The following is a 547055-nucleotide window of genomic DNA, read 5'->3' on the forward strand; positions in this document are numbered from 1 at the left end:
TAGTCTTTGTTAAATTTCTAATACAAACTTATTAGTTACATAAACATATTCAGTATACGCTTTACTAAATAAATAATAATAGAAATAACAAGATAAAACTATTTCTACATCGAAAAGTACTAGAAATAAGTCGTCTTCAATATGTCTAACACATTGCCACTAATCCAATTTAAGTCGAGTACAATTGGAATTATCCTCAAATCATAACTACATTATATCGCTAAAAACATTTAACAATAAAGGAAAAAGTCCCGAATACAATTCAGTCCGCTACCGCAGTAAAAGTACTAACTCACGGACCTTTATTACGACGTCTTGAAGCGCAGAACTCTGTACAAAATTGTTTCATTAAACGCAAAGAAAGGGATTTCAATTCTGAACAAACATCTCGGGATATTTTTGAACTTGTCATAAAATAAACAGAAAGTTTCAAGCTATTTTCGTTTTACGAACAATGGATATCAATTTGATTACTTAATTCAGTGAGTTGTTGCAATCAACATTTTTTTCAGATCGTTCATAAGATCATGTTTTATAATACCAACAAGATAAAAAGTAAAACAACTAAAACCCAACTACGACAAAAAACGACGCTGAAAAAGTATAAAACAAAAGTTAAATTGATGAACTAATAAAGAAGCTATGAACGAAAAGATGTGAATTATATGCAATCAGCCCATGAATACAGGTAAAGTCACAAGCAAATGCTAGTAATATATATATGTATATTCAAAATGTGCAAGTAAAAAGCTTTCAAATGATACCAAACACGGCATATTTATCTTAACTTTATTTTTTTACTCTGTATGTTTTGTCCGCTAGAGGGCGCCACATTAGATTTTGTGAAACCCCATATAGCCTATAACCAGCGGACAATTAAGACGCTTCTAATGATATGTCATTTGTCGAATTCTGATAAGTAGTTTAGAAGTTACGAGGGAACAGATGAACATACATACATACATACATACATACATACATACATACATACATACATAGCCTGTCAAAATCATAACCCTCCTTTTGCTTTGCCGTAGTCGGGTAAAAATAGAAGCAAAATTCAAGTCTTATGTAATAACTTAACTAACTTAAAATAAACTAAAATAGCTAAATGAAATAATGACTAAACTATTACTATTATTATTCGTACTTGGCATCCTCTTTACGCATTATATAACATAGATCCTAATGGACATGGCTTATCATAACACAACCTAAAGCGTGCCCATTTAAAAACTTTGATTCGTTATTATCTCTAGATGCGAACCCGGATTTACCCCTCATATCTATTCCGAAAAGTTTCACCACCTAATCGTTGATACGCATAAATAATTCATAAGGCGACCGTTATAAAACATAACAAGAACTGAAAGCCTTTAGCGGAGAGGGCCAATGTGAAAACATGAAAGTTGCTTGCGTGTTACCATAGTATAAAGAGAACAAGTAGACGACTCCCGGCGTTTATGAGCACACGGTACCTAAACTCGCGAGGCGCAGGTTTGATTTTTTTAATAATTGTATAAACAAACACCGACCGCACAAAGCAATTTCGCGGCCCTCACGAGACCGGTCCATAAGAAAGAACCGAGCGGCGTTGTGTGCGTGCGTCAAGTTTGCGTACGTACATGAACGGAACGTGGCAAAGCGCTCCGCATACAAACGTCATCGTACATCGCGGTACCTTTGTTCGAAGATAACTTACTTATTCTCTCTATACTATGGTGTTACAGTGTACAAGGAAACTTGGCTTATGAAAGTTAGTACGTGAACAAATATCGTGTAAGCTTTTAAATGAAAATTCATGGACTATTGTTATATTTTAGGACATAATGTTGCATAATGACCTGAATGCTAAACTTTTGCTGTTTCAGCTATAATTACTGGGAATTTTGCAACGCAAATAATATGTAAATTATTATGAAGATATATGTATGAGTGAAAAAAGGGAAATACATTTTCGTACGCATTATTTGACTGATACTAATAACCGAAAGCTGCAAATTGTCACAGTACCTAATAATTATCATGCCAATAATCACAAAAATCTACAACCACACAACACCTTAACTAATAACTTGAAAAAATGGGACTATAAACCCAATATCCGATAAATATGATTTAAATTCAAATGACGCCGGCTCCAATAGTAGGTATATTTTCCGCGGCATATTTCCCAATAAACGAATTTCTTTGAGAGGAAATCGAGGGACCTTTGGCCTCACGTTCTTCATTTACGGACCCTGATAAAATGGTGGAAACAAAGATATATCAAAGGGATTGGTTATTTAGTTGATATTATTGGATACTGGTTATGGAAGATTTATCGTTTCACTTCTGACCACAGATTCAAAGGCATTGAATATAGATTCTAATATTGGCATTTGATCAGGATTAACTAGAGTGGACTTAATAGGACTCTTTTGTGAGAGATTTTATTAACGACTAGCATTCCACCCGCAGCTTCGCCCGTTTTGTCTTAAATGTAATACCTAAATTATATACTAAAACCTTCCTCGAAAATCACTCTATCTATTAAAAAACTGCATCAAAATCCGTCGCGTAGTTTTAAAGATTTAAGCTTACATAGGGACATAGGGACAGAGAAAGCGACTTTGTTTTATAGTATGTAGTGATACCAACTATGTTATTATTGGTTTATTAATATGCAAAGAATATAATTGTAGTAGTTTTAATATATATGTATCTGCATGAGATAATACACACTACAATCGGCATAGTATAGACATACATCACAAAGTAAATATATGTATACCTGTTAATAATATTTTGATAAAAATAGATAAATTGATGAAACAGTTATATTATGACAATTTATTATAATAACGGCAAGTAGGTTTTCACCTCATATTTCTTTGCAGTTATTATATTTAAAAAAATTTATGACGTCTGCCGTGAGTTCAGTATGAGAAGCAATACACTATTTAATTTTTATGTTTTGTTCTAGCAATGACTTGGCTCCTATTTTATGCTCCGAACGAAAATTCAATAAATATACTGAGTGGCTTACTAAGTATAGTAAGAACTTACTTCTGCCAAACATTGATTCGCTGTTGGCGCCGGAACAAATTTCAATTTTATTTAATTTGTCTTCAGCACAGTATGAAATGGTTCAAAAAAGGAGTTTCTCTACCAATTACTTTCCTTTATTTTGAGCTCAATCATACTGATAATATTATAAATGTGTATAATATATTGTAATTTACGTAATTGCCAAAAAACACCTACAAGTATACAACCCTTTATTCCTTACTAGCTGTGCCCCGCGGTTTCACCCGCATTGCTCCGCTCCTGTTGGTCTTAGCGTGATGATATATAGCCTATAGCCTTCCTCGATAAAGGGGCTATTCAACACCGAAAGAATTTTACAAATCAGACCAGTAGTTCTTGAGATTAGCGCGAACAAACAAACGAACAAACAGACTCTTCAGCTTTATAATATTAGTATAGATTGTGGTATAGATGTACAATGTGTCCACATGTAAACTAATTAAAATATTGTAATTATATGCAAAGACCTATTAAATCCAATGAATTCTCATAACATTGAGGATATTGATTGAGTCGTGTTTACAGAAGGTGATGTATCGTTTACGTCTCTCGTAAACGAGGAAATTTTTACACTCTGCAAATATTTGTTGAACACCCTGCTGCGTACGGAAATATTTCATTTTAACCATTATTTATTGGACTTTTTAATTTAAACGGGTTATGTTTATCTTGTTATATATTTTGTTTTAAGATCTTCACGATACAGTGATCGTAGATCATTTAAACAGATCGGTATTGCGCCGAATATTTTTTTTTATCTGGTAATTTACTCGGTATGTACCAATATATGCCACCGAAGTCAATAATAACGTCGCTCACTATCTGAAATGTAGGTAGTGTAAAAAATATGACCATAATAAGCCATCGATAAAAATATTTCATTCATTTATAAATGAGAATAATAGAGAAACTTAACGTCAAAGACACATTAAACGCAGTAAAATGTAGAGCCCACTTAAACTGTTTGAAACAACCTTAATAATACTGGACATTAATAAAGAAAATAATGGATTATTATAAACCTCCCGCTCTCGCGGCTAAGTGTAATGCAGTGCAATTATTTCTCAAAGTAATCTAAGTTGTGTTGAATTGCAGCAAATCCTCTAGCGTCTACAAAGTTTACTTCTAAGTACAATCTAGTGTATCGACACCTGCGCCCAAGAGAGAGATAGCTATATTAATTAAGGAACGTCTCACTCGTGTGCGTGTGGAAGGGTCTAAAAATTATTAGTAGGTGTAGTTTACGCATTTACACAACAAGAAAACATATTTTTCAGGTTTTGTTTGGCTCCGAGTGAGGTATGTATAAAATGAAATTAAATTTAGTAATAAGTTAATTATTATATTGAGAAAATCGAATATAACACATTCAAATAAAAGTTTATTATTGATTTCAATTAATCTATACTAATATTATAAAGAGGAAAGGTTTGTAATTATGTATGTATGTATGGTTTTCACGCATAAACTACTGGACCGATTTCAAAATTTCTTTCACCATTAGAAAGCTGCATCTTCACTGAGCAACATAGGCTATAAAACATGTAGGTACCACGGGCGAAGCCGGGGCGGACCGCTAGTTTGTTATAGGTAAGGTATAAGATACTAGTGCATACTTTTTTAGTTTTCACACTATGTCAATTGTATCCAATTTTGACTCTATAATCTGTCATAATAAATATTTTGGTGAAGTTTTTAAATTTATTCAGTAGTGTTTACAATCGAAAAGTAGTTGTAAAATTATGAGTTTTGATGTTTCAACTATAATACTGCCTTCTATTAACTTCACTCAAGTTGTTTTAATTCTGTTTCTCTTATCACCCGTACTGGATATTGTGACTATAGCGAAAAACATAAAGCTATTAGAAGATAATTTTAAAAGTAACATTTTTACTATTTCCCTAGCAGTGTTGTATGTAACAACTATCATATCAGCAGGAATTATTGCACCAACAAAAACTTTGAGTCAGTTAAAATCAAAAGCAATCAAACAAGAGGAATCAGCTGATACTGAATTAAAAAACGTAATAGCAGCTACAAATGCAGTAAGAGACAATATCCTGGGTGCCTTTTCATTATTCTTCTTACTTATAACATTACGCTTATGTGACTTCCTAAAATTCTCAGCCAAGTTAGTTGAATTCGCAAATTTGATGGCAAATTATGATCTCATAGACATAGCGTATGTTGAAAGCAAAATCGACTTATCAATTAGTAATATAGATACGGAAGACGAACAAGATTCAATTCATTGGCCATCAATAGCTGATTTCAGCAAAAGTGAACATTGCAAAATTCAGAAATTCTTCAAGTTTACACCCAAAAAAGCTTTATACACAGAATCTGATAAAAGACGAGAAACCAGAATCATTAACGTAATCTCTGACGACACAAATACCACAAATACTCCAGAAATCAGTAAAGAAACATTTATTTTGGAGAAACCAAAGTTAGATTGAGCGTTGCAAAGAGAAGCAACATGCAAATATCGATCTTCTCATCATCAATTTAAAGTACACATTAATTTGGCAGAAGATTACATTTAAACGAGAAATGATAAATATTTTTAGTGCTCTATCAGGATCGTTAATAATTGCACAATTAATACTCATACTCCTGTTATTAAGGCCCATAAAGGAACCAAATGTGATAAGAGATACTTGGTTTCATTTACAGCAATATAATAACTCTCCTCCTAATATTATTTTCTTACTTTCAACATGTCTATTCTTGAATGTTCTTTTGGAAACTGTATGGGAGAGATTTTACTATTCAAAGCTGCTACAAAATGTTGAAGATAAAGAATTAATATGGCAATTTTATTTCAGCAAGTTTTCGCTTGGATTCACATGTTTCTTTGTCGCAATAAGTTTAATGATATTATTGGGGAAACTTATACATTTTACGATAACTATGGCGCAGCTACTCGACTTTGAACTCATGTGCAGACACGCAATATTGACGAAAAGTGATAAAACTAAGTTCTCAAATGCATCCTATGTAGTATCTGCGCTGAGTAAATTGAAAATTATTAGAACAAAGACATGAAGGAATTTAGTATCAAATATTTTTATTCAATCTTTCGAAAAAATATATTTGACGAAGTAAATATTTGACTTTTATTTAAAGACAACAGAACGATTTCGTTCCACTCTGATTAAGCAATAAAGTTAATAATTACATTCATAGAATTGATTTTTTTATACATATTGCTACGCCATCATCCTTTTTCAATGATATTACATATAAACCTCTAATTATTTATCTGTTACTTTTTCGTAAGAACTATTTATTATATAATATTTATATTTAATAATCGTTTATTAAAGGCTTGTGTTTAAACACCACCCAAAAAAGTACCTATTTTACTACCAAAAAAATTCTAAACGGTTACCAGAAATAAAGGTATACAATTGTAATTTTAGTCTTACATTAAAGAAGTTTGGGGTCAAATAATGTATTTTGGACGACGACTTTCTATTTTGGAGTAAGATTTTTGGTAGTAATATTAATCTTTGAGTTGGATAGAATTTGGTGACCGTTAATCCATTTTGGGAACCAAAAATAATATTTGTGCGAGGTTTGCGATTTTTCTGATGTTATTTTATTTATTTTGGATCATAATATATATACTTTAGGGCCCTTTTAATAAAGGCATTTTATTTTTTTTGGAGTTGTTTATTTTTTTTTTTTTGGTACCTCAGCTTAGAGTCCAAAAAATATTTTTGGTGATCGTCTAAATTATACCCTTTATTAAATGTTGATTTACCAAATAAATAAGTAAACTAGGGACGCTTAATATTTATGGCTTATTTATGGTATAAAAAGTGGTATCTGCGCTGCTGACGTTCAAAAATTAAAAGACTATATTTTGTCACTAGATTGTCATTCCATACAAATCATGGTGCCAGATACGTTAAAAATCAAATAAACAGATCTAGTTTGAAATCCATATTACAACAATATGCCTTAATTTTACATGAACCATAACCAGATCCGGTAATACAGAAGAAATGGACGTGAGCTGCATTATACTCGGTTGCTTTTTACTTTTCCAAATGGCAGTCATACTGACAATGCTCAATCCAATGTATGATATTCGAAAACTCCTCGTGTATTTCAATAGAGCGATGAAATCCTGCAAAACGTACTACAGCTTAATCGCCCTCTATTTCTTCGTCATTATATACTACGGTATGTTTATCCCATTGCTGAACATATCAAAACTAATATCAAACAAGATTCCGAACGAATACGAAAAGTTGGTGCTATTGAGCCGAATCGAGAGAAACTATTTAATCGCGGGGTTCTCTCTTTTCCTGTTTATCGTACTGTACGGAGTCCGAACGTTAGTTTCCTACGCCGCAAGCCTGCTTCATATATCGATGCTCCCAAGCGAAACCTTGATATCGCGGAAAAAGGGATTTCCTTCAGAAAATATCTTGCCCAATTTGTTGCGAGTGAAGAGGTCAGTGTCCTACGAGAGTATTCTATTCGCAAACGAAGAGTTGAGGATGATACTGAAAAGAGTCGACTTCCCACGCAATAGTGCTCCGTCTATCTTGGAATAACCAATATAAACAAATCCTAAATAAAAGTTTCGAATAAATTCGACGCCATATTTCGTATCTCAGTTATATTTTGTATTGCGAAACCATCGGATATCGTCTTGCACGTAAAGAATACTGCCAAGAATTCGGGAATTCCTTGGAATTACAACGGGGCGAGAGGCGACGGGAAATATTCGAAAAGACAAGGCCGTAAAAATAAAATGCTACACTGCAAAGGGAAAGAAATGTCAAGTTGGAATGTAGGGTGAGCAAGGAGGATGGAAAATCCAGTTACATAAGTGTTCCACTAGAATATATAGGCGATAGGGTGAAATGTGTGAGCAACTTCTGGCAGTCACATAAATTATACGTCCTATTTTTTCCCTTATTCTTATTCCTTATTAGCTACAATTTTGAATGGTTGTGGAAATATTCAATAACTCGTAGATAGATCACATCAATATAAAAAATTGAGGAAGTCATCGCTTATGTATTTATTGAACCATACTATTACTCAGTAATTCATCGGTAAAATGTCATATTAATAAAATATAAACCATATAACGAATGTTTATTATTTTATTTTTCATGCAATTAATGAAAAGCTTGTTATAATTTGTCAAATACTGTACTGAGCTATTAAAGTGCAAGTCCAATACTGTCCAATAATTAGCAATCATCTCATTAATTAGGCTTGATTGCTTGTTATCACGAGTATTAGATAAGCAGATATATACTACAGAAATTATTTAATATTAGAGATGATATCTATCCTAATATAAAGCTGAAGAGTTTGTTTGTTTGAACGCACTAATCACAGGAACAACTGGTACGATTTGTAAAATTCTTTCGGTTAGATAGCCCATGTATCGAGGAAGGTTATATATTATCACGCTAAAACCAACAGGAGCGGAGCAATGCGGGTGAAACCGCGGAGCACAGCTAGTAGATAATATGGATATTGATTGCAGCCAGAAAACTATTAATATGAATCGTTACTCGCCTTAATCGATTTTTCCATAAACATTCAAGCAATTCGCTTAGAAGTTTAAACGACCCCTCAACTAAGAAAACTTCTGATTCAATTTTTTCGTACACAAAGTCCTCATAAAGTATTACTTTACGAATTCATTTCATTGGCTCTGCTCAGCCGTGCGGAAAAGTTGGGAAACAAAAGAAAGCTAAGCCCTGACTAGCGAAGTGCTTACCAACCGTAATTATGTCAGAAAAAACTATCGAATCGGTATTTGCTTTAAGATTTATTTCATCCCAGAAAATCCTCATTTAGTTACTGGAAAGTGGACGGAACGACGGTTGTGTGTGGTACAATAATTTATAAACTACACACTTTTAATTGATTATTTTTTGCTATTGATCAATGTTGGTATGAATTAAAAAAAATCTTGTAACATGCGCAAATAAAAATAATGAAAATGAAACCTTTATTTATGAATTCTCTGCGAATAAAATTTATTTAATAAGTAAAATACCAACCTAAGGTCCATATCGTACATTTAGCTTGAGCGCTTTAGTATAAAAACAGTTAGACATCTCTTCATCCGTTATATAATATTCAAAAATACAAATACCTACCATTTATCAAGTCTAAACATATATTATATACTCAAAAAGTATCATTTTTTCCCAAATAGTCTTAAATACGTGCCATATCATTCGCTTGTGGTTTAAACCACACAGCAGTAACGTACACTTAAATAAAACTTCCATAGCTCCTTTTTACCGAAATCCTTTGATCTGACCAACTTTTTCGATTATTCGACCGTGTCGTGATGTTATCAATGATACATTTTATTGGCTTAATGGACTTTTTGTATCTTATTTATAACTTTTGTCTTTGATCAACCACTGGATATTATGGGCGATAATCCGATCTGAGATTTTCGTTTACAAAACATGTTTGAAGTTTAGTGTTATTAGATTTTCGCTTGGTTTATATATTTATACTTCTTCTTATATTTTGATGTATTATTAATAGAATATTGGTAAATATCTTTGATATACATACAGCAGTATCATTACTCTTTAGTCTAGTAAATAATCCATACTAATATTATAAATGCGAAAGTAACTCTGTCTGTCTGTCTGTTACTCAATCACGCCTAAACTACTGAACCAATTTGCATGAAATTTGGTATGGAGATATTTTGATACCCGAGAAAGGACATAGGCTACCTTTTATTGCGAAATATGTACCACGGGCGAAGCCGGGGCGGGCCACTAGTTATATTATATAAATTAAATATTTATTGAGTTCTTAAAAAGATGGTAATTGAATTTCATAAGTGTTGCTATACTTCATTACACTAAGTTTTTAAAGTAGAAAACCGAGAGCCAAAGTAATCTAAAGTCCAATACGTAATTCCAACTATCAATGGCATTGCAAGGACCATTTTCCCAAGTACAATAACAACATTTCACTTTACAATTTCGAGATCGCTTCCTTGGTACAGTGGTTGACGCGTGAGCGTAGCACCGAGGGGTCCTGGGTTCGATTCCCGGTGGAAACGAAGAAAAAAAATGTCTCGGTCTGGTAGGACACAGAAGGCAGATCACCTACTTGTCTCTAAAGAAAATTGATCAGTGAAACATATGTATAATGCATCTACCCCTTACCCCACTAGGGGACATGGGACTTCACTTCACTATACAATTTTTGTTATAACTCCAATATCTAAAAATCATTTTCTTAAATCCACATATCCTCGATGCATGCTCTCCACGCATTTGACCCAATTTCCTTCATGCGAGATTCACAAATCTTTATATTATACGCATATAAATCTCAAGGAAAATCCAACCAGAAAACCGCTTCAGCCAAACACTCCTTTTATTTTTAAATTCTTCGCACGCTGTCAGCATAAACAAGACTCAAGTATGCTCTGAAAATGCTTTCAACTGAACAAAACTAAGTAAATGTTCGCATAATGTCAGTTTAACCATAAAAATTGTCAAAACATATTCTTAACATATGAATCACATATGCATGCTAAGGAAGAGTTTTGACATTTTTTATAGTATTTGACACAATGTTCCTATAAGCATGTTCCTAGCTAGATCAAAATGCGATCTGCTACATCTCAATGCTGGTCCAAATTAAGCTTCCTAATTAACTCTGTGCTCTAAAACACGTTTCTACATATTATCCTGAATAAGCCAGCGCAAATCGGTCAAGCTCTTCAGGAAATAAAAAAAATACACATCATATCAATGGAAAAGTAAGTAAAAGTTCCTTTTAGATTAGATAGAAATTAGTTTCATCTTTAAGGCTCATTTCTATGAGTTTGATATGGAAAACACATTGAAATTTATCGAAGGTAACTTTTATGCAGATTAAGCTGACCTACTATCTGTTGAAATCTTGCTTCCAGATTTGGTACTTTACCGAAATATTTTGACCTATAAATCTCATCAGAAATTTCGTATTTCTGATAACTCAATGTTTTTATTATTTCTGCGCAATCTGGATGCTATTTCCATCAAAAACAATCTGAAGATATTGAATTTTTAAATAGTAATCTAATTAGGTACATAATAAATTAATTTATACTAATATAATAGAGCTGAAGAGTTTGCTTGTTTATTTGAACGCGCTAATCTCAGGTCCAATTTGAAAAATTATTTCGGTGTTAGATAGCCCATTTATCGAGGAAGGCTATAGGCTATAGGTATATCACGCTAAGATCAACAGGAGCTGAGCAATGCGGGTGAATCCGCGGGGAACAGCTAGTTTGTTATAATTTTTCATACATTACTAACATGAGTATTGAGTAGGAAGGTAAACTTATGGACCTCATTCAGTCTAAGTATATTCCATTTTATTAATTTCAAAGTATCATTTGATGTTAATATAAGCTTTAACACCAGTCTTCTCTAAGGGTGTGGTACCGCGACCCAATTTATTTCAAAACCTCAACTTAAAACGTCCTACACTTTTCGTACGTAGATTCAATAGATAGCTGAATGCAATGGGCGAACATTAACCCAAAACGAAGTTTTTAAATTGGCGCAAACCTAGTCTTTATTAACACATTTACCAAAGTTTAGAGTTCAAGTATTTTAACCCGCGAATAATAGGGTGAGAGAATCTGTCAGGGATAGCATAATAGAGATTGCCTCAGCTAGAAAGAGATGGATATAGCCGTGCTAATGGCCCCAGGCAAGTTGGGTAAAGGCTCTCATAAATAAATGAGGGAGTGTGTACAGTTTTTTCCGTTTTTAGGGATCCGTAAAGGACAATGGTCGAATAAAATGAAACGGTTCAGGTTTTGTTGATGCAAATTATTATTTCATTATGAACGAAAATTATGTCGAAGAATACATTACGTTTCGAGAAACCGTGGTTAAAGCTACTGATTTTTTAGTCCATTACATGTTTATCAAAAATGAATGCGTACAATTCAATATTCATACACACAAAGGTTGTACATGAGAATAAGGTCACGAAAGTAATTGCATAAACAAATAACAAGTAGAAATAATCAATTGATCTACAATATGCAGTGATGAAAACTAATCAATTTTATTTGTTTTCTAAATCTCTTGAAAACGTTCCATTATTTACACAAGCTGGTTCATCAAACTAGATTTTAATTAAATCGGTGAATCAATGGTAGTAAATCTCTTCGTAATAAAAAAAAAGTACATATAACATAAACAATGCATTTCATTGTTTTTGAACTTAGTAAATTAGATACAATATTTCATCATAAACTTAAATAGAGAACTAACAAATAACATAATATTATGTACGTAGCTAGCTTTCCGCCCGCGGCTTCGCCCACGTTTTCAAAGAAAAACCCGCATAGTTCCCGTTCCCGTGGGATTTCCGGGATAAAACCTATCCTATGTGTTAATCCAAGTTACCCTCTATATGTGTGCTAAATTTCATTGTAATCGGTTCAGTAGTATTTGCGTGAAAGAGTAACAAACATCCATACATCCATACTTACAAACTTTCGCCTTTATAATAGTAATAGGATAGCTCAGTCTTATTTTAAACAATCAACAAATATCGTAAAATAAAATCGGGGATACGGAAACCTTCACATTTTAACCATTAACTTTGTAAATAAAAATAAAGAAATTAAAAAGAGATGTGTTACGCGGAACAAATAATAAAGGCAGTTGATATCTAGGAACGCAAACAAAAACAGGTTCTAAATCAATTTTTGACTAAACGAATCTTTTCTGCAAAATATTTTGTAAAAAAACATAAAGTGAATTATATAATAGCTCAGTCTAAAATGTTTATTTTGTTTTGCTCAACATAATATTTTCCTTTCTCCCCGTGGTTCCCTGGGAGAGATCACTGAACCATTGTGCCATTGTGCTTTAATTTTATGAGTTTTTGTTACCTTTATGTACATTTTTTTGCCTATTATAATTAGTAAAAGTATAAATAAATAAATAAAATAAATAAATAGTTGATATCAGCTTACTCACGCTTGACTTTCTTTCAAGTCATGAACCATTAGAGTTTTATGAAACTAGGTTAGATGTTTAGTATGTATGCTTAGTTAGTGTTTTGAATATGATACAATAATTATGTGAGTACTAGCTGCGCTTCGCGGTTTCACCCGCCTGGCTCCGCTCCAGTTGGCCTTAGCGTAATGATATATAGCCTATAGCCTTCCTCGATAAACGGGCTATCTAACACCGAAATAATTTTTCAAATCAGACCAGTAGTTCCTGAGATTAGTGCGTTCAAACAAACAAACTGTTCAGCTTTATAATATTAGTAGAGATTTAGTGAAACCCCGTGATCAAAGTAATTTGGACTTCATGAACCTTTTCACTATTCACTGATCAAATTTTTTGGCCTGTTAACACAGAGTATGTTTATAGACTATTTAACTAAGTCATAACTGATAAGCACACATATATAATTATATGTAAACGTTTTTTACAAATTATTTAAAACGCGAATATGAAAAATAATACATGCAGACTAATAAAATAATATATAATTTTTATTAAACATCCTGTCACTGAGATACTAACAACATAATTTTTCATCACACATTAATTTTCCAACCTCATTTTTACCTCAAACGCGATTACGTTACAAACATTCATTTACACTGCAAAACATTTTTAAAAACAAAATTGTTATAAATAGTTAAAATTAATTAAAATACCAAGTGAAACCGGGGCTTAATAGCGAGCCTACTAACATTCAGAAGCACGGTTCATTACGCAACTTGGTTAAAACAAAAGAAAGTCACAAAATATCCTCCTTCCGTTTTATTGAGGACTTTCAAAAGCTAGGGCGGGGTACGGATGGTACAAGTTAGGAGCGATTTGATGAATGTTTTAAATTTTTTTGTTGTATGAAAAATTATGAAGACCCGTGCATAGGTTATAATTTTTTAAGAAAATGTTTAAAAGGGATGTACATGAAAAAACATTTTTATCTTTATTCGACAAATTTTCATCGTACAAAAGTCTAATGAATATACCATGTAAAATGATAGCAAAAATATTTTTTTTTCAAACTAAAAGAGTAATATCATACAGTTATAACTGTACAGTTATAACTGTATAATATAGATACATCATTTCTCTCTTTACGTATTTGCGTATCGAGATGTTTCTACAGATCTATCACAATTATATCTTATGATTTTTGGATTAACTTTCGATTAAAACTCACGCATATAACGTGAAACTATCTGCTAAAAGTAATATAGGTAATTATTAAATTCATATTTTTTATATTACAGGTACCTACCCATCTTGTTCAGATGACGATGAAAATTACAATATACCTATATTTAATAATACAATAAATTCAAAAGCCGACTGTCTCCTGTATCTAATAATATTCATTAAAATTTCAAAATTCAATAGCGGATACTAAAAACGCAATTGTTCATTTATTGGCATCAAGGGCGGGGCCGTGTGGTCCAATTTAGAAGCGAACGTCACGCGCCGCGTAATGAAGAAACTTCCTTGAATAATGCGACGTGACTAATGAAATAACTTATTTCTTGGAACACTTAAAATGATGTTCGTTCAAAAATCATGGGCGCAAAAGAATGGCGTCACTTGCGTACTTTTTAAGAAGGGACAGTTTTATTACTTTTTACCTTTATGTATCTATAGAGTATAGACATGTAATAATGATATTTTATTACATTTCAATAATAATAATGATAGCTTTCATAGATGTTTATCATAAACTTTACAATTTAATAATTGGTCTTTTATAGCTTGCTTTCAGATGAAACGAAAATCAATTTCAAGTACTCAAGAGATCATCATTATAATACTTGCATAGAAAACAAGATAGATTGCAAAATAAACAAGACGTGTGGCACTCGGGGACTGCCGCGGTAAAGCTATTGCATGCTATGCCTTCAAGCCACACCTCCGCGCCCGTAGGAGTGGGGAGCGTGAGGTTTTTCGTTACTAAATTTCTGGATTCGGTCCCCGCGCTCAAGGCCCGCGACAGAAGCTATGCAATAGCTTAATAAATTCTGCAACTTATATTTCTGGACTAATGATCAAACTTACAATCATTTAGAATCAATTATATTATGCTGTTCTAGCAGCGACATTGAAAGTCATCCGCTTCAAAATGTGATTAAACATTAAAATGACACGACTAAGAAGGCAATGACGTCACGTCTCGTGGATAATGATGGGAACTTGACAAACGCAAAGTGAATATTGGAGGGAACCTTCTTTGCGATGTGAATTTTAATTCCTCCGTTTAAATGTTTGGGCCAATTCTTGTTGGAAATGAATTATTGGTGGTTGGATGGTTCGTGGGAAGTATTAAGAGGGTAGAATGTAGGTTTGGTGGGAAATATTAGGGGGAAGGCTATGTGGGTTTAAGTTTGGTGAAATGTGTGGATTTTTGTAGTAAGCGCATTGTCTTTCATTTATTTTTACATGTAGGTATTTAAAATGTAACTTTGAAAAGCTTTCAAGTAAATTCATTTTATTATGTTATTAATATTATTTTGATTATAAAAAGAAATGTTTGATGAAAAATGTTTTATCCGTTGTTAAATTTAAGCTTCGTTTAGTTAAAACTAGTTGGTGATGTTTAACTACCCTAAAATATTAATATTATTACTCCTATTGTGAGCAATATATAAAACATCTTTTAGCTATATAATAATCTTATATATAAAAATGAATCGCAAAATGTGTTGGTAAGCGCATAACTCGAGAACGGCTGAACCGATTTCGATAATTCTTTTTTTATTATATTTCTTGAAGTACGAGGATTGTTCTTATGTAGAGAAAACGTAATTATGTACCACGGGCGAAGCCGGGGCGGACCGCTAGTTACTCATAATTTTAAATAGCAATATTCATCTAAAAAGGAATAGGTAACCATATCAACGTACACGTACAACGTACATAAAATTTAAAATCAAAGCAAACAAATACGTAGCGATATCACAACAGCCAATATCGAATTACTTGCACCACTCGTTAATCCAAATGCGTTCAAAGATCAAACACAGCGCAGATACCAACGTCTGGTATAACCTTAAATATTAACGTTTATTTCTGTTTTCGAGACACCCTCGACGGGATTTGTAAACAACCTCACTACTTTGTTTTTGATAGCGCTGAGTTCGTTCGCTTATTTTTCGCTTGTTTGCACGTGAATTATTGAATTTATTCATTTCGCCGATATTATTCCTGAAATAGATATCGATTTTTTGTTGAATGTTACTTTGTTGGTCCGTTGGAATAAATTAAAAGTCAATATTGTGCTCCCAGAGGCGTATCAAAAGGAGCATTAAATAAAGTTGCTTTGTCTTTCAATGTATTATATAAATGATGTATTATATATTAATACCCGTAAGGAATACGGGAATTAAGCCTCTGTTTATTTAGTGGTTGTTCTAATAGAAATATTCTTAATAACATATTGAAATAATATTATTAAGGAGGTGGCATTTCAGTGACCGGAAAATTTTTATTTTATAGAGTCGATTTTTAAAGAATTGGCTTCAATCCCGATTATGAAAAAAGTGATTTTTTGTAGAACATTGATCTCTAAGTATCTCCAATCCATAACCACTATTCTTACCAGAAAAGCCACTATCAAGCCCTAACTATATTCCCTTAATTTCTTCCACATTAATAAAGCATCACGACAATGTGTCTGAAGGGCATTGTGTTCACAAAGCACTGACAAATGAATGATTCGGACGGGCTTTGTAACACCAATTGTGACTAAGGGTGTGGATTGCCCTTTCGACTTTTGTGTATGATATATTTAGGTATTATGGCCGGTTTCTGAATTGAGTATTTGACGTTAAGAACTTCACAAACCATACTTAAATGCTGCTTAAATATTTTTATGCAATTGCATGGCTTTTATCTCAGACTTTGAGCGCGGCGACAAAAAAAAATCCGTAACGAAAAAACCTAACACCCCCACACCAACCTGCACAGCAATGCGAGTTCCATGTTTTTTGAGAAAAATTATATATAAAGTAATTGAACCGTAATTTCAAAGACGTTTAATATAGAAGTACTTCTCGTAAAATTTACTTCAAGAAGAGCCATTTGACGTAGTTTTTATGTCAAACTATTTTAATAGTACTCCTGCAAGAACTTTATAAAAATATTTCAATTGAAAAATAGTTCCAGAACTTTTAACTGTTCTGTATTACGTTCATACTTGTTTTTATTATGGTGGTTAATTTTAAGAGCATCATATTTATTACTTAAAAAAAGAAATACAACAAAAATATTGTAATTACAGAAACACATGTAGAGTTCCTAGTTACTTCCGCTTTGAAAACAACAAAACATTAGTTTATCAATATAATATAAAAAAAACGAATTCATTTACAGGTACCTAAAATATCTTCGTCATTACAATTGCCTCCACACACCCGAGGTCATCGTCCCCAAATCACTAAAAAACACCTGAACCAAGCAAACAAACTCGAAAAATATCCACTAGATCGTAAAACTAGCTACGTTATCGCATTAGACCTTTCAATTCCCTTCCACAAAGCATCCCCATATAATGATATTAGTCGCCAAGCGTCGATATAATTTGTACGTACCTTTGTGAAGAGTGTTCGCCGTCCGTTATTCGGCCTCTTTTCAAAGCCGATTTGCTACACTTAAATAAATACGCACATGAATTAAGACGCCAAATTCGATATACAGGCTGGGTATTAAGTGGTTGTGTTTATTTTTAGGGATTTATTTTACACGTGCGCTGTAAAATATTTTAACAACACGAGCATTAAACATGAATAATATTATATAGCTACTAGATTTCCGCCCGCGGCTTCGCCCGCATTTTCAAAGGAAAACCCGCATAGTTCCCGTTCCCGTGGGATTTCCGGGATAAAACCTATCCTATGTGTTAATCCAAGTTACCCTCTATATGTGTGCTAAATTTCATTGTAATCGGTTCAGCAGTTTTTACGTGAAAGAGTAACAAACATCCATACATCCATACAAACTTTCGCCTTTATAATAGTATTTGATTTTAGCTAGATAAATATACATAACTCTTATCTTAATTCGCTTATATCTACGTGTCGGAACGAACTATTTGTTCACGTAATGACGTGTTTTTTGTTACATATTTATTTATACATAGCTTTTTATTACAGATTCCTTCAATCCAGGCAGGAAGGTTTGAATGAAGACTGTTTCTGTGCGAGGAAGCGTGGTACAACTTTGCACAAGATAAAAGACGATCTGACGGTGTCGAAGAGCAGAAGATAATTGACCAATACCACGATCTCAGATCTTTTTCTTCTAGTGGCAAGATAGTTAATAAAAATATAATTAATATGTAAAACGTGGAATTTTTATTTTCATCCCCTAAATGAATAGATAGGTACTAGCCACTATGATGTACTCAAAATATTTTATATCAACTGCATAGTTGTATTTTATGCTAATTTTATGAAGTAAAAACACTAATGAACAAGTTTTTGAAGGCTAGAAAAATAATTAGAACTACATAATTAGACGCTGACTAAAAGTGCCTTGATTACCATTTTTAAAAGTGATAGAGTTATGTTTATAGAAGTTTAACACTTTTTAACGAACTCTTAACGTTTCTATTTTTTAAATTAGTCTATTAGGAGGCATTATTTGAAATTCATTTTTACCATAAGACATTTATATCTTAACAGAGTTACATGGGCTATATTTTTTACGCCGTGTTGACTCCGGTATAACATGCTAGTCCATACTAATATTATAAATGCGAAAGTAACTCTGTCTGTCTGTCTGTAACTCAATCACGCCTAAACTACTGAACCAATTTGCATGAAATTTGGTATGGAGATATTTTGATACCCGATAAAGGACATAGGCTACCTTTTATTGCAAAATATGTACCACGGGCGAAGCCGGGGCGGACCTCTAGTTATTAATAACTTGCAATATTGATACTTCCTAGAAGCCCACTTAATTTAAACGTTTAAACACAAACTATTATTTACAAGACTGCAGTATAATCGCCGGTTTCCATATTCCCAGAAAGGATTTAATCTAATTTTAAACGTGTTTTGTACAAGAGTTCGTAGACACAACTTACAAACCTCATGAATAAAACAAAGTCTATTTGATAGTTCACAAAATAATATTTTATTATGAAACTTAGAGTACACTGTGTTCGAGAACTTTCGACCGTTTCAAGTTAGTTTAGGTAAAAATAGTTGCGTAATAACACTAGATGCTGATAGGATTATTTATTGATACAAACAATGTAAGATAATATTCGTGTTAACAACTTGGATAGCGTATGATGATAAAACATAAGATTTGATAAAAATATTTTATACGATGAATAAAATCTTTTTGAAAAATATTCATTTGGTAAATACCTCGGTACTTTTTTATTGAACACTAGACGCTTGCCTTCTTACAGTCAGAGAAGACATAAATTTTTCAGTTTTTTTATTTTATGTAAATAAAACAAATTTTCTAAGTTATAGGAGTGTCTAACTTGTCCTTATATCCATAGATAAAATAGATTAAATAAACATTTCAATTCAATTATTATTAGTTTTTGGTAGAGAAGGTTGATTACAAATTTTTATCACTACTAATAAAGCTGTTTATGTAAAAAGTTCTTATATTTTAAAACATTAAGTGAGTTATTATATAAATGTAAGCAAGATGTTGCCTAAACGGAATGCTTAAGTTACTAAAAGTTTCCACGAATTTGATCTCGATCGAAATACATTTATTATTGTATAAGGATAGTTGAAAGTCGATTTAATTGAAGTGTTTGCGCCTTTTAGTAAATAATTACTGTTACTTACATATTATTTATTCTGGTATTACATTCTTCATTTAAATATATTTTTAACGGTTATAAATAATTTATTGCTGTACAAAGAAAATATTGAAATCATTTTATAGATTACTATCGAATAATTTGCCTATAGTATTGTGACAATGGTGACAATATTCTAGAGCTAAAGTTAGAAAATTTAAAAAATACACTTCTATAGCCTACATTATCGTCGTCCCAAGTGCATATTATGAATTACAAATATAATATTATGTAGTTAATGACGATACGTACTCAACTCCATACAATTTCAAATATATACCATAGTACCTACTCCAATGCTGTCTCCCAAAGCGCAAACCCTTCACTGGAAAATCGATTCCAATAATCGAATCACGATTCGTCTAATCGATTCGCTGAAGATAGGCGATACTTCCGCTCTTGGCTTTACGATTTCCGCAGCGGAACCGAGATTTCCTATACAGGTAATCACTTATCCGCCCTTTGAATAGTGTATATCAGGGGATTGACTGGATTAATGAATTGAATATATTATGGTAATGATGTAATGAAAAATGTACGTAAAGGTTCTTCTCGTGTACACTAGAGTAACTCACAAATGACTTCTAAATAGAATGTACTGTATTTCGTAAAATGTTATACCTAGTAGTGAATTTGGATAAAGGATAATATAAAGTAGGTATAATATATTGACGGTTGAAAAAGGTGTTTTAAATGTGTAATTTTTTTCTATGAGAAATAAGAAACAACGGCGTTTTTAGAAACTGAAAAAAAAACCGGCCAAGTGCGAGTCGGGCTCGCGCACAAAGGGTTCCGTAGCAGCAAATATAATAAATTACAGTTAAATCAACCTATCTCAAAAACTATAAGAGATACTTTGATCAAACCAAAAATCGTTGAAAGAGTTAATTAGCATGCATCACCTCTATTTTTTTTAGAATTTTATACCCCGTAGTTATAAAAATAGAGGGGGGGGGGACATACTTTTTACGACTTTGAGAGCTGATATCTCAAAAACCGTTCACTTTAAGAAAAATGTTTTTTAGAAAACTTTATATCATTTTAAAAGACCTTTCCATTGATACCCCACACGGGTATGTACATCGAAAAAAAAAATTTCATCCCTCAGTTACATGTATGGGGGGCCCCACCCCCAATTCTTTTTTTTACTATTTAGTGTCATATTTTTGTAGCGGTTCATACAACACATATTCCCATCAAATTTCATCACTGTAGTACTTATAGTTTCCGAGTAAATCGGCTGTGACAGACGGACAGACGGACAGACGGACAGACGGACATGACGAAACTATAAGGGTTCCGTTTTTGCCATTTTGGCTACGGAACCCTAAAAAAGAGGTTTATATTTTATCAACATTTCCTATTGTTACTGGTTTTGTACAGAGACGCGATCCGTCCAAAAAATATCGAGAGGTAAAATATATTATCAAGTTATACCTTCAAGTTCTATTCATTTTATTCATATTTTCTCATGCATTGTATTTCTGGCCATTATCATATCCGCAATAATAAAAAGCACCCAAATTATCACTCCCGTCCTTATACAGCGTGTTTTATAGCTACGATTTATATAATATTTCCTGTTATTGCTGCAGAGAAGCACTCGCTACAAAATAAATAACATTTAATAGTAGAACAATTAAATTTATGTCTTCCATTAAGGACATTCTGCAAAGGAAACTAAAAGGGTTAAGCGTTTAATTGTCTAACGCAGAAATAATTGCTGACTTTATTAATTTAACTTTCAGTAAATTGTTGCTCTTTCAATGAAGTCACTGGGAAATGAATATAAAGTCGGTATGGACTTTTATTTAGTACTGGCGAGTTGGCGACTCGGGCCTTGCGGCGGCTGCAGTCGAAAAACGTGCCAGGGCATAATGATATTACCATTTATTTCGTATTATCAATTACTCCTAGATTTGTTTTATTTACCTAGTAGATAGATATTAAATGTATTCATTGGAGACAGCTTATCGATAGGCATAAAATTTTACCATCTCACATAATAGAGTCTCGTATTACAGTGACTAATTACTGCGAGTACGTAGGCTAGGACACAATGATTTTGGGGTACGACCTTGAAATATATCATAATTTTAATATTTCGGTTATAAAATATCTATCAAAGAGGTACCTAGTTAATACTCAATTTACCGAAAACATGTTATGAAGATTATTGAAATATAGGTATCTCTACAACAGTCGTATTGATATTCCTTTTCAGTAAAAATGGTTCTATCAAATAACGGATTACTTAACAAGCTATTATTTAGTTTTATTCAAATTATAATATTATTCAAATGCTTTTGATAAATTAGGAATTCGATTACGCCTCGTAATTGAATTTATTTATTTTATTTATTTATTTATGACATTGTACATGTAAGAGAAATTAAAAAATAAATGAATACATAAAATTGAAAAGTGTACAATAGGCGGTCTTATTGCTTAAAAGCAATCTCTTCCAGGCAACCATAAATGTTCTATTCTTAAAAAAATCTTAAACAAGCTTTTCAAGAAATGAGTAAATAGTACACGAAAAGCCGCACAATTCTAGTATACCAAAAGTATCCAATACTAAGCAAGAATTAATAAAAAAAGCAAATGATGTGACAATAGCGAGGGACACAGAAATGTTTCGGACAGGGGGTACTTTAATAAATATTCAAACGGAGGTTCGGTGCAAACGACGGGGGTGGTCTACCCTCGCGATTTATCTTTGTTGAATTAAAAGTAAACGCAGCTAAATATACGTATAAGATTTTACTCATATTTGTGATTTTAAGGGCTACAATGTTTGTTTTTATAACCTACTTTTGTTTGTTTTTGGTTGGGAAATTTGTATTGATTTTTCTGTAGGTACGCGTTTTAGTATGGTATGTTCGTCAATAAATATTATGATTTGCTTGTTATATTATGTTTATAATCTTGTTGCATTTTATTAAACTCCTATGTAATATTAAAAAAGTTTCATTAAATAGCCTGCGAAAAATTCCGTGTAAAATATCCTCTGATATAATAATTATTATAAGATGTGATATCTTCTCACCTCAATGATAACTTATTGCATCAATGTCAAAATGTTAAATTTAGATATATGTAATAAAGTTTAGTTCCTTGCAAAGACAGAAACACCCATTATTTTAATTCGTACCGTGCAATCTCACATAGATAACAGTCCATTTGACTTGCATATTCCACGGAATATCAAAGCGACAGTCCCGGAACATTCTGGATACAATAAACCTTGGTTCCTGCTGACTCAACAATATAACCGATAAGTTGAAGAAATTCTCATATTTGATGCTTTGGAACAGCTGTCGGCCTGCTGATGTTAGATAAATTCTGAGGAAAATTATTTGTACGTACTTTTGGGTGGTTAATATTTTCTAGGTTTAAATTGGTAGGTTAATTTTCTATCGTTTGGTATTGAACTTTAGAATAATTTTGTCAGAATAATAGAATTTCCAAGAATACAGTGAAAATAGGATGAAAATAATCTCTACATTGTACGTATAACAGTGCATAAAAATATTAATTTATATTTTAAGATGTAAGGGCAATTATTCCCTACATCTTGCATATAAAATCCCAATAGAAATGTAAAATAACATTATTCTCTCAACTTAAAAAAATATCTAAAATGCAATATTAAAACAACAACAACACTTTCCGTATACTACAACTTTATAATATGACAATATCTACTAAAGTTTACAAAAACGTGTCAAAGACGAGTACTTACAGTGACGAGTGAAAGCCCGTATAGGGATCAAAGGTACTTATGACTGACGTACATGTAAAATTTCATATTTGTTTTATTACAAACTCTGAACATTGGATTATAAAGTTTAGGAATCCCGGTGTTAAAGCAGTTTAATCTCCGAAATATGGTAGCCTATTATGAGTATGTTTCGTTTCGTTTCGCGTCTTATAAAATAATTTGTATAGAATTGGAAAATAGTTATTTTTTTATTTGGTATTAGTTGAAAATTGTATAGTAGAGTTTATATGAAACTGAGAAATAATATGTGGTAGAGGCCTTTAAGGGACCATTTTAAAACTGATGTTTTTGATATTCTGTATTTAATTTCATATTGTAACATTTTATAAGTTCATTAGAATAATCTTGAGGTATAGGTAAAATTGTTTCAGTATTTGATTTATCGAACAAAAAGCCAATGTCTATTCATATTCATTTGTATTAAAAACTAGCTTTCCGCCTGCGGCTTCGCCCGCGTTTTCAAAGAAAAACCCGCATAGTTCCCGTTCCCGTGGGATTTCCGGGATAAAACCTAGCCTATGTTACTCATGGATAATGTAGCTTTCGAATGGTGAAAGAATTTTTAAAATCGGTCCAGTAGTTTATGAGCCTATTCATTACAATCAAACAAACAAACAAAGTTTTCCTCTTTATAATATTAGTGTAGATATAAGATGCTATTATTCGTTAACTGTTACTTAAATATTGTAAACTCGAACCCAAAACCCTCAAAATTCCCATTAAGTAGCCATTCCCCTATAAATTCATTTCCATAATACCTCAAAAATTATGCAAAGTGGCTTTTTTAAGCCGTTATTTTATACATTGAAAATTTTATTATTTTCTCCGAAAAAATAACTTTAGAGCAAGAAATGGCTATTTTTATTTTAGTTAAATTACTACTAGAACACAAGTATTAAAATTCACACTGACCTATCCTCTAATTTTGTTACTTTACGGTACTTATGAAATAAAGTGTAGTTAATTAACAAAAATATTCGCTACGTAGTTTTCAACGCAATTAACGTATGCAGCTGAATTCAGAAGAGGTACAACCTAGATACAACAATACATGATTTTTTCAAGTTTTAGATCACACAGATGTTGTATTGATATACCTACTAAAAAGTAAAATCCATACTAATATTATAAATGCGAAAGTAACTCTGTCTGTCTGTCTGTTACTCAATCACACCTAAACTACTGAACCAATTTGCATGAAATTTGGAATGGAGATATTTTGATACCCGAGAAAGGACATAGGCTACTTTTTATTGCGAAATATGTACCTACCACGGGCGAAGCCGGGGCGGACCGCTAGTATAATTATAAATTAATAGCTAAATGTTTATAAGTACATTTGTGACTAAGGCATTAGTTTGGAAAATGTAGCTTGCGAATTGTGAAACTTCAGCTGATAAAACAACTCTTAGAAATTGTAGAGATAATCAAATTAAAAATTGTATGATTTGGATGTATAAACAGTGATGTGTTCAAATTCCATTTCTCTAAAAAAACCAAGCAAATAAATAAGCAGCTAAAATATATATGCATGTATTATCGAACAACAGAATGTCGGAAACGCACATGAGGAGGATTATAATAATATGATTACGCCTTGAATTATTTGAAATGAGAATTATTAAAATATTTTAATTAATTGCCAAACAAGTAAGAATACATTGCACCACTAACAATAACCTTAACTAAATATAAAGCAATACGATCAAAATTCAGCAATGAAACATGTTATTAAAGTTTAAAAATAACCGTTTCATTAATATTTAAAAATATTTTCTTCTTTTTTTAATCACAATAGTTATTTTAAGACCCATTTTATTCAGTATGAATGGCCGAAACACACTTTTAATCGTAGAACAAAACCGGTGTATTGCTGAATTCAATAAAACTGGCTCTTACATCCGAGTTATTGATTTCAAACTGTGATTGGCTGTTGATTTGATTTGCCAATTGCATAGCCACTTATCGGCTTAGATCAGAAATTCAAGGGTAAATTTAATTTTTCTTGAGCTCCGGCGAAATGGAGAATTATAGGTTTTGCCTTCGCTTTTAAATTAAACATTTCAACTTTAAAGTTTTATAGATATAAAAACACGTTTAAATATCGGTTTAAAGACATATTGATAAGATATATTGTTTGAGTAACAATGGTATAAATTCGCGTAAAGCAAAGACAGGCAAATAAAGGAAGTAAATAATTAATTCTCATATAAAAAGGTACAATAATTATGGAAAGTCAACAATGGAGGAAGGTTATTTACTTCATGTTCAGTTATTTGTTTTCTAAGAGCTTTTATTTGTTTGTTTGTATAAATTAAGCAGCTAACCGTTGGGTTTTGAGATGGATTGTTTCAATATTATTTATTTGTTTTGTGAAGACGATGATTAGGCGGTTATTTATATACAAAATTATCAATTAAAAATTATCTTCTAGGGCATAAAATTGCGTTACTCTTGTTTTCACTTAAACAGTTAATAAAGTTCATACGACCAATGATTTAACACACGAAATATGTAAAACTTTACAGTTTAAAAACCAATTCTAATTAAAGTTTTTGATCAATGTGAAATGACTATATTTTGTTACAAGCTAAATAATATAAAACTTAAATTATTTTCATAACTTCAATGCAGTTTTTAAGCGAATATCGCCTAAATGATAATTTTTATTCAAGAGTCAATTTATAATTATTTGTATAGAAAGTACCTAACCTAAAAATGAATATTTAGGTTACTATTTGTGTATTATCGAACCAGCGCGAAATTTAACCGCCCAAAAGGATATGCTTTTTCATCAATTACTTTTTACGTAATTATTACACAGTATACCAAATATGTAGTGTTTATCTTATGTTTGGTGTCTAAGGTAATAATTGCCTTTTGCATTGACAAATTGGAAGTACCTAATAAGTTTTTTTATATTTGTTTAAACAACTATTTTTTATGTTATTGAAAAAGCATAAAAATTACAAACTCTTACATTACAATTTGTGAACGTGATTTTTTTTAATAGTGTATTTGAGATTTTATATCTTTTTGAGACTTAATCGTATTTAATTATTACTTTTAATATTATATCTTATCAATGAACGTATTTTTAATGTATGATATAAATATGTCTTACATGTAATAACGGTTATAGTAATAAAGTCGCCCACGATGAATGAAGGCGTGAATAAAACGTGTTTATCGTTATATTTTGAGACGCCTAGTCATAATTATAGTATTATAACACATTTTTAACATTAAGTATGGTAATTACTGTACTAATAACACATTATTAAACATAATTTTAACGTTTGAACTAATTGTGTTACCCTATAAAAATGTAGAAAGGCCTCTATCAAAAATTTCACGTCTTTCATTGATTTTTCGCTCGTGTCAGCATAAAGTACGATTTGCCCGGTTTCACGTTGCAGTACCCTTTTAAAAATTCACAGAGTTCTATGTGGATAGAAATTAGGACACGTGAAGTATTATGTTGAGCGGGCGAGCGTTACCTATTTAAGAGTTGATGGTTTTTGAGGTTAAAAGACAAATCGTACTTACAATGGAGCGCGAGGGGGCCACATAGCCGAGAGCGTACGAGATCGCACCCGCCGCTCGGCTGCGCCTCCTTGCTACCGCATCACGCAAACCCAAATAAGCCGCGCGTGCTACAGCCGCGCGCGATACAACCGCCAGCTTCCGCGCGTCGCCGCCGCGTGCAGTCCACGTATCGCAACCCCCAACAGTCCGACTGCCAACAATTCACAAACAATCACTATCCATTCGTAAATAAGCAGCCGTGCCGCCGGAGCTGAGCCGGCACGCGCTCGCACGCTGTCGCATTGCAGGAGACGTCCTAACGTCTCGCATGAATATTACATTTTACATTCTGGCGGATCGATGATACTCACATTAGCATGCCAGCGTAGCGTGTGTTAACTAATGTAAACAAGAACGATCATTGTCGTCACATGGGCCGGCCCGGCGAGCGTTGGCCGGGCCGCAAGCTGCCACCGCGGCGAGCGGCGTCGCAGGTGAAATGAGCGGCTTCGGTGCGGGGCGCGAGCGTCGGAGGCGACACGCGCGTTTGGCACTGCAGGCCGCCACTGAGGAGGGGCGGCCCGGGCGCGATCCCCGCGCGGACCCCCGCGCCGCCCTACCGCCATGTGCCCGGAGATCGGCTGCTTAGGGCTGCCCCTACTACATTACACTTATCTAACCTTATCCTGAAAATATCTCACCTCTATTCCCATAGTATAAAACTGAATATATTGTCTTAGTTATCATTCACACGTATGTTTTAAAGCTCTAAACATAAGGCATAATATTTCAGTTCTAGAAAACATTACTACAGAGCATCTAATCATCGATTGAAATCACCTAATGTTTTTTTTTTCAAAAGCTTTGCTCTATATCACAAATATTTATAAAAGTAGAGCCTTAAATTTGTAACCGCAGCCCTAAAACATGAGTGGTGCGTTCGTAGCAAGCGAAGTATCCCGAAGCGAGCCGAACGGCGCGACTACGGGTGCGCCCGAACGCGCTCGACTGACGCCGCCCAGTCGATAAGGCCGTCTCCTCTCACTGAACAAAGACAGTAACCTATAATAATTACATTTAATTAAGGATAACCGTACTATTTCGTCGAAAAGTATATCGCAGTGCAGGTTTAATACACAATTGAGCGAGTTTTAATTGAAAAATCGTAGCCACGTGCGCGCGCTCGTAGCGTCTCATAGTTACGCTACGGTAAGCACATGGCCGTGTTTAAATATTTTGCCCTGATATGAATTGCTGATAGTTTCGTCAAATTAAACGCTGTAATTAAAATTTTATAATAACACGTTTATTGTGTTCGTTGTGTTAAATTTTCGTCAGATTTTATATATTCGTTATTCATGTTTATATTTACGACACTTAACTTGTATATCAATGAGATAAATTAAATTAAGCTCCTTTTTATTAGGTAAAATTCCATAGACGAATTTTTATGTAAATAAATTTAAATAATCAATATTTTACCACTGTATATTGATGTTTCTCATCTCAAAAGTTCGTATTCGTGAAATTTAATACAGAGTTATAATAACAGCTTTGAGAAGAAAAACCATGAGTGCTACGCCGTAGCACTACTTCGTAACACTCATGTAACTTCGATAATATTAAAACATGTCATTTCGATAATATTTATAAAATACTAGCGGTCCGCCCCGGCTTCGCCCGTGGTAAATGTTTACGTTTTCTCTACATAAGAACCATCCTCGTACTTCAAGGAATATAATAAAAAAAGAATTATCGAAATTGGTTCAGCCGTTCTCGAGTTATGCGCTTACCAACACATTTTGCGATTCATTTTTATATATAAAGAAGATTTTTATATATAAGATAAACTGACTTTATTTAACGCGTAATGAAGCAACATTTCCTATCAGATGATTCTTTTAACATTCAATTATCTACGCCCTTATTATTTTAACATGAAATTATCTATGGAGTATCATAATGAAAGAGACTATTTTAACTATACCGAGCTCTAATCTAGAAAATGCGGTTCCTGTTGCTAATGGGATGGCCACTTCACATGCTCTGTAATCTTATATATAAAATTCTCGTGTCACAATGTTAGTCTGCATACTCCTCCGAAACGAATGGACCGATTCTCATGAAATTTTCTGTGCATATCGGGTAAGTCTGAGAATCGGCCAACATCTATTTTTCATATGTACCACGGGCGAAGCCGGGGCGGACCGCTAGTAATAATATAATAATAGGTTTAAAATGTATGAAACATTTTACCTATGTAAGAACTGTTTGTTTCTACCATATATTCTCTTAAAATATAGCAGATCGAACTATTTCATTTATTGAAGATATTAAGAATAATTATTATTTGTTATTAGAGTTTTAAGATGATTACCTAATTAGTAGACTATCGAGATATTTACATCTAGAAAATGCCTGTATATTTAAAACTTTTGTATTATATTTAAATTTAAAATAGAGATACTGTTTTACCGCCCAGAAAGTGGGCACGGATCATCTAGTAAATTCCTGAAAAATTCGAGAGATAAGTATGGGGTAAATAAAATTTTTGCATTCAAAATCATCCTCAATCGATTAAAATTAAGTTATTACAAGCATTGGCACCTAAATTATTTTACATTATCCAAGTGTATGCAATTTTTTATCTAGGTACTATACTAAAAGCTTATACTAGTTCTATGTTTTTCTTAAGTTCATATATTACTTGTTACTGGAGCCTCTTGTTAAGTAAATAATGTCTGTGTTAGGAAACACCACTCCTTCAAACGAGAATAATTTGGTTTACAGTTACATACTAAATCTAGGTTTTGCGTAGGTGTGTATTTTTGTGTATGCCCGTTTTTTTGTGCTTGTATGTGTATTTTATATATGTATAAGCTTAAAAAATAAACAATTAGTATAAATTTAATTAAAACATTAGAAAATTAACGTATGGTTGTTCTTTTAAATTCTATTTAATGTAAAAAAAGGTTAAAATCTCATTAATCCGAATTGTGCTGCAAGAAAATCGATAAAATATAACAATATCAATGCTCCTTGATTTTGTGGGTGTCTAGGTAAAGTTCATTCAATACTAGTCGTTCTGTTGTTCGATGCCAAGTGGAGTTTGTCACTGCTTTACTGAAGAACATGCAAAATTAAAATAATAACAAAATGTTACTAGTTTAAATTCTGTATATTTGTACTCAAGTCAAATCCATTTCCTTCATTAGGCTGTTAACACTTTTAAAGTCTTTAAATGTACCAATGAATCCTTAATAGACGTTTTTGGTGTAAAAATTTTTGGGTATTTTTTTTTCATTATCACGAACATATTTCTCAGTGTTTATTTTATTTTTAATTTCTCTGTGAATTTTTTCAAATAAAACAGTTCAGTAGAAACTATTTAAACAATAAACAATAAACATATTATTCAAGAGTATTTCAAGATAATATACGTACAAAATAATCAAAGTGAATTAAAGCCAAAGCAAATAATAAAGCCAACAAATTTTCCACACACTCCAAATCAATCCTGTCAAATAAAAATCTCTAATGCCAGATTTAATTATTTTCCACGCACTTCTAACCGAAATGGGGCGTGCAAAAAACGGAAAATCCTCTATGATTTATCCTTTTATGCAGCACTGAAAATCTGTCGGAACCTAATATATTCCATAAAATTTTAATATAACTCGAATTTCGCTGGTCGTTGTCGTTGAAAATCATATCGGCTTACGAAGATTTAAATATCACCCTCGCATGGGATTCATTTCACCGCAAAACATCGAACGACATTTTTCCAAAAAATCCTGATTCAATTTTACGATCGTTAAATTTATAACTGCAAATATTCGCGTTAGTATTTTTTATTTATATTGTTTATGTTTTTAAATTTATCGATAGTGGAATGGTGGATGTTTTTTGAGCTTTAATGTTATTTTTCAGTTGGACAACTTGCATTGATTTAGGTATGTATTATATTATATTTATAATTACTTATTAACAAATCAATTAATTAAATAGAAACCGTATTTTTTCACTAAACAAAAGCTTGAAATCAATCTTTCAATGTTATACTTAAATAACTCGAGTTACAAATAAATATTTTCAATTATATTTAAATCTAATAAAAGATCGTTGAGTATTTACAGTTACTACAAATTACAGTTACTTACAAATTCAATGAATGAATACAATCAACTTTGGTTGGTTTTTAGTCGCCCCGTATAGTAGGGCTAAATAGTAGTGAACTCTAGGTAGAGCTATTTCACATATTTAGCGCATTTTATGATAGAAAATGCCATAATCCCATCTAACATAACTGTATACCCCAAATCCTGTTTTACCGCGTTCACAAGAAAACCCTCAAAAAAATTAACCCATCCATCAAGTTTTGATAGTCACCCTATCAATAGTGGCATACTCGTAGTGACCACACGTTCCTGGGTCGAATGGTCGATGATAAATGTCAAATTGATTACGTTCCATTGACGCGGTCATATTAGCCATGTCATTTGTAATAGCATTGTTTGTAAATACTCGATTTTAGATGTTGAAATTAGCTGGATTGTTGTTTGAACGAATTCTAGGCTTTGTGGTCATTCGGATAACTGAGTTTGAAGGGAATTGGACAAATAATCGTATGAAATAGTTGTTATAAAACATAATACAATTTTGGTCATATTTTCATAATAATTAAAAAAATAAGCTTATGTCATTTACTGGGTTCCATCTATGTCGAATGATTGAAACATAAAACGGCCTGAAATACAAGTCAACGGTAAATTGCATTTAAAATTACTATCTTTACCACTATCTCCACAATGCCTCACCATAATTTATTCTCGAATATTCAACTAAAACATGATATCAGCTAACCAAAATCCTTATTAACTAAGAACTAGCGCCAGTAACAGGAGCCAATGTACTGCCTGATTGGATTCTGTCATCGCAGGCTTTTAGTTTTGGTCGAGTATGTTATGAACTTTGACACGTGATGGGCTGAAGTGCAATTTTATTTTGGAAACTACGTCGTTGCAATTTGAACTTACGTATATTGAGTTAGAGTTTAAAATGGTTATTGATTGCGGAGTGGTAGTCAATTTTGCTTGTAGGTCACGTATTAGATACAATGGATGAATTACAAGTCTATACATATTATTTAGGTATATAATGAAAATAGGCATAAAGGTTGTGAATTTGATTATGTATTTTTTACGATTGAAAGACCCGTAGCAAGTCTTAGTTCAAAATAATTTATTTCACAATTAATGTGTAACGAGTTTAACAGAAATATAATTTTCTAAATTTTTAATGCATACGTACAAAAAATCTTCAGAATTAAGCTACTAATACATTAATCATTTTATACAGGCTCTGCTATTACATATTAGGTAAGTGTGAATGTAAGACGCTAATAGTATTTGGCTTATCATGGTGACGCATTATCCGTTATTCTGCTTCCACAAAAAATAGAGATCCCATTCCAAATGAAAAAGTTTTTATTCTATAATCTTTAGTTAAAAGTTAGGCCATTTTTTCATTTCTTGGAAGCTATAACTATTAATGGAAAACTATGTGTCAGTTATTCACGTGATTACTATAAATTTTCATGGTAAATGGTTTATGGCTTATTGGACTTTAATCAAATTTGAAACAACTCTACCTACAACCTTGACTTGTTTCTTACAAGGTAATTGTACAAAAGTTTGGTTAGTTAATTTTAAATCAACTAATACAAATAAAAATCGGATAGCTACACAAAAGCTAAGTTAAGAGTCAACTACCGCGTCAGGGTTGCTACATAATAAATATTCATTTCCAACAATGTAAGCGTTCTTAGGGGTGTCACTTTAAGCTGGCAACACTCACTCTCGGTTACGTTTTATTGGGTCTAATAAACTGGTTTAGGGTTTAAGCTTATCATTCCTGTGCCGAAATAAAACTTAATCAGTTATTTTATGAAGAGGTATTATTTTTTCTTTTGAGTTTGCGGTTCTATTGTACCCATTTTTATTTATAATTCTTGTATATAAACATTGTGAAACAGTAATGTATTGCTCATAAATAAATCTCATTTCAGACGGTTTAATACCAATTGGTTCCATATTCAGTTTGTTATATTATTTTACTTAATGTGCAAATATTTATTTATAACTAGGCATAAATAATAGCTCTCTATCTATATGTAGCTTAAATGCAAACTCCCTACAATACTAGTAGTACCACAATTGAAACATACATGGCAACTTAAGATAAATCTTGAAACTTCTTCTTAATAATTATAAGGAAGAACACGACAAAACTGCAAAGTATGCAAATTCGTGGCTTCATCTCATTAATCGTTAAGTCTTAACAAGGACAATCTTTCTCTTGTGGTTGTAAGTTTTCACCGAAATAAAAGAAAACCTTACAAAAGATATAAAAACTGAAAATTATATAATTAAGCCTCTTCAACGGGAATTTGAAGACCTAGAGTAGCTAACTTTCGGTCATACAAAGGCACAAAAATTACGCGCTCACAAAAATTGCCTTCTTTTAAAAAAAAGGTAACATTAGTGTCGCGTTTTTCGAGGAGAAAATTTTTAAATGTAAATAGTGTTTTTGTAGAAATGTAAATACAGTAGCACCTCTATAAGTCGAATATCAAGGGAGACACCAAAAAATTCGAGTTATAGAGTTTTCAACTTATGGAGGATTTCGACTTAGGCGGATTTTGATTCGACATAAAGAGTTTGAGGTTTATTCTTATCAATTTTGAGTTACAGAGGTAAAATAAATTAAAATTCAACTTGCAGAGGTCACAAACATGTTTTTATTTATCATAAATCAACATTATTTCAAATCATTTTAAAATAAAAAATATGGCATTAAAAAAGTCAGTATTTTTTTTGCTTTAGATAATTTGGTTGTTCTCTAGCATTTTATAATCTATAAAGAGCAGAAAATTCTTCTTTTTCAAAGATACTGGTTTGCTTTATAAAATTTCGTAAGGTATTCAATACGGTTCTTGCCTCTTTGATGGAAACCCATGGAGCGCATGTACTATTCACGTCTTCTATGTCATCTTAATCATTAGTATCGGTTTTCTGAGCTACTGAATCGATAATTTCGTCATCAGATACTTAACGCAAACACGTGTTTCGTGAGTCATAAATTAATTATCGTATACTCCTAAAATGTTTTCTAAGAAACAATATTAGTGTACTGGTTGTAAAATAAAACGTTGCTATGTTCGAGATACAGAGGTCAAATTTGATTTTTCGAGTTATAGAGTGAAAATATGTACCAAAATGGCTTGGAGGGACTCGGTGATTATTTCGACTAACAGAGGGACAAAATTTCAAGTAATAGAGGTTTTCGGGTTTGAAGGGAAGGGAACAAGACATTTTTTCGAGATTTGGAGGTTTTTGACTTATCGAGGTTCGACTTAACGAGGTGCTACTGTATTTGTAATAAATGTTAAATAAACATTCTATTTTCTATATACTATACGCTGGAATACGGTGTTAACCTTGAGCTGTACTAAAATTCTGTGATTTATTTTTTAAGTATAGGTATAAAGTGACCTGCCAATTATGCCAATAAACACCACGTTCAAAATACAAGAACACTCAATTCACGTAAATAATATATCAATCGAAAATGAACATATAATAATATTAACAACTATATTCTTAAAATTTGCCAACATTACAACCGAATCAAGTTACACGACACGTCCTAAGTAACGGTTATGCGCTTCACCAAGTTATTAAGTTTCATAACTTAGTTTAAAAGCGCCGCAACATACGACGTCATATAAAATAATGTTCTGTAGGTGTTAAGTTAAGACTTCAAAACGTTGGACGTAAAAACCTAGGTCGTCTGACAGGGCTAGAACAAATTCCGAGTGCATTTGGACTTTTCACGGAACTTAAAATAAACTGGACATAGCGAAAGGTCTTTTATAAACTGTCCAAATAGACAAAATGTGTATTGAATTTAATCTTTAAGCTGCATTTTATGATTACTGATATTATTGAGTAATAACTCTGTTACTCTATTTTGTAATAATTGTCTTTCACTTTGAATCAATAGGGTAGAATTTGAAATTTAATTATTCGATGGATCTAATCGATAAAGACGCTTCTTTTTGATATGAAACCAAACTTAACATCAATCAGGGGGATGTCAATTGGTTTGAGTAACGTCTTGTGTCTTTATTGTTACGTCAGCGTTAACATTACTCAATTACTATATTAATATAATAATAGTATTATTTAAACGCATTAAGGGCCGATTTTTCAATGCTTGGATAAAACTTATCCGTCCAATAAAGTATTACACGATAATATTAAAATGTCACGTAAACTGTCAAATACGGGCAATTAGGATACGTTTTTAAAATGGTAGTTTTATATATTATTCGACGAATAAGTTTTAACCAAGGATTGAAAAATCAGCCCTTAAACGAGAATGTGTATTTCTTATCATTTTTCGTTTCTTCGCCTTTCTTTCACGTGAAAACGATATTATTGAAGATGAATATAATATTTATAAAAAACTAAAATTACTACACGCTAACTTTCTCAGATACTGTAAAAAGTTGTAAAATATTACAATTAAAAATTTCGAGACAATAAAATCTTAAAATAGTATTTTATTAAATGTAATGAATCGATAAAACCAAAACGAAGGATATGGAGTTTCTTGCCGGTTCTTCTCCGTAGATACTGCTTTCCGAATCGGTGGTAAATTTTAAAATATGTATAATGACGTTTCAAAAGTGCTTCTATAAGAAGTCTAATTGAATAAATAAATGTTTGAGTTTGAGTTTGAAGTTCAACTACCAATTAATAAAAATCAACATCAATCCCCTAGCGCGTAGGTATACGATCAAAAAATGAATACAACGAATCAATTTAAGCGCTCCGTTAAATTATTGTATTCCGAATCAAAATACTAAGGACCTTGTACTTAGCCCCAGGCCATACCAAAACCTCGTTACCCTTTTGAGGTTTAATCTCAAAGCCCAATTGCATGTTACCCAAGGGATATAATATACATAATAATTTAGTATCGGTAATATTTCGTATCCTTGAGCCTTCGGAATATTTTTGTATATATAGAAGTTACGCTTTCACCATTACGGGATGGTAATATTGTATAAAAATAAAGGGTGCAGATTCTTTTCTCGGCTATTTTTCGGATTTTCATATGTGTTTTGTTTCCATATCCAATTTGTTATATGGATAAACTAATTGTGTTTGATGGGTGACGTTAATTGTTACTATAATTAGCATATCTAATCCGTATAACGTAGAATACATAATAATGTAGCATATAGAGCACCGCAATAATAAACTGCAAGTTGTAAATTGAATTTTATTATAAGTCTCAATTAGCCATTCAGTTATTTTTTTCGTTCTAAAAAGTTGTGTCAAATTTCACAGCTCAATTGCTGATTGCTGATTGATTAGAATAGATTCTATTCATGCAAAACTTACATATTGAAAGCGATTAAATGTCTTAATCGCTTTCAATATGTAAGTTTAATCTTATATGTTAACAAAAATCTCAACAAAAAGTAATTTTAATCACACAATACTTCATACTATATTTGATAAAAATATAAATGTTCTCAGGAAAACCTAATATTATTTCATTTGATTCACCAAAACATAGTCGTGCAGACAGGAAAACTATAATTATTATGATAAAATAATATTCGATTGGATATAACAGTCTCTATCACGGCTATCGCGACAAACTTCAGACAGGGTTTAATATTGGATGGAATAAAATCCGGATTGCCTTTCATTTCGTCGGATATCCATTATATTTATTACTTTTTAGAGAATTGCCCTCTGGGCTGTAATATTGAGGGAAGAATTACAAGTCGGGTAATGCATTTGTGAAATTGTTTTAGATATGTCGAACGTATATTGCTTGTTTTTATGAGATCCTGGTACTCGTGGATTTATTAAATGTATAATAAACTGAAAAAAAACATTAAACATAAAAAGCAAGGTTGAGGAATGAAAATCATTTGTATTTGTTTTATTTTTTATTCATTTTTCAAGTTGCAACTAATACACATTTTACACAGATAGAACCTTCAAAAGTAAAAGTTAGCAACATTTTCGTGTACATGTAATTAATTTACAAACATATTTTATCATGATTTTATTTTAAACTAGCGGTCCGCCCCGGCTTCGCCCGTGGTACATGTTTATGTTTTCTCTACATAAGAACCATCCTCGTACTTCCAGGAATATAATAAAAAAAGAATTATCGAAATCGGTTCAGCCGTTCTCGAGTTATGCGCTTACCAACACATTTTGCGATTCATTTTTATATATAAGAAAGATACAAAATCATAACATAATTTAACTCTACATTATCGTGTTATTAAAACAATTACAACAACAAGATTAAAACAAGACTATTGTGCCAACCTATATTATTTAAATTAAAAAAAAAACACAGTAACCTACAACTAACAGGCAATGGCAGATGATAAATTGAATCTATCAATACATTATCACCATAAATAGGAAGTGATGTGCATTGATGGGCTTGTCAGTTGTTATTTACTTAATGATTATGAGAATATTATGTTAACATTATTTCCTGGATGCTTTAGTATATGTTGGACCAGCTCGTATCGGGGAAGACACACTACCACAGCAGCACGGCCTGAAAAAATGAAAAAATACTTTTTATCAAATATTACATAATTGATAGTAGTACAAGGGTTTAAAACGTATTTTATAAAAAAACCTAAATTATATCTATACTAATATTATAAGGCTGAAGAGTTTGTTTGTTTTTTTGAACGCGCTTATCTCTGTAACTACTGGTCCGATTTGAAAAATTCTTTCGGTGTTAGATAGCCCATTTATCGAGGAAAGCTATAGGATATATTATATCATCACGCTAAGACCAACAGGAGCGGAGCAATGATTATGCATGTGAAACCCCGGAGCACAGCTAGTTATTACTAAGTTTACAGAACTAGTGAAGACGAGTCACCTGGTGGTAAGTGATCATCGGCGCTAGACCTTTGGTTTTTTTAGAAATTATAAAAACCTATAGGTACGTTAGCCAAAAATATGTTTTTCATTATACCAAAACCAATATAACGTATCAATATTGAAATACGACAGAATGATATGCATGAAATATTATTTTTACAATTAAAACAAATATGAATTATGTCTTGATATAAAAATTCCATCAAGCAGAAATTGCTTCGCGATTAAAAATATTTCATTTTATTGATACATGCGTATTGGTTTTCAGGTTTTTATTTTCTGGTTCCAATTATTTATTTGTAACCTTAAATATTATTGTTATTTCATACAATATATAGTTTTTATTAATAAATTTTGAACGTCTTGAAATACGGAGTATTCAACTAAATGGTTTTTTTTCGTTTCTTTGCCTTTCTTTCACGTGAAAACGATATTATTGAAGATGATTGAATATAATATTTATAAAAAACTAAAATTACCACACGCTAACTTTCTCAGATACTGTAAAAAGTTGTAAAATATTACAATTAAAAATTTCGAGACAATAAAAGCTTAAAATAGTATTTTATTAAATGTAATGAATCAATAAAACCAAAACGAAGGATATGGTGTTTCTTGCCCGTTCTTCTCCGTAGATACTGCTTTCCGAATCGGTGGTAAATTTTAAAATATGTAATGACGTTTCAAAAGTGCTTCTATAAGAAGTCTAATTGAATAAATAAATGTTTGAGTTTGAGTTTGAAGTTCAACTACCAATTAATAAAAATCAACATCAATCCCCTAGCGCGTAGGTATACGATCAAAAAATGAATACAACGAATCAATTTAAGCGCTCCGTTAAATTATTGTATTCCGAATCAAAATACTAAGGACCTTGTACTTAGCCCCAGGCCATACCAAAACCTCGTTACCCTTTTGAGGTTTAATCTCAAAGCCCAATTGCATGTTACCCAAGGGATATAATATACATAATAATTTAGTATCGGTAATATTTCGTATCCTTGAGCCTTCGGAATATTTTTGTATATATAGAAGTTACGCTTTCACCATTACGGGATGGTAATATTGTATAAAAATAAAGGGTGCAGATTCTTTTCTCGGCTATTTTTCGGATTTTCATATGTGTTTTGTTTCCATATCCAATTTGTTATATGGATAAACTAATTGTGTTTGATGGGTGACGTTAATTGTTACTATAATTAGCATATCTAATCCGTATAACGTAGAATACATAATAATGTAGCATATAGAGCACCGCAATAATAAACTGCAAGTTGTAAATTGAATTTTATTATAAGTCTCAATTAGCCATTCAGTTATTTTTTTCGTTCTAAAAAGTTGTGTCAAATTTCACAGCTCAATTGCTGATTGCTGATTGATTAGAATAGATTCTATTCATGCAAAACTTACATATTGAAAGCGATTAAATGTCTTAATCGCTTTCAATATGTAAGTTTAATCTTATATGTTAACAAAAATCTCAACAAAAAGTAATTTTAATCACACAATACTTCATACTATATTTGATAAAAATATAAATGTTCTCAGGAAAACCTAATATTATTTCATTTGATTCACCAAAACATAGTCGTGCAGACAGGAAAACTATAATTATTATGATAAAATAATATTCGATTGGATATAACAGTCTCTATCACGGCTATCGCGACAAACTTCAGACAGGGTTTAATATTGGATGGAATAAAATCCGGATTGCCTTTCATTTCGTCGGATATCCATTATATTTATTACTTTTTAGAGAATTGCCCTCTGGGCTGTAATATTGAGGGAAGAATTACAAGTCGGGTAATGCATTTGTGAAATTGTTTTAGATATGTCGAACGTATATTGCTTGTTTTTATGAGATCCTGGTACTCGTGGATTTATTAAATGTATAATAAACTGAAAAAAAACATTAAACATAAAAAGCAAGGTTGAGGAATGAAAATCATTTGTATTTGTTTTATTTTTTATTCATTTTTCAAGTTGCAACTAATACACATTTTACACAGATAGAACCTTCAAAAGTAAAAGTTAGCAACATTTTCGTGTACATGTAATTAATTTACAAACATATTTTATCATGATTTTATTTTAAACTAGCGGTCCGCCCCGGCTTCGCCCGTGGTACATGTTTATGTTTTCTCTACATAAGAACCATCCTCGTACTTCCAGGAATATAATAAAAAAAGAATTATCGAAATCGGTTCAGCCGTTCTCGAGTTATGCGCTTACCAACACATTTTGCGATTCATTTTTATATATAAGAAAGATACAAAATCATAACATAATTTAACTCTACATTATCGTGTTATTAAAACAATTACAACAACAAGATTAAAACAAGACTATTGTGCCAACCTATATTATTTAAATTAAAAAAAAAACACAGTAACCTACAACTAACAGGCAATGGCAGATGATAAATTGAATCTATCAATACATTATCACCATAAATAGGAAGTGATGTGCATTGATGGGCTTGTCAGTTGTTATTTACTTAATGATTATGAGAATATTATGTTAACATTATTTCCTGGATGCTTTAGTATATGTTGGATCAGCTCGTATCGGGGAAGACACACTACCACAGCAGCACGGCCTGAAAAAATGAAAAAATACTTTTTATCAAATATTACATAATTGATAGTAGTACAAGGGTTTAAAACGTATTTTATAAAAAAACCTAAATTATATCTATACTAATATTATAAGGCTGAAGAGTTTGTTTGTTTTTTTGAACGCGCTTATCTCTGTAACTACTGGTCCGATTTGAAAAATTCTTTCGGTGTTAGATAGCCCATTTATCGAGGAAAGCTATAGGATATATTATATCATCACGCTAAGACCAACAGGAGCGGAGCAATGATTATGCATGTGAAACCCCGGAGCACAGCTAGTTATTACTAAGTTTACAGAACTAGTGAAGACGAGTCACCTGGTGGTAAGTGATCATCGGCGCTAGACCTTTGGTTTTTTTAGAAATTATAAAAACCTATAGGTACGTTAGCCAAAAATATGTTTTTCATTATACCAAAACCAATATAACGTATCAATATTGAAATACGACAGAATGATATGCATGAAATATTATTTTTACAATTAAAACAAATATGAATTATGTCTTGATATAAAAATTCCATCAAGCAGAAATTGCTTCGCGATTAAAAATATTTCATTTTATTGATACATGCGTATTGGTTTTCAGGTTTTTATTTTCTGGTTCCAATTATTTATTTGTAACCTTAAATATTATTGTTATTTCATACAATATATAGTTTTTATTAATAAATTTTGAACGTCTTGAAATACGGAGGCAAGGAGGATCTTTGATTGTATTTTTATCATTTTTTCGTCTCTTAGTTAAAAGATAGAAATACTAAAATCCATATAACAATGTATACAATCAAATCTTTGGAAACACTATTTCATCAAAATTATGGCTAAGCAATCAGTTCATACTATGTATATCAAATAATTTTTAGCTAATAAAAATAAAAGCATTCACAAATGTATCTACCAAGATAAATTCGCGTATTTATTCAGATCGCATTTGATATTTTCATCGGATTAAATTTGAACTCTATAGTTACTGCAACACAGTAACTGCTGTATGATTAATTGTACAGAATAAAAACGTTTTCAGAATAGGAAGTCCCGTTGAGGTACAAACCCTGGCTGATTGCCAGTGCAATTACCTAATTATGTAACGACTTATCCGAAAGTTCAGTAACGGGAAAGTCAATTCTTATTCGCTGAAATAGATGTGAATGTTGAATAGCAGGGATTTGGATTATAGGCTCTTATGGGTGTTAAGAAGGAACATAGTCGGGTGTCTTTGCCAATGTTCGATAGTAATGCGGGTAAGTCCATGTAGTTACTGACGGTTAGATTGAGTACTCGTATTCAACTAAATGGTTTTATTTAATTTCATCCCAACTAGCACATTTGTTAGTGTTGGAGTTAACCCGATCACAATTTTTCTTAGCAAGCTCCATTGGATCTGTTTGCTTTGATTTAACAATTTATTTTGAAAAAAATAGCTTTTATTTCAATGTTAAGTAAAATTTTATGATTTACCCAGCTTGTTGTGGATTTTAATATTAATTATATCTACATTAAACCTATTAATTGCTTGCAGATATAATATAAAGACGTTGTTTACCTATACATATAAAAATGTTACCTATTATAGAGGAAAGTAACCAAATATGGAATACCATTTTGTTTTTGGGATATAAAAATAAAATTTTACATAAATTAAATCAGTTTATTGTTTTTTCTGGTCAGTCATACATCTATAAGTAGTAATTAACAGCCTTTAATGAAATATATCAGTAATCAAATTAAAATCTTACACAAAAAACAAAATCCCAAATGAGTAACCAAATATGGAATAGGTACCCATATATGGAATATAAGCATAAATCAACATAACAATAACAAAAATGTAATGAATATCTTTGAGATCAATTAAATGAATGTTACATATTGTGATAAATGAAAGAAGTTACGTAATTACTTGCAAAAGTCACAAATCCAGATCCATCTGGACCAGCACATCATAATGTGTTCAGAGCCCATACATCAAGCATTTAATTCAACTTTCTCCACTTTCATCCATGGAAAAAAGTCTTGAACAGAACCTCCTGACTCTGCTGATGCATGTATGTTACATTCTGCATCTGCAGAGTCAAAAGGCACTTGGTCCATCAACTCATCATGTCCACTACCTTCATCAAACTGGATAACGTCTAGTTCCTCAGAGTCTTTCTTCTTCACTATCATCCTTATTTTTCTTCGATTGTTTATTTCTCTTAATACAGATAATAACGTTGAAAGAAGAAATAGAAATATAATGATGAAATAAAGTTGTCCTAGGGACTTGGAAATCCTGTGCCGCTTTCAAATACCCCATTTTCTTTTCCCGCACGAATTTTATAGATTGTGCCGTTTTTTCTTCATCCCAGATTTTTCGTTAGGTTGATTGTGAACCGGACATTCTAAAAACAAACATTACATACAGTTTTTAAAAAAATAATAGCAAGTTTATAGTATTCCATAATTAGACACCGACGACTGTCCATATTTGGATTTTTATACTCATTCAAACTCTTCTAAATATTTTTTCAATTCACAATATTTTAAAGACAAAAGATCACAAAATTGTGAAATAAACATAATATCGATATACTAAATAGTATAACACTTATGTAAACAAACATAATAGCCGGTAAATACTCATTTATTACTTACCTTAAAAAATTTCTGCATGGCAACAAAACAAAACACGCCTGCCATACGTAAACCGTTCACGCAACTAACTCGATGGTGTTAGTGCGATAATTAGTACACCAAATGAAACAGAAGATGGTCGAATGTTGCGATTCATACTTATAGTCTTAGAGAAATGAAGGGATTCCATATTAGGATACTATTCCATATTTGGTGACTTTCCTCTAGTCTATACTACCTACTTCTAGATTCTAGATTTTGAGATTTTATCGTTTTCCTTTAAATTCATAACAACTTCAATTGTGAGGGCAAAATTTTCACGACGACTTTACATATAAAATGTGTTTATATTGATGCATATATTACATATAATTTGTCAAACACAATTGGCTAATGTTGTACATTATTACACGTTTAATAATTCAATGTTTAAAAAAATCTTCTTGCATTCATATATTTAAGGCCACGTTCCACACTTCGCTTTATCTTAAAACAAACTACAAAATGACTGGAAAAATGTAGCCGTTCGATATTATTTTATATCAGCTACATCTTCAAAGTGAACTGGAAGTACGATATGACGTCACGAGGTCGTGAGCAAAGCGCAAAGTTCCGATAAACTGTTTAGCGACGAAGGAATGTTCGCAAAATTGTGTTAGACTAGGAAAGGCTTCGAAACTGATCAACTATTACCGTAACTTCTTAGTTCATTTATTTGCTTATACTTGGGAATTTTAATATGAATTCTGCTGTCGTGTTGGAACTTGGTGCATTTTGACACGTAGTTAATGTTAGCATGAATAAGTCGCTTTCCGCTGTGTGTCTTTATGTTTAGATGTATAAAACTACGCAACGGGTTTTGATTCGCTTTTTAAACAGATATAGAGTATAGAGTTAATAGAGTGATTTTCGACGGACGTTTAATAATATAATTTATTAGGTTTCAGACAAAGCGAGCGGATCCGCGGCCGGAAAGCTAGTCAAACATAACTTAAAAATATTTTATAACCTAACAAAACAGACTGATTCTAATTACCATGACATGTTTTAATGATGAAATTTTGTATAAAATAAAAGTTAAGAGAGTTAAACATACTTCATCTAAAATTAGGTCACGCATCCTTGCAAAGGATCATAGCAAAAAAATGTAACGTAAAAACATGTATATTGGATATATTTAAAATGCGTTTGATCTTCGAATACATTTTTAATTAATGTTAGCGTAATTCTTACACATATTAATTACCTAATTAACTTTGGCCTTTGCAGACATTATTACCTTATAAAATTTCATTTTAATTGATTTTGTGTTATATTTTCATTAGGGATGAAACGATACATGATTTTGCCGATACGATACCGATACCGATATTTGTAATAAAATATCGGCGATACCGATACCGATACCGATATCGATGGCTTGGTAGAAAAATAAATAGTGAATTATGCATAAAAGTTACCAACATTTAACAGAGACTCAACTGTAAATCGTATTCTTTTAAATAACAATTCCAAATCATAAAACAAGAAAACCATTTATTTTAGTAGATATTATTATTTTGCAAAGTCAGTTAAACTTTAAGTTATACACATACAATCAGTTCCTAATAAAAGTTTACTATTGGTAGAGTTTTTTGAAAAAACAAAGTGCGCACGCGCGGGCGGCCTCCCGCATCGTTCATTGAGTGCGGTTTTTTGAATTGTTTGATATCGGTATCGGTTGTTTTATAATCGGCGATACCGATATATCGGCTTGCCGATTATATCGGCCGATATATCGGTATCGGTATCGGTATCGTTACATCCCTAATTTTCATTATCCATATGTACATATTTTGCAACTATGTGTAATAAAAATGACAATGATTATTATTCTTTTTAATACATAGATACATATTAACGTGAAAATCTTTTATATTTTATTACTTTTCTACATTAGATTTTACTTTGTATTTTACCAAAACATTTTACCAAAAAATAAACTCAATAATCTTCTATTTATTTTCACAATATTATATTTAATAATCTATATTCCTATACATATACGTATTTCGCGTCTTGTATGTGATATTCCGCACTTATTCTTAGGTGTAACCCGTCTCAAGGGTTCTCGGGCCACTCTAAGCAAAGATGGCAGTTAGGTGAAAATTTCTTTTGTATCTCAAGTATCGATTTAATGCTTTCCATCTTCGATAAATAACAAAGTGTCATATACAGGGCCGTGGCGAATTGATTCGGGTTTGTTTGAGCATTTATGTATGTAGATAAAGGGTTTGTTTAGTATGATTTTTTTAAGGGCGACTTGGATTATTACTTTAATTTTGATATATTGTAAGCTTTGTTACTGCAGTAGAATCGTAGATCATAGCAACAAGACATACCTATTAACCATTAGTAATGTAAATATGTACCTCATCTATACATATAATAAAATCGTAGGAAAGTCAAAACTGTACATTGAATATTTTTTTAAAAGAATACATAATCCATGATCTATAATCGATATAGAAGCCAAAAACATAGTTTTTAGAATTTTTGTCTGTTTGTCTGTTTGTCTGTTTGTCTGTTTGTCTGTTTGTCTGTTTGTCTGTATGTTTGTCCAGGCTAATCTCGAAAAGTACTGCATAGATTGACTTCAAATTTTGCATGAATATTACTAACAGGTCGGGTGAGGCTTTTTTAAACATATTATCATGCTATCACCTCCGGGGGAGGAGCTGTGAACCTTTTTTTTTCTTACGTATTCCGTGTATTACGACAGCGTATAATCTAAAGACTCATGTTTAAATGTTGGTTTCGGGTAAGCCATGCTATTATCTAGCTTTACACAATAAAAACTATGTCATTTACGTAATTTGGGCAGAGAATCAGTTTAATGAATTTATTAGTATACAAATTTGAAACAGCGCCATCTATGAGATTTCGTAAAAATCAAATCAATTTACATGTTAACACTACTGAACACAATGTTAAAAATTAATAATTTAAATATAATTATGTTATTTATTTATTTAACTCTTTAACCCATATCTTCCCTTCCCTATAAGGTGCGCTTATAATTCGTGTGAATATACTACATTTTTAAAAGTGAGGGTAGATGTTTATTATTTTAAGTCAAACTAGACACCATTTCAGTTAATCTAATATTGATTGTGTTCATTGGTTACATTTTTAAAAATCTTCGTGTTTTAAAAATTCGATAACGAGGCGGGACTCGAACCAGCATTCTTTAGTGGTCGAATTTTATCTATTCTTTATAATACAAAAAGGTTAGTTCGTTGATAATTATTATTCCTTCATCATTTACATGTTGTAAGTAAAAATATACTTTGACTGTTAATACTTTTGTTCAGTATTTACCTGTATGATTATTGCTTGGTAATTAATATAATATTTTCATGTCGTATACCTAATTATAAACATAAGTTTGATGTGAAACTAGCTGGATTTATTTTTACACACTCACAGTCTTATATTTTGTGTTAATGTTAAAATAGTATTAATAGTGTAAATCATAATATTTTTTCACAATTAAAAATATTTCCTTTTTTTTGATGGTGTTGGCATCGAATTAAACCGCGCTGTCGTTTCGTTCACAAAAAGTGAAGTTATGAGGACCGAATATGTAGCCGCCTCAACTTACGGAAACGAGAGTAACCTGCGTTGTCTGTTAGTTATTGTATAGTCGAATTTAACGTTACATGGAAATTGGAATCTAATAATATGTATACTTACAGTGGTGGACGTTTAATTAGAAACAGGTAACACGATGAAGTAGTCATCAAGTTTATTTAACATTTGTGTATTAAAGTATTAGAGATTAAGCATTATTTCATATGTAATAGAACACCCGTTTATCTAGTTTTATAATAAATTGCTTAATTTTAATCAAACGTTAGCTTAAATTAATAAAATCAAACAACTTTAGGTGAAGTCTGATTTCCGCGTATTTTCAGTCTGGACAACAAATTAGAAACAGCATGTTTCGAGTGTTCTAAAGTCAAAACCTATTAAAATGCCGTCAATATTTTTTTCATCTATAAATATTTGCACCGTTTTTTAAACATTCTATCTAAAAGTTTCTGAAAATTAATTTACTTTGCAGCAAAAATGGGTAAAAGTAAGATTCGTGACCCATCAACAAGAAAAATAATTTTAAGTTTACAATTTGACAAAAGCTGGAGTTACAGGAAAATTGCAAATCATTTAGAGTGTTCGATAAAAAGATATTCAATGTTACAGTCTATTTCAATAAGCATGGTAGTTCTGATCAAGTGTCTAGAAAAGCTGGACCATGAAAAATCACTGCTCGCGAGGATAGGCAAATGATTCTTTTCGCAAAGATATATCCATTTAAAGGTTCCAATTCTATTAGGAAATATGTTTTTGCAAACGTGTGAAAATCTCTTACAATCTGAGCCACGACGTTGTAAAGCCGTTGTTGTCTATAAAGATTATAACAATCTAAAAACAACCCCATACTATAATGTTTCCTCCGCCTTGCTTAACTGTTTTTAATTTATTATTTAAGGTATGGTTAACTGGACGATGCGCGTATCTTTTGCCATCAGAATTGATTAAATTAATTTGTTTCGTCCCAAAATAAAACTTTTTCACTGGCGGACTGTTCTCAAACAATATTTCTTAGTAAATGCAAATCGTCGTTCCCTGCCTAATAAGAAGCTGTACTTTCCTGGCGTCTCTCACAAACAATTTTGCCTCGACTTACCACCCGAAAACCGATCTCAACGACACATGGCGTGGTTCATCTTCGGGAAAAACTAATTTTATAATAGAATTTGAGCTTTTAAATGGATCCATTTTTGCCAAAAGAATCATTTGCCTATCCTCGCGAGCAGTGATTTTTCATGGTCCAGCTTTTCTAGACACTTGATCAGAACTACCATGCTTATTGAAATAGACTGTAACATTGAATATCTTTTTATCGAACACTCTAAATGATTTGCAATTTTCCTGTAACTCCAGCTTTTGTCAAATTGTAAACTTAAAATTATTTTTCTTGTTGATGGGTCACGAATCTTACTTTTACCCATTTTTGCTGCAAAGTAAATTAATTTTCAGAAACTTTTAGATAGAATGTTTAAAAAACGGTGCAAATATTTATAGATGAAAAAAATATTGACGGCATTTTAATAGGTTTTGACTTTAGAACACTCGAAACATGCTGTTTCTAATTTGTTGTCCAGACTGAAAATACGCGGAAATCAGACTTCACCTAAAGTTGTTTGATTTTATTAATTTAAGCTAACGTTTGATTAAAATTAAGCAATTTGTTATAAAACTAGATAAACGGGTGTTCTATTACATATGAAATAATGCTTAATCTCTAATACTTTAATACACAAATGTTAAATAAACTTGATGACTACTTCATCGTGTTACCTGTTTCTAATTAAACGTCCACCACTGTATATACTTATATTAAATCTGTAGAGGTCAATTCTGTACATGAAATATATTTCCTAAATAACTATCACGAGGTGATTAGGGATCGACACTGACGCCAAAGTTCGAGTAGGAGTTCAAAGCTTTCTGATTATATTTGTCTACTAGCTGTGCCCGCGACTTCGTCCGCGTGGAATAGTGACTATGGGACCTATGACCATGGGCTCAGGGTGGGGCAACAATAATTGTTTTTATTTTCATGCTTCCACTCCCACGCCCACTCCCAGGCCCACGCCAACGCCCACGCCCACTCAGCCCCACCGTGGCTACGCCCATGCTGAATTACTACTTAACATACAATTATTGAGTAAATACGTACTACCATAAATAATTAAAAGAATTGTTATTAAAATTTCTTACTAAACTGAGCTAAAAAACTTACGTACCAACTTATTAAAGAAAATCAAGAAATGAAATGCCTAACCTATACCAAATAGTTACTACATAATATTGTAATTAAAAATTATGATTAGTATATAATATCGAAAATCAAAAAAGAAATGCCTAACTAATTCTACGTAAAATTTCTTTTAAATTATGTCATATTATTTTTTAGGAACCAGGGGGGGAGAGGAGCAAATTCTATTTCCTTCCTTTCTTAAATGGATGTTTTTAATAATGTATGGTGTACCCACTGATCAGCTTAATCGATACTCAATTTTTATCAAATCCAGGAACAAATCCAAATTAGATGTTTCCTGTCTCACGCACGTAACTAAAGGCTGAAGAGAGAGAGAGGGAGCACGTAACTAAACCGTTTAGACGAAGAAAAGTGTATAGAAAAAGGAATAAATAATTTCATAAACTTCCCGACGATCTTTAAAAATAAATTATTATATCATTTTTTTCATTCCCACTTTTACCCCTATGTAGGTATAATAAGTGGATGAACCGATTTTGATACAATTTATCTAAGAACCAGCGTCGGAAAATATGCTGCCTAACAAAAAAAAGCCGCATCTAATTCGGTTTACCTGTTAGCCAGCTACGGTGCCATAGACAGACACACACACACACACATAAATACATAGCAGTCAAACACATAACACCCGTCTTTTTGCGTCGGGGGTTAAAAATATAATACGACATAATTTAAAGGACATTTTATGTGGAAAATTTACCTATTAGAAGTAACCATAATGTTAATTTGACCCCCCCCCCCCTCCTACTACCTCAGCTTACCCCCAAACCCTTGGGGAATTTTGATATGATCATCTGGACATGTAAAGGAATAACTGTAGCGTATAACAGATAAATTGCGTTTTATCGTACACTGTACACTGTACAGTGTACAATAGAATGCCTTAGCAAATGTTCGCCGTGATTACTTATAAATTGTCATAACTTTTTTATTTATGAACCGATTGACATGAATTAAACACTAAATGTTAAATGAAGATTACCACAATACATTAGTGAAAATCGCATCTAAATCGGATAAGCCGTTTCTGAGATTAGCGTGCACAAACATACAGACAAACAGACAAAAAAAATTTTAACTACAGTTTTGGGTTCAAGATCGATTTAATAATAACACCTGCTAATTTTTTTCTACATACATTGTACAGACATCGCTTTTCCACAATTTTATTATATGTATTTAATGATGATGATGATTGATGATTATAACACTCTCAGTCCGTTTTAACTTAATTTTTATTCACTCGCATCAGTGCCACCTAAAAAATCTTTATATCGAAATTCGAGCAAAGCTAAGAAAATGAGAAATAAGAGTTCTCAAGGATCGTTAGAGGTAAGAGGCTTACTATTGACCGAAAACAACATGTGTTATGCCGAGAACCTGAAACCGCTTCACAACGAGAATTGCGGCTCACAGCTGACCGCGAACGGCATGTACTATCCTGTGAGACCGAAACCTTCACTGAGAGGGTATAACGTCTCACAGCTGATCGCAAATGGCATATTTTATCTCGATAATCTGAAACTTTTACTCAATATGAAGACCGTTTGACAAATGATAGGGTGCAGCATAATATTATTCGATCTCTTGAAGATGAACATGAGCATAAGCAATGACTAGAGTAGGGACGCGAATATTACCATTATTTGAGACAAGATTATTTGAGACAAGTACGATTAATAAGTTTGTTTAATGAAAGATTAAGAATTAAAACTATATTTTGGTCTCTTGAAACGGACGAATAGCGAGAGGCCCGTCTTACTGTAGACAGATTTCGACAGTCTTAATGACTTAGAGGTAAACATAGAAGATCAATCTACGAGTTCGGTGGTGTGGTCCGACAAATATAAAAGTGGGTTTGCTTATAACCTCACAATTGATTACAGATCATCTTCTGTATAGGCGATATTAACGTAGTATGTTCTTTTTGTAATGCTTTAAAGAGGAGTAAGGAGTCGGCTTTCGTTTGAAGATACACCAGAACCTTTGAAATCACTACTTTTAGAGGAACATGTGCAATCTAAACAGTTCTTAGACAATATTCGCTCTTATAGTAGTGCGTTATAAATGATCCTTTGGTGCTCAACAATTATCAGAGGATCCTTTCATGCTTACTTTTAAGATACAAGGTCAAGTTTATAATTTGATAGGATCCCTTTTGCCTGAAGGCCAACCTAAGTTTCTTCAAATATATTTTGTATTCGACTACAACGAATAGTCGAATACAAGAAATCAATATTTCTCGAATTTAAAATATTACAATTTTTCCTACAGTAGGGCGACGAATGTATTTTCGCATAGTAACGGAGGGGAACTCACGGGGGGTCGAGTGACGCGGGCCACGTACCACAAACATGCTTAGTTTGTTGTACCGAGCGCGAAAGAAAGTCATCGTGTTTTTAGTAAAATTACTATGTAAACTAACGTAATTTAATACTTAGGTACATATTATATAATGATGCGCTCAAACTGTTAATCTACATTTAATTTAGATTATTATTTGAATTACTAAGTAATGTAGAATTTAAATCAAATTCACTCATGTTTTCCTCAGATTTTCGATGTCCTCCGATTTTAAGATTTTCTTATCAGAGTATTCAATTTTAATGTAGTTAATTTTTATAAGAGACAATTAAGAACATTCAAAAATAAAGTGTCACGTATTTTTTTTAAACGACGAATGACGAAAAACGACGTAATCGCGGACGAAGTCGCGGGCAACAGCTAGTAATGTATACAATTAAATATTCAAATAACTAAATCAATAGAAGAATTAAGTTTGTATTAACTATGATAATTTGCGTCTTAAAAATGAAAATGTTCCATTGATTCCTTTAATTCTTTTGAATAGGAATATTCACAATTACTGAGAATCTCTCTAATATATAGGCCAAAAACTTGGCTAGGAATTTCCCCAACAAAAATCTTACCAAACCTCGATTTCCACAAATAATTTTAATCTCCAATAAAATACACAATAACAATCCCACAAAGAGCAGATATTTAAAACATCCAACTTTCACAAACTTCTCAGAAATTATATACTTTGAAGGGCAAATAAAAACAGAATTCTCTCTTGTTTCCGAGCAATAGCATGATTTGTCCCGTGGACACAGCTGTGCGAATTCCGAGTAGGTACATCTAAAAGAAATTTTGCATTGACGACGTAATTCGTAACTTTTTCCTCCCAATTCAATGATACGACTCGTCTAACTCTCTGGTGCCCTGGTAGAATTGTGGAAGCGTGAATTTATTAAAGGGCAAAGGGTCTTTGCTACTAAGTGGGCTTATTTGTTGACTGTTTCTTTTGTCCGTGGTTAAATGAAAAAGGACAAAGAAGATAATACTAAAACAATAATTAATAGACAAGTTGATATTTTGTTACCATACAAGTGTGTATGGAAAGTGAAAAGATACTGGTTCAAGCCGTTATTATTTTCTGTAATCCAAATTCAAAATTTATGAATAACACATTGATAGATTTGATTGGTAAAATTCAAATTCTATCAAAAATACGATATCAATAAACCTGTTTTCGCGAATCCATGGAATAAAAAAATAGATTTTGCGTTTCAAATAAACTACCCAAAGCGATCCCACCGGAGTCGTCTATCTTTTCAAGCAAAATAGCTTCATTTCTACGTTACAGGATGACAAACAAACAGTACCAACTCTTTAAATATCAATTTGTTTATGTATTTACGTATAGGAATCGTAAATTGAAACTAACGAAATAAAATTATTATAATATGTAATCTCTACATTTAACGTAGAATAAACAAAGACTAAAATGATCTTGTCATACCTAAATGAAGCCTGAACTATTATTGATCACACAATATGTATAATGTACTTGAAATAAACATGTACCATTATTTTAAAATTAATTTTCAATTCAAATTAAATCCAACACACATATCAATAACATCAGCGAAACACCGTAAAATTCCTAAAGCAAATTGGTTGAAAGCAAATCGAAATACCTCGTTAGTAAAAGCGAGTTAACAGGTTCGAGGCGATTTTATTTTCATTCTTTTTGACTGCAGCTGCAGAAGAAATAGCAATTATTCGTTCGATCCCTCAGTATACACCGGAATGGCCAAGCTACGATTTTAAATTGAATCCCCGAGTATCACGCCAACGATTTTCGAATTTACTTGGGACATACGGTATTATATTTCTGTGGCGATCGTGGCGGTTTTTTCGAGTGAAAATATATTGAAAAAAAAATATGTTTCAGGTTCATAAAATTGAGCTTATGCTTTGTTGTTTGTGATTAATTAACATTAATAATTGAACGTATAGGTGAAAAGCTTATAATATTTTACTATTTGGCAATATTTAATTATTGTGTTAAAATCTGATTTGGGCAGTTAATAAATTTACTTTGGGTGATATTTTATTGTTCCAAAGCGACCATGTCAAATGTTTATCCACGCAAAAAAAGTCGTGTGTCAAATATTTTAAAATTCACTAATACCTGAAACTGTAAACTGCAAGTTACTTGCAATGTACAACGCAAATAGATACCTGATGATGAAATGAGAATTTCATCTTATCATTTATTTTGAGAATATTTAAACAGTTGCTTCTTTAAAGTGAATAAATAAATATAATATAGTTCTCTTAAATATATTCATAAATTACAACCAATATAGAGATACAAAAGGTAACTACGAAAGCTATCAATACTTCTTACAATATATTATAGGGGACGATTGGTAGAGTTATTGAACTTATTGAAGCGTTACCGTACACAATTCAGTGCCGTATGTTTCACCTTACAACACCAATTTCGGTCCGCGAGCGACGTGAGAAATTACTCGACAAGTGATTGGGAGGTTTGTTTAGAAAAATGGCCCGTTACATAACAGTAGTGTAGTTTGATTGATTTAACTGCAATATAATGTTAGCGTGAGCTTTATATTTTTATATTATGGCACTGAGAGATTGAGTAATAATGCAGTATTTTTTTATACGTATTTGAACAGGATGAATTTACTTTGATATTAATGCACTAGCTGTTGCCCGCGACTTCGTCCGCGATTACGTCGTTTTTCGTCATTCGTCGTTTAAAAAAAATACGTGACACTTTATTTTTGAATGTTCTTAATTGTCTCTTATAAAAATTAACTACATTAAAATTGAATACTCTGATAAGAAAATCTTAAAATCGGAGGACATCGAAAATCTGAGGAAAACATGAGTGAATTTGATTTAAATTCTACATTACTTAGTAATTCAAATAATAATCTAAATTAAATGTAGATTAACAGTTTGAGCGCATCATTATATAATATGTACCTAAGTATTAAATTACGTTAGTTTACATAGTAATTTTACTAAAAACACGATGACTTTCTTTCGCGCTCGGTACAACAAACTAAGCATGTTTGTGGTACGTGGCCCGCGTCACTCGACCCCCCGTGAGTTCCCCTCCGTTACTATGCGAAAATACATTCGTCGCCCTACTGTAGGAAAAATTGTAATATTTTAAATTCGAGAAATATTGATTTCTTGTATTCGACTATTCGTTGTAGTCGAATACAAAATATATTTGAAGAAACTTAGGTTGGCCTTCAGGCAAAAGGGATCCTATCAAATTATAAACTTGACCTTGTATCTTAAAAGTAAGCATGAAAGGATCCTCTGATAATTGTTGAGCACCAAAGGATCATTTATAACGCACTACTATAAGAGCGAATATTGTCTAAGAACTGTTTAGATTGCACATGTTCCTCTAAAAGTAGTGATTTCAAAGGTTCTGGTGTATCTTCAAACGAAAGCCGACTCCTTACTCCTCTTTAAAGCATTACAAAAAGAACATACTACGTTAATATCGCCTATACAGAAGATGATCTGTAATCAATTGTGAGGTTATAAGCAAACCCACTTTTATATTTGTCGGACCACACCACCGAACTCGTAGATTGATCTTCTATGTTTACCTCTAAGTCATTAAGACTGTCGAAATCTGTCTACAGTAAGACGGGCCTCTCGCTATTCGTCCGTTTCAAGAGACCAAAATATAGTTTTAATTCTTAATCTTTCATTAAACAAACTTATTAATCGTACTTGTCTCAAATAATCTTGTCTCAAATAATGGTAATATTCGCGTCCCTACTCTAGTCATTGCTTATGCTCATGTTCATCTTCAAGAGATCGAATAATATTATGCTGCACCCTATCATTTGTCAAACGGTCTTCATATTGAGTAAAAGTTTCAGATTATCGAGATAAAATATGCCATTTGCGATCAGCTGTGAGACGTTATACCCTCTCAGTGAAGGTTTCGGTCTCACAGGATAGTACATGCCGTTCGCGGTCAGCTGTGAGCCGCAATTCTCGTTGTGAAGCGGTTTCAGGTTCTCGGCATAACACATGTTGTTTTCGGTCAATAGTAAGCCTCTTACCTCTAACGATCCTTGAGAACTCTTATTTCTCATTTTCTTAGCTTTGCTCGAATTTCGATATAAAGATTTTTTAGGTGGCACTGATGCGAGTGAATAAAAATTAAGTTAAAACGGACTGAGAGTGTTATAATCATCAATCATCATCATCATTAAATACATATAATAAAATTGTGGAAAAGCGATGTCTGTACAATGTATGTAGAAAAAAATTAGCAGGTGTTATTATTAAATCGATCTTGAACCCAAAACTGTAGTTAAAAATTTTTTTGTCTGTTTGTCTGTATGTTTGTGCACGCTAATCTCAGAAACGGCTTATCCGATTTAGATGCGATTTTCACTAATGTATTGTGGTAATCTTCATTTAACATTTAGTGTTTAATTCATGTCAATCGGTTCATAAATAAAAAAGTTATGACAATTTATAAGTAATCACGGCGAACATTTGCTAAGGCATTCTATTGTACACTGTACAGTGTACAGTGTACGATAAAACGCAATTTATCTGTTATACGCTACAGTTATTCCTTTACATGTCCAGATGATCATATCAAAATTCCCCAAGGGTTTGGGGGTAAGCTGAGGTAGTAGGAGGGGGGGGGGGGGTCAAATTAACATTATGGTTACTTCTAATAGGTAAATTTTCCACATAAAATGTCCTTTAAATTATGTCGTATTATATTTTTAACCCCCGACGCAAAAAGACGGGTGTTATGTGTTTGACTGCTATGTATTTATGTGTGTGTGTGTGTGTCTGTCTATGGCACCGTAGCTGGCTAACAGGTAAACCGAATTAGATGCGGCTTTTTTTTGTTAGGCAGCATATTTTCCGACGCTGGTTCTTAGATAAATTGTATCAAAATCGGTTCATCCACTTATTATACCTACATAGGGGTAAAAGTGGGAATGAAAAAAATGATATAATAATTTATTTTTAAAGATCGTCGGGAAGTTTATGAAATTATTTATTCCTTTTTCTATACACTTTTCTTCGTCTAAACGGTTTAGTTACGTGCTCCCTCTCTCTCTCTTCAGCCTTTAGTTACGTGCGTGAGACAGGAAACATCTAATTTGGATTTGTTCCTGGATTTGATAAAAATTGAGTATCGATTAAGCTGATCAGTGGGTACACCATACATTATTAAAAACATCCATTTAAGAAAGGAAGGAAATAGAATTTGCTCCTCTCCCCCCCTGGTTCCTAAAAAATAATATGACATAATTTAAAAGAAATTTTACGTAGAATTAGTTAGGCATTTCTTTTTTGATTTTCGATATTATATACTAATCATAATTTTTAATTACAATATTATGTAGTAACTATTTGGTATAGGTTAGGCATTTCATTTCTTGATTTTCTTTAATAAGTTGGTACGTAAGTTTTTTAGCTCAGTTTAGTAAGAAATTTTAATAACAATTCTTTTAATTATTTATGGTAGTACGTATTTACTCAATAATTGTATGTTAAGTAGTAATTCAGCATGGGCGTAGCCACGGTGGGGCTGAGTGGGCGTGGGCGTTGGCGTGGGCCTGGGAGTGGGCGTGGGAGTGGAAGCATGAAAATAAAAACAATTATTGTTGCCCCACCCTGAGCCCATGGTCATAGGTCCCATAGTCACTATTCCACGCGGACGAAGTCGCGGGCACAGCTAGTAGACAAATATAATCAGAAAGCTTTGAACTCCTACTCGAACTTTGGCGTCAGTGTCGATCCCTAATCACCTCGTGATAGTTATTTAGGAAATATATTTCATGTACAGAATTGACCTCTACAGATTTAATATAAGTATATAAGTATACATATTATTAGATTCCAATTTCCATGTAACGTTAAATTCGACTATACAATAACTAACAGACAACGCAGGTTACTCTCGTTTCCGTAAGTTGAGGCGGCTACATATTCGGTCCTCATAACTTCACTTTTTGTGAACGAAACGACAGCGCGGTTTAATTCGATGCCAACACCATCAAAAAAAAGGAAATATTTTTAATTGTGAAAAAATATTATGATTTACACTATTAATACTATTTTAACATTAACACAAAATATAAGACTGTGAGTGTGTAAAAATAAATCCAGCTAGTTTCACATCAAACTTATGTTTATAATTAGGTATACGACATGAAAATATTATATTAATTACCAAGCAATAATCATACAGGTAAATACTGAACAAAAGTATTAACAGTCAAAGTATATTTTTACTTACAACATGTAAATGATGAAGGAATAATAATTATCAACGAACTAACCTTTTTGTATTATAAAGAATAGATAAAATTCGACCACTAAAGAATGCTGGTTCGAGTCCCGCCTCGTTATCGAATTTTTAAAACACGAAGATTTTTAAAAATGTAACCAATGAACACAATCAATATTAGATTAACTGAAATGGTGTCTAGTTTGACTTAAAATAATAAACATCTACCCTCACTTTTAAAAATGTAGTATATTCACACGAATTATAAGCGCACCTTATAGGGAAGGGAAGATATGGGTTAAAGAGTTAAATAAATAAATAACATAATTATATTTAAATTATTAATTTTTAACATTGTGTTCAGTAGTGTTAACATGTAAATTGATTTGATTTTTACGAAATCTCATAGATGGCGCTGTTTCAAATTTGTATACTAATAAATTCATTAAACTGATTCTCTGCCCAAATTACGTAAATGACATAGTTTTTATTGTGTAAAGCTAGATAATAGCATGGCTTACCCGAAACCAACATTTAAACATGAGTCTTTAGATTATACGCTGTCGTAATACACGGAATACGTAAGAAAAAAAAAGGTTCACAGCTCCTCCCCCGGAGGTGATAGCATGATAATATGTTTAAAAAAGCCTCACCCGACCTGTTAGTAATATTCATGCAAAATTTGAAGTCAATCTATGCAGTACTTTTCGAGATTAGCCTGGACAAACATACAGACAAACAGACAAACAGACAAACAGACAAACAGACAAACAGACAAACAGACAAAAATTCTAAAAACTATGTTTTTGGCTTCTATATCGATTATAGATCATGGATTATGTATTCTTTTAAAAAAATATTCAATGTACAGTTTTGACTTTCCTACGATTTTATTATATGTATAGATAATATACAATTTATATTTTGATAATCACTTCAAGTTTAGTACTGTACCTGCACCTTCCCTTGTTTTTTTAACGTAATTGTCGAAGGGTAAGGGCGCTTGTGCACTACAAGGAATTTTACTGTCCGGCATTCCGATTTTTTACGGTCCGGTGTGGCATGAAAAAACCGATGAATTGCTTGTGCACCTGTCCGTCTTTACTCGGATCAGTGCGGTACAGTTCAAGGAAGTATGGCGGTATAATGCTATCATAAATGATTGTTTTCGCATTTTACAAGAAACGAGTAAAAATATAGAAGGTGAAATATTATATTACTTCGTTATAATAAAAAGTAAAGTTCCGTAAGAGATTTAAAATGCGTGTTTCACTTATTTATTTTAATCGGTGACGAGGAGCTAAATCTATTCCCACTTGAGCTTTAACTTACCAACACTTACTTAGATAATAATTATAGGTCAATGCTTGGTCAATGTATATAAAATAACAATACCGACTTCTCAAATCTCATTGCCAGCTAAAAGAAAGTAAAACAAGAGCTTGCTTTCAATTGGCATATGCAATAAAAAGAGTAAAATCCAAGCAAGTGGGCACTCGAAAACAATTATACCTACAGCGGCTCGTAAACTCAAAAAACCATCCGGAATAGGGAAAAGTAAAATGTCGGACGGTAAAATTACGTATAGTGCACAAGCTAGTATTTAGATTAATTGCGTGCCATACCGGACCGTAAAAAATCGGAATGCCGGACCGTAAAATTCCTTGTAGTGGACAAACGCCCTAAACGTTGTTTTGTAAGAATAAAACTAATTTTCACATTCTTTTCTCTAAGTGATCCTCGGTAATTTTGTGTGAGTTCCATTTTCTGTACAAAATATATGCCACAATATTTCGAATATAATAGTCATAGACAACACAACGTCCGTTACATCGAAACATAAAACATTTGAATATAAAAATAAAATAGAAAATAGCAAAAAAAGAACGCTTACATCGTTACAAAACAATTCCACATTAAAAAGTTTAAGCTATTTTGTGATAAGTTTCCAGTTTTGCTCAGTAACGTGAGTTTTCAGAAATAAAGAATACTTCTCTTTGTTGGAGATTTTCAGTTTTCATTTCCTTGCGTCCGAAATAGTTGGAGTAAGCGTGGGAAACGTGTCTAAATACGAGTTAGTAATTATACGCTTCTGGAGGAATATTTTAAACTTATGTACTGCGAATTCTTTTACGTGTAAGCGGATTGTAACATTGGATTTTAGTAGTTTTATTTTTCAAAAAGATAAACAAGTTTTTTTAAAAGGTTTCCTGTGTATTTTTAAATCTACATGCAACTAACTACGTTAGTGATTTCAAAATCGATTTATTATTATTATTAATACTATCAGTAAATGTTAGTAGGTAATTATTTTTAAATGTCGTTATTGCGGTATCAATTCATTATCAGGTAATTAAAATTATAACCTTCAATAACTTTGAAAAAAACAAAAAAAATAAGGGTTTTTAACTCGGCTAGCTTTCACGATATCTTATAATTTGCATCTTATGATATTGACTGTGATTTATTTATTCCTGATATATCCGTCCATTGTATCTGCAAAATTCATTTCATTCATTCATTCATTCAAAATGTTCATAGGACGTCTTACCAGCTCCCCTGCCGGTTATATACGAAGACAGGACCTACAATTTATGTTATATTATACCTAGGTCATCTATACTAATATTATAAAGCTGAAGAGTTTGTTTGTTTGAACGCGCTAATCTCAACTCGAATTACTGGTTCGATTTGAAAAATTCTTTCAGTGTTAGATAGCCCATTCATCGAGGAAGGCTAGGCTATACATCACGCTAAGACCAACAGGAGTGAAACCACGCGGGTGAAACCGCGGAGCGCTAGTAATGTACATAAAAGTAAAAAAAAACCATACTGACAATTCAATATTTCATGAAAATTAATAAAATGCCGCAACCGATGTAGAAATTATTGTCACTGATTATTAGTGTGGCTACGATCCGGACAATTGCCAAAATCGCTATGGTAAATGTTTCATAATTATAATATTTAAGGCCGTGTACGCCGCGCCGTCCGTGCGCTGTTTGGCTCAAATATGTGATTTTTCAAACCAGATTGTCCATCAACCACTTATCTTACACACATATGAATTACTAATAATTTTAGGAAATTTTATTGTCTATGTAGTTAGTTAAGAGTTTTTTTCAATTAATACAGTATTTGTGAATACCATCAAGATAACTGAGCCGATGATTACTTGATTTCACTTTTAGTGTCAATTTCGAAGCTTAAAATATCTGAAATTGCTGACAGATCTAACACACAATTATTTTTAACTAACTGCAAAAATCCTTATTAAAATAGTTAGTTAAAAGATTTTTTTATTTTGGACTCCTAACTTACGTAATTAAAATCCGAACAATGTGAATTTTTTTAGAAATTATAGTCGACAAAATGATTATTTTCACCAAGATATTTGACTTTATTGAATATAATTTATACATATTGCAATAAAAGAATGTCTTACTTATAAGATAAAATTTAAAAAATCAACTAAGGTACCTCTATTATTTTTCTACAAATTTTTTTAAAGTACTATAAAACACTGCGCGCGACCCGATTAAAATAAGTCGGCAGCGAGCCTTTCCAGAGAGAGGACATGTTGCTCGGCGCTCTCCTGTGGACCTATGCTGTTCATAGTAAAAGATACGTAGTATATTATTATTAGTCTGTGGTAAAAGGATAGCGCAAGCCGCGATCTATCGTAATAGATCGCGGAGATTTTGACTTGCGTTAAATTGAATATGCGCTCTTAATACAATTTAATAATACCAAATTAGTTGTTTGTAATATATTATAAGAATATAAATACGGTGATGTAAATGAGCTAATACAATATTCGAAAAAAAAAAGTTTTTTTTTAATTATTCAAATATTGGATAATTAAAGTTTCCATGACTTTTAGTAGATTTGACGTAATTCAGTAACAAACACATATATGCACTTATCCAAATAATCCACCCATAAATGCAATAATTTCTACATTCTTTCGTTCGCAAAAATAACCCCAAAACATGTGATGACAAATGAAAGGGAATCACACAGCGTCATCAATTATACTCTAACAATAAGTTTGAACCGGCAAAAAGTCGCAACGTATCGTTTCCCGTATTTCAAACGTTATATTAAGAGCCGATTTTTCAATTCTTGGATAAAATGTATTCGTCAAATAATGTATAAAACTGCCATTTTAAAAACGTATTCTAATTGCCCGTATTTGACAGTTTACGTGACATTTTAATATTATCGTGTAATACTTTATTGGACGGATAAGTTTTATCCAAGCATTGAAAAATCGGCCCTAAGACTATTAACTAACTGGATGAAGAACTATGTATAGTTTATGACGCTTATAAATTAGGAAGTTTTTACTACAATAAATCGGATTTTGTGCAGTGTGCACTTATGTGAGTTAACTCATAGTTTACTACTTCTAATGCACTAATGTTATAACAATTGTGAAAGTTTAAATAACTCAAAAAATATCAAAAGGGCTTGTATAGCATATTTGAATTTGAGCTTTTGAAACGGAAAATATGAAGCTCTACAAAATTCAATGTGGTCCTCTACATTCATATTTTTGTCAGTATCAATATGCCATATTTACAACAGAACAAACAATTTGAGTGCGGACATTGAATTTATGAAATATCCAAAATCAAAGTCTTATTCGATCTTCATTGCAGAATTAGTTTCAAAATGCAACCATAAAGTTCATCCTAGAAAAACGTAGCTATAATCTTATCTCAAATACATCGTAGCATAGCTTCCTTATTAGCAGTTAGTGTGACAACAGCATAAAGGTTCAAATGAAAAAGTTCCCGCGATAAATTCTGCGAGAGTAGCAAAACTCCTACGACACGTTAAATTTTATTACCGCTCGAAGCCTCCGTTGTACGTGCCTATTAAACTTTGGATATTATTAAAATGATCTCTGGCAAAGGCTATTGGGAATTCGGGGGAAGCGAACGTACCTATGTTCTTTGGAATTATCCTGATCAGATGGGCGATGATATCCTTAGTAACTAAAAAACTTACTGAAGCAATTTTATTTATCGAATTAGTTGGTAATTAATTATTTATTTTATTAGTCAATTGCGTCGGTGTGCGTTTTTTATTTTATGTATGTGTATTTATATATGTATGTGTATTTTCATATTGTAATATATATCTGTGGTATTTGGTACGTACCACTTAAGTGCAAAATGGTGATTTTTGAGTATGAGCGTTTGAAAGTTTTCACGGTTGCTACCCTGTTGCTACAGATCGGAATAAACTCTTGAGTAAAACAAATTTATGATATTTAAATGTCTATTATGTTCAAGTTTTGAACACTTACAAAAAAAATAAAAAAAACGTTCTAGTTCAAGAGTAATTGTTACTTAACATGTTTGTACCAAAAGAAAAAAATGTGAAAATGATGTGAAAATGTCTAAAACGTGTGTACTTAAGTGGATTAGAGCATATTTATTTGTACTCTTAATTAGTATTTATTCCTATTTTTACCCTAAAGGAAAGGATTTTTCATTTTTTTTCGACGGAGACATAAACAGACATTAAAAAACAAATATTATGGGGAAACGTCTTCCATACAAATAGATTTAACCATATATAAAAACAAAAACGAATAGGAGTGTGATTTGCCACAAATAAGTACTCATTAAAAAGCCAGGAAATATTGTGATTTTCGTGCAATATGCAATTCTCTGATACTTTCTCTACAAAGTAAAATCCTTAAAGTAGTGTGTGTGTGTGTGTGTGTGGTTCAGAAGTCACGGTAGTTCGCTTGCCTGCCGTGCTAGATGCTGCGGGATCGATCCCATCAACCGACATCTACGAATGTGTCTTTTTCGGATGCATAAGTAGATTCTCTAATAACCAGAGATACATCTTTTATAACAAGAAAACATCATCATTTCTAATAACAGGAAAACATCGAGATGGCAACCGGGATTTTCGTCTGAAATCACCAACCAGCAGTGAGCAAGCGTGGTGATTACTGCTCATGCCTTCTCCTTGTGAGAAGATGCCCTTACCCTGCAAATAGTTACGAGCTGGATCAAGTCAAATAAAATTTGTTTGTAAAACGTACCACTACAACATTCATTCATAGTCCTCATCACTGTCACTGAAAGTCACAAGATTGTTTCTAGTCGGACCATGAGACAATGATTTGAAATAATCATCATAAATTGGATCGCTTATTGGCAGGAGATCTAAGAGATCTTTGAATTTCAGAGCATCGATATTGATAGGCTCATTAGAGGCCAATGGCAAAGCCACTTCGGAGACTTCTCTCTTTTCTCAGTTCTCTTAAACCAGAAATACAGCAACTCTTCATTTTCACTCAAAGAGTATTTAAAATCTACGTCATTAGACTTTTCATACATCAACCAGAAAATACAGTTCTAACCAAATGTAGTTTTGTCTGTTGCAGTATTTCTTTTGATAAAATGAGTAGGCAGTCAATAGTTTAGAAAATGGAAGATCAGATTCATTCGTTAATTTTACATCATGGCGATTGCTGGTCATTTTCATTTATCTCGGGGAACGGAGATGGTGCTGTTTCTTTTTTGAAAATGAATCTTTCATTATCTGCTTAACAGGCAAGATATTATACCGATTTTGACCTGGACAACACTGAATATAAAATAAGCTACTCTATTTCTTCTGCCAAACCGTTAATAAAATGCCATAAGCATGATGCGATTTCATCCGCACCTCTTTGAGCTATTCCTTCATACATAACATAATGGAATGTTCGTTTAGTAATAACTTTGCGGATTTTTAAATTAAAAGTCCAAAGTTTCTTTTATAAAACGTTATATGTAAGGGAGAAGACCTGTTAAGTTCACAAATAATTTTATTTGATTTGGTACAAATAAGTTAAGTGATGATAATAATTATTCAAGTTTGGTCTAATTATGTTAAGTGCTCTTACGTTGTAAATGGCCGTTCGTTGATTGAGTATTCGTTTTACAAGTCTATGTTAAGTTATATTAATATATTTGTATCAAATAAAAATATTTTTTTTTTGTACTTAAGGGGTTTTGATACAACCTATTTAAGGTATTTCTACTATCAGTAGGCTTATGTGACATAGACCAAACGAAAGAGGACGTTTTTATCAGTATAGATGGCCAGAAAACAAAAAATGGCCATTTTTGCACTTACGAGGTATATACCAAACACCACAGATATGTATGTATATGTGTATCTATGTTTTTGTATATTTGTATGCTTATATTAATATCTATATATAAATATATTATATATATTTTAGTAGTATTTTTTCTGTTTTTAGTGCACTTGCCCTGTTTATTTTATTACTTTTGCACTGCGTCTCCTTGTCCACCAGGTTGTCTGGAAGAGATCGCTGTCTGAGCGATAAGACCGCCTGTTGTGCTCTTTTATTAACAATGTATTGTGTCCTTACTTGTACTTTTCTCTGTGGTGCACAATAAAGTATTTTTGTTTGTTTGTTTGTTTGTTTAACTCGCAGGTATAGTTGTAATGTATTGGTGAAGATCAAAACATCGTGTTTGTTAAGGCTGCAGTCTAGCAAAATTGCGTTTTCAACAAGTTATTTGACAATTTTTTCCCGGCTAATGAAATGATGAACTGAACTTTTTTTTCTTGTTTATCAATTAGTGTTATATACGCAATGCGCGTGAATTTTTTCACATTTATAAAGTTACTTTATGTTACCTTAATCAGGCCTTCAAGATAAGTCTCTTTCCCCCAAAGACATTTCGAGCTAAGTTTGTGCACTCACTACGTTGCAACCGATTACAATTTACACAATCTGATCAGCGCATAAATATCCTTATATAGTCGTTATTAAAAACTGCTGAATACAATTGCCGAAAAACTTATGATTTTCTTAATTAGAACGTTATAAATTCACTAAATTTCCCATTTTTTGCCTTACAAAATCTATTGATAAATACTGCTAAAAGTTATTTTTTCCATTAATTTATTCGAGTTGGTTGAAGACCAATGAGTATTAATCCTTTAAAAAAATTTTTTTTTGAATTTTGATAATTCTTTAAATATTAAAAAAATATTTAAAATAATTACGAAAAATCCTAGCGAATTTCTTTAGTCGCGCTCCTTGGGCCGGAGCGTTCTGACGTGTGCTCTACGCTCGATTTTCCTTCATACCGAAGTGAAAGTTGCTCTACTTCATTAAATTTAATATTTTTGTTAATTGATTATTTTTATCTTAGTTTTGTGCAAATATTCGTATTTTTAAACATTTGATTTCGATATGGAAAATAAACGAAAAAAATACGCGTGTAACTACTAGAAAAAAAATTATCTTCGAACATAAAGTTAATGAAACCAAATAGATTGCAAAGGTGATTGGCAACAATTTCTTTATTTTACGGGGTGTCAGTAAAGGGATGTATATTTCTTTAAAACTAAAGTAAGCTAATAAATTTTCTTATAATATATTTTTTTTTGAAGTTCCAAAAATGTTTATTTTTCGTTTGAGAAATACGAAATATAATATAAACTTGTATTGAGAACTTGAACTTCCCAAGTTCATCCGGGGAAATCCCCATACGGGGAAAATGATTTGTTTACTCCAAAATTATATGCCGAGGTGTTTAAATTTTTTCTTCTAGTCATTTTCAACGTAGCGGCATGTTGTTTGATTATTAATTTTGTAACTTAAATACAGGATGTTGGTTTTATATTCGGATCTTACAGACGCGCTGACAAATTTAGTCCGCCATTTCTAGTTTAGTCCACCAACTCTAAGTACCAATATTAAAACGAATGGATTATCATCACATCATCAAAACTCAGATGTAATGGAAGATCACAATAACATAGAAAATTCAGTGGGTGTTGAGAACTAAACAAACACAAGTAACAGAGACGCGAAGAATAAAAAAAGAGGACGAAAACGATAATTCGTTGATGCTTTCCCTTTTCGACGTATTGTTAGGGTACATCACCAATCTGCAAAAAACAAAACTGATGACTCCCAATTGCTGATTAAAAATGAAAAACAAATAATCGACAACAGTGGTGAAAATTAGCTGATCACAATGAAACATCCTTCAGTGGTAGCAGATTTACTCATTTAAAATGTATCGGTGAACAGCGTAAAGGAGAGGAGGACAGGAAAACATTATGAATGTGGATGGTGGATTGTATACAGGGTTGTAATCGTTAAGTATGTGCAGGCGATTATGACGTTATTATTGCAGGTATCAAAAAACTTAAAACTGATATCGAAATTACTTAACCTAATGAGCAAAATGACAATAATAACTTTTTAAAAGTGTAACGAGAAATATCTAAAAAATTTACTTTATACACTCCCATATCAAAAAGGGAAAATGGGACTAGTAAAAGTTAAATGTCTAATTCCGGCAAAAGACATGAATGCGGAAGATGCGGTAAAAATAAAAAAAATAATATTTGAAATACAATGCAAAAAATAACACTTTTGAAATACAAATAAGCAGACTTCTGCTTCTGCAACTAAACGTTGCAGAAGCAGAAGTCTGCTTATTTGCTGTTTGGACTGGAGTGAATAATTCGTTAAAAATAGAATATATAAAAAAGTATGTAACGTTTAGGCAAAATAAAATGATGGACCATTATCAAGATTTTACATAAATTGCCTACTGTCAGAATTGATTGATTCGAGAATTCAGCATTCGATGCCCATCAAGAACCCATCCTATATCATTCAAGCGATTGAAAAAAAAGAGATAAATCCAGTGCAACCGATAAAGCATCAGAATGCTAGCAAAAGATTTATTAGGTTTATCAATATAAATCTATATATTACACATAATATAATAAATCTGTAGAAGACGCGAAGACTGACATCCGCGCGGACGGAGTCGCGGGCGGAAGCTAGTCAGAAATAATTATCTTTTGTTTTCATTTGCGTATTTTTCTATTTTATAATTTTTTAACACAAACATTACATTTTTTTTATTATATACAAAATTTGTTTATCCGTTTTATTAGTTAAACTGAACAACTTTCACTAAGAAAAAAATGTATAGAGTTATGCATTTTGTATGGAAAGCTTATTTTTTTTATATTTCGTCCAAATTTCTTTGTAAAAGTTGATCAGTTATATAAACATGAAGTTGAAGATATCAATAGAAAGTATTCGCAAATTTTGTGTACTGATAAAAAAAAAATCACCCGGTGTAATTTTCACGAAAATTGTTTCAAATTGTCATTTTTGGTACTTATTACGAATATTAAATTATGCATACGAATGATTTAATTTTTAAAAATTAAGTGGAGCAACTTTCCCTTAGTACATTTGTATTATTTACATATAGGATGACAGGATGCATTTGTTTGCACTACTAGACCAAGCCCTTAAGGTTAGTCTTATAGATGCGGAATATGTTATTAAGTGATATGCTTGTGAAGCTCAAAGATTTAAACGACATGATGATAAAGCAGAAACCACTTAGAAACATTTTAATCGAGCTTCTTATTTATAAGGGTTAATTAGCTCACTTAATAAAAGATTGATTTTCTTTCATTCACATTTTTCTAGAGAATTTTCACATTTACAAGTGAAATATTTCCTATACCTAGAACGTTTAACTTTTCAATTTGAGTCTTATTATATTAAAATATCAAATTAACGTTTATGAATAATGATATTATTATAATATCCTGTTCAAATAAATTGAAAATAAATATATTATCATACTTACCGTAAACTGAAATAAATTTCATAAAAAGTATTATTAAAAACTACGAGCGCAGTTTCTCAGTGAAGCATCTCTGAATAAAATCATATCTAATACATTTAGTTAACTTTTAAACACTATTTGAATTTCCCGCGATCGCAATAGGGTAAAAGTGGGATAGATGCCGCACTAGGATAGATGCCCCATTTTCAAAAAACCTCACTTCCCAGAGTCCTGACTACGAATTAATGATTTAAATAGGAGCTCCTATCACCCCGCACCTCGTGTACGCATGAGCTGTTGTTTGGTGAAGACGTGTTTCGCTAGTGCGTGTTATAATATCGGCGGCGAACTTCACGAACACGTTAAAATTTAAAAAGGTTGATATTTGCCTTTGCATAACTTTATAAGTATTAATAAATTTCACTATATTTCTTATTATGTCTATACACTGGTTCATTAAGTACAAATCTAAGTGAAAATAGTGGCTCTTTTGTTTTTATTTAATAAAAAAACTACTGGGGCAGCTATCCTTATCAAAAAGGATAGTTGCCCCTTTTTTTTCGAGGGATAGATGCCCTTAGGGGCCTCTAAGGGCATCTATCCCTCAATACATATGTACATGTTAGTATCGATAATCACAGGTACTGTTTATATTTTTACCCGATTGCGTCAGAGGTTTTCTCTATGTTAACCGATTACTCGTTTAATTTGCTTTTTTTTTGTTATGTTTACTTACTTATTAATGATCTGCCCTGATTGTAGGAGAACCACGCCACGAAAATACAAAAGAAAAGAAGGAGTGCGAGCGCAAGTGGGTCATTGTCAAATTTTGCGCAGGTAAACTTGTCCCTCAAAACTTTTTTACTTCTATACCATTAAAAAGTTAACTGTCACTCAAAACTTTCAGCAAATACAAACTTAATCGCATTACTAATAATATAGGGTCAACCGGGGCAAATGCAACTAAAAAATAACAAGTTTCAAGTTTGATCGGTTGCAGTTATCTCCTTTTATATTTGGTCATTTATTTGACCCATTTAGTGGTTTTTGTATTTATTCAAGATTATTTTCAACCAATCAAGCAATACAGTAGTCTTATAAATAACTGGTAGTGAGAATATTTCCTAAAATTGGTAGAAAAAGTTACATTAACCCCTAGTCGGGGGTAAATGCAACTAACTGCCATAGCTCTTCTTCTATTTCATATAAAACAACGAATATAGAATATATTTATGAGATTTCATGTTATTCATAGGATTTTGAACTGGATTACCGTGTAGCAAGGACGAGTTTTCAGGAAAAATCTTATTTTTCTGATTGTGGGGCAAATGCAACTATTTGTTAGAGAATTAGTGTGGGGAATGCAAAAAACTTATTCATCGATATATTTTTATTATTCTATATATATATACAATAACGTTATCTATACAATAACGTTGCGATCGTAGATGGCGCCGCATTATTTAGAGGAAAAACTCATGTACCTACTTTGATTTACCACTTTAAATCGCAAAAAAAAATAACAGTGTATTACCTACTAAGTCAATTTTAATTTTTGGGCAGAACAAATAATATTCTTTGTGTTAAATATCGTTTTTAGTTACTTATATTCTTTAACCACGCTTTATCTAATTTGAATTTTACTTATGAACCCGTCTCTGGGTATAATATCGAAGAAATAATCGATGGTTCTTCTTTAATTAATCATAAAGAAAGTATATTTTGACTACCAAGAAGGATACATAATAAAAATATCGACACTGTCACATCACTAGTGTTTTTAGTTTCATACAAAAATATAAGGGGCTATTGTAACTAACCTCACAGTTGCAATAACCCCACAGTGAAATTTTCATGAGGCAATTGTAACTGCATCAATAACACAAAATAGAGTCAACTAACGCACTAAAAATATAAATGAAATAAGCTTAACGGCTTGTGATAATTGTGTCCAATCAAAAACACCTGCAAAAAATCACTCCTAAACAATATTTTTGTCTGCAAAACTCGACACCTGTTTTTACGCACACCAACTTCAAAATAGCGGTTTGACACAATGGCCTATCAATCAAATAGTTTTCATCGTAGGGGCACCATCTATTACTTGTAAGATTTATTAGTCGTTGAGTTATTGAATCATAGGTGGCGATTTATTACAACAACTCTAATAAATTAGTTATGATAACTAGTTGCAATAGCCCCATAGTTGCATTTGCCCCGGTTGACCCTATTAATAAAAGAAAGGCCTATTTTTAATTTTTAATTTTATTTTTTAAAGTAACATTGTGGTTTTTTCTGGTAACAGAAGGGTTTTCCATACAAATTTGACCTGTCCCAAGTAGCACTTCGTTACAGAAAATGTAAAATAACTACAATTTCCAATATACCAACCCACATCAATTAAAATATTACTATAAACAGAATATTGTAAATATTTCTAAGAGTAGATTTTAAAACCGATCAGTGCTAAAATTTATTTTATAAAAAATTTTTTAACTTTGTCCCACGTAGTGTTTAGAATCGTGTGCTCTACTATGTTACTAAATAAATAATTACTCAAAATAGAGGTGGCGCTGTTTTCGACTTTCTATTAGCTTGAGCAAGGTTTCTGCAGCCATTGTGGTCGTTCGTTAGGTCGGGGGGAGGGGTACATTGAATTTCAGTCGACCGCATGGCGTTGAACGTGCCGCGTGTTTTTATTCCGCGTCAACATTGTTACCTCCCTATTAACGTAAGTAAAACCGTTTTTTTCTATTATTTTACGTTCAATTTGTTGTTTAAGGGGTAATTATGCTCAATTTGAAATAAAAAAAATAACTAAATGCATTATTCTATGATTTATGTCTTTTAGAATGTAAAATTTACAACTCTGTTATCATCATTCTGTTACTTAGCTCATGGTAACAGAGTTGAGTAAGCATGTATTCTTTAACTTTTGTTTGAAATTTTATATTGGTAATTTTTTTTTTTTCTTAATAATCGGTTTCCTAAAGTAATTTTGAGTTGTTATATGTAAATAAACCATATATAATTAAATGTAACCTTGAAGATATTGTTACAGGATATTCTGCCGTTATTAACGCCCTTAAAATGCTTCTCACGCTAGCTGAGCAGCAAGCAAGTTAAGAGAAACATGTCGCAGTTATTTACAGATTATATAAAATTGAAGTAACAATTACAAACAGTTAACAAGAGATACGAGACGTATTAAAAACAATGCAACAGAGAAAAACGAAAAAAGTCTAAAAAATAAGGACGGCAATCCAATAAATCCAGTAAAAACTATTAAAAAACGCCATGAAAAAGTTAAGAATCGGAAGGAAAAGTATGCTATTGATAAAATATTTGACAAGAAGGCCGTTAAATTCTCTAGGCAGGAAATACAAATTATAAAAGAGTGTCTTGCTGTGGATCAAAGTTTCATATGAAAAAAATCAGCCCACATGTAAGAAAAATGTTTTAAAAACCAAAATCAATCTTTTCGAACGTGAAAACATATCAAGAGTATGCAATTTATTCACATAAAGTACAAAAAGAACAACTAAGTTACTGTGTTACAACTCTGTTATTTTCGTGTCCCGAAGATTAAAGAACATATTTACGAAATTTAGGAAAAGCTATTCAATATAATACTGTTAAATTACAATAGGTTAATTTGCCAGTTAATGAAGCGGTTATATGTTGTAATTAGCTGTTAATTTATAGATATTTCATGGAGTTGTGTAGAATTTAAGGTTTGTTATTATTCATAAAGTAACAGAGTTGACTAAAACTTTAAATGAATTACTGTAAAACTTAAAAAAAGCTTGTACTTCTAATGGTGATTATAAGATATAAGACTGTAATTAATATAAAAGCCAAAATATGTGCGACTGGCTTATTTAATTTTATGATAAAAGGTAAAGTATAATGATAACAGAGTTGTATTTTTTCACCACCCTGACGCACTAAATCTGAAATAAATCTTAAATTATTAGCTAAACATCGCGGCCAACTTAAATAAACCCTACTTCAGTTGTTTTAACAGGCACAGGCATAAAGAAAAGTTCAATTTTAAAATATTTTCTTTTACACATTTTTGAAATCTGCAGTTACGTTTACCTGCGCAAAATTTGACAATGACCCAAGTATATTCTTGGACAACAGAACAACTATGTGAACTTGACATTTGCTGGTTTATCATATTAATTTTATTAGATTTCGCGTTTATAGAGTATGTCAGGCATCTATCCCACTCTGCAGGCATCTATCCTCCTTAGTATTTTCATGGTGGGGCAACTATCCAACTAGGTAGGCATCTATCCTCAAAAAAGGTGTTCTACAAAAATATTTATTACACATTATCTATAAATGATAGGATTAAAAATATATATAGTAATTCAAAACAGATAATTAACCTAGCTATATTCATACAAAGTGTTCGTATAAGATTCATGTTTTTTAAATTATGAGGCTATTTCAAAAAGTGGGGCATCTATCCCACTTTTACCCTACTCATAACAGTTTATGCGCCATTTTGAAAATATTATTTCTGGTCCGACTAATGTTTAACCAATTCCTTGGAATTTCTTAAACTGTAGAGGTAGATTTATTTTCTCTGGTAATATTTTTATTTTATTTTGTTTAAGAATAATATATTAAATTATATAATATTAGATACGTGTAAATCATCGAAGTACGTTCAAAATAATTCTATTAAAATGGCATGCTTAATTGTATAAGGTACGAGATATTTTTAGAATTCCACTGAATTTACCTTGTGTGTTAAAATTTGCGCTTAATATTATTTATTCCTAAAATCCTGGAAATTATAATAATTTCAATATTCATTGTACAATGAAAATTGAATTTAAATTGCAAAATTTTCGATTACCAGAAAAAATTATGTGGTTAATAGATAATTCGGTATTTCTCTGAAATATATTTCATACCAAATAATCCCATAATAAAATAACCAGAATACATTATTATAATTTTTATTTGAATTCATTGATCCTAATTTCCTGCTGTTCACACTCATACAACGATCGTATCGTATTATAAATATGAATACTATTTCTTCATAAATCCCAGCTGAAGTTGATAATACATACGCACCTAATTTCACATACTTTAAATTCTCCTCGCAAGATAAAAGCGAAATTATACGTCACGTGAAAACACACATTTAACATTACCAACAGAAAAATCCCAAACACGCGACATTCAAATGTTCATATTGTATGAAACATGAAATTCTTAAATACGAGATCAAGGAATTGCTAACATGGGCTTAAATAAATCATGAAAAAGCAGAACATTTAATTCCATTCACGGGAGATTGTAATTTCAAAGGGAAATTCTTCAAAGTATTTCCCGGCTCCGACGCCTATATCAGGTGGATATTCGATGCAAAAGAACCCTGTTGCCAGACAGACTAACTGAATTACCTTAACGGTACCACACTAGGTGATTCTTAATAGACTTAGGTAGTTGCTATTCGTATTAAATACCTAGATTTTTTATTTTGCAAAGACAATGAAAATATTATTAAAACGTTTCCTAATAACATGTTGAAAATCTTTTGTTTTTCTTCTCCTTTAACTTCTTGTCTTGTTTATTATTACCATTAACTTTGGTAGAAAGATAATGATGAAAATAGATGAGTAAGTAGTTGTGTAATTTTCTGTCAGAGTGGACAAACTTATAGCACCTTAAAAATTTGTAGGTACTTGTTGGAAATATATCGGATCCTGAAAAGATTGCCGAATTAAAAAAAAACCCAGATAGAGTAGTAGAATTGGGGCCTTCACGTGAAATCTGGTAATTAATAATTAATGATTGAATACAAAAAGTGTTTTATTTTTCTTTCCTCTTCCCATAGTTTAAATGCTTGCGACGAAATCTGTCGCTGTTTTAAACTATTTTGCATATTTCAACAAACACGATGCGCTATTCATTCACATACTTCCAAAAAAAGGACTTCGATTTATACCAAGAGAAAAATATTTGAACGCTAATAGAATGACCTAATGTGACCGCACTGCAGAACCAAGGCGTAAGTTGTTCAATATCAACGTATTTCCGATACCCGGGGTACAGTTTAAGTGACTTTAATAGCTACTCCTGGAAATGGAATTCAAAAAATATATAAAAGTACCTAATAAATTTATGTTATTTGATCTAAGAATTCTAAGAGTTCAATGATCTTTCTGCGTATAGTTGTACTAAGATGAAAGATGACTAGAAGTGAGAGAAATAAATACACCATTTTATCGTAGTAGGTACATATTATGTCTTTATGTTTTCAATGCTATAAAATCAGCTTTATTCTTCATACCAAAACATCGTCACAGAAACATCGAAAAACCTATACTTACCATTCAGAATAAAACATTTTAAATCGTATAGTACATAATACTCTGGAAGACGTCTGTATTATCTTAACTTTAGTGATAACATCTTATTCACTGATTAATTTCAATTCGTAACAAATACGTTTTACAATTTACACGTATGATAATGCTGCGCTGCTTTGCAATGTTCAGCTTCAGGTATACCAGCTGCATACATTTCAAGTTATATAAAACATATTTCCACTAATAATATTATGATAAATGGTAAAGTTTGTCTGTCACCGACCCACTGAGGAATTGACGAATTTTCATATGTAGATCGACTTAGAAAAAGTCGAAGGCATTTTTGTCGCGTCAACAAATCTTGAAGGGTTGAAAGAAGTATGGAAATTTTTAAGGCTCTGTGTCCCGATAACGCGAGTAAAGCCTTGAATACAAAGTTAGCTTTGGCTTAATCATTTTATTCAGTTATTGATTGTTTAACCCTACATAAAACATAGATGTAGTTTCAAATACCTGCAGCTGCCTGACCAACCGGTCAGTGCCTTCTAAGTCAGAGGTCGTGGGTTCGATTCCCACCCAGGGCAAATATTTGTGTGAAGAACATCGATGTTTGCTCTGTATCTGGTCGTTGATTATCTATATAAATATTTATTTAACATTATATATGTATTATTATTATCATCAATTTGATTTCCATAACACAAGCGAAAGCTAAGTATGAGATCAGATCGTGCCGTGTGTGAAAAAGTCCTGAAATAAAATTTAATATTATAACAATAAGACTTAAAATCCAGTCTCGGAGGAAGTTTTATTTAATTTTAGCAGATTATCTTTTTAGCACTCAAAGCCGTCTTTTTAAATGTCTCGTACAAGGGTTAGCCAGTGTCTTTGTGAGAGAATTTCTATTAAACACGTATAGTTATATAAATGTTATATAGTACATTAAAATGGAAAGAGATTGCGTTGCTCAAGATCTTAGATTGTGTCGTAGACAGGCTCTGTGAATGGAGGGTTTTGTCTAAAAGATGAATTATCTGGAATGTACTGTGGATTTAAAATATTTCGTCTTTTAAGTATTATTTGTCTGAAATCTACGTAATGCTATATAAATTTTATAATATTCATGTTATATATAGACTTAGTATACTGATTGTTGAATGTAGGTAATCTTTTGGCTTTTTAGCCTCATGTTAAAAATAATAATGTAATGACATGTGATGTTTTTTAAATAAAATAAATAAATAAAATAATGTCTTACATTAAAAATGCAGATAATATGTAGCTACGTCAAAATTGCATATGTGTATTTGTCATCCTTATGTAAAAAGTAGTAAACTTATAGTAGTAGTGAATGTAGTACGTCGTATAATATATTAAATACTTATAGACGCAGGGAAGAACACAAAGATTTAGTCATAAATTAACCTGTAAGCAAAATCAATCTTTCAAATGCATCCAACCCAACCTGACTCGAAAGTCCAAACTAACACAATAATCTTCCAATCTGCTAATACTTTAAATTATAAAACAAACATTCTACAATATTCTATGCAGGTCCCAAAAGGGCTTTTTATCATAACTTCTGACGTTATAGTATTTCTATCAAACAAGGTATTATTGGGTTCACATCGCATCTTTTATGTATGAAGGTTGTACGGGTACGAAAGCTGGGTTAAATTTAATGTGACAATGCGATTTGGTTCCTTCGAGATTACGTGGGTTGTTGAGATTCGGAAATTAATCTGTACTTTACCTTTGTGCGTTTTTAAGTAACGTTGAAAAGCGTGTCTGGATCTCTTCTGTTGTTTAAATAAATAAATAAATATTTCAGGACAATTTTCACACACGGCACGATCTGATCCCATACTAAGCTTTAGCTTGTGTTATGGAAAATAATTTTAAATAAATACTTATATAGATAAATAACACCCAGACACAGAGCAAACATCTATGTTCATCACACAAATATTTGCCCGGTTGGGAATCGAACCCACGACCTCGATTCACGATTTCTTTATACGGTTTAATTTCTAGTGGAGTAGTAGTTTAACATAACGTTTATGCAACTATTCTTATGACGAGGAATTTACAAATACATAAAAGTAAAGTAAAATAATCAACTATTTAATTTAAAGCATATTATCTAGAAGAAATTATGATTTATTTTTTCTACGTAGAATACAAGCAATTATATTATTGCGAATATTTTTGTAAAATTTGTGAGTTTTTTTTAGTGCGTTGAGAGTAAAGCTGAGGTTGCGTCATGACAATTCTGTCAAATCATGGAGTAAAGGGACCATTTTGGTATCTTTGAATCTTGCGAAAGAAGTTTCACTTTTGACACGTGTACTCAGTACATAGCCCTTAACTAGAGTCGTGGGTCCAATGGACCCAGGTTGAGTTTTTAAAGTCTCGTTTACTCCACGGCACTTACCGCAGAACCTCCCACTGCTCAGTACCTTCCTATAGTACGCCGGAGCGTATCCTGTGAGACAGACGTGTTCGGCTCGGTACTCCTTAGGTAGGTACTGACCTTTACAGGGGTCCACTGGACCCACGACTATAGATACGTATCTTTTTTATTTTCGTTATTAAATTTATTATTGTATTTTTATTTAGTTTATCGCTATGTAGAATCCCAGAAGTATATGTGTTGATAACGAAGAGATGTTAGAACAATGGTTAAATGAAGAATTGTTAAGAAATGATGAAGACTCCGATGAAAACTCAACACCTACCCGTATTGCAGAAACTAAATCAGATAATGAGTTTTCCGATGATGATGTAGATTTTGTTGTTAGATAGAAATAAAAGGAAGCGATGCTCATTCTGTTTGCCTGGCAAAAGAGCAAAAACTGTACATTTATGCACTAAATGCAGGGAGCCCATATGCATGACTTGAGCAAATATAATTTGTAAATCTTGCACGTAATTAGGGATTGCTATTTTTTTATATATAAGAGTTTTTAGTTTGTTTTTGTTTTTTCTAGGAAGCAACATACTTTTTTTAGTTAGATAAAAAAAATTGATTTAAAAAAAATAAAAATTTCGTTGAGATTTTTAATTTTTGTAAGACGCCTTTTTGTTGTATAAGAAAACAACGACTGATTTTATAAGTGAAATTATGTTAAGTAAATAAAAGTTCTAATTGTTGATTTTTATAATATATATTCTTCATAAACTAAAATATCATATTTTATTTAAATTTACATAAATAAATGCATAAATAAGTAATTATGACCATTTAAAAATACATGGGTCTAATGGACCCACGACTATACACACGTAACAATTGTTCACGACTCTAGTTAAGGGATAGGCTCTATTTTTTATTTTTGTTAACTTAGAAACATGAATTGTTTCAATAATACTTGTATAATAAAAAAAAAACATTTCTTCTAATTTACAACCAAAAGAATTAAAAAGCTGGGAGATTCTTCAGGAAATTATGTGATTATAGAATAAGCAAACGAAAGGGGTTTAAGCGAAATTGAGGGCACACGTGGAGAATTTTCCACTGTATGAAAGACATAGACTGTAGCTATTTTTAAGCGTTATGCCAATTTTTCTGTGAAACAACTTTTTTTGCAATGAATCTAGAACATTCATTTTTATCTATTTTAGTAAGTCCTCAAGGTGTAAAAACTCAGGGTGCTTAATTTCACCAATAATGTGCAAGGATGTGTAAGTGAGGATTGTGTTAAAAAGCACCTATTACAATAAATCTTTGAATTAGTAACTATAATAAAGCCTGAAGAGTGAAGAGTATGTTAATTTGCTTGAACGCGCTAATCTCACGAACCATGGGTCCGATTAGAAAAACTATTTACTGTTAGGTAGTCAATTTATCTAGTAACTCTATAGGATATGAATTATCACGCTAAGACCAATAACAGAGGAGACGGGTAAACGGGTACAGCTCATTTAGTTATAAACTCGATACAAAACAAGATATTTTAACCCAACGAAGTAACAAAATCGAAACATAAAATCAACAAATCTGTCATACTTCATGTACTCGAATGTTCGTTTATTTTTAGCGGAACATAAACAGTGAATTTCTGCTCTAAATACGTGGAACAATAAATTCTAAGGACCTTAGCATAAATCAGCTTCGCACATATAAGTATAGTTTAAATACGCATTGCGGTTCTCTTGGTATCAACAATGTTTTGTCTCGAGTAAGGATGTTAAAATTTGAATTGGATTTGAGGGCGTGGAAAGAAGGGATGATTTTCATACATTCTATATAATATAGATTGGCGTAACAGAGTGTTGAGGTACTAGATAGAGATTTTCTTTTATACAGGGTGTAATCGTTAAGTGTGCACAGGCGATTTTTCCGTAAGTTTTACAGATAACAAAAAACTTTAAACTGATATCGAAAGTACTTAAGCTAATGAGTAAAATGGCGGTAATAAATTTTTAAAAATAAATCGAGAAATATCAAAAAAATTATCTTTAAACCCTCCCATACATTAAGTATGAAATATGAATATCCCATATACATTTAATATGAAAGATTTTAGCTTTCTTTTTCTTTTTTGGTTTTCTGCTTTAATTACTTCGCAAATTTGAATTGGCATTATCCACGCTTTTTCCGGACATTTTCACGCATTTTCCAGATATTTTCCGGGGATTTTCCGAGCATTTTCCGGGCATTTTCCACGCTATTTTCCAGGCATTACCCAGGCATATTCCAGGGATTTTCCAGGCATTTTCCACGCTTTTTCCGGACATTTCCACGCATTTTCCGGATATTTTCCAGACATTTCCCTGGCATTTTCCGGTAATTTCCCAAGCATTTTCCGGGAATTTCCCAGGCATTTTCCGGGGATTTTCCGAGCATTTCCCGGGGATTTTCCGGATGTTTTCCAGACATTTTCCGGACATTTTCCTGGCATTTTCCGGGGATTTTCCACGCATTTCCCAGACATTTTCCGGACATTTCTCAGGCATTTTCCGGGGATTTTCCAGGCATTTTCGGATATTTTCCGGACATTTTCACGCATTTTCCGGATATTTTCCAGGCATTTTCGGATATTTTCCGGACATTTTCACGCATTTTCCGGATATTTTCCAGACATTTTCCGAGCATTACCAAGGTATTTTCCGGTTATTTTCCGGGAATTTTCCAGGCATTTTCCGGGCATGTCCCAACATTTTCCGGACATTTCTCAGGCATTTTTCGGGGATTTTCCAGGCATTTTCCACGCTTCTCCCGGACATTTTCACGCATTTTCCGGATATTAACCGGACATTTTCACGCATTTTCCGGATATTGTGTGATGTGTTGCTAAATGCCTATATTGTGTAAAATCTCATGCTCTGGTGTATTTGTGTTATGTTGACAATAAACGTTTATTTATTTATTTATTTATTTATATTTTCCAGGCATTTTCCAGACATTTTCCACGGGTTTTCCGGAAATTTCCACGCATTTTCCGGATATTTTCCAGACAGTTTCCGGACATTTCCCTGACATAGCCTGTAAATGTCTCGAAAATGTCTTGAAATTCCCTGGAAAATGCCCGGAAAATGCTCGGAAAATCCCCGGAAAATATCTGGAAAATGCGTGAAAATGTCCGGAAAAAGCGTGGAAAATGCCACTTCAAATTTGCGAAGTAATTAAAGCAGAAAACCAAAAAAGAAAAAGAAAGCTAAAATCTTTCATATTAAATGTATATGGGATATTCATATTTCATACTTAATGTATGGGAGGGTTTAAAGATAATTTTTTTGATATTTCTCGATTTATTTTTAAAAATTTATTACCGCCATTTTACTCATTAGGTTAAGTACTTTCGATATCAGTTTAAAGTTTTTTGTTATCTGTAATACTTACGGAAAAATCGCCTGTGCACACTTAACGATTACACCCTGTATATGTCGGCGCAACGACGATAAACGACTACCCTCAAACTACTAAATAATTATAACTAGCTAAAGTTTACTTTGATCTTTTTAAATAAGTGGTTGATTCATTAATCAACCACTAATGAAATAATTAAATTAACGAAATAATTAATCTTTGTTAAAAATGATAAAAATTCATTGTAATAATTCGAGTGGCAACACTCAAACTAATTCTTGTGAGTCATGGTTTGCTTTAAATGCGATCGCCCGACGGCACAGAACACATTCACACGCCAGCCGTCGGAGCGTTCGGAGCTCTCTCTATAAATTCGACGTAGATTAAAAAGGCAATAAAATACCTACAGGCGTTCTACATCGAGTGTGAGCGCCTGCTCTGATGATGGTGACGTCAGAATTGCTGACGTCACTCTTTTTAAAATAGCCTTTGGGCCCCTTCTTCCGTCATCAGAAGTGGGATAGAATTCAAGCTCACTCTTTTTAAATGTTAAACGTTTACGTAATTTTGTAACGGCATACTGGCGTTTGTGTTTTGTCGTGCGTTGTGTAAAGTAAAAGTTTGTTACGTGGATTATTGTAACGGGAGTGTAGTTCATTGAAGGAATTGTGTGTGTTATCTGAGCTGCGCCTCTCTTTGTGATAAGCATAAATCTACGAGAACCTCCGATAAATCTACGAGAACCTCCGAGAAATCTACGAGAACCTTCGAGAATCTGCCTATATCACAAATGAGTAGGTGTTGATCACATGATACGCGAACGGACTGTCTCTGTCATGTGGAGTGTTCAGTATTCTGAAAGGTCAGTGTGGCCGAGGCAGTGTGTTTTTGAAATCCCGAGATGAACTACCGTAGTGTTGTAATACGAGAAAAGGCGTACGAGGACGTACGATTGTCAGTATGGCCGTGTTAGACTTAAAATCTACGAGAACCTTCGAGAACCTCCGAGAAACTACGAGACCCTCCGAGAAATCTACGAGAACCTTCGAGACTCTCCGAGAACCGACACAAAATACGCCGAGAATCTTTCTCTTCTTCTTTGTCGATTCACTCTTGGCAGAGTGGTCGTGGTCACGTTGAGACATCCACATTGGTAGTGGAGGCGGACACAGCTTTCCGCACGATCTCCCACCATGTCTTCCTGTTACTAGACTGTCTGGTGCAGTCTGATACACAAATTCCTATAGCAGATTTCACTTGGTCAGTCCAGCGCATTAGTGACCTGCTTTTACAACGAGACATTTACAACGAGGCTGGTGCAGAGCGCGCACCGCCTGTCAGTATGGCCGTGTCGGCGCAACGACGATAAACGACTACCCTCAAACTACTAAATAATTATAACTAGCTAAAGTTTACTTTGATCTTTTTAAATAAGTGGTTGATTCATTAATCAACCACTAATGAAATAATTAAATTAACGAAATAATTAATCTTTGTTAATAAAATAAAATAAAATAAAATAAAAAGCCTTTTATTTTCTACTTAAGCATTTTTACAAGTTTCAATTATTTAAAACAGTTTTTTTTTTTATCTATAATATACCTAGTTACATTTAATTCATAAATTTATACATTTAAAAAAGTAAGTTCTGTTGTATTATATTATGTAGTAAGTATAGCCGTTCATTTGTTGTTTAAATACAATTTTTACTGTATGTTATATATTAATTATGTACATATTTATACACTTATATTTTCATTATACATTGTTTGTAGAAACCCCATATTGGGTAAAGGCCTCCTCCAAAGATGCCCAACTTTCTCTGTCTTGTGCAATCATTTTCCAGTTTGGACCGGCAGTCCGTATGATCTCGTCTTCCCAACGAGTCACTGGTCTTCCTCTATTCCTTTTGCCTATCGGGCCTTTCCAAAAAGTTACTTTCGTGGTCCATCTCTCGTCCTCAAGCCTCGCAACATGTCCAGCCCATTTCCACTTGAGTTTTTGTGCATAGTTTAAGGCGTTGGTGGCTTTGGTTATTGACCTTATTTTTGTATGTCGTACTTTGTCTATTTTCTTTATATTAAGCATGCTTCGTTCTAGTCCTCGTTGACATGTTGTGACTTTCTTTTTTAGGTTCGAGGTGAACTTCCAGGTCTGGCATCCGTACGTCAAACATGGTAGAAGGCTTGAGTTCATAACTTTCGTTTTTAAGAATGTAGGAAGGTTACTTTTAAAAATTTCTTTCATGCTCCAATATTTATTCCAAGTCTGTTGTACTCTTCTCTCAACTTCCGATTCGTTGTTTTTCCTATCAAAACTTATTCTCTTCCCTAGGTATATGTATTTATCGGTATAGTCCAGTGGCATTTCATTTATTGTTATTGGTCTTCTCCTGCTGTTTGTCATTATCATGGTCTTGGTAAGATTCATCTCCAATCCCACTTTATTACTAGCTAGATGCAATGATTCTATCATGCGCTGTAGCTGAGAGCCAGTTTCGGAAAACAATACTATGTCGTCTGCAAATCTTAAGTGATTCAGATAGTCACCCTTTATGTACAATCCCGACCTGCTCCAGTCTAACTTGCTGATGATCTCTTCCAGGATGGCTATAAATATTTTTGGAGATAGCGGGTCGCCCTGTCTGACGCCTCTCTTTATAGGAAAGCTAGGTCCGAGGGTTTCTAGCTTTGTTAAAAATGATAAAAATTCATTGTAATAATTCGAGTGGCAACACTCAAACTAATTCTTGTGAGTCATGGTTTGCTTTAAATGCGATCGCCCGACGGCACAGGTCTGAACACATTCACACGCCAGCCGTCGGAGCGTTCGGAGCTCTCTCTATAAATTCGACGTAGATTAAAAAGGCAATAAAATACCTACAGGCGTTCTACATCGAGTGTGAGCGCCTGCTCTGATGATGGTGACGTCAGAATTGCTGACGTCACTCTTTTTAAAATAGCCTTTGGGCCCCTTCTTCCGTCATATACATTACTTATATTTCTATTCTTTATTTTATATTACTTATAGTTAATTTGAATAATTAGAAATGGATTTATAAACACTAAAGAAGGTTTACAAAGTTCAATGACGAAGAAATTATTTCTTATAAAAATCCACTCTTTAACATACCTCTTGTTTAATAAACTTAAGTTGATTTTCATTGTATACTACTGAAATCTAATAGTAACATTTTAAGTGTAGTAAATTGTGACGTTGCAAAAAATAAATTTATATATAATATACTTAATTAAAATTAAAATAACCAATACCTGCTCTTTTTCAATGCAAATAAATTTAATTTACGATAATGTACGGAAACATAAGGTTAAATAATATTTCGCCTGCTAATGATACATCGTTTCATGTTTTGCCTCGAGGCTTAGTTAATTGGCCTTGTCTTGGCATATTGGCGGTAAAATTTTAGTTTGATGTGAATGGATTTAATTTAAGTCTCTGGAAATCAAATTATTAAACGAATTTTGATAAACCTTATGAAAATAATTCGTTATTATTATGAAAATGCAAATATGAGTTTTTACAAAAACAAATCTGATTACAAATCTAAAGTAAATTTGCCGTAAACAGATGGCTCCTAAATGATAACTGTATATAAAACTGAAAATAAATACAAAACATGAAAAACCAGGCAAGGATAAGTTTCTTGTAAGTTATTCCTTTAGAAACTGCCTTCGGAATGCAAAGTGCCTTTGAATACCCTTGTAACTAGTTAACAAGCTTATCAAAGAACATTTTCGTTTCCAGGCATTAAATGTTTACACTCTTAAGGGTGCTTTTCCACAATAATGTGCGAGGATGTGTAGCGAGGAATTTGTTTGTAATTAACCAATAGTATCGCTTCAAACGCTAAACGCTTCAAACTTCAAATTAAATGAAGCGATATGATTGGTTATTTACAAACACATATCTCGCCACACATCCTCGCATATTATTGGTGGAAACGCACCCTTATGCTCTACTTAGTTTTTAAACAGCTATCCTATGAAAAGACTAAGGACCGACAAATCCCATCGTTTCACCCCATATTTATTCGATCAGCGTTTAACTCAAAAACAAATCTGAACCCTTCAGTGATCGATACGTTCTTTCATGCATAAAACAAGATCCAAAAACTAATAAGAGCTGCTGTAGCGGCAGCGGCGTGATATTATGATAAATGACCAACCCTCGTCAGGAGACCAGGGGTGATGGAATACTGTGAATTGTATGTAATTACGTGCCCACTGTCTGCTAGGTGCTCCAGTCTTCTTGAGTGAACCACTTCATTTGTCATATGATCCTAGTCCTAATAATATGAACGTGAGAGTGATATGGATAGATGGTTCTTAAATCAGGTCTGTTTTACATTTGATATTATTTTTCAAAAGCAGATCGGATCTGTATACAATTTGATATCTATATGGATCTGTAAAAGATATAGTACTAACCTATATTATATACTAGCTTCCGCCCACGACTTTGTTCGTGCATCCCCGTTTTTCCCAGTTCCCGCAAGAATTTCGGGAAATCCTTTCTTAGCGGATGCCTACGTCCTTACATCTACCTGCATGCCAAATTTCAGCCCGATACGTCCAGTGGTTTGGCCTGTGCGTTGATAGATCACTATATCAGTCACCTTTGAGTTTTATATATATATATATATATATATATATATATATATATATATATATATATATATATATATATATATATATATATATATATATAGATTACGCCTGGATTAGTATGTAGGCATCATTCAGATATACATACTTTTTGCTCTGATTGTTTACGCAATAATATTGAAGAAAGCTTGTTTTTCATATAAAAATAAAGTCTTCTCAAAATATTTTCTTCCCAGTCGATCCATCCCAGAATGACGATTAAAATCAGTACAGAATAATTTTTGTACCTGATTAGATAAGATTAGATTGATAGCCCGACGCTAATGCGCCTGGCTAATTTATGACATTAAGGCTGCAGTCTAGCAAAATTGCGTTTTCAACAAGTTATTTGACAATTTTTTCCCGGCTAATGAAATGATGAACTGAACTTTTTTTTCTTGTTTATCAATTAGTGTTATATACGCAATGCGCGTGAATTTTTTCACATTTATAAAGTTACTTTATGTTACCTTAATCAGGCCTTCAAGATAAGTCTCTTTCCCCCAAAGACATTTCGAGCTAAGTTTGTGCACTCACTACGTTGCAACCGATTACAATTTACACAATCTGATCAGCGCATAAATATCCTTATATAGTCGTTATTAAAAACTGCTGAATACAATTGCCGAAAAACTTATGATTTTCTTAATTAGAACGTTATAAATTCACTAAATTTCCCATTTTTTGCCTTACAAAATCTATTGATAAATACTGCTAAAAGTTATTTTTTCCATTAATTTATTCGAGTTGGTTGAAGACCAATGAGTATTAATCCTTTAAAAAAATTTTTTTTTGAATTTTGATAATTCTTTAAATATTAAAAAAATATTTAAAATAATTACGAAAAATCCTAGCGAATTTCTTTAGTCGCGCTCCTTGGGCCGGAGCGTTCTGACGTGTGCTCTACGCTCGATTTTCCTTCATACCGAAGTGAAAGTTGCTCTACTTCATTAAATTTAATATTTTTGTTAATTGATTATTTTTATCTTAGTTTTGTGCAAATATTCGTATTTTTAAACATTTGATTTCGATATGGAAAATAAACGAAAAAAATACGCGTGTAACTACTAGAAAAAAAATTATCTTCGAACATAAAGTTAATGAAACCAAATAGATTGCAAAGGTGATTGGCAACAATTTCTTTATTTTACGGGGTGTCAGTAAAGGGATGTATATTTCTTTAAAACTAAAGTAAGCTAATAAATTTTCTTATAATATATTTTTTTTTGAAGTTCCAAAAATGTTTATTTTTCGTTTGAGAAATACGAAATATAATATAAACTTGTATTGAGAACTTGAACTTCCCAAGTTCATCCGGGGAAATCCCCATACGGGGAAAATGATTTGTTTACTCCAAAATTATATGCCGAGGTGTTTAAATTTTTTCTTCTAGTCATTTTCAACGTAGCGGCATGTTGTTTGATTATTAATTTTGTAACTTAAATACAGGATGTTGGTTTTATATTCGGATCTTACAGACGCGCTGACAAATTTAGTCCGCCATTTCTAGTTTAGTCCACCAACTCTAAGTACCAATATTAAAACGAATGGATTATCATCACATCATCAAAACTCAGATGTAATGGAAGATCACAATAACATAGAAAATTCAGTGGGTGTTGAGAACTAAACAAACACAAGTAACAGAGACGCGAAGAATAAAAAAAGAGGACGAAAACGATAATTCGTTGATGCTTTCCCTTTTCGACGTATTGTTAGGGTACATCACCAATCTGCAAAAAACAAAACTGATGACTCCCAATTGCTGATTAAAAATGAAAAACAAATAATCGACAACAGTGGTGAAAATTAGCTGATCACAATGAAACATCCTTCAGTGGTAGCAGATTTACTCATTTAAAATGTATCGGTGAACAGCGTAAAGGAGAGGAGGACAGGAAAACATTATGAATGTGGATGGTGGATTGTATACAGGGTTGTAATCGTTAAGTATGTGCAGGCGATTATGACGTTATTATTGCAGGTATCAAAAAACTTAAAACTGATATCGAAATTACTTAACCTAATGAGCAAAATGACAATAATAACTTTTTAAAAGTGTAACGAGAAATATCTAAAAAATTTACTTTATACACTCCCATATCAAAAAGGGAAAATGGGACTAGTAAAAGTTAAATGTCTAATTCCGGCAAAAGACATGAATGCGGAAGATGCGGTAAAAATAAAAAAAATAATATTTGAAATACAATGCAAAAAATAACACTTTTGAAATACAAATAAGCAGACTTCTGCTTCTGCAACTAAACGTTGCAGAAGCAGAAGTCTGCTTATTTGCTGTTTGGACTGGAGTGAATAATTCGTTAAAAATAGAATATATAAAAAAGTATGTAACGTTTAGGCAAAATAAAATGATGGACCATTATCAAGATTTTACATAAATTGCCTACTGTCAGAATTGATTGATTCGAGAATTCAGCATTCGATGCCCATCAAGAACCCATCCTATATCATTCAAGCGATTGAAAAAAAAGAGATAAATCCAGTGCAACCGATAAAGCATCAGAATGCTAGCAAAAGATTTATTAGGTTTATCAATATAAATCTATATATTACACATAATATAATAAATCTGTAGAAGACGCGAAGACTGACATCCGCGCGGACGGAGTCGCGGGCGGAAGCTAGTCAGAAATAATTATCTTTTGTTTTCATTTGCGTATTTTTCTATTTTATAATTTTTTAACACAAACATTACATTTTTTTTATTATATACAAAATTTGTTTATCCGTTTTATTAGTTAAACTGAACAACTTTCACTAAGAAAAAAATGTATAGAGTTATGCATTTTGTATGGAAAGCTTATTTTTTTTATATTTCGTCCAAATTTCTTTGTAAAAGTTGATCAGTTATATAAACATGAAGTTGAAGATATCAATAGAAAGTATTCGCAAATTTTGTGTACTGATAAAAAAAAAATCACCCGGTGTAATTTTCACGAAAATTGTTTCAAATTGTCATTTTTGGTACTTATTACGAATATTAAATTATGCATACGAATGATTTAATTTTTAAAAATTAAGTGGAGCAACTTTCCCTTAGTACATTTGTATTATTTACATATAGGATGACAGGATGCATTTGTTTGCACTACTAGACCAAGCCCTTAAAAAATTGTGCGCATAATATTTTAGTAAGTTTAGTCAGTTTTTTTTAGTTATAATTATGTGTAAATCCTTTATCGTGAATATTTTGCAACCTTTCCTCACAATTCACACATACAGCCACCAAATTCTGTGAAATATTATATTGAAAAAGCAACAACCATTCGAAACACAGTGCTCACTCGTTCGGAAGTCAGGAGAACGTTTTATTGTAATTTTATGTCAAACATACCTTTAGTTTAGTCACAAAATATAGACAATTTGTACCAAGGTAAATTCTGTTAAACAAACTCAAATCGTTCTTTAGTAACAATAACATTGGTTTTAAAATTGTGAAATCTGGGGGCACGGCAGTGCCCCCGCCAAGTCGAGCAAAAAAAAAGCGGCACGGCCGTACCATCCTTTTCTCGAAGCAATTCGGGCCTTTTTCGACCCCCTATAATTCGGTTGTGGATAAAGCAAGAAACCTGAATCTTCAGTAACTAATCCGGCATTGTATAAACACGGAATATTTAAAATTTCAGTCAATTTGAACCAGTAGTTTAAGAATGACAACTTGTTAAAGTTTCTAAATTTTGTCACTCACTGACTCACCGATCATCAAAAGTCCAAGGCACTTCTAGCAGACTTAGAAGCTTCATATTTGGAATACATATAGAGTTTAGTGTCTTAATCATGGGAAAACTTAAATATTTTGTAATTTCGGTCCAGTTTTCCAAATACACCAACTTATATGGGATTACAAAGTTATTTATGCAGTTGGTGGTTCCCAATAACTTCCCAATAACTTTGTAATCCCATATATTTATATGGGATTACAAAGTTATTTATGCAGTTGGTGGTTGGTGGTGGTATCAAAAAGAAAGGCTCTACAAAAAGAAGTGAGATCCCATCAAAAACATCCTGTAAAAAACCCAAGTCTCGCAGCTCAGTCTTTCTACCGTCAAAAGTTGTGAGATCCATGTAATACCAAGTCGGTTAATCTATTTAGTGTCTACTTGAAGGACCTTCTGTCTTAAGTTATTACATAAGTTATTATCATGCCAATATTAAAAATATTTAACGTTTTAAACAAATAGATCGACTTGGACATCGCATGAAAACAAAATGAATATTACAATATTATATTAGATTCTTTAGTCTCTCGCGCCTCACGCGATTGAAACTCTCGTTCCTGTTGGTCGCTGGCCCGTCGTGCTGTGTAGTGTGATACATACTAATAATCAAATCAAGCGATGTCCAAGTCGATCTATTTGTTTAAAACGTTAAATATTTTTAATATTGGCATGATAATAACTTATGTAATAACTTAAGACAGAAGGTCCTTCAAGTAGACACTAAATAGATTAACCGACTTGGTATTACATGGATCTCACAACTTTTGACGGTAGAAAGACTGAGCTGCGAGACTTGGGTTTTTTACAGGATGTTTTTGATGGGATATAATATAGATTTAGTAGGTGAACATTTCTAAATAAGTTGTTTTATTGTAATTTCTTAATTCTATTCCGTAAATGAAATCCTATTAAATATAAACTTTAAAACTGCCTTTATCCTACCTATACAGTATACATGTAGTAAATGTAGCTAAAACTAAAAGTTTCCAAAGTATTAAAAATGACCTGAAATAATAGGAAACAAATACTTCATGTTTTATATTAAGTTCCTAAATAAATGATTTCACTCATTCGTCTAGTGACACAACTCCTAAATTGTTCAAATCAAGTGTTTGAATTGTTGAAGTCGTACTTGATTTGTTGATTGTTCAGGAACCTCCGTTTCCGTTTCCGTTGAGAGGTATAACACCCTCCATTCTACATACATACATACAATTGCACCTATTATTATTTAAAAAACCTTATCATCTATATATTTTCCAATTTGTTTTAAAACATTGAATGTATTTCATCATGTACCCTTATTTTTTCAATAAAACAAAGAAAGGACAAATTTGTTCCTTATTACTCTGCATTTTATATTAAGAACAGTCTACAAATCGTAAATTTTAATATAATGCAAGAGAAAGCCAGAATATTCAATTTAAACCGAAGAAATATGACGGTAGTTTATTCTAAACACAACTAATATTTCGTATTCCTCGTTTCCTTATGTCTCCGGCTTTCCCTGGGGACTATGATCTAAGATATACCGCATCTTTTCTATGTCAACTTCACATTCTTAAGTAACACTTGAGAAATAACTTGCATTACACTAAGAGGTATAAAGAAACCGCGATGTGAACAGAAGTGTACTTTATCACCGAAAATATAGAGTTCTTTTTTGTCTGCTTCAATCTGCTCTCACGATCCTTAAATGTATAAAAAGTGAGGTGATGATAGCTTTGTGTATGACACCTGGTTGAAACTTGTATCGCTGAGTTGATTATAATATTTTAAAATGTAAGATTTTTGTTTCTTGGTTCACACATTTGGAAATACAATTAAAATGAAAATAAACTATTTTAATACACTGTAAGTTGATAAAAGTACATGCATAAAGTTTAAAAAGTGTAGGGTTTTGACACCTCGCTTTGTGCCAACTTTTTTATAAAAAGACGAACCCTGGCAGTTCAATTTTGTTATACCTTACATATATTATTTTTTAGCTAGGTTCATATTTTAGTTACCTCTATCAAATCTCCACCATCATTTTCATTTGAACTTATCTACCGAAAATAAATGCTGTATGTTCTCTTATTTTTTAGCCATATATTATTTCATTCAGAATTTTCTATTCTTATGAGTCTTATGATATAAACAATAACGTCTTAATTGTATATTTGTGTTTATGATAAATAAATTCAATTATATTAAAAAATAAAGATTATTTTTTCCCATAATGTGTGATTAGTTTTTATTGCAAAACAAACCCGGGTGCCCCGTGACAAGCAGATTCTCAAGCTAAATTTAGGTATAAGTTGGCGTACTAAAAAAGCTATCAAATTAAATATAGACGGATTTAAGGGTGCACTCACACACATCAGTCACCGTCAAGTCACCGATGACTGATCGGTGACGGTTCGTGTACGTATCCACAAACACCAGTCACCGTCATGTTGTCCGTCAGTCACGTCGCCGGTTTGACTGAATCATTGAACACATACATCAGGTTAGTCAGTGATTAGACGTGTGTCACGCTAGAGAACATGTAGCAATTGACGGTAGCACGACGCTGACTGAACTGAGACGTGACGGCACCGGGTGAGTGGGGATAAAAGTATGATACATGTATGGAAAGATTATTTGACGTGCCTGACCGGTGACGTCACTGATAGATTTCGTGCCGGCGACTGTCGTGTGGGAACAGAGTCATACTAGAACTATTGATACATATTTTTTTTTAATCCTGTCCGGTGACGTGCCGTGACGGTGACTGATGTGTGTGAGTGCACCCTAAATGTTCCCATTTAAATCGCCCTCAATATCTCCTTAGTTATAACCAAGTTTGTAATGCCCTTTCCTTGTATAGGTACTCTACAAACACTATCATATTTTACAACAGCAATATTCATTTCTGCACCTGAAACATACAATATATTCCAACAAACATACAATAAATCAATCATCACAATACATCAAAGAATTGAACCGTTGAAAATTTTATTCCAAGAAAATACATTATATAGCGGGACATGCTTGTAATTTGATTTATACCCGTCCACGTTACGTGAGCTTTCTACTCTTCTATTATTCACAGTTTAATATCCGCTCGCTGAAATCTAAATAAGATATTGGACCAAGTACAATCACTACTCGACCGCCTCCACCATAGTTACTTCGTGAACGTAGGACCGAAGAGTCCAGATTTCAGATTGCAGGAGTTAAAAATATCTAGTTTAATTATTTGTTGTTAAAGTAGCAAAATACAATTGATCATCTCTGAAAATACAATCTTACTATCACGGTTCATGACATACAGACCAGACAGATAGACGGACAATGAAATCTCAGAAATAAAGTCCTGTTACCCTTTTGGTACGGCACCCAGAAAAACAATGTATTTCTGCCATAACACAAAAGCCGATCACCTACTTATTCGTAAATGAAATTGATCAATGAAATATATGTCTAATGCATCTGCCCCATACCCCACAAGGACACGAGGCACAATCACTATTTGCAGTTTTCCCAGCCATATTGAAAATTGCCGGGAATTCGGGTGAGCCCAAGTTACTCTATAAACTTTAAACTTAATATCTTCAACATACATGGTTACGGTGCGTCTAATTAATACTTTGGATTAGTTAAGTTGATACGAGATATTAGATGGCTTAATGTTTTAGGTTAATGTTAGGTTTAAGTTACGTAAAATACAGCTTTTGATCGTTAACAAAAGACTGTCTATATAAGGAGATAATATACAGTAACTCGTAATTATAAGTTATCGTTAGTTGCTTGGGGAACTTCGTGAATTTTCATGTAGTTGTATAGTCGTATTTAATAATGAACAATAAAACAAACATTGAAAATATATTTCGCTTATATATAAGCCTGGAAGACATCGCTTCTTAGCGATAAGGCCGCCTATTTTGTACCGCTCTAAATTACTTTGTTTGTATTTTTTGTTTGATTTTGTTTTGTTTGTGTGTGCAATAAAGTGTTTATTATTATAAATATTTGAGTAAATATTTATATTTACTCATAAGATAAAATATGTATATATGTATAAAAGATGTGCCGCTATAAATACGTTTACATAAATAAATAGATTGTAGTTAGTAGGTAGAATATTTTTCTTAATACATCGATTGATTCCTTTTTAAAATCTACCTGGTTAGATACAAAAATATTTATGTAAATAGTCCTTTAGTTTTTGAAACACATAATTTAGTCGGTAAATAATATCACTCAGAAAATCCTGTTAACTGCACAATGCATTTTATCTCACATCCTGAAAAATGAGATAACCCCCAGCCTCTTAATTAATGCACGTCTCAGATAACGGCCATTTTGAATGAAGGACAATTCTTTAAGCCAAATTCTTATCTATTCTTCATAAAGCCCTTGATTTCACGCTTGATACACACGAACCAGAACGGTTTGTAAGACAATAGGATTATTTTTAATTAGAAAAATAAATGGGGAACGGAAACAAAAGCTTTGGCGGTTTTAGAGTCCCAATTTCTTGCACCTCTCGTGAAATAAGTTTACGAACGGAGCCTGAAATGTTTTCAGCGTAGGAATCCGTGGCTTAATTAGAAAAGGCGGTATAATTTCTACACGCTCTAAACCGTACTGTTAAATCCATCACTGGTATACGCAAATAATTAATTAAGACGTGCCCTTGACTTATAACATTTACATTTGTAAGCGCTTTTGAGTTTTCTATTTCTGGATAAACAATACATTTATTTTTAACGTACTTATACAATATGCATTCAAGTAATTTCTTCTTAACTTTTCATGGCATCAAAAACTACGAGTTAGGAACGATACAACATTTATTTTTGACTAGCGGTCCGCCCCGGCTTCGCCCGTGGTACATATTTCGCAATAAAAGTTAGCCTATGTTCTTTCTCAGGGTCTAAAGATTATCTGTGCCAAATTTCATCAAAATCGGTCCAGTAGTTTATGCGTGAAAACCATACATACATACATACATACAAACCTTTCCTCTTTATAATATTAGTATAGATTAAAGTTTTAAATTTCTATCAAACATTTTGTAGGACATAAATATGCGATTCAACCTTACAATCTAATTTCTAATAAGACAAACTTCTTGAAAACTAAACTTCTTAGAGCATAAGCAATTTGCACAGATCATACCATACATAACGATATTCAAACACGTTCTAACTTTATTCCAGTACGCACAACAAAGTTAGTGTTGCTAGTATATTAATAAACGTGAATTTAAGCCTAAGAAGAATACATTTGGCAAATGCCGTTCATTAAGCAAACAAGAGTTTCTTGTGGGACAGCAATGGACTGAATGCAACAAAACTCATTTCTCTGCATTTACAGAATAAACTTTTGTGTTCAGTTGTACCCTCCCTGTTATGATATAGGCCGAGAGATAGCTGTGTATTGTTGTTGTTTTTCTTAATTTGAACCTGTTTAATTTACATTGTTTTGTATGGGATAATATAGGTAAAATAATTTTATTAAAGTGGTTTAGTTAAAGATGAAACATGCACCTTATCATAAAATGAATTAACCATTCATATAAATCCTAATACACATCTTAAATTTAACGTAATATCCTTGTTTTTCCAGAACAAAATATAACCGAATTAGAACCAACACAAACAAAGAATAAATGAAACCTTTAAATGTCACAGAACATGAATCACAGAGCAACTGCGAGTAAAATAGTACAAACTTGTAAGGTTGAAATGATTTCTCGAATGAAATGTGTTTAAAATGAAATCTCAAATAGTGTACGTAAAACTCGGTCGAGGAACTTTACGAGCATTTTAATAAATCGTGAAAATTCTCGAAGCGACTTTAAAGTACTTTAGAAGTCCTTAAATGTGTCAAAATATAAAATTATTACATTGTAAGAAAGTACCTATAAACAGCTTAACTTGCTTTCCCTTTCGGGCATATTTATTGCGAAAAAATTTTACTTTTGTATCATTAGACTATACTGTGGCTATACTTTGAAACTAAATCATTATTAACTTAAATCATTATCTAATCGCACACTGAGACACATAGTCAAACATAATAGCTTTAGCATTTATTACATGAGTACGAATAAGCCAAAATCTCATTTTAAGATGAACATTCCCCTAGCTGTACAGCGTGGTTTCACTCGCGGACGAACCGACGAGCAAATGGAATCCCCCTAATATTCGAAAAATTTCACGTTTACATTAGTACTATAGTAGAATAAGATATGAAGTAGGATAAGTGTACAAATAAACAAAGACCGAAATAATCATCCAGCTCCTACGCTAATATGACATTCCAGTTTCATACATAATTCAAAAAGCGTTGTTACATCGCACTGCATTGCAGTAAGGATACCTAGGATACAAGACATTTTCCCAAACGACTGTTAATTGCGGAATCAAATTGAGATAAACTACCGTTAACTGCGAACTCGTAGTGATTATCTTTTAATGAAGTAAGTACGGGCTAGAAGCTAAAACGGGTTTAAAGTGCAACGGGCACCGTTTGCTGCTTTTAATGTATGTATTATTTGTATTTCGTTTTATTTTAGTATTGTATGATTTTGCTGTTATGTTTTAATCAATAGCTTTTTGCATGTGACTTCCTAATCGCGAAATTAACATACTTTTGGGTGGAAGTTTGATAGCCAAATATACTTTTTAGTGTACTAGGTACTTACACTATAGAAATATTCATGGAGCAAAATTTCGATGTTGATTCCGTTTCTTTTCGCTACGTATAGGTACTTTATTTTACAATTAGAACAAAGAGCTCCAGATACAAATGAAAGTGCTTATAACACTAAAAACTTAATCGTCCGAAGTGACAAGAAGTCAATAACAAGATTCACGGGGCTGAGGACAAAACCCGACAATTCCGAGATTTGAAAAATGCGAAAACTTTTTCATAAAAGTCGGAGCCCGCGTTTTATGTCCGCATTATCGTCAAACCTTTCGAGATCTGATCCGAACGTAACAAAATCCGAGACGTTTATGTGAAACTATAAAATTTTTAATTTTAAACACGCTTGCCTTTGCAGAATTTGTGGGTACTTCGGTACTTGACAAAGTATTCCCTCAAGAACTGCATGCTCGGTCAAAAGCTGCACTCAATTTAATAGTTCATCAATGAGTCATGTAACTTTGTCGTTCGTTGGTATGCTTTTGAAATACAATTTGGGACCAGTTGATGGAATACAGCTGTATGATAGATAATTCCTATAATAGTTTATGAATAGGAATAATATTATATGTTTATAAAAATATTTCAGTTACCTTTCAAAGATAAAATGTTAATGTATCGTAATGGTATCGTAATTAATTAATAACTTGACCTTTTTAAAATAATTTTAATTTTATATGTTTTCGTTGCAAAATGCAGTGCTACCATCCTGCAATTTACTTATTAATAGACAAACCGTAATTAACGAAATAATTACTGTCACATAACTACACATTTGTTATTCAAATGGCCACAGTCTATTTGCGTATGCTAAACTAGCTAAGCTTCTAATGCCAAAATTAATTGTCCAATACGCCAAACGCCATCTATTATCAACTATGAGAAACACGACACGCACTTAAATTTCGAAATGAATACCATCGCGCCTGCGTATTAGGCATCGATCCGGGATACAAACATAAATAATGTATTCGACTACAAAAATATTATGTCTGCTATTTTGACGGTTTTCGAAATTTAATTAAACAAACTTTCGCGCGGTAAATTAGCGTTTTCCCGCCAAACTTACATGATAGTGACATAATATCTGTCATGTAATTAAATATTCATGTTTCGAATTTTTTACGAATTAAAAAAAAAATTGAATATATTACATATAATAAATGAATTGTTTTTTATTTTTTTATAACGTTGTTTTATACATCTACTTCACACATTTAAAAAAATCTGGGCTAAATATTCTATTAATAAATAACTTACATACAAATATAATTGTACCCACGAATATCAAAATAATAATAAAATTATTTTCATCTATATTCTGTGCCCAGTGCCCACTTCAAATCCTCGGAGTCGGCGCGCGCAATGCAACAAATTTTGGTTCTAAAAACTTCCAGTAGAGGCGCTGACGTCGCGCACGCTTCGCGGGTGGAGCTGTCAATTTTCACAAAAAATAATCGTATTTCGCATTTTTACCACAATATTAACATAAGATATAGTTAATAGATTTATGTATTATTTAATAATGTTGTAACAGTGAACATTAAACATGAAGTTCGTGTTAATAACATTGTTTTCGTTCATTGCTGGTGATGTTTTTGGAAATCCAGATGCCAAAAGACTGTATGACGATTTGCTCAGTAATTACAATAGACTGATACGACCCGTTGATAAAAACAACAACACAGTGTTGGTGAAACTTGGTTTGCGGCTTTCGCAACTGATTGATTTGGTAAGTTTTTAAATTACATATAGGTATATTTACTTATTACAACGTCGAACTATTGAATAGAGCAACATAATAATATGAAGTGCATTATTATTGATTCTAAATTTGAATTTGTTACGTAGCTTTATTTTTTCTTCATTCAAAATTTGCACGATACGCACCAATAAATTGTTAGTTATGATTATTATGAATAGTTTATCATTATTGTTATATTAAGTTAATTTAAAATAAGGAATAATAAGTACGAAGAATAATAAGATTGTTACAAGTAGCTTTCGATGTTCTTATACCTAAAAACTATATAAAACTCTATAAAAACTAGCTGACCCGACGGAAAGGCAAACACATATTTAAAGAGCCATTAATTTTTCATTATTTCTGGCGCAATTTTCTTTAGTTCCTCCTTCATTAGATATAGGTATTCATATTCTACTGATAATATCAAAAACAACAAAAGTATAATTACCAATATCAGCCCAGCTGTTCACGCGTGATGCCGTGAGTCGTGACCGTAGAAAACAGGGGTTCATTTTCATTAATCTATAAAAAGATTTTACAAGGTAAGATCACATCGTTGCATATTCTTCGAATAGATATGTATAAATATTGATGTATTATAATAATTAAACTATAACTGTATCCGGTGACAGTGGCGTTGAACACGATTATTCATCACTAACCATGATTTTCATATTTTTATATTCCTATTTTTTTCTTGTTCCTACTTTAATCGTTGTGCCTATCTTAATATATATAAATCTCGTGTCACAATGTTTGTCCTCAATGGACTCCTAAACCACTTAACCGATTATAATAAAATCCGCACACCATGTGCAGTTCGATCCAACTTGAGAGATAGGATAGTTTAAACATGTAGGTAGGTACCACGGGCGAAGCCGGGGCGGACCACTAGTAAATTATAAAACTTACTGTAATTGTATAATGAGAAAGATACATACTTATAAGTAACAATTATTATTATTGATAACCTTCTAAATCTATCTATATATCTTCTTATATATAAAAATGAATCGCAAAATGTGTTGGTAAGCGCATAACTCGAGAACGGCTGAACCGATTTCGATAATTCTTTTTTTATTATATTCCTTGAAGTACGAGGATGGTTCTTATGTAGAGAAAACGTAAATATTATGTACCACGGGCGAAGCCGGGGCGGACTGCTAGTAATATATAAAACTCAAAGGTGACTGATATAGTGATCTATCAACGCCCAAACCACTGGACGTATCGGGCTGAAATTTGGCATGCAGGTAGATGTTAGGACGTAGGCATCCGCTAAGAAAGGATTTCCCAAAATTCTTGCGGGAAGGGGAAAAACGGGGATGCACGTACAAAGTCGTGGGCGGAAGCTAGTACATAATATAATAATTCTAGATAGACCTTCGTAAATACATAAATAGGTATATATCCGAGTAAAAATACCTCATTAACGCTTAACTGTCGATATTTCGCAACCATAGACTAAAAAAGCATAACCAACCAGTTGACAATTCCCATACGAAATTCACTTTCGCATCTCCACGGCACAAAATGTACATGCTCTTTAATATGTATGACGCATACACTGAAATAAACCGTCACTTTGAAAGGGTCTCTTTATGCCATAGTTAACATTCTTCGTGTTAACTTAACATTCCGAGTACCTGTAACTGTGACGTTGTTTGAATGTAAATATTTCTCTTATGACAGCGATGTTAGTGTTTTTCCTGTGAATGTTTTGCTATTATTTATAAGAGGCGATGTGACGTCGCAATAGACGCGCTTTGGTTCCATGAAATGTTTGGGGTCATAGGACGGAAAAGTAGTGCAGGTCAAATGTTTTGCAATACCGTTTGTATAAAGAGGATCATACATTTTCTACTTCTAGCTAGAAAGCTTCATTAACATTCCCCAACATCCTTATAAAAACTGAGAACGAAGTTTTGACAGTCTGTACGATATCTAGTATGACGATATTTAATTACTGAAGAAGACCCATACCTACCTATCCGAATTTTATCAACCTATAAAATTTCATCGAAATTCTTTCAGGCCTAAATAGGTATATCACAAAGTTACAACATACTTTTGCGTTTGCGATAGTAAAATGCTTTCTTTAATATTTTAAAATCATATAACTTATTTTATGTTTTTATTATTAAAAATAAAAAGATAAGGTGGAAGCATGAATCCTGGCAATTATAAAAAACTCAATGTTGTAATAATTTGGCCACCTACGATCTATAAAGATAAAGAATTAAAACCTTAGGGACGAAGGTCCAATTTTTATTCAAATACATCCGCAAAACAAAACAATTAAGGGACTGAAGATCAAGTCAAGATGTTCAATGGTACTCTACTGATTGAAGTTGGCTTAATTGTTTGTTTGGTAACGAGGTGGCTCTTATTCTGAGTGTGTTTGGAGCTGATTGTATCGGTTAACCGGTTGAGTGCGTTGACTTTGACATTTATTATAGACTAACAGCTAGTCGTAACTTCGCTTGGTTTTAATCAAGTTTTAATAGAAGCTATAGAAGCTTTGATAGAAATATGTCAAGTCGAAGCCGATAATTGTAACTTGGAATCGCAAGACTCGCGAATATTTTGTAGTCTCTAACGGTTACGTCAACGCTTTTATGCTGTATTTTTTGTTTCACTTCATTTATACCTGTTGGTATAAATAAAGTCAGTTGTGTATTTCTATTATTTAGTAGAAACTACTAGCCGTTCAAATTTCCTCGAATCTACCAGACATTCAAGGTAATGTCTGGTGCATGATACAAATGCCTTTACAAAGTACATCATTCGATTTCATACTCTAAAAAGGGCATTAGGAATCTGTTGAAAAACATAGTTAGGTAAATTTAATAAAAAATCCATAAATGGGAAAAAGCATTCACAAAGCATTAACCACAATCAAGCGCACTAATTATTGAAACCACAACCAACCGCAACAAATAAGGATATGTTATTAGGTGACGATTTACGTACAGAGTTGAAACACGTTGTGAAATGCTGACACAACATTAATATATTTCTATGACGTTCACATGTCAAAGAAAACAAACCTATAATGAGGCCGAGAGAACATAAACGTCCTAAGTGACATTAAAAAATAGTTAGTGAGCCAACGTCATCAAATATCTATTTTATAGGGTTTGGAGTTGGTACAAAATTTCACGTGCCTAGCCACAATGTAAGGCATCCTTTAACTCAATGTTAGGTCATTTTGCTGCTCTTAAAACATATTGGATCACTCTAATCCTACATAATTTTTTCTTCTTCTTATTTATTCTCTCTAATCTCTTGGCCAAAAATTACATGTGTCCAATAACCACGATCGAATCGTAAAATTACAAAAACTTGTACAAGCAATTCCTTTGATACATCCGCATTCCGCAGTGTATAAAAAAGCTGTAAAATTATGAGACGTAAAAATTTATAGTGTACATGAGTGTGCTATGAATTCTTTATTGATTTCTAATGCAGTATTCTCCTTTTCTCCTCCTATCATGCGGATCATGCGGGTTATTAATAATAACTGAGAAAAGACTGGTCGATCTTATTAGAGACTAATAAAAAAGTCAAATTCTCACGCAGCATATAAAGCTTATCATCACCGATAAATAAAGCAGGATTATTTATGTATCTGCTGTTATAGAAAAATGTGCCCGCCTTTTCAAAGAAAAACCCGCATAGTTCCCGTTGATAAAAAAGTATCTTATGTCTTATTCTGGGTCTTCAGCTACCTACAATCCAAATTTAATTTTAATCGGTTCAAAACATTAACAAACATCCATCCTCACAAGTGTTTGTTAATCAATAAGACGAGCATAATCCTAATTTATTAAGTTCTTTCAATTTTATACCAGCGCTTTTTAATTTCCGCTCAGGCATTATCACGGAAATATATACGTACATTGAGTAACGTGATTTCCCTCAAAACGCTTACTTAACAACCTGACAAGCGGCCATCTGGTGCTCGTTGCAGCCACCATTAATATTGTAGGTCAAAATGTATCACTGTCGGCCCCTGGATGTATGGACGTTGTAAAATTTTATATTCTTTCTTGCTTCTAAAATTGCCTTTCACGGAGCTCATTTGGTTAATAATTCGAAATTAGCTCGGGGAAATTGGATTTGAAATTTTCTGATAGAGTTTAGTGGCGTTACTGAGAATTATGGATAGGATTTAAAATAAAATTAGGGCGGGTCCACACTGACCGAGTTGTTTCGTACAGAAATTGCCTCGCGCGGCTGCTCGCTCTATGTGGATTAGTTAAGTACTTATTACAATTCTATTTTTCAGTTTATCTATTATAAGCCATTGAAATTTCTTTTGACAATAAATAAATTAAAATTAAAATTATCACAAACATCTAAATTCTAAATACAAAATTTACAAACAGCTTGTAAAGAAAGTTTTGCTCCAGTAAAGTACGTTTTTGAAGGGTTGAACACACTATTTCTAAATAAAAAATACAGATGGGAAAATAAATAGATATTTCCAATGAATAGATATTCAATGTACAATTAAGAGGAAAGTTCCATGAAGTCTACAAGTACTGGACAAGTTAAAAGTACGGACTATTCGAATAACATCAGACTTTCGGTTGTTTGTCTCGCTTTATTTAGGACATCAGACAACCTGTATTTTTAATTCGTTATGACGTGTATATGTTTTACCATTGGTTCTGTTTTCTTTTCAAGCCTTTTTTTGTTACGACGAAATTTTATTTTTAGGTGACGTTCCTATCAACGAAGGAAGTTCTTAATTTGTAACAGGATTACTTTTTAGTAAATCTGACTATAGATAATTCTGACGCTATATATGGAAGTATGCACTAGGGTAATTAGCATGTTTACTTCGAGACGTATCTCGTCGAATGCCCTTTTGCTGTCTACATTTTATTCAAATACTTAGCCAAATTCAAAATTTCAACGTTATAGTGTGTCTAGCAATTTCTTCAGTCCCTCCATAGCGTTTCCTCTTATCTCATTACATTAATCCCTATCCAGTGGGTAATCCGTTATTTAGCTATGTTTATATTAATTTTGATGGCCCGGGGGATATTTGGCCCGAGCCCAAGAATTGGGATCGATTGCTCTATAGCAGGGAAGTAGAATGCCATAAATGCGACCGAGTTAAGTAACCTACTTTTGTAGCGTTGTTAAATTTTATCGGGCCAGTTTTTCTACGAATTTTTTCGTATCACTGCGTTATGTTTGGGCAGGGAGCGGAGGTCATGAGCTGTTAACAGAATTAATATTATATTCTTATACAATATCTGTCTGTATGTATCCGTCCGTATTAAAAAAAATTGTCATTACCTTACGCTGGTGGACATTAATTCAGTTTGGTTCGAAAGTTCGACGTTATATGACATCCACCAACCCGCACTTGGCCAGCGTAGTGGATTATGGCCTGCACTCTTATAGGAGGCTAGTGTCCCAGCTCTGGGAACATATTATACGGGCTGTTGATGGTACAGATTATCTTTACTAAAGGCTATTTTAAATTCAAGTTTTCAATAAAGTATTCCAAATTCTGTAAGCATAATTTGCTATGTGATAATAACGATAGTTTTTTTTTCTATTTGTTACAGAACCTTAAAGATCAGATTTTGACAACGAACGTTTGGCTGGAACATGTAAGTTTTGATTATATCCATACTAATATTATAAATGCGAAAGTAACTCTGTCTGTCTGTCTGTTACTCAATCACGCCTAAACTACTGAACCAATTTTCATGAAATTTGGTATTGAGATATTTTGATACCCAAGAAAGGACATAGGCTACTTTTTATCCCGGGAAAATAACGCAATCCCGGAAATCCCACGGGAACGGGAACTATGCGGGTTTTTCTTTGACTGCGCGGGCGAAGCCGCGGGCGGAAACCTAGTATGTATATAAGTAGATACTTATATTTATGTTAAATATTATCTTTAATTTTGTGTAATTGAATTCTGTATAATCAATCAAAAATTTACTTTTACCCTTGTGTTTTAGTCATACAAAATATCGAATTCAAATTACAAGGCATTTCCCATTTCATTTAAACATGTTAGTCACATCGCATCTCATAATCAATAGATACCTAAACCGTATCATAACAATAACCATTAACACTTATAGCTAAAAATTCCGTTTGCGTAGATACTGGCCGTTTAATGAGGGTACAATAATTGTTGCAGGAATGGGAAGATCACAAATTCAAATGGGACCCGCTGGAGTACGGCGGGCAGAAGGAGCTTTATGTGCCGTCGGAACACATTTGGCTGCCAGATATAGTGCTGTATAATAAGTGAGTGTGATGCCTGTTCTGGAGTTGTGTTGCGTAATTTTGTTTGCAAATTCTGTTGTACATTCTGTATACAGGGTGTCCCACTATTGGTATACTAAGCGCGAAGGGACTTGTAGTTTTGCATACACTGATCACGTAAAAAATACTTAAACAACAAAATTACGTCAAAAAATTTTTGCAAAATTTTTCCTGAAAATCCATGTTTTCTTCTCTAGCTTAGCGCAGCCGGCATATACCGCTTTGCTAATGTGAGCATTTTGACTATGAAAACATAATCTTAAACGATAGCTCACGTGCGGGTGGCAAAGTTGGGCGGGTTGCTTGTTATGGGTGTACACATAGAGTTTTAAGAATTCATCTATTTGAATAAAAAAATGCGTCTGGAATTTTTTAAGTATTTTTTACTTACTCAGCGTATGCAAAACTATAACCTCCTTTGAGCTTAGTATACCAACAGTGGGACACCCTGTATAGAGTACGTGGTTTTAATGAAACATCCTGTAATACAAATAATACAATTTAAGTTTTAATTTTAAATTTGATCCAATATGTCTATGAAAATCCAAACATGTACATAAAAATCGGAAACAATAGGTAGAAGAATGAGAGAAAGTTTGAATGAAAAAGTAGTTAGAAAAAAAAACAAATGATATTGAAACTATATCTACGTTTTAAATTTAACTTTTAAGGGATGTAATACTTTGTTGAAATTAACTTGTAACGAATCATTCTAATAGAGGATACCCTAAATAATAATCATTACTGCAAATGAATGATTATAACGACATACGTTCTTCTTGTATCATGATATTAATTTTAAATCGCGGACATCTCACAGCATCACGCTCGGCTCGCATAATATAAAATTTACAACGTGACTGTGCTCTCCCTGCTAATATATTGCATACCACATCTAAGTACTTTTGCACTTCATCAAGTATACACCAATATTGCGAGTTGGACGGCACAATGCAATTTAGAACAGGCTAATGTCATAATGAATGTTCGCCAGAAGTTCAACGCTGTTATAAACCAATTAGTTGCTAACTCCGGCGGATGCATTGGGCCTGTTTATAGGAATTGCTTATTAATTTATGCACTGTGTTTCTGGCTTGTAAGATCTGTTGGTTTGCCTTGGGACATGGAATTAAATGTTGATTATCTTGACTGTCAAGTTTGGTCAGTGGAAGTCGTATTCTAGTAATTTCAATTGGAGTAATTCCATTTTTGTGTTGAATTTATTATAGCAGGTTCTAGTCAATGAATGAAATAATACTTCCTTAATTTTAATCTATAATTATAAACAACAGACCTAATTTCAATTATTAGAATTTATGAGAAAAATGATATTATTCATGTAGGTAGAAAACCAACCTTTCATCATTGAAAATAAGTAACAATACTACTTTAAAGTATTAATGTGACACTACAACTGCTAATTTAATAAAACACAGCTCACATCACACATACGATAACAAAGTAACCACAAAATATCATGTTCAACAACTGTAAAATAATCTACCAAATGATCCGGCTAGCAAAGCGCGGCAAAGCACAACACTCGTCCATTCATAAATTCTAAATGGTGTGACGTCAGCGTGACGTCACAGAGTACGCAATGCAGCACGGTTACGCTCAGGAAATATTAAATGTATTGACTCAGAGGTTTGAAGGTGTCATAAGGTCATCTGAGGTTACGTTTACATTCATAATTCATTCACTTTATTTGAGGCATTTGTATGATTATGTAGAATGGAATTTGAGGTAATGAAGACCATATGAATTTTGATACAATTCGATGATTATTACTCAGTCAGTAATATAATGAAACTTTGTTTTGCTTATTCCTGGGTGTATATATTTTAAAATAGAACCCTATAAGCAATGGTAAATGAGTTTTCACAACTAGTCTTGGTTGCTATGGACTCCCATCATACTAAACTTTAGCATCAAGGAGTTGAGTTCTAATTGAACTTTACTTATTTCAAACTTTCGTTTCGTAAAGAATAGATAATTATTAACCTGAAATTGTAAAGATTTTGTAATTCTATGAAATGAATTATAATCGAATGTAAATAGATCAATATTAAACAGACCAAGCTTTATTATACACTAGCTCGGCTCCGCTCCTGTTGGTCTTAGCGTGATGATAATTATATAGCCTATAGCCTTTCTCGTTGAATGGGCTATCTAACACCGAAAGAATTTTTCAAATCGGACCAGTAGTGGTAAGATTGTAAGTACATAAATTGTTAATTTTAATATTGCCTACCTGCTAATAAAAAGTTTATTATTATTTATTATTATTAGTTCCTGAGATTAGCGCGTTCAAACAAACAAACTCTTCAGCTTTATAATATTAGTATAGATATATCGCGTCTTTAAAAAAGCAGCCTAATTTGGAAATGGCGCACAAAATCCATTAAAAACGCGGGAAGTACGTAGTGCGGATATTTCGCTGTATCCGCATCCGACAAATGATATACGGAGAGCGACACGCGCTGAATTATGTGAGCTTAGCGTTTATTGCCCATTGACACTATCATTATCTGTGAGATTGCTCTTTTGAATAGCAGCGAAGCATGGTGATCGGGAATGTAGGATAGGTGGAGTAAACCTGTCAATTTAAGTTGTATAGATCAGCCACACGACAATAATTAGGCTAGAAAGGTCGGAATCGTTTTTTCCCACGATCTAAGTACAACTATAATAATTAAATTTCTAAGTACAGTACAGTAGAATTAGAATGACTTACGTAATATTGTATTGTCTTATCGTACATGTTTCTAACAACAATTATTTGTTATGTTTTTTTTTTTAATTTTATACTCTATGGAAAAAAAAGGTGGGCTTAACAGAGAAAAGGATGATACACAGAAACTCTATAGGTAACAATAGTGACAGTAACATATATTGATCTCGTAATAGGTCCTGCTTGCGGCACTGCACATGATATTTTGCACATATTATTACATAATATCATTTTTGCATATGCGTTTGCAAAACTCAGCCAAATTTCTTACTCTAAAATATTGAAACTGATTGCTATCTTAATAAGCTTACCAAACTGAAATGAATGAAATCCTATATTGTCATGTAAACATAAAACATAATATCAATAAAAGTAAATTTAAATCCCCAATAGCTATCCGGTTGATTCGGGTCATGCTTACACGAGAAAATAGGAAAAATTCCGATGTAAATATTTAGAAGGAGAATTCCTGAAGATATAAATCTTTTCGTTATTTCCCCCGACCTCATCTTTGGGCTACTTGCATTTTATAGGCACCGAATTTATATCTTAGCTTGATATAATACGCTAGTCTAGCTTAGTACGTTTGGCTTGAATTGTAGGTCTGTTACAGTGCTTAAATTTTTCTTGGTGTATACTTTGCTCTCTGATCTTTTTTTATATAAGTCATGATTTTTATATAAAGTGTTATATGAGCCTTCGTTTCTATTATTTGCGAGTTTGGTCGCAGCAGTTTATATAATATGATTTTCACCGTTATAAATTAGCAATCCATGATATTTTTTTTCAAATTCTAATCCTACTCTCCTAGTTTAGCGCTAACTCATGTCACTTATTTTTTAACAATTCAACAACACTCAACCAACAATTACAAATATCGCTTCCACGACCAAGAATCATCAATATCTCTTCCCTTTTAATTTCCTTCAGGATACGAATAATCGTTATTTAACGTGGCCCATGACCCTTACAATACATTATAGTGAGGTTCCTGCCACAATGGCTATATACCTGTGAGACGGTAGGTCGCACGTATGGTAAACGTGGACGAATGAAACGTGGAATATCAAGCAATAAGAAGTAGCGGGTTAAAGAGTAAAAATGTAGAAGGATATTAGATTTGTAATATTGCAACAGCATATTGAGCGCATAAGCGCAGACAACTTGTGATGTGAAATGTAACGCTTCCAGTGCGAATTTAGAATCTACCATTAAATTGAACTTTTTGATATCTACCACTAATTGATTAAATAGGTTTCTTCACCTGATTCTCCTTTATCCGTTGCTCATGTATCACAAAATATCCCGCATTGCTAACTGTTTATAGCATCCGTCTCATAACTGCTATGAGACAAATGTTAAAGGACAACTACTATTACACTATTTAATTTCTACGATCTAAATTCAAACCTACGCCCACACACACAAAGTTGATATTCCTTCGCACACCTCTTCCATCTAAGAATTAGGCGGCAAACACATGAAGCGTAAGATTGGTCGCACATGCGTCTTCTAACCCATTCTACGCTATGATTAATCGGCCACCGGTCGGTTCTGACATAACATGATGTATCATTCGCCGACGTTTCTTGTCGATATTATCAATTAACTTTACGTGTTACGGCTTTTACGTTACACCTTAAATGGTTTCGAGGTGGGCGTGAGGTTGGATTGATTTGTTTCTACGTTAATATATTGAAGGTATATGGTTGTATGTAGGCAGATTTTACTCGGTTTTGCAGATTTGTGAAGTTGTGCCATAATCTTAATCTGGTACAACATTGATTGGATGTTATTATTTTATATCTTTTGCTTTAGCATAGGCTAGACTGAATCGCTACATATTGTCCAAAAATAAAATTGACCGCCTGGGCCTTAATAAATGATTTTTTTATTTTTTATTTAACAGTTTTCCTGTAAATTTAGCTTAATTATAAAAAGCAACTGGATTTTACTAATATCACAACACTACATTTTAATTTCCTACCAAACTATGCATTGTATATTTAATATTTATTCCACTAGTGCTGATGGCGAATACGTGGTGACAACTATGACGAAAGCAGTACTCCACCACACAGGCAAGGTGCTTTGGACCCCACCAGCTATATTCAAGTCATCTTGTGAGATCGATGTGCGCTATTTCCCCTTTGACCAGCAAACTTGCTTCTTGAAGTTTGGCTCTTGGAGCTATGATGGTGATCAGGTATTGTGTAGTTTTAATTGACAATATAATAATTGTTTAAATTGACTATAAAAATGTCGTTGTGCTTTCAAGGAGAAGAAGATAAAGTAGAATATATATTGTTCAGATATGAGACAGTTAAAGACGCAAAATTCTAATTCTAATTCAAATTGCTTTATTTGCAGAATGTAGAATTACAAAGATGTTTGTAGGTACAGATAGTATAGATCCTTAAACATTATTAGATGATAAGAAATGGTCTCATTTATTATGAAGCCTTTTTAACAATTTCATGTTCATGATTTTCCAACAACTCCACCATAAACCAAACACAAAAATAGTCTTCAAAGATGTGAAAGATTCCATCATTTTGTGTATCCTTTCCAAACTTCCATCAAAATATATTTTTTATCGCCGTTTCTTCGATCCTTTATTTACTTTTCCTGTACATTACTCCTTGCCTTTACCTTTATTTCCAATGAAAAGACTTATTCCAGAGCCACCAAGCAATGTAATACAAACAAAATATACTATGGGTATTCGTATGCTAGCTATATTGGAAGTTCCGAATTTAGCAGCAAGTTGTCGACCGACCCGGCTTAAGTCATTACTTTATGGTAATGTAATTTGACCTCTTGATATTGCACTCTATAATATCTGTGACTATTAAATAGACAATATAATAGTGAAATGGTTTAACATAACATTTTCTCCTGCAATATTCATTCTGATTTAATCGAATGGGGTGTTGGAATTTCATGATCATATTATTTAACTGGTGTTCATATAATATTTGGCATAGGAATCTAACCACTTCATAGAAGTACACACCACTTCAGTCAGTGGGTAAAATAGTCTTATTAGGCTGATTTTATTCAGATTACTTTACGTAGGTGTTTAATCAAAATTTAAATCTCTTAACTTTAAATCAAATAACTTCAAGCCGAAGAATTCATTTGTGGATGTAATTTTATTTTGATTTCTTTTTATACATTGCGGTATCAAGTGACATTCTTCTTTTTCTTTTCGCTTTCAAGTAAGATCTCGTCTCATGTTTGACAAAACAGTTTTCTTGCAAAATCTTTAAAGGAACCTTGTTCCTTCGACATTAACCAAGCACATCAAAACAAATGCTCCCGCGGCAACAGTATCAAATTTGTTCCAGATCGATTTAAAGCACATCAACCAAAAGAAAGGTGATATGGTGGAAGTCGGTATCGATTTGCGTGAATACTATCCCTCTGTGGAGTGGGACATCCTTGGAGTGCCGGCTGAGAGACACGAGAGGTATTACCCGTGCTGCCAAGAGCCATATCCAGGTAATGTATATTAAATAAAATGAATCTATAGTTTTCGAACTATGACCGAATGACTCCATTGAAGAAGAATGAAATAAAAGCCAAAGAAGTGTCACGGCAGTTTTTTAAATGCAATGGAGTATGTCTATGCAACGGCTCGCAGTATAACCATGTACCATAACTTTATTTACTGCTATTTTAATGTCTTCACATTAAAATATCATCAATATTTTTTTACTACAGTAAATGATCGAAAAGCTACTTCTGTATTCGAATATTTTGTCACTGAGCCATGATAATTTTATCTGATGTTGTCGCGTCGCAGCTTTACAAGACTCATCAGATTGCTAGAGACAAACTGCATTATTGTCAGAAAAGTTATGCAGAAAAATAATATGACGTAATATCTCGAAAATTAAACACTGTACGATGTAACACTCTAGGGGCAAACATTTCATGGTTTATTCATAGATCTTCACATATCCAACAACCGCTGAACAAAATTCACATTCCAAACTTTCAATACACCAACACCTAACCGCATCTCCAATTCCGAAACTGTAGCTTATTTATCGTTTCCTTTAAGCTCAAACAACTGACATTAATCAGTGGCCCTATCAGTATTCACGCGGCGTTCGCCTAAGTGCTCTTTGTGGATATTAGCAAAACAAGCGTTACCTGCTCGAGGTACCCTGGAACGGTTATTTAGGAGATAAGAGTTGTCGACGCAATTTACACCCCGAGATTAGACTTAGCTGGTCTGGTGTTTCTTTGCTTTCGAATTGCGGAATTAATTAGTTTAGATGTGGTTTTACGTTTAGGTTTCATTTTACGTGGTCGTTAATTTAGTTTTTGACAGGAACGGGAAATGTTTAGGTTGCATTTTATCATGATTTTATGTGATCAATTTTATTATTAATTCAATATCAAAGTTTTGGTAACTTATATTAATCAATTTATAAACTTCAGTAATATGTACGTGTATTTTGTAAAAGTTCATTGACCAAAAAGCATCAATAAGTTGATCAAAAAGTAACACAAAATTTTTCACAGTCAACCCATAAACGAGGTTAAGTCAATTAATAAAAAATCGTCACTCTTAAAATAAATTTCGCTTTTAAATTAACGAAAAAAGTTCCCCAGTCCTCGGAGAGTCGTTCCCGAAATGAAAGGACACACAAAATGCGTGATTATGGAGTCTGAAACGCTTTTATCTGGCGAGGATTTTTTGAATGTCGGAAAATTAGGTGAATTATATTGTTGGAAGAATGAAATGCTGTTTTATTTATGCCATTTGTACGTTTATCTTCCTGCTGAACAAAGTTGAATAGATAACTTATATGTTTTACATAAAACCAAGATATATTTGCGATAGTAAAATTTGAAGTATTTGCTGAATTTAGGGTTAAGTATATTAAAAAAAATGTTGTGTGGTTTTATGAAACCACGGTAAAAGTGAAACTGTTCGAACGGTTCCGAACACTGCTTTGTGTAGCGCTTGTCGCGTGACGGTCGGTCGCCGCCAAGAAGCTTATATCTAATACACTGGAGATTGCACTATGACCATTAACTTGTCACAAGAAAATATAACCTTGAATGACGTCAGTGTTGTTTTTTGTCTCTTTCTGTGGGTGACCACACTGGTTTGTATATTCAGGATTTTTCGAAATAGAAAAAACTAAAAATCATGGTCTATAAATAATAACGACATATACTTTTAACAGTATTTTTATTATAATTACTGGTCAACTTACAAGAATTATCACCTCTATCAAATTATTTATCAAAACCTTCTGTCATTCCACTAGGCACTAGGTACTCAAGTGATTAACGACAAACAACAACAATGATTGAAACACAACCAGCCTCACCACCTCGACTTTTCTCTGACTAGCCATACGACATACAATTTTAATTGGTAGAGAATGATAGTTTTAAATAACGCTTGATAACTTTTGGCTACAAAGCTTGGATATTAACCGATATACATCATTAACATCCTTTGTAAATAGAGGAAAGTTGTGTTTTGCATCAGATGCTGTTTACCAAATTGTAAGGTACTCAGATCTTCTTTTTAAACGCGTTGCTTCAACGGGTCAACTTCAAGCCAAAAACATCAAATTAAAACTGTTTATGGCAGTATTTTTTTCTGGGTCGTAATCCTCAGTAATTTTACCCTTGATAGGCACATATATTTCTTTTTACTTCATTTTTTGGAAAGCTGAAATACGTAAAACAAAAAAAATATTAGGTTAAAAAGTATAAATTTCAATGTAAAAAAGAACAAACCACAATATGTGAGTGCAATACCGATGTCGTGTGTTGTTTCATTACTAGTATCATCTAGTATAAAATTTTTTTAAATGGTGTTCTAAATGTTCATCATAATATTGTTTAGCAATATATTATCGTCGCTATCCGTAAAAACCCATCATCATGGTTACCTTACTTGTTAAATTTGTTTGTTGAAAACTTGTTGAAAAATGATGAAAGTATTAGGAAAAGAACTTATTTAACATGATTGCTTAGTAAAATGATGATAAATTTGACGATTTTTGCCATTAAAATGATTCTTAACAGGTAAATGCATGAGTATTGAGGAATATTGTAAATAACGTAAATATACACTTGCCTGTGAAATTATAGGCCAGAATTTGGTGTCCAAAAACTTCTGCAATTTTTCACAATGCAATACATTATTAATATTCGGAAAATATTTATTAAATACGCAACAATATTAACTTAAATATTCGAAGCGACGCAATTTTTTTGACACTTATGCCATATTGTCAAAGTGAGAGTTGCTACAATTTTATTATGGTAACTACCCATAATCAGGGAGTATCGCTTTTTAATAATTGGTTCAGATACTTATTTTATTTAGCATAAATAATAATTGTCTCATCCAACAATGCTTCTGAATGACGTTGTTGGCAATTTATCAACAAACTCATGTACAAAAACTAACCTTTTGCACAGAATATTACAGCATACATAGTAGCCTTGGGAAAACTTCGTATTAACAGTCTCAATACCAAGTTAGGTGTGAAAGTGATAGAACACAACAATTTTCTTGTTACACGTCAAATGTTCATACCGAAATCTCCAGTGTATTAGATATAAGCTTCTTGGTCGCCGCGATACACGCGACATGCGCTACACAGACCAAAAAGTTTGAGACGATGTAATAAAAGTTAGTCTGTAAGGTATAATATGTTATCGATTTATGGATTTAATTTACTGAAAGATGAAATGAATTAAATAATCTTATTTCTGCAACAATGGGAAAGATTTTTTAATTCTACAGTAGCTATTTTATCATAACTTTAAGTACTATTTTAATTAAAATAACATTTTGTTACAGATATATTCTTCAACATAACACTGCGAAGGAAAACCTTATTCTACACAGTAAACTTGATCGTACCATGTGTAGGCATTTCATACCTTTCCGTTCTTGTTTTCTATCTACCCGCCGATTCCGGAGAAAAGATAGCCCTTAGTATTTCCATCCTGCTCTCACAAACTATGTTCTTCCTGCTCATATCTGAGATCATACCGTCGACGTCACTAGCCCTGCCTTTGTTGGGAAAATATCTCTTGTTTACGATGTTACTAGTTGGCTTATCTGTAGTTATAACTATAATAATACTGAATGTCCACTATCGCAAGCCGAGTACGCATGAAATGGCGCCTTGGGTTCGGACATTCTTTATAACGATGCTTCCAAAGTTGTTGCTAATGCGAGTGCCAAAAGATTTGTTGAGAGATTTAGCGGCTCAAAAGATTATTGGGCGTGGAAAGAAGAAGAATAAGTTTAAGGATGCGTTGGCGGCGGTTGAACGGACCAATTCAAACGCATCCAGCCCTGATTCTTTGAGACATCACTTGCCTGGAGGTTGCAATGGATTGCATTCTACTACTGCTACGAATAGGTATGCACTAGTTTAAGTTTTGCATGATATGGAAAAGAAAACATCTGATTGCATTGCGCTTTGGTAAGATATTAATATTGAAAGTACACTCCTATACACAACTCACACATATTGTATTAGACAAAAGAAATTTTATTTATAATGACTTTAATCTACAGAAAAATAATGCATTAAATTATAGGCAGTATGTTACGGATGTTACATAACATACTGCCGCCTCCTTGGTACAGTGGTTAGCGCTTGAGCGTAGAACCGAGGGGTCCTGGGTTCGATTCCCGGTGGAGACGAAGAAAAAAAAAATGTCTCGGTCTGGCAGGACACAGAAGGCTGATAACCTACTTGTCCCTAAAGAAAATCGATCAGTGAAACAGATGTATGAATAATGCATCTGCCCCTTACCCCACTACGGGGACACGGGACTTCACTTCACTTCTTTATGTTATGGATGTTACAATTTACAAGTTCACAAGATAGATTATAATCTAACGCTATTTACAAATTTCCGTGATCCCACCAGGTTTAGTGGTCTGGTTGGTGCGTTAGGAAGTCTGGGTGCTGGATACAACGGTCTCCCGTCTGTTATGTCTGGTCTGGACGACTCGCTCAGTGACATCACGCCGCGCAAGAAGTATCCGTTTGAATTGGAGAAGGCGATACATAATGTTATGTTCATACAGCATCACATGCAGCGACAGGATGAGTTTAATGCGGTGGGTATTTGTCGGTATATGTGGTCTGGTTGGAATTTGGATGATAATTGCAGATTCTAAATAATATTAATATGAACATGGCAAGTTGTTTGAATTATTAAAAAAATAATCGAAACAAATAAAGTTGTTATGCCAATATTTTATTACATGACTTAAAATTAACAGTACCTCGACATTTTGATATAGCATATTTCCAGAATTATTTTCTTTTAGTGTAAATGAACAGAGCCTATTTCAAGTGATGATCATGCCTCTATGCCCCAATAATATGTCATAACAATATTTAGGAAACAAATATACCATAACATGATACACATTTTCTCCTACAGGAAGATCAAGACTGGGGTTTCGTAGCCATGGTTCTCGACAGACTGTTTCTATGGATATTCACCATCGCGTCCATAGTTGGAACATTCGCTATTCTGTGTGAAGCACCATCTCTATATGACGATACTAAACCAATAGATATGGTGCTGTCTTCTGTAGCCCAACAGCAGTTCTTACCTGTTGATAGTGGGGATTCTTAATTATATAAAGAATACCCTAATAAAGAAAGAACTTAAAAAATATGCTAATATCTTGCTAGTTAGAACTAAAGGATAACCAATCATTATGTTATATTTGCGTAAATATTCAATTAAGGTTGTTCTTTATAAGTACAAAGGGTTTTCTATGCCAAAGATCCTGTAAGCGAGGAAGAACTTCAAATATGTCTACGCTTTTTCCACTAAGAAACTGTACTAGTAAGTTATTAATTTAAATGAAATACAGCTTAAATAAATAAATTAAAGGATTTGTTCTCGTATAGTGTTTCCATTGTGTTTAAAACCGTATTTTTAACATAATCTCAAAATTATAAGGCTGACAAGCACATTGATGTTCAATTTTTTTACATAAATAGGTTATTTGCTTTTGAAATTTGTTTTGAATAATGTATTCATCCAAGCCAAAAGGGGCTGTGAGTTTTATAAACTTCTTTATAAGCTTAGAGTTATGTCTTTGTAGGAATAACGTTAGATGTAATTACGGTTATATCTTTTACCGTTCTTATTAGTCGTCTAATAAATCACAACTAATTATGCAGTACGTTATTTCTTAAACTTTATCTTTGTATTAAAATTGAAAACAAATTTGAAATAGATTAACTCATAACAGTAAAAATACGTGTGGCACTCGAGGACTGCCGCGGTAAAGCTATTGCATAGCATCGCATCTCTGTGCCGGTTGGAGTGGGGGGGTGTTAGGTTTTTTCGTTACGGAATTTTCACATTCGGTTGCCGCGCTCAAAGTCTGAGATAAAAGCTATGCAATAGCTTAATAAATAATAATGTACTTATAAGGTAATAACGAACCTATATTAAAGTTTCTAAATAAACGTTTTGAGATTTTGATTCAATTAATGTCTATATTACATTACACCTTGAGAAAATTAATCAAACAATTTTTGTTGAACTTCATTCAGACGGCGTATTGTTATCTTAACTTAATTCTTCATAGAACATTAATAATCCCGAACTAAGACATCATTAATTACAAAAAAGGTAAGGTTGAAGGAATCTTTTGTGAATCTTTTACGCTAAGCTCTTAGGGAGTCCCTTTAACCTACTGCTAAAAGACAGTATTAATTAGTATGTATTTTCGTTATTCGTGAATCTTTTTCAATTTGTCTTCACATTAAAGTATGACAATGATTTATTGTGGTTTATTAGCATATTTTAAACGTGTTTCGCGTAAATTATTATTAATAGTAATATTTTGGCTGTGTTAGCTGTTGTAAGAGTAGGTAAGTTTCAGTACACGTATCAACTTGATGTTAATTTAAGGAATGTTCTAGAATCTAGATAGAATAACCTGTTTTTATTTAATCTTGCAGAAATACTTAATTACATAGTAGTTTAAAAAGATTTGCTTGTATTTCAACACATCACGGTTCTTTAAAATTATGCCAAAATAAAATGTGGCAATCAAAAATCATGTTAAATAAAGTCTTCCTATCCCCATTGTGTATGTATTATAAAATTAGACGTAATATGTAATCGATTTTACCTTAATAATTACTTTAGAATAAACATTGTCTCACTTTATTGTCTCGTTTTATTTAATAAAAACCTTTACCTATATTGTATATTATTTCAATTACTAACTACTTCATACAAACAGAAAAAAATATTTAGACTTAGCTACATGGAAAAAATTAAAATCTCTATCTTGTGATAAAGGGGAAAAAAGTAATATATATTGAACTGTAATAAGGAAAATACACATTATTTTTATTAAGCTTCCCGAGAAATTACATTAATTATTTTTCTTTACGTTTTATTATATCAACTAGCTGTGCCCCGCGGTTTTATCCGCATAAGCATGATGATATTAGGTATATAGCCTTCCTCGATAAATGGGCTATCTAACACCGAAATTATTTCTCAAACCAGTTAGTTCCAGAGTTTAGCGCGTTCAAACAAACAAACTCTTCGGCTTTATAGATTAACACAAAAATAAAATAAACATATTTAATATGCTCAAACTAGTAACTTCAGTGGCAGTGGCAACATGGCTCTAATCAAATCGCTCGACTATCTTGAAGTAACAACTCCAAACATTATGTATTATTCAAGGTCCAAGCAAACAGAGCCCTTTACGTTTTATATTGAGTTTGTGCAAGTCGAACATTTCGTTTAATACATTATTTATGTTACCTTTATATTAAATAACGGCTAAAGAGTATTGGAAAACAAAAAGGATTGCCGAGTGTAGGATATTTTCGGGCAGTATTGTGCCTGAGTTCAAACATAATAAAACATGTATGAAACATACTCAATTGTACTAGGTAAAATTATTCGACTATAATTTACTTTACTAATATACTAATATTATCCACTCCATATATATATACTAATATAATTATATTAAGTAAAGTACTTGGCGATAACGTATTTATAAACATATTATAAACACAGCAGTAAACACACAAAGTATAGGACTATCAACACATACATCTCAACAAATGAACATACATCACACATCACAAACAGACGAACCAGTCAATCGATTACAGCCACATCAAATATCTACAGACGAACAAATAATAAATATAACACCAGATTCAATTTCGACAGTTCATGCACCAAGGAATCAAGAACAGAACAAAAGGCGTAGAAGAAGGTTGAACGAATAGTACTATATACCTTTCTTACATTTTATGACACAACTACCTTTACAAAAACATGATAATAACGATTTAATTAAGGGAATTGTAAATACTTTTATTCTCGTGGGATACGAGACGGAGTATTTAAAGGTACCGACAACATGTCGTGAAAGTGGGCATCCACAAAACTTACTAATATTATCCATAGGTACTTTACTAATATTATCACCTCATAGTCCATTGAATAAAAAGTTCTAGAGTGCGTGAGTTAGTAACGTAAGATGTTTTTTCGGAAACATGTCAAGAGTCCCTAGGTAATAAACATACTAAAACCCCGGGACACTAGGAGGAGCCCCGGAGTGGGGGGAGGGGGGAAATGGGACCATTTTTTCATTTTTCGCTTAAATCTCAAAAACGGTACATGTTAGAGAAAAACTTTCAAGGAAAAGTTGAAAGGCCATAAAATTATCTACAAGTTGTACCTCAATCATTTTTTCCTATATCCTACCGTTTCTGAGTTATACGCAGTAAAAAATGATTTTGGCTCAAACAATTTCCCCATACTACACATCAATCGATCAAAAAATATTTCTTTCTTCCAAAAAACTCAAATGTGTAACTTGTGACCGGTACTGATAGATTGCTCTTAATTAGGTCTATAATTGGTAAAATAAACACATTCCTCCATGGAAGTCTTTAGGAGGAATCGATTGTCAAAATATTATATTAGGGTAGTTTGAGTTACTGAACTTGATCTTTTTATTTTTTTCTTCCAAAAAACTCAAAAGTGCAACTTGTGACCAGTACAGATAGATTGCCCATAATTAGGTCTATCATTGATAAAAATACCAGATTCCACGACGGAGGCGTTTACGGGGAATTGAAGTTTGATTAGGGTAGTTACTGAACTTGATCTTTTAATTTTTTTCTTCCAAAAAACTCAAAAGTACAACTTGTGACCGGTACTGATAGATTACTCTTAATTAGGTCTATAATTGGTAAAATAAACACATTCCTCCATGGAAGCCTTTAGGAGGAATCGATTGTTAAAATATTATATTAGGGTAGTTTGAGTTACTGAACTTGATCTTTTTATTTTTTTCTTCCAAAAAACTCAAAAGTGCAACTTGTGACCGGTACTGATAGATTGCTCTTAATTAGGTCTATAATTGGTAAAATAAACACATTCCTCCATGGAAGCCTTTAGGAGGAATCGATTGTCAAAATATTATATTAGGGCAGTTTGAGTTACTGAACTTGATCTTTTTATTTTTTTCTTCCAAAAAACTCAAAAGTGCAACTTGTGACCGTTACAGATAGATTGCCCATAATTAGGTCTATCATTGATAAAAATACTAGATTCCACCACGGAGGCGTTTACGGGGAATTGAATTTTATTAGGGTAGTTACGATACTTGAACTTTTTATTTTTTTTCTTCCAAAAAACTCAAAAGTGCAACTTGTGACCAGTACCGATAGATTGCTCATAATTAGGTCTATCATTGATAAAAAAACCAGATTCCACCATGGAGGCGTTTACGGGGAATTGAATTTTATTAGTGTAGTTAGTTAAAAAGTTCAAGTATCGTAACTACCCTAATAAAATTCAATACCTCCTAAACGCCTCCATGGTGGAATCTGGTTTTTTTATCAATGATAGACTTAATTATGAGCAATCTATCGGTGTCGGTCACAAGTTGCACTTTTGAGTTTTTTCGAAGAAAAAAAATAAAAAGTTCAAGTATCGTAACTACCCTAATAAAATTCAATTCCCCGTAAACGCCTCCGTGGTGGAATCTAGTAATTTTATCAATGATAGACCTAATTATGAGCAATTTATCTGTACCGGTCACAAGTTGCACTTTTGAGTTTTTTGGAAGAAAAAAATAAAAAGATCAAGTTCAGTAACTCAAACTACCCTAATATAATATTTTGACAATCGATTCCTCCTAAAGGCTTCCATGGAGGAATGTGTTTATTTTACCGATTATAGACCTAATTATGAGCAATCTATCAGTACCGGTCACAAGTTGCACATTTGAGTTTTTTGGAAGAAATAAATATTTTTTGATCGATTGATGTGTAGTATGGGGAAATTGTTTGAGCCAAAATCATCTTTTACTGCGTATAACTCAGAAACGGTAGGATATAGGAAAAAATGATTGAGGTACAACTTGTAGATAATTTTATGGCCTTTCAACTTTTCCTTGAAAGTTTTTCTCTAACATGTACCGTTTTTGAGATTTAAGCGAAAAATGAAAAAATGGTCCCATTTCCCCCCTCCCCCCACTCCGGGGCTCCTCCTAGTGTCCCGGGGTTTTAGTATGTTTATTACCTAGGGACTCTTGACATGTTTCCGAAGAAACATCTTACGTTACTAACTCACGCACTCTAGACCCCCCTTGGAGGGACTCATTCGATGGACTATCAACAATTTGCGTATTTGGTTGATCGTTGATGGGGGATCGCTTGTCTCACGAACTTACTGGTTCAAATTCCGAAAATTAATAAACTGGCCCAATTCATGTCGAAATTCATTTCTAATATTTATTATTGTTATATATTGGCGGAATAAAACACTATATAAAAGCTTTCATTCTAGTTTAAAATATCTAAAATAAATTACATAGGTATTCCAGTAAATCACGAATTTCATGTGTAGGTAATTGGTTTCGTTGAAATGATAAGAATAATGACAATTATGGCAATCATAATTGAAGGGATAATATAAATTAACATTTAATAAGCGGATGGTAACCGAAACCTAAAATTAGACCAATGATTCAAGTTATTAAAATTGTATGTGTTCCACTATTAAATATCCTATTCGTCTCAGTTTTCCGGTGACAAATATACAGTATGTGCCTAGCATCAATATTGGTAGGTATCTTATTTTAATGATGAAATATTTTTACTACTGTTACTCAGTACTTTGCGCTGAAAGTAAACTTCATGCAGTTATGTATTCAACTAGTGTTGTATTATGTAAAACTAGAATTATTTTTGAAACCGGGTTTGAATCGTCATTATAAATACATAATATAACGTATTTACCACCAGTTCGAAAAGCAGTTTCTATTCAGAAGAAGCAAGAAAACTGCAGTTGACTCCAAAAAACGTTTCTCACACGTCAAAAACATCGATGAAATTAAAACTATATGACTAAAATCTAGAATAGTAACCAAAGCAAATGACTTGGATCCAAGCCAGTGTCATGTACAAGGACCAGAGATTTTTTAATACTTACCCTGTTTGTGACGTCTGATTGAGTGCCTAAAATATCATATGACTTTCGTTTATGTTACGTGAACCAAAATATTCACGTAGTTTCTATTTAGTTATCTGTGATATTTCATAGAATTTATTTGTGGTACTTTTCAAACTAATATTAATTAATAATCTAAAGTGAGATTATCCGATTATCTTACACTGTTTCTAGTCCTTAGCAAATTGCCTGTTTGTAAAAAAAAATGGAAATTTTAGCAAAGTAAAGGCTTAAAATATAGTTAATTAAAAAGTAGATACTCCTTATCTCTATAACATCCTTTGAGTCCATCCATCATTGTCATCCTATCCTTGTCACTTTCATACTAAATTGGGACAATTAATTATTTAATAACTTAGGGTTTAAAATGGCGTATGTTTGTAGAGAGGAAGCGATGAAACCTGAAATGGTTTCAAAATTTATGTAACAGATTCATGTAATTTGCATAAAAAATCTATTCCCCTGTTTACATACTGCATTACGCAAACCAAAACATACTGAAAATGAAAATGAAAATAAAAGTTATTTATTTCAGCAAAAACACAGTAGCTAATAAAACAAGTTAACAATATGAGAATTTGCTGTTGCTTATTATACATTATAATTATTAACTACTAGCGGTCCGCCCCGGCTTCGCCCGCGGTACATGTTTACGTTTTCTCTACATAAGAACCATCCTCGTACTTCAAGGAATATAATAAAAAAAGAATTATCGAAATCGGTTCAGCCGTTCTCGAGTTATGCGCTTACCAACACATTTTGCGATTCATTTTTATATATAAGACTAGCGGTCCGCCCCGGCTTCGCCCGTGGTACATGTTTACGTTTTCTCTACATAAGAACCATCCTCGTACTTCAAGGAATATAATAAAAAAAGAATTATCTAAATCGGTTCAGCCGTTCTCGAGTTATGCGCTTACCAACACATTTTGCGATTCATTTTTATATATAAGATAGCTCCCACACTAAGAGAACTTGTGTCGTGGGAGCTGGATACTAAATTCACCAACATTCATTACTCCTCACACTATATTATTTAACTTGCACTTAAAACGTTTTAGTACCTAAAAGAATAACCGCTTGCAATTTCAAGTATTTTAAAACTCCCAAGATCCGGACCTTTTTATTCAGACCACGTTCTGTGAAGATATTACTAATGGTCTTCTGTTTGAACTCTCGAATGCTTCTGAATACGTTTACTTTCGCTTTACATTGAACGCCTCGTTACGACGCCAATTTGATGCTTCTATTGACAGTGTGTAATGGAATGAACTATTTGATCATTCTTATTCTCTTCATTATAATAGAAGCAAAATAAAGCGTGTAAACACACATTTCAATGTAATTGTATTGCGATTATATTTCGGATGAAATGTTATGAGGGTTTTTTTTTTTTAAACACAAACTACTTATTTCAGTTATAAATAAGAAAGACCATATTTTTCAACCCTTGGTTAAAACGTACCCGTCCTATAAAGTATTACACGATAATATTAAAATTTCACCTATAGACTGTGAAATGGTAAATTAATACGTTATTCGACGGATAAGTTTTAACCGAGAATTGAAAAATCAGTTCTTAAAGTAAAAAATAGAGACATAATATGTATACAAATAACTTAACATAACACATTATTATGACGCTAACATCCACAAGAACAAGATATACAAACCTACATAACAGGTCGTGAATTAAGCGCAATATTCTTCATGACATCGTTATTAAATTTGTCCGTCAGTGGACGAATTAAGAGGACAAGTTGACGCTAATCAAAGAACGGTTAACATCGCCGCGTGGTTTGTTTTAATGGTTAGGGAGCCAGGTGCAAATTTGGTTAACTATTTCCTCTCAAGAGATAATTCGTCAGACGCATGAGAGTATAGTATTATAAAGCCTCGTGAACGTCAGCTGGCGCTCGATTGGGGGGGTGCCTCCCACGCACATAGGAAAAAAAATACATTCATTCATTCATTTCCTCTCAGCTAAAAATTTGTCAAATTGTAGCTAACCCAATATCTCAACGAAAAAAAATAGTCAGCTGGTTACAACATGGTGTATTATACGTCAGCTGGTGTCTCGAACATGAAAGTTAAATTTAAAGAAAAATTTATTTTCCGTTATTTCCTCTCAAACAAAAATTTACCTGATGATACCTTATATGTAACTGTGGATAAATATATATGTCAGCTGGCTGTATCTTGGTGGAAAAACCGTCAGCTGATACGGGAGGCTACAACCGCTCTTCCCCCCAACCGAGCTCCAGCTGACGTTCACGAGGCTTCATAATACTATACTTTGATGCATTTTACTAATTACCGCTTGAGAGGAACTTGGTCATAAAATCTGCTGCTGGCTCCCGGACCATAAATGGCCGGTTTAATAAATGGCTTTTATTTTGTACTTATATAAAGAATTATATTTTGTAAATTTAAAGTGTGAGATAATATAGCAGTTTGATGTTAAAATACTTGTTTTTAGCTGCCATTTAAACAGGAATATTGTGTAAAGCGTAAGTATAAGACAGAGGTTAAAATTTGTAATAAAAACAATTTATTAACAGGTTAAAATCTGATATAATTATAAAAATATTAAAATCTTAACTGTTAGGAAAATAGTACCTACCCTTTATCTGAATTTAATGAATAAATATCACAAAAATTTTTCAAAATGCCTGATAGATTAAAATTTAACAGGCGTTTTGAAAAAGCCTACATTCAATAATTAATATTAGAAACCTCATATAAAATTCGAAACTACAGCCTTTAAATTCGTACTCATATTTTTCAATCTGTTTGTCTATTGGGAGACAAGTTCGTGATTCTCCGCAGGGCTGTCACTTCGTAGTTTATCTGAGTTGCCGATAATGGACTATTGTCATCTCGTTCCCTCGACAGTTGGACCAATTATGGGTAGCTTATGATGTTTGTACGTATTCTGGTGATGTTTTTGTTTTGATAGGTTATAATTAAAATTCAGCTGCCGTCATTTATCGTCATTTTTTCTTAGGCCGTTATGTACCCAACGACAATGTTTTTAATACAAACATTTAAACAAAGACTTATTAGATCAGTCTTATCTACACGCAGTTCCATTTATTTCATATCAATTTCAGACTAAACTTCTAAAGAATCTAAATTCCACAAGCGACGTTGATTAAAAAACTAACAATGCACTCGATCGTCTCCGCAATTCAATTCTAACTTAAATTGTTCTCAACTCCCGACATGAAATATTTGAAAGCTCTTATGAAATAGTCATAAACTATAACAGGACGGTTTTATTAAACCACTGCACCGTTTCAGACCATAAATTATATTAGTAATACGGTTAGTACATATTATATTACATGCATCTGTAGTTAACGATGCACAAATTAATTGAGGATTTACAAGACATAAGCCATAGGATGTAAGACGGATTGATAGCGCGTATTTTCAGTAGCCTCTGAAAATATTGCATTATGTAGAGAGGTGGTTGTGATAAAATTTGATTCGTAGATTTATCTTTTTGATTATTATCAAATTCGTACAGGCTAAAAACAAATTATTGAGGCTCGTCTCGTAGGTGTTCAATGGGATGCCCACATAACTTTGTTGATAACTCAATATTATTCAAAACGATCATAATTTCATTTTTTTAAATAATCAATAAATATACAAACAATTTACATCTTACAAGGTAAGTTTTATTTCAATCATCGTTTTTCTCATAATACTACTTTTCCATCGCTAAATCAAGTTGCGCACATTTTCATCGTTTCGTTTCATACAAATTACTTCAAATAAACAAATACAATGTGAAACGCAACTAGGCGCTAAGCGCCATACAAGACATAAAACGCGAACTCGGGCATATTCATATCGAATTGTATTTATTGCTTCAACCATAAATTAGCGAGAAGTTTGAAAGCAATTAATTTCTCTGATGTATACAACTTCCTATGAAATGAAGATGACGTCAATTGTACCATGGTGTAATTCGACTCTTCCTCATTACGCAGTGTTTACATTAAAATAACTTGTATGGGATTCAATTAAATGTAGCAATGTATTGATTACTAGCTTCCGCCCGCGACTCCGTCCGCGCGGAAAAATTAAGATTTTTTTTCTACGAATTTTTCCGGGATAATAAGTATCCTATTTTATTTATTTATTTATTTATTTATTTATATTTGGGAAACAAACAATACAATATATCATATAAACAAGAGATAACAAACCATACACATATCAGTAAAGTTTCCACTAAAAATTTAAATTCTTAAAAACAAATACACATTCAGTCACAAACAGTCTACTTGTGGATACAAATAATTATAGAAATAACAAGCATGAATACAATTCAAATATCTCAGTTAGTTACTATTGCATTTATTTCGAACTTTGGTTTTGTACGATTTGAATTTTTCGTTAAATAAATCAAGGTCACTAAAATTATTATTATAATTATGACAAACACGGTATAAATATGTATTTCTAGCAAATTTGGATTTAAATTTAGGTAATGCAAATAGGGCTTTGTCACGAGAGCATAAACGGGGACATCGTAAAAGTAAATTGTTCAAAAGAAAGGAAGAATCTACGTCATTATTAAATATCTTGTATAAGTATACCTGATCTCGTTCATGTCGACGGTTTATTAAAGGGATAATCTCGGGAGTGGGACCTGTCTGATTAGCACTTTTATAATTTAAATGTTTGATAAATTTATTTTGGACATATTCAATATTATTTATATAGATATTGTATTGCGGATTCCAGACTGTAGATGCATACTCCAATATAGACCGAACGAACGAATTATACAGAAGAATCAAAGTTGAACACTTTTTAAATTCCCCACCAATTCTTAAAACAAAACCAAGCATTTGATATGCTTTGGCTGTAATGTAATTAATATGGGCAGCAAAAGTTAATTTGTGATCCAAAAAGACACCCAAATCTCTGACTTCATTCAATCTAGTCAACGAAGTTCCGTTCAGAGAGTAATTAAATAATATTGGCTTAATTTTCCTAGTAAATGATATGACGTTACATTTATTCACGTTTAAGTGCAAGGAGTTCATAGCACAGTAACGACACAAGTTTTGAAGATCCTCCTGTAGGAAGGAGCAATCACGTTGATCTTTGATTACTCTAAATATTTTCATGTCATCTGCATAAAGTAGGAAATTACAGTGACTAAAATGACCAATAACGTCATTTATAAAGATATTGAACAGCAGTGGTCCAAGGTGAGAACCCTGCGGCACTCCAGAGGTAACTGGAATAAAGGAAGAGCAATGACCTTTTATATTAACAGCTTGGCTACGTTCTCTGAGGTATGATTCCAGCCACCGTAAGAGATCACCATGTATACCGGCTACCCGTAATTTGTGAATTAACAACTGATGGGAGATTTTATCAAACGCCTTAGAGAAGTCGGTGTAAACCACATCCAACTGTCCACCACAGTCCATAGCACAAGCCACATTATGAAGAAACTCACACAGATTAGACTCTGTCGATCGCCGATCAATAAAGCCATGCTGCTGTTCTATAATTAAAGGTCGGATATGAGGAAAAATAGCATCATAGACGATTTTCTCGAATAACTTTGCAATGGTATTTAATTTTGAAATAGGTCGATAATTTTTGATATTATGTTTGTTTCCGGATTTATGGATAGGGATGACATGGGACTGCTTCCATATTTTTGGCATTGTGCCTGTATTTAGAGATAACTGAAATAAATGACAAATGGGCGACGCTAGATTGTGATAGCAGGACTTATAAAACACGGGAGGAATTCCATCAGGTCCACACCCTTTGCTAATATCCAACTTCTTTAGGTAATTAGCTACTTTTTTCTCACAAACTTGAACTGATCCTAAACCCAAAAAGTGACCATTAGCGAAACCATCCACAGGACCAGAAACGAACGAGAAATTACCATCGTTTGGCTCGTAAACAGATTGAAAATAATGGTTAAAAGAATTACATATATCACGACCATTACTTACAGATTTACTATCCAGAAACATTGTGGCAGGTAATTCGGGACAAGCTTTTTTAGATTTAACAAACGTCCAAAAATACTGACTATTCAATCTCAACTTAGTTTCAGCATTACTTATATACCGATTATAACAAATCTGATAAGTGTGTTTTTCGCGGCCACGTAAAATTTTAAAAGTATTGTAATCGCTTATCCTTCCGTATATTTTCCACTTTTTATGAAATTTTAACTTTTCTTTGTTTATTTTTATTAATGATTTTGAGAACCAGGTTGGATATTTTGTCTCAGTCACTCGTCGCTTTGGAACATATTTTTCAATAATATCATATAAGTAATCGTAGAAACCATTCAAAGCAATGTCAATGTTCTCCGAATTAAGCATACTAGACCAATCACAGCGAGAAAGCTCTAGGTTAATATCATCATAATTAGCAGCGCGAAAGATGCGAACAAAACGCGGGATCGGTCGAAGATAATTCATGTTCAATACAACCACTTTAACGGTTAAAGCAGGATGATGAAGATCTTCCACGATAAGAGGTTCTTTACAGTGCTGAACAGTGCATTCGAATCCTGCGATGACGAGGTCCAGTTGCTTATTGCTTTTGTTAGGAATTCTGTTGTATTGACTAAAATTTGTAAAGTTTAAAAAACAATGCATAGCTCTGATCAAAACGTCTTGATCATTAGCATTGATTATATTTGGGTATTCATGAGGATCACCCCACAGAGCTGATGATATGTTAAAATCCCCGAGGATTAAATATTCATCGGTTGGGTTATTTGTGTAAGAAGTAGAAATAGTTTCTAAAAACTCAGTCATAACATCAAACTGCAAACGGCAATGTGGAAAATAACAGCAATAAATTCGGTATACTTTAGGGTGGGAAGGAGTTCCTAGCGTAAACGATACCTCTATTATATCTGCAGCAGCACCTGTAACATCGATGCAATTTGAGGATCGAATTAATAATTCACGTTTTAAAGCAATTAAAACACCGCCACCTAACGTATCTCCTCTCAGTTTATAGTCTCTATCACATCGGTAAACATTATAACGGTGATCAAACAATTCAGCATCAAATATTCCTGGTAAGAGCCAAGTTTCGCATAAGCAAATCACATCGTAATCAGAGCATAAAATATTTTGGAGAAAGGTATTTGTTTTGGTTCTTAGCCCACGCACATTCTGATAGTAAAATAAAAGTTCAGGGGATGCCATTGTTAAATAAATTTATAAAATCACCCAGGACCCTTACCCTTATGCCCAGGATAATAAGGTATAATTATACCAAGTTTCATCGAAATCGAACCGTTAGTTTTCACGTGATGCCTTCACATACAGACAGACAGACAGACAAAAATTTTTTTTATCACATATTTGGGTTTGGTGTCGATCCAGTAACACCCCCTACTATTTATTTTTTCAATATTTTCAATGTACAGAATTGACCCTTCTACAGATTTATTATATGTATAGATATTGTGTCCCAAATTTTCCCTGGGAATCTTTCTTTTTAAACATTTCAAAGACACACAGTTTGATGTTGAAGGAAGTTGTGAAATAAAGACATTATTAGACATATTATTTAGGTACTTGAAACGTAGCTACATTTTACAATAAATTTAAAATAGTAATATATTGACTGACCGGTTGGCTTGGTTTGTAGTTACCCTGCATTTCAAGCCAGAGATCGTGGGTTCGATTCCCACCCAGGGCAAATATTTGTTTGATGAACACAATGTTTGCTCTATGTCTGCGTGTTAATTATCTATATATGTATTTAGTTCAATATATAATGTGTATATTTATCAGCCATTTATTTATTGAGTAGGTAATCCTTAGCAAAACTTTAATTCTTCTATCATCCTCACATCGTCATAACACTTCAAGTCACACCCAAAGAATATTCAAAGTCCATTACGCTTAATGAGAACCATCAAGTGAGACCAGGAAAATTACAAAGCAATGTCACAAGGATCCATATAAACGGGCCCAAATCCCAAACTAATAAATATGCCAATGATTCGCCATCCAATTCGGGTTACTTCAGAATCTTTCCGAAGGGAATCTGGCATTAGCATATGACACGGCGGGACCGTTTACTTTTGTACGTTATTTTAATCTTTGGTTATGGAAATTGTGTTTGTTTTTATGTATCTATCAATAATCACATAAAAATTTCAGCAATTTAAGGATGACATATCCTAAGATAAGCATGAGAATAATATGACAAACTCAATGTAAAAACACAACTATAAGGACAAAAAAGTGTCTTCTTTCTCAGCAACTAAACAAAAACACTTCAATCACAACCACTAAAATTATTCCATCCAAACAAAAGCAAACCATCGTTGAAAATAACCCGATAATTAAGTTCCGCTAATTGCGATGCGATAGGATAAATAATTCAAAAACGCACGGATCCCGCTAGTTATAAGTTCTCTTTCAGACCTTAAGTCATCTTTGAACGCCAACCTTGTTAAACAAACTACGCGGTCGGAAGTTTGTTCGGGGCCTTAATTTATACGTACCGTCTTTAATTTCGTTCTGAGATTTCAATGAGGGGATTTGATTAAAAATCCGGAGACAATGCAACGCTCCATCGCCGAGATGTCTTTGTAAACCTTATATTCGATTGCTTTGAAAGCTGATTAATAAAATTCGATTGTAGAATGCTCCGTTTCTTGGATTTAACTGTAACTGTTTTGTGCGAATTCGTAATGTGTTTTGTTTAAGGTTAGCCGCGCTTTTACGTTTTCGCTGAGTTTCATTTGTTTTAGGTTTAATTTAATTATAAATATCGTAATCTTTTCTCAAGGTATGATCAAAGACGCTTCATTTTTTTTAATAAATTTAGAAATAAGCATTCTTAAGCATTAGAAAGATAAACAAATGAATAATCACTGTCATGATCGTAATTATTTATTATGATTAAGTGTTAAGCATAATTGTTGATTTATCTATTGTTTTTCACATGTGAATTTGTAGATTCTGCCGGTGAGCGAACCCATGCATATTATTGCCCACCTCTGGAGGGAAGGAGTGCTCTATTTTTAACTATTGCATTAATTTTATTTACATTTAAACAGACTGCTTTCCCAATAATTAAAAATAACATAATAACATTTATGCTATTTTTAAAAAGCAACTCACAATGAAATAACTCTTAACTTAACCCTCTAAAAGTTAGGGCACATTACCAAGCGTTAGTACTTATCAGGCATGTACCAAGATATGAATATATTATCCCAAATACCGAGGTAAGAATGTCTTGCGATTATAGTAAGGCGACCGTTTAGAACAATATCTCAAAAGCGAGCCAAGTCTCTGAAGTGAGGAACCAAGAATTTTCCACATACACCGAATTTCAACGGGAACAATTCTGACATAGTTCCCTTAACTTATCCAACAGAGGTTTCGTGAGATAATTTTCAGGTTATAAACTATTTGCTATTGGGTGCTGTAGTCTTGGTGATGCGTGAAGACAAGTTTACTTCTTATATTTTAGAACATAGATAAAACAGTAGATGGTAAAAAAGTAAAAGCTAAGCATATAGTATCAGGAAAAAAATAATCTGATAATATTATTAAATTCTCTCCAATCAACTCACAATATTGAATGAACGAAAAATAGAAGAGACAACAAGAGACACCAAGTAAGAAGTACCACCTACGACAATCGTGTCTCCTATATTTCATTCATTCCTATTAATCTCGTAATATCGCCGCAAAAAACTCCCGATCTTTTTACGCAATTCGTCTATTGTCTTAGCGAAAACATTTCATATAATAAATGAAGCATATAAAGTATGGAGGCGAAATGAGATCCGATCAAGGTATGTGCCTGAGGCACTCGCAGGTTTATCATGAGGCTAATGAACTTGGTAGGGGAGTGACGATGATTTTTATTATTGATACTCTGAGATGTATCCTGGAAAAGGAAAAACGTAATATAATTATGATATAAAAAAATTGGAAGTATAAAATATGGAAGGATTCTTTAATAAAGAGAGATGGTTAAAATTAAGATAATGATCAACAATAAGGATTTTAAGATATACTGTTATATCTTGATCTATTGAAGTATATACTAAAAACATTTATTTTATCCTTGTAAATTCATTTTGGTTGGTATCAGGCAATTTTGACACTAATATTGTAGGATTAATTATTATTTAATTATTTTAGCGATATTTACAGCGTTTATCTTTTTATTGACAGCTAACAATTGTTACTAATACTGAACACCATTATTTTACGTCTTAGCAAGCAAAGGTTCAAGTAAGTACCTACTTCGTTCACCATGCGCATAATTTCGAAACAAACAACGAATCATTTTCTACCACAAAATATTTACAACCATTTATCTCTCCTCCCCAACGGATCAGAACCTTATAAAATTCCCTGCACGAATCGAAAGACTGAAACGAGTTGCGCTATGCGGTACTAAGATCAGCAATTTATAACCAAACTTGACGGAATCGGGTCCATGGCAAGTTAATGAAGGGACCCAAATTATTCCTCGAACTGATTCCGAACAATGGCCGCAAGTCGTTAATTTACCAAGTTTCTGTACAATAGGAGTGACGGCCTACAAGTGTATAAGATTGATGTTTGACCCTAAACTTAATATTCATATAACATACGATGTGTTACCGAGTACTTGCCATACGTAGAAAACATTGTCGCTGATTATCCCAATTAATTTGATATTATTAGAGGCATATTTATAATCTATACTAATAATATTATAAAGCTGAAGAGTTTGTTTGTTTGTTTGAACGCGCTAATCTCCAAAACTACTGGTTCGATTTCATAAATTATTTTGGTGTTAGATAGCCGAGGAAGGAGACGCGGAGATACGCGGGTGATGCCGCGGAGCTAGTAGACTATATCTAGACAAGCCAAAGGCTAAAAGATCCCAGAATATGATTTGTTAATCCATATTATTTTTATCTACTAGTTTTAACGTATTAAGAACCGGATAGATATAATATATTTCAAAAATATTTTAAACGAAATAGACGTTAAATTTCAGTTAAATTTAAGCTTTTCCTCTTGTTGTTTTCTTTGTGTTGCTCAATTAAGCAAACCAATAATAATTTATAATTTCTCATTTTGATCATTTTATTTAAAAATCTAACTAAAAAATATTTTCCTTAATTAGATCGAAAAGCATTCAAAGCTTTCGAAACGGTTTGAGTGCACAAACGCATGACAAAGCATTTTGGCAAAATATTTGAGATTTAGGGAACGAATAGTGACCATACAAGGCATTGATATCCCGTTCAAATGTAATTTACGTCTATTACAACAACAACAACTAATATAGAAAGCAGGATAAAATAAAAACAAAAGTAGATTCATTATTTAAATCTTAATAATTATGAGATCATTAGAATTACGATTCAATAAATTATTAATTGCATTTCCAAGAGTTAAAAACATCTTTTACAATAATATATTATAGTATGTTATACCATTTATAGTTTCGTATTTTTCAAATATCATTTTTTTCTTAAAGAAACGTCTAATGTTCGCTAATCGTATAGATTATGAATAAAAACTTTGCTACGAGTTAGAACTTTCCCGAAGTCATTACGTCTGAAGTTTTCTTGTTAGGACTGACAACACTTCGAACTTTTAACAGGACCCCTCGCGATTATGTACGCCTAGTACTTTCGATTTATCATGCTATTTGTTAATGAAGAAATATTTTTTTTTTATTATGTATGCGTATTGGATGCGTATATTATTTAAAAATGAAATTATAACAAAATAAAGTACATATTTAGTGGTATTTATTTATTTTTATTGGATATTTTAGATTATTATTCAAAGAATTATGAAAAATAAACGCTTTCGAATGAAATTCGTACTGAATGAATTTTGCTTAAAGAATAAAATAATAATAGATTAACAAATATCTACATAAAACCATTGTTAAGTTAAATTCGATCAATATAATAGGCATTATTACATTTTGACATAATGTTATGGTAATGGAAGAATAAAAATATTAAATCGAAAAATTTTAAGATCTTACCTACTCGGTAAAATAGTGTATGGTCATTTAGGTTATCTGACGCACTCGAAATGACGTTTCAAATACAATTATAGTAGAGCCATTATAATAGGCAACATTTGACAGTTCAACAAAATACAAAAACGTAACCTAGTAACGACGACATAGAATAGGTAACATGATATTTCGTTTTGTTAGAACTGCGCATTTGCTAAACTTTTTTCAATTACGATTATATATTTATAATAATAATGACCGATACAAGTAATTTTAAGATTTCATTTTACTGATAAACCATTCTAAACATAATAAACAATTTCTGAATTGAAGAACTGACATCGTTACAATTTGGTGTCAATAAACTTTTTTTCTTTTTAAATACCAGAGACGTTACTCTAAAAATCGAAATCTGAAATCTAGAATCGAATGCATTGATTACTTGTGAATAAAAATCATCATAAATTAATAAATTCGATTGACAAATGTTTCAAATCCGTATCGATTAATTCACTTTAATCGATATTTTTAAGCAGGTTACCTCTCTTCGAAGATAAAATTGATAGACGTCAAATGTTGCCTATTAAATTGGCTCGACTATAGAATTGGTATAATGTGACGCGATATTGCGCGTGTGATGCTAGAGCCAGGAGAATGGAATGCAGTGACGCGCCACCTTGTATTTTCAGCGGGAAATTTTGTTACCTAATAGTGTTTACCAAAGATGGTAATAAGGAAGTTTTCGTTATATTTGTTCTGTGCTTTTTTTAATTATGAAGAAGTGAAATTTCATATACCTAAGTATATCAATAGGTAAATATTAATAAATAAATGTAGACATTTAGTCATCTAGGAGAAATACTAGCGAAGCCGCGTCTGGAATGCTAGTACTACATAACCAAAATAATGGTATTTCCCATATGAAACAGCATAATACTGTGAAAGAATCAATTGCATTTGTTAATAAATAATACCTATAGTGCAATTGAAACCTGTGGTAAATGCTATTTGGGAAATCCTAACTGTACTAGTAACATAGGTAGGTATATCGCCGTCATAAAATTGTGACAATACAATTTATTGCAAAGATCCTTATAGCCAACATTATAAAAGACTAGATTTCCGCCCGCGGCTTCGCCCGCGTTTTCAAAGGAAAACCCGCATAGTTCCCGTTCCCGTGGGATTTCCGGGATGAAACCTATCCTATGTGTTAATCCAAGTTACCCTCTCTATGTGTGCTAAATTTCATTGTAATCGGTTCAGTAGTTTGTACGTGAAAGAGTAACAAACATCCATACATCCATACATCCTTACAAACTTTCGCCTTTATACTTAATAGTATTAAGATTAAGATTTTACATTAACATCAATTTAAATCTTTTTAAAAATGATTCTAGCAAAAATTTTTTAGACACTGGAGAGAAATTTTTTCTGAAAAATATAGAGCGTAAGTTCGGAAAAAATATTGCGTCATGTTGTATAGAGTTAACGCGGTTTATTTGACATAAATAAAAAATAAAAATACTTTAAAGGATTATTATTTATTTAAATATTTATCAGCATACCATGTACCAACTAAACGAGCTAGAGCTAAGAGCTAATCCGAAATATTAAGTCTATGTTTAGAATTTTGTTCCCTCGTAAATTTAAGAGACAAGAATGTTCACAAAGTCGTCTTCTCATAATCGTGGCCAGGAATTTTGCCGTTAATATCTTAAACCCAAGTAGCTTCGGGCACTGAGATGTACGAAAATATAGGATTAGGTATTATGTACGGAAACTGGAAAAGTCTTGCATGAAAGAGCTTTTTTTGGACAGGCTGTTTCGTTGAAGACTTTTTTTGGAAAAGTAACATAGTCTTGAACCAATTGGGATACATAGGTATATGTAGGTTTAATTGATGGACGCTCTTGTTTTTATATCACAGATTAGTAAATAGCTACTGTTGATAAGTTATGTTAATACTTTTTAAGAATGTGTATGATATCTTCTTGAAACAATATTTGACAAGTACACAAAGACTTTAAATACAAACTTAGTAATACTTTAGAATTTGCAAACAACCTTATAAAGCTTTTCTATTTCCACACAACACTTACAAACATTTTAATCGCACTTTATAAATAGATGCCACATCCATCCATCCATACATGAATGTCCGAAAACCACTTTACTTGATGCAATAGTTTCGAGTTATCCTACACTGTTACAGTTTCTCCCCATTTCGCTCTATTAGGCAAGAAACAGTCTTAACCATCCACTATCTGGATGTCATTTAAAATTCTTCTTATAATATAGCCTTAAGTTAGCTTTAAATCTAGTATCTAGAAATCAAATGGTATAATTTTATATAACTGAATAAATTATTTGTTTGAGCGCGCTAATCTCAGGAACTACTGAACTGAACCATTTTCATCTATAAAAAGTAGAGTCATACTTCTTAACTAAATTCGAAAGTTACTCTACCTAGGTGTTTTTACACAGTCACTGCAATGCAAACTTTGAAACAGATATAGGTACCAAAACTTGTAAGGAAATCAAAACATGATACGAATGAAACGGGGGGTCAATGTATGTATCTCTAATAGCTGTGGATGGAAAACTAGCAATTTATACATGTGCTAAAACAAATTGTACGAAAATACGTATCTATTTCTGTGTAAGAATATATCGTATCCAATGCCCACTTTTTGAAAATATTGCGTTATTTTATTTTGCAGGACTAGAAAAAATATACAATGAGTATGTTATGTACTAACAAAATAAAAAAGTGGCAAAGATGAGCAGATACTTAAAAATAGCATATCGTCGGGAAACGATTAGATTTCGTAATCTTGATACTTAAAAAAATATAGGAAAATTGCATTTAAATAAAAAGATATAATAATGGCATTTTAGAGGATGCAACTTTTTATCAAAATTGTCACTAGAGAAAAGTAGTCGATACACAAGTAGCTACGTAATAAATACCTACTCAAAATTACATCTTTTATCCTTATAAGTGAAGTCCCGTGTCCCCGTAGTGGGGTAAGGGGCAGATGCATTATTCATACATCTGTTTCACTGATCGATTTTCTTTAGGGACAAGTAGGTGATCAGCCTTCTGTGTCCTGCCAGACCGAGACATTTTTTTTTTCTTCGTCTCCACCGGGAATCGAACCCAGGACCCCTCGGTTCTACGCTCAAGCCCCAACCACTGTCCCAAGGAGGCTTTTATCCTTATAGCGTATTATAATTTCGGCTACCTTTTAAGGTCAATGACAGACGTATATTAAAAGCCGAACCAAATCATATAGTCATTAAGGGACAGTGCTCCGTTACGATCGTGTTTAATATTGATATACTTAATATATTATAAATAATTACAATAATACAAAACTTAGTGGCAATGTTCTACAGTGAAAAAGCAATGTTATTTAGAACTATATTTATCGGATTCATATTGTTATTATGTGCATCTGGTTAGTATTTTTATATGATAAATACTTTTGATATTATATTGATAACCTCTTCATCGTGACAGTTATAATACGTATAATGTAATAAATCATACGAAAATAGATGATTTAAATAATTGAACATTTGAGATTTTTGTACTCTTTTATAAAAAAAAGACGGGTTGCACTGGGGGAGTGCCGGCAGAAGGGAAAACTTGATTATTAACGTTGAGCATGTTTGATATCCATCCGTCTTACGCTTTTTCGATCAGGTCACGTGTCCTGACGCGAGTTTAAGATTTTATACCCATTACAGAAAAAGTGCTCAACGCCGCTAAAGAAGTTTTCACTTCAAAAAAGTATAAACAATGGTCCTCCAATACTATTGTTTAAAAACATTATCCCGCATCAAGCCATAATAAAATTAAATAGAAAGATTTGTCACTTCTTATTCTATAACATGTAAAAATAAAATTCACAGTTTCAATAGAAATAGACGTTTCATGAAATAACATCTTATTATAACTACTTCATGAAGTAAGACGAATTAGCCTAGTCTCTCAATCTTGTATTTGTGTTTCTCAAAACAGACATTATAATAATTAAATAAATTACTTAATTTTAGGAATGAAACTCGATAATTTATTTATTCAACTTCTTTTAGAAGATTAGATAATTTAACCAGATATTCAGTAAGATAAGCAGTAACATAAACAAAATTATAAACACTAACATTGATTCTTATTATAATTTTAATCTTTCAGATTCGAAAAGTATATTAAATAAAAACAATTCACTCTTTCGTATAAAATATTCAAAGATAACTTCAAGCGACTCTTCCGAAAGGGAAAAAATTATCTTTCGTGATAATCAGATCCAGTATGAAACGACTGAAGGAGCACAGGCAATGAGAATGCACGAGGATCCGTGTGCAAAAGTTGTATTACCAAAACCACGTATGACAGGCGGAAGAATTAGTGAGCGTAGTGAGTAAAAACTTTATTTCATCAAAACTTAACATATACAATACTAGATTTTCGCCCCAGGTTTCGCCCGCGATTTCAAAGAAAAACCTCGCATAGTTCCCGTTCCTGTGGGATTTCTAGCTACCTACATACCAAATGTCATTCTAATCTGTTCAGAAGTATTTGCGTGAAAGAGTAATAGACTACAGGCCCGTGTTGAAAAAATTATGGGTCATTTGACCCACCACCTGACCTATCTAGAATGATATAAGAGCTTAAAATAATAAGATTCAGCACTATGACGTCACTTGTAAGCTGTCCACCTGAGTGCAGATGAGAATTCGAAGGTTCAGGTAGAGATTTTCTCCCCTTGTCTCCATGATTTTTGTACGGCGTTGCGGAATAATTGATTAAAAGTAGTATAGAAATAGTATGACACAGATGCCGTACAAAATCAAATGACCAAATTTACCCCGGCTACTGTCGAAAAATAAAAATAAATTCCGACTTTGTGAACCACCATTTTTGTACGGCATCTGTGTCATACTATTTCTATACCTACTGATTTTAAGCCATTATTCCGCAACGCCGTACAAAAATCATGGAGACAAGGGGAGAAAATCTCTACCTGAACTTTCGGATTCTCATCTGCACTCAGGTGGACAGCTTACGAGTGACGTCATAGTGCTGAATCTTATTATTTTATGCTCTTATATCATTCTAGATAGGTCAGGTGGTGGGTCAAATGACCCATAATTTTTTCAACATGGGCCTGTAGTCTATAACAAACATCCCTCCATGCTCACTATTTTAAGCATATATAATATTTGTTGGATTAGTAGGATAGATAATTTGAATGCTGAAATTTGGTCGGGCATAAATAGAATATCTATATTATCTGTATCATATATTATATCATACACATAATAAGCGATTTTATTTACTTAATTATTTGATGCATATTGTTACTAATTAATTTTATATCTATTAACGTTTCAGAATGCGCTCAATATTTGTCAGAAATGTTAAACCGAGACACATTAAGCGATAGAGAAGAAAGATGTAAGTAATAAAAAGTTTATAGAAACTATTAATAAACCTTCAAAATAAGAAGTAAAACACTGTCAACAATTAAGTTTGTGTTTAAAAATACTTCATATCCTTTAGCTTTATATTGAAAGATTATTCGTAATTAATTAAAATCTCAATTTAAAATTGATGCAAAATATTAAAATTATTTTATATTTTAAAATAATACTAGCGGTCCGCCCCGGCTTCGCCCGTGGTACATGTTTACGTTTTCTCTACATACGAACCATCCTCGTACTTCAAGGAATATATTAAAAAAAGAATTATCGAAATCGGTTCAGCCGTTCTCGAGTTATGCGCTTACCAACACATTTTGCGATTCATTTTTATATATAAGATTATATATAAGATTATCGTTTCAGGTCTCATGAAACAAGGCAAAGTATCAAACCACAGATCATTCACAATAATTAGTAACCATGCGACGAAACCAGGCCAGTTTCCACACATGGTATGTATGAACATATTATGGTATGAACTCACTATTGACTTTCAGTGCTGAAAAATAAACTTAAGACTTTACAAAACTCTGTAATAAGGGTATTGACAAAATTGCTGTAAAAAATTATGTATTAATAGTATGTTTACGCGGAGTATGATGGTTCTGTTACCATCTCTGTACAATTTCTCAAATTTTTCCTTTCCATTTAATTCAGAACAATCGAATCCATATAATTTTTATTTGTGAGAGATTTTTTAGATAACACTTAAGCAATTTTAAATGCATTTAATCTAATCTTGTCGTTAATTACAACAGGAATTGAAATAACAGTAATTTAATTTTGTTTTGTGCTTTCCGGTATAAAAAAATCTAAGCATAATATCCAAAAACACTTGTATTTTAATATGTGTTTGTTTGTCCATATTTAAGCAGTGTTTTCTATACTTTCAGGCTGCGTTAGGATGGCGCAGAAAACGAGGAAACAAGCTTCTGTTCCTATGTGGAGGTTCCTTGATCAGCCCCAACTTCGTGCTGACAGCTGCTCATTGCACTTCTATAGCGACCAAAGACCTGGTCACTGCAGATCCGGAAATCGTTCGTCTTGGAACTAGAGTTATTAAGGTATATAAATTGCAAAGCTATTAGAGCTCAAGTTTTTAAAGGAAATTAAACAAAATATTTTTGATCTAAAAATTAAATATAAATACATGAACCCAATTGTATCAACAATCATAATATTATATTTCATAATTTCTAAGTAATCACACAACAACAACTGTTTTAGTTAAGTATTTAGTCTCTTATACCTAATTAACAAAATTCGCTTTTACAGCGGAAAAAATACGAAACTCCCGTCGACGTTAACATAAAGAGAATCATCCGGCATCCATACTGGGACTCGCCTAAGAAATACTACGACATTGCGTTGTTAGAACTGGAGACACAAGTGCAGTTCACCAAGCTGATACAGCCAGCTTGTTTGCCGCTAAAATTCTATAAAGCTGTCAATGCCACGGTCACTGGATGGGGAGCTACAGATGGTAAGATATATTGTTTATGATAGATTGTATTTATTAAATAAAGAATAGAAAAAATCGATCACGAGGCGGGACTCGAACCCGCATTACGCCAATCCAGGGCGGATGCTTGACCAACTCAGCTACTCAACCATTCATTATATTAATTTATTGTTTTTCTTTTTATATGTAATTTGTAATTTGATTTAATTTAATTTTATTTTTGTAATATAATTTATGTAATTTTTTATAATTAATGTAATTGGTGCAATACCGTTTTAATTATAATAATAAATAATAAATAATACTCGTGACCTGCCAGAGCAATCGAACTTATTCTATTCTTTCAGTTTTACGTATTTATAGCTAAGCCACGTAATTGAACTAAGGTAAAGAGGTCCTACATCGGTTGGCTCTACATAAAAACTGACAACTTTTTCAGAATGCAATGTAGTACAAGCCCTACAATGTCTAAAGCCTAAAATTTTTTGGTTGGACATGGTAAACAGCATTGTAGCTTCAATTTTAAAATCTTCAAACTCAAACTCAAACTCAAATATTTATTTATTCAATTAGACTTCTTCTTTTGAAACGTCATTAGGTACATATTTTTAACATTTACCACCGATTCGGAAAGCAGTATCTACGGAGAAGAATCATCTTCATCCCCCTATCCAATTAATTCGGTCAGTTATTAATATGGTGCATGTACAATGATAAAAATTAATGGTATTACCACAAACAATTTAAACACAGTACTTATACCCTTAAACCAGGGATCTGTCACTTTAATCGTTGTCTAATGTCTATGTGAAATACGACAAAACCAGATTAAATAGAACCCGCGCTCAAAGATAAGCCCTGATTAAAGTTTTTTTTTTTTGTGGTAAGACACTAATGGCACAATATACAGATACAGAGTTTACTATGCAATAAACTGTTTAAATAATATATGTTAACATGTTTAATTCTGATGATTTTGTATCCAATTGTATCCTTTGTTTTCAGCTCGGCTAGCATCACAAGCGTCAACGTTGCAACTAGGGCGTGTGGACATCATAGACACGAAACTGTGCGACCAACTCGGCTTCATCTACCGGGATAGAAACTGGTGGGGCCTCAAGGAGCACCAGATGTGCGCTGGCAAGATACAGGGAGGGGTGGATACTTGTCATGTAAGTCTGTTTATCATTACCATACACAAACATACATACAGACATTGACTATCACTTTTCGCGTTCATTTCAACAAACTCTATTTATTTTCAATTTATTTAACAGGAATTTTTACTCAAAATTATACCAATAAATAAGGTATTTTCACCTTTCAATAATAACGTCTACACATATTAAGGTTAAATCTTAACTGTACATAATCAGCCGATATTCTCCCAATGCATAATATCTTATATTGATTTACATCATTTTCGTGTAAAAATTTTCGTATTTTTTACTACTAATATAAATTCCAATAATATTCGGATAGCCCTTTGTGATAAATAAATCGCAGTATCATTTCAAACGTAATATTCATGGTGTCATATAATATTTTGTTTACAGGGTGATTCAGGAGGACCACTTCAAGTGGAACTCAAGAAAACGCAGCACGAGGGAACTATGCACATGGTCATTGGAATAACGTCATTTGGATTCCAACGGAACAAATGTGGTCAGAAAGAACAACCTGGTATTTATACTAAAGTGGCCAGCTTTGTTGACTGGATAGAGGGTGTTGTTTGGGCTGGCCAATAAAATAATAAGTAATATGGCATAAGACAATATGACGGTCATGAATCATGATATATGTATTACGCTGAGCTTTCGGAAAGTTGTATCACCCTGTATATTTTCATTTAATTTTATTAACTTCTCTTCTGCTTGTCAGAGCATCTTGTACGATTCTAATTGTTGGACTAAAATTTTGATGATTGAATAAGTGAAATTTTATTCTTAGGTATTTCTTGTAATTATCATTATTAGCAATATTAACAAAAGTACCTATTTATTAGCTAGGTTCTATAGAACAGTAAGTTTAGAAAATTGATAATAAAAGTCTCAATATTCTGAATTTGAGTAAATTTACTTAGGTAATTATTTTTCCTAAAAATTATGTTTTGCTATGAATGTTTTACGTTTAATATTTTTGTATCCATTAAATATAATATTTTAATACCTGTTTAAAATGTTTAAAATACTTAAAAAGAACTAAAATTAAAATAACAATAATTTATTTATTCGTAGATATTATTAGATCATTTCCATACTATCAATTGATTAACAGTAACAGTAACTTTATTTAGTGTGTAATATAAATTATGTAGTATTTAAGTTCAATGTGATATTTTTTATTAAATAACATTTTGCTCAACTTAATATCTAAGTATTTATTGTTATTTATTGTAGGGTTGATATTTCAATGTCCTTATCTAAAGCATGACTTCGTTAGAAAACAAAAGAAAGAGATAATTGTAAAAATCATCCCATAGTTTTTGTAAATCATACGGGTATATTAATAAGTTAAAAATAAATATACTTACCTTTATTTGTATTTGAAAAATTGTGAATGTTTCTCGTAGTAAGTAATGAAGAAATGTTAAGAATGAAGAATTTTAACTTTTCGAATTTTCTACGACTGGTAATTACTATGTAGGTATGTTTAAAAGCGAGTTTAGAATAAATTTAGAAATGTATTATATTTTAAATTAACTTAGAATGGGTAATAGAAAATTTCTAACTATAAAATGTCTCGTTTAATTTTAAAAGCGTAATTTTTATGAGATTAAATAAAATGATCTTTCATATACGTCGTCTTCTATATAAAAATAAGTCGGGTTTTCCTTCCTGACGCTATAACTCCAGAATGCACGAACCGATTTCCACGGTTTTGCATTCGTTGGAAAGGTCTCGAGCTCCGCGAGGTTTATAGCAAAGAAAAGGTGTCTCTGGTGGCGAAACGGAGTTCGCCCGGTTTGCTAGTCGTTTATAATTAATTGAATATGCATAAAGAAATTGTATTGCTTAGAAAAAATGCATGTTTTTTCTAATCCACTCATCTTTTTGAAGTGAAACTTCTTTATCGGGGTTGGACAAAAATTTAGTGTAACATTTTTGCGTTACGCCGAACGCGTGACATTTTTGCGTTACGCCGTACGCGTGACATTTTTGCGTTACGCCGTACGCGTGACATTTTTGCGTTACGCCGTACGCGTGACATTTTTAAGGTCATAAAGAAGTTTCACTTCTTACGTGTGTACTCTAGTACACGCATACATTTTTTTCTATTAGGTACTGAGCTAAAAAAAAATATTAATGTAAAAGTATTAATGTTTATACATATATTATGTTTATTAATTTGTATATCTAGTAATCTCTATAATAATAATTATGTAGATTACGAACAATTTGATATTTCTGCATTAGTTTATTAAAAATGTACATAAACATTTATTCTTATAAAATTAATTTTAGAATTATACGTATCGTCTGAAATATAAGTTGATTCAATAAACTTTGTGTTTTATTTTATTTACCTCTATTACATAATTATACTTATAAGAAAAATGTACATTAAAAACAATTCATTCCACACGTATCCCTTATCTTAATATATATAAATCTCGTGTCACAATGTTTATCCTCAATGGACTCCTAAACCACTTAACCGATTATAATAAAATTTGCACACCATGTGCAGTTCGATCCAACTTGAGAGATAGGATAGTTTAAACATATAGGTACCACGGGCGAAGCCGGGGCGGACTACTAGTACCTACCTAATAAATAGCTACTTTTCGTAGAGGATATCGTAATATATTATTATATCAAGTTAAACTCTAAATATTTATTAATAAGGTTCTTAAACATATCATGGTCCATGGCTATATTAATACAAATTATCAAAAATACCGTTTACAGTACTTCTATCGATAATTTTATGGCCCATAAATTATTTTCCATATTATAACTTTGATAAAAAATGACTTATAGACTAACATATTTTTTAGTTAAGCAGAACTTTTAATTTAGGAGCGTTCAAAACCTAGCTAAACATAAAACATTGTAATATTAAAAGGATAAAATACTAATTTGTATCCAAAAAAAGCAATTGAAAAAATATATTAGGCCTTTCACATTTTATCAATTTTATATTTACTAAATAATATAATAAACATTTTTTAAGTTCTGAACCATTATTTTTTTAATTACTCTGCGAGAGGCAGGAAAGCGTATCTGGCCTTTACTGTATTCAATAAATCTATACCAATATTATAAAGCTGAAGAGTTTGTTTGTTTGTTTGAACTCGCTAATCTCGGGAACTACGGGTCCGATTTGAAAAATTATTTCGGTGTTAGATAGCCCATTTATCGAAGAAGGCTATAGGTATATATCATCTCGCTAGCACGGCTAGTATATTATAAAAAGACTAGGTTTCCGCCCGCGGCTTCGCCCGCGCAGTCAAAGAAAAACCCGCATAGTTACCGTTCCCGTGGGATTTCCGGGATTGCGTCATTTTCCCGGGATAAAAAGTAGCCTATGTCCTTTCTCGGGTATCAAAATATCTCCATACCAAATTTCATGAAAATTGGTTCAGTAGTTTAGGCGTGATTGAGTAACAGACAGACAGACAGAGTTACTTTCGCATTTATAATATTAGTATGGATTAGTGACTCTATCTAATTGTTTATATTATATTGAGTTGAATGATGCTGAGTATTCGGATACTACCTATAATTATATTTTTAATTTTATTTGGTAAATACTTGATAATTAATACAATAGCTGAAAAAGTTTAGTTTCGGATATTCCGATATTTAAATTTACGTTTTGTTCTTAGTATTTCAATTAATAATCAATTTGTTTTGAACATAATTGTCTGGTTTTGTCTGCAGTCTGACATAAAAGGCCATGAAGTACTATTGTATTTTATAGCAAAACAGGATAAAATTTGACACAAATAGCTGGAACTTGGCGTCAGCTTAATAATTTATCCTAAGGATAATATTATGTGTATAGCGTTTACAAATAAATTCTTATAAATAATAATTTATCCTAAGGATAATATTATGTGTATAGCGTTTACAAATAAATTCTTATAAAATAACTAGCTAACCGGGCAACTGTTTTTCTGCCAGGAAACCCTTGATACTAACGGGTAAATATAAACTATAGTTTACGATCTATTCTGAAACCTACTAAATATACACAAAAAATATAAGTTCATATAATTAAATATATTATGCTCTGTAGAATCTCAAACCTTCAGACATATATTAGTAAATAGTTATTCTTCAGCCCCTTAATTGAAATCAGTCACCTTTGCAAGAAGCCACTACTATAACCAATGCTCTCAAAAAATATCAGAACATATGAATATACAAACCTACTTATAAAAAATAGAACACGATATAAACAAAAACGAGTTTGAACTCTATACCCGTTTTGAAAGGTGCCATATCACACTAGCGGATTGCGAGCGGTTTCAAAGCGGAGCGGGTGCGCAACGAATACGTTGCGGGCGCGCAACGAACACGCCGCGGTTGCGCAGCGAATTCGTTGCGGACGCGTCATTTTGTATACTCTCGCACAAAAGCCAGCCCTTCCGCCTTGCCTAACTTCCATTCAATATTTCCATCGTTTCTGTAGCACTCAATTTTTTAACCGTACTGTGGAAATGCACTTACTTAACAGTTAACTAAAGATGTAATAACAACTGGAGTTGTTAAAAAAAGGTGCTATAAAATTGAATTACTAGGACTTTTAGAATGTACCATACATTCCAAAAGTATGTAACGACTGACCAGTATAATCTCTCCCATAGCAACGTATGTTATAAAGAGATTTTGTGAACCTAATTATGAGCAAAGTGATAGTGAGTTGCTGGTTGCTTGATAAAATTTTCTATTCACTGCTATTTATCTAATAATAAGATAGCCCTGTTTTAGTTAAGGAGCTTTAACATTTATTTCACTAATGAACTTTCTTAATGAGCAATTAAGTTATCTGATTGCATTTCGACCAAGATTTAATAGATAAAACAATACCCTAAACATTAACATGTTATGAAACTCGTAAAAAATAATGATCTCATAATTATTATACTATCACAAGTTATAAGTAACAACCAGCACGGATTCCATTTTGTTAATGAGTGTACATGACTGCGACGTAAACGTTGCGCATCTGCCACGCGTCCGCAACGAATTCGCTGCGCAACCGCAACGTATTCGTTGCGCACCCGCTCCGCTTTGAAACCGCTCGCAATCCGCTAGTGTGATATGTCACTTAGATAGCTCATTTATCGAGGAAGGCTATAGGCTATATACCATCACGCTACGACCAACAGGAGAGGAGCCACGGGGGTGAAACCGCGCGGAGCGGCTAGTTAATATAATATAAAGAATGTCTAACGTCATAAGACCTGTTAATATAATGCGAAATCACATGGGATTTCCTTAAACGAGTTGTAGCAGACATGGCGACCTGCAGTTTATAATAATTTAATATTATTTATTTCTGTGATAATGTATTTACTAGTTTGTTTGTTTGTGGCATTCATCTGTTCTAATGCAGGTAATATTTTTGTGTTAAGGTCCTTTGTATTAAGATTACTTTTATGTTTTTTTTTAATTGCATTACACGCTTGTTCATGTTATCTAATGTTGATACTTTATGGATATTAAATGGCGTAGGTAATTCTGATATTCTTTAGTCATACACATAGGTACATTCATCGTTTCATTTCAATTAGTATATCTTAACCAGAACTATTTATATCGAGCTTTTAATTTTCGACACGATTATTTCAAAATTTAAAAAATGAACAATTACATGTTACATAAATATAATATAGCTCGTTGCTTTAAAACAATTTGGATATTAAATTATTTTAATTTTCGATGTCATGAAAAAGCTATCAAAGAAAATAATTGACTGATTTGTACATAAACGTATGCGTAAAATTACTCACACGTATTTGTAGGCGTTGCTATGGTTACCACACTACGTCAGTTACCAATTATAGTAATAAGAGTACAATAGGTACATATGATTACAATATAATATGTTTTCCTATTTATATCTGTAACAACAAGCTCACCACAGCCCCGCTAGAATAGACGCTGTTTATTCGTATGTTTTTCAAAAACTTATTTTGCTGATCCAGGCAGAGAAAAATCCAATATATCTAAAATAATTCAAATCTTATCAATAAAACAGTGTGGTTTTAAATCATCAATCGTAATCACAAAATAATGAGTATTGAAAAAACATTGAAACTATTGAAGTATCAAAATTTAAAAATTATATTACTATATCCATACTTTAATATTATAAATGCGAAAGTAACTCTGTCTGTCTGTCTGTTACTCAATCACGCCTAAACTACTGAACCAATTTTCATGAAATTTGGTATGGAGATATTTTGATACCCGAGAAAGGACATAGGCTACCTTTTATTGCGAAATATGTACCACGGGCGAAGCCGGGGTGGACCTCTAGTACATAATAAAGTATATCCTTTATTCTCGAAGTCATAAGGATAATACAGTCAAGGAATTATTGTTAAGATATGACTATTATGTTAGGCATAATAAGGTAGAACCGAATGCATTTATGTCTGTTTGTCTGATAAATAAAATATTATATTCTACTAGCGGCCCGCCCCGGCTTCGCCCGTGGTACATATGAAAAATAGATGTTGGCCGATTCTCAGAAAATTTCATGAGAATCGGTCCACCCGTTTCGGAGGAGTATGCAGACTAACATTGTGACACGAGAATTTTATATATAAGAAGATTCTATAATTTAATATGAGCAATTTCTACCTGACTCTATAGTTGATTTGAAACTCGGAAAGGCGCACAATGTACATTCCTGGGCATATACGGAAATATATCGAAAGCAATTTGCATCCTTGTGTTTACATATTTCTGCTTTTTTTTTCAGAAAGACTAACAACGGATTTTTCTAATGATGATATCGAAGCATTTATCCTAAACGCACTGAAGGTATTTAAATTGGACTTTATACTAGTATAACAAATTAAACCACCAAATAAAAATCAGAAATAATCCTAATCTCGATTAATTGATTTTAACCAATACCGCCAACGATCATTTAAAAAAGTAACTAACTCTTGTTTAACCATGCATATCTTAATATTCTATTCGGTAAATAAATTCCTATTTAAAAAATGAACAAACAAACACATGTAGGCATATAATTTTACCTTTTAACATGAATTTCATAGTTTTCATAAACAATTTGCAGAACAATGAAACAGAAGCATACGACTTCAGTAATGCGACAGACGAAATTTGTAACCCGGTAATGGCTACTAAGCCAGATTTTAATGTTCCTGGAAGAAGGATAAGCGAAGCGAGTAAGTTATTACGAACTATGTACTACAAATCTTATTTTTATTTATTACATTAAGATATAATATAAATCTAAATTAATTAACTAAACCGACAAATGCGGCTGGTTTTTCATATAAATAATATACTATAAAAATGAATCGCCAAATATGTTGCGTGAAAACTCGAGAATGGCTCTACCAATTCGGCAAATTTTACGTTTTTTTACGGCAGAACTATGGTTCTTATGGAGAGAAAACAAGAAAAGGGTGCAGGGGGGCAGAGCAAAATCTGTCGGGGCAGTTAGTACTTAATATAAATAAATGATGAATGAACTGATCAATAATGCCAGATTATTCCAAAGCGTTGAATTCAATACCACTTTGGCATAAACCAAGTTTTCCTATAGCCAAAATAATGTATGTGATTTTGCTAACAAAATATTCAAATACCCGCATACAGTGACTGCAGATAAGCCAACCTGCATTAAGTACAAACTAGTGGTTTAGTTAAACGTAGCGCAATGACAATCGAGTTCCAACTCATTCAATTGTTTAACATAAAGTGACGGTTTGTAAGCAACTAACCGTTTCGTAAAATAACTCATTCGGCAATGTATTCGTGACATTTTAATGTCGTCGCTTTTTCGTCGCAATTTACGAGAGTAGATAGTTTTAAACATGTCTTTCGAGACATAATACTTATTCCTTAAGGGCTGATTTTTCAATCCTTGGTTATCCTTATTCGTCGAATAACGTATTAAACTACCATTTATGAAAGGTATTCTGATTGCCCGTATTTGACAGTTTATAGGTGACATTTTAATATTATCGTGTAATACTTTATTGGACGGGTAAGTTTTATCCAAGGATTGAAAAATCGGCCCTAAATGGTTTTAAATATTGAAGTGTACCCAATAAATTGGTCTGCGAAAAATTAATGCTAAATTCTTATTTGGTTGCTCTAACAGTCAGTCTTTCCCAACGTGGGCGATAACGCCCCCTTGTGGGCGCTGCAGGCCTAAAGGGGGGCGGTAAGAGACCCAGAAAAAAAAGGGGGCGTTGTGTAGGGCTTTGGGGTCGATTTATAATTTCATCTACCTAGCTAGGAAGACTCTTAGAAACCGACTGAGTTCTCGACTTCGAGAGTCGACATCTTGTGAACATCAACTAATATTAATTAAGATATAGCTCAAAATCGGTTCGATATAATAGACCGCGGGCAATCATGTTTTAACAAGTTTTTGTTAAATAATCCGATTTGTACATTCCTGTATCAATCGGCTGGTTCTATAATACTTGTTCTTGCTTGTCGAGTACGATTGGGCGTCGAATGAGATAAACGAGTTTATGCACGTTTGATGTCTTATTCCTGTTGGTGCGTGCTGCTTATGCAATCCTATATAAACGACGTAAATTTATTTTATTTTCATTTGCGGTTTCGCGCATAATAGATAAGCAGTACTTGATTTCAACACTTACGTATTTCTCAAAACAAAACAATGTCGGAAGTAAAAAAGAAGAGACGGCAATACTCTGCGGAATATTTTAAATTCGGATTTATTGAAAATCCCACAAACCCGTCGTCGCCTTTGTGTCTTCTATGTCTAAAAACATTTTCGAACGAAGCAATGAAGCCTTCAAGACTGCAAGATCATTTGAATAAAATGCATCCAGATAAGAAAGACAAGAATGTAGCATTTTTTCAAGACCTAGAGAAGAAGCATAATACTCAGCCAAGTGTATCAAAACTATTTTCGGCGGCTGCTAAGCAAGATGACGACGGACTTCGAGCTTCGTACAATATCTCTTTGTTAATTGCTCAAAAAGGCAAACCACACAACATCGGAGAAGAGTTAATTTTGCCAGCAATAAAGGAAGTAATAACTACTGTGCTTCATAAACCGGCCGCAGATATTATCCGAAAAATTCCTTTGAGTAATAATTCTGTGCAAAGACGAATTGATGAAATGGCTGAAAACATTGAAGAATCATTGTGCAATCATCTGAGGACTAGTCAATTCTCAATTCAGCTCGATGAGTCCACTTTACCAACTAATGAAGCGTTGTTGCTATCTTACGGGAGGTTTATTAAAGATGAGAAAATACGTGAAGAACTATTGTTTGCCAGAAATTTGGAGACAGATACAAAAGGCGAAACCATATTCAATACATTGGAAAAGTTTTGTGAAGAGAAAGAGATTCCTTTGAAAAATATTATATCAGTTGCTACGGATGGCGCTCCGGCTATGACAGGGCGCCATAAAGGCTTCATAGCGTACTTAAAGAATAAAATTCCAGCTATGTCCTTGCTATACATTGCGTTATTCATAGACAACATTTGGTTGCTAGAAACTTAAGTGAACGACTATTTCAATCACTGCAATATGTCATCAAAGCAGTCAATAAAATCCGTAGCAGCTCTTTGAATGATAGATTATTTCATCAGCTTTGTGCTACTAATGACGAAGATTTCAACCGTTTGTTGCTTCATACTGAAGTTCGTTGGCTGTCAAGAGGCAATTGTCTGATTCGATTTTACAACCTGTTTGACTCTGTGATAGAGTTCTTGTAAACTAAAGATACAGAACTGCGCAACAATCTCATAACATCAAAGAATGATATAGCTTACATGACAGACCTGTATAAACTGTTCAACGACATGAACCTCCAACTGCAAGGCGATGAACTAAATTTAATTAAAACAAAAAATGTCGTTGCTGCTTTCGCAGCCAAACTGCTTCTGCACAAAAAGAATATGGGCAGACGTGAGTTTCACAATTTTCCGAATTTATCAGTATTTTGCAGTAACGACGACTTGTTTGCCTACTGCCAACATTTGGAAAACCTCCACATTGACTTCACCGAACGATACCAGGACATTTTAAACTTGGAAATACCAGACTGGGTGTTGGATCCGTTTTCAAATGTCAACACAGCAATGTCACCTCAGCTGGAAGAAGAACTTATAGAATTGACAACAAACGAAGAAACAAAAATCAAGTTTAAAAATGGATATCAAGAATTTTGGCTACAAAAACCGATCCCACAATTGTACCCTGGATTGTGGTCAATTGTTCAACGATTCTTGATAGCATTCCCATCGTCATATTTGTGTGAACGTGGATTTAGTGCTGTGGCAACGCTGCTTACTAAAAAGAGAAATCGTTTGCGTGTTACCGAACGTGGCGACTTGCGGCTGTTTTTGAGTAAATTGGAACCTGATATCAACAAACTTATTGAACAGCATCAGATTCAACCTTCACATTAGTTTTTATATAAGAATTGATTATGTTTGTTTTATTTTCAATAAAAGATACTCTTCTATAAAGTTGCGTTTCAATAATCAGTTATAAGTACTTAGCGTTTTTTAAGTATGTTTAAAAAGGGGGGCGTTAAAAAATAATTTATTCTTAAAGTGGGCAGTAGACAAAAAAAGGTTGGGAACCCCTGCTCTAACTCAACAACAGTTGGGCCGATTTAGTTAATTTTGTTATTGAAATGTTTGTCGTAGCTGGGAAGGTTTTAACAGTCAGAAACAAAGTAACGGGTGGTAGGAAGTTTACCAGGTGATAAGTATGTTATAAATATATTTTTTCATTTCAGAATGTTTAGAATATATATGGGAAGTGAAAAATATTGAAGACCAAATAGAAGCAGATGATAAATGTAAGTCATTTATAATCTCTATAAAACGGAGAGCTTTTTTCCCGGGGATAACATAGAAACATAATGTAGATAGATTTATTAATTATGTATAATATACAGGTGTCCCACTCCCGTCACATTACATCACGACAGAATACTTTGTATATATTAAGTACCTGTGATATATTTTTAGGTCGCATATATCTCATATCACAAATCAAACGGGGAGTTATTCCAGAGGTGTTCTTATTCATACCACCGACCGTTATCTTTGGAGGACGTCCAGCGGAACCAGCTGAGTTTCCTCACATGGTAAGCTACTGCTGTTTTTCGTTCATCTTTTTTGTATTAAATGTTGGTTGGTTGGTTGCTTTGAACTGGGTTGTCACGGGAAAAGGAAATAAGAGTTGATAACGATGCAGCTAACTATGAAGGAAACATAATATAATAACATAACATAAGTATATAATGATTTCAACTACCGTTAATAATTTGTATGAATTTTAAAAAATACAACCACAAATTCGCAGGTAGAGATTCAATCAATATTAATAACCACATTTTTTATTCAGGGTGCGATAGGCTGGCGAGGCAATGGACAATCCAAATGGGTATTCAAATGCGGCGGTTCGCTGATTAGTGAAAAATATGTTCTAACAGCTGCACACTGTACTTGGCTCTCCTTGGTGTATCACCAAGATGTGGTCAGTAATACTCCTGAGGTAGTCCGGCTTGGCGTGGAGAATATAGAAGAAGATGAAGTAAGGATTACTCATTTGTTTGGAAATTAATAATTTTGATGTAGATAAACATATTTTTGACACATTCAATATAAGGATTCAGTTAAGCATAATGTTAATTTTGCTAAATAAAAAGCTTTCATTGAACCCAGAAAACTACAAGACAATAAAAGTAACTTGAAGATATCCATTTTTATTAAATATCTGTCATTAACCTGGTATTTTTTTTTTTTTTGGCTGAAAATTCTTAAAAACCATTATCAATTTAAACTAGAACCAATTCAATACCACATTTTCTGGCTAAACCAATCAATGTTATTTTTACCAGTTTCGTATCAACGGTGACCCAGTTGACATGACAATCAAGAGAATCATAACCCATCCTCGCTACAAGCCTCCCAAGAAGTACTATGACATAGCTCTCATCGAGCTTATGGATAAAGTCAAGTTCGCTCACAATATCCACCCAGCTTGCTTGTGGTCCAAACCACCGAGTCAGTATCTAGGCCAAGAAGGAATACTATCTGGATGGGGTGTCACTGAAAACGGTTCGTTGTTACATCTATTTTTTTTATTATAATAATCGGAAGAAACATTAGTATCGATAACATGAAGGGTTATTTATATGTACTATCCTTGACCACAAGTTCGCGATTTTATACCTTATTAAGGCTGATTAAATTTAATCACAGTTAATTTTTCATTTGCAGTTGAAAAAATCGTAAATAAAATAATTTGTTTAGAATTTGAGCCGTATTAATTCCTTTCTCGTCCTAAATTAAATCAATTATTTTGACTTTTTCTTATTAATCTAAATTAACCTTTATTTAGGGAAACAAGCCACAGTCCTTCAAACGGCAACTGTAGACATGTTGAAGTACAGCGAGTGCAGTCCCGTACTCCGTAATTCCTGGAACAGGAATTGGCACGGCTTCGCGAAGCACCAGCTATGCGCGGGAAAACTCTCTGGCAAGGTTGATTCGTGTCAGGTAATTAGCCTCTTTCAATTTTATATTAATTTTGTCTTTCACAAACAAGATATTAGGAAATTTATGTTTAAGCATTTTACTATTTCATTTGTTTTCGATTTATCCTCATATTATATTGAAATTTGTATAGATAGATCTTTGATAAAGTCTCTTAATATAGACAAAGGTATCAAAACCATAACATTGAAGATCAAGACACCTATATTGTCCTTAATAGTAGGTAGTGGCAGATAGATATTACGTTTCTCCCAAAAATAATGAACATCATACATTTCCTTTCCCATCAAGTTGCCTGGTAGAGATTGTTGCTTAGCAATAAGGCCGTCTCTTGTACAAACGTTGCCTTTCTTTTTGTATTAATGTTATTTTTGTCATAATTTATAAATAAATAAATGATAATTATTTTTTTTTATATCAAATATATTTGTTTCTTACAGGGAGACTCCGGAGGCCCCTTGCAAATAAAGATAGATACGGGAACCAATTCTTCTATGAACTCAGTTGTTGGAATAACATCCTTCGGAATTAAATGTGGTCAAAAAGATAAACCAGGAATATACACTAAAGTATCAAGTTTTTTAAATTGGATCGAGAAAACTGTATGGGGTACTGAAGAAAAGGAGGAAGTTATTAAATTACTATTTAAAAACAAAAACATAACTAACTTTTCATAGAAGAACTTGAAACTCGAATAAATTAACGAAATAAAATTATAAAATCATAAAGGCGTAAAAGGAAAAAATATGCATCCACGAATTATTAAACCCCAGTATTTTATTATCTGTGAACAAAATGATACCATTTCCAGAAAGACTAACAAATATTTTGTGTGCACTTCGATATTCAAAATTACGAAACAAATAAAAACAACAATCCGTTATATTTATGTTTTATTTCAATCACAATCCTCGCCACACCACATGCTCGCTGGGCAGATTTGCCCTTGCGTAGCCCATGCCAAACAAAGTGACTTCAATGATAAACTATGTAGTAAGAAATAAAACGCCATTTTTTAATTTTTGGTTTATATTTCAATCACAATCCTCGCCACACGACATCCTCAATCCAATCAACGAAGCTGGACACTCTAGTGTACACGCCGGGCAGGTTTGCCCTCGCGCAGCCCATGCCAAAGGAAGTAACGCCAATAATAAAGTGCATGGCACTTTGCGTTGTCACGGGCAAAGGTATTTTTGCCTGCAGTGGCCCTCCTGAGTCACCCTGAAATAAATTCACTGGGTTTTCAAACATCAAATGGTAAAAGTAAACATTATTGTCATTTCAGACACGAAAACGTTTCAATTTTAATAAATTTTAATAATATTGTCGTTTCATCGGTTCAATTCTAATCCTACGTCTATTCAAAATCTATACATGAAACACATGTGAAATATTAAGTATCTCTATGTAATAGAATCAAAACAATTTGATATTAAAATTAAATCTGTGGTTTTGATTCTAAAACGGAACCGCACTCAATACATAATTGTAGTTCGTTTTAAACATAAGTCGTTCTTCAATGTTAAAGAAGATGAATGTTAATCTATAAAATACACAAAAGACGTCCACTAAAACAATACCTGACATGTGTCAACTCCTCCTTCTAATTTCCCCGCACACACCTGATGAGACTGCAAGCCGCACCACAATCTGTTACAAGACGTATGAAGTAATTCACTGCAATGATTTGAATCTATAATATCTACAGTTGCCGCTTGTAATTCAGGTGATGTAGTTTTTCCAGCTGCAAAAATTAAAAGTGAATGTTATTTAAACAATATTATTGTACAATATAATTACGTACGTAAGTACAATATAATTTTTCGTATTTCATTATTAGAATAACTTTTATTTTGTCGTAACATGTTTTTCTGTAAAAGAAAAATGTAAATAATTATTTTTAAAAAGAAATTATTGAAATATATTGTAACTACATAGTTCTCAAATAAAAATGAGATATCACGTATACCTACATTACCTAAAGTTGAGTTTTTCACAGAGCTATATTTAAGGCTTAATTAATTAACTTTTGGCTTGCGGTCAAACTGCATGTCACATAGGCGAGAGTGATCTAAAGTGCTTAGTTTGGAAATACTCTACCTAAAATATGTGCAATGTTTCATGGTGTGATTGTGCTTTCCGAGTCAATAATTTAAAATAACTGACAGATACTTCAATATTTTACCTGTTTCAATGACTCCCCATCCAGTGACTGTAGCTTCTTTTGCAAATTTACTTGTATCGTAACTATTCCATAAACACGCAGGCTGAATCAAATTCGAAAACGTTATTTCTCTTTCAGTAACAATGATAGCAATGTCGAAGTATTTCTTTGGAGACACAAAATTCGGATGATTTATAATTTTTTCGATTGGCACGTCATAAGGAAATCTGCCGTTGGTAAACTGCAAAAAATATTCCAAAATTTTCATAGACTCTTTCTCTTATCTTTTGAGCATATTAAGAGCATATACCTTGACTAGTTATTATATAGTGGATATGTAGACTTTCGAAATTTAAAGATTCCAACCAAATTCAACACTAACCACATCAACTATATTTTTATCCCCAAGCCGTACTATTTTGGGTACTGGATCTGCCAATGATGTGTCACGTTTCGATGCCCTGGAGCAATGCGCAGCTGTCAATAAATGCTTTGTACTGATTAAAGTACTGCCACATTTGAAAATCCATGTGCCAATCGCTGCTTTCCAACCAATAGCACCCTGAAAACATCGGCAAAATATACACAAGCAATAACTTGCGCAGAGTTTGTGATATTTTCCTCTATTCGTTTATCGTTAATTATTTATTCATGGCCTATCAATTATAGTTGTGTGGTTTGCAATGATAAAAGATTTGTTTTTGTTAGGATTTACCTCAAAGACTACTTGAATTATTTCAAAATATTGGGCTCAAATTATTAGTAGTATAGTCTTAAGTTTGTTATCTAACTCCAGTTATATCTGCATCGAAATCTCATAATTATTTAATAAAGTTTGGGAAACACAATATTGCTAACTTGTTCTTCATAAAACTGATTTTTTATATTATTTCACTTCAATATCTTTTTTCAATTAATTAATGTAAATCTTATTTACTAATCTACATATATTATAACTTACCATATGCGGGTATTCCCCAGGTTTTGTGATGTGTCCATGTATTATAGCCGGTACATTATCCCATCCGTATCTATCACCTTTAAAAAAGAATTAGTCATAAATCATTCAATAAAATGAAGAGATGATTCAATCAACTAGAATCCATTATTTTATGTTACATATTTCATTTTTAAAGATTACTTACATATATCTTCTTTTAATTCCTTATCCGCACGTTGTTTTAATTCCCAAATGTACTCAAAGCATTCTGAAATTATTATAATAACGTTATGTATTATAAAGCTTAAAATATAAATCTCTCACGTATTCGGGATTTTTTTTTCTATTGTATTGGTTTATGAAAATAATTCAGTTAATTTTTATTTTTTAACAGAATCTTTAAAAAAAATACGAATAAAAAATATCACAGAAATATGTCTCATATGTGTGTAAATTACTTTTTAAAACTTAAAACTCATTTATATTTATCCCACACAACACGTTATGGCATATTCACAAAGATAAAAAGTTCCTGTAGAATTGTAGATTAATAAAAATAACCTACTCGCTTCACTAATCCTTCGGCCAGGTGCAGCGAAGTCAGGTTTAGGAGGTGTTGGAGTCTCACAAAATGTATAGTTCATTGGCACCTGAAAACGAATAGAATTAACCTTTATCAATAACCTAGATATACCTTTTATTTTATATTAACTATATTTTTATATTAATCACATAATAGGTATACACCATCTCAAAATCGATACATTTTTACATACTTTACAGAGAAACTATCAAAATTTTTAATTTGGGCTTTGAAATAGTAATTATATTCATGTCAAGATGTGTTACCAATCATAAAAATATTAATTTATCCACATGAAAAACAGAAACTTTTACAATAGCATAAGAATAATACACAAACTTTCATAAAGCACCGCTCTTTGCTAGTTTAGTCACGATAAGCCCGCCTGATTGTGATCGTTAAAGTTATTATCAATAATATGTTATATGTGGAAAGGATAGTAGCAACAGTACCCACATTGTAATATTGTCTCACTCGGCGACTTCCTAATCCAGCATCCGCAAAATTAACACACAGCACTGTAAGTATTACAATCACATAAGTCCATGTTCAAATTATAGAAATAAATATCATTTAATAAAATAATTACCATTAACGATAACCAAGAGCACTATAAAACACGTCATGTTTCTATACAGCGCCTAGAGTAACTTCAGCCACAATTCATATTATTATTTGTAATAAGCAAGGGCATCAAAAAAACCATTTATAGTATTGTTTATAGACCTCGCTCAATCGATACAACGTGATGTCTTAAAGCTTAAATAACACTGGTAATTACCCAGCTGTTTGGGAAGTTCTGCAAACCAGTTTCTGTTTTTAATTACCTACTGGTAGCTAGGGTTGGCACAGCATTAATTGACCTTTACATTTATAACGCGACATAATATCGTCATATAAATAAACCATTTGTATTTTATCAAAACTTTTTGAATGTGTAAGTGTAGGATTTTAAATATATTAAATATAATACTTTTGTATGCTAATCTAAATTTATAAAATTCATGAAGAACAACCAAACATCTAGGAAAAAATGTCCATCTAAGAAAAAAACACGTTTGATGTGAAGTTTCCTTATAAAGTATTAGAAATTTACAAATTACTTTGTGTATGGAATTTAATTAATTCACCGCGGAACTTATTGGTTTTTTTAAGTTTTTCTCAATTATTATTATTAGCGACAACCTTAGTTCTAACACATTTAGGATTAAATAATTGTGTATTTTCTTAACTATTATCATAAGATTTCTGAGAATCCATTACATATTATGTATACAAAAATTATATAGCAACATCAACAAAAAAGAGATCTATTAATTTTGTATATGTTTACATCATTATATTTTATAATCACTTATTGAGGTGAAACAAATTACTGGATTCAGTTTAATAATATTTGAATCAATCTACTCGTTGAATAAGATAATTGAAATCCGATTTATGAACACCAGATGTGATAACATGCACTATTGAGATTAGACTCATATAAACTATTCTATTTTGTAGAAGAAAATCACGCGTGTACTTAGGTAGATTGCGTGGTTCAAGTGTTCATTGTTAGAACTTTCTGGAAAAGTTCATTCATGTTATATAAATACTAAGAAATAAAAGACAAGTTAAACATATATATATTTATTTCTATCACAATCCTCGCCACACGACATCCTCGATCCAATCAATGAAGCTGGACACTCTAGTGTACACGCCGGGCAAATTTTCTCTCGCGCAGCCAATGCCAAACGAAGTGACGCCAATTACATAATGCATCGAACCTTGGTCTGTTACGGGCAACGGTATTTTCACTTGAAGTGGACCGCCAGAGTCACCCTGAAACAAACGATTATTTACTTTACATATAAAAGAAAGGGCAGATTGTTGTTGGTCATAATTACATAAATTTTGTAGTCGATGCCGTTAATAGGACAAAAAGGTGAACCAACTATAAGCTAGAACAGTAAAGAACCTTCATAATTCTGACTTTATTTTTTAATATATTCAAATCTTACTAATATTATAAATGCGAAAGGTAGCGAAAGTTTGTGAAGATGGATGGATGTTTGTTACTCTTTCACGCAAATACTACCAAACCGATTACAATGAAATTCGGTATATAGGTATGTGAAGACCCAGAATAAGACCACTAGGCCACTTTTTATTCCAGATATTCCACAGAAACGAGAACTAAGTTTTTCTATGAAAACGCGGGCGAAGCCGCGGACGGAAGTTTAATAATAAAATAAATTTACCTGACACGCATCCACTCCCCCTTTTAATTTCCCTGCACACAACTGATGCGGTTCCAAGCCGCACCACAGCCTATTGCAGTACTGATGGAGTAAATCATTACAATATTCTGAATCTATAACATCAACATGCGCTGCTTGCAGTTCAGGAGACGTAGTTCTTCCAGCTGTAAGAATGAACTGACTATTTTAATTGTCTTTTGAGTAATTTGTTCTTTAAATTCTCCTCTGCAATTTTAGTCCTGGCTTGGTCCAAGATATTATTCTATATTGTATGTATGTATATCAATCGCATCGGGAGCCGCGATTTCTTTTTTCTCATGTCAACCCTGTTATTACTCATTCTTTTCAGAGCATTATAAATTTATGAAAATGACCTATTCTATCATCTTCCTAGATGATGGGCATACATAATACCTTTGTGTATGGGATGGGTGTTATCTTGGACCAAGCCAATCGTACCTATAATTACAATTTTAAAATTTACAGGTAAGTTCGTTTACTGTACAACTATCCTGACCTGTTTCAATAACTCCCCATCCAGTTAGAGTAGCTTCATAACCAAGTTGGCGAGTATCGTGTCTAGTCCATAAACAAGCTGGTTGAATCAACTTTGAGAAATACACTTCAGTCTTTATTTCTATAATAGCGATGTCAAAGTATTTTTTGGGAGGTACGAAATATGGGTGGGTTACAATTCTTTTGATCTCGACGTCAAATGGATATCGATTATTAGCGTACTGAAAAATAAAAACAATAAATTAATACAACTTTCTTTTCAGTGATTAGTTTAATTTCTGAGGGAGACGAGAAGGAAGACTTGTTTTATTTTAAATGTGGTAGGTGATATATACATACACACATAAACTTTTAAAATAAGGACATAATGGACTCAATTCTTTACGCTTATATGTTAACAAAACTATAAGCAACAGTCATGGGTTACCATTATTTTTTGTTATATTAAAAGATATCAAATTAAAGTATTAAATATTAGCAATCAACCAATTTAAACTTCATATACCAATTAGATTTAATTAATACAGAAAATTGTACAACATGCAACAAAATGCTTACCACATCAACGATATTTTTATCCCCAAGTCTCACAATTTTGGGGACGGGATCAGCCAATGACGTGTCTCGGGACGAAGCCCTCGAGCAGTGCGCAGCTGTCAGTAAATACTTCGAACTAATAAGAGTACTGCCACATTTGAAAACCCATGTACCAATCGCTGCTTTCCAACCAACGGCTCCCTTGACCGATACCAAATACGTTAGATATAAAATAATACATTTAAGGATGTAGAGGATTGAAAATATTTGCACACCTACACAAATTTTTTAACTCTTAAAATGCAAACTGTTCTGATGGAATATAAAGATTTACATAGATTTCTATGATTACTTCATATTATGTGTTTTTATAAGAGTCACAGTTGTAAGAATAATATGAAAGAATAATAACTTTAAATATTAATAATCTCACCATATGTGGGTATTCCCCGGGAAGCGTAATATGTCCACCAATAGCGAAATAGGGACGGTTTGGACCTGGATGTCTTTGTTTCCATTGCAAACCTACATAATTAAAAATAATTCAAAATAATAGCGAAATAAATCATATAAGTACATATGCGAATTATTAACATAAATACTATAGGTATTTTACAAAAAAAATACCAACTTCTGAAGTAAATAAATAATGAATAGGTATTGTATGTCATAACTTTGCAAAAACGGAAAAATCGGTGAACATGCATATAAATAAAAATATATACAACAATATAGTGGAGCATATAAACCAAAAACGTTAAGATTCGCTATAAAATAAGTTAAATCAAAAAATTTATTCGTTGATTTATATATTATAAAATATAATACATATACGATTTTGTAAAAGTTTTATATCGATTTTATTATAAAGATCATATATGTAGGTACTTACATTCACTAGCTCTAACGCCCTCATCGATGCGTTTTTTTATTTCCCAAATGTACTCAAAACATTCTGAAAATAAATAAATCTAAACATATTATTAAAGTACAAAATTCTTATATTTTTTAATTGTTATACAATACTAGTGGTCCGCCCCGGCTTCGCCCGTGGTACATATTTCGCAATAAAAGGTAGCCTATGTTCTTTCTCAGGGTCTAAAGATTATCTGTGCCAAATTTCATCAAAATCGGTCCAGTAGTTTATACGTGAAAACCATACATACATACAAACCTTTCCTCTTTATAAAATTAGTATAGACAAGCGGACACAAGGTTAAACACCTACCTAATCAATATACAAAAAAAGTCATAAAAAATTATAAAGCTGTTTTGGAAAAATATGGTTCCAAACACTATAATTTATTTTTTGAGACGTTAAACGCGCTTATATTCCATTAAATATATATATATATATATTACTCTATCATCAATGGTAGAGAAATATAAATAAAAGATGTGATCTAAATTGGAAAAAAACTTCCTTTTGACGTATGATAAAGTTGATAAATCCGATAATGTTACATTGCATTTACATAAAACGAATATAGAGCTAGAGCTAGAGCAAGAGCATTCTTTCGTGATCTTTTTGTGTAAACGAAAACTCATTTTCAGTGTTGTTCAGTAGTAGAACATTGCATAGAATCGCAACAATCGAATAGAATCACTAAGAACAACGAAAGAATGCTCTACGCCTGTTTACACTAAAATATTTTACATAATAGAATGAGCATTCACTCGTTTGATGTAAATGCACCGTTATAGGAGTCTCTCTTTGAAATATTATTAGTATAGATAGTCTATACTAACAATATTTAAAAGCTGAAGAGTTTGTTTGATTTTTCTCAGGAACTACGGATCCAATTTGAAAAATTATTTCGGTGTTAGAAAGCCCATTTATATATCTATAGGCTATATATTATAATCACGCAAAGACCAACAGGAGCGGAGCAATGCGGGTAAAACCGCGGGATACAGCTAATAGTTAATAAAAACTAAATGAAAACTTACTTATTTCGCTTATTCTTCTACCAGGCGCGGAGAAGTCAGGTGTTGGTGGCGGCGTAACGAAACATGGATTAAAATCTTCCGTATCATTGGCTGCCTAAAACAATATCTTTATTAGTTCCCTTCATACACAGTATACGTTATGATGATTCATCTATTTGTTCATTAACAATAGTACAATAAATATTTCTCACGTAGTTAACCTGTTCACTAAGCAAACGTATTTTTTAGCAACTCGTTTATCGTTATTTTAAATGTATAAATTGTTTTTCTATAAAAAATTCATATTATAACTAACTGATAAGTTATCCAGTTTGTAAAATATATATATATTACCTCCATACCTGAGTGATCTAACCTAATCAAATCCTAGCAGGTTTTTATGCGATCATAATATAAATTTCTTCAATTTTAACATGTGAATAATTTGATTTGATTTAATAGGTATCAGCACAAACAATATTTAATTTATCAAAAAAATTAAAAAATTGATTAAATCTGTACTTATATTATAAAGTTGAACAGTTCGTTTGCTTGTTTGTTTGTTTGAACGCGCTAATCTCAGGAACTACTGCCTCCCTAGTCAAATGGCTTTCTGTTAGCGTAGCGTTCAATAGAATAGACTACGAATGTATGAGATTGACGTAGGCTGTAGATAAACGTATCTACAGGTTACGTCAATCTCATACATTCGTAGTCTATTCTATTGAACGCTACGCTAACAGAAAGCCACTTGACTAGGGGGGCGTCCGATTTAAAATTCTTTCGGTGTTACATAGCCCATTCATCGAGGAAGGCTTAAAGGCTCTCATCACGCTAAGACCAATAGGAGCGGAGCCACGCGGGTGAAACCGCGAAGCGCAGCTAGTCAGTTATAAGAGCATATTATTATGTTTATGTGTATAATACTTAGAGCAATAACTATTATCGATTCAATGATAAGATGAGCAGGACCTTGAACTTATAATGTATTCAGTGTCGTGTGGCGGGAAAGCCCCTGATACCTAGCTAATAACAATAATATGATTAGGTATATGACACTTGTTTTATAAACAAGTTCCTTATTCTTTACATAAAAAGATACAAATACATTTAGGTTTTTTGTTTATACCTAAATAGTAAATACCTAAAATATTAAATAAAAAATACGCACACTTCCCCATTGTCGTCCGCCATCTCTTGGAAAATCTTCAGAATTCACACATAACACTGTAATAATAATTACAAATTAATATGAATTGTTGAAACATTAAACAATTAAGAACACTATATTAATTAATTACCATTCCAAACTACTAACAACACTATTAAACTCGTCATGTTGGCAACACTTTGCTTAAATGAAATCAATTCACATTTTCAACGCCTTTCACATTGAGAAAAATACACAATAATATACACAATTACACAATTCCCTCTAATATAATTACACAAACTATATTTAATTAATATTCAATTGTATATCGAAACTGTCGACGCGATGATAATCAAGCTCTCAATAGCAAAGGAGGTAAATAGCCAATCTTGAGGCAAAACATACGCGCAAACCAGTTTCGTAAATTATTATTGACCCTAACCATAGGGTTGCCACAACATTATAATTAAAAAAAATATTATAGTATATAGTAAAGAAGCGCGACTTTTCAATAGTCCCTAAGTGGTCATTTAAAAATTTAATTTTATAGAGTGGGTTCTTTTATACTTGTAATTTGAGAATTTTATCCACAACAAAATTGTCCTAATACAAAATATTAAACATTGACATCGATTCGAATATAAAAAAAAATATGGTCTATGTTAATAAATATATTAAATCAATTCTCTGTAAAAGCTAAAGCGTGTACGTTAATGATTGATTAAGTACTGATGTGTTCGCATTTTTGCAAATTTGTCGAATTATTTTCATATATTTTTACTTTTAGCTTTTAAGTGTAGATAATATTTATTAACCAACTTTGGCTTTAGTTGCATTTTATTTATGTAACTTGAATTAAATCGTTAAATTAACATATTTTACTAAGGTGGAATAGAATTTTAGCAAAACATGAATTATAAGTGTTCAGCAATAAAGTAGTCCTTTTTGTTGTATTTTTTATGAATAGGTATTATGTCATTTTTTGTACAATATATTATATCTAAATCAATAAAATGCTCATAGTCATAGTCTTGTAGAACACCCGTGACATGTTGCCTTAAAGGTGTGTTTTACATCCATAACAAGCTATTACTTATAATATCACAAATCGAGGGAGATCCCTATAACAAGGAACTAACGCGGAAAATACACAAGATACAGACGTATTTTAAATGATACCACAAATAGATGAATCAACTACTAAAACAATGGAATCGTTAAACACAGTTGACTTCACAATATCGATATTCGACACAATTGTACATAACTCAGCAATAAACAAAGTTTACGTTTGCAGTTGTAGTTCACTCACGAACTCGTCGTAAAATGAAAACTACAAATAATAAAAACGGCCTTACCTTTGCAAGATATCTGAGGATGTAGGCTTTCGCGGCCGCTCATCACACAGACTTGAAAACTTCATCAAATGCGTAAGAAAATAACATTAGAACAGTTTAAATATTGCTCTAAAAGTGAGTGACTTCATTTAAGTTAACTGTGAACCTTTTAAAAGCTTAGTAGGTATGTATCACATAAAAAGGACAAATAAGTATAAAATAACTACTTATTCCTATCATTCTTACCAGTTATTTATTTATTTATTTAATCATTTATTGTACCACACCATTTAATATTACAATGTACAGTATAATATATATCTGTTTGAATGCGAAGTACAAAAGGTGACCTTATCGCTTAAAAGCGATTTCTTCCAGGCCACCTAAGGTAGAGGATAGATATATAATACATATAATTAATGGAATTATTTAAATAACTCCGATTATATTATCTGTGAGAACATAATTGCGACTCAAATCAAGCCTAATCTAGCTCGTCTAATGTTACTTTGATATTAGATTAAAAGAAGAATAATTCACTTATTATTATATTCTATGCTCAATGCTCATTCTGTAATTTAACATAGAACATGTCTGCTAAAACTTTCTAGAGCATTCCGTAAAAAACGGAAGCACGATACACAATCTACAAAAAGAAAAGCAGAAGCTGCACACACGATATATATAAACCGCAGACATATTTCATTTACCCACAAAACGATCCCTTTAAAAACCAAAGAAGTAGTATATAATTGAGTTCATTTGTCACTTTCAACGCAGCGTATAAAGAGCGGCCATTTGAAACCACGACAGTTTAAATTGTTGTAAATAAATTAAGAGAAGTCGCTACGAGCACTCAGCTACGTGACTTGGGAGATGATGTGTTACGTACTCGTGTTTGAACTTCCCGCCGTTTTTATTAAAAAAAAGTAATGGAACGTGGCAAGCGATGTCACACACTGTTTGTGGTATAGAATAAGACAGACTAAAAAAATACCGGATATTAAAAATAATAGAATTAAAATTTTTGCAGTTATGTTTTGCGATTGTGTTTTGGTATTGTTATTATAAACATTTTAATGCAAGACATATTCGATAGTAATTATTACTTGAATTAGATTTGGATTAATTATAGCCCAGATTAATATATTCCTAATAACTCTATTTTCTTTGTTTAAATAAAGACCTAGGCTACGTAACTAGCATGTCTTTATTCCATATTCTTATATCATTGACAGATTCTGGTGATACACATAGATTAAATACCCAAAAATTGTTTTATATAATCGCAGATAATAAATATAACAATACTAGATATAATATTTCAACAACAATTATAACCAAGTGTACAAACGTTTCGTTGTAACAGACGGCCAGGTTTACGGTAATCTTCTATTTGAAGGAGCTATTTGTCTGGAGACGAATGGCAGGCGCCGCTTGATCCGACCTCTTCGAGACCATGCAATTACTACAAAATACTTTCTTATAGTTTGGACACTTTAAAAATAAAAAATCACGCGAAAATGTGTAAAAGTTACAGGTGTTTTATTTATTACTTCGATTCTACAAAAGTACCGCGGTATCATCAAAATATATACAACCTACTATGCGGGCTTTAAAAAAAACATAATCATTGCTATCTTTTTTAAATATTATTACTATAGTTAATACCATTTATTCTAATATAATCTTGTATCTTTCAGTAACACTTTTAACAACAGTAACAACAATTTTTCAAATGTAGGGATTTTTGTCGTAACTTAACAATTATATGATGGAAGATTATTTAGTATATAAATACATTCAAATTGGCCTACCACTAATATATATATATAAAACTCAAAGGTGACTGATATAGTGATCTATCAACGCACAGCCCAAACCACTGTAGATGTTAGGACGTAGGCATCCACTAAGAAAGGATTTCCCGAAATTCATGCGGGAACGGGGAAAAACGGGGCCATGCACGTACAAAGTCGTGGGCGGAAGCTAGTATCATATAAACTATCATATAGAAATAATCACCTAAACCCATAATTTACACGTAATTATTATTTTATTACACGTAAGTATTTTATACGTAATTTAAGACGAATATTTCACAAATATTCGAACGAAATTGCTTTATTAATATATTATACGGTAAATATGTTAGTTACCAAAATTAAACATTTGTGATAAATATTTAATTACTAATCAAAGTTAATAAATAAAGTTTTAGTCATAGTAATTTAGCGGCGTCTAGCGTATAATTTCACCTCAAAAATATTCTACGTTCGTTTACATAAAGTAAACAGCATTATTTATATTTAAATTTACTTGACAAAAACTCCCAATGTAAAGTTAGTATGTAAATTTAGTCATCAACATGCGTTTCGTTGAAAAAATGCAAATCAAAGGAAATTTTAGCTCACTCTTTCGTGTTTGAACTTGATTTTAGACGGTAATGGGAATATTTAAAACAGTATCTTGAAAAGCCTTAATTTGAATTTAATGTTTCGCCTGGAAATTGTACGTTTAATATATTTGGTACTAGCTTTCCGCCCGCGGCTTCGCCCGCGTTTTCAAAGAATAACCCGTTCCCGTAGGATTTCCGGGATAAAACCTATCCTATGTCCTTTCTCGGGTATCAAAATATCTCTATACCAAATTTCATGCAAATTGGTTCAGTAGTTAAGGCGTGATTGAGTAACAGACAGACAGCTGTCTGTCAGTTACTTTCGCATTTATAATATTAGTATGGATTTTAGACTGAAGTTTCGTTCACGTTTATCCGTAAAAAACATAATTGTATAATATAGAGAATGCTCTATGATAGTTTTTTATTAATCTTTAAGTACAAAAGGTAGCGTAAACAGTTCAGTTTTTAGTGGGAAAGATCAACAAATAGTATTACAATTACAACAAATAGTATTACAAAGTGCTTGCGGCCAAGTTTTTACTGACAACCTAGTCGATATATATTCTCCTAATTATAAATATAGGTACATAAAAGTTTAGTTTTAGCACAGACTAATAATAATATACTACGTGTTTTAGCAAAAAAACTGTGAACGCACTAATCCTGCGGTGCGGTGAGATCTTAGACTATGACGAGCAAACGAGGTTAGGAATTACAGCTACAATCACTACACAATTCAATTAACAACATAACCTATAAAATCGCGTTATTAAAACGTCTTTACCACATATTTTCCAGTTAAAAGCGTATATAAATAAAGGCGGGCATAAACCACAGGGCACGTACATTGCCGCGTTTTTCCATTTTGGCGGCAAATTGCACGATACGTGACCCAAGCACACGGAGGAGAAACAACATTCTTTTACTCTCACGAATTACTTTATGGGGTAGTAAAATAAAATAACCAACTTTGTTTGCTGGCACGGCATGGACAGTTTTGTGGTTATCCTACACTTTAGACATTAGAATTTTGGACTTTGGAAGTAGCATGGACCAATATGATTATATTGGTCCATGGAAGTAGGTAATCGCAAGAGGTGTCGTAAGTTAATAAATAAACAAAATGCAAAAAATATGAACCAATATGTTCTTACATTAGTGGTGAAAGTCGAAAGATTCTTGGGGTGTGTTATAATGATCGATAGGTTAAATTGATTAAAAGCATTATGTATATTTTCTTAAAAAACTCTTGATTATCTGAAAAAGAAGTTAAAGGAATCAAACAGAACATTAATTAGAAGTTTACTTACAAAATATAATTAGTCCATCAGTCCCCGGAATCACAGACACAATAGATAATCTATTGTGTCGCGCCCCGATCGGGGCGCTCGGTGGTCAATGGGTTAAAGTCGAAAAATTACCCTGAAATTTGCAATTCCTTGCATTATTCATACCCATATCTACATAAGGGAATTAAGTCGTATGATAATATTATAATGTTAACGAATGCGTGTGTAAATTTCTAAGTAGCGCTGCAAATATTTTTGTTTAAGATCTTGCTAAGTTCCAAGTGATGAAATCCGTTTAGAGCTCAACTTGGAAGGCGTGACTTAAGGGATGCTTATTGCCTTGTACTTTCAAATTGGATGTCTTTTACACCGTGGCGAATATTGTTTTAACCTATAAGTTTATTACGTTAACATGGTATAACTTATTTAACTTCAGAGATTGAAATATCTAGTAGACTATATATGTGCCTTCCGAGAAGTCTTAACTATCTGTAGATTCTTTGTAAATCGTATGAATTAACGCTAACTATGGAATGAGTTATAAATTATCATTGACAAACTGCTAACTCTGCAAAATATAAGCTCCAAATTACTATACATTTAAAATAAAAACAAAAATTTAATACAATTATCTAATTTTGTTTTGGATTTGTAAATACTTATACTTACTCTACCTCTAGATAGTCTTAATTAAGTAGTATATAAACTTGATCTTTGATATAAGATAAACCAAATAACATCGACGCACCAATTCGGTGTAACAGCCAGCCATTCACAGTACTCAAGCCCGTGACTTCGCATTCATTACGCCCTCCGCCAGTCGCAAGGAAGTTGGATTAAATATTAACCCCGCTTAACTTTAATAAGCTTGCGTGGATATTGTTTGTTCGTTTGTCCCTTACGGTGTAACAGCGGACAGGTTTTATAAAACCAATTTGGGTCTAGCATTCCCTTCGATTGATATTCGAAGCCTGTATTATTTTTCTACGAGGGCACAAAATATCTGTTGGCTTCGCGTTGCTATTTACTTAATTTTATTGTTTCCATTTCCAATTTCTTGTTACATATTTTTGATCCTCCAGTCTTTCATTTTTTGTCTGTTGATAGGAATGATGAAAGTGATCATTTTTGTATTTACTCGTAAAACTTTTTCTCCTACTTTAAACCTACATCAGTGGAAATTCAACTTAGAAATTAAAGACTTTTTGATTTATTCATTATATTATATTCCCGACGTTTCGAACACTTTACAGCGAGCGTAAAGTGGAAAAAATATAATGAATAAATCGCGTTTAAAATCCGTTAAAAAGTATTTAATTGAACTTAACTAAACTTAGCCTAATCGTTAATTTTATGTGTTCATATTTTACCTATTCAAACTTTATGACTTGATTTACATATGTGGTAGGTAGTGGGTAGGTATAAGAATTTGCTCGTATGTCACACGATCTCAAACACGTCATCCACATATCCATAAAGAAACTCGATTTGTTATTCACTTCCATTTCACTTCTGTCAGCCAGGTGACAACCAATCTACGAGTAGACATAGCAAAGGTATGACGAGAACTATTTCAGTTGTATAACAACTGCTTTTGTGGCAATTGCCACATTGCATCTTTATTCTTTACATATATTTCTTTAGATTCTCCTGTTATTTTAGGGTTGTAACGATAGTTATTTTTTACATGCATGGATAAGGATAGTTTATGAAATCTGGATGTTATTTAAGAGAAATAGGATAAGGTCTAGGTTCGTTTTTTCACACATCTTTTGGCTTCTTTTTCACATAGGATACCTACCATGTAAGTGAAATTCCGAGCAGTGGAGCTAGTATGCCATAATAGAGTGAATAAAATATTCTTGATAACAGAACTAAATAGATTGAATAGCTTAATTATTAAATTCAATATGGCCTTCTTGAAATGATTATCGTTTATTGAGCCATATTTCAATTCATTGAAATGAGATTCGATTCAATATTATTATCATCATTGAAACATAAAATATTTTGAATTTTTTTTACAATAAATGGATATTCTTTTCATTCTTTGATTATTAAAAGAAAAATTCAGATATTTATTGACAAAAAAACAAGCCATTAGTTAGTAAGTAGATCTATCAGAGACTCGTAAAATGTTTCCCCTTTCTTTACGATCGAACGATCTTAATGGGGAAATCATTAAACAAACTGTTTCCTATATAAATCTTTAGATATTATCACAGTTAGAAATGTTTTATTACGGTACGTAGTGAGGACATTTTATTGGATACAAGTAGCTTTTTTATTGAAACTCTATGTTAGGGTTACAACCTGTAGGTCCCTTATATGCTCGGGTTAATCTCCGTGAAAGTCATAAAAATTCGTTTCAAAGGGCAGAGAAAACTTAGTATATTTTTATTTGAGAAGTAAATTTGATAATCGTTCTCGATTCATCGATAAAATCGAAAGTTTGAATTCCACATCATAGAACTAATACGCTCGATTGGTTAAAAATATTTTTATTTAATTCAACTTCAATATTTGATCCTAATCGCTAAGTTCTCGGAGTCTTGTTATCATAATATAGGCACATAGCATACATTATATCATATTGTCTGCTGTTAAAATCACCAACCACCGCCGTTAATACTCTACCATGTACCACGTACCTTCAACACTTATTGGTACTACCACCAATCGAGTGACATCAATGTCACTACACAACACTAACCCATATTCACAAGTCCCCTAAATAAAAAGCAAACATTCCCCAGTGAAATTAAATCCTGGTGCAACGTCTACAGCTGTGCTCCACCGCAGTTTAATATAAACCTTGAGCATTGCGTGGTGCAGACAGCTTGATTTAAATCCCTCTTGGACAAAGAAAACGTACCGGTTTTATGGCGCATTAAAGGATTGTTTGTTGTCGGTAATACTAAGTTATAGTTCGCTACATTTTGTAAAGATATTTGTGAGGTGTTTTCAAGAGAACAATGTTGCGTTTTCGAGGGTTAAATTAAATTCTAACCAGATGGGAATTCGTGCTTGTATCGTTGTTTTAATGCGAATAAACAATCGAGACTTCTGTTTGTGCGAAATAGAACATAGTTTCATTTGTTATCGCGACGTTTTTCGTGTTTCTGGGAAATAAGTCGAAAGTACTTTACAATATTTTCTTCTTTTATTTTGATCGTTAACTTCTGCACCTATTAGTCGTACTTTAGTAAATATAATATCTTGTAATATGCACCACTATCTTGATATGTATAAAGAAACATTATCAGAAAATATTCAGACTTTCTTAATTATATCAAGAAAGTCGACAAATCTCTTATAAGTAAATGAAATAAAAGAAAAAAAATAGTTTGTAAAATTTCAAGGTTCTTGAGTAGTTTGGGGGTTGCGTAGGTTCCTCATCTCATCTTCAAGAAGACTACTCTTCTTGAAGTCAGGTCACATACCGCAAAACTGTGATTTAGAAAGAAAAAGTCACTTTTCCGTTTAAAAGTTAACTTAAACTTTTCACAATTTAAGGCTCGATGTAATAACACAAAACAAGTTAAAACATATAGTTTTAACTTGACAATTTAATCTTAACATCTTTTAAAATTTCATAATCTACAGTGTTCATACTATAAACCTCTTTATACTCAAGAAACAACGCTTCTTCCTTATTCAATTTTCCAAGAACTACCTTCTACATATTATTTCCCTTAATACTAGCAAAATTAATACCAGAAAATTCTACTCATAATATAGAAGAATATATTAACAGGCGAGATTATTTAAAACGGTACGTGTATCATAGAGTTTATTAGGTATTATACGAGCATGTAATGTAGACTGTCGTTGGCAGATACCAAGTTGTGGGAATTTGTCTTTGTGTAAGTTTGAATTGAACTGTTAATCACATACTAACTCCGAATTCCGACGTTCGTGATTCATGTTCTATTGCTCGATTTAAATTTAATACAGACTTATTCGGAATTTGAAACCGAAATATAGGTAATAACTTGTATATATATATATATAAATATAATAAAATATTGTTATATATATATTATATCATAATATTTTAACAGCATTTCGATGAAATAAGTATTGTTCACTGATATCAGCAATACTTACACATAAATATTTTAAATTATCTTTAGTTCTTCCATCTTACCGTATGATTGTTTTTCGAGAAACTATTGATAAAAGCGTACCTTCTGAGAATTCTACAATAGAGATATCAATTCGACTTTACTTGAAATAAAACTAAAACATTAATCAAACAAAAAAACTGTAGCATAATATTATGAGATATATAGATAAGTCTACCACTAAACAAAATACGTTTCTATTATATTATTTTAAAGCATGTCACAATAAACAAAATGATAAAATATGCAAAAATTGATATGCAAAGTCTGCGTCCGCAAAACTTTGTCAGCGAAGATTCGAGTTAGTCCGGGATACATCGCCCATTTTTGCAAGTGATTACTATCAAGCTAATTTTTCGTGAGTAGCTTTATTTTGATGAGATGCCCAATAATTTCATGTACGAAACTCTCGATTGTGGTAGCTTACAGAGGTAACAAGGATAAAAATTTTTGAATTGACGGTTCTCAAATATTTATTACGCAATTTGTAGGACAATATGTCTGTTGAATTATATAAGTATTAAATAAGTGAAAATAAAAAAATCAGCTGGTTAGTAATCATTTATGATGACTTCGTTATCGATACACATTGGAAAGGGGGACTCTTTGATCAAACCATAGATTTTGTAGGACAAATATTTTTTCGAATAATTTAGATAATTATCTTGAGATTGAACAAAAAAAAAACATTCAGTTAGTAATTAATATTTGAGAACCATCAAATCAAAATATTTTATCCTTGTTTCCTCTGGTAGCTACCACAGTCCACAATCGAGAGTTTCGTACATGAAATTATTGGGCATGTCATCAAAATAAAGCTACTCACGAAAAATTAGCTTGATAGTAATCACTTGCAAAAATGGGCGATGTATCCCGGACTAAGTCTTTTGTGTAACTTGTACAGAGAAGTTAACTCGCTAGTTAATAGGACTGATTGCTGTAAACATGGCTGCAGTGAGACTGATGAAGTTATGCCAATTTGGTGCATTATACTTGAGCAATACAGACCACTTTTCCTAGAGCTGGAGATTATGTAAGACTTCTGGGTACGGGAATAGTATTAGATAACCTATAATTGTTGAATAACGATATGTTTAGTGGAATTAGAGACACATAGATTTATATTAAATGTGTAATTTACCTTTCATATAAAATTTCTAGAAAGGTCTTCTTGACGATTTTCTGATTAGTCTGAATCCACTGTTATGAATAATACAACAATATCAACCAAAATAAAAGACGTGTGGCACTCGGGGACTGCCGCGGTAAAGCTATTGCATGCTATGCCTTCAAGCCACTCCTCCGTGCCCGTCGGAGTGGGGAGCGTGAGGTTTTTCGTTACTAAATTTCTGGATTCGGTCCCCGCGCTCAAGGCCCGCGATAGAAGCTATGCAATAGCTTAACTTTTTGTTTAGTTTATAGATTAGAAGCACATAGCTTTATATAAAACCTGTATTTAGAAGCGTTTTTTCGCGAATTTTAATTTAATTTAATTTCTAATTTCATCTGGGTACCAATTAGCAGATCAGATCAGGAATAGACCAAAAGAAACAGATACAAACACATACCACGTTTAAGCCATATAATCTTATTTCTAAGCAATAGAAACACAGGTTAAGGGTGACAAATCAACATCGAGCTATGCTGTGCTGTACTGCGCTGTGCTGTGTTTGGTCAACTCGCTCGTCTAATATTTTAATGAGGATACAAACAAACCATGCTGCGCTGCGCTGTGTGAGGCTACGCTCTGTTTAAAAACGCAGCAGTCTCGAGCGAGGCGCGCTACCCGCCGTGCTGAGCCGCGCTGTGCCGAACTGTGCTATGTTTTTATGGAGCTCTGCCATGCTGCGCTGTGTCGAGCTTATCACTACATAGTATAAAATAAAGTCGCTTTCTCTGTCCCTATGTCCCTATATCCCTTTGTACGCTTAAATCTTTGAAACTACGCAACGGATTTTGATGCAGTTTTTTTTAATAGATAGAGTGATTCAAGAGGAAGGTTTATATGTATAATAACATCCATTAAATAGTGGAGAAGTACTGTTATTTTTGAGGTTTCTAATGTGATGTCGTAAAAAATGACATTTATTCCGCTTACATTGCAAACGCAGGCTGAACGCCCTACGAGTTTTATCAAAATAATGTACTAAGTACACTGGTCATCAAAAAAATCGACCCACCTGCATTTTTACGGAAAATTGCGGTTTTCTCACAAACTAAAGAAAAAAATTGTTTGGAAACTGAGCCGATTAATTAAACATGCATATTTACACGAATATAAACACATATTAAAATCATTAACATAATAAAAAAAATGTCAATTTCGAATAAAGTTCAAAATCCTCAATTTTCAGCTTTTTCTTTATTTAATTTCAAATGCAGTTTATTTTGTAATCATGAAACTTATGATCACGTTTCCTTCGAATTTATACTCAGTACTTTCTCTTCTTTCTGGAATGATAGCCTGCGTTCACCATTTTAAAGAAATAATCAAGATTTTGATGGTCTCTTGAGGAATTCGTTATCATTCTTCCCTCATGGCGGTTTTCAGGTCTCCTATTGTTGTAGGGGCTGAATTACGAGCTCTAAGCTTTATTTTTTAATTGTCCCACATGTGCTCTGTAGGTTTCAAATCGAGACTTTTTGCTAACCAGAGTGTAACTCTAATGCGGACCTCTTCTAAATACTGGATCACGATTCGCTCTACGTGTTTCCGAGCATTATCATGCATAGACTCAAAGTTTTTGCAGATACAGCCGGCATATTACACCATATGATAGTCCAAAACCTCGGTAATGTATTGAACAGCATTTAATGAGCATCTTTTTATCGTCAAGCTCCGTGCGTCTTGTCAAAGACACGCCACTCTAGAACTTTACAGAGCCTCCATCATAATCGACCGTTTCTCTTACCTAGCACTGAACAAATCGTTCATCTGGTCATCGCATGACATAAAGACGTCTATCAGCACCATATAAAGTCATTTGCATCTTGTCACACAAAAGTACTGACTCCCATTGGCCTATAGTCCAGTTTACGTGATTTCGAGTCAATTGAAGTCTGGTTTGTCGATGAGCTGTGGCTGATTGTGGCCATGTTTCTGGCTTGTGTGGTCTTAGGTTCTACTCCTTAAGTCTTCTTCTAACAGTTCTGTCATTTATACCCACCTCCTTATCTTCACGCAGGCGTCACTAGAGATCTACACCAGACAGATGTCGATTTTGTAGAGTTGATTTCATTATCTAGGGGTCGTCCCTTTGAGGTGCCGCCCTATTTCTTGCAGATCAATATTTTCATCGATACTGCCCAGTCTCTAGAAACCTTTGGTAAACTCCTCGAACTGCAAAACAGCTCAGATTTTAGTTTTTAGCCACAGCAAGTTGACATAACCCCTGTTTTAGTAGAGCCACAGTTTGGGCCCCCTCAGCTACAGTAGTATCCATTATTTTGAGACAAAATTTATCAAAACTACAGCATAAATTATTAAACTTAACGTTATGAATAAGAGATCCCGAAAAAAATCATTTTTGAACTGGGAACACGGGCATAATTTGTCCCGCCGTAAACCGTCAAATCAACACTGTACAGTATTTCTGTATAAAAATTTGTTAAGAATCATTAAGTGCAGTAAAATTTACGACAAACATAATGATTAGCATGTTATCAGACCCTTACAACAAAATACAACAATATAAGACGACTTATTTGTGAAATAATCGATAAATAGCAAACATAGTGTAGGTGGGTCGATTTTTTTGATGACCAGTGTATTTATACACATTGAAAAGGTCTACAGAAAAGTCCGCGATGGTATATGTCTATCTCTTATGGATAACCCACAATAACTTATTTTTGTCATTTACTTTTTACGACAAATAATGGCTAATTTTCGAAGCGATTTTAACCAATACAGCATTAATCCTTAACCAATTTAAACCTTGAATACATTGTTCATTTAATATATTATGGCCCTTTACACCGTATGATTTAAGTGAATATTTTCGAAGATATTACAGATTTAAAAATTGCGGGACGTAGCGTTTGCGGCGGTACCGGCCGGCCGCCCGGCTAAACTAAACTAAACTAAAAAAAATGTTGTGTGGTTTTATGAAACCACGTTAAAAGTGAAACTGTTCGAACGGTTCCGAACACTGCTTTGTGTAGCGCATGTCGCGTGACGGTCGGCTGCCGAGACCAAAAAGTTTGAGACGATGTAATAAAAGTTTCACTTTAAAAACAGAACTTCTTTTTCAGAACAAAATAAACTTCTAAGTAATAATAATAAACATATCAAAGCACATATTTATCTATGTTTGGCTTAGTTTTGAGCCTTGTCTGTCCATCTTTTCCCAAGTAAAAATCATGGGAACTTCAGATATCTCTTCATTGTCATCGTCTTGCTCGGTTTCGTATGTCTCTTCTTGTATCTCCACGTTGTCTTCCACCTCACTGTCATTTTCGTCTTCATAGCAGAAACAGAGCTTGATTCTTCCAGCAACAATCTGATTTGATCATCGTTCATTTTGACATGAAGTATGGCCTAAAAAATTGGTCAAAATGTAATTTAGAGCAACATTCATACATATATTTTACTATACATACTTCATAAAGTATTCAAAGTCTTAAAAAATATATAAATGTACAAAATATATAATATTAATACTTACACAAAAACTTGCACCTATACTCGCGTCGGTCTCACGGACCGATTGGCGCCAAATGCTATGACACGTGAACTTCTGTCGACCACGCCGCGACCTGCACTAAAATGAAGTTAGCCCCAAATCCGGAAACTAGCAAGGAACTCGACTTCACAGGATTTACCTGCATAAAAATAATTACGAAAATGTGTTTCGTCGGTCTCACAGACCAACGCGCGAGTATAGGAAGGTTAAAAAACGTAGCTTAAGAAACACAGCACAGCACAGCGCAGTACAGCGCAGCATCGTTTAATTGTTAAAAAAAACGTAGCTTATGAAACACAGCACAGCACAGCGCAGTACAGCGCAGCATAGCTCGATGTTGATTTGTCACCCTAATTCCATACTACATAAAAAATAAACAAGAATTCTCGGAAACGATCGTTTCGCAACTGTTCTAAAACGTCAGGTTAGAGCATAATGAAGAAATTGCGGTATAAACTTTTCATTTCATACGTTGAAAGCTTTACGATAATCGCGCTATATTATCATAATGTTATGTAGACTGCGTCCAAAATTTAATAATTTTTCCAAAACTCCTTAACCCAGTTATAAACTGGTAGCATATTAAAGTTAGATTAAACTGAATCACAGAACACAGAGTGTGAATAAAACGAAGCCAAGTGGCCGTGCTTCAAACTTAGTGTACATGAATAGTGTCGACAACTAATCGAATTTTAACCTATTCTTGGGCATTCATGCACCAGTTTGAATAGACCTCTTATATTCAAACTTAAACATTTATTTATAGACTTATTTTAGAAGCGCTTTTCAAAATATGTATATAGAAAATCATAAATGTTTATTAAATATTAGAATAAATGAAAAATTGGAAAGCAATTAAACTAATTTTGAATCCATAGGTTCCCTGTGAAGACGCCATCGTATAACAACAGAAAATAAAGCTTTAACAGAGAAGTAGGTACATAGAAATTTTCATAATTCTACAAATCATAATTTAACTGTCTAAAAAATATGTAGCTATTAGTTTTACCCTCTTCAACAGTCCATGGCAATCTTATTTTCAATCGAAATTCAATAAAAATTGATTTTAATAAATCTTTGTTTGACCTGAAAAACGTTACAAAATTCATAAAATAATATTTTTGATAATAAGAACCGCTCTTACCGTATCACTATCGTATCTTCATTCTTCCCGAAGTATTTAATTTTCTATATTCTCTCTCTATATGAAACTCTCAGAAACATATAAAAATCTAATGTCGTCTACTAACGAATACAGCCCGCCATAATTATCATTCTGCCTAAAAACAACTTGCATCACGCACCAAAACATATTGAAATTTCGTAAATAAAGCAATCAAACAGACCTTTTTACGACAAATTTACGCCCATATAAAAAGAGGGGTCATCCTTAACTGGCTATATATTTCCCTGACTCTCAAAGGCCGTAACGAAATAAAATGCACTTAGCCTTGTCACTGTTACTTACAAAAGGTCCTTTCAGAGAAACTAGATTATTTTGCGTGATAGAAACTTCTCTATTTATTGGTATATTTTTTTACTTTTTTAGGCTTTTAGTTTCGCTTTTTGAATCTAAATTAATTTAGCTTTATACATTGTTTATAAAAAATACTCTCAATATGTTTTGACCTATTTTATGGGTGATTTTGATATTATTATCTATTAGTGTGTATTGTAATATTATTGTTTTAGTCAAATTTAAATTGTGCATAATATCATTGTATTAGTTTTAGCTTGTAAGCAATTCAGAATACCGATCTTTGTTTGTGCTAACTAACTAACTAACTTTTCTACAATAGTCTAAAGTCTATTTCATTGGCTTATCTTTCATTGATTCCTTATTTAAAAACCATCTGATTTTTATATTGACCTCGTAGACTTCGATATAGGTATTATCTATTGCGCTGCGCTGTATAATTTTGACTCTGATTAAAGTAACCTTTTTCTCCTTGCTATTATTTTCATATTTCGCGCCTTCATTACAAATTAATGTTTCAAATTATAACATCACCTGACTGCTGTCTAATCAACTGTGAAAAATGGGCCTGGTATTAATAAGATAACTTTCACTCTTCGTGATAAATGATATCTTAAGGATTAGGAAGTCAGACGCGTAAATCATATTTTTGTTAGGCTCAGTTTGTATTTGTATGAGCTATTTTTTGGGGTTATAAACTAGATAATTGTCAAACATTTATCGGACTGGATATCTTATTAGTAAATAGTATGTATATGATTCGCCTGAATATCAAAGGCCAAGTGTGTGAATTGTCAAATCTACATTGATTAAATACATCAATGAAATAACTTGCATTTTTATTTAAGTTCGTTCTAGAATCAATTTTAATTCTATTCCTCATATTTAATTAAAGAAGTCTACTTCACTCGATTTATTCCTTACACTGATAGGTAATTCTGTCTAAAGTCACTGTTAATTATGACTAAATACATGGAAATTAAGCAATGACATGAGACTAAAATTTTAAATTATCCTTCACAAAGAAAGCTTTCTAACCTTACACAAAACAAACTCAAGACATTGTCAATTCCTTATATATTCATTTTATAATCTTTTAGTACAGTTTTTCTTTGTTTCGATGGAAAAAAGTTTCTCGTCATTATTTACTCCATCCATAATCATTCTCTTATAGCAAAAGACTCATCTACGGTTTTGCGAGTCATCTTCGCGTATAGAATTACAATTATTATGTCCCAGCTTCAAATAGCCTCATTTTGTAGCAGTCGGGTGACCATATAAGGCGATAAAGAAAAAAAAATATTTTTTTTTTGTAATTTTTATATACATTTTCCCAGGGGTATTTTTGAACACAATAAATGCATGCAATTTCTTTGTTAGTTACTTAATTGAAGAAAAGCTCGGTTTATAACAAAAAAAATATATAAATACTTAATAGTATACTACTACTAATAATAATACGTAATAAATTAATGTTGATTGAAAAAGTTTATCTTTTGAATATAATATGACGAACAAAATTACGTTTACCTTTACAAGAAATAGCATTATCTCCTTTTTCTTTCCTTGATATATTGGAATCGAGAAAATATCATTAAGTTTGATATCAATCCCCCGCGGCTACGTTGAGTCGAATACTATCGATTTATTGCAATTTCATAATTTACTTTTTTTATTTACTAAACTTAGTACTTAATGTTATACAGAATACAAATGTATTACAATCATTTAGATACAAAATTAAAGTATTATATTTGTTTGGTTTTTGTAGAAGGCTTTCAGTTTTTAATGCAAACAAACATTCCAATAGATAACAGAACAAAAATTATCCTCTATATAATTATTGTCTAGTTAAACCATAGTAATAAAAACGTGTAGGTAGGTAGAGTTTTCCGTTCGTTTTTTTAGTTATTTCATTTATTGAATGTGTATTATCAGGAAATTTAAAAGAGCCAGTTTAGATGTAATTCCAACAATGTAAAAATGAGATCTTCTGAGATGAACTAAAAGTAAAACCCAAAAAGTTTTTATGCTTTATTATAAAAAATATAATATCCATAATAAATTATAACATTAATAGAGTTATATCATGGAAACACTAGTCAGTATTAACGAGCAAGCGACGGAAAAAAATGAGTTATGACGTCATCCGAAGCTACGAGATAATCATCTCGCTTATCACGCGAAAGGGCCTGCTTTGTTTTTGTGTTGTTTAGATAAGGGCTCCTAATTAATTATACGGCTAATAGATTACATCGACTTCGGCTAAACTTCTCTTGTGTTCTGTTATCCTGGTAACAAAGATACAATAGAGTGCTTGAGATAATACAACGTTTGATAATTACAGATAATACAAATACAATTTATTTTTCTACATAAAATCGGGATTGAATGAAGTGAAAATTAATTTATCAATCGAAAATATATGACTAGATAGATAATTCATCTTTTAAACTTTTACTTAATATACATAAAAAGTTAGACCTTAAATTCAAAATTCAACATGTGAACATCGGACAATATTATTCAACAAGGTTTTAAATTACAACTCGTTATAAAACCCATTAGATATTTCCAACATTTATCATGCATTATATGCATTTATCGCTATTCAGACATAACACATCACATAATCACGTTACTGATGATCCAATAGTTTTTTCCCTTCCGTTAATCACTATACGCAGCTATAGAAAATTTCATTTAAAAAATATGCGATTCTTTTTTTCAATATCCAATAAAATAAAACAATATAAAGAAAGCTATATTCTCGAGCACACTGCAATCATAATTTCAGAAGGCTGTCTTACTTAATTCCTTTTGAACTTTTGAACCAACTTTAGCGATAATTTTGTAAAGTTATACGGTAACTTTATGAATTATGCAACGGTTCATGTAATTGTTTTTGGATTAATATAGTAAGTTATGAATTCTGAAAGTAGGGCAAGGAAGCCTTTATAATTTTTGTCTAATATAAATTGTTTGATCGTTAAAATAATTGGGGAATGATTCCAACCTTAATGTTTGCAAATAACGCTATTGTGTTACTGCTTCAAATTCTCTTTTATCATTTCAAAAGGCTAGTCGTAGTCGATTTTGTTAAAATTCAATTCAGTTCATTCAGTAAGGAGGAGGATATTTAATGAATATGCATAATATGACTGTGATAATATAAGGAAATCCGAAATTGTATTGAAGAGTATGTGCAAAACTGTGGAGTAAAAATGGGAATTTTTAGGTAATAGCTTATTATATAGAGTGCACTAAAACCACAAGTTGGACCCACTTAGTAAGGTAATGACGAGAAAATGATAAAACATCATTATCAATTTGTATGTGGTTTTTAATTAGTCCATATAACCACTTACGATTAAGATTAACCACTCTACATCTCTATCACTAGAACAAATGTATGCATAGTTACACAAAACACTTTGTCTTCTTCAGTACTGAAAACTAGTGTTACAGAAACTTAATCTGTAAATTATACTGATGTGAGGACCATTTTCGCATAATTATATTTTTTTTTTTTCATTTACAGATTTTTTTCTACTGTATTTTTATTTCGGTGACAATTAAAGGTATGTACATAATATGTATAAATGTATCAATTAGTACACATAGCACCAAACTTATACACTGCGATCTCTACTTCAAACTCTAGAGATGTAAGTAGGTACACGTCTCCTTATTAGAAACTAAAAACACCCCGGCTCATTCTTCTTAACTCTTAATTCTACTTGGATAATTCTGTTAAAAAGTGTAAGATACAGAATCGATCGTAAGTTAGTCACACCGCACACGTAAGCCATTTATTTACATGAACGCTTCACCGAAGGCGCTAAGCGTGTTGTGGTCTGTTGAGCACTGTTGGTTTTTCACCGCGCATACGTTATACCGATCCCTATTGCTAATGACTTATTGATACTTACTAATAATTTATAAACTTCGTCTTATGATAATCAAGAGCTCTTTAAAGATTCAGAACTACTATTATAAATTTGTGTATTTCAAGATCTAATTGTTTTATCTAACTGCATTTTAAATATATCTACAACTACTATTAAATATTATTAATATTTAATAGTTTACATTCATATTTAATAGATTATAAACTATAAAGTGTTAACAAAGATCAATACTAAGATAGGATGAACGAAATAATAAAAACATTTGTAAACTGCATCTATATTTTGGCGCTTAAACAAATATTCGGCAATGAAAGAGCGCAATATCACAAAAGGTATTTAATTAAAAAGTGTTAGGAGTACAATTTGTACATTTTGACAGCGACCGCCGCTGGATGCTGGATGCGCGAGGTGCTGCAGCGGAAGTCATAAGATTCAAGCTGTTTTATAGTCTAAAATCTAAATTATTTCATATTACTCGAGATCAATCAATTCGTTGAGCATCTATATTTCGTACATCTATCTCGTTTCACTGTAAAATTAAATTTTGTTAGTTTTTTTCCCCCTTTTTAGTATAATGTGTTATGGTTCTCTGAGCAACAAGTGCACAACTTTTGTTACATTAACACATTTAACAGAATAATTGGATGTAATGGATGGAAATTGGGTGAAACCTTACAGTAATATAGTTATGTACAGAACAACACATGAACTTTAGAAATACTTAGTTATGCCCGCGGTTTCGTTGGGAGAAACTGGGCACAGCTCATAGATATAAAACAAAACCATCCGCTCATAGCTCTTCGCAAAGACATTGGTCGAAATGAACAACCAGCGGGCTGTCGACCCTTGTCACGAGTCACGTTCATTGAAACGATATTAACCACATATTCTGTAATCCGAGCTGTGGTGTGCTGACACTGCTGCATAAGTAGATATCAAGCACCATAATATGAGGTACCTCGTATTGGAATTATATTATATCGTGTTTTTTTTTCTTCAATTTTCTATTCATGCTAAATAGAAAATAAGTAGGTAGAGATCATTTCAAGTTAGTTATAACTTAGTAAATTCAAAATTGTTATTTATAATTTATAGCTAAAGTATTATCCTTTATATAATTGAAGAGCTAATCTAGATTACGTACATTCTAGATGCATAAAAATGAACTTTTTTCAAATCGGACCAGTAGTTCCTGAGATTAGCGCGTTCAAACAAACAAACAAACTCTTCATCTTTATAATATTAGTATAGATTATAGACATAATTCTACCCACATTTCTAAGTATTCACGTGAAAGGCACAACACCTTATCCCACTTTAAAAATTCTCTTCACAGATTCACGCATACAATGATCAGATATTACTTCAATAGAGTTTCGAGTGTCTCGCACGTCGTAATGGGCTCAAAGTGTAGGTAAATACATATTGCTTTTAAACCATTTGAATAAACACCCACACCTACAAGTACACCCAAAATCGTTTATAACCCTGGAACAAAAATAGCTCTTATAGCGACGGTTCTACGGAGCATTTTCGGGTTTACTGTTAATTCGTAGACATACAATCTGCAGAGGTGTACGCCAAAAGACATCCCTTCTAATGGAATGGATAAAATTCCTTTACGTTTATTCGTTTTTGAGAATGAACTGAACTGAGCGGAAAATCTTCCACTGTCTACTTTTTGATCGTGAAATAACTTTGGGTAAGGCACCATAATTTACTTTAAAGTTTAAAGCTTTAGAAAAACAAATTAAATAATATTCGGAATCCCACCCAAAATTAGAAATCCTTCTCCTAATCTATGACAGAGCAAAGTACTTAAAAAATATCTTTTCGAAATCCAATCATGAAAAACCATCTCCGATCAGTTACGTAAAGACAAAAATGAAACATTTTCTTCAGAAACAACGAGCACCGTCCCCAAACGCCTACAGTCCGTGATATTAAAATAAATAACCGATAAATGTCGAACAATTTTCGCGTAAAGTTGAAGGCACAACTTGTTGATACATTTCCGATATTCACAAAGACTTGCATTACTCAAATTGAGATGATTTTCAAGCGATCCGAACTGAAATCGCAATCATGAAATGCAGTGCTTTATGTTTATTAAAACTCTTTAAAAGGAAAATGAAATGGGATTTCACTAAACGCCACTGCTGAATCCAGGGAGTATTCAAAATTATATGGATATATTTTCCTGTTTAAACTTATCGATATATAAAGTTATTTCGACTCTTATAAGATTTCCGTTATTTTCTAACGTGTACTTAAATACTAGGTAATTGTCACTAGTATTTAAGTCGAAATAGTCTACTCTCGGTATGTTATTTTTGTAAATAAATGTTTAAACATTAATTATTCTGCTCACACAAAAACAGGTAAAGCTATTGACAGATAATTTACCTTTTCTTGTTATTTACGTTAGCTTACCGCCCGCAGCTTCGTCTGCAAAGGAAATTTCCATGGGAATAAGAAACTTGTCTATAAATGTGTGTAAACAACATATCCTTATAATATGTAACCGATGTCACGGTCTACGCTCTACCTTTTGACTAGGTATCTCCAGGTGCAAGAAGCATACCATTAAAATAACTGTGTTTGACGTGAAAGAAACTACATAGAAAAACAAAGACATAAACTTTCGCATCTATAAGATCGATCTCATTAGATTAATTTTCTTCACGATCGGCATCAAGTACAGCAAAAACTGTCGACACATTCACCTATATTCAGCCAATTCTGTACCCTTTTTGTGACCGCTTTAATATTTTCATACATATCATACAAGATATGAAGAATGGGTGACACTTCCTCAGAACGTAAGATAAATTGACCCTTCGGAGCAACTAGGCTAAACAAATGATTAATATACTGTCAACGATGAAGATACACTACATATGGTGGCCGAAACGGCCTAGCAAACGGTTAATAGTATGAGGTATGAGAGTTTGACCGTGTATGTGGAACAGTGTTTAAGCATAGGTAGACGATGAAGTCAAGTATTCGATTTCTGATTCGATGTACCTACTGAAAGAATTCACAAGATTCAATTCACAACGAATTCACGTTTAAACGCGGATAAATTGCCGTCACACAATCGATTAAAAAGAAATTAAAACAGCAAATCGATATTGTATCCCTATTTTGTTTATGTCAAGTTTTGTTTCACGATTGAAATCTACCTTTATGTAAAAATTTACTGTACACTATCCTAAACAAATAACCAGCGAAGACACAAGGTATTTTCACATTTATATTATTGGTATGTTCAATACCCATTCAATACATAACAATTACGAACTACATAAATTACCTGTATTCATATCCATTGAAATGTTAGGTAATTAGGTAAATGAAAATCCATACTAATATTATAAATGCGAAAGTAACTCTGTCTGTCTGTCTGTTACTCAATCACGCCTTAACTATTGAACCAATTTGCATGAAATTTGGTATAGAGATATTTTGATACCCGAGAAAGGACATAGGCTACTTTTTACCCCGGGAAATAGGATAGGTTTTATCCCGGAAATCAGACGGGAACGGGAACTATGCGGGTTTTTCTTAGACTGCGCGGGCGAAGCTGCGGGTGGAAAGCTAGTGAAAAATAATTTAAAATTCAAAATCCTAAATCTACAAAAGCCATGAAGAAATTCGTAAGTCTTACGTAAAACGTACTAGCCTTATTATAAACCTACCATGACAAATAGATATCAAGAGACAAGATGTAAAGCGGCAAACATCAAACGATATATCTTTAGAAAGTTGGAGAGCAGTGAAAGTGAAACAAAGAAAACTCTTACGTCTTTATCCCCAAGGAGAGTATAATTTCATCAGTGGTAACATGACACGTAGATAATAATCCTGTAAGGCACAGGTCAGAATATCTTCGCTACTGATGCGGGTATATCCTAGTCTCTTATTCTAATAATAATATGTAAAAAACTGAAATGTACCCGCTCATTGTTCATTTGCAGTCCTCGCACTAATAAAATTCTTTGTAATCTGACTTCTCTACCTAATTCATAATTGACCGTTTTTCTAGCTTCATTACATTACATTTTTCTGGATGATTTAACTTTCTAATTGTGATTATTGGAATTCTTAAGACTCAAAGTCTCAATTAAGTTTGTTAGATTTGATTATTCAAACTACCACATTTTATAATTAGTAGGTATACTGCACTCTTTACTGGTATAATAAGTCGTCCTCGTTCCCAAAGATAATATTTGCCTATCTAGTTACCAGATAATAATATGCAGTGTAAACCTGACGTACGTTGGAATTTGGAACTAGATGAATATGGGAGAGTAAATTAACGCCCATCAGTTATTATGTTCCCTTATTGCAGTGCTGAACAAAATTTAAACATTATTTTACAGTCATTGATATAAGCGCCGTACATTATAATGCTGAAGAGATTTTTGTTTGGTTGATTTGAACATATGGGTCCGATTTGAAAAATACTTTCAGAGTGGATAGGTCATTTATTACAGGGTTTATAATAATATCATCACACTAAGATCTATAGGAGCGGAGAATGCGGGTAAAACCGCGAAGCAAAGCTAGTTTAGAATAATAAGACTGATGTAGCCTACGTGTAAAGATTACAAAAATCTTCATACCACGATAAGTTTCATTTTTTTTTTCTTAAAGGCAAGGCTTATATATCCCAGTATAGCAAAGAGTATATAGCTATTAATCTAGAAGGTGCCTCATCCAACAATCTCGCGGCACGCCTCAAGACGCGTTTGGTGCGTGATCAGAAATGTGATGTGGCCGTATCGTCCGTGGAAATGGAGCTTATTCCAATGACAGCGGAAAAACGGCCGCCACAATTGGAAACATTTTCAGCACCTAACTTATAAATTATACGGGATATTTGCGGAATGGCCTCTAATTTTTCTGGAATGTGTGTTATGATCGAAAGGTTAAGTTATTTGAAACATTAGAGCTTTAAAATGATAACATTGATGTGATACCATTTCTAGCTGTTAATTAAATACTACACACATCTACATAACAATATAGTTAACAGTTAAAGGATCTAGTCAGAATCTTTTCCTCGTTTCAATTATAGCATATTTCACTTCCCTATTGGCTTGAACTTGCCACTTTTGATACACCACTTATACCGTCCCTTCTATTCCCGTCTTCGCGTCTCTGCAAACGCTCCATAATAATTTTCATTGTCTTTTCGAAGTGGTTTTGTTCCACAAACTCGGGCTTTCAACTTTGCCGGCACGTTGGCGGTTGGCTCACGTTAGTATGTGACAAGACCGTTCTCTAAATAATAGATTTCCCCACCTCAAAGTTGGATCGTTAGGACGACCTCATTTAGCGACTCATACAGAAAACCTTGATTAATTATTCTGATCCCAAAGCTGGGTCAATGCTTTAGTTTTAAAATTTGCATCGCTATCATTTATTAGCTTTTGATATTTTCTGTTCAATTTGACTATTTGGTGTTAATGGTGTAACAACATATTATTCTAATTTATCGAGCTATGGTAAGGTATTTATGCAGTGTGTGCTATGAAAAAACTAAATAAAACTACTTGTAAACGAATGAAGCTAATAAAAGGAAAAGGAATAAAGTTGTCTTCGCTCTCAATTGCCAAAATACTTCATTCAGAAGTCAAAAGGGATTAAATATTCGAAACGCAATGTCACTTAAACAGCGCTAACTTCCAGTTGATCCGAACTTTTCCAATCCAAGTAGTTGAGTTACAAAACGTGATGTGGTTTAAATGTTACGAATAACTTTAGCATTGTTGAAAGATTTTACATCAGGTTTTGTCGCCTCACTTAAGGCAGAGATTAATTTCCTTTTTAAGATTTCTTGACAAAATTCAATCGGCGATGAGAACGCTCCCATAAGATGTCGTATACATTTTAGTAATGAACCATGTCTTGAAAAACTGTTTTTCCCTTCGTTCTTCTATACACACGCTAACTATTTTGTCCTTCTGAAAACTATTTTCTTTAGTGTTTTATTAATTTCAAATTGCCTGTTAAAAACGCTCAATATGTTTACGAAAGAATTGCGATTTTCTTAGAAAAAGAATGTTATAAAATTGCCGATGTGAAATGTGAACATATATTATTATGAGAAAACCAATTGTCGTCTACAAGTGCAACAGACCAACGACACTACATTTGTTCTTCCTTATTTCTGAGGTTGCTTCAGTCGTGTTAGCGAAAAACCGTTGATATTACAACAGTTGTTCAACTTTATGATGTGAAATTTCTTTCGCAGTGATTAGGTTGAGGAAGCGTCGAGTTTGGTTTACGGTCTAGAGTCTAGACTCTAGACTGTAGATGATTAGCTCTATTGCTTTAATTATTGAATTTGAATAACAAAAGGGTTTAATACGTCAATTTCGTTCATAATCAAAATTTTATTAAATTAATTTATGGTTAAATATATTAAACAGATAGGTACCTACCTACTGGTAATGCAGATATTTTGTAAGAAAAACCTTATTACAATAATCCTTACTAATTATTAGACAGTGGAATGAGAAACTAATGAGAATTTTTTTAACTATGCATTTTGTACACACTCAAAATCGCCCGCAGCACTAACGCTAGCAGTTAGCACCCATCGTACTATGTGCTCGTACTAAATAAGAAGAATAAATAAAACGCAGCGGCCAAAACAAAGCTCCTATCTTAATTATTGCTAAGGAAAATCGTATTATACGCAGTTGACAAGCAGTATAGCGAAGTTATGTTTTGAGTTCATTAACTAATTCTTGAGTCTGCCGGTTATCCGGCGAGCTACAAGAAACAAAACTAATGGCGTAGCAACAAGAGTACTGATATCAACTACGACTCCGTTTATAAGCGGATGCGGTTTATAACTTATAATTATTTGGGTTTTCGGGCGGTAATTATCTTCAATGCTCTGTGTAAGGAGCCACAATTCAAATACATTTTGTCACATTAACACTATGTAGATTGTAGCCTATAAAAAGTAATAAAGTGAAGACCCATGTCCCCTAGTGGGGTAAGGGGCAGATGCATTATACTGTTTCACTGATCGATTTTCTTTAGGGACAAGTAGGTGTTCAGCCTTTTGTGTCCTACCAGACCGAGACATTTTTTTTTCTTCGTCTCCACCGGGAATCGAACCCAGGACAGTCGGTGCTACGCTCACGCGTCAACCAATGTACCAAGGAGGTGGTCATAAAAAAAACTAGTAAAAGTAATAGATACTTACCAATTAAAAGTTTTGTATCGGTAACCTCACGACTATAAATTATGGAGAACTGATAGAAGTACAGTCAGAAGAGGTAAAAGACAAAGAAGCAGATCGCTTCTGAATGAATGAAGTACCTACGATGTTCATTACTGTATTAAAACTGACTACAACCGTATCGGCCGTTTGTACTTATTCCTAATTCTATGAATTTGCCAGTTATCATTGAAATTGCAAATGTAAAGATCTTGTCAATCTTTGCGCATAATCAGTTCTTAATTCGCATAAATACCAACATTCATATCTCCGCTCTGCATTAAATACCTACAGATTTCTTTCTTATTTAATTCATTCATCTAAGCTGCATTTAATCCATAATAATTCACGATCGTATCTAAATGAAAGGACACTTAGAAATTTAGTTCCAAACACGCGGCAACACCACCCAGTGTTCCGCTGTCTTCTCATAAATCAGACTACATTATAATTTATGGTCGGGAGCTAGGACGCGGACGCGCAATTAGCTGCCTTAACGAACGCTCTAAATAAATATCATTTCTTGATTAATATCACGTCGTGATAAATATGTTGATATTATTCAAAACGTGGCCAAGTTTCGCGGTCAGTCAAACAAAGTGAGGCTTATTAAGCACCCCTTGTTTGTCATTGAGGAGGGCTGTGAATCCTTTACCTCTGAAAAAAGAGCACAATGAATATTATATTAGGACCTGTTTAGCATAGTTAAAAAAGTTTCTTTTTTTCTGTAGCTCAGTGCAGTCACTGCACGGTCGCGGCTTCAAGCGGTCGGTCTCAACTGCTTGAAGCGATCTGTGTACGGCCGCCCTTACTAAGTAAAACAAATCGTATATTTTCTAGTTTCAAATGTATGTTATATCTGCAGTTATAGGCCTAGCTGATACCCACCTATATCAGCTAGGCCTATAACTGCAGTTGAAATAATGCTAAGTTGATTTTTAGTCAATAAAATATTATTGTGATTATAAATAACTATCCACTGTACCAACTCTATCTATACATATTTCGAAACTTGTCGTTACAATGATTTCCCCGACGTTTCAAGGAGTCCTTAACGAACCGCTGCATATGGGTCAAGAAAGTTTAATTAATAATCAGCAATGTTCATAGCAAAGTTTGTGCAGCGGTCTTGCAAATCGTATGTTAAATATATAAGCCCACTGCACTACAGCTAAGGTTCAAGTTGTCGAGATTTCTCAAGAGATTGCCAGGCTAATGGGAATACATTAAAAAGTCTGCCGAAACGTTGGAACGCATCCAGATTTCACGAAACTGATAACCTTCTTGACTGAAGTTCAACTTACATATTTATAATGTTAGCTAGAATAGTAATGTATCAGGGCTTTTTAGTTATTTTGAGATTGAGTTATGAATCAACTGAATGTATGTTGTGGTATTTTATACTATAATTTTATGTGTTTTCAAATATAACACTGTAATAACGTTCACTAAACAAAAAAATTCCCGGCTCTTCTAAGACATTAATAATTGTTATTAGCAAAATTTTCAATTTTTATCGATCACTAGCGGTCCGCCCCGGCTTCGCCCGTGGTACATATTTACGTTTTCTCTACATAAGAACCATCCTCGTACTTCAAGGAATATAATAAAAAAAGAATTATCGAAATTGGTTCAGCCGTTCTCGAGTTATGCGCTTACCAACACATTCTGGGATTCATTTTTATATTATAGATTATCCAAGTGGAGATAATCCAACAAACCGAAAATCAGCAGTTGTTGATTTATTATAGGTTCGTTATAGACTTCTTAATGATGACAAAATTCAAATCATTAAATCTATCGTACATAATTTAATAATATCGAAAGAACAGTTATAGTATACTCATATGGTCGTATCGTAAATTACCAACCGTACGGCAACCTTTTCATAAAATATATGACGTAGTTTTAGCAAAATGTGTTAGGTATATAAAAATAAAATACAATTTCCTTTAAAACAATTTTATTAGCAGAAATCATACAGTGTATAAAAAAACGTTTAAAGAAAATTCATTAAACCTCTAAAGAGTAAATCAGAAATATACAAACAAGGTATTGAGCTAGCATTTCTACCGATATTTTCTTATTCAGTAAAAAACAATTAAAAATATTTTTCATAACAGCTTAAACTGGACGAAGCATTCTCGACGACAGAAATCCGTAAAAAATCGGTTTTGCCACCACCTTTGTCAAAATATTTGACAAAAACATATAATATGTATATATTATATGTTTTTGTCAAATATTTTGAAAAAAAATACAACTAAGTCTTTTCAAGTAAGGTATCTTTCTGGAATACTGTACAAATGTACATATTTAAAATTAATCTATTGGATAGAAGTAGCAACTTTTTTGTTGTATCGGTAAATTAGAACTTCAAGTATAGATTGACCTACTTATCTTTGTCATGTGATAAGGTAACGATTCAATTGAACCGATAATTCATTTTATCGGTCTTACTAATAAAATGTTACCCATTCGCTTTGCAATGGATTAGTTATTGCAATAACCTGTCTTGTTTTTATGATTGACGTTTCATGTGAGCGTCATGTGAGCAGGACAAAGAATTGTAGAAAATGGTAGAAATTTATCCATTGTTTAACTTTTTAATTTTTTATTAGTAAGGCCGTATATCATTAACGGATTAAGGATAAAACCATTAGAAAGTTCTCATGATTTTATATCCAAAACTTCATCACTTTAATAAAACTATTAAAATATAGTAATAATATTCTTAAATTCAATCGGCGATATATTAATGTTATTATTAATTGTTTTCAGGTCTTCAGAGATATGTTAGATCAACTATAACTTTACAACTAGGGGGCGTTCAACTTTAGAAATGAACTATAAAGAAAAATGACATCTCAAAGTTTTATAAAAAACATCGGTACAAATGCGAGCTTAAAAACAATTTAATACAAAACGCGGCAATTTTCGAATGTATTCTTTATTCGTATACTTATGTTTTTAAGAAATAAAATTGCATATACATAGTTTTTACATTCGTATTTGACTAAAACTACAATTTAGTGCTGACTTCGTAGATTATGACAATCTCGGCAAAATAAACGCAACATTAACTGTACATTAAAATACAGAACTTACAATTATCGAAATATAAAAATATATGTAATACATACATCGTTTATACACAAACAAAATATATATAAGCAAATAAAATGTATCAGCTTATTGCTATCTCGCTCTGTCGCAATAAAATATCAATAAGAGTGAGCGAGAGATAGATTCCTATAATAAAGTGACTTGGCAACATATGAAAGCATTTTATAAAAACATGGACTGTATTTTTATAGTCATACTAATTCATTCTTATTTTAATAACAATTTCTCCAATTTATTCTAGATGGCAGAACTTTAAGAATTTTAGAGTTAGTATACAACAACCTAGGCGCTACAGTAGTGAATTTCATGCAATTCTGTATATGTCAATATTTATAATTATTTTTATCCAGCTTTTAGCTCATTTTATCCATTTTTTATTACTTTCCAGTGCCTATATAAAGCTGAAGAAAATAATGCAAGAAATTAAATTTTATTGCTCATTTCTAGATATTATCTATATAAACATATTATCTAAAATCAAAGGCTGGATGGATGCTTATTGCTTATTTCATACTTCTTTTCTTAATCAGACCAAAAATAACAAACTTTTTAATAGAACATTCCGGAAAAGACGAACCACGCAAAAAATATTCGTAAATGCTCAAACATCGTCTAGACATATACAGAATCGTTGGTGTTAAAATTAAAGCTATTTTATAGGAAATATCTATATCACATAAGTGTATGAGGCTTTGGAAATTAATATACATTATTTATCAATAAACAATGTACATTAATTTCAAATTGATTGTAACAGCTTTAGACTTTTTTGAATATTTATACGATAAAATTGCTAGAGGATAAATGCGTTAAGACAGTTCGATTCAAATTTTAAAAGTCAATAATAGCAGCCCACAAGGGAATTGCTCCTTTATTTTGATATTAAAAATATCCATAAAACAACTCATTTAGTTAAAACACCGAATATCGCTTCTATAATTGCGAATAAACAAGTAAATATTCCATATCTCCTATCCTATTCTTTTTTCATTCACAAGAGTGAGACACATATATAAGTCATAAGATTAAGAAGATACGATAGTTCGTATAAAAAAAAATAATACATTTTCTTTTTTATCGACGTTAGAAGACCTATACTAATCAGAATATTCGTGTCAAATTTTCCGAGTTTTGTTCGTCTCTATTATGTAATTCAGCGAGTTATTTATATTTATAATTTGAAATTAAAGCGGTATATATTCCCTCAGCTGCTGTAATGTATCTTTGTCCGTCGACTGCAACAGTCTCTCGAATGTCTCCGCACCAACTTGATTCTTCAATGTTTGAAGCTGGAAAACATGTATTAAAATTACTAGAATGAAACTTCCATACACGACAATTATTTAAAAACAAAAGTGCTCTAAACAAAAATGCGGTAAGAATTGACTACCTTCTAACAAAGTATTGTTAGCAACGTCGTATAAAAGTGAATCCCTTTTTCCTGCAAAGTCGCATGTTGAATATTATGAAATATTTTTGAAGGCGATTCGTGAATTTGAAGTTATTCAAAGTGTTGAACGTTTTGTACACTCATTTGATATCGTGTCATTTTTTTCAATTTATATAAAACTAGGTTTCCGCCCGCGGCTTCGCCCGCGCAGTCAAAGAAAAAACCCGCATAGTTCCCGTTCCCGTGGGATTTCCGGGATTGCGTCATTTTCCCGGGATAAAAAGTAGCCTATGTCCTTTCTCGGGTATCAAAATATTTCCATACCAAATTTCATGAAAATTGGTTCAGTTGTTTAGGCGTGATTGAGTAACAGACAGACAGACAGAGTTACTTTCGCATTTATAATATTAATATGGATTTATAATATTTCTTGGTTTTTTTTTAAAGATACGTTGCGTATATAAAACGTTAATAAAAGTTAAAAAATCAATCATTATTAAAATTGAAATTTTAAAAAATCTAGAAAGGAAGTAGGTATTATTATGTATTAGGATTAAATTGATATTACGATATGATATTACGATTGATAGTACTTAGGACCAAAAAGTTATTTTAAATATATGTACATAGTTGTTTTTTTTTTATTATTAAATTCAACTGTCCAACATTCGACAAAGTACCAGGCGCGCATAACCAACCTGGTGGTGCGTCACCGCGCGCAGGTCCAACGCGTGGGCCGGGTGCGCAGCGGCCAGGCGGCGGCGCCTCGCCTCGTGCGGCGTGCTGCGCGCCGCCGCGCCCTCGCCGTCCGCGCCCTCGCCCGCGCCCCACCGCGCTGCGGCGCCGCGCCCTTCCAGGGGCGACGCGGGCCGCGACCCGGGCGGGGCTACTAGCCCGCTGGAAAGTAGACTTTATTGTAATATTACTATATGAATAATAAAATGCATAATATTACGGCTACAAGTACTAGTAACATGTAGCTGTAATATTATGCATTTTTAGATGCGCGAGCCACTAGATCACTTGAAAGGAGATGAAAAGTTCATGTCGTATAATTATAGGTTCAGATCGAATTATGTTATTCGTATATTTGTTAAATTTTATTGAAGTGAAACTTCTTTATCGGGGTTGGACAAAAATTTAGTGTAACATTTTTGCGTTACGCCGTACGCGTGACATTTTTGCGTTACGCCGTACGCGTGACATTTTTGCGTTACGCCGTACGCGTGACATTTTTGCGTTACGCCATACTCGTGACATTTTTAAGGTCATAAAGAAGTTTCACTTCTTACGTGTGTAGTCTAGTACACGCATACATTTTTTTGTCAAAAAACACTAACTGACACAGACATCCTTCTAATCCGGAATAACTGTCTGTTTTTCTTCTATATCTATGAACCACTAATATCGAAAAATTATTGTTCTATTTTTTACTTTTACATCTTTTATCATAGGATTATGTTTCACATATAGAAACGTATCGGTCCCCAAATAAAAATAACAAACTTACTCAACATAAGAGCCACCGTCTTCCAATTTCATGACGTCATTCAAGACTTCAGTCAAATTGAGAAGTATCGCGGGGAATCTCTGAAGAACAGTCGCATTTTGCGTTGTTAATAGCGCTGCTAGACCTAAACCTGTAAAATATAAAAAAAATCATAAATTGTTAGTCTCCAGCATTTTTCACACGAAGTGTTTCCTCTAGTTACAATGTACATAAGAGTGTGAATAACATAAGCTTTATAGACTACAGGCCCATGTTGAAAAATTAATGGGTCATTTGAACCACCAGGTGAGCTATCTAGAACGATATAAGAGCATAAACTAATACGGCAGATGAGAATCTGCACTCAGGTGGACAGCTTACAAGTGACAGCATAGTGCTGAATCTTATTATTTTATGCTCTTATATCGTTCTAGATAGGCCACCTGGTGGTTCAAATGACCCATAAATTTTTCAACATGGGCCTGTAGTCTATTGCTTTTCACAGATATAAGATTTTTTTATTTTGTTATGTCTATAATACGATAATGTTTTATTACAGAATGCGTCAAAAGGAACCTAATTTATAACAGCAGCAGTTTCTAATACAATAATACTTGTATATGCTATTCACAGTAACACCAATAGTCGATAATTCTGTCATAAAATTTTCGTACCAAAAAAACACCAGTAATTTTTTTTTAATCTGTATTAAATTAAAATCTCCAAAAAACTCACCAACCACCTTCCACCTTTCAACCTGCGTCACAAAGTTCATTTTCTCCGTCCAAACATGCAACAGTTTATTCAGCACTTTAACCGGATCCGACTCATACTCCGGTAGATTCTTTGCCGCATCTTGTATAGCTTTGTAGAAAAGATCCGAGGATAGAAGGATAACGCGCGATAGAAGGCATAGTTGAACAGAGAATACCATTGGTAAATCGTCGCCTTCTAGGAGACAGCTGGAAAGATTTGTAACATAAAACAACTTTGTTTTTTTTACATATTTGTAATTTATGGCAGTAAAATATTAAATTTTATGATAAAAAAAATTTTGCTGCACCATTTGATCATTAAAAACAATTAGCTACACAATCTGATACAAAGCAGAACTTAAAACACTCAAAAGTGTTAGCAAAATTTAAAGAAACAAAATTGGGCTGAGTTAAAATCGAATGTAAAAACCATGTTTTTTATCGCTTATCATAAACCTAGAGTAAGAGTAAGTAACCAAGAGTAATCACGCATTATTTTTAGGTAGGAGCGAGCGACAGATAGTTTAAAGTAAGAATTTCTTAATATTTAAATAACAGAAGAGAAGTATTTTAACTAAAGCACATACAATACATTTTTAATATCTTATTTGAAATTTTATTTACTTATTTTCGTATTAAATTAGTACTATCATTCATATAATTCATTAAAACTCACTGTATAACCCGTTTCAATATCGGCCATATAACCTCAACGCCCAGGAACGGATTCCTTTCCGGGTATGTAACACTAATACATATTTCCGCCATCTTTAACACCGTAATTACGCCCTCAGTACGCATATCACTCAACATGTCATCGAGTAAGGCCATACATTTTGCGCCTTCACAGGAGAAAAATTCTTCGGGACAGAGTAAGGCGTACGCTTGCATTATATATACGACTATGCGAAGGTGCTCCGTTGATGTTTCTGGAAGGATATTTGAGTTTAGAAAGAGAAGTAATAGAAATTAAACTAAGAGTAGAATTAAGTGTTCATTTGTGTTATTTTTGTTTTTGGTGTGAGATGGAGGTATAGCAACATTATTGTTTTATTTATATCTGCAAACACCAAATATTGACAAAATAGTTTTAAATAATTCTTAGGAAATGTGTATTTTTTTTCCAAGATCCAAGCAAACATAATTCCAAAATTTTATTTTATTAATTACAATTCAAAATCAAAATTAAGCCAGCCAGCCACAGCTCGAGCGCGTCCTCCAGCAGGTACACGTGCGATATACAGGGTGTAATCGTTAAGTGTGCACAGGCGATTTTTCCGTAAGTATTACAGATAACATAAAACTTTAAACTGATATCGAAAGTACTTGACCTAATGAGTAAAATGGCGGTAATAAATTAAAAAAAAAATCGAGAAATATCAAAAAATTAAAAAATTATCTTTAAACCCTCCCATACATGAAAATGCGTGGAAATGCCTGTAAAATCCCCTGAAAATGTCTGGGAATGTCCGGAAAATTTCCGGAAAATGCGAGAAAATGTCCGGAAAATATCCGGAAAATGCGTGAAAATGTCCGGGAAATATCCGGAAAATGCGTGAAAATGTCCGGAAAATATCCGGAAAATGCCTGGAAAATGCCTGAGAAATGTCCGGAAAATGTCTGGGAAATGCGTGGAAAATCCCCGGAATATGCCAGGGAAATGTCCGGAAAATGTCTGAGAAACATCCGGAAAATCTCCGGGAAATGCTCGGAAAATGTCTGAAAATATCCGGAAAATGCGTGGAAATTTCCGGAAAAACCGTGGAAATCCCTGGAAAATGCCTGGAAAATATCCGGAAAATGCGTGAAAATGTCCGGTAAATATCCGGTAAATGCGTGAAAATGTCCGGAAAATAACCGGAAAATGCCTGAGAAATGTCCGGAAAATGTCTGGGAAACATCCGGAAAATCCCCGGGAAATTCTCGGAAAATGTCTGGAAAATATCCGGAAAATGCGTGGAAATTTCCGGAAAAACCGTGGAAAATCCCTGGAAAATATCCGGAAAATGCGTGAAAATGTCCGGAAAATATCCGGTAAATGCGTGAAAATGTCCGGAAAATGCGTGAAAATGTCCGGAAAATGCGTGAAAATGTCCGGAAAATATCCGGAAAATGCCTGGAAAATCCCCAGAAAATGCCTGAGAAATGTCTGGAAAATGTCTGGGAAATGCGTGGAAATCCCCGGAAAATGCCCGGAAAATGCCTGGGAAATTCCCGGAAAATGCCTGGGAAATCACGGAAAATAACCGGAAAATGCCAGGGAAATGTCTGGAAAATGTCTGGAAAATATCCGGAAAATGCGTGGAAATGTCCGGAAAAGCGTGGAAAAGGCGTGGAAAATCCCTGGAATATGCCTGGGTAATGCCTGGAAAATATCTGGAAAATATCCGGAAAATGCGTGAAAATGTCCGAAAAAAGCGTGGAAAATGCCCGGAAAATACTCGGAAAATCCCCGGAAAATATCCGGAAAATGCGTGAAAATGTCCGGTAAAAGCGTGGAAAATGCCACTTCAAATTTGCGAAGTAATTAAAGCAGAAAACCAAAAAAGAAAAAGAAAGCTAAAATCTTTCATATTAAATGTATATGGGATATTCATATTTCATACGTCTTAATGTATGGGAGGGTTTAAAGATATTTTTTTTGATATTTCTCGATTCATTTTTAAAAATTTATTACGGCCATTTTACTCATTAGGTTAAGTTCTTTCGATATCAGTTTAAAGTTTTTTGTTATCTGTAATACTTACGGAAAAATCGCCTGTGCACACTTAACGATTACACCAAGTATATATCTTAATATATATAAATCTCGTGTCACAATGTTTGTCCTCAATGGACTCCTAAACCACTTAACCGATTATAATAAAATTCGCACACCATGTGCAGTTCGATAAAACTTGAGAGATAGGATAGTTTAAACATGTAGGTACCACGGGCGAAGCCGGGGCGAACCGCTAGTATTATATAGATAATAATGTAGTAAATAAACAAGTCTCACCCAGTATCGGGTGCAGGTTGGCGGCCAGGTCGAGCAGCGCGGGGTCGGGCGCGCGCGCCGCCTGCAGCACGGCCAGCCACAGCTCGAGCGCGTCCTCCAGCAGGTACACGTGCGCCGGCGAGCCCGCGCGCGTCGCCTCGCCCACCACGCACACCACCCAGCCGCGGATGCTGTCCGCGCACTCGCCCACCGCCTGCGCGCATACAACACGTGTTACATAGGTATAGCAATTTTTTTTTTCAGAAACAGTCGTTTTCAAACAAACAAAATGTGTGCGTGAACTAGTGTACACACGTAAGAAGTGAAACTTCTTTATAACCTTATTTTTCAAAAAATAATTTACTTTATGCAACTTTACAGAAATACGTCGAATCACGCGTGGTAGGGATAAGAAAAAGATGGCGCGTAACGGAAAAATGTCACGCGTAACGAAAAAATTTTACACTAAATTTTTTTCCAACCCCGATAAAGAAGTTTCACTTCAAAAATGCATAAAATAAATTTACAAACAGTCATACCAAGATAATTTCTTAAATTTTTGTAGATTACATTTTACATACCTTAAATGTTAAGCATTCCCAAAATATTGACAGCTACAGAAAACCTCCCGATAGAATATAAAAATAACTACGTCAAAAAAACCGACTTCAAAAACGGAAAAGGAAAAAATAAAAAACATTTGATATTATTAATTACTACATATTATTTAGATGTGCTATTTATTAAATTGGTTTAATGTCGGTGCCAAGCCAATGTAGAACTTACCGGCTTACACGGGCTTAATACTAAGTGCTTAGTGCTTGTCACCGCCGCTCACCTTGACGAGATGCACCACGGCGGCGAGCGCGGCGGCGCGCAGCATGTGGTGCGAGGCGGCGTGCTGCCACAGCTGCGGCAGGTACGCGAACAGCGCGCTGGCCCCGCCGCCGCTGCTCACGAGCGCGCCGCACCGCTCCATCACGTACGATATCACATGTAGGACGTGCATCTTCGTGTCGCACTCTTCAGATTCCACCTACAAGAAATACATACACAATTTATTAACACACAAAATATGCAGGAAAACATAAACTATTCTAAGCAATTTTTGACGTGATAACGTTTTTAAAATCGTTTTAAACGGGTGACATCTTCAGAAACTTGTGTCACACCAAAACCTCACGAGCGCGATCGCAAGTATAACGAGAGAGAGACGGACCGATCTCCCATCTCATCTCGAGCGCTGCCAACAATAAGACGTTATCACGTAAACATCTCGATCGTAAACCTACTTTACAAACAACCAATTTTTTTATTTTATTTTGTTCCATTCTACTAGGAGCACATAAACTACACGCAACTCGCATAGTACAAGACTTATAATATTTTAATTTAAACTGTCAATAATTTAAACACAAACCATAAAATCGTATCACACATACCAGGAGCTCATAAAGAGCAGCGAGTGCATGATGTGCGTACGGCGCGAACTGTTCCACTTTAAAGTTGAAGTCATCTATTGTGCTCCTTAGAGCTTCAGCAGCGGCCAGTTTTACCGCAGGGTCTTCGTCCGGTCGCGTGAGAGGTTCGAGTAAAGCCCCATATATTGCTGGCCGGAGAGACTGGGACGCTCGCACGCCACACCACTGACCTGCAATGTAACATAAATATTTATTATGCACATTATGAGATATATAAAAAGGACATTTTTACACAAAAAGTGTCAATGGAAAATGTTTGTATGCGTGATACCTGTAAAAATCGGCATTTTTCTTAAGTAAATTTATACAACACTTGGTTAGTTGACAGTTTATATTATTTACCTATGAGCTGGCATACTCTTCTTCTAATAATTCTGTAATTGTTATCCTTAATTTTTAACTCTCGGCTTAACACATTGGTGAACCATTCATCGAAATCCACCTGAAAAAGAAATAAAGTCACAAGGAGATTTTATCATGGGACTAAAAAAAATATTTTGTTTTTGTATCATACTTCCAAAGAAAATTAAGTTATATCCCACTTACATCATCATACAAATCAAAAGCCGCCAATCCCACCGCATTATAAATCGCATCTTTCTTCAATATATTCGGCAGATCGTCTGGAGACACGGGCGATTCTTGCAATGAAACTAACAACCGGACCAATTCGGGCGCAAGCAGAGATCGGTATTCGTGGAATAACTCCATGAACACTGCTTCTGTACACGGCTGTATGGGAAAAATAGAAAATATTTAGATTTTTTTGTTCTAAGATAATTATTTGGTTGTATGTTATTTATAACACCATTAACATTAATATTATAATTAAAGAGAGTCACTGTGAAAACGAAGGGGTAAAAATTTTTTTGAAAATAAGAAATCACAAGATAAAAGGGAACTAACAAATATAAGATTGCAATAAATTTATCAGTATTCAATAGCAACTTAGAAACATTATTTCCGACAGCACAAAACCATGTTTATTAAAAATAGTAACGTTTACAAATAGCAACATTTATAAATTGACCTAAACTCAAAACTCAAAATCAAAAACTCACTCGTAAGCTATACTTCCACGACTCCCCCGCTTCATCAGTGGCGAAGCTTTCGGGCTCCGCGTCCCACAAGGCCAGGTCATCAGAACTTAGCAGAAAGTAGTGAGTGACCAAATGTCTGCACATGTGGCATACTGTGCTCTCTGTTAGCACTTCGCATTTCACTTGGTGCGCTTGTAGTGTCACTGCAATGAAAAAGAGTAATGATATTAGAAGAAAGAAATAAAAAATTGGTTGCCTGTAAAGTCGGTATACGGGCGAAAGTTTTACGTGACAACGACTTTTTATGTCTGTCTCTCTCGCTCTTAGGCGGGCTAACCATGCCCGCGTGCCTCTCACTCGCTCTCATTGTGAGCGCATAACGTGAGCGGAGCGTAACGCAGTTTCTTGAAGTGTCACCCGGCAAACCAATTTATAAGACGTTGTCACGTCAAAAACTTTGTTTCGATACACACAAACACATACAAAAAACAAATAATAAAAAAAACAATTGTGGTTGCATACAACAAAAAAGTCATTGATTTAATCTTGCAATATAATCTCCAACATTTTTCGCATTCACTTATTTGTCCATACAAATAAATATGTTATATAACATAGCACACAACTTACACGGCTCTTTCGGTTGATCCATTCCCTTCGGCAACTTAAATTCCAAACACTGCAAGATGCCCTTAACAATGTTCAAGCACTGTATAGTAAACCGTTCATATATCAACGACATGCCTTGTTCCGTGAAACAGTAATACAAGGCAAACTCCAAAGATGGCCGGATTAGAGGCACGTAAGAGAATGGATGAAAGCAAAGTACACCCAGGGCAACTTTCGTAAGGTGTATTATGAACTTTTCGCATAGTTCCAGCGGATATATTCCGCGCCCTTTTAGGAGCTTTCCTGCAAATAAAATAAAAATTGCATCAACATTTGATTATATTTAGTTCAACTTTATTGATAAACAGTAAATTATATTCTAGTTCCAGTTATAAGCTTTGGGAATAAAATATAATAACTTTTGACTAAACCACTTTTGACTATTTTTTGAAGTTAAAACTTCTTTAGCGGCATTGAGCACTTTTTCTGTAATGGGTATAAAATCTTAAACTCGCGTCAGGACACGTGACCTGATCGAAAAAGCGTAAGACGGATACCATTCCAAAATATCAAACATGCTCAACGTTAATAATCAAGTTTTCACTTCTGCCGGCACTCCCGGAGTGCAACCTGTCTTTTTTTTCACAAACATCTTACGGTATATATATATTTACAAAATTAACAGAGTTAACGAGTATTCATTAAAGTAAAGTTTTGTGTATTTTTATGAGTTTGTAAAGAAGAAATAGATAATTTTCCAGTTTATTATCAAACGAAATTGCTATCTTAGAACTTTTTAGAACAAGCAAAATATAATTACAGTATTTATTATCCAAAATACTCACTGCACTCCAAGCTAGTCTTAGCTCTATCGAACACGACATTCAAAAATGCAATAGCGTCCTGACTCTCATGCGCTCTTCTAAAACCGAAAACTGTCAACTTTCTCAACACACGCAAGCAGAGAAGAGCTTTTTCCAAATGTTCAGTAATCAATTCTGTAGCCGCACCCTCTTGGATGTGACGAAGGAATATTTCCGTGTTCTCATGCCATAAGTTCAATATGAAACCGTATACTGAGTTAGTTAATTCCTTAAAAAAAAAATTGGTTGTTTGTAAAGTAGGTTTACGATCGAGATGTTTACGTGATAACGTCTTATTGGTGGCAGCGCTCGAGATGAGACGGGAGATCGGTCCGTCTCTCTCTCGTTATACCTGCGATCGCGCTCGTGAGGTTTTGGTGTGACACAAGTTTCTGAACATGTCACCCGACTAAAACGATTTTAAAAACGTTATCACGTTAAAATATAGAAGAACAGATGTTAATAATATTGAAACAAACGTAAATATTTACATTTATAAAGAATCAAATAATGTAGATTTTAACCAAATTCTCTGATGAGTTAATTCCTTGATGAATGAAGTAAGAATTATAATCAAAGACGTACTTGGAATGTCCTCCTATCGCCAATAAGTCGCTTAGACGCTAGAGCTTTGACCACATGATGGAATATAAGTAAGGATCTGTGTTGAACCAATGGTTGTGGTGCTTGTGTCAGTGCTCCAATCAAATCCGGGACTAAGTTCGGCCAATTTGTTGGACAATCAAACCTGTACAATAAATATTAAATAAGTAGGTATATACAAAAGTATGTATGTATAGGTTGCTTCATTTCTTTCTTTTTAATATTGTGTATGCTCTCAAATTTATTATAAAGACATTTGTGAACTTATACTTTTTTGACATAACTGAGAAATAAACAAAAATCTGTCCTTTACATTCTGTATTGTGTTTCACATTCTTTTCATAAGAAGGATAAGATACAAAAATCAATGGTGATAAACTATGTCGTATTATCCAATAAATATTATAAATAGTTAGGTGGTAGCAAGACTACAACTGTCAAACCTACCTAGCAATTTTAGCAATAAGCACAGCCTGTTGAGTGGCAATCTGTGCAACTGGTTCGCTCAAAATACTCGACGTCAGCAATCCGCTACGAAGTTTCATTTTCTCCTCGTCAGTGATAGCATGAGGTGCGTTGCGACGCCAGTACCGATCGACGCCGTTTTTGAAGCACATTACCGCCAACCAACGGACATTTATATCGATGGAATGGTTTGATAGTACATTCTGGAAAAAGAAACTCCTCTGTATTGTTAAATTTTAATATATAGATAATGAATTATATGCTCATAATTACATACCTTTTTGGAGAAGTAAAACAAGTGTTTCGTTTATTATTAAAAGCACAATTAAAGAAAATATAAAAATTAATAAATGATTTTTTTTTTTATATGCCCATAAAATTTATTTTACACACATATTTGATTAATTACTACACATTCAAAGATGCACACAAACTGTATGAAACACAAAAAAATATTACCAGGAGCACAGAATAGAAGCCTGGTTCTATCTCCCATTCTTCCAATTTCTTCTCTGCAGGCTTGAGTACCTCTGGGTCCTGGCTGGTAGCCCGGTTCAGTGTATCCAACACCAATGCATAGATGTTTGGATCCATGTTTTCTTACCTGTTTATTAAAAAGTAGCTATTTTTTTACATGATAGGTAAAAATATTATTGTAGTGTGATTTTAATGTAATAAAATGTAAACAAATGTGTTCACAAGTATACAAATAATTATTTAGTTTTGTGATAAACAAGTTATTATGAACACAAGTTTGGCAAAAGAATTTATTATATAGTGGAAAATTATGGATATTCTGTAGGTCAAACAGTACATTTGCTTGTTCTCTAAGGTCAAACTAAATTTATTTTATGAGAATTTGTTACATTATAATTCTTGGAACTCAGAATGTTGTTTAGTATTTCATTGAAAATAAGTTGTTGCAAGTCACCCCTGGGTAACTAGTAAAATATTATAAGTATTGGTAAGCACATAACTTGAGAATGGCTGAAACAATATCATTCATTATTTTCTTTATAATATTTCTTGAAGTGTGATGATGGTTCTTATGGAGAGAAAATGTAAACATGTACCACAGGTAAAACCAAGTCAGACCGCTTGTTCATTATTAATAAATAATAATATTAAAAGTTAGTAGAAAATAGCTTGAAAATATAATCAAGTGTTGGCTTTTTATACTATCTTCTATTTTTACAAAGTTAATATCATACACAAATTGCTAATGTTGGCCATATTGTGTAAAACTTCAAAAGCTGCACCTACAAAACGTTATGTCATACCATATAATTTAGTAATGGATAATTTACAAGTGCAGAAAAGAATAAGACAATTTTAAATGAATCCTTGAATGGAACACAAATATTTGTTAAATGCAAAAACACAGCTTAATTATAGGTACATTGTTTAAATAAGATAATATTCTGCTATCTAAGCAAATTATGCTCAATGTACATGATGACGGTAATTACGATTTCTAATTAAAATTTACATTTTTACGTTATCTTAACAAATTTTGCAGAATACCGGCACGAAATATATCAGTGCAACGACGTTTAAATAGATTATGTTTTCAAAGTAAATAACAAACGGTATAAAATATGATCAAGAAGCTTATGAAATTCTACAAAAACTATTTAAATAGGTAATTTATACTTACTTCCTATAGCAGAAAGTCAGGATATAACATAACCTACTACGTGACCAAGCCAACTAGACCCTTTTCAACTGTGACGTCATACGGTTAATACGGTTTAATGCGTATAAAGATAATAAAGGGTTTTTACTCCATTTATAATCTAAATTCAGTAGTTATTGCTTCAAACTCTCACTAAACATACATGAATTATATATGTTTAAGAATTAAAGCAAGATTCATCGTAAAACTTAAATGAATAATAATTCCAGTAACATCACCATAGTCAAAATTTTTACAAAATTTATGCAATTTTATTGGCATTTGGCAATTGGTATTTGACACCTTAACGTCAAGATGACGTTCTTTTGACATTTGGCATTTGCGTGAAACAGCGAGTATGAAAAAAAAAATTTTAGATTACAGATAATATAAATCATCAAACAAGCTGTATTTAAAATTACTTCGATTAAAGTTGCTCATTTCTTTGCAATGCTGTACTGTACTTGTTCCACTTTTATCAGAAAGTATTGAAAAACATGCATAACATGCATAGCTTGCTGTTCGCTGTCGCGCGAGATAACACGTAGTTACTGTGCTCCTCGTATTTAATTCTTATTTCGTGGTAAAAAATAACATTTTAACTTGGAACAGTGTGTCATCGTGAATATAAGTGTCTCATGGAAGTATCAGTGCAAAAATAATCTCAATAACGGACGCAAACTTGTGAGATAAAACTTAAAAACTTTATAAATTTTCGATTAACGGCTACTTGCAGTTCGTCCTTGTCGCTGCGTTATAACGCTCCAAGGTCACGACGGAACGCTTCGTAAAGCGCTTGAAGCGCTGTTGCAAGCATTTTCAATTAGACGGACGCATTTATTTTATAATTTTTTTTTTTGAGACCGAAAATTGTTTAACGATTTTACCCATCAATAATGGCTCCTCCGATTAAATGTGCAACATGTCAAAATATTATAAAAACTAAAGACTTCTTGACCTGTCACTTCTGTAACTCTAAGTACGATATAGAATGCGCAGATATGAGCCGCCATTTTTTTAGATTGATGATACCAGAACATAAATCGTCTTGGAAATGCGGTACCTGTAAAAGTAAACTGGCGTCAAGTGATTCAAATATCGCAGGTAGTGACAGTGCAGTTGCTGCTTCAGCTTTCAATAAGTCTCAACACCTGGAAAATATTACCGGCACTGCGGACTGTTACATTACAGAAAATCGACTGCGCGTAATATTAAAGGAAGCCTTGGAGTCGTCAGTGTTGGTTCAATTAGGAGATATACAGAAGCAGATAAGCTCTTTTCATGAAAGTCTAGAATTTATTAATACACAATTTGAGAATATTAAAACTCAGCTGGAAGAAAAATCTTCTATTATAAACGATCTTAAAGCAGATAACCTTTTCCTGAAGACGTCAGTAAAAGATTTAACAAGTAGACTTCATACAATAGAACAGCATATGAGGGAAAACAACTTGGAAATAAACGGCATTCCTGAACATAAATCTGAAAATTTATTGAATACAATTGGCCAATTAGTCAAGACAGTTGATAACCCCATTGCTCCTGCAGATATCTTGTTTGTCACTCGTGTCCAGAAATTGAATAAGGATGATTCAAGACCTCGCTCTGTTATAGTAAAACTGCGTAATATACAACACCGCGATGCAGTTATTGCTGCTGTGTCAAATTTCAATAAAAATAATTCTGATGCCAAACTAAATTCTCATCATTTAGGTATTGGTGGAGCACCCAGCCCTGTTTTTGTATCAGAACACTTGACACCGACTAATAAATCGCTTCACGCAGCAGCCCGGATCAGAGCTCGCGAGAAAAACTATAAGTTCGTTTGGGTCAGGAACGGCAAGATCTATGTCCGCAAAGACGTATCCAGTCAAGCCTTTCAAATACGCAACAGGGATAGTCTTAATATTATTAGTTAGTAACTTAACTTAAAATGTTTTTATATTTTTTTTACTTAAAATTCGATATGTACTACCAAAATGTCCGTGGTCTTCGTACCAAAACCAATGATGTGTATAACGAAATCCTACAGCATGACTACAAATCTATTGCATTTACCGAAACATGGCTTAATAGCAGTATAGCTGATAACGAAATATTCGATTCAAGATATGTAGTATACCGAAGAGATCGACAAAATTATATTAAGAACGATGGCGGTGGAGTCCTTTTAGCAATATCACGCGACACTCCATCGTATCGCATTCAAAATTGGGAATCGGAGTGCGAGGATCTGTGGGTCATGACTGAGGTATTGTTGAATGGTAAGACAATTAAGTTAGCTATTTGTATTGTGTACCTTCCCCCGCCCGTTAATATCGGAACATTGAATATATTCTTAAATAGCTTGGATAGAGTATTGTGTACTGCTGATAATGTTATAGTAGTAGGTGACTTCAATCTCGGTTTCATAAATTGGAATAGGACCTCACACAGCGATGTATTGATTCCATCTGATTACAACTGTTCTTTGGGTCACAATTTGATAGATTTTTTATCATCTAATAGTCTAAATCAGTTTAATGAGTTTAGGAATTGTAATTCGAAAGTATTAGACCTAGTCATAAGTAATTTATCCAATAGTATAATATCTGTCTATAAGTCAGACGATAGCTTATCCAGAATCGATTCTTATCATCCATGTCTATTAATATCACTAAATAACTGTCGAGATATTAAATTCCTCAAATCAAAATACAATCCTAGACACAACTTTTGGAGAGCAAACTATCCTTCACTTAACAATGAGCTTGGTTCTGTTGATTGGCTGGATCAGTTATCGAATCTGTCAGATGTTAACGATATGGTCTCTGCATTTTACAATATTCTGAATTCTGCTATTAAGAAACATGTCCCAATACGAAATGGATTTAAATCTAAATACCCAAGTTGGATGAGTATTTCATTAATAAAACGCTTAAAAGAAAAAGACAAGGTTAGAAGGAGGTTTCATAAGTATAATAATCCACGTGATAGCATAGAATATAAAATACTTCGCGAGCAATGTCAAAAGTTAACTAATAAATGTTTAAGTGATTATAAACATGCTATAGAGTCTAATATAGCAAAAGATCCTAAAAAATTTTGGCGCTATTTTAAGGATAAATCTAAAACAAATTCTTCGATACCTTCCGAAATGCATCTAAGCGATTCTGCAACCTCCACTGGACTAGGAATAGCGAATTTATTCGCTGAGCACTTTCAGTCAGTGTATACAGCCAGATCCGGTCCGACAAATCATATAAATTATTCCTCATTAAACCACAATAATATTTCAAATGTTTCCTTTTCTGTGACAGATATACTTAAATGCATTCAAAAACTTGACTACAATAAAGGTCCAGGTCCAGATCAAATACCTTCACTCTTTGTTAAACGGTGTGCCAAAGTTCTCGCCCTTCCTTTATCATTGATATTTAATAATTCATTAAGATTTGGTATTTTTCCATCATCGTGGAAAGAAACTAGGATAATTCCACTCTTCAAAAAAGGTGACCGTAGCAATGTTTGTAATTATCGACCAATCGCAATTTTGAGCTGCTTTCCAAAAATTCTCGAGTCTTTGCTAACTCCACTCATCTCTAGACATATTCATCACTCAATATCACCCCACCAGCACGGCTTTGTTAAAGGACGCTCTATACACACTAACATGGTAACTTTTATTTCAAACCTTTCTTATGATGTTGACAGAGGGAAGCAAGTAGATGTTATATATACAGATTTTGCAAGCGCCTTTGACAAAGTCGACCACTCAGTTTTATTACAAAAGATATCATCCTACGGAATATCAGGCCCCCTTCTTAATTGGTTTCAATCGTACCTCAGAGAAAGACCTCTGGTAGTATCAGTTAACGGCTATACTTCTAAATCATACCAGGCAACTTCAGGCGTGCCTCAAGGATCACATTTAGGCCCTATTCTCTTCGTCATATTTATCAACGACATAACTGCTGCTATTAAAAACTCAAAAGTCTCATTATTTGCTGACGATCTTAAACTTTATAAAGTCGTCGATTCAGTTTTTGACGCACAATTGATTCAAAGCGATCTAAATAATATCCAATCCTGGTGTGAAGCAAACAAAATGATCATAAACCCAAAAAAATGTTTTCACCTCATATGCACTAGGAAAAAAAATGTACTTAAATCTAATTTTGTTATCAATCGTGTTCAAATAGAAGAGGTCAAAGAGATGAGGGACTTGGGTATTGTGATTGATGGGAGCTTAAAGTTTAATTCCCATTTTGACACAATTGTTAAAAAGGCGAATCAGATGGTTGGTTTCTTGAAAAGAAACACAAAAGGTTTCCGTTTTAATAGTACCCGGATTATTCTGTACAATAGTATGGCTCGCAGTGTTCTTGAATACGCGAGTGTCGCTTGGAACCCCTACTTCACCGTTCACTCTCAACGACTGGAAGCTGTACAGCGTAGGTTCACTCGGTATCTTGCCTTCATTTCACCTGGCATTTCGCACAGACGCCCTTACTATGATAGATTAGCTTTTTTCAAAATGGACAAACTTCAGGACAGAAGAGTCACCCTAGACTTAACATTTTTATTTAAATTGGTTAACGGAACAATTGATAGCCCAGATTTGCTCAATAGTATAATGTTTAAGGTGATTGCAACGATCTGTTCCCAGCCAATATCCCGCTAGATGGCGCTGAATTCTACATTTCTAGTTTATTTGAGTTTTTGCGTAATTGGAATAGTCATCAAACCTAGGAATAGTCATGGCGGTTACTGAATATTATATTTTATTGAAATATGTTATATCATTGCCTTAAAATCCACCCAATTCGGTAAAATTATGCGTTTTAACATCTGTCATTGCATACAGGGTCGTTTACACACACAGACGTATACAAAAATGATAAAGATTTAACTCTAGATGGCGTGAATGTAAAGCGCGTCACACACGGTGAAGATACTACCTATAATATTTTATCTAATCTAGTAATATTTTATATTACAGTATCTTAAGGTATCCGGTATCAGCGTTCTGACCATCATTTTTCTTTTTTCGCTGTAGAACCGCCATCCTGTTACAAATGACCCACAAAGGAGAATGACCACGGGTGGTATCGGTAAAATTTTAGTTGTGCCACGTATTCGTTATATTGTTAATTCCTATTTGTATTTATAATGATCATATGTATCAATATTAAGTCTTAATTAAACCGGATAAATTGAAATAATAGTAAAAGCACAGACTAATAATAATATACTACGTATGTAAAAGTAAAAGTTTTTCTTTTGAAACATGTATGAACTTTCGCATTAGTAGGAAGTAGGATTGTTATAAAAATAAAAGTTATATTTGTTGGCGTAAACTATTTTATTGTAATTTTGGGAAATAAATAATGTCAAAATTGATTACCTACAATAAAACGCAGTTTTATTTTATTACCTACATTACACTATTGTTTTTTTTTTATCAAAACATGTATTTGAAGTAGCAAATATGATATTATGCTGATCCAAGCATTTTCACTCAAAACTAATATCACTAATGATTTGTAAAAGTAAATTATTTCAAAATACATTTCATAACCAACAAGTAAGAATAATTATTCATACAACAACAAATCAAAAACACTATTTACTATGGAAAAAAAACCAGGAAGGTGAAAAACATATTTATGATTTCGATGCACTCGACTTTTAGTAAAATAATAGGTAAAAATATTATTATGGTTTTGATCACAGACATATCTGTGGTTTTGATTTTAGCTACTAGTATCAGAAAGCTGCGTGTTCAATGCACGTCGGGGTCCCACAACTGTGGAGGAAGGAAGGTAGAATACCTCCATCGAATAAGTGAAGTTTCTCGACATACTCGATTTGCCGGCCGGCCTCAATGAAGATTGTCCGAAAGTTGTATATGTGCTCTGTAACGAAAAAATTTCGCTAGCGCGATTCAGAGTGAGGTGTCGTACAATATACCTAATGAAGTTTTTCATCTTTTTATTTTACTGCAAATACAAAATAAAAATTAAACAATGGTAATGTAAATTCTAAACAAACTACTACCAAAATACAATTAGAACAAAAATCATTTGACTTGTTTATTTCACCCAGAGGCCAGAGGCGGCTCGTGACAAAATTGTATAGGTGTTCACTTGAAATAAAACATCGAAAATACAATAGCGTTCGGGATGATTTATTACAAAAAAATGAGCACCACATTTTATAAATGTCTATAACACTAAGAATTACAAAGTACAGGCTATTTCAAAACGAATTCAATGACTAGGTATCAATAATTAGTAAATCACCGAATTTGCATTCGCGAGCGTAGGTATCCATAGTGTTTGTCACTGACGGTCACTGACCTCTATAACTTATAGTTATAGAGGTCAGTGGTGTTTGTTGTGTAAACATGTATGTATTTGAGTAGTTAGTAGCATATTATATTCTGAATTTCTGATCCATGCCTATTCACTCAAAACTAATAACACTAATGATTTGTAACAGTAAATTATTTCAATAGGTAGGTATTTGAACATTTCCCAACAAGACGTAAGAATAATTATTCGTAGGTATACAAGATACAATAACAAATCTAATACACTATTTATTATTTTATTATTTACTAGCGGTCCGCCCCGGCTTCGCCCGTGGTACATGTTTACGTTTTCTCTCCATAAGAAGTAATAGCTAGAGAGCTAGCGCAAAGCTACCTGTATGTATTTGACCAGACCTGGATTTTTGTGTGTTGATTCCCCTATACCTACTATACATGAGATGAGGAGTCACTAAGCCCAGAGTGGTGGACGGGGCGCGCGCTTAGGTAAGACAGGTGGAAATTTTTGGCGAACTTTGAAACCATTTGACCACGTCTGCCATTTTGATATTTGAAAATAGATTATTATTACTATCGGAAAATAACAATGGCAGACCATTATCACGCGGATAACATTCTGGCAGACACTTATGAAAGTGCTGAAAAAAATACAATTTTGAAAGTATTTGACCAGATCTGCCATTCATATATTTTATTTATTAGGGTCTTAAAAACTTATTTTCGAAACGGCAGACATTTTCATTGCGTACAGACTTCAGCAGACAACAAAACTTTACAGACTTCAGCAGTCAACAAGACTTAGCTTCTACATGGTCAGATGTATATATGTATTACGTTCCCTGACCTTACATCAATGATTTACTTTATTAATGTTTTTATGGTCATTTACATTTAATTTTGAAAACTATGGAATAAAATTTATAAATTTGATGATACAAAACTAAATATACATTTGTAAAGAATCTCAAATATAAAGTTGTGTTGCAAATAACAAATCATCATTTAAATATTTAGTTTATTTCTTTATTTAAGAAACAATTAACAATTACAAAACAACATAAAAAAACACGCATGCATTTATTGAAATGTTCATTCATCATCACTATCGTATGGCGTTGTGTGACTCGTCTTCATAATCCATTGAATCGGATTCTGTAAAAGTAAAACGTAAATTATATAATAAAAGAAATGAGTCATTATAAACTTACCTAGTAAGGCAATGCCTTTGATGTCGCACGATGCCGCCGCGCCGCCAGTGTAGGTACTTCTGCTGCTACATGAAAATATGCTAGGGTTGCAACAAATGGGAAATAAAACAATTGTGATTATTACTATTATGATGTAATCATTTATTCATATTATGTACATTCAAAACAATTGCTATTATTAAATCTGATGTAATTATTTTTTCATAAATATATAATTATTATTAATTACATAATATATTGCACTGTGAAATATTTACGTATCACTTTATTTTTGATGTTCTTAATTGTCTTTTATAAAATTTAAGTGACGCATTCGCATTGGGATCAACAATCCGATAAGAAAAGAATGGAGACAACATATACATAGCTTTGATTTCAATTCTACAGATACAAAATATACAATCTATCTAAAATGATACAACGGATGTTTCCTGCGTTTTCTCGTCAAAATACTGAAACAACGTAATTATTGTATAGTAGTTGGGCGTGAAAGTAAAAAAACAAATGAAAAGTGTTTTCCATATGATTATTTATTAAATTTACGCGATTAAGAATAATTTCAACGATACAATTTAGTAACCGAGAATTCAGAGGATTAAAGAAAATACCTGCCTGATCATTTTATCAAACTCTAAAAGAATTATGGTTATTTCGCATCACTCGGTTTATTAGTTTGGTAATAATTATTAAAGGTAGTTACAACCCTAGCCATTGAGTCGAACGGTAGGCAACACAATATCGACTTTGTGCGGGTACATATGGTACATTTCTTCTTGCTGTGAAGCGTAATTATTATTATTAAGATTTTTTAGGCTATTTTGAATCAGCTGTTCTAATTTAATTCTAGAAATTTATTAAAACGTGATTTTTTTAAAAGTATATTATGAGTTTATAAATACCTCAACCAATAGTTATTGTGTCCTATCCTCATTTCTTTATATCTTGGTAGTTAACTAAAGTGTTAAATTTACATAACCTCAACAACAACATTTACACTGCCACTGCACTAAAACTAAACTAACTAGCTCTCTAGCTATAAGAACCATCCTCGTACTTCAAGGGATATAATAAAAAAAGAATTATCGAAATCGGTTCAGCCGTTCTCGAGTTATGCGCTTACCAACACATTTTGCGATTCATTTTTATATATAAGACTAGCGGTCCGCCCCGGCTTCGCCCGTGGTACATGTTTACGTTTTCTCTACATAAGAACCATCCTCGTACTTCAAGGAATATAATAAAAAAAGAATTATCGAAATCGGTTCAGCCGTTCTCGAGTTATGCGCTTACCAACACATTTTGCGATTCATTTATATATATATACTAGCGGTCCGCCCCGGCTTCGCCCGTGGTACATAATATTTACGTTTTCTCTACATAAAAACCATCCTCGTACTTCAAGGAATATAATAAAAAAAGAATGATCGAAATCGGTTCAGCCGTTCTCGAGTTATGCGCTTACCAACACATTTTGCGATTCATTTTTATATATAAGAAGATAAGATTATGTGAAAATAACCAGGAAGGTGAAAAACATATTTACGAAAACATAGTAACATAATATGGCTGTCGCTACAATAATTATATTTCAATTTTATCTTTTTATACCTAGTAGAACTGGCCGACGAATAAAAAAAATCGTATTAGAATAAATACAATAAATTACGGAACAAAAAAAGGATTGTAACTGAATTAGGTATGTTTGTTTCTGGGCGCACCGTTTTCGACGACGCGACGCGCGACGTAAGCGTATAGGTATAGGTACCTACTTTGCTAAAACAAACTAATAAAATTGTGTGTCTGTCTGAAAATTCGGAAAAGCATATTTTGCAAGTTTGTAATTACTTTGATAGTTTACCGATTTATAATAATTGTAATTGTAATTGTATAATATATAATTTGCAATGTGGTGAAATTTCATAAAAATCACGGGCCAATTTTTTGTTTTGAATCCCACCGAAAATATAATTGCGTTATTAGAATAATTAATTACTATACCTACCCACGATCAATTATTACAATATAGTCTCAAATGCATACTAGAGAAATATTGCAATTTGATTCAATTAAAATGCATAGCATACAAAAATAAATTCACAACACAAGAAATTCCGCGCGCAAATCATAGCGCGTGTCAATGAAATCAAGAATGTTTTATATCAAGCCGACGCGACGCGACGCGGACGACGACGCGACGCCGAACAAAAGTACCTACGACGGACGACCACGCTTCGAGTTGCCAAACAACATGAGTAATAAATTGTTTACAAAAAAAACAAGTTTTCCATTTTTCTGTATGAGTAGACAGAACTTCAAAACGCCACCTGCTACGGTTTATATTATGAACGATTGTTATAAAAATAAAAGTTATATTTGTTGGTGTAAACTATTTTATTGATCAATAATTTTGGAATTTAAAATTGTCAACATTGATTACAATAAAACGCAGTTTTATTTTATTACACTATTGTTTTTTTTATCAAAACATGTATTTGAAGTACCATATAATATTATGCTGATCCAAGCATTTTCACTCAAAACTTATATCACTAACTAGCTGTTGCCCGCGACTTCGTCCGCGATTAGGTAGTTTTTCGTCATTCGTCGTTTAAAAAAAATACGTGACACTTTATTTTTGAATGTTCTTAATTATTGTCTCTTATAAAATTTAACTACTTACATTAAAATTGAACACTCTGATAAGAAAATCTTAAAATCTGAAGAAAACATGAATGAATGTGATTTAAATTCTACATGACTTAGTATCAAGATATAATAATCTAAATTAAATGTAGATTAACAGTTTGAGCACACCATTATAGAATATGTACTTAAGTATTAAATTACGTTAGTTAACATAGTAACTTTACTAAAAACACGATGACTTTCTTTCGCGCTCGGTACCACAAACTAAGCATGTTTGTGGTAAGTGGCCCGCGTGACGCGTCACTTGACCCCCCGCGAGTTCCCCTCCGTTGCTATGCGAAAACACATTCGTTGCTCTATTTTAGGAAAAATTTGTAATACTGTGGCCTGGGCGTTATAACACGTCCAGGGAGTTCCTGAGTGCCGATATCACCATGTTGAGGAAAAGCTTCTAATGTCGATTTAAAACTGCATACATACGAATTAACCTGTTCTAAAATTGTGAAATGAGTTCAGTTTTAAATTTGAGAAATATTCCACTATTCGTTGTCTTAGTCGAATACAAAATATAGGTATTTAAACAAACTTAGGTTGGCCTACAGGCAAAAGGGATCCTATCAAATGGTAAACTTGACCTTGTATCTTAAAAGTAAACATGAACGGACCTTCTGATAATTATTGAGCACCAAAGGATCATTTGAAACGCGCTACTATAAGAGCGAATATTGTCTAATAACAGTTTACATTGCACAGTATGTTCCTCTAAAAGTAGTGATTTCAAAGGTTCCGGTGTATCTTCAAATGAAAGCCGACTCCTTACTACACTTTAAAGCATTACAAAAAGAACATACTACGTTAATATCGCCTATACAGAAGATGATCTGTAATAAATTGTGAGGTTATAAGCAAACCCACTTTTATATTTGTCAGACCACACCACCGAATTCGTAGATTGTTTACCTCAAGTCATTAAGACTATGACGAAATCTGTCTGCAGTAAGACGGGCCTCTCGCTATTCGTCCGTTTCCAGAGACCGAATAGTTTCAATTCTTAATCTTTCATTAAACAAACTTATTAATCGTTCTTGTCTCATATAATTGTAATATTCGCGTCCCTACTCTAGTCATTGCTTATACTCATGTTCATCTTCAAGAGATCGAATAATATTATGATGCACCCTATCATTTGTCAAACGGTCTTCATATTGAGTAAAGTTTCAGATTCTCGAGATAAAATATGACTGTCGTGATCAGTAGTGAGACGTAATTCCCTCTCAGTGAGGGTTTCGGTCTCACGGGATAGTACAATATGCCGTTTGCGATCAGCTGTGAGACGTCATACCCTCTCAGTGAAGGTTTCGGTCTCACGGGATAGTAGGGGAGACCGGGTTTGGTTGTCTCACGGGTTGGTTGTCACAGCGGTCTTAACACAAAACTGAACTATCGAATAAGTCTGTTGAACAGCGTGGCAAGAGCGATACAGTGACAACGCTGTCCCCAGTCCCCACTTCGCGTCAGACCGCCCCGATCTGCCGTGAGGGCCTCACACGTGTTTATTGTTTTCGCACAGATTTTTTATGATATGAGGACCGAATATGCTCCTCATAACATCACTTTTTGTGAACGAAACGACAGCGCGATTTAATTTAATGCCAACACCATTAGAAAAAAGGATTATTATTAATTGTGAAAAAATATCATGATTTACACTATTAACACTCTTTTAACATAAAATATAAGTCTGTGAGTGTGTAAAAATAAATCCAGCTAATTACACATCAAACTTATGTTTATAATTAGGTATACGACATGAAAATATATTAATTATTACCAAGCAATAATAATACAGATAAGCAGTGGTGGCTCAGTGGTGAGACCTCGGACTTCGAATCGATAAGTCCGGGGTTCGAGACCAGGCGAGCGCGCAGGAAATAAATTGATTTTTCAATTTATCTGCGCATGTTGTAACATCACCACTGCTCGAACGGTGAAGGAAAACATCGTGAGGAAACCGACATGTCGAAGAATTAAAAAGTTCGATGACATGTGTCATCCGCCAACACGCACTTGGCCAGCGTGGTGGATTATGGCCTGTACCCTCATAGGAGGCCCGTGTCCCAGCAGTGGGAACGTATATGGGCTGATGATGATGAATAATACAGATAAATACTGAACATAAGTAGGTATAATAGATATTAAGTAGTATTAGTTAAAATATACTTTGACTGTTAGTCAAAGTTTATTTTTACTAACAACATGTAAATGAAGAAGAAATAATAATTACCAACGAACTAACCTTTTCTATAATACTTAACACGGCACATTTTTCAAATTATCTTGCTCAACCCTGCTCAAAAATTTGAGGGTTTTGTTGGAACTTTAATATGTCAAAACTATGATATATCTAAACTACGATACAACTTGCTTGCGGAAATGCTCATTACAATTGTGAATCTATAGAATAACTAACAACATACTATTCAATTTTATTGAGCTGATGAATATCTTTTGCCTGGAAGAAATCACCGTCGCCTAATAAATATACTGTGTTTTCTTATAAAACCGTTACATAATTTATTTTATCTACTTAAATAATGAAAATGATATTATATTTATAAAATATAAAACATATTATGTAAAATGATTAAAAATAAATAAATGAAGCAACTACGATTCAAAGAAAACATCTTTTTCAGTGTTAAAATACTCTTAGCAATCCTGGATGATGAACTGTATCATGTACCCTGATCCCAGTACGGTCGGTACCTCGATAGCCATAACGATAAATATTATAATCAGATAACCGCAAAGTCAAAATAAAAACATTACTTGTACAGTTGTGAGTGCAAAATTTACGTTTCATTTGGAATAACATTTTTTTCGGTACTAAAACGTAGTCGTTTGATATGTGTTTGGCTGCCCCTCCTCTCCTTTCTGAAAAATATCCTCCAAAATTTCCCGAGATACTTCCAATGATTGAACCATTGGACGTTGGACATTAACTTCAGTCAAAAATTGACGAAGCGGATGATTACTAATTTCCACTTAATCCTCGCTGCTACTATCTTTACCATCAAATCATCAATTTTCAAGTGGTCTTGTAAAAATATCAGCAGAAATCGTCTTCCAAATCTTAATCTTAATCTTAATACTATTATAAAGGCGAAAGTTTGTTTGGATGTATGGATGTATGGATGTATGGATGTATGGATGTATGGATGTATGGATGTTTGTTACTCTTTCACGTAAAAACTACTGAACCGATTACAATGAAATTTGGCACACATATAGAGGGTAACTTGGATTAACACATAGGATAGGTTTTATCCTGGAAATCCCACAGGAACGGGAACTATGCGGGTTTTACTTTGAAAACGCGGGCGAAGCCGCGGGCCGAAATCTAGTTCGATATAATTTTATGAGCATTGAATCTGTAAATAACAAAATCAAAAGTTAACTGTAAATCTATAAAAAAAGCTACTTACAAATAAAATTTTATCAAAAACTACTGTTCCCAATGCACCTCAAAATAATAAAAGAATTCATCATTTTATTATTTCATTCTAAAAGTGTAATATAATACCTACCAACAAAAAACATGAATTGCTATCATTATAAAAAACAAATACCTATAAGTAACAACTTACTTTTTGTGGGAACGCATGATGGTGAAAATTCACAAAACACGAATATTGCATTTGATATTTTTGGTTTTATGGCATTCAATCTAATACATATTATAAAGGCGAAAGTTTGTAAGGATGTATGGATGTATGGATGTATGGATGTATGGATGTTTGTTACTCTTTCACGTAAAAACTACTGAACCGATTACAATGAAATTTAGCACACATATAGAGGGTAACTTGGATTAACACATAGGATAGTTTTTATCCCGGAAATCCCACGGGAACGGGAACTATGCGGGATTTCCTTTGCAAACGCGGGCGAAGCCGCGGGCGGAAATCTAGTTGCTTTATAAATATCACTACATAGTATAAAAAAAGTCGCTTTCTCTGTCCCTATGTCCCTTTGTATGCTTAAATCTTTAAAACTTCGCAACGGATTTTGATGCGGTTTTTTTAATAGATAGACTGATTCAAGAGGAAGGTTTTAGTATATAATTTATTAGGTTTTAGACAAAGCGAACGAACCCGCGGGCGGTAAGCTAGTAAATTTATAAAATACGAAGATTTTTAAAATTGTAACTAATGAACGCAATCAATATTAGATTAACTGTAGATAATGGTGTCTAGTTTTACTTAAAATAATAAACATCTACCCTCACTTTAAAAAAATGTAGTATATTTATTATTTACACGAAATATACCTTATAGGGAAGGGAAGATATGGGCTAAAGAGTTAAATAAATAACATAATTATATTTAAATTATTAATTTCCAACTGTGTATTCAGTAGTGTTAACATCTAAATTGATTTGATTTTTACGAAATCTCATAGATGGCGCTGTTACAAAATTAACATTATACAACTTACATTCTCTAAACTATGTTTCTCTTCCCAAGTTACTTAAATGGCATAATTTTTATAGTGTCAATCTAGATATTGTCAAACAACATTTATATATGCGTCATTTGATTATTAATTTCCAATAGTTAACGTGTGTTTGATTTTTCTAACACTTCATAGATGGCGCTGTTTCAAATTTGTCTTTATACTGCTAAGATTCATTTAACTGTTTCTCTGCCCAAATTACGTAAATGACATAGTTTTTATTTTGTAAAGCTAGATAATAGCATGGCTTACTCGAAACCAACATTTAAACATGAGTCTTTAGATTGTACGCTGTCGTAGTACACGGAATATGTAAGAAAAATAAAGGCTCACAGCTCCTCCCCCGAAGGTGATATCATGATAATATGTTTAAACTATCCTCACCCGACCTCTTAGTAATATTCATGCAAAATTTGAAGTAAATCTATGCAGTACTTTTCGAGATTAGCTCGGTCAAACATACAGACAAACAGACAAACAGACAAACAGACAAACAGACAAACAGACAAAAATTCTAAAAACTATATTTTTGGCTTCTATATCGATTATAGATCATGGATTATGTATTCTTTTAAAAAAATATTCAATGTACAGTTTTGACTTTCCTACGATTTTATTATATGTATAGAATTTAAATTATTAATTTCCAACTGTGTATTCAGTAGTGTTAACATCTAAATTGATTTGATTTTTACGAAATCTCATAGATGGCGCTGTTACAAAATTAACATTATACAACTTACATTCTTTAAACTATGTTTCTCTTCCCAAGTTACTTAAATGGCATAATTTTTATAGTGTCAATCTAGATATTGTCAAACAACATTTATATATGCGTCATTTGATTATTAATTTCCAATAGTTAACGTGTGTTTGATTTTTCTAACACTTCATAGATGGCGCTGTTTCAAATTTGTCTTTATACTGCTAAGATTCATTTAACTGTTTCTCTGCCCAAATTACGTAAATGACATAGTTTTTATTTTGTAAAGCTAGATAATAGCATGGCTTACTCGAAACCAACATTTAAACATGAGTCTTTAGATTGTACGCTGTCGTAGTACACGGAATATGTAAGAAAAATAAAGGCTCACAGCTCCTCCCCCGAAGGTGATATCATGATAATATGTTTAAACTATCCTCACCCGACCTCTTAGTAATATTCATGCAAAATTTGAAGTAAATCTATGCAGTACTTTTCGAGATTAGCTCGGTCAAACATACAGACAAACAGACAAACAGACAAACAGACAAACAGACAAACAGACAAAAATTCTAAAAACTATATTTTTGGCTTCTATATCGATTATAGATCATGGATTATGTATTCTTTTAAAAAAATATTCAATGTACAGTTTTGACTTTCCTACGATTTTATTATATGTATAGATGATTTGTAAAAGTAAATTATTTCAATATACATTTCATAACCAACATGTAAGAATAATTATTATTATTCCTACCTACAACAACAAACCTAAAACACTATTTACTATGGGAAAATAACCAGGAAGGTGAAAAACATATTATTATTTACGATTTCGACGCACTCGACTTTTAGTAAAATATAGTAGGGAAACATAATATTATGGTTTTGATTTTTGCTACTAGTATAAGAAAACTGCGTGTTCAAACTACTTGTTTGTCTGTCTGAAAATTCGGAAGTACTTTGGTAGTTTACCGATTTATAATAATATTGTATATATCGTTGTTTAAAAAATATTCAATCACAATAAAATATGATATATGTACTGATTTATCACTGGTTTCAGTGATGAACTGATGAGTCAATTATAGCCACTATACTTTCGTCATACGTGTGTATGATTGATGTGATTTGCAACGTGGTGATATTTCAGAAAAATCACGGGTCAAATTGTCCCACCGAAAATATAACTGCGTTATAAGAATAACTATACCTACGATAAATTATACATAATACAATATAGTATGATATAGTCTCAAATGCATACTAGTGAAATATTTTATTTGAATCAATAAAATAAAAAAATAAATAAAAAATAATAATAATACAAAAATAAATTCACAACACAAGAAAATCCGCGCGCAAATCATAGCGCGTGACAATGAAATCAAGAACTTTCGAGCCGACGCGGACGACGAAGGAGCCTAACAAAAGTACCTACAATCATAGGCGGCTCGTGACAAAATTGTATGGCCGTGTTCACTTGAAATAAAACAACGAAAATAGGTACCTACAATAGCGTTAGCAGTACAAAAAAAATGAGCACCACATTATAAATGTCTATTTATACACTAAAAATTATAGAGTATTTCAAAACGAATTCAATTATTATTTAGCAATAATTAGAAAATCCCCGAATTTGCATTCGTGATCGTATTCATAGTGTTTGTCTACACTAATATTATAAAGAGGAAAACTTTGTTTGTTTGTTTGATTGTAATGAATAGGCTCATAAACTACTGGACATTTTACCAATGTTTGCAAGTTTGTGATTACTTTGATAGTTTACCGATTTATAATAATTGTATACTTATATCATTGTTTAAAAATATTCAAACACAATATGATATAGGTACTGATTTATCACTGGTTTCAGTGATGAACTGATGAGTCAATGTTAGCCACAATACTAATCACTTTCGTCATACATGTGTATGAACTATGATTGATGTGATTTGCAATGTGGTGAAATTTCATAAAAATCACGGGCCAATTTTTTGTTTTGAATCCCACCGAAAATACATATATTACTAATTGCGTTATTAGAATAATTAATTACTATACCCACGATCAATTATTACAATTTACAATATAGTCTCAAATGCATACTAGAGAAACATTGCAATTTGAATCAATTAAAATGCATAGCATACAAAAATAAATTCACAACACAAGAAATTCCGCGCGCAAATCATAGCGCGTGTCAATGAAATCAAGAATGTAATTTTATATCAAGCCGACGAGCGACGACGCCGAACTAAAGTACCTACAGTACCATTTACCTTCAGTGTACAATACAGTTTACAGACCTACGACGGACGAACAATAATGAGTAATAAATAAAAAAAACATAGTTTCTAAGGTCATTAGTTTTATTTTATTTTATTGTTATTTTCTTTGAACGATTGGAAATGAAATTACTCAATTTTTACACAGAACTTTGATTTATTAGAATTATGCTCATTATGCATAAGATAACGAACGCGAATGCACGACATCTAGCGCGTCAATGTCTAAACATCGCCTTTCGTTTAGACATTGACGCGCTAGATCTGTAATAAGTATATAGTCTATGCGCTAGATGTCGTGCTTTATGTCGTGTTTCGCTTGGCAAAAGTCACGCACACTACTGTAGAAGTGTCAAATTTTTCCGGTATTTTACTGTTGTTTTTCTAAGTAAATATTGTAAATTATTGATTAAAAAGGTCGAACGCGCACACATTTCATTATAGAGAAGTGATAAAATGATTAGTTTTAAAGAAATAGTGTCTGTGTTAAGTGTTTAGAGGTAATCAAAAATGTATGGAGGGACGGTCGGAACATCAACCTTAATGCTCCCCGTTCGATTCCCAGAAAACCTATCCGAACTTTCAGCATTCCAACTTGCAGAACAACTCTCGGTTCAAACTCTCCAGTATATCGCTTATTAAGAACCTACAATGAACTCCTCACTAAAGCTCCGAACCTTGATATTTTTCACGATAGTTTGCCAATGTTTAAACGAAAGGTGCACAGATCATATCACATCACGTCTTAGAATTAAGCAATATTGAACTAATATACATATTTTAGTTGTATAAAACATCCTCATTGACTACATTTATCTTCCGTTTTTCTTGTAATGCTGTGTACATCTATAATAGGGTCAAGCATTAGAATATTATTACTCTGTATTTAATATTAAGGAATGATGTATGCGTGATCTGTCGATGTACCTAAATAAATAAATAAATAAATAAATAAATAAATAAATAATATTTTTGAAATAATTTATTACGAATAAATTACTGGTGTGGTACCAATTACAAGTGGGATGTCCATGCTTACATTCCAATGAAACCGAAAACATGCTTTGACCTGAAATGGAGATAATAGTTATACTAAATTAATAACCTACTTATTCTATTCTAAAATAATAACTTACCTTGATAATATACGATATGTTAACCATTGTATTTGGTACGTTTATTGAAGACGGTTGTATTTGAGGTATGTCCATAAAAAAACTACAAGTCTCCCGAAGTGAGCTTACTAGATTTTTATGTTCAACTTTTTTAATTTTTTTCTCGGCATTATAGTAGCCTGAAGACACATTGTATTCCAGTTTCTGAAAGTTTTAAGAAATAAGACCGTGTATACTTTTTTTTTCAATATGAATAAATGTTAAGATACCTACGTCTTACCTGAATAAGTGTTGCAGTGATTTTTGTAACTTTTACTTTTCTATCATTATTTATTATTGCCTCGAATGGTAGTCTTTGTTTTATAGCCACGCCCTTATACGTTCGAATAATTAACGAAAATTCATCAAACTTTTTAAATGTTTTACTTACTTCAAAAAAGGACTGTAACTGCAAGTTTAAAATTAAACTAGAATTATTACTATTTAAAATTTTGCGAAATCGGATACCTTATATAAGTTAAATCGAACAGAAAGCTTGGTTAAAAAAGTTTGAGATTTTTTACTCACACTGTAATTCCCGTTCTGATTGAGATTTAAAGACGAAATAATTGATAGAGGATAAATAACTGTTTGTCTTATTTTAAATGCTATCTTGCTTTGAATTATAATTCGATAAAATATTTTTGCTATTGTATCTTTAAAACTGGAAGGCACGTCAGGTGGCAGAGCGAAATGAAACGGGAAATTGATAACTCCTGGTTCTACTGTTTTACCTGAAAGTCATTACAAAGTATATTAATTTAGGCGTTGTTTCATACATAAAGGAATAAGTACCCATTATTGATGACTGTTAAAGGACCGGTTTACACGGGCTTAATAACTAAACACATACTAAGCCTGTGTAAACCAGCCATTAATGACAAGTGGTGAATTTGCTGAATATAAATATAAGTTAATAATATTTATTGCGTTAATAGTTATTCTTCATATTTTTGGAAAACGGTTAATTTAAAACATAATAGTAACTTGAATAGGGATGCAACCTACCTGTGCATATGGGTACAGGCAGGTAGACGAAGAGACAAATGGTTTTCTGCAGTATTATTAAAATATAACATATTGCAATCAATTAATTATTGCAATCGACCATTACATGCTACCAATACCAAAAATACCAATAGGTACCTACCTCTCTTATTTTTTATATTAAATATTCGTTAGAACTTAGAACTTACCATTGATTTCCCCAAAAACATCAATATTTACGTAAAAAATTTTAGATTTCTCTGAATAAATTTTGATGTATGGAATCGTTGGTGATGATCTTGTCCAACTTGCCTGACTTGTTCCTATAACTTTAAACTTAATACCTAAAAACAATAAAAAAAACAAATTTAAAATCTCGATGTAAGATAACCCAAAATAAATACTTAAGTAAGTAACTATAATAAATTTGATAATAACTAAATTTAGCAACCTTTTATCCTCTGTTTCTTTTTAAATTCTAAGGCTACGGCACCTGTAACGACATCTCCCGTATAAAAAACACCATTATTACTATTCAAAATAATATTGCAATCGTCCCACGACATTTTACCACTGGAAATCAAATATTTTTTTATAGATTTAGGATACGAAAACGACAAAAAAGTACGTAAGAACTGTAATGTAAAACAAATTTATAGAACTAGGTAATGGATACTTAGATAAGCACTAAATGATTATCTGATAATATTATGATAAAAAGAAATATTGTGTACCTACTTGATTAAAATACAATTTTATCCCGTATTATTACTACGTGTTATATCATTGCATCAAAACCATCCCTATCATTTTTCACGATTTTCTAGACGCCTTTAAAATAATTGTATGTAACTATGTGTAAATATTAAACCATAAAAACAAGTTATTCAAATCATTTATTTGCATAAATAAATAAATTATAGTTACTTCCTAGTAGAACAAGAGCAGAACCTTTTCAGTCCACATATTGTGCACGCCCTTTGGCCTTAATAGAAATTAAATAAATTATTTTCATTCATTGCTTCTATCACTTTGAAAAAGTTTTTTATCTTTTATAAACCAAATAACATAAAACTACATAAAAACGTGATAAAAACAAAACATACATCTACATACAACCCTGTGAGTGGTACATATTTTTAAACCATGAATTTTATGCTGTTTTATTATATTTTTTATTTACTTAAAAAATAAAGTTAGTTTTCTTTTATACTTATTATAATTAAAATGAATAATTAAGTTTTAATAAATTCATTCAAATCAAAACGATTTGACAAAATTGTGTCTTTTTGTTATGGCAACACTTTGTCAGCGCTATCTTGCGTGAAAGTATAGGAACTACGCGTATCTATTTGAATTTCGAAACTTTTTATTTTGTAAAAATAAGAAAATATTAACAAAATATTAATTATTTTTTACGCCAAAAACGTAACTAAAATTTTCATTAAATTCGTATTTCTATCTGTGCGTTTAAGTTATTATTTTTGCAATACTTTTAAAAAGGGTTGTCAATTGACTATATCCTCTTTCCATGACTTTTTGAGATAGCGGAAGTGGTTGGTCCGCCATATCATTCGTGTGGGTCTGTGCTTGTGTGGTTTGGGTGTCTTACCGGTGCCAACCATTATTTTTAATTAGTAATAAGTTATGCGTATGAATCCAGACATGGACGATGACGAGAAGGGGTATGTAATAATATATATGTTTTGCTTGAAATTTTGATGTTATCCTACGTACGCAAACTATAATAGGTCAAACTGCATGTTCGCTTGGTGTGTCGCATTTCACATATAGCCAGCAAGGCTACCAAGCTATCGTCATGAAAGGTCTTTTGATTTAGTAAAAGGACGTTTCAGTGTCATTTTATTTTTCTAATTACGAATTGTTATAGAATCCCATGGTTACATTTCATATACGCTCATTAGCCTTTTACCGGCGAGCGGCCACCGACCCCAAGCCTGTCCGTGCGCCTTGCGTGTAGCGATCATGGCAGCTATACTTTCCCATTACACAAATGACCAAATTTATGTGTTATTTCCCTATATGTGGCCATTATTTATCATAAACTGTTTATATAACAGTAATTATAATCTACAAGTATGCGGAAATGTTATTTCGACAAATAACCTTTCTGTGACGAATTCAATGCTTTCTCTTATCAAGAATCAAACTGTTTTGTGGCATTTTTGCAAACAAATTATCGATTTCACAGTTTAAATTCCTCACGTTTTGATAAAGGCGGCTTTTTTAATGAGGTTAATAGAACGGCTTTGGAAGTGCCGCGTAGCTATTCCCTCATTTACCTTACTGTGCTAAAACATGCTGATTCATTTACATATGGTAACTTAGCTAGATGATTTTCAGGAATCTTTGGTTGAATTAATTTCATTTATAAATCATAAATAAATGTTTACTTTCATTATCAACTATTTTATACGCGAAATCGCTTGGTCGGTCGACTTTGACACGTCTGCGCAGTAAATACGAGTTTCATTCAAACTACGAAATCGTTAACAGCAAACAATTAAAAAAACATGATTAAAATATGTGGTTACTTATTTATATGGTTAAACAAATACATACATTCACATATAGACAAATGCTAAAATGTTTTTTAATAACCTAAAAATGTTAACTACATTAATGATTCAAGTATTATCAGTTTTATTTGGCATTTTCTTAACCATTACAATCAACATAATCAAGCATCATTCTTCTTATCACTTTGTGGCTACTTAAGTTTAAATGTAAAATATATTGAGATAATAATATATTTGGGTCATTGCTATACATTGAGTGATTGTAAATTTTTGATTAATTTTCATTTGGTGTCTATAACAAGACTACTTGGTATGAAATGAGAAAATATAATTACTTTGAAAGTTTTAATATCTATATGAATAGGTATGGATAATAAAGAAAAAATAAAAAGATGAATCCGTAACACATTAATTAACAGACCAGGATGTGAATATAGTATTTATTTAAACAATATTCAAATAGTCATTATAATAATGTTTAAGTGACAATAGGTCATGGTAAACATCTACCATGTTGAAGTTTGATAAGACTATATTCAAAGACTTAAGCTAATTTTTTTCCTTCACTTAATAAATATTCAATTTTTAATTGAAAGAAACTTATAAATTGTTATATTTAAAAGATGAATGAGGAAATCAATGCGGGAATAAATAATGCACACCGGCTAGAATCGAGACTGACTTTTTATTTTTCAAATACCCACTTAGTAAATATTATCACGCACAGATAATTCATAATGCAAATACACTACATCTCCCCGACACCAATCGAAATATATTTAAGAATATAAATGTAAAGTATTTATAACTAAAATATAACTACATAGCCGTATCGAGCACTCTTATACAAACTAAAACAACATTGAACTTATGCTAGTAGAACATCTTATAAATAACTTAGCTATGAAACAAAGTCCATATAATTAACGCAATAGATTTTACTCGAAACCATACCTAACCGGGGCTCGGCGAGCCCGGACTGGACGATCGTTTAAGACACTGTATGTATCTGGTCGAGATGACATTAAGCCACCTTCGGTGGGAAAGGTAGTAACGATTTTAGAAGCAGTTTCACACTCATCGTCTTCTTGGCTACTGTGCTCCACGGATCCCGAATAATTTTTATAAACTCTGAGTTGATCAATGTGTCTTTTATGTGCCATTTTCCCTTCTCCCACCTTATAGGAAAGAGGTCCTAGTCTATCTAAAATAACTCCCTCTACCCAGAATGATTTATTATTTCTATATTTTCTAAATAGTACTTTATCACCAAGTGAGAACTCACGAGTCGGTCTATTCGATATTATTTGTTTGCGTTGTTTCTGTCGAATCATTTCATTCAAATCGGGTCTAAGTGAATCAAACGCAGTCCTAACATTTTTTTTAAGTAACAACTCAGATGGCGAACGCCCTGTGGTACAATGTTTTGTATTACGGTACATTAATAGAAAATTTTGCAGGGCTTCATCACAATCTACGCCATCTAATTCCGCTTTCTTAAGGCAATTTTTAATTAATTTAACAGAGTTCTCAGCCGCCCCATTGCTACTTGGTTTATAAGGAGAAACTAAAATATGCTTAACATGGACGACACCTAGGTACTCAGCAAATTGTTTACTACTAAATGGTGGACCATTGTCCGAAACTAATTCATAAGGATAACCGAAAAATCCCTCTAAGACAGTTAATAGTAACATCGGCACTTGTACATTTAACCAAAAATGCCTCAATCCATTTAGAGTATGCATCAATGAGAATAAAATAATATACGTTCAGTTTTGGGCTTAAAAAATCTACATGAACTCTGTACCAAGCTATCTGCGGCCACTCCCACGGATGGGTAGCCGCACGCGCCGGCGCCGGCCGAACCATCGCACACGTACGACAATCATTGCAAATACGCTCTAAACCCTTATCTAACCCCGGCCACCACACATAACTTCTCGCAAATGATTTCATGCGCACGATACCTTGATGAGTTGAATGCAAAGCTGATAATACACGCTCGCGTAAATCACTCGGTATAACTACTCGTAATCCGAACATAATACATTCTTGTTCAATACTAAGGGCGTCACGTACTTTCCAATATAACTTAAATTTATCATCTAAACAAAATTCCCAGTTTTGCCTTAAAAATATAAGTACCTTAGATAAAATTATGTCTTTCTTTGTCGACTGAGCTATGTCGCGGTAAGTTATCGATAAAGAACTTTCAACAAAATTTAAAAATTCAAATGATTCATTGTTACATACCGCAGCGTCTAATTGTTTGGACGGCAATCGCGATAATGCGTCCGCCACGCAATTCTTATCTGATCGAACGCACTCAATTCTATAATTATATTCTGCTAAAATAACCGCCCAACGCTGCAAACGCCCCGCCACCATGCGCGGAATACTTTTTTCTTGATAAAAAATATTTGCTAACGGTTTACAATCAGTTATTAGAGTAAATTGTCTGCCATACAAATAACAATGAAATTTATGTACAGCAAATATAACCGCTAAGCCTTCCCTACAAATCTGAGCATAGTTACGTTCGGACGCAGTCAAGGTACGTGACGCGTGAGCCACGGGACGCTCGGAATCGGGTGCATTGTTAGCGTCGCGCTGCATCAGGGCCGCGCCGACACCGTACGGCGACGCGTCACAATATAAGCGCAATGGTAAATTTGGATTATAATGGACCAATACCAGGTCATCTGACAACATTCTCTTGATTTCTTTAAAAGAGTTATTACAATTAGTACACCAAATAAATTTAACATTTTTTTTTAATAAATTATGCAAAGGATATAGCACTGTACTAAGGTTTGGTAAAAATTTTGCATAGTAATTAACGAGACCTAAAAACGCTTTTAATTGTGACACATTACACGGTACAGGCGTTGATTTAATTACATCAATTTTTACTGTTTCCGTTCTTAATCCATGCGCATCAATAACATGTCCTAAATATGAAACAGATCTCTGAAAAAATTTACATTTATTAGGGGCTACTCTAAGGCCCGCTTGCGATAAAATATCAAACACTCTCATTAATCGTTTCATGTGATCTGCGTCATCAACACCCGTTATTAAAATATCGTCGATAAATGTTGTAACAAACTTTAATTTAATTAATTTGTCGATAAATCGTTGAAAAATACTCACGGCCGTTTTAATTCCGAATGGTAATCGGTTATAACAACATAAAAATTATTCGGGATCCGTCAACATAATGTATAATTCTAAAGAAATATATCTACCAAATGTTTGAGTCAATTGCTAAGTAGATCATAGATTTTGGTCCTATGACTAATTAAACTTTTCTGATGATGTTTGAAATTTGAATATTCACTCCATAACCATAAATTTAATAAAGCAACTTGTTAATAAGTATAATAATACTAGAAACTCCAGATTCTTATTCATGTAATCTTACAGGTTTTGATAGTAACAATATATAAAACAAAAGTTTTCAGTTTGAACAAATAACACCATAGTACTGATACCCACACTTTATAAGTATAGTGTGTCAAAGGAGAAAATCATCGAGCGATACTAATCTTTATTCCAATTTGCGCAGAAAACTGTTTGTCGGTGGGCTATCATGGGAAACGTCCCAGGAGAATCTTCAGCGCTACTTTTCGCGCTATGGCGACGTAATCGACTGCGTCGTGATGAAGAACAGCGAGTCTGGCCGCTCTAGGGGATTCGGTTTCGTCACATTTGCCGAGCCATCCCTAGTGAATGTAGTGCTGCAGAACGGTCCCCATCAACTTGATGGCAGGTTAGTGTCTTCCAAAGTCTTATGTTCTATATTATGTACCTTTACAGCAGTAAGCAGCATAATTTGTATTAAGCAATCTTCAAAGATGTCTTCATGTGAAGGTGTATTACCTTGTAGACTTAAAAAAACCAGATAGACATGTTTTCAGCTAGTACTGTCAAAACTTTTTACTAGTAATTCAAAAGTGATTTAAAAGTAAATCCTTATAAAATTCCTTAGGCATGATTGTATTTATATTGATTTATATAGGTATTGTTTTTAGTATCAACAGGTGGACTTAACAAGTACACCTATAGCTGTCTTGTACCCATTGTTTTTTTTAATATAAAGTAGGTACCGCCTACTAAAACTACTTATCTATAATTATTTTAATTAAGGGATTCTACTGCTACACAGATATTGCATCATTTACATTAAACATTTCATACACCAATCTTTAGGTATTTATGTACATGTGACAAACAAACATTTTCTGTTATTTTTGTATTTAATAATTTTATATGATAATCATTTCCAATTTGGAATCAAAATAATATATGTACTTAGCAACAAAAACTATATATAGATATACCTATGTAGTTTTGAAATTTAATTCATATTTATTGAAAGATGAAATGTAGGTTTTTTTAATCTCTATATTTAAGATGACATTAACCATAATTATCTCAAAAGCGTCATTTTTTCCCATAACAAAAGTAATAAAGCGTTTGTGATGACCCAATTAATATACTGAAATAAACTCACGGACTCGCTAAAACTCGGAAATTACAAACACATGAGTAAACAATTTGACTTTACCTTGGTAAGCTGTTTTGTATTGTGAACGAATTTTATAAAATTTTGAAATACTTTATTGTTGACTCATAGTATAGACACAGTATTACAATATTATTTCCTACAGTAAGGAATCGCCTTTGATGTCGCACGATGCCGCCGCCAGCGTAGGTACTTACGCTGCCACACGAAAATACGCTAGGGTTGCAACAAATGGGAAATAAAACAATTTTGATTATTAATATTATGATGAAATCATTTATTCATATGTACATTCAAAATAATTGCGATTATTAAATCTGATGTAATTATTTGTTCATTAATATATAATTACAGATATTGCACTGCTAAATATTATTTACGTGGACACTTTATTTTTGGATGTTCTTAATTGTATATTATACCATTTAACTAAGTAATGCATTCGCATTGGGATGTACAATCTGATTAGAAAATAATGAGGACAACATATACATAGCTTTGATTTTAATTCAACAGATACAATTAATACAATCTTTCTGAAATATTGTTTCCTTCTGGGATTTCAATGTAGATTTACATCCGTAAACGGAACAGTTTTTGCGCGTCATAATAGAATATGTAAGTACCTATGTATAATAAAATTATTACACAAAAAATACGACTGCGTCATCCTTTCGCGATAGTTAATGCAAACTCAGTGTGATTGCATTAAGCGGCCCGTGTCGCCCGACCCCCCGCCAGTTCCCCTCCGTTTCTCTGCACAAGTACATTCGTCGCCATACTGTAGGATGGTAATACTGTGGTATAGACACGATAAACATACAAGTAATAATATACCTACGATTTGATTTTTTTGCTGAAGAACCCTTTTAAGTTGGAATTTAACACGCGTATGTTAAAAACGCCGACCAAGTCGGATGCCGCTCCTCGAGGGTGTATCTCGTTGAATATTGATTATTTTTCACTAGCCCCTACTTAAGCTGGGGTGAACAAACAACGACATTTGCTGGGCTTAAAATCAATTTGCATTAATTCCGAATATAATTTATCAGTGTGTTAAATTCATCTAAATTTGTAATTTGATTAAATTTTTTTACCTAAGTTACATAAAATTTATTTATTACTAGGTATTTTATTATTAACCTAACAGGGTATTCTAATATCTATAGATACGTAATATATCGTATAAGAGATGCTATGACAAAAGACTTGACGTAAAATGGAGCGTGAGGATGTCAAGAGGGCTGAAGGACTACATATTTCGATTTCAATTTATTAGATTTTAGTTAATGTATCTTTTCATTTATTAGTTTTAAATTAGATTTCGATTTTTAGAAGCGTAATTGGCAATTACCTGTTATTAGATTGAGGTTTTATTTTTATTCAGTAAACTTAGGTACTAACAAATGGACTAGGTTATTCAGTCTATTACCGGAAAGAAATATAACACATTAGTGAAAGTTTCATCCGAATTGGAAAGTTGTTTCTGAGATTAGAACATAATATATGTACTCTTACTTTTCTTGTTACAATAATGAAAGTTGCAATTTTTTTTGCACTAATTTTGCATTAGCCTCCTGAACATTTAATATTATTGCACGTAATTAGGTACGATTTTCTGACTTGGTAACTCTGTAATTTATAATGTGATCATGTAAAACGCGTTTCATTAAAGAAACGAATCTTCAATGGCGGCCAAAGCTGACACTGACATATGGTAGGGTCAGTAAAAAAGAAAATAAAAATAATTTAAATAGATCATTTTTATTAATTTTTTTATTTAATTATTTCAATTTCAAATTGTTTATTGACAAACTTCTTTGTTATGGTACTTGTGTATTCAACAAAATTCCTATAATACTTGTAATGAGCCCATAAAACTGACCAACTTTTCCCAAAGAACATATTTTGTCAAATTCGAATAAAACATTATTTACTATCGCAAATACATAATTGTCATTGTAAATTTATGATAAAAACTATTATAGGGAAAATCAAATACATTTTAGTGATTTTAATTTTCCCTATTTTTTGCATGCCGTACGGCCGTGTGTAAGCGAGAGGGAATGATAAGTGCCGCCATTTAAGATTCGTTTCTTTAATGAAATGCTCTATACGGGGTTTTAATTACAAAAAATATAGCACGTGTACGCACGCCCTGATAGACGGAAGCTAATTTAAAACACCTTCAAAGCCTATCGTATCGTAGATAAGCAGATAACATCGCATTTCCACGTCTTTGTCGCTAAGACTGTTAAATACAATGGTTTCTATGTAAATACCCCGCATGCTACATTAACTACTTAACATTATTAAATATACAATGAAATCACACACGTGCATAGAAAATGTTATCATTCTTTTCTTCGATATTCACATCTGTGGACACGTATTTAAATTACAGCAGCGAGATCGAACTAGCTTCTATAATTTAACATTAATCAGACACTGGACCTCTTGATTGATAACAGTACTTTTTGGTAACGTCCGCGTCACCATTTCGCGACGTCATGCTAACGGAGATTCAATTGGCCGCGAATTTTTTTAGTGAACCCATTCACTGAACACAATGTTTATTGTTTACGTGTCAGTGCCAGCGTAGTTGGATGTACTAGATAAAATATATTATATTATAGCATCATGCTTGCCGTGCCCATTTTTAAGGAATTTATACTAAAGCGTCTCCTCGTTTAAACCGTGCATTCACAGATGCGCTAGTTGATCCTGTTATTGCTTTTAACTTAACAATATCCACATCCAGGCAGTGCCTACAACACAATGTTGATGGTACGTTCAGATGTTTGTGGGACAGTAATTGAAAATCAGCATATACACATTGTTTTTATAAACTTTTGTGTCTACAAAATTTCCAACAGCACAATTTTTAAAGCAAGACAACTGCGACATTCAATTTGAATTTATTGTGACAGGTTTTCAGATAGTATTATAACAAAACTAGGCTATTGTATAAAGTATTGTTCCAATGTGGAGGGTTGGTTTGCTTAATTGATGGGGTGGGGAGTGTTATACAAACGATTTTTTTCCATCACTGCTTGTACAATAAATGATTTAGGTAAAACGACACTGAAAAGATGTCAAATTATCTGGTACGTGCCAATTTGCCGGCGTTGGTTTTGATTTATTACCTTGGCGTTATTAGATAACGTTGATTTTATAGCGATGCGTGTAGACTTTTTTTTACGCGGAATAATGTGTGAGATTGGCACGTAGGATTAGAATTCAATTTATATACGATTAGAACGATATTCGTGGAAGTTAATAAAATATTCAAATAAAGGTGCGGATACATGCCAGCAGCAAATTAAAACACAATCCCCTATTATAGCGCTTAAGTAAGGATTGTGGCACGACTAAATATAATTTATATATTTTGTTATCAATTTTACACGCAGAAATAAATAAAATGATGTTAATAGGTATCATAATATCTCGAAAATATGAACCGTTTTTATCGAGACTTGAGACAAATAATATAATAATATTATTTGATATCAGATACGATATTAAACATGATGTTACGTGACGTAGCTGTGTGTGTTTCTGATTCAATAGATAAACATACTAATTAAATTAGCTCGGTCCTCAGTTGTAAATGACTTTGTTCAAACACTTGACGCTATTTTGTTGCTCTCCAAATTTAAATCGAATTCAGAGCATTGAACTAAATAAAATTAACAAACCAAAAAACACATTCACTAAAAGTCATAAAATTTTAATGATTTTGGCTGTTTCCGTGTGTACTTAATTACACATTTGGTTTAAATGCTCAGCAGTTCTTATTATTTAATGACTAAATCCATAACACGAGATATTTCGGGGCTTCATTTACACATAGTAACATCTCTAGTAGATACATCTTTTATCTTTAACTAGACGTCATGTTGAAACATTTACTGTAGTACCTTGATAAAACAGTTAATTTTCCCATGCTCTTATTACAAAATTGTAAGAAATGTCTGTCTATAAAAAGAACTATTGAATTATAAATAGGAATTTATAAATAAGTTTACTTTAGGGCGAACAATAATTCAACTAGTTGTATAATAATCTATCTAGACAAATGAAAAGTGTACAATTAAGAGCTTTATTCATCCCAGAAATGCGAAACAATGCCCCATACAGAGAGGATAATACCGGTCCGCTTTATGAGAAAAGCTATTGTGGGCTATCTGTGTGTAACGTAACGCCTTCGTCTCGATATCTGTTCCATAATAGGAATCTGGGATTTTCTTATATCATATCTGTGTAGTATAAACTATAAAGTAATGCGACTTGTTTTAAAAGAAAATTGACGTCATAACAATCAATACTGATTAAATATTTAGCTAAGTACATTCTTTTCACGACTTGAATAGTTATCCGACACAATATTTGATTTATGCTGTGATAAAATATTATGTTTACAACTCGTGTATAATAAATGAGCAGCCGACTGTGACATCGGTTCATTTTGCCACCCCATTTCTTCCCGGATGCCGCACGGGATGAATTTGGAATAATCTATCCTAAATTGTACATTAATGAAATTGGAATTCAATCACGTTCGGTTTAACGTGACGCGTGATCAACGTGGCATATATTGAAATGGGAATGTTTTATAGGACAATCGATCCAAAGCCGTGCAACCCACGCACCCTGCAAAAGCCGAAGCGCGGCGGTGGCTACCCCAAGGTGTTCCTGGGCGGTCTGCCCTCCAACATCACGGAGACCGATCTGAGAGTGTTCTTTGGACGCTATGGCAAGGTCATGGAGGTCGTCATCATGTACGACCAGGAGAAGAAGAAATCTAGAGGTGGGTACTTATACATTTTTAAAATGAGATAAGTTGGATGGAATGTTTGAAAATATGTATACGTCGAAGTTATTGAAGTGAAACTTCTTTATCGGGGTTGGACAAAAATTTAGTGTAACATTTTTGCGTTACGCCGTACGCGTGACATATTTGCGTTACGCCGTATGCGTGACATTTTTGCGTTACGCCATACTCGTGACATTTTTAAGGTCATAAAGAAGTTTCACTTCTTACGTCAGTGTACTCTAGTACACGCATACATTTTTTTATTTATTTTTATAGATCGAACCTTTAAATACGTCAGTAGTGCGATCGAGGAACTAATAAAATATATCTAACCTAGACCTAAGACCTAATAAAAGATAAGTTAAAAACATAATATTCTCATTGTAAAAACGATTGTATAAAATATTCCACATCCAGGCAGTGCTTACGATAACTATGTTGTTAGTACGTTCAGATGTTTGTGGGATAGTAAATGCAGATCAGCATATACACTGTGTTCCCTTGAACACTTGTGTCTACAAAATTTGCGACATTTTATAAAACATTGTCCAATTTAAGGGCAACGACCTCAACTGTTTTGTCTCGCGCATAATTCCGTGTGGTATTTCAATTTACTTAAAATATGTAGTAGCTGTTTATCTAGTTGCATATTATATTGAATATAGTTTCTTTTTAAATATTTTGAAGAAATGTAAAGAATGTAAGACGTGAGTGAGCTAATACATCCCTTGATTTCGTTATATTTAATATACATATTTTCTTGGTCAATAAAATTAAATCAACACATGTGTCCTCATTAATATTGAAACGGTTCGATATTTTATGTAACACTTAATCAATACTATAGTCCCAGCATGGTGAATAACGCATAGTTTCTTTCTAGGCTTCGGTTTCCTGTCGTTTGAAGATGAGATATCCGTGGAGCGAGTGACCCAGGAGCATTTCATTAACCTTAATGGGAAGCAGGTAATGTGTCTTGACATAAAATGTTACTTTGATCTTTGTTTAACATTTCAATTTAATTCAGTTTCTGTGTAAAATCATCATGAGTTGCTGTGGTTGGAAGCTTGCTGTATACAATGACACCCATTTTAGGTATAATTTTCAATAGATATAAACTTGTGAATTAAATTTGGTCAATCTTTTTGTAAGCTTACCTCCTTGTACAATTTTATACTAATGGACTTGACCAAAATTAAATATTATAATTTTTCGATTAATTTCTGCATAGTAATTAGATGAAACGCGTTATAATTTGACTTTCCATTCAGATCGCAGATATTATGTCAAAAGTAAATGGCATCGAGAATTTCCAAGAAAAAATTAGTAGTCAAATTTAATGTGATATCTTCTTAATTGTATTTGAAAGATAATTAATAAGATACAAAAGAAATTAGGGCAAAGGGTGACACTGCCAAAAATAATAAATCAGCGATGGCCTTCGTTTTAAAAGAAAATTATTATCTGAGTCATTAAATCGGCTAACATTCGGTCGATTATTATTATTTTTAATTGAATTTTATTTCAAGACATTCTATTTTCGATTTAAGTTTGCGTTACTTAAACATTACGTAACGCTTTAATTAAAATCGTTATAATTCTAATACCGCAGTTGTTTTTCCCTAAAGTTTGTTTTCCTGTTAAATATAATATTATGTACTTATTATATACGATATTTTATAAGTGCTGAAGATTTTATCGAGTTACCTCATGTTCATTTACAATACGTCTTGTAAGTATAACAATGCATAGGTCTGAAAATAAATGTGTACCTTTAAATTTCTTATCTGATACGAATTTTATAGAAATCATGAATAGCAGAAACGTTTAAAATACCGATTTTCTACAATATATCTGTGATAAAGGAAAAACATAACATAATAAATAGACTACTGTAATGTTATATAGAAGTGTTATTTTTTATATTTTGAGTACATAATTATATCACGTATGTTTGAGAGTCAAGGACAGTACTGTCTCTTAACTACATAGTGCAGACTGCTTGGCGAAAAATTTAATTCGTAACATTCAACTCATTTATACAGTTTTTCTATAGATACACTGTACATGAATTGTAGAGACAATCTCAGTTCTAAGATAACGTGTTCTAAGTCGGTATTTGCACCAAAATCATTTATCACGTCGTTCTGTATTTTTTTACAATACGGTTCGTCACTGTTTTGTTCTACACGTACAAACTTACCCAAGTGTAGGTTACACTAGGTCTATACCAACATCATTATGTGTTCTACACTACTATCCAGATGTAGGTAGTACTAGGTCGACATAAACGTCAGTAGGTGTTCTACACATCCGTACTTGTCCAGGTGGAGATAAAGCGCGCGGAGCCGCGCGACGGGTCGGGCAAGCTCGGGTCGGGCGGCAGCGGGCTCGGCGGCGGCATGGGCGGCGCGCCCGGCGACCAGCCCGCCGCCGGCCAGTGGGGCCCGCCGCAGGCCGCGCCCATGAACATGATACAGGGCCACAACGGCCAGATGGGCGGCCCTCCGATCAACATGCCGATGGCCGGACCGAACATTATGCAAGGGTGAGTTGAAGTTTGATTTGTGTATCAAACTCAAACATAAACTCAAACTCAAACATTCATTTATTCAATTAGACTACTATTTAGTAGCACTTTCGAATCGTCATTACATAGTATTTTTAACATTTACCACCGATTCGGAAAGCAGTATCTATGGAGAAGAATCGGCAAGAAACTCCATGAATATCGTTTGGTCTATACAGCCAGATATATTAGAAAAATTGAGGAGCTTTTTGAAATCTGTTTTTATTAACTTTGTTATATTATAATATTAGTATTTATTAAAATCATCTTTTATTTGTTTAAAGAAAAAGTTTCATGTAAGAAAAATAAAGCTGTAAAATGTTAAGTTTTGTTGTCTAAAATAATATTCGTAAAGGTCATTTTATACAATGAATTCTGAATTTGAACAGATACAAAAGTACTTTATATTCATTTCACGTTCCGCTTCTAATATTGCGTCGTCATTTTACTATATAGTATTGATTTTGAATGTGTATATTTTTTGTATGTGTCCACATCCAGGCAGTGCCTACAATGCTATGTTGTTGGTACGTTCAGATGTTTGTGGGATAGCAACAGCAAATCAGCATATACACGTTGTTTCTATAAACATTAGTGTCTACAAAGTTTGCGATATTTCTTTTCTGAAAACTATATGATATTGTACCTAACAGCGATAGTGTTATTTAAAATGTTTGTGATACTGTATTTTTAATAAAAAAATTGTTTGTAATTTGTGTCTATAAAAAAAAAATACTTATATCGTCTTCAATGTAAAAGATCAGACCAACCTTTTTGAAATCAGTCATGTATAGAGTAAGTATTAAACTCCAATGCTACGTCAACTATCCAATTTATATCGACTCCAATATCAAACTCAAACTCAAACATTTATTTATTCAATTAGACTTCTTCTAGAAGCACTTTTGAAACGTCCTTAGGTACATATTTTTAACATTTACCACCGATTCGGATATCGGTCGAAAATCGTATCCACTTGGAGCCGTCACGTGGCAACACATGACGTGACGCTACAAGTGAAGCGTGTTCACTGAGCTGTGCGCGTCGGTTGCAGGTACCAGGGCTGGGGCACGTCGCCCGGGCAGACGTCGTACGCGGGGTACGGCGCGGCGGGCGGCGGCGCGGGCCCGGGCAACTACCAGGGCTGGGGCGCGCCGCCCGGCCCGCAGGCGCCGCCGCACGCGCCCGCCTGGCCCGCCACCAACAACTACACGCAGCACGCGCAGCCGCCCGCGCAGGGCTACGGCAGCTACGGTATGTGACACACGCACACGCACACACACACACGCCCGCCACCAACAACTACACGCAGCACGCGCAGCCGCCCGCGCAGGGCTACGGCAGCTACGGTATGTGACACACGCACACGCACACACACACACGCCCGCCACCAACAACTACACGCAGCACGCGCAGCCGCCCGCGCAGGGCTACGGCAGCTACGGTATGTGACACACGCACACGCACACACACACACGCCCGCCACCAACAACTACACGCAGCACGCGCAGCCGCCCGCGCAGGGCTACGGCAGCTACGGTATGTGACACACGCACACGCACACACACACACGCCCGCCACCAACAACTACACGCAGCACGCGCAGCCGCCCGCGCAGGGCTACGGCAGCTACGGTATGTGACACACGCACACGCACACACACACACGCCCGCCACCAACAACTACACGCAGCACGCGCAGCCGCCCGCGCAGGGCTACGGCAGCTACGGTATGTGACACACGCACACGCACACACACACACGCCCGCCACCAACAACTACACGCAGCACGCGCAGCCGCCCGCGCAGGGCTACGGCAGCTACGGTATGTGACACACGCACACGCACACACACACACGCCCGCCACCAACAACTACACGCAGCACGCGCAGCCGCCCGCGCAGGGCTACGGCAGCTACGGTATGTGACACACGCACACGCACACACACACACGCCCGCCACCAACAACTACACGCAGCACGCGCAGCCGCCCGCGCAGGGCTACGGCAGCTACGGTATGTGACACACGCACACGCACACACACACACGCCCGCCACCAACAACTACACGCAGCACGCGCAGCCGCCCGCGCAGGGCTACGGCAGCTACGGTATGTGACACACGCACACGCACACACACACACGCCCGCCACCAACAACTACACGCAGCACGCGCAGCCGCCCGCGCAGGGCTACGGCAGCTACGGTATGTGACACACGCACACGCACACACACACACGCCCGCCACCAACAACTACACGCAGCACGCGCAGCCGCCCGCGCAGGGCTACGGCAGCTATGGTATGTGACACATGCTACGTAGACACGCACACACATGGAAACACACTCGCACGCACTTGCACACGCAAACACACTCGCAATCACGCACGCGCACGCAATTCACATGCACGAAAATACGGGCACGCAAACACAGGCACGCAAACACACTCGTACGCAAATACGCACGCAAATGCATGCACGAACACATAAACGTTTACACATAGATACACAAATGCATAAGTACTTTTATTAAAAGTTAAGACTTCAAGTTGTAAAAGAAAAAGTATCAAACTGTTTGCGTTTTATTTTCGTTTATTTTTCACATTATTATAAATTTAATTACTTATATAATAAATTATTGTTTATACAACAACGCTGCTGGGAAGAACACTTCTTGATATATACATAAATTCATACTTGTTGAGGAGACGAGTTCTTATTACACTAACATGCACACAATTAAACAGGAACAATCAGCTCACAATAGATTAATATGAAAATAAACTCACTACTTAGTTATAAGAATATCTGATGATTTTTCATACAATTTCACATACTCCCGTTACGTCATGTAGGTTTTAATTTATTCGAACACCCGATTATATAAGTTTTTAAAAATCGTTGGTTAGTAACAATTTTGTGAATCTCGATTCTCGGCACAAACTTAAACATAATTTGGTAAACAGCAGTTAGGATTGAACAACATGATGTGTAAGTATAAAAAACTTCCACTGCAATATTTTGGCACAGTTTATAAATTATTTCATATTATAATATTCAAAATCCAAATCTAAGCAAATAGACAAATTTAAATAGTCAGAAGAATTTCCAATTTTATTGTAGGAAAAAAATGCGACATTAAACACTTGACCGTAATTTGAAGCTTACTTCATTGAGAAGGCACCTAGCTTTTTCCGCCTATTTTGCCCTCTCTTTCCGTTGTATATATGCTATCTCTCTCGCACACCTCTCCACCAGGTGACGGGGCGCACGATAATGTGCGGGCGCTGGATGTTTTTTCATTGGCGTCTAGCTTCCGCCGCGAGAAGGTTGTCTACAAGACTACAACCTTGGTGCTATTAAGTATTAAGTATTGCTTAAAGCAAGTGCTAAAAGTGTTAAAAAGTGTATCCCGTCGGATCGGTACAGTGAGTTATTTTTACATCTATTCTAATAATATTTTACTTAAAAATGAGTAAAAATCTTTAAAGTCAACGGTATAATCGTTGGACTTTATTTAAAATGCTGAGGTTTTTAATGAATCCTTCAGCAATAGTTTATTTTTCAATATGCTTAAATACTTAATAGCATGAATAAAGATATTTAAAATTAACGATACAACCGTTACATTTTACTTGAAATAGTAACTTTTCTTTTGAAATATTTCATTATGCAATATGTACTAATTAATATTTGAATTTTTAATACTGTGAGTAAAGCTATTTTAACGGTGTTACCGTTCGGCTTTACTCGAATCGTTAATATTACTTTTGTGATTATTTGATATTACTAGATATATCAAATACCCTCTCTTGTATATAGATATTTTTAATTATTTATTTCATTTTTAATAATGTGTTTTTATTACAAGGTTACAAGTGAATTTTTCTTGGAAAAATTACAATTAATACCTACTTAGTATGGATATGAGCCAACTCAAAGCTTTACAGGCATACAATCCATTGCTACGACTTTATTACATTGTCGTTATCACTAGGAACGGTTCGGAATTCCTATATGTAATAGTTTATTACTAAAAATTATCGAACGAGATGAGTCAGCTCCAAGAAGTCACGACATGTCAGAACATGTTGTGATATTATTTTATAAATCGTACGGGAGTTACCGCTCAACTGAATAATGATGGAATTCGCTCATGTATAGTAGATACGTACCATGAATGTACCACACATTCAAAACTATCCGTAGTCTATACGTGTCCTTTTATGAGTATTATTCTGATCCGTTTTTATGTGAAAATAGACATATTACACACGGCTAATTTGATTGAAAATTACGTTTCCTATGTTTCAAATGATGCAACTTTTTTGTTTAAACGAGTAAGTACCAAAATTTTACAATTAAATTCTTTGGTTTACTGAACTTGTGCTGAAAGGGTTATCGTATAATAATTATCGAGATACCTTAATATAAATTAGATTTAGATACATTTATTTCAAAGGATTTACAATTCACTTCTAACGTTTTAGAATAATATTATAAACTTGTACACCTTGACAAAAAAGTAAAAAATTGCGGGTGAGTGGAGATTATTTTGTTCAATTAAATATAACGTCCTACGACGGTATGGTTGCGTTCGTAAGGAATGTTAACGGATATAAAGCAACTAAATGTTACATCGATTGCATGAACAAAAATAAATATGAATCGAAGTTCATTTTAAAATTTAGTGAATTGATTTGAATTATGAATTTATTAAATAGTTAGTTCTTTTTAATATAAACATAATAATTAATTACCATTGTCAAATCAATTCTTATTAATTCATCCTGGACAGTTGTCGCTAACATTGGAAAATAAGTTAAAGGACCTTGTTAATTGCTATATTATTTAAATGATTATTTACTGCTAATTTTATATTAGCACTAAGGTATATTCTTGCTCGAAGCAGAATACATAAATGTGGCCACTACTCCTCGCAGGGGTTAGCCAGGTCAAATCCACCCTCGCAGGGTGTCTCTTAAGCATTTTTTGGCAGGCCCTACTTATTTCTAGTTACAAACATCCCTCGCGCAGCTGTCGCTCGCAGGGAAATGGTGCAAATATATATCGGCCCTCGCGGGGCTTTGATTACAACCGTCCCTCACGGAAAAGATGGTGCAAATATATATCAGCCCTCGCGGGGCTTTGATTACAACCGTCCCTCACGGAGAAATGGTGCAAATATATATCAGCCCTCGCGGGGCTTTGATTACAACCGTCCCTCACGGAGAAATGGTGCAAATATATATCAGCCCTCGCGGGGCTTTGACTACAACAGTACCTCACGGAGACATGGTGCAAATATATATCAGCCCTCGCGGGGCTTTGATGGCGATTGGTGCAAATATACAAAGGATTGATCATTAAAATGATCATAGATATTTGCTTTCGTCAACGAGGACCCACGAAAGAAGTTTTGGATATGACCGTATCGGATTCACTCTTCTAAGGTAGGTAGAAAAAGGTTTTGAAATCTTCTTCACAGTGGGCAGTATAGTAATATGACCTAATAAATACAATAAAGGTTAGAGACGTCAAATAATGGGCGCATGAAATTGATACTTCGTATCCTAAAAGTTTACGCTTCAGGAATCAGGAAACCACCATTGGTTTACCAATTATGGAAATTGGAATTGAACAAATCGTATTTACCAATATAAAGCCTATTCACAACAAAGGAAGGCGAGTCGGATCAAATATCATCTCGCAGATGATTTGTGGCGGTGGTTTCGAGGATTGTCACCAAGCCTTGTGTCAACGGTATGTTTGGTATCGTCATTCAATGGCACTAGCCGACCAATTTTCATATAAAAACATCGGAAGAGATTTTTTAATCGCAAAGCGATTGAATGTAACAAATGACGATTGATTCAAAATCAAATTTCAAATTTCAAACGATTGATTACGTATATTTGACCTCTCATAGGCCTATTTTAGTTGCCCGGTCTTGTAGGCAATTTATTTGACTCGTTTTTCAACCCATTTGACCTCATTATTGCACCCATGAGATTTTTCTTCAGGGCTCAAACAATAAATCGCTGAGGGATTAGGATAATCGTTTGTTAGACAAGTTTCTTGTCATCCCACCAGGATTATTATATTGTATAATAAAGTTATATACAACTATTTACGTAAAACGTTTAAGTACTCAACGAATACTGAGAATACTGACTGTTGAGTTACATAGGATAGAGGATAAATAACGGAAAGTCAATCTATCCAAACAAAAACCTCTTATTATTAGATATTACTTGGAACCCCTACCCTAACGAGAAAGCTCTGCCAAATGACTGTTCATTTCTTGGCTTTGAGGGGGGGGGGGGGGCAATAAATGAAATGCAGTAGGTACAGACTATACGGCTTTTAAAATATAAGTCTGGTAAGCGAACTAAACTTTGCTAGTTTAGTTCTTGCTATATCGCTGTCCGTGGCTGCCTCGCGTGTTTACGGATGAATAAAGTAATGTCCTGTCTTCGCATCCACAGCTAACTGTCCTATACTGTCATAATCTTAACACAGATTCATTGGACATAGCTCCCCACGAGCTCTGTTCTTCATTTTTGCACTCGCACAACTGTGGACAACACGAGAGCAATGCCTGCATTGGTAGCAGTTACAATCAAGGGCTAGCAAGGTAGGCTAGCCATATTACGGATGTTGGAACAACCGACTATATTTAGGGCAATTTTCTTTGTCCAGTGTAACGTTTAGACTGTCGTAGCATTCCTACGGAACAAAGATGGGATCAGATCTGCATCCTTAATGAAGTTAATCGAAAGGAGATACTTTCAGACGACGATAGTATTCAAAATCCACCATATTCCTGAGCATAATAATGCATAGTTAAGCTTCTAATCTCTCTTGCCGTTATCCTGCAGCAGAATTCCTTGGCGATAATTTGTTCTCGTAATGCTGGGGCCACACTAACGTCTAACGTCTAATGCCCTTTATCGCGATAATTATTCCGATAATTTTTAAGGCGTTAAGTGGGTGGCTACACTTGAACGGTCAACGTGAATGCCGATTGTTGGCGATAAAAACGGCGTTAATTTTACTAAAATTCTAGCAAGATGGACGTAGTGTGACCGCTTCATTGCGTTAATTCTCGCGATAAAGCTATCGCCTCGCCAAACGGCAATGTTAATGCCGTTGTTAAATAATACTGGCTACACCTAAAGTTAACGTCCATTATCGCGTTAATTAATGGCATTTCCCGTTAATGTGGCCCCAGCATTAGAACGAGCGAGGTTGTTACGATAATATGAGAAATCCTGTCAGTTAGAGACCTGAATGACGCGATAGAGTACCGCTATTTCAGTAGTAGTAGCACCTAGAAGGGTGAAGGTATTCTGGAAAGCGGAACTGAAGGCCCGGTCAGCAGCACCAGCCACCTAATAGACAGTGTTCAGTGCTGCACCACTATAATCTGCAAAATGACTCTGACGGTATGAAAATGTGGAGTACATTTTCAAAATATCAAATGATATAGTTGGAATAAAAATCCTATTTGCCTCCGTCTACCCAAAAGACGTACGGAATAGCTAGTAGTAGTTGGTTGAATTATAATAAGTATAGTTAAAATCCTTTATTACTGACTGGATAAATTTGGCTCTTTTCCTATCTGACGTTCATATAGCTGTTGACTGCCTAGTGTTATGCACAAACACTATTATAAATAAGTCACGTTATGTAGTCCCGAGACTTTCGGTATATAAGTTCTGATGTAAATCATAGTTATATCTTAAAACTGAATTGATTAAAAGTAACGTACCTACTTAGCTGTAGTAATTGCAGTTTTGGGACACAGATAAGCTCTTTATCATTTTAGTCTCTTGAGTTCAGTATATTTGTTTCCAGTACAGAGTTTATGACCTATCAGTTTTAAATAAATAATTCATGCATTGTACTGAAAGTACCAGCCATGTTTAGATTATGATTGCGACGTTGGCTCTAAACATTAAAAGATACCGCACGGTTTAGTTGGATGTTAAAAATCTGTATTATAATTTAAACCATTTACCTGTTTTGTTATTTTATTGCCTTATTCAAGGGGTGACCTTTTAAATTTACTTCTGACCCCAAAAGTAGGACCAAGGTCTCTTCTTGTCCGCTTGTAGCAGGTTGGGTTAAAACTGTGTGAGTTGAGACATTTGGTAATTCTATGTTAAGATGATTCAATGATGCTTCTGCAGAGTTCTAATTGAATAAATAAAGGTTTGAGTTTGAGGTATTTTTGCCTCGTCGGGATCAGCTGTTGCTTCATTTTGTAAGTAACATCTAAATGCGTAATTGAAAGTCGTTACTGGCGCTTTCGCAGATTTACGCTAAAGATAGTGGAAATTGTAGTAACTTTAACTTTTCAAGCCCAAAAAGGTTAACTAAGGTACGCTTGAACCAATCTCATAAGTTCTAATACTTTTAATCATTATGATTAACTTTTTGGTTCTTATTTGATTAACTTTTCATCTGGGATTGTTAATATATTATATAATATAAAAATTTGTGTGATTTATTAGTAGGTATACTATCTGCACACCTTACTCTTTCAAATAAAGAAATAAGTAATTACTTATGTATTCAAATTCACATTGGCGTCACATTGTACACCAGGTGGGTAACAAACAGGTCTCAATGAAGTAAGCTTCAAATTACGGTCAAGTGTTTAATAGCTGTGTTTTACCTGAAAATAAAACACATATTAAATACTTACCTATATTTGAAGCTTACACTTAACGTCCACCTGTTGTGGATTTCGACTCAATGAAAAAACATCCAGCGCCCGCACATTATCGTGCGCCCCGTCACCTGGTGGAGAGGTGTGCGAGAGAGATAGCATATATACAACGGAAAGAGAGGGCAAAATAGGCGGAAAAAGCTAGGTGCCTTCTCAATGAAGTAAGCTTCAAATATAGGTAAGTATTTAATATGTGTTTTATTTTCAGGTAAAACACAGCTATTAACACTAAATTGTTATCCAATTTACTATAGGAGCAGTTTCGTATCAGATTAAAAACAAAACAGGGACGCATTGTTTCAATATTGAATATTTCAATACAGTTTTACAGGAGCAGTTTAGCGCCCAATTTGGTAACTGATAAAAAAATAAATACAATTTTATAGGAGCAGTTGTGTCACAGATTATTAAAGAAAGATTTAGTCTCATGAAAAAAATATACGTTTGCGTAGTGTCCAGTAATAGTAACGTATATATTTGTCGGTGCAGCGAACTACAGCTCGGCGCCGGCGGGCGCGTCTGCGGGCGGCAGCTGGACCAACTGGAACATGCCACAGAACTCCAACTCCACCGGCTCCGGTTAGTAGCCGACTAGATAGCTTGTACCCGACCCAACACTTACCGCGAACTGCTGCCTTGTAGCCGACTAGATAGCTTACCCGAACCAACACTTACCTCGGCAAACTGCTGCCTAGATAGCCGGCAGCTTGTAGCCGACCGAATAGATAGCTTAAAACTGAACCAACACTTACCTCACCGACTGCCCGTTGGCAAACTGCTGCCTAGATAGCCGGCTCCTTTCTTGCCAACCTCGCCAATGAATAGATAGCTTACACTTATAACCTCGCAAACTTATATCGGTTCCCGTTGGCAAACTCCTGCCTAGATAGCTGGCTCCTTTGTAGCTGACCGAATAGATAGCTTAGACGTATAACCTCACGGCTCCTGTTAGCAAACTGATGCCTAGATAGCCGGCACTGGATTATTGTCGATCTCATAGGTTACCAATAGTTTTAACCTTGCCAACACGCGACTCCTGTAAGCAAACTGCTGCATAAAAGCTTACCTAGTCTGTTCTTACCTTAGCGAATCAAAATCGGCTCCCGTTAAAACTGCTGCCTAGATAGATTGCCATATCAAATAGCCTAGGTCCTTGAATAGTAGATGTTACCATAGAACTATCTCACCGGTTTCTGTTTGTCAACTGCTGCCTTAGCTTAGCGACATATGTTATAGTTTATTCAACTTATATACTTGGCCATAGTGGCCATGGGCCATGTTAGCATTCAAGTAAATTCCACACGGTAGTCAACTGCTGCTTAGTTATATTACTCTTAAATAATAAATATATTAGCTGTACATCATCATTTTCATACAGTCCTCAATTTCAACAGGTTCCATAAGTCCAACTGCTGCCTAGATCGCCCTGTGAATTATGTTTGTTTTCCTAGATTGCTGTTAGGACTTAAATGTTCTTTGAATGATTTGAGAAATAGTATGAAACATTTGAATGAATTATTAGTTCCTTTCCTAAAATTAAGAAAAAATACATTATGTTATGTTATTTTTTAATTGACATACATCATATGCGAACAGCGCAGCGAATTAAGTAGAGATTTAGTTAATTTTACAGATTTGTGATTTAATTGAAAGTAAATAATATGTGGGTGTAATAATGACTGTGAGTTTGTTTGTACGGCGTAGCGGGAGATATTTAATTATTGATATGTTTTGAGATCAATTGAATTAGTTAAGAACGGATTGTTTATAATTCTTAATCAATTTAATGTATTAATAATATAATGCAAAATAATGCTTTAATTTCTTTAAAATCGAATTGTGCTAACTTCCCACTCTATTCAAAATCGGTTTTGATGCATTCCTAACAAATACAAAACATATACATTTTTTTATAATTTGCAATATAAATAATAAACTAGTTTAATAAGCTGTTTTTTTTTATAAATTTACCCTCGACTCCCCCACTTTCTGCTAAGTTTGTCAAAGAATTTTTAACTGCATAGTAATGTAAATAAATACAACACATCCACGTCATCCAGTTTTTGTTAGCATTTATAGAACTTAGCCATTTTTATAACAGTGCTGTAATATAACTTGCCTTTTTTTTTTCTATCTACCATCGTAATTTCAGTAAGCTTGTTACCTTTTGTCCAGGTTGCCTGGAAGAGATCACTTTTAAGTGATAAGGCGAATAAACTATACTTTTCTCTTTTTGTTATGTAAATATGTATAGCCATAAGTTTCCCATGTATAGTTTTATTAAAAAGTAATAAATAAAATATAAAAAAAATTGGTTGTTTGTAAAGTAGGTTTACGATCGAGATGTTTACGTGATAACGTCTTATTGGTGGCAGCGCTCGAGATGAGACGGGAGATCGGTCCGTCTCTCTCTCGTTATACTTGCGATCGCGCTCGTGAGGTTTTGGTGTGACACAAGCTTCTGAACATGTCACCCGACTAAAACGATTTTAAAAACGTTAGCACGTCAATAAATAAATAAATATAACGCTTGTCCCCCCAGCCGGGTCGTACGTGCCGCTGTCGGAGGGCGGCGAGATGTACGGGCGCGGCGGCGGCGGCGCGGGCGGCGCGGCCCCGCTCGCCGGCGCGCTCTCCTCCGCGGCGCTCTCCAAGAGCTCGTCGGCGGACTACTCCACCTACCAGCAGTACCCGCCCGCCTACCAGCAGGACCAGGTGCGCACCACACACACGCTTACATGTAGCTGCATAGTGCATACACACACGTGTATGTGCAGCTAGCTATATACACGCACGTGTATGTGTAGCTAGCTGCACACCACACGTGTACAATGTACATGTAGCTAGCTACGTACACACGCATACATGCTACAGTAGTAGCTGCGTACACATGCGCTCGTGTGCATGTAGCTAGCTGCATACACACACGCGCACTCTCGAGCTCTGACCGCGCTGAAGTTGGCTGTGGGAGTGTGCGGTGCCAACTTCAGCTCAGTCGTTGAGTGCGGATGGTACACGTACGAGGTATAAAGGGGAAACAGTATGTGCGGGGGGAGGGTTGATTGATGTATACGTAAATTTAATTGATGGTTATAATAAAACGGGATGTTTTTATACATTTGAAATGACCGTGTTGACATACTGTTTCCTATGTATACTGCGTTTTTAGAAAAATGTGTCTATAGCGCCGCTCAAGTACTTAATATATACAATCGTATGTAATGTATTTAGTAAAACCATATCGATTTTGTTATTCAATAAAGTATGTAAATTATAGTGTCGTTATACACATATTTTTCTAATTTATTACAAATACACGGGGGAAATGAATGCGGTAAATTATCGCGACGGAATTGAGCATATGCTGTTAAAAATATCCCATATTTAATATTGTATGACTGAATAGAATAAATCTAAACATTATGTTGTGACGTCTATTCCTTATCAGATCAACTATTTAATGCCACACCATTGTGCAATGAAATCCGTCGCGAAAATTGTACATGTGCATTACTAACTCATGCATATCGACACAAAAGTGGAAGGCCTTCGAATTCTATTACTCTAATTCTTAAACTTTAGTCTTATAATAATTTTTGTCATAATACAAAATAGCAAATTGGACTCGAAGGTTTTCTATAAGTTATTTTGATGGATAAAAATAACTAAACTTGCTTTGCACAGTCAATTTAATTTTACGAGTTTTAAAAATCCGTCAAAGTAACCTAATTTGAACAATGCAACTAAAACAATTGCTACTTTCATTATTTTGATATTGGCAATTTTTTTAACCATGCAGTAATACGCTGATGTTTTTTTAATAACATTTGAACTCGGTATAAACTATTTGAGTAAGATTAAAGTGGATGGCTTTATATAAAGATAATTAATAGTAAATGCCGGGTGCAAAGTGGGAATGGATATTAATATATGTAGTAATATTGTGCTTTTGTTTTCAAATTGCCAGCTGTGCCGTTAAACGCATAATCGAGTGATTCCTTATCATGCTTGAACCATAAAATCTAGTGCGTGCCTAATCGTATTTGCAATTTAATATCAATCATTATTATTCTGCTTGTTACCTTCCAATTTTCTCGTAATATAATTTCAATTGTATCAATAGCATTCAAAATAAATAAATAAATGACGCGTATAAATTGCAAATACTTTTGGACAGTTTTTTCTCAATTCTATCTCGTTGTGACTCGAAGTTAACACTATTTTTGAGTCATGACATAAAAAGTGGGTTCCGATGTTTAACCTCCATTATATAACCGATATATAGGAATATTATTATTGACATGCTTTTATTTATTCCGCCATATGCATTGTGACGAGGAGTGGTGTTTTAAACTTACTGGATATTTAAATTCTATTTTGGATTACATATTCATAATAGTTTAAATTTAAAATTATTCACATCAAATTTTTCTGCATTACATTTTTATTTATTTAAATTATTTTTCATTTCATCCTTTTTATCCAGTTCGTTTAAAATTCGCAAACAAACAATTATATTTCTAACTATTTATATGGACCTATAATATATTTATTTAATTAAGATCAATGCATATAATTATAACTGCTATGAGGCGACGTTTCTATTTCAATATGTAAAAGTACAGCCAAGTTGATACACTATTTGCTACAAACTACCCGGGGCTTGTTTCCTTTGTCCTCTCCGCTTTTCGATTTCGTTTTCACATTCATTATAATTTGACTCGATCCACCCAAAAGCATGTGTGAATTCGTTCCCGTCCCGAATGTTTACTGCGTAAAGCGCGAACGGCGCTGGGCTAATTTCAAATTGGTTGTACTTTGCGAGTTTGTTTGCGTTACACGACCGGTGAGCGAGTGATATTCAGCGAAAACATGATATATAAACACTTGAATGCAAACAAACCTCCCGAGCGGGCCGCAGCATGTGCCGCCGCGTGTGTTCCCATATCTATGCTTGTTATATTTGGAGTTACATCGGACATCGACGCCCACTTGCATGCTCTCGGCGAGAACGAATGTGCGATGTCTTTTTGATTGTCCGAGCTGCGCCGGGCTAGTTCGCAGTCGCACCGCTATCCATAGTGAAAAATCAAGAAGATTAATGTTATCAAGTTTCGCTGAAGGTCTCTCATCACCCAGTCCCAGTCCCACAGTCCCACCGTCCCACCGTCCCACACACCCGCTCCCAGATCATCTTCGGGGATTCACACGCTTTCGGTTCCATGTTCACGCTCTGCGCTACTTACATTTCTTGCTATGAGTTGGAGCGAATTGTGGCGAGTGGGACTTTATGTCTGTAATTCTTCTTTTCCAGTTGGTCGATCAGGGCCCACAAGAGTGGCTCATCCCGAAAGACAATTAAACGTTGGGTGGGTTCGGATGAGGGTATGTCGCGAAACTCGGGGATTTCTCACTATGGACGGTTCGATCGTGCGAAGGTTTCGCGGGCTCACCTTAAAGGCATCGCACCGCACTAGATTTTTAAGCTTTACCTTAGTACAGTTCGTGACACGCGTTAGCATTTTTTGTAGCCTTCGAGAGATGATTATACGCTTTGTTTCATCTCGGATAACTGTGAATTGGCATTTAAAGTACAAATTAGTAAAATTTGGATTTTTCATATTGTTACAGGTTCATTAATAGATATATAATAATTTTAACGATAAAAATAATATTAAGAAGTGTACTTTAAGTGTTCAGAGATGAAATTCGATTATTCTGTTAAATGTAACGAGAGAGCATATTTCAAAACTGTGTCGCATATATTTCATGGGGTGTTCATTATTGTAAAACGAAATAAAAATCATGAAACGGATTATACATTAATTTTGCAATTATTTTGAACAACTTGACGCCCCATGACGACACAGTCAAAAGTGCCGAAGCCTGCGCTCAAATTATTTTAGAATATATATTTTTTATACTTCTATTCATTCAATTTTGGAAATTCTATCTTTATACTTGTCCTGTTCAGGCTTCGGTTGGTAAATTCTTAGTGCGCGTCTTATACCCTTCGATTTGTCGTCGGACCTATTCATAAATCCTTAATTGTTTTGACTTTTCTTATTATTTCCTGAAATCAATTGGACCACAAATCGTTTGGTATTCGGAGATCGTTAACGCGAGTGGTCTGTTTGATTTTGAATTATAGCTTCCTAATTTACTCGATATACAACTATGAATTTAATAGACAAATCATATCATGCAGAGAAAAATAGGCCGCTTCGCATCAACGATCTCCTGTGTATCCCTCTATATACATAATTAATTTGATAAGTTGCAAATTGCCTCGTATACTACGTCTAGTATAACTTGGCAAAGCCTACGGTATAATTATACAATGTCATTGTTGTAAGAATAATTTTAAAGGCCTATCGGAATATCGATCATAGTAACAATAAGTCACGGTCTGGCCAGTTAGTTTAGAGGCGTGTTATGGCTCGACGACCTCATCGTTAAATCGCATTCGGTATCTTGTCAGCGTAATAAACGTTATAATAAAAACAAGACGGGTTGCACTCCGGGAGTGCCGGCAGAAGTGAAAACTTGATTATTAACGTAGAGCATGTTTGATATTTTGGAATGGTATCCGTCTTACGCTTTTTCGATCAGGTCATGTGTCCTGACGCGAGTTTAAGATTTTATACCCATTACAGAAAAAGTGCTCAACGCCGCTAAAGAAGTTTTCTCTTCAAAAAACTTGTCCATTTCAGAGTTTTTAAAATAGTCATCGCGATCGAATTCGATTTAACGGTTACGTTTAAAAGTCCGTTCACTCGACGTAATTAGTGCTCATTTTGAACATTTAAAACGTAAGCCCATTGAGCCCCAAGCGGCTCGATCCGTCCCAGATACAATAGATTTTCTATTGTGTCTGTGGTTCCGGGGCCTGAGTTAACTGACAATGATTGCAAAACGGGAAATTGTCGCGTGAGCGGATCGAGCCAAGCGTCCCCGGTACGCGTGTGACGGTCGGGCGCCAGTTATACTAGACGCGCGGGAGGGGTTGGGCTGACTCGTGTGTCCGCCAGGGCTCGTACGGCGGCGCGGCGCGGTTCGCAGCGGGCGGCGAGTTCCCCAGCCAGCCAGGTGTGCACCTCCCGCACCACGCGCCCAAACACTGCGAGTTTAGCAAGGAGTGGCCCGCCGCCTAGGCGCCGCGACACGCCACACGCCCACACGCCCACACGTAGCCCGCTTGCTTGATGACTCTTCATTTAGATATTAAACACTTAACGGATTTTAAACGCGATTTATTCATTCTATTATTACATCGCGAACACTTTACAGCGAGCGTGGTCACGGGGAGACTGTAATAGAATGAATAAATTGCGTTTAAAATCCGTTAGTCTTTAATTTCTAAATGTATAATACTCGCGTAAAATCAAACATAAGAAGACACTCTTCATCCTTTGCTGATTCTTCTTTGACTTAACTTAATTATCCGTTTATTATTTTAAATAGCGTCTCGTCCTTCCGACTTCCCATGTAGCATCAAAATTATCGATCAAGCGGGCTATTCTGTCCGCAAACTTGTCCCCGACCAGATCGAGTACCCGGTTTAGTTTAGGTTCGACTCGGTTGGCAACATTCACACCCGACTGCCGGTCGTCCCGATGGCTGCCTTTTTTAATTTTTGTCTTCGAATAATTACAGTACTGATTTTGAATAAACGTTGCGCATCATCGGGCGGCCGGGTCGATCACACGACACTATCAAATCTGTCTCTGAAATGTGACAGTGAACCTTGATAGTAGGATTTTTTATTAACATTCATTCATCGACGTAGGATTTGACTTATACCGACACAAAACAGAAGGCAACTCGCGTATTTAAACATTTAACGTGTTACATCGACAATTTAATCGTGGAAATATGTCAAGTTCAATGCAACATTAATGTAAAGTAAACTTTGTAATCGATTACTATAAGAACTGAACTGCATTAACACAAACCCACACGCGTACGTAAGGACCTACATTTTTATAATGTTAAATATTTATTATTAAAGAACTAATTATGATATTAGATTTAAAACACCTGCATGAATAATTGGATAGTGCTTAGTGAGGCGTATTTTTTGAATTCGCTTGTTGCAACGTTTCGCTGTGTTAAATGTTTCTCTCGTGAAGTCCCTAATGTAATTTGATGAACTTTTCCTTTCCCCGAAGTCTCGCGGCCCCTCGACTAAGTCCGAAGAACGCTGAAGTCGGCACGTACTCTCCTGTACGACACGTTTCTTTTTAACTCTTTAAAATATTTTTGGATGTGGGCTCTTAACGTTTTTAATCTTCTTATATATTATATTTTTGATTGTCAATTATTATCATTTTTCTTTCGGAGTTAAAATGATTTCTTTTAATAATATCATGTGGATCTTCGCGATCTCGTATGTAAGTTAGTGGTGATGTTACAATGTAACGTAAGTAACAAGAAGCGCCCGCGTTCGGCCGCCGGCGCGCATTTGACAGACTCGCGACGCGCGACGCATACACATAAACAACTTAACTTAAGCTAATCACTTGTATAAATATTTCGTATTCGTATATATATCGATATGTATGGTTAATATTAGAAGATTTTTGGTTATTTACCACGCACTAGAGTTAGGAAAAACGGTAGCGATGTAATGAAATTATTATTATTATTATGTGTTAATTAAACGAAACATAGTAGGATGACTGAACGTGATTCTTTTAATTAATATTTTTCCCGTTGTTTTAAATAGTAGGGGAACAATTTCTGTGTACATGATTATTCGTAATTTTAATTTCTTATACATATATTGAATTTTAGTTATCGCATTTTTAAGTTATTAATTGTGGAATTTATTAACTTTAATGAATTAAATTTACCTGCCAAATTGTTAAAACAAACGATAACGTATGTGTTAAGTGACTGACGAAGCTCAATCATTAGGATATAGATAGGGCGCCGCCCCGCCCCGTTCGCGCGGACTCTTGTACATATATATACTTACTTGTGTGTAAAGCATAATTTTAATCGAACCAATTGACACATAGTTTTAACGTTTTTAATTTGTACGATTGCCAAATATTTTTTAAAACTGTATAGATTCGGAGCGCTCCGGCTCGCGCTCGGGCGCCGCGCCCCGACTTGTGAGTTATTATTTAAATAACATTTTTAGATTAAATTTAATGTTAGTCCTTTACTGTACTATATCGCTCAATCATTTGACCGATCGACTGATTAAAATTTTAGTGATAAGCTAAGTAATGAAATCGGAGCGTAGCAGTCGAGCGCGGCGGCTGGTCGACTTTATTTGTTGTAATTATCTTAGAGTTTACGGCGTACTGTTAGACTGCCCCCTTTATACGAACGGGAGCTGTTCCTTTAATTTTAAATATCTAGAGCGCGACCGCCCTACTCGCGGCGCAAGATAAGATTTGTTATAAATGTTTTTACTAGACGAATTGTTGAATACATTGAATGCATAATTTGATCGCGTATAGTATAGGGTTATTTAAGATCGCACCATAAGTAAAGTATAATTTATATACGATGAGTAAAGTGAGGAGTAAGCAAATTTATAAGTGACGCGGTCCGGCGAAAGGTGCGGGGTGCCAAATTAACGCTAAACATACTGAGGAAAACGCCTTTACATTGTGATGTTCATAGTTAATGCACATATTGGTACATTTCTTATAGCTCTATATTAATTACACACGACTGACATAATGTAGGAAATGGAAACTCGTACCTTAAAACAATATAAAGAAATAAATAATTAATTAATAACTAAACGATTGAAATCAGTGCCTAATCGCCCACTAGGTTACGTGTAGTCTTTACTATTTATCGCTTCGTTTACTGTCGTCTGATCGTTCCTATATTTAGGTTTAATTTGTTTCAATTTCATTCCTCAGTTACGGCTCTTTATTCTAAGTCTCTTTAGTTGTGTAGGCTCGTTGGAACTGCACGTTCACGTCGCTTTTAATTGCATTTTACCCGGTCCCATTTCGCTAACCGCCACACCGTACACGGTCCACCGTACACGGTCCACCGTACACGGTCCGCCGTACACGGTCCGCCGTACACGGTCCGCCGTACACGGTCCGCCGTACACGGTCCACCGTACACGGTTCACCGTACACCGTACAAACTCGCGCGACTCGTCCGCGCGCTCATCTCTCACGATCACTTACCGTAGCTATAATGTGCAACCACCGATGAATCGATCGAAACGTTTAAAACGATGCCTTAAAAAGTTAAGTAAATATATAGATGATTTATATTATATTATTTTCAGTGATATTCGAGTTAGCACTAAGGTGTTAGGGACGGGTCGTAAGCCCGCACTCACAAACGTTCGGAACAATTAAGCAAGTTAGTTTGTAATGGATCAATGTGGCAATCATCTAATTAAACATAAAGAGTATGATTTATTTATGATAAAGTATGATATGTATTTAGAAATTTTAGATTTACTCAACATTAAACTTAGTGCAAATTATTGTGAAAAATCAATTGAAGACTATTTATATGAGTTTTTAATTATTATTATATAGGAGGAGAGCATTAAATATTGGATGAATTTATTAATTAAAAATAGTTAGCGAAATACAAATACGATAAGACTAACGAGGCTCGTCTGTCAAATGTCGCCGGGAGCGCTCGCGGCGCCTGACGCACTTGCATCATTGCATTTTAATATTACATTATTACACTGAGTAATATCTACATAAGATATATTATGTACTGTATCTTAATATAATGTTTATGGAATAATATTTTAATCATGGCTTAACTGTAGTGATGTTTTGTAGTTAACCTTTCGACTCTTGTTTGTATTACTTTATATAGTGTACGCGGTTTTTATATGTGTATGTTTATTCAGTAGTATAACATGTTTGTGTAAAAGTGTATTTTGGTATTTGATAGCTAGCGCGTCGCAACGCGAGCGCATACATCAATAAAGTTTACGATCGTAATTGACTAATTATATTATACAATCCCCTAGTTGTAACGTTAGATTAGCTGAAACTCTCTTTTTAAGTTCTTTTTACTCGTAATTGCATTTAAAGCAAATGCGTCGGCAAACAACGGCCGATTGTCACTATAGTCGGTTCTAAACTTATTTTTAAAAACCAATGCAGGTATTATTAATATAAAATCCTCGTATTTATGCTAGAGTATATAATATAATGTAATTATTGAACACATTTTAATCGTAAAATAAATTGCACGGGCTTTACAGTTAATTATAACATTAATTATTATAAAAACTTAGGGCAAGTTGTTATTTATTTCTGTTTTAATTAAAATTTTGATGTTGATTATTTTTTTAACTATATTTTTTCTTTATAGTGAATTAAAGTACATATTTCGATCTATTTAGATTACAAAATGATTAGGTGAACTATCGACTGATGTACAATATTTAAAGTAATGTTTACTTACGGCAGTGTATAAGTTTTACTCGACGCGTCCCACTACGGGGCGCCGTATTTATACTGACTTGTATTAATTTCGTATAAAGTGTAATTAATCGGAAGCGGCGGCCGCGATAGAGCCATCTACTAAGCATGTTACGATTGTAAGACTATTATCTAGATTCGTTGTATCTTGTAATGTACTATACCTTAGCCCTAACGAGTGCGTGCGCGAGCGAGCGCGGAGGCCACGCCCACGCGCTCGCTCCGCATACTTTATATAAAAAGGAAAATTATGATAGACTTACGCGTGCGTCCTTGTTATTTTTTTTACAAGTACCTAATGATAATTAGTTAATTACGGTTATTGATTAATAATTAACCGAAGCACTAAAATTTTAAGATGGAAAGCTTTGTATGAGATTTAAGTATTCGATGTAATGATTAAAAGTGCTATCACAGAACATAACACTAAGGTTTTTTCGAAGTAGAAATTATGCATTATTCATATTAGGTATTTTGGGTATATATTAGCGTTAGTTTTAACTGGTAACGTTTAAGTATGTAGTTTGTAATGTAATGGAAAAAATTAAACGGTTTTGTCGTAGTTTCCTATTATTAAGCTTCTTCTACCTTAATGGTTTAAGTAATTACTATTACTACTGGTTTATAAATTTAAAATATTAATATTACCACTGCAAATATTTGAGATATCTTATGATGAAATATATATCTACTTTAAGGACATTATAAAACGTAGATAATTAAAAGAAATCAAAAATTTCAAAATAATACTGGCATTTTTAATGGTTGCATCCCCCACTCCCCACTAGATAAGTTATCATAATTTTTGTTTTTATACTTACAAACGTCTAGAATAGTCTTACTAAACTCTATTCAAATATACCCGATATCGTACACGGATATTTCCAATAATTACTGATATATAAATTATACATTTCGAAAGCACACAAAACTTGCATGCACTACTAACGCAGTACTAACACTATGTAGGTATATGGCAAGGTAATCTTTGTTGACTAATAATTTATTCACACTTGTATCTGTCTATGGCTTATTTATAGTCTATAGCTTTACACAATTATATTTTGCTTCATTATTACTTTAGTCTTTCTTGAGAAATGCACAGAAATATTTTATTCATCTTCTTTGATAGTTCATTCCAATTTCATAACATTAATTTTGTTGTGAAATTGGTACAAAAATAGTTTAAAAGTAAATGAACGTTTAGCAGAGGGTGACGGCGTAAGCAGTAATGCGGGCAGTCCGAAGTTTGTGCCACAAATGAATGATGCGATCGGAACATTGCCACAGGTTATATAATGAATTCAGTCGCATATATAGATGAACAACTAAATTAAATTCTTAGCAGTCTCATACAATTTATATCGTAGTTCTATTTAGTGATTAACAATTATTGAAATGCAGGTCCCTATGATGTACTGCGGAGGCATGGTATCCCCACAGCCCTCGTTTTGTAACGTATCGGACATATCCGCGTCTGCCTCAGGTCTCCCAAAATTTAAACCCTCGTTAATTCATTTAGTTGACGTAAATTCATATTTGTTATAGAAGTAACCTCAGTATAACATAGCATGGTCTCATCACACACTACACACAAGTTCGGTTTGTAAAAACACTAGTTAGAACAAATAAATCATACGACTCATGCATATGACATTGGATTGTAACCGTGTAATATCACTAACAACTGCCCGATTTCAATACGTAATACTAGAATTCGTGTTGTCCGTAGAAGTAGGTAGACTAATAGTTAGTTTCGGGGTGAAGATTGGTGCGTGGTGCGGTGAGTTCTTTATTATAATCTTCAGTATCAAGTAAAGTATAATGAGAATTGAATATGCTTGAAAATTTTGCTGTTACGATTTCGGTCGAGTTGTTCAGTGTTAATATAGGTTTATGTATAGGTGACGACTATGAGTACACTGGGGCGTCGGGAGATGGCTACCAGAAGACGTCCAAGCGAAGCTACCACGGATCCTCGGGCGCTGCTTCCGCGTCATCATACCATCCCTATAGGCGTTAGCGAGTGAACGACTCGTCGCTCGGTCATGCTAGCCTGGTACCTGCGATTTTAGACGACTAGCTGGCGGTTCTGACATTGATAAAAAATATTCCTATTACACTATTTAAATAATAACACATAGAAGTTAAAGCTATATCTTTTATACATATATATTTTTGACGTATTTGAAAAAATACTAAAATAAACGCATTTTGAAATATTCTCGGGTTCCGGTAAGTAGAACCGCACGGCAACGATCGTTTTTGAATATACTTGTAAAATAATTATATCTTTTCTACGAGCAATCATTGAGTTTTTAAATACATTTTTAACGGAATCAAGCCTATGGGAATGAGACGCTCTCGGTTTTCTCGTGTCAGACGTACTGCAATCGTCTTATAGACATGATTCCGTGTTATTTTTAAGACGTTAGCATAGTTTTCTATTTTGATACATTTTGGATTTACGATGAGAGGAATCTAAAAATTTACAGTTGTAACTTACTTTCCAATATGAAACGCTTTCATAAAAATATAGGACAAAATCATATTTTGTATGATGTTTTCGACATAATAGCTATTTAAAATGCATTACGAATGTACCTTTTATTCTTAAATGTTTGTTTATAAGGATTAAGATAAATTTGATGAAATTAAATATCATACCGCCATTTTGCGATTATTGTAAGTTTAGAATCTTTCTACCTCTGGCATAATATCCGTTTGGACAAAAAGCATTTACATTTCCTTAATTAAGGCCATATATTTTGATTTGATACACAAAACAATTAAAATTTTTCAGTTATTCCCATTTTGACTTGGTTTTAATCGAAGTGTTGTTTTCCATATATTGTTATGCATGATATTCGGTCAATGTTGGCCAAAATTGTCCGGTGAGACATTCTTCTGTTTATTTTGACTGTGTTCTGTTTACTTCAAATAAAAATACTAATATCTGTAAGTTTTATTTGTATTTACACACCTACAAGACTGACTTCATTCCTTCAAATAAGATTTTCATTGTCGTTCCTAAACTGTTTTTTTTTAAAGAATTAGGTAGCAGATATCATGGTATTTTATTTTAGAGATTCTTTAATATCGCTTTAGATATAGATTTTGCAATATACTAAAATTAAATACATTTCAGGTAAGTACAAACATTAGAATGATACAATCAATGTAATTAAAATAATTTTTATTATAAATAGCTGTAATAATTGTACATAATATTTTAAAACATCAAATCAAGAGACACAATATGATTAAAATATCTAAGCCTAGAGAATATTCTAGAATTACTTTAATTAATGATTAATATTAGGCCTTAAAATTAAGCGGTTCAATCGGATAGCACATGAGTAGTTAGATAAACACTTCTATTATTGTATAATTATTGTAGTTGACACCTTACTTTAAAATTTATAAATAATGGCTAAGTAACACGGCTTAGAGTAACTTTCCTAAGTTTCGTATTAAGTTTTTACGGAAAATTATATGTAGAATTTCTTCTTAATAAATTGTGTAAATTTAATTGTACGCAAATTATTTCTTAATTAAGGCCTAATTTACTTACACGAATCGATATAATTGGACAGAATTTAAGTTGCCAAGAGAACGTTTAAAGCATAATGGTCTCGCAAGTTACTAAATACACTTTAAAATTTTTAAATACATAATAATTTAATTGGCTTGATAGGATTAAGGCACTAGGATTAAAAGCAACTAAGAGTGCTGATCTGATAGGTAGCTATGCGTTTAATAGACATTTAAGGGTGGATTTAAGCGGGAATATACACCTAAAAATATTTTCTGGACATGAAAATGCTAGTAAATATTCAAATGTTAAATTGACCCGACAAAAACTACAATAGTTGGTGAGATTTATTAAATGCTTATATTGTGGGAATCTGGAATGGGCCTTGGCTTAGTCATCTGCAGAAACAACGAACCGTTATAATAGAATATTACCTACTCGTTAAGATCAGCCAATTTTGTTCCCAATGAATGAAAAGGGCGATGCGGGGTAAATCTTGTAGGTGCCTAATACCTATACACGTGTGAGATTTAAAATTATCAAATGTTCACTACAGTCACCACAATAATAGCAGATTTTTGCCAACATTTACTTATAGTCCATTGAATAAAAAGTTCTAGAGTGCGTGAGTTAGTAACGTAAGATGTTTCTTCGGAAACATGTCAAGAGTCCCTAGGTTATAAACATACTAAAACCCCGGGACACTAGGAGGAGCCCCGGAGTGGGGGGAGGGGGGAAATGGGTCCATTTTTTCATTTTTCGCTTAAATCTCAAAAACGGTACATGTAAGAGAAAAACTTTCAAGGAAAAGTTGAAAGGCCATAAAATTATCTACAAGTTGTACCTAAATCATTTTTTCCTATATCCTACTGTTTCTGAGTTATACGCAGTAAAAAATGATTTTGGCTCAAACAATTTCCCCATACTACACATTATTCAAAAAAAATATTTATTTCTTCCAAAAAACTCAAATGTGCAACTTGTGACCGGTACTGATAGATTGCTCTTAATTAGGTCTATAATTGGTAAAATAAACACATTGCTCCATGGAAGCCTTTAGCACATGAGTAGAAAGACGGAACAGAGACTAAGCTTCAAACAAACGCGAGAATCGATTGCACTACTACAAGTACGCGGGGCCATGTGTGTGTGACTCTGGCCGCTTGTCGCGTACGCAGCGATTCTGGAAAAAACCGGTTTAGGCAGAGGACAGTCTCAGGGTTGATACGACGCACGTTGTTTGTTTTATTAGTTGCAACTTGCAAGTTTGAATATTTTAATATAAAACGTAATATTTCATTGTCAAAAATGGTTGTTTATTGTACTGTGTGTATGAATAATAGTAGAAAAACCAAAAATATATCATACTTCAACTATCTCAAGGAGTACAATAGGTGAGTAAATATTTTGATTATTACTTTTTCAAGTAAGTACCTACTTGCGTTTATTTTATTAGGTCCTTTTTTAATAAGATGAGAATTGTACATGGTGTGTTTTTACCTTTCATTATTATTACAAGTTTAGCATTTGTAAGTATGTATGTATGTATTGTAAGTGTGTACATACCTAGGTTGGGTTGTAGTAGGTAGTTTTGTTTAATTTGTCTTAACCTATTGTGACAACCCTACCAAAATAGGTAACAATTTTGCACGTTCTTAAGAAGCTTAGTCTCTGTTCCGTCTTTCTACTCATGTGCCTTTAGGAGGAATCGATTGTCAAAATATTATATTAGGGCAGTTTGAGTTACTGAACTTGATCTTTTTATTTTTTTCTTCCAAAAAAACTCAAAAGTGCAACTTGTGACCGGTACAGATAGATTGCTCATAATTAGGTCTATCATTGATAAAAATACCAGATTCCACCGCGGAGGCGTTTACGGGTAATTGAATTTTATTAGGGTAGATACGATACTTGAACTTTTTATTTTTTTTCTTCCAAAAAACTCAAAAGTGCAACTTGTGACCGGTACTATTAGATTGCTCTTAATTAGGTCTATAATTGGTAAAATAAACATATTCCTCCATGGAAGCCTTTAGGAGGAATCGATTGTCAAAATATTATATTAGGGTAGTTTGAGTTACTGAACTTGATCTTTTTAATTTTTTCTTCCAAAAAACTCAAAAGTGCAACTTGTGGCCGGTACTGATAGATTGCTCTTAATTAGGTCTATAATTGGTAAAATAAACACATTGCTCCATGGAAGCCTTTAAGAGGAATCGATTGTCAAATATTATATTAGGGTAGTTTGAGTTACTGAACTTGAACTTTTTATTTTTTTTCTTCCAAAAAACTCAAAAGTGCAACTTGTGACCGGTACAGATAGATTGCTCATAATTAGGTCTATCATTGATAAAAATACTAGATTCCACCACGAAGGCGTTTACGGGGAATTGAATTTTATTAAGGTAGTTATGATACTTGAACTTTTTATTTTTTTTCTTCCAAAAAACTCAAAAGTGCAACTTGTGACCGGTACCGATAGATTGCTCATAATTAGGTCTATCATTGATAAAAATACCAGATTCCACCATGGAGGCGTTTACGGGGAATTGAATTTTATTAGGACAGTTAGTTAAAAAGTTCAAGTATCGTAACTACCCTAATAAAATTCAATACCTCCTAAACGCCTCCATGGTGGAATCTGGATTTTTTATCAATGATAGACCTAATTATGAGCAATCTATCGGTACCGGTCACAAGTTGCACTTTTGAGTTTTTTGAAAGAAAAAAAATAAAAAGTTCAAGTATCGTAACTACCCTAATAAAATTCAATTCCCCGTAAACGCCTCCGTGGTGGAATCTAGTATTTTTATCAATGATAGACACAATAATGAGCAATCTATCTGTACCGGTCACAAGTTGCACTTTTGAGTTTTTTGGAAGAAAAAAATAAAAAGATCAAGTTCAGTAACTCAAACTGCCCTAATATAATATTTTGACAATCGATTCCTCCTAAAGGCTTCCATGGAGGAATGTGTTTATTTTACCAATTATAGACCTAATTAAGAGCAATCTATCAGTACCGGTCACAAGTTGCACATTTGAGTTTTTTGGAAGAAATAAATATCTTTTGATCGATTGATGTGTAGTATGGGGAAATTGTTTGAGCCAAAATCATTTTTTACTGCGTATAACTCAGAAACGGTAGGATATAGGAAAAAATGATTTAGGTACAACTTGTAGATAATTCTATGGCCTTTCAACTTTTCCTTGAAAGTTTTTCTCTAACTTGTACCGTTTTTAAGATTTAAGCGAAAAATGAAAAAATGGACCCATTTCCCCCCTCCCCCCACTCCGGGGCTCCTCCTAGTGTCCCGGGGTTTTAGTATGTTTATTACCTAGGGACTCTTGACATGTTTCCGAAGAAACATCTTACGTTACTAACTCACGCACTCTAGACCCCCCTTGGAGGGACTCATTCAATGGACTATTAGTCTATAATGGTACTTAAGTATTAAGTGTAAAGTTGTAACATCAAAAATCAAATATGATTTAAATTTTCCGCAAAATGGACTATGGTAATGTAGGTAATTGATATCTAGGTCAGATCTGAAAGTCTTCTTGCGGCGCAGTTGGTACAGTCGCAGGGCCGCGGGTCTTCGTACGGGAGGTGCGCCTGCGCAGCGCGGTAGCACAGCTCCCTGTACCGTGCGCAACCTGTAATGGAATCACAATATAATATTGGACAGCTTACAAGTGACGGCATAGTGCTAAATCTTATTATTTTATGCTCTTCTATCGTTCTAGATAGGTCACCTGGTGGTTCAAATGACCCATATTTTTTTTATACCGGCCTGTAGTCTATTAGTTTTTAGCCTTCACTTGAATAGGATTTAGGTGGCATGCAACATAAACTCTTAATATTATTATAATATGAATAACCAGGTTGCTACATTATTATGTTGGTTATTTGTTTGTTACGATTAGATTCAAAAACTGCTTGACCGATTTGTAAAAAATATTTCACCATATAATATGTATACTAAAGTTATGTAGAAGAATGGTGTGCATTGTTACTATAACACTGCACCTCTGTGTAACGGCCCATATCACAAAGATTAGTTATTATTATGCTCTACGTTCACACTGTAGCAGATGGTAATGATATCAGCTTTTCACCTGTAGGTGGTAGAGCCAAACGCGTGTCAGCCGCAAAGCCACGTTGCGCGAGCCGATCCAGCAGCGTGGTAGCCGACCATCACCTTTCATTGTCGCTCTCCATCACTGAAATTTAGAAATTACCTAACAATGTTAATTATTTAACTATGCATATGTAAACAATTGAAAAAAAACCTGCTTTTATTTTTCAATTCAGTACTTATCATTTTATGAACGTAGCATTTGCTTCTAAATATTCACAGGCGTGCAAATATCTTTCGAATGACTAATAGTTAGCTACTTGTTCAAAATTAATTGTTTTGGTTCTCTATGAAATAAAAAAAGTATAGATGAAATTATTATAAAATATTTAGGTAAATCGGATACTACAGTAAACATTTGTGATAAATTTTCTCACACATTTACAAAAGAGATCTCAAATATTAAACACAACTGTGATTATAAATTCCTTGATCGATATACTTACATTAAAGATAGTTTAGTGTCACTAAGGTTTCAAAAAGCATCATCCAAGGATGTTGAAAAAATAATTAATAATTTAAGTTCTAATAAATCGCCTGGTATAGATAAAATAAGGGTAAAAGAGATAAAAATGTTAAAAAGTACACTGAGTCCCATTTTGGCATTGTTTATAAATTTATGTGTAGACAAAGGGCTGTATCCTGATATGTTAAAATCCGCTATAATCAGACCTATTTTCAAACAGGGAGCACATACAGATTACACAAATTATAGACCCATAGCAATATTGTCGGTTATAAATAAAATTGTAGAAAAATATATTGTCGGACAGATTAGTAGTTTTTTAGAAAAAAATAATGTATTAACCGATAACCAATATGGATTTCGGCGGGGCCGAAGCACGGAGACGCTCCTGGCACGATTCACGGATGAAGTTAATGAGGCCCTAGACCAACGGAAGCAGGTGGTGATCGTTTTCATAGACTTCAAAAAAGCTTTTGACACTTTGGAGCACCACCAGCTGCTTCAGGCAATGGAAGAGTGTGGGGTCGCAGGGAGTGTTAGTAAATGGCTCCAGGCGTACCTTGGGAATAGAACACTTGTAACAATGGTTAGCGGGGAGGCCAGTAAGCCGGCAAAGGTTGAGTGTGGCGTGCCAACCGGCTCCGTCTTCGGACCCGTTGGATACATAATGCATGTGAACAGTATGTGCAGTGTAGTACGTGATTGCAGTATATATATGTATGCGGATGATACTTGTCTACTCTATGCGCATAAAGATATGCACATATTAGAAGCTAAAATACAAAATGACTTTACAAATATAATAAAATGGGCGCACGATAATGGAATCATAATCAATATGAATAAAACAAAATGTATACATATTCGCTCACCTTATAGTAAGACTATGAATTCGCCAAAAATATTAGGTCATAATTATGAATGTCTACATATTGCAAAGAAATGTAATTGTAAAAATATTGAATTAGTGGAAGAATACAAATACTTGGGGTTAGTTATTGATAAATACTTTTCATGGAAATCTCATATTCTTAATCTTTCGGATAGGCTGAGGGCAGTTCTTGTAAAATTTCATCATCTTAGTTTTATTTTAGATAAGGCCACTATGTATATTGTGTACTATGCATTGACTGACTCACTGCTTTCTTATGGATTGGCTAGCTATGGGCGCACTTTTAAGACTTACCTTGATAAAATAAAAGCGCTTCAATTAAAATTTATTAAAATATTAGCACATGAAAAAGTAAAAATCCGCTGTAAAAAAAATAATGATTATAACTATTTGTTTGTAGAGTGCAAGATGCTGCCTGTTCATGAGAAGGTAAATATGTTAATAGCAATGGAACAATTTCATAATGATGAATTTAAAATCTGTATTAATAAAACAATGTCTTATAACTTAAGAAATAAAAATGTATTAGAAGTGCCACACTATTGTAACTACTATGGGCAGAGACATAGGAAGTACTTAGTGCCAAAACTGTTTTTTTGTTAATTATTAGGAAGGAATTAAGAAGATATTTTTTAAATGCATTTGAGAGTGAGTTGATGTGTTGATGATCTGTGGCCGTTGAAATGTAACATTGTTAGTTAGAATATCAAAGTGTTAAATTAAATTGTAGTGTTTTATAAGTAAAATGGAAGTACATTTGTAAAATGGAGCTACATCTGCCAACAAACTGTTTTACAGTTTGGCAGAGTATTGTGATAATATGTATATGTGTCTTTGGTTCTGAAATAAAAAAAATAAATAAAAAAAAAAATGATACAAATATTAAATATATTTCAGACAATGAACATTCAATCTATTTAAAACCAGCAAAGAATAAAAAAATGTGGTTAATTAAAAGTCGGCTTACCCTCATTAGGCCCGGGCGAGCGTCCACCGGACTTTTCTTCCACACGGGGACTCGTTGACCCATCTGAATGCTCCTAAAATATCACAATACCTACTTATTTGATTGTTGATTGTTGTGCTTTTATCTATCGTTATAATGCGAGGATGAAGACTGAGTTAATGGACTGATTAAGTAAATAGCTATCATAGCTATAGCATATAGTTTTGCTATAATATACCTAATATCACTGTATAAGCAATTGGAGCGAGCCTCGATGAAACATGTTAAAAACACGAAACCATGACTAGAATTTCCATTACAGTCGATAATTATGATTTATGAATAACTAGCGGTCCGCCCCGGCTTCGCCCGTGGTACATAATATTTACGTTTTCTCTACATAAGAACCATCCTCGTACTTCAAGGAATATAATAAAAAAAGAATTATCGAAATCGGTTCAGCCGTTCTCGAGTTATGCGCTTACCAACACATTTTGTGATTCATTTTTATATATAAGATTAATTGTCTTTTTACGAGACTACATCCTATCATCATACTTTATAGAGATAATTTGAACAAGTTAATTATTTGATTTATTTATTGGAGCCTACTATTAATAAGTACAGTCCTTAATAGGTACAGTCTAATTATCTTATTGAAGAGCCTAACAATGCACCTAATTGCATAGCCACTAATGGTTGCACTCCGTTACCACCTATTTTATTGAAAGGATAACCGCAGCCCCGCAAATAATAAAATTAGTGTCCGACCGAAACTGGTTTCCAGGCCGAAACCGAAACCGAAACCGAATGTTCGGCCGTGGCTTCAGTTTCGGCCGAAACCGAAACCGAAACCGAAACTCACGTGGTCAAGTATGAAATTTCTAAAAATACTGAACTTTGGGGCATTTTACCTATTATTTTGCCTTAATTAGGGCATAAAATGAAAACACACTATATTACATTTCAACAAATTTAAAATTTGTTGTAATCATTTATTTAATATAAGATAAAAAAATAATAATTTTAAAATATTAATAACTAGCGGTCCGCCCCGGCTTCGCCCGTGGTACATATTTCGCAATAAAAGGTAGCCTATGTTCTTTCTCAGGGTCTAAAGATTATCTGTGCCAAATTTCATCAAAATCGGTCCAGTAGTTTATGAGCCTATTCATTACAATCAAACAAACAAACAAAGTTTTCCTCTTTATAATATTAGTGTAGATAACAATTTTATAATTATAACGCATTTCATTAAAGAAACGAATCTTAAATGGCGACGCTTATCATTCCCTCTTGCTTACACACGGCCGTACCACAGTATTACCATTATTTCCTACAGTAGGGAATCGCCTTTGATGTCGCGCGATGCCGCCGCCAGCGTAGGTAATGACGCTGCCACACGAAAATACGCTAGGGTTGCAACAAATGGGAAATAAAACAATTGTGATTATTAATATTATGATGAAATCTTTATTCATATGTACATTAAAAATAATTGCGATTATTAAATCTGATGTAATTATTTGTTCATAAATATATAATTACAGATATTGCACTGCTAAATATTATTTACGTGGACACTTTATTTTTGGATGTTCTTAATTGTATATTATAACATTTAACTAAGTAATGCATTCGCATTGGGATGTACAATCTGATTAGAAAATAATGAGGACAACATATAAACATAGCTTTGATTTTAATTCAACAGATACAATTAATACAATCTTTCTGAAATATTGTTTCCTTCTGGGATTTCAATGTAGATTTACATCCGTAAACCGAACAGTTTGTGCGCGCCATAATAGAATATGTAAGTACCTATGTATAATAAAATTATTACACAAAAAATACGACTGCGTCATCCTTTCGCGCTAGGTAAAGCAAACTAAGCGTGTTTGCTTTACGCAGCCCGCGTCGCCCGACCCCCGCCAGTTCCCCTCCGTTTCTCTGCACAAGTACATTCGTCGCACTACTGTAGGAAATAATGGTAATACTGTGGCCGTACGGCATGCAAAAAAAATAGGGAAAAGTAAAATCACTAAAATGTATTTGATTTTCCCTACCTATAATAGTTTTTATCATAAATTTACAATGACAATTATGTATTTGCGATAGTAAATAATGTTTTTTTGGAATTTGACAAAATATGTTCTTTGGGAAAAGTTGCTCAGTTTTATGGGCTCATTACAAGTAGGTATTATGGGGATTTTGTTGCATTCTGTATACGTAAATATGATAATTCATATAAATACACAAATACCATAAGAATAATAATTGAAATAATTAATAAAATACTTAACAATCTACATTATTTTTATTTTCTTTTTTACTGAACCTACCATATTATGTCAGTGTCAGCTTTGGCCGCCATTGAAGATTCGTTTCTTTAATGAAACGCGTTATAATTTTTATTATTTTTTCAAATTAAGTTCTCAGTAAAATCAGTCATCTAAATCAAATCAGTAATTGTTACTGTTACTTTAAATACTAAGTATTGGTATTTTGAGATCTTTTTCTTTAATATAGAGTCTTTAATACTTTGGATTGGTATTTGTACTTAGAAGAATAATCTCTTTTAGGTACCTCTTATATAAAAATAATAATTATTAATTACTATTACACCCAGTTCCAATCTCAACATAGATAATCAAAAATTGTTTCCACCAGCGTGGGTCAAACAACGCTTTGACAGCGTCCGTCAAAGCGTTGCCGAGGAAAACGAAGTTAGGCGAGCGTGAACGTGTGTGAACTAAGTTCACTGAACTTGCGAAATAAGTTTCGGTTTCGGCAAAAGTTTCGGCCGATTTTGGCCGAAACCGAAACTGCGGCCGAAACTTGATTTTTGGCCGAAACTCGGCCGAAACCGAAACCAAAACCGAAAGTTCGGTCGGACACTAAATAAAATAATTAAACGATTCGAAACATAAATCGATGATGATGATGAACTATACTTACAAAATTTACTACAGAATTGCTTTTAGCTAGTACAATTCTATCTAGAATATGGACATATCGTTCGAGTAAACTGAAATCCTTTTACGGCAATAATAGCAGTAGTTACCATTCGCCGGAAGCAGGAAATTGCCATATAGGTATAGGATGTATGTAAACATGTCTAGACGCATCAATTTATTGGTGCACCTCGTGTAAGGCATGATACTAGAACATTGGACGACTCGTGGAACTTTCTACTTTTAAAAAATGATTAAATAATTTTTGTACAAATTGCTAATCCGAATATTAGAGTAAATCCTTTGGTTCTTAGAAATAAGAGAAAAGCAAAAAAAACATTGAAAATATACTAGAAAATTATGTACCTACATAGTTTAACCAATTTAGTAGATAAATAGCTTCGTTCTTCAACTGAGAATCTATTCTTCACAATAATAGCACAGATAATAGGCAGTTAGCAGTCTGATAGTTTATAGAAACATAAGAAAAAATACTAATACGTTCATTATTTAGATGTTTTTTATAAAATATCAACGAAATAAAATTTATAGTTAATAACTGTCTGCGTAGCAATTTCAATGATTGCCGAGTTGGTAACAGAATTATGAACGAACTTCTGACCTGTCGGATGTCGCTCGTTATCATGTGGAGAGCAATCGCTTTGAAAACTTGATTTCAGTTAACAGTTTGAACCTGTGGTTTGAACTAGGTTAATTGCTCTGTATTGCGATTTAGTTACGAGTTTAAAACTCGCGTCATTTTGCATTTTGCGATTTTATGCAAAACTCACGAGCTATAAATAAGTATGTAGGTACCTAGTTATAGATACAAATCTTGATTTTTTTAAGCTATTGCATAGCTTCTACCACAGGCCTTGAGCGCGGGGACCGAATCTAGAAATTCCGTAAGTAACGAAAAAACCTCACGCTCTCCACTCCGACGGGCGGAGGTGTGGTTTGAAAGGCATGCTATGCAATAGCTTTACCGCGGCAGTCCCCGAGTGCCACACGTTTTTTTTTTATATATACATATTTATTATTTAAAGAACCGAGTAAAATCAATATAAAATATGTCTTTTTATTGTAACAAAAATAAAGAAGATTGATGTGGTATAAATTACAATCAAGTTACAATCATATAAGCCAATAACAATTATTGTCTATTAAACAATGACATTTGATTTAAATAAGGTCACGAGACGGGTTAGCTTTATCTATTTTTAGATGCTATATTGGAGCTAAATTAGTTTTCAATAATTTCGATTTACCTCTTTACTTGTTTCTATGTAACTAAGTAAGTAACTACCTACAATAAGAATAGATTTAGATGGTTAGCGCCCTTATTATTTTCAAGGGTTGGGTGCCTATTGTCGAATAAGAATTAAATTAATCTTATAAGTCTTGTCTATTAGGTATTTACAATAATATATATTTATTATTTAATTACTCTGATTCGCAAAAAATATACCTATATAGCCTATATAGGGCAAAGAGAAACGCTTATTTTACCATCGGAATACATTAGCACAAATTATAGACATTAGTAATGTGTAAATAGAAAATACCATATACCTAGGTAGGTATTTAAGTTTTATGAAGTAGGTGTACTTGAGCTTTTAGGCAGATAACCGTTTTTTATTGTAAAAGAGGCCATACCTGATGATGATCAAGGTTAGCAGTGGCTGTCAGCAGGTCTAATATAGCTGAGAAGGATCCCCTGGCTGCTCGTCTGAAGCCCTCCGGGGGAGAGTCCGCCGCGCCTCCTGCCACACTCAGTGGAGATTGTGACCACTGGACACATTATATAGAAATTAACTGTAAATTATAATAATTCTTCTTTAAAAACCAGGCTTGCTTTGCCTGCTTAGTTACTCGATCATTTTCCATATATTTTGCAAATCGGATTTAGGTTTAAATGTATTTCTACCAGACATCAATTATTTACCTACAGATTATAGAATTAATGTAGATAAAAATATAAATCGATTTGTTCCATTCATTCTGGTTAACAAAACATTAGGAAATTCTTTATTTTACCCAGTTATCTAGTTCTTCACCGCTAGGTAGATATATTTAGTTACAATCTTAAAGTTTTAATGAAACGGAAAGATTCTTTTTGAAAGATTACGAGTTGAAAGTTTGGAATCAAATACAAGCTAAAATGTACATTTATTCGGTGTTTGCTCTATTTACCATTCCTGTGTATTGTATTAGTCGCTCTTGAGGCTTTATACATTGTACATATATAGCTTATATCAATGTTTTGCTATAGCAACTTCGATCTGGTGGATCATTATGACGTTTGTCTCCTTTTTTCAAGTCTATTTATAAAGTCGTTCTTGATGGGACACCCTATATTTAAGAACGCTACGGCTACTACCAAGTCTGAACACTTTTTCTTCAATAATTAAAAAAAAAGTTAAAAGATAGGTAAGCTTTTTTATTCTGTCTTTCGATTTATAACAAGAGCTCAAAATACCATACCTACTAGGTATGTGAGTTGGTGAGCATCTTACTCATCTGCAAACTGCAGTCAGCCATTTATTTTGAGCTTGACTAAAAAGTTTAGGTTCATATCTATCCAAGTTTTCGTATAATACATACCTATATTAATTTTGGTACGATTTTCCAAAGGATTTAGGTAGGTACCAATAACCAATACGAAATTAAGGTCTACCTTCATATATTGACGACGTTCAAACAAAGCTACAAAAGCTTCAGGTTCGTGTTATCTCAAGTCTATTTGAAAACTTTTTGTATCATAAAAGTTTTTCTTTAAGTCGGCAACTAAGAGTGGATTTCTTTCAAGTCTATAACCGCTAATGCTTAAAGTTTTAATTAATTTTTCAGTTGCTTTCTGAAACTTTACAAATTATCACTAAATGATAGAAAAGTTTTCTTAACAGTCAAATATTTATTTTTTATTAATGAATACGGGAGTTAAAATCATTTTCCTATTTACGGAATTCCCGAACTTAGGTGAAGACGAAATTGTAAAGAACTTTTTGACGTGGGTATAATAAAATGCCCAAAATATGTTTTGTTTTCAATTCGACGAAGGCTTGTAATTCAATATAAATAGACCATAGGCAGTGTTCGGTCTGTTAAACAAATTAATGTAAGGTTTTATTATGAAGGGTTCATTTCTGAATATATGTCCGTGTGATATAAAGGACAAAGTTGTCATATCTTAGTTTACTAATTTTATCCATAAATTGCATTCGCAACAACACTTATATTATTATATATTACCTATACCTACTTAGGTAACTGTACAGCATAATCATCCCTATGACTCATAGGATAGACTTGATTTCCTAAGTTGTTATATGTTTATTCCTAGCTTGTTCCGCATAACAAACAAGAATCATTAACATAGAAGATCTTGTATTAAACACAAGATTACTTTCCTAATTAAACTTGCCACAAGCTAAACGAAATAAATATAGAAAACATGAGCTTAATCTATGTGTTAACTACTTAGTGACTTTTCTATTTTTAACTTAAACTAGCTTTTGCTAACAACGAGCTTGTTGCAATTATTTCTGTTTATTTGGAATAAAAATAATCTCATATTAAAATAAACAAAAGACGCGTAATGTAAATTAATGAAGGGACGACACGTCTAGTACATAGTTATTTTGACGTTTAGATTATTTTGAAAACTCAGAATCATACATTAAAAAAGGGCAAAACATATTCTTCCACTCGCAAACATCAATGATCCAGTACACAGTGTACGCAGAAGCAAACAAACATGAATAATATAACAGGCTGCAAAGCCAAAGTGTGAGGTGTACCGAGCCGAGATGAATTATTGAAGCGAACCCGGCCATACAGCCAGTCGTAGTGTTGAATATGTTCATTAATTTCTGATTAAAATTTTACTAATTAACTCCATTGAACTGTAATAATTACGTACATTTGTAGGGTCTGTTGATTACCAAATAAAATATTGTGATTTATACTGATTTAAATCTACCATTTAGGTCCTTTGTTACAGATTTATACAGATAAGGCCGTCTTTAGTCTAGTTACTAGTAGTACCAACGATAAGATATTATTTTTAAAATATTTTTGAAAAAGAACTAGTAACTATTAACCAGGTACCTGCAGAAAAATAAATGATTAAACGGGACCGAATTGTCGTTTTAAGCATGTAACAAGAATGAATCTGTGTACCAGTCTAATTAAGAGGATGTCTAACTTTCAACGTATAATATAATAAATATGAAATACATTTTAAACTTGTAACTTTGAAAATAACAACGCAGAACATTATAACTCCTGTCTCCAAGATACAACTTCGCCTAATTAGGAAAATCTTTGAGAAAGCTTATAATATATGTGTATACTGTATACCTAAACTTGTGTTGGTAAAAGTACCTTGTACCTGTTGTACCTATGACTGATAGTATATGCCTGTACTTATACCTATACTAGCATGAGATATAACAAGGCCAATTTATACCGAATGAATGCAGTTTGCAATCGGCTTAAAGCTGATCAATAGTAGCCTAAGCTCAGTCTGTTTTGCTCACAAAGCTCTTACAGTGAATGCGTTAAGCTCACTGATAGCAAAGCGCAGGATTACATATGAATACAGCTATAGGTATTATTATCGGATTAACCTACAGTATAAGAGCTTCTGTACATACCTACCTAATAATACGTACTTGCTCGCTAGCATCTAATCCATCTCTACTAAAGATATTTAAAATTATTATTTAAAAAAATATTATTAAAAAAATTCAGAAACATTGGGTTAAGTGAAATAAGGCATTGTTGGTTTATTGATACATGGATATATCCGTATCTATACGCTAGAGACTAGTTGATCCTGTATTTTTTACTAAGGTTTAAGTCATCAAGAGCCTGGTTAATGCAGAATGCTGACTACATTGATCACATGAATAATTAGGAAATATATCACTAATTCACCAAAATCAAAACATGAGTAGTCAAGTAACTTACCTAATAAACTTTATTCAATAATTCAACTATATTTCATCATACGCATTTGCAATTCGCGAATTTGGCATAATTGAAATATGTATATTATAACAGATTACAATTCTGGTTTTGCAATATCAGCTTCATATTACTATTGTATCGAGAATTGCTGCTTTAATTAAATTTTATCATAAACACTATTGTTATCAGTTAATTCTTGTCGATACTACCTACACACGCTCACCCACGATAATTTCGTTGTAAGCCAAAATGTTACTTAAGTTCACATATTAATGTTCATATTTGCATTCCTCTCCCAATGATGACATCAGTGCATGTATGCGTTTTGTGAGCATAAGCTGATATTTGTTCATTTTTCAAGCGGGGATATAGCTCAGTGGTAGAGCATTCGACTGCAGATCGAGAGGTCCCCGGTTCAAACCCGGGTGTCCCCTAGAATCTCCTTTTGTTTTTAATATTATTAAAATCCACACTATAGTGAAAATAACTCCTTTGTATGTTATCTTTTTCTAATTATATCGTTCTCTTATAATCCTATGACCATGTGATTTAAGAAAGGGCGTTAAAAATTGTGTCAGATTAAAACTAATTTCATTAATTATGTACCGGTGATATGAGTTGTATTTATATTTTTTTTAATAAAGCAAATGAATTGTAACTATTTTCTTTAGAATAATAATCAACAAATAAAATATTATTCATCTTTCCTATGAATCGGTTCTCAATAGCGCATATTCGTACCTCTCAGTTTATTTCCATTATATTTATTATTATTTTTTTATGTCAGAGCAAGCAAAGGGGCAGGTGGGCCACCTGATGGTAAGTGGTCACCACCGCCCATAAACACTTGCAACACTAGAAGTGTTGCAGGCGCTTTGCCGTTGCGCGTTGGTCCCTACTCCCTAATTAAGAAAACACATATTATTCACACAAGACTTACCAACTTGTAACCAAATATAAAAATAAACTTAGTACTCCGTAATTAAGTTTCTAGGTTGAGACCCTTAACAGTAAGTAGCTAATTTTCCCTAATTTCATCAGATCTGAATACTAGGAGTGCAGAAACTAAAGGAGCTATACAAACTTGGTCTGTGAGAGCAGGGTCGGCTCCACGGGCTAGCAACAACTCTACTATGTCTGTCGCGTCAGCTGCGCACGCCGCATGCAAGGCTGAGGATCCCACCTAACATGGAAACATTATTTTAAATATTACATTATAATAAAAATACAGGAATTTCATAATACTTGTGTTTTTTAGATGCTGTCGTAAAATAAATTGTACCTAAAGAAGCATTAAAAATCTGGTCGATCGATTTTGGAAATTATCTGTAAGTAATTTAATGAAAAATATAAAAGATTGCCACTCGTATAAAGTGATACTTTAAATATAAGGATCGTTTGTTCTTGTAAAAATACAACGAAATAAATATCCCTACAGGTATACTTCATACTTACATTGTTTTGTAAGTGCACATCGGCTCCAAATGTGAGTAAATGTTCGACGATACCCCGGCAACCCTGAGCGCAGGCCATTTGTAGAGCCGTTACTCCATTCTGCACAAAAATTTTGAAAACAACTCAAAACTTTACATAAGTACCTACTTTACCTAAATAAGTTTTATAGAGCTTTCGAGATTTATGATTTCTAGGAATTTAATTCGCTTCTGTTAAAACACAACATTTAAATAAAACTTAACAAGTTACTAAGTAACAACAACTTCGGTACCGAGAAATTACCAAATATGTTTGCTATTTCTTATATCTATTATTTATCACTTAATATGTAGTTTGAAAACTTTACTAGGACCATTGAGATAATATTACTACGTATTAATATTATCTCAATGACTAGGACATAATAAACTTACGTTATCCACAGCATCCACATTGCACTGAGCTTCCAATAGTGTTTTCACTAGCTCCGTGTGTCGATGCACCGCAGCAATATGTAGCGGGGTCCGGCCCGAGTTGTCTCTCGCCTCACGGGACGCGCCTTTAGTTATCAGGAGAGCAGCAGTGCCACTGTGCCCGCCTTCACACGCCACGTGGAGCGCTGTCCGACCAACCTGGTGGTTATGATATCCTTGTACTCTATTCGGTTATCGGATACAAGGGATTCGGGAAAATCTCCCCTGGGAGCGGTGTCGGAAACAAAAGCTACAATTATTCGTCTAGATAGCTTAAATTTCATTCTTTAGTTTAGTTAACTCTGTTGGTGTGCACTGTCTCGCTCAAAAAGATCATTAAACTATGCTGCCGTCCTTTAACTAGAAAGCCGTTAAGCCCACGAAGTGAGTTTCGAGTAAATGGCAAAAAACACGGCAATCGTTATTTCTGAAAAATTATGACACTTAGAATAATTATTGTGAGATACATCGATCGAAATTTAATTATATTATATATAAATAATAGTTTTTACCCAGAAACTGTTATAATTTATTTTTAAATTCAATTTTTCTCGTTTAGTTCAGCATATAATCTGAAAATTTTAACTATTTACTGGACAAGACGGCCGTTAACATACCATAGCGACTTTTTAGCTAAGTAATTTAGTATTTTTATTTTCATTTTGGGATTTTTTTTTATTTAGTAATAAAATGCTTACCTAAAACGTCGTTAAGCTACTGTAACTACTTTTAAGCTATGACTTTCGCTTTAATTTAAATTTCAAAAACTTTATAATCAACGGTTAAGGGCTTTTAGATGCTTTTGTACTATGATTCTATATAGTTGTACTAAATTTTAATCTTACTAATGTTAAAAATTTGCTGCTGTCTTAGGCTTTGCTCTCGGGAATTACATCCTCTAGCCTCTAGGTCAACCAATGGAAAGGAAAAGGATCAAAAGCTTTTAGGTTTAAGTATTAAGGATTTAAACACTATCTAAATTAATGGTTCTTGCGTCTGTTTGTGAGTAACAAGTATTGTAACTCTTTTACTAAATGACTCTTTTAAGTTGTTGATAAAATTAACCTTTATTTCTCGTCATGTTCACGTTTATTTCATTACAGAGGCTCATTAAGGGTTAAGATTATAGATAAATCTTCTCGCTTTTCTTTTTGGAACCGTATTTTCATTTAGAATTGCAATTATAACGTTATTTTATAAATACTCTTCTGCGAAGCCATCATACGAGTCACGGATATGTGAGTACATATAGAACCACAAACAATGTAAACATAAATCGTTTCCTGAAAAAAAAATTAAGACTTGTGCACGAGGTTTTTGAAAAAAACACCCTGGTTTCAATAGGGCTTCAAGCTCGACTTACATGTGGGATGCTCTTAATAAATAATGTAGAACCGCTTATCAAATGATTAGAAGACTTTCATCCACATTTAGAAAATATAATATACCAGAATATGTGGAAAATAGTAGGAGGTAGAAAACTTTTTATTTGCTACCATGTAAAAAAATACAAATCTTAATAATCTAATATAAAGAAAAGAAAAAATAGCAATATTGGCAAAATGGTCTTCCCGTCAGCGGGTCAAAGGTAGTGTACTCATAACAATTTTTGTATCACCATCTCTAGTACATTGCTTGACAGTCGATTACTAATTCCACCCAAGGGGTAAATTTATTACATTATTAATAAATAGTTTTAAAAATTAAATAGTATAGACTGCCTATGTCCTCTTTCTCGGTTACAGAGACAAATCAGAGTCTAAACAGAGAAATACGATTGAAAGTTCGCAATGTCGTAACCATTATCTACCAAATTTTCGTAACTTTGACTTGTTATATTTTCCGTAATTTAGCTGCTAGATTGTTTAAAACTTAGTAAACTTGATCAGAAATAATACGCCTTGTAAAAGAAAATCAAAAGCAATCGGTACTCTGCTTGGGGGCGACATTATTTCATCATAACTCTCATCCCCAAAACTGATGCATCACCAGAATCGGATAACTGCCTTTTAGCTAAAAAATGAGGGTTAGCTGCTTTGTAGCTAAGCAAAAAAGTGTTATTAGAATTTGTCCTAAATAAAATTACTTAACTAAAAAAGCGTTAAGGGCGAGTAACTGCAAATAAGGTAAGGATTTCCATTGGAATAGTTATATGAAAGCTTATCATAAAGCAGTTATAGTCCTTTTGCGTCTCTATAGTCAAGTATAATCTGATAACGTACTTTTAGTCAAGTAAAAAGCTAAAAAATAATTATTAAATCTGGCGGTTAAGGTACTTTAAAGGAAATTTAGCGAAGTAGTGTTGGTTAGACGCTTTCAAGTTATGGAATCGCTGAAAATTGTGTTATTTAACGGCTTACAATATTTTTATATCTCTATAACTATTAATGCTAGAGAAATGATTCTTAGACAGAAAGATAGAGAATTTTGAACTCTGTCACCCTACATTTAAAACTGAAAATTGACCATTTGTTGGTTAACGGCTTTTTAGTTAAAGGACGGCAGTATGTGATTAATATTTTTTTCAACAGCTCTTGTCATCATAAACTAGATATAGAGATATTTAAATGATATTAAAACTTAATAAAATCATCGATATTAAAGTCTGCAGTGGTAAATTGAATGCACATCTATTGGAAATTTTCGCACTGAAATAAATCAGCTTTTCAATTAGCAGAATCCACGAATGTTGATGGCGGTTCGATGTTTTGGAATCAAATTAGCTTTTAGAGTATTGAATGGAATCGAATTTCGGCGTAGTAGGTAATTAGATCTGACTGGGACATTGTGATGTAAGTGCGATCCAATAACGTTATTGGAAAACTGAAGCCTCGATTTGCACTCACCTTACACCTGAATTCACATTATTTATTGTCTAAAAATGGCTTTTCATTTCGCGTTGCTTTCGTTATAGACCAGACAGAAATGTTACCTTATTCGAAGATATTTAAAAATGTGAAATACCTAAAGAATGTGGTTTTTTATTTAATTGGCTCAAGTCACCTTCATGAATTGGTCAAAAATAGTAGTGGTTTGAATCACATTCGTTATCATTTCGTTAAATATTACTCGGATATTCGCTTTATTACTAGGGTTTTGGGTGCTATTTCTCTGCGATCCGTTCCCATTTACAAAATTAAGGTACAATTAGGGGCAGAACATATTGCCTCATAAAGAGGAGGCAATAATTCTATCAAGTGGAAATGTAGGGAATCGATTTATAAGATCTAATTTGTACTAAAAGGCTACTCTTATTTTGTTTTCAATGCATGTACCTACCTATTGTTGTATTATAACTAGATTTTTCGATTTATCTTAAATGTGTCGAATTTGACTCCTGTTAATATTAACTAACTAGGTATTAGAATATCCTTAAGAAATGCTTAATAAAGCATTCTTTTTCAATTTAGGTTCTTTACACTCTCTATTCTTCCTCCGTTTGTAACTTATGTAGTCTTTTACCAGCAATCAGTTTTCAGAGTTTTGTATACAATTTTGCTTTCGTAGAAAATTAAATGTGATGAAAGGATTTCGCTTAGAGTTCTAAGGTTGTTTTAAGGTTAGTCTAAGGTTGCCAAAAATGGAAACTCATAAATTATTATTTATGAAAGATATCGAAAACAATATGATTGTTATATTTGTACCATTGTTATATTATTATGTACATATACTATAGTATAGTATCTGGTTTAGTATTGTGTGATATAGATATACATAGTACTATATATATTTTATCATTTCTGGAAAGCAGCTCTACAATTCTCAAGTTTATTTACATTTAAGTAGGAATATCAGTCTAAAGGTTTCATTTGAATTGAAGATGCATAGAAATACATTGGATTCTTGGAAAGCTTCTTTATAGAAATAATATTGTGGTAGAAGTAATAACAAATTACAAAATTCTTTTGCTATTTTATTGAAGGTTGATAATTTTACACGAGTAAACCATATTTTCTCATACAAAATATACATTACAAATATAACTATGATGATGTAAACTTTGTTATTAAACTTGAGTAATTAAGATTTAGTTATAATCTTCATTTACTAATTAACGAACTGGCATTTACTATTTTTTATGTATATGGTAATGGTAAAGGGTATTAATACTTACACGAAGATTTTGATTGACTTTCTGAAAGCAAACTAAACTTTTAGGTTTTTAATTAAGGAAAAAATACTGAAGATATTTAACTCTATGATAGCGTAATTAATTGTGTGAGTATTAATTTCAATCAATTAATAATCTCCTTTGATTTGTATATTTTCGATATGCAAAACTACCATTGTTTTTAAAACATAAAAAAGGTAGATACATAAATGAAAAAGAAAATCGGAATGTGTACCTACTCGTCAAAACTGCGGCCGGCGTGGTGATTACCTGTATCTGTTGCTGTTTATAATGCTCAAGTATTTTTTTTCGATTTAATTTATAGTATTCGAGTTTTTCAGTTACCTAAATGTATTGTTTTCAAATCATACGCTTCAATGAATACGATCCTAACGAGGCACAGAAGACAACAGGAAATCCAATATTATTGAATACTTAGTATGCCATTAGCCATACTCCATTAGGAATTCACACAAGAAGATAATCTGAGATTTGTCTCTTAGCATAATACGAGCGTGATCCAAGACGTGCTTTAGAATAAATTAATCTTATAGTGATCTGTTGCTAATCTTAGTATGAAGACATCATCACGGCTATAATTCACTAGCTGCGCTACCCGCGTGGCTCCGCTTCTTAGCGTGATGTCATATAATGCCAAAATAAAAAAGCCCTCGATAAAAGGGCTATCTAACACCGAAAATTTTTTTTTACCAGTAGTTCCTGAGATTAGCGCGTTCAAAGAAACAAACAAACTCTTCAGCTTTATAATATTAGTATAGATGTGTCTATTACAACGGATATAATATTTTATAGTTACTGCACGTTCTTCTAACGTTGCATTCAAACGAACTAGAGCTCTAGCTAGAGCAAAAGGATTATTTTGTGATATTTTAGTGTAAACGAAAACTCGTATTCAGTGTTGTTCAGTATTATAATCAGTATATAGTTGAACATTGCATAAAATCTAATCGACGCACTAAAAACGAAGAAATAATGCTCTACGCCTGTTTACACTAAAATATTACGAAAGAATGCTCTTGCTCTAGCTCTATAGTTCTCTATGTCTATGTTCGTTAAATGCACCGTAACATCAAATGAAAATTATTAAGAGAAAAATACAGAAAATGTTCGTCGTTAAAACCAAATAAAGTTCATAAAATACTGTACGTTCATTATCCTTACAAAGTTCCATAAACCCTCAACGTTCGTTACAAAGTTTTGTCAAACTTACATTCAAATCCTTATGGTGGCCATACACCATACTTCCTATCGTCCATTCGGCATGACGCTACCGATTGGATCAGTTAGAACTGACCATGTGTGGGAGTGGATTGGCATTATTTGGCATGATAGTTATACTTGACGGAACAATCGAATTTCGATTCTTTTGGCTTGATCATGGCGATTGGATCATGTCGATTGGACCGTGTATGGCGGTATGCGATCGTCACTTCAGTCTGGTAAATTTTCTGGTCATTTTTCGTCCAAGCTGAAGCATAGGTGCTTCGCTCGCTTGGTCGATAAATATGAAAGTATATGGGGTGTTTAGATATCAACGGTTACGGATTTGAATAAGATTTGTTTGGGAGATAGATGAAGTACCAGATTACTTAACACATTGGGTACTTCTCATTAAATAGGTACATATATATAACAACAATCTTCCCGGCATATAATCCTTTTTTTGTTTCATTTTTACGAATAAAACGCCCAAAACGGCTAAAACATCGTCGTCTGTCACCGGTGACGCCATGGCTTCAACTGAACGTTGCTGCCGATTGGACAATTCAAACGTTGTGTGTGTGGTCTCTATGGACAAACTGCAGATTGGATCAAGCTGCAGCGTCATGCCGATGGACGATAGAAAGTATGGTGTATGGCCAGCATTATCCTTATTTCCGTTCTAATTGGTATCTATTAGATATGCTCAGTGCTCACGTGTGTTTATTTGTCGCTAAGCGTAATAATTTCTGGAGTTAGGTGGCTAGAGTGATAGGTACAGTCTATACCTATCATCATGGTAAATATCAAATTCCCAAGGGAATTTCCCAACCACGCGAACGGAGCCACGTTAACCTACTACATAATAATTGTATCAACAAGCATCATATCTCCTCCTGCATCTCATACACTATTACAGATATTCTTACCTTATTAACAGCATCAATATAAGACCCCTTGTCCAGCAACAGTTCCACGACATTAGTGAATCCCGCGCGGGAGGCCTGCGCGAGCGACGCGTCGCCCGCCATGTCGGAGGTCTGCACTCGCGCGCCAATAGAGATCACGTACTGCGCCACGTCGTACGCGCCGCGAGCGCATGCGCATTGGAGGAGGTCGTTTTGTTTCTGGTGGAAACGATTAGTGTTAAAATTTTACTTAGGTATCAATAAAAAGAGCGTGTGTGCTGATTACACGTGTCAGAAGTGAAACTTCTTTAGCAAGATACCAAAATCGTCGCCTTACTCTCTTTGAAATTTTACTCTCAACGCGCTTAAAGAAGTTTCGCTTTAAAAATTAATGATAGCATTGATTGTTAATCCCTCATACAATATCCCAATCATTCATACAATAATATCTCGTATGAGGGTTTGGGCTATAATAATCTACCACAATGACCAAGTGCGGGCTGATAGATGTACAGCCGATGAACGTACACTGTATTTGATGCAATAGATAAGCTGAGTAATTATGATATTTCACATCAGAATTGTTAGATTCACATAATTAATTTTTATTTTACTTTCTTCAAGTTGTCTTCAAATGATACCTAGGATCTATTAAAACATAGAAAAAAAATTGTAGAAATTGCGGTGAACCTTTAAAACTTTGTTCAATATGAAAGTATTCATATTAAATATAACCTGCTGAAAAAAGGATTCCTTTCCAACTGATGAAATACACGCATTGTTACGTTGTCAATGGAAAACTGTATAAATTGCTTTCTCTCTACAAAGAATAGTTTCAAAGGGATGCAGAATATAATTTGCATTTAGTATCAGACTACCTTTGATATCGTAGAGAGAGTTAGATAGTTTAGATCAAAGGGAAATAAATATGCGAACGTTATTAATAGAGTTATTATAATTAGTATACAGTACTGAATTTACTGTAATGAGTAACTTTTCGTACTGGGTTTCATTCGCACATAGGTTTTTCAAATTAGATTTTGATCTCCCATTTATTTATTAATTCTATCAGAGTTGTTTCGGACATTTCACTTTTTCAAGGCTTCATTTATTCATTCATTTAAATATCCTTAAAAAATAAACCAAAAGCAGACCCTAATGTCTCTACAGTCAAGCTTGTAATACAAAGTAATTACCCTACTTATAAATTATTAAAACGAAATAATTATATTTTCCTACGTAATCGTTATTATTCGTCAAATAACGTAGTTAAAAATTAAAATATGGTTTCCTAAAATAATTATATTTTTACGTTATAAAGACAAAACAAATGAGAATTATTTACTACCTAATGGAGACCTTCATTAAAATTTGATTAGAATTTGATGTTAGGTTTGTTTATGCTTACTGAAATTTTGGCTTCAAATAGCTCTTGAAAAACTAAGTTATGCGCGGAAATGTTTTTATTTATTTCGCTCTATAAAAAAATTATTAACTTTTTTTTGTTTAATTAGCTCTCTCAATAATATCATTCCTAATTATTATAGCAGTTATTCCATGGACACAATTAGGTAAATGATTTTGGTCTAACAAGAAAAACCTCTTGGCATTATCCTGACAATTCATTCAAAGTTAGGTACTTTATAGGATACAGCTGGAGTCATTCAAGCAGGTAACTTATAGAGCTCTAAATTAAATCGCTGATTTAATTTTGCGGCGGCTTTGCCCGCGCAGTCAAAGAAAAACCCGCATAGTTCCCGTTCCCGTGGGATTTCCGGGATTGCGTCATTTTCCCGGGATAAAAAGTAGCCTAAGTCCTTTCTCGGGTATCAAAATATCTCCATACCCAATTTCATGAAAATTGGTTCAGTAGTTTAGGCGTGATTGAGTAACAGACAGACAGACAGAGTTACTTTCGCATTTATAATATTAGTATGGATTATCAAGATATAGCACCTTATTAGTAGCAGCGAGGCAAGCGCCAGCCTGGACCAGCATCTGCACTGCATCGAGATGGCCGTGCCACGCCGCCATCAGCAACGGCCGCATGCCGAACTGCGAATATTTCATATTATTGTACCTTAAACTTGCTATTTTTATAGCCTTTACATGAAATTTATACATTTTTGTAAAATGTGAAAGATTCGGAAAACTTCGATCGTGAGAAGGGAGCAATAAAACCAAGGTTAAAAATGCGGATTCAAATCCTGTCGACTAAAATAATTAATTAAAACATATTATTTGTACAACTGTTCCTTTAAAATGAAATTTTTCTACGTGACTCTTTTGTAATGTTTATTGTATACCAGACATAATATAGTATAGACCATTGCTACACAAAAGTATAATTAATTTTGTAGCTCTTATAATTTCATTATAATCTATATCTATACATATAATAAATCTGTAGAAGGGTCAATTCTGTACATTGAAAATATTGAAAAAATAAATAGCAGGGGGTGTTACTCGATCGATACCAAACCCAAATATGTGATTAAAAAAATTTTTGTCTGTCTGTATGTGAAGGCATCACGTAAAAACTAACGATTTGATTTCGATGAAACTTGGTATAATTATACCTTATTATCCTGGGCATAAAATGAGATACTTTTTATCCCGGAAAAATACGTAGAAATAAATAAATCTTAATTTTTCCGCGCGGACGGAGTCGCGGGCGGAAGCTAGTAAATAATATTTTTACATAATTATTATAATTGATTCATCATACATCGAACAAACCTGAAGCACGTATATATATCTGTCAACTGTGCCTGAAGTTTAGACACATAGAACATAGTTGGCGTATAAATCATTGGCCACGGCAGGCCTCCGTCACTCGCTCAAGGTCGCGCTATAAGTGCCTACCGCACAGTAGGTCGGTAGTCGGTACCGACCCTTTTTTTTTTTTTTTTTTTTTTTATTTTTTTTTTTTTATTTTTTTTTTTTTTATAGTGGGGAAATCTTCCAAAGATACCCACGGCCCCCGGGGAAGGAGCCGTAAGCGGCAGTTGGTTGGCACACGCGAGACTGCGCACCCGCGTCCGGCGTCACGTTTCCCGCGCTCGCTACCAAGATGCCCGGTTATTGCGATGTGGACGGGTGTCGGAGTTCAAGAGTGAATAACAAGGAATTGTCTTTTATTCAATTGCCTAAACAGGAACACAGGTAAAGTACTTTCTCGCTATTTTTCCAGGAGACACATATAGTGGGTCCACGCGGGTGAAACCGAAGGAAACAACTACTATCAATAAGATTTCATTTTTTTATTGTATAATGTAACAAATATAATTAACAATAAAAAATTAAGTGTTTCAGCAACTCTGTGTTTAATTTACGCGCTCGGTACAACCCTAAAGTTTTCGTTTGATGACGCAATCACGCGGCGTGCGCGGGAAACTCGCTTCTCGGTGCGGGTTCGTAGAGTACATTTCTTACTGCAGCCGAGTTGCGGCGCATTTTGTAGGTAAATATAGCGTAGGTATTTTAGCTTTTGTATGGGAGTGATGTATCATGTATCTGTTACGAAGTAACTATTCTCTAATCTGTGGCCACTGGCCAGTGGCCACGGTACAACAATCGCAGCTGAGACCTATTTGTTGTAAGGTACTAAAATAAATAGCATGATCTCACGAGAAGATTTATTATACTTTTCAATTCAATAATCTATAATACAATACAAACTTTTCCTTTAGTCTTTACTTTATTTATATGTGTGTGTATAAGCTATACTTACTTTACTTTATTTATATGTGTGTGTATTTCGCGTCGTGTGTTAAAAAAACATCCTGTTCCTTCTCTAACGTATCGTTGAGTTATTTATTCCCCAAACAACAATCAATTTACTGAAATGATGTCCTTTCTGCCCTTGTGGGTATGCCACATGGAAATATTCATGCTTCATAAATCAAAACTTATGTTACCACATTATTTCGTTTTTATTTTCACATCCGACAATTTCACTAGTGAAATTGTTTCTTTATTTACCTTCATTAAATAAAAGAGAGCTTTCACATAAATATAAAATTTTATAGCATTCCGGAAATAGTTTTAGTTGCGTGAATTTCACGTTTTCGTGCGACACCTGTTTCCCACACATATTATTTCATGCCCTTTCAAGTTTTGGATTTCGTGACAAAAGGTAGTTTTGAACGTCCTTCTCCAATGACTTATCTAAATAGTTCAGACATTCAAAAATAATAACCGAAGGAAGAAAAACATACCGAATTTTGAATGTTTTTCAAAATGTTTCAAGTTTGTTGCTTAACCTGAAACATTGTGCAGACATGAACCATGTTAAAAATTTCGTGCCTGACGAGCATCAACATTTAATAAAATACACAGCACACACAAATACACAATACACATACAACTTCGTCGATCTTCTTCTTTACAACCATGAATATGAATGAGGCTATAAATAGTAATTACTTAAAAGTAAGTAAGTAAGTAATTAAATAAGTTTAATGTTCCCTAAATGTATATCAAGCCTTTATTATAAGTCATTCTCCTATATCATCAGCTGTAGTAAGTCTATATTATAAGGTCTGAAACTATTAAAGCATATAAGACATTCTTCACATAATATTCTTGATGACTATAATTCCTCACCTTGTCGACGGCTTCGATATCGCATTTCGCGTCAATGAGCAATTTGATAATCTCGACGTTGCCTCTGCTAGCCGCCCAGTGGATGGGCGCTCTGCCGTACTGAAATAGACGCTTATTAAATTATCCTTAAAGTGAAAAATTTAACAGGGTTTCGCTGAAAAAGTTATATAAAAAGTGGTAATAAAAATTCATAATGTTTAAAACGATAAAAAAAAATGTTTTAACATTATCAAATATTAAAATAAAGGCTTACCTATAGCGAAATTTTTTTAAAGTATTTATCCCTGGCTAGAATACCTACGGTTTAGTATTAACATATTTTATTCCAATTTATAGATATTCCATGAAATATCCTTTTATAATCGCCTTTATCCTCTTAAAAAGAATTAAATAAAAACTTAGGTTGGGGCCTTCAAGAAAAGAGCTTATTTGTCCATAAAAGGCCGGCAAAGCACAGCTGCAACACTAGCTGCAACACTTCTAGTGTTGCAAGTGTTTATGGGCGGTGGCACTTACCATCAGGTGGCCCACCTTAACCGTGGCTTGCTCTGACATAAAAAAAACTTAGGTATCCCTCTACCAAAGTCCACACAGGGTAAAAACTAAAAAAACAAACCGAGAAAATACTTCGTTAACCCAAGGATACTCCAACAATAACGTAAAACTCCCAAAGAATAATTTCAAGTCGGCTCATAAAAAATGCACAGCCTCCGCCCGCGCCGGCTGGCTTACAATTTTGAATGACTAACCTCCCTGCAGTCGTACTTTATCCCGGGATATTATTTGAAGAATTTATTTGCGTATCCAGGGGATATGAAATATTTCCAATAAAACTTCACAGAATCGTTACTTATTATAGTAATACTTTTTCTGTAATATGGATTTGTAGTGACGCATATTATTTCATACAATTGTCCATAATATTTTCACGTTATTTGCAAAGAAAGAAAGAAGAAAGAAAGAAAAAACATTTATTTCTAGAAAAAGGTACACACACAAGAAGAAAACACAAAATAGAAGAAGAAAGAAAGTACGATACATAATAAAATTAGAAATAAATTAGACGCCATGTTTGTTGAGAATCTGGTACTGTGTGTGCACTGCATTTCCAGAAAAGGGTCTTGACTCAGCTTTCTGCCATAATCGCAGCAAGCTGCGACTACAGCGCTGGTATTCTGTCAAGACCGAATGGAGGGTGTGCTTTCGACTTTCCACTGATTTGCTACAATAATAAAATAAATAATAAATAGATAACTAATACAAATAATAGATATTAATAAATAAATAAATATGAATATGAATTTAAATGATAAGAGATGTATGTAATAAATAAATAAATAAATAAATAAATAAAGAGATGCGGTGTTGATTGGTTGATTGGTGCTTTAAATACTATGCAGTAACTACAACTAAAGAATATTAACATCTTTGTATTCCAGTGTGAATTTAAACGAATAAAAAAGAGAAGTAGGTATAATAATTATTTGACCTTTACTCGTTTAATTGGGTCCTACCCACTTACACACCCTGTGTATAAAAATAAACCTAACTTCCGCTTTCCCTTTCAAGTTTACCGTACATTACGCTTGCGCAAAGGTTTTTTAATCCTACATTATTAGAGTATATACCACACAGAATGGTAGGATAAAAAACTTTCTCTAACAAAAAGAATAAATTCTTCAATCATGAACCTATGGTTAAAATAAGGACCACAACACACAATGATCTATTGTTAACATAGGCTCCTGAAAAGCAGCTTATGACTATACTTACTAACTTTCTGGGAAGTGACTTTATTTTATACTAGTGGTCCGCCCCGGCTTCGCCCGTGGTACCTACACGTTTACGTTTTTTTTCATAAGAACCATCCTCGTACCTACTTCAAGGAATAGATTCCGCAGCGCATACGTAATTACGAACCTTTCCTCTTTATAATATTAGTTTTATACTATGTAGTGATTAGGAGCCTAGGCCAATAAGTGTATTTAAATATATTATAATGGTGTGAAATAAATGATTTATTTATTTATTTCGTCGTCGTTGAGGCGACCGTCGAGTTTAAATTGTGTTTTGTATCTATTGGTATCTACTAAATAAATGATTTTTATTTCTTACTAGCGGTCTGCCCCGGCTTCGACCGTGGTACATGTTTACGTTTTCTCTACATAAGAACCATCCTCGTACTTCAAGGAATATAATAAAAAAAGAATTATCGAAATCGGTCCACCCGTTCTCGAGTTATGCGCTTACCAACACATTTTGCGATTCATTTTTATACATAAGACTAGCGGTCCGCCCCGGCTTCGCCCGTGGTACATGTTTACGTTTTCTCTACATGAGAACCATCCTCGTACTTCAAGGAATATAATAAAAAAATAATTATCGAAATCGGTTCAGCCGTTCTCGAGTTATGCGCTTACCAACACATTTTGCGATTCATTTTTATATATAAAGAAGAAGAAGAAGAAGATTTGTTTTATTTTTATTTAATAATCTTACATTGTTCCTACAGTTGACGTCAGCTGGTCTCTGCAGCGCCTCCCGCACCGCCGCCGGCTCATTCTTGATCACCGCTTCGTGGAGGAGCAGGTCGTTTTGTTGGATACGAGAACGACCCTCCATCTGCTGACAATATTTAAGGATATATCCTTAGGCAACTATTATGATAAGGACTGAGTAAAATGTAAAAAGAGTGTAGGAGAGATTGTAATGTGACTGATTAAACTTATTTAGGTACATAAAAGTAAATTAAAATAATTAAATTACTACCGGTGTCTATCATTATTATAATCCATGTGGTATATTTTTTGGAATTTTTATATTTTATCTACACTTCATAAGGAAACAATACAAAGTTAAATACATCAAAATCAATTACGTATAACTTTCTATTGTGGAATACGAAAATTGAATCACATATAACTTGCATACTAAGCAGTTTAATAAGAATACCTAATTAATTTTATAAGCCATTGTCTACTACACAATTGCCTTCAGCAGTAATTGGAAGCCATCAATTATACCATTATGATTATTTATTATTTAAATTATTATCATTATTTAAATGAAAAGGATTCTGTAACAGAAAATGCACTGAAAATGTAGCGGTAACATAATTGTTACCACAATGAAATTGAATTATCTAAAGGATTAAATTAATAAACTGAGCCAACATTTTTATTTACAATTTTTAAAAATTAAGCCTGTGAAAGTTTTGAATACAGGCAGTATTAGCGACGTAGATACATAAAAGTACAAGCAATATTATTCCTTCGCAACTACACTACACTACACTACAACCCAGGTAACTATTTTCATGAATAATCGCAGAAATGTAGATTGTATTTTCATTATAATAGGTGATACTCTCTCTACAGTGAGTCTATTTGCACACAAGCTATGCTAGAAAACACATTCACAATTAAACCAGCTAGATAATACAAGTATGAAGTTGTTATCTCTTCTATATAATACGTTCAAAGCACCGACATTGTATGGAGGAGCTTTAATTTTAATACAAAACAAACATCGTATTAAATTCAATCTAGAACGCAATTACTTAAGCAGTTAAAGTTCCTTGGGATTGCTTTAAAATGGTGCAGTTTATAAATAACTAGCGGTCCGCCCCGGCTTCACCCGTGGTATTTACGATTTCTCTACATAAGAACCATCCTCGTACTTCAAGGAATATAATAAAAAAAGAATTATCGAAATCGGTTCAGCTGTTCTAACGTGATGCCGTGACAATGCGAAACGGGTTTCATTTTTATATATATATATAGATTTAACATCTGCAATATACAAGCCCATCATCATAAACTTGATATTATAGCAAATAAGCTGTATAATGTGTATCCAAAATAATTACTTTCACATGTTTGGTTGCCAGTATAAAATAGACCAACTCGAAATTCACAAAATAATAATATTTACGAAGCGAAGTAAAATATTGAATTTCTATCAATTAGCAAATTTTACTCCAATTTCCTTCATTGTTAATTAATTTTGAAACGATTTTGCTTTTATAGAGTACAGAGTACTCAAGCTTATGAAAATAACTTTATTTTTACATCGAATACTGAATTATCGGAGTGGAGCTTTATTGAGTATTGAGCAAAAACAATATTCACTGAAATCAAGTGAACCGGGTGATTTTATTTGTTGAAATGTTAAATATTACCGTTCAAATTGTAGTATTTTTTCATAATATTATGGATACAATTAAAACTATTGCAAACAAGCATATATCTCGTACTTTAAGCAGTAAAAAAATCCATCAAAGTTCACAAAAAAAATGTAACACTGTCTTAAAAATGCCCATTATGCACACAATGCCAATTATCATAATATTATATGATTGTAAAATTTGTAATGGTACATAAAATTGTTAATAAATAAATAAATATTCCTTTTGTTTCAAACGAATCCCCATGGAGGCCTTGAAGTGTAACATCAAGTATTAAAATGAACGCAATAATTGCGTGGCTTAATTATTTTACGAGTTATCGACCTTCCACTCCAGTAACTCATGAGAAAATGGAGCAAGGTCGATGTCAAGATCCTCACATTGTGCCGATGTTAAGCTTTTGTAATTTTTATAAGTTGCTACCAAGTTTGCTAGCGATTTAGCCAAGGATTTATGGGGATATTAAAGTTTGTTCTTTGCAGGCTTATTAAATCGCTTTGAAAAAAAAGTAAATGTTAATTGTTTTTTTTTACAAAGTGAATTAATAACAGAAAACAATACGTAAAAAAATATGGTAAGTGATTTTTATACAAAATAAGAGTTAGGTATGTAGGTACAGCTTTGTGGTTCGTGCTCAACAAAAGTTGTGGTGTTTTACTACAATACAATACTTTTATTAAAATCCATTCATAACTAATACACGTAAGTACCCACATATTTTCATCCTGATACTGTATATCTATACTAATATTATAAAGCTGAAGAGTTTGTTTGTTTGTTTGAACGCGCTAATCTCGGGAACTACTGGTCCGATTTGAAAAATTCTTTCGGTGTTAGATAGCTCATTTATCGAGGAAGGCTATAGGCTATATATCATCACGCTCCGACCAACAGGAGAGGAGCCACGGGGGTGAAACCGCGCGGAGCTAGTCATACGATATGATAAACCAAATTTGAATCAAATTGTTTTCCCATATTTCATCGCTCTATAAAAACAGGGATGAAATTTATTCAGTATGTAACATAGTTAACGTACCAACCGATTTCCTCTTTTTCTCTCAACTCACGGATTCAATTAAAACTGACAGTTCTGTAAAAGCTATTTCTAGGAAAACAAAGTTTGTTACGAGCAATGTCATTCGCAGCTTCAACTTTCATCCAGGATTTTTTACAAGCTTTAATTATCACAATGAAGGCGAAGCAAACAACTATATATGTATGTTTACAGGTTAAAAAGTTGAAACTAGTTTGTATAATACTGAAAATGAATACGAAAATAGGTAATGTAATAAACGTTTTTAATATTAACAATCTAATTAATTATAGTGGTAATATTTAAACACATTGTCATGATACTTCCTTAATAACGAAAAAAAAATTGTACATGTATAAATGTGTTGTAAATAACAACTAATTATTATGGATCAATTAATTTGGTTTTTCAAGTGATCAAAACATAAAACAAAATAGCCCCAACTATACAAGTGTAAAACAAATTATGCGGTAAAATGGTCCGAGTTGAGCCGTATCCTTGGGCGGGATTTATATACTCATTAATTTGATTTATTGCTGACTATATTCAAAACATCTCACTTATTAACTAATTGTTGTTTTTATGGTGAACATAAACATTTAAATGTAGGAAATATGTAGAAATAACGATTGTTTATTATGAAAAGCTTGAAAAGCTTCCACGACGTTCTGAGAAAGAAGAGGTATTGTATTTTATAAGTATTCTTCTGAGAATGCAAGAAAATACATATATTTTATATTTAAATTGAAAGACTTGATATTAAATGCCATCTCTGAGTCGTTTCATTGTATCATTAGGCTAGCAGGTAATAACGATCTATATTTCTAATGGCTTCCTGAGTCAATTCCCACTAGAGTCGAATAAAAAAGATTGTCTCGCTCCGGCAAGGCAAAAAGGTTAGCCTGTATAGAAAATAGAGGTACAAAGCGCATCTAGAAATGGAAGAGGGACTTGAAGTGTGTATTTTTATTTTCTATTTATTTGCCGACAAATTTTACTAAAATGAGGGCTAGAGTTCAAACGAAAATATATTAAGGATCCATAAAATAAATTGTTATTTTATTTAAAGCGTTTAAAGCATATTGTAAGCGTTCTAACAGACGAACGGCAAGTTGCGAACGGCAGAGGGTACTTCAGCCGTCGCCACATGTCGACGTCAGCCGTCGACGCGTCGGCGGCAGCAACAAATATGCCATTCCATTATTCTCCGTTTATTTCTAACTATTGTTCACATTCAGATGATTGAGTCCATAATCATTACCTTTAATCATTTGATCTTTAGCTTTCCCCTTCGTATTGTCACATATTAGATTCTAGTTACTACGTATTGTGGCTTTACACTAGTCCAGTATTACTGCCTGAAATATTAAAGTTTTCAAGCTTTGGTGAAAAGAAAATAATAAATATATCGTTAAAATTCGATCTCCAAATGTCCGATGCATAGTTTCTGAAAACAGTCAATGTTTTGTAGTGCCTGTATATAGGTCGTTTGCAAAATGTGTTTGCGAAATAATATGAAAGCTGTCAGAAGCGGATTTTAAAATACTTTTCAGTAAAAAACTAAATATCCAACGCCGCGCTGTGATAAATATTTCGTTCACAATCCGCCTTTGTGATATAGCTATAAATAAATAAATCGATGAATTCATGCCCACCAGTCTTATAAGGATCAATGCATTCATTTAGAACACTATAATTCACTACATTCATATTTATCCCTATTTATTATATAACTCAAAGGATCTATCAATGCACAGCCCAAACCACTGAACGGATCGGGCTGAAATTTGGCATGCAGGTAGATTTTAGGACGTAGGCATCTGCTAATAAAGGATTTTGATCAATTCTACCCCCAAGGTGATAAAATAGGGGACGAAAGTTTGTACCATGATAATTTATCTATTCCATGCAGGCGAAGCTGCGGGCAGAAGCTAGTAACAAATAAATATAAAATTTTATGATAAACTGATTTCATATTTACTATAAATAAAAATTAGATTTAGTTTTCAATCGAACTTAAGAGAGTTCGTGTCGATGAATACGTTTGAAGATAAGGTGAGAGCAGCTGAAATCTTACTCTCTCTAAGCCGATGCTAGGAAATATCCAGAAAACAAAATTAAAAGCTTTTCCTCGAAGCTTTTACTCGATGTCTATTGAGGTGTGCTCTTCCCGACTTTAATTTCCACAATTCCTAATACTCTTCACAGATAACTCTGAACTTGTAAATATGACACGGTTCTTACTTCTTAGAGTTTCAGCATGTTTCAGACTTCAGTCTACCTAGTCAACGTTTTGATAAGAAAATTTAAGTCCTTGTAAAAGAACAAAAGCACAACTTCATATTACCAAATATGTACTTACGCACATCTTTCTTAACATCCTTTTTTAAAATATGTATTAACAATTCACTCAAAAAAACATTTTACATATTCTTTTAACAATATAAAGAAATCATTCTTACTATCTAGACCTAGATTCTAGACAATTACTGGAAAAACTATATAGCTAAATAATGGATTTATTTATTTAAGAATTTCACTTGAAGCTTTCAACGTAAGATTGAAAGCTTATAGTCGTGCTTTTAAAGCTTTCTCTGTATATTATGAATATGATACACGAGTCACCTTATCTATTCAAATACATATTTTATAGAGTACTAGAGGTCCGCCCCGGCTTCGCCCGTGGTACATATTTCGCAATAAAAGGTAGCCTATGTCCTTTCTCGGGTATCAAAATATCTCCATACCAAATTTCATGCAAATTGGTTCAGTAGTTTAGGCGTGATTGAGTAACAGACAGACAGACAGAGTTACTTTCGCATTTATAATATTAAGTATGGATTTTATGTTCAAACAAAAGAATAGCAATATTCATATGGATGAAGTTTATTTCAAACAAAATTGTCCAACTGAAATAGAAATGTTATGATTTATTCCTAAACAAACTAAACTATTTTCTTTGTATCGTATAGTAAAAGTGCTTTAGTTATACTGCTACTACATATATTGCTTTATTTTAAATTCTTTGTAAATGTATTTAAAGATAAAAATTCTAAATAGTCATTAATATTGAAACTGGAAAATTACCAAATAATAAATATCTCTTAATTCAAAATTTTCAATCATGACTACAGAAAATTATTTGCAACGGCATTGTAGACGACAGCCGAAATATTATATTCCCATGTATAAATGTTTTTGCATAACAATACATGAGTTTCATTATTTCAGTTCTGTGTATCTAAATCACTATTCGCAGCATTTTCGCAAAAATAATTCCTTATTCTGAAATGCTCTCGCGTACTTATCGAATGCCCTTCGGCAAAACTACTCTTGTAGGAGTTTTTTTACGATGTATATAGCATAGTTTGCGATCTTAAAAACTGTAAAATAAGTATTGCTCGATCTCATTTTAAAAACAGAAAATAACAAAATGTTTTACAATTTTTTTTAAGTTTTACAAGTCACTAAGAAAGTAGTTTTATAGAATGAATTTTTGAATACGGCAAAATGTTATCAACGTAAAGTTAAGGTAAAACTTTCTTTCATTCATTCATATTTCATTACAAGTATTTACATAAATCACTTATTTGCTTTACATAAATCATATTTATAGGTATTAATATTATAAAGCTGAAGAGTTTGTTTTTTGACGCACTAATCTTAGGAACTACTGGTCCGATTTGAAAAATTCTTTCGGTGTTAGATAGCCCATTTATCGAGGAAGGCTATAGACTATATATCATCACCAACAAGAGCGGAGAAATGCGGGTAAAACCGCGGAGCACAGCTAGTAATGGATATACATGGGCTGTATAGCGTAGATCTAATAAAAACCCTAGATAAAAAAACCTTAAATTCTATTAATAAATATGTACATACTTATAAATCAATAATAACAAGCTTTATGATCTCCAAGGACCGAAAAATATCACTTAAAGGTAGACCCTGGACGGAATATTTAAAAATAATATTTCGGTCCTCAGAAATAACAAGGTGGAACATAGGGTCGAGGTCTTCGCAAATTATTCGTCCTTTATCCTTCACGAATCTTTTCGCTATAATGAACATGTTGTTAGAGTCTCTTTAATACAAATATTATACAATACTGACGACCCGTTCCGTGTATTAAGGAAAATATTTTACCTAATAGAAATATATACAAAGGGTATACGGGATATTATTGTGCATATGATTAACCTTAGAAATATATTTTCATGTTTTTTTGCTTTCACTTTGTTAGACATATTATTTATGATTATTTTTCCGACCCAAATATCGACCAATAGAATTGCACCATTCGACGTCACGTGGTACAACCTACATGGTATAGGTATATTAAGAAGAGCTGGAACGTCAACACATTTACACATTGCACATGTTAGGCCGGGAGATACTGACACAAAATTTCGGGCCATTTGTAACAGGATGGCGGTCTAGAGGGGTCTTAGTACGCAATGAAAAAAAGAAAAATGATGGTCAGAACGCTGGTACCGGCGGACTAGTCGCGTGGGCGTTAGTCACACTCGTCGGATAAAAAGCGAAAGTCCAACGATTTGTAACACAAAAATTTTAGAATTTACCGATAGCCCTTAAAAAAGATGTAGGCGGTAGTGTCATGCCATACAGTTACGATGTGACTTACAGTCCGCCATACCGACGTGAATGCGTTGATTTAAAAAAAACAATTCAACCATTTGTACCGGGCTCACTTTTGCACAGGTAACCATCGTCGTGCAGCCATTTACTAAAACCGCCATGCCATACTTTTCGGACGATTCCAAATGGTAGCCATACCGCGGAAAAGTCAAACGATTTGTAAATCGTTTGACTTTCGCTATTTATCCGACGAGTTCGACTAACGCCCACGCGACTAGTCCGCCGGTACCAGCGTTCTGAGTTCTGACCATCATTTTTCTTTTAGTCATTGCGTAATAAGACCTCTGTAGAACCGCCATTCTGTTACAAATGACCCGAAATTTTGTGTCAGTATCTCCCGGCCTATGTATGTGTCATTTTTTGCAATTGTTTATAAATACAGGGTGATGTAATTGGTGTAGTACGAATATCTAAAAATCTATGAAGAATTTTGTGATACAGTAAATGGAAGAATTATAGACTATTTTACAGTATTTAATAAAATCATTTAATTTTTTGTTCATTTTCATTAGAAATGTCAATTTTTCTCACCAAGGTGGAAATTTGGATGATAAGGATCTTGTTAGAAAAATATAAATTTTGACTAAAATCGGCATTTTTTTTTTTCAAAAATCAAATAACTAATTAATAATCAGAGTTATCACATTATTAAAAAAAATAAGCCAAACTATACACAATTTTTACCTACTTGATGCAATCCTCAAAGATCATGGACATAGTGTATTGCGCCTTCCACCATACCATCCAGAACTCAACCCAATAGAGTTACTATGGGGCATAATTAAAGGGAAAGTAGCATCACAAAATGTGAACTTTAACTTGAAAACTGTGTAAGAATTATTTAGAAAGGAAGCAAATGCTATTAGTCTGGATATGTTTAGTGACGTTTGGAGAAAGACGCGAGAACATGAGGAAAAATATATTCAATTAGAACCAAAAGTAGATATGTAATTACACTTACTCATTTATAATAACATTAAGAAATTCCGACAACGAAACATCGAGTTCTTCGAGCGATGAAAGTTACAGTGAAGTAGAAGATTACGATTATGATTAAATAGATTCTTCTTCTTCTCTATAGATACTGCTTTCTGAATTGGTGGTAAATGTTAAATCTGTTAAACTGTTATGACGATTCAAAAGTGCTTCTAAAAGAAGTCTAATTGTATAAATGTTTGAGTTTGAGTTTTAAACCAATAGTGTGAAAATTATACAATAAACATGCAATAAACATGTAACACATATTTGTTAGCGCGTATTGGTAGGTATTACGTACTTACTACAAATATAATATTTCTTAGATATCTTTACTCGACCAAAGTCAGGAATTTAATTATTATTTGATAATTGAATGATTATTAATACTTTTATCCAATTGATTATTATTAAAATAAATAATTAACTTCATCAATTGATTTACTTTTAAATTATTATTTTACAGGTAAATTATGAGAGCTTTCATAAGTAATTATATTTGCATATACATATCTACAACGCACCCATTTTACAATTCAAGTCTAAAATGAAACTAGAGTCGCATTATTTTATTTTTGAACATACTGTAAGTGAAATTGCATAAGTGTGAGTACTGTGAACATGCCAGCTTTCCCTAATTGACCGATATTATACTGATATTTTTTTGAAAATTTTCTCTGGTCGTTGACGTCAAACTGACAGGTTGAATTCAATTGTGAAACTATTGGCCGACATTTGGGACGGAAAAATAATCTCCCGAATACCACACGAGCTTAAAAAATTATCTGGCATTTCCCTCAAACTTGACTCCTTCATTTGTTTGCAACGAACCTATCGGAAAATACCCGATAATTTTGAAGCTCTTGTGGTATTATTCCCTCAGTCCCCGGATCACAGACACAATAGAAAATCTATTGTGTCGCGGCCCGATCGGGCCGCTCGGTGGTCAATGGGTTATAAGTGATAATGCATACATCTAAGGCATACATACATACATCATACATGTAGGTCCTATAGCACCATTTTTAAATTCTATTCTCTGTGAATGAAAACCTATTAAAGTCCGACCTTAAAAAATCTATCATTCAGATAAAACCATTCCAAACCATTTCCAAATAGTGTTAATAAGATATATTTATTAGACCCGTGTGCTCTTGTGGGATATATTAATTTCCCATCCATTTCAATGATAAATCTTTTAACTCTACCTTCGTACGTGCAGAGTCTCATGTGCCCGCCTGATGTTTTGTACAAAGCGTGTTCTATATTATATAGGTATGTATATTATCGTACATAATATTTAATAGTTCTAGAATGATTAGAATCTATATTCTAGACCCACTATTGTATTAGGTATAGTAAATAAAAAATCTTTTATAATGTTTAAAATTATCAAAACATATTAAAATCAAAATATATGCCTTTCATTTCGACTATTGCAATACGTAAGTATTGGTAAATATATTTAAAATCACTACATTTTTTATTACTCATTGACAGCTATACATAACAAATACAGTAACAAAGCGATACATAATTCAAAACAGACGCAAACAATGCCTCAGCCTCATATTGCCTTGCGACTACTGACAGGTAATTACCGCAAAGCCATGGTTGGCAAATCTTTGCTAATCGATTTAATTTTTTGCACTAGAAATGGGGTTTTTGGAAAATTTATTAAAAAAAAATTGGTTGTTTGTAAAGTAGGTTTACGATCGAGATGTTTACGTGATAACGTCTTATTGGTGGCAGCGCTCGAGATGAGACGGGAGATCGGTCCGTCTCTCTCTCGTTATACCTGCGATCGCGCTCGTGAGGTTTTGGTGTGACACAAGTTTCTGAACATGTCACCCTACTAAAAATATTTTATTTTTAAAATACGTTATCACGTTAAAAACGACCATGAGGAGGTATTCGAAGCCGCGTCCTACGTTTTACTGTGACGTATATTTCTATTCACGGAAACATTTTCTATTGTAATATTTTTACAAACTACATGTAATGACATAACATTTAAATAAAGGCTTAATGAGATACTTTGCGAGTTCGTATGAGCTTTTTGGGAATCCAACTTTTATAAAATAACATTTCATATGATTTGAAGAACGGAATACATTTTATACAGTCTCATAATCAAGCGGATGTCCGGCGAAGTAGCATTGCCTAGATTCAAAGTTTTGCTTTAGAATTCCTCTCAAGCTTGTTACATATCCAGGAATTGTTCACAAGTTCAACCTCTGCGTAAAGTTACGACGACCAAGTTGCAATGTTCATGTACCTATTCTAATACGTAATTTACCTATAAATTCACTTATCTACCTGAAATTAGAAATTATTCTGAAATATTTTTAATCTATAGCAAATATTAAATTGCCACGGATTAAAAATATTTCAGTAATAAACTATTATTATACTTAATTTAATAAGAATACAACATTTCATTTTAAACAAATTTTGTGTTTTCCAATCTGGAAAATAGTTCATATAACCGTTGGTTATATTATGTTTTTTACTTTTATTATATTAGTTAATGCTTGGGCAGCCCTAAGCACTAATTATAAACACACAATAATAACGGAACATTATTATTATTGTATGTACTTACTGCTGATTGAGTGTCAATTGAAGACAATTCAATTTGCAGTGGCTTATTGCACAGACTAATGCGCAAATACGCCACAATTTTGATATTGATCTGAAATGCTTCATCGGAAATATATTTATGAATGACCAACAAAGTTTCGTGGAAACATGTGTTTCGAAACAAATAACAAGTAGCTTATTTTTTTATTTAAATGGGCTTTCATGGCATGTAGTGCAAACAAAGGGGACAAAGGGATCACGTTTCACAGTTCTACGTACCAGGAGAGCAGAGTACAATAGATGGTACATTAACGTATTTACCCTCGGGTCGGGTTATCGGCTAGGGTTGAGCCTTGGCCTCCTTTGACATTTATGCTACCCGTGTTTACTTTCAAAACCGCGAGAGGACGTTTTGACGGAGGGCAAGTCAGCTTTGTAAGTTCCAATATAGAGTTATATTATCTGTGAGATTAAATGATAACTGTCACAAAAGTAGCGTTAGCTATTAAGTATTTTGTGATAAAAATTCAGCGAAGTTAAATATAAAGATTCAAAATTTTCTATACATAAAGTTACCCTTGTTACCTTATGCCATCTTACAAAGATCACTATACTGTGATACATCCATTTACAGTACATTAAGTTTGAATAGCTATTATACTCGAAGTTTCCTAATCTAGATAAGTAAAGGCCATTTATAACAATAGATACGTGAAATATTTTTCTGAATTGTACCTTATTGTTGGCGTTGAATTGTAAACTAAATGAATACAATTCTTTGAAATTGCTTATAAGTAAAGTAATATTCTGTAAATAGCAGACGAAATAAGTGTACATTGTCTATCTTTTGAATTAGCAAGCGTTCTTTTGTCTATTTTATTCATTTGAAAAATCATTTAAATTAGTGTTTGCTAAAATACTTTTAGGAAATTGCAAACGAAGCGATTGATCGAAGTAGTTGATTAATGGATAAAAACTGCTTCATCAGCGTAGAGTAGCTATATTTATAGCTTAGTGGAGGGATCTTAAACGCGATCATAATGATCATATACGCGAACATAATGATGATTCTCTAAAGAGATTATGTTTGTGCCAGTTTAATTTAATTTATAATGAATTGTATTATTGTAGTAAATATAAATAAATAAATAAATATCACAAAGAAAGATAATAAAATATAGAGTGTTCATATTATATATGTTCTATCCTATCCTTCTAATATTATAAATGCGAAAGTTTGTGAGGATGTGTGTGTGTTTATTACTCTTTCACGCAAATACTACTGAACAGATTACAATGAAATTTAGCACACATATAGAGGGTAACTTGGATTAACACATAGGTTTTATCCCGGAAATCCCACGGGAACGGGAACTATGCGGGTTTTTCTTTGAAAACGCAGTGGAAGCCGCGGGTGGAAAGCTAGTTGTTTAATAAAATTGAAAGTTTCTTGCAATAATAATAGAACTATAGACACTAAAATCCAGACACCACATACAGATAGAATACGCTTAATTCGATTGGCTTCGTCTACCAGTTAAGAGGTTTTCGATGAAAATTTTCTTTTGCAAGATTTTATAATCTTATACAGGGTGGACCAAAAGTCCGTTTACATTTCAAACGATGATTTAGAAGAAACTATTTAAGTAAGATGAAATCTGTTTATTTATTAAAAAAATACATAAATAGGGATTTTATTTTTTTTAAATCACATCGTCCATATGTGATCCTTCTCTATTTTACACTGCTGCAATCTGGAGCGAAAATTTTCAATGATGGCCTCACAAGTGTTTTGTGAAATGTTAATTCTCATTTCCATTCGAATATTGACTTTTAATTCATCAAGAGACACCGGATTACTGTTGAAAACTTTATTTTTAAGGTATCCCCATAGAAAGAAATCCATTGGGGTAGGTCCGGACTACGAGGCGGCCAGTTAATGTCACATCTTTTAGAGATCACCTTTTGTCCAATTTCACGAACAGCGAGTCATTTAAAGTGTGGCATGTGGCCCCGTCTTGCTGAAACCACGTTCGTTGATTAAAACCATCGAATTCCTGTAGCGCTGGTGTAAAAAAGTCCTGTAGCATGGCAATATACCGCTCTGTATTCTCTGTAACAGCATTTTCACGAAAAGACGCTCTTAGACGCTCTACGTTTTCGGGGTCTCTTGATGTTCTAGGTCGGCCGGATCGTGGTTGATTCATTCTTGAACCTGTCTCCTCGAACTTTTGTACCCATTTCCTAATCAATTGAACTGACGGAGCTTCATTTTTACGCCGTATGTTGTAATGAACGCAAAATTTTCGTTGCGCTAGCGTGAAAAAATCGCTGTTGCGGTTGTGCTCGCGCACACAGAATGCTCGTTACTTGTCGCTGAACGAATCCATGGTACTGAATTCCCATAGACCGCTCTAGCACTACGTACCCCTCCCGCCCCAACCCATTGTCGCTGCTTGTTGCAGCTACCGATTAAAATGTAAACGGACTTTTGGTCCACCCTGTATATAAAAATGTGTGGTAAGTGTTGGTAAGCGCATAACTCGAAAACGGCTGAACCGATTTCGATAATTCTTTTTTTATTATATTCCTTGAAGTACGAGGATGGTTCTTATGTAGAGAAAACGTAAACATGTACCACGGGCGAAGCCGGGGCGGACCGCTAGTACATATAATAAAAATAGTTTACTCATTTAATTTTATAGTCACTATATTTTTAAGCGCAGGTAAGTGTATCGAGGTATTAAAAGTATTTTATGAAATAAGCTATTGATTTTATTAACGAGCGATGAGAAAAGTGTAAATATAACATACTCTAGGTACAGAACCTAACGAATTTCATAGTAAGTACCTACGGAAATACTGGTATTTGGTAAGTATCAGATATTACATAAACCGAACAGAAAGAGAAAAAAAAACAAAAACAACTTTTTCGCTTTATATTTGCTCCAATTTGAATGGAATTTTTAATTCTGATATCAGGATTTCAGAAGTATTTCACAGAATTAAACAGATTGTTCCAGCGTTTCATTACTAATACAATAAGCTCCGCTTTTGTACTGAGCCCATACACGTGTTACAAGTACGCAGAAATTTAATTCATATTCCCTAGCTGTTTTAACTTATTTCATAACAGAACTATGTTACTAATTATCTATCAACTTTTGTTTTTAGATGGGTAGTAATATAATCATACTCTAAGTACTATGTACCTATTACATAATGTAGATTTAATTTTTCGCTCAAAACTCCAAGGATGAATGAATGAATGAATGAATGAATGGATGTTTGAGTTTTTATACAACGTTATAAAAAAATATTGAGAAATAAACATTCCTAGATGTACCTTAATCTAATCTATTTATTTGTGATACTCTTAAACATCTTATATATTATGCTTTATATAATATATATTACATTAAATTTAATCCGTTAGACAGAAAATTGTTACATTTACGAACAAAAAATAAATGATGTATTTTAAGATACAGTCTTTGAGACTGTATCTTAAGTCTTTGAGAACTTCTCAGCTTAAAGATTTAATAAAAGTGTTATCAACCCGAGTACGGAGCAAATAAAAGGATATATGCCATAAAAATGTCGTAAATATGCTCTATACGAGGTGTCGGAGTAATAAAGCAAGAATACAGACTTAAGTGTACTTTATGCTTCAAGTTTTACAATGTCTAGATTTTTACTCGGATAATTGAAATCTACATAAGTTCAGTAGAAGTTTCCATTCGTTTATATAAATGCGAATTATGTCCTCTATTTCGTAATAATATACTTAATTTACTATTCATCCAAAAACCAATAAAAAAAAACAAATTTAAATGAGACCTATCAAAAAAAATATTATCAAAATCGATTCAACCAATAAAAAGTTCTGAAGTTATATACTTACTCAAAAAAGTCGAATTGAGAACCTTATATTTTTGAAGTCGGTTAAAATAATACTAAATATTAGCTTTCCTTACATAACTCGTCGGCGGTTATGTTATCTTACGACAGCTGCCGTTCTCCATAATGTCGATCCCGTATTTCACCCCTGTCATGCTTTGTTGACAAAACTTAGGTATATCCTTTTCCAAGTAATCTAAATATCCATGAGACATCTATATATTAATTCAAGTTCGAAACATAACTACTTATTTAACAAACATAAAAATTGACGGCTGATAAACAATAATTTACGTGCTAAAACATCACTACCAAATTAGTCCAGTTGGTATCAATACAATAGTATATTTTTAACAATGAAACATTTGAACATCAAATAAACGCTGAAAAACCATATATTGAATTGCACATAAGTTTATTATTCCACCTATAGCAAGCAGCGAATGGCGCGAATCCAATCTCTTGCGTAAACAGAACGAATTGTGTTCAAACAGCGAGCATTTGCCTGTTTTCCTTGAAAAATATTCAATATTTGGTAATTGGAAGTCCTTGTTTAAGAAAATATTTAATTATATTTCTATTCAGTTACACAAAAGCTTTTGATATGTCTTTATAAATTGTTCCTATGAGAAATTAAATCAATGTATGACTCTACATTAAATTACTATTTATATAAAAATATGAAATTATTGCACAATTAATGATGAGGCCCAGAAACTATAATGCACTGAAAATTATAAATATCCAGGGCATAACCATTTTCGTGATTACAGACTTACAAATAACACATAAAATGTTAAAATGGCTTAAAGCCATTTATTTCATGATTTGTAAGTGATATCAGATGAAATGGGAATGTAAACGAAATCTAACATCAAACATCAATCTATCTAACATCAATAATCTGAAATCTTTATAGCCGTGTTGTCTTACGTACCTATCGGATATTTAATACGTACAATACATAAATCTATCACCATTTCCATATTCCGATTTGTCACCTATAAGTGCCAAGTGTCAATGCAATTAATATAACGCAGATAAGAGCTGTTTGAGTGGAAAGATCGAATTTTGACTATAGTGGGCATTCAAAATTCAAATAAGATAAATTCTCTGTATATCAATACTGTCATGTTCGTCATAACAAATGGAGAAAAGCGTTCTACTAAATTGTGTTAGCACCACTCTAATGCTAGGTGCTAGGTATAGGAAGTATAGGAGGATCCTTGATATCCTCTTCAGTGGTCGTTAGGGAAGTTATTGAGAAGTTATTTATATAGTTGTTCTAGAAAAACCATCAAATGTGTGATCAAGATTTATTTATGCCCTTATAGATTGATTTTGAGAAATATTAAAATTTCAAATTGTTAACGCAAAGATTTTTAAATGAAAAATTTAATTAAGCTCTGGGGAAACAAAGTGTTTCTGTGTGTAAATTATGTTTTAAACAAAGAGCTGCTGTTAAACAAAAAGCATAAAGCTGTCCGTTATCCAATGTACACTTACTAATTAATATTTCATTTACATGATTGTTCAATCTAATTTGTTAGCTATACAGATATCATCCTAGGAGTCATTTGACTATGTAAAGGGTACATAATATAATATAAGTTTTCTTGTGCATACCTGTAATTGGTGTATACATCACATTTATATTCGTTAGTTGTTTAGATCTAATTGTTATAATTTTTATGTGTACTCTGTTGGTATGTCAAAATAAATAAATAATGCTACAAAGATACCCCAAAACAATGAATCAAAGCAATCACTCTAATATATACTCCATACTTTATTGGCTTTTACCCACAGTTGGATACACTTAGAAATACAACAGATATTGTATCTTTACGCACGGATGATTCTGAGTATCTCTGATACAGCGGCATATTTCATTGTTCATAACAAAGAGATTTATGTACCCACAGTAGACGTAATTCTTTGTATCTCGGTTCTATTTTATGGTAAAAGAACAACCAACTGTTACCCCACAGATGACTAAATAGTTTCTACACGTACATTTACGGATTAGGAATTTAACTTTTTTTAGGACTTAAAGTTGAGTGCTGTTTTACTGTTTCCCTCGTGTCCGTGACGGTAAGAACAACATTGACTGCTTTTGGAGTCAATACATTTTAATTTTTACAATTAGTATAAAGTGATTTTTTAAGATGAGTTAGCAGGGCAAGCTTATATTATGACTGATACAATTTTTACAATGGAAAATACAATGCAATCGATGTAACAATCGTTTAAAAATAGTTCAATTGATCCTTGCGTGTTGATATTTTCTTCTTTCGTTATTTTAATATATAGCATTTCTATCCACACAAAATATAATCTTTTATCTCAATTAAATAAACTTTATGAATATAATATCGGCATAGAAAAATATTTAAACTGCTTCGAAACATTTCCATTTTTTTGATAAGGGACCCACTGCATTTAACGAGCATAACAACATTTTGACATAACGGCGTAGTTAACATTTTAATTAAAAAGTATCCGACAAGCATTAAATGCACTCTATTGTAGCTGTGTCAAAGCAAACTCTACAGCTATTATATTTGGAATTATATCCACCCGTTTTCTTGAACGAATAAAATCTGGTACAAAATGATTGTTCCTGTTAAAATCCTATCAAAATAGTACTCACCGTGAATGTCTCACACACAGAGAGTTGAACTTTTCCAACTTTCAATATTCGTAGCCGATAGAGCGCTCAAGCTTGCGACCGCGCTACGGCGTAGACCGCGGCAAATTGAGGCGTAGCGACCTGTAGCTACGGGATTCTGGGAACACATGCGCTGATAATATTATATTCTAAAGATACGGTTCGGCACGAGACCTTTAATAAATGCTCTTTTTTTAGGCTTAGGTCAATTTCACATAAAAGTGCAACTAAAATATGTTGTATAATAAACATATAAAAAAATTTATAGTTAAAAAAATAAAAATGCTCAGTCATTCAATTTTTAGAGTCCTAAGAAACTCACTCGATTGGTCTATTTTGCCAAAATATAATTTGCATCGTAAGTGAAAACGGTAAAACATAAAGTCGGGAAAACAAAATAGCTGAATTTTGCAATGTTTATGTGCCTATTTATACCACGGCGTAACCGACAAAGCGGGCGAAACCGCGGGCGGTAAGCTAGTTATGAATAAACATCTACAATGACGTCAGATCATAGACATTTAGGCCTTCTACACTGTTGTGGTTACCTCTACTCGCCCAACGATGCCTTTTGTGAAGAAGACCCATCATGTTTATATTATAATATTATAATAGTTTATATTATAATATTATAATATAATACAATTACGAAGCAAGTGCCCCTGTAATGCTAATTTTCCTGCAGGCAATGAGCGAACATAAGATTTAATTTTATTTAATTTGAAGCCAGTTCCTTGAGGGCGCACTTTGATCATAAATTCATTAAAGAATATGTTCATAATTATTTATGGGCACTTAGTGCTTCTGTAATGTAATAATTTTAGTTATGTTTAGATACAGGTATTATAAAACTAAATATTTAATATTACAATTACTTTTTAACTTAATTAAATGTTATCTTATTTTACAACAGGTATAACACAAAATGTTATCTTATTTTACAACAGGTATAACAGTTTAAAATAAATATTGTTTTCTGTTAAAACTGTGAATTAATTATTATTTCTTTCTTGATAGAGTTTTTATACTATAACTAATTTAAAGGCAATAAAGATTGATAATCATGATCATCATCATCAGACCATAATTGTACGTTCTCACTACGGTACTGGGATGGGCTCCTATGATACTCAATATTTAATAATAATTTGAAATAAAACACTTAAAATGTATTACAATCTTTTTTATTATAAAAATATTCAAAATATCACATTCATACATTGTTCCACAATATTTAGTTTTGACATAATTTACACTTAAGACTAGATTAAACCCCAGTATCCAGAAACTAGTTTAAAATTAAATAAATAAGTACCTAGATACATTCAATTTGTCTTTGGTCAATTGTTTCATATTAAAATATAGAGTTTAGTATTTTAATAAACATTGTTTGATCTTATCAAATTGAATGCAGGTAAAAAATACTAAAAATGCGAAATATACCTAGCTTGTTTTCCTTCACAGTTCACACATAGGATACCCATACGCATCGTTATAAAATTGTTATATTTATTTATGTTAACCATTTTTATTCCAATAAATAAACATCAGTTCAAAAATGGTCGACATAAAAAGCAATCGACACATAAGTAATATTTTATAAAAATACCTAACATAATATAGATAGGTACTGTATATAATTAAACACAACCACATTTGAATTAATTAACTATACATCTAAAAGTTGAGCAATTTTTATAAGCACCCTTAATTCTAAGTATTGCTAATTTTTTTATGTACCAAATTTCCTAATTATTGTTGAAAATAAATAAATATTGTTTTCAGTCCAAATATTACTTTCAAAGCTGACTTTAGCGATGTCTTAACAAATATTTATTTACAAAAAGGTTCAAAATATGTGCCTAATCAATATCAACACATCAGTACTTAAATTTATCATAAGCTTTTTTTTAAGCTCAAGAACGAACGAACGAACTTAAATTCAATATTAAAAATCTTTTCAGAACGTTCACTGGGTTTACTGTATAAACTATATTTAATAAGAATTTATCTATATTTAATAAGAATTTTATCAGCAGTGTTAATCATTATTTAAAAAAATATTCCATATTTTTTCCTATTTACCTATGTACCCTTCTGGCAAAAGCCTGTGATCCTAACATCTCCCTATTTAATAATTAAGAAGACTAGATCGTAGATCCTTATTAAATAAAAAAATAGCTAGTTGCATCAATAATTCATTTCTTGGATCTACTTATAGGTTCTACAAAGAACAGTTATTACAAAACTAAATACCTACATCACAATGACTTGACATAATACCATTATAATTTATGATGTATTACTATTCCTTGATAATATATCCTAGCTGCTTCATATCTCTATCGAACTGCTCATCTCGGTATTTCTTAATCTTTTTCAACCATTTTGTACAATTAACATAGTTCCTACAGGTTCCACCGTATTGCGTAGGAAGGCATTCAGGGTCTATGTGTTTTTGTAGGGACTTTAAATCACTGCCATGGAAGTGAATCTTGTCCCAGGCGTGCTGCGGGATGAACTTCTTGAATATGTAGAAGAAGGTGTTGAGGAGCCAATTGTAGTTGATGATGTGGCAGGAGTTCACGCGGGTTGGCGCTGCGCCCTGAAAAAGATTGACTAACATTAAAGCTTTACCCAAAGATGTTTTACCTAATAAATACGCTGTTTCATCGAGCGTGTCCTGTAGCAAGTGATGTTTATTATTAAATAACTTTAACATTAATATTATAAATTTAATAAATTAACAAGATTAACCATTCAAATCATATTTATCTATCGGACTGGTTTCCTAAAGGAATCGATGTGTGGATTTTTGGTAGATTTATCGATGAGTGATACATGCAAGTGAAACTTGAAAGTTTCTTTTCTTTATTTATTTTTTGTTTATCATGTTAATTCATACTACTTAACCAGCAAAACAAACAGGTCAATAACTGCATATACTACTATAAATACCTATTTTTAAAGGTATTTAACCCATTGAGCCCAAATGGGCCCGATCGGTCCCGGACACAATAGAAAATCTATTGTGTCTGGGACCAATTCTACCCTTCCAAGAGAAAATTGTATATTTACCCCCAGAATAGACACAATTTGGTACGCAAGGGTCGGCGTTAGCGCTGACACCTGTCGTAAGCTGAGCCCAACCAGATCAACGATCACGGTGCCTCCAAGGACCTGCATCTTTGGCTGCCGGATACCAATCTCTGCTAATACTAGACCAGTTCTGACCAAATCGTCGACAGGATATTCTGAAGGATCCCACATACCTGGAAGTGATAGATTAAAATTTATTTTATTTGGGACATTTGACTTTTTATGCGTAGTGGGTTATAACTTATAATTACTAGTAATTGATGAAAATTTATGTATATTTGGCTATTTTACAATTTTAACCGTATCGTTCTTATTGTTATTGTTATATCTTATAGTAATTGACACCTCGAGAAGTCTGCCTTGATTTTAATAAAGGCAGTTCTAGCCATTAGAAGGTAACTAGGTACTAATATGCCCATTCACTCCTTGTTATAATTTTCTTTCAAGGTCACTCTCAATGATAAACAGTGGATATAATGTATTTCTTATTTAACATAACAGTGCAGATATTATGCAATGTCATTAAACACGCATATTTTTTGCAATAATTTGCTCTTTACAGAAAGCTATTGACCTTCCGAATATAACTGCAGTTTTGTAATCATCCACAACGACACTTAAATATGCAATTAATTTTGTTAAATTAGGGTCTTATTAATTAACTAGCTCCCGCCCACGACTTTGTACGTGCATCCCCGTTTTTCCCCGTTCCCGCAAGAATTTCGGGAAATCCTTTCTTAGCGGATGCCTACGTCCTAACATCTACCTGCATGCCAAATTTCAGCCCGATACGTCCAGTGGTTTGGGCTGTGCGTTGATAGATCACTATATCAGTCACCTTTGAGTTTTATATAATATATAGATTGTGTTCTTGTGAGTCAATGTCAAATATGTTTACACACTCTATTAATAATAACTCTATTAATATTAGTAATAACACACTCTATTAATAATAACGTACCAAACTTCAAGATAGACAGTCTCCCGATATCAGGTCGGTCCAGTATACAGCAACCGAAAACATCGCCGACCTTCATCAGCCCCCACAGGTCCACATCTTTGTGAAGATGAGGGTATTCCTCTCGGAATGTGCAGTAGCGGACTAGCTGAAAGGATTAACATAATTTTAAAGATAACTAATGTTCCAAAAATACTTAATAGATACCCAATAGTACCTAATAGATAAAATATTTCAGAACTTCTTAATTCTTATTTGGCTTGTGTTATTAGACTAATTACGAACCATATGAGAAAAAAATATAATGTATTGTCGGCAAAGATTTTAGATTCATAATAATATTATCTTTATTTGCAATCTTTTTTTAATTCATATTCCAATTTCATATGACGTTATATTATAGTGGTTTTTCGCACCTACCCGCGTCAATGTCGAGATCTTTTGTAGATACTTAACAATAACTCTTGTTTACCACTTCTTTAATATTTTATTTAATACTGTGATTAATTATGATTTAGTGTTTTTAAAATATCCTGTTTCAAACGATAAAATATGCATATTGTGGTCACAAAGTTAAAGCTAGTTTCTAATCTGTGGTTAAAGTCACATAATATTAACGCTCAAAATATTAACTGAGTTAAACTAAGTACACTACTTACAGTAGCCTGGAACTGTCTCCAAAATGAAAAAAAAAAAAATTAACATTTATGAAAAATGTTTAAAAATACAATAAATACTTATTAACTACATATGCGTTCAAGTTTAAAATTTCAATGACAATATTTGGTTAGAAAACTAGGAGAAAAAAAGCAGACTTATTTAATAACTAGCTGTTGCCCGCAGCTTCGCTTGCGTGGAAAAGATAAATTTTCATGGTATAAGTTTTCATCCCCTATTTTACCCCTTTAGGGGATGAATTTTCTAAAATCCTTTCTTAGGGGACGCCTACGTTATGACATCTACCTGCATGCCAAATTTCAGCCTGATACGTCCAGTGGTTTGGGCTGTGCATTGATATTATCACTATAATATCAGTCACCTTTGAGTTTTTTATATATAGATTCGGGTTGTTGCTTAAGTCATAAGAATGTTGTTTTGTGTTATATATTATCGTGCATATTTTTTGCATTTTATACTTCTTTTTTATATTTACACCAAAAAAAATCTTCCTAAATATTGATCACACCTATTGAGAAAATATTATTGCGAATTTTTCTATTCCGGATTAGATTCTTTTTATGAGGAACTTTCCTGTTCCCCAATCCATATTACATAAAACTGAAACCTACAAAAAAAAACAGTGTTGTCGCCATTCGGAATAAATGTATTTATTGTATGAAGTATATTTTGTAATCAATCAAAGTGAGTGATTCGTTTAGTTTCACCGCTTGCTAATAATCCATACTATATAATATTATAAATGCGAAAGTAACTCTGTCTGTCTGTCTGTTACTCAATCACGCCTAAACTACTGAACCAATTTGCATGAAATTTGGTATGGAGATATTTTGATACCCGAGAAAGGACATAGGCTACCTTTTATTGCGAAATACGTACCACGGGCGAAGCCGGGGCGGACCTCTTGTGTATTATATAAATTCAAATTCAAATTCAAATTATATTTATTTGCAAGAATGTAGTTACAAATTATAGATGTTTTTAATTACAATATTATGTGGCTAATACATTCTACCCATTGATTGGGTGTGCAAATATTGAAAAAGAAAGTTGATTAGTCTAATTATTTAAATGTACACACAATTCAATTTTCACAATTACGCGAACGCACTACGATTAACACGATTATATCACACACTTATCACACACAATTCAGTTTACACTACTTAAAAGTCATAAATTCTTCAATGTCATAAAATTGTTTCACCATCAACCAGTTCGTCAGTTTATTTTTGAAAAAGTTTACTGGTAGTTCCTTGAAATTGTCCGGTATTTTATTATATATTTTAATAGCCATAAATATTACACTGTTTTTAGCTTTGTTAATTCTACACGTTGGGAAATGTAATTTGTTTTGGTATCTTGTCAACATATGCGAATTTACATCTCCTTTCTTCTTAAAGTATTCCGGGTGATATTTTACAAATAAACATACTTCTCTTATGTACATGCAAGTTAAAGTAAGGATCCGTAATTTACTAAACAGAGGTCTACAACTGTCTCTTTGGTTCAAACCGCACAGAGCTCTTATACATTTTTTTTGTGAGACAAATACCTTCCGCACATCACAAGATTGTCCCCAAAGAATGATTCCATACGAAAGTACAGAGGAAACGTAGGCATGATAAGCATTTATTGCTGCATTCATAGAAACAGTATCTCTTAAACGCCGTAATACGTAAACGAAACGATTAATTCTGTCACAAACGTAATCAATATGTTTGTTCCATTTTAGACCTTCATCCAACAAAACACCCAAGAATTTATGATGATCTACTTGTTCTATTACTTGGTTATCACACTTTATATTTAGGTTTATTTTGGAGCAATTTTTTGTATAAAATTGAATTATTTTTGTTTTTAATAAGTTAATTTTAAGATTGTTGTCTTCTAACCATTTTACAATATTTTTAACTGCTTCATTTATATCTCTCTCGTACGTTTCCTTTTCAGTACATTTAACAATTAGGGTAGTGTCGTCTGCGAATAAAACTGATTTGTGTTTCACTGATTTCGGTAGGTCATTAATATACAAGAGAAATAAAAACGGGCCGAGCACACTTCCTTGTGGTACACCTGATCTATTAATTTTTTTTACTGATCTATATACGTTTCTTGATTGATTTACTATTTTTTGTATTTCCACAAACTGATCTCTATCCTTTAAATAACTAGCAATCCATTCTTTGGCAATTCCTCTTATACCATATTTATCTAACTTAAGCAAGAGTAATTCATGGTCTACAAAATCAAATGCCTTGCTCATATCTAGAAATATAGCGCTTACGGGTTTTTTTTCGATGAAGGCTTGAATTATTTCTTTCACCATATCAAAGCATGCTAATGAAGTGGAACTATTTTTCCTAAATCCAAACTGTTCTTTACATAAGATCTTGTTTCTATCAATATAATTTCTAATTCTTTCTAAGATTACTTTTTCAAATATTTTAGATATCACTGGTATTAACGCTATAGGTCTGTAATTCTTAATATCTTTCGGATCGTCTTTTTTAAATAATGGTTTTATCACTGATGTTTTCAGCGCGTGTGGAAAAGTTCCCTGTTCCATCGATAAATTTACAAGAAAAGACAACGGTTCGCAAATATGGTCACTGCATGATTTTAATATTTTTGTACTTATTCCATCTGTTCCTACTGAATTAGTGTTATTAAGTGATTTTATTATTTTACAAATTTCGTTACTGTTTGTAGGTGTTAAGAAAATAGTATTGCAACTTTCTGTAGTCAAAGTCTTTTTTATGGCATTTACATCCAAATTAAATTTTGTTTGATTTGTGATGTCAATAAAAAAATTATTAAACTGTTCGCAAATTTCATTCATTGAGTCGTATATTTTATTATTAACTACAATCTCTTCAATTTCTGTAATATTGGTTTCGTCATTAATATTATTAGATATCATTTGCCATAATGCTTTGTTTTTATTTTTTGCCAATTTAATAAATTTTTCACTTTGAATTTGTTTTGATTTAAGAATGCACCTTTTTAGTATATTTTTATATTTCACATAATGATTCCAACTATGAGTATACATTTTTTTTGTATATATATTTTTAAGATAAAGTTGTCGCTTTCGTATACAACATTTCTTCAATCCTTTTGTTATCCAGTTAAGATTAGATTTTCCTGTACTTCTCTTTATCTTAATAATAGGAAAACAAAGATCATAAAACAGTTTGAATAACTCATAAAAAGCATTGAAGCATTCATTTAAGTTATTAAATTCATGTATTTCAGAGAAGCTTAACGATGACATACATTCACAAAATTTACGAATATTCTCATTACAGTAGTCTCTTTTTGTTTCAAACCAGGATACATTTGTTTTGCGCTTTATCATACTAACTTTTAATATCTGTGCCGTTTCATGGTCTGACAAACCGAGGTGTAGTACTTCTGTGTTCACATTTCTTTTTATATTTGTTGCTATTTGGTCTATGCATGCATTTTTCCTAGTAGGTGTTTTTATTAAGCATTCAATATTAAAGTTCTGTAGTAAAGTAATTAGTTCATCTGAAAACTTAGTCTTTTTAAGAATATCAATATTCCAATCTCCACATAATATTATTTTTTTATTTTTAAGTCCAATCCTTTGTAATATATCCTGAAGGTTTCTTATAAAAATATTTATGTTTTGACTAGGGATTCTATATATACAAATTATCACTGTATTTAAGTGCTTTAATTCTATACCACAACATTCAAAAAATAAATTGCAACCATAATCCCTTATAAAGTCTAGATTGGTGCATGGAATGTCGTGCTTAACCAAAATACATGTTCCACCTCTTCTTTGTTTACGAGAAAATGATGATATTAACTTATATCCTGGTAATTTAAGTAACTGTTCATTTCCCTTTTTAATAAACGTTTCACATAAACATATGATGTCAATGTTGTGTGATTTATCTAGTTGTGATATTGCCAAATACAGTTCTTCTGACTTATTAATAGCTCCAGCTATATTTTGATGTAAAATTGTCAAAAATTGTGTTTTAGATACGAAAAAATTTTGAATTTGATGGAGTATTTTTATTTTTCAATGTTAAATTACTATTTGGTATGTCCTCATTTAACTGGTTCGGTTTTAGAGTATGTAAAACATTTTTTGACCTCTTAAAATAATAGGGAATAGTGCCTTTTTTTACTGGATAGGAATTGTTTTGATTATTTTGGAATATATTGCATTTTTTTGAAGAAGCAAGCCTTTTTTTAATATTTTTGGGATTTAAAAATGTATTTGCATATTCTAAGCTGTCAATTTCTATATTTAATCTATTTGTTAAATTTTCAATATAATTAAGTCTGGAATTATAAAATGTATAATCTTCATCAATATCAATATATGTACAATTTGTATGTCCTCTTAAAAAAAGTTTCATTTTTGTATTAAGAAATTTCTCATTCAAGTAACGGTTATATTTTACATTTAATATAAATATTTTATTATTTTTTAATTTTCCCAATAATTCTAGTAAATTTGATATTAGAGTATATGGATTTTTGTCATTGGAACCTAAGCCCAATATTAATATGTCTTCATTATTTATAGATTGTATCAAACTTTCACAGCTGTTTAATATTTCACTTGAAGAAGCATGCGGTTTTGTCAAGCCAAATATTTCATAACAGTCGTTCCACTTATTTTTCCGTTTTTCCAGCATACTTATAGACAAATTTCTAACGCGTTCATCACCCATAATTATAATTTTATGTTTTATTACCTTTGTGCTGACATCTGTTATGGTTTGTTGACAATTGGTAATTTTATTTTTGTCGGTACCGTCACATTCTTTATTTAATATTAGTGGCTTAGTTATGTTATAGTTAGTATATAGATAGAGACGATAGTACGGTACTGTATGAAGCAGAGAAATGAAGACTACCTATGAAATAGAATGATCCGAAATAGACGAGGGTATATAATACGTGTTAACTATTGTATGACTCCTTACTTAAAAATGCTGCTACTACTGCCATTGTTTATTTATTTTTAAAAACGTTAATAAGCTCTAGGTCTGGGAACCTTTATGATATAAATTTGGTTCCCTAACGTGTTGGACATGGACTTAATACTATTTCTATCCCAAAATTGTCGAAGGTTCTATCTAAATGCAACCGTTTATTTATATCCATTTTTAAAGAATATTAAAATAATCTTCATCGCAAATCTATTTATAGAGCAAAATGAGCGGTATTGTGTTTTTATCGAATATCAATAGCCTTTAAAAGCATTGACTCAAGTGTCTAGACTTATAAAAATGCATTCCATAAATTAACATCTGCTTACAAGTTTATGTGCTCTTGGTACAATGAAATTTTTAGCTCGAAGGAAGCGCAGCAAAAATGCATCGTCAGTGCGGATTGGTTCACATTCACCTCGATCTGAAAAAAAAAATATTATTCTAGAATGTTCTAGAAGGAAAAAAACGTAACGGGAACTACTGGAAATTGTTAACATTATTTCTAGAATGTTCTAGAAGAAATAGAAAATATATTTAACGGGTACTACTGGAATGGTGTTTTTGATAGTTACATGTTTCGTTCTTCTAATTTGAAATACAATATTCAGTTTTCCGTTGTTATGTTTTAGTATGAATCATTTACCTTCATTAGTGTTGAACTGCGTTAATAATATGTATAACAATTTTGCGCCGGTGTAAATTGAACAATTAAGTGTGTTTTGGTTATTAAATTCAAACTTAAATTCTATTGTTATTTGATGAGCATGATTTTGTCATGAGTATTTTTTAACTTTGAAAAAAAAATGGTAGTCCATATGATTGAGATATATTTTAAGTGTTTATCAAATACTGTGTTTTTGTAACTATGTACTTGTAGATTACCTACATACATACACACATAATACTATTATGATGGATCATTAATTTATTTTATATATTTCCTGTGATAAATTAATATTTTCTTAAAGACCAGACCAATTAATTTGCATCTCGAGCGACATGATTATATTATGCAAATAACACAATCTTGCCAGTACATACCTATTACAAAAGAAGCATATAATTAGACTAAGACTAACTATAAAAATAATAAGAGTAGGTATTAATTATAACAATTTTCTATGCGAATGTTTTGCAGTGATATAGAACACAATCATAAAACAATGCTTAATACCTACGACTAATATTCAAACATAAAAATCACAAGAAAACTAATATTTTTGTACCGTTAAGGTTCACAAAAATACACATTTTAAACAATGACAACTATGTATGTACCGTTTGAAAATCACAATGTTGTTCGTTGTTCGTTTCTAGGTGTTTTGGACTTTGGTGCACCTACTTAAGAAACCGTATGAATTTACTAGTAATTACTGCGGGTTACTTTTTTTTATTCTGGGTTTAACTGGACGGAGCCGGAAGATTCGACTAGTTCTTACTACCTCATATTATTATAAAATAATGCAAAAGTAGGTTTCTTTTTAGCTCGCTTAGCTCTTTTATCTTTCACGTAATATTACGGACTACGGTATAATCTAATTTGTAAGTCGAGATTTCCATAATTATTAGAAATAATTTTTTATACCGCAGTGAAACATTTAATCGCCATTTTCATGTTCTTTGACCACGCGGACCAAGTCGCGCTTAACAGCTAGTCTTGTATAAAAGCAGACCTTATTACCTATGTCTGACGCCTGCGAGATATTCGCACAGATTGTATTGTTATATTGAAATATTGTTCCTTCAATGAAATAGATTGTGGCGTGCGACTTCCTATTCAAATCTTTGTGCTTTTAAAACAGTTTTTGTAATAAATATAATGAGTCAGTCATATTCCTTAAATGTGTGTGAATGTGTTTTTATTTAAAATTGAATGATGCACGAAAATTACCGTTGGTGTTACTTTTAAACACTCATCTGAATTAAAATAAGTATTTGGTCATGATGAAATCTAGCCGAATTACTTATATCGATAGTTTAAAAGCATGTTGATCTCCTTGATCTAAAATAACAAGATTATTTGGATTAAAAATATTTTAAGTATCGGATTGTTTTATACGTAGATATATATAGTTCCTAAGGATACGATAGTTGAGTGTATAGGTAGTTTTTCTTAATGTTTTGTCTATTATTAAATATGGTGCTTTCCCTCCATTTAATAAGCCGCAATACTTTAAATTCATTTTGCTGATTGAAATTCCTCAAATCATAAAATTCATACTAAAAACAAGAGCCATGATTTTGCCCTAAAGAGGGAACAGAGGTCACGTGTTATCTTTATGTTGCATAAAAAGGCCCTTACTCACCAAATATCATTTTCCTTAACTCCGTGATGGCTGTTCCCCTGGTACTTGCATTCTCGTTACATATTTTTGGAGCAATGTCCAACAACTCGGGGTCCTCTTTTGTATTCAACTCCGCCTCGAAGGCTATTTCAAGAAAGCACTCGTACATCATAGAGTCCTAGTATTCAGAACCTGTAACAAAATACATTTTTTGTTGGCTTATTTAATTAAATAATAATTTTATTTCACTTAAAAATAGGATTATATTTTAATACGAAAAAATATGGAAATTTAGTATCTAGATCAAAAGCGTGTAAAATTCAGTAGGTAGATGTTTAAATCAAAATTAATTTGCATATTTGTTAATTTTAGTTTCATGAAGCGTAAATTATTAAGGAAAAATAGACTAAAATACTAGAGTTATGCAGATATAATTTAACAATCGTTTCAAAAGACACTTAATTTTTACATTTCACAATAAAAGTTCATATTAAATTATTCGAATTATACCGGCAATGTTTCAACCGTAAAATTTGACGATGTTATCACATTTTAATTCACAATAATTAATGCATTTATCTTTTGAAAGAATTTTAAATTCAAAACAGTCATTACTGATGCAAAGTCTAGTGAATTATAGTATTTTATTGCAGTTTGCAATAATTCATTTTTCATCTATTATTATCAGAAAAATAGGATTGTAGTTACAAACATTCTTGAAATCATTAATTCGTAAGCTTAATTACGCGGATTTTATAAAAAGAGCTTTACTTTTAGACCCTATATATATAATAAATAGCCTATATTATATAGGTACATATTACAGGCTATTTCTTATCCGGTTGCCATGCGGGCCAAGTCACGTTCTGAATATATAAAGATAAATGAACAACAAAAGAGCGAAAATATTAGAGTTAAACCGTGGATCTTTTTGGCACAAATACGTTGTTCCAATGTGTAAGTGTCGTGAGTGTATCCCCGCGTCTCCTTATGCGGCTGATGCATTATCCATCTGTTTCACTGATCGAGTTTCTTTACGGAGTAGGTTATTAGCACTTATTAGCCTACACGGGACATTATGGGCTCTCTTCACAATGGACAGCTTTTGGCGAGTAGAGCCAATCGCGATAGTGTAGAAGACCTAAATGTCTATCGGCCGTCTAGATGTTTATTCATAATCTCCGTATTGGCGGCAAACATCTACGATCATTTGTTTGGCCAACGCTGTCCATTGTGCAGAGGTGCATAGAACGACTTCAATTGAAATCAGTAGCGGAAGAACAGCTAGTATTAAATAATAATACTTATTATGGCTAGCTTTGTTCGTTGTTACTTGATTACAGTAATCCATGAATAACCTCTTCTAACACCTACCGACCTAGCTGCTGCTAACTGCGTATTATATTTTTGTACTAAGACAAAATACGACATTACGTTTGGCATCAATTCACCTAATTGGCGAATTGTGGGTTGGTTTTGTGCGTCGTCAATCAATGACCCAAACATTCTAAATATATTACTTTATTTGCTACAATTTCGGACAAAATCTGACAAATCCCAATTTGCCATTTAATTCATTTGGTACGTTTCCACTCTCAGTTTAAACAACACGAGGGTCAGATTAAGTTTCAACGATCGGATAAAAGTTGTAATATTTAATTAAGCTCCTCATTGTGTTAAGTGGACTCTCTGAAATTATAGTTAAAGCATTTAAATAAATAGACTAAAATAATAGTGTACATATTTCGTTGTTAATACGCAAGATGTTTAATTATTTTTATGAAATAGGTAGTTACCTAAGTAATCGTTTTTTTAATTCGCTGACGTCCGCGTCTTGAAGAAGTTTTGGATTATAGATCTTACATTTTACATAATATAACTACATTGTACATAATATTTTAAAACTTATAGAAGGATGGTTTAGTTAGGTATATCTATTTAAATCAATGAAATGAGTAGACTTTTCTTAATATTACAGCAGTATGCAAATTTTTATTAATAAGTATGCAGAGTCGTCTGATCACCTACTTGTCCCTAGAGAAAATCGATCAGTGAAACAGATGTATTCATAATGCATCTGCCCCACCTGCTCCTTAGCCCACTTGGGGACACGGGAGTTCACTTTTATGTAGAGTCGTACTCTTTCTTGGAAAAATAAACAAAAAACTGCACGCTCACATCACCTCAGAGACCACACGTTAATTCGTGACTAGTCTAACACAACTAGTCGAGATAAATAATTAATTTACTTTGTAGTCAATTTGTATCGAACGGGAGTTAAGTGTACATGCGTGTAATAAGTTCGAGGACGCAGAGGCATTGACCAAATGCAGCGTTCGATCTAAACACAAAGAAACAGGTTTTATATTGATTGCTTATAAACTGGCCCTGTTTATTTGGTACATTTGCAACGGACTTTAGCGCAAAAAGAGAAGTAGATTTGCCATCGAATTTAGCGGGCGATAAACCGGACAAGTCCGTGTCAGTAATTTTATTTTGGTTCCGTAGTTACAGTATTTAAATAAACCTTTACATGTAAATCTTTTACTCAAATACGACTGATACATGCAAATTAAGTTTGGAGCGGAAATAGATTATAGTGTAAATTAATACATAGGCTTAGTTTCATAAACTATAACAGAATAAATACAAAATAGAGTCGGTATTTATTACACATTAATTCTACTGTCTACAAAAGGTATCTACTTAATTCTAAATAACATGTAGAATTACTTTTAAAACAAGTGAGTTCAATGTCCCTAATTCTTAAATACCAGCAGAAGGTTTTTACTTTTTAACCTATCATTAGTTATTTATATTTTCATCGACCTTTGAGATTTGAGCAATGGTTCATGTCTATAGCCTTCAAAACTTCAATGTAACTAATATGTTTAGGAATTTAAAAAGTCGTGGTCATGGTCAATGAGTGTAAAGTAAGTAGGTACCTATTTAAAGTGGGATTTGAAATAATATTACAAATAACCACAGCTCATATGGTGAAAATAAACATCGTGATCAAGCCAGACAACTATATTTTTATCATTTTACGTTTTAGACTGATAAAATTTCCGATACAGTATTAAAGAAAAAAAATATTCTTGCGGTAAAATGCAGCAAAACATAAAAACGAAGTGGTAACGGTTCATTTATTACTTGTACATATTTAAATGCATGTAGAATGCTGAAAAGGGGAGTAAAAATTAAGGTTCGCAAATTTCCTTTAAATTTTAATTTTAAATACTTAATTAAAAACCGTCCAAGTCCAAAAAAATAATCTATAAATTTCACACTAACATAAGAACTTTAATCTAGTAAAAGCAATACTTGGAAACATCTGTATTCTTCTTAATTCTTCTTTTTTTTATAATAATTATTGTATATGAAACTATCGTAGAATAAAGCTGCTGAGTACCCAACAATAACTCTTATAATTTTAAGTAGACACTTATTACTAGATTATCACAGCATAAACAATATAATTTACAGGCAAACGCAACTATACGAAGGTTCAAGGTGCTAACCTTCTAGCGAAGAGACAAGAATCTAGTGTTAAGACGTTCATTAATAAAAAATTGCAATAAAACAATAAAAAGATGCATAAAACTGCCATTTAAATAATATTATTTTATTATTAATTTATGTTTTAGCTGTGCCCCGCGGTTTTACTCGCATTGCTCAGCTCATTGGCCTTAGCACAGTATTACCATTATTTCCTACAGTAGTGCGACGAATGTACTTGTGCAGAGAAACGGAGGGGAACTGGCGGGGGTCGGGCGACGCGGGCCGCGTAAAGCAAACACGCTTAGTTTGCTTTACCTAGCGCGAAAGGATGACGCAGTCGTATTTTTTGTGTAATAATTTTATTATACATAGGTACTTACATATTCTATTATGGCGCGCACAAACTGTTCGGTTTACGGATGTAAATCTACATTGAAATCCCAGAAGGAAACAATATTTCAGAAAGATTGTATTAATTGTATCTGTTGAATTAAAATCAAAGCTATGTATATAATATGTTGTCCTCATTATTTTCTAATCAGATTGTACATCCCAATGCATTACTTAGTTAAATGTTATAATATACAATTAAGAACATCCAAAAATAAAGTGTCCACGTAAATAATATTTAGCAGTGCAATATCTGTAATTATATTTATGAACAAATAATTACATCAGATTTAATAATCGCAATTATTTTGAATGTACATATGAATAAAGATTTCATCATAATATTAATAATCACAATTGTTTTATTTCCCATTTGTTGCAACCCTAGCGTATTTTCGTGTGGCAGCGTCATTACCTACGCTGGCGGCGGCATCGCGCGACATCAAAGGCGATTCCTTACTGTAGGAAATAATGGTAATACTGTGGGCCTTAGCGTGTTGAAATAGAAATAGTCCTAGCACTGACAGAATTTGTCAAATCGGAACCGTAGTTCCTACAAGCGTGTTCAACGAACCAACAAACAAGCTTCTTAATATTAGTATATTTTAAACTTTAAATATGCAAAATGAGATTATTATATGCAACCTCATTTTTTTACTCAAAAACATTTACCTACCTTAACTTTTTTCATAAGCATGATTTCAACTAAGAAGCCATTTTAGGTTCAAATGATGAACACTTTCGGAGTAACACTAGCAAAATTGGTGAATGTCCACAATCCACATATACCGGTATATCTTAACATTCACAAATATCGGACATTCAAAGTCACATATATATCTATATGAATATTAAAGCTGAAGAATTTGTTTTTTTTTTGTTTGTTTGAACGCGCTAATCTCAGGAACTACTAGTCCGATTTGAAATTTTTTTGGTGTTAGATAGGCTTCTTATCTAGGAAAGATAGGCTATATTAAATCTATAATCACGCTAAGACCAACCGCGGGGCACAGCTATAGTAGGTATAACTATACGATTCATCCAAAATAACGACTAAAAATAAACATATCGGTCGGTTCAATCGCACAAAAAATTCCACCAGAACATGTAGTACCTACATAGTACCTCAATGACCAGAACTTGTTTTTATCGAATAAAGCATACCTTGTTGATATTTATAAGTTATTTATAAGTCGTAACTTTAAACATTTGAATCCACCTCTAAAAGGCCAAGGGCAATAACGTTGATATTAGTGGTCAATAAAATTTACCTGTCAGATCTAGGTACTCTATATAAAAAGTTATTCGCCATTTAAAAAAATGTGAAAAATCACCTAAAAAGAAAGAGAGCAACACGTGGACCATTTTTATTGCAGAAGAATTTTTTTCAAAAATAATAATAAAAGTGACTACTTATTTGTAATTCGCCGGTTATTACGCAAGAAGAAAGAATTGTAACCTTTCCGTTCAGTCAACTAAACTAGATTAGAAAAATAATCCTACTACCGTAGTATATTACCTATTATAAGTCTGTGCTACTACTATTATAAAGGCGAAAGTTTGTAAGTATGGATATATGGATGTGTGTTACTCTTTCAAGCAAATACTACTGAACCGATTACAATGAAATTTAGCACACATATAGAGGGTAACTTGGATTAACACATAGGAAATCCCTAGGTTTTATCCCGTAAATCCCACGGGAACGGGAACTATGCGGGTTTTTCTTTGAAAACGCGGGCGAAGCCGCGGGCGGAAAGCTAGTAAATATTAAGTAATTATGTTGATAGGAATACACTACATAATTAAAACTGTGATTCTTAAAAGAGATACTCTATATTATTAAAACATTAGTTATTATATTACAAAGACCATTAATATTTATTTTCAGCTTCTAGTAAAAAAACCTACACAACCTACAAGGTCACCATAACAGGAACAATAAAATAATAATATAATAATAGTTTATACACACATACAAAGTCCATGAATACAGAATATTAACAAACTAATTTTTTAAAACAATACTAGCGGTCCGCCCCGGCTTCGCCCGTGGTACCTACATGTTTAAACTATCCTATCTCTCAAGTTGGATCGAACTGCACATGGTGTGCGAATTTTATTATAATCGGTTAAGTGGTTTAGGAGTCCATTGAGGACAAACATTGTGACACGATATTTATATATAAATCAATATGTAACTTGTGACTTGTATGTTGGATTCAAAATATTACGCCTATGTTCAAAATACTATTGACACATACTCAAACATTTATATCTTCAAATAGACTTCACAGTTCACACAATATAGCGAATAATATAAAATACTGAGAAATCATGACTTCATTATTTACCATAGCACTTTGTTAATAAAACTTTGAACTATATTACAAGAACGTGGTTTTATTATATTAGATTTCGATTCACTTTTCCGTCGTTCGATTGATCTCAAAATTTGGTAAAAGTGAAGTCCCGTGTCCCCAAGTGGGGTAAGGGGCAGATGCATTATGCATATACTTCTGTTTCACTGATCGATTTTCTTTTAGGGACAAGTAGGTGATCAGCCTTCTGTGTCCTGCCAGACCGAGACATTTTTTTTCTTTGTCTCCACCGGTAATCGAACCCAGGACCCCTCGGTTCTACGCTCATGCGTGAACCACTGTACCAAGGAGGCGGTCAAAATTTGGTACCTATTGTTTAATTAATCATATAAAATCTCACATAAAAATATCATATAATATGATTTCACAAAATAACCTTTCCCAGTTTCAATTTTATATTTTTTTCTGTATGTTTTTTTTTTTGTATTTTTTTAATAGTATTTAAATAGTCATTAGTCGAATACCTACATACATGGAGCAAGGACTCAAGGTAATGGAAAATCTTGTTACTAAAATACTTAAGGATAATTACGTGAAGTCATGTTCAACAGAAAAGGGCAAAAAAAAGAATTTCAATCACCTTCACCTCTCAGTACTGTCATTGTTCAAGAGTCAAGAGTCAAAAAGAAAGGTCATGGAACTTCCTCGTACGGAAGAAATTTAAAGAAAATAAACACTGCAATATAGTAAATGTTGTTAAAAATATAATAATTTAAAAATTTCCATATTTTCTTATATTATAAATCTGATGAGTCTGTTTGATTTTTGATCACGCTAATTTCAGGAAACACGGGCCCGATTTTAAAAATTATTTCACTGTTAGATAGACCATTTATCGAGGAAGGGCAAAAAAAAGAAAGGCTATAATATAAGAATATTTAAGACCAGTAGGAGCGGAGCAATGCGAGTAAAACTGCTGGGCACAGTTAACTCATGGGACTCTTGTACGGATGACGTATAAATAATAGAAAAAGCCTAATAAATAATAATATAATAAAATAATTATGCTTCGCAGAGTAATAAAATAATACATTAACATTTTTTATTTGAAATAAAATGGAAATAATTCATTAATTAAATAAAATGAGGAGATTAAATATTCACAAGAATAATTAAATATTTTTTGTATAATAAAAAGCTTTTTGTTGGTAAAGTGTAATTAATTTATTACCGAGCAGGTTTTCTTTTATGTTTTCCACGTCTAAAATAGATACAATATATTTTTTAGACTAGTGTTGAGTTTTGAGTCACGTTTTCAATCATACATGTAAATTGTAATTTAACAATGGTGATGATCTCAGAAGTTTTTATAAAGATTTACGTTTTACGTAGTCAAAAGAGTAACACTTGAGGGTTTCCCGGAATAAAAAGGTTTTATGTTAAAATATCATCATATTATTTGACATTAATGACATTGTCGATATAGCTGGGAAGGACTGGGCTTCCTGCGGTAAAGACCAGCATAAGTGGAGGAAGATGGAGGAGGCCTTCACCCAATGTGGGATCCAACACAACAATTAATAACACATTACTAACACAATTTGTATTTGTATAACTGTCAAATTTAAATTTAAATTTTTAAATTTTTTTTTTTGCAAATTGTAACTAACACAAATTAATATTGTAAAACTATCCAAAGTGTGTGGAAATAAAAGGCTTTTTTATTTATTATTTTTTATTTATTATGTTAAAATAAAAGAAAAATTCTTGTTACTTGTAGGTACCTAACCTATCTATCTTTTATTTTTAATTTTTTTGTAAGTACCTATATCCTGTTACCTACTGTTTTTTTAGTATTTAGTTCTAGGTATATATTGTATCAGATTTTCTGCTTTTTCCTTAAGTTTCAGAAATTTTTGAAAATGATAAACAGAAAACCTATCATTCAAAATAAATTGTGCACATGGCAATCTCATTAATCTACTTTCACAATTTTTTGCTCTACCAAAGAAGTGAAAACTTTATCTGTTATTTCGGCTAAACTCCTAAATGGCTACACTGATGAGCATGATTTATTTTGAAAACAAAGGAATTTTTAGTTATTACCCATAATTATTCCACCTTTTAAATACGGAGTCACGGGTATCAGCTAGTAATATTATAATGATTTTTTCTCGAACCTTCCACACCTAATTATTATTCTTTGCCATACACTTCAGGCCCTAAAAGGGAACCTGTATTTCTACTCGTTATATAACTAAGCAGTGAAGGTTATCTGCTTACGGTCAAATAGAACATAATTTAAATATTTATTACATGATCCTAAATGCTAGTTAGATACGTAAATAAGTGGCTCATTATTTAAAAAAGGCAATCCATAAATATAGTTTTAAAAAAATCGAACAAACCCCAACATAGACAACAGTAAAACATGTCATCATGAGAACCAAATTAAAATGAACCTACTAAAGTTTGAGATCTCAAATCTAAATATGCTTGAAGTTATTACTTCTCTACAAATATAATGTAAAAATTACTTCTCTCTAATAAGTTAATAACCATGAATTATTGAGATCGTTTATTTGGGAGCTGATGAAACCTACATCTGAAAAGCTGCGACCGTAAGTATTCTTCACAGAAATTTACATTCCAATTTAGGTACTTTGAATATCCAATTTTTTGTAACTAACATTATTGATGATCGATACCTACCTATACACATAATATTATGTATGATATACCATTAAGATATATTGGCCTCGAACCTGGCACCCACACCAACATACCAGCTATACTCAGCCATAGCTGCCTAACCAACCGTGAAGGTTTGAAAAGTAAAAAGCGATCTAAACACGGTTCAAGGTTGGACAACCGGTCGGTCAACGGATATTTATGGTTCTAATTGAAACAGATTCAAAATATGGATGACAATTTGTTTTTTTTTGGGTAATCAGTTTGACAGCTGACACATGTCATCTAATGCTGGCCATTCATGGGCTATTCATGGAAAATAAGTAGGTACTGGGAGATTTCAGTAAAAGCGTAATTTAACACTTGAAAGTCAATTAAAGTGTAAAATTAAAATAATTCAAGTTGTCTAATATGAAATGGCTAATGACAACATATAATTAAATATAGGTGTGTATAGGTCCTCATTTTACTTCATATTTATCATTAAACGCATATAAATATTTATAAATAAATATAAATATTTCAGGACAATTTTCACACACGGCACAATCCGATCCCATACTAAGCTTTCGCTTGTGTTATGGAAACCAGATGGCTGATAAACATACATATATAATTTTTAAATAAATACTTATAAAGATAATTAACATCCAGACACAGAGCAAATATCTATGTTCATCACACAAATATTTGCCCCGGGTGGGAATCGAACCCACGACCTCTGGCCAACCGGTCAGTCAACTTATTAATTATTATACTGATCTTTATTTATGACATAACAACTAGTTGAGGCCTTTTAAAATAATAAAACCCATAACATTATAGTAACTAGTTCTTTATTTTCTTAGTATTGAAGTAAATCTCACAAAGATGTGAATGGCTCTGTCACTAATTGAAATTAAAATTTACGATTCTTTAAATTGTTTCCATCTAGCTACAAAAACATTGTTTTGTTGATATATAAAAATGACGTACATATTATCTCAAAATATATTCATGTTTTTGTTCTATAAATCAATATGTTTTTATAAATCTTCACCAGACCCGTTATAATTTTTACTAAGCCTCGAGTAACGATATTAAAAACCCAAATCAAAATACCGTTGTTGACGTAAAGAAATCGTAAAAAGTAAAAACATACCTATTTGAAGAATATCTATACTTACTAATATTATAAAGCTGAAGAGTTTGTTTGTTTGTTTGAACGCGCTAATCTCAGGAACTATACTGGTCCGATTTGAAAAATTATTTCGGTGATAGCCCATTTATTGAGGAAGGCTATAGGGCATAGGCTATATTATATCATCTCGCTAAGAGTGCTGACCAATAGCTGAGCGCTGCGGGTAAAACCGCGGAGCATAGCTAGTATAAAATATTTGCCCATTGACATCATTTAATGAACGTTATGATTTAGCATTACCTATAAGATAACATTTTGGAAAGTCTCAATAAAATAAAATAAATAAACAACAAAATAAGATAAATAAAAATATAAACAATAAAACGTGGACCTAATAGTTATGTTAGATTAGAACTTAGTGTTAGAAATAGAAATTAGTAGGTCAAAAAACGATAATACATAATATGTATTATAGACTACAAGCCCGCATAGGACAAAAATATGGGTCAAATGAACCACCATGGGACATATCTAGAACGATAGCAGAGCAAAAAATAATAAGATTCATCACTATGCCGTCACTTGTAAGCTGTCCAACTGAGTGCAGATGAGAATTGAAAAGTACAGGTAGACTCGGTAAATTTTGGTCATATATTTTTGTACGGCATTCTTAACCATCGATAGATCCATTAAAAATAATAAGAAACCGCTCAGTGCCGTACAAAAATGTGGGTCCACCAAGTCGGAATTTTTATTTAATTTCCGAGAGTTACCGGGGGTAAATTTGGTCATTTGACCATGTACGGCATCTGTGTCATACTATTGCTATACTGCTTTTAATCCATTATTCCGCAACGCTGTACAAAAATCATGGGGACAAGGGGAAAAAATCGAGAGTTGTAATCCCCTCTCTTTCCCCACTCCAGGGGGTCATTTGACACAACACGAAATAAATTTATTTTTAAAGTATTTTATGCATAGATAATATTTTTTCATGTGCCGTACATTTTCGTTGGTTCAAAGGGGAAAAATCTGAAAAAGAAAAAAATCCATATAACGAAATATTTGCTTTATATTTTTATAATAAAATATAAATATACATTAATATTAAGAAGCTCGAGGTGGTTAATTATCACCTTGGAAAGTCGGAGTCAGGTGGAATGGACTCCGTTATATTGATGAACTAATAAAAAAGCTATCAACGAAAAGATGTGAATTATATGCAATCAGTCCATGAATACAGGTAAAGTCACAAGCAAATGCAAGTAATATATACATATTCAAAATGTACAAGTAAAGCGCTTTCAAATGATACCAAACACTGCATATTTATCTTAACTTTATTTTTTTACTCTGTATGTTTTGTCCGCTAGAGGGCGCCACATTAGATTTTGTGAAACCCCATATAGCCTTTAGCTAGCTGGTCGTTGGTTATCCAGTGAACAATTCAGACGCCTCTAATGATATGTCATTTGTCGAATTCTGATAAGTAGTTTAGAAGTTACGAGGGAATAGATGAACATACATACATGACCTGTAAACAACCATAACCCTCCTTTTACTTTGCCGTAGTTGGGTAAAAATATGTTAATGCCGTACTGTATCAAATGGCCATAAAGCACTCTTAAAATTGTAGCTTTCGTCGCTTTCATCAGCCTAAAAGATGTGGTCTGCACAAAAATGTACGGCATCGTTTTTTCCTAATTTATCTATGTTAATACTATTTAAAACAACGGATAAAGTGTAGAAAACTATTATATTTCATTAATCTACGATGTTTAAACTTTAACAAAATTTCTGGTTTTGCATTTCTCTATAACTTTTTTTAGAACGGTTTCTTTTGAACGGCAATACTATACAACAATTGAATTTTACAATATCATGTTAAAAAAAAAGTTCCCGTACAGGGTCAAATGACCTTACAGCTCTTTATATCAAGAATTCGATGAAATTAAGATGATTATTGGTATACATTTAAAAGAACAATTATTTTTTGACGGCATTGCTTTTAATAGTACTTTTGAGTGCTAGATAATGTTTTGGAACCGAAGCCGTACTTAGTCAAATGACCCCCTGGAGTGGGGAAAGAGAGGGGATTGCATCTCTCGATTTTTTCCCCTTGTCCCCATGATTTTTGTACGGCGTTGCGGAATAATGGATTAAAAGCAGTATAGCAATAGTATGACACAGATGCCGTACATGGTCAAATGACCAAATTTACCCCCGGTAACTCTCGGAAATTAAATAAAAATTCCGACTTGGTGGACCCACATTTTTGTACGGCACTGAGCGGTTTCTTATTATTTTTAATGGATCTATCGATGGTTAAGAATGCCGTACAAAAATATATGACCAAAATTTACCGAGTCTACCTGTACTTTTCAATTCTCATCTGCACTCAGTTGGACAGCTTACAAGTGACGGCATAGTGATGAATCTTATTATTTTTTGCTCTGCTATCGTTCTAGATATGTCCCATGGTGGTTCATTTGACCCATATTTTTGTCCTATGCGGGCTTGTAGTCTATTATATAGGTACCAACATTTTGTAAACCTCACGTTAATTAATTTCGTTAGATCTTTTTACCCATAATAAATTTCCACTTGATACCACAAGAATTAAGTTAGTATAAAATATAGTAGGTACATACAAATTAATAACAAAAACTGGATCAATTAAATGCTAATAACAAAATCACTTAATTTTAATCATCTCTGATCGTTTTAAACTCGACTCTATTCTGATATAGAATACGATATAATTTACAAAATCATGATCCATGCATGATTCTGTTCAAGTACTTATCTACACGTAGGTACTTATTAAACTAGATAACAGTCAATGTGAGTCCGTTTTTGATACAAAGGTCATTTAATATAATGTATTATGGAAGTATGGAGAAACAGTATAGCGCCATTATGCATATAAATTATTTTTTAGTAGTTACATTATTCATAGAGATATAACCTTAGAATATAGTTAACTAGCTTACCGCCCGCGGCTTCGCCCGTTTTGTCTAAAACCTAATAAATTGTATACTAAAACCTTCCTCTTGAATTACTCTATCTATTTAAAAAAACCGCATCAAAATCCGTTGCGTTGTTTTAAAGATTTAAGCATACATAGGGACATAGGGACACAGCGACTTTGTTTTATACATGTTTTATACTATGTAGTGATAAGTGAATTTTGATATTATAAACAAAAATTCCTGCTATTAAATACCTAGTTAGTTCCTGTCATATTATTTATTTAATAACTAGCGGTCCGCCCCGGCTTCGCCCGTGGTACATGTTTACGTTTTCTCTACATAAGAACCATCCTCGTACTTCAAGGAATATAATAAAAAAAGAATTATCGAAATCGGTTCAGCCGTTCTCGACTTATGCGCTTACCAACACATTTTGCGATTCATTTTTATATATAAGATTAAATAAGTAAGTAAAATTGAATATTCAATGGCCAATAATTTAAATATGTACCAGGATATAAGGAGTTAAATAATGGTTGCTCCTGGTATGATGTCCGAGCCTACTAGATCACTTTGTATTCGGGCTACAGTAATTCATCAGAGCTTTCAGCTTTGTTAGAGAATTATCCTATTCCTACTAATGTTATAAATGCGATGGATGTATGTGTATGTGTGTGTGTTTGTTACTCTTTCACGCAAATACTACTCAACCGATTACAATAAAATTTAGCACACATATAGATAGATAGAGAATCTGACGGTGGTCTGATGACATTGTCGATATAGCTGGGAAGGACCGGCATAAGTGGAGGAAGATGGAGGAGGTCTTCGCCCAATGTGGGATCCAACATAACAATAATAATAACACATTACTAACACAAATTGTATTTGTATAACTGTCAAATTTAAATTTAAATTTTAAAATTTTTTTTGCAAATTGTAACTAACACAAATATTGTAAAACTATCCAAAGTGTGTGGAAATAAAAGGCTTATTTATTTTTTATTTTTATTTTATAGATAGATAGATAATAATATGTACAATGTACTGTTTGTTGCTATATAATCCATACTAATATTATAAATGCGAAAGTAACTCTGTCTGTCTGTCTGTTACTCAATCACGCCTTAACTACTGAACCAATTTGCATGAAATTTGGTATGGAGATATTTTGAATACCGAGAAAGGACATAGGCTACTTTTTATTGCGAAATATGTACCACCGACCACGGGCGAAGCCGGGGCGGACCACTAGTATGTTATAAGTAGTTTATGTGGGTAGTACCTACTTAGCATTATTAGATCTATACTTTTAGCTTTTAGATATAATTATCAGTGAGACGGCAAACAAAGTTTCTACTAGTATCCTACATAAAGATAGTATACATTCACCGATTCACGGTATCTTTTGCAAATTTTCATGCAAAATAAGGACTTTAAATATTTATGACCTGCGGCGGTATACACGTAAAATTAGATAATTACAGTATACTCATAATTTCTTTAAAAAATAAAACAAGAAATATTAAATCGAACTTATTTTTAAATTAGCTTCTCCACCCCCGGTTTCACCCCCATCGTAGCGTGATGATAATACATATATGTACATATATATAGCCTTCCTTGATACCCGAAAAAAATTTTCAAATCGGACCAGTATGTTTCCGAGATTAGCGCGTTCAAACAAACAAACAAACTCTTCAGCTTTATAATGTTAGCACATAGGTAATGTTAGTAGTTAGTACCTATAGATAAATGGTTTCCTATATGTATTATCTTATAAAACGAATACATTTAAAATACACAATAATCAACCTTCCTTTGTTACGTATTCAAGATATTGATAACTGCAGACGATAATTTTTATTTTTTATAGATAATAGATTCAGACATTGTTGTCGCGTTGCATATCTTCTTATATATAAAAATGAATCGCAAAATGTGTTGGTAAGCGCATAACATATCTAGCACCGAAAGAATTTTTCAAATCGGACCAGTAGTTCCCGAGATTAGCGCGTTCAAACAAACAAACTCTTCAGCTTTATAATATTATTAGTATATAAGATTATTACATATTAGAATTTTATAACTTTTAAGATTAAATTTTTACATTGAAATTAATATTGTTATCTATGATCTTTAGAATCGAACAATAATAATTAATAAATAAATACCCTATTGTTTCCTAATTTATTTTCAAAATTATTGCATTGCATTTATCAAACGAGGAAAATTAATTATATTTAGTATTGGCTGTTTTAAATATCTCAAGGAAAATATGTTTCTGTTCCACAGTTTGTTGTAATAAAACAATAGAATAATACATATTATAGAAAAAGAATATAAAAAGGGATAATATTTTCATAATACCCACAAATTAATGAGTAAGTCATTTTTTTTATAATTCGTAATATTTTCTCTATATTTCTACATTCAATTGTAATTTTTACTGTAAATTCATTTAAATAAATTAATTATAGTTAATTTATTCCTATCACATGGAAGAATAAAAAGTACGTCAAAACTTCGATGCCTATTTAATAATAAAAAGAAATTTAAAAAATAAAATACATAAATGTTCCAAATTCGAATAATAACATCCAAATATATCGTAAAAAAAACTTACATTCGAACCAGTAGATGCTTATCACACAACTCTTTAAGCTGAGCGAAAAAATCCAAAATTTATAAACAGATTTTACACAGCACTTGATAAATAACGAAATATTATTGTTTAAAACAACATTGTTACGAACGACGCATGCGCGCGCTGCGGACTTAAAGCAGTTTTTAAAAACTTTGCCGACCTATGTCTGATTACGGTGCCGCGCACGTCTGTCTTCAATGGTTGGTTTTATTTTATATGCTAATTAATTTATGTTATCCGGGTACTAATAGATTCGTAAAATAACTCTTAAAAAATGTTACAATTATTTAAACAACTTTGGACTGAAAAGGACTGAAAACTTATTCGTCGAAGACCACAGATAATGTAATACCACAGAATAATAATTAGTAGCTAGTATACTATGACGTATTACACAATAATGTATAAAATATATATTGTAAATTGTCAAAAGACGGACTAAGTTAACGAATGAGTTTAATCAGCCATTAAATGTTTTTCAGCTCGTTTCGATAGCTAAACTTTAAAATAATCTAGTTATAAAATGTCGAACACCTATTTTAGTCTTCACCAATAAATAAACAGGTTTTATAATTTAATTTTAATTAGAGAATTAAAAAAAAATATTACCTAGTATTGGAATTTGGAATACGCAGCCTCGTTTTTTCGTTTCTAATAAATCAAGTAAAAGATGCATTAAATTTAAATATTATGTTGTAACTTGGATTTAATTTATCTCATTTCCATTTCCCAACGTTAAAAACAGAGGATTTAATTTATTAATTCGATAAAATGGAAGCTTAAAACCGCCTCATTAAAATATGAAATTAAAAGGTGTTTTTCTTAGTTTTATAATTGAATTATCCACCTTTCCCTTTGGTTGTTTCTAATGTCCAACTTTTAAAAGTGCTTTTGAATAGTCTCTCTTTTTAAACTAGGGGGCCCTATAATTGGACCTAAGTTAAATTCAAATTACATTTTGTTTAACCATCTCATTAAAACATATGAATTATGAATTGTATTCAATTGTGAATTCATCGACGCAATCACGGTTTCTTATCAGTGTATCGTGTACTAATAACGCACGTCAATAACTCCAGTTATCAGTTCCAATATAAATTATCACGACAATAATATTTATAATGCTTTATTTTCGTTTAAATTTATTTTCGATTCAGTAGCATTGATTATTATTCTAGGTGTAGGTTTTCCATTCCCACCATATTAACTTAATTAAGGAATATATATGACATGCGAAAACGTGCTCTGAACAATGATATTATACATAACTAGCGGTCCGCCCCGGCTTCGCCCGTGGTACATAATATTTACGTTTTCTCTACATAAGAGCCATCCTCGTACTTCAAGGAATATAATAAAAAAAGAATTATCGAAATCGGTTCAGCCGTTCTCGAGTTATGCGCTTACCAACACATTTTGCGATTCATTTTTATATATGTATAAGAAGAAGATATATAACATTGGCTCTCAAAGTCTAAAACATAATTTCATTAGCGTATGCTGTTACTGCTGAAAATTTTTTTTGCTATCTCCTAAGTTAAAATTCCCAAGTATACCTAATGCCACGGGAATATTGTGATGTCATGACCCTAATGTACATACTATAATCTGTAGCCGTTGATAATAAACATTAATAAACTAATAATCACGCAAATTATTGTAGGTTTGAATTCAATCTGTCCATACAAACTTACCGGTGAAGATTAGCCTTTGAATTGAAAATGATGAATAATATTGGTTTTGAAAATAATGGTAAAAGGATTAGAATATTATGTTATATTTAGCTTTTGCCGGATTTCTATCGATTACGTAGGTATACTTACTCAATATTTTTTGGATTCTTTGAGCATCTTTGTAACTTTACCTTTACCCTAAGCCAAAGCCACAAGCATGTTGAATGACCAATGGGAAACCCGATAATAGTATCGCTTATAAACTGTGTTATTTAAAATCGATTTTAACTGCATTCTTTCAAGTTTATTATTGTTTATACTTTATAGTATGTTATGATGAAATGTTAAAATACTTTTTTGCAGTAATACGAATAACATTTATACGAATCATTCCCAAAATGTGCTTATAAATAAAAAGTTAAATATAAAGTGATGAAAAAAGAGATATTTTCATTGTAACTAGTGGACCAGTTCTTAAATTTCGGGTCAAGTAAAGATTCGTAATAAAGGTCTGTTTTGGCTGTAAGTAAGGTCAACATAAATTCTTGATAGTATTAAACCATTGAGTAATTTCTACATTCATAATTTAAACCTTTCGTTGACTTTGACCCAAATTTGAAGATGAACAAACCCCTTCCTTTACAATTTACTTTGTTTCATGTTTGCCTAGTGTTTAGATATTATTTAACTAGGATACATTTGCTGTTTGACTAACATATAAATTAATATAAGTACATACCTTAGATCATTAAGTAATGATCTAAGGTACATACCCATTTTTTTTGTGCTGCTTGCTTGATATGAAAATAAATAAAAAAACTCAAATTGAAATTCAACACTTTTTTCATAAAAACTTTAAAATATGTAGGTAAGCACATATAATATGAAAAGTTGAATTATAGGAATACTAGATTTCCGCCCGCGGCTTCGCCCGCGTTTTCAAAGGAAAACCCGCATAGTTCCCGTTCCCGTGGGATTTCCGGGATAAAACCTATCCTATGTGTTAATCCAAGTTACCCTCTAAATGTGTGCTAAATTTCATTGTAATCGGTTCAGTAGTTTTTACGTGAAAGAGTAACAAACATCCATACATCCATACATCCTTACAAACTTTCGCCTTTATAATATACTTATATTAGATTAAGATGTAATTTGTTTTTATGTGGGTTTATATAATTGATATATTCCTTTGTTGTTTTCTTATATGTATAATTTGTATAGTTAATTTATAAAGTATATACCTATAAATTGGTAGGGTTTAGTATTCAATATTATTTATTCAATTCACATTCAGTATAAAATCCATCATAAAATATTATAAATAATATTATTATTATTTAAATCCGCTTGTACCTAACGTAACCCATGAAAACCAAATCTAATATTAAATATTTTTATTAATATTTAATTTTTATTAACAATTTTACGAAATTGTATTCATAGGTATAAACATTTATAAATGACCGATACTCTGACCGACTGATAGACGTGTTGTTGTGTAACATCTATAATATACACACCGGCACAATTAGCGGAACAGAAAAAAATGTGAGACTATGAAATAATAACGCATATATTTGACGAAAATGTAATTAGATACAAAATAACAAGTTGATTAACATCTTTTAACAACGACTTTGAAAAGTCTTCGTTATTTTTTATTGAAAAATAAAGAAATTTGAAATAAGTGAAATTTTTAGATGATTATGAACCATCACAAAAAAATAAAAAAAGTAAGCATTAAATGATTTGGCAATAAAATTAAAGCAAAATTAATAACGAGTGTTTCCCCCTCTTGCTCTGATTACGTTTTCCATTCGCCTGGGCTTGCTACAGATTATGTTATCGATGATTTCTTGAGGCAACCGCTCCCACTTCTCAAGTAATGCGTTTCCAAGTTCATTCAGATTGTTGGGGGGTGGCATTCTGGATTTAACCCTTCTTTTTAGCAAGTCCCAGACATGCTTTATCGGATTCATATCGGGGGAATTTGCTGGCCACTGCATCACCGGTATACCTACGTGGCCAGATATGCCTGTAACGATTATGCACTATGAGCACGAGCATTATCTTCCATTAGAATAAAGTCGTCACCAATAAATGGGGCAAATGGTACAAAATGTTCTTCTTAAATGTCTCTGATGTATCTATCTGCTGTCATCGTCCCTCCTGTGACTATCGCTAAGTCCGTGCGAGCTCTCAAACATATCCCTCCCCAAACCATAACCGAGCCGCCACCATAAGCCACTGTGTGTTCAAAATTAGACTATATTTGGCGTTCTCCTCTGTGTCTCCATATTCGCTGTCTCCCATTGATCTGTTTTAAAAGAACTCTGCACTCATCAGTAAAGAGAACCTGCTGCCATTCGTTCAAATCCCAGACGATGTTCTCACGTATCGGTTTCTGTTCCGCTAATTGTGCCGGTGTGTGTATCAGCGTTGTAGAGGCCACTGCCTTGACTCGAACCGTAACTTCTGAGAACATCTGCTTGCCTGGTATCCGACAACGCTTTGTGACTTATATGCTTCTCTAATCCAAATCCAAATCCAGCCCAACAGCTGGTTTGGTTATTCAGTTAGGTAAGGGACGGCGATACTTCGGTCGCATGAACTTGTTACCGTTCATAGTATCCTAGTTCACTACGGAATTGAAGTTTCTAATACTTCCATGGAATTTATCGCATGAATGTGGACGGATAGACGGAGCAGGTTCCATTGGGGACCAAAATAAATATGTACTGTTACATGAAAAACCATGAAACCTCTATAGGTTATTAACTATAGGAAACATTAAAAATACATTGAGAATAAATAAGATTTTTTTTTAATTCATGAAATACTAAATGACTATCCAACATGATAATATTAATACTAGTATAAGTATTATAATATTATCTGTGATATTACTAAGTAGCATAATAAAATAACACTACAATTATTGAATTGTAATATACCTCTGTGGAGTGTGGTTACACGTTTGAACTCTTAGTGGTCTGTGACTCATTATAGTGTACCATAAATAAATCATTGCTCATAGTCTTTGTCTCATTGTGTATTATTATAATATCGTTACATACACTATAGTCTATACATTTATTTTTTCATAACAACAACAATAGCAGTCAACATCAATACGAGTTTTATGCGATAAAAATTGTAGCTACGTAGGTAATATGTTTTCAAAATAGCAAGTGAAAAATTGCTTCTTAGATTTTAGATGCCTTTTAAAGTGTAACTTGGAAGTAGAATACTAAATTATTCAGACATTATTATTTAAGTAACATTTAACTTTTACATTCTTTAGTTAGCAGGAACTAGGATTGCTAAAAGTTACCAGTTATGCATCGTGGCGCAAATTGTTTTGCAAATTGCTTAGAATTGAGCTTTTGTTGTTATGTTTTCATGGAAAGTTGTTGAACTTATCGATACATATATAACATTATTATTTTAAATTATCTTACATTTTTAAGTCATAGTGTACCTACTCAATATTATTAATAAAAATCGGAGCCGTGACAGGCTACAATAGAAAATTTAAGACAATATAGAGACTTACTAAGGAAAAAATAAATAAATAATATGATCAATATACTGAGTACTGACAATGATTACTAACTTTAATTTTTAATGGTTCCATGTAACTATGTACTAGATACCTTTTAACTAATTTAAGCTTCTAAAAAGATGTATCATAAAAATAAACATAGAGCGGAAATCTTCAAAGATATAACCATATTAATAGTGTAGCATAATTTTTTATAGACCACACTAAAATTTACATTTTTAGTGCATCGATGTTTTTATGCACTTATTGACCTTTTGCTTGCAACTTTAAACAATGTACTGATAATTTATCGAAAATGTCAAAGCTATTTTTAATTTATATTTACTAGCCGACCCACGCATCTTCGTCATATACTTTTCAATTCGAACTAGTCGTTGAGATGAGCAGTTTCAACCAAACTAAAAATGACATTTTATTATTAGTATTAATTAGTAAATATCTATACTTTTAGTTAATCAATTGTTGATTAACAACGTGATCCTATAAGGAATTTTTACAAACCAACCTCCGTTTTTTCCTTTTGAAGTTCGGAACCCCAAAAATATAACGCTTTATTCTATTTTCTAACATCATATGCTCGACAACATGAGTTAAAGAGTTTGTTATATTTATCTACCGCAATATTTTAAATTAAAAATAAATAATATTATTTTAAAAATATGTTTTGAATAAATGGTACGCAATTGTTTCCTGCAAACAATTTGCTACTAGTTGTATTAAGGCGTCATGTGATTTCTTTTTATAAGCATTATAATGTATTACCTTTTTTATCATAAAATAGCATTTAACCTTACTAAAACTGGCGTGAGATTTTTCTTCGTAGTAGTTACATATACTTTTTAATTGAACACTCATTAATAGAACGCAAAAGAGTAATGTTTCATTAAAATTAAAATAACTTTTAATATTAAGAAGTAGCAGAAGGAACAAAATTGCGATTTTATTAAATACTAACCGTGACCTGCGATTTTACCCGCATAGCTCCGCTCCTAGTGATATATTAAAATTTAAAGCCTATATGTTGACCCGTTAGTATTCATGCAAAATTTGAAGTTAATCCATGCAGTTCTAGAGAAACAGACAAAAAATTCTAAAAACTATAGTTTAGTTTAGCCAGGAAGTTCAACGATTCTTTTAAAAAAATGTACAGTTTTTACTTTTATTATGATTTTATTACATGACGTATATTGACGACGATTGCACCTAACAAAGCTGGATCCTATTAAATGTGCAGTTTATAATTAAACTGATCGATATGTATGATGTAGGCAATACGTCAAAAACAAGGTTATATTATCCAATTTTGTGATTGTTACAATTATTATTGATTGCGTTACGATACGATACAGCAACTACGCTTTCACAGAGCATTTGTGAAAAAACCGTCTTTGATACATGCGTATCTATTATTTTATAAAAACATAAAACTTTTTATACTTACTTAACTTATAATTTTTTCAAGTCAAGCTTTGTAAGGTAACTGTGAATAGTTCTGAAAGTAAATTTCTTTCATAATAGTGGTAATTAATGAAAATAATTTATTTGTTAGTTAGTTTTTAAGTTATGTTGTGCAACATTACCGTAAACAGTGATACTAGGAGAATTGATTTGAAAGGAGATACAGATTAAGGGCCAATAAGGAATCACAATAAAGCAGTCTGTGTTGGATTTTGAACTACTTCGTGACTCAGGACTGGTTCAAGAGGTATGTAACAAAGTCTATCTCTAAAACTAAATAATATTATAATTTCTATTATAGATAAATTCTGTTGGAAATAAATTCAATTAATTAGCAGTTTTATTAGTAAATTGTTTTAATGTGATTTATTCGTTTATTGGCACAGAAATTCTTGAAAATATTTAAAATTACGTATGTATTAAAATATGATGATTGGATTAGTCCAATCATGCATTAGTGCAATAAATAAAAGCCTCCTTACTATCCATAGTACAGTAACTATGCTACTACGTAAGACGTTCCGTGAAATCGCATTCCGAGCCGAACTGGATCGCCACATTGTTCCCGAGTGCGAGGACCAGGCCCGCATACTGTGTGGAGAGGATCCAGACAATCGGACAAATGCGATCAAGGAACTGAGGGACATGATACTTGGTATGTAGTGGTTCTTTGTAGTTATACGAACCTAGTACAAGTGACATTTTAAGGTCTTTTGCATATTTCGTTTGCCTTGGTGCCTGGTTGGTGGGTTGAAAAAATAATAGAGATAAAAATTACTATAATATAATTTAAATTTTAAACTACACTCTGGGAATTGTTTTGATCACATTGTTTTGATAAATAGAAGAATTAGACCACCGAATTGTATAGGAAAGTGTTAATAGGAAGACATTATTTCAAGTCAATCTTTTAATCACATTATTCTTCAGTAATATGTTGACTGGCATTAAATTCGATTATTAAAAGTTTATTGATTGAAATGATTCAGTTAGAATTATCATTTTGCTCTTCATAAAGATGAACAATTAGTTAATTGCTGATAGTTAATTGCTCTTTTGCTTTCGTAACACAAACATTTGACGACGACATACATGATAAAAGCTAATGTGTTGATTTTAATTCTATTGTCCTGTCATACTCCAAAGCCATAAGATCAAGCTTTTGTAATCCAAAGACAAGTCATCCATACTAATACAGTAGCACCTCGTTAAGTCGAACCTCGATAAGTCAAAAACCTCCAAATCTCGAAAAAATGTCTTGTTCCCTTCCCTTCAAACCCGAAAACCTCCGTAACTTGAAATCTTGGCCCTCTGTTAGTCGAAATAATCACCGAGTCCCTCCAAGCCATTTTGGTACATATTTTCACTCTATAACTCGAAAAATTAAATTTGACCTCTATATCTCGAACATGGCAACATTATACATATTTTACAATCTTTATAACTTGATCATTTGGACTTTAACAACTTGCCGACAGTGCAGTACACTATAATTGTTTCTTAGAAAACATTTTAGGAGTATACGATAATAAATTTATGACTCACGTAAACACACACGTGTTTGCATTAAGTAGGTATCTGATGACGAAATTATCGATTCAGTAGCTCAGAAAACCGATACTAATGATTAAGATGACATAGAAGACGTTAATAGTACATGCGCTCCATGCGTTTCCACTTTTCATCAAAGAGGCAAGAACCGCATTGAATACCTTACGAAATTTTATAGAGCAAACCAGTATCTCTGAAGAAGAAGAATTTTCTGTTCTTTATAGATTAGACAATGCTAGAGAACAACCAAATTATCTAAAGCAAAAAAAATACTGACTTTTTTAATGCCATATTTTTTATTTTAAAATGATTTGAAATAATGTTGATTTATAATAAATAAAAACATGTTTGTCACCTCTGCAAGTTGAATTTTAATGTACTTTACCTCTCTAACTCAAAATTTATAAGAATAAACCTCAAACTCTATATGTCGAATCAAAATCCGCCTAAGTCGAAATCCTCCATAAGTTGAAAACTCTATAACTCGAATTTTTTGGCGTCTCCCTTGATATTCGACTTATAGAGGTGCTACTATTATAAATGCAAAAGTAACTCTGTCTGTCTGTCTGTTACTCAATCACGCCTAAACTACTGAATCAATTTTCATGAAATTTGGTATTGAGATATTTTGATACCCGAGAAAGGACATAGGCTACTTTTTATCCCGGGAAAATGACGCAATCCCGGAAATCCCACGGGAACGGGTACTATGTGGGTTTTTCTTTGACTGCGCGGGCGAAGCCGCGGGCGGAAACCTAGTATTCTATATTTGTTACAGACAGAGGTGAATGTAACCCGCCTCGGTTGGACGATGCGTTCTTATTGAAATTTTTACGTGCCCGTCGTAGTATTCCCGCTCGGGCTCATCGCTTGGTACGTTATGTTCTCCTAGTACATTGTAACTTTCGTTGTGTAATAATAGTGTAAGTACAGAACAGCATTACAACAACATACATACATACTTTACACGGCCTGCCTTTGTATGTAAGATGTAATTTCATGAGTGGAATGAGTAAACAGATTTGTTGTTTTTGCAGAAAGTGAAATTCGATGGTAATTCTATTTTACTGAATAGTTAGTTAGTTACAACTTAGTGACATATCACACTAGCGGATTGCGAGCGGTTTCAAAGCGGAGCGGGTGCGCAACGAATACGTTGCGGTTGCGCAGCGAATTCGTTGCGGACGCGTGGCAGATGCGCAACGTTTACGTCGCAGTCATGTACACTCATTAACAAAATGGAATCCGTGCTGGTTGTTACTTATAACTTGTGATAGTATAATAATTATGAGATCATTATTTTTTACGAGTTTCATAACATGTTAATGTTTAGGGTATTGTTTTATCTATTAAATCTTGGTCGAAATGCAATCAGATAACTTAATTGCTCATTAAGAAAGTTCATTAGTGAAATAAATGTTAAAGCTCCTTAACTAAAACAGGGCTATCTTATTATTAGATAAATAGCAGTGAATAGAAAATTTTATCAAGCAACCAGCAACTCACTATCACTTTGCTCATAATTAGGTTCACAAAATCTCTTTATAACATACGTTGCTATGGGAGAGATTATACTGGTCAGTCGTTACATACTTTTGGAATGTATGGTACATTCTAAAAGTCCTAGTAATTCAATTTTATAGCACCTTTTTTTAACAACTCCAGTTGTTATTACATCTTTAGTTAACTGTTAAGTAAGTGCATTTCCACAGTACGGTTAAAAAATTGAGTGCTACAGAAACGATGGAAATATTGAATGGAAGTTAGGCAAGGCGGAAGGGCTGGCTTTTGTGCGAGAGTATACAAAATGACGCGTCCGCAACGAATTCGCTGCGCAACCGCGGCGTGTTCGTTGCGCGCCCGCAACGTATTCGTTGCGCACCCGCTCCGCTTTGAAATCGCTCGCAATCCGCTAGTGTGATATGGCACTTACTTTGTAATGCGCCAATTAATTATGTGTGTTGATACTGTCTACAGTTGGTGCGTTACTGCAGATTTCGAGATCAAAACCCGAAATTATGGAAAGACGTATATTGGTACGGCCTTGCTCGTCTTGGGCATATCTTCGAAGGCGTGTTGTATGACAGGCCTGATGTTGGTCGACTTATCATTGGCAGACTTGGTAATTAATATTTAATAGATTGAATTTTACTATTCTAAAGTTACAATTATCAAATTATATCATCACAAAATCTATAGGTAGGTCAGTAGAACAAAAACAAATAGGTTGCATCATTTGTCTATAATTTCCCTTTATTTAATTATTGCATATATCGGCTGCTGTTATCCAGGCCACTCAAGCGTAGTTCTATTTTCCCCTGACTAAATAGCCTACTTTACTATGACTTTACTTTTACTTTTATGTATTACTAGCTGTTGCCCGCGACTTCGTCCGCGATTCGGTCGTTTTTCGTCATTCGTCGTTTAAAAAAAATACGTGACACTTTATTTTTGAATGTTCTTAATTGTCTCTTATAAAATTTAACTACATTAAAATTGAATTCTCTGATAAGAAAATCTTAAAATCATCGAAAATCATAGACATCGAATATCTGAGGAAAACATGAATGAATGTGATTTAAATTCTACATTTCTTAGTAATTAAAATAATAATCTAAATTAAATGTAGATTAACAGTTTGAGCGCACCATTATAGAATATGTACCTTAGTAATAAATTACGTTAGTTTACATAGTAACTTTACTAAAAACACGATGACTTTCTTTCGCGCTCGGTACCACATACTAAACATGTTTGTGGTACGTGGCCCGCGTCACTTTACCCCCCACGAGTTCCCCTCCGTTGCTATGCGAAAATACATTCGTCGCCCTACTGTAGGAAAAATTGTAATACTGCGGCCTGGGCGTTATAACACGCTCAGGGAATTCCTGAGTGCTGATAGACTTCCGTCTATCGGCATTTATACCAATTTTATATTAATATCACCATCTTGAGGAAAAGCTTCTAATGTCGATTTAAAACGCATATATACGGATTAACCTGATGAATTAACATGTTCTAAAATTGTGAAATGAGTTCAGTTTTAAATTCGAGAAATATTGATTTCTTGTATTCGATTATTCGTCGTAGTCGAATACAAAATATATTTAAAGAAACTTAGGTTGGCCTTCAGGCAAAAGGGATCCTATCAAATGATAAACTTGACCTTGTATCTTAAAAGTAAGAATGAAAGGAGCATCTAATAATTGTTGAGCACCAAAGGATCATTTAAAACGCAATACTATAAGAGCTAATATTGTCTAAGAACTGTTTAGATTGCACATGTTCCTCTAAAACTTAAAAGTAGTGATTTCAAAGGTTCCGGCGTATCTTCAAACGAAAGCCGACTCCTTACTCCACTTTAAAGCATTACAAAAAGAACATACTACGTTAATATCGCCTATACAGAAGATGATCTGTAATCAATTGTGAGGTTATAAGCAAACCCACTTTTATATTATTTTGTCGGACCACACCACCGAATTTGTAGATTGATCTTCTATGTTTACCTCTAAGTCATTAAGACTATGTCGAAATCTGTCTGCAATAAGACGGGCCTCTCGCTATTCGTCCGTTTAAAGAGACCAATAGTTTCAATTCTTAATCTTTCATTAAACAAACTTATTAATCGTTCTTGTCTCAAATAATGGTAATATTCGCGTCCCTACTCTAGTCATTGCTTATGCTCATGTTCATCTTCGAGGGATCGAATAATATTATGGTGCACCCTATTATTTGTCAAACGGTCTTCATATTGAGTAAAAGTTTCAGAATTCTCGAGATAAAATATGACGATCGTGATCAGCTGTGAGACGTAATTCCCTCTCAGTGAGGGTTTCGGTCTCACGGGATAGTACAATATGCCATTTGCGATCAGCTGTGAGACGTTATATATACCCTCAGTGAAGGTTTCGGTCTCACAGGATAGTACATGCCGTTCGCGGTCAGTGTGAGCCGCAATTCTCGTTGTGAAGCGGTTTCAGGTTCGGCATAACACATGTTGTTTTCGGTCAATAGTAAGCCTCTTATCTCTAACGATCCTTGAGAACTCTTTTTTCTCATTTTCTTAACTCTGCTCGAATTTCGATATATAAAGATTTTTTAGGTGGCACTGATGCGGGTGAATAAAAATTAACGGACTAAGAGTGTTATAATCTCAATCATCATCATCAATACATATAATAAAATTGTGGAAAAGTGATGTCTGTACAATTAAAATATGTAGAAAAAAATTAGCAGGTGTTATTATTATCGAGAAATCGAGAGAAACCATTTTTTTCTCTTAAAAGCTCCCCCCCTCCCACTTCCCGAACTCCGATTGACCGTAATTTATTTTTCCTTACATTTTTATCATATCCTTTTCTAATGGGTTTCATCCTACTGCGATTTTTTTTTTGTTTCAAAAATTATCTACCCTGGTGTATAGGTAAATTTTCCACATAAAATGTCCTTTAAATTATGTCGTATTATATTTTTAACCCCCGACGCAAAAAGACTGGTGTTATGTGTTTGACCGCTATGTATTTCTGTGTGTGTGTGTGTGTCTGTCTATGGCACCGTAGCTGGCTAACAGGTAAACCGAATTAGATGCGGTTTTTTTTGTTAGGCAGAATATTTTCCGACGCTGGTTCTTAGATAAAGTGTATCAAAATTGGTTCATCCACTTATTATACCTACATAGGGGTAAAAGTGGGAATGAAAAAAATTAAAGTTATAATTTATTTTTAAAGATCGTCGGGAAGTTTATGAAATTATTTATTCCTTTTTCTATACACTTTTCTTCGTCTAAACGGTTTAGTTACGTGCTCTCTCTCTCTCTTCAGCCTTTAGTTACGTGCGTGAGACAGGAAAGATCTAATTTGGATTTGTTTCTGGATTTGATAAAAACTGAGTATCGATTAAGCTGATCAGTGGCTACTGGCTACACCATAGATTATTAAAAACATCCGTTTAAGAAAGGAAGGAAATAGAATTTGCTCCTCTCCCCCCCCCTGGTTCCTAAAAAATAATATGACATAATTTAAAAGAATTTTTACGTAGAATTAGTTAGGCATTTCTTTTTTGATTTTCGATATTATATACTAATCATAATTTTTAATTACAATATGTAGTAACTATTTGGTATAGGTTAGGCATTTCATTTCTTGATTTTCTTTAATAATTTGGTACGTAAGTTTTTTAGCTCAGTTTAGTAAGAAATTTTAATAACAATTCTTTTAATTATTTATGGTAGTACAACAGTACAGTATGGTTGTACGTATTTAGTCAAAAATTGTATGTTAAATAGTAATTCAGCATGGGCGTAGCCACGGTGGGGCTGGGTGGGGCGCTTACCCTGGCTTTGATCTGGTAGGTACTAATTGTGAAGGGGAGTGGGCGTGGGCGTGGGATTGGGACTGAACGTGGCATATGGCGTGGGAGTGCGAGTGGGCGCGGGAGTGGGAGCATGAAAATAAAAATGATTTTTTATTGTTGCCCCACCCTGAGCCCATGGTCATAGGTCCCATAGTCACTATTCCACGCGAACGAAGTCGCGGGGACAGCTAGTAGACAAATATAATCAGAAAGCTAAGCTCAACCATAAAAGATAGACATTTATGATGTCGGGAGATATTTTTTATATAACAGAAATATAACAGAACATTTCTTTCATACTTGATTTCTGTGTAGCTTTAACCACGCGACGAAAGCTTAAAAATGGAGTTGCTGCTCTGCTCACGAATATGAAAAATAATTGTACCAAGTTTCGTTTAAATCCGTCGAGTAGTTTTTGTTTCTATAACGGTTATACAGATAGACAGACGGACAAACATTTTTGACGTCGATGTTGATCTCTAATCACCTCGTGATAGTTATTTAGGAAATATATTTCATGTGCAGAATTGACTTCTACAGATTTAATATAAGTAGGTATACATATATTTAGATTCCAATTTCCATGTAACGTTAAATTCGACTATATAATAACTAACAGACAACGCAGGTTACTCTCGTTTCCGTAAGTTGAGGCGGCTACATATTCGGTCCTAATAACATGACTTTTTGTGAACGAAACGACAGCGCCGTTTAATTCGATGGCAACACCATCAGAAAAAAGGAAATATTTTTAACTTTGAAAAAATATTATGATTTACACTATTAATACTATTTTAACATTAACACAAAATATAAGACTATGAGTGTGTAAAAATAAATCCAGCTAGTTTCACATCACACTTATGTTTATAATTAGGTATACGACATGAAAATATATTAATTACCAAGCAATAATCATACAGATAAATACTGAACAAAAGTATTAACAGTCAAAGTATATTTTTACTAACAACATGTAAATGATGAAGGAATAATAATTATCAACGAACTAACCTTTTTGTATTAGAGTCCCGCCTCGTGATCGAATTATTAAAACACGAAGATTTTTAAAAATGTAACCAATGAACACAATCAATATTAGATTAACTGTAATGGTGTCTAGTTTGACTTAAAATAATATACATCTACCATCACTTTTAAAAATGTAGTATATTCACACGAATTATATAAGCGCACCTTATAGGGAAGGGAAGATTTATTATGGGTTAAAGAGTTAAATAAATAAATAACATAATTATATTTAAATTATTAATTTTTAACATTGTGTTCAGTAGTGTTAACATGTAAATTGATTTGATTTTTACGAAATCTCATAGATGGCGCTGAATCAAATTTGTCTTTATAGTACTAAGATTCATTAAACAGTTTCTCTGCCCAAATTACGTAAATGACGTAGTTTTTATAGTGTAAAGCTAGATAATAGCATGGCTTACTCAAAAACAACATTTAAACATGAGTCTTTAGATTGTACGCTGTCGTAGTTCACGGAATACGTAAGAAAAGTAAAGGTTCACAGCTCCTCCCCCGGAGGTGATAGCATGATAATATGTTTAAAAAAACCTCACACGACCTGTTAGTAATATTCATGCAAAATTTGAAGTCAATCTATGCAGTACTTTTCGAGATTAGCTCGGACAAACATACAGACAAACAGACAAACAGACAAACAGACAAACAGACAAACAGACAAACAGACAAAAATTCTAAAAACTATATTTTTGGCTTCTATATCGATTATAGATCATGGATTATGTATTCTTTTAAAAAAATATTCAATGTACAGTTTTGACTTTCCTACGATTTTATTATATGTATAGATGAAATTCTATTAATCGGGGCTAGAAAACCTACGTTCTAAACCTGAACTCACCAAAATGAGAAATAAAAATTGAACCCAATCTGTTTTGATGAAAAATATTAACCAGCCATTATTTTATTTTATTATTAATTGTATAATTTGACCCGAATTTTTTTTAACATTCTCAACATTGAGATCTCAATTTGCATTAGTTTAAAATCAAAGATAATAAATTTTAAACACATGAAACAGCTGTGAGGGCAAGGGCGCACGAAGACGCATAATTCCTAACAATTATGTAATTTAGTGCATTTATTTAGTCAATGCCCTAAACCTTAATTCGAAAGATTAATCGGGTGAATCATGCACGTTTTTTTGGATAGCAAGTTTTGAAAAAGATCACTGACCTTACGTGGACTGTTAATATTTCTAAACAGGAAATCTGTGTGATTAGTTACTAATCATTTCTATCAATAACTTTTAAATACTTACGCTATTTTTGTTCTCTTACTTATTTAACAGTGTTCTCTTCGACTCCCAATTTATTCATATCGTTATTTTCAAATTACAATGCAGAATTCAAATTTGCATCATAGCAAGACGTGCCTATGTGATACATGGTGATACTATGAAAAGTGCTCTGCTGAGCGCTGACCATGCAACATCTACTCTAAAAGCAATATTTTATTAATTTCGCTCCTATTATTTTCTACTGATATGATGTTACAATAACACTATAGTTTTTCAAGTTGTTAATGAAATTAGCTCTTTCAAATAACAATTTCATCGAACATTGACATCCTTCAGAAATAACAAAATCATGTTCTAATATATCAGGTGAATGGGACCCGGATATCATAACAGCCGAGGAGCTGATGAGCGGTATGCTTCTTCTCCTTGAAGTGGGCATCATGCAGCCGAAACTGCAGGTGCTTGGTGGGATCGCCTTGCTGGACTGTGAGGGGATGACACTGTACCACATGAGGCAGCTCACTCCCACTGTCGCGATACAGGCTATGAATGTTATGGGGGTAAAGTCATTTTTAATATTATTTAGTTCTCTTCTGTTATGACATAATAACACGTAACAACGTCACTTAAATGAAGCTTAAAATAACCTCGTCACTACAAACTAGTGGCGAAAAGGAATATGGAAATAAATCAAAAATGCAATGCAAAAATAATGTTTACTTTTCCAACCCAATTTCAAGTTTTTTTTAACCCAACTTTCCCGTTCTTTCCATTTTTCATTCACGCTATCGCGTAAGTTTCGCTGTAAAGTTTTCAACTACTATTTCAGCACTTGAGCTTCTATTTTCGCGAGTACATTCTGCTTTATTTTTATAAAATTTCTAACGTAAACGTTTATATTTCTCAGTACTCCTTCCCTCTACACCAACGTGGCGTGCATGTCATCAATTGTTCTAGAATCATCGAGAAGCTTTTCTACTTATTCAAACGGCTAGCTCCAGTCGATGATATCTGGAAAAATGTCTACTTCCACGGATATGACAACAGTTCCTTGCACCGGTAACTTAGTCCGCAAACTTTTTCTGCGCCTCACAAAAAATATTAACAACATTCTTTTAACGCGTTTACGTTTTAAAATTAATAAAGGTGTTAAAAAAGAAAAATTTATATGTAGTTGATTTGTGAAAAAACTAATAATTTTATAGTATTACTAGCGGTCCGCCCCGGCTTCGACCGTTGTACCTATATGTTTAAACTATCCTATCTCTCAAGTTGGATCGAACTGCACATGGTGTGCGAATTTTATTATAATCGGTTAAGTGGTTTAGGAGTCCATTGAGGACAAACATTGTGACACGAGATTTATATATATTAAGATCAATACGAGTTTAGTTTCAATCTAATCTTTTTATGTGAGGATAATTATCATTATCCTTGCTCAGATATATTGCTGGTTTAGTAAATATATAATAAAACGATACATTTAATAGGTAATAAATTAATTGCAGGTACATAGATCCTGAATGTCTACCAGTACGGTACGGCGGCTTCAGAGAGGCTGTATCGCTGGGAGAATGGTTAACAGCCATCAGGCAATATAAGGACGAAGAATTTGACAAGGATATGAGTAGCATAGGTTATGCAGTGTGACCTTTCAATACCACTAATATTAGTTTGTTTACACGCAGAATTAATTTAGCAACAGTGGGTGTTAAAGCTATTGCATAGCATGCCTTCAAGCCACACCTCCGTGCCCGTCAGAGTGGGAAGCGTGAGGTTTTTCGTTACGGAATTTCTCGATTCGGTCCCCGCGCTCAAGGCCCGCGATAGAAGCTATGCAATAGCTTAAAAATATACTTACTGTGTTTTGCTAGAAATATTATACTTACTTGTTTCCAATTTATCAAATTTATCCTCTATATTTTTTTAGTTGGTGGTTCATAGATGTTTGACTTTATTAATTAATGTTTTTGTACCCTTCATGGTTGTCTTGTATAATGATAACGTAAAAAACTTAAGTGTAGTATTAGTTACTTGTAAAATAAACGTAACCAAATAAATTTTGTTGTTTGTATTCACGATGTGTGCATGATATTGAAGGGAAGTGTTTTTCCGTCGGTTATGTTAGTGTATTCACAAATACCTATGCAAAATGCACTTATCTCTAAGTAACATAGATATTAAATTATATTTTTAACTATCCCTTACCCGATCGATGCCATTCTAGCCTTACTTTTTTATAAACCTGTCCTTAAATGCCAGCAGGATCATTAAGTATTAGCAGGCTAAATATCAAATTTATTTATAGAACTTCAATAAAAAGGATAAAACCAGGAGCGAGCAGTAGCGCTTTGAATCCGTCGTAATAAACAGAATATTAAACTAGGTACCAGTCTGAAATCTGACTATATTTGTCTATGCTTATACTAATATTCAAAATTCTATAGTTTATATCGCTAGGCTGTTTTAGGTTTGGTACCTAGGTACTCATATAAATGGAATTTTCCATTTATTTCGCAAGTGTGCATAATGAAGGCCAATAATTTGTTAATTTATAGATAATATGTATGCGATGTAAAATTCGTTTGCTCAAAATATCTATTAGGTATAGGTACCTGCCTATTTTTAGACTTTTCACTGCATTATTTTTAGTAGTTGCAGTAGTTTTTCATCCAGATGATATTTTTGTGTCGTGAAATCGAATTGTTATGAAATCTGTAATTGAAGTGGGTGCTTCTATATGTTTCTTACAATCCGTTGAACTGACTTGCCTTTCTCAACCATAAAAAGTTATTGCTTTGATACACAAGATAGTAAATTCTTGTTTCCAATAATTTAAATGTCGTGCACGCAGCTTCCGTGTTTTATTATAACATTCTAACGTTTTATCTTATACATAACATATTAACTAGGTATCCACGCGGTTTCACCCGCATTGCTCTGCCCTATATTATAATCTTCCTTGATAAATGGGCTGCCTAACGCTGAAATATTTTTTTTCTTAATCGGACCCCTACCTGGATTAGGTATGAGATAAGCGCGTTCTAACAAACATTCAAACAAATTGTTCAGCTTTATATGTACTATGTAAATTTCCAATGTCACTCATGGTTTTCTACGCAGTTATTATATCTGCTTAGATTGTTCTGGAACCAAGACTGGTCCATGTTAAAAATTCTGTTTGTGCGAAAACAAGCATGTGTAGACTATCGAAGCAAACGTGTTTTGCTTGAATACTATATATGTATTTGTTTGTCTATAAGTGGCATATTCAGGGCTTGCAGTGTTAAGAAAATCTATGAATAACTTCGGAAATAATATTTAGAAAAAATTGCCGTGTTTTAGAAAAACGTTGAATAATGAACAAAAATATTTGTAGGAAACTATCATTATTTGTAGCTCATGATGATAAATAATACTTTTTGTCGTCTTGAAACCGAGGTAGTACAATCAGAAAAAAATATAATGTAAGAAATAGGAAACAATAGGTAAATTCAAATCCTACAAAAAGTGTGACTGATTGTTTATTCACACATATTTTTTTCCAAAAATATCGCAGCTATTTTGTAATATTACGTAAAACTGATCTGCGTGACTGAATTCATTTTCATAACTTTACAACTACATTGTTAGGTACTATTTAAGTTTGTATGAGGTTTTATCTAAGGGTTTTATGTATAAATTATAAAAATAATTTTCGATCTATGAACTTCAAATCCAAGTTTGCGTCTAGGTATTATTTTTAAAGTCTTAATTACTTTATATAGGGACCTAGTACGTAGTGTACCTATAATTAGGTATATGGTTAGATTCTTTTTAGAAGAGGATTTTTTTTTAATTTAACAGATTTTTGATTGGCATATAAATTGAGGAAAATGTGTTAAAAATGCTAATATTGAAATGCTTTGCTAAAATTAAATGCACTTAAAAGTCTATTTTTGAACACTTGTCTAAACCCGCGGAGATATTCACAAAACCAATATATCGTTGTACAAATCAGAAATATCATTGTTTGAATAAGTAACAGCGCCCACTAGAACTGCAGTTAAATGGTTTCCACAATGTTCTTTACATCTATACTTACTAATATTATAAAGCTGAAGAGTTTGTTTGTTTGTTTGAACGCGCTAATCTCAGGAACTACTGGTCCGATTTGAAAAATTCTTTCGGTGTTAGATAGCCCATTTATCGAGGAAGGCTATAGGCTATATAGCCTATAGCCTTCCTCTGGCGTGCCACGCCAAGACCAACAGGAGCGGAGCAATGCGGGTGAAACCGCAGGACACAGCTATAAAGTAGGTCTATAATACTCTATAGTCTATGATACTGGTCGAGTAAATTGATGGTTCGTTAGCAGTTAGCACACACAAACGTGTGAAGTGTTATTTTCTTTTGTATAGCTAATGGGTATTTAGTAGGTTGAATGTCCGTGCTTTGACTCCAAATTAGAAAGTACTCAGATAGGTTCAAATGACCGATATTAATAATTAAGTGCCAAACCAACATTTCTTTGTTAAAATCCCATAGAGAGATATATATTCTTATTAGGATCAAATAAATATTACCTACTTAGAAATCACTCTTGATATTTAATGTTTATTTTATACTTTATAGGTAGCTGGTTATCTGTTAAAACTAATTATAGGAACGGGCTTCTCTACGAATCGAGAAGCTCTGTTGTTTTTGCGAACGTTTATAAATAGATACTCACTTTTAAACCCTATCCATACGCTAGAAAACTTACTGGTTATCTTACTGTAAGAACAAAAAATACATCCGAAGCAAATACGCATAAATGTTTTGTTTTGTTTCTTGCGTCGCTTCGAGATAACGCATTCGTCTCGCGACTATCGGAGAAGTGAACGTGTTTTTAATTCCAATTTCAAATACAACCTCTTTAAAACTGGTGCTGTATAAAAAAGAAAACTCTGTATTATCTGTGGTTTGACAGTTTGAGGTGACAGTGTTTTTGGCGGGAAAGGAGAATTTTTATAATGTAATAGGAGCTAAATACAAAGGTATGTTAAATCGTGTTTAGTCAACAGTCGGTTCATTGTAATTTGTAACTCGTGTGAATGACTCCGATGCGATACTATCACTGGTATATAATACAACCGGCTTTTATAGGAACGTACTCATTGTAACAAGGTATAGGTAAATGAAACCAGCCTATATACAATTTTGTTGTAGACTTTATTGTTAGAAATAAGATGGGAATAGCTCAAGGTAACATAATACGCATTATGTTTATTTTTCAAAAGAATTTATTCAATTTATTAGTACTGTTGTATATATTGTGTTACAGTATATTTTAATAGATCTGGACATATTATTGAACTCTTTGATTTTTTTATTTCCTTTATCTACAGTAAATGTATATTTTGGAAACAGAATGGGTACTTGCCTTATATTCTAAGTAATGTATGTACTCGCCTATCACTAATAACGGTATATGTGTACAAAAATATTGTGAATGCTAAAGAAAAACAGAAGTAGAGCAATAGCGTTTTATACGATATCGCACCAGATAAAGTTGTCGGTTATATCATTTAATTATAGAGTGAGATTGAGTAGTATAGTGGGTAATTTACATAGATTCCCTTACGTAATATATACTCTAGTTTTCCACCATCTATTTTACCAGTAAATGAATGTTATTGAATACATTTCCGACTTCGTTCTCGTGGAGTTTGTTTTATAAAGTAACACACTCGCAACTTAGTGGAAGAAAAAAGGTTTTGAAATATTATCAATCTGGGCCGATATGATGATCAAGGTTTGTGTTATTTGCAAGTTTTAATATAATCATGGAAATCAATGTTTATTTTATTTCATACCTACTCTACTAAACCTCATTTTTGCCTCTTTCTTCTTACTTCTTATGTCTGGCATACAGATACATCAATTTTTAAAATCATTCCAACTGACAGAATTCAAATGTACCTCGCTTTAATTTGTCTGCAGCATTTTTAGTGTTATTTTTATGTCGTCTATCTTTTCAATTGTTATGAATACGCAATGCAATAAGATATGAACTTTCTTTTTCTAATATGTCACTTACATTCACTCATTGATCATAGATTTTACCGATGATTTTTTGTTTTAACTCAATAAATTGTTGGCTGTGTGAAAGTTTAAAAAAAATCCAATATTTCGTTACACGAATGCTCTACTTTCCAAATTATTTTCTTGAGTTGTCTGTTATAATTATTAAAAAACTTAATAACGTCACGATTCAGTCATGCAGACAAGGCTAGGTCAAACTTAACTATGAACATAATATACAATTATGTGCATGATACTCATACGCTCCATAGTAAATTAGGAGTAAAAAACCAACTTGCCATAATTAAATGCATTAAAAAAATTAACATCGCCACATATTTTTATTTAATTGCATATCAATGATAAATTAGCTTCAAATGAATTGTAATGTGGAAAAGCTTCGTGAGCTTGCGGCCAAATTCTTCTTCTTCAATTCTTCTCAATCTTTAAAATGTAACAAGCTTTGTAGGTAATTAATTTTTAATAAATTAAAGTTCAATATAATAATTTTTACTAAACTTTACAACAATGGGCTTTAAATATTTTAATAATATATTCAAAGTTTACTTTTTATATTTAAATCTAATTAGGAAGCATAATGTGCAGTAATTGCTTAATTGCTGTTCTCAATTCTCACTCATTACAATATTGTAATCATGCAATACAATGGGGAGTACATTACATACAACTAGTACTAGACACGCAGGTTTGTTTCTTGTACCTCTTATTATTTGAGCAAAATATTAGCAAGTCCAATCACTATTATCTAGAAAGGAATATCGGAAAAATCTTAGTTGTAATTCTTAAAATGTTATATCGATCCATACTATGATCCATACATTTAATGATCATCACTACATAGTATAAGACAAAACATACTACATTGTTTAAAACTACGCAACACTCAAAACTCAAACTAAAACATTTATTTATTCAATTAGACTTCTTTTAGAAGCACTTTTGAAACGTCATTACATATTTTTAACATTTACCATCGATTCGGAAAGCAGTATCTACGGAGAAGAACCGGCAAGAAACTCCCTATTTTTTTTTTCAACGGATTTGGAAGCAGTTTTTTAAATAGATAGAGTGGTTCTCGAGGAAGGTTTTAGAATATATAATTTACTAGCTGCGCCCTGCAGTTTCGATTCGATTTGTTTCGTGGCTCCACTCCTGTTGGACTTACTGTTATGTGATATATAGCCTATAGCCTTCCTCGATAAATGTGCTATCTAACACTGAAAGAATTTTTAAAATCGGACCAGTAGTACCTGAGATTAGCGCGTTCAAACAAACAAACTCTTCAGCTTCATAATATTAAGAATTGATTAGGTTTAAGACAAAGAAAGTTAGTACTTATATTATATAATACAATTCGTTCTCTTTTAAATTTTATTCTCAGTTCATCACATACAAAATGTTACATCAAAAAGTATTTGGTTATGCGGTCATATGAATATATTGCAAGCCTCAAATGAACGCCATTTAATCTCCGTGGAATAAAACTGAATTTTATTATTACATAGCATAGTAATGAAAGTACTGAATTTTTGTAGCTTCCATACAATTTTCGATCCTAAAACAAAATATAATAAACCAATATGTTTGTATATCGAGTATATTTTGAGTTCAAAGTAGTTCGCTTTATTCCAAAAGCTTCATTGTTAGCAGATTCTTTGAATTTGATACTGCTACGTTTAAATTCCTAACTGCTGTTACACCTACGTTGAAACTTGAAAATAGTGACATGAATTGAGTCTTCTGTAATATTATTTTGGTATAATTTTATTATAACATCATTACGTACAAGCTCTCTGCCATATAGTGTGTTTGAACTGACGGGTGTAAATTGAATACAAAGGGAGCATATTATGATAATAATAGTTTTTAGTGCAGATTTATTTCAAACATTGATGATCGAACTAAATAGTGTACTGAATTAATCGCGTTTTATTTCTCAAAATATCTCTAGCTTCTAAAGGCATTTGGCTTATAAAAATTGTTCAAAATTAATTCTCGTTTTTAATATCTTAATAGATAATAAAAGATTAAAAAAAATTACAAATAAATGTAATTTCCCAGCATTGTGAGATTACAGCAATAATGACTTTGTATAACGAGTTTTTAATAGCGACAGTTGCGTTTAGATTTGTTCCGACATTTGTACGCAATGGTTATTTTCTTGTCTTTGTCAATGAATTCATAATATAACACCTTGATTATTAACACATAATTTTAAAATAATCGAAAATCCAAATATCTTAATATATATAAATCTCGTGTCACAATGTTTGTCCTCAATGGACTCCTTAACCACTTAACCGATTATAATCAAATTCGCACACCATGTGCATTGTGCTGTTCGATCCAACTTGAGAGAAAGGATAGGTTTTACCCCGGAAATCCCACGGGAAAAGGAACTATGGTTTTCTCTGAAAACGCGGGCGAAGCCGCGGGCGGAAAATAAACGAATCAAATGAATTTAATTGAGTCAGTATTCACCATTCATTTAGGACAACTTAAAAATGACTCGTTGAATGTCTAGACTCTAGAACTTCATTTTCGCTGATATTTTTAGCAACTATAATATGTACTTTCCTTCTGAAGGAGCACGGAATGTTAACTGTGAAAAAAATTAAATGGCCATGAAATTCATGTACCAAACATATTTATTGAATCTAATTAATGCTGGTAATACGATTATGAGTACATATTTTATAATATGACCTTCTCAACACTACAATAATTAATAAAGAAATATAACACGAAACTCATTAAAAATCTGAAGATAGGTAACGATAATAACTTTTGTTCTTCACAGTTTGAAATATTATAAATTATAATAAATTCAATTCAGCGTTTATAATTTGTACATACAGCAAATTAACTTGGTGTTAACGATACTAAAAGATATAATGTTATTACTTATCACTTGAAGATTAGGTACGTTTTATGACTTTTATTTTACTTTTATTACTTTTTTATTACTATTTAAACAACATAATATTTTGAAGTGCATTATGATACACTTGGCATATCCAGATTCATATACAAATAATGTTAGTTTCTTTTAAATAAATTAGCAAGAAAATTATACCAAACGTATTTTAAAATATATTTTATGATTACATATTTCAAATTGTATTATATGTTTTAGATATTCTATTTTTACATTAATAATGTGTGAATCGATCGTCAGCTGCAGTCTGCAAAAACCAGGTCAATGCCAGGTTTAGATTAACGACCTTGCTCTCCCGTGCGTTTAGGAAATCTCAGGAATTAGTTTTAAATTTACATAAAAAATCTAATAAGTGATACCTTTTAAAGCTTTAGGCAAATTAATTTATTTCTTTTAGTCTAAGATTGCTTTTAACTAAAGTAGTATGTTGAGCAAATAGGCGGAAATAATGATATTTCGGCCTGCCTGCTATCCATTAGGATACATTCTACTAATATTATAAATGGGAAAGTTTGTGAGGATGTGTGTGTGTGTGTGTGTGTTTGTTACTCTTTCACGCAAATTCTACTGAACCGATTACAATGAAATTTAGCACACATATAGAGGGTAACTTGGGTTAACACATAGGTTTTATCCCGGAAATCCAACGTGAACGGGATCTATGCGGGTTTTCCTTTGAAAACGCGGGCGAAGCTGCGGGCGGAAATCTAGTAGGTATGCTATTATAATGAACATTTGTAGTCTATAGGTCCCTAGTCTATCATTCGATGCTATGTATTCTAAAAGAATACAATATTGGACATACATGCTTATGTACATGAAAATTTACATTCAAACATAAAGGTTACTCTACCATATTATTTTCTACAGAAACAGTTTACCTTTAACGTTTAAATAACTCAACAATTAAAAGAAATTTTCTTTCTTAAACATGACGATTTAAATTTTAAAGGTACACTTTCTTGTACATACTTTCACTGTAGATGTACCCGGTAATAGCTGAGTGCCAAAAATACCGTTATATTCTTACTATGGCTATTTTCAACCTTATAACTATCGGGTTAAGATGCTTATTTTAGATTATTTTCTGAGTAAATGTTTTTTTAATTGTGTACTTTTTGTTATTCAGTAGTTTGGACATGGATATTGAACGAATTATCATAGGTTTATAGGAGAAATTAGAGATTCAGAATAATTTTCGAAAAAATTGGCTTCTAGAATTCAACTTTTTCATTCATAATATTATGTACCTACATCTAAAAAGGGAGGGAGGCCTTTGTCCAGCAGTGGACGTCCCACAGCTGATTACACACACACAAATCTGAAAATGTATTAGATTTCTACTGTTATCAAAACATTAACTATTGCAAATTTTTCTGTCTATCTCTACCAGTTTGTTAGTCAAAACAAAAGCCTGGGCTACAGATCTTCTCTAGCAATAGCTAGAAAGCAAACTGCTTGCGTTAAAATCTCACTTAAATCTTACAAAATCGCGAGCGCCAATTTAAATATGAATCTTACAAAAGCGAAGCAATTTAAAAAAATGCGCAATGATGTACAAATTCATCTTGTTTTATGATCTTGTAATAGCCTAAAAACGACTTTGTTAAGCAATTGTTGAAATAAATATAAATGTATAATAAATAGTAAAAAGACAAATCCTATTCTGGGTTTGAGCAAGATGTGCTGTATATGTTACGATATATCCTCGGTTCTTGCTTTTTATACAGATGGAGCCCGTGGGTACTATTAAAAGTCCGAGGAAAAAAGTCATAAAACGGTTAACTATATTATCCGTAACATTCTATAAGGTATATTAAGAAGAGCTGGAACGTCAACACATTTACACATTGCACATGTTAGGCCGGGAGATACTGACACAAAATTTCGGGTCTTTTGTAACAGGATGGCGGTCTAGAGGGGTCTTAGTACGCAATGACAAAAAGAAAAATGATGGTCAGAACGCTGGTACCGGCGGACTAGTCGCGTGGGCGTTAGTCACACTCGTCGGATAAATAGCGAAAGTCCAACGATTTGTAACACAAAAATTTTAGAATTTACCGATAGCCCTTAAAAAAGATGTAGGCGGTAGTGTCATGCCATACTTTGACGATGTGACTTACAGTCCGCCATACCGACGTGAATGCGTTGATTTAAAAAAAACAATTCAACCATTTGTACCGGGTTAACTTTTGCACAGGTAACCATCGTCGTGCAGCCATTTACTAAAATCGCCATGCCATACTTTTCGGACGATTCCAAATGGTCGCCATACCGCGGATAATCTGCAAATTTTTGAATTTTTTTTTCTCGCCAAACGATTTGTACCACCCTACATTTTTTTTTTCAACAACTCCTGAATGATTATAAATAGAATTGTGATAATGCCTGTGGGAGGTGACGAATGTGTATAAGATTTTTTTCTTATTGTAAGATTTTATTCGTGGTTTGAACGATTTGTAGCAGTATGGCACTAATTTTTCCCTCCATTAAAAGTATGGCAAATATAATAATGGTCACGTTGCATCATATACTTTCCAAAAATGCCGTACTGGTACAAATCGCCAATTCTTTTCATTTTTTTTTACGTCTTGGCTTAAGTCTTACAATCATCCGCCCCATGTTTGCATTCTGCGATATTTTTTTCTAGGTAGAATTGTATACAAACAAACAGAATATAATGATCCCATACTGTAAAAAAATTATTTTACGTATTGTACAGTCGTATTTTTGAAACGTGACGAATAAATTAATTTTTCAAGTATGGCAGCACTTTTTCCCCCTACTAGAAGTATGGCAAATATAATAATGGTCACATTTTATCAAATACTCTCCAAAAATCCAAATGCAATACTGGTACAAATTGTTTGGCGAAAAAAAATTTTTTTTTGCAGATTTTCGGCGGTATGGTGGCCATTTGGAATCGTCCGAAAAGTATGGCATGGCGATTTTCGTAAATGTCTGCACGATGATGATTACCTGTGCAAAAGTTAGCCTGGTACAAATGGTTGAATTGTTTTTTTTTTAAATCAACGCATCGCGTCGGTATGGGGGGCTGTAAGTTACATCGGAAAAGTATGGCATGACACTACCGCCTACATCTTTTTTATGGGCAATCGGTAAATTCTAAAATTTTTGTGTTACACATCGTTTGACTTTCGCTATTTATCCGACGAGTTCGACTAACGCCCACGCGACTAGTCCGCCGGTACCAGCGTTCTGACCATCATTTTTCTTTTAGTCATTGCGTAATAAGACCTCTGTAGAACCGCCATTCTGTTACAAATGACCCGAAATTTTGTGTCAGTATCTCCCGGCCTATGTATGTGTCATATTTTGCAATTGTTTATAAATACAGGGTGATGTAATTGGTGTAGTACGAATATCTAAAAATCTATGAAGAATTTTGTGATACAGTAAATGGAAGAATTATAGACTATTTTACAGTATTTAATAAAATCATTTAATTTTTTGTTCATTTTCATTAGAAATGTCAATTTTTCTCACCAAGGTGGAAATTTCGATGATAAGGATCTTGTTAGAAAAATATAAATTTTGACTAAAATCGGCATTTTTTTTTTTAAAAACCAAATTACTAATTAATAATCAGAGTTATCACATTATTAAAAAAATAAGCCAAACTATACACCATTTTTACCTACTTGATGCAATCCTCAAAGATCATGGACATAGTGTATTGCGCCTTCCACCATACCATCCAGAACTCAACCCAATAGAGTTACTACTTACTATGGGGCATAATTAAAGGGAAAGTATCATCACAAAATGTGAACTTTAACTTGAAAACTGTGGAAGAATTATTTAGAAAGGAAGCAAATTCTATTAGTCTGGATATGTTTAGTGACGTTTGGAGAAAGACGCGAGAACATGAGGAAAAATATATTCAATTAGAACCAAAAGTAGATAATTACACTGACTCATTTATAATAACATTAAGAAATTCCGACGGCGAGTTCTTCGAGCGATGAAAGTTTCAGTGAAGTAGAAGATTACGATTATGATTAAATAGATTATTCTTCTTCTCTATAGATACTGCTTTCTGAATTGGTGGTAAATGTTAAAACTGTTAAACTGTTATGACGATTCAAAAGTGCTTCTAGAAGAAGTCTAATTGTATAAATGTTTGAGTTTGAGTTTAAAACCAATAGTGTGAAAATTATACAATAAACATGTAACACATATTTGTTAGCGCGTATTGGTAGGTATTACGTACTTACTACAAATATAATATTTCTTAGATATCTTTACTCGACCAAAGTCAGGACAAGACTGCTCCGCAACTGCAGAAGACGTCCGTTATTTAAATCATTATCAAAACAACCATCCGCTAGACCGGGGTCGATAATTTTTGAAACAAAAAAAAAATAGTAGTAGGATGAAACCTATTAGAAAAGGAGGGGAATGTGATAAAAATTAAAGGAAAAATAAATTACAAACAATCCGATTATCACACTGTTTGTATGCATTTTCTGAGTAAATTTACTATGGTAATGTATATTATATTTTAGACCATTAGAAAGTGAGCGCACGTGTTATTTGTATTGTTTTTATGACCTGAAATTTAATTATTATTTGATAATTGAATAATTATTAATACTTTTATCCAATTGATTATTATTAGAATAAATAATTAACTTCATCAATTGATTTACTTTTAAATTATAATTTTACAGGTAAATTATGAGAGCTTTCATAATTATATTTGCATATATTTATCTACAACGCACCCATTTTACAATTCAAGTCTAAAATGAAACTAGAGTCGCATTTATTTTTGAACATACTGTAAGTGAAATTGCATAAGTGTGAGTACTGTGAACATGCCAGCTTTCCTTAATTGACCGATATCAGTAATAAAGATTAAATAAATCAACCCCATTAGTAGGTACTTACATAATACATAATTATAAATATGTACCAACAAGTTAATATTATTTTTAACTGAAAATAAGCATGTGATTAAGTCGGCGTCATTAATCACAGAAGCAATAAAGTTAACAATGCCAATAATATTATGATTGCTTGGTTTCAATACTTCTAGATTTTTCTCTACCACTCTAAACATGAAACAGATCATATTCAATTATGAATAGGTACTTTAAAAAGAGGCCTAGTTGAACAGACAAATTTCGATTTAAACCTTTAAAACACGGATTAGATTTTATATGTATATTCTTATCGATCCAATAAGTAGTCCTATAAAAAGACCGAACTTCTAACACATTCCACTAACAACTCATTCACAATAACGAATGGTTTTAACAAGATTATCATCGCAATTAATGCTATATCATCAAAGGGCACGACCGCATATCAATGAGTAAAAAGTATAATTAATACTAATCACATACTAAGATTCCATTTAGTTCTAAGGAATCACAGTCTCACCATATGAGTACTGGAAAATTATACCTACATTACAAAATATTCTACCTATACATTTGTAATGCAGAAAGTTATAACGCAATACACGTGAATAAGCAATGATACAGCATGATAAATTATTAGTACTTGGAATGGTAATTTATTTAGGTCGTAGCCATATTCTATGAAATACTAGAAATTAATTAGGTCGTTCATTCCGTTATTTAGCTATTTTATTGTTTCAAAATGAGTGTAAGTATTGTATTCTATAGACTATATTATACAGAGACACAATATAATTGCTTTTATACAATTATAAAATCTATAATTATATAGCGTACACATTCTTTAATCTTCTATTAAATTTTCAATCATTCTATAACCCAAAACAATATTTACAGATGCCGTTCATAGACATCGCCTTCCAAGCTGAGATTAGCCGCTTCGAGGACACGGAGTTCGAAGAGGTGGCCCGGAGGAACTGCGGAGAGGACCCCGATACGAGGCAGCAGGCTATAGAGGAGCTTAGAAGCATGATACTAGGTAATGTATTAAGGTTGATAAAAAAGATGTCCCGATGTAAAATAAGTATTTGACATTTTAGTTTTATAGCCTTAGTTTATAGCATTCAAATGCTGTAAATATTTTTTTAAAATAATAGAAAATAACATACAATATTGTATTAATATAAATAAATATACCTAAGCTTAGAATCAACGTAAGAAAACTGTAATAGTTCTCAATTAGCGGAAGTTAAAAAACTAGCGTTGCAACCTTACATACCAAGTTAATCTTATATGGTTACATGGATATAAAGCGGCTTCATTAAATCTATTTATTTTCTGTTTAGACCAAGGGCAGAAAGAGAAAGAAATGTGGACTTCCTTTAGCTTTATTATCTTGAGAATTTAACATACGTACACATTACAAATCCCGTTGAAGCGAAAAATTTTCATACATTTCAGTGATCGATTTTCTTTGCGAGCATGTAGAACAGGTATCTCCTGCCTATTTGTGTCCACTGGGATTGAACCCAGGGTACTCGCCATTTTGGCATACCTTAATATTATGTAATACGAATATCAATTAATAAATACTTTATCTGACATAATAATGTGTATTTTTATGTATAATATGATACATTTTCCCATAACAAGCCGGTTTCCTTGTAACTATAATATATTTTTGTTTTGTAGAGCGAGGCATGTGTAACCCACGAAGAATGGATGACGCCTATCTACTGCGGTTTCTGCGATGTCGCCGGTTCATTCCCGCTCTTACACATAAATTGGTAAATAATATCAAATATTTTATTCAAACAAGGATTATAAAAACTAAAATGACTTCGTGGCTTTAACTAGGTAGGTAAAAAGAGTTATTACTCTCACCTGCATTTAATTACGTATTGCAATAAAATTATAATACACTAGCGTTGTTCCCCGCGGTTTCACCCGCATTGCTCCGCTCTTGTTGGTCTTAGCGTGATGATACATAGCCTTCATCGATAAATAGGTTATCTAACACCGAAAGAATTTTTCAAATCGGACCTAGTTTCTGAGATTAACGCGTTCAAACAAACAAACAAACTCTTCAGCTTTATAATATTAGTATAGATAAGAGAAATCATTCATTTTATTTAAAGTAGAAGATAAAAATATAAAATCACCAAAAAATAATTAAAGATGTTCTGCCGTTATATTGTTGAAAACCGTGTTGATAAACAAGAAAGTATTTTTAAAAGAGACTGATTCGCAACGGGCCATTGAATAACTGACCACAACAAACTATTATTTTTGAAGGTGTAGTTTGTTGAACCCGGAACCTTTGCTTGTAACACTTTTAAGCACAGATGAACAAAAATTAGAAAATATTTATTATTTGAGATCAAAACGAAGTTACTCAAAGATCTGTTTGTTCTTCCTATTTATGTACTGGATCATTTTTCTTTTAGGATGGTCGTTTTGAAAATAGACGATTTAAAGTATAAGTTGAATGTTATTCATTTTAAGTTCATTCGTCCCAATAAAAAATAAAATAAATATTTACATTTGCATTTAATCTGTTTATAAACACAATAAAAGTCTTTTATTTTATTTTTGAAGTTAATATTAGGTATGTAGTAGATACTTGATAAAATCCGTTAATTATATTTTTATGTTATGTCTGGATTCTGGAAGCCGGGGTTCAATGGAACTAAAATTTTCAATAATATATCATCTAAGTATGGGTTGTGATAGGTAATTGACATTCTTAGGTAAAATATGTTTCTTTATCAATCAGTATAAAAAATAACGTTAGCTAGTTATATAAAATTCCAGTGCACTTCTATTGGTGACAGGCTGACTGGAATGAACCTTGACTGCACGTATTACCTTTCCAATCCGACCATAATGACATCGTAACATTGAAATAACTAACGCTGTATATTTTCGTATTGAAGTTCAACTACATTTGAGTATGAGAATTTAAAAAAAAAAATTGATCACGAGGCGGGATTCGAATCCACGTCTTTCGCCGTGATATTTTTTTTAAATTAGGTAATACTTTATCTAACGGATTATAATTAAAAGGGAACCGTAAGTTTTTAGTGGATGAAACCACGCAGCGCAACCATTCTAGTTTAAACAATTTTTAATAAATATATTATTTAACCAGGAATACATAAATAACTGTTGCAGATGGTACGATACGAGGAATTCCGCAGAAAGAACTCCTATCTATACGACTGCAACGCGTTCGGTCTGCAAAAAGTGAAACATGTATACGGAGGGACATTACCCGATAGTCCAGATAATGGCAGGATCACGCTTATGAGGTTCGGTGAGTTTTTTTATTTATTCTTAACTAGCTTTCCACCCGCAGCTTCGCCCGCGCAGTCAAAGAAAAACCCGCATAGTTCCCGTTCCCGTGGGATTTCCGGGATAAAACCTATCCTACTTCCCGGGGTAAAAAGTAGCCTATGTCCTTTCTCGGGTATCAAAATATCTCTATACCAAATTTCATGCAAATTGGTGGCGTGATTGAGTAACAGACAGACAGACAGAGTTACTTTCGCATTTATAACATTAGTATGGATTCTTCATAAATCAGGAAGAAAAAAGTTTTATTTCGTTTGGAAAAGAAGAGTTAGACAGACTACCTAACTATTTTTACCGCATAAAACACTTCACATTAGAAAAGGGTCAAAACTGCATTATAATAATAGGTATACTGCTAGTCTAGCCTAGAGTCCGTTGTATCACGTTGTATCTAAATACGGGCAAGATAATTAAAATATTTCTTAATTCTAACAGTTTAAGGGCTATAGTTAGTAGTTTCTCTTATCCTCTCAAATTCTTTTATAGCGTGAGCATTTATAGCAATATGAAATGTGTCCACACTCCACACCAACAGACCCAACAGTACAGTAATTGCCCCGTTCAATTTACACAGCTATGTGAAATCTCATTAAGATAGCATCAAGTGTGATTTATTGCCAGGCTCGGTTATCTCGTTTATTCAAAACGGTGTCAAATGTAAATATGGTCAAATTTTATCAGGCCAATTAATGTTTATATTATGTCTGCATAAGTATTTTAAATGTTTTGCGGTTCAAGCATAAAATATGGATGAAATATGGTCTCGAGTCTTATTTATTTAGAAAATGGTTGTATAGGTAGTATAATCGGGTGAATTATCCCTGATTGAGCTTGATAAAAAGGCCCCACCATAGATTACTCAATATTTACTTACCTATTTCACATTTTTCCATTAAAACATATCGAGTCTTTCATATGAGTACGAATACATAAGAATACAAGACCGAAATAATTTAAAAAATGACTGGATATTCAAAATAGGATCTACCTTAACCAAAGTATGACATGACCTTATAGCCAAATACTATTACAACCATAGAAATCTAAATAATAGCCTAGTTATTTAGATTTCTGTTTACATAGTACCTATATGGCAACTGATCTGAACCAAAAATGCTTTCCAGGTAGGTGGAACGTAGAAGAAGTCCCCATAGAGGACGTAGTACGATGTGCGCTATTAATGGACGAGATAGCGGCGATGCAGCCTCGCCTGCAGATCCTGGGGGTCACCATAATTGTGGATCTGGAAGGCCTGGGCATGAGGCATGTACGGCCCCTCACTAGGACGGTTGCTGGACAGATTGTAGCTTTAATGGGGGTGAGAATTTTCTACTATATAATTGAGCATAATTGTATAGGCTTGTTGGAAGAAAAGTTTGGTAAACAACAAAACATTCATTCACTTTTTGTTTGAATACTAGCAAAATCTAACATGCATTCCTTAATTTCTTTCAACTTTAACACGTGGATATAATTTTTCTGATTCTCTTTGTATATAATGTTTTTATAATATTTAGGTTTACGTTCCAATACATTTGAACAGAATTCCTTTTGCTGTATGATTTTACCAATCTCTATCTTTTTAATGAAAATAATTGAGATGCTTTCCTAAAACATAATATTTTATGTATGCATGCAACCTTTTCCAGGTATCATTCCCAATCCACATCCACGCGGTCCACGTGATCAACTACAACTGGATCCTTAGTAGCTTCTTTAGTCTTTTCAAACAGTTTATTCCTGCAGCAGCTTGGGCTCGTTTACACTTTCATGGTCACGATATGTCCTCCCTTCACAAACACATAGATCCTGAATACCTCCCGCAGGAGTACGGAGGAAGGTGCCAACACGTGATCAGTACTGAGGAGTGGCTTCGGAAGATCAATATGTATAAGGATGAATTTATGGTCCAGGAATTGAGAGCGCTCGGATTTACGGTAGATGATACTAAAAGTGAGTGCAGTGATTTGTAGGAAAGTAGCAAGTTGTATTCATTAAATGATGAGTTTGAAAAAAGTTTGGGAAAACATAAAGGAATGACTGGAAGGAATGGAAGAAAAGGAAGGAATGGAATTTGAGTTTGAGTTTGAGTATGGAGGAAGGTGCCAACACGTGATCAGTACTGAGGAATGGCTTCGGAAGATCAATATGTATAAGGATGAGTTTATGGTCCAGGAATTAAGGGCGCTCGGATTTACGGTAGATGATACTAAAAGTGAGTGCAGTGAATTGTAGGAAAGTAGCAAGTTGTATTCATTACCTAAATGATGAGTTTGAAAAAAGTTTGGGAAAACATAAAGGAATGACTGGAAGGAATGGAAGAAAAGGAAGGAATGGAATTTGAGTTTGAGTTTGAGTATGGAGGAAGGTGCCAACACGTGATCAGTACTGAGGAATGGCTTCGGAAGATCAATATGTATAAGGATGAGTTTATGGTCCAGGAATTAAGGGCGCTCGGATTTACGGTAGATGATACTAAAAGTGAGTGCAGTGATTTGTAGGAAAGTAGCAAGTTGTATGCATTAAATGATTTGAGTTTTAAAAGTTTTACAATATAAAGGAATGACATATTTTGGTAATTTTGGTAAATATACGTTTGGACAATGGCTTTAATGCAGGAACGATATTTGGTAATTTTGGTAAATTTACGTTTGGACAATGGCTTTAATGCAGGAACGATATTTGGTAATTTTGGTAAATTTACGTTTGGACAATGGATTTAATGCAGGAACGATATTTGGTAATTTTGGTAAATTTACGTTTGGACAATGGATTTAATGCAGGAACGATATTTGGTAATTTTGGTAAATTTACGTTTGGACAATGGATTTAATGCAGGAACGATATTTGGTAATTTTGGTAAATATACGTTTGGACAATGGATTTAATGCAGGAACGATATTTGGTAATTTTGGTAAATATACGTTTGGACAATGGCTTTAATGCAGGAACGATATTTGGTAATTTTGGTAAATTTACGTTTGGGATGATGGTGTGGAAAGATGTGGAAAGTGTGGAAAGTAGGATACATTTTAAGAATGGAATATGTATAGAACTTCAGCAGAAAATATTATGAAGGGCATTTTCTGAGAAATATTTACAACGCGCTTTGTTTTTAATAATAATTAACTAATTGTTTCGAACAATACATTCAGTTTTTATTTTTAAGGTCATTTCCTGTCTGAGGAGTAGCTGTAACGTATTGTTTAAGGTTAAACGAAATATGTGTTATTGAGGCATCTATTACATACGCTTTAAAATGTTAAGTTTTAATAATATAACTATGTACAAACTGGGCATTTACGATTTTAATGAGAGACAATAAGAAAATAGAGTTACTAGTTATTTGATAAAATATATAGGTTTTAGTCACGTTTTAGTAATAAACTAATACTAAACTAATAACATTTCAAATAGGATACTTATGTCCAATTAATCAAATATTACTGTAAGGGACGTGAAAGACCTACTGCCAAATTAATGGTCATCAAAAATATTCTTCGCAAAATTGAGTCGGGTCTGGACAGTTTTTGAACGTTTCAGTAACCTAAAGCTGAATAAAATTTGGATTCATGACTTCTGGTATATTCTAAGCTTCTGACTTCTTCCTACATATAAAGAAGTATTGAAATAGTTGTCACAATCTCATAAAAACGCCAGAGAACATTATACCGGATTGTGGTCAACCAAGAAAAATTTTTGAGGCCTAATTTATGATTACCTACTAAATAATTGTGTTGTATACGTATAGTAAATATTATACTGACTCTGAAGTGTCGGACAGCTCTCTTTTGTCGTATGTTAATTGATGGATACTTTAAATTGTTTACAAAATAAGGACCAGTTTTAAAAACTTTATATATATTTTAGTATGTAGTCCGAATAAGTTTGGATCCTCAAAACGTTACTAGTAATTTAAGACTGGGATATTTTAAGATCGGTGATAAAACGCATTTTGATACTCATCATATTTTATTTGTATATTAAATGTGAATATATGATTTATGTATTATGTTTTTTATTTCACCTTACACTGCCTTGCTAATAAATAATAGACACCATATTTTACATGATTATTGGTTTAAGTTTAACAATGTTTAAAAATTATACGTGCCTAAACTTCAAAAAAATATTTTATGTGCGTGTTTTGCAACAATGTTGTTCTCATTAAAAATATTTAAAAATTAAATATGAAAACATAAATAATGATATGTCTAATTTTTTTAATAAATAATGACTAGATACAATCGACAATATGATTTATATATTAATCATTTTAATATGATTTTTTTAATCAATGGCTTTAAGGATAGGCTAGGCTTCTAGGCAATTCCTTTAAATATAACCTAGACCATCAAGTATATGGTTTTTGCTATGATGATTAATTCTGAAAAGCTCTTCATCTCCCTCGAAAGATGTTTCATAATCTACTGATTCCTGATTTCCTGGTATCGTGAAAACATTTTCACTGAAATCGAAGAAGTCGTTATTATCATCATTATTTAAGTACAAGTTATTATTTATTTCATTATCCAAGAAGTCGTCATTTTTATAAATGCGGGGGCCGTTTTTCATATGATTTGGCATTTGTTCTGTTCCATGTGTAATCAGGGTCATTGGTTCCACGATACCATAGTTGGACTCCCTGGTCTGAAAGAAATAAGTATAATACGTATACAATATTGACAAACATAATATTAGATCGATACCTACAAAAGGTCAAAGGATATCTAATTTAAAATAAAAAAAGTAAAGCCAGTTTATGAGTACAGACAGTAGTACATTTTGGCAGTCAAAGTAAAGAATATTCGCATTTTCTATAAATAAACGACGTAGAAGGCTCGACTGTATGAAAGTTATGTGTAACAAAACTTTGTAGACATATTTAACAATTTTTATAATAGAAGTCACCAATTTATTGCTCAATTTATTCGAAATTCGACGACTTTTCGAGACTGGGTAGAAAAACTTACCAAATCTTGTACGATGACCTTCCAAATTCCATTAGGATTCTCTCCCCACGTCGCTACAGATGTTAAAGGCCACTTAAAGAAACCGCCTTCTGAAGAATCCTTTGGTCGTGGACTAAGAACTTGGACTTTTGTACCTGATTAAGACAACTTTTTTGAGAAGAATTTTCTAAGTAGATAGGTACTTAATTTATAAATGTTGTGGGTTAGTCAGGTTCGTGAAGTTCGATTGATTGAAAATCAAAAGAAACTGTGAGCGAAATGGTAATTCTGATTTGTAAACGGGTGAAGATTTTAATTTAAACCTAATAAGTAGTTATTTAAAGTAATTTTTTTATTTGTATTTAATCGATGGTTACTGGCAAGCTAATTTTTTTCCTGTGCTAAGAGATGCTTGAAGGAAAAAAGAGCGTATGTGCCGAGCATACGTGTCAGAAGTGAAACTTCTTTGACAAGATTCAAAGATCCCAATCCCCTTTAATACAATCATAGCAAAGTTTATAGTACAAAGTTTACAATATCAGCAGGAGAAATAAATATATTTATTACAATAAAAATCCACATAAATGCTATCTACCCGTACACCTAGAATATATTACATTTTCCGTCTGCCAGAACATGAAAACTCATAACAAAATGTAACAAGTACTTTAGTTTACACAAACCTTGTGGGGAAACCAAGTAAATTTCAAGAGCGCCTCGCCTCGTGTATTGTATGCTAATTATAAGTTCAACGTGCTCCAAGTACTGTATTCCGCCGTTCACATAAATATCAACTTCCACGGGTCGTACAGGTCCGATGCTCAAGGAGATATTGCTGAAATTTTAAAGTGGAGTATTTTAATTTTTATTACAATAAGAACTCGGCAGATTTGAAATCTTTATTATTAAAAATTAACCTTTCGTTTAATTTTTAACGAAGAAATTTTAATTTGAAAAAAAAAAGAGAATTAATAGAAAGGACATGACAAAATAATACTTTTTTATTTTATTTTGGTACAGATCGACACCACCGTAACCACACCGTAACTGCCATATATGTATTTAAAAAGACTCAAGGTACTCCAAACGCTTAAAACGTTGCCGCATCGTCGTCGCTCATAATTTTTGTGACCGCGCGCGGCGCAATAGCGACAGTCTGACGTAACTAACGTCCAAAGTACTAGGAGAGCATACTCACGCAGATGTGTACGTAGATATTTGCTTTGGTGGGACTGTTATCCAGTTCAATGCTGCTGATACAAGGCGCGCGGCATTTAAAAGACCGAATCCAAAACGCACGTCAAAACGTAAACCAGCCCTGTGAATTAAGTAATAATTAAACTTATCAAATGAATATAATAATATTTGAATTTAAGATTTATATTAAAAAAATAAGTGTAAGTTGTTAAAATGTTTACCCATTGACTTGCCATCCTTTATTTTGAGACAAAGGTGCGTATTCAGATGTCCACACAATTAGATGTTGGACATCACGCCATGTAAGATTTGGGCTGCAATGAGATTTAAAGTATTATAATTAAAAACTAGCGACCCGCCCCGGCTTCGCACGGGTGCAATGCTGATAATATATACACATAATAATATATATATATATATATATATATATATATATATATATATATATACACTACAGAAAAACTGTGAACGTTGTATATAAAAACATAGCGGCCCGCTCCGGCTTCGCACGGGTATAAAATATATTATATGTGTTATAGTCAAAGTCCGATACACAGCCTCTTCGCGGAAGGACTGGTTTATCCTAGGTTTGGCCAAAGCCATCAGTCAATCCCCGAAATAGATTTCAATTTCGCCCTTTGCCTGAAGTATTTTTAGTCAAACCCAGGAGCTCCTAACTTTTCAGTCAAACGTCGAAAGTAAATTATTCTGTTTCGGTTTTGGCCTAGTCAATCCTAGAAGCGACTGCAATTCTTCTAAATTATTAAAACAATTAACATTAATGCCTCACCATGTCAGAAAAATGATTAATTTGTCACTTTAATTACCTAAGAAATTATTAAAACAATTAACATTAAAGTTAATGCCTCACCATGTCAGAAAAATGATTAATTTTTCATTTTAATTACTTAAGAAATTATTAAAACAATAAACATCAAAATTTTAAAAATGTTATTTTTTTATACTTAATCTTATACAAACTAACCTCCGTATATTCCAAAGCATTTATTTTATACTTTATTGCACATCGTACAAAAGGCGGGCCTAATGCCACAGGGCATTCTCTCAAAGCATCTCAAATATAAAAGTGAAAATCACGTAAGCTAATTAATTAATCAGGTGTCAGAACTGGCAGAGTTAAGCGGTAAAGCTGCTTAAATGATAAAATGCTTCCAAATATACGAAGATAAGACACTTCATACCTATATCGGAGTTTGACTCGTCAAACCCCGATTTAATAAAATTGTGTTTTGACGTTTGCCTGACCAAATTAGTCTCTCCCAGGTTTGACGAAGATTGTTTAGTCAAAGGCCGAAAATTTACATTTGTTTGGGCTTTGACTAAGTCATTCAGTCTGACCTGAGGATTGACCAGTCCAACCTAGGAGCGCCGGAGCTTCGGAGTTTGCCTATAACATATGTATGTATACCCGGGCGGCCGGCCGGTATCGCCGCAAACGCTAGGTCCCGCAATTTTTAAATCTGTAATATCTTCGAAAATATTCACTTAAATCATACGGTGTAAGGGGCCATATAGATCTATATTAAATGAACAATGTATTAGAGGTATTTAATTGGTTAAGGATTAATGCTGTATTGGTGAAAATCGCTTCGAAAATTAGCTATTATTTGTCGTAAAAAGTAAATGACAAAAAAAAGTTATCGTGGGTTATCCATAAGAGTAGATATGTCTACATATACCATCGCGGACTTTTCTGTAGACCTTTTCAATGTGTATAATACTTAGTACATTATTTTGATAAAAATCGTAGGGTCATTTTTTACGACATCACATTAGAAACCTCAAAAATAACAGTACTTCTCCACTATTTAATGGATGTTATTATACATATAAACCTTCCTCTTGAATCACTCTATCTATTAAAATAAAACCGGCCAAGTGCGAGTCGGGCTCGCGCACAAAGGGTTCCGTAGCAGCAAATATAATAAATTACAGTTAAATCAACCTATCTCAAAAACTATAAGAGATACTTTGATCAAACCAAAAATCGTTGAAAGAGTTAATTAGCATGCATCACCTCTATTTTTTTTAGAATTTTATACCCCGTAGTTATAAAAATAGAGGGGGGGGGACATACTTTTTACGACTTTGAGAGCTGATATCTCAAAAACCGTTCACTTTAAGAAAAATGTTTTTTAGAAAACTTTATATCATTTTAAAAGACCTTTCCATTGATACCCCACACGGGTATGTACATCGAAAAAAAAAATTTCATCCCTCAGTTACATGTATGGGGGGCCCCACCCCCAATTCTTTTTTTTACTATTTAGTGTCATATTTTTGTAGCGGTTCATACAACACATATTCCCATCAAATTTCATCACTGTAGTACTTATAGTTTCCGAGTAAATCGGCTGTGACAGACGGACAGACGGACAGACGGACAGACGGACATGACGAAACTATAAGGGTTCCGTTTTTGCCATTTTGGCTACGGAACCCTAAAAACCGCATCAAAATCCGTTGCGTAGTTTCAAAGATTTAAGCGTACAAAGGGACATTGGGACATAGGGACAGGGAAAGCGACTTTGTTTTATACTATGTAGTGATATTCATGATATATGACCACTTTTCTCATATTTATTTGATAATTCATACTTAGCATGCAGCGCTAAAGCTATAATTCCGACTGCCAGTGGAGCGGCAGCCGAAGTTCCAGTGTGACCAAGAGTGCAGGAATTATTCGTATCAGTTGTAGCCTGTGGATTATAGCATTATCTCATTTTACGGTAGTTCATCGCTGAAGTGCGAAAGAGATAGTTAGATTTTCATTATTTAAGCAAAATTGGATTTTATTTTCTAGGGTATAAATTCAATTATTGAATGAACATAACAGTGACTAAACATAGACGATATTGTGTAACAAGTAAAGTAAAAAAGTGTGTAAACGTTTTTTAACTTCATTGACAAATTATAGGTCAATAACCGAATCAACAAGAAAAAATTATTCTACAATTATTATACCACAGAATACTTAATACTTAATAGTAGCTAAACAATACTTAAATTGTAACAAAAAATATCAAACAAATAAGAATTCATTAATTTACCCGAAAGGAATTGGAGCGTCTAATCAGTAATTACTAATTACGTAAGTAGTAATTAACTACTGATAAGTAGTTAAGGGCCGATTTGTCAATCCTTGGTTAAAATTTATCTGTCCAATAAAGTACGAACTACCTACGAACATTTTAAAAAATGTCACCTGTAAACTGTCAAATACGGACAATTAGAATACATACGTTATTCGGTGAATAAGTTTTAACCAAGGATTGAAAAATCAGCCCTAAACTTTTTATATCACATCAATACAGACATGAAGGAAAGGACAGATTAATTAAATAGTTTTAAATGAAACAGTGCCTTACTATTTTCTGATCCTTATATGCACCAGAGGAGTATGCAGTGGCAAGAGTTGAAGAACAAATTTCACCGTACCACGGGAACAGACCTTGCTGTGATGCGCTGCCAATCGATATTGTATAAATACTTGAGGAATATCTGAAATAAGTTTAGCTTATTATAGCAAATTATTTTAACTTGTAACTAAAAATATTGTGTGATAAACCAATTTCTAAAGTGGGTAGACAAGTCATATTATTATGTCACAGGAATTATAGTATGTAAATGTAAGTAGGTATAAAAAACACACATTATGAACTTATTTTTCAAAAAATAATTTACTATATGCAACTTTACAGAAATACGTCGAATCACGCGTGGTAGGGATAAGAAAAAGATGGCACGTAACGGAAAAATGTCACGCGTAACCAATGCGCGTAACGAAAAAATGCTACACTATATATTTTTTTCCAACCTCGATATAGAAGTTTCACTTCAAAAAGATCTGAAATAATTCATTTATGTCTTAATTTTTTTCTAGCCCATAAAAATATGTAGTAACTAAGTAAGTAAGTATAGTTAAGTAGTACAAAATATGTTGATCGTGTTTCGCTGTTGGTTGGCTTTACAAAGAGCTTCCATAGCATTCGACTAGATGGCGTTATCCGACCAGCAATATATTTTATTTATTCATCAATACTACATCTTCTTAAAATAGTTAAAGTAACTTACCCATCGCAGTTACAATTATCACCGTTACCTCCGCCATTACCATTTGCCCAAACAAAAATATTGCCCTTGCCGCCTCGACCCTTCGAACAAAACAGAATTACATAGTATAAAAATGTCTACACTAGGTACATCGCATCCTTACAAGAGACACGAGATTTCACTTTTTGAAATGAAAACTTTTTTAGTATTGTAAGTAGTTAAGTAATTAGATATATAAGTATAGTTTAGTTATAGTTTAGTTATATATATTAGTTATTATTTTTTAAGATAGAAATATTATCCTTCTTATACGTTCGTGGTAGATTTTACATTCGTCTCTTTCATTATCTTACAAGAAACATTTTTAAAGATTTTACAGTTCACTTCACTTCACAATATTTTACAGTTAAATAGAAAACAAAAATACTGTTTTTTTTATTTATAGAAAATAAACTGGTACTTATCCATATTCTTATTGTACCTGTTCGATTCCACGTTTAAATGCCTCGATTGCGAGCCTTCCAGGACCCTCAACAGTTTTGCCGTCATCATTGGGACCCCATGACGCACTATATATGTCAACCTTATCCCACGCATATCCTATAACATGTTGAAAGTATTTTACTATCAAAACTAAATTAGGTTTACTTCAAGAAAACACAATATTATTGCATGAATGAAACAGAACCTCTTCATAAGTCATATATTCCTATTAAAAGGTGACGTAACTATAGTCACTAAAGTTAACTTTTACCACACTTTTACCCTATTCAGTATTCACAGTCCACACTTGGTCCACACCGTGCTCAAAAGAGATATCAGGCACACAGCTGCTGCAAATATTGTTCGGTTGGGACCAGACCAAAATAATATTAGAAAAAATATTCAACTTTACATCTTCTAAACTCATGGTCTCCTAATAGCCGTGGTCACCACGACCGTATTGTGGCTGCCTCTGATCCAAGAGGCGAAAGCCGCAAAGCAAGTTTAGCTGTTGTTTCGTCAACCAACCGAAACAAACAACAAAAGCGGCTATTGCGAATTGCGATAATGTTTATGACCGCGTCGGTCGTTGCTTTACCCACAAGCAAAAAGATTCCTGTATTTGCGTTTGAATCACTTTTTTGTTGAGGAACTCCGTCGTTTTTGGTGGATTTCGGTTATAAGTTCTAGATTCTATGTGCGTTCAGAATTAATTTGTTTATAATTTTTCCTGGGATTATATTTTGTAATACTTTCGTAAACATTTTCCCGTGATTTTGAAAAATTATCTAGGCCTAGGGTATCATCTCGTTTTCTTTGATCCATTGCATAGGACATATTCAATTAAAATACATAATAATTTATTAATTAACAACAACATTTCAAACCAAAATTTCTCACTAGAAGACAAAGTTTTGTTATGACACAAACAATCAAACAATGTTTGTTATCTATCTATCCAAAGAATGTAAAAAAAATCGCTTTCAGTATCCACGTATTTCGGGCTCAACTTGGCAATCGCTGATACTAGGAGAGCATAAAGCTCTAGAGATATTGGAATTTGTATTGTTGTTTCGCTTAACCTATTGCTTCTCCTTCAACACGATCAGTGATTCGTCCATCAAGCATCCGCACACCGCCCACCTTCGCTCGCCAAGCCACTCCTACTCCACACTTTCCGTTGTTTGCAACCATCGCTATCTAGAACCAAAAAAACATTTTTTTTTTCACATACAAATTATTTCTAAAAGCATAGGTAAAATAAACGATATTGATACAAAATTGTACATACTTCTCCTGCACATCTCGTACCATGTGAATTTCTGTTTTGTTCATCATATCTTGGAAATGGATCTGAATCACGATCATTGCAATCCCAACTTATTTCCTTGTCCTGTTGAAATATTGGAGATTGAGTTTGAGAAAATAATAATAAAGATAAATATTAAATATTTAAAATCTGTAAAGTAAGTAAGTAGGCAAATATTGTAAAGGAATTTCCTTTAAGGAATTTCCTGCGCGGATAGAGGATGCTATAATTATGTACTTACATATAATTATTAAGTACAAAAGTCAATAAAATGAGCGTGTATGGTGAGCACACGTGTCAGAAGTGAAACTTCTTTGGCAAGATTCAAAGATACCAAAATCGTGCCTTACTCCACGACGTGACGGTATTGCCATCATGACCTTAACTCTCAACGTGCCTAAAGAAGTTTCACTAAATCAAAAATTCCTAATATTAAAATTAATATAACACAAGTCGTTTATTATCCTAGTTAAAAAGCCAGACAGTTTTCGAACAACAATTTAAATTACAGTTGACAGAGAGACTCATGCTTTCCACATCTTTCAAATAAATATCAAGCGACATTTGGTGCGTCACGAACGACGCATCGGCCGCGAAGTTACTAGGGAAAGAGGAGTTAAACGGAGACCGTATTGTTTATTTTATTTCGATGACAGGCGGTCTGCTCCTGCTGCGCCCATTGTAAGTACCAGACATGCGTCATGTACGTGTACGCTGTACGTGTAATGTACGTGATTCCTGAGGGCTATTGCACGCCTCATAAGCGAAGCGTTGAGGTGGGTACTACTGTCACTTCGCGCAAAACATCTGATTTTTAAAACTTAAAATGTCTTTATGTATCATACATTGCACTTGTAAGATAATACATACACACACATATTAAGAAAAAACACTATTTTTAACGTTCATGATATTTTTGATGTCATTTTTGTTATTTAAACTAGTAAAAAAACAGTTTAAAAAAGTTCTGTCTTGGACGTCCGTGTGTCTGTATGTGCGGATCCTTTTTCTTGTTAACACGATAGCGACCGAAATACTTTACTAATCGAGTCTTTTTTTTTCTCTTACGCTTGAGTATGCTCAGGAATAGAACCCTTTCATTTTTCAGGGTCTGATTCGATGTGGTTTAATTGTTATTAAATAAACAAAAATAATAATTAATAAATATTTATTAAAAAAAATTATGAGGCGTGCACTTTTGGATTTTCCAAATTATTTATTTATATAATAAACTTTTAAAACCGTTATAATTACAAAAGCAAATTAATTACATAAGTAAGAGATAGAAGGTTAAAAGAATTATTTCACGATAAAATACATAAAAGAAAATTAGACGAGCGTGCCGAATGAACTACCAGATATAGCACTATATTTTGGTACAACATTCACCGTAGCTTTATAAATAGACTAGATTTCCGCCCGCGGCTTCGCCCGCGTTTGCAAAGGAAAACCCGCATAGTTCCCGTTCCCGTGGGATTTCCGGGATAAAAACTATCCTATGTGTTAATCCAAGTTACCCTCTATATGTGTGCTAAATTTCATTGTAATCGGTTCAGTAGTTTTTACGTGAAAGAGTAACAAACATCCATACATCCATACATCCATACATCCATACATCCATACATCCTTACAAACTTTCGCCTTTATAATAGTATTAAGACTACCTACCCTAGTACAAAAACCCAAGTGCAAATAAACACTCGATCACTCGATACATTTCATTGCGCACGGCGTTGCGCCTAGGTCTGTGGCATTATAATGCTCTCTTCAGAGTTCAGGCTATAACTTCAGGCGTAGACAAATTAATAATGTTTTAGTCTTTTGAATCTTCTTTGCGCGTTGAGAGTAAAATTTCAAGGTCGCGTCAGGGCAATACCGTCACGTCATGGATTAAGGCGACGATTTTTTTATTAGTCTGTGGGCTAAACGCTTGCCATCTCCTTTTTAAAAGTAATTTATAAATAGCGACATATAGCGATTAATAAATAGTCAGTCCTTAAATAGTCCGGTCAAACTAGATATTCAAAAGAACAAAATTGGTGAAATTGTAAACGTAAGCAAATTAATTAAATATAATCGAAGTTTCCTGTTATTCCGGTAATTGGAAAAAAAATGATTTTCATTATTTTCACCTAGCTCTATGTTCATTCCATTGAGAATTTTTTCTTTATTCAGAGCTTTTTGGTCTAGGACCAGCTTGCAGCAGCGTACGAAAAGGATAGCTGTACCTAGTCTTTGTTTTATGAATTTGAACTTTAATTAAGTGACTTACGACCTCTAGGAGATTTTAGCCAGACAAATGGGAGGCAGGAGATAGATAGATTAATTATGCTCATAACCACCACACAACGAATTTCGTTTTGTGTCAGTATTGTCGAAAAACTCCGCTTAAAGTAACAGGCGAGCATAAACTTCTGAAGATTAGAAAAGTTAGTTGGTTAGTTGCGCCAGTTGGCGTGTCCACGAATCGAGAAAGATTTGCAGTTACGCCAGTATTGTCGACAAACTTTACTAAATATACTAGGGTAGCATGATACTAGAGTAGATAGATCCATTAGAATCATTGGGACATGGATCCGCTAATTTGACAATGGGATAGGCTGTGCCAGTTGCCCAGTTGCCACTTTTTCAATACTTTATTTTTATTTTTTCATAAAATTGATTTAATAAAATTTACTAGGTAAATCAATAAAGTAACAGCAAAATAATAAATAGTAAAATAATACCTATGTACTATGTATGTATGTGAAAGTGGGCATACCTATGTTATTATTCATGATTTAGGGCCGATTTTTTAATGCTTAGTTAAAACTTATCCATCCAATAAAGTATTACACGATAATATTAAAATGTCACGTAAACTGTCAAATACGGGCAATTAGAATACGTTTTTAAAATGGTAGTTTTATACAATATTCGACGAATAAGTTTTAACCAAGGATTGAAAAATCAGCCCTTAATCAAACATTTTTATTTATTTTTTGAAGAAAAAGTTGTTGAAAAATTATTCAAGAAACAACAAAATATCATCAGATTTACTATTTTGTTTAAACATCTAAAAGTTAAGTAACTAATTATTTTTTTGTTAGTGATTTTTATTTTTCAATCTTTTTGGTATTGATTTATTTATTCATTTTTATTATTCTTGAATTGCATACATAGTGCCGGAAATGTTTTTTTTTATTATTATTTTATAGTTACGACAAAATCACCTCGAACTTTACTATTATTACCAGGGAAACATAACATATTTGAAGATATATTAAAATTGCAATACCGCGACCGTCGTGAACGATCGTGACGTAAACGGACGGACGGAACTTAAACGGAACGGAACGAACGGAAGCTCATGATGTGTATAACTTTGGTGTAACTGTAGAGTGTAGACTAAACACCATGAGCTTCAAAAAAAAATTATTTTATTACTTTCTCTCAAGTAAATCGCCGACACGCATTTGAAACCCACGTACAATCACCAAAAATGCACAAAAACAAAACCGAATTATTATATCAGATCATCTTCTTTCTTATATATAAAATTCTCGTGTCACAATGTTAGTCTGCATACTCCTCCGAAACGGGTGGACCGATTCTCATGAAATTTTCTGTGCATATCGGGTAAGTCTGAGAATCGGCCAACATCTATTTTTCATATTATGTACCACGGGCGAAGCCGGGGTGGACCGCTAGTTCATAATATTAATATTAAGTAATAATCACATAAAATCTCATTGATTCTAAGAGAATTAAGAAAGTACTTAGTACTTACGTACCTATAGGTAAAAAGATTCAACATTATAGCAGCTAAGGTAAAGAAAACTTTGATGCTTTAGGAAAATTAAACAAGTGAAAATACCTGTGTTACAGTGAAAACCCGTTGCTGGTCAAAACTACGTTTGAAGACGTTTTTGACCGACCGACGCCCTTCTGTAGGGTTTTAAATTTTAATAATTAAGTAATTAAATTAACATTGATTGTAATTTTGTTCCAAAACCTTATTTTTTCATAATTGTCTGTACTTAGTCAATGTTCTCTCACCTAAAACTTTTCCAACAGGTACCTAATCATCTAATATAATATGTTCACATTTCACACGATACAATACCTACTTTTTATTATTATTAGGTATATAAATATTAAATAAACGTACCTTTTATATAAATTCAAGACAACTCCTAGCCACGCCACGGCCCTAGCTCCTATATTATATATATTGTATAATTTGATCAAAATTTATGTCAAGAGCACGACTCAAATTGTAAACTACCGCCATGAAAATTTATTTTCTAAAAAGTATTTAATTACCTACTTTTTTGTAACTCAACTCATATCAGAATTACATTGTGCTTTGCTCATTGAACATCAATTATAATTACCCGTATATTTCAAACCAAATAGAAGAAGCAAGAAAATTAACCAACGAACCGCCAAGCAAATCAAATCTCGCAGAGATCGCGTCAAAATCGCCTCAAACTTTGCCCAAAGTACCAGGCGAGCATAGCACTCACGTAGTTGTCTCGCAGGTCGGTGTGGTTGTGTTCGATGCCGTCATCCAGTATCGATATACGCACACCCAAGCCGTTGAACCCCATGTCGTAAACTGGTAGCACGTTGAGGTCGAGACGCGGGAGATCCGTGAATGTTCGGGTGTCTTGCTGGAAGTAACATTTGTAAGTAAATATATAATACCGGAACAAATGAAAGTAAAAGCACAGAACACTGAATAAGTAGCTAACGCAAAAGCTCCCACCCAGTATTTACAGAATTAGGGTTATCTTGACAAAAGTAATCAACCACCGCATTTATGATATGGCATGCCTGTACCTGTATTAAGAAATTCCTACATATAATTACCAATAAAAAGATTGGCTTGAGGGATATAGGTATACCGAATCATTGACCTCTTGTTTTATACTTTTTTACTCCAAAAATGTAAATTAAATTGATTCAATTTAGTATCTATAAATTATGAAGACGTATTTAATTCTATCATCCTTATAGTAGAGCCAATTTAATAGGCAACATTTGACGTCTATCAATTTTATCTTCATAGGGTGGTAACCTGCTTAAAAACATCGATTAAAATGAATTAATCGATACAGACTTGAAACATTTGTCCATCGAACTTGAAACACATGTCAATAATTTATGATAATTTTTGTTCCCAAGTAATCGATGCATTCGATTCTAGATGTCAGATTTCGATTTTTAGAGTAACGTCTCTAGTATTTAAAAAGAATAAAGGTTTATTGACACAAAATTGAAGCGACGTCAGTTCTTTAAATCAGAAATTGTTTATTATGTTTAGAATGGTTTATCAGTAAAATCAAATCCTAAAATTACTTGTATCGGTCATTATTATTATAAATATGTAATCGTAATTGAAAAAAGTTAAACAAATGTGTAATTCTAACAAAACGAAATATGATGTTATTCTATGTCGTGTTTACTAGGTTACGTTGTTGAATTTTGTTGAACTGTCAAATGTTGCCTATTAAAATGGCTCTACAATAATAAAAGCCTCGTCTTACCAAATACCATTCATAGCCCCAAAGTTCGTCGTTGAACATTTTACTGGGAACATTTCTCTTGTTTCTATCCTCGTCGCTCGCATTAGTAATACCATTTTCTCTCCTCTTTACTCTTAAAAGTTCTTTATTCAAATCCACCAATGGATATCGTTTGGCTCGTTTTTTGGTGAAGAGTTGCTCCGACCAACGTATCTAGGGAAAATTAATTTGTATTATATAATATTATATTGTTAATAAATTTTAAAACTGTGAAAATCATTGATTTATTGGGAGCTCAAAGACGCACGATTTTTTTTTGTCAAGTTGGTAGAACAATGTGTGAGAGTACATGAATATGTACTCTCACACATTGTTATTCACACATTGTTTCTCACACATATTTTAGAATTAAAATACATATACCAGGTAAGGAATAACAAAAACAATGATATTAAAAATCTATGTAGACACAAAATATATTGTTTTGCATATTTCTTTCTTTTGTATCTTGTAAGTCTTAAAAATAATTATATGTATTTTAATTGCATCTACCTGCTATATTTGCACTCCCACATTACATATTTATTTAATTATATGTAAAGTGTATGTGGGATATTAATTATATTTTTATTCGAATAGGAATTGAGATAATACAAATACGGATTCCGGATTCACTAAACTGACTCAACTAAAAGCTCCTAAAAGTGCGCCTGTACGTACTAGGCCACTGACACCGTTTTGCAAACGATCGAAAACAGCACGTGTAATGCAAGTCAGTTGTACCAGGGGCCCATAGAACAAAAGCAGTGACTCACCCTTCTATCGTTGGCAAGTATGGATGTGTGCTCGCTAGGGGTGCGACGGTTTTTGCTGTGGACTCGATAGGCATACACGTTCGGAAATCCTAATAACTGAAACAAACACAGTAAAATATACAATAAAGTATGAGTGTTGATCATGAATATTTATAAAAACACAAAAATTTATTTATAATTAGTTGCAAATTTTAGCTAGGGTACCCCCTAAAAACAAAAAAATGTATAGGTAGGTACAAGAAAAGTAGCCTGAACTTTTTATTTAAAGGAAATTTAATACATAGTTACTACTACTTAACTACGTTAGTGTAGGGGATTTGTAGGGGCGTGGAGCTGCGACGGACTAGTGACTACTATTTACAAAAAAGTCTAGCAGGACACAGAAGGCTCATCACCTTTACTTGTCAGTAAATAAGATTAATCAATTAAATAGTACAATAATTGATCAAGCGATCTGAGCTTAAAGTAGGTTAGAATCTCGGAATTCTAGATACCCAGCTGTAAGCTGTAAATACTTGTATAATTATGGTAGGGTGTACGCAACTATTAAAATTTAAAATATTTCAAGGTCAAAGGTCACAAAAGTCGGTTGTTTGCGCTTTTCCTCATTTCCTATGGGTTTTTTGCTATTTGTAGGTACCTATTATCAATATGAATATTGTAGAATAAAAAATTCTCCGGACATTTCATTCAAAATGTTAATAAAGTAGATCTATCAAGGAATTTACAATCACAGTTGTGTTTAATATTTGAGATCTCTTTTGTAAATGTATGAGAAAATTTATCACAAATGTTTACTGTAGTATCCGATTTACCTAAATATTTTATAATAATTTCATCTATATTTTTTTTTATTTTGACCTGTCCTATTTTAAACCAATTTTTTTGAGATCCTTATTAGACTAAAATTTCCTCTGTTCTATAGCTATTTTTTACGTTATAATTTTAAGCGTTTTCATACGCTTCATCGTTTTCGAGATAGAGGGCGGAGAGTGCGTGGTCACAGGACTCACAGGTCTTCAGGTCAACGCCTCCGGCCAAAAATGCGCCATATATTATAGTTGATGAACTATCGATAAATCAATATAAAAGATCCTAAAAGATATGTAGGTTTGAGACAACTTTTAACTTTTAAGGGAATTAATATTTTAATATACAAATATTTACAGACTTACAGCTGGTTATCTCGAATTCTGAGATGAACTTACTATAATGACTATTATATTGCACGTATCTATTCCCATACCCATACAGTGCGAAGTAATCTATGGAAGTGATATATTTGTTTTCAATATAACGGTGACATATTCTATCTAACACAAAAACCATTTATTGGTTTTTAGAAGACATTTTATTATGATTCATGAAGTGAATTATATGAAAAATCATTTTATCAGCACATCCCTATTGTCATTCTACCCCGCCAAGGGTGCCCTAATAACTTTAGTCCTATTTCGGCATAGAAATCTAAATAACAAGACACTAGAAGTCGTAAGCGTGCGTGACCTTGTCGCCACTCAGGTGATTTGCACATCACCAGTGCATTCGTCACTGTTCAGTTGCTCTGGAGACGTATGAGTGTATACATGGTGTGTTTCAGCAATTCCCATTGCGGAAATTCTTCCACAAGTTGTAATTATACTTATAAAGGAATAATATTTCATCGGAAAATATATTTTTTTAGAAATAATGCCGTTTTTCCTTAAAATTATAGAATATTTACAAGTATTACGAGTGTCACCATAGTAATCGAAATAACAATGAATGACACAGTCGACCATTCTTATTATCACGTTTGTTCGTATTGGAGCAAAAAGTCTCATATACTTAGGGATGTTATTCTAAAATAAACCGTAAATTCGTGCGTTAGGATACATATTCAAAAGCTTAATTTAATAGATAGTTAGTTTTCACTAAAATCAAGCTGTCCAATAAAAGGCATTGTTTACTTGTGTGTACTGTTTAGCTTTCGGTTTGAATGTGTTGATTTTGGCGACAGCGGTTTTCATACGAATTATGACATTATAGCCCTTCTATGTGTCTTGTTATTTAGATTTCTATGTATTTCGGTGCCTCGTTCCTGCTTTCGCACCCCTACAATCGCTACCAGCTACCTCCTACACATTCCTTTATTACTGATATTTGACGTGTAAAACAATGGGATGTAGGCGGCGCCCTAGACAATGTAATTGACAGCTTGGGCAGCCTTGGGCGGATTTACACCCCTTCACTGCGTTGCGACTATGAGTGCGTACGATTTTTATTTATTAAATGCGTCACGTCTTCTGATAAACAATAAATAATCAGTTTAAAAATAAGATTTGTCTTCTTTTATTATCGACTTTAATAATAAGATCCATTGATGTACAGACTATGCTGTCTAACTAAAAATAAGAACTTCAATTACCTTTATATTAGACTAGCTTTCCACCCACAGCTTCGCCCGCGCAGTCAAAGAAAAACCCGCATAGTTCCCGTTCCCGTGGGATTTCCGGGATAAAACCTATCCTATTTCCCGGGGTAAAAGTAGCCTATGTCCTTTCTCGGGTATCAAAATATCTCTATACCAAATTTCATGCAAATTGGTTCAGTAGTTAAGGCGTGATTGAGTAACAGACAGACAGACAGAGTTACTTTCGCATTTATAATATTAGTATGGATATGTGAAATGTCATAAAAATCAGATTTATGTACACATTTTGTTAAATTAATTGAAGTTAGATCGCATAGTCAACGAGATGTTCTCTGTACATTTCACCTCATTATTTATCGCTTTTTAACGAGAAATAGACAAGTACCTACATCGTGCATCGGTGTTATTTCTTGACTTTGTGTCGCATGTTCTTGAAATTTTAGTCTACAGCAACATTTTAACATCGTATTTATAAGTTTTATAACCAACTCATATTCGGTCCATATTGTTCTGTTATAGCGCTACAAAGGGTAAATAAAAATAAAAAATGTGTGCGTGTACTAGTGTTCACACGTAAGAAGTTCTTTATGACCTTATTTTTTTAAAAATAATTTACTATAATATGCAACTTTACAGAAATACGTCGAATCACGCGTGGTAGGGATAAGAAAAAGATGGCGCGTAAAGGAAAAATGTCACGCGTAACGAAAAAATGTTACACTAAATTTTTTTCCAACCCCGATAAAGAAGTTTCACTTCAATAATCACAGTATAAACGTTAAACTGTAGTTTTTGTACAATTTTAATATATTATGTAATGTAATTTGAATTTTACATAATACATATTATATATATTAATTTTGAGGATAACATGATAATAAAACCGAGATGCTTTCTCCACAAATTCCTTTTATTTTCCCTCCCAAAGAAGCTGTCATTCGTAACAAATTCAACAACGTCCTTACTTGAATAATTGAATCAATCTAAGTCAATTTTCACGTTGTTTACGCGCAATTTTTTATTTTTACATCATGTTTCGTCTTCCCAAACAGATGAAAAATGTCAAAGGTGGTATTTAATAATTTTATTAATTTTCTAACAGTGAGTAAAGACAGATATGGACCATATGGACTTCCATATCTGTATCTCTGACCAATTGATGATATTATATTTTTAGAAATTTGAATTAACGAAATAGTATTTTCAATTATCCATCAAGAGAAAAATTGCTACGAAAAAATCTTTACACGGACGAACGAAAGTATGTAACACATAATATTATTTTTTTATCAAACATGGTTTAATTTCTAGGTTACCAATGTTTTTGTCACAGGTTTTTTGTAAAGCTTTTAATAGGATCATAAAATATTAAAACGGACAAATTACTCAAGATTTATTTTAAAAAATATAAATATATCGAAGCTGTGTGAATCAAAAAACGGCTAGCGTTTGCCACTTGTCTGTCATATGTCATGTTTGTCACATGTCACATCAAACACATGTCGTCATATGATGTTTTTGCCACACGTTAGTACCAGGGCAATATGAACGATAAGATACAAGCGATGCTATCATGTATGTGACGCACGCCACATGTGTTCGTATCGTTGTGTCGTTATCGCGTATACATGCGTATACGATATGTATGCGCCATACATACAACCATATATGTATATTATTTAATTTTTGTCAAACAAGTTATTTGACTATAAATATATTATATACAATTACAAAAATGATTAAGAAAATACAAACAGAATTCTAATAAAAAATCCTGAATTTCATACTATGTCAAAATTGGCCTGTTTGTTCTTTAACAAGAGCAGCGAAGCTTGTGTGTTTGAAAGTACCGAGCAATGTGTGTAGAACAAACACGTCAATATTTGGTGTCATGTGAGTTTCCCGAGACACGTATGTACCAGGAAAGCAGAATTTCATAGGAGCAAATTCACACATGTGCGTTGCGAGGGGAAGGGTTGAAGTTTGCGATGTACGAGGGTTGATCGTGTATGTGTGCGACGCGTCGTGCATTGTTTATATAAATACTGAACGATTCATATAATTTGGTTACTTTTATTTTCCTTGTGTTAGAATACTTATACGAATACTAACTAATAAGTTAAATAATATACCTATTCTTTTTTTTAGCTCATCCAATGGCTTTGATAAAATGTTATAATAAGATAGGTAGGTACTCGATATGGTTCCAAATCTCTCCTTAGAAATATTTATTTTCTAATATATAATAATCAATATGTAGTGCCCTGCTTACTTTACTATTATATGTCAGGCTTTTATTTTTTTGTAAAGCCGTGTTTTTGATATTGATGCTTGCTTCAAGTCAATTTCGTAGCAACTAATTGAAGCCTGTACGTAACAGATTTCTTGTTCATAAGGGTTTTCTTAAATTTTTATAGGTCTTCCTTATTTTACAAACAAAACATTTATCCAGTATTTTTTTGGGTCATGAATAAATCCGATTTTTGTCAAAAGAGGCCATTTACAATAGTCGTGGTCAGTTTACAAACGCTCCGCAAGAATAACTACCTAGATCTCCTGAAATGTAAGAGCGAGGGTGCTTATATTCCGTGTGTGTTCTGGTCGCCCCGTATCCTCATTTTAGGAATATAATGAAATATACTTCTAATAGCTTCTAAACGCCTAGTTATCTTGACGGTTAAACATTTTGCATCGCCTGAAAAATTAAATTTAGGCGAGGGACGTACATTTACGTCACGCGCATGTCTATTTTTGTTATGCTACGTTCTCCCTCGTTTCGAAACAGATGTCGTGATTCGTGATTTACAAAGCTGAAAATGAACTCTTAACCACTCTACATTCCTGGTAAAAATTACGCCGTTTCAGCCGTCAGTGTCGCCTGAAATCTTTCAGGTGGAGTAAGAATTTATTGTACCTACTGCCATCTACCGACGTATTAGAAAAGTGCTGTGTCGTTTCACAATGAAACGTAGGCAGTAGGCACATAGTTACCGCGAAACGTTTAGTTTTGTGTAACATTCAGGTGCTAACTGCTACAAATGTTACCACCAATAAATTGGAAATAATAACTAAAATACTAATGCAGTAAGAAGAATCTATGTATTTTTTTTCTAAATTAATTTTTATCCTTTTCATCAACTACTTATAGTTACCTACTTCTACTTCGTATGTATTCCAAATTATACAAATACCCCTTTATGTAAAAAATGACATTTCAATATGCATACAAAATATTATATATCGAATTAATTTATATTTTATAACTATCTAAGTACAACCTATTACAAAATTTATCTTATCCTACTAATATTATAAATGCGAAAGTTTGTGAGGATGTGTGTGTGTGACGTGTGTGTTTATTACTCTTTCACGCAAATACTACTGAACCGATTACAATGAAATTTAGCACACATATAGAGGGTAACTTGGATTAACACATAGGATAGGTTTTATACCGGAAATCCCACGAAAACGGGAACTATGCGGCTTTTCTTTGAAAACGCGGGCGAAGCCGCGGGCGGAGAACTAGTCTTAAATATTCCTTACAGAATAGGTACAAATTTGAAGTTAAATACAGCATGTAAAGGTATGTATTTGTATACTCTTGTCAAAACGTATTAACCTTTCCCTAGAACAGAAGTTAAAATAAAATTAAAGTTATTTTCTTACTTTCTAGGTCACTCCAGAACGGTTAACGTTTGTTAAACTTGACGTAAACCTTGTTAGCTTGTCTTTTTATTTTATTTTGTACAGCGTGGGTGCCGTGGATAATTTAGAATAATATAGATATTCAAGTTGCTATGCTGATTACGTCTCCATTGAAACGTAGGCTTAGAACAAAATACTTGATAATATAAATCGTATCATTGCGACTCCGAAAAAATTAAAATTCGTTATCTCTCACATCGTTATGTTATCCTGGTAAGCAGATGTTCATGAAAAAAATTTGCGGCCATGATTTGCGGTTTAGCCCTCCACCGCACCGCCCTCCCTCCTCAATTATCTACACGATGAACCAAACCAATAATTTGTGTCAAAATCAGGTCAAAATATAAATTACTGAGAATAAATTATAATCTCATATTTAATTTTCGATTAATCGAGATTGTATTTCAATAGGTATGTATCGTTTTACTTCTACCTGTACTGTAACGGATTCATTACAAAATTTATACGTACCAAATTCGTACACGAGTACTCAGATAATACAGGTCTCATCTTATATATAAAATTCTCGTGTCACAATGTTAGTCTGCATACTCCTCCGAAACGGGTGGACCGATTCTCATGAAATTTTCTGTGCATATCGGGTAAGTCTGAGAATCGGCCAACATCTATTTTTCATATGTACCACGGGCGAAGCCGGGGCGGGCCGCTAGTATTTTATAGCAAAAACAAAGTTAAAATATGAAAGTACACATAATACTACTTATATTTTTAATTAATAAATTACATAAATCTGACACGGCACACCTGAAAATTAAAAAGTAAACGTTTAAAATGTCGAATCTCTTGTTACACAAACAAAACTTTTGCTCGAAAATTTAGCTCCCAATAAAGAAAGAATAGATACGGGAGCTTATAGTCGTAATTGGTACATTTTGCGTCGATTGAGACAAATAGTCGAACTAATTCCCAACATTAGTCACCATTACTGTCGTCTGTCTGTCAACGCATATATTTTTAGCAAACGTTTGCTTTCGCTTATTTATTCAACAATAAATGGACAATATTGTTTTCGAATAAAACAAATTATGCTTTTTTTTTATTTCAAAACTTTTTGTTATAGGTAAATTTTAAGGTATTTATGTAAAAATTCTAAAAAATAATTATCCTACTGGATAAGTACCTACTGCATAGCGCATATTCTCTTTGTTTATATTCATAAAGTATCAACCCGGGAATGAGGGATATCAATGCGACATTTACAAAATGTAACACGTAAAATTACATAAGTACATTTTTATATACGACAAACGCGTAATATAATTGTTATATTTATGACATTTACAAAGTTAAAACATTAGGTCGTTTAGAAATTTAGATTTAGTTTTCTGACCTAAACAAAGAAGACTGAAGGTTTCATGTTACAGACATTAGCCACACTCCTATTGGTGGAAGAAAACAGCGTAAAGAACCCGCATGTCTAAACGTAAAGAAACTGCACAGTCTTGATACATGTCTGTGAGAAACTGCTTGTTTTTGCTAATCCCGCACTTGCGAGATTTACTGTCACCTAAGCTCGCGGTAATTAGTATCCCAAGCCCCTGCAGTGGGAAAGAAAATTGACTGAAAAGTAAAAGACTGATAAAATAAAGGATACAGGTTGTGACTATTATTTTTCTATGTATACTTTTACTATACTAATATGTATTATAAAGCTTAAGAGTTTGTTTGTTTGCTTGAACGTGCTATCCTCTGGAACTACGGGGCCGATTTGAAAAATTGTTTCTGTGTTAGATAGCCCATTTATCGAGGAAGCTACGCCTAAAGTCACTTCGCATATTTAGATTGATTGTAAATTGTAATTTTCAGCATCCGTGCAAATATTATTCTAGCCTCCTTTTTATCACTAAACTAAACCTCAAAGAGAAAATTGACGTTGATGACGATTTTAATAATACTTACCTACTATTATTAATTATGTATATATCTCTTCCTGACAGAAATCTTACCAAGGCCCATAATAAATATCATCATTCTTTTGCACGCCTCATAAGCGAAGCGTTGAGGTGGGTACTACTGTCACTTCGCGCAAAACATCTGATTTTTCAAACTTAAAATGTCTTTATGTATCATACATTGCACTTGTAAGATAATACATACACACACATATTAAGAAAAAACACTATTTTTAACGTTCATGATATTTTTGATGTCATTTTTGTTATTTAAACTAGTTAAAAAACAGTTTAAAAAAGTTCTGTCTTGGACGTCCGTGTGTCTGTATGTGCGGATCCTTTTTCTTGTTAACACGATAGCGACCGAAATACTTTACTAATCGAGTCTTTTTTTTTTAAGTAAAACTTCTTTAGGCGCGACTAGGGAGTAACTCAGATTTTTTTTCTGACGGAAGTAACGCTTACTATAGTCTGCGTAGTTTCCGCCATTTAAAAATAAAAAAGTGTGTGCGTGTAACCTTTACGCGCGATTGAAGTAAAACTTCTTTGGCGTTGACGACATATATCACTGAAATGATTAAATATTAACTTAAATAAATAAATATTATATTATAATTTAATTATATTTATTATTCATGTGCTTTACAAAGATTATTTAAATGTTATATTAATATTATTCATTCGAAACAGGTAATTGAATGTCATCATAATTTCTTACGTACGAAATTATAGGTTTGTGGTAACTATAATGTGAAACATAAATTTTACTCTCTAAATTTGCTACTTTTCTTGAAAATACAGCATCTATCGTTGTACCGAAACGCGTTGTTGAATGAAGTCGAGAAGTATTCATAGTTAAATCAAATTTTTCTTCTAAAAAATCAATTAACGGCTGAGATTCCTGAGAGCGAAAATTAACATTAAAATCTCCAGTTAGAATCATCGGTAATTCATGATAATTACTATTTAAAAGTCGAGAACCTTCAATTGTGAAGTGAAGTAATTGCTGATGAATAAATTTTATGATATTTGTCAGGCTAGTATTTGTAGAAATATAAATAACAACGATGATCACAGGTTGGTCATTCGTATTAACACATCGAACCAAGGCGATGTCACCAATTTGTGAAACCTCATCGGAAATTTGTGATAATATAGTTGGTGAAATATTTTGAATTGGTGTTACATTGTTCAGTGTATCTGTAGATGAATGATATACAGCTACTCCACCAGCAGTTGAGTTGGGTCGTTTGTATTGGGTAACGCAATAAAAATTTTCAATAAGAATTTGTTCGTCATTTTTCATCCAAGTTTCGGAAAATAACAGCAATGTGGACCTTTTTAATACTTTATCATTCAGATCAGAAACATGAGCACGTAAACTTTGGCAGTTGAAGGAAAATAGTGTAATGTTACTCTCATTTACAAGGTTATATAATTCTTCCTGTTGTGTTATTAGGCGAGAATTTGAAAATCTTTCAAATTCACACTGTAAATCAACTATTCCCCCTGGACGCTTTCTTCCATGATAAAATTTGTTGTCATCGGTGTTTGAGACAATGAACAATCCATTTATATCAGTTACTCGTGAATCGTGATAATGCTACATATAACAGCTGCTGACTGTGACTTTTATTGTATTCATAAACGATTTGATCAAAAGTACCACCTTGAGACTTATGTATTGTAAGCGCACAAGCAGATACTAATGGAAAGTGATTTCTCTTTGCAAATATTGTCTTATTTCTATTCATTGGTACAGATGACGATCTTCGTAAAATTGGGACTGCTGTTCTACTAATGTTTAGAGTTTGAATATGATGGGCAGCTTTTTTCCTAATTTTCTCTCCTATCTTACCAGGAAACTCAAGCCATAAGCGTATGATGTTATCACTGTCATCACGTTCAATATACACTAACTTTCCAACACAACCGTTGGCTACGCCATCAGATACATCAATATTGGTTGTAATAATGTAAAATTTGTTAAGAACTAATATGATTTCATAAGGCGATCCTCCTGTATAAAAAAATAAATAAAAAAAAAATAATAAAAATAAATAATAAATAAATAAATAATAATTCTGTAAAATAAATAATCCTAATTGATTATGATATTTGCCACTAGCTGGCGTATAAGTCAAGAAGCGTGTAGTATATGACATATACTTACAACCAATCAGAATTATTATTTTTAAATGGCGGAAACTACGCAGACTATAGTAAGCGTTACTTCCGTCAGAAAAAAAATCTGAGTTACTCCCTAGTCGCGCCTAAAGAAGTTTTACTTCAATAATTCTGATTGGTTGTAAGTATATGTCATATACTACACGCTTCTTGACTTATACGCCAGCTAGTGGCAAATATCATAATCAATTAGGATTATTTATTTTCAAATTTTCAAACGGATCAATTGTGAATAGCAAAGTGAATGAAAAATTCAACAGTTTTAAAAACATTATTTTAAATTGCAAAATTTTTTGAAAATCTCTAAATATACTTGTTTATTTATTACTTTTAAAATAAGTAAATTAAAAATAAAAATAAACATGTTGCGGATTATAATCAATCTATTTTAAATATTGCTGAAGACAAAGTAGTATCCATAGCAACAGATATGTATATAGGTTGTCATTCAGTTGAACAAGAAGCATATTATGTACGCCAACAATTTCATAAAATGTCAGTTATTGATACAGGAGGATCGCCTTATGAAATCATATTAGTTCTTAACAAATTTTACATTATTACAACCAATATTGATGTATCTGATGGCGTAGCCAACGGTTGTGTTGGAAAGTTAGTGTATATTGAACGTGATGACAGTGATAACATCATACGCTTATGGCTTGAGTTTCCTGGTAAGATAGGAGAGAAAATTAGGAAAAAAGCTGCCCATCATATTCAAACTCTAAACATTAGTAGAACAGCAGTCCCAATTTTACGAAGATCGTCATCTGTACCAATGAATAGAAATAAGACAATATTTGCAAAGAGAAATCACTTTCCATTAGTATCTGCTTGTGCGCTTACAATACATAAGTCTCAAGGTGGTACTTTTGATCAAATCGTTTATGAATACAATAAAAGTCACAGTCAGCAGCTGTTATATGTAGCATTATCACGATTCACGAGTAACTGATATAAATGGATTGTTCATTGTCTCAAACACCGATGACAACAAATTTTATCATGGAAGAAAGCGTCCAGGGGGAATAGTTGATTTACAGTGTGAATTTGAAAGACTTTCAAATTCTCGCCTAATAACACAACAGGAAGAATTATATAACCTTGTAAATGAGAGTAACATTACACTATTTTCCTTCAACTGCCAAAGTTTACGTGCTCATGTTTCTGATCTGAATGATAAAGTATTAAAAAGGTCCACATTGCTGTTATTTTCCGAAACTTGGATGAAAAATGACGAACAAATTCTTATTGAAAATTTTTATTGCGTTACCCAATACAAACGACCCAACTCAACTGCTGGTGGAGTAGCTGTATATCATTCATCTACAGATACACTGAACAATGTAACACCAATTCAAAATATTTCACCAACTATATTATCACAAATTTCCGATGAGGTTTCACAAATTGGTGACATCGCCTTGGTTCGATGTGTTAATACGAATGACCAACCTGTGATCATCGTTGTTATTTATATTTCTACAAATACTAGCCTGACAAATATCATAAAATTTATTCATCAGCAATTACTTCACTTCACAATTGAAGGTTCTCGACTTTTAAATAGTAATTATCATGAATTACCGATGATTCTAACTGGAGATTTTAATGTTAATTTTCGCTCTCAGGAATCTCAGCCGTTAATTGATTTTTTAGAAGAAAAATTTGATTTAACTATGAATACTTCTCGACTTCATTCAACAACGCGTTTCGGTACAACGATAGATGCTGTATTTTCAAGAAAAGTAGCAAATTTAGAGAGTAAAATTTATGTTTCACATTATAGTTACCACAAACCTATAATTTCGTACGTAAGAAATTATGATGACATTCAATTACCTGTTTCGAATGAATAATATTAATATAACATTTAAATAATCTTTGTAAAGCACATGAATAATAAATATAATTAAATTATAATATAATATTTATTTATTTAAGTTAATATTTAATCATTTCAGTGATATATGTCGTCAACGCCAAAGAAGTTTTACTTCAATCGCGCGTAAAGGTTACACGCACACACTTTTTCTCTTACGCTTGAGTATGCTCAGGAATAGAACCCTTTCATTTTTCAGGGTCTGATTCGATGTGGTTTAATTGTTATTAAATAAACAAAAATAATAATTAATAAATATTTATTAAAAAAAAAATTATGAGGCGTGCACTTTTGGATTTTCCAAATTATTTTAGAGTACAAAAATAGTGCTTTCATTCATCCAAATTAATTATCTGTTTGTGACGCAATAGAGCTTTTTGATAAATACAATATACTGATAAGCTTTAGTTTATCAGCACTTGAAACGTGACGGCATTGGCTTTGATTTCAGCAATAACACTTGATAATATTGACAGATACTGTTTTAGCTATTGTAATAAATATCATTGGTTTCGTACTTTGTAAAATTGCTCATATCCATACTAATATTATAAATGCGAAAGTAACTCTGTCTGTCTGTCTGTTACTCAATCACGCCTAAACTACTGAACCAATTTGCATGAAATTTGGTATGGAGATATTTTGATACCCGAGAAAGGACATAGGCGAAGCCGGGGCGGACCTCTAGTTTTCTATATTCCTCTTTACATGCTATTTTACAAGACGATGGCAACAGATGCTTCGCATCAATACTTTTAACAGTAAAATCTAAGTTCATGTTAAAGGAAAAACAATAATGTTATATTTGTAGAAAATATTGCCATTGTAACTTGAACTGTGCATTATTTCCGACTTTGTGCCCCGCAATTTTAACCGCATTGTTTCTATTGGTTTATTAGTGGTTTTAGTAGTAGTGGTTGGTTTTAGTAGTGAAAACTCCGCATTAAAACAGTACTTACAAAGTTACAGCCACTTACAGGCAAGCCTGATCAAGATACAATTTGCGACGATTTAATTCGTATTATTACAAATTAGCGGTTGTCAATGGACAACTTTATAATTTACTAGCTTACCGCCCGCGGTTTCGCCCGCTTTGTTTAAAACCTAATAAATTATATACTAAAACCTTCCTCTTGAATCACTCGTTCTATTAAAAAAAACCGCATCAAAATCCGTTACGTTTTAAAGATTTAAGCATACATACGCACATAGCATAGGGACATAAGGACAGAGAAAGCGACTTTGTTTTAAATGTGAAAAGTGATATTTAAATTAAAAGTCGATTCAATCACATTCGCGTTCCTATTTGGTGAAGATTCAATGCTTTTTGATATGTAACACGTGATATTGCAGTTATAATGTGAAACGATATATTATGTCCATATTAAACGATTACAGAAATTGAATGTTTTTTATTTTTTATTTATTGGTATATTGAATTTCATTATTTATCATATTACATTTAAATGTAAGTCTGATAAGAAAATCTTATTGTATCGGTAATCTCGAATGCTAATGTCGTCACAAAAATGATTTTCCGCAAAATACACGCTATGGCTTTGAATTTTTTCTTCGACCATATCATTATAAGTAAGTAGGTAGGAGGTACTATGTTTTTCAGTTTTTGATATCAAATAAATATTACAGTATTATTCTATTTTGTAATTTGCATAATAATATGTCAACTTTTTTCATTTTTTATTGATCCGTATTTTAAACATCACGCACAAGTTAGTTAACAAAAAATTAATTCATAGATAATCTAATGAAATACATCATGTACATAATATTATGTATTTTCTTAAAACAAAACTGATTTCAATAAATTTCAGCTTAAGAATTCTCCTGAATCCAATACCTCGGAAGCTTTCAATTAAAATGGTAAACCTTTTTCTTTAGCAAATCGAATACAGAATTCTAATTATAATCTTTCTGGGGCTGAATATTGCATTGGATTAATTTAGAAAAAACATAAGAAGGTATTCTGCCTAATTTTTAAAATAGAATCTTTTTATATAACAGCCAACGACGCTGAAACCTTTCTTGATTTTGAGATAGTTAGGTATGTAACTTATATTGTTAAAATAGCTTACGAGTATATATTTTTATGTTAATTAATAAAAAAATTTCAATAAGACCTTGTATATTTTTTCTCTCTTCTATTTATTTGTTTTATTTATTTATTATTTTTTATCTATAAAAAGTATTAGGAGATAATTAATTAATTTTTCAATTAACACTACACCAGGACATCATAAAATCAGAGAAGCTTACCGGCCCGTCGTACTCATATCCTAGCTCAAGTGCAACCAGCTGAGCGACTTCCTCACCAGCAGGCACTTCCACTGTCCATTCATCGATATAGTCCTTAGAACTCTCAGGTCCATTATGCACTTTATGATAATCATAATATCCTGGTATCCCATCATGACTTGCGGTAGTCGAGATTAATAAAACTTTAATTAAAATAATTGAATTTATTATAATCATGATTTTTTACTTCATTTAAATTATAAAAGGGAAAGTTTGTTCCAAAGAAAATTTTGCAAGATAATCAATGGAGCCGGCGGACTCGATCAAGCGTTTTGTCTGAATGGCGTTTCAGTAACGTATATCTGCTACGAAAGTTAAGTTCGGAGGGATCAAAAAATTACTTATTCTTTATGCGTCATTGAACTTATTTAGTTCTACATAATAGATATCTAAATAAAGTTAGATATCGTTGTTCATGCCAGTAAAAAAAAATACTGACAAATATTTATGTAGGTATTTTTTTAATTATGTGTCGTGTAATGGGTGTCTCTTAATAGGTACATAAAAGTCCAATATAATTTTTCCAATCAATTAAACATCCTATAAAATATGTAGTTACTATAATTGTATGAAAATAAGATGTAATATTGTTATAGATTGTCTAATCTAAAAATGAACGCCCCTCCACTGTGTTTACGCTCACATTCAAAGTACGTGTATAGACGCAATACACACAAATTGGTCTGCCTCATTGGTCGTTCAGTCCTCCAGTCCTGTCCATGCCCGAACGACAGGACCAGTTGGCCAACTAGTGCATAAATGACGCGATGCACGACAGAACGGACGTGTCATTCCGTACATAGCGCACTCTCCCCGCCATACAATGCTAGGCACCTGAACTGATCGCCCGATTAGTTGACAAATCAGTGCGCGAAAGTCAAAGTTTGCAGTAGAATCGCCGCGCGCACACATATAAAAGTGGTTCAATAATTATTTGTCCTCACACATTGAAACAATTAAGTTTAGTGGAAGGGCGTTCATTTTTAGATTAGACAATCTCTACTGCAAAACGTACGCAAGACATTCTAAATTTGAAAAAGACTTAAAATATAACCACATATTATAAATTTATAATTATAGACTATTAATTCCAAACAAATGAAAATGTTTCTTTTTATTAGGTAAGTAAAAAGATAGTATTTAAAAGCATGAAGATTAATCTTCGATTGTTGGCGAGGAAGCTTTTAACTTTTTATCATCTCGTTCACATAGGTGTGTTTACATGGTTATAATTTCTCTTATAATATTTACTAGCTTACCGCCCGCGACTTCGCCCGCTTTGTCTAAAACCTAATAAATTATATACTAAAACCTTCCTCTTGAATCACTCTATCTATTAGAAAAACCGCATCAAAATCCGTTGCGTAGTTTTAAAGATTTAAGCATACAAAGAGACATAGGGACATAGGGACAGAGAAAGCGACTTTGTTTTATACTATGTAGTGATTATAATAAAATACTCTGCGCTTCTAACTTCTACGCTCTGAGTTGATATAAACCATTTTATGTTTTATGAAAATAAGATTAAAATATAGTAATACATTTTTATTTCAGAGACATCTAGCTATCCCAGATTGAACTACTGAAACAGTTCTATTTCAAGTTTCAACAGTTTCAACCGTGTTTCAACTCATTATTTCAACAATCTAGATATTCTGTACGTATAAAATTCCAATTAAAACTGATAGAGGCCGTTTGTCTGAAGTAAGGTTTTAACTCGAGAGCAGCTCGACTAATTCAGCAATATTTTCGTGTTGTCTCTCCTAACCTTCCCTGGGCAAATCTTGGCTAACAAAAACGTTAAAAATAATTAATTATTCAACTTTTTGTCTCGTTATTTATTTCTGATCCAATTATCCCTGCAAATGATATCAAACTTTCACTGGTAGGTAGGCTGTTTTAAGTTATTTGTATTTTCGAAAAAACAATAAACATTTTTTGCTCTCGAATTAAAAGGGCTGCTCTAAAAAAAATATTTATCAATGTAGTCCGAGTTAGGACGGGGCTGTGTAGCATAAAGTGGAATTATGAAAATCGATAATACTGTACAATCACAGTGTACAATTCATGATATCATCTGGTTAGTAAGGAGCTTGAAGTACCACGTTTTTCTTCATGGTGTATTTTTAGTTTTGAATCTACGATATTTGCAGAAGCGAGTGTGTCAGTGGAGCGCGGCCGTGAGACGTTCAGATAAACAAACAAAATCACGGATGAGATGCTTTAGAAACAACCATTTTTATAGGCACTACAAGGTCAAAAAATTAATCAGACACTTGTGAATAGAAACTTCGTATATATTTGGTTTATCATCTATACTAATATTATAAAGCTGAAGAGTTTGTTTGTTTTTTTGAACGCGCTAATCTCGGGAACTACTGGTCCGATTTGAAAAATTCTTTCGGTGTTAGATAGCTCATTTATCGAGGAAGGCTATAGGCCAGGGTATAATATCATCACGCTACGGCCTACAGGAGTGGAGCCACAGGGGTGAAACCGCGCGGAGCAGCTAGTCAAAAATAAAAATCACACATTCTATAAACATACATTTTTAGATGGCAATACCCTAAAGGCTAAATTGTTTGTAGTAAGTACTTTCTCTTAACAGCATAACTATATATTAAAGAAATATTTTTTATGAACAAATAGTCATTCAAGACCCAGTGCTATAGGTATACCAAGCACAAAATAATGGTTATAATAGTGTTTCCATACTGTAGGTACACAAAATGCGTTACGCACTGGAGTCTATTTTCGGCTCAATGCTAGTGAAGACAGCGATTCTCAAACTTACGAACAATACTTCGTTGTATTTATAAAGTAAAAAGTGAATGAAACCAAAAATGTTGCATTTTACTTTAAACTAAGTACTTAATTAACTTATTTCGATGAAAAAGAGTTATAATAAATGGAAGCCAATAAAAGTGATGAATGGTTCATATTACATCCCACCAGATGATTTAATGCATAACCGGTCGTCCATCCACATCTTTACATTAGTCCATGTCTTTACTTATATTATTGTGTTATGTTATTGGTTTGCAAAATCCAAGATATCATGACAAAATATGAATTGTAGTTATTGGAGATCCGATAATTCATATAAAACGCGATTAAATGTTGTACTAAAATGAGCTCTGAATCTGCGATTATAATATAGCTGTGTATAACTTGTAAAATATCTACTTATTAACTTTGTTCATATTTATGTAACTATAAAAGGTTCGAACAAATTAAATAGTTCTAATAACTACATATTACCTATACTTTTTATTTATGTCAGAGCAAGCTAAGGGGCAGGTGGGCCACCTGATGGTAAGTGGTCACCACCGCCCATAAACACTTGCAACACTAGAAGTGTGTTGCAAGTGCTTTGCCGGCCTTACTTACTTACTTACTTTAGCCTCGCTTGATCCCGAGCGAAGATAGAATGAACGGCTACTACAGCAATATTTAAATTAACCCTCCTAAAAATAAACCCTTTCAGTATCGAGAAAAATACAAATAACATTGATCGCTGGTTAGCACCAGACAATTTTAATATGCAATTAAGATAACTTATTCATCAGACTTCGTCAGTGTTCTCGCAAGGAATTCAGATTAATTCTCATTATACTTTAACGGATAAGATTCTTAGATCACTGATAAGCAAATCTTATTAACATACTCTTTGCATATACTACTGTTCTTGTAAGACTAGTTCATATCCTAACTCACTAGTTCATATCCTTACACTTGTCTTGCAAAACTGATTCTTAGGTACGAAATACATATTTTGACTTAAAATTTAGACGAAAGCATATAACGTACCTAAATGGGCTGAAATGGTTATGTTCACTTTCTCCAATGATAGTTTTAATAACCTCGTTGAATAAACAAAATTAAAGGAGATTCTAAACTGTAATCTTAATAATATCTTCTTCACATCTTATAAGCGTACCTAGCGTACCTAATTAGAGGTCAAACATGACTAGGCTACCATAAAACATATGTAAATACATATTTCTATGCTAATTTAGATTTTATTACATAGCCATTAAAGTTCAAGAACATCCTTAATGATATTCAATAAACGTCCTAAATTAAGTGCGGGAAGTGAATTAAATAAGTACCCTTTAATAGCTCGATGATATTATGATAAGGCAGCCCACATGCTACTCGCACGCATCCTATATAAAAGCTGTGTACTCATGAGATGCATAAAATTATTTATAAATAATGCAATTTAATGCAAGTCAATGGTATATTATACTCACAAACCTGCATCTAAGACTTTACAATCGAATTTATTGTATAGTATTCACTTTGTCGTGAAAGTAAAACAGTTAACAAGTGTTATATCAAATTGAACAAAAATATTGACAAATTGTATATTATTATTTATTAATATATTCATAGGAATTTTTAACAATAGTATTAAATCAAAAAAGGAATACTAAGTTCAATTATTAGATTTAATGGAATACAGGAAAAGAAAATTGAATTATCCAACATGTGAGCACCCGCCCTACAAGTTTGAGATTCAGTGTACAAACGCATCAACGCGGGCGCAGTCACGATGCGCGCGCCGCCCGGCTCCGCGGGTCTCATGCTCCTCGCCATCTATACACCCCTGGTACTCACCACTCAGGACACGGGGTATTACGCCGAAGACGGTTACCATGACGACGTGCTTGACGTGTGAGTTTTCAGTGATCGTGAAGTGCTTTTAATAAAAGTTGTAACAGGGGCAATTAAAAAAAAGTTAACCCTATAAAAAATAAGTGTACCTATGTAAAAGTCAGGTAATCTAAGAATAGGTATAGGAGCTTAACTTTAATGACGTCACGACACAGATAATATTTTGATAAATGTGTAAAATACCTAAATACTGAAAAAATCGCATGTAATAAGTTGTACATTATTCTGTGATAACGGGTTTTTATTTAGTGCAACGTGCATTTTCAGTGATAATAGTTGAGGTCATTGGGCTTTTGTTTATCATTAAACTTTGAAATCATTTGTTAATTAATATCAACGAAACTATAGACATACATTTATAGTCTTTCTTGTCCGTTTTCATTCAAGGTTTTAAAAACATGACCAAAAAGATATAATCAGAAACAACTTCGTACCTTTTGCAAAACTGAAAAATTACAACATTTCGTGTAAAAGATTAACTTTGTTTCAAGATAAGTATTCAATGTACTATACCTACCTACTGATTCCTACTGTCCTGTAATCACTGAATCACTGACATTAGATAATAATTATTACAACTATTACTTATTGTGTGGCTGCAGATGGTGATCCCCATCCCGTCGCGTCCCCATCATAGGTCAATTATTAATTGATACTTCGTAAGAATTATAACACATCTGAAACATTATCAAAGTGTTTACATTTTAAGTGTAATAATATGGTCTGACATTACTATCTCTAGTTATAATGATATTCCGATATAAAGCCAAACCCAAATCAGGTTACACGGAAACAAGTATAATATTATAGACTTAGCTAGTAGATAAAATATGTACCTAATCACTAGCTGTGCCCCGCGGTTTTACCCGCATTGCTCCACTCATGTTGGTCTTAGCGTGATGATAAATGATAGTGTGTCTACAGCCTTTCACGATAAATAGGCTATCTAATACCGAAAGAATTTTTCAAAACGGATAAGTAGTTCCTCTCTTCAGCTTTATGATATTAAGTAAGTATGGATATCAAAATTTGTTACAATTTATAGGTACCATTCAATAATATTGAAATATACCTATCTTAAACTATATACATAGGTATATACTATATAGCTTCCATAATAGTTCGCTGACTAGAGGTACTAAGAGTCACCAGTCTCTACCCTTGCTCTACCGAATGTTATAATATGTGTTTTTACAGTTACGCCTCTGCCAGTCTGCCTATTATATATTTATTGAAAACGTTAATCTGTTTAAACACAAATCGTTAAATTAATTTAATATTCCATCTAATCCAGATGCCGATGTCATTTCCTCCCGTAATTACTTCATATTATATTACCTACGATGTGCGTCAGAGCGTAATATTTTATTAGCACCAAAATCTTCAAGATCATTTTAAATTGACAACTTTTCCCTTTATAGTAAGTACTGTTATAAGTACGTATCCTTATAGGCTGCAATAAAATTTTGAAAGACTCGTGATCATCATTTTGTTTCTGTCGTATACCTCGAAATCCTAAACTTGTTATAACTTATAACAACGTAATTTATATTTCAGTAAACAATTTTCTGAGTGTCAATCTAGGTTTCATTTCCTAATCTCAAAAGAAAATTAAAATTTTCATTGCATTCTGCAAGATTCACTAAGATCGGCGTCCCTGATCCACAAACTATTTCTGTTCTATGTAAAAATAGAATCTCTTAGTCATATTCTTTCTGTATTTTGATTGATGTCTCAGCGTTGTAATTTCCTTATCTATAAGTAATACATAATTATCATTTTCTCAAGCAGGAAAGACTTTCTCATCCGGTGACATCTTTAATGTACCTTACTAATATAATAACTAATGACTGATACTTAAGTCTTAGCCGATTGAATAAAACAGTTATGGATGCCAACATCTTCTCTAACTCTTTATTTTTAAGGCGTTCGTTATTTATATCTAAAACTTAAATCAACTTATATGTTTTTAATAATAAAATGAAAACAGCAAGATTAATGTAGCAGCAGCTGTGCAGTGTCTTGAAAAGTATTTTAGATTGATGGTTATGCAGTGGAGCTACTCCAATAGCAATATAACCTAGCTAACATTAATCAAAAGTGAATGAATAATAAAGAAAATACTTAGGTATAAAGATTCTAAACGCAAAAGTTTTGTTGAAAATTGAAGTAGATATCTAATTAGTAATCTGTGCAGTGTGCTATTGATTAGCGAGGGCAGAGTTGTGTTGTTTAGTCATTCTGAGTCTAATTACTATACACTGAAGTTTGTATTTCTGACAATAGCTTTTAATATCGGACGTATCACATAGCAAAAGCGATACTTGTATTAAATTTTCGAAACTATTTTTTTATAATATCAATACCTTGATAATAATTGATAACAACACGGAGATCATAACTGTCCGGAAGTAAATTAAAAGCACCGTTGTATAATGATGGACGTTATGAACTTATGAGTTGCATAACGCCATGGACTTCGGGGAAGCGAGATCAAAGTGTTATTTATATCCTTACTGGCTATACGAATATAGTTTATAACAGGGCATTGTATGCAGACCGCCATCATAATTACTCTCACTCCAATTCACTGCAGGTCGTTGAACCCTTGCACTTGTTTTACCATCTTTGGTATTGTTTTTAAAACTTGCAAGGGTCTTGGTAATCGCGTAAATGTTATGTGGGCCTGTATTGTGAGCTTTGTCTAGGCAAGTTTAGTTTTAAAGAACTTGACAAAATCAAATTATTTTGAAATAACAGAGGAAACATATTAGGTACATTAATTTATACATATGTTTTAAATATTAAACCGTTAATTATTGTGCTAATCCAAGCTGGAACAAATCTATGAAATTCAGAATCAAGAAAATCGATCTTATCGTTCTTGAATTAGGTAGATTATCCTATAAATAGAGGAAATCATTGATTTTTTTCTATTGCCAGAGTACCATTTTGTTTTATCAGGAAAATAGAACTTAATTATAAAACTATTTTGGCACAAAGATATTAAAGTCCAAAAGTTAAATGGAATTACTCTGTCCTGATAAGTGGAACTGATGATTTCATATGAATTTGTTCTCGTAATTATGATAAGATAAAACTACGTCATTGTTTGCGCGTTGTACATACCTAATATTGTATTTTGTATACATAGTAAACTACTTACAGTCTTACACACTACTATGAAATTATGAATGATGAGTTTCAGATAGTCTTTTAACAAATAAGCTGTAAATCCAGGCTATATCTCGACATATTTAGTCTTAGCACAGATAATAATATAGTTAGTACTTAAACTTTTTTTTTCTAATTTTATTTAGGGACTGAGTCAATATAATAAACTATGTAGTTTGTATATTACGATGTACTTACTTTAGTTTTTTTTGAGGAGTTAAGTTCTGCGACCCATTATTTGCTAATAAGATGATGATGAACACGAAAATAATATACCTATTATTCATTAACATTTTGTTATTTTTATATCCGATGGTGCTTTTTATAGGGATTTTAATAATGGTACATATATATGAATAAATTGGAAGACGTAACTGCCAACGTCCATACCACGTTGAATACACCGGTTCTCGTCCGATCACCGAAGTTAAGCAACGTCGGGCGCGGTCAGTACTTGGATGGGTGACCGCCTGGGAACACCGCGTGATTGTTGGCTTTTTGCTTTGTTAATGTATTTTATATTAATTTTTGTTAAATCGTTTTTTCATTAGCTTTAATTAATTGATTTGTTAAATGATAACTTTTCTTATTGTTCACTTTCTACTACAGTGACTTTCTACATAAGTTCTATGTACCTACTAAAATAAGCAATCCTATTGATTATTCCAGATGAACGGATTACGGACAGAAGCACAGACAAACAAAAAATATATTAAAAGGCTATTCTGTAAAACACAATACACGTTTTAGAAAACCCATTTAAATTACTGACACATACTTGAATTTGCTAAAAACGTTCTTAGTTATATATATTTTACTCTCAAAAACTCTTGACCCCTACATACTAATAGGAAACCATTTTAGAACCATGTCTATAATATATCCTAACAATTAAAATAATCTTCATACTTTATGTTGCAGGATAGACAAAAGTGCAGAATGTCCTACAGACCGAGTCCTACGATCGCGGGAGACATGCAGGGTTGGCGGCGCCGATGTCCAGTGCATACAACTGCATTGCTGCGAAACGCACAATTATATCGCTGGCCGGTGAGAAATCATATTTTTTTACTTGTAGTAATATCACAGAATACATAATAGTAGCTAAACGCTACAGAACGGACACTCTCCGCCTCCCGCCAAAATTAAACACTTACCTCACCCCGCACGATCAGGCTAAAAATGGTCCACATTTTTCTACAAGGACGATACGCAACGAAGATTGATAATTTTATTATTTTGGATTTGTGATTGTCGTTTTTCGTAGAAAATGGTTAGATATTGAGCTGTTTACGGATGTATTTCATCAGAAAAACGCGAATTTTTTTTACGCTAGTCACAAATGTGCCAACCATAAAGCGTTAACACACACATATTTTGCAGTCTCTACAGTGTGACTGTCAAAACGATAATTTTGTATGGAGTGTCCGGGGTGTGGTAATATGCTAATATTCAGTAGTCAATATTGAAACCATGAAACTGTGTCGGATCGCTGAACGACAGTTGAACATCTTGCACAATTAAAAGAATATTATGAAAAGTTTTTTTACAAATTATGTTACAACTTCATCTTATGTGGTGCAGACTCTGTGATTATTTATACCTACACAGGACCGCTTAATTAATAAAAAAAAATCAATCTGTATCGCAATTGAGCAAATTGAAGTGAATTATTTCCGGCTTTCCGGTTTAATTTAGTGTGCTTTTTGAAAAAAATGGCATTTTAGCAACTTTAGGTAGGAACCTGCCATACTTCTCAATAATTATATAGTATAGTTTCCATAGTAATATCACACACTAATAATAATATATACTACGTATACAAGTAATATGTTTATTTCTTTCAGATGTGTCCCAAAAACCGTGGACCCTTGCAGCTTGCGGCTGTGCGAACAGGCGTGTGAGGTGAAAGAGGACCGCATGTGGTGCACCTGCTACCAGGGGTTCAGCTTCAGCGAGGACCATTATAGGAGGAAGACGCAGCCTTATTGTATAGGTGGGTTATATATATTGTTATATTTAATTCATACACTGTAAAAGAAAAGGACATAATATGTGTTATCATTTTTTGCATTAGTGCAAAAAATCAGAACAAATTTGTGTAACACAAACCGTTCCATAATTTTACATAAGATCTTTGTAAATTATAACGAACTGTCTGTGCCGACACGTTGTCTTCACATTTTATTAGTTTTAGGCGCATTTTTTTTTGAGTTTTTCTATCGTAAGATCCTTCTCCTGACAATAACAAATACATCAAAATAAGAATTATCTAAATCGGTCCAGCCGTTCACACATAATGTCACGTGACCACAGGGCACAGAACTATATCGAGCGTGACCAAGTAAAGGTAAATAAGCATTGATTTTTATAAAGATTACTAGCGGTCCGCCCCGGCTTCGCCCGTGGTAGGTACATATAAAAAATAGATGTTGGCCGATTCTCAGACTTACCCGATAAGCACAGAAAATATCATGAGAATCGGTCCACCCGTTTCGGAGGAGTATGCAGACTAACATTGTTATGGTGGCAGTACACATGGGCCCAACGTGTTGGGCCAACGGGTTGGGCCAACGTGTAGAGAGCTACTTGGCGGTATGTTGGCTTCATTAGCCTAGTTGGCGCCAATATTGGCAGGCCAACCGAATGTTGTCGGTTTTTTGTGCACACTTCAAAGGATCTTGGCGCGCTCTGCAAACAGCGTTCACACGTTGGTGTCTTGTTCAGATTGTTGTTACTCGTCAGCGGAGACAGTATCGTTGCGCGTCAATGAAATTTACGTTTCCATGTTCCGATAGCGATGGCGGCGCCGATGTTGACAAGCAATGAGGTTTTACAATTCGTAGAATTGTATCGAAATGAAGGAATTTAATAATTTGGAATCGACGGCATGAACTACACAAAAATAAAAACCTTATGACTCAATAAATTAGATGTTTTATTTTCTATTTATTATATTATATTATTCAAGATGTTTTCATAACTCACTTTCATACATTTTCGAAAAAAAAAGAATATATATTTATAAAATGAGTAAAATAGTAGGTATGAAACAGTAACTTGTTCTTAAAAATTAAATAACAATATACAATGAGCATGATTTTGATTAAATTGTGCTAATTGATCAAATATCACCAATCAATAGGTACATCCGTCCGTAATATTTCAAGTTTCGTTTTATAGGTAATTAAAATTAAATTGATAGCATTGCAGACGGCAGAGTACACTCATTGTTATTGGTGCACATATAGGTACGTAATAATTAAACGCACTGTTTATATAAATTGCCGCGGCTGCAAGAACTTCTACGGACTACGTCCATCTTTGAAGCGCCAATGCAGAATGATCAGTAAGCCAATGTGTGAACAGGAATCTTCATTTTTGCCCAACACGTTGGCCCCATGTGTACTGCCGCTATTACACGAGAATTTTATATATAAGAAGATAAGAGATAAGATTAAGATTATGTACATCACCAAAAATATGATACAAAATTTCATATAAGTTGTCGCCAACGTCCATACCACGTTGAATACACCGGTTCTCGTCCGATCACCGAAGTTAAGCAACGTCGGGCGCGGTCAGTACTTGGATGGGTGACCGCCTGGGAACACCGCGTGATGTTGGCTTTTTGCATTTTTTTTTAATTTATTATAACCTCGTATTCATTTTATTCAGGATGAAAGAAATCAATATTTCGCAAAGTAATTTATTATTTGTTTTTTTTTTCAGACATAAACGAGTGTTTAGATAACAATGGTGGGTGCGACCAGAAGTGCGTCAACGACCCAGGTGGCCACCACTGCGAGTGTGTGCCGCCCTTTACCATCGCTGATGACGGCAGGAAGTGCATCCGCCCTGTGGTTACTGTGCCAGTGAGAATTGAGATATATTAAGGCTTCTAGAGAATGTAGGAAAGAAAGAATTTATTATTATAAACAACTTAATCATTATAATATTATGTAGTTTACTCATTGTTTTCTTCTTACAAAACAACTGAATTCAATTGAAATTGAATAAAGTCATATTAAAATCTAATTCATCGACATTATCAAGTTATAGTTGCTCAAAAATACTGAAAAAATTGAATGTCTTCTGCGGTATGAGGTCCCATGCTCTCTTCAACTGTTCGTAACGTTGCAGTTGTTGTTCCATGATCCACATATGTACCTATATTACAAAAAAATGGACTATCCAACACAAAAATATTGTTTTCATTCGAGTCAGTACTTCCTGAGTAGAAGTTAACTGCTTAAACTGCTTTATAATGTCAGCTGTTAGTGTTACTAGTGATACTTCCTACTAATATTATAAATGCGAAAGTTTGTGAGGATGGATGCGTGTGTTTGTTACTCTTTCACGCAAATTTAGCACACATATAGAGGGTAACTTGGATTAACACATTGCATAGGTTTCATCCCGGAAATCCCACGGGAACGATCTCGGAACTATGCGGGCTTTTCTTTGAACACGCGGGCGAAGACCCGGGCGGAAAGCTAGTATAATGTAATCGATGGTGTTAGTAAATTGTAATGAATGTTTAGGAGCCGCTGCCGCTCGTCCGCGCGGCGTCGCGTTGCTATGCACCGTGCGACACCGTGTCGTGGCTCTCCCGCAAGGTGAAGCTGCTGAGCGACCAGCTGCACTCCACGCAGGCGGCGCTCAAGAAGCTGCTAGATAACCCCGCGCTGAAGGGAGAAGGTGGGTTGAGGAAGGAATTGAGCAATTCCATTAGTAATAATACTTTGCAATACGCAGTCTTTACCAAATAAATATTATTTTATTTAATTTAATAAATTAAATTGTCTGATATTCATAAAAATAAATATCTTCGGCAAACGACTCATCAATAGTAGAAACTAGTTATACACTGTTTATTTTGTTAGTAATCCGTGGAAAAAATAAAATAATAAAATGCGTTTTAGAATTTGTCAGAAAAAATGTATAGTTAATCACAAATATGAAAGTCGTAAAAAAGCAGATTTCCAAATTAATAAATTTTATTAAAAAAATAAGCAAAAAGCCAACATCACGCGGTGTTCCCAGGCGGTCACCCATCCAAGTACTGACCGCGCCCGACGTTGCTTAACTTCGGTGATCGGACGAGAACCGGTGTATTCAACGTGGTATGGACGTTGGCGATAGCTTTCATAAAAATGTTGAACCAAAGTTTCATGAATCACTGATAAAGTTGTTGATAACTATTCAATACTTTACTGATATTTTATTTTTAGGCTGTTTTTAGGTACAATTTAATAATTTTAATTTGCACTTTGCAGATACATATTATGCTGATCCAGAAGTTGTGAAATTGTCTGTAAAGTCGTAATATTGGATTTAAATAATAACATGAGTTTTAACATCTAAGACAAATATAACCTAGTAGACTTATGATAGCCATAGCATAGACAAATATATGGTTTTAATATTTTTACTTCTGATTACAAATTAAATTCTTTATTTTCAGGCGACGACCGGTTCGCGGAGGGCACGTATGCATATCGAGTGCTAGACGCAACAGCGCCGCTAGAGGGCGGCTACTGTAGGTGCGAGAGAGGGCCCAGGGTGAGAAAATAAATATTAAAAACTAATAAAAATGTTTTTATCAACAGTAACATTGTAAAAAAGAAACATTAGTCTGTTTCTTTGAAATTAACACAGTGACACAGGCAATATTTTGTTTTGTCTTTATCCCGTGTTATCCGGGCGGAGCCGCATCAAGCTGGTAGGTACTAGGTACTTGGTAGTTGTTAATAATCCGACATAATGAATTGTAATATAAATAAATTAGCTACTTTGTATATTTAGAAATTAAAGATATTTAACGGATTTTAAATGCGATTTATTTATTATATTATTTTCTCCACGTTTCGAACACTTTACAGCGAGCGTGGTCACGAGTAGACTTTAATTTCCAAATGTAGGTATAATACTCGCGTAAAATCTAACACTAGAAAATACTTTGTGTAATAAGTGAATTCATATTCATATAATTAATAATAGGCAAATTCAAAAATTAAAGTTGTTTGATAAAATATATTATTTATTGAAATCTCCGAATACAATTAATTACGTCTCGCGTTTCTACAGGGTCCACCAGGGCCGCCAGGTATGGAGGGACCGAAAGGCGACACCGGGCCCCGAGGGCCGCGCGGGTCGAGAGGCCCCAACGGCTCCATGGACCTGATGCTGCTTCTACTGGCTGATGTTAGACATGACATACGGAATTTGGAAGCACGAGTTTACAAGAATGGGGAAAAGTAATGAGTTTATTGTTTGCAATATTTAAAAATAATTATTAAATAATTGATTAATGTTCAATGTGGATACTTACAGTTTCTTTACAAATTAGGTTTGATACTTTATTCAATTAAAAAAAACGGGAAAAGCCAAATTCGCTTTTTCAAAAAAAACGATGGAACCACAACTTATATTAGAATATTTAATAAAATAAATTACTAGACTATGAATTATGTAGACAAGATTATCATTTAATCTATACGATTCAACTAATATTTGATTTCAGGCCAGAACGCTTCAACCTGCAAAAAGCATGGCGTGAACAGAAGAAGCAAGAAAAGCTGCAGCGCGGGAACAGCACGCGGCAAGAGCTGGAGGCCTACACCGCGCCGCCCGTCGAGGGACCAGAGGAAGTGGAGATAAACACGCATGGTAATCCATTATTAATTATTCTATTACAAGTTAGAACTAAACATAAGTTTTAAATTTAGATTTAGATAGGTTATATACGTATAGGGCTGGCCGACAAGGGACAAACACACCATCGCGTTATCATGATTGCATTGAATGAGAAAATGAACGTTCTATATGCTACAAGTTGTAACCAGGAGACATATTTTTAAATAGGTCAATCATCATATATTAAACCATAGAAATCTAAATAACAAGACTAAACGCTTAACCCATAATAGATAGTACTGTATTTTTTTTCGTAAAATGACCTTTCACAGATCGTATGTTCTATCTACTACGTCTTCCTTTTAGTTTAAATCTATAAGACATAATAATATACTCCTAGGTATGTATAATGTATTATGAAATGCATCATTCAACTAAGATATTTAAAATCAAACATTTCACAGGTTTAACGGGTGAAATAACGCACGATACAACCACAGACTACTCATTCGCAAAGACATCCAATCCAGAAGTGAGTGAACTCATAGAAATGGACGAGAAACTGCGACAGTTCAGAAAACTCGCTGAGACCAGCGCGGGCGATGACGACGTGGACACCGACTATGATTATAGCTTCTATTGATTGGAAATATATTTCAGTTTTTGTTAAATGTCGTTTTATTTTTAATTTTACCTATAGTTTATGCTACATAATGTGATAATATGTTAGATACTTGGTGAACAAAAATTATTTTAAAAACTTGAAAAGTAAATTAGGTATATCCTATAGACACTATAGCATAGACCGAAGTAAATGAAAATATAGTCACAATATACGGATACAATCAGTAGGGAAACTGAATAAAACACGTTCGAAATGACTCACGCCAACAAGCAAACCTGTTTACGAGAATCGTAAGAGTATTCTTATCGTATAGGAGCTACCAACGTTGACAAGTGAGCATTTTAGTATGGTTGGTTCTTTGATATACTGTTCCTCTTGCTATTTCGGTTAGAGTCCGGGCTGTCTGGCTGGTCGCAGTGGTTGCGTTTTTTAGTGCGCATCTCATCTGCACAGGATAATTTCCTTAATTTAAAGTCATTTTTTAACGCGTAATTTTTAATATTTTACCTTTAGATAGATCCATTAGACATAATTTTTTTATTGCAAGACGTTTTTTTCGTTGTTAAATAGGTGCCAGACGCAATTTTTTATTTCGTTTTTATAAAAAATTCAAATTATTTTAGAATGTCTGTAAATTTCATATTATGTTCTTCAAACATAATATAATCTAAAATTAATTAGCCAGACGCTAATTCGATTGTTAAGTATTAAATAATGTGTATAAATAAAAAAAAGTAATGAAGCATGCAGCTCATCAGCTAGTGTATTTTAACTATGCGACAGGAAATAATTGCAAGAATACAATATTATTTACACTTGTTCTTATAAATAAAAGCTAAAATGAAAAAAAAATAAACATAAAAGTGAAAAATAAATTAAAGTTACCATACATTGAAAAGAATGGAATAAAAACTTTATCAATGAAGGTTAAACAATTACATTGTTAAATTTAAAAAGCCATCTTCATAATCATCATCATCATCATCTTTCCTCACACTGTCAGAATTATTTATGTTATCGTCTAAGGAATTGTTATTGTTTTCCAATATTCCATCATCTGTAAACAACTAGAAAGTTTGTTTCAATATTGATGTACACACATACACACACACAACACACACACACCACACCACACACGACACACACACGTGAACACACACACACTCGCATGTTTAAGTTTGTATTGAATTTAACTAAAGTAGTTAGCATGAATTTATATAGGTATACTAGCGGTCCGCCCCGGCTCGCCCGTATGGTACCTACATGTATAAACTATCCTATCTCTCAAGTTGGATCGAACTGCACATGGTGTGCGAATTTTATTATAATCGGTTAAGTGGTTTAGGAGTCCATTGAGGACAAACATTATGACACGAGATTTATGTATATATATTAAGAATTAAGATTAATGAATTAATATTGTTATCATCATCACTACATAGTATAAAACAAAGTCGCTTTCTCTGTCCCTATGTCTCTTTAAATCTTTGAAACTACGCAACGGATTTTGATGTGGTTTTTTTAAATAGATAGAGTGATTCAAGTGGGGGGTTTATATGTATAATAACATCCATTAAATAGTGGAGAAGTACTGTTATTTTTGAGGTTTCTAATGTGATTTCGTAAATAATTACATTTTTTCCACTTACAGTGCAAACGCAGGCACCCTACGAGTTTTATCAAAATAATGTACTATGTAACTATAGTACACATTGAAAAGGTCTACAGAAAAGTCCGTGATGGTATATGTCTATCTCTTATGGATAACCCACAATAACTTTTTTTGTCATTTACTTTTTACGACAAATAATGGCTAATTTTCGAAGCGATTTTAACCAATACAGCATTAATCCTTAACCAATTAAAGACCTTGAATACATTGTTCATTAAATGAACAATGTATTAATATAGATCTATATGGCCCTTCACACCGTATGATTTAAGTGAATATTTTCGAAGATATTACAGATTTAAAAATTGCGGGACGTAGCGTTTGCGGCGGTACCAGCCGGCCGCCCGGCTATATATTTTATACCCGTGCGAAGCCGGAGCGGGCCGCTATGTTTTTATATTCAACGTTCACAGTTTTTCTGTAGTGTATTTAGTATCAGCATTGCACCTGTGCGAAGCCAGGGCCGGGCGGGTCGCTAGTTAATATTAGATATATATTAGAAAATTTAACTTGTATTGGCAACACTGTATTTTGTCTGTGGTTCTTTTTTTTCTTGTACGCGGTGTGTAATGTGTGGTATTAGGCAATGTGCTATTGGAAACAATATAAATAAGTTTATGTAATCGCTGTTTTCATTTAAACCCATAACTTAATAGTTAAGTAATAAAAAAATTGTTTTGTATAGAATTCAAATTCAAATTCAAATTCAAATTTCTTTATTTGCAGAATGTAGATTTACAAAGATGTTAGGCAGGTACATATTACATAGACTCTTAAACATTCTGGCTCTTAATTGAGCATGCAAATATATTATAAATTACAATAAATAATTTTATATTACACAAAACTAGATCCCATTACAAAATTATAGCAGCTATTATAAATTTTTACAAACAAATAATTCGGTCGAATATTCGGTTCGGAAATTAGTTATTTTTACATAATACATATTATTATAATAAATAAAGATACAAAAGTCAATACAATATTTAAGCCTAAGCCAAGTCCTCGTTCATCTTAAATGTCAGAAATTCATTCACCGTATAAAAGCATTTTTGTTTCAGAAATGAAGTAATCCTCCATTTAAATTTATTAAGATTACAACTCCTTATATTTGCGGGAAAGTGATTATAAATTTTTATAGCCATTCCTTGACAATTGGCACAAAATAATTTTGATTTACACATGGGGAAGCGTAGTCGGGTGGGATCCCTAGTCTGAAACAGGCAGTCTTTTTCAAAAGTAACAAAATTATGTGTATGTTTTTTTACGAAAAGAGCTATCTCGAGAATATAAAGGCAAGCTACAGTCAGGATCTGTAACCTTCGAAACATCGGTCTGCAACTATCGAGGGGGCCTATTCCTGTTATAGCTCTGATACACTTTTTTTGAGCTATAAAAGCTTGGTGTACGTCAGTAGAATTACCCCATATTAAAATGCCATATCTCAATATAGAGCCAACATAGCCGTGGTAAGCAACAATAGCGGCCCTTTCTGAAACCACATTACGTAAATTTCTTAGAGCATACACGAATCTATGAAGTCGTGATGCAACTGTTTGAATTTGCGATTTCCAATTACAATTCTTGTCAATAATAACACCTAAGAACTTAGTTTCTGCAAGCTCGGTCAATGATGTTCCGCGAAAAGTTAAATGTAGTGGGGTTGTTTTATTTTTATAATTGTGAAATTGAATAAAGTTTGTTTTACCTATATTAATATTTAAATCATTAATTTCTAACCATTCTATTACATTTTTAATTGTGTTATTAATAACGGATTGGTAGTCAGTAAGATTGTTATCGGCAATAATAATTGATACGTCGTCAGCAAACAGTACACATTTATGCGGTGTTATATTGGGCAAATCGTTTATATATAGGAGGAATAATAAAGGTCCAAGGACGCTTCCTTGTGGCACTCCACTTCTGTTATATTTAGGAGCGGATTTGTGCATTCTAACGTTTAGATCCGAGTGTGCGTGGGCTATTTCTACGTATTGTTGACGATTTTTTAAATAGCTTTCGAGCCAATCAAGTGCTGGTCCTCTTATTCCATAGAGATTACATTTATGGAGAAGAGTATTATGATTAACAAAATCAAAAGCCCGACTCATATCCAGGATGATCGCTGTAACCTTTTCTCGCTTGTCCATATGCTCTATCAGTGTTTTTACTAAATAGAATGTAAACGTTGATTTGTATAAGATTGTTGATGTACCCTAATAGTTTATTTTTTTAACCTAAGGAATAAAATGTACCAATGGAAGGTACTTGTTCCCACAACACAGGGAATCCTAGAGTAGGAACAATTCAATTTCTATGTATCTTATATTTTCGAAAAAAAAAAGTTATTTTTTATTGTTATTTAATTTTCGCGGCCGACCCTTTCTATCTCTCTTGCACTTTAAACTATCTCTCCATATACACAATCATCAAATTGTTATACTTACCTACTTTCACTACGTTTTTATTTGTACGTATTTAATACTTAACAATCGAATTAGCGTCTGGCTAATTAATTTTAGATTATATTATGTTTGAAGAACATAATATGAAATTTACAGACATTCTAAAATAATTTGAATTTTTTATAAAAACGAAATAAAAAATTGCGTCTGGCACCTATTTAACAACGAAAAAAACGTCTTGCAATAAAAAAATTATGTCTAATGGATCTATCTAAAGGTAAAATATTAAAAATTACGCGTTAAAAAATGACTTTAAATTAAGGAAATTATCCTGTGCATATGAGATGCGCACTAAAAAACGCAACCACTGCGACCAGCCAGACAGCCCGGACTCTAACCGAAATAGCAAGAGGAACAGTATATCAAAAAACCAACTATACTAAAATGACTTTTTTTTTAACGTTAATAGCTCCCGTACCATTATATCTGTCATTGTTATAATACCCACGATTCTCGTAAACACGCTTGCTTGTGAGCGTGAGCCATTTCGAACGTGTTGTATTTAGTTTCCCTACTGGTTGTATCTGTTAGTTCTGTTACTCTGTTATTACTAAGTAGTATTACTTGCAACTTTTTTATAACATTAGATACTTCATTCTAATTGATGTTCAGCATTGGATAAATGAATAAAATTTATCAGCAACTTCATCAGTGATTCATGAAAGTTTCGTTCAACATTTTTACCAAAGCTATCGCCAACGTCCATACCACGTTGAATACACCGGTTCTCGTCCGATCACCGAAGTTAAGCAACGTCGGGCGCGGTCAGTACTTGGATGGGTGACCGCCTGGGAACACCGCGTGATGTTGGCTTTTTGCCATTTTTTTAATGTAAATTTTACGTATTCATCTTACAGTAAATATGAAATATTTGATTGTAAGTTATTTTAAGCACAGATCTAGATATATGTAGTTTAGGTAACGGACTTTGAAAATCACTAAATAACTTTTAAGTACCACGGCTTATATAATATTTCTTCTTTATCTGTACCTAGCAAGCTACATAATGAATTTATTTTAATATTTTTACGTGGATACTTTTTGATATTTTTATCGGGTGAAGTGTGGGGTGAAGCTTAGGAATCATTAACCTCATAATAATCAACATTCTATAAATAAAACACACACTTTCGATAATACAATTTATTAATTACAAACTACCCTACATTTAGCTAGCCACAGTGGGCTGGTATTGCGCAGTGAGACGCTTCAGTTCGTTCAGTTTGACGTTGTACTCGCGAGCGAACGGGTGTTCCGGGTGCGTGTCTAGTAACTGCGCTATATAGCGGGATGATACCTGAAAAATAAAATTAATAAAATTTGAATTTTTTGTTTAATGGCATTCAAATGCTTTCTAAATATACATTTTAAAATAATACAAAAAATGCGATCACGTGGTGGGATTCGAACCCGTGTCTATTTAATTTATTTAAAAATTAACTTACCATTAATAAAATTTAAATATTCCTGGGCTTATAGCATACTAGCTGTGCCGCGCGGTTAAACCCGCAGACGAAAAGGCGGGAAAAAGCTACATCATTGCCAAATATCATAAAAACCGTTCAGTGGTATTTGTGCGAATGAGAATATACAATGATTGTACTTACAAACTTTATTTCTTACATTTTAATTAAAAATCCCTATAACAAGCTCACTACTTCAGTATTCTTAAAAAAATTAGAAAAAATTATCGCAATAATTTATGAGTATCTCTGTATCAACAAACTCCTAAGGGCGGCCGTACATGGACCGCTTCAAGCAGTTGAGATCGACTGCTTGAAGCCGCGACCGCACGGTAAACTATAGACATTCACTCACTGCCGTACACGGACTGCTCGAGCCGTCGCGACCGCTTCAAGCCGTCAACTGCGCGGCTTGTAGCGACAGCTCGAGCAGTCCGTGTACGGCCGCCCTTACATGCGTTCACAACGCACTTTTTATAATATTAGTATTATACACAGAGAAATATAAATCTTATAAATAAACAATACCTCAGGTGGTTTAGAGCTGTGTGCAGCGCTTACAGCAAGCCCTAAAAGCAGTTCCGGTTGTTGCGGACAGCGGGCTTGTGCCTCTGTTAACATTTGTTCAGCTTCCTCCCACATGCCTGGAAACAAATTATATTACTATTACAAACATAAAGTTTTTAAGCTATTGGGGGCTACTGGGGACCGAATCCAGAAATTCCGTAACGAAAAAACCTCACGCTCCCCCCCCCCCCCACGGGGACGGGCGCGGAGGTGTGGCTTGAAGGCATAGCATGCAATAGCTTTACCGCGGCAGTCCCCGAGTGCCACACGTCTTTTTTTATTTGCAGGTAGGATGAAACCACTTGGTGGCAGTTGTAAAAAAATATGTACATATCAGATTAATGCCACATGCTTTATGCATTTCTAAATCAAATGCGTTAGCAATATATTTCATTAATAACTTTAAAGTGAATATTAATTGTTTCACAACATTGAGCACTTTTTGGCAGAGAAAGATCATGAGAGTGTAGACACACGTCACCAAGTTATAAGTTTTCACTTCTATCTCCATTCCTTTGACTACTTACTTTTTTTATCTCTTTCTTTATCTTCCAGAATAATAAAAATGAATCGCCAAGTATTTAGCTAAGCGCGAAACGGCTGAAGCGATTTATTTTATTCTTTTAATATAACATTCCTCGAAATACGAAATACATGTGTCTCCTATCCATAAGAAATGGTTCTTGACCTGAGACTTGAATTGAGACACATGTACCACGGGCAAAGCCGTTCTAAATAAAAGTAACTAACCTCTAGAAGCAGCAGCAGCCGCGCCCACAGCTGCTGGACCAGCACCGAGTGCTCCGAGCCTTTCCGCTAACTCCATAATACTGTAATGAGCGTCTTGCACTCCGGGACCACCCTGGAAATGACAAAAATTGGTTGTCTGTAAAGTCGGTTTACTGACGATAGTTGAACGTGACAACGTCCGATTGTGCTTCTTTGTCGCTCGTTCCGCGCTCTCGCTTGCACTTCAAGCCTTACATGGAACGCCTCAGAGCGAGGTATCACCGCATGAGTCATGTTTTTTCGTGCGTGCAACCAGCTCTATCGAATTATAAGACGTTGTCAAGTCAAAAATATAATAAATATCGAATAAGTTGTATAAAAATGTCCATATATTGCTTTCATCATTAAAAGTGACTAGATACACAATGAAAAAGCAACTGAGCTGAAATGTGTTTGTCAAAAATTGTAGTTGAAAGAAACAAATGTTAAAGCAAAACAAGCTTAAAAGTTTATGGTGTATTTATAAAATATACCAAAATAAAGTACTTTCACTGTGTGGACTTTAGGTTAAACATTTTTTTCACTGTTACATCTTAATTATAGAACTATTTCTAAACAAATATACTCACTTACATTAGTTTCACATAATATTAGTATGAATATAGGAAGTAGGATGAATAAAACTAGGTTCAAAATCGAAAAACAATGACATCATAGCTAAGTTAAGCACATTATGTATTTTTTACTACAGAATTTTTACCTATGAAAGCTATGAAGTAGGTTATGTGCATAATATAAAGTACATATTTGTATACTGTGCAGTTAATCCATTAACTTCCTATCATGCTCAAATATTGATTTATTACTTTTAGAAGGCATTTATTTACGGTCATTAAATTCTTCCTGTACCTGAGACAAATTAAGCCAAGCCTGTGCAAGCTGTGTCAAAGTGCCATCATCTTCAATATCTTGTAGCAACTTCAGTTGTTTGCGAGCGAGGTCCGGTCTGTTCATCGCAAGGAGACATTGTAGTGTGAACGCTCGTAGCTCGAGAGACTCGGCTCCGTGGAGGATCCTAGAAAGGATATCATTTTATGTAGTTTTGTATAGACTTGGAGCTCCTAGAAACTTGGCCCTGAGGAGTATCCTGGAAACATTTTCTATGCAATGTATAGGCATAGGCTATATTGCATGTATAGGCTATATGATATGGTAATGTTTTAGTGTGGTGCCAAGATAGACAGAGTTTTAAATGTGAATAAAGAGTTTATGCACATAAATATGTATTTCAAATTACACCATTAATATGTTACCCATATTCATTATCCAACTTTATACAATTTATAACTTACTTGAGAGCTGCCTCATAGTTGTCCTCATGGTAGTAAATAGTGGCGGCCACAATCAGGAATATATCATTCGCCAGTTCTGTGCCCTTGGCCACCTGAAATGTACAAATATAAGCTTAATAATTGAAAAATTCACTACAAAATAGTAAATAAAGTCCAGCAGTCTGTGTGCTGTATACATTTTAAAAATATCATTCCCAAATCAAGAAAATTAAACCTTAACTTTTGAGATTTTAAATAATGGGTTGCATCATGCATAATAATATTGCAATAACTATGTCATAAAAGTTCATAAAAGTAATTTGAGCATTAATATATCTCATTGCATCATTACTTTCATAATATCAACAAATTGTTATTTCTTTAATAATTTAATAACTCAGGCCCCGGAATCACAGACACAATAGAAAATCTATTGTGTCGTGGACCAATCGGGCCGTTCGGGGCTCAATGGGTTAATATTGATTTACTATAGTATTATGACTGACTCCTTACATACAGGTTTTTACCTAGTTTGGAGGTCAGAGACTTCAATATCTCAAAATGTAAAATCTAGGGATGTAACGATACATGATTTTGCCGATACAATACCGATACCGATATTTGTAGTAATGTATCGGCGATACCGATACCGATACCGATATCGATGGCTTGGTAGAAAAATAAATAGTGAATTATTCATAAAAAGTTACCAACATTTAACAGAGACTCAACTGTTAATCGTATTCTTTTAAGTAAAATGCCAAATCAAAAAACAACAAAACCATTTATTTTAGTATTATTATTTTACAAAGTCAGTTAAACTTTAAGTTAACACATACAATCAGTACCTAATAAAAGTTAACTATTGGTAGAGTTTTTTCAGAAAACAAAGTGCGCACGCGCGGGCGGCCTCCCGCATCGTTCATTGGGCGCGGTTTTTTGAATTGTTTGATATCGGTATCGGTTGTTTTATTATCGGCGATACCGATATATCGGCTTGCCGAAATATCGGCCGATATATCGGTATCGGTATCGGTATCGTTACATCCCTAGTAAAATCTTTTGTTACTAAATAATTTTTATTTTATTTTATTTTTATTTATTGTAAAAGCAATGTATACCCTAGCATCAACATCAGCAACGATAGCCGGTTTATTTGCTCCCGGAGACAGGTAATCGACGAGCGTTTTCAGCGGCTGCAGAAGAGGGTCCGCAGTCTTCAACTCTTGCAGAACAATCCGGAAGTTCCCTTGTGCTATGTATGAGCGGTACAGGAATGTGTCTCTCTGTAAAGCTATCAATGGAGAGGAGGGCTGGAAATAGGTGGAAATTATTTATTTTAATGTCTTGAAATTATGGCAATTATTAAAATAAATTTATTTAAAAGTAAAACAATTTATTTAAAAGTAAAACAGACATTTAATAATAATCTTCAAATACTAACTTAAAATCCAACAGGGAAAAGAAACTTAAGACAAGGTGCATAAAATATGATACTTGATAACATAATGCTTGAAAGCTATAATTTCTAATTGGATTGTTCACATTGGAACATTTGGTTTGATTCGATAAAACATATGAAACTCAATTTACGTAGATTGTATATTCTGTTTATAAATATTCGCTTATATGTTACTAAAACATTAATTTTGGCTGGCATTTTATACGATTCCCATTATTTTCTGACGAAATGAAACAATTACAGCATTATATTTTGTTTAGAGATATTATGAGGATTGGGCCACATAATGGGCCCCCAAGTATTTTATTAAATATACATGTTTTTTACTTAGGAACAATATTAATAAAGAAATTGCAAAAGGCGTTAAAATAATTAAAAACATAACATCAGCAATGACTGAAATGTCAACACGTCATCGGCGTTCAATACATGAAAATAACTCTGATATAGAACGCTTTACACCTGGAATTGAATAGTTTTAGTAATACTTACATTTACATTTTGTGCCTCGTTAATGGCTTGTTGATAATTTCCAACATAAAATGCATTTTTAACATCGAAAAGTTCATCAACATCCTGCTGACGTGCCATCTTGATTACTTAATTCTGACATTGACAGTTATTGTGAGCTGTCTATGATTGACGTACTATTTTTCGTTTAAAAATTCAACATGCATAAATAAATAAATAAATAAATAATATGTATAAATACAACTAGATTTTGTAGATAATATAAATTATCATTTGTTATTTTTTTCATTCAATAATGCAATGGGCAGTCAATTCGTGTACAAGCCATAAAAATACTGTATTTGCAACATCATAACATTTTTAGATTATAATAAGATTCAAACAATCATTGAAATAATAAGTTGTTAAGTAATCTGTAACAATATTATGTAAACATTTTTTGAAACAAATAAAGAAATTTTAATTTTAATTTTTTTTTATCTACATAAAAAAAGATTAAATATTACCTATGCATTATCCGAATTTTATTGAGCTAACACTCTTGAATTAAGTTATGAGTGAGAAATACATACATACAAATATTTCAACTCGTATCATACATCCCGTATGGTCTAGTGGCTAGGATACCTGGCTTTCACCCAGGAGGCTCGGGTTCGATTCCCGGTACGGGAAACACCTTTTTGATCTTTATTTATTTGTTCCTCTTTATAATTGAAGACCATTGTATATTTATTTTGGTTATTTTTCGCTTTTAAATAATCGCATAAAATAATAATATGCTTCGTTTATTATTATATAGTATTTTGTTTTTTAATTACTATAGTCTAGTTCTATTCTATCATCATACAAATTATTGTTTGGTTAAAGCATTAGGTAATATAAGTAATTTGATGAACAAAAAAACTTAGAAAAAGTTGTAAATAGTAGGTATGTATAAAATATTATATGACATAGTTAATAATATGATGGAAATTTTTTTAAACTACATATTATAAAAGTTACTTTAGAATGAGATGATACTGTAGAAATTAAGGTACCCACTAAAAGTGACTTCCTGCAACTCTAATATTTAAAACTACTGGATTTATAAAATTAATCTCTCGCAATTTGATCGTGTAACTAGAAGTATTGCTTCCAAAAATAAACTAAACCACGACAACTTACCTATACAAACACAACATTATGTAGCGAGAATTCATCCCATAGAACCTTTAAAACCCATGTAACATCGTACAAAATCAAAACATTGTACACAAAGATATTCCGTCATACATAATCTTAAGTTAGTTCAATGAGACTCAGGTAAAAAGCTGCAATTGTGAAAGTCTCATCTCGGCTTACATGAAGGAGTAAACAATATAACAATAAGACCTACATACCGTCAGGTAAAGTCCAGGTAAGTTGTAACAAGTAATAATACGCACTTTACCATTGAATTTGTTACGATACAAAACTTTTTTACACAAGGATTGTAGTGCAGGAGTAAATGCAACCTTTTATTCAATTTGTCTATTGAAATAATATTTGAATATATCATATAGATTCTCAAGATTAACATTATATCCTTCTTCGATAATAAAATGAAGAAAATATAATTTCACGATCTTAATCATGTTATAGGTATCTAAGAAAATCGGTATGAATTCAGGATATCAAGCATCTTCCTTTTTGTTTAATTTTAACTCACATTTGTAGTTAACATAATGTAAAAAGTCAGTATAAAAACCGTTGAATATAATCTTCATTATAACAATAAGCATTAAGCATAGTGAGTATTACACACGTACAAAAATGTTAACGAAAAAAAAATACGAAATGGAATCATCCAATTTAAAAACAGGTTGAAATTATTATACGAAAAAATCATCTAATTTGCGTTAAATAAAAAAAATATTCATTCAAAAAATTGTCATAAAGATAAATATGTAACCAAAAAAGTGAACTGGGGTGTACAAAAAAGGCTGTATAAATAAATGTATTTGCTTTTTCAAAGCTTATTTCGTCTAGTTTTTTTAATTTATGATAGTTACGCATCCTAGATCCACGGCTTTGGTATGTCGTAGTAGTACCTACTAACAAAAATTTACGTGTGACTACACTTATAGGACGGTTTATCAAAAAGGTGCTGGTACATTATAGTTTTATGATTGTTAAACAGAGCAAGAAAGCTTATAAGTAATAAATGTTACATACAAAATCGCTGGTAGCTTAAAAGTAATAAATTATTTATATAAAAAATACGGATTCCAAGAACTATTGTATATTTGTATAATTCTGATTTTCTTAAGTGTATATAATTTCCTAATTAGGTTGTTAACAATAACATTTTGTTTTTGCTCAACAGTAGGTATCAGTATACATACATGTAGGTATGTAAATATTGTTTTCTTGTTACTTCCGACTGAAGCTTGTTTGAAAGAGTACTAATAAATTCCACAAAATGAAAGCACACTTTAAGCTTACTAAACATGAATGAAGAAACTGTCTATCAATGTAATCTTATCTTTCCCCCAATAAAATATTAACAGTTTTGTAAAACGATAAACAAAAGCTTAATAGATATTTCCCAGTAATTCTTGCTATTAACAACGTACATTGTCTTCACAAATCTGGTTGATAATTCCAGGAAAATGTGTATTATAGTTGATAATAAGATCTCATTCTACTGGATTAATAGATAATAGGTACCTATGATAATATAATATACTTACACAGCAAATATAACGATAATTTTGGGTTTCGGTTGTTATTAGAGTCTATATAGATACATATTATATTAGGTAGGTACTCTACATTTTTTTGTTTGTCTCAGCCTCCTCTGGAATATAGTCCAGAGACTTTATTTTCTTTTTATATCTATTTAACCAATAATAAATTTTAATATTTTAAAAATACAATTTTTAAAGGTACTCTACATTCGATCATCGATGCGATTCGACGATCGAAATAATATCAAAAGTAATTTTAATGTACCTACCTACCTGAATAATGAGACAATTTATCGATAAAAAGGAAATTAAATACTTAATTAGAATTGTACAACACCGAGAATTTTTAATAAACTAACGCACCCAACTTAATCTGAAATATTTAATTTAAAAAGTAAGTTCTTTATCTGAATCCTACATGTACATTTTGAAGATGTTTCATGTATTTCTAGATGTCAAATCAAAAAATTTCAAATATGCGACGATTATAAGAGAAACCGAGCTAAATCTATATATATCATATAAATGATGAATTAAATGCTGCTTTGATGAAAGCTCGTTTAAATGTTTCAGGCAATAATATACTTGAGTTTAACATATCTAATATCTATCCTCGAACCTTCGAGGCTCGAAGGTCGCTTGAAAGAATAATATGCTCAATACACCATGTAGTAACATAAAACATTCTTATTAACTGAAGAGAACATTGCAAATGTACTTCAGATCATTTCACATAATACAAGTGGATTGCACGTGCTATTTCCTTGTTTATATAGTTTGTGCGGAAAATTTGTGCTTGATAATAACCTGGTATAAAGTTTTCGCACGTGGAAGCACTCTATTGACTCTCCAGTTGGTCTCAAATTAAATGTACAGATATGCATAGGATTGTGGACGCAGTGTAGTATTGGTTTAGTCGTATTACGTATAGATTGCTTATTGCTATTCAGAATAAATTGCAAATAATAAGCAATTAGCTCTTAATATACGATATTTAAGCATACTAGCAAAAAGCTTATAAATTGTTAAATAATCATTTTTTTCATAAACATATTGCATTTAGATTGAATTCGTCAAATGTTTTATTGTTACTAAAAGGCGGGAAACTTTCAACGATCCCCTTTAATTTTGGCGGCAATTTTCAATATTGTTAGTCATATAAGTTATTGTAGGCAGGTAACATATTATGCCTCTAGACTGCGGTTATAGACACATATGGAAACGATTCACTCGTCTTTATGAAGGAAAAAGCATACAAAAATATCAAAATTTTTAAATTCCGCAAATTGTTACCTATATACTTAGGTTATAATGGGAACATTCTTATTCCAATCTAGCTACATATTATAAATATTACTTATATACAAATAAATCCAAAAGCAATCAAATTTTCTATAAGCAAGACCAGATTCGGATCGAGACCTCATTATCCGTACGAAATAAAACTAAATCAAATTCCCACTGCATAAATCGTCTCGATAAGTTTAAAATGAATGAAATTTTTGCATCGTTGTTGACCCTAAGGGCTTTGTATGGGTCCTTTCTCAGGCTCTGCCAGCTGTCCTTGCACCGGGCCGCATTCAAGACGTTTACCGGCGGTTTTGTTGCCGCTATTTTTTAGACCCCATTTTTTAGGTTATGTTTTTGATTTTAGTGTAATTATATTTCAATTATGCTTTCGTTCGTTTGTTATACGGCTAATAAATAAAACTAATGCATGTGCAACGTAACATGTAATTTACCTTTTATGTTTTTGTTTTTAAAAAAATGTTTCACTTTATAAGTTTGGATATTACAAAGATAGGTTTTATTATGAAATAGAAAAGCGTACATTTTCTTTTGAAGAATCCATAAGCGATTAACCTAATTAGAGCACTAATTTACGTATCAGTAAAATAGATAATGAAATAAGTAATTGATTTGTTTTGAAGGTCGGCAATTTCAATATGTAAATAATTTTTCCTCACTTAATGTTTTCTTATTATAGGAAAATTAATGAATAGCTATTGAAATGATATCAAGCTAGTAGGGGATGTGACTCCTACGCGTCTAATAATCGTAAGTTCTTTCAGGAAATCCTTGAAAATTACCTGAAATATTTGAATTAAACTTGATTAGGGATGAAAACATGAATGAAAGTAAACAAACCTATAGATTCCGAAATTATATCCAATTCGAGGATTATTTAGAGTACATTCTTCAATATCTTATACGAGTTCTCCACGTCTTCGTTATAATGTTTTCAAAGCATTTTATTTTATTTTCAGAACAAAAGCGTATTCACAAATATGTAATTTGGAAAAAGTTTTGTACACTTATTTATCTATTTAAAATTAATCGCTTTTATAAAAATAGGCTTTGTTTATTTTCGGCTTCAATTTCAGCTAAATCTATGCGAACTTCATCAAAATCATTTAGCAGCAGCCATGAAAGAGTAACAGGTAATACCACTGACTAATAATAATATACTACGTATACAATAGGTAATACCATACAAACAAACGCTCATATGTACAATGATCAAGTTATATACGTACTACCATCATATAATATAATATACCTTTCCGTAATTAATAATCACATGATACAAAACACTGAAACAAAACAAAGATATAAAAAGAAAACGAAAAATTAAATGAATGAAAGTTATAATACTAATATTCATTCAGTTTTTAATAATAAGGTCTCAACAAACAATTCATTCAATATTAGTGAATTTTTGTTTGCAATCCAAGGCGAAATTAGCGCGGAGGTCATTGAACTTACAAGGGTTGTCGTTCCGGCAGCCTCCCTTCAAGGGTTCTCAATATTTTTCACTTTTTTAATGCCTTTGATCCTTAAGTTTGAATTCTGTTTGTAATTTTCGGCAGAATTTGATCAAAACTCAAGTTTAACTTATTAAAAATTAAAGAAGAGAATTTAACGTAGATGACGCAACATTAGTTTTATTTCGTCACGTTTCTAAACGTTTTCCCTCCTGATTCAATGAAATAGCATTGCTTTATAATATTTTTATTCAACAAAATTAAGTAATTCATTTATTTTAGCACGTAAAAAAACGCTCCAGGCTCCAGCTATAATAAATTCGAACAATAGAAAATTTACAGTTTGCAAAAACTTATTCATTTGTTAACTTAAAAATAAAATACATTTCTTCTGAGTTTAATCCTTTACAAAATATGTACTTTCATATTTTGGCAATAACATATTCTAAAAATAAAACTTCAAACTTATCTAATAACTAATCAACTATTAGTATCCCATCCATACTAATATTATAAATGCGAAAGTAACTCTGTCTGTCTGTCTGTTACTCAATCACGCCTAAACTACTGAACCAATTTGCATGAAATTTGGTATGGAGATATTTTGATACCCGAGAAAGGACATAGGCTACCTTTTATTGCGAAATATGTACCACGGGCGAAGCCGGGGCGGACCACTAGTATAGTATAAGTATAATAATAACTTGGGCATAATTTAATAGATCACCCCATTAATCTACATCATAATACAATATTAACTAGAAATCCCCGAACTATATCACCGGAACCTGGCTTCCTCTAACAAAAACTTCAGAAATTAAGGAAACTGTTTTGTTACATTAAGATCGATTCTCCATACGTCTTCACATCCGTTCAATCTTCATAAAGTGCAAAAAAACTGTTCTACCGAGTACAATAGCCTGGCTTACATCTGCTATCCGTTTTATAAGCAGATGGTTTGGGCCAGAAAAAAAAATTGTACCTGCAATGTTTTGTACACGACTGTACTTTGAACTCAAGACGAAGGGTGACGCTATGCGACACACGCGCGGGACTTTCTCACGAATTATTATTTAGGAAGTCTTGAATTGGGTTAATGGATAGGCTGGGGTGTGTGCAGCTTGCACTTCATTTGTTAAAGCTTGGTGGTAGTTTCGTGACGTTGTGTGTGAATGATGACTTAAAATTAAAGTCGTATCGAAACATATTTTGATTGTAAGATACGATTTTTAAAAGAGTCGAGAGTGCGCTTAGTTGCTTTCGTTCCAAACATGTCTACGCGCTTTTTATTTAGTCTGTAAAAAATACATTTTAGAGAAATTTAATGATTGACTTTTTTGTTCGAAAAGTTTATATAATATTATTACTTATATATGTATCTATCCATCCATTCCAGCAAATTTTCATGACTAAAATCGTTATTCTAAGTGGGATAGCTAGGATGCAATTCTCATAATTACTTACGTATGTATTTCTTCCATACACGCATTTGTATTGAGGGCATTGTGCACTAACAAATTACAATATCATTAAAAAATCTCACATATAAGTTAATTTTCACATATAAGTAAAAAATCTGCTACTAAATTCAGGATAAAAGTTTAGGTGGATGCATAGATGCATAGTATGTATGTTACTTCTTCACGTGAAAACCACTCACTGGATTTAATTATACTTGGCAGTGATGTAGCTTAAGTACCGGAATAACATAGAAGCTTTAAAAATATTTATTTTTGCCCGCGAGTTCGGTCAATGGTGAAACCGCGCGGCAGAGGTAGTAAATAGTGTTTATGCACAGGCTCAAAGGATATTAAAATATATTTTATTATTATGGTTTTGTTACATAATTTCATAGCAAATTTTTAAAATCGAATATTTTTAAAAGTTCTGAATTAATCGTGGTCACCCCACTGTACAGTCTGAATCGAAAATCCAAAATCTTATATTTCTTGTTCCTTCATAATAGCGTACGGAGTTTTGTTACCTTTATGTATTTTATACTTAAATAATATTTTGATAATATATTTTTTTAACGATGAAACATGTCAATGCGTCATCGCTATAATATGGGATCCTTTAAGAAAAGCCTTACATAAAAATAAATGAAATTGGGTTCAACATATAATAAATTTTTATAATCTTCTCATAATATTCCGAATAATTATTATTTTAACGTTAACATAAATTGAACAACTAAGTAATTTATTCATCTTTCAACGATATAAGAAGAAAGCAAACTATGCTTTTACAAGCTTTTTTCTGAGAATTTTGAGATATTTATACAGATAGTTATCTAACCTCACATACGTTATACTGTATTTTATATATAACTGGCATTTTCAATACTTTCACTCGTATTCATATTTTTAAAGCTTTCAATTTTTTCAAGTAAGCTCACATTAAAAAGCCGCTCTAAGTACTAGTCTATTTAAAACATAATTAGCCAACACCGACTTGTCTTGCGTGTATGCATCAAGCCATTCACCATCTGTTTATTGTATTTTTTTATATTTTTATTGAAAAAAATATTCACGCACGACATAAGGACCACCTATAGGAATGGATCAAATTAACAAGTAATAATTGAGCTTAATTATATGCTCGTATTTAACCTGTTTTTGTTGTAACTAGTATTGATTTCTGATTTTTTTAACAATTTATAATGTGTCCAGTCGTATAAGTACAAACGATAGGTAATATTAGAAAGCTATGATATTGAATTGTAAATTTGAAGTAAAACTATGTTTAGTTGTAAATAATATAGGTATGACTTATGTTTGCTCAATAGTTTTTATAATATAGGTAATTAAAACGTCGGATTAAATTTAAAACAAAAAGAAATAGTTTCTGTTACTTGCACATATTTAATAATTTATTCAGAATACTTAAAAGAATTAACCACTAAAACATTCGAAACGTTATTCTTTATCTTAAGCTTAAGCTAAGTAATTTCTTTCTGCAAATCCAAGATTTTACGGTAAATATTGGTTAATCCTAGAAATATACAGGGTGTCCCACTATTGGTATTCTAAGCGGGAAGGGACTTGTAGTTTTGCATATACTGATCACGTAAAAAATACGTAAACAACAAAATTACGTCAAAAATTTTTTGCTAAATTTTTCATGAAAATCCACGTTCTCTTCTCTAGCTTCGCGCAGCCAGCATATACCGCTTCCCTAATATGAGCATTTTGTCTATGAAAACATAATCTTAAACGATAGCTCACGACTCACGTGCTGGTGGGAAATCTGGCCGGGTTGCTTGTTATGGGTGTACGCATAGAGTTTTAAGAATTCATCTATTTGAAAAAAACCTGCGTCTGGAATTTGATAAGTATTTTTTACGTACTCAGCGTATGCAAAACTATAACCTCCTTTGAGCTTAGTATACCAACAGTGGGACACCCTGTATAAGAGGTTCTTTAGGTCTATATGTTAGGGTTGTCAATAATTTATTTAAAATTAATTTAATAATAAAGGTTAAATATTAAATATATAATTAGCACTAAATTAACTTTGCAATTGGGTATTGGGATAGGTTTCATTTAAAAAATAATCTGATTTTTATTATGTTAGGGTATTTTTTATACCCCACATCCAAATTCCAACCAATAGCAACCAAAATAATAACATATTTATTTAAAAATATATATAAGCAAGAATAAAACTTTTCTACCATTTTCCATTTTTCATATAAAAGACTTATTAGTGCGTGTTAAAAACAACATTACTTTTCGGAAAGTCAAGAACTTTATGCAGAATAGGGTTGACAGCCCTATACCACAGTCTAGTGCTTATTTTGGGTTAACATAAAATGTACTGACGTAGGACGAAAGTGTATAGTGCGTTTCACGAGAGAGTTCCCCTGCCGTTATGTTGGCATACCTGACTGTCAAAAACGTCAAAGAGCTTAGAAGCGTTACAGAGCCATTTCTCTTTCACCACTTCTAAGCGTATGCGGCATGATGCCAATCTCTAAAACATTTATAAATTTCGGAAAACCTCGACAACTCTGTAACGCTTCTTAGCTCTTTGACGTTTTTGACAGTCAGGTATGCCAACATAACGGCAGGGGAACTCTCTCGTGAAACGCACTATAGTAAAAACTTTAGCATTTTTGCTTGCCTTGACCTGCCAATAGTTGAACTTACGAGCTGCGGGCCTCAAGGGAATGCTTCTTCTGTTAATGTTATGCGAAACGCAAACTAGCTACGGCCTTACTGTAAGAAGGTATAACTATATTCTATTACTGAAGTTATATATCTTTTCTTTTATTATATAAAAAGGTGATGGACTGATGTATCAACGCATATACTAAATTACTGCACCGATCTCGTTAAAATTTGGCATGCCGATTGCCACTATAATGAGTCACTAAGAAAGGATTTTGATAAATACTCATAGGGAAAAAAATAGCGAATAAAATTTATTTTGACCAGGCGGGCGTAGCTGCGGGGATTAGCTAGGTAGTAATAAATATACAGCTTTGGTAAACAAAAATTATAGATTTGATTTAAAACGGAAAAATGGTATTATAGGTACCTACGCAAGAACTGAAACTAACAGGGTACTAGTAACTGATATGATGATAATTTTCAAACTCAAACTCAAACATTTATTTATTCAATTACTCTTCTTCTAGAGACACTTTTGAATTGTCATTACATATTTACCACTGATTCGGAAAGCAGTATCTATAAGAGATAAAATAGGAGATCAGAAAACCTACAAAAAAAATGTCTTTGTTAAATTAAAACCAAAAATTTGCTATTGCGTCGTTGAGATCTTTCACTAAATCCAATAAGAATTGAATACCATGAAGCAGTCAAGTAATCATTTTCTCAAAATACATAATTTACATCCTTGTAATTTACAACTTACAACACGTTTATGAAAACTGCACTTTAAACGATACAGCCATTTAAAAGCTTTAACACCTCAGATAATATAACAACGCAGAGACATAAAATTCTCACCCTTCGTTTGAAAGGGGTGAAGCTGTTGCTAAATGATTCATACATTAATATTACTAAATGATAATTGTCATTAAAACCTTGTACCTACATATTTTAATAATAATATTTAATTCTCATTACATTTAACCCTAAAGACAATAAACTCGGATATCGTCACATGATATTGCTAGTCAAATTATATTTAAAACTAAATTCAATAATAAAACAATAGTACAATGATAGAGTAAATTGGCTTAATTAAAATTAGTAAATTTATCAATTTTAAAATTAAATCAAAAGCCAAAAGAAATCGGTTAACAGTCAGTTTTCAGCTTTATTTCTCGCACTAACTACGAATTTTCATAAACGATTTATTGTATTGTACCTATCTTTGAATCAAATATATAAATAAAAATAACAATAAAAAAATTATTGTAAGTACATACATATAATTATAATTGCTAGGAAATTTTGTAGTTTCAACTTAAAACTTTATAATACTACCTATCTAGGTATAGCAATATTTATAAAATTATGTTATCTCACTATAAATCATAAACCAGCTCAAAATTAAGTTTTATTTATCTCTTTTGAGACGCGTCCGCAGTTCGATTTACTAAAATTACAGTTCAACAGTTCACGGACAATCGTAAGCGAATGTAAGCAATTAATTAGGCATGTACTTATCGCAGTGCATAGTTACCTGCGAGCGCCGTCTGCTAGGCGGGCGGAAGCTGCATCCCGCGGCCGCCCGCTGCAGCCGGCCACCCCACCCCCCTCCCCTCAGAGCGCGTGCGCTACCCATGCCGAGCCGGCCGGCAACTCAGTCTACCGCCGCGCCGCGACACAGCCGCACGCACGTTACGCTACAAAACGCGGCATCCACACGATCGAACGTGCTTTTTTTACCCAGTGACACTACGAGAGGGCAACCTCTCGCCACCGCCAAGATTGCTTCACAAGTGGAAATGCCGTCGAGCCTCTTCGGAGAGCTGGGAGGCGGGCTCGTCGAGGACCAGCGCGCGTTTCAGCTCGCTCTCGAGCTGAGCATGCTTAACTTCGGCGAAACTCTGCCGTCGTCCAACCCATTGGCCAGCCCGCTCGGCTTCGCGCCGCCGCCTGATGACCGCACCAAGAAATCGCAGAACATGACCGAGTGCGTCCCGGTGCCATCTTCCGAACACGTCGCAGAGATCGTCGGCAGACAAGGTAGGTTGAGCTTTGAGGTTATGTCGCCGGCTGTTACCCTGTTCACTCCACCCTTATGTAAGGGCGCACGTGCGATATAGGTTATGTTCGATCTATCCACCGGCTCGGCGGAATCGCCAAACAGATAAACCGTCAGTTTTTGTTTGTTTACCCTCGCAAATATGTCGCGGTGTCGTGTCGCGTAGTGCGCATTTCGTAGATATTTACGTAGACGTACGTAGCTTATTGCACGTAGAATGCACTCGGCGTATAAATATTAATGTGTAAATAATTGCATGTCGCTAGTTCCCATGACTATCTATGAGCGCCGTCGATACTTGTGTAGTGTGTATGAAAAAAGTAGAATCTTCTAATTAAAAGGTACCGTTAGCAAAAAATGGTCCCAAGGGATGTGGGTTTTTTTAAAGGGTCGGGGTGAAAAAATTCCGACAAAGCTCTCGACGCTGCCTTATCTGAGACTAATTTTTCTAAATGTGCATTAGATTTGAGCGAAAAAGTTAATTTCGTGGTTGACTTCAAAGTAAAATTATTCGTTTGAATGCAGGTATTTACGTAAGAAAAAAATTAGATCTACCCATGATTAGTGAAAAAATGGGAATAGATGAGCGTTATTTAATGGATGTTCTTTTGTATGAAATAACTTTGTCTGGATTTTTTTCAAAGTTCAAAAATGAGTTTATTTACCTGTCAATCGAAGTTTCGGTATCATTCATAAGCCATGTTATTATTTGTGATCAAATCGATATTTAATTTATTTACAAGTAATTATATGTACATTATATTTATTATTAAAAATGCCCACAGATAATACTAATAAGTAGAAGCAATAAAGTATGCATGCAGTTCGTTGCGCGTGCGCATGTTGACAGTTTAATAATAGATGACTGCACGTATGTAATAACTTATCTAAATAATGGCTTAGCAATTTCAGTCTAGATTCTAATAAAAACCTAACAAATTATGTATTTCGTTGAGGTAGGTATATAATTAATTATTACTTTTAGAACGCTTATTTTTTCTTATATTTGACCGCCAATGATTTATATTTGGGAGTTAAATTATTTATTAAATATCTATAATTATTAACAATGAAAAATGCCAATAATATGTTTTCTCACGGTTTTATTAATAATATTGTGTTGTGGAATATTTGACTCTTGAATCAATATATAAAAATAATAATTAAATAACGATAGGTATTATGAATATCAATAGAATCAAATAGGTATTTTACTAATAAATGTTAAGACATTATGTACCTATTAGGATGAAAATACACAAAAATTTACAATTGAAGGAACATTCGTTGAAGCTTTCTTGTAAGTCGAAACGCAAGCATTAAAAGTGCAAAAAAAACGAATCGCACTTGCAACCATGTCGTAGTAAGTTCCACCACAATAATGCCTTAAAACACTCCCAACAACGTCCGCCCTTTGTTGTGACAAGGTTCCATGTACAGAAATATTAATGTAGGTTAGCCTATATTTAGATGGTAGTTTTAAATGTTTCAATGTTTCGCTTTCGTGTATTTTTCTGTTTCTTTTATGAAAGCGTATTTGATTTGTGATTGTGTGGATTTAATGTGCATTCCTTTAGTTGTTTTCTGTCGTACATGATATGAATTTTAGACTTTTTTATGTACATGTGAAGTCAATTTACATATTATAGTCAAGTTCTTAAAAGAAATAGTAAAAGGCAAGACAACTTTTACAGTATAAATAAAAAGTACATTTAATTTAAATTTTAAATAAAAAGAGCACATCAATACCGCGCAGCGTACAGGTTCTACATTATGTACAACTAAAGAAATTTTGAATGAAGTAATTTCTTGTACCTACCTACTATCAGCAAAAAATCTTTAGAATTCGTTCCTTTACTGCAATCCAACTGGCAGAAATTCAATACAACGAGCTCTTTCACCTGGAAGGGACTTTTATTAATCTCGAGTACCTGACAAGTACCTACAAGTTTATATTGCGTTAAATCTATTGTTATTATGATTGCATCAAAGACGTCTTACCATTTCTTTGTTGAATCTCAACATTTTTTTGTACAGCTATTGTTTGTACGTTTTTCTGAATTCAGTTGAAAGCTCAGAGATTTGACAAACCGCCCAAGTACAATAGGACTTCGATTGTTATAATGCATTATCAATTTTCCGGATTATACTTTTCAATTGTGTTGGATATCTGCTATTTACATTACAAACTTTTTTATATAATGATAACAATTAATATTGTTTGATTCATTACAATTATGGTAAGTTACTTACAGTTGAGAAACACAGGTTTAGATAAATTTATAATTACAGAAACCAATTTGAATATTTAACTGTTTTAATATTATGCACTTTACGTAACATATTATTAGCGTGTAGATTCATAAAAACAATAAAACGAAAATTGGCGCATACACAACGAATTAATTAAATAAGTCAGCCATGTGTTTGATTTCGCGAACAAAAGACGAAACCTTCGCCGTAAGACCGTTAAAATTCAACTCGACACGTAATTATGACCTTATAGCTACAAACTTTATTATGACATGAATATAAAATACATCCTTTGAATAATCCGAACATATTGAAATATAGTCTTTGATACGTAGATGATACGACGACAAAAACAATAAAAATGTCTATGTTTATACCGTTGACATGTGTTCAACGCAATATACCAAAAGGAGGTTGTTTAAAATTCTCAAGTTTACGCGCGGACACGGCGTGACGTCACGTCCGGTTGTCGATATCGAGTCTCGACTATCGATTGTCGATGTTCGATTGTCTCGAGTCGATCGGATCCTGTCGGCTCGTTTGTTGTTTTGATTTGTAGTGGCGCGCCGCCCGGTGTTTTGCATCTTGTAACTTGGTATATGTAGGGTAAGCGTGTTGTGCACATCTCATTAAAGTTGTCGTCTCACTTTAGAGGTGCGGTATTATTATGTACTGTAAGTTTCAATTTAGACTTAAAGTATATCCTCAGATTCAATTCTTGCAAATCTATAAAGCCTAATTACCACATAACTATAAATTATGCATTAACCGGCGCATAAAGCTCCAATAAATTTTCTTAATAACCTAACCATAGCGATTAGAAATCACGTCTGGTATTCAGAGTACCATCATAAAGTGCCTAAATGTTGTGACGATGAGTAATTCATCCCTGTCCGTCAACGCAAGCCGGTTCTAGCGAGGACCGGTTCCGCATCAATGACTGCCAACCCCTCGGCCCTCTACTCCCGATTTGATACATACCTTTTTATCGTACTCTTCATTTTGACGTGTCAGCTATTTAATTATTCTTGTGAAAGGCAAAATTAAGAGTAGATCGTAAGCCGTAATTTTCGTTATTTGTTTTTACTTCTAAAAGTCATTTTATATAGACGTAGATAATGTAACGAATTCTGAATATTTTATCATATCTATTTACCAAATAAATAAAAATAATAATATGAAAGTTGTAATCGATTAAGCTGTAACACTATAGAACTCGTGTGAGTAGTGCATACAGACCACAACACTAGCTATGCGGTGGGACTGCGAAAGGGACTCGGGATTTGCAGTGTAGCTCAGCGTGCGTTCCGGTCGACGCCACCGCAGTCAGGGTCAAGGCTTTAACTCCTGCACACTTCTGCACGCCTGGTACACGCGGGGCGAACTCGTACTCTCCTCGCTTGAGCGGATATGGAGCGCTAAAAGCGAGTCTGATTGTCTGATTGGTACTCTCATTATTGAACTTCCCACGATACGCATGCAGAGTAGAAAGCCATATTCTTCAAAATTTTGAGAAGTTAGAAATTGTCTTGCTAGCATAACTGATAGGAAATTGATCCCTTTATTTACAGAAAATAACCATTAATGTCAGATTTAAATTTTAATACACTCAATAAATTGATTTTTAACAAAATGCTATTACTTTAACAAGATTACACAAATCTTATGCCGTTGACAATTTTTGAATGAAACTACTATGGTTAAAAAATAAACGAGCATGTGTCCCGGCACGGAGACGTCCCGAAATTCCATGGTCCCATTTTTTGTGTAACTTGACAGATGCATTCTGGGACGCCACTAACCGCATCTTGCATCCTTATCGCGCATTCGGAAATAAGATCTACGGATGCATCTAAGACGATGAATTTGAGGTTTATTTTAAGGTACATTGTCTATCTCTGTCACTCATGATGGCGCCAGTTTCTGGAACAGGTCGTGCTTCTGTTTGCGCAGTGCATTACTGTTAAAACTTTTAATTTAACAAAAATATCTATTAGTAGTTACTGTATTGGCGATTATCGATACGACAATCTGTAATAATGTGGATGTTGATTGCGAAAGAAACGGCGTGACGACACAGTGCGACGGCACCCCCACGTCTGCAAAACTTAGGGACCCTAATGAATGACTTCCTAATTGCCGCGGCAGCACGAATAAACCCATAATCCGAGGCGAAAAGCCACTTCTTCATTTAATTATGAACTTTCAGCCCTTTGGTATCTAAGTCTGAAATCGGTTGCCAGACATCCTACAGCATGTACTTGTGGACGCGTATGATTATTTATTATACAGTTATTGAGTCTTAAACGTCAACATGTTGCTCGGGCAAATAAGATCGTATGTATTTAAATTTAAGATTGATTTCCCTTTAAATGTCGCGTATATAAAAACGTTTCAATCGTGTAGTGTCTGTAAAGCGTGTTATAAAGCGACAAGCTGATATGCTTCCCGCACTAATGTTGACAACAATCCATCTCAGGCTGTCAGGCGCCGCCGCGAATTAGACTCACTCCCATTTCGATTTACTCCGTAGATTGTAATAAGTGTCCATCGTCTTGGTTTCTTCATTATTCTAGCGAATGCGACTATTTTCTTACAGAACTATACGATAGTAATTTCTGATGGTGATTAATCTATTTGTTGCGGACTATATTAAAGGAAAAAATGCTCGTTCGTTTTCTTGTGTACGTTTAATGACAGGATACGGTGTTAATGCCGTCGAGTCAAAGTCCCCAGAACGCAGATGTGCGAAAAGTTGCCGCTGGAAGAATGTGGCCTAGCTACAGCAACACATGTGTCTTGTGCGTGCTAATCGTTCGTTCACAATTGATATTTAACAATACCTACCGCAAAACTAGTTTAAATAACGTGCCCTTATTATACGTAAGTATGGACCGCTGTAGTTCTCCAATAATGAGGATATATTTAAAAATATAAATGACAGCCTACAGAAATATAACTTACTATTAAATAATTTATTGACGCTGAATAATTATGTCCATTAATCTTCTTACAAACGCGAACGCCGATAACGTCTTAAAATAAATTATCCTATGTAAATGGTGTTATAACAGTTAACGTAAAACGTATTATACGCGCTCAAATAGCTCTTATCGTGGTGTTAACTTCACCATCTGCTATAACCGTCGCCGCCGCGGAGTGGTGTCTTGCAACGGCCGCGCACACCTGCCGCAGCTAACTGTCTTGCGTTGGGAAGAATTTATTGATAGCAGAATAATCGCAGGTATAATACGTCAATTGAATGTCACTTCACAAGACATCGACAGCGTAATTATATATCTTTCGGCAAGTTTTTAATTGAACGGGTGATAAATTGATTTCTGATCGACAGCTTATTACGAACTTATATACGTGTTTTATTTATTTAATATGGTACTACGAATTCGTGTAAATTTTTGTTGTTAAAAATGTGCTTGCTCGATTCAGCTATAAGAAATTGTAATCTTCCCAATTATTGGGTTGTAATAACTGTGTTGTTGTTAAAAAGTTTTTTTAACATGGTCCCTACAGTACTAGGATAATTTTTTCGCAGATCGCTTTTCATCTGAATAAACGAGTTGAACAGGTGAAGCTGGAAACAAATAGTATTCATAGTTTTGTTCGAGGGATACAACAAATTATTATTTCTTATTATTTAAGATACGAACCAACGTCATAATAAGTCCAGTTACATTTGTCGCATTCATATCTTATACATATATATTTTATTTTCGAAATGCAAAGTTCAATGTACTGAGCTAGTAATGGTAATCAAATCGAAAGGATACTTCCTTATCCATTGACTTATTTGCTGTACCATGCCGACAAAAAAAATCACCTGGTGCCCTGTTATTACAAAACTTAATCCATTGTGAATTAAAGCGTAAATTAACGTGTAAATTACTTCCTACATACGTGCTTAAATTACAACATTGGGTTGTAAATATATTTTTTCCGTCTGAATCGTTAAACATCGTTTAAATTGGCATATAGGTAATAGGTGGTTTATAGAGGTAAAGGTGGAACTAACGATTTATTTAGTCGTTTGATCGTCAACATGAAAGTAAGAGTATTACAATTGGTGCGTGTACCCTAACGCCGTTCCCGTCGCCGCGCGCAGCGTCGCGAGCGCCAGCTGCGCTTTACGTTTTTAACGTGCGTGAGCAACGGTCAACACCTAGCCGAGTAGCTATTGTTGTACTAGTTAAGGAATTTTATTTGTTTGCGCGGGAATAGTAAACTACAAATTGACGTTACGTACATATTAAGTTACCGGTTGTATTGTGTTGTTAATGCGCTATTTATTCGTGTCTGAACACAGAAGGGTTAAGAGAACGGACAAAGCGTCTGAAATTCTAGTCTCTTAAGTGCTTATAATGAGGCAAAGTTTTAACGTTTAAGCTACGAGAAATTCACGTTATTAGTCCTTTAATAATGCTAATAATATATGGCATTTGCTATATACATATATCACCGATTACGTTCAATACTGTTTCCATAATTGAAGGGTCGAAACAAATAGGGACTATTAAACAGGGCACGATTTATGTTTGAGTTAACGAAACTCCTTGCTACGGAAAATTACAATTTGCTTCTTCAGTTGCTTGGAGAACTTAAAATACCAAAGTATTCATATTATTGAAGTAGTTTTTAATACCCTTCGTATATGGGACGTGAGAATCATAAAATTTTATCATCAAAAGGTTTATTGTTGATCATGATTAATTTAATTTAATTACTTTCACAATAATTGGTCATAAACATGTTTTATCAAAGGAACATTAATAATGAATTTTAAACAAAGAAAGCGCATAATGATACAAATAAAAAAATAATCATATGCATATAATTAACGTAAGCACAATGTTTCCAAACATAAATTTCCCAAAACTCCTCAATAGTAATTGTTGGTATTTAATTTTTTACTAGTTTAATATAAATGGATATAACAAGACCACGTAGCTTCGTTTTTAGGTCATGACGAGTAATTTGTTTGTCGTTCATATCACGAGTAAACAGCTGTCGAATTGTACGACCGTACGAGCTTTTTTACTACAAAATTAAAATGACTACAGGTATAACACATTTTATTTCGCAATATAATAATTAAATTATTGAAATAGTACATTTTCAAGTGTAAGTATTTTTAGAGATACTTTTTTATAATGGCCGAGCATTGAAAGGGTAGCAAAATGGAAGATAGAACTAGAACGTTGAGTCACAATTATTCAAAATTGTCGCTAATTAATTTTCGTCTCATGGACATTCATAATTTTTATCTCTCGCTGACACGTGCATTCTGATTCATTACTTGCTTTATACCGTGCCGTAATCTTTTACGGACGTCAGGGTTATCACGCACCGGACGCAATACTGGGAATACTTAAGAAAATCGACCAAACAATTAACTGGCTACTCAATGAAGTGCCGATTGTAACGCATTTCGAAATTCACAAAAGAATTTATCTGCATTGTAAAAACACCTTTTGTGGAGCGAAAAGGTTCTGTTCAATCGCTCCGAGCTGTTATTAAGTTGGGTTTCGTTTCTTGTAAAAGCCTACCTGCAGTCGTTACCTGCACCTATCACTAAATTAAATGTACCACTCCACTGAAGAGTGGATAGATTTATCATTTATATTATTTCACTTGTTTCGCTAATTGATTGTTTTTTTTATGACTAAGTAAGGAGCAGATAACGAGAATAATTTTTATAAGATTCAAGTACTAAGACTGCAGTACTCTGCTGGAGGTAGACGTAATGCGTAGTGGGTGGCGTTGTAAACTGATATTTCCTTCGTGAAAATGTTCAATGGTCGATATCGAGTTGCCGTTGAGTGCGTGTCGCCTTTAGATTTTCGTCTTGCATGCTGGTCCATTATTCCGCGTCATTAATTATTGAATACCCGTTTTTGCTGAAAAGCGCATACGCCACCTGCCGCACGATGTAATTAAAGATCGCGAGGAAAGGAGTCTGGCTCGTACAGGTTCACCTTCATAAAGACAACTGTATTTATAGACGATTAAAGAAACAAATATTCGACTCGGAGCAGCGGGTGGGACTTTCGTAGAGAGGCGGTCTTAACTTGGAATGTTCGTTCCAGTACATTGCGAAGGTGGCAGTTGGCGAGCGCGCCATCTGTCGGGCGGTGGCCGGAAATGCAATTTGTTTTGTTTTCCTCTCTTCTATTTCGAAACGGTTCAATCGCGACCGCTATGCAAATGCGATCGAACGTCACGAAACGTCACGACAGTTGCGGTTGTAACACGTGCCGCCGTCACGAATAATGACGTCGTATTATTCGATCGCATTTAAAATTCGAACGTAAAACAATTTATAATTCATGAACGTTCAAAAATTCGGGTAACAAAATTTCCACCTGTCCAGACCCCGACCTGTAATAACACCACTTTTTAATAATAGTACATAATACTATGAATATACTGTTGTAGTAAAAAACGTTTTAAAAGTTATACCCACAGCTTATACCTAAGGCTTGCACATCTGTTGATCACATTCTTCAATCACTATGGACAAAAGCTTAATTCAATAAATATATCGATAAATGCGGCAGAGCTGAAAATCCACATACCTACATACTTAGAATATAATGTTGGTTGATTTTACGAAATGTTTGAGACCGACATCTGCCGTTTGCACCTGCCGAAGCCGTCGCGAACTCCTGAGTTTTTACAGACTGATCACATCGCTCGATAACTCATGGGCCCCTGGTACATAAAATTATATTCGCCTCGAAAGGAAACGTGCGTGTCGTCTCGTTTTCAATAACATAATTTAATACAGCTAAAATAACGCACCTCCTTACATCCATTACGCAGCAATTGACACCTCAGGCGGTGCGTACTCAAAAATAAAACAAGACGTTGGCACACGCATCTTGCACCGACCTGTAATTTCCGATTTGCAGGTAATTGAAAAAAAATGCTCTATGATTGAATCGTATTTTAGCAAAATTACCTGAACTAATGACGAGCAATCGATTGCCAATAAACGACATCGATTATTTCCAAATGTCCAATATAAGTACATTTGAAATGGGCGTATTAAATTAAATAAACTATAAAACGATTATATCACGGGCAGAGGCCGCTGGGCGCTCGGAAAGCGAGAGCTGTAGAGCGGCATTCCACGGTAATAATCCTTAGAAGTTAGAATCGGCCCGACGCATCGTGAACATCGATCCTTTTGCGACAAGCGATTTGGTTTTAGCCAGTCCTCGAATCCCTTTTTTAGAACGATATCCGATATCTTTTGGCCACTCAATTAGCGCTTAAATGACGTCAGATTGTCAAATGACAATAAAACTTGACTTGTTTTTACAATGTGTCGCATTTATGAGGCAACGCTCGTGAAATATCCTTTGCGCCGTCCCGAGTGCAATTTATTTAAAAGTTTGATGTGATTTTGTTGAGATCTAAATATTATGTTAAATGGTTACTCCGCCGGCGGTATTGAACAACAATTTTATTATAATTGGCGACTCGGTCAACGCTTCTTGGAAATTGTTTTTTTATTCGGAACTTTTAACCGATCTCGTTTTTGCGCGGACACCGCGCGCTTTGTTCTCCGCCATATTTGTTTTTAATGTTTAACGATTGGAAAATGACTGTCTGATGAAAACTAGTGAAAGTTCACGTTGTATAAAATACTCCTTTTTGGTACTTATCCGGTATTTTAACTGGTCTATAAATTGTTGTTCAAAGAACTCACAGAACGGACGTGAAAAAATATAACTTAACCTAAATTTCAGTAGACTAGTAAGACACTTTTTTGATCAAGTGTCGACACAGAAACACACTTAGCTTAATTGGTGGGGCGGTCCCGCGGGATATGACTAGTTGCTGAAATGTTTTGCGATATGCTAAAATTATTTCGAAAGATTTTCTAATCGATGTAAATTCATTCAGATTATTTGAAACCAATTGACCAACTACAATTAGTCTAAGAATGATAAAAAGACAAAGTACCTACAATATATGTATATATCTATCAAAATTTGATAAAATGTTATTGAAGTGTTGTTTAAACTTTAAACGTATAGGTCCTTAGAATTCCTAGGGATAATATAAACTCTCGCATGGGCATTAAGTATGTAGTTGCGCACATATTTTTCGCCCGTCTAGTTACTGAGGTGATTCTGTTAGACAAACGGTCAATTAATTAAGACCACCTTGGGCATATGCGAATAAATCACGATTTTAATATAAGAGGGCGTTCAACAAAGGCAATAAATATGCGATATCGATGTTCAAATATCGTACGTTTTGTCATTAAAATGCCGACAACATATTTTCTTATAAAAATCGTCGCAGAATCGACTAATTCCATATTCTACACGTAGGGCTGTCAACGAGGTGGATACACATTTAAACATTATAATGATTTTATATAAATAGCATTAACATTGAGATAGCGTCAGTTGACTAATCAATTTTATACCTGCAATTTGTCTTTGATCGCAAGCTCAATGCGGCATTGAAGCTCTTTTAATTTTTCGATACTAGCGATCGAATATAACACTGAGGAAACATACCGACAGAATAATTGTTATTCAAACTATTTGTAAAAATAATGAATTACGTAGCAAATGTGTGAAAGGGTTTAACTTGAAAGTTGAACAATTGCCACCCCTACGTTTTCCACAAATCGGGTTACTGACCGACTAACGTTGACCTCTCCTAACTCGCCCGCCGCCTCATACCTATTCTAGTTCTGACAACACTCGGGGTCACGTTGTACTGGTCCTGCCTTTGATGATACCGACTCAACTATTTATTTCACATAAACCGAACAATCAATTTAGAATTTAGATGTTTATCGTTTTAAGACGAAAAACTAATAACGCCATGCCTGAGATGAATAAAAAATGACAGTTCTGACCATGAAATTGTTAAGTGGCCTCGTTTTTAATTTCTCGCTAAAGCCATAAATGTCAGTGTTCACATCACTAGCTTTGTATGATTAAAAATTTTAAGTCAAAGTTCGAACGACATATCGAGGTTAGGTTAGAATTATTACCTGGCTCATAATTATTTTACGTTAGATTTCACAAACTCAAAAGTCTGAAGTTGGCGTTTGAAGTTATTGCGGCATTATTTAGGGCAAACTTTAGATCTAATCTTAAAACATTAAAAAACTGAACATAATATATTGTTGAATATACGATCAACTAGAATAACTTCTTTCTGAATTTATCTGTGATGGTTTTTAGTTCAGTATAATTTTTAACACTTGAAACAACAATAATTACATACCCATTTGTTAATGGAAAATTCTCATAAAGTATCGAGAAATTGTTTATTTTTAATAAATAAATAACGATAAGGATCGTATTATCCGGGTGATTAGTCAGGTTTGGCGGTCACTGCGCTGTAGATCAAAGCTCGACCGCCGGTTGACAGATATTTTGATATTTTGCATACATGCTCTAAAATAATGTTCACACCGATGACTTTTAGACTAAGAGCCAGCGATCGATTTGTTCAATGAAACGAATAATGGCAAAGTTAATGAGAAATTTTAGAATATAAAATGATACCTTAATATCATTATACAATACAAATAACTATTAAATGTTCAAATATAAATTAAAAGTTTTCACATAACAGCAATTCTTTATCTTCATAAAGTTTCTTATTTTTTCATATCCTATATTAAAAATTAAATGTTCCCATCGATTCAACTCAATGCCAGCTTTAAATCGATTCTAAAGTATGTAATTTTCTAATACATAATACCAGACTCTTAGCCTACGTTCTCCGGTGGCCTGTTTTTTAACAATGTGACTTGTAAGTCACCGCGGACGCAGTGAGGTGGTCCCACATAGCCAAAGTAAAATGCCAATTATATAAACTTCACGCTTCGATAACTTAATTGAGATCTCACATGTTAAATATGTAATTTAGATTAACTTGAAAAATTATATTTTTTGTGCCAATAGCTCGGCGAGCTCGGATGAAGTATCTTATCTTCTTATATACTCCTGGTGATTATTACAAGACCATAATTTAAATAATTTGGAAAATCCAAAAGTGCACGCCTCATAATTTTTTTTTAATAAATATTTATTAATTATTATTTTTGTTTATTTAATAACAATTAAACCACATCGAATCAGACCCTGAAAAATGAAAGGGTTCTATTCCTGAGCATACTCAAGCGTAAGAGAAAAAAAAAGACTCGATTAGTAAAGTATTTCGGTCGCTATCGTGTTAACAAGAAAAAGGATCCGCACATACAGACACACGGACGTCCAAGACAGAACTTTTTTAAACTGTTTTTTAACTAGTTTAAATAACAAAAATGACATCAAAAATATCATGAACGTTAAAAATAGTGTTTTTTCTTAATATGTGTGTGTATGTATTATCTTACAAGTGCAATGTATGATACATAAAGACATTTTGAGTTTGAAAAATCAGATGTTTTGCGCGAAGTGACAGTAGTACCCACCTCAACGCTTCGCTTATGAGGCGTGCAATATAAATTAGAGGTCACAGTTATTTTTAGGTTAATCCATGATCATATACGAATAAATTACTAAAAGTTAAATTGAACGTATTAAATACATTTTCATTAAGAATTAACTGACATAACCATTAATTACATGTGATTGTAATTACAAAAATACAATCAATCCGTCATAATAGATAGGCGCATACGTAACAGCATTCCTCGCCGCACTGACCTACGGTGGCGTCATCGGCGCAATTTATCATTTGAAGTTCATTGGAAAGTTTAAGATCAACTTGAAGCTATTGTGCATTTATGTTCACCTAGTACATCGTCGTATTGTTATTAACAAATGTAAGTTTGATTCAGTGTTGGTTGTTTGTTGTGGTGATATTGTGAAACTCTTTTATTATGCCCATATAACTTTAATATTAATTTAAAAAAAACGTATATACAAGTAGAATATGATAATCTTGTAGCCATTTATCAAAGGTAATTAGGTACTTTACTTTACATTAATAATAGTCCCGAACCTTTTGATTTATGTTAGCCGAATAAAAATGTCCATGTTATTTAAAAAATTGACAAATAGCACTTGTATTTTTTATCATCTTATTATATTATGACGAAATCATTAAGAGTGTTCACGTGGCGAACATTCAAATAATAATTGTTTACGATTCGATTAGGTGGTTTGGTCGCGCCCTCCGTGCTGCCATCCTAAAGCGGTCAATTCCCAGTGCATTGCACTCTGTTACAAAATAACTTAATGTCGCCGTCATCCATCGCTTTTTTGCGTTATTTGTAACAATTAAATCTGCATTCGAAAATCGAATCTTATTATGATGCGCTCCTAATTAATTTTAAATCAAATTTATTGGGACGATAATATATTAAATGTGTCCAAATATACAATAACGATCTACAATTGTGTACACTAATTGACGAAAAAGGACGAAATCGAAAATGGTAAATTTTATGATAATAAATATTTGGTAGGTATGGAGAACACACAAGATGTTTTTAAATATTACGGCGACCGTTCCGGGTCATTCTGGTGACCTAACGACGACCTATTGCAAACAAAAATAAAGCTGTTCATTCACGATCGCGACATGTAAAATAACCTTGAACTAGTTAACTGGGCGGGAATAAATCAAAGACCAGACATGGCAACATCGTTGGGGGAAAAAAACGCGCCAATTCTCTGTATCGCTTAGCCAGACGTATCATTATCTTATTATTCTAATACGTTAGTTTCGATACTCGTTGCTTGATTGTGTTCTGTTTAATCTGTATGCGTTATTTCTATTGTCTGTGCATTATACATTCGTATTAAAATCGCAATTTTAATTTGTGTAACTGTCAAAACATGACAAATGAGTGATGCGAATATGAGTGATTTTGCAAACTAAAACACCTTTGTACGATATATGAATTTTAACGTTTCTTAAGCGGGTTGAACGTGTTTAATGAGCAAAACTGAAAACATTAAAAGTAGGTTTGTAATTATCACCAAACTCTATTTTAAATATTGTTTAAAAGTTTTAATTAGGTGACATTAGTATCACACCCTAACTCCCAAGTCGATTAATGAAGCTATGAATACTTGGGCGGTATTATAACTGCAAAATGATTTCATTGCGTCATTGCATCTGCATTGGGTCACACGCGAGGGTCTTAATGACCTCAAACCATAATCACCGGGTTGGATCAATAGCAAAAAATATCGATATTAATCTTAATTCTCCGTTACCGAATAACATTTTTTAGTTTCGTATGGCGATGATATAGTATAACCTACCTTTTGGGTAATTTACGGTTCAATAAATTACCTTCAAATTCTCAATGGTTTAGTGATTGATGTTATTGAAATAAACGTATAGTTTGTTTTTTAATAATTTAATCACTTTTATCCTTAGCTTGTTGAGTTTTCTTATGAAGGTGGGACCATGGGAAATTACAAATTAGTCTCGCTTTTATCCTTGTTAAATAAATTCACTTTAAATAAAACATACACACATATAGACATTATAAGATAAATAAAATACAAGGGTATATATAATACATCTTATATATAAAATTCTCGTGTCACAATGTTAGTCTGCATACTCCTCCGAAACGGGTGGACCGATTCTCATGAAATTTTCTGTGCATATCGGTTAAGTCTGAGAATCGGCCAACATCTATTTTTCATATGTACCACGGGCGAAGCCGGGGCGGACCGCTAGTATAGGTATAATCGAAAAAATTGCACCTAATTTTACAGCTATATAACAAAAAGTACTATTATTACCAGTTTATAACAGACACTACTATTAGCGTTAATTTGATTTTTAACAAGTAATCTATTTATTATATTAGCATAATATTTAGATTGGTTGTATATACCTAAGTAATTATTTGTATAACTTAATGACAGGTTGTATGATTGGTTAGATATGTAATTATGAGTCATTGAGTTAAAACTGCCAAAAGCTAAGCTGTTAGCAATTAACCTATCAGTTGTGAAGGTCGATATAAATAGGTTTTGTTAAAAAAAACGTATATTATCTTATATGGTATCCTATCCTTCCTATGAAACTGATTTCAGGTACGTAACTCAACAAATAAAAAAAATTGCGTTCATAGAATAAGCTTTTTATTTATAACTAGCGGTCCGCCCCGGCTTCGCCCGTGGTACATGTTTACGTTTTCTCTACATAAGAACCATCCTCGTACTTCAAGGAATATAATAAAAAAAGAATTATCGAAATCGGTTCAGCCGTTCTCGAGTTATGCGCTTCCCAACACATCTTGCGATTCATTTTTATATATAAGATTTAATTATTATATGTTATACCTATGTTATACATAAGGAAATCAATTTTATTTGAGTATCTTAATTTGAATAATACTGCAAATAGTTATTAATTTATTATAGAATACATTAAAGGATTAACTATGAACAATCTAAATTATAAAGATGCAATTCAAATACAACGAGATATATGCGATACGCAACGGAAAGTTACCATATCGCGTGATCGAATTTGAAACTTGTATTTATTTATAAAAGAATGGTATCCATTCATTCTCGAAATTACCATCGAACAATGATGCTTCATGGTGTTTCTTTTACAACGCAAAAAATGACTGTTTTGACATATGCCGATGCTTTTATTACAAGCAATTTGGGCGCAGCAAAATAATATGAGCCGATATTACTGACAAAAGAACATTAAATATTCCGTGTTTCTTTAAAATTTTCGAAAGTATTTTTTAAATGCTGGTAATTATTCAGTAAAATTATAATAATGGCTACATGACATTCGATCGCTTACCGGCAACACAAAAAGAAAACAAATGAAACTGAGTCTTGGTATCAGAATAGACAAACCTGCTACGCTCCCACACATTCATGGCTTCCCTAGTTCTGCGGTAACGAGCCGTGATAGACCGCTTCATTTGATACCTCTGATGTTATAATGTTCTCCTGGTGCCTGCATATACTGTTTATATGGCTTGTCTTATGCATATAGCTCGTCGATGCCGTATCAAAATATTTTTTATTTTTCATTCACATAAAAAATACCAGACATCGCTACAAGCTATCACTAGTATCCAATAAATGTATAAACAGAGTCGATCTGCGTATTACGTGCATCCGGCGAGCTTTCGTCCGGCGCATACGCATTGTCCGCCGGATGTCTTGCGGTCGCACGCAATTTCACAACCTCTGCACTCTCATGCTGCCCTTGTATATATTTCGTTTATTTTGCAATAAATACGAGGCTCACTTGTTTAATTTTTTCTTTATTTACTGACTGAGTACTCTTTAAATATTTTTTCAAGTTATGAAGTTGCTTTAAAAGTAGTCATATTTGAAAAAAAAATAATGTGTTCGTGTACTAGTGTACACACGTAAGAAGTGAAACTTCTTTATGACCTTATTTTTCAAAGAATAATTTACTATATGCAACTTTACATAAATACGTCAATCACGCGTGGTAGGGATAAAAACAAGATGGCGCGTAACGGAAAAATGTCACGCGTAACGAAAAAATGTTACACTAAATTTTTTTCCAACCCCGATAAAGAAGTTTCACTTTAAAAATTGAATAGTATGAAGTAGTAAACCAAACAAATGAACTTAACAAAAAATACAGGACGATAACAAGGTGTGTTATAAATAGTGTAGAGGTCGAATCGAGCTTACTTGTTTAAATATTAAGCTGATTATGTAGTCCGTAATGGAGTCTAAGCGGTTATGACCTCTAAGCAAACGAATGGACGAAAACAATACACGTCTGCAAGGACGGGGCGCTTGATTGCACAGCATTAATCATTTCTCACTGATGTTTCAATAACACTTCGGAAATTAGGCACTCTAATTAGCTGCTAGAAATCTGCCGAAATCAAGATCCACCCTGAATACGTCACGAAGCTTTCGACCTTTAGCGCGCTGATGCGAATATAAATAACTTTATCTCCCTTATTTATAACCCTGTCAAGAATTATTGACCAACAATAAAATATATCGACGTTAATAGAATGCAAGATATTATTTTTAAAAGAAAGCCTTGTGAACGGTTGCGTAATCGATTAATCATATTTACATAATCATTTTTAACTGTGAGCATCTCTTTAACTCGCGAAGTGACTCCCAGGGAGGTTCAATATGTCACTCTTTAACGATATCGCGGCGATCGATGTCAATACGCAACGATTTCTGTATTTATTTAATCTTATTGCCATGACGATTATTCTTTCTTCGCAATCGACCGTTGAAACAGGCTCTTTAAGCTTTATTGTGATTCGTTTTGATTTAGTCGCTTTGTAGCTTCAACGAACTCGATCCCCTTATTCGCTCCCGTTGGGGCCCTAACGACCTCGAATTTAAATCAAGAAAGGGCAAGAAAGGAGTCGCGCAACTGGATATTTGACCCTAACGCCCTTCGCTCGTTTTTACCTTTTACAAGTCTCGCTAGGTTTTGTAACGGTAAAGCGGTGTCACATTCGGCGCTGCAACCCCGCGCCCCTGTCATTTCGGCGACTAATAACCGCCGGAGTTCATAATTTATAAGGCGGTGCATGTGACCGCTTTTTACCTCTCGCCGTCGCCGACGTCTGGGAATCCGCAACAAAGCCCCAACGAGATTCCGCTTTGCATTCCGCGAGTATTCTTGTGCGTCGTCTGCCTGCGAATCCGCCGTTTCGAAATCAACATTTGCACTCAATCGATCCGCTGGCGATCCGCATAAGTAAAATGTATGTCGCAATCTATTTCTCGCAAATAGCGCGTTTAGAAGTACTGCCGCTCGTCGGCGAGCTTTTGTTTTATATCTGTTATGGGCGTCGCGTCGTCTCCGGCGAAGCCAATCGAAGCGAGCGTCGAACGCGCCTGACCTACATTTGCGACAATAAAGCACCCCGTCAAATTTTGTTTCAGACTCCACGTTAACTCGGTTTTTTAGCAACTCCGAACCCGTTGCATTCCCGAGTTTACGATCATCTCGGCTGACCGACGGCTGACAGAGCGATCGTAAAAGATCAGATTTTATTTCTTATTGTTCACCTTTCGCGAAATCTAATTGAAGTCGGCGAGCAACGCGAACGTTGCCTTTACGCGTTTTTAATTTTACTGCTGCGCACGCTGAGTTATACCCTTGCGATAATGACAACTGGCGTGAATTCGTTCATTACTTTTTATCACATATTAAAAGGTTTAATCAGTTCGCGTGAAAATGACGCCGTCTGATGTCGCACCGCGCCGAAAGTCTGAGAATGGCCAGCGCGCCCTTGCCGCTGCTTTTTTGCTTTATAATTCCAATAACTCCAACATAAATCAATATATCGAGAAGAATGGGCTCTATATCGTTGCAATAAGACAACATGATCTACGTAAATAAGGCTCGTGTGGTATTTGCTTCTTCAGACTCGTTTTGGAGGTTGTCAACTTTAGCTACGTTATTTTGCTATCTGCTTCATCGGTAGGAATCAATAATAAAAATTGATAAATTAATTTAATTTTTCGTGTTTTTAAGAAGGTAGCGAAACGCATAATACTTACGAGTACTCTTTCATGTGAAATCATGCGAAAAGTATTTTTGATTTCAATGGACATGTTTGCAGCAAGTTTATAGCGAATTGTTCAATGTTCAGCCCTCACATCACGTAATAAAATAAGATGTACAGAAATAGCCGCGACAAATATGAATAGAATGTTCCAGCAATAGGCCTACAATTTAATGTTGACCCGGGCTCATATCGTGAGTCACTTTGTATTCGCCACGCACTGCGCTGCGTCACATGCTATCGGAAACGCTAACTGCTGCGACGGGTATAAACGACTTGTTCTTCTAAATCATTCATCATATTCACAGCTTTTTGCATGAAATATCTTGTAGGTAAAACTTATTGTGCATTCTGTAGGTACGCTCGAGCGATATGTCTGCGCTCTTGAGGAAAATAATTCGCATCATTTTAATTTTTAATGTTGCGAATTAGTCCAGTCCATTTTTTTTAAATACATGTGTGATGTGCGTCATAGGTTACATAATAAGTTTTTATTTAATAAGAAATATAGATTCCTTGTATGATTTGATCCTTGTGATAGGAAAGTTACATTCCTGTCGTATAAAAGAAAAAAACGTTAAATTCTTCGAACAATGTTAACGTCAATAAAAGAATCGTTTACGCATTTCACATTTGTAACAATCGAGATACCACTGGGAGTAAACAAATTCGTATTTTGTAAATACCAAATACTGTTTATGTCATAAAGGTTATATAGAGATTAAAATGCAGCTTTATTTTTATTGCGACGGCATTAAAATGTAACTTGAATGGTTTTATAGTTGAGATGTAGTTATTAATGTGTTTTTTCTTTATTTCAGGTAAATACACTTACGAAGGCTGTTTTACAATAGACAGGTATTTTAAATATACAGTCGTTGAAATTGATATTTAATTTTGATGAATTTATATCGGTCGCTCTGTAGGTACTCGCAAGTGTAGTGTGAGTACTTAATGCGTACCAGGTAATCATGATTGAAAAGAGTTGGACATGCACTGACCTATGCCACTCGAAGTACTTTCTTCTAAACTCAAAATGTAACCGTAACTATGAGGCGGGCATCGTTTCCGGCGCCTGTGACGTCACACCCGTCTCGCCGGTCGCCGCCCCTACCACGTAACCTTGGCGCAGATGCGCTCACGATCGCACAACGCTTTCGTTTTCATAGCTTCATAGGATCTTTAATGAGATTTCGCATTACCTGTCGTTTTTTCTTAGATCTCTATTACGAAACAGCTTAGCTTAGGTTAGTGATGGGAGTACGCTGCGCGAATCAGTTTTGTCTTAAAATAAGGATAAACATTTCGAAATGCAGTGGATGCTACGTATTTTTATCGCTATCGGTTAAAATTTCAGCTCGGCTGTAAAAATAAAGTAATAAAATAAATTAGTAACGTAACATAACCGAGGAGTACGTGCACCGGGCCCCGCTGCATTTTCGAAGTTCGATCGAACGGATGCAGAAATTATACAAATCGAATTCCACTTATTGCGAAATAAAAGCAAAATCTCTTGTAATTTTTCACACGATACACAAGAGAATAGTTGCCCTAAGCGCACCGTGCTGAGGTGATCGAACTCGCAGCCTGTAATTTTGGACCGCAAAAGGAATAAAACGTATTGCGATCGGTGATTAAAAACCTTTGTCGGTTCTACTAATATTTATATTTTCGCAATGCGGCCGACATCTAATTGGCCGCTCATATATTTGACGCGGGTGAGCGGCGCCGGCCAACGGTGACCACCTCGGCTTCATTAGTTTTCCTGGTAGTCGAATCATAAACCACTCACAATTTTTTACGTGCAGTCGTATATGTCAAAACGTGACCCGGGCGGGCCGCCGACAAAGCGACGGAAAAATACATTTCCCTTCCAAACTGTAATTGTTTCGATCAGTCGTCCATTATGATACGCTAAAAATACTCGGTATTATAAACGATCGCAGGTGGTAGGTATGGGCGACTAGTTTCAACTGCCCGTTGGTAGGTACTCTCGATCGGCCCAAGGTCTGGGATATTGAACCTGGCCGGTGCAACAGCACCGCAAGGTCCGCCGCGAAAGAGACGGCTGCACTATCACTCATTGTTATGGGGGAAATGTCGCGACCACACGCGCGCTATCGATTCTTTTCGTCGGCCCAGCTTGCGCCTTCTAATCGCGTGTACGCAAAGCTGCAATTGTCCAGTCCCGTAAGCAGTGCACTTCCTCAAAGTGTGATCCGGAGGAACGAGACAGGAAACTGGAATGCGGCTCCCGCCTCCGGAGCGACAGAGACGGCTATACTCAGGCGAGTGCGTCGCAGACCGACAGGAGTGCATTGCGCTGACGCATCGCGATCGTCTGCGTGCATTCGTCTTTTTTGTTGACGCTACCCCCGCAGCTTTCGTTGTTCACGTTAGTGACAAAGGTTTCGGTCGCTTTTTACATCAATATCAATCGAGAACAATTAAATTCGCCGGTCGGACCGGTCTTGCTATTTGGCATTTATTCGTTCCCACGCGGTTGATGTTATTTTAATTATGAATGGCCTTCGGGGCAGGGTGCGGGTCCACTGACCCACTGCCTGTGACCGGATTCCCGGCGCGAGCGCTTTTCGCTGTGTCAGCGTCGTACGCACTCTCAATTGAAGCACTATCGCTTACAAATAAAGCCGATCGAACAGGAAGCGTCGCAATATTTATGTATAAGCGGAGCGAAGGTTAACGTCTTTAGCGTTCATTGGCATAATTAAAAATAAATAATATTTCTTTAGGAATGTATTCGGTGCGTCCTCTCGCCCTCCTGCTGAGAGCGCGTGAACTTTTTATCGGCTGAGTACATCTCATTTAGTGGATTAAGAGTCCAACAGTACAGCACCGCCAAACATTTATCACATGTGGTATCGAGAAGTGACGTCGTACTCTGATATATTACGGCCGCGCTTCGATTACCACGTGTGTTGTTATCTCACAACATACTTCTAATACGTAGTAGTGTGGTTCTCACGAAGCCACCGCCGAGTACGTTCACACCTATACCTACGATTCGGACCCGCGCACGATCGCGCCGCGCTGCTTATTTGTGTTCAGCAAACATTCTTCCAGATAAGCTATGAACGAGTCGCCTGTACTTCCCACATCTGCTCCGACCTTGGCTCCTTCAGCCCGTTGTGTAACCTCCTTATCAGTCACGCTCCCCTGGTGCCTCGATTACCGAATCATTCCAAGTTTTCCGGTCTTGATAACTTTATCATTCTTATAAAATAGATGCGATTCTATCACCCACATAATTTGACAATAAAATCTAATATGTGTGATAAAACAGTGAACCCGTTGTAGTCTTTCACTATCGTTAATCTCCCGATAAAACATATTTAGAAGCCACGTGGGTTAAGTCGTTAACATAATTACAGTTTTCAAGTGGCCCGACTCGTTTCGGTGCTTCATCTTAAGCTATAATAGATTCTAAACGTTGCGAAACCGAAAGTGTCTCCGGCCCCCGCCTAACAATAATAATACAAATCGTCAAAACATCGAGTCTGGTGTCTGCGACAGCGCGCAGAACAGGTTCTGAGCGGTTATAAAAAGTGAAAAACTTGTCTATAGAAGCTCAGTCGGAGAGCGTTTTGTTGACATTTCAGTTATGACTTATGGGGTTAGCGAGAGCGATGAGGCGGTCCTTCCGTGAGCTTTTATTATTCCGGTTATAAATTAAACTGTGCTCGTTAATCGGCCCTTTAATCCGTCTGGGCGTTGACTCCGCGGCCGGCCGCTCAATGGCTCACTCATCCACAGGACAACCGCCGCAGTAAACTCTAAATAGCTCCTCTTTCCGCAATGTTTATGCATCGGGAGAAAAACTTACAATGGTGGTGGCCGATGACCGGCGACTCATCCTTGTGGAATGTCGCAGCTCGCCTCCTCGCGCGCTCGGATCCGCCGCTCCCGTGATGCACCCTCGCCTATCGACGGATCCGGAACGGTCAAAGACTAGATATCGACGTGAGATAATTTCGTCGGTTTGATTTTTTGCGCGTTATTGTTAGCCTCGAATGATACACTGGTTGAATATTTAGCGATATCCGCTGACTTCACCGCTTATAAAAAATGGCGAATAATTAGTCAATAAAAATTCCGCCGATTATATACAGAGTTGTTACACGGGTGTTACGTAAGTGGAGTAAACGACCTAAGAGTTGGTGGTCCGAAGGTCTTGGACCACGTGGGGGAAGCATGTGGCTTCGTTTGCGTTACCGACCGACTAATTGTTGAAGATTAATGTAGTCTATTTCATAATGGTGTGAATTGGATTACACGAATGAGGAAACTTCCTGAACTCCTTTATCGGGAGTAATAATAAGTTACATTATTATAAAATTACACATACGCCGCGACGGCTGTACTAAAAACAATCAGTTAGGTAGTTATGATATGAATGATATGAATATGAATGGCTGTGAGAATTTTTACGTGTATCGACATCATCGTGTCTCGAATTCGACGGAGGATATTTTCGGCGCGTATTCACCGAGCGATGGATGCCGCCCTTGACCGAGGAGTCGCGTCGGGCGGTGTAAACAAATTGAATGAATCGCGTAGTATACATTCATGTGTGTGCCGTTAACGCACGATAATTCAAGCAGTCGTGTTAACAGCCGGACGCACTGCGGCCGCGGATGACGCATCGCGTAACGAACAAGACGCCTAACAATTTAAGTGCGCGTAATCTTGAATGAACTAGTTATCATTCAATTGTACGCCTCACTACATATGGCCAAACCCCTCTCCCTTTTGCAAGGAGAAATTAAAATTAAGAAATAAATCGAAAAGCTCTAGGTACGATCATAAAACATGAAAAAAATTATAAAAGGAAAAGATAACCATGATTAATTGATTAACGAAATATTTAATACCACATCATCACTTTTGTTTTTTTTTATAAATAAATTTTAATCTAAATTTTTATAAAAAATTGTCAACTATTTGCTCTTATCCACTAATCATGAACGCGCAAGCGTTAGTCATTTTCCAAAACAGTGTGTACAGATAAACGGAAACGAAGCGGCCGTCACGGCTGGCGAGGCGCCCCTCAAGACGACCATACCGCGGCAAACACTGTTCCATCTCATTACAAGCCATTTCCTTCGCGACTATACGCCACGTCCCGAGTGTGGACACACCACTAATTCCCTTATTGTTACCACTGCTCATTTGTTGTTTATAGTTATGGTTCAGTACACACTACACACAAAAATAATGGTACTTGGTGAAGATACGTTTAGGAAAAGTGTGGTCTTACCTTTACAGTTATAATAAAATGAAAGAACAGTAATTAGTTTTTTAATTTAATTTGCTTAAAGTTTAAGGATTATATTTCAAATTGATTTTCTCTTATAAATAAATTTTCAATTAATCCTTTGCATTATTTTAATATAAGTACCTACCTAGTTTCAACTTTCAACCAATTAAATTACTTTTTGCTTACAATTGCAACTCTCGACAGTGAATTCTAAAACATTTTCTCATTACTTACAAACTGACAAGGCACAGACGTAAATAACGCAAGCATTAATAAAACAATAACAAATGAGTTGATTACAATTGTTAAAATACAAAGAATGCAGGAATAAGAAAATAATATTTCTATCATCAATAAATTTGTACCAGGTGAACTGGAAGTGAAGGAGGTGTGATATACACAAGGATATTGTATTTTTAATAAATAAATAGCGCAGTAGTTGTATTATAATAGGTGTTTTTTTGTGTCTATATTTCTACCTAGATAAGGAAACTAATTTGCGAAGCCGAGCGCGGGGTCGTTGGCCGGCCGCGCGTCCGATCGCCGAAGGTCAAGGCTTCCCACATCCTACTAGTGTCGGACGAAAGAAAAAGTGACAGAACAAACCTGAATAGAATCGGAGGACGAATAAAAATGAAAGCTACATGCTTACTTTCATTGGAAAATTCGCTTTAACCAGCCGAATTATAACTTTCGGGAGTAATATTGTCGTTGTAGTTAAAACTAACAAAATTATTTTAAAATACCTACTACCTATGGATATGAATATCGTGAGGTGAAATACTGAATACATATGTAAATACATATGTATTTTTAAGACTAATAAATGTATTGCGTGCGAAATGTTTAGATTTACTACCAGATATCCTAGGCGTAGGTGATTCGCGGTCAGGGACCTCCCTTTATTACTTGATCAAAACATGATTAAGCTATTTGCTTTAATTTATTGCCAATCAATCAATCATTTAACGACATTTGGTGTTAAAATTATTGATTTATTTCAAAATGCATACGATTGATTAATGTGGGTAAGTGAAGTACCTCTGACCTTTGTGACAACGACTATAATAAGAAAGTACGATATAAGTACAATATTGCTGAATGATAATTTCTTAAATTGATTACTGACCCGCAGACATCCGGCCGTTAAACATATTATAACATGACACAAACAAATTCTGCACACGAATCAATTAATGCGACACAATATGTTATGTTCATATATCGTATTGCGCAGAAGTGATCCGAACTAACCTACCTAACATTTTAATAAGTATGCACCAGACGGGGGCTCTGAACTTACGGCACGATTAAACAAGGATTAGCAATAAATAGAAATAAACAATCAAAAATGCGAATCACAAACAAGAAAACCAGATTAAAAAACCAATAAATCTTATATCGTGTCTGCAAAAGAATTAGACTATATAAATATTAATGACATAAGCAAAAACACATTATCATTGAAAAAGTAATCAGGACTGCAGAAAGGTTAAAGTGGTACTAATTGCCAGCAGCCGAGCGGACTCGAAGTAAAGAAGTTGCTTTTTACTCAAGCCCAGGCTTATTTATGAACAACTATTATAAGTTCAGATGTGCAGGAATAAAAATGCAACGCAATAATGGATATGCCTACGTTATGTAACATCAACTCTGACCTTTAAAATATTTTCTTTAGCCGTTCTACATATAATTTGATATTATGAAACTAGAAATTTAAGGGTTCAGCACAAAAGATATCGTATTATTAAAAGTATTTTCAAAATAGTAATAGTACAAAGACTTTCATTATAGCACACAACGTCGTATGTACAAAATAAACGATAGATTAATTTTAAAGGTTAAGATTAAACAGAATACGTCATACGTGATACGACTGAAGAGTTGTAGTTGGCAGATGAGCATTGAAGAAAATTTTACCTACCATTATATGAATTTCTAACATGGAATGGATATTCTTTTACTCTGATGGCCTATTTGATTTTCCTGAACGTCATATTGTCGAGAGGAAAAATCATGAACTAAGCGTTGATATATCCGCGGGCACCATCTACTAGCATACATTTAAAATGACGCAAGCTTTAAATGCTTTTATATCAGTTTTATACGGGTTGCGATGCTTCGAACCGAGCCAGTTTTTTACTCAACGCTTTGTCTGGTGAAACTGTATCGCTTTATGTCCGAAGCCCTAATTAAAATGTTTGCAATCGGATATCGTGCGGGCCACGTCGTGATCTCTATCAATTTTGCTTAATGGTGCATTCTCAGCCGATTCTAAACCTGCATCCAAGGTCAGGTCGCTTTGACCTACAAACTTCTCAGTAAACTCTCTTTTTAATTTATTATAATCATGCTTGTTAGGAAACTATATGCAGAGCTAGTGAGAATAGAATGTCTCGTGCGAAGTTTCGAAACTTCAATCTTACAGCTCTAGTTCTTCAACTTTTTACTGTTCCCTATGTGCTTCGATACACGTATCATAATTCAAGTATTAAATATCCTTGCTTGTTTTAGTACGCCAGGCGTTTATGGAAAAACGTTAAAACGTACTGAGAACAAAGATTATAATGTTGAGATCGTGCGTTTATTTAATAACGATCAGACCAATTTTTTTCACAGTATAATCTAATTTGTTGCGCGTCACGCTCAAATCGATACTTATGTGTTAAAACCCAGCTTTTGTAACGTATCAATATGAGTTTTAATTGGTTTTGTTTCGACATTTGTATCTTCCCTTTTGATGTGTGGAATTTCGAATGGCAAAGAGAAAGTGACGCATTTTTCTTAATCTCTATTCACGAATTATATAGTGGTTGAACAGCGGTATGTTCAATATTTGATAGTAGTCGGATGCACCTAGCGCGAGTAAATGTCACTCGGTGAGACGCCACATTTAGTCGCTCCGAAATAGATCGCCCGCGTTCATCAACCCCTCACATTCGTCATCGCCCCTACTTCGCTCAGCTGACTTTTTACATCGACAACTTTACACACAACACTTATTTTACAATCAACGGCATCCAGTAATGGACAGGTTACAAGGCGAAAATCACCCGATACTGATGAGGCAACGTATTATTTTTCGTTCATATGTTGCTTATTACTTTTTATAGTATCGATAGCTTTAGATATGCATATAGCGATTATCTTTGTGTAATTTGGTGCTGTCAAATCGCAACCAAAATTAATTGAGTGTTCGTTTCAAACGGACCCAAACCGCAGCGGCCAGCGATACTGCAATTTCGACCCGTCATTATGACGGAGCAGCAAAAACATGACACCTGAAACCTATTATTTAATTTCGAAATACCATCTCAGTATGTACCTAGATGTATACGTTAACGGCGAAAGGAAAGTCAAAGCTCGAATAATGTAATAAACTTTGAACTCGAAACGTTCATGAAACCCCTCTGATTGTTTGTAAACAACGTCGAACATTTTACAGTTTTTACGTGGCGATAATCCAACCAACTGGCTTTTATTGCGCAACCTAGATCGTATTTTTATTACTTTGTGCGGGAATAGATGATTTTTCTCATTAAGATCAGTCAATACATTAGTATCAGCCGCCAATATGTCACAAAGATTGGACATCGACGTCTCTACTGGTTCAGCTATTTATAGCATCAGCGACTCCAATATAGACTAGACACAGGGCTCATCTGCAATCAGGAATGTTATTTGTGGATTACTCTCCTTAATCAAGTCCTTAAGATTACTATTTACGAATATACAAAGTCAAAAGACAAAGTCAAATATTTGCATAAACATGTTTATCGTGATGGTCATAATAACTTCACTGTTTGGTATGCTAATCGATTTTTAACATATTAGTTTATTAGTGAATACAATTACAATGATAATAATGATACATTACAATCGAGATTTATTTTAACTGTATTTTATTCCACCATTAAAATGTTCCACGTTTTGTATTGATGAAATGAGACTAAGGTGTTCAATTAGCGAGCAGCTGGTTTCTGAACAAACTCTTCAAATATAACGTTGAATTTAAGAGACATTTTTACACAAACCGGGACTTTGTGCGCAGTAGATGAATCCGATAATCGAGATGTTAAGCTCAAGTTACAAGATGTAAATTCACAGCGTGTGGCTCCCTCCACACAAGATCACTACCGACCTCGCGTTTCGCTAATCTTATTTATCTTTTCATTTCTGAAATATTATCCTGCTGAAGTTGACCTTTAAGATGTTAATGCGAATAAAAAATGGGTAACATTAATAAATGTATGGTTGGTGGTATTCTGTTCGCTATTACCTATAGTTGACTAGTTTCAGTTGTTTTTAAACTTCAACTTATTGTAACTTTTAAAAAGGGATTTTCTAGATCATGTAGAGATATTTTAATGTTTAAATTTCCAATCACTGTTACCTATATTTTTTGGTTTACAAGCCATCATTGCCTTATCTTGAAAAATATGCGTTATACATTCATAAGTAGTTTCACCTATTTCAAACATGAATTATCATACTATAATATAACACACTGAAATATATATACAGTACTTTAATGATAAAAAACAACATGTAATTCACGACATCGTATCCTAGACTTTCAATTCTATTTATAAATCGCAAAAATAACTGTTAAAACCAATATGCACAGTAAGTTACAACCGAACAAATAAACTATAAGGACTATCTGAGCGCATGAAGTTAATTATACGAATTAATCAATTTAAAGGCGACTTCGGATATTTATCACGCTCACATACCGAAGGAATAAAGGTGCAAGATATAAGATCAGCGGTCAGTGGCACGGGATGTGCAAGTGCCATTGTAGACTCGAGAATAAATAATTGGGTGTGTTTTTATTGGTTGCGACAATTCACTTTTATATCTATTTTTATCTTGAACGATACTTGTAATAATATGAAAAACTTGTCGCAAAAAGTTATTAACATGTGGTTAATTGTAATATGTTCGATTTAATTATCAATAAATGGATTAAAAGGTTCCATAAAGGTCAAAATAAAGTACCGCTACAACTATACTTGAAAGTATTTCTATAAGAACCATCTGTTAGTTCTTACTTATTTGGTAGTTCGAGTACGGTTATAGGATTAATAAAAGAAATACAATTCGTGTCTACGTCCTTATACAGCCTATAGTTGTAACTTGTATAACTTCGATGAAGCGTTTCTTTAAATCGCGTCTCAAGGCCCTTCGCTAACTCATATTATTTATAAAGACGTTACAAGTAAGCATGTTCAGTATCGTATTCTTGGTATGTGCCGAATGTGCCGGTACCGTGTCACACGTGTTTGCGGGGGCGCCGCACGACGTCTTTTGTTCCCATTTAATAATATTTGCAAATTACTGTGTGGCCCTCGCTTTCGACAATCCTTCATACATATTCGACCTAATATTTTAAGTTCATAAACTTGTGCCTTTCCAATTCTTAGAAGAAATGACGCGCGAACTTTTATGTTGGAAAGGGGTCGCTCACTTTCGATAGTTTACAATTTAGATATTGTAGCAGCAAAATTTTTATCGATGTTTTCGAAGGGCTTTAATAATCCATTACGATCACAACATAATCTAGAATCACAACAAATAAAGCATTAACGGCGCACGCTTAATATACTTGAAAGAATGCTGATTTCGAAACGAGATCTCAATCTTATTATTTTTTATCATACAGTAGACGCATTATGGCTGATTGAAGTTTTATCCCCAGGCTAGCTATAGGTTATTCAGGGTCTAACAAAAAGCCCAGCATTGGTTCCGCAACGAATGGATTTCGTCCCTAGGGATAGAATTACCTGTATGAATAGCCTGCTACTGCCATCTTATAAAAGATATTCTCAGTTCTAGATCCTACCTTTTCATTATGTTTTTATAAACTGGACGAACCTCTTCAAAGCCAATTGTATGGTTTTTATTCGCTTTGTATGTTTATATCGAAAAAGTTTCTATATGTTTAACCTACAGATGTCTTGATTTGGCCGATAAAAACGCTTTTGTGTAGTGAATAGTGATCAATAAAATAAATAATAAATGGTATTTCATTATGTTCGCTGAGCACGGACACCGTCAATTAAAGAATCATTACATTTCACCACAACTATAAAATTGTTTAATTTCCTTCAACCTTCAACTTAATTTAATCGAGTTCGTAAATCTTTCGGCGGAAACTGATCTGGTTTTTCTTTTATTTTGTTATAATTATGGTGTACGGTCGGACAGAAAATAATTTTCGTCATTACGCTTGTGCCTTACCTTGGTTAATGGTTTTAAATGTCTCGGTCCGTGAACCGGCAGTGAACTGTGTTGAGTTTGCACAATACATACAAGCGTCACATCATTGTGCGACTCATCTTGAGTTATATTCAATTGTGTGATAAATATCCTTCATAATTTTTGAGCTTTTTAATTAAATATCATATTCATACTTTTTTCTTTATTCATTATAAGTATGACCTAACACGTATGCTAAATTTCTTAATTTAACATTTATTTTACCAATCAATTTTGAGATAATTCATGTTATGATCACGTTGTTTTTCTAAAAGAGACACATTGATGTGATTTTGATGTACTGGTCTAAACGTATGACCTGTTAGCTTTACTGTCGTTAATAATAATAAACTGATCAAGCATGCATATTGAGTGCAGATAAATTCATTCCCATATTAGACGTAAACGCCCAACAAATTAATCTGAGTTGCTCACAAAGTGAGACGTCTCTTGACTCTTACATCATTTTTATTTGCATAATGTTCGCATTATTTTTACAATTTTATATCAAGCTAACCTTTAAAGGTTTGAGGTCTCGATCTAAGTATGTTTTACAAAGATTTTTTACTACGATATTCAAGTAAATTGTCACGTATTCAACTATTTTCACAGAAAGACTCTTATCACAGAAATCGTTGATGATTAGATACCTATATTTAATAGAATTATATATCCTCAATATAAATTAGCGTAACATGCGGAAATTTGTAGATAAAACCATAACCCATTATGGTACACAAGTACCTATGTCAGATATACTTTTAGTTATAATACGCTTTAGCAAACTTGAACTAGGCATAACGTACGCATTCAGGGTCATTGCCGAACCTCAAGGCCGAGACAATCTCGCTATTGCTATTATGATACCTACGATTTATGTTGTCCTGGTGATTGCCGAGAATTTGCGATGTATTTGCGACTATTTGTTATCCTGTGTCCTTCGCAGCTGGGACGTGGACGGGGTTTCCTCTTGGAGATTACATAGTGGCACTTTGTGTTCAATGTATTATATTATGTAGGCAGGGTACTAAGGAGTATAAGGACCTTTGTTATATTGGCCATGGATTTTTTTAAACATAACAAGGTGCATAATTAATTATTTATTTTATTTAACACTAGCGGTCCGCCCCGGCTTCGCCCGTGGTACATGTTTACGTTTTCTCTACATAAGAACCATCCTCGTACTTCAAGGAATATAATAAAAAAAGAATTATCGAAATCGGTTCAGCCGTTCTCGAGTTATGCGCTTACCAACACATTTTGCGATTCATTTATATATATATACTAGCGGTCCGCCCCGGCTTCGCCCGTGGTACATAATATTTACGTTTTCTCTACATAAAAACCATCCTCGTACTTCAAGGAATATAATAAAAAAAGAATGATCGAAATCGGTTCAGCCGTTCTCGAGTTATGCGCTTACCAACACATTTTGCGATTCATTTTTATATATAAGATTATAATTTAAAATTTTGTAACATTTGCCTACACATTAAGATATCTGTTTTCTCAAAATTTATATTTGGTCGTCTGTGAACATGTTAGTATATTATTAAAACTTGTTATTGTACAAAATTAAATAATCTAAAATCTAAATAATTTGGAAAATCCAAAAGTGCACGCCTCATAATTTTTTTTTAATAATTATTATTTATTAATTATTATTTTTGTTTATTTAATAACAATTAAACCACATCGAATCAGACCCTGAAAAATGAAAGGGTTCTATTCCTGAGCATACTCAAGCGTAAGAGAAAAAAAAGACTCGATTAGTAAAGTATTTCGGTCGCTATCGTGTTAACAAGAAAAAGGATCCGCACATACAGACACACGGACGTCCAAGACAGAACTTTTTTAAACTGTTTTTTAACTAGTTTAAATAACAAAAATGACATCAAAAATATCATGAATGTTAAAAATAGTGTTTTTTCTTAATATGTGTGTGTATGTATTACCTTACAAGTGCAATGTATGATACATAAAGACATTTTAAGTTTGAAAAATCAGATGTTTTGCGCGAAGCGACAGTAGTACCCACCTCAACGCTTCGCTTATGAGGCGTGCAATAGATCCAAAAAATCTTTGATAAAAAAAAATAAATGAAAATCTTAGTTTCGCAAAAAGTAACCGACGATAATTCTTATTATACAATCAACGTATATTTGATGTTTTATTCGCCGAAAAGCTGGCATTGTAAGTCAATTTCCTGTGTCTAAGCGAAATAGAGCCGTGACAAGCAAATATTACGCAACTCTTTGACCTCACGTCGTAGCGGAAACGAGTCTAAACGCTCGCCAATGGGTCACACGCGGGAATTTTATCGAGATCTAAGTGTAGGCTGTAGCATCTTCAAGGCAATTTATGGTGGTCACAAACATTCGTTTAATTCAGACAGGATCACTGTATGCTAAATAAAGCTATAAAACCCAAAAAATATTTCGCAATCAAAGGCAAATAAGAGAACTTTAATGCGATATGTCATTAAATCACACCCTCGCGTACTCGCTTAATTATAAAAGGTCTGTCCAGGTACATACGAGATAGTTGGGGTTGATCAACCGATAAGCTTTATCACTCAAATGTACCTCGGAAGTAACACAAAAAAGGCAAATATTGCACAATCTATCACGACACTTTTTTCTTTGCGATTTAATAAAAATATCATCAATACACTAAAGAGGAAATTGTATGATGAAAACAGAACATAACTTTAACATGCAATTGTTTTACTAGTACCAGGCGTTTATAAGCTATCAGGAGCTTAACAGCTAACAGACGCTGGGCTGATTAGTGGCGTTTACCGTGAGAGTTGGCGGAGAGCCAATCGGGCCACGACGGTGCGTTCACCCACCATACACCTCGTAAAGATAATTAACGATTGTTTTAATATTACAAATGTTTAAAACTAGATGGGTTACGTTTGCGTGTATTCTGTTTAGAGTCATATTTAACATGTTCTTCTACGTAAGCTACGACATTCTCGTCAACACCTTCATGTTCTTATATTTTTTATTATTTAATAAATATAATTATTTTAAATTTATTAATAGCTCGCTCGGCTTACTATATTTTAAATACATAAAAATTATATAAAGTATATTTTATATATTAATTACTAGGGTAACATGAAGTGACTGAAATTCGATATTAAAATTGTGAATGTCGTATGTTAACATTTTTACTGTTTTTGAACGTGCGATCCGTTTGCCTTGATTGTATAGGTACGTAGTACTATTATATATTCTGTGGTAAAGGTATTTAGGTATACACTTTTCAATCCGTCATCTTCTATTTGATTTATTGGAAACATAACAGCCGAATTTAAATGCAGTAGGTATGCATGTATTTATGCAGGTCGTTTAGATTTGTTGTCATGTTCGCTAAATGTTATTACCTCTTAAATTGTTTAGAATATTTTTTGCTCGTCTATGCCATCAGAATGCCGGTGACTTTCGGCCGCCTCGCACCGACCTTGTAATTAACATTTTTATCAGCAGTAATAAATTTAAATGTCGATTTATTTGTTCAAAATGTTAGGTATACATAATACTAGTTTTTTCGCCTGATTCGTTATTATATTTACTGATAAATTAATTATAATCGATACTTGCTTGTTGAAGGTTGTATGTAACAATTATAATAAAATCTTAACTAATATGCCAATTGTCACTCCCAAACCAAATACTGAAAATAACACAGAAAATAATAATTTGTGTCTGGACTCTGGATATGGCTTTATAGTCTATAAAACTCCTCATACTTAAATTTTGTACGCGAAACGGTAAGAGCTAATCTCGGTTTCCGAGAACATAAACACTTCGAAAATAATGTTATTTCGGATCTTGCACAATTTTCTCAATAAAACGATAATTTGCATACTACGTACACATCTCCCGACCTACGTCACGCTGGCCACGTGTTTACATAAATTGTTCACAGCAATCTGGCAGTTATGTAAAGTAATTACAGCACAAATTCACGTGCAGTTAATGAGGTTAATAAATCGTTTACATACATTTCACACCTGAACTCCGGTCAGCCAGTGCGTTGAACCATGTTTGGCACTGATCTTAGTTTTTAGTTTCCGTCGCTTTAAATATCATCTCTATTTATGACATCAATTAAAAAATAGAGTCTTCGTATATACACGCAAGACATTTGTAAGAAAACAAAGGCTCATGTACATAGTTACTGAGCAATATGAATTTGCAAATAAAAACTAGAGTAAAAAGTATTTCATCTTACAACAATGTTTTCTGTTTAAACTCGCAATTAATATACTATTCAGGTGCTCTTAAGTAGGACAATGTAGGACAGCAGCTAGGTGGTTATGCGCCCCAGGCTAATTTAGCCCTTATGAATAATCTTAATCTCCATCAACTGCTAACCTCGACACAACTCTGCAAGGTCTGGACACTTTACCAAAAAACAAGAATGCTTTTACTATACGAGCAAAATGAAACGATAACTTGATTGATTCATTTATTCGAAGCTAATTGCAATTATTGATAAGTAGTTTAGTTCGAGTAAGATGTTGTGACTCAACATCACACTATGCTATCCTATTTGTGACTGGTATATTCCTAACATTGTGTTGTATAGATAACAAAGTGTTCCAAAACATACATGTATATGATCTACCTCCCAGTACCTATAATTCGTCTAATAATTCCGGTTACATTAGGTCACTATGTACGTGTTTTTCATACATATGCTCAAGTAACTAGTTATGTCGGTTCCTACAAATGATTCTTATCATATTTATCATGATGTTCATCAAATAATTTAAAAAACGTGGAAATATCTAAGCGTATTTTTGGTCAGTGCACCTTTGTCCTTAATTTTTGCTTAACATATCAATTGAAAATAAAACTTGTATGCTACTTTATTACAATCTATTATTACACTAACATTTGATCTTATTTATAATTCATTTTTAAAACATTTAAAACAGACTATAAATTCATCAACCAATGACGGTTCATACAGTATTTCATACGTTCTTATATTTACGATTATCATTAATTTTAAACTTAAATTGAGCGTAGATGTTAAAAGGAAAATAAAAAGTCTGAACCTTCTGTGAAGAGATGAGTCAGATGGTTAAAATGTATCAAGTTTTTCATCAGTTAGTCATCAGCTCGGGTCCCACGGTATCAAAATTATTATGTTGTGACAATATTGATTAATCTATAATTTTTATAGTTAACAATGCGTTCTATCATTCTTTACGTTTATATTAGAATTATTCATATATTTGAAAAAATGAAAACACAAAGGATATAAAATTATTTTTAAAACGCCTATGCGAGTTTTTAACAATATGCAAATAAATATCGCATAATACCTGTTTTTTTAATGTTGGAAGACCACATTCGCATAATGTATTAGCAATTATTTTTAGTTAATTACCCATTAAGGTTTTATGATGTGTTAACAACACAACAGACGAAATGTCGCCGATCTGTGGTCATTTGGTTTATGATACTGATAAATAAGAATTAATTGCAACTTCTTACTTGATCATAAACCAAATGGATTTATTATATTGTCTCAAAAATTCCTTAAAGTACAGCACAAATTTAAAAGTCGGAGGCTTTTTTAACATCTATACTAATATTATAAAGCTGAAGAGTTTGTTTGTTTGTTTGAACGCGCTAATCTCGGGAACTACTGGTCCGATTTGAAAAATTCTTTCGGTGTTAGATAGCTCATTTATCGAGGAAGGCTATCCGCTATAGGCTATATACCAACCATCACGCTACGACCAACAGGAGAGGAGCCACGGGGGTGAAACCGCGCGGAGCGGCTAGTTATAATATAAGCAACAAAAATATAACTACATTCTGTAGTTGGAAGATATTTAATTGGATTTTAAGCTTTTTAAAGCAGAATTGATAACCTAGAAACGATGGCAATGATATAATTTAACATTTAAAATTGGATTAACAAAATGTGTAGCCTTGTTTATCAAACCGGTATTATTTGCCTTAAATTATTATGTCTAGGATGTATTTTTTTCCAGTAAATTATTTATTAAACTCCTTAACCTTTGTAATCACTTCAAATACAGTTATGAAATAAACAAAATAATAATTTATTAATTTTTTATTTTAAAAAGTAAATGCTATATCTCTATTGAAATGTTGTTATAATAGAAATTAACATCAGCACCTCAGTAAAAACAGGGATTTTTGTTTATTTTCCTCGAAAAATATACCCACCTATCTTACGAATATCGACAGAATCCAATGCATTTATTAGTTCGTAATAATTACTGAGGCAATAAAAATCAAAAGTAGGGTGTGCAACGCCATCTATTAGCATACATCTGAAACATAAACTATAACATTATTTCACATACGAATTCTTTTATTAATGTGTATTTTTTATTTTTCCAGGTAATTATCAACGGATCTTCTATCAACTAAGGCTAAGTAGAAAAAAAACTTTTGCTATAGACAGTTTTGGGGAAAGTAAGGGATAAATAAAGCATTAACATATCCAATAGAATAAGTTCATATATTCGATTCCAATAATTATTGAAGCATAACGCCCCGTACAAAATGGGACATAAAGTCGGAAAAAGTACCAAAATAACTCGTCATACATTACCTAAGAAACATGTCCAACTGAAGCCAGAGGAAGAGAGATGACATATTACCTTTCTCTCTCTTACACTACTCCGCAGACGCCACGTGACTGTCCCTAAGTCCATAAGCTTTATATCAATTTACTAGCTTTCCGCCTGCGGCTTCGCCCGCGTTTTAAAAGAAAAACCTGCATAGTTCCCGTTCCCGTGGGATTTCCGGGAAAAAACCTAGCCTATGTTACTCGTGGATAATGTAGCTTTCGAATGGTGAAAGAATTTTTAAAATCGGTCCAGTACTTTATGAGCCTATTCATTACAATCAAACAAACAAACAAAGTTTTCCTCTTTATAATATTAGTGTAGAAATGTGTACATATCATTTTGATATTTATTACCTTGGACTAAGGTTTGTATCGTAAAAAAAGATCAGTCACCATAGAGCATAAACTGAATTTTTGTTGTGAGTTTTGGATATCAATAGAATACAAAAACGTAATTATATTTTAAATTTTAATTATATTATTTTTCTGTAAAATTTCCTCCTTAAAAATTTACTTTTAATTCATGGATCCAATTTGCTTCACTAATTGCTGCCTATTAATTTAATTATAATCGTGTATACTTATTCAGGACATTGAACGGGTCCTATTTCAGTACGATCAACCCCGACCACCTTAAACACTATTAATCACATCGCGGCAAACATACCCAAGCATTTATTGAATAGAAGTTTTATTTTAAAAGGAATAAGGCATATTTTACTCTAGCCGACGTTATGCGTAAGCCTCTCGTTCACCTCTGAACCCCTGGTATTATATAAGCGGAGTGCAATGGCCGCGGAAAAGTGCTTAGCAGAAATTTCCGCGGGTAAATCTTAATTTTTCAGTCTTGTGTAAAAAATGATGATTCGCGTTTTCGCCACTAAGTTGCTCGGTATAATTTTATTAATAAAGTTTTTCGTTTATCCAAATCTTTTGTTTTTACTCATTTATGGATAAAAGAAATTTAAGTCTACGCTTATTCATTCTTTGGAAATAATTATTAAACGTTGTGGTTGAAATCATCTTGATACTTTTTGTCTGCAAATTTAATATCATTAGCGAATAGCGATACTCTTATAAATCAAACAGCCTTTTATTTCAAACTTAAATATATGATACTATACATTAAAATTACATCCATGAAACATATCATTGATAAAAATTAACGACTAAAATGATTAACGAACATGTTATAACCGTATTCCACTACCTTCTCGATTCGCCCGGTACATACTTTTATAGTAATCCATGTGTGTAATTATCGTGGCGTGGTAGCGTAGAATGTGGGTTAAACTCGTGGCAGGGGTTGCCAATGCACCGGCCGCGGGTCGTTGACCGGTATCGACCGCCGCCCGCCCCTGCGGCGCACCCCGCCCGCCGCACCCCCGCACACCCCCGCACACCCTCGCACGATGAAACACCGCATGCGACATTTCATATGCTTTGCGTAAAGAAAACAAGATTTCCGAATAATTGGGTCAATGAGCCTTTTTTACTTTTTAATTGTTTTAGTTGCTTATAATTCGCTTTTAACCTTAATAAGTTTCATTAAAATAATACGCCAACTTTAAAACGGTTTTAAAATATTAAAATATTGCTTTACAAACAGCAACTTATAAATTATTTCGTAAGTTTTTAACTACAATATCTACAGATTAAGTAGAACTTTGATAGAAATTATTTTGATATCTCGAAGCACAATATCCCATCGTTCATTGTACTTGGGAACCAAGTGCGTCGTACTGGCTGCCAGCCAAACTTATTATGATTGAAGGGTTACTTCAACTATCATAAACATCGGTCAACAATCGTCGTTATTTTTCTCAACTAGATATGTAGATATTTATTTTATTGTATTTGATATGGTCCCATGCCAATTTAATGTGTAATATTTTGATTATTCCAAATAATTATTTCGTATAACTTGAAAGTAATTAAGTTGTAGTCAAAGTAATTATTATTCACTTAAGTTGTTACAGCCGTAAAGGTCATATTTTATATCCGTTTTTAGACACCGATATTCCCGCTTTCCTTCCTGTCGGGAATAAGGATGATAATACGTTCATAGCATCCCTTATAAACAACCTATAGAATTGTATAGAGTAACAGCTGTAGTAGGGTGCGCGGGAAAATTACGAGCGGGGGACTGAGCTAGCCAACCCTGGCCATCGTTGTTATGACAACGTCTTATGATTTTTGTTTGCCTGGTCTAACCTTCTCATTTATTACAACTTTATGTCACACAATCACCATTTGAGTTTTATAATTTATTTTAATAAAAGCCTTTTTTAATGTTAGCAAAAGCTTTTATAATTTTTCACTATTTAACCGTGTTTCCTTAACAGTCTTATATCCATAGTAATACCAGTCAGCTATAAGCATCGAATATTGATGCTTCAAGTCTGAAAGAAATGTCGCCTTTTATTACGGGGAATATCTACTAAGGCGTCATGCTCTTGATGTGTTTCCGATCCAGTAAAATATATCCGACCAACATCAATAACAGAATTTAAGAGCTTGATGCGAAGAGCGAGACAGTTTTAATCAAAAGAAAAGCTGTCTTATAATTGCTGTGATAATTTATGTCGAATTTGCATATTCCATTATGTAGTGTTTTGATGAATACTTTGGGTGTAGAATGCCTTCAGTTTTCAAGATGTGGGTGAAGTACGTTCGGACAGGTATCGATCAGTTCTCCCCCTATGGACCCCTGGTACTCGTTCCCAAATAAGTGTTATTATTTCTTGGTCGATCTGATGATTCCCTAGTACGAATGTAATCCCATTTACATAAAATATTCAATTACCTCTTGAAGTTTACGAATGCTATAAAACTTTTTGGCATTACAAGCTCAGTAAAATACATCTTGCGATCTCATATTCGTAGAGATATTTACCACAATATCAAAATTTCAACTTAAATATATTATTTCTGTTCTACTTATCAATTGTATAATGTAAGAAATACTAAGTTAAACTCTCAAAAGCAACAAAATTTTTTTAAGTTTAATAGTGAATAAATACATATAATTGCCCCAAAAAATGTTTAATTCTGTAAAGTATCAACGCTGTCGAATCGATATATATTTAGCATAGAGGGAACGGGACAACTGATTGGGAGAAAGAGATACCAACCTGGGGGTTTGTTTTTATTATTCAAGACATCTCCAAAATTCCGGAAGGTGCCACTAATATCGAATTTTGCCTTAAGCTAATGGCAAGCTTTTGTTTGTTTATTTATAATTCTGAGTGCGATATAATTTCGAAGCAATTGACTTTACTGTCACTAACTCACTAGCATTAAAAATAAAACTACATTTATTCTTCGATAACCAAAAAGCTGATTTCTCTTCTTTTTGCATAATACTAATAAGCGACCAGCCGGCTGACGTCAAAAATGTTATTTTTTATTTGAACGCGATGCAACTAACGAGCACTCAACTTAATGATTATCACCATACATATATCGAATGGCAACCGAAATAAAAATATCCACATAAAAGTTAGCAAATGTGAAAAAAATATCCGCGTAAAAGTGGCGAATATATCCGTAATATAAAGTCGCTACGTAGCGGGTGGGTGACCCGGTTGCTACGCCGTAGAGTGCAGTGCCCGCTACGAGCTACGAGCGTAGCGAATGTAGGTGAGTGAAGCTAGTCGACAAGACACTCAAGGAATATCTCGACTTTTTTCACTTCTGCCGTTCTCTAGATACTATTTCTATTTTGAATAATTACTCATACTTAGGAACTTCGTCATCCTTATCTCTTATAGAATTGACAATATAATTTAATACTATCCCATTTATAATCTGTGGAAATATTTAATAAATATAAAATTAAAAGCCTCGTACAACCGTGACGTATACAAGGTATATGTCGTGTAGGCTCACATTAATCTCGCGCGTTTGAATAATAAAACGTGGACGCTTTGTATATTTAATGTTCAACCTCTGTACTGAATTTTTGTTTGAAAAATAAATTTCATTTCAATACAAATACAGAACAAAGAAATAGTTCTTTGATTAGTATTTTCCTTTAAAACACAACTGGTGGAATTCTGCGATGTGTTTCAATGGTATGAGTAGCATTGAATCGTTCATAAGCAAGTTAAATGTTGCATTTTAAAATCAAAGTCATTGGTATTGTTTACGGTTTCATTTGTTTGATAAAAATAGACATGATAATTTAATATTTTTGCAACTGTTAAACAGAAATATGTCAAAGTTAATTCCAATAAAGGTCAAAATGACATCGTTTTCCACCAAATATAATGAAATGTCATACAAGACAAGTATCCAAAAGTTAGCAAACAAGAGTTCTAATCGCAGGCGGTTCCGCAAATCGCAAGTGATTTAGTCTAGCACTAGTTTGTACCGCAGGCTGTAGTTTCGTTAATTTGTCGGTACAATATCGCTGGCCAAGCGCCAAAGAGCTGTATTGTGCGGCTTAAATCTTCACTGCTTTGGCCATTGCACTCCGTTGACTATCTTTAATGATCTCTGTTTTATCAACTTCAGAAAGAAATCAGAATTCAGAAATCATACTTTTATTTAATTACTGAATGGTCTTGAGACATTAGAATCATTATTAATTTGTTTTTTGAATCTAATATGGTTTTCATTACACGAACAAGCGTGCGTTTCCAAACGTGACAATAAATAAACATATACATAGTTTGTATACTTAAGTCGATGATTCATAAAAACTACCCTCCATTAGCTCAGGCTTTTCCCATTTATAACTGAGGGGATGCGTATTTATCCGCAAGGAGGATTTATTGCTTTTAAGATATTCAACATAGTATAACGAACATTGATTTATACACCCGTCACAAACGAATGACGAAGTTGCATTTTCCTCATTCCTATGTCACTCGTAGAAATATATTTTCCTCGTGCTCTATTTCAATTGTCTGGACGTATAACAAATATATAAGCATTTCCACATTCATACAGAAAAGTAAATTAAAAATAAATACTACAATGATTCTGCAGAGTAAAAATCTTAAGAAAACAATCGTATTGATTGTGGCCTGCGTATCCAAGCGACAGGCCTCACGCCACGTTGTTTTTGCCGCATTGGGGTCACGAGCGAGATGGAGATATGTGCTAACCAGCATGCTCGTAAGAGATGCAAGCCACTAGGGAATTAGACGAGCTTTTAATATATAATGGAATTCGGAATGAATTGCATACTTTCGTATATGAAATTGCACTATTCGAAACATACGGAATAATAATATGTACATATCCAATAATTGACAAGGCATTTGCGGGTGGATATGTCAATGACTATTTTATTCAATCAGAGCACGTCCGTTTCACAAGGCGATCCGGCGCCAAGTGACGTACTCCAGTAACCGCATGACGGAAAGGGGGTGAGGCGACGTCTGGCATCGCGCGCCGGTTTACAGACCTCTGGCAAACTCTAACCGGAGCGAACGACGGCCTTTAACTCTGCGAAACCTGCAAATGGCCGTTATGTCCTTGAATGTTTGATATTATGACGATTCCGCATTTCTATAAATGACGATACGCGTGCACATGTTTTAACTTTCTTTTCTCTTGTTTCAGGATGTAAGATCAAAGCTCTACGCGCAAAGACAAACACCTACATCAAGACACCGGTGCGCGGTGAGGAGCCCGTGTTCGTAGTCACGGGACGCAAAGAGGACGTTGCGCGTGCTAAACGCGAGATCCTCTCCGCCGCCGAGCACTTCTCACAGATCCGCGCGTCTCGCAAGTGCGGCGCCGCTCCGCCGCCGCCCGCTGGTGCGCCCGGCCACGTCACTGCCCAAGTGCGCGTGCCCTACCGTGTCGTCGGCCTCGTAGTCGGCCCTAAGGGAGCTACCATCAAGCGCATCCAGCACACGACACACACATACATTGTGACACCTTCGCGTGAACGCGAGCCGGTCTTCGAGGTGACCGGGCTGCCAGAGAGCGTCGAGGCGGCCCGCAAAGAGATCGAAGCGCACATCGCTTTACGCACTGGAGCAGCCGGAGGTGCGGCGACGGGCACAGGCGCGCCCGGGAGCGAGGGGGAGCCCCTTGCACAGTTATATCGCGCGGGTTTAGCCTCGCTGCTGCGCCCTGAGCAAGAGGCCGCGTTCTCGTCGGCCGGATCCTGCTCTTCAGGCGGCTCTTCTGGCAGGCTCGGTGATCTGCTAGGCATCTGGTCGTCCACGGAGCGCGACGAAGGGCTCGGCGAGTCGCCGTCATTCGAGTCGCCCGGCGCGGGCGGCGTGTGGGCGTGGGGCCCGCCCAGGCCATCGCCGGCCGCGTCGCCCGCGCGCACGTGCGCCGTGTGCGGCGAGCGCGGGGTGGCGGCGGCGCTAGTGCCGTGCGGCCACAATCTGTTCTGCCTGGAGTGCGCGCAGAGACTCGCCGCGACGGCCGCGCCGTGCCCCGCCTGCGCTGCGCCAGCGCATCAAGCCATTCGCATACTCTCGTAAATCAGTGCGGCGCGCCGCATTCCCGTCATCGCGGGCTCGATTTTTTTACTTAAATCGTTACGAAAATAATAAAAAAAAAATCGCGTAATCGAAATCCTGGTGCCAAAAGTCGGCGCCTCGCCGGCACGGCCCGTCCGCCGCGCCGTACCTATCGTAAGTCGGCAGAGTTACTCACGATATATTTTCTTATTATGAACGTTTTTTATTATGGCGTCGAGCGACCGCAACGCTCGTCGCCACAGAGAGAGTCGAGGTACGTTACGATAGAATTTCGAAAAAAATGCATAAAATTTAAAAAAAGTTGTATAATTATTATTATTATTGATAGCATAAATGAGAAATCGAAAATTTATAAAGCTTACCTAACGTAGTAGCGTAAAATATTAAGATATCGTAATATAATTAAAGCGAGGGACGGGCGGCGCGGGGAGCGAGCCGCGCGGAGCGGCCTTAGCCAATGTGTTGTTGATAGGTAATGAGTGCAGGGGTGTTGACGTGTTGTTGTGCGACTGTGGGTAGTTAAGCGTAGTGAAATGGCCGCCGCGCGCGCCGGGCCGCGCCCGCTAGGGGCCCGCGCCCGCGCAGCACCGCGCCGCCCGCACCGCTCCCCCGCGACCCATGCTCATTATTTTGACTATACGATTATTCGCTTAAATGATATTATACATACGTACACACTATGATTATGATAATATTAATATAATGTTTGTTTTAAGTGTGTTTTAATGTTTAGATTTTTATTGTAATGTTTTTATGAATGATTTTTATCTGTACGATTATTATTATTGATTATTATTTTATGTGTTGACGATGTTTTTTTGTGATTATGTGCGCCCGCGCAAGCGTTGCGCGGACCGAGGCTGCCGTGTGCTCGTTTAGTGGTTAATATCGACTAATAAATTTAAAGTAATAAATAATAAAGAAATAATACGACTCATTCATTATTATTATTATTATAAAATATAGTAGTTTGTAGCACGACATTGACTAACCATTACCTATTGATACTTATTAAGTATTATTATTATTATATTGAATAAATTTAATAAATGCATAATTATATTTCATAGGAATCATTATTCTGTATAACTCTAGTTAAATATAACGATAATAAATATTATTGTATTTGTATGGGACGGTATTGTTATTTCGTTCAACGGGGGGCTGGTTTTATGAATTCATATTTTTTTATTTTTTTACCGTTATTAGTTTTTGACTTACTCATGTAAAGATACGCGAGGATTAAAAACTGCCTATTAGATTATATTTTAAAAAATAAAGGTTACGTAAAATCAGCCCTCATCGTTCGTAGATCCAGTTATTTCGATAATTTTATTTTCATATTAAAATGGGTAGACGCTTTAGGTTCAAATAACGTTGTGAAAATTTGTGAAATTTTGTAGACTACATATCTTATTATAAATCTAATATAAACTATAAATTTCGAACTGAATCTTTTATTTTACCCTTCTACAGACATCCTGAAACCCGAAAAATAAGAATAACACTCATAATGTGTTGTCATATAATATGCGAAATTTCATTAGATATACCTATATACAAGTACACACAAAAGCACAACTTAAAAGTGCAAACTATACAGGCAAACATCTGTCTCATGAGTACTTGAAGATTTAAGCTTTATACACAACTAGCTGTTGCCCGCAGCTTCGCTTGCGTGGAAACGATAAACTTTCATCCCCTATTTTACCCCTTTAGGGGATGAGTTTTCTAAAATCCTCTCTTAGGGGACGCCTACGTTATGACATCTACCTGCATGCCAAATTTCAGCCCGATACGTCCAGTGGTTTGGGCTGTGCGTTGATAGATCACTATATCAGTCACCTTTGAGTTTTATATATATAGACTAGATGAAATGCTGTTAAGAAATCATCATCATAAGCATTATTATAATATTATGTACAAACTACGAGTTCGAAAGATTAGTATGCTCACTGACAGATTCACAAGACCATAAGCAGTCAAGAAATAATTCACACATAAAACCTTATAGTCCATTGAATAAAAAGTTCTAGAGTGCGTGAGTTAGTAACGTAAGATGTTTCTTCGGAAACATGTCAAGAGTCCCTAGGTAATAAACATACTAAAACCCCGGGCCACTAGGAGGAGCCCCGGAGTGGGGGGAGGGGGGAAATGGGTCCATTTTTTCATTTTTCGCTTAAATCTCAAAAACGGTACATGTTAGAGAAAAACTTTCAAGGAAAAGTTGAAGGGCCATAAAATTATCTACAAGTTGTACCTGAATCATTTTTTCCTATATCCTACCGTTTCTGAGTTATACGCAGTAAAACATGATTTTGGCTCAAACAATTTCCACATCAATCGATCAAAAAATATTTCTTTCTTCCAAAAAACTAAAATGTGCAACTTGTGACCGGTACTGATAGATTGCTCTTAATTAGGTCTATAATTGGTAAAATAAACAGATTCTTCCATGGAAGCCTTTAGGAGGAATCGATTGTCAAAATTTTATATAATGGTAGTTTGAGTTACTGAACTTGATCTTTTTATTTTTTTCTTCCAAAAAGCTCAAAAGTGCAACTTGTGACCGGTACAGATAGATTGCTCATAATTGGGTCTATCATTGATAAAAATACCAGATTCCACCACGGAGGCGTATACGGGGAATTGAATTTTATTAGGGTAGTTACGATACTTGAACTTTTTATTTTTTTTCTCCAAAAAAACTCAAAAGTGCAACTTGTGACCGATACTGATAGATTGCTCTTAATTAGGTCTATAATTGGTAAAATAAACACATTCCTCCATGGAAGCCTTTAGGAGGAATCGATTGTCAAAATACTATATTAGGGTAGTTTGAGTTACTGAACTTTATCTTTTTATTTTTTTCTTCCAAAAAACTCAAAAGTGCAACTTGTGACCGGTATTGATAGATTGCTCTTAATTAGGTCTATAATTGGTAAAATAAACACATTCCTCCATGGAAGCCTTTAGGAGGAATCGATTGTCAAAATATTATATTAGGGTAGTTTGAGTTACTGAACTTGATCTTTTTATTTTTTTCTTCCAAAAAACTCAAAAGTGCAACTTGTGACCGGTACAGATAGATTGCTCATAATAAGGTCTATCATTGATAAAAATACTAGATTCCACCACGGAGGCGTTTACGGGGAATTGAATTTTATTAGGGTAGATACGATACTTGAACTTTTTATTTTTTTTCTTCCAAAAAAACTCAAAAGTGCAACTTGTGACCGGTACCGATAGATTGCTCATAATTAGGTCTATCATTGATAAAAAAACCAGATTCCACCATGGAGGCGTTTAGGAGGTATTGAATTTTATTAGGGTAGTTACGATACATGAACTTTTTAACTAACTACCCTAATAAAATTCAATTCCCCGTAAACGCCTCTATGGTGGAATCTGGTATTTTTATCAATGATAGACCTAATTATGAGCAATCTATTTGTACCGGTCACAAGTTGCACTTTTGAGCTTTTTGGAAGAAAAAAAATAAAAAGTTCATGTATCGTAACTACCCTGATAAAATTCAATTCCCCGTAAACGCCTCCGTGGTGGAATCTGGTATTTTTAGCAATGATAGACCTAATTATGAGCAATCTATCTGTACCAGTCACAAGTTGCACTTTTGAGTTTTTTGGAAGAAAAAAATAAAAAGATCAAGTTCAGTAACTCAAACTGCCCTAATATAATATTTTGACAATCGATTCCTCCTAAAGGCTTCCATGGAGGAATGTGTTTATTTTACCAATTATAGAACTAATTAAGAGCAATCTATCAGTACTGGTCACAAGTTGCACATTTGAGTTTTTTGGAAGAAAGAAATATTTTTTGATCGATTGATGTGGAAATTGTTTGAGCCAAAATCATGTTTTACTGCGTATAACTCAGAAACGGTAGGATATAGGAAAAAATGATTCAGGTACAACTTGTAGATAATTTTATGGCCTTTCAACTTTTCCTTGAAAGTTTTTCTCTAACATGTACCGTTTTTGAGATTTAAGCGAAAAATGAAAAAATGTACCCATTTCCCCCCTCCCCCCACTCCGGGGCTCCTCCTAGTGGCCCGGGGTTTTAGTATGTTTATTACCTAGGGACTCTTGACATGTTTCCGAAGAAACATCTAACGTTACTAACTCACGCACTCTAGACCCCCCTTGGAGGGATTCATTCAATGGACTATTAAGGGACACAATCGTACAAATTAAAACATGTAGGGTAGTTCTCAATGTTCTCAAGTTACAGTAGTACTTGCACAAGACAAATAAATTCTCTATGACAAAACTGTAGCAAGCAGTTCTTGTAAAGCTACTACTATAGTAACTAGCTCTTTATCAAATAAACAAAATATAGGAAACTAGCTTTCCGCCCGCGGCTTCGCCCGCGTTTTCAAAGAAAATCCCGTTCCCGTAGGATTTCCGGGATAAAACCTATCCTATGTCCTTTCTCGGGCATCAAAATATCTCTATACCAAATTTCATGCAAATTGGTTCAGTAGTTAAGGCGTGATTGAGTAACAGACAGACAGACAGAGTTACTTTCGCATTTATAATATTAGTATGGATTACACACACAGATAAAACATTCAAGTTAATTAAAATTTAGGAGGGAGGAGGACTGCGAGGGACACAACATCACTGTCACAAAAAGATCAAGACATCACTTTCTACTGATAAGCAAATGGAATAATAAATATGTACTAGGATATATTGTTCTTCCTTATTTTGAAAGACGCCATGACAACACACCATTATTCAACTAATAAATCAATGAAATGGTTGACCATTCTGACCCTAAAGTCGTTTGTGATCGAACAAAATGAAAATACAAAAAAAAAAAAATTTATCCACACATAAGGAACACACATTCTTATTAATTAAACCTGTTATAATGACTATTGTCGATTAACCTCCATTTATGATTTATCAAACCTATAACAGGACCAGTGTCTAAATTGGTCCAATTAGTCTAAACAGCAATGAGCTACATAAATTACCCCTATCTGTTTAGTAACATAGCTTACCTAGATTAAAGGGATAGTGAAAATGTTTATTGGAAACCCAACCCACTATTATTGTAGTATTAGAAGTAAAAGATACACTAGGGGTAAAGTGTGATTTAACGTAATAAAACAGTGAATCTTTAAAATGAGTCAATCACAAAAGTTAGTCAATAAAATTACTAACTAAATGAGGGTAGTTTTCTTTTCTTCTTTCGATGGACAACATTCGCGCTCTAAAGCGTAGTTGCTTACCGCAGGCAAATGCAGGTGTTTCTATGTCAATTTTGCTTTAAGCCTCATGTGAACACTAGTCTTTCTAATCTCTTAAAACAACTGAACCGTTTGAAAATTATAGGCTTGAAAATTGAAACGATCGACGTGGATGTGGAATTTAACAGCATTGAGGATCATCAGATCAGATCAAAAACAGAAACCTACATTCAAATATTCGAGCATACTAATAATAAAAAAATCATTTATTCATTCAAACGTCATTGGTCCACTTGTTAATAACAATATTCTTATACCTATTTTACAGCTAATTTAAGAAACAGAGAATTTTGAACAATTTTTTTTGGCAATCTGGTTGCCATAAAAATCAAAGAATACGAGGCCTTGCAAAAGTGGGTTCGAATCCCGCGCAATGATCAATTTTCTTTAATAAAAAGGCAGTAAATACATTAAAATAGGTTCAGCTATGCACTAGAATTTGGAAATGTTATGTATACTGAATACATTATACTTTACTTTAGATTCCTTGTCGCAATTTTAGAAAATATACTAAAGCGCAGAAATATGATAGGTACTTAGATACCCATTTAAAACATCCTTATACAGCATGAGATGCTTGCTTACAATTTTAAATAACATTTTAACTGATCAAAAGGAACTTGCAAGTAGAAGCGCCAAAACATTTATTATTTTTATGAATAGATTAAATTTATTAATCTTTTAAATTAATAATACAAATATAAAGCTGAAGAGTATGTTTATTTGAACACGTTAATCTCAAGAGCTATTTGACCGATTGTTAAAATTCTTTCACTGTTGGATATGTAGTGATAGGTATGTACGTAATGCGTAATCTACACTAATATTATAAAGAGGAAAACTTTGTTTGTTTGTTTGTTTGTTTGTTTGATTGTAATGAATAGGCTCATAAACTACTGGACCGATTTTAAAAATTCTTTCACCATTCGAAAGCTACATTATCCACGAGTAGCATAGGCTAGGTTTTATCCCGGAAATCCCACGGGAACGGGAACTATGCGGGTTTTTCTTTGAAAACGCGGGCGAAGCCGCAGGCGGAAAGCTAGTGCTTTATACAGTCTACTAGCTGCGCTTCGCGGTTTCACCCGCGTGGCTCCGCTCCTGCTGGTCTAAGCGTAATGATATATAGCCTTTAGCCGTCCTCGATATATATCTAGCACCGAATGAATTTTTCAAATCGGACCAGTAGTTCCTGAGATTAGCGTGTTCAAACAATCAAACAATAATATTAGTAAAGATATAATATGTAGATATCACGGGCAAAATTGGGCGGACCGCTAGTCAAAAATATAAGATTAGCTACGAAAGTAATGGAAATGGCACAATTAATATGAAAGCCAAATGATGGATGTTTGATAGTCTGGTTAAATAATTCTTTAGTATACCAACATAATAGCTGTACGAATAAGCGTGAAATTTTCAACAAAGCAAATACTTACGTATACGGTATAACCATACGTAATTAATCGTATAAGTTTCCAACGTGTTACACCTTTTCTCCGAAAGCTACACGTGCGGAATTCTAGTATCTTAATAAAATAATAAATAGCAAAGAAATAGGTATATTAATTATTCGATGTAAAAGCAGAGAAACACGATGTCACTGAAAAGTTGACCTGAATCGTTGAATGCAGGTTATTGCTCTCTATTAAGTATTTAATAAATTTCTTTTGATTTAATTATAGGACCTGAGTGGTGCTTGAAACATAAAAATTACAGTACTACGAGTCTTACATTAAATCCCTACTAATATTATAAATGCGAAAGTAACTGTGTCTGTCTGTCACGCTTTCCCGCTTTCTCAACCGATTTTGATGAAATTTGGCTCAGACAATCTTTAGAACCTGAGAAAGAACATAGGCTACCTTTTATCAAAACACCACGCAGGCGAAGCCGCGGGCGGAAGCTAGTCATTTATATATTATTTGAGTGCTGAAATAGAATATAGAAAGCATTTTGATTTAATGCGATCTTCGGAGTATACCACCGGAGTATAATCATGCGAAGCCGGGTTGACTAGCTTATAACAACAGTTAGTATGAGAGAATTTAATTTGAAGCATGTGTGAAAATAATTATTATAATTATTTTATTTAAACAACGCAGAACACATTTACACATCTATTAAGTACTAGCGGTCCGCCCCGGCTTCGCCCGTGGTACATATTTCGCAATAAAAGGTAGCCTATGTTCTTTCTCAGGGTCTAAAGATTATCTGTGACAAATTTCATCGAAATCGGTCCAGTAGTTTATGCGTGAAAACCATACATACATACAAACCTTTCCTCTTTATAATATTAGTTTATTAAGCTTTTTTCAAAAAAAAAGCTTTTATATTAAAATAAAGTTAATTATTTTTTTAATCGATGTGTCATTTCATTAAACTATAGGCCGATTACAAGAAATCGACTTTATTACCAAAACACGCAAAATACATCTCCTGGGATATCTGGTTGCTAGGCAACCAGGAGCGTTACACGTGCTGAACCCAAGGTCCTGTTTTATAAAACATTTATGTACCGTTCTTATTATTTAGTGTTTACATGAGCTACTCGAATATAGCCGGCTACTTATTGAAATAATAATACACCGTTGGTACCTACTAACTGATGGAACGCAAAATTAGAACTGATACGAAATCTGGAACATTCGATATTTTAGAGACTTTTATTATATAGTACATACTTCATAGGATATTAACACATTATTACTGTTTGATCAATGCTATTCTTAGTCCGTATCATTAATAAGATGACATTTTCTTACAAATATTTCCTCGTAGGGAGTGTTATTTCATATTTGAATTGGGGATAAATTCTTAAAGATATTTATCGCTTTTTGCGTTTGTGTGATACAATGTGACGCAATAATGAAATAACTTCCTTATAATTATTATTTAATACAGAAATATACACAGTATAAAACACATTCTGACATCAATCATATTTAAATTAAATTCATAAGTACATTATGATAAATTTACGAGATTTGTTCTAATATAATTAGGTAGTTACAAAACTTTATTATGATTATGTTGAGTACACGCTTCAAAATAGTTGTTGAATTCTTAGAAAAGTACTTATACATTGTTAAATCGTCCATTTTCATTGCTATTCAAGACCTGTACTTAACTTTATCATATTTGATTAATTATAATGTAAATTGGCTATTTGAGTTTAGTTAAAAACATTTATAAACTAGTTATGCCCGCGGTTACACCCGCGAAAAAAATTATGGCCGAAACTTTCATCTCCTATTTTGACAATTTATTGACAGAGTTTTGACAAAAAAAGATTTTGTTTCCTCCTGTTCTTCAACTTTTTAATGCATATCGAAATAAAGAAAACGCTTACATCCTATATGCCAACACCATATCCACATAAAAATTCAAGTACACAATAAGATTGATACCTTGACTTGATACCAACTCATTTTTACAATTATACAGTCCTTTAAAGCTGTCCATAGCCATCATCGACCCTACGATCTTAGCAGTGTTGTCAAAACGTCATCTATTTAACCACAAAGGTGTTAGAGGTATCGGCACCTTACCAACCCCCAGCGACCAGGGGTCAACCGCCTCATTAGCCGGATTATCTTGTCACTCATTAACGAGGGTTAGCCAACCCGGCCAGAATCTATATGACTAGCTGAGGAAGGAAGAGCTTTAAAAACTAGTTATAGATTAATACTAGCTTTCCGCCCGCGGCTTCGTCCGTTGTGTCTAAAACCTAATCTATACTATGTCTATACTAATATTATAAAGCTGAAGAGTTTGTTTGTTTGTTTGAACGCACTAATCTCGGGAACTACTGGTCCGATTTGAAAAATTCTTTCGGTGTTAGATAGCCCATTTATCGAGGAAGGTTATAGGCTATATTTCATCACGCTACGGGCAACAGGAGTGGAGCCACGGGGGTGAAACCGCGCGGAGCAGCTAGTAAAGTATATGCTATAACTTTCCTCTTGAATAATTGTATCTAATAAAAAAACTGTATCAAACATTGTCACGTTTTATCAAATGTAAGTAGTGAAAATAAGTTCAAATATGCAATAAAAAATGTATCAAATTTTATTTCAAACTAGCGGTCCGCCCTGGCTTCGCCTGTGGTACATGTTTACGTTTTCTCTCCATAAGAACCATCTTCGTACTTCAAGGAATATTATCTACTTATAAAAAAAATAATTATGGAAATTGGTCCACCCGTTCACGTGTGATTCCGTAACCAAGGGAAATAGAGATTCATTTTCATATATAGAAGATTTCAATAAAATTATTATAGGTATATAAATGATAATAATGTAGCAACTAAACATAAAGGTATAACAGATCCCTTTTATTTAGTAAATAACGCCTACGACTTCGTGTCTGCGGGACAAAGTGAATATCCGCAAATACATATAATAATTTTATTGATAGAACTTTAATTCGCTCTGAACATTTCCCGGGTTATTTATCGGATTCCAGTCCAAATTTCTTTTGATAAAATCATTCTGAAATGTGTGTAATTTTTAGGTACATTGATGTGAATTACAGTCAGTTAGTCTGTCTGTAAATGTAACTCAAACATGCGTTTAGATAGTAGATAATTTGAGTGTAACTGTGACTGATGTTTATTATAGCAATCTTTAGTACTAAAACTTAATAATTGTTTTATTTAACAGCTCAAAAATGTGTAAGTTAACAAGCTAATAATATTACGGGTACATAATATCCTGTTCAAAATGTGTTGTTAATCACTTGCCACTTACCTACAACTTCCAAAGATTAGCGAACACAAGTGTTCACATGATTTGCTCCCTTTCTAGTGACACACCTGCCCCCTCAAAAATAGATCACATCCTTCAAAATAGAAAAAAACGTGTTCAAGTAGAGATCAGGCTGCACAGATGGGTCCATTTGTCCATTCAACATTCAACCTTACCCCCTTACAATAAGAGTGTTATATTTGTCAACAAAACGGTATCAGGTTTCAGGCTTCCTGTGAGATATTGTTGATAGAAAGTTAAATGTTATTGTGGATATCTAATGCGGGCGTATTTAAAAGACTTTACATTGTATTCTTACACCCGGCGTGTTACATTTTAGTGAAACGAAAAGAGAAAATGACCGTAAAATATAAATAATTTGTTCTAGAGTGAAGCGGTGACCTCTTACGGTTTCATATGAAACTTTTTCATAGAATTTCATGCTCTTGAAATGAAAAATTCAAAGATAATAAAACAATATCAGAGAAACAGATTATTCACCTACTAAATGTTAAACGGTAAAACAGTAAAATGTTTTACAATTTACTTATTTAAAAAAAAATCTCTCTTTTTATTCAAACATTTAGCATCGTTACAAATACATGGACGAGGTATTAATACAAAACAAATTATTAACTTGATTGTAATACGAACAGAATAAGCTCCTACTAATCATCAATCGATTGATACCTTGTTCTATAATATAGAGAAACTATTTCTAGCATCGATCATTAGCCATCCCCGGATTTCAAGTTAATTTATTTTTCAAGCACCTACTTCGTCAGATTTATAGTAATGAAGAAAAAGGTCCCTTTGCCACCGAAATAATACCTTCATATAATGTAGATATGAGTTCAATAAAAATTTCATCAAGTTTTGCATTGAAATAAATACAATTTATTTAATTATCATGGTAACCGATTTGTAAAGTCATTTTACAAAATATCTTCATAACCATTTCATTACCTATTTGTAATTTGACAACATTCAAAGTTAATAAGAAAAACAATTAATCCTGAAACTGACTGAAATCAAGCAAAAATAAAAAAAACTCACTCTCTACATGCACAAAATTCGAATTTCACATAAATTCAGATTTAAATTTTCAGTCCCCGTAACTTGCCGACAAATTCGTATGAACTGACGGTCAAATATTTACCCCAAATCAAACTTTATGCAGCTTCAAATAGATATAACTGAAATGAGTTACTGTAAATACGTTAGCCAATCCTATCCTAAGCTTATCCAACGACTGGATTTCTAAAGGCTTCTTCTTTAAAATCGTTTTATTTCTAAGTTTAATCGTGACAAACAAACGGACAAAAAGCAAAAATTAAAAAAAAGTATTTTCTCTTTATTAATTAGTATCTATAAATATAGAATTAGTATTTTGCAATTTCCTTCTTTCTCCTTAATTCTTATAATATTATAACATCAAAAAGCTATAATCATAGGAGGTATAGAAAATTTCGAAATTTTGTGTATTTCTAACTCCTAGCACACTATTTTAGGAGAATTATTATGACTATAGTTTATATTAATTAATAATAATATGAACAAAGCAAAATAAATAAAGATATTAGGCTATAATTTCAATCATAATATGTATTATATAAACATCCTCTTGACAGTTTGAAAACATATACTTTTCCAATAGAATGTTACACGCGTAATTTCTACGAAGGCTACTTGAAAAGTAAATATTTCCATGGATACATATAAAGTTGAATCGAATGTTTCCACGTGTATTTTTCCAAGACAATCATATTTTTTTTATTTAAACGTAGGTAAACATTCTTGCAACATTGACTGTCCTAAGTCATGCGTTTAAGCTGTTTGTTTATTTCTTTTTTTATTTATTTAGAGGTATACAGATTTATATTTAAAATAAATAACAATTTTAAGTTTTCTTATTGTGAAGGAAATTTTAAATTCGGTTCAGTGATTTTTAACATAAATCGTAACGAACAAATATTAATTAAAGGTTACAGATTTTAAAACGAATACAGCTTCCTTAAAATGTTGCTTTGTACTTTAAATAGCCTACATGAACTAAATCAATCTCATTCAACTCGGAGGTGAAAAAGTTGGTCCATGGGAACGTTGGGAAAAAATAAAGGTTGTAATACGAGGACCGGAAGCCGACGATCGGATGTGACCACCGCATACAGCCTACATCTGGCAAACGGGATTGTGGGCCATGAGATTTATTAATTTTTCTTTATTTTCGATGTTGTTGCGTTGTTTAAATTGGATAAGCGGATTATAGAATTAATAACGGAAATTGTTTGCTTTTGACGTAGGTACGAACTAGGTATTTACAGCCTTAAAAAAGAGGTTCGAAATTCGACTGTATTTTTTTGTTTGAAACCTCATAACGTTCGACTGGGTGAACCGATTTTGATGATTCTTTTTTTATTTGAAAGCTGGTGCCTTATGGTTAAAAATCCAGTTCAGTTCTCACAATTTGAAGGAGGCTTAGTGCTGTATTAAAAAAATAATTATTCCATTTAAACTTCTGTTTTGCTTTTTAATTCTGATTTCTATACATATAAACTTAGCGATATATTATGTTGAACCATTCATCAAACACACGGCTTCACTAAAAGATAGATAGGTACTAAAGGTATATTTCTCTTTCATTGATAAGGGATAACTGCGAGCTAAGCTAACATCACAACCTCATCTAACACTTTGAAGATGACATATTTGTTATACTTACCTATCCCTTAATACATCAATTTCATTTTGTCCACTTTATAATTAAGATACAAGTTATTAGGTGTTTATTTAAAAGTAATTGTATGAAAACTAATATGAAAACCTAATATTTTTCAACGTTAGTCCAAGATTTTTCTGCAATGGGTCTTGATGCGGATTTTAAATGCGGCAGTAGTATTTGTGAACTAGATGTAGTATATACACTCTCAGGTAATTAAATATGTTTACAATTAAATTACATACTGCATGGAAGATTTTGCTGTTTCATGCGTATTTCATTTTTTTAAATAATCCTTCTTTACTTTATTTGTTTTACATAAGGTGTACTTAAGTTACTTATCTATACTAATATTATAAAGTTGAAGAGTTTGTTTGTTTGTTTGTTTGAACGCACAAATCTCAGGAACTACTGGTCCGATGTGAAAAATGCTTTCGGTGTTGGAAATCCCATTTATCAAGGAAGGCTATAGGCTATATCATCACGCTAAGGCCAACAGCAGCCGAGCCACGCGGGTGAAACCGCGGAGCGCAGCTAGTAGTTAATATTTTTCAAAGCTAAATCATAGATTAAAAGTCAGACACTTTATATATGTTTTAAAAATATAAATATTCAGCTATTCTAGTATACAATGGTGTTATGTGATAATGGCCTGTAAAGGTGGGTCGGCCGATCTCTAAATTATGCATAGTCTCATGACCGGAGGCTTCTTACAGACATGGGACGTCTCGACAACTTGTTAGAGGTTTTATCACATCATAGTATCTTGGCTTTACAGAATTAAGTTAATTTGTTAAGCAATTTTCTTGAATATTTATGAAAATATCTACCTATATAGTCTGTGGTTATATAGTTTTCAACACGTAAGGATCGCAGAAACGGTTCGTCGTTTTTGAGTGATTCTTAAAAAAATGCCAACTAACTCTATCATGAAATCCATTACATATTATGTCCCGCTAAAAGGTCTATTTTTTGTTACTTAATTTTTTTTTTTCAAAACAATCACGTAACATTTTTTAAATTGCCAAAATCTAATCAATTTCTTTCCTTGGATTTCGTACACTAATAATTTATTTTACATAATATATTGTAAAAATTACTTCATAATATCGTTACAGTCTAAGTAAAAACTAATGAACGGGAAATCCTCTCGCTTAGTCAGCGGGTTTCCCTCCACACTGACGTTTCAACAAGCCTTGAAAGCCTTCGAGGAAATGGCTATTACTATTCAAGTTTAATCAATACTAGAGTAAAACTGTAAAAACCTGACCTGAAACAGTGCTGTAGTTTTAAAAAGCCAAGTTTGTAGGTTAAACTGATCTATATTTTAAAGTACGTAGGTACCAATGTTTGTACTAGACGACAAAGACAAATAAGGGTTAGATATGACATGTGTTTTAGAATAACTTCTAAATTACTTGTCATCAATTTCATAGATGAAGCGGTCGTCGTCAGTTTTATCACAGAAGTCAGGTTTTATCATCTGTGTATGAACTATAGACAACCTTAATTCAAATAGCGTCCTTGAGCCATAACTTTAAACTTTTTAAGCTGAATGTATAGCTTTAGTTGCTTCATAAATAAAAAAATTGGGCTATCAAATATTTATGACGACTTAATTTAAATTAAATTGAGCCATGCAAATATAGCTTATATACAAAATGTCACTTTAGCTAACATGTGTAGGTAGACACATTAATACGTAGTTTTGAGCATGATTACACAGATTACTAAATTAAGTATACCCATTGCATTTCAATCAAAAGCTCTCTAATGCACATTACTCTGCATCTTTGAAACACAGATCAAAAGCAACAAAATGAGCAACCGTAACGAGCCCAAACCCTTCGCGAACAATGGGCTAGGAGTGAAAATGCATGTAGTCGAGTGATTGCAATTAAAGTTTTGAAAAATTAACAGCGTTCAATGTATGACGCACCGTCGCGCCCCGACGCATTGCTGCCCTGCCCTGTGTAGAGATGCTATAGATACTAGAAGAGACATAAATAGGTTATTTTTAAATAAGTATAAACATATTTCTATGTCAGTGATTTTGCGTGGTTTGTAGTTATTGGTTGTGTAATTTTGAGAATGTATGCAGTATTGTATATGTTTATAATTATTGAGATAGTGGTAGTTTTTTTAAAGAAGGAATATTTCGTATTTCATCATGCATTCATTGTTTTTATAATAAAAGCCCTTAAATAAAAATAAATTTATCACCAAATAGGTAACAAATTACCCCAACAAATATCTTCATAATATATTACTATGATCATGGACTCGATGATCGAATGACCCAATGCCTGGTACTGGTCATTCTCTTAGCAGTATAACCTTCACATCAACTTCAATTATTTTTACTTCTTAATGTGTTAATTAATACCTGCCATTAATTAATTAACATTTATAGTTTTTGATCCTTCAATACGTTAAATTAAACACAATATCATGATCACATCCAGTTTACATATACCATCGATATTACCCTCCAATGAGAATTTAAAATTAAGGCCTTGGACCGCTAATTACAGTATAGTGTAGTTAGTTTGTACAGTTCAACATTTGTTTATATTTACTTAGTTAAGTATTCGACATAATATTAAGTTTTTAAGCTATTGCATAGCTTCTATCGCGGGCCTTGAGCGCGGGGACCGAATCCAGAAATTCCGTAACGAAAAAAACCTCACGCTCCCCACGGGGACGGGCACGGAGGTGTGGCTTGAAGGCATGCTATGCTATAATAGCTTTACCGCGGCAGTCCCCGAGTGCCACACGTTTTTTTTACTTTTTAGTTTTTATTGATTGGTTAGAGAAATTGATATACTATTTAACACTTTTAGATAATTCTGGTACAACTGTAACTAGAAAATAATTGTTTTTAGATTCCATTCTTCTTCCTTTAATTTGTCATAATAAACAAATAGATTAATATGTAATTCATTTTCATGTTAAAAAAAATGTTGTGTGGTTTTATGAAACCACGTTAAAAGTGAAACTGTTCGAACGGTTCCGAACACTGCTTTGTGTAGCGCATGTCGCGTGACGGTCGGCTGCCGAGTAGGTATACCTACTCGGCAGCCGGGATACACGCGACATGCGCTACACAGACCAAAAAGTTTGAGACGATGTAATAAAAGTTTCACTTTAAAAATCATACCACATCCTGAAATATTAAAAACTTGTAGGTATCACGTATTTCCTATCTTATTTGATTTTCCAGAAAATCTTTCAAATTATAAAACGTTGAAACAAAAATAATTTTTAACTAATTTTAAGTGCATTTTCGTCAAATTTCAAATTCAAATTCAAATTTCATTTATTTACAAGAATGTAGTTACAAAAAAGGTGTTATTACAATGTTAGGGCGCTAATATTACCCTCTTTCTTTATTAATTTAGAATGCAGATACACTACTATAGCAGATTTTTTGGTATTGTACATACTTTTTGTTATTAAAGCTTAATACATAACAATATGAAAATATCCTTAAATATAAAATAATCTATTGTTACATATTAAATAAAAATTCATGGAATTTGTTTTTCTTTTAATTGAAGTTTTTCCCAAAGAGCACTTAGAGCAAGATAGATCTATGTAAACACAAGTCAATAACTGCGTTAAAAACAACCGACTTCAAACTTGCACTTGCAACATTTACAAATACAGACAAAAATGCTCATAAAATAAAACTACGGGGCCTATCCGAATAAAATTTTTATGGGACCAATTCGACACCATCCCGCATCGAACAAAAAAAGAATCACGTAAATCGGTTCAGAAACCTCTGAGTAATCGGTGTACATACATAAAAAAAAAAAAAAACATACCGGCCGAATTGATAACCTCCTCCTTTTTTTTGAAGTCGGTTAAAAATATTATAAATTCTATGGAAATCTGTTCGATTTCCAATCTCAACAGCCAGCGAGGAAACGGAGGAAACAGGAAAAAGAAAACATTCACACATTGAGCTAATATTTCAGTGGTTACGTAAATAAAGAAATGTTTGAAGATAAAATCAACAGAAGACAAACTTCAACGCTTAATTTCAAGTCCTATAAAATACCTAATTCAATATTATTCTAGTCATCAAAATATTTAGATCAAGAGCCCACGACGGCCAGACTTTCCTTTCTTTCGGAAAGTTGAAAGTTTCTCTGTATATGTCTCCTATACAGATAAGAACGACCAGCGACTATCCAGTTTGGGTTGTGGTTACTTTGGCAGGAAACAGGTAGTGAAGGTGTATAAAATAGTACCTAACTTTCATTATAGTTTAAAAGCTAAATTTTATATATGTTACTTGGGGACCTATAAAAAGACATTACCTTAAGAGCCAGACAGTTTTCATGGTTCTTACATCTATCCAGACACATTTAAAAAATAACTAACATATCATCAAATTCACATAACTACCTAAAACCGTAACAAATATGAAATAACCCACTAAAACATTAGTTAACTATAATTATTAAAAAAATAAAAGTATAATATATAAGTAATAAAGTTATTACTTATCTTTTACGGGGGTTTATGTTGATGAAATTTCACGTATCTCGATGACACAATAAAAAAGTCATCGGGATACGTGAAATTCCATCAACATAAGTCTAAGTAAAAGATAAGTAATAACTTTATTACTTATATATTATACTTTTATTTTTTTAATAATTATAGTTAACTAATTTTTTTAGTGGGTTATTTCATATTTGTTACGCTTTTAGGTAGTTATGTGAATTTGATGATATGTTAGTTATTTTTTAAATGTGTCTGGCTAGATGTAAGAACCATGAAAACTGTCTGGCTCTTAAGGTAATGTCTTTTTATACGTCCCCAAGTAACATATATAAAATTTAGCTTTTAAACTATAATGAAAGTTAAGTACAATTTTATACACCCTTACTACCTGTTTCCTGCCAAAGTAACCACAACCCAGACTTGATAATCGCTAGTCGTTCTTATCTGTATCGGAGACATATACAGAGAAACTTTCAACTTTCCGAAAGAAAGGAAAGTCTGGCCGTCGTGGGCTCTTATATTAATTGTCAATACCTTGTTAAATTATGTGCAAATATAAACTTAATGTGAGAGTCCATAAAGCTTTATATTGCGCAATAAGGTTTTTAGGGTTCCGTAGCCAAAATGGCAAAAACGGAACCCTTATAGTTTCGTCATGTCCGTCTGTCCGTCTGTCCGTCTGTCCGTCTGTCACAGCCGATTTACTCGGAAACTATAAGTACTACAGTGATGAAATTTGATGGGAATATGTGTTGTATGAACCGCTACAAAAATATGACACTAAATAGTAAAAAAAAGAATTGGGGGTGGGGCCCCCCATACATGTAACTGAGGGATGAAATTTTTTTTTTCGATGTACATACCCGTGTGGGGTATCAATGGAAAGGTCTTTTAAAATGATATAAAGTTTTCTAAAAAACATTTTTCTTAAAGTGAACGGTTTTTGAGATATCAGCTCTCAAAGTCGTAAAAAGTATGTCCCCCCCCCTCTATTTTTATAACTACGGGGTATAAAATTCTAAAAAAAATAGAGGTGATGCATGCTAATTAACTCTTTCAACGATTTTTGGTTTGATCAAAGTATCTCTTATAGTTTTTGAGATAGGTTGATTTAACTGTAATTTATTATATTTGCTGCTACGGAACCCTTTGTGCGCGAGCCCGACTCGCACTTGGCCGGTTTTATTTATTTAAGAAATTCTCCCCTTGTTTACTGAACACGCTAATCCTACGAGAAACCCTCTAGAGGCACGTCCTACCTGAATTTATTGTATTTTAATATGTGTTTTATATGGTAGCTTAAAACGTATATGAAACTAGCAAAGTTTAAAATGAAACAATTCCGTTTTGGAACAGTGCTATGTCGTTATAACTGATCCAATGAGATTATGTATTTTCAATTATTTATTATTATTTATTTAAAACTTACACTTTTAAAGGTTCTATCGAGAATTTAGATTGATTGATTGTTTCATGTTATCCACGATATTTAATCCCATTTTATAATAATTAATAATCATACAAAATTAACACCAATTTCATTATGACTTGAAGCTTTTAAGAGAGTTAATGCCGTTATAGACATTTTGAAAAAGGAAAGCTTTGAGTTTTGACGCAACTTTTTAGGGTTCCGTAGCCAAAATGGCAAAAACGGAACCCTTATAGTTTCGTCATGTCCGTCTGTCCGTCTGTCCGTCTGTCCGTCTGTCACAGCCGATTTACTCGGAAACTATAAGTACTACAGTGATGAAATTTGATGGGAATATGTGTTGTATGAACCGCTACAAAAATATGACACTAAATAGTAAAAAAAAGAATTGGGGGTGGGGCCCCCCATACATGTAACTGAGGGATGAAATTTTTTTTTTCGATGTACATACCCGTGTGGGGTATCAATGGAAAGGTCTTTTAAAATGATATAAAGTTTTCTAAAAAACATTTTTCTTAAAGTGAACGGTTTTTGAGATATCAGCTCTCAAAGTCGTAAAAAGTATGTCCCCCCCCCTCTATTTTTATAACTACGGGGTATAAAATTCTAAAAAAAATAGAGGTGATGCATGCTAATTAACTCTTTCAACGATTTTTGGTTTGATCAAAGTATCTCTTATAGTTTTTGAGATAGGTTGATTTAACTGTAATTTATTATATTTGCTGCTACGGAACCCTTTGTGCGCGAGCCCGACTCGCACTTGGCCGGTTTTATTTTAATTTGTCGAATGCATCACGCATAGGCATCGTTCACCGGCCAGTATCAAAACGATAACAAAACAAACACAAAAGCTGTCGGCGTTCCTGAACGCATACACAGATAACCAATTCACAAAGTTTCACAACGCTTCGAAAACGGAACGTAATGCTTACACAACGAACGCACACATAGATTTTAGCCGGGGAAAATTACGCACACGTACAGAGCGGCCACTTTGTGCTGAGCTACCGCGTTTTGCTCGGGCGGTGAAGTTTGGGCTCATTTGGGGCCGATTGAGATCGTGTCGCAGTTCAAGTTATTCTGGTCGGGAATAGAGCGAGATGGCGGCACGCGGTGCACACAGGCGCAGCTAGATTTCCCGGGCTCCGGCGTAGTACTACAGACACATTGATCCACAGCGGTCGTCTGGGAGCATCGATTCTGCAGCTTCCTGCAACGGTTGCCGTGACAACCGCCCACCTTTGCACCCCGCCTTCTCTATTTAACTACATGTTATTAGAAATTCTTGTTTCCTACCCGCGACGAGTATTTTCTATTATGATAGAGACATCTTTTGTTTTATACACTCGCTGCAAATGAAAGGACGGAGATGATTTTTAAAATTGAAAATACACACTTTTATAGTAATTTACTTAATGAAAGGAACATTATTATAGCTTTTAATACATGTAGTTTATAGCTAAAATAGTAACAATTCGAATGCATTCCCTTCCACAATATTTAAATACGTTCTTGTATCTTTTCATGCTTTGAAAAAATACTTTTCCATTCAAATAAATCAGGAAAACTGAAATGGGCGATGACTCCTGCTTACGAAGTTCATTAAAATTTCCGACGAAGGTACAAAAAATCTACAAAGCGTCATATAATGGTCTTAAATTTCCTCGTTGCATTCTATTTTTTCCGTATGGCAAGCCCATAAAATCATTAGCAAATCGCACTAAAGAGCCGCCTGGCGCGCAGTAATACCGTCGAGCGGGAAAACGAGTGGGGAAGCTTTGTTTTAATTTGCTGTGTTGCCATCATTTGATCTTTATTTCGCCAGATTATATCGTTAATTAGTTACGAGCTGCGCGTTGGTATTAAAATGTATTTGTATCAACTGTCTTTGATAGTATTCAATTTGTGAATAACGATATCTAACATTAATGGTTTTTATAAAAAAAATCTGATGCGTGATTTTAATAATAACACATTATGCACAATGCAAGAATCACACCGAATGCTAGGTAGTTTATTATTTGAATAATTAACTTTATCGCAACTTTCTGATGATTAATTCTATCGAAATTTTCTTATTAATAATAATAATGTTCCTTATCTTCTTATATATAAAAATGAATCGCAAAATGTAAGCGTAATCGTAAGCGCATAACTCGAGAACGGCTGAACCGATTTCGATAATTCTTTTTTATTATATTCCTTGAAGTACGAGGATGGTTTTTATGTAGAGAAAACGTAAATATGTACCACGGGCGAAGCCAGGGCGGACCGCTAGTCTTCTTATATATAAAAATGAATCGCAAAATGTGTTGGTAAGCGCATAACTCGAGAACGGCTTAACCGATTTCAATAATTCTTTTTTTATTATATTCCTTGAAGTACGAGGATGGTTTTTATGTAGAGAAAACGTAAATATGTACCACGGGCGAAGCCGGGGCGGACCGCTAGTTTGTAATAAAGATTTCGTAGTTCTTCGGATTTTCTATACTCGCAGCTTTTGTTGAACCTATTTTGAGTAAAAGTTTTCTTTGTGTAGAATACTGATTTAGTTACATTTTCTAAAGTTTCATACGAGGGTTCTTCTAATGAAATGTACCCTTTGCAAGCAACCTAAAATAATAACAACCGATTCTACATTGCCTCTTGAAATTTATTTTTCAGTTCTAATATGTGTTTAATATATTAAATATAATCAGCATTTCAAATTTTGCCTTATAAGACAAAATTTGAAGTGCTGATAATTATTATAGAATGTCAAAATGATAAATACCTAATACAAAAGCCATCGTTAACACTACCTGAGTAGCAGTGCAGCTCTTCAATTTTTTTTGTCTCGAGTAAAACTTGTAATGATATCTTTTGTGCATATTATTCATAAACATTTTTAGTGTCATGTTTAACTCAATTATCTTTTGGGATATGATTTTATATCTCTCAGTGGATACACACAATATTGACGTCAATTAGTAACTAGGTGTTAATCTAACATAATGCATGACATATATTAGTTTAATCACGCTATGCATTATAAAGGTATATATGCATCACTAATGAACTATGTATCATATTATATACAACAGTATTAAGTCCCTTTGTGTCTTTTATTTCAATTACCTCAAATGTAAGAGAGAATAGTCATGACTCTACATTAATACACGTTTAATTCATAAGTTGTATATGTACAAGGATTCATTGAAATTGAAATTGCTATTAACCGAATTTATCTTCTCCACCATTTTTCATTCATTCATTTCCATTTTACATATAAAAATCTTCGAATTATGGTGAATTTATTGTTTTTACAGTATACAAAGTAATGTACTAATACCTAAAACCTTAACATTTTAACAAGATTTAAAAAATAAATGCATTGATACACTTCACTGAAAATATTATGAAATTATTTCCAATATTAGAGATGTATTGATCAAACTCAAACTCAAACATTTATTTATTCAATTAGACTTCTTCGAGAAGCACTTTTGAATCGTCAATACATATTTTTAAAATTTACCACAATTTACCAAATTTATCATGTTTTGATAAACAATTGATATAGTTGTAATAAATTTTTTGATAACTTAATAAACCTAAAAACTAGCATAAAATCACAATTATTCGCAAGCTCTATTTCTCAAGTAGCTTGAAACAATTTCTAAATAATTTCTCAATAAACACAAGGGTACGGTAACCTACTAACGTTTAGAAACGCCCACGTCTTGGAATTCAGAGCTTTGCTTCTTCAGCGATATAATGCCACTTCATAGAGTATGAACATTTACTTGTTAAACTATCGAATACACTATATTCTTGAGATTTATCAAATTCTTTAAATAGTTTTTCAGTAAAGTAGTAGAAGAACAAACACAAACACAAACAAATTTTATCTCTATTGTGAGTTTTTAATTGTTTGATCATTTTAGGAACTTTCATATCTGATTAATGAAATTTATTTGAGTTAAAAAAAATTCAAAGAATTATGAAATCCCAACATTGGATGTTGGAATTTCATAATTCTTTGAATTTTTTTGGTCCTACATCATACATTCGTAAAAAATATCCTTATATGTCAATTTCAAACTATCGGCAATCCTTCATTGATATTATATGCCCCCAGATTCAAATAATATAAATTTTCATAAAATTACGTGTTTCCTGTGCAAAATCAATGGAAAATTGACGAACATTAATTCTGTTATGAGTTTTATTGCATTATTTATGTAAACACCATTATTGTAGCAATATGCAGATGTTATACGAGACCACATCCATTATTCGTACGAAAAATAACAATTATTTAAATTGTTAACTTAAATTGTAATTTTATTCTGGTTTCGTTTGAAATAAAATTATTGGTACTACTTAAACTTATTTATTTTGGTAGTTTATTATGAAAATATTGAATGCGTAGGCAATGTTTTTCTATAAACATATTTAGGTAAATTGATTTTGTAAAATAGTCTTTATTAATCTTGACAATATTTTTCTGATAAATAACTAGGGATAATAGAGATTTAAATAGCTAGCTTTCCAACCGCGTCTTTGTTCGCGTAGAGTACAAAATTTTATACTTCGTAGATGTTCAGAGGAGATATAATTTTTTATAAATTTAGATGCTATTTTATCTCGTCAACCATTTATTTTAGCAAAATAGTGACTAGGTATTTAAAAGTATTTTGTCTCAAAATCTGTGCAGCGGTTTACTTAATTCTAGCTCCAGATAAAAAATAGACAAATATAAAAAAATACTTACCCGCGTTTTGGGGTCTATAAAATATCCGTATTGCATTTCATAGATGATAGACTACAAAATGCAAGTTGCATTACATAGACTTTAAAAAAAATATTCAACGTACATAAATGTTCTGGTCACTTTTTAATTAAGTATATGTAAAGATGTCGATGAAACAATTATATACCTAATATAAATAAGGCTGAGTACCTACAGAACTGACAGCTTTACCCTGACCTCTACAAGTAGCAGGTCTAAAACGGACAGCTCACCCTGACCTCTACAGGTAGCGGTCTAAAATTCTGAGGTCTACAATTTTTGCGTAATTGAGCAACAAACATAAACCTCCACATTTAAACTTACATACAGACGAAACTATATACCGGCACTAAGAGTGTTCTCAAGCCAAGCACAAAATTGCAGTCTAGTTTCTGAAAGAATTTCTTAGAGGTATTGTTTCCTGCACACAATGCCGATCTGGCCGACTGCTTTATGACTGCTTTATTTAAACCTTTTTAAAATATCTTGTGCACTTTTAATTATGCACCTGTGTCTGGGGACTTGGAGGTATATAATATGCTGTTCCTTGCAAGAGGATAGGTGTTGTATGAATTAAGTAGCTAATAACCGCACAAAAAATGCTGGAATACGAACTCTTCTTACATTAAGCCATCACAAGTTAGTCAAGTCAGTCAGTCAGTACAAAATAATTCTTTATTCTTAAATTAAGGGCCGATTTTTCAATGCTTGGATAAAACTTATCCGTCCAATAAAGTATTACACGATAATATTAAAATGTCACGTAAACTGTCAAATACGGGCAATTAGAATACGTTTTAAAAATGGTAGTTTTATACATTATTCGACGAATAAGTTTTAACCAAGGATTGAAAAATCAGCCCTTAAACTAATAATTCCATGTGTTCTGTCACCAATTTCTTTAATTATACATACTTACGTCAGACAGACTGTCGGACATTTCTTGCGGAAGTTTTCTTGCAGATGGACAAGCGGCCTTAGAGACTTAAAATATTTTTTTTTATTAAAAAAAATTAAAAAAAAACCATTCGATTTTAGTAATTATTAATACTACCTAGTTGGAGATTCTAGATAACAAGATTGTTTACATCTGATCATTAATTTAATAAACCAGTAACAAATTGCGAATTAAATTCAAATTTGCGAAAAAAATTAGATGTTTTAATTACAATATTATGTGGCTAATACATTCTACCCATTGATTGGGTGTGCAAATATTAAAAAAGAAAGTTGATTAGTCTAATTATTTAAATGTACACATAATTCAATTTTCACAATTACACGAACGCACTACGATTTACACGATTATATCACACACTTATCACACACAATTCAGTAGTTTTTAGTAAAAAATCATCCAGTAACGAATCCTGTAAAAAATCGCTCTGAAAATAAAAATATTATAAAAAATTATACAAAACTATCAGTTTCAAGAGCACCTCAAATAAGACATTCGGATGTCATTATAAATAATTGGATGTGAACCTCAAAGCGGAAAAACATTGACGACTCCAGACGAAAGCATTACATTTATCATTATTTTTATTTATTTATGTTTTTTGAGCAAACATATTGCTGTTATTTATTTTCTAAGTATAAATAAATGTCACGATTTTAATAATTTAATGCAATTATTATATTTAGTTCAATACATAAATATTTATATTTATGTTTAAATACAAAAACACTGAAACTGTGATGAGAATTATGCAACACTAAGAATTTTGTAATAAAATAGGTACATAGGTATACTTTGAATTTAAATAATTATAATTTTAAACCTCAAAATTCATATCCAAGACATTTCTATTTACGACCTCAGCGTCATCATTTTGAATCTAAACAAATCCTATAACTTATCCTTTAGTAAAACTTCAAATAACAATGTTACATTTATTGAGAATTATTTTTAAATTTCATAACTTATACTATTGTTATTCTAATGCCCACTCACATAATTACCATACCAAATACCGAATCAAAAACTTCCTAAAACATATTATTCTAAGGACATGTCCATCATGCGTCCAATTAACGCGAACAATACGAACAATTAGTTCGATTTCACTCTCCGCTTATATTCAATGCAACGCAATAAAACATGTCTACGGGTTTGATTTTCAGACACAGCCATAACTGCATTTATCTCATAGAGCAGACGCGATCGAAATCGCCAGACTGCACCATACGCACACATAACTAGCGTAAACGCCTTTTATACATCCACCGCTGTTCGAAAAACCACCCTAAACTAATAAACTAGAGTTCACTTTTATGTAACTAATAAATTTTTGTTACGTATTAATTGGTGAAAGGATATTAGTAAGCAAAGAGGTTGTGGATATGATTTTATGAAACGACGTAGTTTTATGAAATTTACTTTCTTTATTAGTATCCTATTGAATTTATTATTTAAATTTTATAATGAAAATAGTAAAAAGAAAATGCTTGCTAATATTTCCAATCATGCCAACACCATTGAAGATGTAATAGAACATACTTATCAGAAGCAATACATCATAACTCAATTAATTTTCAATTTCTGTTTCATCAATTAAAATAAATAGTTATATATGCGAGCCACTTAACCCAAACCATTCTTTCAAGTACTAGCACACATCAAAACAAGTCACAATATTCTAGCATCGCAAACTAACCGCCCTTTTGGGTTTGTTTTCTTTGGGGAGCTATAATTCGCTGGCGACCTCTACCATTGCATCCGTGGCTGGCTACATCCAAACACACTCCCACAAAGCTCCCTATACATTGCTCGTTTTTACAACACTCCATTCTTAGCAGCGTAACTCACCCAGCAATGTATATCATACATAGCGGTACAGTAAGAAGTGCTCGATCGTAGTGAAGGTCTCGTCTCGACTCCACGCGACCTACCCCAAGGCCTTATAGCTTGTCCGACTGCAGTGGGGTGCATTCAATGAGGAAACGTCAACAAAAGAAAATGGATATCCAACTGTCGCGGTTTTTTCCACGCTTTGTGTGAACGCAATGACACTCGCATTATTCACGAATGAATTGTACAAGCTTAATTTGCTCCGATGGAAATTGTTAACAGAAATTTGTAGATAATAAAAGTTTTTCTATTATTTACGCATTTCTTTGTGTTTTATCTATATAAATTTAAGATGGACCTTTATAATTCGAATTATAAGCTTTATAATTTGAATTTATATTCAGACTTAAAAAAAATTTCAGACATTCATGAAAATACTAGAGGTCCGCCCCGGCTTCGCCCGTGGTACATATTTCGCAATAAAAGGTTGCCTATGTCCTTTCTCGGGTATCAAAATATCTCCATACTAAATTTCATGCAAATTGTTTCAGTAGTTTAGGCGTGATTGAGTAGGTAACAGACAGACAGAGTTACTTTCGCATTTATAATATTAGTATGGATTTAATTTGAAGTTAAAATATTTGAAAATTGATCGCTAATGTAATGTCTCATCGCAATCACATAAAGTAACACTCGTCGTTCATGTAGTTTTCTACATAATACGTTACATAGATTCTCCTACATTTATATTATCTACTTCTGTCCCCTTTTCAGAATATGTTAAAATTTTAAATTAATGTTTAAAGCATTAATAAAAATCACAAACATGCAGACAAATTCCTTCGCATACATATATCCTATCTGATAAAGCATAGATACACAAAGCAATACATACACAAAGTCACGTGTAGCGACTAGTCTTCGACTACGTAACCTGTCTAGACAACTGACTAATACCTACAGTTTCAACTCTATAATCTGTGCTCCAAATATTAAAAAATTATTACACTTTTCAAAGCTTTTTTGTTACGCAATTCGGGAAAGTAATTAGTATATACTTTAACAGCCTTAATAAAACGATTCTTGATAATATCTAGAACGTCTGTCTGGCTTAAAACGTCTTAAAATTACTATGAAATAATAATTTCATCATTTATATTAATTAGCAATTAAACACAACTTTAATAGCATTTTCCAAGTTAAAACAACACTGCCTTATAACGATCTTGTTGAGAACTTTCTAGAAATTTAGTAAATAGGAAATAAAAGGCGAGAATTCAATGATGGTGTATCTGTACGGGTTTCCATGGCAACCGCCGGATGCTCTACAGTGGCTGCAACGCGAGCCCCGGATACCGGGGTGACCACACGCGCTGGCTATACGAGATTTCCTGGAAATTTATAAATTATGTTTGAATTTATACATTCAACAAATTTAATTTACAATTTAAATAGTTTGAATACGCTGAATTTAGCAATATGACATTATGGGTAATGGTATGATAATAATTTGAATTCAATTGTGTTTATACATGAAAGTAACAATACAAAACCCCCAGTTCATTTAAACTACAACACGCTTCTGAATGGGTATTGAAACTACAAATCTTAAGATGCAAATATCATATTAAACATAAGGATAGGTTGACAAAATACCTATCAACCCTGTAGTAAAAAAATATTGCTATTAAAGTAAGAAATATAAAAAAAAATTAACGCCAATGTGACTAAATTATGCAGTTACATCTAGCAGCAATTTATATTAAAATTCTTACTATAAGTAGGTAGAACACAACATCTATCGTACATAAAATAACTTGTCTCTTATAATCTTGTCGTGTGGTGACCCTTCACTATGGAGGCAGTGGGTGTACTGTAGCCTACACTCTGCAGCTTAGATCTTGCATTTGTATTTCTTTACGTACTTTTGTACCTGTCTTTGTTTACGCTACGTGGAGATCAATTTCAAATTCAATCTTTTAAAACTACTTGGTTTTATGGTATTATTTTGTCTTTGTGATAACCATCTAGCTCTAATCAATATTAACGTGCTTTGTTCTATTTAATGATAGGAACTTGAAAAACATATTGTTTTTTTTAGACGATATATATTTCGTACAGCAATTGATCGTTTCTGTTGATTATGAAAAAAAAACAAGCTGAAAAATCTGATAATCCAAAGATAAGAGTCACAATATTTTCACATTTAATACGTATTAACAAAATGTGATAAATATATTATGTACTTGTAACTACGTTAAACTTTACATTGTGACGTGATATACATATATATTGTTATATTTTACAAGAACCTTTAATAGATATCCAAGTAAAATTTGCCATGACACACAAGTGTACAAAGCTTGTAATAAAAACAAAAAACCAAAAAAAACTATCAAATTCATAGCACTCAAATAAACGCCACTGTACAAATTCTATCAAATGACATTGCAAAAACTCAATAAAAATCACGTTCGAAACAAATAAAGTTCCCCCGAACAAAGTCCCCTAAAGGGTAAACATTTGATTTAAGCCGGTCTAGTCTAGTACTAATAGCATGACGATACATTCCAATGTATCAAAAAATATATTTAGCGTCTGTTGCACCGCTTCTCAACGTTTTGTTTGTATTTAATTTGGTTATTCTTTCTATTTTTTTAAAAATTTGTAGGCTTACAGTTCATGTTCACAATAATTTGCGATACTTATCAACAAAAGTAACTATCTGTACCTAAACATCATACTAAAAATATAATACCTAACGTTTAAATTAATATGTATGTGTAGGTATTCAGAGAGAGTAGTCTCTCTGAATACCTATTACCTACACATATTAATAACTGTGGCAATTTTAGAAAATATAATATTTCGACGTGTAACATTTAGGAACACATGCGAGTATAAAATTTCATTTTAACATCACAACCGGAGAAGTCAAGTTTTCAGTTTTGGCTGGTAAGAAGCAACACTTACCCTCAATAATCCGGTGTTTAATTTATTTCAAAATTTTCTAAAAACAACAGCAAAATGTTCTGGAAACAACGACAAAAATCTGATACTTCCGTCATGCGCCATTTTAACAGTTGTGAGTTCACGTTGAAAAGAAACGTCATTTTGACAGCTCACTTTTTTTTGAGGCATACTTTTTCTACTGTTGTGCTCAATATTTTCTAAAATAAAAACCATGCACTTGATGTGTAATTGTTAAAATTGTTAAAATTTCATATATAAAAATAGTTCAATATGCCTTCCCAGTTTTAATTTTTTTTAATGTTATAATAAAAAAAAATATTAAAATAAAATTTAAAAAACATTTTACATTCGCTAGCCGTCGATACAGACCCCTCGATCTGTCGACTGCCAATTGTAATTAGCAAATTGCGTACTAAAACAGCCCTTAATGCCTTCTCGGATTGAAAGCGGAAAGGCCTCAAGAGCACATACGATTGTTTGTTAATTACTAATGTGGCTCGCTTTTTCAATTAAACTTTGCCAGTCTGTGGCTTTTCATACCTCTTAATGCCGTCTGTTCCTCTGGTAGTTGAAAAGAATCTAAATTTAGTTTTTGACCATTATATGAAAAAAAATGTTTATACAATAAATAATATTATCATCAAATTTACTTTCAAATGTTTTTAATTATTTCTTTTGGCAAATTAATTAATGTACATAAACTATTTATAGAATTCATTGTATATTTTGTTCCATTTATCAATGTTAATAACTCCATTATAATAACAATGTAATTACATTTAAAGCACCACAAATTTGCACCAAAAGCCTCGTTCAATTTATCACGAATTTCGGGTGACTTTAAATCCGATTATCCTTAGAAGTGAAAATCTATAACTTAACGTATTTGGAAGTTTGTTTGGATCAGGTTGTACATTGAGTTATACTCTTTATATTAAATTAAAATTATGATTACATTATGCATTATTCAAATTACCAAAGTAATCTAATATTATATGTTATCGTTTCAGCACAAATAATACTGTAATCGTATACTAGTAGTTTCAGTTATAGTGTGCATTAAATAAAAATATCTATATACCTTCTGCACATGTTAATTAAAAATATTGTAATTTAACTTCTGTAATTAAGTAGGTGTAAGAAACTTCTTTATAAGCCATGCTTTTAAAAACTTCCTACCCCTAATCAGAGCACAAAAAAACATCGTTAATTTAAATGAAAACCAAACAGGCCACTCATTTCACGCGCACCTGAGCAGTCAAAACATCGTATTCCATACATAGGTTATAAGCTCATACATTTACAAATTACACCTGTACATGTATCCTGGGAGCCTGGTACATCGGTATCTGTAACAGACGACTGCGCCTGTACACGACATGGCGGCCGCTCTGAAAATATTCCTCTATTTTTACGTCCAGACAGATCCGATTTTCAAGTTAATTTGCATTGGTCTAGACCAGAATTAAGAGCTAAATTTGACCAAAATGAAATATGCAACAATTATTGCACCCGTTAAATAAACTTTTAGGCATCTCCACGGCTGCATACTGGGAAATAATCTGAAATGCTGATGATGTTTCCGTGCAGGTCCATCGATACGAAAAAAATTGGAAAATCCCGTCAGTCTAGACTGCAATAAGTACTTGAAAAGTTTTTCCAGTATAATCCAGATTAAAAAATTTTAAACTTTTTTTTCGCCCTGAATGAACTCTTATTCGTAGTACGTTTGTACCTATAGGTTTGTATCCATAGAAAATGACACTAAAAATATTATTTTAAACAAACTATGAAAACTTCTTGAGTTTGTTTTTTTTATGCACTATCAAAATAGGAAATGACTTTATTGTTTTATTTTTATATTGTATTTTAAGAAACATTAACGCAATATATTATGCCACCAATTGCAGACATGTACCTGCTATTAAAACAATAGTTAGTTTTAAACCCTCGAAGGGTTACAAATAATCATACGCAAAAATAATTTTAACAAATATTGGGTTACAACAGTATGTATGCTCCTTCCATTTCAATGCAAACGTAAAAAGGCGAAAAAATGCCGTCCAACTACCCCGGGCAATGGCTGCAGATTTCCGGGTAGCTGTCAGACTCCCGGGCTCGTATACGTTCGTGGAACATCGCCTCAGCGAAACCAACGTAGTATGACCTGCGTCAATCGGCTAATGCTCCCGATATCGATCTAGCTTACTAACACGATAGACGAGGGAGGAGGTCTTACTAGACCGGTCGTGCGGGTATAGTTTGCATGTATTGACATACTAGTGAACTTTGATAATGAACTACGAGGCGATTGGCCAGCAGGGTGTCAGGGCTTCGCCCGGATATCCCCCGTCAGCTCCGGTCGTTTCCGCATTCGGTACAATATTATAATACATCCAATTAGAGCCTTTCCAAATTTATGTTATCCTGGTAGCTGGGCCGGCGATGCAGCCTCCGGTTGTTGCCCTCGCAACCCTGGTATTTTGACTTTTTGGGAGAACAAAGAAATATGAAACCTTTGTAAAATTTGTTTTCATTAATTTAAAGCCTGTAACGTAACTCGTTTTGATGGAGCTGAATACAAATATATATTATTTAAACGATATGTGACTTGTTTTTTTTATGTTAACCTCCTAAGTCTTAAGATAGATGATAGCTTATCTTTATGAGAACCGCTTTTCACTTCTTGAACGATTAATCGTTAAAAAAAACTAAAACCACCTACAAATTGTCAGAACTAGAAAAATTTCAATGGTACCACACGGACGGCACTATATTTAAGCAAATAAATAAACATTAAAATGGGTTCACCCAGCTGAAAGTTCCAAGGCAATAAACCTGAAAAAAAATATGTCAAGGATGGTTTTCGTAAAGAAATTATAAAAATGATATCATTTTGTAGTTATACACACATAAGCAATACCTATTTACATTTATTTTATTATGAATCAATATCTAAGTAGATTGATTTATAAACAGGATATATACTTGAGCGGATTATAACAAATGTATCTGTAAACATCCTTTTAGTTTTCGTAATTAACTCACGAAATTGATTGAACAATGCTTTTCATTTATTTTAGGATATGTTTGTTGTTTATTCGTAATATCTATTTATCAAAATTATTTTCGTTTGCCTTGTCCAGAAATTATTTTAAGATTTCAAATTATTTTACCATTACATTTAAGTTGTTTCTTAAAATTTTTATTCATTCCTTTTCACATTTAAACCAATTAGGTTTATTACTATCGTAAAAAATCATAGCAACATTTATACCTGAAAACTTCACTTCACAAATAATTTGTCATTTAAAATACCGCTACAAAATCACGCAACTGCCAAATGAAGTTGGCTTTAACCAAATCACGAATACAGCGTTCAATTAAAACAATACGCGGTAATAATAACACCCTAACTCTATATATCTAAAAATGTACAATGCAGCGGCGGGCAGTGCATGCAGACCTGACCTATCCCTAGCTATGTCTGGATACCCCACGATGGCTAGACAGACACTAAATAATAGCTATACGGGCTATATAGACGCATCGATACCTTTTGAACTTTTACGATAAATTTTGAACTATATTAGGACATCGAATAGTTTATTTTGCATTCTAATTTTGATACAGTTTTCTTAGCATTTCAAATGAATAATCATGAAAAATGTAAAACATTGCACTACTATGAACTACTTTAAATATTAAGAGTTCCCTTAGAATTTTCTAATTGTATGAAACCTTAATCATAATAACAGGGAAATTAAATGTTTAATCTTTGATAGATATATAAGAAATAACAAAGTTTAAACATTGCTTAATTATGTTTACAGTTTAGTAAATTATCTATTAACTATTTAAAATAGATATTACATTCGCACCATTTCTGCCTCAATATTCACATAAGTGAAACCTAATATCGTTTGCAATCGAATATCTAACGTCGACAATGGCACCAGCATCCACATCTCATTTCCCCAACGCATGACCTTGGTGTTGTCCCGAGTCCCCATCGCTCCCCCAGACAGCCGGCAGTCTAGACGTGGGGTACCAAGTGCATTTTTCTGTCTGAACTCTCCCTCACTTCATCAACCCTAGTGCGTGTGTTATTTAATTTTTAAGTCCAGACATATCAAATACCTATAAATCGGTTAATATTCGTACGTTTGTATTGCACACGCATTAAGGGCGCTTTTCGTTTGATAATTTTGCAATCTTGAACCATCTCGAGGGAGATGTAATTAGTTTTTTGAACGACGCGTTTGGACTCGGCGATATTTGATTTTAATTCGCATTATTGATGCTGCGTTTTTGCATTTATAAATCACCTACGTATTTTAAAATTTGCGTGTATTACGATAGGATACCTCATATTTTGGAAATTTACATCTATAAAGACATTTTTTATTTCAATTCACATTGCTAGAGATCAAAATATTATTTGAATTAATAAAACGCACGCATATCATTTAATTTAATATTTAATAAATAAATAATTGTTGCCTTAGATTTAATCTAGAATTACCTACTGTATTTTCGAAAACTTTGAATATTGCATTTATCAGTTCCCAGGAATGTTTATCAAAATATAAACCATGCACCTCTGAAGAAACCTACTTCAAAGAACTTTCTTAATCGAACCTCTCAAACAATATTTTATGCATCTACTATCTTAAGGATGAAAACACCAAATGGTTATTTATCAATCTATACTATAAAACTGCTATACTATAGTGCTTGATATATTATTTTTTAAATTGTTTCGTTTAATTTTCATATCAATATAAAGTAATCGAAAAATGCACGTATTTTTTATTATTTTAAATAAAAATATGAAGCAGAATTAAAAATGGAATGCTGCTGTGCGGTGGGCATTGTTAAGCTGTATACTATGTTAACAAGTCAATAACTGCGTAAAAAACAACCGACTTCAAACTTGCACTTGCAACATTTACAAATACAGACAAAAATGCTCATAAAATAAAAACTACTGGGCCTATCCGAATAAAATTTTTATGGGACCAATTCGACACCATTCCGCATCGAACAAAAAAAGAATCACGTAAATCGGTTCAGAAACCACGGAGTAATCGGTGTACATACATAAAAAAAAAAAAAAACATACCGGCCGAATTGATAACCTCCTCCTTTTTTTTGAAGTCGGTTAAAAATGGCTGACGTCAATGTGATCATGGCAGGTTTATATATTATTTTAGCTATCTTTAGAATTATTATTCTTGATGTATTAATAGACTTCTAAAAACAATGCTTCATACAATATTTATAACAAAGCAAACAACAGCATCCTACGTATTTTATGAATCAAAAAATACATTTTTATGAAGTGAGGCAAAACAGTGAGACCGGGGTGATGGTTTGTAAAACATGATATTGAGAAAAAAGCCGAAAATAAAAACTAAACGCAACGGAGACATGAAATTTTTGCCTATCTAATTTATTCTACTATTAGATGTTTGACTCTTTCGTGGAAAAGCAGTGAACTGCATTAATTTACAATTTTTAATGTTTAAAAATTGTTTATGAAATGTGAATGTAAATAAATAAATAAATTTTTACCCGGGAATCACGAAGCTAGAAGCTTCAGCTACTAGTAAGTAAAATATCTATAGTATACAAAGATTCGCCCCGTAAGTAAAGTCACGAGTAGAAGAACGCTTTGTCCTATATTTTTAAGTCTATACTTACTTAAACAACAGTAACAATTACACGTCTGTCATATTTAAACATCCATTATGATGTACTTATTTTTTATCTATGTCGTTTGTCTGACGTATCTCTATTTAATCTATGGTAATTGGTATCTACAAATGGGAACGGTACATGTCTGCGCATACATGCGAGTGTGCGCTCGATAAACGCATTGCTGCTTTGCGGTCGCCATTGTTTTTCGCAAATTATTGCGGGAAAATTGTTTATTGGTTTCAATGATTTCTTTTAATTGGTCAACGACTATCATTAAAATCTCTGCGCGGTTTCGCCTGCGGTCATTATTATTTGTAAAGCATCGTTATTTAATTTCAAGAAATTGCATCGTTGAAATATAGTTAAATTAATTATTTAAAAACTTGTTTCAATTTTTACTACGTTAACAGATATCCTGATTGTAGTTATAATTTGTATGTATTTATTTATGACACTTTATTGTACAACACCAGTAATAAAAACATATAATTTAACATGGAGAACATGTATATGGTAAGTGCACACTAGGCGGCCTTATTGCTTAAAGCAATCTCTTCCAGGCAACCATAAAAATAAAGGACATGTACGATGCTGGTTAAACGCGATCATCCAAAAAATTATTAGATAAATTATTTAATTAATTATTAATTATGTGATTAAACTCAACAGTAAACTCACTAAGACGAGAATCAGCCGGCTAGAATTTCCACAACTTATTAAATGAAGCCACGGGATCTAAGAGGTTTGTGTACAAGACAAGTCTAGACAGAAAAATATATTTATTTTATTCACGCTCGTGCATTCATCTATTATACATTTTTGGCTATTTGACAAATGTTACAGAATCTTTTATTCTTATTTCTTCTTCAAGTTGTATGCAATTGTGGTCATAAATCAAATTTGAAATTAATTGTGTGTATCAAATATGTCCGGAAACATTTACCTATAATTTATATAATTTGTGATGACTCCCAAACTTATACCTACTTATTAATAACTAGCTGTGCCCGCGACTTCGTCCGCGTGGAATAGTGACTGTATAGTAGTTACTACTTAATTTTTGAAGTGAAAACTTCTTTAGCGGCGTTGAGCACTTTTTCTGTAATGGGTATAAAATCTTAAACTCGCGTCAGGACACGTGACCTGATCGAAAAAGCGTAAGACGAATACCATTCCAAAATATCAAACATGCTCAACGTTAATAATCAAGTATTCACTTCTGCCGGCACTCCCGGAGTGCAACCCTTCTTTTTTATTGAATTTAAAGGAAAAACACGTACTACCATAAATAATACAAAGAACTATTAGTAAAATTTATTACTAAACTGAGCTAAAAAATAAAAAAATAAATACCTAATTAATTTTCTACGTAAAATTTATTTTTAGGCACCAGAGGGGAAGGGAGCAAATTTATTTTTCTTCCTTCCTTGTATGGATGTTTTTGTTAATAAATCGTGAAGCAACTGAGCGCCGAGACAAACGTCAAAACGCAAAGGAATAGAATCCGCTATCGATACTAATAATTGACATAAGCGTATGATGTTTTGCTAAGGATTTGTTCACCCTACCAACGACGACGACGACCACAAACAAAATTTTCATCCAGTCGCAATTTAACAAAATAGTGCTAAACACAATTAGAATAAAATATTAAAATTTCCTGTCGTTCTGGTGCTTGGAATTTTTTTTTTGAATGAATGAATAAATAGATTTTTCGTAGAAACGGTAGCTCCTAGAAAATCGAAAAAAATCTATTTTTTATTAATTGACCTCGAAATTTTTTTCTTCCGAGTACCAGTATGACGGGAAATTTTAATATTTTATTTTGAACAAATTTGGTCTGGATGAGAATTTTGGTCGTTGTCGTCGTCGTAATTTTGGTAGTGTGACCGAACCATTACTAAAATGTGATGAGCTTATGTCAATAATAATTAGCGATAGCAGTTTCTATTCCATAGCGTTTATTCTACACTCTGCCGTCTCGGCCTGCAGATCTTTCCTGTCTCACGCCTGTAGTAACTAAACCGTTTAGACCGTGCAATAAAAATTAATAAATACCATTTTAAATATTTATAAAAATAAAAAAACAAAGTCGTCGGAGCTGCCATACCATCATTATCATATCATATATTATATTTTTTTTATAATGGTAATTAATTTTAAAGATCCTCGGGAAGTTTGTAAAATTATTATTTATTCCTTTACATTCGTTGCGTTGGTTTTTTTTTTTTAATTTTTAAATTTTAAACTTCGGTTTCTTATTTTCAAGTAAGCGAGACCTACCTCTATTTTACATTCCTATATCATATTGATATCTATAAGTTTGTTGCTCCTTGACATCATCATCAACCGTGCACAAATTGTAATGGACCACAGTGACAAAAGAAGTGGTATCTTTAGGAAAAAAAATTGCCAAGGGCCAGGCCTATGTGGCTTTGAGTAGAGTTCAAAATTTCCAGTGTGTGGCTATCCTCTCGCTCCCATATCCCCCTCTTCTTTAATAGACTTTCAACCCATTCCCTTTCCACCCCTAGTAAATGGGATAACCGATTTTGATGTAAACCATATTATCTAATTGTACCTATATGTACACGTCATATCCTGTCGTTTGATGCTCCATTTGGTTTATTTATCTAACCACTGTCACCCCTAAAGTGCCCTATATGTAATAAACGGATGAACCGATTTCGATAAAACATTATTAATTGTAATTCACACGTTGCTCTTTCATATTTTGATATATCTACCGCTTGAGTATATTATTTGACAACATTCCATTATTGTTCATTCCCACTTTTACCGCTGTAATCTAATAGAAGCTGTAATGGATAAACCGAATTGGATAAAAATATAACTAATATTTTTTCCCACATTCCCACTTTTACCCCTATAAAGGTATAATAAATGGATGAACCTATTTTGATACACTTTATCTAAGAATCAGCGTCGGAAAATATGCTTTAACTACAGTTTTGGGTTTGGGATCGATTTAATAATTTAACCCCTGCTAATTTTTTTTACATATTTTCATTGTACAGACATCACTTTTCTAGAATTTTATTATATGTATTGATGATTGATGATTGACCACGCGCAAGGTTACTAATTTCTACTACATCCTCACGCAAATCGCCAATTTTTATTAACATTGAATCTGTTAATAAAAAAAATCAAAAGATAACCGTACCTTATTTTATTAAAAAGCTACTAACAAATAAAGTTTTATCAAGAACTAAAGTGACCTTCTTTATAGTCTTGTAAAAGTTATACCTACATAAAAATACAATTTCATCATTTTCTTATTTTGTCATACTTAACTTTAACTAATAAAACATGAGTCTAACTATATAATTATAATTATAAAGAATAAATACAAAAGTTACAACTTATCTTTTGTGGGAACGCAAGAAGGCGAAAATTAAAAAAAAAGCTGAAGATTTATAACAATGTAACGAATGAACACAATCACTGTTATCTACTATTACCTATATTAACTGTAATGGTGTCTTGTTTGACATCAAATAATAAACATCTACCCTCACTTATAAAAATTTAGTACATATATTCACATGAAATATAAGCGCACCTGAAATGGACTCTGGGAAGATATGAATTATTTATTTAACTTTAAAAAAAACAACCTCACCAACATCATAATATTTAAATTATGAATTTCCAAGAAGCGTTAATATTATGTAAATTGATTTGATTTTAATGAAATCTCATAGATGGCGCTGTTTTAAATTTGTCTTTATACTACTAAGATTCATTATACTGTTTCTCTGCCAAAATTACTTAAATGACGTAGTTTTTATAGTGTAAAGGTAGACAATAGCATGGCTTACTCAAAAACAACATTTAAACATGAGTCTTTAGATTGTACGCTATCGTAGTACAGAGAATACGTAAGAAGAATAAAGGTTCACAGCTCCTCCCCCGCAGGTGATAGCTTGATAATATGTAGCCTATAGCCTGACCCGACCTGTTAGTAATATTCATGCAAAATTTGAAGTCAATCTATGCAGTACTTTTCGAGATTAGCCCGGTCAAACATACAGACAAACAGACAAACCGACAAACAGACAAAAATTCTAAAAACTATGTTTTGGCTTCTATATCGATTATAGATCATGAATTATGTATTCTTTTAAAAAAATATTCAATGTACAGTTTTGACTTTCCTACGATTTTATTATATGTAGATATAGATAATAGTTATTTAGGAAATATATTTCATGTGCAGAATTGACCTCTACAGATTTAATATAAGTAGGTATACATATATTTAGATTCCAATTTCCATGTAACGTTAAATTCGACTATATAATAACTAACAGACAACGCAGGTTACTCTCGTTTCCGTAAGTTGAGGCGGCTACATATTCGGTCCTAATAACATGACTTTTTGTGAACGAAACGACAGCGCGGTTTAATTCGATGGCAACACCATCAGAAAAAAGGAAATATTTATTTTAACATTAACACAAAATATAAGACTGTGAGTGTGTAAAAATAAATCCAGCTAGTTTCACATCACACTTATGTTTATAATTAGGTATACGACATGAAAATATATTAATTACCAAGCAATAATCATATAGATAAATACTGAACAAAAGTATTAACAGTCAAAGTATATTATTTTTTACTAACAACATGTAAATGATGAAGGAATAATAATTATCAACGAACTAACCTTTTTGTATTAGAGTCCCGCCTCGTGATCGAATTATTAAAACACGAAGATTTTTAAAAATGTAACCAATGAACACAATCAATATTAGATTAACTGTAATGGTGTCTAGTTTGACTTAAAATAATATACATCTACCCTCACTTTTAAAAATGTAGTATATTCACACGAATTATATAAGCGCACCTTATAGGGAAGGGAAGATTTATTATGGGTTAAAGAGTTAAATAAATAACTAACATAATTATATTTAAATTATTAATTTTTAACATTATGTTCAGTAGTGTTAACATGTAAATTGATTTGATTTTTACGAAATCTCATAGATGGCGCTGAATCAAATTTGTCTTTATAGTACTAAGATTCATTAAACAGTTTCTCTGCCCAAATTACGTAAATGACGTAATTTTTATAGTGTAAAGCTAGATAATAGCATGGCTTACTCAAAAACAACATTTAAACATGAGTCTTTAGATTGTACGCTGTCGTAGTACACGGAATACGTAAGAAAAGTAAAGGTTCACAGCTCCTCCCCGGGAGGTGATAGCATGATAATATGTTTAAAAAAACCTCACTCGACCTGTTAGTAATATTCATGCAAAATTTGAAGTCAATCTATGCAGTACTTTTCGAGATTAGCTCGGACAAACATACAGACAAACAGACAAACAGACAAACAGACAAACAGACAAAAATTCTAAAAACTATATTTTTGGCTTCTATATCGATTATAGATCATGGAATATGTATTCTTTTAAAAAAATATTCAATGTACAGTTTTGACTTTCCTACGATTTTATTATATGTATAGATTTCAGTATTCTTTTTATATAGGTAATTATATCGTTTATAATTATTTATTACTAGTGGTCCGCCCCGGCTTCGCCCGTGGTACATATTTCGCAATAAAAGGTAGCCTATGTCCTTTCTCGGGTATCAAAATATCTCCATACCAAATTTCATGCAAATTGGTTCAGTAGTTTAGGCGTGATTGAGTAACAGACAGACAGACAGACAGAATTACTTTCGCATTTATAATATTAGTATGGATTTTTGAATGGGCTTAATTGACGGTTTATTTTTAATTTTTTTCTTTGGCAAAAGTTAACATTAAAAAAAAACTACGAAGATAAAAATGAAATATACATACATACAAACATATAAGTTATGTATTATTTATATATGATAAAATAAATAAACGGAGAACTAAAATCATAAAAAGTCTTAATATTTAATCTTAATATTATTGGGTCTTAAAATAAATTTGTAAAAATAAATTGTTAAATATTCTTTGTATACATTTGTTTGCTATCTGAAATTAAGATAAAAGGTTGGTTGATTGGTTGAAGGTTGCTTGGCAGACATGGCTTAGAGCCATAAGGGCGCCATTTGTACTGTATTTAAACCCAATAAGATATTTATAAAATAAGATAAGACCCAATGTACAATCGCTACTAATATTATAAATGCCAAAGTAACTCTGTCTGTCTGTCTGTTACGCTTTCCCGCTTAAACCTCTCAACCGATTTTGATGAAATTTAGTACAGACAATCTTTAGACCATGAGAAAGAACATAGGCTACCTTTTATCAAAACACCACGCGGGCGAAGCCGCGGGCGGAAGCTAGTAAAGAATAAATAAATAACAAACAACGATAAACATTTCCATATAATTCTCCGCCCTAAAGTTATTTGTAGAGTACAAAGTATATGAAATGTTTGTCGCAAGCTTCTACGCAAATTTTATGAAACATAATCTTCACAATTAGCTGCTACCCACGCTCACAATACTTTTCATTTCGTCACATTTTGCGTAAGTAACGAATATAGAACTGTTCACAAAGTAACCACCCTTCAAACTTTGCATTACGACGATTAATAATTTTTATTATTTGTGATATTTCGTCATGTCCGGCAGTAGCTATGTCGAGTTTTATTATATTTTTACGTAGTAAGAATATTCAGTTAATAATATTATAAAGAGCTTAGATTAAAGGTATACAAATAGACTACATATTTGTAAACAGCAGACTGCCTGCGCTTTATTCTTATCTTTTCCAAATTTTGCATCTATAACCCGGAAGATTTTGGGTTTGATTTGTTAAATAACAATAACAATAAACAATAACTTTATTTCCAAAATATAAGATAAGGTACATATAGAAATTGAAAACCCTTGCTCCCACACTAGGATTCCCTGTGTCGTGGGAACAACTTTCTTCCAGTGGTACATTAGGCTAAAAAATAATCTATTATATTAAAAAATGAAAAATGGTAAATAACGAGTAAATTACTAGTCACCTATTGGAATGTTTATAAAAAATCAATAATCAGTGAAAAGCGTTTGAGCATTGCAAACAACAATAAGAGAACAACGTCAATGTTTTATAATTAAATTTTATACGAACTTCCAACTAAACTACTTTATATAATTCAAAAGCGAATGACATCGAAAAACTGGCATAAAATATTAAAAACCATTTGAATCTCCCTCAATACTATTCAGGCTTTTGGCGAATTTCCAGCAAGGATTATTGCCTTAAACTACTTTTCAATTTACAACGATACTTAGTACTTACCCGGCCACTGAACCAAATGTTTAAATAGCCTTTAAATATCAAATCGTTTGAGTAGTTTTAGTACAAAATAATGTTTGTATGCATTGGGTTGCAATTATTTTTATTAATAAACACATTACATTGAATACATATATACATATTATACATATATCTACTACTTATATCGTAACTTTTCTTGATACCAGGAACTGGATGAAGTAATATTTTTGGTGAATTTTAAACGATTTAAAAAGACGAACTTACACACAAACATTGATCATTACAATTTATGAATGCAAATAATATAATACTCTGTAATTAATAGTCTTATTTAACAGCTCTCTTCCCTATCAAAGCACATTTAAATTGTGAATAAATAACGGAACCTTTTATTAAACATCGCTTCCGACATCTCATCGGAAACTCAAAAACTCCATTCGCATACAAAGCCCGACAAAATCAATCTTCTCTCTACATAACCACCGCTCGTAGCAATTCGTAGCGCGTAGACGCTACGTCGTAGCGTCACGTAGACACTGCCTTTGCAGACTGTTTCATTTTCTGAGTGTCTATTAACCGAGTGTTCGAGCTGCATTAATTATAATAATTGTTGTATTAGTCAAGTCTTTTATAATTAAATATTATATAACTATGAGACACTAAGCGTTGATATAAAGTAATGAGAAAATAAAAGAATAATTGCTCAAGAAATACGATTTTAATAGATTCGTAGCCAAACTTAATAAAGAAACAATAACTAGACCTTTTTAATATCTATCCTTAAAAAGTTTCATTAAGCTCTAACAAGTTCTTTTACAGAATATTAGTACGAATTCACTAATAATACATTATGCAATCTAACATATTCAAACATTTATCCGCTGAATAAAAAGTACCCTTCCCTCCCATAAAAACTTGTGAAATCCGTTTTCCCCGGAAAAACGGGGTGCAAGGCGTAACTGAGTACCAGGGCGGCATAACTACGAGCGAGCTAGCGTTGCGGCCGGCGCATTGCAGGCGGGTTAACGGCCGCGCATCGATCGACCCATCCCTTCCTCTGCCCACCCTACCCACACTCCACTTCGCGTAAGCCCACCCTCTTATGTAACCGGTGACGTGGCTCTTCCGTATACAATCATTGCAGAAGTGCAACGCGTAATTTTTTTCTGTATAACATGTGACCCATATGTCATAAGTATCATTATGAAGAATAATTGGCGCGCTTTTATGTTATGCGGTGCACATTACAGCATCGATACATGCATTTCTAGTTCACCTGATTTGAATTCTTGTAGTACAGTTTTACGTATCTCTACGAGGCAGACAAGTCATACGCTATCTACAACTCAATTGATTTGGTATCTGATATTATGTAGTAATAAAATTAGAAAACATAAAATAACACTGCAGTAACTACATGGCTTACCATTTAAGAGATACTTGCAACTCAAGTACCTCATTATGGGCGGTATTTACAACGCAAATTCCAACATTCATTAAAATGAAATGGTGAAAACGACGCTGTAGTAGAGAAAAAATATGAATAGTACGCTTAGTTAAATAAGCAAATTGAAATAGTTTTTGTATACATTTTTTGATTCAGTTGAGGCTTACAGTTTGAATGCCTGTCAAATAATTATATGGATACTGATAATCATATTTTAAAAGTATTTTGCGGAAATATTAACTACCAGCGGTCCGCCCCGGCTTCGCCCGTGGTACATATTTCGCAATAAAAAGTAGCCTATGTCCTTTCTCGGGTATCAAAATATCTCCATACGAAATTTCATGCAAATTGGTTCAGTAGTTTAGGCGTGATTGAGTAACAGACAGACAGAGTTACTTTCGCATTTATAATATTAAATATAGTATGGATTAAGTAACTTTCAGGAAATCGTTTAAGTTATCAAAGTTTTAAGTTTTATCCTATACAATGAAGTATTAGATCTGATTTTAAGGTAACGAAATGAAAAGCTATATTGATTATGTTCATACTTTGCCCAGACAGCAACAGCAACAGTGCGACGACATTAAAAAAATTAAAACTATACTTTTTAAAACCGTATCCCTCTTACCAAATGGTTACAAAAAGTCATTACTATACAGGTTTCTCATTGTCCCATCTCCGCACACTGTCAAAGGGTAGACACGCAAGTATGCACGATACTGCATGTCTAAAAGAATGCAATGCAATTTAAAAACCTCAATTTGAACTCTACAGTGATACAAATACAGTTGATTTTCGAGTTATATGCGTATGTTTCGTCGCCCAAAGAATAATTAAAACAGTGCAGGCGGAACCTATGAATAAATAGTTGCAATTTCATCTTCTCAAGTTTGTGAGACTATTGTTTAAATATAGATAAAGAAGCGAGCTACACATTTCTATGCTGTAGTTGATATCCATATATAATGGTTTGAAAATCCTTTAAAATTGGTGACACGCATAAAACATATGAAAATATGAACTGTATTGACAATACAAAGAAATGCACTGAAGTACTGAAACTTAAAATAAACGAACCAAATTAAATTTAAAGAATAAAAAGAGCCCGCTAAAATTTAATATCCCTTACATAAGATGACTACTAGATGATAACTCTAACGACTCTAATTGTATCATTTTTAAAAAGTATGATAAATATTACAGACTTAATAAAGCCGTCCGAGTCACGGTGGCTCTAATATAAATTATTTTTTGATTGCCTCGTGATATAAGGTGCCATGAAAGCTATATTATGAAACTTTTCTTGGGACTCATTATTAAATTCCTGTTACAAAGGAAGTGAAAATGTTATCTGATTTAATACAGTCTCTGGAAAATAATATTACATTATCGATAATAATTTTCAGTACATCACAATTTTCATAAATTGCAACCCCGTCTAGTTATTAGTTATTAGTATTTTCCTCCGTCTAGTTATTAGTATTTCTAATCAACTGTTACACATAAAATAATACACGATGATTCAACAATAAACTGCATTTGAAAAGCATAAATACATATAATACTAAATTGATGAAATTATTATAACCACGTTGACTTCTGGTATTTTAATGTAGGTACTGTATTATGAAAGACTATTATATTTTCGCTTATAATTTCAACGTGGTTTCATAGAGATCTATGTTAGACTGTAATTATAAAAGTACAATCTTCATACAAACGTTTCTGCAATATAAAAAACCTCTGACCTAATAGCTAACAATGCGTCTATACGAGTGAAACAAAAGAGGAAGCTACGCCGTAGCCGTAGCTCCGTAGCGGGGTTACGCCGTAGCCCGGGCGCGGTCGCCGACCCCTGGCCGTGAACGGGGGTGCGCCAGCCGAGCCCCGACGAGCGCACTCACACAAGCACGCTTATTCAACGCATACTACGACATACCGCGCCCCTAACTCGATATCTACAGACTGTTCCTTTTTACTCGTTTTAAAATGATCTAAGGGAACTGCTTAGTATTTGCGATATACATTGGGTACAAACAAATTAAAAAGAATGGACTGATAATCGCAATCTTCGTATTACTCATTTGTTTTATACTTCATATAGAAAACAGCTTTTTCCATTAAGCGTGTAAATAAATGTATGCGTTCTTTAAATATAAGTCAATATTTTACACACATATGTGTTAATCTTATATATTTAAATCAATATTTAAATAATAATTGCGTCTATGACAAATAATACCTTTAATATGCTTTAAAGTTACCACGTTACTCTGTCTGGTATTAAGGGTAGAAAAATAAATTGGATACAGTAAATATAAATTATGTATAACATTCTAACTATATGGTTTATATAACATTATCCTGATTTATTTATTAAGTTAAGAAATACTGTTCATTCGTTTATTTAGAGTACTCGTTTTACATTAAGTAACAAATGGAAAAACGAATCCATTTTCCCATAATTTTAAGCCCCAAAACAGATGCAATGCATAATTGGATTATTGAAATAAAACATCACGCTGTATATGCTTATTACTCAGCCAGTCACGCACACATTCACTCACAGACGCAAACACACAAGGCCCAGATCAAAGCCGCCACACCCCCGGCAATAACAACACGGCGGCGCGCATACAATCAAACGATCCTAGAAAATTGTGTCCCTGTGTGAGTACAGACGAGTCTTGACTCGGCTACATCTCTGTGAGAGTAGCATATTGACTGGATTTTTTATGTGTGAGAGGGGTATATATGTTAATGTTTAACTTCCGCGTTCTGTATTCGTGTCACGCGCACAAGGGTAGTTGCGGGGGTGTGCTGTAGGTGCACGCCAGCTACCGATGTGTGCAGGGTGCATCGACTCCTGTTACTTCCGCAGGGTACAATGGCCCGGGCGCTGATTTATGTCCGTTTGAAGGTTTGCGTGTTATTGTGACTTTTAATTCAATATATGATAATGAAGCATTACAAGGTAGTTAGGAAATAGGGGGTGGAATTTTCTGGGGTTGGTCTATAAATAGCGGCTAAAAGATTTCTATTATACTTTAATTGACCTACTTTCCGTTAAACGAGCGGATCAGAAATTGAAATATTCGATGTATTCATTCAATCTCTACACGTCTTTAGAGGGGTAATAAAATATAATGTGTATAATCGTTTATATCGTGTTCGCTCTACTAATAAACTGACTTCCACGGACAATTTTTCTATCTCTGATACAACCAGGCTCACATTACGAAATGTTTTTATCACAGACCGGAAATAAACTATGACAACAACGATATATCAATTTCAGTGATTTATTTTATTACAACTTACTATTATAATGGCGATATAATTTATAAACTTATACTGGCGTAGCAACAACTTCGTAGCAGGGTGGAAATCTTTTGATAATGAAATGAAAATCTGTATTTTTGTACTTTTCTTACGGCCATTATATTACAATGGTTCGACTATGCTTGAATAAGATTGTTTTAAGGTACGATTGTTTCTCCATAAAGGGAACTATGTATACTATTTCTAGTATTGTCATACGAAAATGTGGCTATAGCTGCTTTTACCTCCAAAATTATTAAATGATGAAATGTTTTACATATACATTAGACAATGAAGAGATATAAATATATGTATACATATTAGAGAGAGATAAAGAAACGGGTATTTTTTCAAGTTTTTATCGTTTCTATTTTAATAATAGTTAAGTTCAACAAATTTAATTACGACAAAGTAATTTAAAATTCTTCTGTATTTACTTTATAGAACGGCATTATTCATTCAGCTTTATTAAACATCCAAGTTCTAAATTATTTTCGCTTCCGCCTATAACCCAGACGTCAATTATTTGCCATGAGAATTCAAAAATATAAAAAAACTTAATTCATTATTGTGCCCCAAAATCAACAAATAAAACAACCTGACACCAGAAGTGCACACACAAACAGGCAGTCTTATCACTAAAGCAGCGGTTACCTATAGGCAACCAGGTGAATAAATAAATCTTCAAAAAGCTATACTTCCCGTATACAAGATGTTTCAATGAAACTGCTCTATATATATCATGTCGTTACATAACCTATCAATGATGCGACGCTTCGCTTTCATACACTAGCTAAGAACTGCGTCTTCATTTGCGTGGCTAGGAAAAATTATGTATTAATAATATACACGGTGTACCACCGATGATGTGCTAAGCTTAATGGGACTTATAGTTTTGTTTACGCTGTTAAATACACGTAAAAATACTCATAAAATTGCACACACATTTTATTCTATTAGATCAGGGTTTTCCAACCTGGGATCCGCGGACCCCTGAGGGTCCACGAGCATATCCCAGGGGGTCCGCAGATAAATTAAAAAAATTACGAAAGCCGTAGTAACCAGACTATTCAGGAGACCGGACTAAGTATTTGTCAGTTTTAAGATGAAATAATCTGTCGAACTGGCTGTCCCTAACTGGCAGCCCGTCCATCTATGCCATCCGCACGCGCGCTACGCATACGCCGAGCGGTATATGCCCGCTACTCGAAGCTAGGTATAAAAACATTAAATTTTTTTTAAGATTAAATCAGTGTTTACACAAAACTCAGCCCCTTTGAGCTTAGTATACCCGCAACGGCGGAACATCGTTTAAAAGCAAATCTTGTCCATTGAAGCATCGTGAAATTTTTGAACAAAAATAATGCCAAAGGCTATCAGCACTTGATTTTATTTGCGAGTGTATAACTTGGCCCTTTCACTATTTTATTATTAAAGTAACATAACTTATTCCATATTCACCTCGTGTAAGTGACGTCATCAAGGTCAAACGTCATTAATTAACAAGGTTTTACATATCTGGAATATATCAAACTCAAAACAGCATGTGGCTGTTATCATTACTATTAATCTGACCTTGTGTCTCCTGGCCTAATTTTAACCCTTTATAACATTTAATTAAATAATGGTCAAAGTTGTACTATTGTGCGATAAATTATATAGATGTGTCAAGCTTTTGGTAAAGCAGAACATGACATGAAATGAATGTCCCAGTGAATGTTTTTGTTTTTTAAAAATCTTTTAATAAGTTACCGACCTACATAGTTTCAATCGAACATTATATGTACTGTGCTTATATTATTATTTATTCGAATATAAATCATGTAGGTACTATTTTTAATCGATTATACCAGAATGTAATAAACGATAAAAACTTTTTTTAAATATATTTTGTAATTTATATAGAAAAACCTATGTATCGATTTTTTTACTATTGTAGACACTTCTACAAACCTTTCACGTTGCAAGCGAACGTGCTATTGGTAATAATTTACAATAACATCCTTAATGTAGATAGTAGGTATAGGTATTCGAGAGTAACAAAGTTTATCTGGAAACCATATCAGCCAAATACATTTTAATTACGGAATTACTAAGAAAAGATCCCTCCATAAAATAACCGAGTCTAAACTTTAGCATCACATCACATCATCATCTGACTCAATAGAACACCCCTTGCTCGTTACTCTACAGTCAACACTACGAACGCTGCATTCCACATCCCATTTAAAATATATCAAATTAAAATTCGGCTCTACCGCACTCAAAAGCCCCGCAGAGCGTTGCAGCCAATCACGCGAACGGTTGAATCCCGGATTGAGACTCCGGCCTCCCCTAGATTAAATATTTCATTTGTCACTTTTCGACCACTATAGCTAGTTTTAGCTAGACTGTGGACAAAGGGACGCTTCAAGATGAATAGTTAATTGCGATTGTACAGGATTTTTAAAGTGAAACTTTTATTACATCGTCTCAAACTTTTTGGTCTGTGTAGCGCATGTCGCGTGTATCGCGGCTGCCGAGTAGGTATACCTACTCGGCAGCCGACATGCGCTACACAAAGCAGTGTTCGGAACCGTTCGAATAGTTTCACTTTTACCGTGGTTTCATAAAACCACACAACATTTTTTGAATCTTCTTAAAACTGTTTTAAATTGCGTAATAAAGTGTAAGCCCCTCTAAATCGCTACATAGAGAATGTATGATAAACGTTATAAATATTTTAATTTATTAAATTAAGGTCAAAAATAGTATGTGTTAACAAAGGAAAATTAGACAATATACCTTCTCTAATTTACCTTCAAAAAATAGAAGCACTCACTACTATTTTACTGTGTACTGTTATTACAATTGAAATGAAGATCATAATCGGCTTCATATATCAGCATCAGAAAATTCAACCTCCAACTATATGAAGGCGATGTTCATATTAAAAAAGACGTATTTTATTTGATTATTATAAACAAACATAAATATCAATCAGTGTTAACCGCCTCCAGGGTCAATGGCACAAGCCTGCAGCTCAAATATTGCACACTATCTGTTATGTATACAGGTTCGATTCCCATAAACGCATGACTCATGGTGTAGGTTAATGCCAGACGAATTGTCAATATTTGTTGGTACCGCGATATTGCGGTCGTTGCACACTGCAAGATATAATATGGATACTTTATTTTTATGCGAAGTAACGTGATATTTAATTATAAATTTTACCGAATATAAAATTGTCTAAAATGAGTTTAATGTGCAGACTTGTTTAAATTACTTAAAGTATTAAGAAGTGGATAACTTTATTGTACAATATTTAATAATACATTTTACATACAAGTTATAAAACTTAGACTAGAGTGACCAACCTAACCGATATAGAATTTTATTTCTGAGTTCCAGTGACATAGTTAGGCTTCCAATACCTACTTATTTCCTTATTTTTATCCTGGTTAATCCGAAGTAGGTGCAAATAACTAGTTTTAAAATATATTGATAAGAAGGTTACATTTTTTCAAAATATATTTTGTGGATATTTTTGCTACAAACATATTTTCGCTTTCACTGGAAAACAAAATACAATCGTACACCACTGCGATCTATCGATGCTCAAAGGGCAAGTTGTGCAAACTAGCAGATGTATCGAGTTTTCCCCAGAGAACCTCTCATAACACCTGCTCTCCTGGTAATACTCACAATTACGTTATCCTGGTATTGGCGAACTAGCTTTCACCCTCACACACACACGTGGTGGAAAAAAACTTAGAAATTTTAAAACTTTCAGAACTTTTAAATTATGTTTTCACGACAGATCTAGATCTGTCTAAGATTCAAGTAATAAGAGGATAAATAAGAATCATAATAGTAAAAAATACTCTTTTTCAATGGCAATTCAAGGCAATTGATATTTAAATATGTGACGACTCTATCTATTTTACGCATTAAAGTTTTTTTTTTTTTAATAAAATCGTATAGCAGAAACTAATTATTATCTAAGTTCTATAGGGGAATCCTTTGAAGAATTTCTACTTATAGTTCCAATAGATATTCTTTCTTACATTGCTCGATTACAGCGAATCCAAAAGAGAGTCTTATAATATAACAAGATATTGTTCGTCAACGCCAATAAAACTTTTACCACTTTACTTGATCATCCGTTGGATTAAGTCAAAAAACCTTTGTTTGTATAAGTAAATTTTTTATGAACCTATTTTAATTGTAATGTTTATTGATTTGCTTTACATCTATTAGCCAGTAAAGATCCATTGCATATGTATTATAGGCTAATATCATAATTTCCGTTCATCGAAAAAGCATTAAAAATGATATTCTATAAGCTACTAAATTGCCGGTAATCGTATAATAGTGACACGTCAATCAGAGATTTTAGTAAAGGTCGTTCACTCCGCCTACACGGCAACGTCGCGCAATGCCAGGGTTTGTTTATTAGTTTGGATCAATCTTACTTGGTTACGCAAGGCATTAAATGGATATGTTTTCCTGGTATCTCATTCTGTTCAACAAATATACTCACGTAATACGTATCTACTTAGATAAATGTTTTATGTTCTAAAAGTAACGTTTTGAAAGACGTGGAAATGAATTACAATTTTATTTTTCAAATTGAATTGTAACAGCTTTACGCTTTAGGTACAAAAGTCTGAAAAAACTACAAGTTACTTACTACTAAACTAAATGGATAAGAAAACTGAAAATTAAATGTAGTCATTTACAGTTAAATAAACCAGTGATTTTAAATGTTTCAATATTTTTAAAAACTTCACGCAAAAGTTACATTTCGAAAGCTTGAAACGAAACTTATATCTAGATTATAAAAAATATGAATGTTTAAAAAGTTGGTCTTATATTTTAAATAATACTTTTTTTTTCCTTACAATCGCTTTAGTCTTCTCAGAATAAACAAATAAGCTACCTAATATGTAGGAGGTGTTATATAAAATGATGTTTAAATTGCAAAAAAGTTTAGTCTTAAGTTAAAACTACATTTAAAATCAAAGTTTATATAAAAATATAATTGATCTCTTCTGGTTATCCCAGCCAGGTGCAAATTTGGTTAACTATTTCCTCTCAAGAGATAATTCGTCAGACGCATGAGAGTATAGTATTATAAAGCCTCGTGAACGTCAGCTGGCGCTCGGTTGGGGGGGTGAGCGGTTGTAGCCTCCCACGCACATAGGAAAAAAAATACATTCATTCATTCATTTCCTCTCAGCTAAAAATTTGTCAAATTGTAGCTAACCCAATATCTCAACGAAAAAAAATAGTCAGCTGGTTACAACATGGTGTATTATACGTCAGCTGGTGTCTCGAACATGAAAGTTAAATTTAAAGAAAAATTTATTTTCCGTTATTTCCTCTCAAACAAAAATTTACCTGATGATAGCTTATATGTAACTGTGGATAAATATATATGTCAGCTGGCTGTATCTTGGTGGAAAAACCGTCAGCTGATACGGGAGGCTACAACCGCTCTTTCCCCCAACCGAGCTCCAGCTGACGTTCACGAGGCTTCATAATACTATACTTTGATGCATTTTACTAATTACCGCTTGAGAGGAACTTGGTCATAAAATCTGCTGCTGGCTCCCGGACCATTCCATAATTATAAAAATTTACAACATCATTTTGCGATTGAGTGCGCGATATTAACTTTCAACTTTCAAACCAATTTCATTTAATAAAACAGGTGAACACCGCGTGTGTCCAATGTCATTAAACAGTGAAATACTACAATAACTGTCATTAAAACCTACAAAAGAACATTCACTTTACAATTGCTGTTTAACCTTAAAAAATAAAACAACTAGTCTGATAAACCATTTAACGTTAAACCTGTTATTGAAGAAACTTTAAAAGTTACAGTTACAGAAACATTTTGCCTTTAATTAATCGATGTTTCAAACCGAAATGCATGACGTATTTCGGTATAATTATGGTAAAGCTACGTACTAATTCCTCTTAGGGCCACTGACCGCGTATCTAGACTGCCTAATGAGTCATCACAAATGACGAACAACCCTTGCCCTACAACCTACAGCCTTAATTCAGTTCATTGACTCGCGTGACAATTATATCTTGAGAATGTTCCGCCCTCGGTTTTTTATAAGAACGTAGGTTGAGTCCTTCTTGCGAAAATTATTAAACTTAATGATTTTGTGGGAAAATGCATTTAAATTATTACTGCCTTTTCACGAAAATCGACTGAAGTGGTTTTCCTGAAAATTGGTAGATATGCAAATTTAACAAAGCAATGGATATCAATAGAAATAAAGAATGAAAAATTTAGTACTTACTACATTGCAATATTTTAACATCTGTAGAATCTGTATTTCTCATTTCCAGTACATAGAATTTAAATAAAAGTGATCATTAGCTTTTTGTTAAATTTACTATACGACTAACTTATTTCCAAAAATAACTTAGAGGTCATGTAAATTACAGACCGGAAATATATAAAATATATCCCTCTACGTTACAATACATAACTTGTTTGAAATAATTTTATTGATTTTCTATTTTTAGAGTTTACACTAAAACTAAATTTATCCAGTAATTAGCGTCGTACAATAATAATTGTTTTATATCTATTAATATACAGCAATATACATTCCGATGGCAATGGCAGTATAATTGCTAAGTGTCCAGAACCTATACATTTTACATTTCTCCTTTTTTTTCTTACCGTTTCCTGCCAGGTCTCCTGTTTGTAGTATATTTTTTTGTATATTTTTGCAATTTTTAGAATCAACAAATAACTTAATAAAAAACAATATGTTCGTAATCTTACTGCAAAGTTGTGTTTTTGATCAGAAAAATTTATATCTCTCAAAAAGATCAAGCTAATTTGTGCAGGGTTAAGTCATTGCAATGACGTATATAATATTACTAGTGGTCCGCCCCGGCTTCGCCCGTGGTACATATTTACGTTATCTCTACATAAAAACCATCCTCGTACTTCAAGGAATATAATAAAAAAAGAATTATCGAAATCGGTTCAGCCGTTCCCGAGTTATGCGCTTACCAACACATTTTCCGATTCATTTTTATATATAAAGATTAGTTGATGAATAAACGAAGATACTTTCTATTGTTATTGTGTTATTTTCTCTATTATGTATCGGTACACAATCACCCATTTAATTCTAATTAAATATATCTAGTATTATATAATTGGTAATATCAACACAAGAAACTGATAATATAATTCCACAGATCCATTCAATACATTGATATCATAATACCCACGAACCGTAATTGATCCAATGTTTTGAATTATAGTCCCCAACACCTATATGATTGACACTGTAGCATTCCCCTAGGCACCTACTTAGGAACACTTTCAAACAATTAAATACATGGGGTAGCTTTTCACATGTTCACGAGGGTTAGAAGACCTCGACCTGATTTCTACCCTAAGCCCTAACACAGGACACCATGAAATGAGGCTAATGCAATTAAACAATGCATAACTTGTCGAATATTCTGAATAATAGGTACCAGAATAACCACTTTATACATTTGAATAGATCTTTTATAGAACTGTGATGTCTTATTGAAGGGTTGTACAATAGATTAAAGGTCATTTCATTGTTATTTTAGTAGAGAACCATGCCTTATTCGTATCGACACATAGTACACTGTACAACATATAGACTATTTAATTGAAAAAGAATGAATAACAAAAATGTATAATGTGGTATTTATTATTAAACTAGCGGTCCGCCCCGGCTTCGCCCGTGGTACATATTTCGCAATAAAAGGTAGCCTGTGTTCTTTCTCAGGGTCTAAAGATTATCTGTGCCAAATTTCAACAAAATCGGTCCAGTAGATTATGCGTGAAAACCATACATACATACAAACCTTTCCTCTTTATAATATTAGTATAGATAATTAATAAGGGTTTTTTAAAGTAGTCCATAACTTGTACTTATATTATACTAGCTTTCCGCTCGCGGCTGCTCCTGCTTTGCCTAAAACTTAATAAGTTATATTTCAAAGGGTAGTGAGTAGGGACAGTCAGACAGCTGGAAACAACATAGTTTTATATTATGTAGTGATTCTTATTCGATATTTACTCACATAATAAAACCACACCATAAATTGCTAAAGCTCTATACTCCTTATAAATGTTTTCTAACTCCTTAAAATTAAAATAATTTTGTTCGACGCTCACTCAGACGAAACGTTTACTTACTCATATATACATACTTACATTCGTGTTAGAATTTTTTTATTTGTTAGCCCCGTTTCTTATACCTATTATATTAAAGCGTAATGTATTATGTATCTAAACGAACACTAAACAAAAATTCTTTGGTATGTTTCAAAATATGAAATCCTCAATAAACAAATTTACAATAGAGAAATAGGAAAGCGACATTCCCGCGTATCCAGGTCGATGAAATCACGCTTTCCCGTTTCTGGTCCCCTAGTAGCAAGGGTGCGATCCATGGGGGCAGATGACCTACTTTCCATGGGATCCTGGAGGCACCCATCGATCCAAGAGCCTGCACGCCAGTCGTATGATTGAGAGGGTTGCTTTGTTTAAGGGGAAAACCGTGTTTGATGTTCTATATTTTGTTTTTTACGCACCATCGATTCCTATTTCATTACTTACATAGGACGTTTCAGTAGTATGTTTATTATCGTCATAAACTGATACTAATGTCCGCTGCTCGAAAAGTTTTGGTTCAACTCAATATACCTATTTGGTTTGTATTCATGCTTGTTATCTAAACAAAAAGATAAATATTTGTATGTTTCTATTATTTTTATCTTCAAGTTAAGTACTTTCAGAAAAAGATGTGAAAAATTGAAGTTATAATTGTATTTGCACCAAGTAAAATGAAAAGTATTACATTAACAAAAATAGGTTGAGTAAGCGAGTACAAAACAAAGTACATATATAAAACTGCACATACAAACAGTTAAGCCTTCACTTTAAAATCGCAAATCTCAACAAACCTTTAATTATTATGGCGGGAGCTTACCTAAACATTAAATATAAATCCTGCTTCAACGTATTAAGGATTATTTTTATTTAAATGTGAATCGAAAGAGGCCGCTCAAATTTCTCCTTTGTTGTCGGCAGGTAACAAGTGTGTTATTAGCACTAATTACAAGCAGGTGGAGCTGGGGACCCTAACATTGTTGCCAAATTACGGAACGAACTCGTAATGTAATGTTATTTCGAGACATTTTTACATACACTATCGGAACTTTTTACTTACCTAGCTTATAAGTTTATTGACATTATTACTAGCTTTCCTCCCGCCGCACTGCTTCGCCCGCGTTTTCAAAGAAAAACCCGCATAGTTCCCGTTCCCGTGGGATTTCCGGGATCAAATCTATCCTATGTGTTAATCCAAGGTACCCTCTATATATGTGCTAAATTTCATTGTAATCGGTCCAGTAGTTTATGCGTGAAAACTATACATACATAATTACAAACCTTTCCTCTTTATAATATTAGTATAGATGAATACATATATCATGAATTAAATAATGATGAGTTCTAGTTCGAATACGTTCAACTTTGCATGTACGTGATATGCCATGTAAATATTAAATTGATTATATCATAAAAATAAATTAAGTCTACATAAAATAAATAGCTATTCCTCTGCTATTGAAATCCTCCACGACAAAGGCTCAATTCTAACTTTACCTTTTTTATTTTGTTGCTAGGTAGGTACAAATAATTAAAAATTTGACATTTATATTATTTGAAAAGGACGAAAAAACGTAAAGAACCTTTTCAATTGCATTACTGTGCACCAATCACAGCACAATAGAGTTGATTAGCTGTCGACTCCCACGCATGTTATATTGTGACCAAAGGATCCACGTGGATGCACACAGCTGCCGAACTTTTTCCTAGGACAGCTGCCTCCTAGACGTAGTTTAAGCCTTAAGGGTTGATAAAGGGTTGCCATCTTTGAGTTATTAGATTAAGAATCATTGTAAATTATTTTTATATAAAAGTCTGTGGTTAAATATTGCAGCCTGGAGGTATCATTCATCAAGTAAAACTGAGTGGTATTAACAAAAGTATTGATTTATATGGTATGTACGAATAATATTTACTTTTGAAGTTATCAAAATAATACATAAATTCTGAATTTGCTGTTTGCATTCCGGCTCTACCTACCCAGATAGACGCTATGTCACAGGCAAAAACACAATCAAAGATTCTATTCAGTGTTTCCATTAGGTACTTATGAGCTAATCAAGTGCATAAACTACAACTTCAAAGTTTCATCAAATTCCGTTCAGTACTTTTGGGCATGATTGAGTAATGGTGCATTTACATCAAATGAGCGAAAGCTCATTCTAACCTCACTATGTCAAATTCTTTTAGTGTAAACAGGCGAAGAGCATTCTATACAATGTTCTAATACTGAACGACACTGAATACGAGTTTGCGTTTACACTAAAATATCACGAAAGAATGCTCTTGCTCTTGCTCTAGTTCTATGTTCGTTTGATTTTAATGCACCCTTACAGACTTCGAAACTTTTCCTTTTTCAATGTTCCTAATATACCTAATACCTAGATGTTTTACTATAACTTACTACTATTTTTGCTGCATATATTTGGTCCTCTTTATAATAGGTACCTACTTAACGTTTATCAAGCAAATATTATCAGCAAATAAGTTTTTTTTAACCATCACAAATTCGCCAAGACAATCTTCCCCTCATGCACCTAAGAAATCAAAGCAGTGGCAACCCAGACCAAGGAATAAGGATAACAAAGGATTTTATAACAAATGCGCGCACGTCAGCTGCGCGATAAAAAAATAGGCCAATAACACCGATGGCGAAAAGAAATGTTAAAGATGGCGGCAGGTGCGCAGTCAGCTGCGCGCGCACCTTTGTATTAATTGAGGTGAGCTCGCGCCGTTTTATTCTGTTTGGCGTCAGTAAAATACTTTGACCCGCACAATCCATTTTATGACGATATAATGAATTACAAGAACATCTATTTACGACGAACGTCGTTATCTTTCTGGGTTCTATGAACCTAGCGACTTTTAGCGATGTTTTTTTAACCGATTGCATTCCAATATTAATTTATGTGCATTGAACAGCTTAAGCGTTAACGTTATAATTTAATTAAGCTTTTATTATGCTAATCCGTAATTTTATACATACCTAATAAATATTTTAATCGCCGATTAAAAAAAATTGAAACGATTAGAATAGGTATATTATTTTTAAGAATAAATTACTTGACCATTGATTGAACTTTAGGTAAATGTGTATAAAGGTTACAGTCGCCGGTGCATACGTTTATAAACGTCGTGTATCCACGCATTGCATTGCGAAGTACAAACCCACAAACACGTTGTGGCACTGACCCACCCGACGCGTGGCAAGCCCATCTGCCGTAATTGCAACGACCTGCTTCAACTTCTAACCGCCCGGTTGTTTCGCCGAGAACCCGGCCATTAAAAAGCAAAAAAGTCAATCCAACATCTGCTATCGAGTAGTTTAAATAATCAGTATGCTATTAACAATAATGCAGCTTGCAAGGTAGTGATAGCTCAGATAAGTCACTCGTCCTATCGATAAGACGGTAGGCACACAGGCACACTTGGAAACAGGTGTTCGTTACATTATTTTTAAACTGTATAGTTATTTGAAATGAGTTGATTTTAATTAATGTACATTGGAAATGGAGTTAAGAAGAATTTTAATCGTAATTCTAATAGTATAGGTTGTATACGTAGTATATTATTATTATATGGTATAGGTAATTGATAAAATATTTATTTGAAAATTATATTTTAAGGTTATTACGATATTAGTTACCTATCTTTTTATTTATTCAAAGTAATATAATTTTAATTAGTTAGCATACCAAAAATTATAATAATTAATATCAATACAAGATATGAAATAAACTAGTAATATTTATTTTATGAATTCATAAACAGGGTATTTAAAATAGGATTTTTAAATAAATTGCAAAGATGGCTTTCATCATTATTTTCATCAATTCAATAAAAAAAACCGATTAAATGTTACACTTTTATTTTGAAACCATCCATTTCTTTCCCAACATATACACATTCTTACAGCTTAGTTTATACAAATGACAATAAAATACTTTTAGTACATAATTACATGATATTGGTGAACCTACAAAATGAAAAAAAAAAACAAAAAAGACTTGTATTTATTTTAACATATCTTTTACTTCAGTACAGTTACAGCCAACTTTTTTGTATTTACATTTTATACAAACCAAGTAACTACCTAGGTGTTTTCTATAAAAATTTCCTAATCAACGAAAAGGTTAAAAAACATGTTTAGTTAAGAAAATATAATAGCCATATAAACCACCAATGTACGCCATTCCTTCCCAAATCATTCTCGATAACGGACGTCATTATAGTTTACTAAGTATCTACAACTTTAATTTTCAATAAGATAACTATCATAAAATAATACGGCGAGTACCGTACAAGCGAAATTTTACTTATTATAACACTAGCGAAATATTACTTGGATTTGAGGCACTTCGACTGTTCATCGAGTAAAACTAGGCCATTTTTTATGTTAATTACACTAAAGTGGTCAACGATAATTGATATTATAAGTAATAGGTGTAGATATGTGGCCAATTAGCCACATTATAGACTACAAGCCCGCATAGGACAAAAATATGGGTCAAATGAACCACCAGGGGACATATCTAGAACGATAGCAGAGCAAAAAATAATAAGATTCATCACTATGCCGTCACTTGTAAGCTGTCCAACTGAGTGCAGATGAGAATTGAAAAGTACAGGTAGACTCTGTAAATTTTGGTCATATATTTTTGTACGGCATTCTTAACCATCGATAGATCCATTAAAAATAATAAGAAACCGCACAGTGCCGTATAAAAATGGTGGTCCACCAAGTCGGAATTTTTATTTAATTTCCAAGAGTTACCGGGGGTAAATTTGGTCATTTGACCATGTACGGCATCTGTGTCATACTATTGCTATACTGCTTTTAATCCATTATTCCGCAACGCCGTACAAAAATCATGGGGACAAGGGGAAAAAATCGAGAGTTGCAATCCCCTCTCTTTCCCCACTCCACGGGGTCATTTGACTAAGTACGGCTTCGGTTCCAAAACATTATCTAGCACTCAAAAGTACTATTAAAAGCAATGCCGTCAAAAAATAATTGTTCTTTTAAATGTATACCAATAATCATCTTAATTTCATCGAATTCTTGATATAAAGAGCTGTAAGGTAATTTGACCCTGTACGGGAACTTTTTTTTTAACATGATATTGTAAAATTCAATTGTTGTATAGTATTGCCGTTCAAAAGAAACCGTTCTAAAAAAAGTTATAGAGAAATGCAAAACCAGAAATTTTGTTAAAGTTTAAACATCGTAGATTAATGAAATATAATAGTTTTCTACACTTTATCCGTTGTTTTAAATAGTATTAACATCGATAAATTAGGAAAAAACGATGCCGTACATTTTTGTGCAGACCACATCTTTTAGGCTGATGAAAGCGACGAAAGCTACAATTTTAAGAGTGCTTTATGGCCATTTGATACAGTACGGCATTAACATATTTTTACCCAACTACGGCAAAGCAAAAGGAGGGTTATGGTTGTTTACAGGTCATGTATGTATGTTCATCTATTCCCTCGTAACTTCTAAACTACTTATCAGAATTCGACAAATGACATATCATTAGAGGCGTCTGAATTGTTCACTAGATAACCAACGACCAGCTAGCTAAAGGCTATATGGGGTTTCACAAAATCTAATGTGGCGCCCTCTAGCGGACAAAACATACAGAGTAAAAAAATAAAGTTAAGATAAATATGCAGTGTTTGGTATCATTTGAAAGCGCTTTACTTGTACATTTTGAATATGTATATATTACTAGCATTTGCTTGTGACTTTACCTGTATTCATGGACTGATTGCATATAATTCACATCTTTTCGTTCATAGCTTTTTTATTAGTTCATCAATTTAACGGAGTCCATTCCACCTGACTCCGACATTCCAAGGTGATAATTAACCACCTCGAGCTTCTTAATATTAATTTATATTTATATTTTATTATAAAAATATAAAGCAAACATTTCGTTATATGGATTTTTTTCTTTTTCAGATTTTTCCCCTTTGAAC

General features: G+C 33.2%; 17 protein-coding genes and 6 non-coding genes across 37 annotated transcripts; 14 read left to right on the top strand and 9 right to left on the bottom strand.

Annotated features, from left to right (window-relative positions):
• The first annotated feature begins 7082 nt into the window (after positions 1-7082).
• Positions 7083-7640, top strand: LOC149480122 (uncharacterized). The gene has a single exon (XM_089707305.1). It carries the CDS (start codon positions 7083-7085, stop codon positions 7638-7640), a length of 558 nt encoding a protein of 185 aa, XP_089563431.1.
• Positions 7641-97301: 89661 nt separating this feature from the next.
• Positions 97302-116884, top strand: nAChRalpha2 (nicotinic acetylcholine receptor alpha2). Its single transcript, XM_089707219.1, has 8 exons — positions 97302-97617; positions 103221-103265; positions 103811-103920; positions 108698-108878; positions 110023-110176; positions 113520-114090; positions 114608-114800; positions 115130-116884. Exons 1-8 carry the CDS (start codon positions 97435-97437, stop codon positions 115325-115327), a joined length of 1635 nt encoding a protein of 544 aa, XP_089563345.1. The 5' UTR covers positions 97302-97434; the 3' UTR covers positions 115328-116884.
• A 16593-nt stretch (positions 116885-133477) lies between these two features.
• On the bottom strand, positions 133478-207205 carry Impbeta11 (importin beta11). Of its 2 annotated transcripts, XR_016317111.1 has the most exons (18): positions 206910-207205; positions 205712-205856; positions 205235-205455; positions 204770-204932; positions 204167-204413; positions 203343-203624; positions 202734-202915; positions 202219-202404; positions 202015-202114; positions 201634-201842; positions 201030-201227; positions 200213-200405; positions 197891-198143; positions 197195-197421; positions 196481-196610; positions 195669-195867; positions 193272-194869; positions 133478-133834 (listed from the first exon to the last, which is right to left on the bottom strand). XR_016317111.1 is itself a non-coding variant. In XM_089707176.1 (17 exons), the coding sequence occupies exons 2-17, from the start codon at positions 205844-205846 to the stop codon at positions 194765-194767; spliced, it is 3030 nt and encodes a 1009-aa protein (XP_089563302.1). In that variant the 5' UTR covers positions 205847-205856; positions 206910-207205; the 3' UTR covers positions 192733-194764. The 2 variants fall into 2 exon arrangements, 1 of the variants encoding a protein (XP_089563302.1); XM_089707176.1 differs by lacking the exon at positions 133478-133834 and having other exon boundaries at positions 192733-194869.
• LOC149480125 (serine protease snk-like) lies at positions 137537-141942 on the top strand. Its single transcript, XM_089707495.1, has 7 exons — positions 137537-137660; positions 138639-138701; positions 139091-139179; positions 139621-139791; positions 140003-140210; positions 141195-141361; positions 141746-141942. The coding sequence occupies exons 1-7, from the start codon at positions 137582-137584 to the stop codon at positions 141935-141937; spliced, it is 969 nt and encodes a 322-aa protein (XP_089563621.1). The 5' UTR covers positions 137537-137581; the 3' UTR covers positions 141938-141942.
• On the top strand, positions 146643-154896 carry LOC149480126 (serine protease snk-like). Of its 2 annotated transcripts, XM_089707535.1 has the most exons (9): positions 146643-146756; positions 148131-148192; positions 148455-148566; positions 152146-152208; positions 152381-152499; positions 152760-152948; positions 153256-153475; positions 153759-153916; positions 154354-154896. In XM_089707535.1, the coding sequence occupies exons 1-9, from the start codon at positions 146708-146710 to the stop codon at positions 154588-154590; spliced, it is 1209 nt and encodes a 402-aa protein (XP_089563661.1). In that variant the 5' UTR covers positions 146643-146707; the 3' UTR covers positions 154591-154896. The 2 variants fall into 2 exon arrangements, with proteins under 2 accessions (XP_089563661.1, XP_089563663.1); XM_089707537.1 differs by lacking the exon at positions 148131-148192 and having other exon boundaries at positions 146653-146756.
• On the bottom strand, positions 154813-158404 carry LOC149480127 (serine protease snk-like). Of its 2 annotated transcripts, none has more exons than XM_089707538.1 (9): positions 158193-158404; positions 158060-158121; positions 157586-157670; positions 157226-157288; positions 157042-157118; positions 156463-156642; positions 156102-156321; positions 155497-155660; positions 154813-155137 (listed from the first exon to the last, which is right to left on the bottom strand). In XM_089707538.1, exons 1-9 carry the CDS (start codon positions 158227-158229, stop codon positions 154952-154954), a joined length of 1074 nt encoding a protein of 357 aa, XP_089563664.1. In that variant the 5' UTR covers positions 158230-158404; the 3' UTR covers positions 154813-154951. The 2 variants fall into 2 exon arrangements, with proteins under 2 accessions (XP_089563664.1, XP_089563665.1); XM_089707539.1 differs by having other exon boundaries at positions 154997-155137; positions 155502-155660.
• On the bottom strand, positions 159234-174329 carry LOC149480128 (trypsin-1-like). 2 transcript variants are annotated; one of them, XM_089707272.1, is made up of 9 exons: positions 174280-174329; positions 164003-164058; positions 162853-162946; positions 161795-161857; positions 161336-161427; positions 160924-161103; positions 160367-160586; positions 159850-160013; positions 159234-159430 (listed from the first exon to the last, which is right to left on the bottom strand). In XM_089707272.1, exons 1-9 carry the CDS (start codon positions 174284-174286, stop codon positions 159245-159247), a joined length of 1062 nt encoding a protein of 353 aa, XP_089563398.1. In that variant the 5' UTR covers positions 174287-174329; the 3' UTR covers positions 159234-159244. The 2 variants fall into 2 exon arrangements, with proteins under 2 accessions (XP_089563398.1, XP_089563397.1); XM_089707271.1 differs by lacking the exon at positions 174280-174329 and adding an exon at positions 164133-164363.
• Positions 207206-225588: 18383 nt separating the features above from the next.
• On the bottom strand, positions 225589-227348 carry LOC149480129 (uncharacterized). Its single transcript, XM_089707611.1, has 6 exons — positions 227196-227348; positions 226954-227088; positions 226286-226491; positions 225999-226166; positions 225740-225922; positions 225589-225672 (listed from the first exon to the last, which is right to left on the bottom strand). The coding sequence occupies exons 1-6, from the start codon at positions 227308-227310 to the stop codon at positions 225589-225591; spliced, it is 891 nt and encodes a 296-aa protein (XP_089563737.1). The 5' UTR covers positions 227311-227348.
• A 924-nt stretch (positions 227349-228272) lies between these two features.
• Positions 228273-264908, top strand: Hrb27C (Heterogeneous nuclear ribonucleoprotein at 27C). 7 transcript variants are annotated; one of them, XM_089707258.1, is made up of 12 exons: positions 228273-228429; positions 232856-233059; positions 238438-238628; positions 239518-239600; positions 240962-241182; positions 242258-242457; positions 250428-250517; positions 252481-252653; positions 256970-257027; positions 262584-262666; positions 262781-262862; positions 263281-264908. In XM_089707258.1, the coding sequence occupies exons 1-12, from the start codon at positions 228392-228394 to the stop codon at positions 263397-263399; spliced, it is 1542 nt and encodes a 513-aa protein (XP_089563384.1). In that variant the 5' UTR covers positions 228273-228391; the 3' UTR covers positions 263400-264908. The 7 variants fall into 7 exon arrangements, 6 of the variants coding, with proteins under 6 accessions (XP_089563384.1, XP_089563378.1, XP_089563379.1 ...); XR_016317113.1 differs by lacking the exons at positions 262584-262666; positions 262781-262862 and having other exon boundaries at positions 255570-257027; positions 263281-263375; XM_089707252.1 differs by lacking the exons at positions 262584-262666; positions 262781-262862.
• A 3511-nt stretch (positions 264909-268419) lies between these two features.
• Positions 268420-312121, bottom strand: LOC149480131 (uncharacterized). Its single transcript, XM_089707319.1, has 12 exons — positions 312030-312121; positions 294540-294662; positions 292041-292139; positions 289389-289487; positions 287454-287651; positions 281154-281351; positions 280741-280839; positions 280370-280468; positions 275968-276102; positions 271376-271448; positions 269031-269135; positions 268420-268568 (listed from the first exon to the last, which is right to left on the bottom strand). Exons 2-11 carry the CDS (start codon positions 294660-294662, stop codon positions 269110-269112), a joined length of 1149 nt encoding a protein of 382 aa, XP_089563445.1. The 5' UTR covers positions 312030-312121; the 3' UTR covers positions 268420-268568; positions 269031-269109.
• On the top strand, positions 279648-279719 carry TRNAC-GCA (transfer RNA cysteine (anticodon GCA)). The gene has a single exon. It is a non-coding gene; the product is annotated as a tRNA-Cys (tRNA).
• A 1096-nt stretch (positions 312122-313217) lies between the features above and the next one.
• On the bottom strand, positions 313218-340000 carry LOC149480133 (clavesin-2-like). Its single transcript, XM_089707285.1, has 6 exons — positions 339674-340000; positions 324074-324244; positions 322094-322188; positions 316108-316252; positions 315126-315319; positions 313218-314652 (listed from the first exon to the last, which is right to left on the bottom strand). The coding sequence occupies exons 2-6, from the start codon at positions 324222-324224 to the stop codon at positions 314353-314355; spliced, it is 885 nt and encodes a 294-aa protein (XP_089563411.1). The 5' UTR covers positions 324225-324244; positions 339674-340000; the 3' UTR covers positions 313218-314352.
• LOC149480134 (clavesin-1-like) lies at positions 339354-357622 on the top strand. 5 transcript variants are annotated; one of them, XM_089707289.1, is made up of 8 exons: positions 339354-339431; positions 346522-346637; positions 346887-347045; positions 348720-348814; positions 349919-350063; positions 355953-356146; positions 356494-356645; positions 357095-357622. In XM_089707289.1, exons 3-8 carry the CDS (start codon positions 346892-346894, stop codon positions 357234-357236), a joined length of 882 nt encoding a protein of 293 aa, XP_089563415.1. In that variant the 5' UTR covers positions 339354-339431; positions 346522-346637; positions 346887-346891; the 3' UTR covers positions 357237-357622. The 5 variants fall into 5 exon arrangements, with proteins under 5 accessions (XP_089563415.1, XP_089563416.1, XP_089563413.1 ...); XM_089707290.1 differs by having other exon boundaries at positions 339355-339431; positions 346486-346637; positions 346882-347045; XM_089707287.1 differs by having other exon boundaries at positions 339355-339431; positions 346486-346637.
• A 2781-nt stretch (positions 357623-360403) lies between these two features.
• On the top strand, positions 360404-376845 carry LOC149480135 (clavesin-1-like). Its single transcript, XM_089707364.1, has 6 exons — positions 360404-360604; positions 370377-370518; positions 371172-371266; positions 372654-372795; positions 373958-374151; positions 374483-376845. The coding sequence occupies exons 2-6, from the start codon at positions 370377-370379 to the stop codon at positions 374804-374806; spliced, it is 897 nt and encodes a 298-aa protein (XP_089563490.1). The 5' UTR covers positions 360404-360604; the 3' UTR covers positions 374807-376845.
• A 270-nt stretch (positions 376846-377115) lies between these two features.
• Positions 377116-405781, bottom strand: LOC149480136 (neuroendocrine convertase 1-like). Its single transcript, XM_089707365.1, has 15 exons — positions 405551-405781; positions 391174-391269; positions 390380-390571; positions 389357-389503; positions 384831-384932; positions 384622-384739; positions 383538-383656; positions 383078-383157; positions 382372-382504; positions 381602-381702; positions 379204-379296; positions 378984-379103; positions 378469-378620; positions 377807-377940; positions 377116-377483 (listed from the first exon to the last, which is right to left on the bottom strand). Exons 1-15 carry the CDS (start codon positions 405764-405766, stop codon positions 377169-377171), a joined length of 2118 nt encoding a protein of 705 aa, XP_089563491.1. The 5' UTR covers positions 405767-405781; the 3' UTR covers positions 377116-377168.
• A 4345-nt stretch (positions 405782-410126) lies between these two features.
• On the top strand, positions 410127-420753 carry LOC149480137 (uncharacterized). The gene is made up of 9 exons (XM_089707461.1): positions 410127-410269; positions 414365-414493; positions 415291-415439; positions 417176-417318; positions 417988-418144; positions 418911-419008; positions 419534-419703; positions 419970-420115; positions 420547-420753. Exons 1-9 carry the CDS (start codon positions 410148-410150, stop codon positions 420723-420725), a joined length of 1293 nt encoding a protein of 430 aa, XP_089563587.1. The 5' UTR covers positions 410127-410147; the 3' UTR covers positions 420726-420753.
• Positions 413820-413939, top strand: LOC149480138 (5S ribosomal RNA). Its single transcript, XR_016317186.1, has one exon. It is a non-coding gene; the product is annotated as a 5S ribosomal RNA (ribosomal RNA).
• On the top strand, positions 416954-417072 carry LOC149480139 (5S ribosomal RNA). The gene has a single exon (XR_016317179.1). It is a non-coding gene; the product is annotated as a 5S ribosomal RNA (ribosomal RNA).
• LOC149480140 (5S ribosomal RNA) lies at positions 418465-418583 on the bottom strand. The gene has a single exon (XR_016317180.1). It is a non-coding gene; the product is annotated as a 5S ribosomal RNA (ribosomal RNA).
• A 4791-nt stretch (positions 420754-425544) lies between the features above and the next one.
• LOC149480141 (5S ribosomal RNA) lies at positions 425545-425663 on the top strand. The gene has a single exon (XR_016317181.1). It is a non-coding gene; the product is annotated as a 5S ribosomal RNA (ribosomal RNA).
• Positions 425664-425978: 315 nt separating this feature from the next.
• epsilonCOP (coatomer subunit epsilon) lies at positions 425979-431013 on the bottom strand. Its single transcript, XM_089707448.1, has 7 exons — positions 430895-431013; positions 430062-430253; positions 428962-429053; positions 428519-428684; positions 427631-427742; positions 426842-426957; positions 425979-426147 (listed from the first exon to the last, which is right to left on the bottom strand). The coding sequence occupies exons 1-7, from the start codon at positions 430991-430993 to the stop codon at positions 426019-426021; spliced, it is 906 nt and encodes a 301-aa protein (XP_089563574.1). The 5' UTR covers positions 430994-431013; the 3' UTR covers positions 425979-426018.
• Positions 431014-431473: 460 nt separating this feature from the next.
• Positions 431474-431545, top strand: TRNAE-UUC (transfer RNA glutamic acid (anticodon UUC)). The gene has a single exon. It is a non-coding gene; the product is annotated as a tRNA-Glu (tRNA).
• A 10594-nt stretch (positions 431546-442139) lies between these two features.
• LOC149480144 (RNA-binding protein MEX3A) lies at positions 442140-487385 on the top strand. Its single transcript, XM_089707608.1, has 2 exons — positions 442140-442510; positions 485057-487385. The coding sequence occupies exons 1-2, from the start codon at positions 442270-442272 to the stop codon at positions 485935-485937; spliced, it is 1122 nt and encodes a 373-aa protein (XP_089563734.1). The 5' UTR covers positions 442140-442269; the 3' UTR covers positions 485938-487385.
• The last annotated feature ends 59670 nt before the right edge of the window (positions 487386-547055 follow it).

Source organism: Colias philodice, chromosome 19, assembly GCF_061535455.1.
Source record: "Colias philodice isolate Cphi_HAF_F1 chromosome 19, ilColPhil1 Martin Lab GWU primary, whole genome shotgun sequence".
Taxonomy (NCBI): Eukaryota; Metazoa; Arthropoda; class Insecta; order Lepidoptera; family Pieridae; genus Colias; species Colias philodice.

Excerpts from the sequence above, each read along its gene's own strand:
- LOC149480136 (XM_089707365.1), bottom strand. The coding sequence starts at position 405,766 with ATGATTATAATAAATTCAATTATTTTAATTAAAGTTTTATTAATCTCG. Across the intron at positions 384,933-389,356 it reads CCGACCTGCGAGACAACTAC|GACAAGGAAATAAGTTGGGA; the intron begins GTGAGTGCTATG and ends ATATTTCAACAG. Across the intron at positions 379,297-381,601 it reads GCTTTAGCGCTGCATGCTAA|CCCAAATCTTACATGGCGTG; the intron begins GTATGAATTATC and ends ATCTCATTGCAG.
- LOC149480144 (XM_089707608.1), top strand. The coding sequence starts at position 442,270 with ATGCCGTCGAGCCTCTTCGGAGAGCTGGGAGGCGGGCTCGTCGAGGAC. Across the intron at positions 442,511-485,056 it reads AGAGATCGTCGGCAGACAAG|GATGTAAGATCAAAGCTCTA; the intron begins GTAGGTTGAGCT and ends CTCTTGTTTCAG.
- LOC149480126 (XM_089707535.1), top strand. The coding sequence starts at position 146,708 with ATGTATTTACTAGTTTGTTTGTTTGTGGCATTCATCTGTTCTAATGCA. Across the intron at positions 146,757-148,130 it reads ATTCATCTGTTCTAATGCAG|AAAGACTAACAACGGATTTT; the intron begins GTAATATTTTTG and ends TTTTTTTTTCAG. Across the intron at positions 153,917-154,353 it reads GCAAGGTTGATTCGTGTCAG|GGAGACTCCGGAGGCCCCTT; the intron begins GTAATTAGCCTC and ends TGTTTCTTACAG.
- LOC149480128 (XM_089707271.1), bottom strand. The coding sequence starts at position 164,169 with ATGACGAGTTTAATAGTGTTGTTAGTAGTTTGGAATG. Across the intron at positions 162,947-164,002 it reads GCGGACGACAATGGGGAAGT|GCAGCCAATGATACGGAAGA; the intron begins GTGCGTATTTTT and ends ATATTGTTTTAG. Across the intron at positions 160,014-160,366 it reads ATGGGGAGTTATTGAAACAG|CTGGAAGAACTACGTCTCCT; the intron begins GTCAGGATAGTT and ends TCATTCTTACAG.
- epsilonCOP (XM_089707448.1), bottom strand. The coding sequence starts at position 430,993 with ATGGCACGTCAGCAGGATGTTGATGAACTTTTCGATGTTAAAAATGCA. Across the intron at positions 428,685-428,961 it reads AACTATGAGGCAGCTCTCAA|GATCCTCCACGGAGCCGAGT; the intron begins GTAAGTTATAAA and ends TATCCTTTCTAG. Across the intron at positions 427,743-428,518 it reads CTTGGCTTAATTTGTCTCAG|GGTGGTCCCGGAGTGCAAGA; the intron begins GTACAGGAAGAA and ends TGTCATTTCCAG.
- LOC149480129 (XM_089707611.1), bottom strand. The coding sequence starts at position 227,310 with ATGTCGTGGGACGATTGCAATATTATTTTGAATAGTAATAATGGTGTT. Across the intron at positions 226,492-226,953 it reads TGTTTTTGGGGAAATCAATG|GTAAAACAGTAGAACCAGGA; the intron begins GTAAGTTCTAAG and ends AATGACTTTCAG. Across the intron at positions 225,673-225,739 it reads ACATATCGTATATTATCAAG|GTCAAAGCATGTTTTCGGTT; the intron begins GTAAGTTATTAT and ends TCTCCATTTCAG.
- nAChRalpha2 (XM_089707219.1), top strand. The coding sequence starts at position 97,435 with ATGAAGTTCGTGTTAATAACATTGTTTTCGTTCATTGCTGGTGATGTT. Across the intron at positions 103,921-108,697 it reads GATATAGTGCTGTATAATAA|TGCTGATGGCGAATACGTGG; the intron begins GTGAGTGTGATG and ends TTATTCCACTAG. Across the intron at positions 114,091-114,607 it reads TCTACTACTGCTACGAATAG|GTTTAGTGGTCTGGTTGGTG; the intron begins GTATGCACTAGT and ends TGATCCCACCAG.
- LOC149480135 (XM_089707364.1), top strand. The coding sequence starts at position 370,377 with ATGCCGTTCATAGACATCGCCTTCCAAGCTGAGATTAGCCGCTTCGAG. Across the intron at positions 370,519-371,171 it reads GCTTAGAAGCATGATACTAG|AGCGAGGCATGTGTAACCCA; the intron begins GTAATGTATTAA and ends TTTGTTTTGTAG. Across the intron at positions 374,152-374,482 it reads AGATTGTAGCTTTAATGGGG|GTATCATTCCCAATCCACAT; the intron begins GTGAGAATTTTC and ends AACCTTTTCCAG.
- LOC149480137 (XM_089707461.1), top strand. The coding sequence starts at position 410,148 with ATGCGCGCGCCGCCCGGCTCCGCGGGTCTCATGCTCCTCGCCATCTAT. Across the intron at positions 419,009-419,533 it reads GGTGCGAGAGAGGGCCCAGG|GGTCCACCAGGGCCGCCAGG; the intron begins GTGAGAAAATAA and ends GCGTTTCTACAG. Across the intron at positions 419,704-419,969 it reads GTTTACAAGAATGGGGAAAA|GCCAGAACGCTTCAACCTGC; the intron begins GTAATGAGTTTA and ends ATTTGATTTCAG.
- Impbeta11 (XM_089707176.1), bottom strand. The coding sequence starts at position 205,846 with ATGGATCCAAACATCTATGCATTGGTGTTGGATACACTGAACCGGGCT. Across the intron at positions 204,414-204,769 it reads GCGATAGGAGGACATTCCAA|GAATTAACTAACTCAGTATA; the intron begins GTACGTCTTTGA and ends TTTTTTTTTAAG. Across the intron at positions 196,611-197,194 it reads TGAAAGGTGGAAGGTGGTTG|GTTTAGGTCTAGCAGCGCTA; the intron begins GTGAGTTTTTTG and ends TATATTTTACAG.
- LOC149480122 (XM_089707305.1), top strand. The coding sequence starts at position 7,083 with ATGGACGTGAGCTGCATTATACTCGGTTGCTTTTTACTTTTCCAAATG.
- LOC149480127 (XM_089707538.1), bottom strand. The coding sequence starts at position 158,229 with ATGACGTGTTTTATAGTGCTCTTGGTTATCGTTAATG. Across the intron at positions 158,122-158,192 it reads GCTCTTGGTTATCGTTAATG|TGCTGTGTGTTAATTTTGCG; the intron begins GTAATTATTTTA and ends TAATACTTACAG. Across the intron at positions 157,119-157,225 it reads GGAATTAAAAGAAGATATAT|GTGATAGATACGGATGGGAT; the intron begins GTAAGTAATCTT and ends TCTTTTTTAAAG.
- LOC149480125 (XM_089707495.1), top strand. The coding sequence starts at position 137,582 with ATGAGAATGCACGAGGATCCGTGTGCAAAAGTTGTATTACCAAAACCA. Across the intron at positions 138,702-139,090 it reads AAGCGATAGAGAAGAAAGAT|GTCTCATGAAACAAGGCAAA; the intron begins GTAAGTAATAAA and ends TTATCGTTTCAG. Across the intron at positions 140,211-141,194 it reads TGGATGGGGAGCTACAGATG|CTCGGCTAGCATCACAAGCG; the intron begins GTAAGATATATT and ends CTTTGTTTTCAG.
- LOC149480134 (XM_089707289.1), top strand. The coding sequence starts at position 346,892 with ATGCTACTACGTAAGACGTTCCGTGAAATCGCATTCCGAGCCGAACTG. Across the intron at positions 348,815-349,918 it reads CCGCTCGGGCTCATCGCTTG|TTGGTGCGTTACTGCAGATT; the intron begins GTACGTTATGTT and ends TACTGTCTACAG. Across the intron at positions 350,064-355,952 it reads ACTTATCATTGGCAGACTTG|GTGAATGGGACCCGGATATC; the intron begins GTAATTAATATT and ends CTAATATATCAG.
- Hrb27C (XM_089707258.1), top strand. The coding sequence starts at position 228,392 with ATGCGTATGAATCCAGACATGGACGATGACGAGAAGGG. Across the intron at positions 250,518-252,480 it reads CTCCAACTCCACCGGCTCCG|CCGGGTCGTACGTGCCGCTG; the intron begins GTTAGTAGCCGA and ends TTGTCCCCCCAG. Across the intron at positions 252,654-256,969 it reads CCGCCTACCAGCAGGACCAG|GGCTCGTACGGCGGCGCGGC; the intron begins GTGCGCACCACA and ends TGTGTCCGCCAG.
- LOC149480133 (XM_089707285.1), bottom strand. The coding sequence starts at position 324,224 with ATGATGTACGAGTGCTTTCTTGAAATAGCCTTCGAGGCGGAGTTGAAT. Across the intron at positions 315,320-316,107 it reads ACTGTCTATCTTGAAGTTTG|GTATGTGGGATCCTTCAGAA; the intron begins GTACGTTATTAT and ends TATCACTTCCAG. Across the intron at positions 314,653-315,125 it reads AAATTGTGTCTATTCTGGGG|GGCGCAGCGCCAACCCGCGT; the intron begins GTAAATATACAA and ends AATCTTTTTCAG.
- LOC149480131 (XM_089707319.1), bottom strand. The coding sequence starts at position 294,662 with ATGGAGGGTCGTTCTCGTATCCAACAAAACGACCTGCTCCTCCACGAA. Across the intron at positions 292,140-294,539 it reads ACGTCAACTGTAGGAACAAT|TACGGCAGAGCGCCCATCCA; the intron begins GTAAGATTATTA and ends CGTCTATTTCAG. Across the intron at positions 269,136-271,375 it reads CTCGCCCGGGCCTAATGAGG|TGATGGAGAGCGACAATGAA; the intron begins GTAAGCCGACTT and ends TCTAAATTTCAG.